At 42.4% G+C, this 576716-nt stretch overlaps 7 protein-coding genes across 9 annotated transcripts; 5 read left to right on the top strand and 2 right to left on the bottom strand.

Annotated features, from left to right (window-relative positions):
- The first annotated feature begins 30599 nt into the window (after nucleotides 1-30599).
- On the top strand, nucleotides 30600-44890 carry ZFP37 (ZFP37 zinc finger protein). The gene is made up of 4 exons (XM_052645319.1): nucleotides 30600-30731; nucleotides 34767-34893; nucleotides 35204-35338; nucleotides 43383-44890. Exons 1-4 carry the CDS (start codon nucleotides 30600-30602, stop codon nucleotides 44888-44890), a joined length of 1902 nt encoding a protein of 633 aa, XP_052501279.1.
- Nucleotides 44891-89727: 44837 nt separating this feature from the next.
- Nucleotides 89728-93103, top strand: LOC128052829 (major allergen Equ c 1-like). The gene is made up of 6 exons (XM_052645390.1): nucleotides 89728-89820; nucleotides 90253-90389; nucleotides 91115-91188; nucleotides 92305-92409; nucleotides 92769-92870; nucleotides 93066-93103. The coding sequence occupies exons 1-6, from the start codon at nucleotides 89728-89730 to the stop codon at nucleotides 93101-93103; spliced, it is 549 nt and encodes a 182-aa protein (XP_052501350.1).
- A 19092-nt stretch (nucleotides 93104-112195) lies between these two features.
- LOC128052802 (major allergen Equ c 1-like) lies at nucleotides 112196-115995 on the top strand. The gene is made up of 6 exons (XM_052645356.1): nucleotides 112196-112288; nucleotides 112639-112775; nucleotides 114110-114183; nucleotides 115201-115305; nucleotides 115661-115762; nucleotides 115958-115995. Exons 1-6 carry the CDS (start codon nucleotides 112196-112198, stop codon nucleotides 115993-115995), a joined length of 549 nt encoding a protein of 182 aa, XP_052501316.1.
- A 71511-nt stretch (nucleotides 115996-187506) lies between these two features.
- On the top strand, nucleotides 187507-198522 carry SLC46A2 (solute carrier family 46 member 2). The gene is made up of 4 exons (XM_052645367.1): nucleotides 187507-188626; nucleotides 189953-190036; nucleotides 190406-190562; nucleotides 198465-198522. The coding sequence occupies exons 1-4, from the start codon at nucleotides 187507-187509 to the stop codon at nucleotides 198520-198522; spliced, it is 1419 nt and encodes a 472-aa protein (XP_052501327.1).
- A 9542-nt stretch (nucleotides 198523-208064) lies between these two features.
- Nucleotides 208065-463871, bottom strand: SNX30 (sorting nexin family member 30). Of its 3 annotated transcripts, XM_052644584.1 has the most exons (12): nucleotides 463815-463871; nucleotides 444622-444675; nucleotides 437200-438391; nucleotides 388071-388243; nucleotides 262772-262963; nucleotides 250379-250489; nucleotides 238742-238900; nucleotides 235687-235882; nucleotides 232970-233169; nucleotides 220924-221010; nucleotides 213056-213208; nucleotides 208065-209471 (listed from the first exon to the last, which is right to left on the bottom strand). In XM_052644584.1, the coding sequence occupies exons 3-12, from the start codon at nucleotides 438365-438367 to the stop codon at nucleotides 209412-209414; spliced, it is 2499 nt and encodes an 832-aa protein (XP_052500544.1). In that variant the 5' UTR covers nucleotides 438368-438391; nucleotides 444622-444675; nucleotides 463815-463871; the 3' UTR covers nucleotides 208065-209411. The 3 variants fall into 3 exon arrangements, with proteins under 3 accessions (XP_052500544.1, XP_052500546.1, XP_052500545.1); XM_052644586.1 differs by lacking the exons at nucleotides 388071-388243; nucleotides 437200-438391; nucleotides 444622-444675; nucleotides 463815-463871 and adding an exon at nucleotides 312257-312412; XM_052644585.1 differs by lacking the exons at nucleotides 208065-209471; nucleotides 213056-213208; nucleotides 220924-221010; ... (3 more) ...; nucleotides 250379-250489; nucleotides 262772-262963 and adding an exon at nucleotides 372338-373144.
- INIP (INTS3 and NABP interacting protein) lies at nucleotides 330759-346077 on the top strand. Its single transcript, XM_052644587.1, has 5 exons — nucleotides 330759-330893; nucleotides 332156-332231; nucleotides 341800-341902; nucleotides 343976-344066; nucleotides 345389-346077. The coding sequence occupies exons 2-5, from the start codon at nucleotides 332207-332209 to the stop codon at nucleotides 345482-345484; spliced, it is 315 nt and encodes a 104-aa protein (XP_052500547.1). The 5' UTR covers nucleotides 330759-330893; nucleotides 332156-332206; the 3' UTR covers nucleotides 345485-346077.
- Nucleotides 463872-511073: 47202 nt separating the features above from the next.
- Nucleotides 511074-576333, bottom strand: HSDL2 (hydroxysteroid dehydrogenase like 2). The gene is made up of 11 exons (XM_052645141.1): nucleotides 576236-576333; nucleotides 561810-561973; nucleotides 560592-560690; nucleotides 553989-554103; nucleotides 544009-544112; nucleotides 542258-542356; nucleotides 533153-533347; nucleotides 531045-531116; nucleotides 521601-521750; nucleotides 518059-518187; nucleotides 511074-511486 (listed from the first exon to the last, which is right to left on the bottom strand). Exons 1-11 carry the CDS (start codon nucleotides 576250-576252, stop codon nucleotides 511374-511376), a joined length of 1257 nt encoding a protein of 418 aa, XP_052501101.1. The 5' UTR covers nucleotides 576253-576333; the 3' UTR covers nucleotides 511074-511373.
- Nucleotides 576334-576716: the final 383 nt, after the last annotated feature.

The raw sequence follows: 576716 nt of genomic DNA, 5'->3' as shown, positions 1-576716 counted from the left end.
TTCTCAGGAAGCATTAGATCCTGACTCCAGGGGAACAGGCTGGGTCCCTGGGCACAACAGTGGGGATGGGGGCTACCTTCCAAATGCCCCGGGTCCTGAAGCCTCCTGACAGAGCCCCTGCTCCTGCCTTCAGCACTGGACCTAGGCCAGAGCTTCCCTACCTGGAGAGACCCCGAGAGACCCCAGGGCAGCACAGGATCAGCCTTCTCTGAGCAAAGCTGATCCTTCTTCGTGACTCAGGCGTCCCCCTTCCCGTCTAGAGCACGGTGTTCTGGAGCAGGCTGGCCTTGACACCAATGGGAGAAACACTGGGAAGGGGCTGGGAAGCCAGGCTTGGGGGAGGGATGAAGGGGGTCATGGAGACAGAGATGGGGGACCTGGGTCCCTGCTGGGTGAGCTGTCCATGCCATTAGCAAGGACGCACCTGGCAGCTCCCGTCTCCTGCAGGCATCTGCACCAGCCTTCTCTTGAGGGTCGCTGTCTGGTGACTTACAGCAGATCTCTGCTCTGAGAGTGTCAGAGCAACCGCGGAAGCAGACATTCCACTCTGAGGAGGCAGGGGGAGTGGGTTCCGCGTGTGTCCCCTTGCACCCGCAGCATCCTCACTCGCTCTACCGTCCAGCTCCCTGCCCACCCGCCCCCTCACTGAGTCATCACCTTCACCACGGGAGCAGCTCTGCCCAGATCCAGCCTTCCCACTGAGGCCACGCTGATTGAGGACCACCTGTCACCCCACACCTGCCTGTTCCCTTCCACCCCAGACCACAGCCAGATTCTGAAACGGAGACCGCGTTAACATCCATTTGATCTCCGGGGCCTCTCTCCTCACCTGACCCCACACTCTCTGTGGGTCCACGTTCTCACAAACATGTCCCCATCTCAGTTATTCCAGCACTTAAATGGGTCACATGGACAGGACAGGGACCCTCATATTGCTCCAGGCTCCCAGAGGTCCCTATGTGTGGGGAGGACAGCAAACAGGATAAGAATCTATCATAAATTTGAGAGAGAGAGACCCCAGGAGACCCTCAGCAGGAGTGGATCAAAGAAGAGAAGCAGGACTCAGCACTCCCGCCTCAGGAGGAAGAGAGCCTGGTGCAGGACAGGGGATGAGAAGAGGGTCCTGGGAACAACACCCCCCTGCCTGACTCCGGACTGACTGAAGGGCACCTTCCAAATACTTAAGCTCTTGTCCCGGGGCTTCTCAGCTGGAATTTGGGGGGTGGGGTGGGGTCCAGAAGATGCAGGTCACGGAGCCAAGAATGTGTCTGACTCTGTGCAGAGCCAGGCCCACCAGAATCAGAGGTGTTTCCAAGACAAGGTGGGTGTTACAACCCTGAGGAACAAGTCAATCATGGATCGGATGCTAAAGTACAAAACTGGGGTAGCTTGTGGAGCTAATGCAATGAGAAAAGTCTTCCCAAGGATGTACTCAAGCCCAGGGCAGAACCAATAAACAGAGATCTTGTGATTACGAGGCTCCCTCCTTCCCTAAACAGGACAGGACCTCAAATCCACATCTGCAGACTAGAGCAGCCTCAAGGTCACGATCCCCAAATCTGCACAAGGAAGGTTAAGACAAGGACATGAATGGTGAGAACCGTGAGGCTCCGGGGTCAACACCTGTGTTGGAGGGAACCGCCTTCTGCCCCCCATGGCCTCCTGCCTCCCAGAGAAGAGGCTCTGGGACCAGACTCAGAGTCAGCAGAGACCCCTGGGCCCAGCCCTGGTTCTACTACAGGTTCTGTCCAAGGGTAAAGTAAATACAAACTGAAATTCTTTTTTAGGGTCTTCATCCACTGAGAAGAGGGAAAGATCAAAAAGAGCCATGGTCCAAACCAAGACAGGTCAGGCTGTGTGCAAAAATCACACTCTTAGGAATCAGAGCTGCCTCCATGAGCAAAGGGCCGTGGCCACCAAGCCCCTGGCCACTCCAGCTTTGCCTCCTGGATCTGGGGGAGGTTTCAATCACCAGCACGGAATCTTCCTTCCCCACCCCTCATTCCTCCAGGGGCCGAGTCTCCAGAATACCATCTGCTCCATTTAGAGGGCTGGGCCAGGTATCCTTTGAAGAGGAGTGTCCCCATGACCACGAGCAGGGAGGTGAGGAAGTGTTTGTTTCTCCCAATATCCCTGTGCTGTGCCCTGCCTGGGCTCAGGCTGGGGCTAGAGGTTTAGGGTATCGGGGCTGGGGGCTCAGAGCCTGGAAGGGGCCTCTTCAGCCTTCCTGAGAATCTACTTTGGGTCCTCACACTGGATCGTGGGGGTAGTGACAGGGGCCCTTCACACCACCCATTTCTAGGCCTCCTCACTACACCTGCTTGGAGGTCCAGTGACTGTAAATTTCACTGTTTCTTATTAAATGTATGGAAGGATTTATGAAACTGTTACATAACATTGGAAGCTTCTACTGGTGAGAAGTACCAGACTCCACCCAAAGACATAGATAAACCAGACTTTGTCCTGTTCCCTCAGCACCTGCAATTCACACGGCTGGGGGTCAAGGTCCTGTGAGGAGGTCACTGTGGGCCCTCCTCCACCCTCGGGCCACCAGCACAGAAGGGACGAGACCTTCAGCTCCGGTCTGGGCAGTGCGACCACACAGGGAAGCGGCTGAGGGGACAGGCAGCCCGTTTAAGGTTCCCAAACCTCCCTTCCTCTCAGAGCTCCAGAGGGGTGTCTGGGAAGCCTGGGGTGCCTGGCACAGGGGCTGACTACTGTGAAGTGAGCATGGGCTGCCTGCGTGAGCTCCACACCCTAGGGTGCAGCTGGAGGGGGCCATCAGAAACCCCTGCTCCTCTTCCTCTCCCTGCAAGGCGGCAGGAGCCTCTTTTCAGCAAAACGGAGAGGGGAGATAAGCTGTACACTGATAGCTTCACAAAGATCTCAACCTGCCCCCAAGCAGATCAGGTGACCTTCCAGCCACAAGTGGGGACTTCCCTCAGAGCTGGGGACACAACACTAGACCTGTGCTCGGGGCTCATCTCCCAGCCATCCCCGCCCCACAAGGCTCTCTGCAACAGGAACAAGATCCAGAGAAGCTTAGATGCATCGCTGGGTCCTGGGCTAACGGCTCAGGTCCTAGAATCAAGCCAGGGTCTGAGGAAGTATCTGCCTCATCTGTGGCTTATCTTGACCTTGACAATGAGGTCTCCCCACTGAGAGTGTACCTTCAGGGAGGGACTCCTGCCCCACACCATCTTCACACTGGCTGGATGGCCTGATCATTGGTCCAAAGGACCCCAAGCTGTCAGTGGTGAAGACGTTCCCATTGCAGTCCCACCGCACTCGGGAAAATGAGGTGGAGATAGAGCAAGGTTTTCGGTGGCCAAATCCCCCGCTGGTGAGAGACAAGGACATGGAGGACAGGGCTCCATCCTGGCCAGGTGCCCCCGGTTCCTTCCTCGGAGCATCAGGTCAGTGCCTGCAGGGAGGTCTTCAGGCTGGAGAATCCCGCGCGCTCCCTAACACGGTTCTTCGTGACATCCTGCGGGAGCCCGTCCTTGCTGCCAACGACTGGCCTTCAGGGTGGGGGCGCCCCTGTGATTTTCCATCTGGACGCAGCCTGGAGAGACCTTCAGGGACAGACACAGCTCGCGTTCCAAGTGGACCCGCCCTCTGTAACAAGGGCAGTTCCTCTGGCCTCGGTCTGGACCACTGCTCAGCCCAGATGAGTGACTCACCACCATCCCAGCGAAGCTTCTGACACCAGCACATCCTTGTTGTCTGCTAACCACCATGGAAGGGCGTTGTAAGCATTGCTGAGAGACAAGAGTCACGAGAGTGAGTCACTATGAGGAGGGGCAAACGTCCTGAGAGTTCCCAAGAAATCAGCAGAGAAATGAACCTCGGGGTAGCCAGAGAGCCCTTTATGCCCCAAGCTGGGTGCAGTGTATGTTGACATAAGTTAGTTACTGGGATAATACAGCAATATCCTAGTAATTACATTGATAACTGTGAGCAGTCATTACATCATTTTGCATATTTTGAAGAAATTTTGAGGGATTGAAGATGTTTGCAACTACTTTGGAATATCTCAGTCTGTTTAACAACAGCTGGCCTTAGTACTAATTTACCCAAGTGATCCTCATCTCTGCAACACAGGTTTAAGGACAGAGGGGCTGTGCGGATGGGGATGAGGAGGCCCTCAGGGTCTGACACATGGTCACCTCCCAAATGACACCTCTGGGAGTGAGGTGCGTCTGCTGACTGAAGGAGGAAGGCCCTGGTTCATGTAGGGAAATCAGTGCCTGGCCCAGAATGAGGAATTTACAGCACTGGGGATGTTTCAGGGACCAGCTGGAAGGCCCCATGTTTGTGTATTTTGCCCCCATTATAGATAAGTTTTCTCTTTCTCTGGTTTTTTTGTTGGCATTTCTCTCAAGAAATAATACTGAACATGGAAATACCACACAGTGTGTGATGATTTCCAGCCTCCAAAGGTCTCAACAAATGGATTTTATTTTATAAAACTAAATCTCCCTAAATGTTGTATGAGGAAATTGAGAGTAAGTTGTAACGGGAGCTTCTGTGCTCAGTATTCCAGGAAATCGAGGAGATGGTAGCCACAGCTTCCCAGGTGATGCTAGAGGTAAAGAACCTGCCTGCCAATGCAGGAGATGCAAGAGACTCGGGTTCGATCCTTGGGTGGGGAAGATCCCCTGGAGTAGTTAGCAGCAACCCACTCCAGTATTCTTGCTTAGGAAACCCCATGGACAGAGGCGCCTGGCAGGCTACAGCCCCATGGGGCTGCAAAGAGTCCGAAACAAGTTAGCTACTGAACACACTCAGTTAAGTTCCCTGATGGTCAGGACCAAGGAAAGGCCACTTTTTACTCACTATTTCTGCAGCCCACAGAGCGTCGCAAACTGGTGCAGCGACATACTAAGGATGGTTTTCTCACCCCGGAAGCGGTGCCTGAGCGCAGGGACCCTGGCTGTGGGTGTTTACTGCGTCAGTTGAGACGCCCTCTGCTGGCCGTTCCTGAGTGGTGGACGAAGCTGCGCGCGCATCCTCTCGAGGTGGTCTAGTGGAATCAAGTAGATTCTTGAGACCTGCTTCTTTGCTGATGGCAAAGGGAAGCTCGCCTCCGACTGTTCCGGCTCGTTTCTGCGACCAGCCTTTGATCACATCTATAGGAAATGTCGGAGAAGGCAATGGCACCCCATTCCAGTACTCTTGCCTGGAAAATCCCATGGACGGAGGAGCCTGGTGGGCTGCAGTCCATGGGGTCGCTAAGAGTCGAACACGACTGAGCGACTTCACTTTCACTTTTCACTTTCATGCATTGGGAAGGAAATGGCAACCCACTCCAGTGTTCTTGCCTGGAGAATCCCAAGGACAGCAGAGCCTGGTGGGCTGCTGTCTATGGGGTCGCACAGAGTCAGACACGACTGAGGCGACTTGGCGGCAGCAGCAGCATAGTAAATGTACGTGGTAAGCAAATCCTGAAATAGAATTCATAGTAGTGGTTGTTTGTTGCTAAACAGAGGGAAGAATGAGAAGTGTCAGTTTTTTTGGGAGGGGGGTGATGAGTATGGCTCGAAATCAGATAGCTGTGAAGATTGTACAACTTGTGGATATGCCAATCATTGAGTTGAAAACTTTAAAACTATTACTTGTATGCTTTGTGAAGTGTATCTAAACAAATCTATTAATATTTTTAAAGCTAATAGATGATGGGACTGCTTCTTGTTCTTATGAATTCATTCAAGGTGTGGCATTTGGGCTGTGTTTCCATATGAACTGCCAAAACGATATATAATAATCCAGATACCGAAAGCTAAAGAAGCTGGATCATCAGTGTTGCTGGGTCTACCCTGTTTGCCTACTAACCCATTCACTCTTACTGATCCATTAAGTATGGCTATATTCTCTCTCTTCACTGCCAGGGATATCATTACCTTCGATGACCTGATCTGATGAATCCTTAAAACAGCTCCCCGCGACTCCATAGGTACCTGTAGGGAGAGAGAATACCTCATCTGTCGGTGTTTTCTTGGCATCCTGCATAAATACCATTTGGGTGACTGTCAATATACTTCAATAACCATGTCAATAATAATAAAAGAATAATACCAACATATATAGCAGATATAGGTGATTTGAAAGAAAGATAGTTCATGTAAAGATACATTATAGTTTTCCATGTCTCTACAAGAAAATTATAAATGAAGCTCATGAGTCTTAAAAACAAAACAGCCATTTGATGACAAGCATATTTTTTTCAAGATACCCTCTCCATTTTGCTTTACTCTTCTCGTGATGATGGAGAATAAGCCTGGCTGGGTCAAAGCATCCCCCTGGCCATCAGCAGAGAACCAAGCCTTGCAAATATCTTTCATTTCAGGAATGCACAGAGGAGCGCGCGGCCAATCCCTTAACCGCGAGGCACGGCTTCATTTGCCGTTTCACCAACGGCCAGCAGACGGCGCCCGACACCCCTTGGGATCAACCGGCGCCTCAACAGTTGAGGGAAACTCAAGCTCAGGTTCTCCGATATTCTGAGATTCCCAGTGCGAGAAGCCAGCTTAGTTTTTCGCTGTTCCAACTGTGTGACACCCCGGGGACTGAGGAAATAGTTAAAAAGTGACCTTTCCCTGGGTCCCCGACCGCCCAGGGGGAACTCCGCCATGGCGGAGATCTCTTCAGTCTTCACATCCGGAGCGTAGAACCTCCCATTCTCACTCCCGAACTTCCTCATACAACAGTATAGTGCAAGATAGCTCAGTGTTTTTAAAAAGTATGGATTGACTGAGACCTTTGGAGGCTGGAAATCATCACACACCGTGCGGTATTTCCATGTTCAGTATTGTTTCTTGAGAGAAATGCCAACAAAAACCCAGAGAAAGGGAGCACCTATCCACAATGGGAGCAATATACACAAACACGGGGCCTTCCAGCTGGTCCCCGAAACATCCCCAGGTGCTGTAAATTCCTCATTCTGGGCCAGGCACTGACTTTCCCACATGAACCAGGGCCCTGCTGCTGCTCCTTCAGTCCTCCAGATGGTCCGTCTCCAAGAGATGTCTTTTGGGAGATGTCCGTGTGCCTGACCCTGAGGGCCTGCTCCCCCTCCTCCACACACACACAGCTTCTCTGTCCTTACACCTGGGTTGTAGAGATGAGGACCACTTTGGTTAATTAGCAAATTCAGATTTCACCAGTAATTTGCAAACTTCTTCAATCCCTCAAAATTTCTTCAAAATGTGCAAAATGATGTAATGACTGCTTGCAGTTATCATGTAATTACTAGGATAATGCTGTATTATCCCAACTAACTTAGGTCAACATAACACTGCACCCAGCTTGGGGCATAAAGGGCTCTCTGGCTACCCCGAGGTCCATTTCTCTGCTGATTTCTTGGGGACTCCCAGGACGTTTGCGCCTCCTCTTAGTGATTCACTCTCGTGACTCTTGTCTCTCAGCAATGCTTACAACGCCCTTCCATGGTGGTTAGCAGACAACAAGGATGTGCTGGTGTCAGAAGCTTCGCTGGGATGGTGGTGAGTCACTCATCTGGGCTGAGCAGTGGTCCAGACCGAGGCCAGAGGAACTGCCCTTGTTACAGAGGGCGGGTCCACTTGGAACGCGAGCTGTGTCTGTCCCTGAAGGTCTCTCCAGGCTGCGTCCAGATGGAAAATCACAGGGGCGCCCCCACCCTGAAGGCCAGTCGTTGGCAGCAAGGACGGGCTCCCGCAGGATGTCACGAAGAACCGTGTTAGGGAGGGCATGGGATCCTCCAGCCTGAAGACCTCCCTGCAGGCACTGACTTGATGCTCCGAGGAAGGAACTGGGGGCACCTGGCCAGGATGGAGCCCTGTCCTCCATGTCCTTGTCTCTCACCAGCAGGGGACTTGGCCACCGAAAACCTTGCTCTCTCTCCACCTCATTTTCCCGAGTGTGGTGGGACTGCAAGGGGAACGTCTTCACCACTGACAGCTTGGGGTCCTTTGGACCTGTGATCAGGCCATCCAGCCAGTGTGAAGATGGTGTGGGGCACGAGTCCCTCCCTGAAGGTAGGCTCTCAGTGGGGAGACTTCATCATCAAGGTCAAGATAAGCCACAGATGAGGCAGATACTTCCTCAGACCCTGGCTTGATTCTAGGACCTGAGCCGTTAGCCCAGGACCCAGCGATGCATCTAAGCTTCTCTGGATCTTGTTCCTGTTGCAGACAGCCTTGTGGGGTGGGGATCGCTGGGAGACGAGCCCCGAGCACAGGTCTAGTGTTGTGTCCCCAGCTCTGAGGGAAGTCCCCACTTGTGGCTGGAAGGTCACCTGATCTGCTTGGGGGCAGGTTGAGATCTTTGTGAAGCTGTCAGTGTACCGCTTATCTCCCCTCTCTGTTTTGCTAAAAAGAGGGCCCTGCCCCCTTGTAGGGAGAGGAAGAGGAGCAGGGGTTTCTGATGGCCCCCTCCAGCTGCACCCTAGTGTCGGGAGCCACCACGGGAGATCCCACTCATGACAAGGTCATGTGGAAGAGAACTGTTAAGCAAGGCTTCAGGACTTAACGGGCTCTCTAGGCTTTTTCGAGTATCTACCCCAAAACCAGAATCTGTCTGTTTCATTATTTTATGACTTTTACCAACTTTTCTTACATTAACAGGGGGCTATCCCCGACCACCTTTTTCTGGAGAAAATCAACCTAGGGCTATAGATAATAAGTCTCTTGGACATGAGAGGAATATTTTAAATCAAACCCCTTTTGTTAGCATTTTAGCTTGTTTGGCAGGTCTATCTAGACTCTTGTAGCTATGCATGTGATTATTTGTAGCCTCTCAACTGTGAGAGGCACGGAAAGCCTAAAACATAGAGCCTTTTAAAGAGTTAAAAGTTATTAGAGTAGTGTTGGTGTAGGAGTTTATTATTGGGCCAATGTTTGTTGTTAAGTTCCCATATCTCTTATCCACTGTGTACCTGGGAGTGTATTAGTTAACATAGTTGGAATGTAAGAAAAACAAGTGTAGTCTTAAAATTAACCACATCAGACTTTTGAGCTAATTGGTTTTTTTTTTTTAATAACTCACTGCCCCTTTGCTCGGTGAGAAATGTAACTCTGTTTAACATTTTCTGAGGCTGACATAGATTAAAAATACAGAGAAAAAACATTTCAAGGGAAAATAAGTTTTCTGGTTGAGCAGCCTTTATCAAAAGAGGGTCATAAAATGTCCACAGGCCTCCAAGGCCAGAAGATAATGTACACAACATTGTCTATGGGAAAGGTTTGCAGAAAAAAATCCTGGTTTTGATAAAGACAAAACAGATGTAATGTTTGGGCTGACTCTGTATGACTTTACATCTTTCATTTCCCCCTATGTAAAAGTAAAGGTATAAAAGACCCTTTTGAAAATAAAAACAATTGGCCTTGCTCGAAGAAGCTTGGTCACCCCGAGTCAATCATTCTCTCTCTCCCTCCCTCTCCCTCTCCCTCCCTCTCTTTTTCAGGCTGATCCCTTGGAACATGGAGGCTCCCTGTGTTCACTTATCTGCCCGGGTTTCTAAGACCTGAACGGGAAGACATTCTGCGTCTTCACTCCCTCGGGAGACCGGGAGGACATCTGTGGCCTCCGTAAATAGAACAATTTTTTTGTCTCAGAGTTTTATTGGTTTTCTATGTAAACCAAAAAATATCAGCCTCTTTCTCTCTTCTATTTTCTTATATACAATATTCTTTCCTTATCTCTCTAAATCATCAGCCGACGCCGTTTTTCCTTCAGGTTCCCCTAGATCCTGCGGGGGCTGGACCCCGACACCCACACTAGGGTGTGGAGCTCATGCGGGCATCCCATGCTCACTTCACAGTAGTCAGCCCCTGTGCCAGGCACCCCAGGCTTCCCAGACGCCCCTCTGGAGCTCTGAGAGGAAGGGAGGTTTGGGAACCTTAAACGGGCTGCCTGTCCCCTCAGCCGCTTCCCTGTGTGCTCACACTGCCCAGACCGGAGCTGGGGGTCTCGTCCCTTCTGTGCTGGTGGCCCGAGGGTGGAGGAGGGCCCACAGTGACCTCCTCACAGGACCTTGACCCCCAGCCGTGTGAATTGCAGGTGCTGAGGGAACAGGACAAAGTCTGGTTTATCTATGTCTTTGGGTGGAGTCTGGTACTTCTCACCAGTAGAAGCTTCCAATGTTATGTAACAGTTTCATGAATCCTTCCATACATTTAATAAGAAACAGTGAAATTTACAGTCACTGGACCTCCAAGCAGGTGCAGTGAGGAGGCCTAGAAATGGGTGGTGTGAAGGGCCCCTGTCACCACCCCCACGATCCAGTGTGAGGACCCAAAGTAGATTCTCAGGAAGGCTGAAGAGGCCCCTTCCAGGCTCTGAGCCCCCAGCCCCGATACCCTAAACCTCTAGCCCCAGCCTGAGCCCAGGCAGGGCACAGCACAGGCATATTCGGAGAAACAAATACTTCCTCACCTCCCTGCTCGTGGTCATGGGGACACTCCTCTTCAAAGGATACCTGGCCCAGCCCTCTAAATGGAGCAGATGGTATTCTGGAGACTCGGCCTCTGGAGGAATGAGGGGTGGGGAAGGAAGATTCCGTGCTGGTGATTGAAACCTCCCCCAGATCCAGGAGGCAAAGCTGGAGTGGCCAGGGGCTTGGTGGCCACGGCCCTTTGCTCATGGAGGCAGCTCTGATTCCTAAGAGTGTGATTTTTGCACACAGCCTGACCTGTCTTGGTTTGGACCATGGCTCTTTTTGATCTTTCCCTCTTCTCAGTGGATGAAGACCCTAAAAAAGAATTTCAGTTTGTATTTACTTTACCCTTGGACAGAACCTGTAGTAGAACCAGGGCTGGGCCCAGGGGTCTCTGCTGACTCTGAGTCTGGTCCCAGAGCCTCTTCTCTGGGAGGCAGGAGGCCATGGGGGGCAGAAGGCGGTTCCCTCCAACACAGGTGTTGACCCCGGAGCCTCACGGTTCTCACCATTCATGTCCTTGTCTTAACCTTCCTTGTGCAGATTTGGGGATCGTGACCTTGAGGCTGCTCTAGTCTGCAGATGTGGATTTGAGGTCCTGCTCTGTTTAGGGAAGGAGGGAGCCTTGTAATCACAAGATCTCTGTTTATTGGTTCTGCCCTGGGCTTGAGTACATCCTTGGGAAGACTTTTCTCATTGCATTAGCTCCACAAGCTACCCCAGTTTTGTACTTTAGCATCCGATCCATGATTGACTTGTTCCTCAGGGTTGTAACACCCACCTTGTCTTGGAAACACCTCTGATTCTGGTGGGCCTGGCTCTGCACAGAGTCAGACACATTCTTGGCTCCATGACCTGCATCTTCTGGACCCCACCCCACCCCCCAAATTCCAGCTGAGAAGCCCCTGGACAAGAGCTCAGGTATTTGGAAGGTGCCCTTCAGTCAGTCCGGAGTCAGGCAGGAGGGTATTGTTCCCAGGACCCTCTTCTCATCCCCTGTCCTGCACCAGGCTCTCTTCCTCCTGAGGTGGGAGTGCCGAGTCCTGAATCTCTTCTTTGATCCACTCCTGCTGAGGGTCTCCTGGGGTGTCTCTCTCTCTCGAACTGGTGATCGATTCTTGTCCTGTTTGCTGTCCTCCCCACACATAGGGACGGACCTCTGGGAGCCTGGAGCGATATGAGGGTCCCTGTCCTGGCCATGTGACCCATTTAAGTGTTGGAATAACTGAGATGGGGACATGTTTGTGAGAACGTGGACCCACAGAGAGTGTGGGGTCAGGTGAGGAGAGAGGCCCCGGAGATCAAGTGGATGTTAACGCGGTCTCCGTTTCAGAATCTGGCTGTGGTCTGGGGTGGAAGGGAACAGGCAGGTGTGGGGTGACAGGTGGTCCTTGATCAGCGTGGCCTCAGTGGGAAGGCTGGATCTGGGCAGAGCTGCTCCCGTGGTGGAGGTGATGACTCAGTGAGGGGGCGGGTGGGCAGGGAGCTGGACGGTAGAGTGAGTGAGGATGCCGTGGGTGCAAGGGGACACACGCGGAGCCCACTCCCCCTGCCTCCCCAGAGTGGAATGTCTGCTTCCACAGTTGCTCTGACACTCTCAGAGCAGAGATCTGCTGTAAGTCACCAGACAGCGACCCTCAAGAGAAGGCTGGTGCAGATGCCTGCAGGAGACGGGAGCTGCCAGGTGCGTCCTTGCTAATGGCATGGACAGCTCACCCAGCAGGGACCCAGGTCCCCCATCTCTGTCTCCATGACCCGCTTCATCCCTCCCCCAAGCCTGGCTTCCCAGTGTTTCTCCCATTGGTGTCAAGGCCAGCCTGCTCCAGAACACCGTGGTCTAGACGGGAAGGGGGACGCCTGAGTCACGGAGAAGGATCAGCTTTGCTCAGAGAAGGCTGATCCTGTGCTGCCCTGGGGTCTCTCGGGGTCTCTCCAGGTAGGGAAGCTCTGGCCTAGGTCCAGTGCTGAAGGCAGGAGCAGGGGCTCTGTCAGGAGGCTTCGGGACCCGGGGCGTTTGGAAGGTAGCCCCCATCCCCACTGTTGTGCCCAGGGACCCAGCCTGTTCCCCTGGAGTCAGGATCTAGTGCTTCCTGAGAATTCCCACTGACTCCAGTGTTGGTTTTAAATAGAGGCAACAAGAGAAGGAAAACAAGCCCCGTTGAATTTTGGGTCCTGCCCAGATCCCATCACTCACTCAGGCTGTGAATATTTCCCACGTGTCGGAAAACATAGCTGTGGTTGAATTGAGTAATGAGACAGGAAGATCCCCACCCCACAGAAAAATGAAGAGAAGAACCCTGTACCCCAGTGTGGTTGAAGGCAGAGTACTGCACACAGCCCCGCCTTGTCTGACGCTCGCCTCTGCTCAGGCGTGAGGCTTAGAGAATGTGTGTCCCTGCACGGGTCCAGGACCTCCTCTCAGAGCTGTGGGATGGGCACAGGCGGTTATTGACTGAGCGGAGGGGGCAGAGGGGACCCCGATGGGAAGGCCACTCTGTCGCCATCTCTCCTGTCAGCCCCCACCCCTCCTGGCCTCTTGGCTCATCTGCCTTCTCTGGGGTTTCCTCTTTCCCACCTGCCATCTTTCAGTATAAGTATGCACCCCACACACACCTCGTGCAGTTTCTCCTGAGCCCACTGGAAGTCCAATATTAGGTGGTTCCCCTTTCCTCTGTGGAGGTTGAATAACTTTCAGAATTTTTTCTATTCCCATGACAATAATAACATAAAACACCTTTGGAAAATGCAATCCAGGAACCCAGTGCCACTGTCTTCAGAGCACAGGGTGACAGATGTTCATCCTGAACACACTTGGAAGCCACCAGCCATGTCACAGACTGGTTTTCCCCAACCCTGGTTGCCTCCTTGGTGTTCCCTGCAGCCACTTGTCACTAGGCCCAGCTCTCTGAGCCTCCTCAGGTGACCTCTCTTGACCTCTAGCAGCACTGGTTATCCCCAGAGGCACAGTTTTATGCCTTTCTTGTGTTGTCATTTCCCCCTCACATTAACCCTCTGAGACCAATGTGATGGTGGTTCCCACACTACAGAGGAGGAAAGGAGAGAACTCAGGGTGATGACTTGGGACAAGGCGGGTGAGGATCCAACAGGGACCCCACCACAGTGCCAGTTTCTTCAGCTACTAACTCTGCTGGGGAACATAGCCTGGCAGCCTGGACACCAGGCCTGTTCAGTGCAGGAGAGGCGCTGAAAACCGGCAGTGACCTGCAGCAGCACTGGGGGTGGTTCACACACACTTTTGAGCTCTCTCCTCTCTGGGTGGTTTGGATTCTTGGCAGGTATGAGGCTGTGAGCAGGGAAGGGACTGTCCTAAGGCCACCGCTACTAAGTGGCAGTGGCAGTGCTGAGCTAGGGCCGGTGAGGGACCATTATTTTTTCTCCGTTTGATGACAGGGAGCAGGCAGTGTGGCCATCTGGGGTTACATGTCCTCTTTCCAGAAGCCTTGCATCTACATGTGGTTGGGGTTGAACTTGAGTGAAGTCCTAGAGGGCAGTGTCTGTACTGCATATTAGATGCTACGTGAACCCTGGAATCCTCCTTTGCTGTACCCCTTTGGAAAAATTGGAAAAGCTACCTATCATATTCAGTTATCATACACACATGTACTATGGTTGTAAAATACTATACACAGTAAAAGTTATATACTAATTAAAATGTTTAAAAGGTAATTTGGAATAAAACATTTTAAAAACTATATTTGTCTTTAAATTATTGTAAGGATATGTCATTTACCGTCACAACATAGTATATAATATTAAGGTCTAGACACAACAACAAACAATGAAAAAATGGGCAGACGACCTAAAGAGACGTTTCTCCAAAGAAGAAATACGGATGGCTAATAGGTCCATGAAAAGGTGCTCAACATCTCCATTAAAGAGATGCAAATCCAAAGTACAGTGACATTCCAACTCATGCTGCTCAGAGTGGCCATCAGTAAAAAGGCCACAAGCAAGAAACGCAGGCGCAGGTGTGGAGAAAAGAGAATGCGCCTACACTGTTAGTGGGTGTTTACATCAGCATAGGCACTGTAGCAAACTGTATGGATTTTCTCAGAAAACTAAAAATGGAATTACCATATGATCCAGCACTCCCATTTCTGGGGATGTAACCAGACAAAACTATAATTCAAAAACACACATGCACCATTACGTTCACAGCAGCACTGCTCACAGTGCACAAGACATGGGAACAAACATCCATCAGCCAATGAATGGATAAGGAGGATGCGGCAAAAGCACAGAGTGGAATATTACTCAGCCATAAAATAGAGCAACAATGCCATTTGCAGCAATGTGGGCGTAACTACAGATCATCACACTAAGTAGGTAGGAAGACTAACACCATACAATGTCACTCGCGTATGCAATGTAAAATCTGACACAAATGAGCATACAAAACAGAAGCATGGACGTAGGGAAGACTGGCAGTTGCCAAAGGGGGCTGTTGTGTGTGTGGGGGGGTTGACTGTGAGTTTGGGATCTGTAGATACAAACTATTATGTAGAGAATGGATAAACAAGGTCCTATTGTAAGCAAGGGGACTATATTCAATATCCTTTGATAAACCATAATGGAAAAGAAAGTGAAAAAATATAAATACATGTATAACAGAATCACTTTGCTGTATAGCAGTAATTAACAGATTTTAAATCAATACTTCAACTGAAAAAAAAGATATTTTACTAATATTAATGTTTTCAAAAAATTAAAATTTCCAAATCCGCAAAATGTCCAGTACCAAGAATGAACTCATGATCGTGACGTGTCAGTGGGGTCTGCTCAGCTGTAACACAGGTACCGCTTTGGTGTGGACTATAGACACTAGAGAGGGCGGTGTGCCCATGTGAGGGGGAGAGGAGGCATCTGGGAAATCTCTGTGCTTTCCCTGATTTTTTCTCTGAACCTTAAGCTGCACTAAGGAAAGTCTAAATTTTAAAAATATCAAATTACTATTACTTAAAAATCTGAAAGAATTAGAAAATACTGACTGTGGGGCCCTAAATGGGAAACCTTAAAAAAGATGGGTTAGCTTTTGACCTTTAACGTGATTGGTGCAACTATAGAAAGTCCCTTGCAAAACCCCCTTGCTTGCCTATATAAACCAAGAGTTGGTGGCAATAAAGCGGAACTGCTTAGACGGAACCCCTGTCTCGTCTGATTGTTTCTCGCTTGCTGAGGGGCTGGGTTGGCAGACAGCAGGCTCACCTCTCCTCGGGGCCCCCGGCTCTGCTGAGGGAAGTTCCACTGCCTCTCTCTTTCTGGGGAGTGCCCCCCGCAACTGACTGTCATAATATTTCAAGGAGCCCCCCGCAACTGACTGTCATAATATTTCAAGGACATTGATGATGGAGCATTCTGCAGTTCCCTCCTTTGTGTTTAATTTCTGAATTCACACCTTAAATAAGATAACAGGATAAAATGAGTACAAGCAAGAAAATTGTTTTTTCCACCTAAAACCATTATTTGCATAAACATCCCCAAATTATTTCATGTTGAAATTAACAGGGAAGCCTGGCGTGCTGCAGTCCATGGGGTCGCAAAGAGTCAGACACGACTGAATGACTGAATTGAACTGAGAGGGAGATATGGTAAAAGTACCTGACCTAGACTGCTCCTTTACGATGCTGATTACCAGTTTTAAATGAATGAAATCTTTCTCCCCTCTTGATCTGAATATTCTCTTTCAGTGCTTCTAACATTGGAACCTGAATCAGAATCACATGGTGGAGTGGGGTTGGGGCATGTGGAACACAGATTGCACTGCCCTACCTTCAGTGTTCTGACCCCGTAAGTTTGGATTGAAGCCTAATACTTGCATTTTTAACAAGTTCTGAAGGGGGTGATAGCCCTTGTCCTGGGACCACAATTTGTAAACCACTCACATATTGAGTTGGCCAAAAGCTTCTTTCATTTTTTTTTTTTTCCTGTAAGATGGCTCTTGCAGGACCTAGCTGTTTTTAACTTTATTCAAAACAATTTTGTTGTATATTACAGCACTCATATCACTGTGCATTAAACAAAACATCAAAATTGGTGAATATTTGTGTAGGCATTTTAATATCAAAGATGCAAGAAAAGAGACTTTTTGGTATAGTATGCTTTATTATTTCAGGAGATAAAAAAGCAACTGAAATGCATAAAAATGATTTGTGCAGTATATGGAGAAGGTTCTGTGACTGATCAAACGAGTGGTTTTAAAACTTTACTGCTGGGGTTTTCTCACTGGACGATGGTCCATGATCCAGTAGACCTATTGAAGTTGATAGCAATCAAATGGAGACATTAACTGAGGACAATCAAGTTATGCCATTTGGGAGAGAGCAGACACACTCAGGTCAGTTCAGTTAGTCGCCAGTTGTGTCCGACTCTTTTGACCCCATGAGCTGTAGCACGCCAGGCCTCCCTGTCCAATACCAACTCCTGGAGCCCACCCAAACTCATGTCCATTGAGTCAGTGATGCCATCCAACCATCTCATCCTCTGTTGTCTTCTTCTGCTCCTGCCCTCAATTTTTCCCAGCATGAGAGTCTTTTCCAATGAGTCAGCTTTTCGCATCAAGTGGCCAAAGTATTGGAGTTTCAGCTTCAACATCAGTGCTTACAATGAACACCTAGGACTGATCTCCTTTAGGATGGACTAGTTGGATTTTCTTGCAGTCCAAGGGACTCCCAAGAGTCTTCTCCAACATCACTGTTCAAAAGCATCAATTCTTTGGCGATCAGCTTTCTTTATAGTACAACTCTCACATTCATACATGACCACTGGAAAAAGCATAGCTTTGACTAGACGGACCTTTGTTCGCAAAGCAAACATTGCTTTTGAATATGCTATCTAGGTTGGTCATAACTTTTCTTCCAAGGAGTAAGCGTCTTATAATTTCATGGCTGAAGTCACCATCTGCAGTGATTTTGGAGCCCCCCAAAATAAAGTCTGACACTGTTTCCACTGTTTCCCCATCTATTGCCCGTGAAGTGATGGGACCGGATGCCATGATCTTCCTTTTCTGAATGTTGAGCTTTAAGCCAATTTTTTCACTCTCTACTTTCACTTTCATCAAGAGGCTTTTTAGTTCCTCTTCAGTTCAGTTCAGTTCAGTCGCTCAGTTGTGTCTGACTCTTTGCGACCTCATGAATCGCAGCACACCAGGCCTCCCTGTTCCTCACCATCTCCCAGAGTTCACTCAGACTCACGTCATTCAAGTCCGTGATGCCATCCAGCCATCTTATCCTCGGTCGTCCCCTTCTCCTCCTGCCCCCAATCCCTCCCAGCATCAGAGTCTTTTCCAATGAGTCAACTCTTTGCATGAGGTGGCCAAAGTACTGGAGCTTCAGCTTTAGCATCATTCCTTGCAAAGAAATCCCAGGGTTGATCTCCTTCAGAATGGACTGGTTGGATCATAACTTTTCTTCTAAGGAGTAAGCATCTTTTAATTTCCTGGCTGCAGTCACCATCTGCAGTGATTTTGGAGCCCCCAAAAATAAAGTCTGACACTGTTTCCACTGTCTCCCCATCTATTTCCCATGAAGTGATGGGACCAGATGCCATGATCTTAGTTTTCTGAATGTTGAGCTTTAAGCCAACTTTTTCACTCTCCTCTTTCACTTTCATCAAGAGGCTTTTTAGCTCCTCTTCACTTTCTGCCATAAGGGTGGTGTCATCCGTGTACCTGAGGTTATTGATATTTCTCCTGGCAATCTTGATTCCAGCTTGTGCTTTTTCCAGTCCAGCGTTTCTCATGATGTACTCTGCATAGAAGTTAAATAAGCAGGGTGACAATATACAGCCTTGACATACTCCTTTTCCTATTTGGAACCAGTCTGTTGTTCCATGTCCAGTTCTAACTGTTGCTTCCTGACCTGCATACAGATATCTCAAGAGGCAGGTTAGGTGGTCTGGTATTCCTGTCTCTTTCAGAATTGTCCAGAGTTTATTGTGATCCACACAGTCAAAGGCTTTGGCATAGTCAGGAAAGCAGAAATAGATGTTTTTCTGGAACTCTCTTGCTTTTTCCATGATCCAGCGGATGTTGGCAATTTGATCTCTGGTTCCTCTGCCTTTTCTAAAACCAGCTTGAACATTAGGAAGTTCACGGTTCATGTATTGCTGAAGTCTGGCTTGGAGAATTTTGAGCATTACTTTATTAGCATGTGAGATGAGTGCAATTGTGAGGTAGTTTGAGCATTCTTTGGCATTGCCTTTCTTTGGGATTGGAATGAAAACTGACTTTTCCAGTCCTGTGGCCACTGCTGAGTTTTCCAAATTTGCTGGCATATTGAGTGCAGCAGTTTCACAGCATCATCTTTCAGGATTTGAAAGAGCTCCACTGGAATTCCATCACCTCCACTAGCTTTGTTCATAGTGATGCTTTCTAAGGCCCATTTGACTTCAGTTTCCAAGATGTCTGGCTCTAAATTAGTGATCACATCATCATGATTATCTGGGTTGTGAAGATCTTTTTTGTACAGTTCTTCCATGTATTCTTGCCACCTCTTCTTAATATCTTCTGCTTCTGTTAGGTCCAGACCATTTCTGTCCTTTATCGAGCCCATCTTTGCATGAAATGTTCCCTTGGGATCTCTAATTTTCTTGAAGAGATCTCTAGCCTTTCCCATTCTGTTGTTTTCCTCTATTTCTTTGCATTGATCACTGAAGAAGGCTTTCTTATCTCTTCTTGCTATTCTTTGGAACTCTGCATTCAGATGCTTATATCTTTCCTTTTCTCCTTTGCTTTTCACCTCTCTTCTTTTCACAGCTATTCGTAAGGCCTCCCCAGACAGCCATTTTGCTTTTTTGCATTTCTTTTACACAGGGATGGTCTTGATCCCTGTCTCCTGTACAATGTCATGAACCTCATTCCATAGTTCATCAGGCACTCTATCTATCAGATCTAGGCCCTTAAATCTATTTCTCACTTCCACTGTATAATCATAAGGGATTTGATTTAGGTCATACCTAAATGGTCTAGCGGTTTTCCCTACTTTCTTCAATTTGAGTCTGAATTTGGTAATAAGGAATTCATGATCTGAGCCACAGTCAGCTCCCGGTCTTGTTTTTGTTGACTGTATAGAGCTTCTCCATCTTTGGCTGCATAGAATATAATCAATCTGATTTCGGTGTTGACCATCTGGTGACATCCATGTGTAGAGTCTTCTCTTGTGTTGTTGGAAGAGGGTGTTTGCTATGACCAGTGCATTTTCTTGGCAAAACTCTATTAGTCTTTGCCCTGCTTCATTCCGCATTCCGAGGCCAAATTTGCCTGTTTCTCCAGGTGTTTCTTGACTTCCTACTTTTGCATTCCAGTCCCCTATAATGAAAAGGACATCTTTTTTGGGTGTTAGTTCTAAAAGGTCTTGTAGGTCTTCACAGAACCGTTCAACTTCAGCTTCTTCAGCATTACTGGTTGGGTCATAGACTTGGATAACTGTGATATCGAATGGTTTGCCTTGGAGACGAACAGAGATCATTCTGTCATTCTTGAGATTGCATCCAAGTACTACATTTCAGACTCATGTGAGATGAGTGCAATTGTGCGGTAGTTTGAGCATTCTTTGGCATTGCCTTTCTTTGGGATTGGAATGAAAACTGACCTTTTCCAGTCCTGTGGCCACTGACATATTGAGTGCAGCACTTTCACAGCATCATTTTTTAGGATTTGAAATAGCTCAACTGGAATTTACCTCCACTAGCTTTGTTTGTAGTGATGCTTCCTAAGGCCCACTTGACTTCACATTCCAGCATGTCTGGCTCTAGGTGAATGATCACACCATCATGATTAACTGGGTCATGAAAATCTTTTTGGTACAGTTCTTCTGTGTATTCTTGCCACCTCTTCTTAATATCTTCTCAAAATATCCAAATCAAGTGTTGAAAATAATTTGCACCAGCTGGGTTATATTAATTGCTTTGATTTTGGGGTTCCACATAAGTTAGGTGAAAAAAGCCTTCTTAATCATTCCCATGTGTGATTCTCTACTGAGACATAACGAAAATGTTCTGATTTTAAATAAAATTGTGATGGAGGAAAAAAAAGTGGTTATTGTACAATAATGTGGAATGGACGAGACTGTGGGGCCAGTGAAATGAGACACTGACAACAATACGAAATTTGGTCTCATCCAAAGAAGGAGATGTTATGTATATGGTGGCATTGGAAGAAGTCCTCTATTATATGTTCCTTTCAGAAAACCAAACCATTAATTCCAACAAACACTGCTTCCAATTAGTCCAACTGAAAACAGCACCTCAATGAAAACTGGCTGGAATTAGTCAACAGAAAATGCATAATCTTCCATTATTGTTGTTTTGGTCGCTCAATCATTCCTGACTCTTTGAGCCCCAGGGACTGAAGCTGCCAGGCTCCTTTGTCCATGGGATTTCCCAAATAAGAATACTGTAGTGGGTTGTCATTTCCTTCTCCAATGGGATCTTCCCAATCCAGTGATCCAACTCCCATCTCCTGTACTGGCAGGTGGATTGTTTACTACTAGCCAGCTGGGAAGGCCAATCATCCATTAAGATAATGCAAGATTGCATGTTGCTTTGATGACCGTGCAAAAACTGTAACAGCTTGGCTTCGAAGTTCTGATTCATTGGCCATATTCACCAGACATTGCACATTTGGATTTACATTTATTTCGGTCATTACAAAATTCTCTTATTGGAAAAAACTTCAATTCCCTGGAAGACTGTAAAGGGCACCCAGAATAGTTCTTTGCTCAGGAAGATAAAATGTTTTGGGAAAATGAAATTATGAAGTTACCTGAAAAATGACAGAAGGTAGTGGAACAAAACGGCAAATATCGTGTTCAATAAAGTTCTTGACAAAAATGAAAAAAGTGTCTTTTTTTTTTCAAAGCCAAAGGAACTTTTTGGTCAACCCAATACTTGGTAGAATTTGAAAGAGAAATGTGGGAATTCCCTGGCATTCCAGTAGTTAGGACTCTAGGCTTACACTGCATGGGGCCAGGTTTCCATCCCTGATCTAGGAAATGAGATCTCATACGCAAGCAGCATGGCACCCCCCAAAAAACGTAAGAAAGGCAAAGTTGTATTCTCATTGAGGTTACTCATCTCACAAGAAAGGCAAAGGTGTATTCTCCTTGAGGTTACTCATCTCACATGGTCCAAGATATCTGGTCAGGGAGCCTCTCAACAGGAAATGTAGTGGCCAGGATAAAACTTTGCTATCTTCACATTAGCACAGACTAGACGGTCTTTTTTCTACTTAGAAATGCTCTGAGTAGGGACAATTAGAAAAAAAAAGGCTGATGTTCCAACATAACTGCCTTCGAGAAAGTGATCAAAACTATTTTCTTCGGAAAGAGTTTTTGCTGCTCGTGACGGGTGGTTGAGCTGAAGGAAAGGGGCTACTAGTAACGGCAAAGAGGCCCAATGCTGTGGATACCAAGTAAATCAAACATTGGAGGACAGGAGATTCCAGAATGAGTGATGGGAAAATAATCCAATTATCTTCCTTTGAGAAGTATAAATTCATGGTAAATAAAGAGAAGTCATCCATACTAGCTATACTTGTTATTGTTCCGGATTCCCTGAAGCTTACACTACCTGACCTCTTGCCAGGTCTGAACCCAGAGGGGTCCTATGAATGCAAGTGCCCCATGCGCAGTTGGCAGAGACAGTAGCCACGTAAGGGTGGTAAGATTGTAGTAAAAGTTCCAGTATGACAGTGTGTTATCCCCACATCACCAACCTATTTCTGACACCAGTTTGGTGTCTCACAATCCTGACGCATTGTCCTCAGAGAAAACTTCATATTCCACAGGTTCAGAGCTCCGTGTTACAAGACAGCCCCTCCCCCACTTTAGATGCAGTCACAGCTCCAGGTTCTCAGCTGTGCTTCTGGTGGACCCACTAGAGTGCAGAGGTTCCGAGGACCCCTCTTGGGTTCAATGAATTTGCTTACAGAACTCAGAGAAATCTTTTATTGATTAGATTATCATTTTATAATAAGAGGCTGTAACTCAGGGACAGCTAGATGGAAGATGTGCCTCAAGCAAGGTAAGGGGAAAGGGCATGAGCTTCCCTGTCCTCCACGAATCCCCACCTCTTCACCAACCTGGAAGCTTTTCAAACCAGTCCTTCTGGGTTTTTACAGAGGCTTCATTACAGAGACGAGATTAACTCATTAGACACTGGTGATGGGTCCAACCTCCAGCTCCTCTCTCCTCCCTCTAACCTGGAGTTTTAATAAGATCAGCAGCCCTGACTCTTTGTCCCTGGGATGCTCTCCAAAGGTCATCTCATTAACATAACAAAGCCCATTTATCACTTTCACGCTTAAGAAATTCCAGCGGCTTCAGTAGTTGTGCCAGCAACCAGGAGAAATACCAAATACATCTTTCTTACCATAAATCACAACATTCAGGTCACAGGATAGCACCTTTCCTGAGTGCATATCAGCCCTTAAGCATTATACTGGCTTTATCTAAGGTCTCTAGAGATCGAAATCCCCTGCCCACTGAAGGCAAGGCTTTGGTGTACAGGAAATTTATATTTTGAGCAAAATTATAAAGACTACAGACTCCCCCGTGTGAACCTATTTGGGGAGATACACTGGATTTGAAAACTTCAGGAAGTCTACATGCACCAGGTCAATCAGCATGATTACAGATGAAGGATTTATTTTCAAAGATGAAATCTAAACAACCTCACAGTGACCCCAGAATGATGGGAGATCAGGGCCTTCCATGCACTTGAGCACTTGGAATTAATTCCCACCCTCATACCATGTACATACCAGGAATATGTGACACTCTATATCATTTGTGCCCCAAAAAATAGTGTGAAAATAGCGTGCTACATCTCAGTTAATGAAGCCTGAGGACAGGTTAGGACTCTGTCAGCCCCAGAAGCCACAGAACATTCTTTTCTTTTTTTAAACTTTTTATTTTACATTGGAGTATAGTTGATGAATAATGTTGTTAGTTTCAGCTGTATAGCAGAGTGGACATTCTCATGAATGTGACTCAGCTCTTCACTCTGAGGTCTGGGTACCTTGAGTCTATTAAGAATAGATTCTGATTGGCTTCTGCTGGTTTTATCAGCCATCAGCAGCAACAACCTGACCCAGAGGTCCCATAGACCTGGCGGAGGCTGTTTTTATAGAAGAGAAGCTATGTGCAAAAGACAATGCGGTCCCCTCCATATGCTGCCTCCTGCTCATTCACAGAAATTATTCCACCTACAAGTACACTGTTTGCAATTAGAGACAGTGAATATATCCATCACATGCTTCAAATTATTCATGAACCAGTGCTCTCAAAGGTGTGTCCTAGGTTATTTTTGTCACTCACCTATTATGTCTTTTTGTACCTTCTGATTCCAGTTGAAAAATAAGTCCATATCCAGACAAAAGAAGAAACAAGAGTGAGAAAAAGAGGAAAAATTTAAATTCAAAACTTGATATGATGCTGAGCGCAGAGGTCCTACCTATGTTGTTGTGGTTGTTTTAATAATTTGGAGCTTAAATATGCTTTTTCAGCTGTAGTCTCTGGTGGCATTTGTGTCAGGACAGCATACCTGAGTAGGGGCCAAAGGGAATGCAAGTAAAACAAACCATAAAGGTTTTCTAGTCCTTTATATATCGGAGGAGGCAATGGCACCCCACTCCAGTACTCTTGTCTGGAAAGTCCCATGAACGGAGGAGCCTGGTAGGCTGCAGTCCATGGGGTCGAGAAGAGTCAGACATGACTGAGCAACTTCCCTTTCACTTTTCACTTTCATGCATTGGAGAAGGAAATGGCAACCCACTCCAGTGTTCTTGCCTGGAGAATCCCAGGGACGGGGGAGCCTGGTGGGCTGCCATTTATGGGGTCGCACAGAGTCAGACACGACTGAAGTGACTTAGCAGCAGCAGTCTTTTATATCAATACCTTGCTGACCCCTGGCATAGAGTGACCCAAGCTCACAGACATACAGATACACAAAATTGTTGAAAACAAATAGATAAAAAACAGCATGAAACAAATAAGACAAAATTGCCCTTTCATGGGTCTCCCTGCAGTCCAGTGGTTAAGACTTCACCTTCCAATGAAGGCAGTGCACATTGGATCCCTGATGGGGAGCTAAGTTCCCATTTGCCTTACAGCCAAAACAAAAACAAAAACAAAAACAGCAAAGAAGCAACATTTTAACAAATTCAATACAGACTAAAACTTGTCCTCATCAAAAAAACTTAAATTTTTAAAAAATTGTCCTCGGAAAAAAAAAATTGTCCTTCTCGGATGTTAATATATAGTACAGAATTAAAATGCTCTGAAATTAACAGTTACAATGTTCTCAGACCAAGAAAGTCAGTGGGATATAGCAAAGAGTGCTAACCTCATCATGCAAATGCCCTCGGGGGTGTGATCCTCCTGAGGACCAATCTGTAACTCCCCAGGGGGCTGTCCAGAAGCTACACAAGGCCACACCCTCTGCTCACCTGGTCATTCCCTGGTCCACTTCTGAGGCATCCAGACGTGTGCTGCAGATGGCAGACAGGGACACAATGGAAGGGGCTGCAAGTGGCAGAAGGCCTGGCCAGCAGAAACAAGGTGTCTCCCACAGGGGAAATGGAAGGATTTCCTCCAAGGAAAGCCTGTCTGTAAAAGAGAAGGGAGGAGATCGACATCCCTCAGAAAGGCAAAGAGAAAAACGAAGCATGGAGACACAAGAGGGCTCTCAGGGCAAAGCAGGTAAGATGCCAGATTCTTTTCTGCAGGCATCTGTTTGGAGTGATCCTGGAGAGAATTTGGGAGACAGTAGAGATTGGGCTGTGGGACAGAGGAACAGGTCCCAAATGTGACCCTGACACTTTTGAAAGGGGGGAGAGAAACCCAGGGTGAAGTCCCGATCCTCCGTGATGCAGGCCTCTACCAGCTATGCCATACTTGAGGTCTGAACTTGAGAGAGGGCTTCCTGGGGCATGCCTGCCAGGCAGTCAAACTACTCTGTCCAGGTGAGATGCTCATGGAGGGAGAGGGGGGCTGGAAGAAACCAGACTTTGGGGGAGGGGATGGCACAGAGGTGGAGGAGCAGTGGGACTTGGAACCTTCTCTAATCCACTCTCCCCAGATTCCAGAGGTAGGTCAGGGAACACTCACTCCTGTCCTCCTCTCCACCCACAGAGGTCACCAGGCACAAGCGATGCAGAAGCCGGGATGGCTCCCCTGAGAGTCACAAGGGAAACGGCCATGGAGAAGAGAAGGTGAGGGGACGACCACCCCCAGCCCAGTGGAGATCTAAGGAGCATCCAAACTCCTGCAGACCAGGACTTTACCACAGAGCAGGTAGGTTTCTGGGCTGGGCTTGGTAGAGGTGGGGATGTGGGCAAAGGCCCTGAGGGGCAAACTGAACCCCCAGAGGGCAGAGAAAGCCTCTGACCCTGGTGCGAGGCCCATGAAGTGGGAACAGGCTGAGAGGAAGGTGCCCAGGACTTGGCCCGGGTTGCCAGCAGATGTTGGAAGAGGCCAACAGAGTCAGCTATGGTGTGGTGTCAGGCCTGGGGTGGAGGTGTTGGGACAGGCAAGGGGCGGTGGTGCATTTGACGAAAAGTTTCAGGGGCAGCACACATCATAGGAACCTCTCCTGTTCTGTCTCCCTCCTAGGTTCTGCCCATACTTCCCGGCGTCTCCAGGACAGGGGGGCCCGGTTCCGATCGCCAATGTGGGCCCGGGGCCAGAGACACTGCCAGTACAAGCCGGAGTCCAGGCCCGCCTCGCCCAAGTGCCCTCGCAGAACCCACTCTCCTGAAGCCGCCACGGCCCTGGAGGCGCTCACGTCCAAGCTCTCCAACCAGATGGGAGCCCTTGAAGTGGTCCTGGATGAGTTGCGGGCCCCGGGGGGCGCCTTCCTCCCGGTGGCCACGGACCGCACGGAGCCCACGGCCTCGCAGCGCGCCTGGCTCCCCTGGCAGCGGACGCACGCGGGCGCCGCCCTGCACTGGGCGCTGGCGGCGCTCGATTCCCTGCTCGCCGCGCACCACCGACCTCCGGGCCCGCAGGTCTCCCCGCCCTGGCCGCCTGGGCCTTAGGGGCGCTCCCCGCCATTCCTCAAGCAGTGCAAGGCCCCGGGGAGGCATTTCGTACCCCGAGGCGAAGAGTTTCCCCCACAGAGGACAGAAATCTTCAGCGAACAGATTTCAGCTCCTGCTGCGCCCCAGCTCAGGGAGCTGTGTCACCGTGTCCAGAAGTCAGTCTCAGGATGTGCCTTCAGAGGACAACGCTTCTTTAATCCCGCAGCTCAGATAGCATCCCCTAGTGATGTGATTTGTGCCTTTTCATCCCTCCATATTTTCCTGTGTTATTTGAAAAAATGAAATGAGAAAGAGAGAGGGACACAGAGAGGGAAAGGAGGACGCAGAGGAGGAGGAAGACTTACAGGCAGCTAGATGTCGAGACTGATGTGGAGACGGATGTAGAGATAGATGTGAAGATGATGTATAGATGTAGAAATAGGTAGATTCCTAGGGGTGGAGTCCACTCCAAAGAACAATTGTCTTTTTTTGGTTTTACCAGAGGTTGGGTTTCTTCAAGGTTATGCTTAGAAATCCACCTTGAATAACTCTGTATCAAATGAGCTATCTGGGTTATATGATGCAGTATGTAGATTTTTGATGTGGATATTAAACTTACATTTTTACTTATGGATTACAATGTTCTACCTGTACTGCAATAAATAATTTAATATTACAATCCTTTGTCCGTGTATTTATGAGTGTCCTTGCAGGTGTTCTTGTAGGGTCTGGAATCTTTCATTTGCCTTCCTTTTCATATTCCCTTTATTCACTTTAAAGAGAATGCATTCAGAGACAATTTCCTGGGGTTTCTTTGATTTGACAATTACCATACTCAGTTGAAAGTGTCTAAACATGTACCAAAACTCATGTGTAAGTATTTAATCCACACACTTATAATATTTACAAAGTTGATTTACATTTAACATGAACTCTTTTGGACTTCCCTGGTGGTCCAGTGGATAAGACTCTGCTTCTACTGCGGGGCACATGCACTCAATCCCTGGTTGGGGAACTAAAATCCAGCGTGCCACTAACATAGCCCCCTCCCCACGCGCCCACCCCCACCCCCCCAACCCCCCACCAATTCACTCTTTTACTGTTTATCCTGAACTAGGAAACTGACTGACTCTTCCATGTAGAGAAAGGATGGAACTTCTTGGGTAAATTGAAATGTTCCTGGTCCCCATTCCATGATCTATTCTTATCAAACTCCTTCATTCTTCATTTCTCTCCTTTCTTCTTTGCTTCCCTTCCTTCTCGTCAGTGCAGAGAATATCCATACTCTGCCTTGCCTATACATTTCCACCCAGTTCTGTCTCTGAATATTGCCTCCCTGCAAGGGCTCTATGAGGATAATTAGACAATTATTCAGAATCAAGGGCTTGGAGAGTTGCTACAGTTGAGAACAGTCTTTTGTTTAGAGATATGTTGGAATTTGTTTGGATTTGTGAGGAAACACTAATGTTCAAGCAAAGCCTGGAGAAACTGGCCTGCCTGACTCCTTTTATAACTAGCTGGGAGGAGATAGAAAGCAGAGAGCTCTTTTTTTAAAAAAAAAATAATAATAATTAGTGGACTTCTTAGGATTGTGCTCTAGGGACAAAGTCAGGACTTTATCTGAGGAGTGAAAGTCGCTCAATCATGTCCGACTTTTTGCAACCCCACCAACTGTACTGTCTATGGAATTCTCCAGGCCAGAATACTGGAGTGGGTAGCCTTTTCCTTCTCCAGGGGATCTTCCCAACAGAGGGATCGAACCCAGGTCTCCTGCATTGCAGGCGGATTCTTTACCAGCTGAGGGGCAGCAATTGCCATACTCAGATAGTGAGGCTCAAAGATGCTCTATCTGGGACACAGAGGGAGGGGCTGTGTTTCCAGTAGATGAAGAGGAATTTCAATTACTATTTATCCTTCAATTTTTGCTGAATCTTTAGTTTTCTACTGCTGCAGACCAAATTATCACTAACTGTACTGGATTAAAACAACACAAATTTACTATCTGAGTTTCAGCAAGTCAGAAGTCTGAGCATGGTATGGCTGAGTTCCCGTCAAGGGCACACAAAGTTGAAATTCAGGTGTTGGGTGATTGTGTCCTGATCTCAGGGTCCACTAGAGACATACATGCTTCCAGGCTCCCTCAGGTTTCTGGTAGAAATCATTTACTCTGCAGTCGTAGGAGTAACAACTCCTTGCTAGTTATTGTTGTGCTCAGTCATGTCTGACTCTTTGTGAACTTATGGACTGTAGCCCACCAGGCTCCTCTGTCCATGGAGTTTTCCAGGTAAGAATACTGGAGTGGGTTGCCTTTTCCTAGTGTTGTGCTAGTGGTAGACCAAAAACCACTCTCAGTTCTCAGATGCGGCTTTCAGGTCTTTACTATGTAGCTCCATCCACAGACCTTCTCACACTTGAAATTTCTGACTGCTAGAAAGGTCCAGCCACTTTTAAAGTTTCAGATGATTAAATTAGGCCTACCACAATTATCTCCATTTTTTGTCAACTGTTCATGGGGTTCTCTTTCAATATTCATTGAAAGGACTGATGCTGAAGCTGAAACTCCAATACTTTGGCCACCTGATGTGAAGAACTGACTCATTGGAAAAGACCTTGATGCTGGGAAAGATTGAAGGCAGGAGTAGAAGACAGAGGCTAAAATGTTGGATGGTATCACCAACTCAATGAACATGAGTTTGAGCAAGCTCTGGAAGTTGATGATAGACAGGGAAGCCTGGTGTGCCGCAGTCCATGGAGTCACAAAGAGTTGGACACAACTGAACAACTGAATTGAAAAGTCAACTGATTTGGGATCTAATCATCGAGTATTATTCCCTCCGATTATCTCCATTTATATCAACTTAAAGTTAACTGATTTGGGATCTAATCATGGGAGTAATATTCTATGCAACCATAGGTTCCTCCTGCACTGAAAGTTAGGGGTTCTCACAAAGGTATAACACTAGGGAGCAGAGATATGGGACCGATGCTAGAATTCTAGGCATCACAATATTTATAACATAATTTGCTCTTAAGTTGATGTCAGAAGGCTAGGAAGGCATTGCTGGGACTGGAGACATCCCCTTCTTTGCCTCAAAGGAGAGTGACTTCGTTTGAAATAATCCTAACTCCCCTGTCCCAGCACTTTTATACCTTTAAAAACACTCCATTCTTCACAGCTCCTCAGATGGTGTTTCTGTTTGCTAAATGAAATGCTGTCGCAATAATGAATCTCTTAATAAAGTCAATTAGATAGTCTAATTTACTTGGTTGGATTTTCTTTTTTTTTAAAGCACATATAAGTGGAAGGTGCAAAACAGGCTATGTTTGACTCTGGAAAAAAGAATAAAATATTTGGATAATTTTACCAGCCCCCTGCCCCATTGTAAATTCCATAAGAGGGTGAATAAAGGCTGTGTCTGAATCTCCACTGTTTTCTCATTATCTAGCAAACCCAAGCAATCCAATCTGCATACATTATAAAAGCTCAGCACATAATTGTTAAATGAGTGACGTTTGTACATGAAATGGCACAATGAGAGAATATTTCTACTCCAACTGCTTCATTGCAATATAGGACTGAAGCATCACCATCGAACTCTGGCTCTCACTGAGCAGCGATGTGTTCACTTAATTTGGTGCGTCAGTTTTTCCCATTGCTCTCATATCATAAATGAAATCTATTTCCAAGATTAGCGTTCTCTCTCTATAAAACATCTATGGCATCTGCCCGATTGGGCATTTCCTTTTTCTCCCTCCAGTTTCTCTCATTATCCCAGCTCTCTGGAGTCCGCGATAGTCGGCAATTCCTTGTTTCCCCGCAGCTGGCTGCACTGACTGGGAAAGGCAACTCCAAATTCTGTCCTCAAGAACTGAAACCTCTGAGTACCGGGAGTGGGGTGTCACGCACAGTGAAGCACTCTGCAAGTAGCACTCTGCGAGCCCGGTTTCTGCCCGCTCGCATCTCACCACCGCCAGAGGAGCTAGGCAAGCCCGGCAGCGGACCTCCGACCTCCGACCCCTCCCCGACAGCGTTGTCTCCGCTGTACGGCAGCGCCTCAGCCAACATGGCCGCGCCCATGGCCCATACCCGAGGGCGCCGCCATCGCAGCTGCCGGACCGGCCGAGGCCGCGCTCCGGGTGGTCGCCATGTCGGCCACCGCCTGCGCCCAGTTCCCGACAAAGCCAGCGACCGTGGACCGGAGGAGGAGTGCAGGGACAGCCGAAGAGGCCGAGTGCTTTCCAGAGATGGCTGTGTCGGGGCCCGGGGGCAGTGCTGCGGTGAGCGCGATGATGGGGCGGGGTGGCCTGGTGGTCAGCTGTGGTTTAATCGGGCATCAGTGGCTGGAGGGTTACTGTAGTCTGTGAAATAGGTGATTTGGGAATTGGAGTCGATGTTGAAGAGCCTTTTGCACGGGCGGGAGGATGATTTTAGCATCCTCAGGGAGCTAAGGGATAGTGCTAGAGGGCTGTCTATGCAGTTTAAGGAAATCGTTGTTTGAGGGATCTGCGGTGACGGTGGTGGCGGGGAGGGGCCTGCGGCAGTCACCGGAAAGTCAGAGTTTGGAAGGCCGCGGGGATAAGAAATAAGGGCTTCGGGGTGTATCAGAGATGGGGGAGGACTGTGGGGGTCGCAAATGGGAATGTCTGCGGGAGTCAGCAATTACAGTGTCTGTGGTTGTTAGAGATGGAATTGTTCCCCTCTGTGCGCAGAGGTGCAGGCAGGTGAGTTAGTAGTTATTGCGGGAGTTAAAGGTAAGAGGTGATGATTGGGGCTTACAGGTAAAATGAAAAGTCAGAATTAGAATGTGCCTGGAGATGAGCCAGTAGGACTTACTGATGATATGGAGCAAGAGGGAAAAGAAGAATCAAAATTTACACCTAGGCTTTTTGGAACTGGCAGATTCCGTTTCCTGAGAAAGGGTTGTGTTGGAGAAGACCTGATTTGATGGCTTAAGGGAGAGCCAGGGTAGATAAGCCATAGTCCTGTTTGAGCAGTGGCCAGAAGTCCGTTACATACATGTTCAAGTAGAGATGTTGGGTAATTGTTAGAATATAAATCTAGAACTCTGGGGAGACTTAGACTGAAGAATCCTTATTTGAAAGGGATCAACGTAAAGATGGCATTTAAAGGCATAAGATTGAATGAAATCATCTAGGAAGAGATGACACATAGGGGAGAGAAGAGGGCAAAAACTCAAAGAGTTCTGGGTCAGTCTGATGTTTTGAGTTCTGGTGGAGGAGAAGAAGGCGGAGGAGAGGGAGAGGGGAGGAGGAGAAGAATGAGGTAGGTGGTAGGAGGTAACCACTGAGGTAGGAGGAAAACTGTGTAAACGTGTCGTCAAAGAAGCATCAGTGGGAGTACTCAGTCCCCAGAGTATGACTACAGAGAATTTGACTTTGGCAAGTTGTAGTTCCATGGTTATTTTGATTGATTAGAGCTCTTAGAGTGGAATGACCGGGGTAAAATCTGGTGGGAGAGTTAAAGAATGGGAGGTAATGAAGTAGAGACAGCAAGTATAGACAAAAAGCTTTAAGAGTTTTGCTGAAAAGGGGAGCAAAGAAATGGATATTGGATGGGGCACGAGATTGAGAGAGGATTTTCTTCAGATGAATGATATTGAGACAACTTTGTGTGTCAGTGAGAATGACACGGTAGAAAGGCGTACTAAGTCACTTCAGTCCTGTCCAACTCTTTGTGACACTATGGACTTTAGCCTGCCAGGCTCCTCTGTCCATGGGGATTCTCCAGGCAAGAATACTGGAGTGGCTTGCCATTTCCTCTGCCAGGGGATCTTCCGGACCCAGGAATCGAACCCAGGTCTCCTGTGTTGCAGGCAAATTCTTTACTGTCTGAGTCACCAGGGAAGCCCCTTACTGGGAGAGGACTCTTAGAAATTTGTTCCTGTCTTCCTCTGTGCTTTACATCATACCCCTTTTTCCTTAGCTTATTTTGCTTTGAATTCTTTGTTGTTCTAAATCATAGCTATGAGTACAGCTATATACTGAGTCCTGTGAGTCCTTCTAGTGAATCACTGAACCAGAATGTTAATGGGTTAAAGCCTGGTGATACTCTAAACAAGATAGGGTTTTGAAGGATGAATGAAAAACAGTTGAAAGTGTAATTTACTTCATCTTAAGGCTCTAAGATTGGGGTGGAGGTGGGGAAACAACTTCTATTGGGGAATACTGTAAGGGAGCAGAATCCTCAGGTGACAAGTAGGTTTTGGTTGAAACAAGCAGGCGATGGGACTTCCCTGGTGGTCCACTGGCTGGCTATAACTCCATGCTTCCAATGCAGAGGGGCCCGGGTTCAATCCTGGTCAGGGAACTAGATCCCACATGCTGCAGCTAAGACCTGATGCAGACAAATAAATAAACATTAAATTTTAAAAAGCAAGCAGGTGGAGAAATAGCTGAAAAGGGTGTGTGTAGTGGAGTTTATTGGCAGTGGTTAGGGTTTCTGTAAAGGCTGTGTGACGGTTCTGTTGGTGTCAATGATGGGGATTGATAGCATTTGGCTGTCATATCTTAGGTGGAGATTAATATGTTCCACTGGCATCAATAGTTGAGGAACCCGTGGCAGTATGTGAACAGAGTGTTTATGAGGGCAAGTTACTGCAGAGATCTGTTGCTGTTAGTAATTGGAAGGCTTGCTGGGATCAGTCCTTTTGGAATTAGGAAGGACCATGCTGGCTCAGTGATTGGGAAACCAGTAAGAATTAGTGACAGGAGTTATGGGAATCAGTGACTGCAAGTTTGTGAGCTCAGAGATTGGTGACACACGCAGATAATTGATTGGCGGTTTAGGGCAGTGGGGATGATCTTTAAATGTCAAACAGATATGTTTGAATACATATTTATTAGCTTCAAAATTCTACAGTAGCTACCTAACAAGAGGAGAACTTTAACATGCTTTATTTAATTGCTTCTCCCCACCCACAACCAATCGTATGCCTGCTTCTTTTTCTTACATCATACCTCTTGATTTTAGGGATTAAAATTTTTTAAATTGATTTATTTTGGCTGCACTGGGTCTTCATGGCTGCTTAAAGGCTTTCTCTAGTTGCAGTGATCAGGGGCTACTCTCTCGTTTCAGTGCATGGGCTTCTCACTGAGGTGGCTTTTCTTTTTGAGCAACGTGGGCTCTAGGGCATGTGAGTTTCAGCAGTTGTGGCTCTCTGACTCCAGAGTGTGGGCTTGGTAGTTGGAGCACATGGACTTAGTTGTCCTGTGGCATGACTCTTACTGGATCAGGGATCAATCCTGTGTCCCCTGCATTGGCAGGCAGATTCTTTACCACGGGACCACCAGGGAAGTCCAAGGATATTTTTATAACAATTGCACAAGAAAGTTTATCAAGTGACTTGGATGTAACGAGACATTTTACTGGTTTTATTATTCACAGTTCTCTCTTGGATATTATTCTTTCCCAATCTCAAAATTATTCTGATCCAGTTTTCCTTCTTTAAAAAATTATTCCTCTTCTCCTCTCTCTCCTCTTCCTACCACATTCCCGATTTCTCCCTCCCTTCTTCTCTTTATTTTTACCACATTCCCGATTTCTCCCTCCCTTCTTCTCTTTATTTTTAAAGTGCATCAGTAATATACTTTCCAAATCCTTACATACCTAAATATCTTATTTTTGCTTCCAAACAGAATTGATTTTTTGACTGCTCATAAAAACCGAGGGTCTCAGTTCTTCTACCTCAGAACTCTATATCTGTAGTGTTTAGTTATAAAGATGAAGACTGATTCTAACATGTTTGCTGGTTGTAATTGTCTTTCTCTTTGATAATCATATGGTATTTTTCAAAGTACCTTAGACCGAATGGCTTATAAACAGCAGAAGTTGATTTCTGACAGTTCTGGAGGCTACATGTCTGAGAGCACTTGGGAATCTGGTGACAGCCCTCCTCCAGGTTTCAGACTTCTCATTAGATCCTTACTTGGCAGAAAGAGCAGAGAGAGGAAGCACGCTCTCTCATAACTCTTATAAGGGCACTATTCCCACTCATGAAAACCCCACTCTCATAACCTCATCTAATTCTAATTTTCTCCCAAAGGCCCTGTCTCCTAATATCATCACATTGGAGGGCAAGGTTTCAAATATGAATTGGAGGGACACAGACATTCATTCCATTATAGGGACATTTCTTAATGTGGTTTTTGCCTCTCCAAAACAAAAATGAGTAAAAAAATAACTTTACGACAAACAGTGAATGGACAAGGTAAGAACAAGTAATTATTATCTTGTCCAAATCTCTCACTGATGTGGATAACATTAGACTGAACTAGGAATGTGCTATTTTACAGGGATCAGTAACATTCAATGATGTGACTATGGCCTTTACCAGGAAGGAATGGGAGCAACTAGATCCTTCTCAGAAAAGCCTGTACAAGGATGTGATGCTGGAGAATTACAGCAACCTAGCCTCAATGGGTAAGGACAGTTCCTTTGTAATTCAAAATATACTTACTGTGATGCCTTCTCTCTGATGCCCTTGATAAGTTTATCCTCGATTTTTATGAATCAAAAAGTTGTAATCCCTTTGGGTACTAGGCAGAATACGTGTGCTCCTGCCTTGAAAATGGAGGATCTACTCAGATGGGGTATGTGGGCATTGCACTGTGAAATTTCTGAAGCCACATATTCTTTTATGCTTTACAAGCTCTGAAACTCAGATGTTAGGGATTGATTTCTGGGATATTTGTTGTTCTAACCCTCAATTTCTGTCTTTTCTCATGAGTAGGGTATCAGGCTCTCAAACCAGACATGATATCCAAGTTGGAAAAAGGAGAAGAGCCATGGCTAGGGAAGGGGAAAAGACCCAAACAAGCTGACTCAAGTGAAATAGCAAGAACCAAGGAAATAGGAGCCAATGGAAGTAAGTTCCTAGTTTCTTGATGATAGCTTTGGAATTCTTGCTTTCTCCCACACTTTTATTATTTACTGTTAAATATTTATATATCTTTTCTTTCTGCTGAAGGGTAGTTGATTTACCATGCTATGTTAGTTTCAGGTGTACAGCAAAGCGATTCAGTTATCATATATATATCTATCTTTTTTAAAAGATTCTTTTCCCTTATAGGTTATTAAAAATTACTGAGTAAAGTTCCCTGTGCTACATAGTAGGTCCTTGTTGGTTTTCTATATTATATATAGTAGTATATTTTTGTTAATTCCAAATTCTTAAATTATCCCCCCCCCCTTTTTCCTCTTTGGTCTGTAGGTCTATTTATGTTTTGTATAGTTCATTTGTATCTTTTTTTTTGGATTCCACATATAAGCAATATCAGATGATATTTGTCTTTCTCTGTCTTGTTTACTTTACTTAGTGTGATAATCTCTAGGTCCATCCATGTTGCCACAAATGGCATTATTTCATTCTTTTTATTGGATGAGTAATATTCTGTTGTATAAATGTACCACATCTTCTTTGTCTGTTCATCTGTTGATGGAAATTTAGGTGCTTTCATGTCTTGGCTGTTGTAAATAGTGCTGCAATGAACATTGAGGTGCATGTATCTTTTCTCATTATGTCTTTCTCTAGATGTATGTCCAGGAGTGGGACTGCGGGATCATATGGTAGCTCTATTTTTAGTTTCTTAAGAAACTTCCATATAGTTTTCCATAATGGCTGTACCAATTTACATTCCCACTAACAGTGTTGGAGGGTTTCTTTTTCTCAACATCCTCTCTAGTATTTGTTATTTGTAGATTTTTTTTTTTTTGATGATGGCCATTCTCACTGGTGTGAGGTGATACCTCATTGTGGTTTTGATTTGAATTTCTCTAATAATTAGTGGTGTTAAGGATCTTTTCATATGCCACCTGTATGTATTCTTTGGAGAAATGTCTATTTAGATCTTCTGTCCATTTTTTTGATTGGGTTGTTTGTTTTTTTTGATATCGAGCTATATGAGCTGTCTGAATATTTTGCAGATTAAGCCCTTGTCAGTTGCATCATTTGCAAAAATTTTCTCCCATTCCATAGGTTGTTTTTTTGTTTTACTTATGGTTTCCTTTGCTGTGCATAAACTTAACTTGGTCCCATTTGTCTATATTTTTGGTTTTATTTCCTTTACTCTAGGAGAAAGTCCAAAAAGAGATCACTGCGGTATGTCAAAGAGTGTTCGCCTGTGTTTTCCTCTAGGAGTTTTATAGTATTTGCTTCTTCCATTTTGAGTTTATTTTTGTATGTGGTGTTAAAGATGTCCTCAATTCATTCTTTTACATGTATCTGTCCAGTTTCCCCAGTACCACTTATTGAAAAGACCCTCTTTTCCCCATTGTACGTTCTTGCCTCCTTTGTCGTATATTAATTAACCGTAAGTGCCTGGGTTTGGAATTCTTCAAAGAAAATTTGTTCTGAAATTCTTCTTAAAGGTCTTAATGGTCTTAAAGACCCTTCTTTCTTAACTGGGAAGTAGCAGTAGAAAAATATAAAAATCTCCCAGGGGAATAGGAGTTCAAACTACAAAGATTCTCTAACCTTGGAGATTCTACTTCTTTCTGTGACCCTGCCCACATGGGAAGTCCTCATATGAGATTCACTAGTTGTGAGCCAGTGTGATTTACGGGAATTTGCTTATACCACTTGTATCAGTCAACTTAGGCTACGTTATGCCCCATTAAAGAAAGACCCCCCCACCTCCCAAAATCTTAGTGTCCTACAAAAAGAAAGATTTGTTTCTTGCTCAAGCTGCAGTCCTTTCCCACATTATCTTGTGACCTACACTGAAAGAGCAGTCCCTATTTGGCAAATTCTGATCTCATTACAGAGGGAGAGAAGAAGGAATGGAACCATATGATGAGTTAAAAATCACTGGATGTGGTAGATATCTCTTTCTTCTTAGCATTTTATTGGTCAGAGCAGGTCGCCTTTCCACTCCCAAATTCAACTGGGTAGGAATGGGAGGATTAAATGGTCATGCAGTGGGGCTGGGAGGAGTAATCTACAAGGAGCGATAATGCAATCTGCTACACTACTTGGGTTATGTTAGGAAAAATGGTGAAAAACAGAGCTCTAAACCTTGGGCACCAGACAATCAGATGCCTAACTGACCCATCCATATGTAGCCATCTTTCCTAATCTAGGCTTTCCATTGCTCAGTTTTGAGAAAGAGCAGTGAACCCTTTTAACTGTTTTCTTAGCTAATGCCATTCCTGCTTACTCTTGCGACCCCATGGACTGCAGCCCGCAAGGCTCCTCTGTCCATGGGATTCTCCAGACAAGAGTACTGGAGTAGGTTGCCATTTCCTTCTCCAGGGGATCTTCCTGACCCAGGAATCGAAACCAGGTCTCCTGCATTGCAGGCATATTCTTTACTGACTGAGCTATGAGGGGAACCTTTATCTCTCAAAAGCAGTGCTTTTTAAAATTATCCCCCCTTTCCTAATATCCTCAGCTTTTCTACCTTTGTTCACCCATACTCTGAGACCCCATAGTGTCAAATTTCTCCCCTTAGGTATTTAGACACTCTTAAATCTGTACTCTTTCCAAATCTCTTGGCGTGATGCTCCTGCCCCTCATTACTTTCCATTTCCCCACTTTCTCTGTGAAATGCTCTAGACCTATGGTCTATACCACCATCATTATTTCCATTTCCTCCCTAACCCTTGCAGTTCAGTTAAGTTCAATTCAGTTCCTCAGTCATGTCTGACTCTTTGTGACTTCATGGACTGCAGCACACCAGGCTTCCCTGTCTATCACCAACTCCCGGGGCTTACTCAAACTCATGTCCATCGAGTCAGTGATGCCATCCAACCATCTCATCATCCTCTGTCATTCCCTTTTCCTCCTGCCTTCATTCTTTCCAAGCTCATCAGGGTCTTTTCAAATAAGTCAGTTCTTCCCATTAGGTGGCCCAAGTTTTGGAGTTTCAGCTTCAACATCAGTCATTCCAATGAATATTCAGGACTGATTTCCTTTAGGATGGACTGGTTGGATCTCCTTGCAGTCCAAGGGGCTCTCAAGAGTCTTCTCCAACACCACAGTTCAAAAGCATCAATTCTTCAGCACTCAGCTTTCTTTATAGTTCAACTCTCACATCCATACATGCTGGAAAAACCATAGCTTTGACTAGACAGACCTTTGTCAGCAAAGTAATGTCTCTGCTTTTTAATAAGCTGTCTAGGTTAGTCTAACTTTTCTTCGAAGGAGCAAGCGTCTCTTAATTTCATTGCTGCAATCACCATCTGCAGTGATTTTGGAGCCCAAAGAAATAAAGTCTCTCACTGTTTCCACTGTTTCCCCATCTATTTGCCATGGAGTGATGGGACCGGATGCCATGATCTTAGTTTTCTGAATCTTATCCAGATAAAGCTCTAATTCCTTGTCTTATATTTTACCTCCTTACAGGATAGCTCATTCTCAGATGATCAGAAATTGAAAGCTTTATCTTTCTTCCTAAATTAGAGCTTCCTCTCACCTTCCCTGTTTTTATTAGTGTCAAATTTTAGACGTGTCTACCATGGAATTCCCATGAACCTTTGCTCTCTGTGCTCTCTTTTACTATTCTTTCCTTAGTTCCTGTTTTTTTTTTTTCTCAATTCTGACTGACATCACTCAAATCAGATTCATATTATCCCATTCCTAAATTGCTCCAATTCTTAGGTAGATTTCCTAACTTCCCCCCTTTAGAAAAACATCTAAGATGTTGCCACCAAATGTTAAAACATACAGTTATTATATACCACTACAGCCCCCCAAAAAAGCAAAGGCAAGAAAGGCCTTCTCCATTCCCAAAGAAAGGTAGTTCTAAAGAATGTTCAAACTACTGCACAATTGCACTCATCTCACACACTAGTAAAGTAATGCTCAAAATTCTTCAAGAGAGGCTTCAACAGTACATGAACTGAGAACTTCCAGATGTTCAAGCTGGGTTTAGAAAAGGCAGGGGAACAGAGATCAAATTGCCAACATTTGTTGGATCATAGAAAAAGCAAGAGAATTCCAGAAAAACATCTACTTTTGCTTTATTGATTACACCAAAGCCTTTGACTGCATGGATCACAACAAACTGTGGAAAATTCTGAAAGAGATGGGAATACCAGACCACCTGACCTGCCTCCTGAGAAATCTGTATGCAGATCAGGAAGCAACAGTTAGAACCAGACATGGAACAATGGACTGGTTCCAAATTGGGAAAGGAGTAGGTCAAGGCTGTATATTGTCACCCTGTTTATTTAACCTATATGCAGAGTACTTCAGGCTTCCCTGATAGCTCAGTTAGTAAATATCATGGCATCTGGTCCTATCACTTCATGGCAAATAGATGGGGAAACAATGGAAACAGTGACAGATTTTATTTTCTTGGGCTCCAGAATCACTGCAGATGGTGACTGCTGCCATGAAATTAAAAGACGCTTGCTCTTTGGAAGAAAAGCTATGACAAACCTAGGCATATATTAAAAAACAGAGAAATTACTTTACTGACAAGGGTCTGTATAGTCAAAGGTATGTTTTTTCCAGTAGTCATGTATGGATGTGAGAGTTGGACTATAGAGAAAGCTGAGTGTCGAAGAATTGATGCTTTTGAATGTGGTGTTAGAGAAGACTCTTGAGAGTCCCTTGGACTGGAAGGAGATCCAACCAGTCCATCCTAAAGGAAATCAGTCCTGAATATTCACTGGAAGGACTGATGCTGAAGCTGAAACTCCAATACTTTGGCCACCTAATTGGAAGAACTGACTCATTAGAAAAGACCCTGATTGCTGGGAAAGATTGAAGGCAGGAGGAGAAGGGGATGACAGGATGAGATAGTTGGATGGCATCACTGATTCAATGGACATGAGTTTGAGCAAGTTCTGAGAGTTGGTGATGGACAGGGAAGCCTGGCGTGTTGCATTTCATGGGGTTGCAAAGAGTCAGACATGACTGAGCAACTGAACTGAACTGAATAGCCCTCAAATTAGCAGAATATCCACAATATCTTTTTCAGTTTCTTCTAACTCTGAATTTTCAAGACTCCATGAATTTCTCAAGGCTGGAGGGACCAGTCTGTCAAATGGCAGATGAAGAGAATTCATAGCTTTCGATTCATCCATTCATGGCTCCAGTTTGGCCATCTTCACTTTTCTTGCTGATGCTTGGTGTCACACCTAAAAAATATTCCTAAGTCATTTACTATGTGCATTCTTGTCATTGCCGCAGTGACTCTATTCTTGGTTCAAGTTCTTACTGTTATCTTCGGAGATTCTTCAAGGAAGGACTATTTTCTATTCCCTCCAATGATTGCTGGTTCTAGTGCGTTCCACGCTTTGGTTTCTGAAGTTAGTCATTTTAGTTTAAAATTTATGTCTTAATTACCGTCTCAAATTCAGGACAGGCTTATAGCCTTAATTACATGCTCTGCCAGACCAGACTCCCCTAGTATTATCCTACCATTATACCAGTTAACTAGTTAAGAGTCTCCTCTCCTCCCCTATGGTAAATTTCTCTTGTGGTAATGTATATCTTTTTCAACTGTCAGTTGGGACCAGCCAAATCATCATTGGAAGAGGTTCTTATAATGTTATACCTCAAGAGGAAAGGTTTGAGTTTTGATCCCTTTCTTCCCATGAGGCAATTTGCCTCCATCTCTCCCAGCATCTTTGGGCATTGGAAGATACAGCCTTTGTCATGCTACAGAAAAGTTCTTGTTATAGTCTTTCTCTCAGGATGCTTGCATCACTTAAAATTTCCTAAATGAAAAAGCAGCTGGCAACTCCAGTTCTTCCTACTATATCTATACCACTACTTTATGTATACTTATAAAAACTGATCTACTCTATGGGAACAAATCTCTTAAAAGTTCTCCATAAAAGTAATGGTATTTCCCAGCCATATATTCAAACACCATAACTCCTTTCTGTTTGAACCCAGTTTTTACTTTATCCATGTAATGTTCTTTCACTACTAAAATGACTATTTACTTTTTATCTTTTTTTCCCCTGAAATCATGGGGACTCTTATATCTGTTTCTCCCCTTGAGTCTCTTTAATTCCTATCCTGAAGCTTTCTGTTTTTTCCATGTCCATAGTTGATAAAGACCACCCCCAAAATGGTGGTCCTAGCTCCTAAGTTGTTTGTTTTTTACATATGTAGTGTCCATATCTAGCTAACAGAAGTCTTCAAGCTTCAATTCTAAGTTCTTAGGAAAATTGTTAGATAGCTAGGGTTGATGTTTACTGTTGTCCAATCAGTTGCTTTCAACCAGAAGTTGCATCATATACTAAAAACATGGCTGCTTACATCTGTCAATTTGAGTTTGGTCTCAGAGTACAGAAGCCTGGGTTGAGAAGATAACTCAAAATGTATAATTGTATAGTGTATGGAGGAAAGAATGTGAGCAATTGCTTAGAGTTGGGAATTAGCTTAAAATTTATAATTGGCAATTAGAGTGACCTGAGAGGAAGGTGTGCTCCATAGCAAACTATTGGAAAGCAAGTGTTTGTGTACACTACAAATCCAATGTCATAAAGTTTATTTGCCAGTCTCATTACTGTGAATTTTATAATATGGTAAAAGCATCAGGTAACTCAGAGAAGGAGCTTCCCCAGTGGCTTAGTGGTAAAAAATCTGCCTGTAATGCAGGAAATGCAGATGACACGGGTTCAATCCCTGGGTCAGGAAGAACCCCTGCAGGAGGGAATGGCAACCTAGTCCAGTACTCTTGTCTGGAAAATCCCATGGACAGAGGAGACTGGTGAGCTACAGACCATAGGGTTGCAAAGAGTCAGACACTCTTTAACATAAGAGTCAAATGTGTTTTAGTACAGGAATGTCATTATTATATTAATCATAGATGGGAGCAGTAGAACATCCTTTTGTACTTAATCCCTCAGTCACCTGTATACAGTACTCTTTGATGAGCTTACTTATTTTCTCTTATTTTGGCTCTTTGGGGAGCAATAACAAAATTTTACTTGTGCTATCCTAAGTAAATAGAGGAATTTATTATAAGGCCTTTTGTAACCTAAGGGATGGTACTTCAGCCAGGGACTAGAGCCAGTACTAGAAAGCCATTAGGAATTGGGATTATGTAAATGATCTCTTTGAGGACACATGATCTTACATCTCTGCTTTTCTGTGGATATATGCTTTATTTGTGCTAACGAACTTTCAGTTTACTTAGGAAAGATATGGCTTTATAATACTTGTCTTATATCATTTTAAAATTTAGCACCCGGTGGAAACTGACTAGAGCCCAAATTTTTACAAGGTATACTCTTATTGGACATCTTGGCTTGACCCAGCTGTCCCTGACTGTGACTACGGAGATTTGGACGAATATAGTATAGGGTGTTGGAGAGAAGCACTATGCATGGATTTGCAGTTATTAATGCTGGGAAGTTTGGGCTGAGGAGAGACTTCAAAAAGTGTCAGCTAAAATTACAAGCTCTTTTAGCTTCATCTCTTTTCAGTTCGCTGCTTTTTGTGTTTATTTCATCTTTTATCCCAGGTTGCAAGGTCATATTTACAAACAGTCAAAGTTTTTTCTAATCACCATTGTCAATTTTCTTTTTCTGTCTTTACTACAGCACTTTCCCCCTCAAGTCCAAAATGACAGGAATGTTTGCACTTGATATTTCATTCACTTTAGGAAACTTTGTTGTTGTTGTTCAGTTGCTAAGTCATGTCTGACTCTTTGTGACCCCATGGATTGCAGCATGCCAGGTTTCCCTGTCCTTCACTATCTCTTGGAGTTTGCTCAAACTCCATGTCCATTGATTCGGTGATGCTATCCAACCATCTCATTCTCTGTCATCCCTTTCTCCTCCTGCCCTCAATCTTTCCCAGGATCAGGGTCTTTTCCAAGATCTTTAGGATACTAGGTTCAAATAAAGATTCAACCCCACAACAGGGCATTTCTTTGTAAGTTATATTCAAAAATATGAGAGTGCAAAGATTCACAAGAGTGTCTCATTGAATTTCACTTTAGAAGAAGTCCATCAAGATGATGACCAGCTAAAGAACCACCAGAAATCTCAAAACAAAATCCTTAGGGAAGTTGCAATCAAGAAAACAACTCTGACTAAGAAAAAGAGCCATGAACGTAGTTCATTGTGGAAAAAAAATGTGAGTACAAAATATATTCCTTCAAAAAGAAAGCTTCTTAAATTTGATTCACATGGAAAGAATTTAGACTTACCTGGTGACCTAAGAAACTGTGCAGAAAAGAAATCTGATATAGCTAAAGAGCATAGGAAATCATTCAGTCATAGCTTATCTGATACAAAGAAAGACAAAAATCAAATTGGAAAAAAATGTGAGAAATCATCTACCTATAGCTCATCTAATGGGCCTGACAAAACTCAAACTGACAAGAAATATACTGAACAGGACAAAATTCAAACTGGAGAAGAACATGAGAAATCATCCAGCCATTGCTCATCTCTTACTAAGCATGAAAAAACTCAGAATAAAGTGAAACCCTATGAATGTAATGAATGTGGGAAGGTTCTCAGCCATAAACAAGGACTTATTGACCATCAGAGAATTCATACAGGGGAAAAACCATACGAATGTAATGAATGTGGGATAGCCTTTAGCCAAAAATCACACCTTGTTGTACACCAGAGAACACATACTGGAGAAAAACCGTATGAGTGTGTTCAGTGTGGCAAAGCCCATGGTCATAAACATGCTCTCACTGACCATCTGAGAGTTCATACTGGGGAAAAGCCCTATGAATGTACTGATTGTGGGAAAACCTTCAGACATAGCTCAAACCTTATGCAACATGTGAGATCTCATACAGGTGAGAAGCCCTATGAATGTAAGGAATGTGGAAAGTCTTTTAGGTATAACTCATCTCTTACTGAACATGTGAGAACACATACGGGTGAAATACCATATGAATGTAATGAATGTGGAAAAGCCTTTAAGTATAGTTCATCCCTTACTAAACATATGAGAATTCATACAGGTGAGAAACCCTTTGAATGTAATGAATGTGGGAAAGCTTTCAGTAAGAAGTCACACCTCATTATACATCAAAGAACTCACACTAAAGAGAAACCCTATAAATGTAATGAATGTGGAAAAGCCTTTGGACATAGCTCATCTCTTACTTACCATATGAGAACTCATACAGGTGAAAGTCCATTTGAATGCAATCAGTGTGGGAAGGCCTTCAAACAAATTGAAGGTCTCACTCAACATCAGAGAGTTCATACTGGGGAGAAACCCTATGAATGTAATGAATGTGGGAAAGCTTTTAGCCAAAAGTCACACCTCATTGTACATCAGAGAACTCATACAGGGGAGAAACCCTATGAATGTAATGAATGTGGAAAAGCCTTCAATGCAAAGTCACAACTTGTAATACATCAGAGATCCCACACTGGAGAGAAACCTTATGAATGTAATGAATGTGGAAAAGCCTTCAAACAAAATGCATCCCTTACCAAACATATGAAAACTCATTCAGAAGGGAAAGCTCATGAGTGAAATTAGTGTGGGAAATCTGAACACAGGTTTTATTTAAACTTATATGTATTCTGAACTTAAAGGATGTTAGAAAGCCTTTAATAAGAAGTCACACCTTGTTACACATAAGAGAATTTGAAAATGAATCTTCACATAAAAGAAATGGATGGAGAGTTTAAATTTGATACTAAACCTTTTATATAAAATATTGTTATAAATGATCTATATATTCAGACTGAAATATAAAGCTTTTAAAATTGTTAATAAATTAAATAATTAGTACACTAGAGAACCAGATTACATATTCTGACAATTCCTGAGTGGCTTGAGTGTTGTGTCCTTAAGCACCATGTATGAGAATTAAGTTTGCATATCTGTTTAGTGCCGTGTATAAACGTCTGTGACTGTTGGTATAAGCTTCATCTTTGATACTATCACACTAGTCTTTGTATTATCAGAAAACTTTATAAGAGGATTATTATTTATATAAAAATGTTAATGCAAAATTAAGAGAAAATGAAAGAAATCAGCTGAGGACACACAGTGCCAATAGGGAATGCTGTCAAAGATACATTGTTGAGTGAAATAAGCAGGTTGCTCAACTATGTATATAGTTTGTTCCCATCTATGTACAAAAGGGTGTGTGTATTTGCATGTCTATCCATGTGTATGTATGTATTAATATATTTGTATACATGTATGTATCTGTGTGTATGTATGTATGCGTGTATGTGTATATACATATTTTTTATGTAAATAGATTGGTTTGAAAAAATACAGAAGAAACTTAGGGGTTGCCTTTGGGCACAGGCATACAGGAATGAGGTCTGGGATGAGAGAGAGACTTTCTCTTTATTGTATACTGCTTAAATTTTAAAATCATGTACATATATTATTTTCACAATTAAAATCCTTTTAATATGTATAAATCAACACTAATGAAAATTTTCACTGAACCCACTCTATGATGTGATTTGACTAAGTAAAAGTTTCTAGGCTTATTCATAAATGAGCATATGGTATTAAATTTGATACTGAATTCATGAAGGCTTTTCTTATCAAACATATTCTTTCATTAAAATAATGAATTACAACTATTACTTGGCGCTGTTTCTTTTATTTACTATAATTTTAAAGACTGAAGATGAACTGTGATTGCAGCTGAATAAAAGGGATTTTCTGAACAATCACTCCACTTTACCTCATATTCAAAGTGCTTTTATACAGATACTTCAATCTGGGATTTCAAATGTATTGCAACAAATGGCACTACTTCCTGTTCTTGCCCAATAGCATACCTTGTGAATGGATCAGTGCACTCTTTCTGAGTGAATCTAGACTTGGCCTCAGAATATTCTCAAGCATGCATTCCAGAAGGTACTGTTAATCTGTTTGGGTTTGCGCAGGAAACCTGTTTTCCTATTTTTTCTCATGAGTTACAGACTTAAAAATACAGCTGAACTGTTTTAAAATGTAAGTTGTTACACTAAAAACAGTAACATAAGGACAAAAAATGGTTTTGAATATAAGATAATAATAATATTTGATATATATGTCATCTTTTATATTTTTCATAGCACATTCACTACATTACCTGATTTGTTCCTCAGAATAAACATGAGTTGGTAAGAAAGACTTCTCTAGTCATGGTCAATACTCAATAAATATTTCAAATAAATAGGTACTGTCTAGCATAATTATAGACCCTTAATAGTATGTGGTTAAATGCTATCTTTGCAAATATTTCCTGTCCCAGCAGCTGCCTTACTGACCTCATTTTTTTGAGAATTAAAAGGTATACATATTTAAAGTAGAACTTGTGTTTGTGTGTTTACATGTGCACATGCATGTATTGAAAGACCAACTCATGAATATTATGCACTCATTACCAAGTAACTTATTTACTCTCAGGTGAAGAAAATGAAATCTGAAAGTCATTTCTCTCGGTAATTTATTACCAAATGAAAATCTGGCAATATACACAGAATGAATTCATCACTGTCTAGAGCTGTAATAAATCTCACTTTTTAGAAGAATAAAGCAGTTGCATGTGTGACTAGATTAACTTTCCTACATCTCTTGGAGAACCCACAATAGTGCCACACCTGGGATGATCAAGAGTATAGTGTGCCTGAATATTAAAAATGAATGCTGAAAGTCATCCTGTGCAGTAAAAAATGAATTAAGATTTAGCATCAGTGAATGAAGAAATTATATTTGAAAATGGCTAGAGGCAAACAGTAAGAAAATAGACATACAGATGTGAGTCCAAATCCATGATACAGTTGGTTGGGCATGCAACACAATGGCCTAGAAGGCTTGTTACTAAAAAGACTTTAGAAACGGGCCCCGCCCACAAAATTTCTGACTCAGTAGGTTTGTGATCTGGCCTGAGAATTTGCATTTTAAATAAGTTTACAGAAGATGCTGATGCTGTTGGTTGGGGACCACACTTTGAGAATCACTAATCTGAATAATTGTTTAAGTAAAATTTTAAAATATTTTTAAATGTTCCTGAAATTTCTTCAATATAAAGAAGAGGAAGGCACGGAGATAGTTGTTATATTAACAGTTTTAAACCATTTATTTCTTCATGAACTATTGATCACATATATATTATATGCTGGGCACTAACAGCAGCCTAGAGTGCCAGGCTGCGACGGCACAGGAACGGCCGAGAGGAGTTACCCTGCGTCCAAGGTCAGTGGCGGCGGCCGAGAGGAGCTACCCCGCGTCCGAGGCCAGTGGCGGCTGGGAGGAGGCACCCCACCTCCGAGATCAGGGGCGGCCAGGAGAAGCCACCTCGCGCCCGAGGCCGGGGTGGTGACCTTGAGGAGCCACCCTGAGCCCGAGGCCTGGGGTGGCAGCTGGGAGGAGCAACCCGAGGAGCGGTGGCACAGGAGGGCCTAGAGGAGCTATCCCACGTTGAAGGTCAGGAACAGTGGCGGTAAGGAGATACCCCTAGTCCAAGGTAAGGAGCAGCGGCTGTGCTTTGCAAGAGCAGCGGCTGTGCTTTGCTGGAGCAGCCGTGAAGAGATACCCCACGCCAAGGTAAGAGAAACCCAAGTAAGATGGTAAGTGTTGCAAGAGGGCATCAGAGGGCAGACACTGAAACCATACTCACAGAAAACTCGTCAATCTAATCACACTAGGACCACAGCCTTGTCTAACTCAATGAAACCAAGCCATGCCTGCGGGGCAACCCAAGACGGGCGGGTCATGGTGGAGAGGTCTGACAGAATGTGGTCCACTGGAGAAGGGAATGGCAAGCCACTTCAGTATTCTTGCCTTGAGAACCCCATGAACAGTATGAAAAGGCAAAATGATAGGATACCAAAAGAGGAACTCCGCAGGTCATTAGGTGCCCAATATGCTACTGGAGATCAGTGGAGAAATAACTCCAGAAAGAATGAACGGATGGAGCCAAGGCAAAAACAATACCCAGTTGTGGATGTGATTGGTGATAGAAGCAAGATCTGATGCTGTAAAGAGCAGTATTGCATAGGAACCTGGAATGTCAGGTCCATGAATCAAGGCAAATTGGAAGTGGTCAAACGAGATGGCAAGGGTAAAGGTCGACATTCTAGGAATCAGTGAACTAAAATGGACTGGAATGGGTGAATTTAACTCAGATGACCATTACATCTACTACTGTGGGCAGGAATCCCTCAGAAAATGGAGTAGCCATCATGGTCAACAAAAGAGTCTGAAATGCAGTACTTGGATGCAATCTCAAAAACGACAGAATGATCTCTGTTCATCTCCAAGGCAAACCATTCAATATCACAGTTATCCAAGTCTATGCCCCAACCAGTAACGCTGAAGAAACTGAAGTTGAAGGGTTTTATGAAGACCTACAAGATCTTTTAGAACTAACACCCAAAAAAGATGTCCTTTTCAATATAGGGGACTGGAATGCAAAAGTAGGAAGTCAAGAAACACCTGGAGAAACAGGCAAATTTGGTCTTAGAATGCGGAATGAAGCAGGGCAAAGACTAATAGAGTTTTGCCAAGAAAATGCACTGGTCATAGCAAACACCCTCTTCCAACAACACAAGAGAAGACTCTACACATGGACGTCACCAGATGGTCAACACCGAAATCAGATAGATTATATTCTTTGCAGCCAAAGATGGAGAAGCTCTATACAGTCAACAAAAACAAGACCAGGAGCTGACTGTGGCTCAGATCATGAACTCCTTATTGCCAAATTCCGACTTAAATTGAAGAAAGTAGGGAAAACCACTAAACCATTCAGGTATGACCTAAATCAAATCCCTTATGATTATACAGTGGAAGTGAGAAATAGATTTAAGGGACTAGATCTGATAGATAGAGTGCCTGATGAACTATGGAATGAGGTTCGTGACATTGTACAGGAGACAGGGATCAAGACCATCCCTGTGTAAAAGAAATGCAAAAAAGCAAAATGGCTGTCTGGGGAGGCCTTACGAATAGCTGTGAAAAGAAGAGAGGTGAAAAGCAAAGGAGAAAAGGAAAGATATAAGCATCTGAATGCAGAGTTCCAAAGAATAGCAAGAAGAGATAAGAAAGCCTTCTTCAGCGATCAATGCAAAGAAATAGAGGAAAAGAACAGAATGGGAAAGGAAAGACTAAAGATCTCTTCAAGAAAATGAGAGATCCCAAGGGAACATTTCATGCAAGGATGGGCTTGATAAAGGACAGAAATGGTCTGGACCTAACAGAAGCAGAAGATATTAAGAAGACGTGGCAAGAATACACGGAAGAACTGTGCAAAAAAGATCTTCACAACCCAGATAATCATGATGATGTGATCACTCATCTAGAGCCAGACATCTTGGAACGTGAAGTCAAGTGGGCCTTAGAAAGAATCACTAGGAACAAAGCTAGTGGAGGTGATGGAATTCCAGTGGAGCTGTTTCAAATCCTGAAAGATGATGCTGTAAAAGTGCTGCACTCAATATGCCAGCAAGTTTGGAAAACTCAGCAGTGGCCACAGGACTGGAAAAGGTCAGTTTTCATTCCAATTCCAAAGAAAGGCAAAAGAATGCTCAAACTACCGCACAATTGCACTCATCTCACATGCTAGTAAAGTAATGCTCAAAATTCTCCAAGCCAGATTTCAGCAATACGTGAACCATGAACTCCCTGATGTTCAAGCTGGTTTTAGAAAAGGCAGAGGAACCAGAGATCAAATTGCCAACATCCGCTGGATCATGGAAAAAGCAAGAGAGTTCCAGAAAAACATCTGTTTCTGCTTTCCTGACTATGCCAAAGCCTTTAACTGTGTGGATCACAATAAACTGTGGAAAATTCTAAAAGAGATAGGAATACCAGACCACCTGACCTGCCTCTTGAGAAATCTGTATGCAGGTGAGGATGCAACAGTTCGAACTGGACATGGAACAACAGACTGGTTCCAAATAGGAAAAGGAGTCCGTCAAGGCTGTATATTGTCTCCCTGCTTATTTAACTTCTATGCAGAGTACATCATGAGAAACGCTGGACTGGAAGAAACACAAGCTGGAATCAAGACTGCCGGGAGAAATATCAATAACCTCAGATATGCAGATGACACCACCCTTATGGCAGAAAGTGAAGAGGAGCTAAAAAGCCTCTTGATGAAAGTGAAAGAGGAGAGTGAAAAAGTTGGCTTAAAGCTCAACATTCAGAAAACGAAGATCATGGCATCCAGTCCCATCACTTCATGGGAAATAGATTGGGAAACAGTAGAAACAGTTTCAGACTTTATATTTTTGGGCTCCAAAATCACTGCAGATGGTGACTGCAGCCATGAAATTAAAAGATGCTTACTCCTTGGAAGAAAAGTTATGACCAACCTAGATAGTATATTCAAAAGCAGAGACATTACTTTGCTGACTAATGTCCATCTAGTCAAGGCTATGGTTTTTCCAGTAGTCATGTATGGATGTGAGAGTTGGACTGTGAAGAAAGCTGAGCCCAGAAGAATTGATGCTTTTGAACTGTGGTGTTGGAGAAGACTCTTGAGAGTCCCTTGGAATGCAAGGAGATCCAACCAGTCCATTCTGAAGGAGATCAACCCTGGGATTTCTTTGCAAGGAATGATGCTAAAGCTGAAGCTCCAGTACTTTGGGCACCTCCTGTGAAGAGTTGACTCATTGGAAAAGACTCTGATGCTGGGAGGGATTGGGGGCAGGAGGAGAAGGGGACGACCCAGGATGAGATGGCTGGATGGCATCACGGACTCGATGGACGTGAGTCTGAGTGAACTCCGGGAGATGGTGATGGACAGGGAGGCCTGGCGTGCTGCGATTCATGGGGTCTCAAAGAGTCGGACAAAACTGAGCGACTGAACTGAACTGAACTGATTATAAATCTGAGGGACATAGCAGTCAACGAAAAAAGAAGGAAAGAAATCTTGTCCTCAGAGAGCTTAATTCTAGAGTGGGAGACCGGCAGTAAATCTAAATATAGTTGCCCCACAGGGGATTGGTTCCAGGACCAGCCATAGTTACCAAAATCTGAGAATGCTTAAGTCCTATAGTTGGCCCTCCAAATCCTTCATATCCAAGAACTCAACCAACCATGGATTGTGTAATACTGTATATATTTATTGAAAAATATCCATGTATAATTGGACCCACGCAGTTCAAACTGTAAGTGAAATATAGAATATGACAGAGGGTGACAAGTGGTATGGCAAAGGACAAAACAGAGAACGGGAATGCAATTGTAAGAGAATGCAATTTTAAATTTGATGGTGGTGGTGATGGAGTAAAGCTCAATCTCACTTAGTGGTGACACAGTCTTGAAGAGTGCAGAAGCAAGTCATATATATATGATGAAAGAGCTTTCCAGACATACATCTTTTAGAATCTGAAGGTATGGAAAGAGAAAGATGCTGAACATACTGAAGAGGAAAAAGTAAGAACGTTTTCTATTAAATAAAAAATTTTAAATAATCAGGTTTGCAAGAGAGATAGAAAGCAAGATCTCTTTCTCTCTCTCTTTTTTTTAATGGGAGAGCACACAGACAAGCAGTTTATTTATTTAAGTCAGAAGCAAGACAGAAATACATACTCTGAGAAAAAGGGTATGGGCATCCTCTCTGGTGAGGAAAAGCATAGTAAAGAGATAATTTTCATTTTTATATTTTTTAAAGGATTTCATTTTCCCAACTAGACATTTGAAAAAAAAATTTTTTTTTTCTGAGACAAATAGTTTGCAAAAAAAAAGATTTCTCATACACTCCTTTTCTTAGTCAAGTTTGTACAACCTACTTAAATGTAAATCTGACAGTATACACTGCACTCCTACTTCCAGGAATTGATTTTAAAAAGTATGACACCCTCATAAGATAAAATGTGATGAGGCAGAGGAAGATAATTTGAGAGAAAACACATAGTTTTTTTTTTTTTTTTAACATGAAAAACCACAAGACTGAGTTTATAGCAACCACAGCTACTGGAAAATGAGGAGAGAATCCCAGAAAAGAGACACAAAGAGGGAGGACCTCAAATTATGTGAATGAACTCTGCCCTAGTCTCCGGCTGACCCCGAACTATGCATGTGTGGCACAACTATTATCTTTTTGTCTTTTGAACTGAGCTTTCTTTTGGTTGCTACTGTAGAGATAGAGTTTAAAGTTTGAGTTCAACAATGTTAATTACTTGATAAAAGCATTAACACTCCTCCAAGAAATATACAGAATCCTGAATTGCCATGATTTATCACTCACAATATCTAGGATACAAGAAAATTCAGATTAGGAAAATGTGACCCCATTTCAAGAAAATAGACATCCAACTCAGAAATTGGAATAGCAAATGAGGATATTATAGGTATTATAACTATGCTTAATAAAATAAAATATGCTCCAAATGAATAAAGATTTTTTAACTCAGAGAAGAAATGGAAACTAAAGAAAAACCAAAATAAAATTCTAGAACTGAAAACACAATGTCTGAAATTTAAAATTCAGAAGATAAATGTACCAAATGTAAATTACAGGGAAAAGAGTCACTGCCTTGAAATAGATCAGTAGAAATTATCAAACAAGTGAGAGAAAAATGATGATAAGACATTAGCCTGTGACCTGTGGGACAAAAAAAAAAAAAAAAAGTCTTACATCTATGTAGATGAAGTCCCAAAAGGAGAGTGAGGAGAGAATGGGACATACTTCAAATATTTGAAGATATAATGGCTATTTCCCCAAACTTGGTAAATAATATAAATATACTGATTTGAGAATCTTGGCAAACTCCTAATAGGATAAAAATGAAGAAAACCATGATTAGAAACATCCTAAACACACTCTAGAACCTGAAGATAGAAATAAAATCTTGGAAGCCAGAGGAGGAAATGATACATTTTATGTGATAAAAACAATTTTAATGATTGGTGACTTATCATCAAAAACTGTGGAGGCCAGAAGACAACAGTGGATCAGTATCCTTAAAATGCTGTAGAAAAACAAACAAAAACCTTCAACTTCAACCTCGAATTCAATAGCCAGCAAAAATATCCACTAAAAAATGGAGCTGAAATAATGACATTTTAGATAAATGAATTAAGAGAATTTATCCCCAAATACCATGAATTTCTTTAGACTTAAGGGAAATAATACCAGATGGAAACTTGGTTCTTCAAGGAAGCATTAATGAACATCAGAAATGGCAAATATAGAAGACTGTTCTAACCTGTTGCTGCTGCTGCTGCTAAGTCACTTCAGTCGTGTCCAACTCTGTGCGACCCCATAGATGGCAGTCCACCAGGCTCCACCGTCCCTGGGATTCTCCAGGCAAGAACACTGGAGTGGGTTGCCATTTCTTTCTACAATGCATGAAAGTGAAAAGTGAAAGTGAAGTCGCTCAGTCCTGTCCAACTTGTAGTGACCCCATGGACTGCAGCCCACCAGGCTCCTCCGTCCATGGGATTTTCCTTAAAATACTTAGGGTTATTTAAAACAAAGCTTATGATAAATAAAATTATTATTATTATTTTTAAGGGCTTCCCTGGTGGCTCACTGGTAAAGAGTCTGCCTGCCAATGCAGGAGACACAAGTTTGATCCCTGATCTGGGAAGATCCCACATGCTGCATAGCATCTAAGCCCACACGCCACTACTGAGTCCACCTGCCACTATTAACAAGATATCCCTATTAATTTGAAAAAATCCTTTTTATCCCTAGTCTAAGAGGTTTCTTTTTGCTTTCTTATCATGAAAGCATATTGAATTTATCAAATGCTTTTTTCTACATCTATGGCATATGGTTTTTCCTTTTATTCTTTTAGTAGTTTTATTTCCTGACTTTTAAACATTAATCCAACTTACATTCCTGACATAAACTCTGCTTTTTCATATGTTATTTTTATATGTTGTGCAGCTCATTCCTGTTGAGTAGTCTGTTTTGAATACTGTAAACTCTTTGGCCTTCCTATTATCTGATCTCTTTCTCCTCAAGTCAGTGAACCCCCGGGCTCTCTTTGAAATATTCTTCCCTGAGAATTTATCCTGAAGTCTTCCTCCAGGATGCAGACTGGGGCAATCGTAGAGCTCACTGAATCTATTTTTCAAGTATCATGGTTCTGTACTGTTATTCAGTGTCTTAAAATCATTGTTTTATATGTTTTTTTTTTCCAGTTTCCGAGTTCTTTAAGTGAACAGGGTGAATCCAGTTTCTTTTATTCCATCATAGATGGTTGTGTAATTCTTAACCTCCAACCCCACTCCCCTAACAGGATTTTTAAAAATGGAGTGATCACATTTATTTTCAACTTCATCTGAAACTTAAAATAGAAAAAATTGCCCCAATTTTTCTGTAAAGAACACTCATAAAGAATTTATCTACCTGATAAACTTATGTAAAAAACAACAGTAATTAGTGTAGTATAGTATTGGCATAGGAGCAGCTTAGTAGTAAAAAAAAAAAAAGAAAAAGGCTGATATTTATATTTATATATATATATATAAACATTAGTTGATATATATATATATATATCAGCTTGGACAATGCAGATTTGGACTGCACAGGTCCACTTATATGCAGATCGTTTTTCTATAGTTAATGCTACTTGATATATGGTTGTTAAATCTGTGTATGCAAAACCTAATACTACTTGGCAAGTGTGAAATTGTCCTAAAGGGAGTTAATTGTGTGATGCAAATTTGTGAAGGTCTTAGATACTGTTATCTTTTTAGTTCTAGCCCCACAATAAACCTGCTTACTGAGACAAACAGATCTAGCTAATATTTGATGCTGATCTCTTCTCCTCCATGTTGTGTATGAATAGGAACAGACTACCATTTTTTGCATCTCTCTAACATCTGTGTTTTTCTGTGTTCTGTTACCATCACTTTACTTTTGATTGATCCATATTTCTTTACATGTACTGCTGCCATCAATAGGGTTGTAATCATGTCCATTTATGCGTGACTACTTATGATATCTATACACTTTCTGTTATCTCTTGTGTATAGTTTATGTTTTTATATTTATAGTAGATAGAAGATTTATTACTTTCAGTGTTTTTAATAGGAAAACTTCAGCATTGCTTCTGTATACTCTCACCAGATACACAGTTCAGTTCAGTTCAGTTCAGTCGCTCAGTCATGTCTGACTCTTTGCGACCCCATGAATCACAGCACGCCAGGCCTCCCTGTCCATCACCAACTCCCGGAGTTCACTCAGACTCATGCCCATCGAGTCCGTGATGCCATCCAGCCATCTCGTCCTCTGTTGTCCCCTTTTCCTCCTGCCCCCAATCCCTCCCAGCATCAGAGTCTTTTCCAATGAGTCAACTCTTCACATGAGGTGCCCAAAGTACTGGAGTTTCAGCTTTAGCGTCATTCCTTCCAAAGAAATCCCAGGGCTGATCTCCTTCAGAATGGACTGGTTGGATCTCCTTGCTGTCCAAGGGACTCTCAAGAGTCTTCTCCAACATCATAGTTCAAAAGCATCAATTCTTCTGGGCTCAGCTTTCTTCACAGTCCAACCCTCACATCCATACATGACCACTGGAAAAACCATAGTCTTGACTAGACAGACCTTTGTTGGCAAAGTAATGTCTCTGCTTTTGAAATGCTATCTAGGTTGGTCATAACTTTTCTTCCAAGGAGTAAGCGTCTTTTAATTTCCTGGCTGCAGTCACCATCTGCAGTGATTTTGGAGCCCCCCAAAATAAAGTCTGACACTGTTTCTACTGTTTCCCCATCTATTTCCCATGGAGTGATGGGACCAGATGCCACTGGATCATCAAAAAAGCAAGAGAGTTCCAGAAAAACATCTATTTCTGCTTTATTGACTATGCCAACGCCTTTGACTGTGTGGATCACAATGAACTGTGGAAAATTCTGAGAGAGATGGGAATACCAGACCACCTGACCTGCCTCTTGAGAAACCTATATGCAGGTCAGGAAGCAACAGTTAGAACTGGACATGGAACGACAAACTGGTTCCAAATAGGAAAAGGAGTACATCAAGTCTGCATATTGTCACCCTACTTATTTAACTTATATGCACCGTACATCATGAGAAATGCTGGGCTGGAAGAAGCACAACCTGGAATCAAGATTGCCGGGAGAAATATCAATAACCTCAGATATGCAGATGACACCACCCTTATGGCAGAAACTGAAGAGGAAGTGATGAAAGTGAAAGAGGAGAGTGGAAAAGTTGGCTTAAAGCTCAACATTCAGAAAACCAAGATCATGGCATCTGGTCCCACCAGATACATGCTGCTGCTGCTGCTAAGTCGCTTCAGTCATGTCCAACTCTGTGAGACCCCATAGACGGCCTCCTACCAGGCTCCCCTGTCCCTGGGATTCTCCAGGCAAGAACACTGGAGTGGGTTGCCATTTCCTTCTCCAATGCATGAAAGTGAAAAGTGAAAGTGAAGTCACTCAGTTGTGTCCGACTCTTAGCGACCTCATGGACTGCAGCCTACCAGGCTCCTCCGTCCATGGGATTTTCCAGGCAAGAGTACTGGAGTGGGGTGCCATTGCCTTCTCTGCACCAGATACATGCTGCTGCTGCTAAGTCGCTTCAGTCGTGTTGGACTCTGTGCAACCCCATAGACGGCAGCCCGCCCGGCTCCCCTGTCCCTGGGATTCTCCAGGCAAGAACACTGGAGTGGGTTGCCATTTCCTTCTCCAATGCATGAAAGTGAAAAGTGAAAGTGAAGTCGCTCAGTCGTGTCCAACTCTTAGCGACCCCATGGACTGCAGCCCACCAGGCTCCCAGGCTCCTCCATCCATGGGATTTTCCAGGCAAGAGTACTGGAATGGGGTGCCATTGCCTTCTCCAACCAGATACATAGTAGGTACCAAATAAGTACTTTTGGTCACTCTTGAATTTAGAACTTTAGAACCCTGAACTCTCTTTGAACAACTTCCTAGCCCTAGCCCTTTACTTTGCCATTTTGAGTTGTTCGCTTTACTCTTTCTTTCATAAGTAGTTGCATGCATGAGCCCTGTGTAAGCAGGTATTTGTTTGGTGTTCTAGGAACCAATGGCATTGAAAGGTTTGCCAGCAGAACTTTATATTGTGGTAATGAAAAGAATCAGGCCATTGTCAGATACTATATAAGGAAGTGATAACAATTTTAGGAGCTTTGTCTCATTGGTTAAGTATAGCTTTGTAGTTACTATAGATTACCATGACTTTTGGAGAAGGAAATAGCAACCCATTCTAGTATTCTTGCCTGGAAAATCCCATGGAGAGGAGCCTGGCAAACTACAGTCCATGGGGTTGCAAAGTCACGACAGAAGCAACTGAACACACACACACACCATGGCTTTTTCCTCAAATGTCAGTGTATGGGATTATGGTATTTACAGGTACTTATCTGAGCTGGTCTTTGAGTTTAGGGACCAGAGATCTTAAATTTTATTTGTGCATGGATACAAGTTATTTCCTTTATTAGTAAACAGTCAATTGCTTCTTTCTTCAAAATACTGTACACTGATAACTTTGTTGCCTTAACAGCATCAAAAACACTGCAGATGGTGATTGCAGCCATGAAATTAAAAGATGCTTACTCCTTGCAAGGAAAGTTATGACCAACCTAGATAGCATATTCAAAAGCAGCGACATTACTTTGCCAACAAAGGTCTATCTAGTCAAGGCTATGGTTTTTCCAGTGGTCATGTATGGATGTGAGAGTTGGACTCTGAAGAAAGCTGAGAGCCGAAGAATTGATGCTTTTGAACTATGATGTTGGAGAAGACTCTTGAGAGTCCCTTGGACTGCAAGGAGATCCAACCAGTCCATTCTAAAGGAGATCAGTCCTGGGTGTTCTTTGGAAGGAATGATGCTAAAGCTGAAACTCCAGTACTTTGGCCACCTCATGCGAAGAGTTGATTCATTGGAAAAGACTCTGATGCTGGGAGGGATTGGGGGCAGGAGGAGAAGGGGACAACAGAGGACGAGATGGCTGGATGGCATCACTGACTCAATGGACATGAGTTTGAGTGAACCCTGGGAGTTGGTGATGGACAGGGAGGCCTGGCATACTGCAATTCATGGGGTCGCAAAGAGTCAGACATGACTGAGCGACTGAACTGAACTGAATTGAACAGCATCAACATTCCTATATTTCAGAGTTCCTGAAGACAACTTAAGACACAACTTTGAGATCCATCATAAACACCCAAGCCCATATCCTTCACCAAGATTCTTAGCATTAGCTTTTTAAATCAAATATTATCTTCTAAGTAGGAAAGTGAAAATGAAAGTTGCTCAGTCACATCTGACTCTTTGTGACCCCATGGACTTAGTCCATGGAATTCTCCAGGCCAGAATACTGGAGTGGGTAGCCTTTCCCTTCTCAGACAGATCTTCCTGACCCAGGAGTCGAACCGGGGTCTCCTGCATCAGAGGTGGATTCTTTACCAACTGAGCTGTGAGGGAAGCTAAGTAGAAAGAACCATATTAATAGATAACAGAGGGGAAAAAATGGAGAAATGTCACAAAATACTTAGCCAAGAAAGAATCAGGTAACTAAGTTACAATCAAGTAGCTAGAAGTCTTTGTAAATAACAGTTCATCTGTCCATTGCAGTGGTGGTACGAGGTTCTAATTTTAGTGTTGGTAGGAGGTGGTAGACTTGGAAATGCTGGTTCGTGTCCACTGTGCAGAGCCTCCTCTTGCGTGCGTGCTAAGTCTCGTCAGTCATATCCGACTCTTTGCAACCCCATGGACTGGAGAAGGAAATGACAGCCTACCCCAGTAGTCTTGCCTGGAGAATCCCATGGACAGAGCCTTCTCTTCAGTTCAGTTCAGTTCAGTCGCTCAGTCGCTCAGTCATGTCTGACTCTTTGCGACCCCATGAATTGCAGCACTCCAGGCCTCCCTGTCCATCACCAACTCCCAGAGTTCACTCAGACTCGTGTCCATTGAGTCAGTAATGCCATCCAGCCATCTCATCCTCGGTCATCCCCTTCTCCTCCTGCCCCCAATCCCTCCCAGCATCAGAGTCTTTTCCGATGAGTCAACTCTTCGCATGAGGTGCCCAAAGTACTGGAGTTTCAGCTTTAGCATCATTCCTTCCAAAGAAATCCCAGGGTTGATCTCCTTCAGAATGGACTGGTTGGATCTCCTTGCTGTCCAAGGGACTCTCAAGAGTCTTCTCCAGCACCACAGTTCAAAAGCATCAGTTCTTTGGCACTCAGCCTTCTTCACAGTCCAACTCTCACATCCATACGAGACCACAGGAAAAACTGCAGCCTTGACTAGACAGACCTTAGTCGGCAAAGTAATGTCTCTGCTTTTGAATATACTATCTAGGTTGGTCATAACTTTTCTTCCAAGGAGTAAGCGTCTTTTAATTTCCTGGCTGCAGTCACCATCTGCAGTGATTTTGGAGCCCCAAAATATAAAGTCTGACATTGTTTCCACTGTTTCCCCATCTATTTGCCATGAAGTGATGGGACCGCTGCCATGATCTTCGTTTTCTGAATGTTGAGCTTTAAGCCAACTTTTTCACTCTCCTCTTTCACTTTCATCAAGAGGCTTTTTAGCTCCTCTTCACTTTCTGCCATTATGGTGGTGTCAGGTCCTAGGTCAGGGGCAGCGGCCTAGAGTGCCAGGCTGCGACGGCGCAGGAACGGCTGAGAGGAGCTACCCTGCGTCTGAGGTCAGGGACAGCAGCCGAGAGGAGCTACCCCAAGTCCGAGGTCAGTGGCGGCCGGGAGGAGCTACTGGAATAACTAAGTGACTGTTAAAAATTAGAAACAGCAAAATAGGGCTTGCTGTCCAAGTAATTCAAATGGTAGTCTGTAGGAAACAAAATAATTGGTATACCACAGATGAAACAACTGTATCTGTAGAATAGAAAACAAAGAGAAATACTTATATATGATACTTCCATATGTGATTAAAAATAGTATCTCAAAACAAATAATGGACTATTCAGTATAATGTTGGGATAACTGGCTGTTTATTTAGAAAAATAATTACTTGATAACATGCACAAAATTAAATTCTAGAAAGGAATAATTGAATGCCTTTTTGTGGTAGTTTTCCAGAAGACAGGAGCTGGGCACATAAATCTGGGGTTTCTTCAGATCCTTCCATAACCACTATTGGATAGACACAAATTTAAAAGTTCTGAAGAAACTTTATTATAACTGCTGATAGAATTATAATGGCATGGTTCTCTTCAAATCATTACAAAAAACAGAAAAAACGATATTGCTTTAGGGGAAGAAGAAAAGGAATAAATCTGTAACAAAATATTAGATATAACCGTTTTATCAGTAAAGAGCCCTTTTAAAGGTTACACCTTTTAGATTAGGTTTACAGGAAGGAAAACTAACATTTGTTGGTCACTAACTTAAATAGTATAGAAATTAAGGTGCTAAGGTTATCTAAGTCAATCATTGTTACCCAACTTTTCAGGGCAGAACCAGGATTACAAAACAAAATACACCTAAAATTAGTTTAAACACTTTCACAATAAAAAAGTAGACAAACTTAAATTTGTAGGGTTCTGATGACAAGTGATGGGACCAGATGCCATGATCTTTGTTTTCTGAATGTTGAGCTTTAAGCCAACCTTTTCACTCATGGCATCCAGTCCCATCACTTCATGGTAAATAGATAGAGAAACAGTGGAAACAGTGGCAGACTTCATTTTGGGGGTTCCAAAATCACTGCAGATGGTGATTGCAGCCATGAAATTAAAAGACGCTTACTCCTTGGAAGGAAAGTTATGACTAACCGAGACAGCATATTAAAAAGCAGAGATATTACTTTGCCAACAAAGGTCCATCTAGACAAGGCTATGGCTTTTCCAGTAGTCATGTATGGATGTGAGAGTTGAACTATAAAGAAAGCTGAGCACCAAAGAATTGATGCTTTTGAATGTGGTGTTGGAGAAGACTCTTGAGAGTCCCTTGGACTGCAAGGAGATCTAACAAGTCCATCCTAAAGGAAATCAGTCCTGGGTGTTCATTGGAAGGACTGATGCTGAAGCTGAAACTCCAATGCTTTGGCCACCTGATGCGAAGAGCTGACATTTGAAAAGACCCTGATGCTGGGAAAGATTGAAGGCGGAAGGAGAAGGGGATGACAGAGGTTGAGATGGTTGGATGGCATGACCGACTCAATGGACCTGAGTTTGAGTGAACTCTGGGAGTTGGTGATGGACTTTTTACCCTACTTATATTTCCTTTGTTGTGCAAAAGCTTTTAAGGCCTGGTGTGCTGCGGTCCATGGGGTCACAAAGAGTTGGACATGACTGAATGAACTGAACTGATGACAAAGCTTGTATGAATTTTGCAGTGACATCATACACAAGGGCCTATTCCATAGGGTAGAGCTCATTACTGGGCAGAATACAAACATAGGACACCGAAGATATGCATTTTCACTTCCTGGGACTGATGGAACAAATTACCAGAAACTAGGTGGCTTAAAACAACAGAAACGTATTGTCTCAGTGATGTTGAGCATCTTTTTATGTGTTTGTTAGCCATCTGTATGTCTTCTTTGGAAAAATGTCTGTTTAGTTCTTTGGCCCATTTTTTTATTGGGTTGTTTATTTTTCTGGTATTGAGCTGCATGAGCTGCTTGTACATATTTGAGATTAATTCTTTGTCAGTTGTTTTGTTTTCTATTGTTTTCTCCCATTCTGAAGGATATCTTTTTACCCTACTTATATTTCCTTTGTTGTGCAAAAGCTTTTAAGTTTAATTAGGTCCCATTTGTTTATTTTTGCTTTTATGCATATTTGGCCTTGGAGTACAGAATGAAGCAGGGCAAAGGCTAATAGAGTTCTGCCAAGAGAACACACTGGTCATAACAAACACCCTCTTCCAACAACACAAGAGAAGACTACACGTGGGACATCACCAGATGGTCGACACCGAAATCAGATTGATAATATTCTTTGCAGACAAAGATGGAAAAGCTCTATACAGTCAGCAAAACCAAGACTGGGAGCTGACTGTGGCTCAGATCATCAACTCCTTATTGTCAAATTCATACTGAAATTGAAGAAAATGAAGAAAACCACTAGAACATTCAGGTATGACCTAAATCAAATCCCTTATGACTATACAGTGGAAGTGAGAAATAGATTTAATCTTAAGAAATTTTAGATTTCTTAAGTAAGAAATAGATCTGATAGACAGAGTGCCTGATGAACTATGGATGGAGGTTCGTGACATTGTACAGGAGACAGGACTCAAGACCATCCCCAAGAAAAAGAAATGCAAAAAAGCAAAATGGCTGTCTGAGCAGACCTTACAAATAGCTGTGAAAAGAAGGGAAGCAAAAAGCAAAAGAGAAAAGCAAAGATATACCCATTTGAATGCAGGGTTCCAAAGAATAGCAAGGAGAGATAAGCAAGCCTTCCTCAGTGATCAATGCAAAGAAATAGAGGACCAGAACAGAATGGGAAAGACTAGAGATCTCTTCAAGAAAATTAGAGATACCAAGGGAACGTTTCATGCAAAGATGGGCTCAGTAAAGGACAGAAATGGTATAGACCTAACAGAAGCAGAAGATATTAAGAAGAGGTGGCAAGAATACACAGAAGAACTGTACAGAAAAGATCTTCATGACCCAGATAATCACGATGGTGTGATCACTCACCTAGAGCCAGACATCCTGGAATGTGAAGTCAAGTGGGCCTTAGAAAGCATCACTATGAACAAAGCTGGTGGAGGTAATGGGATTCCAGTTGAGCTATTTCAAATCCTGAAAGATGATGCTGTGAAAGTGCTGCACTCAATATGTCAGCAAATTTGGACTCAATGGACATGGGTTTGGGTTTGGGTGGACTCCGGGAGTTGGTGATGGACAGGGAGGCCTGGCATGCTGCGGTCCATGGGGTCACAAAGAGTCGGATACTACTGAGTGACTGAACTGAACTGAACTGATTCTGGGAGGTGAGTCATGTAGGATTTTGCTGTGATTTATGTCAGAGAGTGTTTTGCCTATGTTTTCTTCTGGGAGTTTTATAGTTTCTGGTCTTACATTCAGATTTTTAATCCATTTTGAGTTTATTTTTGTGTATGGTGTTAGAAAGTGTTCTAGTTTCATTCTTTTACAGATGGTTGACAGTTTTCCCAGCACCACTTGTTGAAGAGATTGTCTTTTTTCCATTGTATATTCTTGCCTCCTTTGTCAGAGATAAGGTGTCCTTAGGTGGGTGGATTTATCTCTGGGCTTTCTACTTTGTTCCATTGATTTATGTTTCTATCTTTGTGGCAGTACCATACTGTCTTGATGACTGTAGCTTTGTAGTATAATCTGAAGTCAGGCAGGTTGATTCCTCCAGTTCCATTCTTCTTTCTCAGGATTGCTTTGGCTATTCGAGAATTTTTGTATTTCCATACAAATTGTGAAATTATTTGTTCTATTTCTGTGAAAAATACCATTGGTAGCTTGATAGGGAGTGGATTGAATCTGTAGATTGCTTTGGGTAGTATACTCATTTTCACTATATTGATTCTTCTGATCCACAAACATGGTATGTTTCTTCATCTATTTGTGTAATATTTGATTTCTTTCATCAGTGTTTTATAGTTTTCTATATATAGATCTCTTGTTTCTTTCAGTTCAGTTCAGTTCAGTTCAGTTTAGTCGGTCAGTTGTGTCCGACTCTTTGAGACCCCATGAATCACAGTACGCCAGGCCTCCCTGTCCATCACCAACTCCTGGAGTCCACTCAGACTCACTTGTTTCTTTAGGTAGATTTATTTCTAAGTATTTTATTCTTTTCATTGCAATGGTGAATGGAATTGTTTTCTTTAATTTCCCTTTCTGTTTTCTCATTGTTAGTGTATAGGAATGCAAGGGATTTCTGTGTGTTAATTTTATATCCTGCAACTTTACTATATTCATTGATTAGCTCTAGTAATTTTCTGGGGTGTCTTTAGGGTTTTCTATGTAGAGGATCATGTCATCTGCAAACAGTGAGTTTTACTTCTTCTTTTCCAATCTGGATTCCTTTTATTTCCTTTTCTTCTCTGATTGCTGTGGCTAAAACTTCCAAAACTATATTGAATAGTAGTGGTGAGAGTGGGCACCCTTGTCTTGTTCCTGACTTTAGGGGAAATGCTTTCAATTTTTCACCATTGAGGATAATGTTTGCTGTGGGTTTGTCATATATGGCTTTTATTATGTTGAGGTATTTCCTTCTATGCCTGCTTTCTGGAGAGCATAAATGTCATATATGTTTGTTGAATTTTGTTAAAGGCTTTCTCTGCATCTATTGAGATAATCATATGGTTTTTATCTTTCAATTTGTTAATGTGGTGTTTCACATTGATTGATTTGTGAATATTGAAGAATCCTTGCATCCCTGGGATAAAGCCCACTTGATCATGATGTAAGATCTTTTTAATATGTTGTCAGATTCTGTTTGCTAGAATTTTGTTGAAGATTTTTGCATCTTTGTTCATCAGTGATATTGGCCTGTAGTTTTCTTTTTTTTGTGGCATCTTTGTCTGGTTTTGGTATTAGGGTGATGGTGGCCTCATGGAATGAATTTGGGAGTTTACCTTCCTCTGCAATTTTCTGAAAGAGTTTGAGTAGGATAGGTGTTATTCTACCCTACTAAATTTTTGGCAGAATTTACCTGTGAAGCCATCTGGTCCTGGGCTTTTTTTTGTTGGAAGATTTTTTATTACAGTTTCAATTTCTGTGCTTGTGATGGGTCTGTTAAGATTTTCTATTTCTTCCTGGTTCAGTTTTGGAAAGTTATACTTTTCTAAGAATTTGTCCATTTTTTCCAAGGTTTCTGTTTTATTAGCATATAGTTGCTGATAATAGTCTCTTATGATCCTTTGTGTTTCCGTGTTGTCTGTTGTGATTTCTCCATTTTCATTTCTAATTTCATTGATATGATTCTTCTCCCTTTTTTTCTTAATGAGTCTGGCTAATGGTTTGTCTATTTTATTTATCTTCTCAAAGAACTAGCTTTTAGTTTTGTTGATTTTTGCTGTAGTCTCCTTTGTTTCTTTTTCATTTATTTCTGCTTTAATTTTTATGATTTCCTTCCTTCTACTAATCCTGGAGTTCTTAATTTCTTCTGTTTCTAGTTGCTTTAGGTGTAAAGTTAGGTTGTTTATTTGATTTTTTCTCTTGTTTCTTGAGGTAAGCTTGTATTGCTATGAACCTTCCCCTTAGCACTACTTTTACTGAATCCCATAGGTTTTGGGTTGTTGTGTTTTCATTTTCATTAGTTTCTATGCATATTTTTATTTCCTTTTTTATTTTCTCCATTATTTCTTGGTTATTCAGAAGCATGTTGTTTAGCCTCCATATGTTTGTATTTTTAATAATTTTTTTTCCTGTAGTTGACATCTAATCTTACAGCATTGTGATCAGAAAAGACGTTTGAAATGATTTCAATTTTTTTGAATTTACCAAGGCTAGATTTATGGCCCAGGATGTGATCTATCCTGGAGAATGTTCCATGAGCACTTGAAAAAATAGGTGAAATTCATTGTTTTGGGGTGAAATGTCCTATAGATATCAGTTAGTTCTAACTGGTCCATTGCATCATTTAAAGTTTCTGTTTCTTTGTTAATTTTCTGTTTAGTTGATCTATCCATAGGTGTGAGTGGGGTATTAATGTCTCCCACTATTATTGTGTTACCATTAATTTCCTCCTTAATACTTGTTAGCATTTGCCTTACGTATTGAGGTGCTCTTATGTTGGGTGTGTATATATTTATAATTGTTATAGCTTCTCCTTTGATTGATCCTTTGATCATTATGTAGTGTTCTTTGTCTCTTTTTACAGTCTTTATTTCAAAGTCTATTTTATTTGATATAAGTATTGCTACTCCTGCTCTCTTTTGGTCTCCATTTTCATGAAATATCTTTTCCAGCCCTTCACTTTCAGTCTGTATGTGTCCCCTGGTTTGAGGTGGGTCTCTTGTAGACAGCATTTATAAGGCATCTTGTTTTTGTACCCATTCAACAAGTCTTTGTCTTTTGGTTGGGGCATTCAAACCATTTACATTTAAGATAATTATTGATAAGTATGATCCCATTGCCATTTACTTTGTTGTTTTGGGTTTGAGTTTATAAACCTTTTCTGTGTTTCCTGTCTAGAGAAGATCCTTTAGCAATTATTGACGAGCTGGTTTGGTGGTGCTGAATTTTCTGAGTTTTTGCTTGCCTGTAAAGCTTTTTATTTTGCCTTCATATTTGAATGAGATCCTTGCTGGGTATAGTAATCTGGGTTGTAGGTTTTTCTCTTTCATCACTTCAAGTATGTCCTGCCATTCCCTTCTGGCCTGAAGAGTTTCTATCGAAAGATCAGCTGTTATCTTTGTGGGGGTCCCCTTGTGTGTTATTTGTTGCTTTTCCCTTGCTGCTTTTAATATTTGCTCTTTGTGTTTGATCTTTGTTAGTTTGATTAATATGTGTCTGGGGATGTTTCACCTTGGATTTATCCTGTTTGGGACTCTGAGTTTCTTGAACTTGGGTGGCTATTTCCTTCCCCATTTTAGGGATGTTTTCAACTATTATCTCCTCAAGTATTTTCTCATGCCTTTTCTTTTTGTCTTCTTCTTCTGGGACTCCTATGATTTGAATGTTGGGACATTTAACATTGTCCCAGAGGTCTCTGAGGTTGTCCTCATTTCTTTTAATTCTTTTTTCTCTTTCCCTCTCTGCTTCATTTGTTTCCACCATTCTGTCTTCCACCTCACTTATCCTATCTTCTTCCTCAGTTATTCTACTGTTGATTCCCTCCAGAGTGCTTTTGATCTCATTTATTGCATTACTCATTATTGATTGACTATTCTTTATTTCTTCTAGGTCCTTGTTAAACATTTCTTGCATCTTCTCAATCCTTGTCTCGAGTCTATTATCTGTAACTCCATTTTGTTTACAAGATTTTAGATCATCTGTACTATCATTATTCTGAATTCTTTTTCAGGTAGACTCCCTATTGCCTCCTCTTTGGTTTGGTTTGGTGGGCATTTATCATGTTTCTTTACCTGCTGAGTATTTCTCTGCCTTTTCATTTTGTTTATATTGCTGTGTTTGGGGTGCCCTTTCTGTAGGCTGGAAGTTCATGGTTCCTGTTTATTGTGGAGCCTGCTGTCTATGGGTGGGATTGGATTAGTGGCTTGTCAAGGTTTCCTGGTTAGGGGAGCTTGCATCTGTGTTCTGGTGGGTGGGGCTGGATCTCTTCTCTCTGGAGTGCAATGAAGTGTCCAGTAGTGAGTTTTGGGGGTGTTGATGGGTTTGGCATGGCTTTGGGTAGCCTGTTTTTTAATGCTCAGGCTGTGTTCCTGCTTTGCTGGAGAATTCGCATGGTATGTCTTGCTCTGGAACTTGTTGGCTCTTGGGTGGAGCTTGGTTTCAGGGTAGGTATGGAGGCTTTTGGATCTGCTCCTGTCTTCTAATGCTCCCTGGAATCAGGAGTTCTCTGATGTTCTCAAGTTTTGGAGTTAAGCCTCCTGCCACTGGCTTTCAGTCTTATTCTTACAGTAGCCTCAAGACTTCTCCATCCACACAGCACAGATGATTAAACATCTAGGTTAATGGTGAAACAATTCTCCACAGCGAGGGACACCCAGAAAGGTTCACAGAGTTACATGGAGAAGAGAAGAGGGAGTAGGGAGATAGAGGGGACCAGGAGGAGAAGAGGGGGAGTCAAAAGGGGAGAGAGCAATCTAACCAGTAATCAATTCCCTAAGTGCTCTCCACAGTCTGGAACACCCAGATAGATTCACAGAGTTACACAGAGAAGAGAAGAGGGAGAAGGGAGATAGAGGTGATCAGGAGGAAAAGAGGGAGAGTCGAAGGGGGAGACCAGTCTAGCCAGTAATCAGTTCCCTAAGTGTTCTCCACAGCCCAGAACACCCAGAGAGATTCACAGAGTTAAGTAGAGAAGAGATGGGGGAGGGAGAAGATAGAGGTGACCTGGCAGGGGAAAAAGGAGAGCCAAAAGGGAAAAGAGCAACCAAGCCAGTAATTACACCCCTAAGTGAAAATGGAACTGAAGATTGGATTCTTAAAGGTACAAAATTGATAACAAATACCAAAAAGCAAAGATTAAAAATCTAGAGTAGAAGTTAGACTTTCAAAAAAAATATTAAAAACACAAAACAATCACAAAAATTATAAAAGATATATATATGAAATTTGCTTTAAAAACAGGGTATTTATTTTTTACAAAGTAATAGGTTATAAAAATGAAAATCAAAGGAGTAATAAAGAACTCAAATTTAAAAAAATAATAAAGTAATAATAGTACAAATATATCTAGGAATTTCTCTGGACTTGTTGTGGGCAGTGTGGAGTCAGTTCAGTTTCAGATAGTTCCTTGTTTCAGCTTGCACTCATTCTCAAGGTCTATAGGCCCCTCCAATGCTTAGTCAATATTAACTACAAGGTTTTAATCTGTTGTGCCTGTCACTTCGAGTGGTTCCCTCTTCTTTGTTTATTTTGGTTTTCTCTGTTTGCAAGTCTCTTCAGAGTCTAATTTCCACTCTGACACAAGGGGGTGAAGGTGGTCATTTATTTATTTATTGTGTTATTGTGTTGTGGGGAGGGAGGGACACTGCAAACAAATACAAAGAGGGAGAGTCAAAAGGGGAGAGCAATCTAGCCAGTAATCAGTTCCCCAAGTGTTCGCCACAGCCCAGAACACCCGGTGTGGGGAGTGCTTGCAGTGTGTGCGTTCTGTGCCCTTCCCAGGTCTGAGCAGCTCAGGTGACCAGGTGTTCGGCGAGCACACTATCCCAGGTGGGCACTTTCCCAGGTGGACTGTGTGTCTTAATCACCTCTCCATCCGGCCACTCAGTTTCCCTGGTGTGCTGCAAGAGCACTGAGTCAGGTATGCTGTGTGTCTCCTCTGGGGAGCTGATCTCGGCTGCAACCCTCCTGGCAGATGTCAGCCGTCTAGGATCCCAGGAAGACATGGTTAGCACCTGGGAGCCTGCTCACAGTTTGGTGGAGCAGCTCCTTGCTTTCTGGCTCCGGCTGTCACACGCCTGCCTCTCTGCCTCTGGGGCCTGTACACTGCGGGCTAGCTCTCCTTTATTCGCTCAACCCTTTGTTCTGTGGGTTCTGCTGAGCGTTAGAGCCTTTTGCGGCAAAGTTCTCTGCTGGTGGCAGATGCAAGCATCTGGGCTATTTCTCCACTGGCAGTTGAGGTTAGGCACGTATTCTGTGGGTTGTGGGTTTTTTTTTTCCTCCGGGTTATGTTACCCTCTGAGATTCCAAAACTCCTCACAGACCCGCCTGTGAGAGGGTTTCCTACTGTATGGAAACTTCTCCTCCTTCACGACTCCCTCTCCAGGACAGGTCTCCATCCCTAACTTTTTTGTCTCTCTTTTTGTCTTTTATATTTTATCCTGCTGCTGCTGCTGCTGCTAAGTCGCTTCAGTCATGTCCGACTCTGTGCGACCCTGTAGACGGCAGCCCACCAGGCTCCCCCTTCCCTGGGATTCTCCAGGCAAGAACACTGGAGTGGGGTGCCATCGCCTTCTCCAATGCATGAAAGTGAAAAGTGAAGTCGCTCAGTCGTGTCCGACTCTTCGCAACCCCATGGACTGCAGCCCACCAGGCTCCTCTGTCCATGGGATTTTCCAGGCAAGAGTACTGGAGTGGGGTGCCATCGCCTTCTCCTACCGCCTTTCAAAAGAATGGGCTGCCTTTCTGGGTGCCTGGTATCCTCCACCAGCATTATAGAAGTTGTTTTGTGGAAGCTGCTCGGCATTCAAATGACCTTTTGATGAATTTGTGGGGGAGAATGTGGTCTTCTATTCCTCTGCTATCTTGGGACCGCCCCCGGCCCCTCCCTCTTGAACCTCTTCCACCCTTTCCCACCCTGCTAAGTTGTTACAGAGCCTGGTCTGAGTTCCCTGGATCGTGCAGCAAAATTCCCACTGGCTATCTATTTTACATACGGTAGTGCATATGCCTCCCTGCTGCTCTCCATCTCACCCTCTCCTTCCTCTCCCCCAACTCTTGTCCATAAGTCTGTTCTCTATGTCTGCATCTCCACTGCTGTCCTGAAAACAGGTTCATCAATACCATCTTTCTAGATTCTACATATATGCATTAATATATGATATTTGTATTTCTCTTTCTGACTTACTTCACTCTGTATAATAGGCTCTAGGTTCGTCCACCTCATTAGAACTGACTCACATGCATTCCATTTTACGACTAAGTAGTATTCCATTGTAAATATGTACCACAGCTTCTTTATCCATTCATTTGCCAATGGATATCTAGGTTTCTTCCGTGTCTCAGCTACTGTAAACGGCGCTGCAATGACTACTGGAGTACGTGTGTCTTTTTCAGTTTTGCTTTCTTCAGGGTATATGCCAGGCACTGCCCTAGGCGATGAGTATAATAGTGAATAAGACAAGTCCTGCCTTCATGAGAAAGACAAATTATAAAAAAGTAAATAAATACAAGATCTTATAGACCATTATCAGGGCTAAGAAGAAAATAAATAGGGGGCCACAGAGTGAAGAACAGGGGTCAGCATACCTAGATGGCAGGGTCATAGAAGGCTCTTCAGAGAGGTGATATCTAAGCAATCTGGATATGTATCTAAAGGTCAGATGTGCTTACCTCTTGGCCAAGAACTCCCCCTTTGAGGAATCCAGAGTACAGACGTGCATACACATAAATATACACGTGAGAACGTGGGCCAGTGCCGTCTCTCTTGCCCCATCCCCTGTACTGTAGCTCACAGCAGCCTGTGTGATCTCTGGGAAACTCAAATCTGATCATGTTCTCTGCCCGGCTTAAAACTCTTTGATTACTTGCACTTTGGACAAAGTCCATACTCCTTGCCTTATAAATCCCACAATAATCTGACCATTCCCCGTTTACAGCATAACTCTATTTCATACCATCCTCCCCTTGCTCCTAATGATCCAGCTGCCCTGGTCTATTTTCTGTTCTTCACATGAGCTAAGCCTTTGCTCAGATCATTCCCTCTGTCTGATAGCTCTTGCCTGGAGCCTTCCTGTGGCTGGCACATTCTCATCCTTGGGTCTCAGCTCAGGGCTCACTTCCCAAGAGTAGCTTCCTGACCACAGAGATGGCTTGTGTTCTGTCAAGTTGGTTAAAGTGGGAACTGTTTCCCAGCATTGCTTTCCCTGTATGATTCCATTTAGAGTTAGCCATAAGAGGAACATGTGTGAAATTTGGAAGGTGGAAGTAAAGTAATGGCCATTGCTCTCTGAAGGTCGTTGTATCAGATGTGGTGATGGACAGATGGATATAGAGGTACCCAGCAGATTCCAGCTGGTAGTCAATCTCCCCACCCTTACCCCACTGTGTCTGGCTCTTCTTTCTGACTCCTGGCCCTGCTGACAGCCTCAGGCTCACCCACAGCAAAGACAAGGGGTGCAAGGCAAGGACCCCACACCACATGGGCCCCAGGAAGCTGAGGCTCGTGAGAGCTGGACAGCGCAGCTGGCAAAACAGGGAAATGAGATGAATTCAGAGGCTTCTTGCTGGTTGTGCTTCTTGGCCTCCAACATGCTGGGCAAGGTGGCTGTGATGATTTCCATCTGGAGGAGAAAAAAGACTGGGTACCCACAAATTATCCAATTTGAACCACTTGAAAAAGAGTATATTAATAATTTTTACTGATTATTTTCAGTATGTATTTTTCTGAGGTCTTTGGCTATTTTTTCTCTTTTCAGAAAAGTTGGTAAAATGTTCAGTTGAGAGGATGCTTGCTAAAAGATTTTTAAAAATATAACTAATGATGATCCAGTGCCCTGAAGTGATTGGTCACTAATGTCATTTAGGCCACTATACATCTCCAAAATCACTCTAGGAGTGGATCGTGTTTTATTCTCACATGATTTTGGCTTGTTCTTAGAAATTAAAAAAAAAAAGAAGCAACTTTTGCATGAAACACCCAAAGAAGGATTTTTGACACATCACATAGCCAGAATCTTACTATTCCTTTATTCTTTATTTGCCGTGTATTGATTTAGCTCCTGTTCTGTGCCAGGCGCCATTACACCTGCTCTGTGCCCCAACAGTGGGCATTAAGGACACAGCACGAGACAAGCAGACAGAATCCCCATACTATGGGAGTTTATATTCTATTCAAAGAGACAGACAATAAGCAAACAAGTGAAACAAATGTGTAATAAAATTGCAGGGACTATGTGCTATGGAGGAACCAAGTAGGCTAAACAGTGACTTTGGGAAGAACAAGCCTTGCCATGACATAGGACAAATGTGTTCTAGCAGGGATAGCAGTTGCAAAGGTCATGGGATGGAAACAAGCTTGACATGTTCAGGGAACAGCAGAAAGCCCAGTAAAGGAAGGAGCCAGCTAGGACATGAGGTTGGGCTTGGAGAGGTCAACACTGGAAGCAGTTTGGATGGTTTTCCAGGGGTGATGGAAAGATGGAGATTTTCAACAGTAAAGTGATCTCATTTCCATTTTTGTAAGTTTGCTCTGCAAGTTGTGTAGAAAAATAGGTTTCATTTGTGAATGGAAATCAACAAGAGGAAGATTAGAGCCAATAGCCATTGCTACAGTTTTAAAATTTGTTAAAATAACAGACTTTCCAATTTTTAAATGGCATCATAATGGTTACCACTTCTGTACTCTGCTGATTCTTCAGGTAGTAGTTGCATATTATATTTACATGTGTACACATGACAAAAATAAGCATTCAATACTCCTGACCTGAGAAACCTCACAATGCACAGAAGAGAGGAAGCAGGAAGAGGCTGCTCCTGTGGGCAGGGAGCAGCCAGCCAGGCTGTGTGATGCAATTCAGGCCTCTGACTGGCCACTAGGAGGCAACCTTGCCGCACTTTTGGGCTCTGGTCCGTTGTCTTCCTCTTCGCCAACTTTGGCTTCATCCCTGTCCCAAGCTGCTGATGGAAAACGTAGCTATGAATTCTTCCCCTTTCATCTCTGGGTGAGCTGGAACAGATCCAAACATGGGCAGTTACAGGGATCTTGGAGAGCCTGCTGCCCTTGCAGGTGCATAGGAACAGGTCTTTCCAAGGCCACCTGTTATCTTCAAGATAGTAAATCACGCAGACTTTTTTTTGGTCCTCGTTTTGCTTGACTTTTCATCAGCATTTGATCTGCCCCCCCCTTTATTTTTGCATATACTAAATTAAAATTTTATTCAGTGAAAGACTCTCTCCAAAACTCATGATTGAATAGACTACACCACGTGCAGTTAAACTGAACAGAACAGCCATTTAACATGGAATGCCACACAGACTGGCACATCTCACTGTACAAAACTGTTTATATACCTGTTTTATAATAAAGCATATAGTATTAGATTTGTAAATAATATATTGGAAGAAACTGGCAGATTAAAGCATACACTAAAAAAATCTATTCCCTATATGCTCTGCAAATCTATTTCAATTTATTTTTGCATTATAAATAAATCTAAATGCCAACATCAAAACTAATCATGGTCATCCCACAGAATGGGCTCTCAAACTCAGAATGCAAGTTTTGAATTTATATATATATATATATATGTATATATATATATTAAGTGAATAAAGTAGGGCAAAAAACAAAGAAATAATCAGTCATTGCCAAATTCATATAGGCATACTTAATAGTCTAGGTTTAAGCATTTTTTAGGCATTTATATCTATATAATAGGTTGCATCTGCTAATCCCAAACTAATAATCCCCTACACCCCTGCCCCTTGGCAATCACAAGTCTGTTCCCGGTGTCTGTGAGTCTGTCTGTTTCATGGATGAGTTCGCCTGTGTCCTGTTTTAGATTCCACATTTAAGTGACGTCATGTAGTACTTGTCTTTCTGATGACTTGGCTTAGTATGATAATCTCCAGGCCCGTCGATGCTGCTGCAGATGGTGCTGGTTCCCTCTTTCATGGCTGAGCAGTATTCCACGGTGGATATGTGCCGCATCTTCTTATCCATGCATCTGTCGATGGCCATTCCGGTTGTTTCTGTGTCTTGGCTATTGTGAATCACGCTGCAACGAACATAGGAGTGCATGTATCTTTTTGATAAAATTCTATAATTTATGATCAATAATTACATGTCAGAAAATGAAAATCATTGATGTCAGCAGTCGTAACACTACTATTCAGTGGAACCATAAGAGACTGCAATTATTAACTATCTTTTAACCTATAAAGTGAACATTTTACATGGTTTAACTCCATGTTCTCCACAGTTGTCCCCTGAATATATGATCCAGTGCATTTGGTATAGGTCTCTGAGTAAGCTGGAGAAAGCTGTAGATACTAACAACAAACAAAATTGTCCAACTTCACATGAATTAATTAAAGTTGAAAAATTACTTCCTTAAAATAAGACATTTGAAAGAAAAGAAAAAGCATTGAACTGATTAGCAGATTTTAACTGTTCAGCTGTGTTATCATGGTTCTTATCAACACTTCACAACAAGCAACTTTCTAAGTGAATGCAGCTAAATGCTTGTATTTTTCTCATTTAGTGCTTCTGGAGGAGAATAACCAACAGGGCCAGTGGCGCAATGGCTAACTGCAGATCAGAAGATTCCAGGTTAGTCTCCTGGCTGACCTGAGGTTACCCCTCGCTGCTCTAGTAGGAAGGTAGGGTGGTGTGTTATTTACAAGCCACCTGACGCTCTCTTATTGGCTTCCCTGGTGGCTCAGATGGTGAAGCGTCTGCCTGCAATGCGGGAGACTTGGGTTCGATCCCTGGGTCAGGAAGATCCCCTGGTGAAGGAAGTGGCAACCCACTCCAGTAATCTTGCCTGTAAAATCCCATAGTCAGAGGAGCCTGGTAGCCCATGGGGTCTCAGAGTCGGACACAACTGAGCGACTTCACATGATTCACATGGAGGAAAATGAAATCTCTCCTCTTCTGCCCCCTGTTGGCCACTTCATTTTCCTGCTTTGCCAGTTTTTAATAGAATTTCAGTGGTCTTATGAAGACTTTGCTTTTCCAAAAGGAAAAATATTTGGTTCCTTAACTTAAAGGACTTGCTCCTTTTCAGGATGCCAGACCAATGGTGAATTGGTGGGAAAACTAACTTGGTGTAAAAGTGTATAAATTTCATACCTGTTGTGCAGTGAACCCAGGAGGAAACAGACCATCAGGAATCAGCTGTTCCTCTTTGGAGCTCAAGTCAGTGTCTGGTGGGAGAGAGTGAGACAATTACTTAATGCAAGGCCACAAGCAAAAGAATAAAAAGAAGAGATGTGTGTTTGGAATGGATTCATTCAGAATGTAAGCAGCAGGCCCTGAGCTTTCTCCTGGAACGCTGGGGTTGCCTTATGTCATAAGCTTGGGTTTTTTCCCTCTTGATGGTAAGACCTTGTCTTCAACTTCCCTGCTGTTCTTTGCACTGGGTTGGGACACTCAGCAAAGACTAGTTGGTTCCCAATAAAGATGCCTTGGAACAATCTCTGTCCCCAGAAAATAGATGTGCCAGTGAGGCTGGCAAGAGCAAAAACAATGCTGTTCTTTAGACAAGAGCACGTCAACAAAATGAGGCTGTGTTTCTGACATGGAATAGTCTGGGGAATTGCTAAAATGTTTGGAAATAAAATATACTTTTTGTCTGGTGGCTCAGATGGTAAAGAATCTGCCTGTAGTGCAGGAGACCTGGGTTCAGTCACTGGTTTGGGAAGATACTCTGGAGAAGGAAATGGCAACCCACTCCAGTATTCTTGCCTGGAGAATTCCATGGACAGAGGAGCCTGGTGGGCTACAGTCCATAGGGTAGCAAAGAGTGGACACACCTGAGTAAGTAACACTTTTACTTTCTCTAGAGATGTTCAGTATTTCCCGATGGGGGTGCTGTTGATGTGCTGGATGAAACAGTTCCGTGTTGTAGGGAACATGCTTGTGTGTGTTGCGTCCTAAGTGGTTTCAGTCATGTCCAACTCTTTGCAACCATATTGTATATGGTCTGCCATGCTCCTCTATCCATGGGATTCTCCAGGAAAAAATAATATAGTGGGTTGCCGTACCCTCCTCCAGGGGATCTTTCCAATCCAGGGACCAAACCTGGGTCTCTTATGTCTCCTGCATTGGTAGGCAGGTTCTTTACAACTGGCACCACCTGGGAAGTCCTGGATCCTAAGCACCAAATGTCAGTAATACTTTCCAGTTACTGCAAAAATAAAAAATGCTGTATCCCCTTCCCCATTTCCAAAATCACTCCTGGGACTTGTGCTGGCCTTAGTTAAGAACCATTAAATCCTCTCATTTTTATCAGTTGAGGCCTAGAGAAGGGAAGGAGCTTGCCTAAATCACAGATAAGACATATAGAAAACAATCAGAGGAGATTTATTGAAAATCAATTACTCAAAGCTCAGGCATTCTACCAGAACCTGGCTGGGGCTGGGGACAACAGAGAGAACACTATTAAAAAAACAAACAAACAAACAAACAAAAAACACCTGATCTCCACAAAAGAGGAGAGAAAGAGAGTGAAAGAGCTAATATTTATTGGGAACCTATTGCATTCTAGCACTCTCTAAGCCTTTTTACATTATCTCTGCAACAACTCTGAGGAAACAGAGGCACAGAGGTTAAGTGTGGAGGCATAATTTGAACTTGGGTTTTCCTGACTCCAAAATCATTATCTTTTCACAGTTACCTTTCCAATGTATGTGTAACCATAAAAACTAGTGTTTTTAAAAATTATCCAGAAATTGAAAAAAGTTAAAAGATAACCATGTGTTCTTTCAAAGTCATACAAGAGGACTACCTAATAAGCCCTCCTGGGGTCCTCTGGTTTTCTTGGCAAATGTGACTGTGCTTAATTTACTATTTACTGTTGTTTACAGGCCAGACTCTATGAATTTAGAGATTAATTAATGTAAAATTGCTGCTGCTGCTGCTGCTAAGTCACTTCAGTCATGTCTGACTCTGTGCGACCCCATAGACGGCAGCCCACCAGGCTCCGCCGTCCCTGGGAGTCTCCAGGCAAGAACACTGGAGTGGGTTGCCATTTCCGTCTCCAAAGCATGAGAGTGAAAAGTGAAAGTGAAGTCGCTCAGTCGTGTCTGACTCTTAGCAACCCCATGGACTGCAGCCTACCAGGCTCCTCTGTCCATGGGATTTTCCAGGCAAGAGTACTGGAGTAGGGTGCCATTGCCTTCTCCAATATAAAATTGAGAAGGTGCAAATTATTTCTGTCTGGTAAATATGTAAATGCTCTCTGTCCAGTTGAGACAGTGGCCACAAAGGTTGTGGATTTATTGCCCTGTAAGACATTAACCACATGTGTCTAATTTAGCAATCTTCTTCCAACCGTTTTTTCTCACACTGAATTATGTGTATATCAGCTTCTCATAACCTCCTTTGAATCAGCTGTCATTCTTTTGGTTCCTTCAATAATGGTTTAATATTAAATCTTTGACACAGGCTCACTATATAGTTGTATGAGAGTTGTTTTTTCTTTTTTTTTAAAGCTCTTTCGGAATTATATTTAGACAGTAGCTTGAACCAATAAGTGATTGACTGCTGTAATGTAAGGGTAAAACTCTAGGTACTATGTGTGCTAAGTCACTTCAGTCGTGTGCAACTCTTAGTGACACTATGGACTGTAGCCCGCCAGGCTCCTCTGTCCATGGGATTCCCCAGGCAAGAATACTGGAGTGGGTTGCCATTTCCTTCTCCAGGGGAACTTTCCGACCCAGGGATCGAACCCAGGTCTCCCACATTGCGGGCAGACGCTTTAACCTCTGAGCCACCAGGGTTATTACCTGTGCTATGGGAACATACAAAGGATGAGAAGAGTGAGCCCTGGGGCATCAAAGGAATTCTTGAATTCTTGGCCTTCGAGGAAGGATAATATTTGAGAAGGCAGAGGAAGGAGGGCTTTCTAGAAGGGAGTGCAACATGAAGAAAAGAAGGAAAAAGTCAAGGGTTTTTGTAGAGGCTACAATTAAAGGAGACGCACCTAGTTTGGTCTTTTTCCTCAGGTCACGCTCCTGACCTTATAGGATCCAGAATGTGAAGATTAAAAAGAAATAAACCATTGTAGAAGCTCAGTAAGGGCAGGAATTTCAGCTATTTTTGTCAACAGTGTACTCTCAGAGCTTGGACATATTAAGTCAACAGTGACTGTTTGTTGAATAACTACGCTGATCAAAAGAAAAGAATATGATTAGCTTCAATTAACTGACCGCTTACTATGTCCCCAGCATTATGCCAGGCTTTTTTAAAAATTTTTAAAATTTTCTCTTGGAATACTGTTGATGTAATTACAGTTCATTTCAGGTGTACAACAGAGTGATTCAGTTACACATACACATATATCCATTCTTTTTCAGATTTTTTGCCCATATAGTTTATCACAGAATATTGAGTAGCATTTCCTGTGCTATAGAATAGGTTCTTGTTGATTCTCTATTTTATATGTAGTAGTGTGTATATGTTAATCCCACTTCCTAATTTATCCCTCCTCCACACTTTTCCCCTTTGGTAACCATACGTTTGTTTTCTAAGTCTGTGAGTCTGTTTCTGTTTTATAAATAAGTTCAGTTGTACCCTTCTTTTAGATCCCACATGGAAATGATATCATATGGTGTTTTTCTTTCTCTTTCTCTTCTCTTTCACTTACTTCACTTAGTAAGATCATCTCTAGGTCCATCCATGTTGCTGCAAATGGCATCATTTTAATCTATCTTGTGGCTGAGTAATATTCCATTGTATATATGGACCACAGCTTTTCTAATCCATTCATCTGTAGATGGACATTTAGGTTGTTTCCATGTCCTGGCAATTGTAAATAGTGATGGAGTGAACATTAGGATGCATGTAGCTTTCCAGATCATGGTTTTCTCTGGATATATGCCCAGGAGTGGGATTAATGGATCATATGGTAGCTCTATTTTTTATTTTTTTAAAGAACCTCCATACTGTTCTCTATAGTGCCTGTACCAATTTATATTACCACCAAGAGTGTAGGAAGGTTCCATTTTCTCCACACCCTCTCCAGCATTTGTTATTTGTAGACTTTTTGATGATGGCCATTCTGACTGGTGTGAGATGATACTTCATTGTAGTTTCGATGTGCCTTTCTCTAGTAATTAGCAAGCTTAATCTTTTCATGTGCCTGTTGGCTATCTGTATATCTTCTTTGGAAAATGTCTGTTTAGACCTTCTGCCTATGTTCTTTATTAGGTTGCTCGCTTTTTTTATATTGAGCTGCATGAGCTGTTTGTATATTTGAGAGAGTAATCCCTTGTTGATCCCATGGTTTGCAAATATCTTCTCCCATTCTGTGGGTTGTCTTTTCATTTTGTTTATAGTTTCCTTTGCTGTGCAAAAGATTTAATGCTTAATTAGGTCCCATTTGTTTATTTTGTTTTTATTTTCATTACTCTAGAGAGTAGATCAGAAAAGGTATTGATGCAATCTTTGTCAAAGGGTGTTCTGCTTTTCCTCTAATAATTTTATAGTATCCAGTCTTACATTCAGGTCTTTAATCTACTTTGAGTTTATTTTTGTGTAAAGAGTGTTCTTATATCATTCTTTTACATGTAGCTGTCTACATGCCAAGCTCTTTACATAAATAATTTCTTCAGATCCTTACATTGATGATATGAAACAGATTTTCATGTTTTCAAATTAGGTCTCAGTTCAGTTCAGTTCAGTCACTCAGTCGTGTCTGACTCTTTGCGACCCCGTGAATTGCAGCACGCCAGGCCTCCCTGTCCATCACCAACTCCTGGAGTTCACTCAGAGTCACACCCATCGAGTCAGTGATGCCATCCAGCCATCTCATCCTCTGTCGTCCCCTTCTCCTCCTGCCCCCAATCCCTCCCAGCATCAGAATCTTTTCCAGTGAGTCAGCTCTTCACATGAGGTGGCCAAAGTACTGGAGTTTCAGCTTTGGCATCATTCCTTCCAAAGAAATCCCAGGGCTGATCTCCTTCAGAATGGACTGGTTGGATCTCCTTGCTGTCCAAGGGACTCTCAAGAGTCTTCTCCAACACCACAGTTCAAAAGCATCAATTCTTTGGCGCTCAGCCTTCTTCACAGTCCAACTCTCACATCCATACATGACCACAGGAAAAACCATAGTCTTGACTAGACGGACCTTAGTCGGCAAAGTAATGCCTTGGCTTTTGAATATACTATCTAGGTTGGTCATAACTTTTCTTCCAAGGAGTAAGGGTCTTTTAATTTCATGGCTGCAGTCACCATCTGCAGTGATTTTGGAGGCCCCCAAAATAAACTCTGACACTGTTTCCACTGTTTCCCCATCTATTTCCTATGAAGTGATGGGACTGGATGCCATGATCTTCATTTTCTGAATGTTGAGCTTTAGGCCAAATTAGGTCTGGCCTATGGCAAAATTGTTACATGAATGATTTTTATCTTGAGAACTCCTTTACCCTTTCCCAAAGGATCCATAATCCAAGACTTCTGATGATTCTTCCCACTGCCCAAACTGTCTTCCTCCCATCCCAAGCCTAGTGGTGTCAGTATCAGTGGAATAAACTGGTCCAATGATATGCTTAAAAGAGTCCCAGATGGATTGCTGGGTAACCTGGGCCCACATGCAGTAAGTACTTGCTGAATTTTGATAATCTGATAATGAAATCTTGATAATTTTCAATCTGGAGGCAACAATCACTGGTATCATTGGTTTTCTTACCCACAGGGAGCCCTCATGTTGTGCTAGAAATTTCAAACTAGAAGGGAAGGAAAGGGTTTTTGCCTCCACCCGTGCCCCATGTGAGAAGAGAACTCTGGATATTAGGATGGTGTGTCAGACATAGAGATACATTGCTCAGATTCCCTGTTCAAGAAAGGGCTCATTCTGCAGCTATGAGGAGAGGGGTTAACCCACAGCCTCCACTGTTACCTGGTTCTGATTGGCCTCAAATCTTGAGCTGAGATGGTGGTCTTCTTGGGGTGGCCCCATCCAGTGACTATGCAAGACTATGACACAAGGTCCCATCCTTTTCTGCCTAACACAGGCCTCCTCTCACATGCTCAGAGCTCCCTGCTGGGCTGACAGAGACTTTGTCAGATGTCTGGCAGCTCCCTTTCCCTAATCCCATTTCCTTCTTTTTCCTTTCACAAGTGTTAATCCCAGTAAGCCTTTTACACTCCTAAATCTGTCTCAGCATCTGTTTTTTGGAGGGCCCAGATGACACAGATGGGATGATGTTAGCTCCAAGAAACCTTTCATCAGTGAAGGGAGTGGCTATTTTAAAACTGGATTTGAGCCACTACCCGCAGAATATATAATCACCCTGGATGCTCGAGTCCAAGGAGTACTTCCAGTCTGGCACATGAATCAAATAAGCATTATTTCTTGCTATTCCTTTCGGCACTGTGTCTTGCTATTATATAACATGACTTGAATGTTTCTATTGTCTGTCTCAATGAGTGATTTGTTAAATTAATTAAGAGTGTGACTGAGGACAAGGTCATTATGTCCATTTCCATTCTGCTGGTTAGTTTCAGTCAAGTTACCGGTTATGGATGGACTGTTGTCTGGTCATATGTGGACTCCGTAAACCCCTTACCCATGCTGAATCATGACTTAGGCTAGTCATTTCTCAACCTCCTAGTAGACCGTCACCCTTCCTGAGAGTCACTTATAAAAAGCTCTATATTTTAGCGTTGGGTGAGGAAGTCTTAATGTGGTTGGTGACCAGTACTTATGGCCACAAATAGAAGGGCATAGTTTTTGCCTTTTGGGGTATGGAAACATCCCCTAATTCCTTGTTAGAAATGCTTGTGTTCACACTCAGTCACTCAGTCATGTCTGACTCTGCAACCCAATGGACTGTAGCCCACCAGGCTCCTCTGTCCATGGAATTCTCCAGGCAAGAATACTGGAGTGGGTTGCCATGCCCTCCTCCAGGGGAATCTTCCTGACCCAGAGGATGAACCTGTGTCTCCTGCATCTCCTGCATTGGAAAGTGGATTCTTTACCCCTGAGCACCTAAGCCCCATTAAACGAGCAGTACCCCTCCAATCATCCATTCACTCATCAAATATTTGTTGACCAAGAGGGCTGCTACTTGCCTTTCACTTGATCTGACCCTCAGCTATGTCCCTAATGTCACATTTTGGGGAAATCTACATGCAACTTCTTCCATAGTAACTACCAGGCAGACATCCCTGAGAGTCTAAAGCATTACTTATTCCTGTTCCATCTGTCCTCTGTGTCAGAAACATCAAGCCTCGATCTGTGTCGTGGAGTCAGTCAGCATAGGAGCTCTGGGAACAGACAGTCTTGGGTTCCAATATAGGTTCTCCCACTTGCTTGCTGTGTGATCTTGGTAAGCTTACCTAACCTCTCTGAGTCTTAGGTTATACCTTTATAAACAGGATAATAATACCTATCATACAGATCTATTATGAAGAGTCTAGGAAATAATATTTATAAGGCACTTGTCTAATACTCATTGATATTTACTCTGTTTATGACAGCAAAATATCATTTTTTAATGTCTGGCTCCTGGACAGCCGGTTTTTGTACTGCTGCAAAATATATTCCCATTGTAACTACCTGCCTTGGTAAGTGGATTATGGCACAATCCCACATTTGAACAAATATGTTTTTGAATGCCCTTCTTTATTTGATTACCAAGTTGTTCCTAAGTTTGTTTAAGTCTAACCACCTTAGATATAAAAATAACAGATGCAACTTGACTATAATATAGTAGTTCAGATTCAGGTTGTCAATGATATGTTTGAACTGAGGGAATGTGATTAAATATTACTTCTCTGTTCCTAAATGTTTGGTAGATGTTTGAGGAGAGGGAATGAGGCGGCATCACTATTTTTTGTGGGTATGATCTGGTCAGTTTTTGCTCTTAATTGTTTTTCCCTTTATTTATTAATTGAAGTAAGTTAAGAATCCCATGGACAGAGAGTTGATTTACAATGTTGTGTTAGTTTCAGGTGTATAGCTAAATGGTTCAGTTATACATGTATATATATATATATATATATATATATTCTTTTCAGATTCTGATTCATTATTTTTCAAAAATCCTTTAGTAGCACGTCTTCTAAAGCAGCTTGCTACACCACAGACAGAATTACTCTACATCAAATACTTGCCCTGTATATTTTGCATTATATACTAGATGTGTTCACCATTGATGGATGGTCAGGTGAACTTTTGTAAAATGAATCCTTATGCCATGTACTTACATCATCTTCTGAGAGATGCTAACATCAGTGGTTGTTACTCTTCTATTTTAGTTTTTTTGGTCATCTTTCCTCATCTCTCTACCCCTTCCTATCTTCCATAGTCAAAAGTCAATAATTCACTCAACTGTGATATTTATTGTTCACCTACAAGTTGTGAGAGTGTTTCATATTGTTAATTTACAACTCCTACCACAAATATTTAAGCACAATTCAGGAATATTGTTTAAGGGAATCCTATTGTAAAGCCAGCATCACCCCTGATTGGTTTAATATTAGTGCAGCTTTGGTTTTGACTGGGTCTTCTCTCACCAGGCCGCCAGGTGAACTGCATCACACCTTTGGTATTTTTGAAGCCCTGACCTTACTATCTCAGTGAATACAGGCTGTCCTGGCAGTGCTTGAGCCAACCACCAAAAATGTGGTAGATCTGAAATGGAAGTGAATAACCAGAGTCGGGGACAGTCAACTCAGATCTTAGTATCAAAAGATAAGATCACCCACAACATGGGCCTCAGATCATAGATTTCAATCCTCTGCCCTCTCTCCACTCCTATGGACCAGGAGCTAACAATGAAGTCACTGCCCCAAAGTAATATTCTTATTTACAAAAGGATTTTCTACAAGGTTATTTCTCAAAACTAGAATCCTTGGTGCTTTCTGGGCTTCCCAGGCGGCGCCGGTGGTAAAGAATCCTCCTGCCAAAGCAGGAGACACAAGAGACACAGGTTCAATCCTTGAGCCAGGAGATCCCCCAGAGTAGGGAATGGCACCCCACTCTGGTATTCTTGCCTGGAAATCCCAGGGCAGAGGAGCCCGGCGGGCTACAGTCCATGGGGCTGCAAAGAGTCAGACACGACTGAGCGACTGAGCACATTCTAGTGCTCAGTACTGAGCTTGAAGGTGCATCCTGCTTTTCAGACAGGATTTAAGGGTCAGTCATTCCAGAGGTAATACTGTACGTATCAGGTGCTATGGTAGGTACAAAGCAGAACAGGAAAGACATCTCCACCAGCAGCGGAAAATTACAGTGTGGAGCTCTAAGGGTTGGGAATGGTGGTGGGTGCAATGGTGATCTTGTGTGAAGTGGTGGTAGCTGACGCTCCCCTCAGGACCACAGCCCAGGAAGAGTGGGGTTTGTCGTGCAAACCTGGTTGCTCACAGGCTGCCATCTCTTCTTGGGAGGAATCAAAACCAGGGAGTAAAGTACACAGCCTTTGTTACTATTTGTCAAATTCAATTCTTCCATCTCAGGGACAGGAAAACTTGCAATCAGCCCATGATGACAAAAAAGCAGTGGCTGGATATCAGTTAAGCATGAGCTAGGAATGGTCACACAAGGACCTGGGATGATTTTTTAAAAAATATTGACCATTTTTATAGTCTTTATTAAATCTTTATGCTTCTATCCTATGCTTCTTCTGTTTTATCTTTGGCTTTCTGGCCACAAGACATGTGGGATCCTAGCTCCCAGGCCAGGGGAACGATGTCCCCTTAGTTGGAAGGCAAAGTCTTAACCACTGGACCACCAGGGGAAGTCCCTGGGAGAACTTCTTAAAGCAGGCCATAGACTGAATGCCACAATTCCGAGGTCCACTGCCCTGTGCCATCTCCTCCCACGACGCTAGTCATTCTCCCAGGCGTGCAGAAGGGACTATTGGGTTTCCCTGTTGGCTCAGCAGTAAAGAATCTACCTGCCAGTGTAGAAGACACGTGTTCAATCCTTGGGGAAGGAAATGGTAACCCATTGCAGTATTTTTGCCTGGGAAATCCCTTGGACAGAGGCACCCAATGGTGTAGGGTAAGGGAGTTAGAGAAGGTGAGGTTCGGAAAAAGAACGAGACTGGCACTCTACAGGAACAGATCACCTTTAATGAGGCGAGAAGGGGCAGCAGTCAGATTAGTGAGCTGCTACTGAACTGAACTGAACTGAACTGAACACTAACCCAAGAAGAGTAAGTATATATAGGCATATATGTGGAAATCTACTGTCCTAAGGGGGCCTGTTCTTCTCCAAGGTTGTTTGGGTTAGTTATCTCTTAAACGGCTGGGGCAAGGAATTCTGGAGATCGGCCAGAGGCTGGACCGGCTGGGAGCTGGGCATAATCAACCTTAATGTCCATTTTTTTTCTTCCGGTGAAGAGTTCTTTGTTTTGCATAGAATGGTGGGGAGGACCTGGAGGGGAGTTTTAACTGCAGGCTATTTTGAGCTGTGTAACTTTCCTTCAGATGGGGTGCAGGCCATGGGCTCACACCGAGTCGGACACGACTGAGCACTCATTCTCACCAGTACTCACAAGGAGACACTAATTCGAGGCAGAATAAGCCCCAGCTTTTAACAAGCCCCAGCTATGGGGTCAGGATCCTAGCACAATACTGTCTCTCACCTGCCAGGCTCTTCCCACAGGCTCTGCATATCTCTATTTCCTCTCTAACTTACAAGACCCACCCTAAGTCCTGCTGTCTCCTGGAATAAGTCTCTGATCTCACCAGCCCAGTGTGTGCTGGACGTTCTTTTCAGGGTTCCACACAAAGCGTCCCATTGAATCCCTTCAGCGACCCTTGCGTGCGAGCTTGCTAAGTCGCTTCAGTGCAACCCTATGGACTGTAGCCTGCCAGGTTCCTCTGGGATTCCATGGGATTCCAGTCCATGGGATTCTCCAGGCAAGAATCCCAGAGTGGGTTGCCATGCGGTCCTCTAGGGGATCTTCCTGACCCAGGGATCAAACCCTGGTCTCTTATGTCTCCTGCATTGGCATGGGTACATCATTGGTTCTTTACCACTAGCGCCACCTGGGAAGCCTACAGCGACCATGCTGCTGCTGCTGCTGCTAAGTCGCTTCAGTCGTATCTGGCTCTGTGCGACCCCATAGACGGCAGCCCACCAGGCTCCGCCGTCCCTGGGAGTCTCCAGGCAAGAACACTGGATTGGGTTGCCATTTCCTTCTCCAGTGCATCAAAGTGAAAAGTGAAAGTGAAGTTGCTCAGTCATGTCTGACTCTTAGCGACCCCATGAACTGCGGCCCACCAGGCTCCTCCATACATGGGATTTTCCAGGCAAGACATTGCCTTCTCCGACAGCAACCATAGGCAGGTGTAATTATCCTGCTAATGCTCAGAGGATAACTCTCAGCGATCTTAAGTCTGTCTTCATAGCTGAAAAATGGCAGAGATAGAAAGGAAGCTCAAGTCTCCATGATGCCAAAGCCTGTGTTCTTGGTTACTTTTGTTTTCTCTCTCTCTTGTTATTAAACAGCAAAGCCAGCAGAGGTCCACCCCGCACACTCCCAGAACACTTTTATTGCACTAAAAACAATTTATAAACAAACACTTGGGAGAGGATGTCTTCAAGATGTACCCACAATCAACTTTATGAGAGATATCAAACAGCGTGGGGGCCTAGAAAATGGGGATTCCCAGAGGGAAAGCAGAGCTTTCAGGAGAGTTATCTGGGTCAGAAAAGGGGGTGGGAAGTCCCAGCGAGCATCTAAGTCCATGTGGGGCTCTCTGTCCACCTTCTCCGCCCTCAGGCCTCTCCCAGGTGGCCCCAGGAGCAGGGGGCCTGAGGGAGCAGGCCAGGACTGAGGCCGGAGGGTGCACAGCCAGGGACCCCAGCGCCGAGGGCCTTCGTTCTCAGGTTCAAGGGCGTGGGTATGTCTCACCAGGTGGGCCAAAGGGAACGCCTGCTCCCCTCTGCAGTTCCCCCCCACCCCCCACCGCCCCCATGTGATCTGGAAAGCCAGAGCTGGGAGGGACACCCTCTGGACTAGGAGGGGGCACCCCAGGATCCCCACAGACCAGCATGGTCCATCCTCACCCTGCAGGCAGCCCAAGAGAGCCGAAGGGCAGGGATGGCCTGGCCTGGCCCTGCTTTAGACTGTGTTGTTTGTGTCTGGCTGGGCTGGTTGTTGTTGTTCAGTCATGCGGTCATGTCTGACTCTTTGCAACCCCATGGACAGCAGTAGCCAGGCTTCCCTGTCCTAACGGCTGAGCCGGAAACCGCCACAAAAATCAGTCAAGGACCCACACACTGATGTGACAGTTAAGACAGCTGTTTTAGCAGCCTGAAAAGCCACAAGCCGGTGGACAAGCACCCCTTGTCCCATCCAGCCTAGCACAAACCTATGGACACAGGTGGAGTAAAAGCTGAGGCTGTCAGTCCCTGAGCAGCACTTCCTGGGTTCAGCTGCCAAGGCGGGTGCTGGATGCTCAGGAGCAGGCGGGGACAGGGAGGAGAAGGGCCCACGAGCTAGTGCCACTCTCTGGGCACCATCTGAGCCAGCCTTCCAGAGGAGGCGGGCCTGGATGCCCATCGGGGCCGCAGGGTCCCCAGAAAAGAGAGCCTTGGAGGAAAGCAGCCGGCAGAAGGGCTGTCTCACTTGAGGGCAGAACCATCAACCCCTTTTCTCATCCTCTGGGACTTCCTCCTTGGCTGCGGGTCTTTGCCAGGCAGCTCAGATGTGGCACCCTCCTCCCTCTGACTGGCTCTCACCTCCGGAGCCTGGGAGGGCTGAGAGCTGCCCAGAGACCGCTTAACCCTGGAGTGGGGGTCCTTCCGCAGCACCAGGGGCGCCGCGGGCAGAACGGGGACCTAGCACCGCTCTCTGCGGGGCGTCTGGCGGAGGATACTCACAGTGCCGCAGAGAAGATCCGGCTGGGCCCCAGGACAGGCAGCCTCTGGGTGTGTGATCGGACTCTGCTGCCTCCTAGCCCAGGTTCGAGAACTCCGGAAGGGGTGAGCGGCGGCGGTGGGGGCAAGGAACTTGGGGTCCAGAGGGACTCAGCCCGGCAAGCTGGCCCTTCCTTTTCTGCAGCAGCCCCCTTTCTTCTCTTCCGTTAAAAGTAACCCCTGGAAAAGAGTATAACCCAGGACACCCCCAACAATAGCCTCAGCATCAGGGCTTCCCTGCAGGATCCGGAGGGGAGCGGGGCCTCTACAAGAAGGGCAGCGGTGGAGGTCAGGGGCAGCTCCTTCTTCCCCAGCAGCGTGTGCCGCTTGAGTCTGCTGCCCTTGTTCACCACCTTGACCCTGAACGCCAGCTTCCTCACACTGACTGGCCCCAGGCCGTCAAAGAAGTCCTCGCTGAACACAGGGAGGCGGCAGTTCTTGACGTTGGTGCTGCGCTGCTTCTGCAGCTTGCGGGGCGCCAGGCACAGACCCACGCAGCAGCAGATGTTGCAGGCATCGCTCTGCCAGTCGAAGAGGCCCTTTCTTAAAAAAAGAAAAAAATTATTTACCTTTGGCTGCATCTGGTCTTAGTTGCCGCCCAGTGGTTAAGGCACATGGACTCAGTAGCTGTTGCTCATGGGCTTAGTTGCTCTGTGGCATATGGGATCTTAGTTTCCCGACCAGAGGTCAACCCGCATCCCCTGCATTGGAAGACAGATTCTTAAGCACTGGACCACCAGGGAAGTCCCCTTAAGCACTATCTGCATGATACGACCTCCTACCATCACCCCTTTGCTGACCAACAATGGTCTGGACTTGGTCCCATTCACTTGAGTTATTTTCATGCTTGTAGGATTAAGTTCTTATTGAGTACAGGAAGCATTTCCCCACCTTCATTGAAACTTGTTTAAAGGAAGGATGGCAGCTTGTACTTCTCTATTTATCTTATGGGACCTAAGAATGGTGAGGTATACACAGTGATTACACACTTCCTTACTCATTGTGTGGAAAGGAAAGACTACAGGGGTTGAGTTCAGAGAAAAAAGGAAAGGAATTTAAATGTACTCAATACCAGACGCCATACTTTAAAGACTTTGTTACTATTTTATCCTACCCCATTTTAACCAACTGTGTGTTAATGCTTTGTGATAGCTACTATCATCTTTGGCAGAGACAGTTTCTTTGCTCCTGAGGCTATCAAAATGAAGTGACTCACCGAATTCCATTGAGACACAGAGTCCCTACCTTGGTTAGGCTCCATTTCTGTCACATGTAACTGGATTTTGGATTCTAAGCCAGATCCACAGTTAAATCTGGTTCCACAAGGCAGCCCTTTCAAGCCTCCACTATTTTTCTAGAGTATGTGTTTTGAGGAGTTTAAGGTCACTAAGTAGATCAAAAAGAGATGAAGTTGCCAAATTTCAGAAGGTCAGGAACAGTCCTTGGCCTCGCCCCAGGGAATAACAGCCCATGTCACAATGTGGGAGGAGAGGTGGTGCCTTGTGGACAGTAAACTGGACCCCGAGTGGATATAAAAGGAGAGGCCCTGGGGAGCCAAGCCACCATCAGGAAGAGACTCACTCTCAGTGACAGTAGAGAAAACAGCGCTATCTCCTGCCAAGATGAAGCTGCTGCTGCTGTGTCTGGGGCTGACCCTAGTCGGTGCCCAGGAGGGAAACTCTGATGTTGTGAGAAGCAACTTCGATATTCCAAAGGTAAGGGCAGGGGAGCAAATTGCAGGCAGATTCTTTACCAGCTGAGTTATGAGGGAAGCCCCACACTCACCCAACGGCAGTGGAGCATAGTGACTTTGGATTTTGGAGGGCATTTTGGAAGATTCTGAAGCAGAGTGGCCCTCTGGGAGGAGAGGCGGTCCTTGACATAATAGAGGCTTCAGATCTGGGTCTAAGAAAGGGCAGTGGTGCCGTGTTAAAAGGTGACAACACTTAGGGAACCTCCAACTTACTGGAGGAACAGTGAACCGTGGAAAAAGTCCTCGATATAGTGCCGATCGACCCGAGTCTAATTTTATCTTCACATCATCATGATGGGAGTCCTGGCCCAGAGGACAGGGTTCAAGGAGACAAGGGTTCATGTTGTATTCCTTTCCTCTTTTCTCACCCAATCATTTTATTGATTTATTGCAGATTACAGGGGAGTGGTTTTCCATTCTCTTGGCCTCAGACAACAGGGAAAAGATAGAAGAAAATGGTAGCATGAGGTTTTTTGTGGAGCACATCAGTCTCTTGGAAAATTCTTCTTTGTTTATTAAAATGCATACAAAGTAAGTGTGTATTTTTTTGCTTGGGAAAGGGAAAACAGAAGTCTGAATATGATGTTGGAGCTTTACCCACACATGCGTGAACACGCATATATTCTGGGCCTTTACTAAAATCAGGGCCCATCCTTGATAAAATCGTTGGCACTGACCCAAGGATTGAGGAACCTGAACCTGTGACTTTGCTAGATTTCAGAGATAAGAATTGGGACAGGAATATGTTTCAGTGGGAACAGAGGAGGTAAGGGGTAGAGAGGTATCAGATCATTAGTAGTATGGAAAGACAGCACAGGATTCAGAATCAACCACCGATCCAGTTCTGATTCTCTTTGTGTCACCAGGAAAATTCACCTCTTTCTTCCTCAGTCTTCTCTGGAGTAAAAGAGGATGATCCAATTCTCTCGTGTCTTTTTGTGAGGACCAAGCAAGGTGATGTTTGTAAGGCACTATCTCAGAGACTGGCACATGGTCAGAACCCAGCTAATTCTCTAGACAAGTAGCTGTCATAACAGTAAGAGTGGGAAGAGGTGATAGAGGCATAGGGATAGAAGCAGTGGGCTCATTCTCAAAGTACCAAGTGAAGTGATATAATGTAAATAAAAGCGCTTTGGAAACTATATCCAAAATGTTCAACAGCTAATCAATGAAATGGGAAACTCAAGTTACAGGTAGAGTGTGAGGGAGCCAATCGCTTCAGGATCTCTTGGGCATCAGCTCATTTTGTTTTACAGGGTAAACGGAGTGTGTACTGAGCTTCCTTTGACTCATGACAGCACAGGAGAGGATGGCGTATATACTGTTAGCTGTCAGTATGTTAAAAAAAAAAAGTCTTTCTAAATTCAACTTCCAGCTGCAAGGAATTTACTCCAATATCTTCAGGATTTGATAAGTTCCTTATATATTTGTTTAGGTAATCTAATGTGGCCATCTAATAGTCAATATCCTGAATTTGGGAGAAATGTGTGTGTCAAAGCCAGTGCCTGGCACACAGTACCATCAGACAGAGAAAAAAGCTTGGTCATATGTATTTCCTACAACAAAAGGAAGTTGGCAAATAAAAAAGTAAATTGGCAGGACAGTTTCATATTCCTTACCCACTTTAAATAAATTATTTATTTATTTTGGCTGTACTGAGTCTTCATTGTTGCCTTTGGATTTTTTCTAGATTTAGCAACCAGGAGCTATTCTCTACTTGTGATGAGCAGCCTTCTCGTTGGGCAAAGATTCCACCTGCAATGCAGGAGACCTGGGTTTGATCTCTGGGTTCGGAAGATCCCCTGGAGGGGAGCATGGCAACCCGCTCCAGTATTCTTGTCTGGAGAATCCCATGGCTTCTCATTGTTGTGCCTTCTCTCTTGTTGAGGATCATGGTCTCTAGGGCTCAGGGGCTCAGTAATTGCACCATGTGGGCTCAGTAGCTGGGGCATGTGGGCTCTAGAGTATACGGTCTTAGTTTCCCCAAAGCATGTGGGATCTTCTTGGACCCAAGGATTGAACCTGATCCCTTGAATTGGCAGGTGGAATCTTATCCACTTGACCGCCGGGGTAGTTCCATGGCCCACTTTATGATGATATCTGATAGCCATTGCCAGAGCATATCGTTCAGGTTATAGCACTGGGTATATAAGGCTAATGGGGCTTATAGAGAGGACATTTGGCAGAGATGGCCGAGGGAGGTGGTGGGTCCAAGGTGTCATAATAGAGGGGAAGTTACTGCTATGGCTGAATTTTTCTACCCTAATGGTCACTTCATTGGTGCTGCTTAGAAATTGCATCTTGAAGCCCAGAGAGATGCAGATGGAAGGCAGTAGATATCACTATTTCTTTCAGGATTTGTTTTGTGGGAGAGAACAGGTGAAAGAGTTTCACTTCTTTCCCACAGACCAAAGAAGTTCTGAGCCGTGTTCTGTTTTCTCCACAGATGATGGAAAAAATAAATTTCGCATACTTCAGATGAACTATAGTCACCATATTATTTTTTATCTCGAGAATTTCAGCGACTCGTTCCAACTGCTAGAGCTCTACGGTAGAGTATTTTCATGCTGGTGCTCATCTTGGGGTGGGGAGACCAGGGAAGGAAGGAAGCCTGGAGACAGAGTGGATTTCCCAATCGTACCCTGGGACCTCTCTCCTCATTAAAACAGATGCTCCCCTTTGGTAAAATTTCTCAGGCTCAGTGATGGGAAGATGATGACTCTCTCACTGTGCCAGAAAGATATCCTAAAGGTGTCTTTCTTAAAGAAAGACTTTTTTCCATCCCTGAGACTTGTGCCAAAGCATGTAATCAGTGCCATTCACTTTCCCATTCGGCCAGAGACCCACCCCTGTCATGAGCCTCCATCACCAGGAAACAGGACAAAGCAGCTCCTGTTACTCTTCCCACAGCCCGAGAACCAGATACGAGTCCAGAACTCAAGAACGAGTTTGTGGAAATTTGCCAAAAGTATGGAATTGTTAAGGAAAACGTTATTGACCTGACCAAAGAGGGTAAGCTGAGCTATCTCTGGCTTTCTCTGCCTGAAGTCCCGTGTTGCTGAGTAGGAATGTTACTGAAGGGAGAAATCCAAGAGAAGTTAATACCCCCATTCAGTCCCCTTTGTCCTAACCTGGAAAATCATCTGGTTTCGTTCTGGGAAATAAACTGGGGTTGGTGTTTGAATGTGCTCTTCTCTGCCTCTACAGATCGCTGCTTCCAGGCGCGAGGGAATGGAGTGGCCTAGGGCTGCAGTTTGGTGAGCTCTGCTGGAGACGGGGTGGCCCAGGATTCCAGAAGCATTAGGGGATTACAGTAGGAGATTTAAAAGATCACAATAAAAATAATTTGATAGGAAGAGCTTGAAATTTGGAGTTGGAGGACCTGGGTTCAGGATCTACCCCTGCCATGAGCTTTTTAAGCAAATCGTATAGCAGTTAAAAGGGAAAAAATGATGTCTACCTTACAGAATTACTGTGTGACTATAATGCTGGAGAAAAGGGCTCAGTAATTGATAATGTGGGAAAAAATCAGTAAGAATTACAGTTTTAAATGGGAAAAGAATGTGAGTATGATATTCAAATACATTCTGTGTTTGTGGTTCATCTCTAATCCTGAAAGCCCATCTCACCCTCCAATATATGGAAAGAATTTCTTCCTTCAATCTCTGCATATTCTTAACTTATAATCTGGGAATAGAGCTGTCTGGGCTTCCAGTTGTCTTCCAACCTGGAAAATAGACTCTTGACAAGTTTGCTTATCTGTTTCCTGCCTCAGATTTATTGTGTGGCTTCATTCAGATAATGTAGGTGAAAGTCTTAGCAACTATGGCTTACATAAATTCAGCATTTAATAAAAGATTGCTATGGCTTTTGCCAATTTGTCAAAAATACTTTAAAACTTCCAGTGCTGAGGATGGCAGAAATAAACCTAGCATCCTTCATTGCTTCCACTGAGGATGGCAGAAATAAACCTAGCATCCTTCATTGCTTCCACTCTTCTTTTCATAGGCTCTGGGGCAGGTTAAGATGGGGTCAACAATAGGAGAAAAACAGGAAAAGAATCACTAACACCCTCCTTTCCCCTATTCTGGCAAATAGCATGGGTTAGAATGCAGATTGATGACTATTTCTTCAACGTATTTTTGGTAATAGAAATTCTCTTCATCCTCAGTTCAGTCTGAGAAGCACTTAGTAAGCTTTTGTGTTCTCATTCTCATTTGCTTATTTAGTGCCACCTCATTTGGGCTCCAGAATCTTCTCTTCCATGGTTCCCATATCAACTTATGACAAGTGCTGCGACCTGACTTCCACCACTATTGTGCTGGAAGGCACCATCTCTGCATCTTCAGGATATTCCCTAATTATCTAGGAAGACTTAGCAGCTCAGCGAGAATCCAAGTTTCCTGCAGATTTCCGATCCCCTTTGCCCCATTCAGGACAATAGGACCATGAATAAGACCTTCCTCAACCTGTTCAATAAATGATTTACCTTGCAGTCATGTGGTTTTTCTTCGTTTATGTGAGAGACATGGGGTAACAGGAAGAAAATGAGGCCTTGTGACCAGAATCTTCCCCTAACCTCTCAGAACCTTCCCCGAGATTCAGGATTTTCCCTCGTCTGCAATAATTCTCTGTCCCAATGAGTGCTACTTATCTTTTGAGTTGCCCATTTCTTAGTGACCTGATAAACTGTAAGACTTGCCCTTGAAATTGCTCCATCCTAGAATTCTCTTTTTCAGTGAGGGTACTGAGAGAGCGTTGCTGCTGGGGCTGACACCAGGTCAACATGTTTTTATGATACGACTTTACAACCCAGCTTCTCTAACTCATCCATCCTCTGAGATTGTCAGTGTCCTTTCTTTTTCTGGTATGGCAAATGCTTTTATTTTGTAGAAACACATCTATGATATCTAAGTTGAAAATCATCATTGTAAGTTGCTATTAATTTCAAATTCTTCATTTAAAAAACTTTATTGAAGTATAGTTGATTTACAGTGTTAATTTCTGCTGTACAGCAAAGTGATTCAGTCATATATATATATATATATATATATATATATATATACACACACACACACATTCTCTTTCATATTCTTTTCCATTATGGTCTATCACAGGATATTCAGTATAGTTCCCTGTGCTATAAGTAAGACATTTATCCATTCTGTATATAATAGCTTACATCTGCTAATCCCAAACTCCCATTTTATCCCTCCCTCATCACTTATCCCCCTTGGCAACCACAGGTCTGTTTTCTATGTTTATGATTCCATTTCTGTTTCACAGACAGGTTCATTTGTGCCATATTTTAGATTACACACAGAAGTTGTATCATATATCATTTATTTTTCTCTTGGTCAGTGTCGTTTCATACTCTTGGAAAATCTTCAATCACTGCTTTTTTTACTGTGAACATGTTAAGTGAGATTCCGTGAAATGTGATCAATACTTATCTTCAGCATTCTATACTTAGTATGGTCAGGAGGCATCAGTGAGGCTAAATGTTATTGGTCTCTTCTTGGGGAGCTTACAGGCTTTGGAGGAAGGGAAATTAAATATCCTCCTTCAGTTGTAACCCTTTGCCAACATCAGCTGATAATGAAAATGATGTAAGAGTCACACATGAGTGCTGTGGCAGCGCAGGGTATGGGCAGCAGTTGTTGTGTGAAAAAAATGACTCACACCTTACGGACTTAAGATTTATATGAACAAAGAAGGCTTTCCAGGTATCTGACTCTCCCCATATTACTCTGCCTTCAGGTCAGAAAAATGTCTTAGGTTCAGGCTTATTAGTCTTTACTTAAGGGCTTAGTCCGGTTTGCTGAAATATGAAAAAAGTCTATGTAGAAATCCAACCAGTCATGCTGGGGTCATTCATTTTTAAAAGATGGCCTTTAAGAGACCGAGCAGCTGATACTCAGAAGGGTGTGGCCTCGCATATCCTTGGGAATGCTTAGAACACTGACAGCAATAGTAACCAATGCCCAGGAGGGCCATGTGGGTGATGGGGGATGGCTGTATCGTGCCACATGTCCAGAAACTACAGCTGATGGGGAAGCACAAAATGACTCTCAGGGGTTCCCAGATCAAGATGACAGATGAGCTCACACTGAAACCTGACCCTCAGCCCTAAATAATATGCAAATAAGGCACGAAATGTTAAAGACACTCAAAAGCAAGGAGTGAAGATGTCTGCGGATCAGAAACTGAGCAGTCCTTTTCCAAAGAAACGAAAAGATAGAAATCATGGGGAAGATGTGGGTAAAGAGGCCAGAACAGGCTTTATTCATATGCCGGCAATTGTACGGGAAGAGGAGGGTGGACATCCGTCCAAAGGCTGACTCTCCCACCCATCCCCTACTGACAACCAGTGGGGAAAGAGCTTTTCTAGGTTGAAGGAGAGGTCTACATGCAGAAACAACATAGTCAGCTCTGACAGTCATCTTCAAATTTGTCATCGGTTGTCTGACCACTGTCATCTTGATTATCATTTTAAGTACAGTTAATCTTCAGTTCCAGGATGGGTTTGTTTCTATTTCTTTGAGGTCAGTTCTTGAAATTGTGGCAGCTTATGTCACAGCTACAGTCTGGTCATCCTGTAATTAACTTCTCCAATCTAGTGGGGGTTTTAGTATCTAAAAGACAGCTCACAGGATATAGCTCCGAATATTATCTGTAGTCCTTGAAAAGGAACTAAAGGTCACTGAGTATGCTTAATGACTGCATTATTATTATTTGGTCTCATTTGACTGTTCTCCTTTGTTTCTGCATGTTCTCATTTCTCTGACCAAACGTATTTTTTGACTAAAGCTTTCCACAGATGAAAGGTAGGCAGAGGACATGGGGCAGGGGGCAAGGACCATAGGGTCCTGCTTCATTTCAGTATGGGTTCAGTTCAGTTCAGTCGCTCAGTCGTATACAACTCTTCGCGACCTCATGAATCGCAGCACGCCAGGCCTCCCTGTCCATCACCAACACCCGGAGTTCACTCAGACTCGTGTCCATCGAGTCACTGAGGCCATCCAGCCATCTCATCCTCTGTCGTCCCCTTCTCCTCCTGCCCCCAATCCCTCCCAGCATCAGAGTCTTTTCCAATGAGTCAACTCTTCGCGTGAGGTGGCCAAAGTACTGGAGTTTCAGCTTTAGCATCATTCCTTCCAAAGAAATCCCAGGACTGATCTTCAGAATGGACTGGTTGGATCTTGTTAGTAAACTAAAATCAATTTCATAAGTTCGTAAAAGATTTCCTTATCAGCAACATAAATGTGAATGTTCTTCAACATGTAAAAAGGAATGTACTAGATCTATATTAGCATTGTTAGAGCTCAGAAGCAAATTGAAAGGTGAAAAAAGCCAGTCGCTGAATGATATGTGCAGTATGACATCATTTATATAACTTTTAAATAACATATAGAACAACGCAATAATTATTTGTGGATTCCTATAAGTATGATCACACAGTGCTTCTTATCATGTGTATACGAATCACTTGCAGATCCTGTTAAACATTAGCAGGCTCTATTTAGTGGGTCTGGGGGTGGGGCTTGAGACCGCTAAATCAGAGCCTGCTACTGTTAAACAAGCTCCCAGAGACGCCAGTGCTACGTCATCATGGGAGACAGGAGACACAGGTAAAGTGAAACTTTCTTACTTTCTTCAGTTATGTTGCTCAGTGTGGATGCTGGAACCTCTCTGTTGTACTTCTGAACTCTCATAAATGTATTCTTGCCCATGAGTGGTTGTTAAAATAGGTGTATCTGTGGGGTTATGTGGGCTGGCACTTCTATTCTATCATCCTGCTAATGAACCCAAATCAGTTGTGTATCATTTCACCCACAAAACACACAGTGAGAAAGACACTGAGGTGTTTGTTGTTGTTGTTGTGTGTGTGTTTTTTTTTTTTAATGTTTCTTTATTTAGCTGTGCCGGTTCTTAGTTGCAGCATATGAACTCATCTAGTTCCCTGACTGGGGATCCAACCTAGGCCCCCCGCACTGGGAGCATGGAGTCCCACCAGGGATGTCTCAAAACACTGAACTAGTTTTTATTTTTCTAGAACATCTACTAAAATCAGGGATCAAATGAAAATTATGGTGGAATTGTTACTGGTTTAGGTCCTTGGACTCTTTATTCAATAGAATTTTATAAGAAGCCCCACAAGGAGTTCTGACAAGGCTTTATGGGGGCTCATGCTGCAGGAGGGAGTGAGGACAAGGCACTCCTGGAGGGAGGGTGACCTGGTTCCTTACCCAGGATAACAGCAGGGGTGGGTCCGGGGCTCCAGGAAGAGGGGGGCTTAGATGGTTCGCTTACCCCCTTGGTGGCCCTGTGTACCCTGCTTTGGCTCTTGGCACTTAGAAGCAGCAGGCTTTTGTGGCTTTTTGTATCTTACTGTTTATAATTACCCTGACTGTGCATGCCTGCAGCTATGTTTTTAGCTTCATGTGGTTTCTTTGTATTCTGTTACTAGAGGAGGCGTTTGTCCAGGTGCAAGCATTCCAGCAAAGGGTCCCAGGTCCCAGCCCAAATCAGAGTCAGCTGTCAGGGGAGCTACACTGCTTCCTTGTCCATTTTGCTCAGGGATGGAGGCCAGCCACACAGCCACGTTCCATCAAGGATTTTCCATCATGATATTTAAATCCTAAACTGTGTTTTTACTTTTTCTGTATCACCCTCCTACCACCTCAGGGTGCATAAACTTGCTCCCAGGTCCTGTAACACATTGAGTTGATTTAAGGAGGGGCAGTGGACTTCCCTGGTGGCTGAAACGATAAAGTGTCTGCCTACAATGTGGGAGACCCGGGTTCAATCCCTGGGTCAGGAAGATCTCCTGGAGAAGGAAATGGCAACCCACTCCAGTATTCTTGTCTGGAAAATTCCATGGATGGAGGAACCTGGTAGGCTACTGTCCATGGGGTCACAAAGAGTCGGATATGACTGAGCAACTTCACTTCAAGGAAGGGCAGTAAGTCTACTGCAAAGAGCAGCGCACAATAATATTCCAAATGCAGCTAGCATGAGGTAGGATTGCACAGTAGATCATATGTGCCACTTCCTTCCAAGAGTTAAACACTTATGTTAGGAAAACTAACAGAGTTAGGAAACTTTGCTGCTATATCAAAGATACAATTAGGAAGCTCTATTCTGTGGAGAAGGAAATGGCAACCCACTCCAGTATTCCTGCCTAGAGAATCCCATGGACAAAGGAGCCTGGTGGGCTGCTGTCCATGGGGTTGCACAGAGTTGGACATGACTGAAGCGACTTAGCATACATGCCTGCATTCTTGGCATGCAGCTGGACGGGAGAAATGGGTCCTACATTCGTTTCCTGTTTCTGCTGCAACAAATAACCACAAATTTAGTGGCTTCAAACAGCGCAAGTTTATTTTCTTACCACTTTGGAGGTCAGAAGTCTGACATGGAGATCCCTGGGCCAAAACCAAGTAAGCCTGGTATCTATAAATTTATTCAGATCAGCTTTCAAGTCTCGTCTTCGAGTTTTAAAGTACCCTCCTCAGTGATTGTCTGGTGTATTCTTGGTTGTTAATTCCTATCTATTGATTGATATTTCACAGTTTTTTTGTTCATCTGTTTTGTTTTTTCAACAATTAGTTGTTATCATGAGTTTTTGCTGGTATAGGGAGATGTTACTGATTTTTGTAAGATCTCTCTAGCAACCTTGATGAAATTTTTCATTAGGTGTAATAAAATTAGTCCTAACACTGTGGATTCTGTTGGTTTTACAGGTACTTATATATGATTATATTATCTGCATGTCAATGTATCTCTTCCAGTCCTTACACCTCTCTCTCTCTTCTTACTCCTCATTCTTTATCCAGAATCTCCAGAAATACTTAAACCATTGATATCATATTTTCTGTACCAAACTTTGGCAAACTATGGCCCATTGGCCAAATTCAGTTCAGTGCCTGTTTGTATATAACCCATGAGGCAAGAACGTTTGCAATTGATGTAATATTAGAAACAATCACTTTTAAGCCCACTTAAGCAAAATATTATTCCAAAACAGAATTTCATTCTTCTTATTAATTGATATGTGGTTTTTCAAAACTGTACTCAATATTATATTTTTAATTGTATCAGAAAATGTGGAAATACATTTTCTCTATTATTATATTAATATCTATAATACATAATATCTTCAATTTTGAATCTTGGCCTATAAAGTCTAAAATATTTACTATCTGGCTCTTTTAGGAAATGTCTGCTGACTCCCTTTTCTACATCATGGTCTTTCCCCTGACTATTATTTACTATAGTTATTCATACTACATTTTCTTCTGAATAAATAAGTTTGTCAAATGGAACCCCTCAGAAGGCTTTCAATAAAATAGGCTTGAAATTATTGGATTGTGGATTAAGGAGATATTTTAAGTTGTCCTGTTACCACACCCCTTAAAATATTATGAACACCTTCAACCTGAATAGAGAAAATTTAGATAAATATCAAATTAACTTCCAGAGTAAACATCAAACCAGGACACCCTGAGGTTATTTTGGAGTTTCAGGGACAATGATGAAGACTATAAATCTCTATTCTTGGCTTAGAAGACTTTGTCACTTGATTCTCTTGTCCCAGGACAGAACTTGAATTGAAACTGTTTGCTCCTGGAGGTGGGCCAATCAGGATACTAGCTGCTGTTCTTAAAAATTAACATTTCAGAAGCATTGTTTTGTTGGTTTCAAAATGTGTCAGTTCAGTTCAGTTGCTCAGTTGTGTCAGACCCTTTGTGACCCCGTGGACTGCAGTATGACAGGCCTCTCTGTCCATCACCAATTCCCGGAGTTTACTCAAACTCATGTCCATTGAGTCAGTGATGCCGTCCAACCCTCTCATGCTCTGTCGTCCCCTTCTCCTCCTGCCTTCAATCTTTCTCATCTTCAGGGTCTTTTCCAATGAGTCAGTTCTTTGCATCAGGTGTCCAAAGTATTGGAGTTTCTGCTTCAACATCAGTCCTTCCAATGAATATTCAGGACTGATTTTCTTAAGGACAGACTGGCTGGATCTCCTTGCAGTCCAAGGGACTCTCAAGAGTCTTCTCCAACACCACAGTTCAAAAGCATCAATTCTTTGGCACTCAGCTTTCTTTACGGTTCAACTCTGACATCCTTACATGACTACTGGAAAAACCATAGCCTGACTAAATGGAACTCTGTTGGCAAAGTAATGTCTCTGCTTTTGAATATGCTGTGTACGTTGGTCATAACTTTCCTTCCAAGGAGTAAGCGTCTTTTAATTTCCTGTCTGCAGTCACCATCTGCAGTGATTTTGGAGCCCCCAAAAATAAAGTCTGCCACTGTTTCCACTGTTTCCCCATCTATTTGCCATGAAGTGATGGGACTGGATGCCGTGATCTTCATTTTCTGAATGTCGACCTTTAAGCCAACTTTTTAACTTTCCTCTTTCACTTTCATCAAGAGGCTTTTTAGCTCCTCTTCACTTTCTGCCATAAGGGTGGTGTCATCTGCATATCTGAGGTTATTGATATTTCTCCCGGCAATCTTGATTCCAGCTTGTGTTTCTTCCAGTCCAGCGTTTCTCATGATGTACCCTGGATATAAGTTAAATAAGCAGGGTGACAATATACAGCCTTGACATACTCCTTTTCCTATTTGGAACCAGTCTGTTGTTCTATGTCCAGTTCTAACTGTTGATTCCTGGCCTGCATACAGATTTCTCAAAAGGCAGGTCAGGTGGTCTGGTATTTCCATCTCTTTCAGAATTGTCCACAGTTTATTGTGATCCACACAGTCAAAGGCTTTGGCATAGTCAACAGAGCAGAAATAGATGTTTTTCTGGAACTCTCTTGCTTTTCCATGATCCAGCGGATGTTGGCAATTTGATCTCTGGTTCCTCTGCCTTTTCTAAATCCAGTTTGAACAACTTGAAGTGCACAGTTCATGTATTGTTGAAGCCTGGCTTGGAGAATTTTGAGCATTACTTTACTAGCATGTGAGATGAGTGCAATTGTGCGGTAGTTTGAACATTCTTTGGCATTGCCTTTCTTTGGGATTGGAATGAAAACTGACCTTTTCCAGTCCTGTGGCCACTGCTGAGTTTTCCAAACTTGCTGGCATATTGAGTGCAGCATTTTCACAGCATCATCTTTCAGGGTTTGAAATAGCTCAACTGGAATTCCATCACCTCCACTAGCTTTGTTCATAGTGATGCTTTCTAAGGCCCACTTGACTTTACATTCCAGGATGTCTGGCTCTAGATGAGTGATCACACCATTGTGATTATCTGGGTCATGAAGATCTTTTTTGTACAGTTCTTCTGTGTATTCTTGCCACCTCTTCTTAATATCTTCTGCTTCTGTTAGGTCCATACCATTTCTGTTCTTTATTGAGCCCATCTGTGCATGAAATGTTCCCTTGGTATCTCTAATTTTCTTGAAAAGATCTCTAGTCTTTCCCATTCTATTGTTTTCCTCTATTTCTTTGCACTAATCATTCAGGATTTACTTCTCCTCGCTGTTCTTTGGAACTCTTCATTCAAATGGGTATATCTTTCCTTTTCTCCTTTGCTTTTTGCTTCTCTTCTTTTCACTGCTATTTGTAAGGCCTGCTCAGACAGCCATTTTGCTTTTTTGCATTTCTTTTTCTTGGGAATGGTCTTGATCCCTGTCTCCTGTACAAATTCATAAACCTCTGTCCATAGTTCTTCAGGCACTCTATCTATCATATCTAATCCCTTGAATCTATTTGTCACTTCCACTGTATAATCATAAGGGATTTGACTTAGGTAATACCTACATGGTCTAGTGGTTTTCCCTACTTTCTCAATTTAAGTCTGAATTTGGCAATAAGGAGTTCCTGATCTGAGCCACAGTCAGATCCTGGTCTTGCTTTTGCTGAATGTATAGAGCTTCTCCATCTTTGGCTGCAAAGACTATAATCAACCTGATTTTGGTGTTGACCATCTGGTGACGTCCATGTGTAGAATCTTCTCTTGTGTGATATCAAAATGTGTGATAAGTCTGTTTTGGTAGTAATGGTCTCAGCGAGGCAACAGTGCGTGGAGGTATGAAGGGAGATCTTAATTCCTTGCCCAGGAACTGAACCTGGGTAGCCTGGATGAGAACCAGGGATCCTAGCCCCAAGACCAGCAAGGGCTAGAGGCTAGAAGCTATTTTCCCCTGGATCTTTGCCCTCAGCGAAAAATGCATTTATCACTGCAGCAGTGAGTGGAAGCATGAATCGAGATTTTAATTTCCTGCCCAGGAATTGTTCCCTGCCCACCAAATTGAATTTGTTTGGATGAGACAGAAGCAAGGCAGAGATGCACACCCAGAGAGAAGGGTGTGGGCATCGCCCTAGTGAGGAGGAGTACAGTAAAGAGATGGTTAAGTCGCTCATGTAGATCAGTTCTTCCGTGTCTTTATCTTCCTTCAGGCCAATTATCTGATTTCTTTTTCCACACCTGAGCTACACGAGGACCCTCCCCTGGGTACGCCTGCATCCCTCAACCAAGATGGATCTTGAAGTGTAGGCTTCTAGGAGGAGCAAGACTCGTTACGGCCTGGAGTCAGTCCTTGACTTTTGACTCACAGGGAGCCTTTCTGTGCTTGTGTAGCGTCTCCCTTGTCCTGAAAGAGGTGAGAGCTGAGATCCCTTAATCCTTTACTCAAACAGGGTTTTACCTCCATGTCCCTGCCTTGACTCTTACCTTGATTATTGCCATGAGTGTCCCAGTAAGATGTTTGCAAGAGACAAACACTGGCTATTTACCCTGTTACTGTTGTTCCTTCTATTTTGGAGGGCAAACAGGAGGCTGACTGTCAGTGTCTTAACTGGAGCCCTACCATCTCTTGTCTCAGGAAATGCTAATAGTGGCCAATATCCAGCCTGAAGCCCACATCTTCGTGCCCCATGAAATGTAAACAGGAGGCCGGTTCTAAATGTCTGACCTGGAGCCCATCTATCTCTTGCATAAATAATAGACAATTACTGGCATCACCGACTCAATGGACATGAGTTTGAGCAAACTCCGTGAGATGGTGAAGGACAAGGAAGCCTAGGATGCTGCAGACCATGGGGTTGCAAAGAGCTGGACACGACTGAGAAACTGAACAACAATTGGCTAACCACTTGGTAAGAAAGAAAACGGAGTGACAGTTTTCTCAGGAGAGCCTGGACTTCCCTGGTGGCTATGACAGTAAAGTGTCTGTCTATAATGTGGGAGACCCGAGTTCGATCCCTGGGTTGGGAAGATCCCCTGGAGAAGGAAATGGCAACCCACTCCAGGACTATTGCCTGGAAAATCCCATGGAGAGAGGAGCTTGGTAGGCTACAGCCCATGGGGTCGCAAAGAGTCGGACACAACTGAGCGACTTCACTTTCACTTTCACTTTCTGGCCTGGGAAATAAGGTCTGGCCAGCAGCGCTGACGGGGATTATCTAGCCGCCAGAATTCCCACAACCTAACACAACTACCTTCCTCTCCCCATGTTTCTATTAAAGCTGAACTAGTTCCTCACAGATTTTCTCAGACACCCCATGAGCAAGCCCACCTCCGGACCCCAGGCCTTGCTGCTTCCTTTGTGTGAAACACTCATCTCCCAGATGCCGGCGTAACCCACTGTCTCACGGCCTCCTGGCTCCTGGGTGACTTCCCCAAACTCCAAGTCTAAGTAGCACTCTTTCCCCATCTTTCCTGGTGAGCCTTCCGTATTTATTTGTTTATTGCCTATACCCACTCCCTCTAGAATGTAAACGTGTTGAAGTCAAGGAGTTTCTTTTATTCCCTGCAGTATCCAACAGGTGAAGCAGTGCTCAGAGCAACACAAGCAGGCACACCAGGCTTGTTTCCTCCATATGTGGCCTTCCTGACCTGCACCAGAAAGATTAGAGAGCCCATCTTCTTTCTCCCTTGTCTGGTGGTAATATTTTCATGAGTGTGTTTCAGCTCAGACCAAAGAATGTGGGGCCTGACCAAAGAATGTGGGGCCTTTAGCATCTTTCCCATTGGTAGAATTGGAGAGATGGGAACTCTAAGGTGATTGGTTCAGAAAAATCTCTTCACAAAACACTATGCTCTGAATATCTAGTTTTCACACACACACACACACACACACACACACACACACACACACAGAGGTTTAGCAGTCAGCCTTGAGAGAAGAGCAGAGAATCCATGACCCTTCCTCCCCACCTCCTACAACCTGGCCACACTGGCTATTCCCACTCCATTTTTGTCTAGCCTTCTAGGGGTCTTAAAAAAAAGTTAAGATTCAAGAAGCTACTGACATAGTAGGTACAAGACTTGGCCAGATGGAGGGAAATGGATGCTTTTTGGAATGTGATCCAGTCTTCTGAGTTGACTCTGGGTAAGCTGAAGGGACTAGGGTTACTCACTCAGTTGTGTCTAACTCTTTGCAACTCCATCGACTATAGCCCATCAGGCTCCTCTTTCTATGGGATTCTCCAGGCAAGAACCCTGGAGTGGGTTGCCATTTCCTTCCCCAGGAAATCTTCCTGACCCAGGGATTGAACCCGGATCTCCCGCATTGCAGGCAGATTCTTTACCATCTCAGCCACCAGGGAAGACTTTGAAAGACTATTGGAAGGCACTAGAGGTCTCTGTGTATACAGGTTAAAATGGAAGAGCAGATTTACAGGATTCAGAAGTAAAGGAGAGACTGTGTGAGGGGAGCTCAGGAGACAGCCCGTGCCTGGGCTCTCCTTTTTTCACTTTCCTCAAGTTGGCTTGACCGATTTGATTCACACCTTTTTTTTTTTTAAGACATTTCTGATGTGGACCATTTTTTCAGTCTTTATTGACTTTGTTACAATATTGCTTCTGTTTTATGTTTGGTTTTTTAGCTGTGAGACATGTTGGATCTTAGCTCCCTGACCACTGGACCGGCAGGTAAGGTCCTAACTCATAGATTCTTGTAGAAAAATATGAGTCTTGAGTCAACAAAAACAAATAAATTCCTACATTTGTCGTCATCTTGTAGGATACATATATTGCTATACCTCTTCCCCAAACTGACAGCTATGCCCACATCTCCCCATTGCTTTAAGGCCAGGAAAAGATTTGTAAAAAGCTTCCCCCCACTACTCAGTTGTTGCTCTCAAATCTCTTTCACTGTACCTTTTCATCTCAGCTCTAAGGCAAGGAATATAATAAGAATCTATCTATGTCCTCTCTATCTTTAAAAGTGGAATAATAATAACGCATGCTCAGTCAGTGGGTGGGTCCCAGGTACTTAACTTGTTGCCACAAATGGAAGCACACAGTGTCTGCTTTTTTGGTATGGAAGCATCCCCTAATTCCTTTTAGAAGTGCCTGTGTTCATGCTCACTCAGTCGTGTCTGACTCTGCAACGCTGTGGACTGTAACACACCAGGCTTCTCTGTCCATGGAAATTTTCTGGGCAAGAATACTGGAGTGGGTTGCTATTTCCTCCTCCAAGGATCTTCCTGACCCAGGGGTCGAACTCGCATCTCCTGCATTGGCAGGAGGTTTCTTTACAATGGAGCCAGCTGGGAAGCCCCATTAGACGAGCAGTACCCCTCAAAGTATCCATTCACCCATCAAGTATTTGTTGACCGAAAGGGTTGCTACTTGCCCTCCACTTGATCAGACTCTCAGCTATGTCCCTAGTGTCACATTTTGGGGAAATCTACATGTAACTTCTTCAGTAGTAACTACCAGGCAGACATCCCTTAGGGTCTAAAGCATTACTTATTCCTGTTCCATCTGTCCTCCATGTCAGAAACATCAAGCCTCGATCTGTGTCGTGGAGTCAGTCAGCATAGGAGCTCTGGGAACAGACAGTCTTGGGTTCCAATATGGGTTCTCCCACTTGCTCGCTGTGTGATCTTGGTAAGTTTACTTAACCTGAGTCTTAGTTTATACGTTTATAAACAGGATAATAATACTTATCATACTGATCTATTATGAAGATTCTATGAAATAATATTTATAAAGCACTTGTCTAATACTCATTGATATTTACTCTATGACAGCAAAATATTATTTTTTAATATCTGTCCCCAGTACAGATGGTTTTTGTACTGCTGCAAAATATATTGCCATTGTAACTACCTGCCTTTGTAAGTGGATTATGGAACAATTCCATGCTTGAACAAATATGTCTTTAACAGCCCTTCTTTATTTGATTGCCAGTTGTTTCTAAGTTTACTTAAGTCTAATCATCTTAAAAATAAAAATAACAGATGCAAGTTGACTGTAATAAAGTAGTTTGGATTCAGATGTCAACGCCATGTTTGAACTGAGGCATTAAACATTACTTCTCTGTTCCTAAAAGATTACCCCTAAATGTTTGAGGCATAGGCAGCCACCTCTGTAATGACTGGTTCATGTGTGCTCACGGGTTCAGTTGTATTTGACTCTTTGAGACCCCGTGGACTGTAGCTCACTGTCAGGAAGCATTTAGTAGGAGCCTTCCTGTGTGCTGTTTTGGATCTGTCATGAATCCTCTGTCCCTTATTAATTCCTGAATATTCAGGAATTAAGTGGAGTAGCAGGCTACTCCTGGGCTTAGGAATGTATGCATTTCCTTCGTTAATTTTTCCATATGGTGATAAGTAACTATTTACAACCCTCTTTCCTTTTTATGAACCATACAGTAAAAGGGATTATTTAAACCCTCTCTCTTTCATATAGATGACCTCATGTTTCCTTGATAACTTGTAAGTTTTGATTTTATCTCTGCTGAAAATAGCTACCTTGTAAGACAGTATAAATATCCACACAATGTTGAATAAAACATGTTTGCTCCATCAGAGCTTGGGTCCCCGTGTCTTTCTTTCTTTCTCTCTCTCTCTTTTACTTTCTTATCGTCAACTCCGGACCACCAGGTTCCGGTCCATTAAAGGACCTCAACAGCTCACCAGGCTCCTCTGTCCATGGAATTGTCCAGGCAAGAATACTGGAGCGGGTTGCTGTTTCCTACTCCAGGGATCTTCCCAACCCAGGGATCGAACCTTCAACTCTTGGGCCTCCGGCATTGGCAGGCAGATTCTTTACTACTGTACCACCTGGGAAGCCCTAACAAAAATGAGGACCATATTCAGCTGATCCCGTAAAGGAGGCAACCCTGAGGCTAGCTCTCCAGATGGCAAAGAAGACAGGATGTACACTTGGTCACCTGCTTCTGTTGTACTGCCTGAGACTGTCTCATCCGCCTCACTCATCTCCCTCCACAAAGTCTTTGCTTCTCAGGGAGGCTCTTTTTCCCTCCCCACTGGGCCAGGAGAGGACTGTGGTCTGTTGAAGCTGGTGTCTGTAGATAAAACTGCTGCTATGAAGGGGAAGCATTCTTCTGACTCTGATCCTGGAGTTAGGTGGTCGGTCAGGCTTTGATGAGACAAAATCATGGTTTCTTTTTCTCCTTTTTATTCCTCTTGTACATTATCATAGGATTCTCTATTTCCTGATATAATTTTTCCCCTTTTACCTTATATTTCGATTGTTTTTGATTTATCCTCACACTGGCTGGGAGTCTCTTGAAGACACAGCCCTTATTTTATCTCTTTGGGCCCCCAAAGTGCCTAAGCCCAGTGTGTGGAGCAGGTGTTTTGTAATGGTAGTTAAGTTCAATCATTATTTTTTGTGTGTGATCTGGTCAATTTCTGCTTTTAATGATTTTCCCTTTATTTATTAATTGAAGTATAGTTGAGAATCCCATGGACAGAGGAGCCCGGTGAGCTACAGTCCATAGGGTAACAAAGAGTCTGACAAAACTGAAGTGACTTAGCATGCATGCACATAGTTGATTTACAATGTTGCGTTGCTCCAAATGTATAGCAAAGTAATTCAGCTATATATTTATATATACTTCTATTCTTTTCAGATTCTGAATCATTATTTTTCAAAACTACTTTAGTAGCACTGTCTACTAAAGCACCTTGCTACACCACAAACAAAACTGCTCTACATCAAATACCCTGTATGTCTTGCATTCTTTGATAGATGTGTTCACCATTTATAGGGAACAAGTGAACTTTTGTAAAATGAATCCTTCTACATGTGCTTACACCATCTTCTGAGAGATGCCAGCATCAGTGCTTGTTACTCTTCTATTTTCTTTTTATGCTTATCTTTCCCCATCTCTCTACCCCTTCTCTTTCACAGTATAAAGGTTGATAATTCATTCAACTGTGATATTTATTGTTCACCTACAAGTTGTGAGAGTGTTTCATATTGTTAATTTACAACTCCTACCACAAATATTTAAGCACAATTCAGGAATATTGTTTAAGGGAATCCTACTGTAAAGCCAGCATCACCCCTGATTGGTTTAATATTAGTGCAGCTTTGGTTTTGACTGGGTCTTCTCTCACCAGGCCGCCAGGTGAACTGCATCACACCTTTGGTATTTTTGAAGCCCTGACCTTACTATCTCAGTGAATACAGGCTGTCCTGGCAGTGCTTGAGCCAACCACCAAAAGTGTGGTAGGTCTGAAATGGAAGTGAATAACCAGAGTCGGGGACAGTCAACTCAGATCTTAGTATCAAAAGATAAGATCACCCACAACACGGGCCTCAGATCATAGATTTCAATCCTCTGCCCTCTCTCCACTCCTGTGGACCAGGAGCTAACAATGAAGTCACTGCCCCAAAGTAATATTCTTATTTACAAAAGGATTTTCTACAAGGTTATTTCTCAAAACTAGAATCCTTGGTGCTTTCTGGGCTTCCCAGGTGGCGCCAGTGGTAAAGAATCCTCCTGCCAAAGCAGGAGACACAGGAGACACAGGTTCGATCCTTGAGCCAGGAGATCCCCCAGAGTAGGGAATGGCACCCCACTCCAGTATTCTTGCCTGGAAATCCCATGGGCAGAGGAGCCTGGCGGGCTACAGTCCATGGGGTTGCAAAGAGTCAGACACAACTGATCATATTCTAGTGCTTTTAAGACAGGATTTAAGGTTCAGTCATTCCAGAGGTGATTCTAGGTATCAGGTGCTATGGTAGGTTCAAAGCAGAAGGAGAAAGACACTTCCAGCAGCAGCAGAAAGTTATAGTGTGGAGCTCTAAGGGTTGGGAGTGGTGGTGGAATGGGGTTGTAATCCTGTTGAAGCAGTGGTAGCTCACTCTCCTTTTGCACCACAGTCCAGGAAAAGTGGGGCCCATTGTGCAAACCTGGTTGCTTATAGGCTGCCCTCCATTCTTAGAAAGAATCAAATGAGGGGAATAAAGTCCAGAGCCTTTGCTACCATTTATCAAATTCAGTTCTTCCATCCCAGGGGCTTGAAAACCCACAACCTACCTATGATGACAAAATACCAGTGACTGGATATCAGTTAAGCATGAGCTAGTAGTCAGACACAACTGAAGCGACTTAGCAGCAGCAGCAGCAGCAGCAGTAATAATCACACGGGACCTGGGATGACTTTTTAAAAAAAAAATATGGACCATTTTTATAAAAATCTGTAGCTGTATTACTTCTGTTTTATGTTTTGACTTTTTGGCCACAAGGCATGTGGTATCTTAGCTCCCAGACCAGGGGAACAATGTCCCCTGCGTTGGAAGGCAAAGTCTTAACCACTAGACCACCAGGGAAGTCCCTGGGGAAACTTTTAAAACAACTACAGATAGAATGCCACAATTCCTAGGTCCACTGCCTGTGCCCGCTCCTCTCATGACACCAGTCACTCTCTCTTTTAGGGGTGCAGAAGGGGACCATTGGGATTCCCTGGTGGCTCAGTGGTAAAGAATCTGCCTGCCAATGCAGGAGACTTGGGTTCAATTCCTGGGTCGTAAAGATCACCTGGAGAAAGAAATGGCAAAGCACTCCAGTATTCTTGCCTAGGAAATTCCATGGACAGAGGAGCCAGATGGAGTACAGTCGTAGGCTCAAACAGAGTCAGACCTTCTGAGCAAGGCAGAATGTGCTGTAACTTTTAACAAGCTCCAGTTCAAAGTCAAGGATCCTAACACAACATTGTCCTCTCACCTGCCAGGCTCTTCCCACTTGCTCTGCACTTCTGGAGTCCCTCCCTAGCTTTCAAGACCCATCCCAAGAACTGCTGTCTCCAGGAATAAGCCTCTGGCCCACTAGCCCAAGATGTGCTGGACATTCTGTTGAGGGTTCCACACAAAGAGTTCCACTGAATCCCTGCAGCGACCCACAGGCAGCTGTAATTATCCCCATGATGAGGAATCTGAGGCTCAGAGATCTTAAATCTGTCCTCATGGCATCAAAACAGCAGAGATAGGAAGGAAGCTTAGGTCTCCACGACTTCAAAACCTGTGTTCTTAGGCATTTTCCATTTTATAAAATATGTGTTTATTTTTGGCTCTATTGGGTATTACAAGCAGGTGGACCCTGTAGTTAAGGCTCAGTAGTTGTGACTCATGAACTTGGTTGCTCTGTGGCATATGGGACCTTAATTCCCCGAACAGGGATCCAACCACATCCCCTCTATTGGAAGGCAGATTAACCAATGGACCACCAGGGAAGTCCACTTAGGCACTTTCTGCATGATACTGCCTCCTGCCATCACCCCTTTGCTAACCGATGATGGTCTGGACTTGGTCCCACTCAGTGGAGTTATTTTCTTGCTTGTAGGATTAAGTTCTTACGGAGTATATGAAGCATTTCCCCATCTTCTTTGAAACTTGCTTAAAGGAAGAAGAGATCTTGTACTTCTCTATTTATCTTATGGGACCTAAGAATGGTGAGGTACACAGGGTGATTAAATGCTCAGTCATTGTGTGGAAAGACTACAGGGGTTGAGTTCAGAGTATAAGGCAAAGGAATTTAAATGCACGGAATATCAGACACCATACTTTAGAGACTTTGTTAATATTTTATCCAACCCCATTTTAACCAACTCTGTGTTAATGCTTTGTGATAGTTACTCTCACTTTTGGCAGAGACAGTTTCTTTGTTTCTGAGGCTATCAGAACCAATGACTCTCCAAATCCCACTGAGACACAGAGTCTCCAAACATCGCACTTCCTGGTAAGACTCCATTTCTGCCACATGTAACTGGAGTTTGGATTCTAAGCTAGATCCACAGTTAAATCTGGTTCCACAAGGCAGCCCTTTCAAGCCTCCACTATTTTTCTTGAGTTTTTGTTTTGAGGAGTTTAAGGTCACTAAGTAGATCTAAAAGAGATGATGTTGCCAAGTTTCAAAAGGTCAGGAACAGTCCTTGGCCTCACCTAAGTGAATGACAGCCCATGTCACATTGTGGGAGGAAGTGAGGTGGAGCCTTGTGGACAGTAAACTGGACCTGGAGCAGATTTTAAAAAAGAGGCCCGGGGGAGCCAAGCCACCATCAAGAAGAGACTCATTCCCAGTGACAGTAGAGAAGACAGTCTGTCTCCTACCAAGATGAAGCTGCTGCTGCTGTGTCTGGGGCTGACTCTAGTCTGTGCCCAGGAGGGAACCTCTGATGTTGTAAGAAGCAACTTCGATATTCCAAAGGTAAGGGCAGGGAAGCATAATGACTTCGAATTTTGCAGGATAGTTTGGGAGATTCCGAAGCAGGTTGGCAATCTGTAAGGGCAGGAGTTCCTTGGTATAGTAGAGGAAATGGGAAGTTTAAGGGCAATGGTACCATGTTAAAAGATGACAACACTTGGGGAAGCTCCAACTTACAGGAGGTACAGGGAACAGTGGAAAGAGTCCTCGATATGGTGCCAATCGACCCGAGTCTAATTTCATCTTCACCATGATGACGGTCCTGGCCCAGAGGTCAGGGTTCAAGGAGACAAGGGTTCATGTTGTATTCCTTTCCTCTTTTCTCACCCAATCATTTTATTGATTTATTTTAGATTGCAGGGGAGTGGTATTCCATTCTCTTGGCCTCAGACCACAGGGAAAAGATAGAAGAAAATGGTAGCATGAGAGTTTTTGTGGAACACATCGATGTCTTAGAGAACACTTCATTGTCATTTAAATTTCATACAAAGTAAGTATGGGTTTTTTTTGCTTGGGAAAGGAAACCTAGAAGTCTGGATATGGTCCTGGACCTTTACACACATACACACAGACACACACATATGCATACATTCTGCATCTGTACCTAAAATCAGGGTCCATCATCTAGCACTGACCCAAGGCTTGATGAACATAAACCTGTGACTTTTCTAGATCTGGAGATAAGAACTGGGACAGGAATACATGTACATAGGAGTTCAGGTCAGTTCAGTCGCTCAGTCGTGTCTGACTCTTTTCGACCCCATGGACTTCAGGATGCCAGGCTACCCTGTCCATCACCAACTTCCGGAGCTTACTCAAACTCATGTCCATCAAGTCAGTGATGCCATCCAACCATCTCATCCTATGTCATCCCCCCTCCTCCTGCCTTCAATCTTTCTTGAAGATTGAGTTCTTGATCTGAACTCAAGGAGTTCATGATCTGAACCACAGTCAGCTCCTGGTCTTGTTCTGCTGACTGTATAGAGCTTCTCCATCTTTGGCTGCAAAGAATATATCAATCTGATTTCAGTATTGACCATCTGGTGATGTCCGTGTGTAGAGTCTTCTCTTGTGTTGTTGGAAGACGGTGTTTGCTATGACCAGTGTGTCCTCTTGACAAAACTCTGTTAGCCTTTGACCTGCTTCGTTTTATACTCCAAGGCCAAACTTGCCTGTTACTCCAGGTATCTCTTGACTTCCTACTTTTGCTCTCCAGTCCCCTATAATGAAAAGGACATCTTTTTGGGGTGTTAGTTCTTGAAGGTTTTATAGGTCTTCATAGAACCATTCAACTTCAGCTTCTTCATCATTACTGGTCAGGGCATAGACTTGATTTCTGTGGGAGTAGAGGAGATAATGGGCAGAGGGGATTCAGATCATTAGTAGCCTGGAAAGACAGCACAGGTTAAGAGCACAGGATTCAGAATCAATACCCTATCTAGTTCTTGAATCTCTGAGTTACCAAGAAAATTCATCTCTTTCTTCCTCAGTCTTCTCTGGAGTAAAAGACAATGATACAATTCTCTCTCCGTGTTTTTGTGAGGATCAAGTGAGGTGATGTTTGTAAGTCACTATGTGAGAAGTTGGTCAGAACCCAGCTAATTCTCTAGACGAGTAGCTGTCATAATAGTAAGAGTGGGAAGAGATTAGAGGCATAGCAATAGAAGAAGTGGACTCATTCTCAATGTCCCAAATGAAGTGAAATCACGTAAATAAAAGTGCTTAACAGCTAATCAGTGGAATGGGAAACTCAAGTTATAGGTAGAATGTGAGGGAGCCAATCCCATCAGGATCTCTTGGGCATCAGCTCATTCTGTTTTACAGGGTAAACGGAGTGTGTACTGAGCTTCCTTTGGTTTCTGACAGCACAGGAGAGGATGGCGTATATACTGTTAGCTGTGAGTATGTTTTAAAAAAAAAAATCTTTCTAAATTCTACTTCCAAGTGCAAGGAATTTGCTAAAGTCCAGGATGTTGATCAGTTCCTGATATGCATAATGATAATCTAACATGGCCATCTAATAGCCAGTATCCTGAATTTGGCAGAAATGTGTGTGTCAAAGCCAGTGCCTGGCATGCAATAGGATCATACAGAGAAAGCACCTCGGTCATATGTACTTCCTGCAACAAAAGGAAGTTGGCAAATAAAAAAGTAAATTGGAAGGACAGCTTCTCATTCCTTGCCTACTTTAAAAACTATGTTTATTTATTTTTGCTACACTGAGTCTTCACTGCTGTTTTCAGGCTTCCTCTAGTTTCAGCAAGCAGGAACTACTCTCTAATTGCAACGCCCAGGCTTCTCATTGCGGCAGCTTATGTCCTGCTGTGTATCATGGGATTCAGGGCTTCAGGGCTTTAGGGCTCTTGGGCTCAGCACTTGCACCCCATGGGCTTAGTAGTTGGGACTGTGGGCTCTAGAGTATACAATTTTAGTTGCTCCGAGGTATGTGGAGTCTTCTTAGATCATGGATTAAACCTGTGTCCACTGCATTGGCAGACGGATTCTTAACCGCTGGATCACCAGGGTAGATCCCTGCCCCACTTTCTGACAATGTCAAAAGGCCCTTGCCACAGTGTATCATTCAGGATATAGCACTGGGTATAAAAGCCAATGGGGCTTGTAGAGAAGACAGAGGCACATAGTTGGCAGAGATGGTTGAGAGAGGTAGGTGAGTCTCAGGTGTCAGGATAGAGGGGAAGTTACTGCTGTGGCTCAATTTTTCTACCCCTAATGGTCACTCCATCAGTGTTCCTTAGAAGTTGCCTCAAGAAGCCTAGAGAGATGCAGGTGGAAGGCAGTAGACATCACTCTCTATTTCTTCCAGGATTTGTTTTGTGGGAGAGAACAGGTGAAAGGGTTTCACTTCTTTCCCACAGACCAAAGAAATTCTGAGCCATGTTCTGTTTTCTCCACAGATGATGGAAAAAATAAATTTCGCATACTTCAGGTGAACTATAATCACCATATTATTTTTTATCTTGAGAATTTCAGCGACTCATACCAACTGCTAGAGCTCTACGGTAGAGTATTTTCATGCTGGCGCTCATCTTGGGGTGGGGAGACCAGGGAAGGAAGGAAGCCTGGAGACAGAGTGGACTTCCCAATCATACCCTGGGACCTCTCTCCTCATTAAAGACAGATGTTCCCCTTTGGTAAAATCTCTCAGGCTCAGTGATGGGAAGATGATGACTCACTGTGCCAGAAAGATATCCTAAAGGTGTCACATTCAAGAAAGACTTTTTTCTATCCCTGAGACTTGTGCCTAAGCACGTAATCAGTGCCATTCACTTTCCCACTCAGCCAGAGACCCATCCCTGTCATGAGCCTCCATCACCAGGAAACAGGACAAAGCAGCTCCTGTTACTCTTCCCACAGCCCGAGAACCAGATACGAGTCCAGAACTCAAGAACGAGTTTGTGGAAATTTGCCAAAAGTATGGAATTGTTAAGGAAAACGTTATTGACCTGACCAAAGTGGGTAAGTTGAGCTATCTCTGGCTTTCTCTGCCTGAAGTCCCGTGTTGCTGAGTAGGAATGTTACTGAAGGGAGAAATCCAAGAGAAGTTAATACCCCCATTCAGTCCCCTTTGTCCTAACCTGGAAAATCATCTGGTTTCGTTCTGGGAAATAAACTGGGGTTGGTGTTTGAATGTGCTCTTCTCTGCCTCTACAGATCGCTGCTTCCAGGCGCGAGGGAATGGAGTGGCCTAGGGCTGCAGTTTGGTGAGCTCTGCTGGAGACGGGGTGGCCCAGGATTCCAGAAGCATTAGGGGATTACAGTAGGAGATTTAAAAGATCACAATAAAAATAATTTGATAGGAAGAGCTTGAAATTTGGAGTTGGAGGACCTGGGTTCAGGATCTACTCCTGCCATGAGTTTTTTAGCAAATGATACAACAACTAGAAGGGGAACAATGAGGTCTACCTTGCAGAATCGGTGTGAATATAATGCTGGAGAAAAGGGCTCAGTAATTGATAATGTGGGAAAAATCAGTAGGACTTACAGTTTTAAATGGGAAAAGGGTGCAAATATGAAACTCAAATACATTCTGTGTTTGTGGTCCATCTTCAAATCCTGAAAGCCCATCTCACCCTCCAATATATGGAAAAGATTTCTTCCTTCAATCTCTGCACATCCTTAACTTGTAATCTGCACATCTTAACTTGTAATCTGTCTGAGCTTCCAGTTGTCTTCCAACCTGGAAAATATACTCTTGACAAGTTTCCTTATCTGTTTCCTGTCTCAGACTTATTGTATGGCTTCATTCAGATAATGTAGGTGAAAGTCTTAGCAACTATGGCTTACATAAAATCAGCATTTAATAAAAGATTGCTATGGCTTTTGCCAATTTGTCAAAAATACTTTGAAACTTCCAGTGCTGAGGATGGCAGAAATCAGCCTAGCATCCTTCATTGCTTCCACTCTTCTTTTCATAGGCTCTGGGGCAGGTTAAGATGGGGTCAACAATAGGAGAAAAACAGGAAAAGAATCATTAACACTCCCCCTTCCCCTATTCTGGCAAATAGCATGGGTTAGAATGCAGATTGATGACTATTTCTTCAACATATTTTTGGTAATAGAAATTCTCTTCATCCTCAGTTCAGTCTGAGAAGCACTTAGTAAGCTTTTGTGTTCTCATTCTCATTTGCTTATTTAGTGCCCCCTCATTTGGCCTCCAGAATCTTCTCTTCCATGGTTCCCATATCATCTTATGACAAGTGCTGTGACCTGACTTCCACCACTATTGTGCTGGAAGGCACCGTCTCTGCGTCTTCAGGATATTCCCTAATTATCTAGGAAGACTTAGCAGCTCACCGAGAATCAAAGTTTCCTCCAGATTTCCGATCCCCTTTGCCCCATTCAGGACAACAGGACCATGAACAAGACCTTCCTCAACCTGTTCAATAAATGATTTGCCTTGCAGTCATGTGGTTTTTCTTCGTTTATGTAAGAGTCGTGGTGTGACAGGAAGAAAATGAGGCCTCGTGACCAGAATCTTCCCCTAGCCTCTCAGAACCTTCCCTGAGATTCAGGATTTTCCCTCGTCTGCAATAATTCTCTGTCCTGATGAGTGCTACTTATCTTTTGAGTTGCCCATTTCTTAGTGACCTAGTAAACTGTAAGACTTGCCCTTGAAATTGCTCCATCCTAGAATTCTCTTTTTCAGTGGGGGTACTGAGAGAGCGTTGCTGCTGGGGCTGACACCAGCTCAACATGTTTTACGATACGGCTTTACAACCCAGCTTCTCTCACTCATCCATCCTCTGAGATTGTCAGTGTCCTTTCTTTCTTTTTCTGGTATGGCAAATGCTTTTATTTTGTAGAAACACATCTATGATATCTAGGTTGAAAATACTGTTATAGTTCAGTTCAGTCACTCAGTCGTGTCCGACTCTTTGTGACCCCATGAATCGCAGCACACCAGGCCTCCCTGTCTATCACCATCTCCTGGAGTTCACTCAGACTCACGTCCATCGAGTCCGTGATGCCATCCAGCCATCTCATCCTCTGTCGTCCCCTTCTCCTCCTGCCCCTAATCCCTCCCAGCATCAGAGTCTTTTCCAATGAGTCAACTCTTCACATGAGGTGGCCAAAGTACTGGAGTTTCAGCTTTAGCATCATTCCTTCCAAAGAAATCCCAGGGCTGATCTTCAAATGGACTGGTTGGATCTCCTTGCAGTCCAAGGGACTCTCAAGAGTCTTCTCCAACACCACAGTTCAAAAGCATCAATTCTTCGGCACTCAGCCTTCTTCACAGTCCAACTCTCACATCCATTCATGACCACAGGAAAAACCATAGCCTTGACTAGACGGACCTTTGTTGGCAAAGTAATGTCTCTGCTTTTGAATATACTATCTAGGTTGGTCATAACTTTTCTTCCAAGGAGTAAGCGTCTTTTAATTTCATGGCTGCAATCACCATCTGCAGTGATTTTGGAGACCAAAAAAATAAAGTCTGACACTGTTTCTACTGTTTCCCCATCTATTTCCCATGAAGTGATGGGACTGGATGCCATGATCTTCCTTTTCTGAATGTTGAGCTTTAAGCCAACTTTTTCACTCCCCTCTTTCACTTTCATCAAGAGGCTCTTAAGCTCCTCTTCACTTTCTGCAATAAGGGTGGTGTCATCTGCATATCTGAGGTTATTGATATTTCTCCCGGCAATCTTGATTCCAGCTTGTGTTTCTTCCAGCCCAGCGTTTCTCATGATGTATTCTGCATATAAGTTAAATAAGCAGGGTGATAATATACAGCCTTGACGTACTCCTTTTCCTATCAGGAACCAGTCTGTTATTCTATGTCCAGTTCTAACGGTTGCTTCCTGACCTGCATACAGATTTCTCAAGAGGCAGGTCAGGTGGTCTGGTATTCCCATCTCTTTCAGAATTTTCCACAGTTGATTGTGATCCACACAGTCAAAGGCTTTGGCATAGTCAATAAAGCAGAAATAGATGTTTTTCTGGAACTCTTGCTTTTTCGATGATCCAGCGGATGTTGGCAATTTGATCTCTGGTTCCTCTGCCTTTTCTAAAACCAACTTGAACATCAGGGAGTTCACACTTCACGTATTGCTGAAGCCTGGCTTGGAGAATTTTGAGCATTACTTTACTAGCGTGTGAGATGAGTGCAATTGTGCGGTAGTTTGAACATTCTTTGGCATTGCTTTTCTTTGGAATTGAAATGAAAACTGACCTTTTCCAGTCCTGTGGCCACTGCTGAGTTTTCCAAATTTGCTGGCATGTTGAGTGCAGCACTTTCACAGCATCATCTCTCAGGATTTGAAACAGCTCAACTGGAATTCCATCACCTCCACTAGCTTTGTTCATAGTGATTCTTTCTAAGGCCCACTTGACTTCACATTCCAAGATGTCTGGCTCTAGATTAGTGATCACATCTTCATGATTATCTGGGTTGTGAAGATCTTTTTTGTACAGTTCTTCCGTGTATTCTTGCCAAATTCTTAGTTTAATAAATTTTATTTTTAATTTTATTCCTTTAAAAAAGTATAGTTGGTTTACAATATTTCTGCTGTACAGAAAAGTGATCCTGTTATATAGGTATATACACATTCTCTTTCATACTCCTTTCCATTATGGTTTATCACAGGATATTCAATATCGTTCCCTGTGCTATAAATAGAACCTTATTATTTATGCATTCTGTATATGGTAGCTTACATCTGCTACTCCCGAATTCCCATCCTATCCTCTCTCCACCACCTATTCCCCCTTGGCAACCACAGGTCTGTTTTGTATGTTTATGATTCTGTTTCTGTTTTATTTAGAATGTGCAATGTTTTCGATTGCAAATATAACTGGTATCATATGCCATTTATTTTTCTCTTGGTCAGTGTCTTTTCATACTCTTGGAAAACCTTCAACCACTGCTTTTATTTACTGTGAACATGTTAAGTGAGATTCCATGGAATGTAGTCAATACTCATCTTCAGCATTCTATACCTAGTACGGTCAGGAGGCATCAAGGAGGCTAAATGTTATTACTGGTCTCTTCTTTGGGGAACTTACAAGTGTTGGAGAAAGGGAAATTAAACTTCCTTTTCATTTGTAATCCTTTGCCAACATCGGCTGATAATGAAAACTGTGTAAGAGTTACAGATGAGTGTTGTGGCAGAGCAAGACATTGATAGCAGTTGCCATGCGAAAAAAATAACTCATTATGGGCACACAAGGTTCTCTTTAAATGAACAAGAGAAGGCTTTCTAGGCATCTGACTCTCCCCGTGTCTTGGTTTTTGTTGTTGTTCAGTTGCTCAGTTGTGTCTGACTCTTTGTGACCCCATGGACTGCAGCCCACCAGGATTCCCTGTCTTCACGGTCTCCCAGAGTTTTCTCAAACTCATGTCCGTTGAATCAGTGATGCCATCCAACCACCTCATCCTCTGTCATCCCCTTCTCCTCCTGCCTTCAGTCTTTCCCAGCATCAGGTTTTTTTCCTTTCCTAATGAAAGGCCAAAGTATTGGAGCTTCAGATTCAGCATCAGTCCTTCTAATGAATATTCAGAGTTGATTTCCCTTAGAATTGATTGGTTTGATCTCCTCACAGTACAAGGGACTCTCAGAAGTCTTCTCCAGCACCACAGTTCAAAAGCATAAATTCTTTGATGCTCAGCCTTCTTTATGGTCCAGCTCTCGTGTCGATACATGACTACTGGAGAAAACCATAGCTTTGACTATACAGACTTTTGTTGGCAAAGTGATGTCTCTGCTTTTCAGTATGCTGTCTAGATGTGTCATAGCTTTTTTTCGAAAGGCAAATGTCTTTTAATTTTCTGGCAGCAGGTACCATCCACAGTGATTTTGGAGCCCAAGAAAATAAAGTCTGTCACTGTTTCCATTGTTTCCCCATCTATTTGCCATGAAGTGATGGGACCAGATGCCATGATCTTAGTTTTCTGAATGTTAATTCAACTTTTTCACTCTCCTCTTTCGCTTTCATCAAAAGACTCGTCTTTTCTTTCTTCCATAAGAATGGTGTCATCTGCGTATCTGAGATTATTGATATTTCTCCTGGCCATCTTGGTTCCAGCTTGCACTTCATCCAGCCTAGCATTTCTCAGAGTTACTCTGCATATACATTAAATAAGCAGGGTGACAAGATTCAGCTTTGATGTACTCCTTTCCCAATTTTGAACCAGACCATTGTTCATGTCTGGTTCTAATTGTTGCTTCTTGACCTGCATACAGGTTTTGTAGGAGGCAGGTAAGGTGGTCTGGTATTCCCATCTCTTCAACAGTTTTCCAGTTTGAGTGTAGCCAATAAAGCAGAAATAGATATTTTTCTGGAATTCTCTTGCTTTTTCTATGATCCAGCAGATGCTGGCAATTTGACCTCCGGTTCCTCTGCCTTTTCTAAATCCAGCTTGAGCATCTGGTTCTTGGTTCATGTAGTATTGAAGCCTAGCTTGGAGAATTTAAAGCATTTCTTCGTTAGCATATGAAATGAGTGAAATTGTGTGTAGTTTGAACATTCTTGGGCATTGCCCTTCTTTGGGATTGGAATGAAAACTGACTTTTTCCAGTCCTGTGGCCACTGCTGAGTTTTCCAAATGTGCTGGCATATTGCGTGCAACACTTAAACAGCATCATCTTTTAGGATTTGAAATAGCTCAGCTGGAATTCCACCACCTCCACTAGCTTTGTTCCTAGTGATGCTTCCTAAGGCTCATTTGATTTCACACTCTAGGATGTCTGGCTCTAGGTGAGTGATCATACCATCGTGGTTATCATGGAAAAAGTCAAACACGACTTAACCAAACCACATTTATGTAGGTATGGCTAACACACAGGATATCCCCAAGGCTTTTGGCCTGGGCAATTGAAAGGATAGAATTGCCCTTAACTGCAGTTAATTAGAGGAGTCAGGTTAGTGGGGAAGGATGAAATGTTTCAGACATTTAGAATTCGTTTATCTAGCTTATGTGTGTGCTCAGTCAGTTCAATTATGTCTGACTCTTTGTGATGCTATGCACTGTAGCCTGCCATGCTCCTCTGTCCATGGGATTCTCCAGGCAAGAATACTGGAATGGTTTGCGGTGCCCTCCTTCAGGGGATCTTCCTAATATAGGGACTGAACCCACATCTCCTGGGTCTCCTGAGTTGCAGGCAATTCTTTAACCACTGAGCTACCTGGGAAGCACTTATCAAGCTCAGCTGCTATTTAATAAAAGAGACCCAATTATAATTTAGTATTTTACTGAAAGATGGGTCCAGGTACTCACCACTCAAAAGCCAACGAGGCCAGGTTCCTGGAAGGAAAGTTTGCTTTATTTCACATGCTGGCAACTGTGGGGGAAGCAGGGGGTGGACACCTGTCCAAAAGCTGACTATTCCCCCCGCCCCAGGTGACAACTAGTGGGACAGAGCTTTTCTAGGATGAGGGAGAGGGCTGCCTGCAGAAACAGCACAGTCAGCTCTGGCAATCATCTTCAAATTGGTCATCAGTGGTTTGACCATTGTCATGCTGATTGTTTTAAATACAGTTTGGTTTGTTTCCATTTCTTTGAGGCCAATTCTTGGAACTGTGGCGGCTTATGTCACAGGTACAGTCTGGCCACCGTGTAATTAACTTCTTCCACCTCGTGGGGGTTTCAGTATCTATGAGACAGGATATGGCTCCGAATTATATCAATACCCTTTGAGAAGGAACTAAAGGTCTTTGACTCTGCTTAATGGCTGCATTATTATGATTTAGTCTCATTTGACTATTTTCCTTTGCTTCTGCATACTCTCATTTCTCTGATTAAACTTATTCTTTGACTAAAGCTTTCCAAAGACAAAAGGCAGGCGGAGAACATGGGGCAGGGGGCAAGGACCATAGGGTCCTGCTTCGTTTCAGTATGAATTAGTAAGTGAGAGTTAATTTCATAACTTAGAGATTTCATTATCAGCAACATAAATGTAAACATTCTTCAACACATTAAAAGGGAATAGTCAGTTCAGTTCAGTCACTCAGTCGTGTCCAACTCTTTGCGACCCCATGAATTGCAGCACGCCAGGCCTCCCTGTCCATCACCAACTCCTGGAGTTCACTCAAACTCATGTCCATCCAGCCATCTCATCCTCTCATCCCCTTCTGCTCCTGCCTCCAATCCCTCCCAGCATCAGAGTCTTTTCCAATGAGTCAACTCTTCACATGAGGTGGCCAAAATATGTACTAGATCTATATTAGCATTGTTAGATCTCAAAAGTAAATTGTAAGGTGAAAAAAGCCAGCTGCTGAATGATATGTGCAGTACGACGCCATTTATATAAATTTAAATAACAGAACAATGCAACACATTATTTATGGATTCCTATAAGTATGATCACACAGTGTTTCTTATCATGTGCATGTGAATCACCTGTGGATCTTGTTAAACATTGGCAGGCTCTGATTTAGCGGGTCTGGGATGGAGCTTGAGATTCCACCTTCTAACAAGCTCCCAGAGACGGTGCTACGCCATCATGGGAGACTGGAGACCCAGGTAAAGTGAAACTTTCTTACTTCCTTCAGTTATCTTGCTCTGTGTGGATGCTGAAACCTCTCTGTTGCACTTCTGAACTCTCATAAAGGTATTCTTGCCCATGAGTGGTTGTTAAAATAGGTGTATCTGGGGGGTTATGTGGGCTGGCACTTCCTATTCTACCATCTTGCTAATGAACCCAAATCAGTTCTGCATCATTTCACCCAAAAGACACACAGAGAGAAAGACATTGAGGTTGTTGTTGTGTGTTTTTAAAAAGTGTTTATTTAGCTGTGCCGGTGTCTAGTTGCGGTGTATGAACTCTTAGTTACAACATGTACTTCTAGTTCCCCGACCAGGGTTCCAACCTGGGCTCTCTGCTCTATTGGGAGCGTGGACCCTCATCCAGGAAGTCCCAAAACACTGAGTTTTCAGAACTATTTCTTATTTTTCTAGAATATCTACTGAAATCAGGGGTCAAATGAAAGTTATGGTGGAATTATTACTGATGCGGGTCCTTGCTCCATGAGGAATTCAGGCAAGGCTTCACTGGGATTTGTGCTGCAGGAGGGCTTGAAAACAAGAAACAGGTGCCCTTTCTTCATTCCTAGAGGGAAGGTGCGCTGGTTCCTTACGTGGCATAACAACAGGGATGGGTCTGGGGCTTTTGAGCAGGAGGAGTGCCTTAGGGGGTGTGCCTGTTCACTCGGTGGCTCTGTGTATCCTGCTTGTGCTTAGCACTTCAGAAGCAGCAGGCTTTTGTGGCCTTTTGTATTTTACTGTTCATAAGAACCCAAACTGTGCATGTCTGAAGCTATTTTTCAGTTCCATGTAGTTTCTTTGTATTCTGTTACTGGAGGAGGCATTTGTCCAGCTGCAAGCACTGCAGCAAAGGGTCCCAGGTCCCAGACCATCTCAGAATCAGCTGTCAGTGGGAGCTACACCACTTTCTTGTCCATTTTTCCTCAGGGATGGAGGCCACACTCACAGCCAAATCTAGTGTTTTCATTTCTTCCTTATCACCCTATTGCCGCTTCGCTTCCCATGAACATGTTCCTAGGTTCTGAAAACAAGTTGATTAAAGAAAGGGAAATAAGTCTACTGTAAAGAGCACCACAGAATAACATTCTAATTACTGGCAAGTGTGAGCTAGGGTTGCACAGTAGATCATATGAGCCACACTTCCTTCCAAGAGTTAAACATTTATATGTTAGGAAACTCTGTTGCTGTGTCAAAGATACAGTTGCATGCCTGGATGTGAAGTCAGTTCAGTTGTGTTCAACTCTTTGTGACCCCATGGACTGTAGCCTACCAACTTCTCCATCCATGGAATTTTTCCAAGCAAGAATACTGGAGTGGGTTGCCATTTCCTTCTCCAGGAGATCGTCCCAACCTAGGGATTGAACCAGGGTTTCCCACATTGTAGGCAGACGCTTTACCTTCTGAGCCACCAAGGAAGTCTGAGATCCCTTAATCCTTTACTCAAATAGAGTTTTGCCTCTCTGTCCTTGATATGACTATTCCCTTAAGGTGTTTATAAGAGACAAACACTGGCTATTTACCCTGTTGCTGTTGTTAGCTCCATTTCAGAGGATAAACAAGAGGCTGACTGTAAATGGCTTAACTGGAGCCCATCCATCTCTTGTCTCAGGAAATGTTAACACTTTCCTGCCAAAAGTATTCAGCCTGAAGCCCACATCTTCGTGCCCCTTGATGTGGGGCAGTTGTAACTGGAGGCTGATTGTAAATGTCTAACCTGAAGTCCATCTATCTCCTCCATCAATAATAGACAATTACTGACTAACCACTTGGGAAGAAGACAGTTTGTTGAGGAGAGCCTGGCCTGGGAAATAAGGTCTGGTCAGCAGCGCTGACGGCGATTATCCAGCCGCCAGAATACCCACAACCTAACACAGCTACCTTCCTCTCCCCATGTTTCTATTAAAGCTGAACTAGTTCCTCACAGATTTCCTCAGACACCCCGTGAGCAAGCCCACCTCTGGACCCCAGGCCTTGCTGCTTCCTATGTGTGAAACATTCATCTCCCAGATGCCGGCGTGACCCACCGTCTCACGGCCTCCTGGCTCCTGGGTGACTCCTCCACACCCCAAGTCTAAGTAGCACTCTTTCCCACCTTTCCTGATGGGCTTCTCATATGTATCTGCTTATTGCCTGTACCCACTCCCTCCAGAATGTAAACGTGTTGAAGTCAATGAGTTTCTTCTATTCCCTGCAGTATCCAACAGGTGAAACTGCTCAGTGTGACACAAGCAGGCACGCCAGGCTTGTTTCCTCCATAAGTGGAGGAATAATAATAATCTCCATAATCTTTCCTGCACCAGAAAGATTGGAGAACCCATCTTCTTTCTCCCTTGTCTGGTGGTAATATTTTCATGAGTGTGTTTCAGCTCAGACCAAAGAAAGTGGGGCTTTTAGCATTTTTCCCATTGGTGGAGTTGGAAAGATGGGAACTCTAAGGCAATTGGTTCAGAAAATCTCTTCACAAAACACTAGGCCATGAATATATGGCAGCCAAGTTGTCTCTCCCTCTCTCTCTCTCTCTCTCTCTCTCTCTCACACACACACACACACACACACACACGCACACGCACGCATGCGCGTGCACGCGCGTTTGGCAGTCAGCCTTGAGAGAAGAGCAGAGAATCCATAGCCCTTCCTCCCCACCGCCTACAGCCTAGCCACAGTGCTATTCCCACTCCATTTTTGCCCAGTCTTCTGGGAGTCTTGAAAAAAGATTCAAGAAGCTACTGACATGGCAGGTACAAGATTTGGCCAGATGCAGGGAGATGGATGTTTCTGGAATGTGATCCAGTCTTTTGAGTTGACTCTGAGTGAGCTGAAGGTGCTAAAGGTCTCTAAACATACAGGTAAAAATGGAAGAGCAGACTTGCAGGATTCAGAAGAAAAGGAGAGACTGTGTGAGGGGAGCTCAGGAGACAGCCCGTGCCTGGGCTATACTGTTTTCCATTTCCTCAAATCAGTTTGCCTAATCTGACTCACGATTTTTTTTAAGATTTTTTTTGGACCATTTTTAAAGTCTTTATTGACTTCATTACAATATTGCTACTGTTTTTATGTTTTGGTTTTTTGGCTCGGAGGCATGTTAGATCTTAGCTCCCTGACCACTGGACCAGCAGGTAAGGTCCTGACTCATAGATCCTTGTAGACAAATATGAGTCTTAATTCTAAAAAAAAAAACACATAAACAAAGAAATTCCTACATTCGTGGTCATCTTGTATAATACATACATTGCTATACCTCTTCCCCAAACTGACAGCTATGCCCACATCTCCCCATTGTTTAAGGCCAGGAAAAGATTTGTAAAAAGCTTCCCCCCACCACTGGCTTGTTGCTCTCATTTCTCTTTCACGGCACTTTTTCATCTCAGCTGTAAGGCAAGGAATAAAATAAGAATCCATCTACGTCTTCTCTGTTTGTAAAAGGGGAATAATAATGATGCATGCTCAGTCAGTGGGTGGTGACCAGGTACTTGTGGCCACAAATGGAAGTGCACAGTTTCTCCTTTTTGGTATGGAAGCATCCCCTAACTCTTTATCAGAAGTGCCCGTGTTCATGCTCAGTTGCTCAGTCATGTCCGACTCTGCATCCCCATGGACTGTAGCCTGCCAGGCTCCTCTATCTATGGAGTTCTCTAGGTAGGAATACTGGAGTGGGCTGCCATTTCCTCCTCCAAGGATCTTCTTGACCCAGGGATGGAACCTGCATCTCATGCATAGGCAGGCAGATTCTTTACCACTGTGCCACCTGGGAAGTCTAGTAACTACTAAATAATAGATTGTTGTGAAGATTAAATTACTAAATATTGCAAAGCATTTAGAACAATGCTTCACATGCAGTAAGTACTATCTGAAGTGTTTGCTGTGATTATGCTTTTAACACATTTGGTGATTCACTTTGCTAATAATTATAATTTTTTTATCTCCATCATTGCAATTCATCCATAGTGTATTTTTAGTGAACAATTCTTATCAGATTTTTATTTAAGATAATACTAACTTCATAAAATATATAAGGGAGTTTTCTACCTGAAAATGATTCAAATAGCTTTGGGAGGATCTCGTCGTTAGAGACTATCATTTGAATTATAGACAATGTATCTGTAGAACAATTGAGCCATCATCTTTGGTAACTGCTGTCTTCTAATTTTCTATTCCTCTAGGGCTGTGATATTTGTGTTGTCCACCAAAAATTTACATTTCTCCTGAGCACACTGAAATTAGATCTGCCTTGCTTTAATCAGTGAAAGTGAACGATAGTTCCATAGGTCCTGTGTATCAAGATTTTTTAAAGCTTCCCAGATGATTCTAAAGTGCAGCCAAAGCTGAAAAAATGCTTATGTAAAGATGGAATGAGTTAGTTCCCCCCACACATTTGTAAACTAGAATTCTAGAATGCAGGAGACCCAGGTTCGATCCCTGGGTCAGGAAGATCCCCTGGAAGAGGGAATGGCTACCCACTCCAGTATTCTTGCCTGGAGAATCCCATGCACAGAGGAGCCTGGCAGGCTACAGTCCATGGGGTCGCAAAGATTCTGGCACAACTGAGCGACCGACACTATCCAATGGTGGCCAAGTGGCCAGGGCTGAGTTAGGTGCAAACAGGCCACATGGGCCACTTTGGAAGGCCTCTTCCTGAAAGCCTGGGGTCTGGGGGCTTCTGCTAGGGTTCCTCAGACTCTCTGCAAGCCAGAGAAACTAAGTCGATGCAGAACGTGTAGGGGAAGGCCTCCCAAGGGGGCTGTGGGTTGACTGGGAAGTATGAGGCTGGCACAGATGTTTTTAGAACCTGGGTGTCTAGAATTCCCCACACCTCTCCACACAGGAGTTGCAAAACTTAGAGCCTGCAGGATCCCTGTGTTGGCAAAACCTGGAGCCAGCAGGTGGTTGGTTGATCTCTGCTGCTTGCTGGTTAGAGGTAGCCCTCAAAGTGTTTGGGGACTGGGAACTTCACCTACCAGGGCCCAGGGCACCCCTAGGCATGTTCAGAATTTGGACCTCAGATTTAGGGCCTGGTGGGGAAGAAGCATTTGGCTGAAAGAGAGTGAATTTGGAGTCTTCGCTTACCCAGCAACTCCAGTGCCTTTAGGAACTAAGGAAGCACCCTCCACCCACAATAGCCCAGCGCTCCTCCAGCCTCCTCTCTGAGGACTGTGAGTCAGTGCAATGTGGGCAAGTCGTGAGTTCTAACCTCCAAATATAGGCATTTCCCACTGACCATCAGAAATGAAAATCAGAGATTCTGTGCGAAAATGCTAACCAGAAAGTTATCTCCTGTTTTTAATGATTGCTTTCTTGAGGTATAATTGACAATCAACTGCATATATTTAAATCTGATGTTTTCATATAGATGCTCCCATGAAACCATCACCACAGTCAGGATAGGAGGTATCTTTGTGATCCCCCAAAATATCCTCTGTCCCTTGGTAATCCTTTCCTCCCACATCGCCACCCAAGCCTCAGGTAACCGTGTTTCCATTTTCTGTCTCTAGAGTTCGCATCTTCTAGAGATTTATATAAATGCAGTTACCAGTATGTACTATTTGTGTTGTTCTGCTTTCACTCGGCTTAATTATTTTGAGATTCATTCATGTCGTGTTTATCAATATTCTTTTCTTTTTTGTTGCTGAATAGTGCTCCATTGACGGAGAAGGAAATGGCAACCCACTCCAGTATTCTTGCCTGGATAATTCCATGGACAGAGTAACCTGGCAGGCTACGGTCCATGAGGTCACAGAGAGTTGGACACAACTGAGCGACTAACACACACATGGTGCTCCACTGCATGAACACACAACAATTTGTTTACCTATTCCTTTTGATGTTGATGGACATTTGGGTTGTTTCCTAGTTCTTGGCTGTTACAAATGACTACTACGAACATGCGTTTACAAATCCCTTTATGAAGATATGTTTACATTTCTCTTGGTTTATACCAAGGAATGGAATGGCTAGGTCATTTAGTAAGTGTATACTTAATTTTTGAAAGGAGCTGATGATTATTTCCTAGAGTGGTTTGCCATTTTACATATTCATCAACAGTGTATGAGAGTTCCTATTCCTGCATATCCTCACAAACACTTGGAATTTTAAGTAGAAAAAACTGTGATGTGTTACACAGAATCCCAAAATTCCCAAGTTTCCAAAAATCTGAGTAAGACACGTTCAGTTCAGTTCAGTTGCTCAGTTGTGTCTGACTCTTTGCAACCCTGTGGACTGCAGCACGCCAGGCCTCCCTATCTATCACCAACTCCCAGAGTTTACTCAAACTCATGTCCATTGAGTCAGTGATGCCATCCAACCATCTCATCCTCTATTGGCCCCTTCTCCTCCTGCCCTCAATCTTTCCCAGAATCAGGGTCTTTTCAAATGAGCTCTTTGCATCAGGTGGCCAAAGTATTGGAGTTTCAGCTTCAACATCAGTCCTTCCAATGAACACCCAGGACTGATCTCCTTTAGGATGGACTGGTTGGATCTCCTTGCAGACCACATTAATTGAATAAACAGTAAATTGTAATGTTGGGACATAAAAAGCTTAAAGCATTATTTCATTACCAAAAACTAACAGGGCTGCTTTATGTTCACCTAAGCCTGGGGTGCTTTTCTTAGACCATTAGAGATGCACATGATTTTTGTTGATAATTCTGAAGTTCTTTCAGTTGTATGAATGAGTTCAGTCACTCAGTAGTATCCAACTCTTTGCGACCACATGGACTGTAGCTTGCCAGGCCTCCCTGTCTATCACCAGCTCCTGGAATTTACTCAAACTCATGTCCATTGAGTCGGTGATGCCATCCAACTATCTCAGCCTCTGTCATCCCCTTCTCCTTCTGCCTTCAGTCTTTCCCAGAATCAGGGTCTTTTCCAACGAGTCAGTTCTTTGCGTCAGGTGGCCGAAGTATTGGACTATAATCCAATTGTATGTGAACTAGAATCCAAACTTTCCCCAGACTGTTAAAAATATTGCACAATATTTTTTATTGTGAACTTAAGTTTTCCCCCAAAGAGCTGCCACCGCCCCCCCCCCCACATTGTACTGAGAAATACAAATATTCCATGAAGATTTGGGTATGAAAAACTAAAAGACTGAGAAAACATTCTATAACATATGCCTTTATTTCTGCTTTTCCCTTGGGGTTCACAATAGGTGCTGTGCTTACTCTGTTCCTTTGACTGCCTGGTCTTATCACATTTTTCCATTATCCCCTCTTCCTGTTAAAACAGAAATTATGCAACCTTCAGATTCAAACAATAAATTTGCTCTTTCCACCCAACTACCCACACCCCTACCTTGGCGTTGGATGTGATCATGTGACTTGCTTGGCCAGTAGCATGTTGGTAGAAGCAATGGCATGTCATTCCTTGGCAATTTTGAGAGCCAGTATGCAATTTATCCATCTATCCCTTTGGCAGCACCCAATGACTACTTCTTCCACTTGGTCCCAGAGAATGATGATCCAGAGTCTAGAATCCTCAGCCAATTTGTGATGGGCAGTTTGGTTGAGAAAGAAATCTTTATGGTGGTAAGCCACTGAAATTTGAAGGTTGTTACCACAATACAACATTACTATTATGCTGAATCTTGTTCAGTTGCTCAGTTGTGTCTGATTCTTCGTGACCCCATGGACCGCAGCATGCCGGGCTTCCCTTTCCTTCACAGTCTCCCAGAATTTGCTCAAACTCATATCCATTGAGTCAGTGATGCCATCCGACCATCTCATCCTCTGTCATCCCCTTCTCCTCCCGCCTTCAGTCTTTCCCAGCATCAGGGACTTTTCTAATGAGTCAGCTTCTCAAATCAGGTGGCCAAAGTATTGGAGCTTCAGCTGCAGCACCAGTCCTTCCAATGAATATTCAGGGTTTATTTCCTTTAGGATTAACTGGTTTGATCCCCTTGCAGAATACATGAAGTCAATTTTGGACACCAAGCAAAATTCCTCTAGGTTTTCAAGTTTATTGCCACAGAGTTTTACCTAATATTCTCATGTATATGTCTCATCTCTTCTAATTATGTTGTGAAGTATGTTGCTTTTCTCATTCTCGATCACATTTTTACTGAATATCTGAATCTGCCTTACATACTTTACTACTCCACTTTTGGGTTTTATTTGTTCAACTTTTTTTTCTGGTTCGTTAATTTCAACTTTTATATGAAGGGAAGAGTCTAGCATGGTAGTTAATATCATAAACTCAGATCCAGACTCTCTGGGCATGAATCAAGGCTTTATCAGAGTTTAGGTATGTGATCTTAAGCAAGCTTCTTACTCCCTGTGCTTGCTTCCTCATCAGTAAATTAGGATAATGAAATTACCTACCTCGTTTGCTTTTTGTAAGGATTGAAACATGCAAAACAGTGCCTAGCAATTATGCAGGTTCAATGGTATTACTATTTCTCTTTGTTTTGTTCTCCTCAAATTACTGAGATTAATATTTGATTCATTTCCTTTCAATCTTGAAAATATTAAAACATTTAAAGCTGACAGATGGTCTCAGATTTCAGCTTTAATTGTGTCACTTTGGGGAAATATTCCCTTTTCATTACAGATTAATTTCATAATTGAGTAAAAATACCTGAATCAAATAGGATATCAAGATTTCTCAGTTCAAATTAAGAATTTGTCATCTTTATTTCTAATTTTATTGATTAGAAAAGAACCTTTGAATTTTTTAAGTGGCCAAATATGTATACTGTTTCATATGCTCCGCAGAACGTATGTTCTCTATACAATAGTTCACTTAGAGCTATTATATTACTGCATATGTATTATTCATCTGGTTTTTGCCTACTAAATAGCTCTTAAAAATTACTATTTAACAATGCCACTAGAATTTTTCTTATCAAGTTTCCATTGTCTTTTGGGAAATTTTTGCTTCTACAGTTGGCTAAATGTAGGCCAAGTTTGACTACCACATTTCCTACTTAAACAGCAATTAATTCTATAAAATCCCTGTTTGACCTGTTATTGCTTTAATAGTCTCAACCTTCCATTTTGAAGAGATTAACTATTTCACATTTGCACACGCTGAACATGATTAAAGTGGACATTTAGAGGGAGGAAAAACCCTATAATTTTGTTCATGTAACTCCAGTGTATCATATACTGTAGGGAGCCATAGAACATGAAGAACATAATACACATTGAAATTTGTAGGCAAGCCATAGCTAGGAACTAGATACAGAGAACAAAGCGCAAGCTTAGGGATAGAGTTCTATATCAAGGCGATTTTTTTTTTTAATTTTTGGTTGTTCTGGGTCTTCATTGCTATATGTTGGCTTCCTTTAGTTGTGGCAAATGGGGGTTCCTCTCTAGTTACAGTGCACAGGCTTCTCATTGCAATGGTGTCTCTTGTGAGCACAGGTTCTAGACATATGGGCTTCAGCGGTTGCAGCACGTGGGCTCAGTAGTTGCGGAGCACAGGCTGGCCTGTGGGATCTTCCCAGACTAGGGATTAAACCTATGTCCCCTGCATTGGCAGGCAGACTTCCATCCCATCCACTGTACAACCAGGGAAATCCCGGGTGATTCTTAGATATTATCTGCATTAACACATTAGCTTCATTTTCAACATACTTCAACCTTCCCGGGTCACTCTCTAGATATACTTAACATTAGTCTTAAGCTTAATGTTCTAGAAATGTCCTTACTGCTTCAAGGCATGGTTTATGAATACATCTACTGTATATAAAGTGTTTGGAGAATGGTTAAGGAAAGAGCATGGTTGGTTGTGTGGTCTGTAAGGCTGCTTATATTGAGGCAATTAATGCTGGGGCTCCAAGTTAAACATGGTATACTGGGTGAATGATTGCCTGTGATTCCTCCTGAAACCTGCTAAAATTAAGTCTTTGGGGAGAAAAAAAGAGGAAAGCGATGGAATCCCTCAAGGCAAAAAAAATAAAATAAAATAAAGAGGAAGAAACAGCAGTGAAGGAAGGACACAGATTTGGGAGTTACCTAACCAGAGAAAGCCCAAAGTATGGCATGGAAAAGCCAAGAAGAGCACAGCCTCTCAGCGCAACACTCAGGAAAGGCTCCAGCCCAGGAGATAGGGAGGCAGAAGGAACATCTTGGGAGATGGATCAGAGATGCCCTTTGACACCACCTCTGCCACCAGCCATCCAGACTGCTTCTGTCGTGGGGGTAATGGAGGCGGTAACATGTGGCTAGTGCTGGATCCCCATTTTTGGGTTTAGTGGGTTGTCTGCGCTGTGCCATTTTATATAAAGGACTTGAGCAAATGCAGAGGATCCTGGAATTAATTCCCCCTTGAGATACTGCTTTTTAAATTTTATTTTATTAAAATACAGTTGATTTACAATGTTGTGTTAATTCCTACTGTGTATCAAAGTAATTCAGTTATACATCTATATATACATTCTTTTCATATTCTTTTCCGTTATGGTTTATCACAGGATATTGAATATAGTTCCCTATGCTATACAGTAGGACCTTTTTAACCCATTCTATATGTACCAGTTTGCATCTGCTAATCCCAAACTCCCAGTCCATCCCTCCCCCATCTCCCTTCCCCTTGGCAGCAAGGAGTCTCTTTCTCTGTGTCTGTGAACATGTTTCTGTTTCCTAGGCAGGTTCATTTGTGTCATGTTCTAGATTCCACCTGTAAGTGATGAAGTATTTGTCTTTGTCCTTCTCTTTCTGACTTCCTTCACTTAGTATGATAATCTCTAGGTCTATCCATGTTGCTGCAAACAGCATTATTCCATTCTTTTTTATGGCTGAAGAGCAGTATTTCATTGTATATGTGTATCACATCTTCTTTATCCATTCATCTGTCAATGGACATTTAGCCTGTTTCCATGTTTTAGCTTTTGTAAACAGTGCTGCTATGAACACTGGGGTGCATGTATCTTTTCAAATTACAGTTTTCTCTAGATATGTGCCCAGGAGTGGGATTGCAGGATCGTATGGTAACTCTATTTTTTTGTTTTTTGAGGAAATTCCATACTGTTTTCCACAGTGGAAGCACCAGTTTACGTTCCCACCAGCCATATAAGAGGATTCCCTTTTCTCCACACTCTCTCTAGCATTTGTTATTGCAGACTTTTAAAATTTTATTTATTTTTTTATTCAAGGATAATTGTTGTACAGAATTTTGTTGTTTTCTGTCAAACACGAATCAGCCACAGGTACACATATGTCCCCTCCCTTTTGAACCCCCCTCCCATCTTCCTCCCCATCCCACCCCTCTAGGTTGATACAGATCCCCTGTTTGAGTTTCCTGAGCCATACACCAAATTCTCTTTGGCTATCTAATTTACACATGGCAATGTAAATTTCCTTGTTACTCTTTCCATACATCTCACCCTCTCCTCCCTTCTTCCAGTGTCCATAAGTCTATCCTCTATGTCTGTTTCTCCGTACAGTTCAGTCGCTCAGTTGTGTCTGACTCTGCGACCCCATGGACTGCAGCACACCAGGCTTCTCTGTCCATCACCAACTCCCAGAGCTTACTCAAACTCATATCCATCGAGTCGGTGATGCCATCCAACCATCTCATCCTCTGTCATCCCCTTCTCCTCCCACCTTCAATCTTTCCCAGCATCAGGGTCTTTTCCACTGAGTCAGTTCTTCATATCAGGTGGCCAAATTATTGGTGTTTCAGCTTCAGCATCAGTCTTTTCACTGAATATTCAGGACTGATTTCCTTTAGGATGGACTGGTTGGATCTCCTTGCAGTCCAAGGGACTCTCAAGAGTCTTCTCCTACACCACAGTTCAAAAGCATCAATTCTTCAGCACTCAGCTTTCCTTACAGTCCAGCTCTCGCATCCATACATGACCACTGGAAAAACCATAGCCTTGACTAGACGGACCTTTGTTGGCAAAGTAATGTCTCTGCTTTTAAATATGCTGTCTATGTTGGTCATATAGAGAAGGCAATGGCAACCCACTCCAGTACTCTTGCCTGGAAAATCCCATGGATGGAGGAGCCTGGTAGGCTGCAGTCCATGGGGTCGCGAAGTCAGACACAACTTCACTTTCACTTTTCACTTTCATGCATTGGAAAAGGAAATGGCACCCCACTCCAGTGTTCTTTCCTGGAGAATCCCAGGGATGGGGGAGCCTGGTAGGCTACCGTCTATGGGGTCACACAGAGTTAAACACCACTGAAGCGACTTAGCAGCAGCAGCAGCATGTTGGTCATAACTTTTCTTCCAAGTAGCAAGTGTCTTTTAATTTCATGGCTGCAGTTACCATCTGCAGTGATTTGGGAGCCCCCCAAAATAAAGTCTGTCACTATTTCCACTGTTTCCCCATCTATTTGCCATGAAGTGATGGGACCAGATGCCATGATCTTAGTTTTCTGAATGTTGAGCTTTGAGCCAGCTTTTTCACTCCCTCTTTCATTTTCATCAAGAGACTCTTCTTCACTTTCTGCCATAAAGGTGGTGTCATCTGCATATCTGAGATTATTGATATATCTCCTGGCCATCTTGATTCCAGCTTGTGCTTCATCCAGCCTGGCATTTCTCATGATTTACTCTGCATATAAGTCAAATAAGCAGGAGACAATATACAGCCTTGACATAGTACTCCTTTCCCTATTTGGAACCAGTCTGTTGTTCCATGTCCAGTTCTAACTGTTGTGTCTTGACCTGCATACAGGTTTCTCAAGAGGCAGGCCAGGTGGTCTGGTATCCCCATCACGTGAATAATTTTCCACAGTTTGTGGAAAAAATCCACACAGTCAAAGGTTTTGGCATAATCAATAAACAGAAGTAGATGTTTTTCTGGAACTCTTTTGCTTTTTCGATGATCTAACAGATGTTGGCAATTTGATCTCTGGTTCCTCTGCCTTTTCTAAATCCAGCTTGAACATCTGGAATTTCATGGTTCATGTACTGTTGAAGCCTGGCTTGGAGAATTTTGAGCATTATTTGCTACATGTGAGATGAGTGCAATTGTGTGGTAGTTTAAGCATTCTGTGGCATTGCCTTTCTTTGGGATTGGAATGAAAACTGACATTTCCCAGTCCTGGGCCACTGCTGAGTTTCCCAAATTTGCTGGCATACTGAGTGCAGGACTTTCACAACATCATCTTTTAGGATTTGAAATAGCTCAACTGGAATTCCATCACCTCCACTAGCTTTGTTCATAGTGATGCTTCCTAAGGCCCGCTTGACTTCGCATTCCAGGATATCTAGCTCTAGGTGAGTGATCACACCAGTGTGATTATATGCGTCATGAAGATCTTTTTTGTATAGTTCTTCTGTGGATTCTTCCCACCTCTTCTTAATATCTTCTGCTTCTGTTAGGTCCATACCATTTCTGTCCTTTATTGTGCCCATCGTTGGATGAAATATTCCCTCAGTATCTCTAATGGTCTCTGCATTGCTGCTCGGTAAATAAATTCTTCAGTACTATTTTTCTAGATTCCATATATGTGCACTAGAATATGATATTTATCTTTCTCTTTTTGACTTACTTCACTGTGTATAATAGGTTCTAGGTTCATCCACTTCATCAGAACTGACTCAAATGTGTTCCTTTTATGGCTGAGTAATATTTCATTGTGTATATATACCACAACTTCTTTATCCATTCATCTGTCAATGGACATTTAGGTTGCTTCCATGTTCTAGCTATTGTAAATAGCGCTGCAGTGAACAATGGGATACATGTGCCTTTTTCAATTTTAGTTTCCTCAGGGTATATGCCTAGAAGTGGGATTGCTGGGTCATATAGTGGTTTTATTCCTAGTTTTTAAAGGAATCTCCATACCATCATCCATAATGGAAGAATCAATTTACATTCCCACAAACAGTGCAAGAGCATTCCCTTTTCTCCACATCCTCTCCAGCATTTATTGTTTGTAGACTTTTTGATGATGGCCATTCTGATCAGTGTGAGGTGATATCTCATTGTGGTTTTGATTTGCATTTCTCTGATAATGAGTGATGTTGAGCATCTTTTCATCTGTTTGTTAGCCATCTGTATGTCTTCTTTGGACTGCAAGGAGATCCAACCAGCCCATTCTGAAGGAGATCAACCCTGGGATTTCTTTGGAAGGAATGATGCTAAAGCTGAAACTCCAGTACTTTGGCCACCTCATGCGAAGAGTTGACTCATTGGAAAAGACTCTGATGCTGGGAGGGACTGGGGGCAGGAGGAGAAGGCGATGACCGAGGATGAAATGGCTGGATGGCATCACGGACTTGATGGACACGAGTCTGAGTGAACTCCGGGAGTTGGTGATGGACAGGGAGGCCTGGCGTGCTGCGATTCATGGGGTCGCAAAAAGTCAGACACGACTGAGTGACTGAACTGAACTGAACTGACGTCTTCTTTGAAGAAATGTCTGTTAGGTCTTTTTCCCACTTTTTGATTGGGTTGTTTCTTTTTCAAGCATTGAGTTGTATGAGCTGCTTGTATATTTTGGAAATTAATCCTTTGTCAGTTGTTTCATTTGCTATTATTTTCCAACCCAATTCTGAGGGTTGTCTTTGCACCTTGCTTATAGTTTCCTTTGCTGTGCAAAAGCTTTTAAGTTTAATCAGGTCCCACTTTTTTCCTTTTGCTTTTATTTCCATTACTCTAGGATGTAGGTCAAAGAGGATCTTGCTTTGATTTATGTTGAGTGTTCTGCCTATGTTTTTCTCTAAGAGTTTTATAGTTTCAGGTCTCACATTTGTCTTTAATCCATTTTGAGTTTATCTTTGTGTATGGTGTTAGAAAGTGTTCTAATTTCATTCTTTTACATGTAGCTGTCCAGCTTTCCCAGCACAATTTATTGAAGAGGCTGTCTTTTCCCCATTGTATATTTTTGCCTTCTTTTGTCAAAAATAAGGTACTCATAGGTGCATGGGTTTATTTCTGGGCTTTCTATCTTGTTCCATTGGTCTATATATATTTCTGTTTTTGTGCCAGTACCATACTGTCTTGATGACTATAGATCTGAAGCCAGGATGGTTGATTCCTCCAGCTCCATTCTTCTTTCTCAAGACTGCTTTGGCTGTTTGGGGTATTTTGTGTTTACATATGAGTTGTGAAATATTTTGTTATAGTTCTGTGAAAAATGCCATTGGTAATTTGATAGGGATTGCATAGAATCTGTAGATGGCATTTGGTAGTATAGTCATTTCCACAATATTGATTCTTCCTACCAAGGAACATGGAATATCTCTCCATCTGTTTATGTCATCTTTGATTTCTTTCATTAGTGTCTTATACTTTTCTGTGTACAGTTCTTTTGTCTCCTTAGGTAAGTTTATTCCTAGATATTTAATCTTTTGTTGCAATAGTGAATGGTATTGATTCTTAATTTCTCTTTCTGATTATTCATTGTTAGTATACAGAAATGAAAGTGATTTCTGTGTATTGATTTTGTATCCTGCCACTTTGCTAAATTCACTGATTCAGTTCAGTTCAGTCACTCACTCTTGTGTGACTCTTTGTGACCCCATGGACTGCAGCACGCCAGGCCTCCCTGTCCATCACCAACTCCCAGAGCTTACTCAAACTCATGTCCATTGAGTCAGTGATGCCATCCAACCATCTCATCCTCTGTTATTCCCTTCTACTGCCCTCAATCTTTCCCAGCATCAAGGTCTTTTCCAATGAGTCAGTTCTTTGCATCAGGTGGCCCAAGTATTGGAGCTTCAGCTTCAGCAACAGTCCTTCAATGAATATTCAGGACTGATTTCCTTTAGGATGGACTGGTTGGATCTCTTTGCAGTCCAAGGGACTCTCAAGAGTCTTCTCCAACACCACAGTTCAAAAGCATCAATTCTTCAGCACTCAGCTTTCCTTACAGTCCAGCTCTCACATCCATACATGACTACTAGAATTTCACTGATTAACTCCAGTAGTTTTCTGATACTATCTTTAGGGTTTTCTATGTATAGTATCACGTCATCTTATTGCAGACTTTTTAATGGTAGCCATTCTGACTGGTGTACCTCATTGTAGTTTTGATTTGCATTTCTGTAATAATTAGCAGTACTGAGAATTTTTCATGTACCTGTTGGCCATCTGTATGTCTTCTTTGGAGAAATGCTTATTTAGGTCTTCTGCCTATTTTTAAATTGGGTTGTTTGTTATTGAGTTGCATGAGCTGTCTGTATATTTCAGAAATTAAGTCCTTGTTGATCACATCATTTGCAAATACTTTCTCCCACTCTGTAGATTGTCTTTTCATTTTGTTTATGGTTTCCTTTGCTGTACCAAAGTTTGTAAGTTTGATTACAGCCCATTTATTTTTGCTTTTATTTCTATTGCCTTGAGAGACAGACCTGAGAAAATATTGGTACAACTTGTCAGAATGTTTTGCCTGTGCTATCTTCTAAGAGTTTTATGGTATCATGTCTTATATTTAGGTCTTTAAGTCATTTTGAGTATATTTTTGTGTATGGTGTGGGGGTGTGTTCTAACTTCATTGATTTATATAATGCTATCCACCTTTCCAAACACCACTTGCTGAAGAGACTCTCTTTTCTTCATTGTATATTGTTGCCTCCTTTATTGAAGATTAATTGACCGTAGATGTGTGGGTTTACTTCTGGGCTCTCTGTTCTGTTCGATTGATCTATATGTCTCTTTCTGTGTCAATACCACACTTAAAAAAAAAAATTAATGTAGCCTTGTCATATCATCTGAAATTCTGGGAGGCTTATGCCTCCTGCTTTGTTCTTTTTCCTCAGGATTGCTTTGGCAATTGTGGGTCTTTTATGGTTCCCCATAAATTTTAGGGTTATTTATTCTAGTTCTGTGAAAAATGAGGGGATCACTATGTTGAGTTGTATGAGCTGTTTGTATATTTTGGAAATTAAAGCCTTGTCAGTCAAAATAGCTCTCTCTATTTTGAAAGAGAGCCAACAGGGTTTTATGATGGTTGGGACATGTAGTGTGAGAGAAAGAATATGTTAGATTTTCAACTCAAGCAACAGGAAAAGTTGAGTTTACATCAGTTGAAAACAACCAGAGTTACAGACGGTTCAGATTTAGATAGATTTGAGATGCCAATTGGACATTCCAGTTGCAATGGTGAGCCATTATCTTTGCAATCCTGGTCAACAAACAAAATGTCCTCTACCCTAGAGAGGGGCATTATCTGTCCTCCCAAGCTGTTTGCCACATGAACATGTGTGAAAAGATGGTCCAGGATATAAACTGTCACAAGATATATAGGTATGCTATTGAAGACTACCTTCCCAACAATATCCACCCCTCATTTCTACATTCTCTGACTTCTGGCACATTTTCCTGTGAATATATCATTGAGTCAGCCATTATGATTAATTAAGCCACCAGGAACTAAGGCCAGATCCATTTAATTTGTATTCTGCGCAGAATTAGACCTGTTGGTCACCCTACAATGCTGACCTCAGCTATCAGTGAGGTCCAGCTGAACAGAGCTCCACTATCAGTGTCTACCTTAGAAAGCGAAATGACTTTCTTCCTAAGGTTCTGTATTACCCCAAAGCATTACTCCAAATGGGGCAGGATGTATTCACAATTGCAGTGACCTTGGAAAGTTTCCACTTTGGGTCAGGGGATGGCTCTGAAGTAAGATCTTCGTCAGCTGGAAAGCACAGATTGATAGTCGACTAGTAGGCCCTTAAGATCCCAGTTATATCCATTTGGAAGGTATGCCTGAGGACAGTCAGTGTAGCCAGTTCCCATCACCAGCTGGGTTGCATCTGTCCACCTCACAGTGGTCAGAATCATCTGGCTGAGGATGGCAGAATCAGCCTGTTTAAATTTCTTGCAACAGTTTGGGAGAGAAATAGCATGGGTTTCCTCCTGTAGGAAGGCTCCAGACAGGTTCACCTCCCAGGTGCTGCTTTTGTTACCAAATAAATTGGGTGACTTGGGTTCCACTGCTCGCCACTTACAAATCAATTACTTACTCACAAATGGTAGGAAAAAGGTGCCTTTAATCAGAATGCTGGCAATCTGGGGAGATGGTGGACTCAACATCCCCTCCAAAACCATACCTGAAGATTCTGCTCAGCCATGAGGTTTTTTAAGGAGAAATAGAGAAGTAATCTCAGTTAATCACTGAGACAGAGGTCAGGGTCACAGCCACCCCCCACTGCGTGTGGGCTCGTGCTCCTTGTGATCTTCCTCTGGTGTAGATGCTACCTTGTTCATGCAGTTTGGTTACAGTTTGTTCAGGAGATTACTGAAGGGGAAGCTAGGGAAGAGATACCGTCATCTGTTAATTACTTATTCATTTCTACTTCTTTGGTCTATGGGGAGAATCAATAAGTTAGGTAAGGAATTGTGTGTGTGTGATTAAAAGATTTGACAGGTGTGCTTGGGCCAGAGGTGAGTAGAACCTGAGGGTGCTGGTTTAAAAATTAGTTACAATGAAGTTTTGCTAAAGTGACAAGAAACACGAGCTTCCTGCCAAGGGCAGTTTCCTACAAGGAGCTGCTTACAAATCCCCACTTGTCAGAACAGCATTCCATTTCTAGGGGATTAGGAGTGAAGGCCTATTTTCTGTAACTTCTCCATGGTGACATAGGGTGCCATATTCTCAGAGAGGGAGATGTCAACATTGATCTATAATATCTCTTTGCTGACAATTTTAATTGCCCATTTATTTATATGGGCAGAATAAGCTACAGATATTTTGATGCCCACAAAAATACTGATTATTATGAGCAATAATGTTAACCCCATTTCAATTCTTGGAATTGAGCAGTACTGAAATCTATGGCTAGCACAAGTTAGAGCACCTTATGTCATGGCTACAGTTTAGACATCAGGTATCTAGTTTTTTCCCTCTGATGGCAGTTATAGTATTTATAAAACAATTCAGGAATGCACATCAGACACTGAGTCTGAGACTCTACTGTCCTAACCATTAATTGCTTGGTTTTGTACTTGATGCGGGAAGCGGGGGCTGTAGGGTCCTGCTTGTTTCCACTTTGCTGCTCTTCCTTCACCTCCACAAATTCTTGTGTCTTATTCCAGTAGCTATGATTTCACTTTTCATCCAATCATCTCCTACTCACATCCAGACCTTCCATCTGGGAGAGTCAGGTAAGAGACAAGGGCATTTTTATAAAACTGAAGAATTAACATGGCGATCCTCTGGGCCTCCCTTTCAGTGTAGTCAGAGTAAGCTGAGAAGTAATGTGAAGTAGGGTCAGTGATGAACAGCACCTACAGCCTCAGAGGGGATCAAAGGGCTGAGAGTTGATCTGCTAGCAGATGGAGGGGAAACGTCCCTCAGGATCTGTCCTTGCTGGCCATGGGACGAGCAGATCAACTTTTGACATAAAAAATAGATTTGGGTCAGCAGCTTGACTCCAGTTGGTCTCAGAATCACCCATCTCATCTCACCAAAAACTTAACTGTAGAGGGTCTCCAATTTTACCCTACTTGCAAGCTGGCAAGTTAGTCTGCAGACCACTGTTTTTTGGATACCAGGCAAGAAGACACGAAAGCCCTATGTCAAAGACAGAAAGACTTATTACATGACAGGCAGCATGAGCCCATGTTTACATGGGTTCCCTTTGCTGCGAAGTCCAAGGGGAGCAAAGTAGAACAGGCTTAGGTAGATGCTATACATGGAGCACTCTGTCATAGCTAAGGAAATCTAGTGTTAGGAAACTCCACTTATTTAAAGTGAAAGTGAAGTCGCTCAGTCGTGTCTGACTCTTTGCGACCCCATGGACTGTAGCCTACCAGGCTCCTCTGTCCATGGGATTTTCCAGGCAATAGTACCTGGAGTGGATTGCCATTTCCTTCTCCAGGGGATCTTCCCAACCCAGGGACTGAACCCAGGTCTCCCGCATTGTAGACAGATGCTTTACCATCTGAGCCACCAAAATGTCCAATTTCAATCACTTATCAAAATGTCTCATCAGGAGTACTCAAGGAGAAACCCACTTAGTTTTAAGTGACTTAGAAATTAAGAGTTCTGGCAAGATGAGTAGTCCCTGCAACATAAGGACCATTGTTTGACAGTTCGTACTGTGCTTACCTCCTACCGCTGTGTTTTCTCAGATACCAACACTCGGGCTGGTCTGGCTAAAATCTAGATCCCCACTTGCTCTCAAGTAGCTTCATCGTGTGATTCTATGGACTTTCTTCTTGTGTAGAAAATTCCATTTTCTGATGGCTTGGACCTCTGGCTTGCTCAGTGCTGTAGGCGGAGCCTGTGGAAACAAGAGTCCATAGCAAGTAGAGATGACATTTTTTCTCCTTCCCTAGGAGGTGTTCTCCCTCCCTGGTTTCCAGTGGGAAGAACCCAGGGACCTACCTTGTCAAACCATGATTTTCCCCATCCCTTCCATGTGAAGGTTTCATTTGAGTTGTCTTCATGGTCCTGGTCCCCATAGGTAGTAATTTCCTCCAAATCCAGGTCTGAAGCCTTTGGAGTCTGGGGTTTGTCAGGAAAATCTGGTTTGGTGAGAGTAGAAGAAACAAGGACCCAGTATTTTGGTTCACAGAATTGGATTTGGTAATAAAGAGAGGGAATCTCTCTGTTTTCATCATGGTCCAGACTCAGGCCTGTGTTTCACTCATCTTGTTTGAAAAGTTCTAAGATTGAGGTAATGGTAGGAAACAGGAGTTTGAAGCCAACCGGGAGGGTTAAGGGAAAAGGTAGATTGTCACTAGTATAAATTCCATAGCATAACTTAAGGTCTGGTGCAGTCACTCCCAGACGACTTTCCCTGAGCCGAAGGAAACTTGTGTAAGTTATTGAATGACTGAAGTTCAATTTACACCCATGGAAGAACAGACTCACTAGAGAGTGGCTTCAAGTCTCCTATCCCAGATTCCAAGCTCAGTACATGTAAACCCTGCCCCAGAAGTGAACAGGTGAAACTTAACTGCCAGACATTAGTGTATGGTCATACCAAATATCCTCACTAACTTTTCAAGATCTCCATTAGCTGTCTTTTTTTTTTTTGGCCACACCCCTACAGCTTGAGGGATCTTAGTTCCCCAACCAATGATGGTACCTTGGTCCTTGGCAGTGAAAGCACAGAGTTTTAATCCCAGGACCACCACGGAATTTCCCGCTCTTTTTTTTTTTTTTTAATGTGAGCACCTTTAAAAAAAGATGTATTTGGCTGCTCCAGGTCTTAGTTCCACCTTGCAGGATCTAGTTCCCTGTTCAGTTCAGTTCAGTCGCTCAGTTGTGTCTGACTCTTTGCGACCCCATGAACCGCAGCACGCCAGGCCTCCCTGTCCATCACCAACTCCCAGAGTTTACCCAAACTCATGTTTATTGAGTCGGTGATGCTGTCTAACCATCTCATCCTCTGTCATCCCCTTCTCCTCCTGCCTTCAATCTTTTCCAACACCAGGGTCTTTTCAAAAGAGTCAGCTCTTCACATCAAGTGGCCAAAGTATTGGAGTTTCAGCTTCAACATCAGTCCCTCCAATGAACACCCAGGACTGATCTCCTTTAGGATGGACTGGTTGGATCTCCTTGCAGTCCAAGGGACTCTCAAGAGTCTTCTCCAACACAGAAGAGTCTTCTTCTCTTCTTTCTTTACAGTCCAATTCTCACATCCATATATGACTACTGGAAAAACTATAGCCTTGACTAGACGGATCTTTGCTGACAAAGTAATGTCTCTGCTTTAGCTGTCTAGGTTGATCATAACTTTTCTTCCAAGGAGTAAGCAACTTTTAATTTCATGGCTGCAGTCACCATCTGCAGTGATTTTAGAGCCCAGAAAAGTAAAGTCTGCCACTGTTTCCACTGTTTCCCCATCTATTTCCCATGAAGTGATGGGACCAGATGCCATGATCTTCGTTTTCTGAATGTTGAGCTTTAAGCCAACTTTTTCACTCTCCTCTTTCACTTTCATCAAGAGTCTTTTTAGTTCCTCTTCACTTTCTGCCATAAAGATAGTGTCATCTGCATATCTGAGGTTATTGATATTTCTCCCAGCAATCTTGATTCCAGCTTTTCTTCCAGTCCGGCATTTCTCATGATGTACTCTGCATAGAAGTTAAATAAGCAGGGTGACAATATACAGCCTTGATGTACTCCTTTTCCTTATTTGGAACCAGTCTGTTGTTCCATGTCAGGTTCTAACTGTTGCTTCCTGACCTGCATATAGGTTTCTCAAAAGGTGGGTCAGGTGATCTGGTATTCCCATCTCTCTCAGAATTTTCCACAGTTTATTGTGATCCACACAGTCAAAGGCTTTGGCATAGTCAATAAAGCAGAAATAGATGTTTTTTCTGGAATTCTCTTGCTTTTTCCATGATCCAGCGGATGTTGGCAACTTGATCTCTGGTTCCTCTGCCTTTTCTAAAACCAGCTTGAACATCTGGAAGTTCACAGTTCACGTATTGCTGAAGCCTGGCTTGGAGAATTTTGAGCATTACTTTACTAGCATGTGAGATGAGTGCAATCGTGTGGTAGTTTGAGCATTCTTTGGCATTGCCTTTCTTTGGGATTGGAATAAAAACTGACCTTTTCCAGTACTGTGAGTTTTCCAAATTTGCTGGCATATTGAGTGCAGCACTTTCACAGCATCATCTTCCAGGATTTGAAATAGCTTAACTGGAATTCCATCACCTCCACTAGCTTTGGCCTTAGATGCTTTCTAAGGCCCACTTGACTTTACATTCCAGGATGTCTGGCTCTAGGTGAGTGATCACACCACCATGATTATCTTGGTCGTGAAGATCTTTTGGTGTATTCTTGCCACCTCTTCTTAATATCTTCTGCTTCTGTTAGGTCCATACCATTTCTGTCCTTTATTGAGCCCATCTTTGCATGAAATGTTCCCTTGGTATCTCTAATTTTCTTGAAGAGATCTCTAGTCTTTCCCATTCTGTTGTTTTCCTTTATTTTGTTGCATTGATTGCTGAGGAAGGCTTGCTTATCTCTCCTTGCTATTCTTTGGAACTCTGCATTCAAATACTTATATCTTTCCTTTTCTCCTTTGCTTTTCGCTTCTCTTCTTTTCACAGCTATTTGTAAGGCCTCCCCAGACAGCCATTTTGCTTTTTTGCATTTCTTTTCCATGGAGATGGTCTTGATCCCTGTCTCCTGTACAATGTCACAAACCTCCATCCATAGTCAGGTACTCTATCTATCAGATCTAGGCCCTTAAATCTATTTCTCACTTCCACTGTATAATCATAAGGGATTTGATTTAGGTCATTATTGAAGTATAGTTGATTTGTAATGTTATGTTAATTTATGCTGCATAACAAGGTGACTCAGTTATATATATATATGTATACAAATGTATATATACATTCTTCTTTTAGATATATATATGTTCTTTTCCAGTATGGTTTATTGTAGGATGTTGAATATAATTCTCTGTGCTATACAGTAGGACCTTCCGTTCTATATATCTAGCTATAGAAGCTCACCCCTGCTAGCCCAGACCTCCCATTCCACCCCTCCCCCTGAAAACCACAAGTCAGTTCCCTGTGCCCATGATTCTGTTTACCTCACAGTTTCGTTTGTGTCATATTTTAGATTCCACATGTTAGTGATAGCATGCGGTTTTTGTCTTTCTCTTTCTGACTTCCTTCACTGTAATCTCTAGCTGCATCCACGTTGCTGTACATGGCATTATTTCTCTTTTCATGGCTGAATTGTGTTCCATCGTATATACGCATTTTCTTTATCCATTCATCAGTCAATGGACATTTCGGTTGCGTCCATGTCTTGATTATTGTGAGCGGTGCCGCTGTGAACATAGGCGTCCTTGTATCTTTCTGAATTATACTTTTGTCTGGGTATATGCCCAGGAGTGGGGTTGCTAGAGAATTAAAAATTTAAGAAACCATGCCAGATAACATCTACCCAGGGAAAACTGTCCACATATACACTAAGATAACAATAACTCCTTCATTCAATACAGTCTTCCTTTGAAAAATACACGATAGGACTTCCCTGGTGGTTCAGGGGTTAAGAATCCACCTTGTAATGCAGGATCCACGGGTTCAGTCCCTGGTCTGGGAACTAAGAACCCACATGCCACGGGGCAACCAAGCCCATGTGCCACAACTAAGACCCATCGCAACCAAATAAATAAATTTTACAAAAGAAAGATACACCATAGATGGATATGAATATTCCCTTTATATCAGGTTAGGGTATAAGAACTGGAGAAGGAAATGGCAACCCACTTGTGTTCTTGCCTGGAGAATCCCAGGGACGGGGGAGCCTGGTGGGCTGCCTTCTATGGGGTCACCAAGAGTCGGACAGGACTGAGTGACTTCACTTTCACTTTTCACTTTCATACACTAGAGAAGGAAATGGCAGCCCACTCCAGTGTTATTGCCTTGAGAATCCCAGGGACGGGGGAGCCTGGTGGGCTGCCGTCTATGGGGTCGCACAGAGTCGGACACGACTGAGGCGACTTAGCAGCAGCAGCAGCAGGGTATAAGAACTGATTTCCTACAAAGGTGACTCAGGACCAACAGTCAAACCTTCCACCTGCAGATTATTAAGCCTTACAGTCTTCCTCCCTGCAGTCCATCTTCTCTGCAGTCCATCACTAGGGGGGCTGCTAGTCACAGAGTCCATAGACTTACTGCCAAGTCAGTTTTACCTTTAAAAAAAAAAAAGCTGATATGCCTACTCAGTTCTCCTAAAGCCTTGCTTTCTCCAATTTCCCACAAATTTAATATGGAGTCTCAAGAGCACAATGAAACCATCTGAACAGGGCTTCCAGGGGTCCTCTTCCCTAGGAATCACTGTGGATAGAGGTTGAGTGGTGTGACAGCAAGATTGAAAGCAAAAGATTCAGTTCTCAATAATACCTAGTCAAACAAGAAAATCTGTGGGATGATCCAGACCAACTATAAATGTATCAGGGATAGGTTATTATATTACTTAATAAGCCAATGAATAAGAAAGAATGAATTATAGGAACATATAGGAAAAAAGATTTTAATGTCTTGATGACTTGACATGAAATAGTGACATCAATAAAGACAGCATAATATCTAATATAGTAAGAACATCATCCATAAATAGGTTCGTGTGCCATTCATTTAAAGATTATGTAATATTAGTTACTGCCCGATAAAAAATGAATTGCCCTGAAATCTCACAGCTCATATTTGAAAGAACCTGTTAAAGTCTCCATATGTGACAAAAATCCCAGAAAGTTGTATTACCAATGAAGTGAAAAGTTGAAAGAAACAAGAAACTTCTCTAAACTATCGACTAAAAAGTTATTGTCATGTCAAAGGGTGATCAAAGAGTATAAAAAAGACCTGAAGGGGGAAAAGAGCATTACAGAAAGGTGTCAAACAGCTGATTAATAGAAATATTAAGTAAAATTCAGAAAAATAATTCTGAATTTTGTGATATTTGAGTTATATCTTAGCTTTGTGGAATTTGTGTTTTGTTGTGATTTATTTTCTCATTCCCTTTCTTCAATGTTTAGTTTTATTTGGGTAATTTAGAATTTGGTTAAGGAGGTTTCCCAAATTACATAAGCTTAAGGCCCCACAAAACTTTGATTTCAGGAAATTCCCTGGCGGTCCAGTGGTTAGAATTCTGGCACTTTCACTTCCGGGGTCTGAGTTTCATCCCTAATTGGGGAACTAAGATCCCACAAGACGTGAGGCATGGCCAAAAAAGAAAAACCTGATTTCAACACGATGTCCAATAAGTTGCATTCTCTCTGAGCTGAGAAACTAAAGAGGGTCTGTGGGGAAGCGGCAGTGATGAAGTTGGAAAAGGGAATCGAGGCTGAACCACAAAGGGTCTTGATGCTAAGGGACTTGAGGGCTTCTCTCCTGCAGAAAGCAGGGACAGAGGAAGAGTTTTAGGCAAGGAAGTACTGTGATCAGAACTTCTATGAACACTGTGGGGGAGGCTATGGAGTCAAGGAGGCCATCAGCAACCCAATGCCAGGTGAGAAAGCAAAAGGATCAGCTTACGCCTTTCGACAGCGACGATCCAGCCGTGAACTTACCCAAACTTCAGGAGACCTGGGGCCAGAAGACTATGCTGCGCGTTTAAAGTGTTTATTTAACTATCTACTTGCATTTTATACTCCCTTTAGATATCTCTGTATAAACAGTTTAGTACATGATTCTACAACTGAATCAGATTGCTCACATAGTTTTTCAATTGAGTGTTCACATAGGGAGTTTACTTCATTTCACTTAAAAGCTATTATAAAGGTGCTGCAGCTCAAGCATCAGACCACCCTTCAGCACAACATGTAGCATAAATCTGCTTTAAAAATTTCACAGTATCGCTTGTCTAAATCAAATTAGATCCCAATATGCAAATATGTTTCACATGATGGACAGGTGTTGCTACTACCACAGTCAACCTGGGCCAACTTTCTATTTTATAAAACAATCTAGCTGTGTTGACCTGGAATGCCTCTTTGTTTGGAGACTTCCCCAAGTGGCCATTGCTTTTGAGAGAAACATAAGTCATTTAGTAGTTTCTCAAAGAGAATCAGATACATTCAACAGTCATCTTTCCAAATACCAAATGCATCTGTGCTGGCAGAAATAGTCTGAGGGTAAGGCAGATTGTAAAATAGTGGCCTTAAGAGGATTATTCATTACACAGAAGTGTTATACTTTAATTTGATTCACTAGCTAAACTAATATATCTCTGGCCTTTATTTATCGAGTAATAACCCAGAATCCATAAAGCCAGAATCCATAAAGATTTTGATTAGGTGTAAGCAAATAAGAAAGATAAGGAACTCATAGAGATGTTGAACTTGAGTACTTCCTGTTGAGTCTCAGATCATGTTTTTAAACTAAAAACATTTTATACTAATTAACCTGTCAAAGCATGAATACAAAAATTGTTCTTTTCAAATAATTGGAAAATGGGTACTTATAGTTAACAGAATTTGTGACGGATAGTAGTAACATACTGTGAGATGCTCAATTATATGCCATTTTAACTATTAATATGTAGACAGCATCTAGACTCATCAAAACACCAAGAAATTTTTCAATGACCTTGTATGAGGACAGCTTAAATGATAGGTAATAAACACATTATTTTCTACTTAAAGTAAACTCCTCCCAAATAACGTAGGCTCTTGGGAAACACTGTCTGAGCTGGAAACAGGTAAGGCTTGTGGGGTACTCATGGCTGATCAGGATGAGCCCTCTGCTCTAAGATCTCAAAAACACGCGAGGGGCAAGGGAGGCTGCAGGTGAGGGAGAATGAGGTCAAACTGTTGCCACGAGTAGGAGAATGAGAACAATCTCTCTGCCTCTTCTGCCTGTACAGTGTCCCATCAATAGATAGTCCTCTAATCAAGCACCTCTTTATATGCCAGGGGTTCCTTCAAGTTACAAACAGAGTCTTAGTACTGCAATTAGAATGTCCACTTCAAAATATTTATCGACGTTTCTATGTTTATTTCAAAGATAGGTCTTCACCCTTCTCCCAGGGCCAAGTCCACTGCAGGCTACAAGAGAATGTGTCCTGCTTTCCCCCTCTTCTCCTCTCTCAGATTCCTCCAGGCAGTTCCTGGCTCTCTGAGGAGCACAGGGAGGGGCAAGGAACAGGCAGGAGTGGAAAAGTTCACACTTGGCTGATACTATCCTAAGGTGACTTTGTGCTCTCTGGACTTGATGTCTGTTTAAAGCAGATCCTTTCTCATGGTGATCCCCCTGAGTGTCCACTGATTACCATCCACTTGCTGGGACCAATGCTCCTTTGACTGGTTTCTTCCTATCTATACTTCAATTCATGGGGTCGCAAAGAGTCAGACATGACTGAGCGACTGAACTGAACTGATACTTCACACCCCCACTTAGCATCTTCCTGTAGCACATCACAGAATCTCCCCTGGAAGGTCATCCACTTGGGCAGGATTCTTACAGTCCTGGCCAACATTTTCTGTAACCATTTCTGAGAATGTGTGAGCTTTGCCCTGCCTTTTGGAGAGAAGGTGGTTATTTTCCAAATGCTGACTGTTCCAAGGCAGCTTTGGCTTTCTTAGCCCAAACTGGCTTCTGCATCCCTCTGGATCCCCAACAGCAGAGAGCAGGTGTTCAGACCCATCGGAAGATGTACTGGATCTCTGAAGGAGGCCAAACTGGGATGATGGAACCACCACAGATAGAGAAGCCTGGCAGAACAGACCAGGTGAGAGCAACAAGCTTAGAGTTTGGAATGAGCAGTCATTTCAAGCACAGAATGTGATTTTCACGGTTTGACCATGAAAAGGAGCAAGCTCAAGTACAAAACGAACCAGAGACCCAACTGACAGGTGTTCTATAAGAAAAACATCTCTCCTCTACTTTCCTTTCTCAGGATTCCAAGAGGATATGTGATTCTAATATAAGTGAGCTATACTTGGGCTCACTATATTTGCAAGGATCCCCGAAAATGTCTGGGACTATTTAGGGAGCTGTTTCTAGGAAAATAATGTGCTTCAGACTAATAAACCAGTAGGGGCTTGGAGCATGCAACTGTGGGCAGTCTTCTAAACGTGAGCATGGAATCCAGGAGAGTAGAGACTTCATGTTTTTTGTTTGTTTCTGTTTTTTTATAAATTGGAGTATAAATGCTTAACAATCTTGTGTTGGTTTCTGCTGTACAACAACACGAATGAGTCATAATGCTACACGTATATCCCTCTGGAGCGTCCCTCCCGCTTCCTGTCCCACCCCTCCAGGCTAGGCTTCCTCTGTTACTTAGCGGCTGCCCACTAGCCGTCTATGTTATACATGGTAGAGTATATATGTCAATGCTACTCTCTCCATCTGACCCACCCTCTCCTTCCGCTGCTGCACCGAAAAGTCCTTCCTCTACCTCTGCATGTCCTTCCCTGTCCCGCAAACAAGTTCATCAGCACCGTTTTTCTAGATTCCATATGTATGCATTAATATACAATATTTGTTTTTCTCTTTCTGACTTATTTCACTCTGTATAACAGGCTCTAGGTTCAGCCACCTCAAGGACCACTGACTCTGGTTTCATTGCTGCTAAATCCTCAGAGCCCAGAACACTCTTGTGTTAGTAAAGAATTAACCTTGCCCAAAGAGAATTCCGGCCTTTGCCCTTAGTGACTGGAAGGTGATCTCGTTTATAATATCCTACCAGAGAAGAGTGTCTTTGTTTACTGTGAGGTGAGTGCAGAGAGAAAGAAAGTGAGCTGGGCAGTCAGGCAAGAAAAGGGAAATTTATTAGAGGGAAAAGAGAGGGTGACTGGCCCTCAAGGAGAACCAGCGTTCTCCCTTTCTGACGGAGTCCTTGTTATACCCCACCAATGACAAATCCTCTGAAGGGATGGTCACGTAGCCAGAAGTCTGGAATCTGGTGGTCTCAAAGCTTTGAGAAGTTAGGCACCAGTGAGATAACAGGATGCCATTTGGGCAATTTGGTCAGTCTCACAGATCACTGTGATTTATTCTTTGTTTGCGAGGTCGACATAAAGAGCCATCTTATCAATGAGACCCCATGTGGGCCCTATCATTTACCTAGGGGCCTTGGGCCACCCAAGGTCATTTGACAGTGTGGTGTATGATGGGGGTTTTGGGCTCTGCAGTATTAGTCTTCAGAGGGGCTAGAAATTATAGGTCAGCCTCATGTGCTGTCAACCATGTCTGCATGGTTGCTCCAATAAAATCTCTGGATACCAAGTCCCAGATGAGCCTCTCCAGCTGGCCCTACTCCAAGCACGCTGTCACACGTTTTTGCCGGGAGAGTAGTCTACCCATGACTCTACTAGGAGAGGACTGCTGCAGGTTCTACTCTTGGAAACTTCCTGGACTCTGCACTGTGCATCTCTTCTTTGGGCTAATTTTGTCTTATTTCACTGTAACAAAGCATAATTGTGAGTGTTACAGCTTTCAGTGAATTCTGCAAGCCTTTGAGTGAATTATCAAACCCAAGGGTGGACTTGAGAACACCCACCCCCGAACTTTCCGTTGCTGTCAAAAGTGAGGATGGTTTGGCAGTCTCCCTAACACTGCAAGTGGCTTGCACAAGCAGATGTTCAAAAAGTGTTCACTGAAGGAAGGAAAGGATGAAGGTATTTGTATATACCAACCGAGGAAGCCAAGCCAGTTACCTAAGGGTAGTGTCTTCTTAAATATAGCATCATCATAAAGTTTTGTGTTTATATAATTTACATGACAAAATTAGACTTTTTAATCCTGCGGTGTTCTTCCCAAGTATACTTGGACTTTGCTCGTCATTTCGTAAACATATTTCAATTACCACATTATTTCAAAAACCAAACACCAAGCAGATTTCCGCTTGAACAGTGAGAATAACAGCAGTGTCATAAACATCTTTACAGAGCATAGGTGGGGTGGAGGCTCGCCCGGAAGGAAGATGCTGCCGGTCTTCCTCTGGAGTTCCTCCAGCGTGAGTACGTGGAGGGCAGCTGGCCACGGGAGAGACGCATCTTCCATCCATGGTTGGCTGAAGCTTCACACGAGAGCTCCTCACAGGCGTAGCATACTCTCTAGAGTGCTAGGGACATGGTGGGGTCTCTCCTCAGTGTGTGAGACCATGTTATGCATGATCCCAGAGCAGGAGAAAGCCTAAATATGTAATTTGAGGGCTTCTCCCTGCTCTCCCTTCTTCGGTGAACCAGAAAAGTTCTCCTCTGTCAGCTTTAACTTCAGAGTCCAATACATCCCCACTAGCAGGTTACTCTCCAGGGACTTTTCAGAGCGGCGATTTCCCCCCAGGCAGTTTTCAGCAGTGAATAGCTGGGAGGCAGTTGCTCTCAAATCGGAAGCAGAGAACAGAGTGTTTATATGATCATGAGGCATAGCCATGGGGGGAAAAGAACTTCTTATTCCTGATTCCTATCAGCTTTTTGATGGTTTGGTATTTGAATTTTCTCCCAGGATGTAATTCTGGCCTCAGAAATCACCAAAGAAATATTGGCTCCCTTACCCAGACCTGGGCTCACCGACATTTCAACCTTTAGATCCCCGGTTTTGATCTGATATCCTCAGGTGATGCAAAATTTTGCCATAGATACCCATCAGCCTCTTTCTGAGAATTCCTACTTCAATTCCAGAAACATATTAAGAAATCCAACTTCTATTTTTAAACTTCGCTAGTGGGTCAGTTCCGCTTGAATGTAACCCAGATCTTATTAGGTGGTGCTTCTAGCCCTTTAAGTTCTAGAGAACACAGGCTTGAACCCTCCTCTTCGAGAGTCTAGGGTGAGTGTGTGCCAAGCCGCTTCAGTGATGTCCGACTCTTAGCAACCCCGTGAACTGTAGCCTGCCAGGCTCCTCTGTCCATGGGATTCTCCAGGCAAAAATGCTAAAGTGGGTTGTCATTTCCTTCTCCAGATTTTCCCACCCAGGGATTGAACCTGAGTCTCTTACGTCTCCTGCATTGGCAGGCAAGTTCTTTACTGCTAGTGCCACCTGGGAAGTCCATGGACTCTATGGAGTCTAAAGCTTTTCAATATTTCCTACAAGTTCCCAGAGGGTACATTCTCACAGTCACTCAGCTTCCATGCTCCAGCATGGGCTACCTTTCTCTGTTCAACTCCTTCTATAGTTATCACATAATTCTCATCTATATAAACAGTTTAAGTGTTTTATATTTTCATCAAAATTTGGACTAAGTCAGTAATGGAAGCTGTTATGCACCGAGCCCGTATCTCCGAACCGACTGAGAGCAAGTCCACCACAGTAATGCAAAGGCAAGAAGGGAGTTTATTTCTAGTGCGCTAGGGCCCAAGTCTCATCCAGCACAGTGGAATCCGACAAGAGCCCCGAACAAAGGAGTATGGCGGCTTATATACAGGCAGTTCTTTGTCTCAGTTACAGGAGTAGCTGGCGTTACATGATTGGCCAGGCAGGATGAGCTCATGTCCTGTCTCTTTCTGGTTGGTGTGTGTGGGAAGTCTTTCTAATTTGGTCAAGGAAACATGATTCAGGTCCTAGAGCCCGTCGTTTGGTCCCTAACAGAAGCAACCTCGCTTGACATCTCAATTGAACTTGAAATCTCTCTCCCGTCTTAAAAATATCCTTTAACTACCAACTACATAGAACTCCCCATCTGATCATATACTTCTCTCTATCCCTTCTTTTCCAAACTCTCCAAACAAATTTCATTCTTTATTGCAGCAGAGCAATTTATTTATTTTTTTAAAATATTGTTATTTAGCTGCTTCAGGTCTTGGTTGCGGCAAGCGGATCTTTGTTGCAGTGCGTGGATTCTCTAATTGTGGTGCACAGGCTCAGTAGTTGCAGGGCTCAGGATTAGTTTCTCTGGGGCATGTGGGGTCTAGGTTCCCTAACCAAGAATCAAACCCATGTTCCCCGCATTGCAAGGCGAATTCTTAATGACTGGACCACTTGGGAAGCCTCTGCTGCAGAGCAATTTAACCATTCCACTTTGTGGCCGTGGTTCTTGCTGTTGACTCCCACTCTCTACCAATCAGTTTATCAAAATATTTTCCTAAACCAAAGACAATTCTCTGCCTGGAGAGAATCCTGGTGTAATGAATTCAAGTGTTTTTCTTCGTTTCATAAAGAAGTACAGTTTACACTTGAACAACACGGGGGTTCGGAACGCCACCCTCTGTGCAATGGAGACCCTGTGCAGTTGGCTGTGTATCTACACTTCCCCTGTATACTTGTTCCTCCATAAGCGTGGTTCCACACGCATGGATTCAACCAAGCCCAGACTGCATAGTACTGTAGTATATACTACTGAAAAAATCCTGGTATGAATGAACCCATGGAGTTCGAATCCATGTTATTCAAGAGTCAGCTGTATTTTGGCTCTATTGGGTTCAATCAACCAACGATCACTCCTTATCATTGCTCATTTGTGGAGATGGGCACTGTTTTATATTGGATTCCCTGGAGAAAGACTCTGACACAGATAACTGCTTGCAGAAGGTTTATTGAGGAGTGTTCTTGGAGGTATCCTTGTAAGGAAATCAGGAAGGCGGGGCTGGGCATAGGGAGCCGCTGACCTGCAGTGAGGCTGCAACCGACACCAGCTCTGTGAAGCTTGAACAACTCTGATAAGGACTTTTGGAGTTGTCCCAAATTGAAGCAAAGGAATTGGACCTTTGTATCCTTTCAGTTGCCAGTTGTTCGTTGAGGGGGTGATCCCTGGGAACAATGTAGAAGCTTGGGCAAAGCAGCCCATTGTGTGAGTGGAATTACCAGTGAGGGACGCAGCTGTGGGCGGGCAGTATTTGATACTCAGCTGGGGATTAGGTGCATTGGCTCTGAAGAGGGGATTTGAGTAAACACTACAATATTTGCTGCAGCTCACCTCTCACGTCTCTCAGATCCAGCTGGGGATGACTTTTCCACAGTTCTGACTGACCTAGTTTACTAGGAAACTGACAAGAGATGGGTTAGGGTGACAAACTACAGCCACAGCTAAATTGAGGCCATGAATGATACTCTCTCCTCCCCCTCCCTTTATATACTCCTCTCACCACCCCTGCTGGTCTAAGCGGCTGGTGAGGAGACCCGGATCACTGTCCCTAAGGTGTTTGTGCCTAAACCTACTGTCTTACTCAGTCTGGCCACTGCACTTGTCCATTTACTATCATTAACAGGGGGCATGGGAGCTCTGAGAGACACCCCATGGAACTCCTGAGCACCAAATATTCTTTCCTGTGTCATTGAGTAGCTTCAGCCCTAATTACCCCTACTTTTCCTTTTCTGCCTGCTGTTCTCTTGTCACATGGGCCTGAGCAACAGCCATAGCTTAAAGTTCGATGGGATTCTGTGTCCCCTGATGGTAGTGGCCCCTTCTAGACCTGCAGAGCTAAAGCTGCAGGGTTGGGAAACAGAAATTCCCCAAGAGGGTCCCTGGAAGTGATGGTAAGAGGGGTCACACTTACTTCCACCTTTTAGTTTTCAGACCCATGTAGTCCACATTTTAAGGGTCAGAGAACAGCATCATGGGCCTCCTAGGTGGGCTAGTATTAAAGAACCTGCCTGCCATTGCAGGAGACGTGAGATACGCTGGTTCCCTTCCTGGGTCAGGAAGATCCCCTGGAGGAGAGCATGGCAACCCACTCCAGTACTCTTGCCTGGAGAATCCCATGGAGAGAGGAGCCTGGCGGGTGATAGTCCACGGGGCAGTGGAGAGCTGGACACAAGTGGGTGACTTGGCAGCAAGCAGCATCAGAACAGCATTGTGTAATGGTCATTGATTTAGAATAACCCGGATGATAACAGCTCATCCTCAAAGGGTGTTACCTCTAACCTAAGATCCTGGTTGGTCTTTAGATGATTTATTTATGGATGTAAATTTATTTTTGGCTGCACTGGGTCATTGTTACGGCTCATTGGCTCTTTGTTGCTGCACAGGGCGAGTGGGGGCTACTCCTCAGTTGTGGTGCACAGGCTTCTTGTTGCAGTGGCTTCTCATTGCAGAGCAACAGCGGCATGCAGCTTCTCTAGTTGTGGTGTGAGCTCTAGAGCGCAGGCTCAGTAACTGTGGTGCGTGGGTTTAGTTGCCCTGTGGCATGTGGAATCGTCGTTCCTTGACCAGCGATCAAGCCTGTGTCTCCTGTATTGGCAGGCAGATTCTTATCCACTGTGCCACCAGGGAAGTCCCTTGGTGGGTCTTACAAAGACCATTGTACTGCTCTACCGTGCTGGTGGCTTCCAAGTGATGAAGTATATATTCCAAGAATTCGCGGATCCCATGGCCTTGTGCCAACTACTGTACCTCTTTCGTTCTAAAGTAGGACGCTTAGCTTTGATCTCTTGCTGATACCAAACCCTCTACATGGTCTCAGATAGTGGTGCTGGCTGAGGCCCTGCATCAGGAAAAGTTAACCTATATACAGAATAGGTATCTAACTTGGTCAAGATGATAGCTGCCCATCCTAGTGTGCTAGGGATATAAGGTAGTCAAGTTGCTGCCAAGTGACTGGTGAGTTTCCTTAGGGCATGATGCTATATTGGGGCTCAGTGGCAGTCTCTGCTGCTGACAAGTTGGACTTTCAACAGAAGCAATATTCATACCTTGGGGGACTTATAGAACTAGGTACACTTCCCAGAAACCTTCCCATTGTGGGTATTTCCTTGCTGCTCTCTTTCAGTACCACACCTGAGTGGGGTTCTGAGGCAGCATCAGTCCTTTGGCTTATTAAGTTCTCTGACGTATTCAGTTGGCACTGACTGTTTGTGAACCAAGCTCAATCCTTCTCCCCATTCCTTGGCTGTCATAAGAGATTCCTCATGCAGCTGGTGTTGAGGGAGGGCACCGGAGGACATGAGATCTGGGCCACCTGTTCATGCCCCTTGTTTGCACCCTCTGGCCCTGACCCAGTGTAAAAGCTCAAAATTGTCCAGAAAATGAGATATTCTCCTGTATGGTGTCTTCTACACACACATTATCTCATCTACATCTGGCCCATCTTATCTTCCTCCCTGTGATCTTCTCCAGCTCAAGAGAGATTAGCCCTTCCATCCCTTCCTTTCACTGTAAGATCATGATCCATTTCTTATTCCCTCTCCAAGCTGACTCTTCCACCAGTTTCTTTTCACTGGCTCTTTCCCATTAGTCTAAAATCCTTCTCAATAACCACACTTTGGATAGGGACGCCGTGTTGCACAGCTCCACAAGGCACCATTGACATCATCCTCTATGTAACTGGAGCCCCCTGGCGTTGAGCATAGCACAGAATAAAATGAATGAATGATAATGAGTGGGAAATGGAGCTCACTAAGCGGTGCTCTGACGATCCCTGCAGGAGGGCATGGCACCCCACAAATATTCTTGTCCGGTGAGTCCCATTGACAGAGGACCCCAGCAGGCTGCAGTGCCTAGGGTCACACAGTCAGGCACGACTGAAGCGACTTAGTGCGTGTACACGCACAGGTGGCGCTCTACCAATTTTCAACTATCCACTGTGTCAGTGGTTGAGTGGTTCCATCCAGTGAGCTCACTACCATTTTCTTAGCAGCGTAAATCTTTTAAACACAAGGGTCCTGGGATTAAAGTCAAATTCTGAAAGAAACTTTGAGTTTTGCATCGCCTCAGCTTAAAAAAAAATCTTTGGATGGAAGGAAAACAATTCCCACTTAGCTTAGCCAGCTGTTCAGTCATTTCTTTGTCCAGTCAGTCAAGAAGCTTTGACTGAGCACCTCCTATCTCTCAGGAACTGTGCTCCATGCTAAAGATTCAGGTGAGGATAAAAAGAAAAAAGCATGGACCTTTCTGATATTAATAAAAAAATTCATACAAGCATCATTAAATTACAACAGTGGATACAGTTACAGATTAAAAGTACATGATGTTGTGAGGACATCTAATAGACCAAAACAAGAAGTTCAAGGAAGACTTCCTTGAGAATGGGATGGGTGAGTTAACCTTTGAAGGGAGAGTAAGTGTTGTTGATTAGATAAAATGGAATTGAAATATCCTAAGCAGAGAAAAAAGCATGTTCTAGGGGCCCGGTGGGGGATTCAAAGAAGGGAATGATGAAAACCAATGTGGCTGGACCACTGTAGGCAAGGAGGAGGGTCAAGTGAAATGAGACTGGAGGGGTAGGGAGGACCAGGCCTCATAAACAAGTTGGGAGATTATTGAAATAGATCACAGGAGAGAAACCAGTGGCTTGTATGGAGGTGGCTTTGAAAAGCTCTATTAGAAATTCAGTCCTTATATCAAACGTGCGTAGTGGCCCCTAGATCTTTCTCTGGAATCACAAAGAACAAGTCACATCACTATGGCAGACTTTTAAGCAGATTGAGGAATGCATGGTGCTACCACTTCGTGTACTCTGCCCCTTCTTGCCCTTACCACTTAGTCTCCTTTCTTCTTGTTTTTTTTTTTTTTTGGTTGCACTGAGTCTTCATTGTTCTGCACGGACTTTCTCTAGTTGTGCCGATTGGGAGTTCCTCTCCGTTGGCGGTGGGCAGGCTTCTCACTGCACTGGCTTCTCCTGTTGCGGAGCTCAGGTTCCAGGTGCACAGGCTTCAGCGGTTGCTGCACACGGGCTCAGTAGTTGTGGCACACAGGCTTAGTTGCCCTGCAGCACGTGGAATCTTCCCAGACCAGGGATCAAACTTGAATCCCCTGCCTTGGCAGGTGGGTTCTTATCCACTGGACCACCAAGAAAGTCCTCCTTTCTTCTTGTTTAAAAAGCATGATTCTTTTAACAGGTCCTCAAATGGCCTGAAAAGGAATTCCCTTTGCCATCCTCACTGCCCTTTCCAGAACAGTCTCAGTTGGTTAATAAAGACTAAATCTCATGATGAGACAAAGCTTCTAGAGATTAAGATTAATATAAAAGATAGGCTTGATATGTTAAACTTTAATTAGAGTATGAAAATAAACAAGGAAGTGTTAAACCTACAGCCTGACAGCTAGAAAAATCATAAATTAACTTCTGACTTCTCCATCAGGCTGTTACTAATAGAAGTCAACATTTATTGAGACTTTAAAATATATACTATGTACATTGACTCATTTAGTCCTCAAAACAACCTTTGAGGTAGGTCCTAATATTATTCCCATTTTACAGATGGGAAAAATAAGGTACAAGAGACTAAGGTTATGTAATCAGTAATCAAGAAAGCCTAGACTCAAGCACTAATCTGATTTCAGGGATTGTGCTCTTACCATTACACTACACTGCCTTCCAAGGTGAGAAAAACTATCTTCAAACTTTTAGAAGGGAAAAATACAAACATGATTAAAAGGAATTAAAGCCCAAAGTTAGAGAAGATAATCAGAGAGTTTACAATTATTTAACTTTAATCTAAAGCCCAGATGAAGAATATTTTAAGACACTGAAAGAACAGTCAGATATAAACCCAAAATAATAATTGGTTATCTTTTAGAGGGCTTCTCTGGGGGCTCAGTGGTAAAGAATCCACCTGCAATGTAGGAGACTCAAGAGACGCAGATTCGATCCCTGTATCAGGAAGATCTCTGGGTTGGGAAGATCCCCTGGAGAAGGAAATCGCAACCCACTCCAATATTCTTGCCTAGGAAATCTCATGGACAGAGGAGCCTGGCCAGCTACAGTCCATGGGGTCACAAAGAGTTGGACACAACTTAGCTACTAAAAAACAACAACAAATATTGGAAGATGATTAGAGATGTCCAGTATATGGTCAGGCCACTCAAAATGGCTGTTTTCTTGCTCTTTGTACATCCCCTGACCCTCAGCCCCTGTTTTGCCTGCCCCTACTCACATGAGGGCTGTCCCGATGCCTCAGCGGGTAAAGAATCCACCAGCGATGCAGGAGACATAAGAAATGCAGGTTCAGTCTCTGGGCCAGGAAGATCCCCTGGAGGAGGAAATGGCAACCCACTCCAGTATTCTTGCCCAAAAAAACCCATAGAGAAGCCTGGCAGGCCACAGCACAGAAGATGGCAGAGAGCCTTCGGCGCTTGTTCACATGAAGGTGCTTTGCCACTTACCCCAGCGAGTGCTTATTCGAATCCTTAAGCCAGAATGGCTCCACATGCTAGTATATTGAGGGAAAGTTCTGCGCTTGGGATGATTGTTAATCCAAGGGGCTATGAGGGACATGCCCTAACTGCTGGTTTCCCTGGTAACTGATGAGCCAACCCAATGTTAATTCCCCCATAAATGGTAGCCACGCCCCCAGTAGCGAAGTTTGCTGCCATTGCCTTCCTGCCTGCCTCATCTGGGTGTTGCTCCTGGACCTTTCCCTTCAGGCATATGAGATTCCCTTGTCCAACGAACCACTGGTGTCTCTGTCATTATCTCTGGGTTCTTTCTTTGGTCTTGACGCTGGGCAGTTACGAGGCTTGCAGGCCTTTGGGGTGCAGCCCAACAACTAGCAAACCAGCTGGGAGGCCAAGAAAACTCTGATGAGTGCCAAGATGTTAGGAAATAAGAATGGGGAAGGGAAAGTGCCGGGGGTAACCCGCCCACTAGCACATGGGCCCCTGTGGCAGCTGACCACCACGAGAGGTGTCTTTCTCTTATATTGATGGTGCATTGTTAACCTCAGTCTCTTTCAAGTTTAAAAGTAGCAGCCCTGTGCTCATGGCTCATCTGATTGCACAGGGGGTGGCTGGTGAATATAGACAAAACATAAGGACCTGGAATATCTACAAAATACATGCATATCGCCTACTCACCACACCTAAACAACTACAGGCATGGGCGTTGGGAATATTAACTCAGGGACAGGCTTATGAATTGGACATGGCCAATTACCTGGAAGGGTTTGGAGGGAACCTGTGGCAACAGCAAAATAATAAAAGTACCCTTGGGCTTTTAGTCCTAGCTATGGGAAGGGACAGAGCAAAGATGTACGTGATCGAAAATAGCTACGTGCTGAATATGATGTGTTACAACAGGTGGAAGATATCATGAAAGGCCTACCTGAGTTGCCAAGAAATACAGGAAAACATTATTTGGGGTCTAGAACGGCTGTGTGTAATAATACTGGACGCCCGTGAACATGGATCGCAAGCACTTCACCGGCCAGCTATTGGTCAGGACAATAACTTTTGCCTTTGCCACAGGATCTACCCCCAGGGAACACATTATAAAACGGCCCTGGGACTGGCAGAGAAGTCCCAGAGGTCTGGGTTTGCTGCCCAGTGGGAAATAGGGCTGGAAAGGGGTTTACAGAGCTCATCAACCCCACCTGAGACTACTAGTTTATATGGGGACCTTCATGGATTGGAGAAGGAAATGGCAACCCACTCCAGTGTTCTTGCCTGGAGAATCCCAGGGACGGGGGAGCCTGGTGGGCTGCCGTCTCTGGGGTCACACAGAGTCGGACACGACTGAAGTGACTTAGCAGCAGCCCCATCATGGAGATAGGCACCGTTGTATTAACCTAACCAGGATTTGGCCCCAGCTGTGGGGACTGGGGGTGGACAGGCAGTGTGGTCCTGCAGGCTGGGACAAAAATCACAGGCAGGGGTGGTGCTCTCTCAGAATGCTGTTACTTCTTGTATTTGGCTTAATGGTCATGATCTTCCCAGTAATATGCTTATTAAACACCTTTCCACTCTAGTCTGAGTGGAGGGAATCTGTTTGCAAACTGGGTGACAGTGTTGGCCTTACTGTGAACTGAGTCTGGTTGCTGGGTCTACAGTGAGATGCGGTTGTTCTCCTCCTCTGGCCATGAAAAACTGACCCGATAAGCACCTGGCTTCCTCTCGCTGCTTGTTAGCTGCTGGTAATCTGTATTGTATTTGTGGTATTCAGTTGCAATGTGTCTCTACAGACTGACCCAAAGGATTTAGCAGAAAAGGGGTGGACCAAGTGTCCACCACTGCAAGGGTCATGCAGAGTATGTAGGGGCAGAGTGGATGGTCAGGCCACTCAAGATGGCTGTTCTCTTGCTCTTTGGACATCTCCTGCTTGACCAGTCCCCACTTTGCCTGCCCACTAATCACATGAAAGTGCTTTGCCCACTTCCCCAGCTAGTGATTGTTGGAATCCTTAGGCCAGACTGGCTCTACCTGCTAGCTTATTGAAGGGAAGCAATAAGTTAAACAATTAACTAAATGAGAGCAGAAACATCTGCTCTCCTGGTGGTCCTTAATCTGTAAGGTCTACGAGGGACTGTCCCTTCCTGGTGGTTTCCTTGGTAATTGATGAGTCAACCTGACATCAATTACCCCTATAAATGTAGCCACACCCCCGAGTAGTGAAGTTTGCTTCCACTGCCTGCCTGCCTCATCTGGGTGTTGCTTCAGTCCTATAAGATTCCCCCTGTGCAATAAACTCGGAGAAGGCAATGGCACCCCACTCCAGTACTCTTGCCTGGAAAATCCCATGGATGGAGGAGCCTGGTAGGCTGCAGTCCATGGTGTCACTGAGAGTTGGACACAACTGAGTGACTTCACTTTCACTTTTCACTTTCCTGCATTGGAGAAGGAAATGGCAATCCATTCCAGTGTTCTTACCTGGAGAATCCCAGGGACGGGGGAGCCTGGTGGGTTCCCATCTATGGGGTTGCACAGAGTCGGACACGACTGAAGCGACATAGCAGCAGCAGCAGCAGTGCAATAAACTACCGATGTCTCCATTACTGTCTGCAGGCTCTTTCTTTGGTCTTGAGGCTGGGCAACTACAAGGCTTTCAGGCCTGCAGGGTGCAGACCAACATCCAACAAATTAAAAAGAACATGCTTTCAAAACATAGGGTCGATTTTAGAAAATTGACTTTATCTTCATCATTCACCTTTCCTTTCATCTGTATTAGGATCTTGTATTATTGACCGGGAAGTGCTAAATGGCTTTAGAAAAAACTTTGGAATTGTAACTCTTAACTAATCATCCACTGATTTAGTCACAAATACTTACTGAATATCTACTGAAGGTCAGAGATTGTTAGGTTCTGGAGAGTTAAAACAGGGTTTTTCCTCATGGAAATCTCTTGTGAGCAATATCATTATTGATATAACAATAACATAAATGTGGGCATAATGACACACTAAATCATATGCTACAATTTAAAATTGTGTCCAGAGCAATTTTTAAGTGGCAAGTAAGAATGTAAATGACTATTATGCATTTTTAACGAAATTTATACAATGAAAAAATCTTTATAATCATTCGATAATTTAACAGTTTGGTCATACACAAAGAGTAAGACAATGTCTAAAATTAGAACAATAGTAGTGAGATTCCATGGGGTCGCAAAGAGTCAGACACCACTGAGCGACTGAACCAACTGAACTAATGGGCATCCTTGTCTTCCTGATTTTAGAGAAAATGCTTTCAGTTTTTTGCCACTGAGGATAATGTTTGCTGTGGGTTTGTCATATATGGCCTTTATTATGTTATGTTACCTCTATGCTTACTTTCTGGAGAGTTTTTATCATAAATGGGTATTGAATTCTGTCAAAAGCTTTTTCTGCACCTTTTGAAATGATCATATGGTTTTTATCTTTCAATTTGTTAATATGGTGTATCACATTGATTGATTTGCATACAGTGAAGAATCCTTGTATCCTGAGATAAAGCCCACTGGATAATGATGTATGATCTTTTTAATGTGTTGTTGGATTCTGTTCACTAGAATTTTGTTGAGGATTTTTGCATCTATGTTTATCAATGATCCTGGCTTGTAATTTTCTAAATGAAATTAAAGAATCTGTTTAGAGTCCACCTTTAAAAATTGAGATAATTTATATATCATAAAATTTATCCTTTTAAAGTATTTAATGCACATGTGGTATATTTAGCAATGGAACATTACTCATCCATTCAAAAAACGAAATAATGAAATTTACAGCAACATGAATGAACCCATGGATAATCATACCAAGTGAAGCAACACAGACAAGAGACAAATATCGTATTGCTTACATGTGGAATCTAAAAAAGATACAAATGAACTTATATCCAAGACAGAAATAGACTCACAGATATAGAAAACAGACTTATGGTCCCAAGGGAAAATGCAAGGGGAAGGATAAATTAGGAGTTTGGGATTAACATATACACACTGCTGCTGCTGCTAAGTCGCTTCAGTCGTGTCTGACTCTGTGTGACCCCAAAGACGGCAGCCCACCAGGCTCCCCCGTCCCTGGGATTCTCCAGGTAAGAACACTGGAGTGGGTTGCCATTTCCTTCTCCAATGCAGGAAAGTGAAAAGTGAAAGTGAAGTCACTCAGTCGTGTCCAACTGTTAGCGACCCCATGGACTGCAGCCCACCAGGCTCCTCCATCCATGGGATTTGCCAGGCAAGAGTACTGGAGTGGGTTGCCATATACACACTACTATATATAAAATAAACAACCAATAAGGACCTACTGTATAGCACAGGTAACCCCACTCAATATTGTGTAATAACCTATAAGGGAAAGGAATAAGAAAAAAATAGATGTGTATAACTGGCTCTCTGCTGTATACCTGAAGCTAACACAATATATAAGTCCACCATACTTCAGTAAAGGTTTACAATGCAGGGGTTTTTAAATATTAACAAGGTTGTATAACCATCACCACCATATAATTCCAGAATACTTATCACCCCAAAAGAAATCTGCTACCTGTTAACGGGCTTTCCATTTCCCTCCTTGCAGTCCCCGGGAACCATCAGTCTATTTTCTCTCCCTATGGATTTGCCTAATCTGCATATAAGTGTTATCATAGAATACAGGGCCTTTTGTGCCTGATCTTCACTTAGAATATTTTCAAGATTTACCCATGTTGCAGTGTGAATCAGCACTTCATTCCTTTTTATGATAAAGTATTCCGTTGTAAGGATATAACACATTTTTTAATCTGGTCATCAGTTGATGGATATTTGGGTTGCTTCCACGTTTTGGCTATTATGAATGCTACTATGAACGTTCATGTTCAAGTTTTTGTAGGGGCATATGTTTTCAGCATTCTTATATAAACATCTAGGACTAGAATTGCTGGATCTTATAGTAACTCTGTGTGTAACCTTTTGAGGAATTGCTGGAATGTTTTCCAAAGTGGATGCACAACTTTACATTCGACCACCAAACTAGAGATCTCTTCAAGAAAATTAGAAATACCAAGGGAACATTTCATGCAAAGATGGGCTCGATAAAGGACAGAAATGGTATGGACCTAACAGAGGCAGAAGATATTAAGAAGAGGTTGCAAGAATACACAGAAGAACTGTACAAAAAAGATCTTCACAATGAAGATAATCACAGTGGTGTGATCACTCACCTACAGTCAGACATCCTGGAATGTGAAGTCAAGTGGGCCTTAGGAAGCATCACTACGAACAAAGCTAGTGGAGGTGATGGAATTCCAGTTGAGCTCTTTCAAATCCTGGAAGATGATGCTGTGAAAGTGCTGCACTCAATATGCCAGCACATTTGGAAAACTCAGCAGTGGCCACAGGACTGGAAAAGGTCAGTTTTCATTCCAATCGCAAAGAAAGGCAATGCCAAAGAATGCTCAAACTACCACACAATTGCACTCATCTCACACGCTAGTAAAGTAATGCTCAAAATTCTCCAAGCCAGGCTTTAGCAATATGTGAACTGCCAACATCCACTGGATCATGGAAAAAGCAAGAGAGTTCCAGAAAAACATCTATTTCTGCTTTCTTGACTATGCCAAAGCCTTTGACTGTGTGGATCACAATCAACTGTGGAAAATTCTGAGAGAGATGGGAATACCAGACAACCTGACCTGCCTCTTGAGAAATCTGTATGCAGGTCAGGAAGCAACAGTCAGAACTGGACACGGAACAACAGACTGGTTCCAAATAGGAAAAGGAGTACGTCAAGGCTGTATATTGTCACCCTGCTTATTTAACTTCTATGCAGAGTACATCATGAGAAACGCTGGACTGGAATAAACACAAGCTGGAATCAAGATTGCTGGGAGAAATATCAATAACCTCAGATATGCAGATGACACCACCCTTATGGCAGAAAGTGAAGAGGAGCTAAAAAGCCTTTTGATGAAAGTGAAAGAGGAGAGTGAAAAAGTTGGCTTAAAGCTCAACATTCAGAAAATGAAGATCATGGCATCCGGTCACTTCACGGCAAATAGATGGGAAACAGTGGAAACAGTGTCAGACTTTATTTTGGGGGCTCCAAAATCACTGCAGATGGTGACTGCAGCCAGGAAATTAAAAGACGCTTACTCCTTGGAAGAAAAGTTATGACCAACCTAGATAGTATATTCAAAAGCAGAGACATTACTTTGCCCACCAAGGTCCATCTAGTCAAGACTATGGTTTTTCCTGTGGTCATGTATGGATGTGACAGTTGGACTGTGATGCTTTTGAACTGTGGTGTTGGAGAAGACTCTTGAGAGTCCCTTGGACTGCAAGGAGATCCAACCAGTCCATCCTAAAGGAGATCAACCCTGGGATTTCTTTGGAAGGAATGATGCTAAAGCTGAAACTCTAGTACTTTGGCCACCTCATGTGAAGAGTTGACTCATTGGAAAAGACTCTGATGCTGGAAGGGATTGGGGGCAGGAGGAGAAGGGGACGACCGAGGATGAGATGGCTGGATGGCATCACGGACTCGATGGATGTGAGTCTGAGTGAACTCCGGGAGATGGTGATGGACAGGGAGGCCTGGCATGCTGCAATTCATGGGGTCGCAAAGAGTCGAATATGACTGAGCAACTGAACTGAACCAAGTGAAGTGAAGTGAAGTGGTAGCCGCACAGTCATGTCCAACTCTTTGTGACCCCATGGACTGTAGCCTGCCAGGCTCCTTTGTCCATGGGATTCTCCAGGCAAGAATGCTGGAGTGGGTTGCCATTTCCTTCTCCAGGATGTTCCCAACCCAGAGATTGAACTTGGGTCTCCCACATTGCAGGCAGATTCTTTAGCACTGATCCACCAGGGAAGTACTGTATCTAGTTTTTTAAGTTACCTTCATACTGTTCTCCATAATAGTTGTACCAATTTACATTCCCACCAAAAGTGTAGTAGGGTTTCCTTTTCTGCACACCCTTACTAGCATTTATTGCTTGCAGATTTTTTGATGATGACCATTCTGGGCTGTGTGAGGTGATACCTCATTGTAGGTTTCATCTGCATTTCTCTAATAATTAGCGATGCTGAGCATCCTTACATATGCTATTTTGGCCATCTGTATGTCTTCTTTGGAGAAAAGCGTATTTAGATCTTCCACCTCTTTGTTGATTAGGTTGGTTTTGTTGTTGTTGTTGTTGTTATTGAGCTGCATGAGTTTGTATATTTTGGAGATTAAATCCCTTGTAGGTCATTTCATTTCTCCGATTCTGTGGGTTGTTTTTTCATTTTGTTTATGGTTTCCTTTGCTGTACAAAAGCTTTTAAGTTTAATTAAGTTCCACTTGTTTACTTTTGTTATTATTTCCATCACTCTAGGAGGTAGATAAAAAATGATACTCCTGAGATTTATGTCAGAGTGTTTTGCCTATGTTTTCCTCTAAGAGTTTTATAGTATCCAACTTTACATGTATGTCTTTGATCCATTTTGAGTTTATGTTTGTGTATGGTGTTACTGTTTTAATTTCATTCTTTTACATGTAACAGTCCAGTTTTCCCAGCATTGAAGGAATCTGTCTTTTCTCCATCATATATTTTTGCCCCCTTTGTCACAGATTAGGTAATCACAAGTGCATGGGTTTATCTCTGGACTTCTAGCCTTTTCCCCTGATTCACATTTCTGTTTTTGTGCCAGTATTATACTGTTTTAATAACCATAGCTTTGTAGTATAGTCTGAAGTCAGAGAGCCTGATTCCTCCAGCTTCAGCTTAAGATTGCTTAGGCTAGTTGGGGTCTTTTTTGTTCCCGTACAAATTGTAGAATACTTTGTTTTAGTTCTGTGAAAATGCCATCGACAATTTTATAGCATTGCATTGAATCTGTAGATTATTTGGGGTTGCATAATCATTTTCACGATATTGATTCTTCCAATCCAAGGACGTGGTATATCTCTTCTTCTGTTTGTGCCATCTTTGATTTCTTTCATCAGCATTTTGCAGTTTTCTGAGTAGAGGTTTTTGCCTCCTTAGGTTTATTTCTAGGTATTTTATTCCTTTTGATGTGATGGCAAATGGGATTGTTTCCTTGATTTCTCTTTTAAATCTTTTGTTAGTGTATAGAAATAGAAGAGATTTCTGTGTATTTTATATCCTGGAAAATTCCAAATTTATTGATGAGTTCTAGTAGTTTTCTGGTAGCATCTTAGGATATTCTATGTATAATATCACATCATCTGCAGACAGAGACAGTTTTACTTTTCCAATTTGGATTCTTTTTCTTTTTCTTCTCTGATTGCTATGGCTAAGACAAGGGAATCCCACAAGGCTATCAGCCAACTTCAGCAGAAACTTCAGGGCAGAAGGGAGTGGCATGATGTACTGATATATTTAAAGTGATAAAAGGGAACAAACCTACAACCAAGAATACTCTACCCAGCAAGGCTCCCAGTCAGATTTGACTGAGAAATCAAAAGATTTACAAACAAGCGAAAGCTAAGAGTTTGGTACCACCAAACCAGCTTTACAGCACATGTCAAGGGAACTTGCCTAAGTGAAAAAGGAAAGGCCACAACTAGAAACAAGAAAATTATGAAATAGCTCAATAGTAAAGGCAAACATACAGTGAAGGTAGGAAATTATCCACACACACAGTTATCAGGGGATTAAAAGACAAAAGTACTAAATCAACTATATCCACAATAAGCAGTTAAGGGGTACACAAAAATGGAGATGTGAAATAATATTAAGAACAGTAATCATAAGAGGAGAAGAGTACAAATGCAGGGCTGTTAAAATGCATTTAGGATTAAGAAGTCAGAAACTTTATCATATATATAGACTGCTATATTAAAAACCTCATGATAACCACAAACCAAAAATATATAGTAAATATACACAGAGAAAGAAAAAAAGAATCCAAATATAACATTAAAGAAAGTCATCAAATCACAGGAGAAAACAACCACCAAAAAAAAAAAAAAAATCCCACTATAAAAACAAGCCCAAAACAATTAAAATGGCAATAAGAACATACATATCAATAATTACTCTAAATGTAAATGGATGAAAGTTTTCACCCAAAAGACAGCTTTTATACTGTTATCTCACCATCTAACAAAGGTCATTAAAAATCATGACAAAAATTTTTACCATAATCAATAATACATCTTGTATAATATTTTAAGTGGTTAACCAAAAGGACATAATTTTGCATGCAGTAAGTATCAGTGCAAACGTTATTATTGTTCAGTTGCTAAGTCACATCCAACTCTTTGTGACCCCATGGACTGCAACACACAGGCTCCTTGGTCCTGCACTATCTGAGTTTGAGCAAATTCATGTCCATTGAGTTAGTGATGCTATCTAACCATCTTATCCTCTGCCACTCCCTCCTCCTTTCGCCTTCAGTCTTTCTCAGCATCAGGGCCTTTTCCAATGAGTCAGCTGTTTGGATCAGGTGGCCAAAGTATTGGAGCTTCAGCATCAATACTTCCAGTGAGTATTCAGGGTTGATTTCCCTTAGGATTGACTAGTCTGATTGGACTACAAGGGACTCTCAAGAGTCTTCTCCAGCACCAGTTTGAAAGCATCAATTCTTTGGCACTCAGCCTTCTTTATGGTCCAACTCTCACATCCGCACATGACTACTAGAAAAACCATAGCTTAAACTATATGGACCTTTGTTGGCAAAGCGATGTCTCTGATTTTTAATACACTGTCTAGGTTTGTCATAGCTTTCCTTCCAAGGAGAAACCATCTTTTAATTCTAAGGCTGCAGTCATCATCTGTAGTGATTTTGGAACCCCTCCCTCAATAAAGTGAAGTGATGTGGAATAAACTAACCCAGGTCTATTATGACTCCTCCTAAATCTTGAAAACATTAAATTGATTTCTGAAAGGGGAAGCAGATGGTCTTTTCTCTTCAGCCCTACTGTGATTCTATAAGTTTGGCAACATCTACACGTGGGAAAATGCCCTTGATTGTTTCTTTCTTCCTCTGGACTAGTTTCAGCCTTTTCCATAGCGTTTGTGTTTCCCTGACACTTGTAATCTTTGAAATCAGAAAGTGATCATGTCCTAAGTTGATTTACCTCACTATAGAGGTGTTCCCAGGCCTATGCCCTTCATGTCTCTCCAAGATCTACTTTTTCTGTTTCACACACACAAGAAAATTTGACTCGTAAAAATGATAGTGCAAACCAAAAGAAAAAAAAAAAAATAGCGCATCAGGATGACTCATGCATATATTTCAGTTTTAAAATAACAATAATGCTGCTTCCCCCTTTATCCTTGCCTTCTTCCTGAATTATAAAAGATGGTTTTTGAGACAAAACTTCTTTAACTAGGAACAGACACTGCATTTTAATTTCTTAAATTGGGGGGGTAACATTTCGGAGATTTTTTTTCACTCAGAGGTGGCTGAGCATGTGTTGGGTAAGGGGCATAATTTAGAACCCCACTCCTAAATTAGGGAACTTCAAGTTTCTGTCAGCTCCTGAAATATAGGGATCTTTCCCCCTAGAGAATCAATATGGTGAAGTACCTGAGAGGAGAGAATGGTGGCATTAGCTCTTTTAATTTTTTTAATTGGAGGATAATTGCTTTATAATATTATGTTGGTTTCTGCTATACAACAATGCGAATCAGTCATAATTATATATATATAATTTGTATATACAAATATATATCTATATCTTCCCTCTCTTAGCCTCCTTTCCCGCTCCCATCCCACCCCTCTAGGTTGCCATAGAGTGCCAGGCTGGGCTCCCTGTGTTATACAGAAGCTTCCCACTAGTTATTTATTTTAGCCATGATAGTATATATATGTCAATACTACTTTCTCAATTCATCCCATACTCTCCTTCCCCTGCTGTGTCCACAAGTCCATTATCCATCTGTGTCTCCATCCCTTCCCTGCAAATAGGTTCATCAGTACTATATTTTCTAGATTCCATATAAATGCATTAATATGATATTTGTTTCTCTCTTTCTGACTTGCTTTAAACAGGCTCTAGCTTCATCCACCTCGCTGCCACTGACTCTAATCCGTTCCTTCCTGTGGCTGAGGAACATTCCATTGTGTGTATGGACCACATCGTCTTCATCCATTCGTCTGTCGATGGACATCCAGGTTGCTTCCAAGTCCTGGCTGTTGTAAATAGCGCTGCAGTCAACATTAGGGTACATGTGTCTTTCTGAATTGTGATTTTTCTCTGGGTATACGCCCAGTAGAGGGATTGCTGGGTCATATGGTAGTTTTATTCCTAGTTTTTAAAGGAATCTCCATACTGTTCTCCAAAATGGCTGTATCAGTTTACATTCATTAGCTTTTGACTGAGACAAGAAGTAAGGTAGGTGTATGTGTGTGTGTTTCAAGAGTTGCTATATCCTGACCTAGGAGAACCAACAAGGGCTGATTTGCTAAGACTAATGTGATCCCTAAAGCACCTTTGCCAATGAAGTTTCTTGGTTTATTAGGAGCCGCCAGAAGGTGATGAGACAGGAAATACGGGCTGTCGCCCCTGCCTCTACATCCAGCCCCACTGACTGCAAAGTTTTCAGTAAATCAGGGCTTGCAAGAATAGTAGGATTGTGAGCTCACCTTTGTCACCACTCAATAAAATCCACTGTGTGTCCAAAGTGTAGTGCTAATGAGGCTAAGCATCTCATCCCAAAAGTACCAGTGAGTCAAACTTAGCCCCATGGTCATATGCTACTGCTGCTGCTGCTAAGTCGCTTCAGTCGTGTCTGACCCCAGAGATGGCAGCCCACCAGGCTCCGCCATACCTGGGATTCTCCAGGCGAGAACACTGGAGTGGGTTGCCATTTCCTTCTCCAATGCATGAAAGTGAAAAGTGAAAGAAGTCGCTCAGTCGTGTCCGACTCTTTGCAACCCCATGGACTGCAGCCCACTAGGCTCCTCCATCCATGGGATTTTCCAGGCAAGAGCACTGGAGTGGGGTGCCGTTGCCTTCTCTCTACTCTGCTGCAAACACGCTATGTTGGAGGGTTTAAGTGCAACCCATCACCACAGCCTGACGGGAGGAGAGTGATACAATGGAAGGTGTGGGTCACATAATTAGACTAGGGCTAACATAACTGTGGATGGGGGGCCTAAAGTTCCTTATAATGACTAATATTTAATTTTACTGTCTCTAAAAGTCTAAACCCATGGGTTCCTCAGACAGTGGGAATGTAACATCTTTATTCACTTACCTAACAAATACTGATCCCATACCTTCTAGGTGCCAGACAATATATTAATTAGGCTCTGGGGCTTTGGCAATGAAAATATGGTCTCAGCCCTCATTCTTTTTTTTTTTTTTTTAACAATCTGATGGCATCAAAAGTTATGAAACAAATTTACCACCAAAAGTGAAAATTACAACTTTGACAAAAGGGATTATGAGGTGCTAAGGGACCCTCTAATGGGGATGGGGTGCAGTGATAGCCAGGAAAGACAGGGAATGTTTTCCAGAGGAAGTGGTACTTGAGCTGAGACCCAAAGGATAAGTCAATGTGAACCAGTCAAAAATAGGACTTTAGTAGTTTCTAGAGAGAAGGAATTAATTGCATGTGCAAAAGCCTATGATAGGAGGAGTGCAAAAAATATTTGAGAAATAGAAAGCCAATACGGCTGGAGTAGAGACAACAAGGAGTGCGGCGCAAGAAGGTGGGAAGGAAGATAACGACCAGACGGTGCAAGGCTGGCAGACCATGATAAGAGGATTTGTCATTCAAATAGGATAAGTGAACTGAAGTCGCTCAGTCGTGTCCGACTCTTTGCGACCCCATGGACTGCAGCCTATTAGGCTCCTCCATCCATGGGATTTTCCAGGCAAGAGTACTGGAGTGGGGTGCCATTCCCTTCTCCAGGGGATCTTCCCAACCCAGGGATCAAACCCAGGTCTCTCGCATTCCAGGCAGACGCTTTAACCTCTGAGCCACCAGGGAAGCCCTCAAATAGGATATATATCTTGAAAAGAGAAATCTGATTTCATTCCCGAAGAAGAATGAAAATAAATAAAGATCAATTGGTAGTTGATTGTGTGGGTTAAACAAGAGATAATGAGACTTTGAACTAGGGTGCTAATATCAAAAGGGAAAGAGCTCAATGGATCATGGAGATGTTTAAGAGATTAAGAAAAGATGATTTGGTGAAGAACTGCATAAATAAGGCAAGAGAGAAAGATATCAAGGATATTTTTATAACATATTATCTGGATGGATGGATGATAGCACTTTTCACAATAACAGGGGACGCTGTAATGGGGCTGGGGGAAGGAAACGATGAGTATGGACTTGTACACATTAGAAAGATATCAAGCAGGGAGTTGATAGGTGGGTCTGGAGTTCAGAAGGGTCTGGATTGGAGACAAAGCAATGAGTCATCTGTATATGAAAATGGAAGTGTCAGTTGCTCAATCCTGTCTTCCTCTTTGTGACCCTGTGGACTGTAGCATGCCAGGCTTCTCTGTCCATGGGCTTCTCCAGGCACAAATACTGAAAAGGATTGCTGTGCCTTTCTTCAGGGGATCTTCCCAACCCAGGGATTGAACTTGGGTCTCCTGCACTGCAGGCAGATATATACAAATGGTACCTAAAGCTATATGTGTAGGGCCAAAGAACTAAACAGACATTTCTCCAAAGAAGACATACAGATGGCTAGCAAACATGTGAAAAGATGTTCAACATCACTCATTATCAGAGAAATGCAAATCAAAACCACAATGAGGTACCATCTCACACCAGTCAGAATAATTGCTATCAAAAAGTCTACAAACAATAAATGCTGGAGAGGGTGTGGAGAAAAGAAAACCCTCTTACACTGTTGGTGGGAATGCAAACTAGTACAGCCACTATGGAGAACAGTGTGGAGATTCCTTAAAAACCTGGAAATAGAACTGCCATATGACCCAGCAATCCAACTGCTGGGCATATACACCAAGGAAACCAGAATTGAAAGAAACACGTGTACCCCAGTATTCATCACAGCACTGTTTACAATAGCCAGGACATGGAAGCAACTTAGATATCCACCAGCAGATGAATAGATAAGAAAGCTGTAGTACATATACACAATGGAATATTACTCAGCTATTAAAAAAGAACGCATTTGAATCAGTTCTAATGAGGTGGATGAAACTGGAGCCTATTACACAGAGTAAAGTAAATCAGAAAGAATAACACTAATAACAGTATATTAATGCACATATTTGGAATTTAGAAAGATGGTAACAATGACCCTATACGTAAGACAGTATGAGAGACATAGATATAAAGAACAGACTTTTGGACTCTGTGGGAGAAGGTGAAGGTGGGATGATTTGAGAGAATTGCATTGAAACCTATATGTTACCATATGTGAAATAGATGACCAGTGCAAGTCTGAAGCATGAAACAGGGCACTCAAAGCCTGTGTACTGGGACAACCCAGAGGGATGGGATGGGGAGGGAGGTGGGAGGGCCGTTCGGGATAGGGGACCATGTACACCTGTGGCTGATTCATGTCAGTGTATGGCAAAATCCACCACAATGTCATAATTAGCCTCCAATTAAAATAACAGATTTAAAAAAAAAAGCTATGTGTGTAGGTGAGATTGTTTAGAGAAGAGACTGAGATGAGAGCCTGTGACTGCACCAATAAAGAATTTTACCTTTATATTCATTTTTACATTCTTTTCCATTATGGTTCATCATAGAATACTACATATAGTTCTCTGTGTAAAAAGCAAGACCTTGTTGTTTAATCCAGTCTATATATAAAAGCTTGCATGTGCCAACCCCAACATCCCACTCCATCCCTCCTCCAACCTCCTCCACTTTGGCAATCACCAGTCTATTCTCGGTGATTCCTTCTATTTCATAGATTAGATTCATTTGTGTCATAGTTTAGATTCCACATATATGTGATATCCAGTGGTATATGTCTTTCTCTGACTGACTTCACTTATTATGATAATCCCTAGGTCCATGCTGCAAATGGCATTATTTCATGTTTTTGTGGCTGAGTAATATTCCATTGCATATAGGTACCGCATCTTCTTTATCCATTCATCCATCAATGGGTGTTTAGATTGTTTCCATGTCTTGGCTATTGTGAATAAAGTTATGGACATAGAGGTGCATGTATTTTTTAAAATTATAGTTCTGTCTGGATATATGCGGATCATATCATAATTCTATATTTAGTTTTCTATACTATAGAAGCTAGTTTCTATATAGTTTCTGAGGAGTCTCTATACTGTTTTCTATAGTGGCTGCACCAACTTACAAGGAATTTTAACTTTTAAAGACTGGTTAGGGTTTGAATCTCCAAAGGTGAAAGAAAAGAGTGGTTATAGAGAAAGGAGATAAACCAGGAAGTGTGGTATAGGCAAAGCAAGAGCATAAACTCTCAAAGGTTTAAAAGAGAGGGCAAAACTCTCCATGGCTGCTCAGTAAAGTAGGCTGAGGAAAGAAAATGTCCATTAGATTTAATGACATGGAATCAATGACTTCAGAAAATCCATTTTGTGACAGAGCTGAAGATAGAAAATTGCAGAGTTGAAAAGTTTGAATGGACTGTCTAGAAGTAAAATGGAAAATAAAGTTTGAGGGGCATGGCAAAGTTCTGAACTTGTAATTTTGGAGGATGAAAGAGTGAGAGTTGACTGGAGGAATATCATAGGACTGCTGCATAGCTGAGAGGGCTCATTTGAGATTGGAATCAATAAATTTACAGTTCAAATCTGCCTTATTGTGAGATTTACAGCAAGTCCTCAGCTACCTGAATGCCAGCAGATAACCAGGTTCATCCAGGGTTGACATGCAAAAATAGAAAAACCAGAGAGTTTGATATATGGAAAAGGGTATTGCTAAAATGATGTACCATAAAATCTAAGATGGGAAAGAAGGAAAAATCATACATTGATTTGGAATGATTTGGAAAGTCATACATTAATGTATGAGTGAGCAGGTCCTGATAAAGGAAACCCTGAAGTAGAAATAGCTGAACAAGAAACACAGGAAAGGGGACTGTAGTCAGAATTTTGTTGTTCAGTTGCTCAGTCTTGACTGAATCTTTGCGACCCCATGAACGGCAGCACGCCAGGCTTCCCTGTCCTTCACTATCTCCCAGAGTTTGCTCAAACTCATGTCCATTGAGTCAGTGATGTCATCCAACCATCTCATCCTCTGTTGCCCTCTTCTCCTCCTGCCTTCAATCTTTCCCAGCATCAGGGTCTATTCCAATGAGTCAACTCTTTGCATCAGGTGGCCAAAGCATTGGAGCTTCAGATTCAGCAGCAGTCCTTCCAATGAATATTCAGGGTTGATATTCTTTAGGATTGACTGGTTTGATCTCCTTGCCATTTAAGGGACTCTCAAGAGTCTTCTCCAGCACCAGTTTGAAAGCATCAATTCTTTGGCACTCAGCCTTCTTTAGAGCTCAAACTCTCACATCCATACATGACTACTGGAAAAACCATAACTTTGACTATATGGACACTCTGCTTTTTAATACACTGTCTAGGTTTGTCAAAGCTTTCCTTCCAAGGATCAAGTGTCTTTTAATTTTATGGCTGCTGGAACCATCCATGGTGATTTTGGAGCCCAAGAAAATAAAGTCTAACACTGTTTCCATTTTATCCCCCATCTATTTGTCATGACATGATGGGACCAGATGCCATGATCTTAGTTTTTGGGATACTGAGTTTAAGTCAGCTTTTTCACACTTCTCTTTCACCTTCATCAAGAGGCTCTTTAGTTCCTCTTTGCTTTCTGCCATTAGGGTGGTGGTATTTGCATGTCTAAGGTTATTGATACTTCCCCTGGCAATCTTGTTTCCAGCTTGTGCATCATCTAGCCTCGTATTTGCATGATATACTCTGCACATAAGTTAAATAAGCAGGGTGACAATATACAGCCTTGACGTATTCCTTTCCCAATTTTGAACCAGTCCATTGTTCCATGTCCAGTTCTGTTGCTTCTTGGCCTGCATACAGGTTTCTCAGGAGACTGATAAGGTGATCTGGTATTCCCACATCTTTGAGTATTTTTCACAGTTTGTTGTGATCCACACAGCCAAAGGCTTTGGCGTAGTCAATGAAGCAGAAGTAGATGTTTTTCTGGAATTCCCTTGCTTTCTCTATGATCCAATGGATGTTGGCAATTTGATCTCTGGTTTCCTTTGCCTTTTCTAAATCCAGCTTGTACATCTGGAAGTTCTCAGTTCGTGTACTGTTGAAGCCTCGCTTGAAGGATTTTGAATATTACTTTGCTAGCATGTGAAATGAGTCCAATTGTAGGGTAGTTTGAACATTCTTTGGCATTGTCCTTCTTTGGGACTGAAATGAAAACTGACCTTTTCTAGTCCTGTGGCCACTGCTGAGTTACCCAAATTTGCTGGCATATTGAGTGCAACACTTTCATAGCATCATCTTTTAGGATTTGAAATAGGTCAGCTGAAATTCCACCACCTCCACTAACTTTGTTTGTAGTGATGCTTTCTAAGGCCCACTTGACTTCACACTCCAGGATGTTTGGCTCAAGGTGGATGGTCACACCATTGTGGTTATCTGGGTCCTTAAGACCTTTTTTGTACAGTTCTTCTATGTATTCCTGCCACCTCTTCTTAATATCTTCTGCTTCTATTAGGTCCATACTGTTTCTGTCCATTATTGTGCCCATTTTTCCATGAACTATTCCCTTGGTATCTCTAATTTTCTTGAAGAGACCACTAGTCTTTCCCATTCTATTGTTTTTCTCAGTTTCTTTGCATTGTTCACTTAAAAAGTCTTTTTTATCTCTCCTTGCTATTCTTTGGAAATCTTCATTTAGATGGGTTTAGCTTATTAGAAAGCAGAGACATTACTTTGCCGACAAAGGTCCGTCTAGTCAAGGCTATGGTTTTTCCAGTGGTCATGTATGGCTGTGAGAGTTGGACACTGAGGAAAGCTGAGCGCTGAAGAACTGATGCTTTTGAACTGTGGTGTTGGAGAAGACTCTTGAGAGTCCCTTGGACTACAAGGAGATCCAACCAGTCCATTCTAAAGGAGATCAGTCCTGGGTGCTCTTTGGAAGGATTGACGCTAAAGCTGAAACTCCAGTACTTTGGCTACCTCATGCGAAGAGTTGACTCATTGGAAAAGACTCTGATGCTGGGAGGAATTGGGGGCAGGAGGAGAAGGGGACAACAGAGGATGAGGTGGCTGGATGGCATCACTGACTTGATGGATGTGAGTTTGAGTGAACTCTGGGAGTTGCTGATGGACAGGGAGGCCTGGCATGCTGCGATTAATGGGGTCCTAAGAGTCGGACACAACTGAGTGACTCAACTGAGCTGATCTTTCCTTTTCTCTTTTTCCTTTTACTTCTCTTGTTTTCTCAGCTATTTGTAAGGCCTTCTCAGACAACCATTTTTGTCTTCTTGAATTTCTTTTTCTTGGGGATGGTTTTGGTCACCACCTCCTGTACAATGATATCAACCTCCATCCATAGTTCTTCAGGCACTCTGTCTACGAGATCTAATCCCTTGAATCTATTTGTCATTTCCACTGTATAATCATAAGGGATTTGATTTAGGTCATACCTGATTTGCCTAGTGGTTTTCCCTACTTTCTTCAATTTAAGTCTGAATTTTGCAATAAGGAGCTCATGATCTGAGTCACAGTCAGCTCCCAGTTTTATTTTTGCTGACTGTACAGAATTCCATCTTTGGCTGCAAAGAATATAATCAGTCTGGTTTCGGTATTGACCATCTGGTGATGTCCATGTGTAGAGTCCTCTCTTGTGTTGTTGGAAGAGGGTGTTTTCTATGACTAATGCGTACTCTTGGCCAAACTCTGTTAGCCTTTACTCTGTTTCATTTTGTACTCCAAGGCCAAACTTGCCTGTTATCCAGGCTAGATACTCCAGGTATCTCTTGACAGTCCTCTATGATGAAAAGGACATTTTTTTTTTTGGTCTTGTAGAAGGTCTTGTAGGTCTTCATAGAACCATTCAGCTTCAGCTTCTTCAGCATTAGTGGTTGGGGCATAGACTTGGATTAGTGTGATTTTGAATGGCTTGCCTTGGAAAGGAACCAAGATCACCCTGTCATTTTTGAGATTGTAGCCAGGTACTGCATTTCAGACTCTTTGTTGACTATGAGGGCTACTCCATTTCTTCTAAGGGGCTCTTGCCCACCGTAGTAGATATAATGGTCATCTGAATTAAATTCACCCACTCCTGTCCATTTTAGTTTCAAATATTGATGTTCACTCTTGCCATCTCTGTGTTTGACCACTTCCAGTTTACCTTGATTCATGGACCTAACATTTCAGGTTCCTATGCAATATTTTCCTTTACAGCATTGGACTTTACTTTCACCAGCAGACACATCCACAACTGGGTGTCCTTTCTGCTTCGGCTCAGCCTTCTCATTCCTTCTGGAGCTATTTCTCCGCTTCTTCTCCAGTAGCATACTGGACACCTAACCGGCCTGGCAGGGGGTTTATCTTTCAGTGTCATATCTTTTTGCCTTTTCATACTCTTCATGGCGTTCTCAAGGCAAGAATGGTGAGTGGTTTGCCATTACCTCTTCCATGACTTTAGAGGTAGTACAGGTACAGCTGATGATCAGACTCAGGATCCAAGGGAGTTTGTGGCTGAAGAAGGGTAGACGTCACAAGAGATGAGAAGTCGTGTGCTTGGCTCCATCAAATCTTTTTCATTTGTAGCTGGTGAAAAACCCAAATCAAACTGGGATTGGGAAAGAAGAAAACAGAAACTTTTGTTATCAAAAAATGAAGAGGTAGTTTAGGTTAGGCACAGCTCATAGGATGCCATCAGGGTCTAACTGTCCATCTTTCAGCTCTGATGTACTTGATAAGGGGTTCAATCTTAGGCAAGCTCTGCCTTAGTGAGAGCAAAACAGCTGCCAGCAACTCCAAGCTTTCATCCTTACCAGTCTAAGATGAACAGAGAGTCTCTTCCCTAACTAGTGTCCTGCGCCAATTCTTATTGGTCCAAATTTGGGTCGCATTTCCATCTATGAGCCAGTCACTGTGATCACAAGCACTCAGTGCTGTGACTGGCTAGAACTGAGTCTCATCTACCCTTGGAATGGTTCATCAGAGGGAAAATGGGGTGTAATATCAGAAGAAGAATCAGTGTGTCCTGGCTAGTAAAAACAGATGTCTTACTTCTAAATTATTGAGCAGGTTTTTCATCAGGCCATTCAGTTTGGGAGATGAGCTTGGGGTGGAGAGGAACCTCATTAAGCCAGAATCTTTGAAAGAGGAGTTGTGGGCTGGCATCAGTGACTTCATGTGTAAAATAGAATTTGGAGTGTTAGTACAGTGCCTGTTGACAACTCTTCATACTGAAAGATCCTTGAGGGCAAACGGTTTGCCTCCCTGGTACCAAATAGTGGTCCAGATCCTCCAAAAATGCTGTAAATGATGGATCGATGATGAATGAATTAATTAGTTAATCACTGAGTTTGAAAATACCGTAGATAGAAACAGGCTCACAGTACTTGACAAAGTGTTCAACAGATACGTGCCTTTTCAAAATGTATCTCTTCTATTCAATTATATCAGAAGTGGAACATTGTGAAAATAGCATAGACTTTGAAGTTAAATCAAGATTTGAATTCTAGCTCTGTGTGGCTGCAAATGACTCACTACCCTAGGTCTCAGTTTTCTCATCTGTAAAATTGGGCAGAGCCGCCAATTGGTTAGAGTGCCACGTAGAGGAGGAATGGCCAATGAAATAATTTCCCAAGGGGATCCACGGAGTGCAATCATTATTTTGATAACCTAATATAGTCAAGGCCTAGCTCTCAGCCTGACAGAGTAAAAAACTTCATTTCATCAGCACGTAAGAGGGAAGTCATTTCCCAAAAAGAGGCCCACATTAACTAAATGAGAAAGGCAGAGAATTCAGAATACCAGTGTATTAACTTACTATGAGAAATTATTTATTCATATAACTAGCATATCTTCTCCCTGTGTGCAGCTATATAGGATTGTTTGTGCTCAGGCACAGGTACTTGGGTACTTGCAGAGATGGCCCAGCCATTGGGAAACCCTAGAAAGAAAGTTCTTGGATGGTCATTGACAAGATTTATCTCTGTATCTTAGGATGAGTTTGTCCTCTTTGTTCATCATATAGTTAAGTCTTGAAAGGCACAGTCTTTCTTTCACTTGCATTGTCTTGGGGAAAGGCTCTTCTCAGCCCCCAAAACATCAGCAATCAAGAACACCTTTCCCATCAATGCAGGCTGCATCAGCCACCAGGGTCTCCTTGACCGTCAATGTCAGATGGCTTAACTCCCGCAGTTCACAGCCTGTGACAAGCCCATTCCAGATTACAGCCAATCCTTGGGAGACTGGTGTTTCTATGGTCTCTTTCTGCTCATGTGATTTCTGCCTGGAGTTATGTTCATCCAGACTTGAATCACAGCTCCTTCACCAGTTTCTACCAAAGTAAAAAATCCTACTCATACAATATGCTCACGAGTAGACTTTTCTGTAGAACCAAGGAGGCGTGGATGAGGTCTCAGGAAACATTTATATTCACAGGAGAGACTGTAAGCTCTTTAAAGCCCTGTTAGACCTTCCTATTCTTTTAAAGTTCCTCTGACCTCCCTGACAGGGGAGTTCCTGTTCTCAACAGACCGGACTCTCACTTCCCCACACCTCCTGTCCACCTCCCCTCCTCCCCACCCCCTCTACACTCCCCCCACCACTCCCCCTCCCTCCAAAGCAGCAAGCAGTTGCTGTCCTGACTCAGGCACAGAGGCTCCACCCACTCTCTGGTGCTTCCTCCACAGCTGAAACCCAGGCCTGGGGATTTCACCTTCTAAACAACCCAAGGCATTTTCCAAACAAAGACTGACTGTTCCTTGATCTGGGGGTCGTCTGTGGAGAAAACAGATGTCCTGTTTGGTTGAGAAGTGCCTGGGATACACATTCAATCGATACATTTCATCCACCCCTCTGAGTCCTCTCCATTTGTTCATACATTGTTGATCAAGAAAGGTTTCATTATGACTTAAGTGTTCCTGCCCTTCTCCGCGTTCCTGCCCTTCTCCGCATTCCTGCGCAGGTTGGGAGGATGCCCTCAAATAACATTCCCTGACACCATATTTCCCCTATACCTTCCTAGCTGTGTGATCTTGTGTGAATAACTTCACCTCTCTGGCCTGTTTCTCCTCTGACAAAATGAGGTGATAAACTAGTTTATAGACTTTTGGCGTGGGGGGTGGGGGATGAAATTTATTCCTGTAGATTGCTTTGGGCGTGCTCAGTCACTTTAGTCCGACTCTGCGACCCCATGGACTGTAGATGGCCAGGCTCCTCTGTCCATGGGATTTCCAAGGCAAGTGTACTGGGGTGGGTTGCTATTTCCTACTCCAACCCAGGGATTGAACCCACATCTCTCGTCTCCTGCATTGGCAGATGGGTTCTTTGCCGCTGAGCCATGGGGAAGCCCCTGTAAATTGCTTAGTACATAATACAGGCTCAGTAAATGTTGCTGCTCCTTTTTATAAGTCCCTTTCTTCTCAAATAGTGTGACTTTATCAATGTAAAAAAATGAGAATTTAACCTTTGCAGTTGAATAATGCAAGCCTTGTGCTAGAGACTAAAGTGTCAGGGTCAGGCCTCAACTTGGCTTAAGGGCTATACCTGCTGGTAGCCTAGATTACACAGGACAGCCAGGCATTCACTTAGCTATAGCCTGCTTCAGAGATGGAGAGAGGAGTGGGACATGATGAAAGATACAGTGCTAACCTCAGTAGCCTAAACTGGGAGAGGCGCCAATTGCCCTGATAATAGTTCATTTCTGGGTCAGAGAATTCAGGTCCCAGGGCTGGCTAGCACCATGATGACACAGTTCCCACTAAATGTGTCCTGGACTGGGCATGAATCTCTCAGAGGCCCCTCAAATTTCCCTGGTTTCACAAAGTATGGGAAGAAGTGAGACCTCATGGACCCTCCCAGACCTCTAGGGCTGTCTTCCAGGCTCTGTGGCCCCAAGAAAAGACAGACCTCTTGATTAAATTGCTAAAGTGATCCATCTGGTCCAGGCTGTTTTCTGGTGGCCATATCTGATGGGTGAATACCATCTTCCTCCCCAAGCTATCCATCCCCTGGAGCCTCTGCCCGTTACAGGTACAGGCTGGTCGGATTGCTTTGTTTGTTGTGGCCTCTGGAAGAACAGGGTTAAGAATGGAGTGGGAGAGCCAGGCATGCGTTGGGTGAAACCAGCACCTCCCAAGGTGGGCCTCCGTGACGGAGTGCAAGAGGGCAGTGTGGGAGTTTCGAGGGACGGCCCGGCTTGTAAGAGAGATGAGGTGGGATGTTCTCTTTGCAGAAGGCAGAGCTGACTGGACCTGGACACAGGGCCCTGAGCACAGGGAGGGGTAGAGATTATAGCTCATCTAAAAACTGTCTAAAGGGTGCACATCTACACGAAATCATTTAGAGTTTAGTCCCTACTCCCACAGGTACGTTATCCTTTTGACTTTATAAACTCTCCGCGCAGATCTGATCCTCCCTTGTATGACTTCAGGTTCCTGCTTGCCTGAGCTGCGTCGGGGTTAAGCAGACAGGGAGAGAGCTGGAGTGTTCTGCCTTTCCACCCCTGGGGATGATCCTGAAGAAGAAACGTTGCTGTCTGTGGTGTGCCTTTGCCCCTGCACCACCCATCGCCCTGGTCCTCTTTGCAGGAGTGTGTACAGGAAGCAAGGCAGCCAGGGAAACCCGTCTCCACCTATCCAAGGCAGTGAGCCCATGACATGGAAGAAGAACTGCAAAGAAAAGAGAAAGGGTCCTGGGGACTTTACTCAGAAGCAAATAATCCTGGTGACTCTGTTTTTGTGGAATCTGCCCCTGCCAGAGTCCAGTTTAGCATCTGTAGGGACATGCTGGGCTGACAGCACCTCCCCATCTCTTTCTCAGTCCTGCGGTTTGAGGCCAAAGCCTCCAGACTGGGACCTATGCTGGCCTGGGTCCTGTCGTGGCTCTGGGCCCATTAATTCAGGTGCTCAAAGCAGGACTCTTCTCTGAGAGGTCTTTGGCACGGAAGAAGGGCTAAGCATAGCTTCTCCTGAGGTTTTTGTTTGTTTTTTAATTACGGTAAGAATACTTAACATGAGAGCTCCTCTCTTAACAAACCTTTACATGTATAATGTTATTGACTATAAATACAACGCTGTACAGCAGATCTCTGGAGCTTCTTCTGTATTTAGCTTACCTGAAACTTTATGCTTGTTGATTAGTAATTCCCCATTTCTTCTTCCCTCCACCCCCATCCCTGGCAATCACCGTTCCACTCTGACAATTTTAGATACCTCACATGGGAAATCATGCAGTATTTGTCTTTCTACAACTGGCTTATTTCACTTAGCATAATGTCCTCAGGTTCGATCCATGTTGACACAAATCTCAGGATTTCTTTCTTTTTATTATTTATTTATTTATTTTGATTTCTTTCTTTTTTAAAAAATATTTATTTATTTATCAGCTGCATCGGATTTTAGTTGCGGCATGCAGGTTCTTCACTGAGTCATGCAAGATCCTTGTTGCGGCACCCAGACTATTTGTGGCACACGCAGGCTCAGTTGCTCCTCCTTAGTTATCTGACCAGGGACTGAACCCTCATTCCCTGCATTGCAAGGCAGATTCTTAACCACTGGACCACCTTCTTCTTAAAGGCCAAATAACATTCAGCTATATTTATATACCACATGCTCTTTTTCCACTCATCCATTAATACACATTTAGGTTGCTTCTATATCTTAGCTATTGTGAATAGTGCTACAATGAGCACAGGGGTGCTAATCTCTCTTCAAGAACCTAAAAATAAACGAGTGGGACTACATCAAACTAAAAAGCTTTTGCACAGCAAAAGAAAAAATCAACAGAGTCAAAAGGCAATTTACAGAATAGGAGAAAATAATGCACACCATATAGGAAGTTAATCTCCAAAATGTGTACGAATTTCTACAATTCAGCCATAAAACAAAAATCTGCTAAGGAGTTAGACCAAAAAAAAAAGTTCTTTGGACAGAGATTTCTCCAAAGAAGACAGACAAATGGCCAACATGCATATGAAAAGATACTCTAATCGTCAGGGTAATGCAAATCAAAACCACAATGAGGTATCATCTAATTCCTCTCAGGATGGCTATACCGGAATAGCTATAGAGGTGATGGAGGCTGTGAGACACTGGAGCCCTTGCTCACTGTTGCTGTGAAAGGAAAGTGGGGCAGCTTCAATGGAAAACGATGTTTCCTCAAAAAAAAAAAAAAAAAGAAAGCAGAACTACCCTATGACCCAGCAATCCCGCGGCTAGGTATTTATGCACAAGTCTGAAATCAGAGAGATTAGCGCTCCTGAGGGTGGGTTGGTTGGTTTCTCTCGAAGTCTGGCGCTACCCGGGCTCCCTACAGCATGTAGGTCCCCGTTGCTTAAATAAAACCTCACTGTCCTTCCCCTCCACTGATCCCAGGCAGATTCCTAGGCACCCCACTGCTTACTCCAAACTGCCTTCCAGGGCCAGAATTTTGCTTCCTGCCCGGGGGACTCAAGCCAGGCCTGGGCAAGTCCCAGGGGAGAGAGCGCCCAGCTACCTGCGCGGATCAGAGCAGCGTGACGCGACCGGGACTCGCTGTGCGCTCCCCAGACGCGTGGCTTCCCTGGGCCGCGGCCAGTCCTGCTCCCCCGGCGGGGGCGGAGCGTGGCCTTTTTTGGTCCGGGGAGGAGTGGCCGCGGTCCGGGAGGTCACCGGCCCGCAGGGCTGGCTGCTGTCACTTGCGCCCTGTGCTCGGGTTCAGCTCAGCTCACCCGGTTCCTGCGCGAACCCGGAGCCCCAGTCCTCGGGAATAGCAGCCGCAGCGCCAGCCGGCCAGCCCCTCCATCCCCCTATCAGAGGCCCTATCATGTGCCAGGGGAGCATCTGGCCGTGGAGGGGCCCCCTGCCTCGCCTCCAGGTGTGGACCTGGATCGAGCCTGTGGTGGCCTCCACGCAGGTGGCCACCTCCCTCTACGACGCGGGGTTGCTCCTCGTGGTGAAAGCGTCCTTCGGAGTCGGGACCTTCTCCAATCACAGTTCCAGCCCGTCGCCCCGGGGGGCTCTCGAGGACGAACAGCAGAGGGCCATCTCCAATTTCTACATCATCTACCAGCTGGTGATGGGCCTGACGCCCCTGCTGTCGGCCTACGGGCTGGGCTGGCTCAGCGACCGCTACCACCGCAAGGTCTCCATCTGCGTGCCCCTGCTGGGCTTCCTGCTCTCCCGCCTCGTGCTGCTGCTCAAAGTGCTGCTGGACTGGCCCGTGGAGATGCTGTACACAGGGGCCGCGCTGACCGGACTGTGCGGCGGCTTCTCTGCCTTCTGGTCGGGGGTCATGGCCCTGGGATCCCTCAGCTCCTCCGAGGGCCGCCGCTCCCTGCGCCTCATTGTGATTGACCTGATTCTGGGCTTGGCGGGGTTCTGCGGGAGCATGGTCTCGGGACATCTCTTCAAGCAGATGGTCGGGCACTCCAAGCAGGGCCTGGTGCTGACCGCCTGCAGTGTAAGCTGTGCCACCTGTGCCCTTTTGTACAGCCTGTTCATGCTGAAGGTCCCCGAGTCCAAGGCCAAGCCCTGCAAGGCCGTGGATATAGTGCCTGGCACTGCCGGCAGGTATGACACCCTGGATCCTGATCAGACAGACAAGCAGAATGTGGCGGGGCCCCCTCCACCTCCTGCAATGGCTAAGCCCAAACAAATCATCATTGCCCTGCTCTTTGTGGGCGCCATCATCTATGACCTGGCAGTGGTGGGCACAGTGGATGTGATGCCGCTTTTCGTGCTGAGGGAGCCTCTGAGTTGGAACCAAGTGCAGGTGGGCTATGGTATGGCTTCGGGGTACACCATCTTCATCACCAGCTTCCTGGGCGTGCTGGTCTTCTCCCGCTATTTCCAGGACACCACCATGATCATGATCGGAATGGTCTCCTTTGCGTCAGGAGCCCTCCTCTTGGCTTTTGTGAAAGAGACATACATGTTCTACATTGGTGAGTCTGGCATTCTTGGGGAGGCAGGACGAGGACACTGCTGATCCCCTAAAGTAATGGGGTGTACACCCGCGGTGCTGTGGTCTGTCACAGCTCAGCACCAGAGATCAGGTCTGCTACCTAGGAGGTACAAGGGACACAGGATTATGCGCACTTGAGTTTGGCTGTATTGTGTTACCTGTGTTGCCCACTGAAATGTAATCAAAGCAGGGTCCGTAGCTCTAGGAAGTCAAGGGAGAGATGGTCAGTGGTGCCAGGAGTCAGGAGAGGCTTCAAGATGGCCCTGAGTGGAAGAGATGGGGTTGAGTTTATCTCCCCGATTTTAAAGGGATAAAACATTTTCAAGTAATCCAGCTGAAAAGGTCCTTTAATTAAAATCATTTCAGGTCAAGCACAGGCTTTTCAAAAAGAGAGAAAAATCCTCCATAAATGCCTTCCACAACCAATATAATACATTCCCTCAAGGAAGCAGAATGAAGTTTCTGAGGACACAGACAACCACAAGCAGAGCACTCTGGACCAGTGCTCTAATAGAACTTTCTAGAGTGACAGAAATGTTCTGTAACATTTCTGCCTAATACAGTAGCCATTAGTCATGTGTGGCTATGAAGCCCTTAAAATGTGGCTAGTGCAACTTGAACGGAACTTTTCATTTTATTTAAGTAGTCATGTGACTTGCCAGTGGCTAACGGAACAACTCTACACCATTCCCAGAGACCACCCTTTGACTGAGGTCACACGGCTCAGAAAAACATCTCACAAAATGGCTAGATTACTTTTAGCAAGCTCCCAGTTAAACAGGCCAAGTGCAAGCCTGAGTAACCTCTCCCCTTCCCTCCCCATCACTTCTAGCCACTCCCACCCCACCCCACCCCCTCGCCACACACACCCACATCAGGATGATGAACAGGGCTAGAGAGAAAGAGCGGGGTGTAGCAGCTGTGTTAGTGGCACACGTTTCTGGATGCAGCTTGCCAAAGCTACTGAGACTGTGTCCCAGAGATGATGATGTAGGGTGAGGGCAGACACCTCCCTCCTGGGAGGCAAGGAGCTGTAAGTCACTTGAGTGACATCAGCTCCATTTCCTTAGAAACCACTTAACTCTGCCAATAAAGACGCCCTTCACCACCTGTCACGTCCCCGGTGCCTTGCCACCTTCAAGATGGGTCTGCAGCATCTACAGCCCATCCGAGAGCTCAGGGACTCAGCCTGCCCTGGGGCGGGCTGGGGAGGCGGCTTCTAAGGGAGGTTTTTCTGTTATTCTGATTTACACTTTGGCCGAGGCCGGGCTCCAGTGAGGAGTGTTCTCATGTGCTTCTTTTCCAGCTCGGGCCATCATGCTGTTCGCTCTCATCCCTGTCACAACCATCCGATCAGCAATGTCCAAACTCATCAAGGGCTCCTCTTATGGTGAGTGAAAGGAATCTGAGAGGTTTCAGAGCCACTTGGTTTGAGGCACAGGGTTTGGACTGACAGAAGGCACAGGAGAGAGCTCCAGCAGCAGCCTTGAAGACACTGGGCACACACCAGTGTCCATCCAGGGCGGAAGGGGTAGAAGCAGGAGCAGGGGAGAGACTGGGAAAGTCACAAAGGAGAACACTGCCACCCACGGGCCGTGGGGGAGCCAAGCGGATGAACCAGAATCCTGGCAACATGCGCCGGGAACACAGAGGGAGTCAGGGAAGGGGAGGGGGCTCCCGAGAGCCTCCCAGAGACTCAGCTATCAGGGAACACGGAGGGACAGCCCAGTAACCTTGGTAACCTCGGTCCCTTCCACAGGAAAGGTGTTCGTCATCCTGCAGCTGTCCCTGACGCTGACTGGGGTGGTGACATCCACGCTGTACAACAAGATCTATCAGCTCACCATGGAGAAGTTCATCGGCACCTGCTTTGCGCTCTCCTCTTTTCTCTCCTTCCTGGCAATCCTACCGATTGGGTAAGACAGGAGCAGTTCCTGCTCTTTGGGCTGGGGCTGAGGTCAAGGACTGTTGGAGCATTTCCAGCCTATTATCATAAAATATTTACTTTTCACATTTACACAATGGGTTCTGAGTAGGCTCTCCCACTAAGAAAAACTTCTCCTGTTCCCCTAAACTAATAATATGGTAATTTGGGAATTCCCTAAAGTCGTAAGTAATAAACAGAGGGCCTCAACATGCTGGCTCACTTCCTGGCAGTTTTGTAATAGGAGCCTCATATACTTTCTTGTAATCAGAGGCTGGGATAAGAAACCCTCTCGAACCACCCAGACCTTGTTGAGTCTCCTTTAGGTGACAGTCATTCAGCCTCACTTTCAAGTATTCTTTCTTCTCTGTATCTTGGGAGGGCTTTGAGCACCCCTGCAGGACATGGGTAATTCCTCTGACCTCTCTGGGGAAATTGTCTCATTTGTAAAACAAGAGTGCTTACATTCTGGGAGATAACAGGCAGGAGGAAGGCTGGAGATACAAAGGCCCGTGGGGAGAGTTGCCAGCTGAGGTTATCACCAATATAGACCACATGAAATAGTCTGGTCTTCAACCAGCCCCATTCAAAAGAAATACAAAACCACAAGCACAAGCCATATTATATAATTTTAAATTTTCTAGTAGCCACGTTTAAACACGAGTAACAGGTGAAATAATTTTAATAATATATTTGATTTGGCCCAATAGCTCCAAAATATCTTTGTAATCAACCTACAAAATCAATGAGTTCTTTTGAATTAAGTCTTTGAAATCCGGTATATTTTATACTGACAGCACATCTCAACTTGGACTCCATTTGAATGGAGGAGTTCAGAAGCCAGTGTAACTAGTGGCTACATATTAGACAGCCGAGCTTTGGTCTGTTTAGGCCCTTTTCTCACACTTGTATCAATCCCACCAGAGGAGAAAGGAACACAGTAATGATATTCACAATAAGATACAAAGGACATGATATGGCTTTGCATTTTAAAGGGATCTGCTTGGTAGTACACTGGAGCCCTCCATATCATTAATGGTGGCGTTCTAGGCTGCAGAGTAGAACAGTTGAAGGCAGGCTGGCAAAAGCTAAAGGCAGGTTGGGAAAAGCTAAAGGTAGGTTGGAAAAAGTGGGAAGTGGATGGTGAAAAGGGCCGCCTTTGGATTCTCGCATCACATTGTATAGCTTGATGTGCTTGCATAGAAAGTTGAGCTTCCTAAGACAGAAGCCATCAATCATGAGGGTTCTTTGATCTCACAGTTGAGAAAATAAGATCAAACAGCTGAGAGAATTTGTGCAAAACAGCAGACTTGATTACCACTGTAGTCTCTGGCCAGTTTTCATTTTCAAACTGTCCAGCCCTTAGGCCTTTTCATGTGCCCCTGTTTTCATGAGAGTCTTGGATGAATGGGTTGGGCTTAGCTAGACCTGACCCACAATGCAAACTTCTCTGGAGTGCCAGCTCTTTGTCCAAGTGAGTAACGGATTAATAACTGTGCTACTTGGAAGTTACCAAGTCCTGTTTGATTGGCAATTGGTTGAAACAGTCTCTTTGACCTAAACAGATCAACAAAAAACAACAAAAGAAAACAAGTCTGACTAGACTAGTTAATATCTCATAGCTAGAGAGATAAATAGACAAATGAAAGCAATAAGAATATGCAATAAATGGCTCCTTTCTACAGTTGCATTGCTTTCCCTTTTTAAAGAGACTTTGGGGCATGTGAAGCAGGTGGGCTGCTCTCCCCCCAGGTGGGGACACCTCACCCCAATGGACTGGGGCCCAGTCCTACATTGTGTGCATGGAATTTTAAGATACCCAGGATCTTCCTCAGCTTATACCACAGAAGCCGGGTCAGTATTTTGAACCAATCCTAAGTAGTAATGCTTACGTGAATTGAGGCACTCAAGTAGATGCCTCTGTTGGAGACATTTAGCAGTAGAGGGACTTGCGTGCTAACAAAGCCTCCTTTGCCTGCTGTACATTGGAATCATTTGGAGAGATTTACAAAACTACAACTGTCTGGATCCTACCCGCGGAGATTCTAACTCAGTTGATCTGGGATATAGCCTGGGCATGGGAATTTTTTAAAGCTCTCCAGTTTATTCGGATGTATAACCAAGGTTGAGAACCTTTGGTAGAAAGGGAGTGTTTCTAGTACTTTTCTCTCCACAAAGTCACTAAATGAACAAAATCCTGAAAAATTCTTTCAAGCGGCCAAGGCTGCACCACCAATCATTAAGCACGATCAACAGGAAAGACCAGTAGAACTCTCGAACTGCAGAAAGAAGAGCTACATTCCAAAGACAGAAAAGCCCAGGAAGACATGTCACAGCAGGGAGTGGAGGAGGGCAGAAGGTGGAGAGGAGAGGTTCCTGGGCCCAGCTGCCAACAGCTCATTTGCAATAAGTGACTGTGGCCCCAGCCCTTCCTGGTGCTGAACTGAGCCAACTTCACGGCACCATGAGAACCTGCCCTCTCCTCACTCTTCCTTATGTGCAGCAGGAGATGCTGAGGGAATGTCGGTCTGATTCTGCCCATCCGCAAGCCCCCAACCCCTCATCACACATGTACTCAGCTGCTGTCTTGTGGTTCATAGATGCCATCAGAAGCGAATGGGCTCATCTTCTTCAAAGGAGACCTCTAAGCCTGAGTTCTTTTGTACCCATCCTGTTCCCCTCCCTCAATCTCTCAAAGATAATACTAGCAAACATGTAAACAGCCTTGATTATGTGCCAGGCACTACTTTGAATGTTTCATATGTTTTAGCCTTCTCAAACAATCCTCTGAAGCAATTACTATTTTATCCCCATTTTGCAGATGAAGAAACAAAATCTAAGGTGTCATGTAACTTGCCAAAGGTTACACAGTTAATAAGGGGCAGTGACAGGATTTGAACCCAGGCAGTTGGTTCTTAGTCACTATTTGACGGTGCCACCCCTTTTCTCCCCTTAGAGTTTACTTGTACTACTTAGCAACTCCATCTCCTGAGTTCTTCCTGTCAGAACTGACACGTGGCTGGCCACCCTCTCGCCTCCTCCTCGCCCCAGCCATGTTGTCCAGTGCTGGTCTGCACCTGCTTACTTCCCACTCACTTTCAACCCCCTCCAGACTGACTTCCCTGTTCAATGCCTCCAGGGCCGCGCTGAGATCTGACTTCCTCACGGCCGAGTACACTGGACTCCCTGCCATCCCCTCCCCATCGGTTCTCAGGGGCCCCCAACACTGTGGGTCACTTCTTCCTTGGAAGGCACTTGTCACTTGGCTTTCTTAACACCTCCTCTCCCGGGTTTCTCCTACCTCTCTGACTTCTCCACAAACCTCCAGGTGGAAGAATTCTTTGGGGCTCAGATCTGGGTTGTCTTGTCACTTCATAGTCTCGAAGCAATCTAAATTATTTTCAAAATTTCAAATTACCATCTCAGTTTCCAAATTTGCATCCTTGACACCCTCCTAACATCTGCTCCCCTCCAGTCTTGCCCATCCCATTAAATGGCATCACACTCAGCCAGCAAAGAAATCTGAGGGTCACCAAAGTCCTCCTGCTTCTTCATCTTCCCATACCTCCCATCCATCAAGCCTCATTGATTCTACCTCCAATATATGCCTCAAACTACTGTTGCTACCCCTAGTCCAAATCACTTGGGGGATCAACTTCACCCTTGAGCCAATCTCCCCACGTCCATCCACCCTCTTTTTACCAGGTGGCCTGAGAAACTTCCTTAGAGTGGACACCAGTTCACATCATCTCCTGCTCAAAGCTCTGTACTTGGCTTCCACGGTTCTTAGGATGAGCACCACTGTCTCACAGTGGACCACAGGTCCTGCATAACCCAGCCTCACCCTCTTCTCCAGCCTGCTATTCCTGCCACTCACCACGCTCCCCTCTCTACTTCAGCCCCAGGAGCCTCCCCCTCATGCCCTTCCCCCTTCTTTACCCACATGTCGTTTTTCCTGGCTGGGCTGAGTCTTCGTTCCTGCAGGGGCTTTTCACTGCGGTGGCTCTCTCATCACAGAGTGCAGGTTCTAGGTCATGCGGGCTTCAGTAGTTGTGGCTCATGGGCTAAGTTGCTCCTTGGCATGTGGGATCTTCCCAGACCAGGGATCAAACCTGTGTCTCCTGCACTGGCAGGTGGATTCTTTACCACTGAGAAGCTGGACGCCTCACACCTCTTTCTTAATATAGCTAGATGTGGTCTTGACTTGAACACCATTTTCTCAAAGAGGATTTGAGAAAATTTCCTTCCTAATCTAAGTTAGATCCTTCTATGATATGCTCCCCTAGCTTCCTATACTTTTCCTTCAGAGCATGAGAGTTGACGATTACTTAGTGATTAGTTTTACATGCTTGCTCACTAGACCATAGGCTCCCTGAGGGCAGAAACCACACCTGTTTGAGTGACCTTGTACGCTGTGTCCAGCAGAGAGCTTCAGTTCAGTTCAGTCACTCAGTCGTGTCCGACTCTTTGCGACCCCATGAATTGCAGCATGCCAGGCCTCCCTGTCCATCACTAACTCCTGGAGTTCACTCAGATTCACGTCCATTGAGTCAGTGATGCCATCCAGCCATCTCATCCTCTGTCATCCTCTTCTCCTCCTACCCCCAATCCCTCCCAGCATCAGAGTCTTTTCCAATGAGTCAACTCTTCGCATGAGGTGGCCAAGGTACTGGAGTTTCAGCTTCAGAATCATTCCCTCCAAAGAAATCCCAGGGCTGATCTCCTTCAGAATGGACTGGTTGGATCTCCTTGTAGTCCAAGGGACTCTCAAGAGTCTTCTCCAACACCACAGTTCAAAAGCATCAATTCTTCAGCGCTCAGTTTTCTTCACAGTCCAACTCTCACATCCATACAGGACCACAGGAAAAACCATAGCCTTGACTAGACGGACCTTGGTGGGCAAAGTAATGTCTCTGCTTTTGAATATGCTATCTAGGTTGGTCATAACTTTTCTTCCCAGGAGTAAGCATCTTTTAAGTTCATGGCTGCAGTCAACATCTGCAGTGATTTTGGAGCCCCCAAAAATAAAGTCTGACACTGTTTCCACTGTTTCCCCATCTATTTCCCATGAAGTGATGGGACCAGATGCCATGATCTTCGTTTTCTGAATGTTGAGCTTTAAGCCAACTTTTTCACTCTCCTCTTTCATTTTCATCAAGAGGCTTTTTAACTCCTCTTCACTTTCTGCCATAAGGGTGGTGTCATCTGCATATCTGAGGTTATTGATATTTCTCCCGGCAATCTTGATTCCAGCTTGTGTTTCTTCCAGTCCAGCGTTTCTCAGGATGCACTCTGCATATAAGTTACATAAGCAGAGTGACAATATACAGCCTTGACGTACTCCTTTTCCTATTTGGAACCAGTCTGTTTTTCCATGTCCAGTTCTGACTGTTGCTTCCTGACCTGCATACAGATTTCTCAAGAGGCAGGTCAAGTGGTCTGGTATTCCCATCTCTCTCAGAATTTTCCACAGTTGATTGTGATCCACACAGTCAAAGGCTTTGGCATAGTCAAGAAAGCAGAAATAGATGTTTTTCTGGAACTCTCTTGCTTTTTCCATGATCCAGAGGATGTTGGCAATTTGATCTCTGGTTCCTCTGCCTTTTCTAAAACCAGCTTGAACATCAGGAAGTTCATGGTTCATGTACTGCTGAAGCCTGGCTTGGAGAATTTTGAGCATCACTTTACTAGCGTGTGAGATGAGTGCAATTGTGTGGTAGTTTGAGCATTCTTTGGCATTGCCTTTCTTTGGGAGAGCTTAGTGCATAAGAAATACTCAAAGTCTTTAATGAAAGAACAATCTGACAGAGGGTGTGACGCCAGCACTACTGACCACCCAGGAGCTGCCTGTTGGGCTGCCATGTCAGGGGTTGGCCACCACCATAATCAACAAAAGTTGATCAACAGTCAATCTAAGGAAGAAATAGAAAATTTTAGTCCTGCTAATCCAAGGATTATAACCCAGAGGGAGACTATTTCAGGAAACGCTGAGGACTGTTCTACCTATAAGACGCCAAGGCACAGTTACAGTTCTATGTTTGTGAGACAACGTATTGTGGAGGGGGTGGGGGATAAATTAAAAGAGTTTGGGATTAACATATACACACTGCTGCTCCTAAGTTGCTTTAGTCATGTCCGACTCTGTGCGACCCCATAGACGGCAGCCCACCAGGCTCCTCTGTCCCTGGGATTCTCCAGGCAAGAACACTGGAGTGGGCTGCCATTTCCTTCTCCCACACATGCATGCATGCTAAGTCGCTTCAGTTGTGCCCGACTCTGTGTGACCCTATGGACAGCAGCCCAACCAGGCTCCTCTGTCCACGGGATTCTCCAGGCAAGAATACTGGAGTGGGTTGCCATCTCCTTCTCCTATATACACACTGCTGCTGCTGCTGCTGCTGCTGCTGCTGCTAAGTCGCTTCAGTCGTGTCCAACTCTGTGCGACCCCATACACAGCAGCCCATCAGGCTCCCTGGGATTCTCTAGGCAAGAGTACTGGAGTGGGTTGCCATTTCCTTCTCCAATGCATGAAAGTAAAAAGTGAAAGTGAAGTCACTCAGTCCTGTCTGACTCTTCGCGACCCCATGGACTGCAGCCTACCAGGCTCCTCCATCCATGGGATTTTCCAGGCAAGAGTACTGGAGTGGGGTGCCATATAAAATAGGTAAACAAGGGCCTACTGTATAGCACAGGGAACTCAATATCTACTAACCTATAATGGAAGAGAATCCAAAAAAGAATATATATATCACTTTGCTGTACACTTGAAAAAAACACATTATAAATGAACATACTTCAGTTTTTAAACATTTCCCAAGATGGACCAGGCGGGGACAAACCAAAGCAACATATTGACAGTTTACGTAGTCCAACAAGGTGAGTGGTGAGTTGTGACCTATTACAAGATTGAGAAAGGAATGTTATCTCCCAGGGAATTATCTTATTGGCACCAGGAAGAAATTCTTTTTTTTCTTTCCCAGCAAGTAGGAATTCCTGCGTCTTCTAAGGGGATCAAGTTGACACAATGCAGGCGTGCAATACACTCTAAAGCGGAGGAGATGGTTACTCAAATGGGCAGCGAATCTTAATCTTGAAGAGTTTTCCTGTCCTGCTTTAAAATAACTCACCAACCATACTGGGGTGAGCCGTGGAGTCGGGCCTGGAACAGTCCACGTGGTCCTGGGCTGCCTGCCTCTACTCGCCTCCCGCCAGCTCTGTCATACAGTGAGCTTTAAGGATAGTGAGTGCTCCTCCCTGGAGAGCCCTGGCGCTCACAGAAGGTAGGAAATCTGTGTTTGGAAGTTTCTAAAAAGCCTTTCCTTAGAAGGATTTGGATTTCTGCCCACACCCCACCCACTAGCTCCAGATGTGGTCCATCCATTAGGAAGAACTGTGTTCCAGCTTAGAACCTGGGGTTCCTAGAGCTCAAACAGTGGAGAAGAACACCAGAGGCTGAAGGACACGCCAAAGGTCACACAGATTCAAGACTTCAATACAGCTCTTCATTCCTAGGCGTCCATCTCATCTCCCAGTATTTTTAAACAATGTGATGATTTATGGAAGAGAGAAAAGGGCAATGCAAAGGCAGAAGGGGATGCAGCTAATTCCGCTTGGGATGAGTGAAGCTTGAGCTTGAGGTCCGCATGGGAGTGCATCATCAGAGAGAAGTGAGATGGAAAGAGGGTCCAAGAAAGGGAAAATGCAGATGCAAAGGGCTCTCCATATTACGGGACAGGAAGGAGGCTGGAGTGAGGGAAATTCTCTGGGGCCACTTTCCTCCAGAGAGTACAGCGGTTCTGCTGCCATAATGGACAGAGTCTCCGAGAGATGGCTAGAGACCTTCCCTCCCGATTCCAGCTGTTCCCCTGTAATTCTCTGTTGTAAATTCTTACAGCATCGTGGCCTATAAGCAAGCCTCATGGTTGCAGCCTGGAGACATCACAGAGAAATGAAGATGCTGATCTGCGGGAGCCAGAAAGACCAGCAATGGCCAGACTCCCTCTGAAGACCAAGGACGGGACCAGGAACTGGTGTCCACAGCAATCCATTGCTCAGTGAACCCAAGTTCCAGCCAGAGTTGGCCTCAGAATGACTTGCTGTGGCTCAGGGGTCCTGGGTGGGTGGCGGAAAGCACTTAACTGGTGATGGAGACACTTTCTCAGCTTTCAGACATTGCTATTAGGCAGAGGCTGGGTTCTGCAGACAGTAGAGTGCGAACTTTCAAGGGAGATACAGAGGGCACAGGCACAGCCATACCCAACATGGAAGCCAGTTTTTTTTTTTCCAGGAATGTTCTGGGGGCTCCACCCATGGTAACTAGTCACCCAGGAGTCCTGTGTGAGAATGCAAAGGCAGTCAACCACCTGAGGGGGATGAGGAAGGGAATTTTCAAAAGAACTGCCAACAGTGAACATCATTCAGTATTTTTAAAATTGAAACAGAACCTTGAAAACAAAGTTTAGCTTTCTTCCCTCAGGCCTTGTTAGCCATGAATGACAAGGGAGCGATCTAGGGCTCATGCATTTGAAGTCAGTGTAGTTTTAAGAAGGAAATTATCAAAAAGGCTTTCTTCAAAGGAATATTTTCCATCAATAGTACTTCCCACAGTGAGAGGTGTGAAAGGAGAGGGGAGATATGCTAACACCATTTTGAGGTACTTATTTTTTTTTAATTATGTGAATAAAAGACTCACCTCCTAATAAATCAACATTCATAGCATGAGTGTGTGACTCACTGTCTCTTTGGTCAGCTTCTCTCTAGAACTCAGACATGGCATTCTCAGACTAGGATAAAACTTAAAGCTAGAGAATGCATTTAAATCTCAGAGCATTTGGGCTCGGAGTCTGTTATCATCACTGATGCCCTGCATGGACTGGTCCAAAACTTCAAGGCACATCTTCTCGGGTCCTAGCACCATGCTAGGTGCTGAGGTAGAGCAAGCCTGTGACAGCTCCCGGCCCACCAGTGTCTGACCTAGTGGGCGGAGCAGACAGAACAACAGGCAGTCATGTATCTTATAATGAACACTAACATAAGGGCGCATATAACCCAAATCCAAGAGCGCAGAGAAGGATTCTCGGGAGAAGTGGCATAAAACTGGAAAGATGAGTTACCAAGGCTGGATGTTAAGTGAGACTCCAGGCAGAAGGAACATGCTGGAAGACCTGACGGTGAAAATATCCCCAAATACAGAAAATCAACATGGAGGGAGAAAAGAGGGGTGGAGGGAGAGGTATCGAGGGGGCTGGAATCGAGAGGTGAGCTGGGACAGTGAGGAGGAACATCAAATCAGAGCCTTTAAAAAGTTTCTCTTTAGGGACTTCCCTGGTGGTACAGTGGATAAGAACCTGCCTGCCAATGTAAGGGACACAGGTTCGAGTCCTGATCTGGGATGATTTCACATGCCGTGGGCAACTAGGCCCGTGTGCCACAACTTCTGAGCCTGTGCCCTACATCCCAAACATCGCAACTACTGAAGCCCACATGCCTAGAGCCTGTGCTCTGAAATACGAGAAACAACCGCAATGAGATGCCCGCGTACTGCAACCCGAGAAAGCCCTCACGCAGCAGAAAGGCACAGGGCAACCAAAAGTGAACACATTAGCTTTCTAAAAAAGGTTCCTCCTTAGAAATGCAAATCAAAACTACAATGAGGTACCTACCACCTCACACCAGCCAGAATGACCGTCATTAAAAAGTCTACAAATAACACATGCTGGAGAGGGTGTGGAAACCCTCTTACACTGTTTCTGGGAATGTACACTGGTACAGCCACTATAAAGAACAGTATGGAGGCTCCTCAGAAACTAGAGTCGCCATATGATTCTGTAATCCCACTCCTGGGCATATACCCGGACAAAACTATAACTCAAAAAGATTCATAGCACTATTTACAATAGCCAAGACAAGGAAAAGCCTGAGATGTCCATTGACAGATGAATGAAGAAGTGGTACATATATACAATGGAACGCTAATCAGCCATGAACAAGAATGAAATAATGCCGTTTGCAGCAACAGGGACAGACCTAGAGATTATCATACTAAGCAAAGTCAGAAAGAGGAAGACAAATACCATGATATCACTTACAAAGTGGAATCTAAAATACAACTCAAATCAACATATCTATGAAACAAAAACAGACCCATAGATACAGAGAAGACACTTGAGGCTGCCAAGGCAGGGCGGCGGGGGTGGTGTAGAAGAGGGAAGGAATGGGAGTTTGGGTTTAGCAAACTATTATATATATAGGATGGATAACAACAAGGTCCTCCTGTATAACACAAGGAACAATATTCAATATCCTGTGACAAATCATAATGGAAAAGAATATGAAAAAGTATATATGTGTGTATAATTGAGTAACTTTGCTGTACAGAAGAAATTAACATTGTAAATCAACTATACTTCAATAAAATTTTTTTTAAAAAAGGAAGAATCAGTTTCTCTTTAGAGTAATTAGGATAGCTGTTGAACGGTTTTAGGCAAGAATGTCGAATGCTTACATCTGTATATTAGAAAGAGGACTTTGGCAGCACTGAGAAGGAACTGGCTTTGGAAGGAGTGAGCAAGACTTGCAGAAAAGTGACAAGCAGAGAGGCCTGCTGAGGAATCCAGGTGAAGGTGATGGTGGGCTGATACTAGGTAAGAAGCTATGAGGATGGTGAAAGGTTAGACAGACTTGGGGGAATATTTAGAAGCTAGAGGTCAGCAGGAGTGGGTAGTGGATGAACTGCAGAGAGTGAGGCAGATGGAGGCAAGAATGATTCAGATTTGGGATTCCGGCAACTAAAAGGGAGGCACAGGTCCTTGCTGAGACAGGCAACCGGAGCAGAGAACGTGTGATGGGGAAAATGAGTTCAAGGCCACGCTCTAGGCAAACTCTAATCAATTTGCTCATTCCTCTTGACTCCTTGCCTTCCACCCCAGCCCCTGACCAGTCCCCCAACCTAAATGAATCTAATCACTAGCTTCTCCATTCCAGCTTGCTCTCAACATCTAGAAAAATTTCCTTACTTGTCCATACTGACCCTGCCATAAACTTGTGGGTGTTCACCTAAGCTGGGCTCACAACACCATAGTATTGATTCTCTTTCAACCCCACCTGTCACCAGGTCTTTCCAGGTCTTTCTCCAGGTCTTTCCAGCAGATGTGATAAACCATTAGTTCTGAGTGTGGTTCTTGGATCAGCTTCATCAACATCCAATGGGAACCTGTTAGAAAAGCAAATTCTCTAATTTGATCTGAGACCTAGAGATTACCATACCAACCCTAACCCTAACCCATCAGACTCTAGGGGTGGGGCCCCCAAATTGGTGTTTTCACAAGTTGTCAAGCTTAGGAACCACTATTCAAATCAACGGAGATCTTTCTCTCTTTCGAACTTTCCGTAAGCCCCCCTCCACCTCTCCCAGGATCCCTAATTCCTGAGGACCCCAAAGTCCTGCCCTTGGTTCCCCTCCCAGGTAATCTAGTCTACCAGAATGCTCTTTCCCACAATCTAGTCAACACCTCCTCCTGGGTCTCCTCAAATGTAAGTCCAAACCAAGTTCTTCTCCTACCCCATCATCTAAGCCTACTCCATCTTTTATGTTTTTCTGCTGATTGATTTCCTGTTTCCGTAAATGGCATCATCTCCCAGCTCCCAGGCTGGAGATCACCAAGGCATCCTCGCCTCACCACTGAAATCCATCCCCTTCCTATCACTTCCCGTTTTATCATCCACTCCCTTCTATTTCCCCAGACCTTCAGTCTGACTACAATCCTCCAGCATACTATTTTCATAATCTTCTTAAAAGGAAGACAGTTTTAAAAAATGATCTATCCCCCCTTTAAAATTTTCAACTGGCAATACATAAATTTTCAGTAAAGCACACAGGAAGGATTCTTATGGGAACATCTCTGATATTTAAGTTGGCTGGATTTGAACAAGTAATAGGATAAGTCTTCCCATAAGGGTTATGACATAAGGAGGGCCCAGCAGACACGTGGGCGCTTTGTAGACATTATTGCTAGTTTCTATCAGCCACCCTTCAGGAAAGGCATGTCTTCATTTCAAAGATAATAATGCTGAATTTCAGAGAGATGGCACTTGCCCAAAGCTACATAGCTAGTAAGTGGAAAAGCTAGGACTTGATCTCAAATCTCTTACCCCACACCTTCCTGCCTCATTCTGTGTGACTGAAGTCTTATATTAATGTCTACTATCAAAAAGCCAAGTTTAGCACCAGCAGAAGTCTAGCTCCAGTGCATGGCCATCATTAGGTAAGCTTAACTGAGCATTGTGGTCTCTGACTTACAACACACTCAGATGCGCTAAAGAACCACAGATATTTCTCCTTTCTTTACAGATTTTTTTAAAAAATAGCAATAAAAAAAATAGGCAATGACTGGCTCTGACTCAGAATATGACACTGTGCTTTGCTACAGGATAAAGTGGGAAGAAATCCTTCGTGTAGTTACCTAGGCCGGCTGCCAGCCTTCCTGCCAATCACAGTTACAGATGGACAGTAGGTGGTTTCTTCATCTTCTCAGATCAGTACCATCTTGTAAGATGTAGGAAAGGGTAAATTGAGGATAAGAAATGAAGAATAAAACAGTTGGTATTTTTTTCCTGTTGCTTTGCATATCCTGATTCTTGCCTATAAACAGATACCTCCTTAGAGAAAATGAGAAAATAGGATTAAGAGTCATGCCTGTTCTGTACTATAAAGCTGTACAAATGGAACATGACTCAAGGTAAAGAAAGCATCTTTTATAGGTTTATTGGTCCATTACTTTAAGTTAATTGAGGTAAAGAAACCTTTTTAAAATTTACAAGCTAATAGTTTTTATCAAGCAATACAAATTCATTTGTTTTACCTTGAAATGTAATACTAATCCCATAATAAACAATGGACAGAATTTTTTTTTACACAGATATGAAAAAAAAGTGGACAAAAATCTCATGCCAGCATCAAAAATGCAACAAGAATTTTTTTTTTTTTATAATCTCTGGGTTCCGTAATAAAAAAAAAAAAGTGACATTCTTTTTAAAGTTTGGTAGCTTCATGAAACAAAGACTTTGATCTGTAAACCACTTTCATCTACAACACACATTCTCAAGCACATTTTTTTTTTTTCACAGCTTTTGATTTGGCTTAATGCCAGCATGGACAGAAGAGAACACATTTACACAGAGGACTGCATCAATACCTCAAGGATTTTCTTTTAAAATTTTAAATGTAAAGAGTGATTTCTCAAATAATAAACAGTTGATAATTTGGACATGACCTAAGCAAAAAGGTTTGGTTTTTTTCTCCCCCCGCCCCCAACAGTTAAAAGTTAGAAAGTTTGCTGGCAGTTTATTTCATGGGAATATATCAGATGTACCTCATGTCTGAACACATTCCCGACACACAGACATCAGGGAACAGGCACACGGGGACAGAGGACAGGGCGCTACAAGACGGGACCAAACCGCGGGGGTGCCCAGGGCAATGGCACTGACTGCTCGGAGATGCTGGTTTGTTATTCAACAAGGGCCCAGCTGGCACAGGCCTCACTCTATCCCACTGGGTCACGTTTTTGCTTGCAGCGTACTATCTCCTCCTCACTTCCCCACTGGGGAAAAAGCGATTCCCCTTCCCTCCTTCCAGCAGCACCTGCAACTGGAGGGATGGTCTGAGAGTGTGAGCCAGCCTGTCACACAGCCGTGTTGGCAGGGGCTGCCTGCTCACACCCAGCCTCCAGGGAGCCCAGAATCACCTGGTGAGAGGGCTGCACTGCCTGGAGAGGTGCACTGTGCAATACCCAATCACTGGCTTTTATTAACAGTGAAAACTCTGTGACAAAGGACCAAATTCTGTGAGTCAACACCACGTGTTCGTTGTTTTTTGGCATTTCAACCTGTGGAGAATTTCTATGTAAAATATGCTGCCTCTAGGTCCCCACAGTATCTTTTAAAAAGCTCTTCTTCAGAATCGGGGTGAACCATTAATATGTCATCATCTATAGAGTTCTTTGTATCTGTGATTTGTCGATGCTGATACCGTAATATCCTGTACAAGAAAATATGTGCCAAAAGGCACGAAATGCGTCTTTCACACTTGAAAACAACAACAACGAAAAAGGTTTTGTGGTCCCTGTATTTCCTGACATTATCAAAAAATATCATTTGGCAATAGCAGTACTTAGCTTTCTCTTCCCAAAAGGCAGCCCTAATTATGAACCTCACTTTCTGGCTTGTTTCTTTAAGAGGAATGAAGACTGGCTAGGTTAGGCCTCAAGTGTTTAAACTCAACAACTGATTACATCTCTAAAAACTCTTTTCTAACCAGAATCTAAACAACAGTAGTTGAAGAATAAGGCATATTAGTAGGTGTTGACAAATTCTCAAAAAGTACAGTTAGGCATTTAACAGTCTGTGGCATGTCCAAAAGTCTGGATTTGTTGATTTTCAAGTGCTAAATACACAATGTTTATGAATGAAACAAATCTCTTACTGGTTTGTTAGAGTTATTTTTTCCAAGCACTTATTTACAGGCTATCTATGGTAGTAAAAACTACCTGGATAACATTTTTTTTTTTTTTGGCCACAGAGAAAGGCATAGACAGTCATACCCAGAGAACATTTCAAACTCATATGATCGAGAGAACAGTCACACCCCCTGTAACACCCCTCCCCCAAAGCTTTTCTAACACACACAACCTTGAGCCTGCTCTGATCTGTGCAACATGGGGAGACCAGGTACCTTCAACCTAAAAAGCTGGCCACCTACTGGGTGGGCTGGTGAAAAAATCAAGGTTTCTTAAATTCACTGAATTCAAAACTGCAAGGAGGTGAACAACTCCAAAACACCCAGCTCCATCTGTAGGTCTGGCCCAGAGGGTGGCAGGCAAATCTGAGGGAAACGCCATCGGAAGAAGAGAGACCACAGTGAGTGAGCGGGTGCGTGGGCGTGCTCCACCTGGTGGCCCCTTGGGGACTCTGGGAAGGGAGAAGGCAGACGCAAACCCCAACCTAATTTTGTGTTATCCCAGCCTGATGATGAGACCATCAGGCCATGAGTGAGAGGGCAGGGACCAGCACTGGCGTGCCCTACCGTGACCACACACAGACCTACACTGGCCTCATCTGTTTGGGTCTCGGGATGGCTTGAAAATGGGCTCCAGCCTGACTGCGCTAAAGCGCTGTTTCTGCTCAGAAGATGGGCTAGTCTAGACTTTGCTCTCCCTTCACTCTCATCTGCTCAGGACACAGGGCAGAGAAGGACTCGCATGAGACTCAGTGAATAGTGCTGAAACAGAATCAAGTGCCTGCAACTCGAATGCTGTCAATGGCAGGGCCAAGTCATACAAACTCCGAGTGCCTCTTGGGCTGATACTGTCCCAAAAGCAAGTCCACGTGCAGACAGCCACATGGCAGGTTCCCTTCTCTAGACTGAACTGCCCGGCGTCCCAACACAAATGGCAGCCTCGCAAGCAATGAGGGCCACGTGTGGCTTTTAATTCCCCCCCGTTGTGGATGGCGACTGAGAAAACACATTCAAGTCAACAACACGTAAGACACCCTCTGGGTGTGGCTGAAATTTGGCATGAAGACATACTTAGGTTACATTCACCACCATCCCTAGAGGTGTGCTGGGTTTTGTTATTTCAGCTAAAGAAAGGTGTGTGGCGGGTTCACTGAGCAGCACAGTGAAATACAAGCCAGTCACGTCCACAATCGCACTTATCTGAGGAATCATTGTTAAGTCTTAATAAAGGATAAAACCCAACCCCGAACCTGGCCTGAGCAGGAGCAGGTTCTTTGCTTTGAGCACAGTAGCTGACAGCCTTCTTGGCAATCCAGCACGGGGTAAGGACGAGCAGTGTCCCTAAAATGCTCTACATCACCACTGCTCTCTTCAACCTCATCTGCATTTCTAAAATCGCTCAGTTTCTACAAGCTCTTTCTTCTGCCCTAGCCTGGACTTCTAACTCAGGTGAATGGAACCTTCCACTTCCCCAGCCCAGGGACAGTCAACAGGGATGACTTTCCACTCCACGGCCATGTACTCAAGTTTCAACCTGTCCACATGTGTCTAAGGTTAAGACACAGCCTGAAGCAAACCTCTCCCAGAAAATAAACACAAGAGAGGAGTTGGTGATTCATGACTTTGTGGAGCCATGAAGGATGGGGTGACGAACCAGGAGGCCGTCTTTGGCACAGAGGTCTCTGGGTTATGCTTCTCATGGGGAATCACCTTTGTGATGATGCAGATAAAGAGGTGAATGCTTGGGGCTGCGGACCTTCCATGGTGGGGCCCTTGGGGATGCAAAGGGCTGGAGAGCCTCCACCACTGCCTACTATCCCTTGCCTTCTGGGCCAGCCTCCTCACCTCATCAAACGCCAGCCAGAAATAAGGGACAAAGGTTCATTTTCTGGAACAACCACTCCTCCAAGGAAGGCTGCAAGGTACCCTGGTCCTCCAAGCTCTGCTAACAGTGGCATGCTGGAAGTTGGTTTGCCTCATTCCAGTTCTCCCTGGAGGCTTAAAAGTACAGGCACTTCACTGAGGGACCACACAAACAGAGAAAGACAGAAGCCCAAGATGCCTGAAATGCTTCAGAACCAGTCTTCTGCCTCCAATCATGTAAGAGGATGACTGTGTACCCCACTTATCTCCATACGTCCCAGCAAGGAACCTGATGGGTTTCTTCTGAAGGGCTGCCTTCTTGCCCAACTGACCTCCCACGGGAACGTCCCTGGGCTCTGGCCAGTAGCAGCAGACTAGAGTCTCATCTTCCTGTAACTCCTTCCATGGCTCTTCCCAAGCATTCGTCATGCCAGACATTTTTAAAGCATACGTTCCACCAGGCAAGACTTCGCACGTTTGTTCACCTCTGGGACAGTCTAGTGTCTTCTGCCAAATATCCACAGAAGGCCATCAATCCACTATCAGATACATGCCCCGATTCTACCAGCAAGCTGTCAGGCTGGACCCGCACCACCACAGCCACACCAACAGGATGGTTTAGAGGTAGAATGCAACACTGACTCACCACTCGGGGATCAGTGAACTCTTCTTACCCTTTTTCTCCACTGAATCATCTCTAATTGTACCAAATGGAAGATTCACATCAGAGGATTTTAAAATGGCATGAACGGGGTCTAATAGTGCACGAAAGTACCAACTGACACACGAATTATCCCTTAAACCATGACTTTTTCAAACATGATGAAAACAAAACCAAACTCTTCTGGGCTGTCCAATGGCTGCCCCACCAGCATCACAGCCATGGCTACCCCAAGATCAACTCTGCAGCTGGAAGCAGGATGCAGTGATCTCAGGAGGTTGCATGCTGACCAGTATTTGCAGGTTCACTTGCAAACACAGCAGGGTCTCAGCACAGCTGTTTCATTAAAAAAACAAACAAACAAACAAAATAATACTACCGCTTATTTGAGGCTCAGATTTGTAATTTTAAAGAGATGAGCCACAGACGAAAGAACACAAACATGACATAGGTAGTTTCACTTCAAGAGGGGAAAGATAATAAGCTGGAGGAAGAGATCCTTTTTGTCTATTTTGTGTTGACACACTGGAAAAGGAAACCTGTTAAGAATCTGAAATGAAGGCTTCAAATGAGCCAGGAGGAGATGTGAGCTTAACTAGAAGCAAAGAGTTTGCCGTCACACATGTCATCTTCGAGGCCCATCTGGATGCGGGCTCTTCTTTCTGACTAGGAAACAGCAAAGTTAAAGCACTTCATGTGGAGCATTCATTCACACTAGAGTTTACAAACCTTCACTGTATCCTAAGAACACACCAGCCTCTCCCCCAGAGCTTGCCCAAACGTTCAGTGGACAGAGGAGGAAACACTAAACTAGCAATTTTTGGTGAGGTAAAGGCAAATTGCACAAAGTGGACACGGGAGGTGGGGCTTGGTATACGCCCGCTGACCTCAGCAACTCTCAACAACTCAGAGTTATTCCGACTTCAAGACAACAGATGACCCCTCTCAGGCCTGTCTCTCTACCCTGATGCCATTTAACAACCAAAAGAACGGTGAAGAACGTCACAGAGAAAAATGCACCCTTTTTTTTTCATTTTACGTAAAACAGTTCCCAACCTACTACATTTTAGTGTCAGAAAACGAGTTTGGGGAACACTGCTCCCTCCACTTCTCAAGGCATCGGCATAAGGACAAGGACGCTGGCTGGCTGGCTCTAGCGTGGATGCACCAAGACACCGATTTAAGCGGTCCCACACGAACCGGAAACCGTAACACAGGTGTCACTCGTGACGGGCAGGCAGCAGGCCACACTCAGAGCCACACAGACCACTGTACATTAAGGGCTCTTCCTGGAGGCGCCGACACCACCTTCCAGGCCGAGATGAGTCAAGGCCCGTGGAGGCCAATGTCAGAGCGGCCGGGCGTCCACAGAAAGCAAGCGCCGCCTCCTGCTCATGCCTTCCCCACGGCCTTGCGGAGCAGGACCCGGCTCTCCTCCTCAGCAGGCAACTCTGCTGGCCCCAGAGGGGGGACTGTAAAGAGATGTCAGAACGTCAGCTGAGGGCTGATGTGCCCCAGTTTCAAATCTTCATAGTGTCCCACCGAGCAGGTTCCTTCACACCACGGAGGCACGCTTCTTCCGCCGAGAGATGACGACAGCCCTTTACGGACTCCACCAAGGAATAAATACTCATGGAAAGCAACTGTCAGACAGAGGCGGGGGAGGGGGAGGGGAAGGAGGACACCGAGGAGAGATGCTGCTGCGGCTGTTTTCTCGCTGCCGCGTGTCTGGCACCGCAGGGACGTTCCGGGGCGGCGGCCAGGCCCTGCGCAGGTAGGAGAGTCTCGGTCCGAGAAGGAGCTTACTTGGCCTCTTGCTTCTCCTGCAGTAGCGGGATGATCGACTCCCACGCCATGAGGCACTGGAATGACATCACACACACAGCGCATCAGCGTGGAGATGCAGATCTCAGGGTCAGCTGTGAGCTACCCTCCCACAGTCAATCCTGCAGGGTCACCTTTGTCTAATGACGCCCTACACGGGTTATTCAGAGCTAGTAGAAAGAAGGGAGGCAACGGGTGCTTGTTTTGAGTACATCCTCCTCCCCCATCTCTGTGAGAGACAGCAATGTCTCTACGAAGCCTAAATGAACTATCTGTAAAGCTCATCCCAGTGAGTGGAAAGGTACTCACTGAAAGAAATCCCCTCCCTTTCAAAAGCAGAAGAGAGAGGCAGGCTGCAAACCCTTGGTGAGGCCCCAGCTTCCTATCTGGGGTGGAGACACTGCTCCACGCGTGGGTGGGAGGTAGAAACCATCTTGGAATGGGCCAGACGTGTGACTTGGGGTGCTCTCGTTCAGCCACCTCGCATCTGAGGTGGAGAACTACACAAGGCCTTCCTGAGAGGCAGCACCGCGGTGAAGCAGGACTTTGTGCTGAGTCACTGGGGAGGAGGAGACACACATCTCCAAGAAGACACACATCCCAAGTCAAGCCGGGGGAAGGAGTGGTGGATGGCTCACCGCTTCCTTCCTTGGTGACTCTGAAGCTGGAGAAGCTGGACTCAGACCCTACCCTACAGAAGGAGGCCTGGGGAGCCTCAAGGAACTTGCTGTCAGAGAGAGACCCAGAGCGGGGTCCGTGGCATCCTGGGTCCCGCTCTCTACCTCTGCCATCATCTCTCATTTGGAAGGTTCTATGTCAGTGATGGGGACCAAGGCCATACCAGCTTGCCTGCTTGCTTTCTTCCCTTTTTAGCATTTTAAAAATATATTTTATTATACAACTATTACATGGAAACATTTTCACTGCAAAAAAATTCAAACAATACAAATGAACCAACTAAATATGAGCTTTCTTTACCAAGTGAAATACTGGCCAGATGCTCAAGCTTTTTCCCACCCCAGGACCCTTACATATGTTGCTCCCTTTGCCTGGAATACTTGTTCTTTGTCTCTGAGACTCAGGTTAAAAGTTGTGTCCTCAGACTGGCCTTTCCTGCCCACTCTGCTTGCCCCTTCCATCCTGATCTGAATGATGCCCCCCTCAACTTTTCTCCCAGCTTTCTGTTCTTTTCCTGGAGGGCCTGCATCTCTCTGAAGAGGTGGTATTCTTGAATTAACGTGTCTCCTCCACTAGACAGGGGCTTTCCTGATAGCTCAATTGGTAAAGAATCTGCCTACAATGCAGGAGACCCCAGTTCAATTCCTGGGTCGGGAAGATCCGCTGGAGAAGGGATAGGCTACCCACTTGAGTATTCTTGGGCTTCCCTTGTGGCTCAGCTGGTAAAGAATCCGCTTGCAATGTGGGAGACCTGGGTTTGATTCCTGGGTTGGGAAGATCCCCTGGAGAAAGGAAAGGCTACCCACTCCAGTATTCCTGCCTAGAGAAGTCCATGGACTGTATGGTCCATAGGGTTGCCAAGAGTAGGACGTGACTTTTCCTTTCACTTACCACTAGACAAGGGGACCTTATTGGAAGGACTGATGGCTAAAGCTGAAACTCCAATACTCTGGCCACCTCATGCAAAGAGTTGACTCATTGGAAAATACTCTGATGTTGGGAGGGATTGGGGGCAGGAAGAGAAGGGGACGACAGAGGAGGAGATGGCATCACCAACTCAATGGACATGAGTTTGAGTGAACTCTGGGAGTTGGTGATGGACAGGGAGGCCTGGCGTGCTGCGATTCATGGGGTCGCAAAGAGTCAGACGCGACTGAGCGACTGAACTGAACTGAATGGCAGGAGTCCGGCTGCTCTGTGTATTGATGTGTACAAGGAACCAGGTACACAGATAGTACACAGAAAGCATCTGCCAAGACGAGGCCCCAGGGCAGGGGCCCTGTTTGCGGTATAGTAGGAGGACACAGATAAAGGCCCTGGGTTTGAGATCTGGGCCCTGGGAACACTGGAATTAATCACCAAGAAGAGGAGGGGACATCAGCTGAGTCGGCCCTGGTGCAGTGGGAAGGTGGGGGACAGTGAGGGTGGGAGGGAGGGAGGGATGGAAGCCCCATTCACTGCGCATCAACCACACGCCAGGCACATTCTAGGTGCTCTGGCATCATTTCAGTGTTTCTTCACCATCATTCAGTGGAGAAGGATCACTCCCATTTTAGAGATGAAGAAACAAAGGCAGAGAGAGGCACCCCGCCTAATGGCCCAGTCAGCAGAGGAATGAAGCCTTGGCAGCACCCGGAATGATCTTTCCACCTGTGGGCAGGCAGGACTGTCCCCCTCACTGATAGTGCGTGGGAATCCTCAGACCTGTGGACCCAGTGGAGCCAACTCTGACCCTAGTTCAGTCATTCACAAGTTGTGTGACCTTGGGCAGAGTTTTAAAACCTTACTGAGCTTCCACGTCTTCAGCTTTAAATTGAGGGCCTCTAAAACCCACGTCACAGTGTTATGGTCAAGGTTAAGTTTAAATTTAGCAAGCTGACATATGCAAAGCATCCAGCCCAACGTCAACTCAGACACACAGTGAGCGTCCAGAAGAAAGGTACCGAGGAAAGGAGGACGGCCCCTCCCCCTCCCTGAAGCAGTCCATCCTAGACCTGGCAGGCAAGGGCCATTCCATGACTTTTTCCCTTAACCCTCCTCCAAACTAAGACACAGACACACTGCCTCTGCACAGCAGCCAGAGCATCGATGTTTTTGAAGGAGACGGATTCCTCCAGTTTGGGCCGAGGACATGTTTCTAGAATTGTGGTGGGAGTAGCTGAGTTAATGGTTGTCCAGCTTGATTTCAAGTCTACAGGTTACTTGTTGAATGACGACTGGGCCATTCTTCATCTTCATTAAGCTTTTAAGAAATATTAGGATTCATTAGCAACCATGCTCTAGAGTTGGATGTGCTAGGGGCAAACCTTGACTGGGGATATTCAGCTGCAGCTTGATGACAGTCAAGCCTGTGTGTGTGTGTTGGGGGTGCTTAACATGAAGTCCACAGATCAAGGGACTCGTGAAAAAAAATTGTTTTTCAGTGCTAATAGTTTTCCTTTGTAATCCTATATCCTTTTGTATTAGGTATTTAAAAACAGTATTTTAAAGTCTATTTTAAAAAACAAATAGTGTTCTAATAAGGAGTGTCTTCACCAGATGACCAAAGGGATCCATGGAAGAAAAGATGCAAAGAACCCTTGGGTGCAGAACCAGAACAGCCTGACAGGGCCCCAGAGCCTCCATCAACTGGGGGCCTCCATGTGCTACAGGCCTGACTGGCAAGCAGCTGCTAGAAGAACTAGAAGGCTTGGAGGGTAAAACCAGTTGCATCAGCAGGGTGTGCAAGTGAAACCCCTGTGGGCACCTGAGGGGGCCCCCGGTTCCAAACCCAGCACCACATCTAGCAGAGGCAGGGCGAGGGCACACGGGGTTCAGCAAGACTAAACACGTAAACTAAGGGAAGGAGATGGGCCTGGCAGGATCCTTCCGGACTTCTGGCAGGCCCTGACCAGAGGCTCTGGCTATTAAGGGGAGGACTGTCGTCTCATCATCAGCTCATTACCTTCTCGTAATACTGGATGTTCTTGTCGGCCATTCCCATGAGCAGCTGCCGAAAGTCCTGTCTCTTGTTGTTCTGCCACCTCTCCATGTCGGCTTTCAGATCAGCGTTGAAACACTCCATCCGATCCTGACACTTCTCCACATCTGCTGGGACCTGGGAGGGGAATGCGTACATGAGAGCTCTGTATGTATAACAAGGACCTCATGCCCCGGGTTCATGTTTGTGAGAGGCCAGATTACTGCCTTATAATGCCACGAACACATTCCCTCCTCTGGGGGTGCAGGCATAGCCTTGGGTTTCCAAGCGAAAGAAGGAATTCTGAAAAGTGCCATCCCTGACCCAAATTTTCAAACCCATCCAAGTTAAACAGTGACTCATGGGGGAAACACCTGCCTGTTTACAAACAGGAAGAAGAAACACTGTGATTCAGAGTCATCTGTCTTTTGTTCCTTTTAGGAGTTACCCATCTATAAGTGAAAGTGTATGTAGGCTTTGTGAGTGTTTGGCACTGCCTTGCTATTCTCCCATGCCCCATACTGAAAGAAGAAAATCAGTGTTTTCACATCATATGAACTGTCCCATTACCCGTGACGTTTCCCATTAGCCAGATAATTCACTGCAATAAGAAGACAATTGCCCACTTTAAAAATCAGCTGGAGACTTATCCATGCACTCTCAGATAGCAGATAATCAAAAATAAAGAGTCAAAACTGGGTAATTCTGGGGAAAATGGAAGGCAAGTTGTTTATGCATGCCATAAACCATGAAATTCAAAGAAGAAATATACAGCAGGCTAGTTGTAGTTTTCCTTAAGGAAGTTAGGAAGACTTTCTCAAAATAGAACTAGGTTGCCTGAATTTCACAACTTTCACTTTGCTTTGGTGAGTTTCACCCACTCTACACCCAATATTGTTCGGTATAGATTGCTGTATAGTATAGTTCCAGTATAGTTGGAAGGAAAACACCCAATATTATAAGAAGGTAATGGGAAATGGTAACCCTACCCAAAACATAAAGCTGGCTGGCTTCTCTCCTAACTCAAGAGGCTCCACTGGACTTTGATGGTGGCCAGGGGGTTCGGGGCAGGGAGGCAATCTGCCCAAAGCTGGGTCACACAGTCACCTACCAAATGCTTTCCCAAAACAAGTGAGGCCTTGTACATTTTGTGTGCTGAGGCCTCTGATCCCAAATGTAACCATCAAGGTCAATCTCTACCAACCAGGGAGGTTTTATACCCAGACATTATGGGCAAGGAGCCCAGAAACAAGCCCAAGCCTGGGGAAGTTGACTCCTTCAGGGTCTCCAAAGTGCTGAGGGCACTTGGCCATGGCTGAAGTATACAAGAGCAGGGAAAGGGAAGCCACCCAGGCGAGGGAATTCAAGTGTTGCCTGGCATGGAAACTATCCTGGGAGAGACGAGGATGAGTGAGAGAAGAAGATATAGAAAGGTATCCTAGGCAACTGAAAAGAAAAGAAATTTGGGGGATTCCCTGATGGTCCAGTGATTAGGGCACTGATAGTCCGTGCTTTCACTGCTGTGGGCTCAGATTCAATTCCTGATTGGGGAACTAAGATCCTGCAAGTTACTCAGCAAAACAAAACAAAACAAGTGAGGAACTTTTAAGGGCCAGGGTGAGTGTCCTCTAAAGCACTTATATTACTGGAGGAAATTTTAAAAAGGACTCGATTTTTATCTTCTGATGCCAGAACTGAAGTCACTTTTGCTTTTCCCTGCTGATTCACCTGTTACTGTTGGCCACCTTGGGGGAAACTGAAGTAAAAACAATACTGCCTGACTTTGCGTCTGCAAAGTCTGCAGAGCATCCCTGGCAAACATCCTGGGAACCAGCCTCCACCCAGCAAACCAGGCCTGGCCTCCCCGCCCTCCGGGGAGGCACAGTCCACTTCCCTTATTCCTCTTGCGACCACTGCTAACTATAGTATCTGGGGAAAAGTGTCCAGAAACAACATCCTGTTTGCTTAACAAAACTGCGGCAGCAAGCAGGAAAGCCAAGCTCTGAAAGGAAGACTTCCCAGACACAGTGAGAAGAGGCGGGCAGGCGCTCCGAATCCAGGGAGCGCTCGCCTAGGAAAGATTCCTGGGTCTGGTCTGGGGATGGAAGCTCTGGACTGTATGGCTGCCCGAGCCTCAGTGTGGGAAATGTTTTTAGCTTATCATTCTCCCAACATACTCCACACGGGGCACAGAGGGGACATGAAAGTGCTTAGGTCTCAGCAGGCAGATCTTGTCTCAAGTCTCCCAGAGTCGAGGCGGAAAGAAAACAAACATGGCTGGACATGGAGGGGAGATGGTTCACGTGCTTTCACTTCACTCGGAGCCTGTGACTCACACACTGTGAGGAGGAGCTGGAGACTGAGGACAACGTGGATGCGGGAGAGGGGAGGATACCACTGAGGCGACACCTAGCAGAAGATGGAGGGACTTCCCCAGTGTTACACTGGGGAGTTCACCTTGCAACGCAGGACATGGGTTCAACCCCTGGTCCAGGAACTAAGATCCTACATGCCGAGGAGCAACTAAGCCTGCACCCCACAACTAGAGAGCCCGTGTACTGCAAGAAAGCATCCCACATGACCTGGCAGAGATCCTGCGTGCTACAACTAAGACCCAGCCAAACAAGTATTAAAAAAAAGATGGTGGAAGTGGGGACCTGTGACTCCAGGGGACAGACAAGTGACGAGAGGTGAGACAACCCCTGGAGTCACCTCAGGAATGGCTCACAGGCCACAGACCGCTGAAGATACAGACAGAGCGAGAACCCCAGCTGGCAGAGAACAGAACTCATGGAAGGACCCACATGCGCAGGGTTACTCGAGGAGCTGGCAAAAGTTATTAAGAAGCCTGGACACAGAAGCACGAAACAAGTCAGAGAGAGCAGAGCCACAGAAGCACAAGGATGGAGGCGGCGGGGGGAGTGCGAGCTAAAAAGAAGGGAATAACAGCAACCTTGTGTTAAGAGGTGAGCTGTACTCTGAAGTAACCAGCTACTGAATTGCCCAACTTTATGGAGAGGAGGGCCACTGGGGCTTGTGTTCCTCTCATTTTTGTTTCTTTCTGGATGATGTCTCAATTTACCCATGAGCAACAACCAGCATTCCCTCTTATCTCAGAGTTTTGATTTTTTGACTGAGGTACTCTTAGAGGTATTGTCTGGAGGGGTTACAGATGGAAATATCTAATGCTAATGGTTGGGTGCTGCTGTTCACAACCTACCAAGAAGGACAAAAAAGTCTCCAGATAAGACTTCACTGTTATTTAGTTGCTAAGTCAGGTACAACTCTTTCATGACTCCGTGGATTGTATTCTGTTTATGGGATTATCCTGGCAAGAATACTGGAGAGGGTTGCTATTTCCTTCCCTAGGGAATCGTCCCAACCCAGGGATCAAACCTGCGTCTCCCCTGCCTCCTGCACTGGCAGGTTCTTCACCACTGAGCCACCTGGGAAGCCCCAGATAAGACCTCGTGAGACCAAAATTTCTAAAGAGAGGACAAGGCTGCATTCTCCATATTGGTTCCCCTAACTCTCATGAGAAGTTCCATTACAGGATATGAGTTATGGAGTGGAGGGGGAAGGGTAACACAGGATCAGATAAAGCATATATCTGTGTTAGAGAGCAGAGAGGGAATGTGAGTCCACGCAGCATTCACTGAGAAACATATCACCAAGCTCTTTCCATGAAACAGGCATTGCTCGGCCCTACATATAAATCTCTAAGTGTTCTTCTCAGAGGTAGGCTGGAGACATCATATTATCTGTTCCCATGATGACAGTAGGTTAATAAAGTCCTCAAAGATTACATAAGGCAGACATGACCCCAGTAATGGCAGGGGAGAGGGGACTCGTGGCTGCTGGGGGACAGGTGCCAGGACCAAGGACAGAGTCAGTTTGAGACAGGTGTCTTCTCAGTCACATGCTGCTAACTGAAAAACGGGCAGAGCTTCCTAACTGGTGCCATGTGAACAACAGCAATGCTGGTCCCCCCAGCCCCCGAGGAAGTCAGAGCTGGCCACCTCCAGTTTCAAGCAATCTGGTCTTCAATCCCAATGTTTCATACAAATATTTTCATTTTCTATGTGACCTGTGAGATGGAAGACAAGTTGAGAAAACACTGAGGCAGGGTCAAGTTTGAGAAGAGGCTACTGAATTTGGCAAATATTCAGTAAGAATGCTTAAAAAAAAAAAATAGAAAAAAAGATGCAAACTTCAGAGAATGGCTGGTGAGGAGGGAAAAGTGAGCACCCAAGATGTGTGGAAAGCGGACACTGAGGAGAGAGGAGCCCTGGGCTCGCGTGCGTGATGGCTGAATGGATGGGCAGGCCCAGGTTCTCCCCGCCAGTCCCTCCAGCATCAGCCACACATCTTCCAAAAGCAGGAAGTCTCCCCCTCAATGAAGCAAAGGTTGCTGCAAGCCCTCGCAGTGGGGATAAAGGGCTCCAGCTTGGGAACCAGACATATCGGGGGTCCAATTCCAGCTCCACCACGTCTGAGTTTTCGTGGGAGGGTCACACAGGTCCCCTGAGCCCTGGATGCTCATCTGTAAGGTGGGAACCGCACCGATAGAAGGCTGTTGTTGGAATTAAACAACGGAGGTGCCAGAGCCCTGCCCTGCTGTGGTAGGTTACTCTGGCTTCCTAAACCAGGCTGAGGTCACGGCTCCCGTGGAGAGAACTGGGAGTCATCAGGCACGCCTCTCCTCACTCACCAGAAGTATCTGGAAACAGCAGATACTCCTGCAGAACTCTCAGGCCTACGGAAGCTCCATATTCAGAAGTCCCCCTGTCTCTAGCTGCGATTTCAGAACTGGAGTTCTTGCTACCCACTGCCACATCCCCTTCATTCCAAAATGTTCACCATTCTGGTGGTTCTAAGAATTTGTAAAGGTCCATCGCCTTTGAGAGGCTCGCCCAAGTGGCCTCGAGTGCTCCCTCCCCTCCTCACCCTTGCTCACCCTGAGAAGCGCACATTTAGCCTTCTGCTCCATCCACCTCAGTCGCACCACACGCCTCCACCCACGATGGTGCTACCCACTTCCAACAGCCTCTGGAAGAATCCAGTACCAGGCTTCAGTGGGTCGGGGCCCGAAACAGCCCCTCTTTTTCTTTTAACCTTTCATAAAACATTCTCTCTTGGCATCCCTTTTTAAATTTTTTGAATCAACATGTGACTATATAAGCATTTGTAGAGAATCAAACACAGAATACAATGTGCCTGGTCCCCAGGGGTTTGCCCTCACAGGAGTTCACATTAGAGTGTGCATGCTTGCTGACCAGTTTTAAATGCAATTCCTTGGGCCCCCTCTGTTTCCACTAATAGCTTTGACAGCATCCCTTTGATAGCTTCTAAGGAAGGGCAAATTCTCAGATTTCCCTAAGTCCGTGGTCCTGACAGAGGCAGCAAAAAGCAGCCAGCTCCCTCCCTACTCAGAGCCTTTCATTTCTCCAAATTAAAATCAAAATTAAAATAAGGAAGCCGAGTCTGCACAATCAAAGCTCCACTTGCCTGAGAATAAACCACCTCAGGGTCTGTGGACTTTCCTTCACCTAAAACCACAGCAATCTTTAAATTTTACAATACAAACATTTTCCCTCCGTTCCAGAGGTCTCATTACTGCCTGCCTCCAGCACAGCACATGCCAAGAAGCTGCAGCCACCGGGCTCCCCATCCACCTGGCCAACAGACGGAGTCATAGGGCTCAGCCCTCTGTCCAAAGGCATCCACTCCCCTGTGAAATCCCAGTGAGGGACACTGAGACCCAAGAGGCCAACCCCTTCTGCTGGGTTACAAAGAAGTGGTCAGTTTTCAACACCTCTCCTTGGCTTCACATAAAATCAACTTTGCCTCACTCTTCAGAGCAACCTTTCAAGACTCAAAAGGAAGTCAGCCCCCAGACTCCCGCAGATCTTCTGTTTTCCAGCCCAGACCCCAACCTCCCTGTGAGAACCTCCCGTCTTCGGGTGGGAGTCCTTTCCTTGCCTGCAGCCCTGGGATGGACCTGTGAGCAGTCTTGTTTCCACGACAGTTACCAACAGTAGAGCCTGTTGAGTCCTGGGGGAACATCAGCCCTGACCCACTTCCTGAAAGCCTGGCTCTTTTCTCACCAACAGCAGCTCTGGAAAGTGAAGCTCAAACATAAGACACTAAACAGAACACAGCCAAACCTTAAGCTACTCAATTTCCCACAGCAGCTGTCTCTCTGTTGCTATAGACATCTGGGAGGCGTGGGAACGCAGGGGACACTTTGGGACACAAGGAAACATTGCCCCCAACACTGCACTCAGAAAAAAAAAAAATTAGTAATTAAAAAAAAAAGTGGCCAACAAACCTAGAAAACGAAGCTCTCGTTCAGCACTCCTACTAGAGGCAATGCGGAACCAGTCTGGACAATAGAGGACCCACCAGCACAGCATCTGTTATTGCATCAGACACTCGACTGATTCTCCCATCTTCACAGCAATCACATGGATGAATCCCACAGAGGCTGGGGACAGAGTGGGGATTCAAACCCAGGGCCATCTGATTCCAAGCCTGGGCTCCATCTACCAAGCGGTGGTTGATTGAACAGGCCGCCAACCAAGCCCTCCACGGTCCACCAAAGCAGCGGCTGCCCCAGACCCCAAACTGGAGACACAATTTCAGCTGACCCCACTGTTGATTACACTTACCTGCTTTGTTAAATATCACCATTGCTATACGAGAAGCAAGTTCACTTTGGAGTGGTTCAGAATCCCACAAAACAGAGGGAAGACAGACACTGCGCCCTCCTCCCACCCCCCTCGACGCTGTGCTTAGGGTGTGGGAATGTTTGGAACCTCCAGATTGGAAAGAAACCCTTCCCCCTCTTGGAAGAACTCTTGTGGCCAAGAGAATGAGTCAGATGGGTGAGCGAGTGATGCTCCAGGGAAGTGAGGGCAACAGCAGCAGGAAGATTTCAACACCCAAGATTTCACCCAGGCCGGCACAAAGGGCACAGCACGAGGCCCGAGCCCCACAGCTTAGCTGGGTGGAACGTGGGAGCCAGAAACAGCAGCTTCCTCTGCTCCCAGGTGGGTGTGACCCGCAGGCAGCCAGTTCGGCCTATTACTCATACCCTTTAGTTCCTGTCTGTGGTAAGGCATCATCCCAAATTGGGCTGAACAGCTACCAAAAGACCAGTTTCTGAGAAAGCTTGCACTGGGTGCTGAGTAGGTAGGACAGCTGATAGAACTATTTAAGTGACATCTTTTAAACACAGGATTTTCAGCTTCCAAGCTGGGCTAGTGGCAGAACTTCTTGTCTCTCCTTCCATCCCTTGCCAGGAAAAGTGACTTCTGTACTTATATTTAGAAGCTAAATTGTTAAGAGTGAGATTTTTAAATACAGTATCCCTTGTCATTCTTTTAAATGAGACTGAGATGTGGACTCAGCAGGCTGCACCGTGTTCCAGAAAATCAGAGGAGCGGCTTGGAGCTAGTCAGCGGGACCGGCAGCTACAGGCAAAGGGTGGCTGGGCACACAGCATTTTAACAGTGTACCTCTCGGCTTCTGTGCTTTTGGGTGGGTTACAGTTTTGAGAACACTGATCTAGACTGCCCTCCTTTCTCCTCAGTCCCATTTCATAGATGGGAACTGCCTCTGAATCGCGGAGCTGGAAACCTCAAAAAAAAAAAAACAACCCAGGAAACAGTAAGAAAAAGCTCAACCCCTCAATGTACATCGGACATAAAAGGGAGCAAAAAGAGGAAAAGAACAGCATCAACCCCACCCAGCTGGCACTGGTCACTTTGGTCATACCGATCAAGGGACATGAATTCACCTGGCACAGCTGTGGGGTGGCACAGCCCGCCCGCCCCAGGGGTTCCCCTGACCTTGGGCCGCTCTTCCTTCCTCAGAGCCACAGCTTCCAGTTTGGCTTCATACTCGGCTTGCACTTGGTCCCTCTTCTTCAGCACGCTCTGTGGGCGGGAGAAAGGGAAGCGTGAGCACACCCACTGCTTCTGCACCCCGTACCTGCCCAAGCCACCGCCACAAGTTCCTAGGATGGTCTGGCCGCAGCTGACACGGGCTCTGTTCCTAGGACTGCCTGGTCGTGGCTGACATGGGCTCCGGAGAGAGCCGGTGGAGGAGGGAGAGGAGAACCGTGCTTAGAGATGGAGCTTTCCAGTGCAGTAACTCAGCCTGATGCTCAAAGTCACAGAATCGCAGGGAAGGGTGGGTGGGGGGAGCAGTGCCCACCCCACGGGTATGTGGATGAGGGAAGGGTGGGTGGGGGGAGCGGTGCCCAACCCACAGGTATGTGGATGAGGGGACCCTCAGCCCCCTGTGCACAGAGACCTCAGCTGTGCCAGGCCATGGAGCCTGGCAGGTGCCAAGGTGGGATGCTGTCTGAACTGTTAATGGAAAAGTCTAAGTCAGGAGAGTTCTTGTCTCTTTAATTCATTGAGTTGCCCCCTGGTGGACTGATCCACTCAGTGATCCACTATTAGCCACGTATCTGTCCTCCACTCTGGGTCGGGTACCTGAAGAGCAAAGATACACAGCTCGGACCTGAGGGAGTCTGTCTATGGGAGATGTGTGGATGTGGAACGAGGCTGCTCGTGCTCAAAGAGCCACGGATGAGGCCAGAAGCCCTGCGACCACATGGGGAGACTGCCAGACGCAGCGCTGGATGGGCACAGGGGCCAGCCTGGGCAGGACTAGGGGGAGGCAAGCCAGGCACCCAGGATGCAAACTCTAAGGAGACACTCAGTCCTGGGTCTGTGCAAGTTCAAGGCTGGTACCTAAGTGTGAGTCCCTAAACTTATGCCCTGGGCGCCTCCCTCTGTCTCTGCCGCTCAGACCCCAACAGATAGAACAGAAAAGCTTACAGTCAACCTTCTAGAAAAGCATGTTTCATCCAAAGGTTTCTTTTTCTTCTTTTAGTAGAACCACAAGTGGCAAACCAAGAGTAGCAAGAACTTTCTTTGCCACTGACTCAGAAGTTTCTAATCTCTGAGTTTCTAATCTCCCGTTCTCCAGCAGAGCATGGGGTCCAGTGGGAGGGGGCTGTTCCTCGGCCACCGCAGTGGACACCTTCAGCTGTACAACGTGCTGAAACGTGATGAGTGACTGAGTCACGGACAGCGCTCTGGGGACAACCTTCTCATGGAAGGCGTCAGCATGGGGAACCCCCAGTCTCCCCTAAGTATGTACTTGGAGAAGTGTTTCACCATGAGAAGAGCATGAGATGAAACCTGTAATAGCTTCGCTTTTCATTGTTTTCCTCTCAACTTTCTCGAAGGTGCTCTGAGGTCTCCTCCCCACACTCGTCAGCCTCTGGGCCTAGAACTTTCAGCTGTGATGGAGAGGTTCCATGACCTGTATGGAGCAGCACAGCAGCCGCTAGGCCCACATGCCAACTGAGCTCTTGAAATGTGGCTGGTTTGGCTGAGGAACTGGATTTAAATTTTTATTTAATTTTCCATAATTTGAGTTTAAACTGAAATACCACCAATGGCAAGCGGCTGTCGTACTGGACGGAACAAATCTATAAAGCAAACACAAAAGAACAAAAAAGCCAGGGCTCCTTTCTAGATTTCACAGAGCCGAAAGCAGTCTAAATCTACTGGTCTCTTATCAGCAGGAGCTGCTCTCCGTGGGGACACAAATGTGGTTCCCTGGGGGCCAGGAGGACAGGGGTGGGGGGTGTTGTTGAGGAACCTGGTTCTGCCTTGTACTCCCTTCACAGGACGCCTCACGTGGTTTGGGAAAAGCACGCATATCCAGGCTAGGAACAGGCTCCACAAATGAGGAGTTGTTCCAAAGACACACCCCTGTCAGTGTGGCAAGAAACTCCCAGCCAAAGCTAGAAATGCTCTTAAAACGCCTTCAAAACACAGTAAGCACAGTGTGGCACGCTTCCTGTCCCCAGTTCTGCCGAGAGTCGCAAGTCTCTCTGATGAGGTTGCCAGGCCCTCAGGCAGGGAGGGACGGTGACAGGGGCCCTGTCAACTCCACTCAGCTCAGTGCGTCGCCTCTCCCCCGCCTCCAGGCAGGCGAGGGGGCCGAAGACGCAGCCACACTTCCTCAGGACTGCCCTGGCCCCGAGGAGAGGTAAGGGCTCTTTCTCCTCAGCCGCTGCCAGCCCGGAGCAACCAGAACGCGGCCTTCTCCTGAAGCCTGAAGAGGGGCTCTGGGCTAGCACCCCTACCTCATTGGACTGCAGAAAAAACTCACGACAACCACAAAAGCTCTTAACAACCCTGCGGAGGTGAAAGGGTGCTATCTCTGCTCTCCAGGCAAGAGCACTGAGGCACCCCGAAGCGGCCTGGCTGAGGCCACACCGCTGGCTAAGAGCACAGCGGTGGCTCACTCGGGCCTCTCTGCTGAATTCCAGAGCGCGCGTGGCTCCCCAGCCTGACTGCCAGCCAGCCAGGGCAACCAGTTCCGAACCAAGATAAACTGCTGAAGGCTACCGTCCTTGCTGGGAGCACCTTCGCACACCATGGGCGGTGGTCTGCAGGGACTGGCCTCCCTCCCCAAACAGCACAGGCTCTGCTGTTAGTCCCGGCCACGCTGGCCTCTGGTTGAGGGGGTCTCAGCCTACAACGGAGTGAAAGGGCCTTCAAGATACTGGGTCAGCATCTGCAGAGCAGTTTCTCCAGCACCGAGTGATGGGCCAAAGACCTTTACCCTCCGAGCTTCTCCCAGAGATCGACAGAGCTCTCTGATGCCAGTGGATGGGGGGATACATGCTTCCCACCCTGTGTCACTCTCCCCTGGGTCTGCACGGCCATCCCCACCCCACTTCTGTCTTGCCTTAACATCTCTTCATTTACCCAGGTGCTGGAGATCGGCAGAGAGCAAAACACACAGAACCCTCGCCTTCCTGGAGCTTACATTCCAGGGAGGCAGACAACACACAGATAAAACAGAATCGGCCTGAGAGTCTGGAAGATAACGCTAGGTGTTCGGGAGGAAAAACAAAAGCAGGAAGGAAGGTGTGCAGGACTGAGGGTCTGGGAGACGGCGAATTGCACACGGGGTGGCCCAGGAGGACCTCGATGAAAGGAAGCTCTTAATTAGAGACACGGAGTAAAGCTCTCTCAACGCTACATATATTTTTAATGTAGAGCATTTCATCATGATTTCCAAATGGTCCCAGTAACCTGGAACTTCACTACCTCTCTTTTCAAATGCAGAGGGGGAGAAAAATGACTCCTTACTTCAATAAATAAATTGCAAAGAAAAATAAATATAGGGGGAGGGATTCTTAAAATGATTAAACTATATCAAGCAATGTATGGATTTTATTTATATCCCACTTTGGAAAAAGCCGAAAAACAGTGTCTGAGGCAACTGGGGAAATTGAACACTAACTGCCTATTTGAGGAACTATTAAGAAAAAAAATATCCATTTAGGTGTGACACTACGAACAAAGCTAGTGGAGGTGATGGAATTCCAGTGGAGCAATTTCAAATCCTGAAAGATGATGCTGTGAAAGTGCTGCACTCAGCACGCCAGCAAATGTGGAAAACTCAGCAGTGGCCACAGGACTGAAAAGGTCAGTTTTCATTCCAATCCCTCAGACAGGCAAGGCCAAAGAATGCTCAAACTACCGCACAATTACATTAATCTCACACACTAGTAAAGTAATGCTCAAAATTCTCCAAGCCAGGCTTCAGCAATATGTGAACCAGGAACTTCAGATGTTCAAGCTGGTTTTAGAAAAGGCAGAGGAACCAGAGATCAAATTGCCAACATCCGCTGGATCATGGAAAAAGCAAGAGAGTTCCAGAAAAACATCTATTCCTGCTTTCTTGACTATGCCAAAGCCTTTGACTGTGTGGATCACAATCAACTGTGGAAAATTCTGAAAGAGATGGGAATACCAGACCACCTGACCTGCCTCTTGAGAAACCTGTATGCAGGTCAGGAAGCAACAGTTAGAACTGGACATGGAACAACAGACTGGTTCCAAATAGGAAAAGGAATACATCAAGGCTGTATATTGTCACCCTGCTTATTTAACTTATATGTAGAGTACATCACGAGAAACGCCGGGCTGGAAGAAGTACAAGGTGGAATCAAGACTGCTGGGAGAATATCAATAACCTCAGATATGCAGATGACATCACCCTTATGGCAGAAAGTGAAGAAGAACTAAAGAGTCTCTTGATGAAAGTTAAAGAGGAGAGTGAAAAAGTTGGCTTAAAGCTCGACATTCAGAAAACTAAGATCATGGCATCCAGTCCCATCACTTCATGGCAAATAGATGGGGAAACAGTGGCAACAGTGGCTGACTTTATTTTTAGGGGCTCCAAAATCACGGCAGATGGTGATTCCAGCCATGAAATTAAAAGACACTTACTCCTTGGAAGGAAAGTTATGACTGACCTAGACAGCATATTGAAAAGCAGAGACATTACTTTGCCGACTAAGGTCCGTCTAGTCAAGGCCATGGTTTTTCCAGTAGTCATGTCTGGATATGACAGTTGGACTATAAAGAAAGCTGAGTGCCGAAGAATTGATGCTTTTGAACTGTGGTGTTGAAGAAGACTCTTGAGAGTCCCTTGGACTTCAAGATCCAACCAGTCCATCCTAAAGGAGATCAGTCCTGGGTGTTCATTGGAAGGACTGATGTTGAAGCTGAAACTCCAATACTTTGGCCACCTCATGCAAAGAGCAGACTCATTTGAAAAGACCCTGGTGCTGGTAAAGATTGAGGGCAGGAGGAGAAGGGGACAACAGAGGATGAGATGGTTGGATGGCATCACCGACTCAATGGACATGAGTTTAGGTGAACTCCGGGAGTTAGTGATAGACAGGGAGGCCTGGTGTGCTGCGGTTCATAGGGTCGCAAAGAGTCGGACACGACTGAGAGATTGAACTGAACTGAATAATGTGGTCCTTCTTTTTTTTTTAAAAGAATGCTTGGGGACTTCCTTGGTGGTCCAGTGGTTAAGACTTCACCTTCCAAAGAAGGGTGTACGGTTTCGATCCCTGGCTGGGGAGCTGAGATCCCACATGCTACATGGTCAAAAAACCCAAAAACATAAAACAGAACCGATATTGTAACAAATTCAATAAAGACTTTTAAAAATGATCAGCATTAAAAAAATTTTTTAAAAGAATGTATTTTAGAGATATGTATTTTTGTATGAAATGATTTAATGCCTGAGATTTGCTTTAAAATAAGCCAGGGGGTGGGGGTTGGGAGCAGGTGGGAGGAGAGCTAGAATAAGATGGAACGTGAGTGGGCGAGTGTTTGAATAAAAAAGTTAAGCAATGGAAACATAATACCTGTCATCCAAAATGTTTACAGAGCAAACTAATAACCGTTATTAAACAAAAGCATCAGGAAATTAGATCACAGATACTAGGCAGGCCAACAAGTTTGTTCAAGTTTTTCCATACCATCTTGCGGAAAAGCCAAATTTACAGAAAACCCGAATGAACTTTTTTGGCTGACCCAGTACAGCCTGTGGTTTGGCTCTCGACATCTGCACTGGTTTTTCCCAACGTGCCATGGTGGTCAGGATCAACTGGAAAGCCCGACACCCAGGAAACAGGAACGCCTCCCCTTAAGGAGGCTGTGGGTTCACAGACGTGGGGGCGGAGGAAAATGCAGTCCAAAGACAGCCCCAGTGCAAATGGTCAGCAGCTATCCCGAAGGCTCCCGGGGTCCAGAAGGTTTTTGAGCATCAGATCCTTTTGTAAGAGGTGAAACGGGACTGAGAGAGTAAATGAGAGCAGTAGGAACAGCTCAGCCACATGGAGAGGATGACAGTACAGGGTGGCCTACGGCCTGGTACGCCTAGGGCTGACAGCCCGAGAGCGCCAGGGGGAGACTGTGTATAACGAGGAGTGTTCCGTAACAAAGAAGCTCAAATGAGAATAAAACTCAAACACACAAAACCAAACCAAGTCCAGACTCACAGAGAACAGGCCAGTGGTTGTCAGAGGGAAGAAGGGTTATTAGGAGGGTTACGAAATGGCTAAAGGGGATCCAGAGGTACAAAATTCCAGACATGACTAAGTCATGAGGGCGCACCGTCACGGAGAACATGGTTATAACACTGCGCTAACCCTGTTAGGTGACAGAAGGCAACTAAACTTGTTTTGGTGATCACTTTACAGTGTATGCAAATACGGGGTCATTAAGGGCACACATGAGACTAATATGTCAAATGCACTTCAATTTTGAACATTTATAATAACTGAAAAACGTCTGACACCCAACATAGCCCTGGGGCCTGTCTTTGGGTGTCCCTCCATGAGAGCATTTCCCTAGAGGCAAGAAATTTAGTCTGAATTTGATCCTGGTGACATAATGTGTGACTTAAATGACCAAACTTAGGTCGCCCTTTCCAACATGCTCTTTTTTACCTTACACATTCGTTCTTTGATGACAGACCACCTGTGAGTTACATTTTCTAGGACAATGTTGCTAATACTAAAACCACACATTGTGCCTTCATTTTCAACAATATTTGTTACAGATAATTTGAAAAATAAAGAAAAATGTAAAGGAAGGGGTTAAGCATCAACCACCTCATCTTTCAGGCACGGCCGGTAACATGTTTTGTCTTCACTTCCAGTCTTTTCTCTTGAATGACTCTGATGCTCCCCCATCTCTCTGTTTGCTCCTCCTGTTTTCCAGATATTAGATATCTGAGATACTGGTAGATATCTGGTCTGGTCTGGTCCTCTCACTTTTGTTTATTTTTTCTCTCCAATCCTCCATCTGTCTTTCTGTTTCATTTTATAGTCATTTCCTTAAACTGTTCTTCTAACTGTGGTTTTGTTTTTTCATTTCTGTCCTGATCGTCATTCCATGAGCTCTTTGCTTATTCTCTGGAATTTTAAAAATGCTTATTTTATAGCTGTGACATCTCTTCTCTTTATGAAGATACCAATGAATTTTTTTTTCCTGGAAAAGTTCTCCCGCAGTGATGTTTCATGTTTTCCCTTCTTTGTATTTACTTGTAGTCACATTAGAAGCTTCCCTTAAATATTTGGTGAGCCTTTTTTGCACACTCTCCCAAGACGGAAACACTAAAAACTGGTTGAAACTTCTCTGATATTGAGGGCTTCCTGACAGTTCTCTACAGGGACTCTGCTGGGTCCTTTCATTGAGGATTCCTCCCTCCCACTAAATATCAGTATATTCTAGTCTCTTCTCCCAGCCTGGAGAAGAGACTCTAAAAGCCTTCTCCCTTTTAGATTTTTCTAAAAGGCCCTCCAACTCTTCCAGGAAAAGGTATAAGGCTGAGAGCCCAAGCAGAGGAAGACAACCAAGAGTTTCAACATTCAGTAACCTTTTGCTCTTGATTTTAGGATTTCAGTCCCCACCCTCAACGGTGCCTGGTGTCTCTTGGAGCAGAGACCCTCTATGGGGACTTCCCCAGTGACTCAGTGGGTAAAAAATCCGCCTGCAATGCAGAAGATACAGGAAACGTGGGTTCGATCCCTGGGTTGGGAAGATCCCCCGGAGGAGGAAAATGGCTACACACTCCAGTATTCTTGACTGGAGAAGCCCACGGACAGAGGAGACTGGTGGGCTACAGTCTCAAAGAGTCGGACACGACTGAGCAATCAAGCGTGTGCAGCAGAGAATACACCCCCAGTTCTGCCCGAGTGGTGAAGGGACAGTGCCCCGGTGTTTGGAAGGAGGACAGAACTGGACGCTCTAGCTGCTTCTTAAACAGACTCCTGCTCAACCCTTGTCTTCAGCTCCCTCTTTCCCGCAGTCCCAGAGGTAGCTGGTGCTGTCCACTCTTCACCTTCCTGAAAGAGTCCGCAGAGTAAACCAGGTGGCTTCTCAGTTTTCCCCACAGTCAGCTTAAGCAGCCTTGAGTCACCTGAGTCTCTACCACCTCTCAACTCGCTTTTGGTTCCTAATTGTACTGCTGCAGTTTCCCTTCCTGCTGCTCTTCCCGCCCACTGCCCCCCACCCCCGCCCCGCGGACTTAAGCCCTAAAAAAAGAAAAAAGAAATCATTCTGGAGTCATTCTGATTGTATGAAAAGAGGAAGTTTCAATATGTATCCAGTCAGCCCTAACTGGGAATCTCAGAGTTTTGATTTTTATATTTTTCTAAATTTAAAAATATTTGAGATCATTATGTACATTGATACATCCCTAATTCTTCACATTTTCAAGAAATCAGGCCCTCAAGCCTATAGCCACTTTTGTTTAGGAAGGAGGACTTTCTTCCCCTCAAATCAGCCTTCTAGAAAATCTCTTTTAAGTTTTGAAAGGCACCCACCCCACTCCAGTACTCTTGCCTGGAAAATCCCATGGATGGAGGAGCGTGGTAGGCTGCAGTCCATGCTAAAGGTCAGACACGACTGAGCGACTTCCCTTTCACTTTTCACTTTCGTGCATTGGAGAAGGAAATGGCAACCCACTCCAGTGTTCTTGCCTGGAGAATCCCAGGGACAGGGGAGCCTGGTGGGCTGCCGTCTATGGGGTCGCCCAGAGTCGGACGCGACTGAAGTGACTTAGCAGCAGCTAAGTGGGCAACCTAAAAGCATAGACTAGTCACTTGACTCATTAGCTCCACCTCGTGGTCTCTGGGGGAGTAGGCGCATGGGCCAAAGAAATCAGACTGGACCTGGACTTTACCATAGTAAGTGAAGTTTAAGTCAGACAGAGAAAGATAAATATCATATTATACCGCTCACATGTAGAATCCAACTTTTAAAAAATGACACACAAGAACTTACAAAACAGAAACAGACATATATATCAAAAACAAACATGGTTAACAGAAGGGAAACATGGTGATCAGGAGCTTGGGATTAACATGCATACAGTACTATACATAAAACAGATAACCAAGAAGGACCTACTGTATAGCATTGGGAACTCTACTCAGTATTCTGTAATAACTTCTATGGGGAAAAGGTCTGAAACAGAATGAATATATGTATAACCGAATCACTTTGTTGTACACCTGAAACAAACACAGCATTGTAAAATCAACTATACTCCAAAAAAATTTTTAAGAAAAATTTAAAATAAAGTCAAGAGATCATATGGCAATGAAATAATCAGAATTTTTAAAACAATTGTTGGGTCTTCCAACCCAAACCTCGTAGCTACATCTTACATCTCGAATCACGATCAGCAGCGACTTCCGCATTATTAAGTCTGATGGTCACTGCTTACCATGTTCTTTCTAACAGTTGTTTCTCTGGGCTTCACTAAGGTCCTCCTCTACTCTTTCTCCTAGCACACTGACCACTCCTTCTCAGGCTCCTTTCTCCTACTTGTCCAGCCCCCTAATTAGGTGTCAGACCGCTAGATACTGGAAGATACAGGAAGAGTCCCGGACTATTTGCCTCAGTCTCATCTCACCAGATGATAGTCCCAACCCTCACAGATTTAAACGCCATCTATAAACAAACGACTCCCAAATTTCTATTCCTTCTGAACTCATAACCAGCTGCCATGACAGCTCTACTTCAATGTCTAATAGGCACTTTTTTTGAACTCAGTATGGCCAAAACAACTTGATTCCCAACTGTTCGTCTCCAAACTTCTGCACCTCACTAAACAGGACCTTTATCAACACAGTTGCTGAAGCCCAAAACCCAGGAGTCATCCTCAAATTCCCTCATGTCTCACTTCACATTAACATAGCAGCAAGTCTAGCTGGTCCTGCACACAAAATATATCCCAAGTTTGCTCACTTCCCCAAGCTCTACCCTCAGTTCTCTGCTACTCGGCTCCCTGCAACACTTTCCTGATGGCCTCTGGACCTTTATCTCTCTCTCCATCTCCCCGACCCTTTCTCTCCACAATCCATTCTTCGTTATTATAGCACCAGCTGTCTTCCTAAAGTACAAACCATAGCCTATCATTTCCCTCCATGAAACCAAATGGCTTCTCTTTTATTCCTAAGAACAAAATCCAGACTTACCAACTATGACCTTTAAGACACTACCATATCTCCTCACGTCTTATCCTTTACTTATCTGACCTCCCCACCTGCCACCCATTCCCTTGCTCAACTGGCTCCACTCGCATTGGCCTTTACCTTATCACTCTCTCCCTGACTCTCATCTCACTAGTTATCACCAGTACTTCTGAGATAAGCATGCTCTTTGACTCGCTACGTGTAGATAAACCTACTACAAGTTATTAAAAATAACAAGATAGGTGTCATACAATAGTTAGATATCTGTAAACATTCTAAATGCACCACACTGTCAGCTTCAATTAAATATTCACTGACTGCCTTCCACGAATAAGGGAGTGTGAGATATGAAGTATAGGGCCCTTCCCTAACTTTCTTAAATAAAGTTTCTCCAACTCCTGGCCTGCTCATATTGACACCAGTGCTCAAAAAACACTGCTAGGACTTTGCTAAAGGCTCTAACATGTTCTCTCTCCCAGCCCATCACTATCATAACCATATTTTATATACACGCTGTGTATAGAATGTGAGCCCATATAAGGGGCTTACCTGCAGATGTCTACAGCGTGTTTGAGTCCTGGGCCTGAGGGTAACTTTGGTACCCTTCTCTCTCAAGCTCTGTCCACTCCACAGTGTTCTTGGAAGCACACATCCTCAGCCACCAATCCAGCACAAGCTGCCTTCACTGTCCACTGACCATGACCCATCAGTTCCACGTGGGCTCCTAGGGCTGTTTGCTGTGCTTTCTCTCTGCCTCTGAGGGGAACAGAACGTGCCGTGCCACGAGGACACTTAAAGACAGACAAGGTCCGCCTCAGCCTTGACAAGCAGGAACTGACTCAGTTTCTCTCGCCAACAGTAAAGGCATCAATATAAGGTGGCTGCTCATTAGAACTGGGACCGTGGAGCAGAGAAAAGATCTACCCGTGAGCCTCTGCTTCTTCATCTATAAAAATGAGCCAGCTAGCCAAGATAAACCTTGCCCACCATCACAGGAGTCCCCCGCAGCTACACTCTCCAACCGGTCTAACTGCAGGCTGGGGCAGTTTCTAATGCGGACATTAAAGCATTTGATCCTGTACCTGAATCTTATCACTTCTGCCCTAAAATTTTACAATGATATGCTTTGGGTTGGTTTTCTGTCCAGTCCTTTTGCTGGGTAATCACCCTGTCCTTTTCATCTAAAGACTTATGCCCCTTGGTTTAGGGAAACTTTCTTGTATTGCTTCTTTCGTAATTTCCTTTTCTCAGTTTTCTCTGTCCTTTCAATCATAACTCTTATTAGTCAGACGCTGAACCTTCGAGATGAATCCTCTACGTCTTTTATCCTTCTTTCACATTTTCAGTATTTTCGCATTTTTGTTCTACTTTCCAGCTACATTTTTTTTACAATACTTCCCAAGATTTCCTCAGCCTCATTTTCCAACTGTGCTCTTCAATTTTATTTTAGCAACCACATGTTAACTTCAAAGAGCTCTAATTATTATTCAATTGCTCTTTTCTCACAACATACTGTTCTTAATCAGATGTTACATCTCAAACACTCAGAGAACTCTACCTAGCTCCCTCTCTAAGATTCTAGTAAGAATCTCTTCCAAACTTACTTTTTTTTTCATTTAATTCACATACTTGGATTCACCATGTGTTCCTTTTACATGTTCAAGAAAGAGGTCAGTCCACATGTCTGACCCTGCCCATCTAGGAAGAAGGAAACCTAAGTGAAGTGAAGTGAAGGTCACTCAGTCATGTCCGACTCTTTGCGACTCCGTGGACTATACAGTCCATGGAATCCTCCAGGCCAGAATACTGGAGTGGATAGCTGTTCCCTTCTCCTGGGGATCTTTCCAACCCAGGGATCAAACCCAGGTCTACCACATTGCAGGCAGATTCTTTACCAGCTGAGCCACCAGAGAAGCCCAATACCACAAGCAAATAGGCAGTAACCAATTAGTTTTTGGTTAATGACAACAAAGAAAGTACCTAGGTGCACAATGAGGGAGCCAGCTTACCTTCATGGAGTCAGAGTATAAAATATATTCCCTGAGCACAGGTAGAAAGTCCTCTGTCATGTCATCGGTCAGTTCCTCCAAGGCTGTAGAGCAGTTGCCGATGCAGGCTGACACACCCTCCAGGGGCTCGGCCAGCTCCGCCTCTAGGGCGCTCCATGTGGAGTACACGGGCCCGTATTCTCTCAGCTCTACAAGGTACTCTAAAAGGGGAAGAGAAACCAGTTGAGATCTGGCTGGGCAAGAAACTGTGGAAAATTATGAAAGAGACTGGAAAACCAGATCACCTGACCTGCCTCTTCAGAAATCTGTATGCAGGTCAGGAAGCAACAGTTAGAACTGGACATGGAACAACAGACTGGTTCCAAATAGGAAAAGGAGTACGTCAAGGCTATATATTATTACTCTGCTTATTTAACTTATATGCAGAGTACATCATGAGAAACGCTGGGCTGGAAGAAGCACAAGCTGGAATCAAGATTGCCGGGAGAAATATCAATAACCTCAGATATGCAGATGACACCACCCTTATGGCAGAAAGCGAAGAAGAACTAAAGAGCCTCTTGATGAAAGTGAAACAGGAGAGTGAAAAAGTTGGCTTAAAGCTCAACATTCAGAAAACGAAGATCATGGCATCTGGTCCCATCACTTCATGGCAAATAGATGGGGAAACAGTAGAAACAGTGGCCGACTTTATTTTGGGGGGCTCCAACGTCACTGCAGATGCTGATTGCAGCCATGAAATTAAAAGATGCTTGCTCCTTGGAAGGAAAGTTATGACCAACCTAGATAGCATATTCAAAAGCAGAGACATTACTTTGTCAACAAAGGTCTATCTAGCTAAGGCTATGGTTTTTCCAGTAGCCATGTATGGATATGAAAGTTGTACTATAAAAAAAGCTGAGTGCCAAAGAATTGATGCTTTTGAACTGTGGTGTTGAAGAAGACTCTTGAGAGTCTCTTGGACTGCAAGGAGATCCAACCAGTCCATCCTAAAGGAGATCAGTCCTGAGTGTTCACTGGAAGGACTGATGTTGAAGCTGAAATGCCAATACTTTGGCCACCTGATGTGAAGAGCTGACTTACTGGAAAAGACCCTGATGCTGGGAAAGATTGAGGGCAGGAGGAGAAGGGGACAACAGAGGATAAGATGGTTGGATGGTATCACCGACTCAACAGACACGAGTTTGGGTAAACTCTGGGAGTTGGTGATAGACAGGGAGGCCTGGCGTGCTGCAGTCCATGGGGTCGCAAAGAGTCAGACACAACTGAGCTACTGAACTGAACTGAAAGGGGGAAGAGAAAAACCAGCTGAGATCTGGCTGGGCAGTAATCGCTGGTATTACTGACTCAGTAACTATTGCAGCCAAGAGCTCTCTGAGCATGCTTCCCTTTAAACACAGCACTGATGGTAACAGAATATTTTTTACAATCTCTGTAAGCTGATGTTGTAGCTAACATCATAACATCAGTCAACTCCACTCCATAATGGAAATGTCATGCCTCTTGATAATGGGAGCCCCCAAGCCTTCAGGGGGAAAGTACTGGGAGCGACATCCACTAAATATCTTCCAAAAAACTTACTCACCTTCTCCTACAGTGAAGCAATATTTTGACAGGCCATGGAAGCAGAGTTTCATATAGGTTTAGGGGGATGTTTTCAAAAGGGAAAAAAAAAGAAAATCAGTCACAATGGAAAACCAATAGAATTTTAGGAAATACTTGATATAAGAAAGTGTGGGCTTACATAGGCAGACTCGCTTTCTCACTCAGGGGTCACCCCACCACCTTGGGCCCATCAGAATTTACCCCATATGATCTTTAGGTGTGGATGGTACCTAAAGCCATCTCTAAAACCTGCAGGCTCACATAAGACCAGCAGCAGGTAAAGGAGAATTAAAACACAGAGAACAGGGGAAAATATTATTTCTCCTCACAAAGAAAATTGGCCATCAATGGCAAGGATTCTTGCCGTTATGATAAAAACGTTGCTGCCATTTTTCAATAACCAATGGACTGCAGCTACCGGGGAATCCTTTCCTACGTTTCACATCACATGCCAGCATGATCACACATAGTGTTTGGCCTACACGTGTGTAAGAAGACAAAAGGCCCCCACATTCTGGGATACAGAAAAGCAAGTGGCCAAGAGAGGGGTGGGGATGAAGCAGCGGCAGCAACCAGGAAGGTTAAAGAAAGGCCTGGAACTCTCAGGAAGAGTGGGCTTGAAATGAAGCCAAGGCGAGGCAGGTGAGTCAATTTCAAGTCTGAAACCTCCTCAGGATCAGAACTTTGGCAAACACAGGCTGTCCTTCTGAACCGCCTTTCTGCCAGAAAAGATACTCAAGTTTAATTTTTAAATCATCGTCCCTATAGATGAGAGAGAGGATGGCATCCAACCATCTCATCCTCTGGTGATGGAAGAAGGGAAATCGAGAGAGAAAACTAGAAAAGCCTAGTGGCTCAGAGTGGCTGTTTGTCGTGGGGAAATCAAACACAGGATGAAATGCAAGGCCAGGGATGGAGTACAAAATTCCCCTCTGGTCTCAACTACCTCCTCCGCTCTGTGTATATACGTGTGTGTGTTGGTTTCACGAGGATAGTGTGGCCTGGTTCTGCCACTCCAGCATTTCAGCAGTTTGATTCTGCCTGGCACACACGAGTGCCATTTCTGCAAACGTGGTTCGCGGGCCTGATCCAGACCTTGACATACAGCTCACCTATTTCTTCCTTGATGATCCGCTGGGCTATTCGATCGATGGTTCCCAGCTTGAGCGCAAACGTGTCTAAGTACTCGCCGATGGCTGCGAATTCAAGAGGCCGATTTCTCAGCTTGTAGCCGCCAGCGACATGCTTGACCGACTCGCCCACTCGAGTCAGCAATGCCATCCCTTGCTTCTTGTGGGCGTTCAGGTCCTAAGGATGACACACAAAGAGACAGACTCAAAGGGCTCACCCGCTCACACGGCCAGGATTCGGTAAGCCAATTCCTTTAGGAAATGGAGGACTCCGAAAATAAGGGACTGGGGATTCCCTGGTGGTCCGGTGGTTACAAGTCTACCTCCTGATGCAGGAGATGTGGGTTCAATGCCTGGCTGGGGAACTAAGCTCCTGTATGCTGCGGTACACCTAAGATGCAACACAGCCAAATAAATATATTTTTTAATTATTAAAAAAGAAAAAAAAGTAGCTGAGTTAGGTAAGGCACTAACCACACACACACAGACACACACACGTCTCCTCCCCTGTGTCATCGCGGCTAACCACACACACACAGACACACACGTCTCCTCCCCTGTGTCACCGCGGCCACCGCGCTCACACCCCTGCACCTGCACACCAGGTCTCTTTCTCCAGAGCTAGACTCCTTCCTTTCCAATAAGGAACACTGACCCTGCACAAGTTCCTTTAATCACAACTGTTGAAATACAACTTTTTTTTAAAGAGTCCCTTTCTCTTGTACAAAATATCCTAAATTGTCTTTAGGAGCAAAATTCAACAGCTGAGATTCATTCATTTATATCCAACCGAAGCCACATAAGGGAAGTAGAGGGTGGGAGGCAGGACGCAGTGACAGGAAAGGCCGTGTGGCAAAATCCAGCCAGCGCTCTGCGATGCTAGAAATCAGGCCAGCGTTCATTCTAGGGAGGAGGAGGGCGGGAGTGACTGGGAGGGGGGCTTCCAGGGTGTTGGGGATTTTCTGTCTTGATACAAGTAATGGTCGCAAAGGGTGTGTTCATTTTCTGATCACCTATTGAGCTATGATTGGCGTACTTTTCTGGACGTGTGTTCTCCTTCAGTAACAAACCTGAAGACATTTTAAACATCAGTTCATCTTGCTTGGCCCACAAATAAAAACCACACATACAAAAAAAAAAATACCTTCCTCCTTATTTTTCACAAAAATTCCTAGTGACCAGGGATCCAAGCTTTCTCCTGCTTAGTCCTTTCATTCAATAACAATGATGAAACCTGCAATTTGGGTGAAACGGTGTGTTGTACTTCTGGAGAACAGGGGGGAGTTTACTTTGTGTTCACTCTGGAAGAACTGTGCCTGAGGAGCAGTTCACCAGGAAATATTTGTTTTTTTAAAAAGAACACAAGTTTGACCTGTGGAGGGAAGGCTTCCAGGGAAAAGAGAAGATGAATAAGAATGTCATCCAGGAGGCTGAGTGCCAACTGAGGTTTGGGAAAAAGGGGGAAAAAAAAAAAACAAAAAAGAAATCACAACACTGGCGGACTCTGGCATGTGGTCCTCACTGTCTGCAGAATGGCATCCCTCTAAGGTCTTTACGTCAGGTGACGCTGTTTGTAAATATTTCTCAATATGGGATTTTGAAAAAGAAAACTGGAAAGTACCTGGACCTAAATATCCTTGCCAAAGCGGGAGGAATTACCTATGGCCTGAACATGAGACTGGGAGGCATAAGCGTAAAGGGATGGGGGGTGGAAGACAGCTGGCACGAGAGTCTGAACACGAGCTCTCACTTCCGCAGACAGACAGTGGAGCACCTCGGGTTCTGGACCAGTTCTGCCAAGAGGGAAGTCCTGCCACTAGGCAGGGGGTGGCCCCCTTGAGTCAGCTGCATCCCACAGGTTTGGGGCTGTCATGTTCCCGCTGTCATTTGTTTCCAGGAATTTTTTTATTTCCCTTTTTATTTCCTCAGTAACCTTTTCGTTATTTAGAAATGTACTGCTTAATCTCATGTGTTTGTGTTTTTTACAGCTTTTTTTCCCCCTGTAATTGATATCTAGTCTCATAGTATTGTGGCCAGAAAAGATGCCTGATGTGATTTCAATGATCCCTGATAATGATTTCAGTTTTCTTAAATTTACTAAAGGGGAGATGGCCAACTTGAGTCTGACTATGTAGAATCCAGCACCTGTGTTTGTCCTGACCATCCCTGGCAAGTGCCTGGAAAATGCCCACCTGCTAGGAACTTGGCTGCAGGTAAGTAATGCTATCGTCATTGGAAGGACGGAAGCTGCAGCTGAAGCTCCAATGCTTTGGCCACCTGGTACGAAGAGGTGACTCATTGGAAAAGACCCTGATGCTGGGAAAGATTGAAGGCAGGAGGAGAAGGGAACAACAGAGGATGAGATGGTTGAATGGCATCACCGACCCAATGGACAGGGGTTTGGGTGGACTCCGGGAGTTGGTGATGGACAGGGAGGCCTGGCATGCTCCAGTTCATGGGGTTGCAAAGAGTTGGACACAACTGAGTGACTGAACTGAACTGAAGTAATGCTAAACTCCTCTTGGTCAGGTGGTCTGATACCCAGGAAAACTGTGGCCTCAGGAGCCACAAAGACCCAGTTTACACCCCAGTGATGCCAGCTGAACTCGAACACACACCCTGAGCTTCAGTCTCCTCACCCATGAAATGAGACTCTGAGCCAACACTCATGAAGTTCCTGTGAAAAATGTCCTTACCAAACCTTCAATGAACATTCTTGCCCTTTCATGCCCACTGTCATCAGAATGGCCTCGTCCAGTAATATCGCTGGTAAGTGTTCAGGAAAACATCTCTGCTTTTGGCAAGTGAAAATAGTCTAACTTCCTCAGCTGCTGCAGGGGGATAGTTTTCCTGAATTCTAACCTGGAAACCATGCCAGGGCAGATGAGCACCAAGAAAAAACACTAAAGACACAAACCCAGAGCAATTCTATGTCACCCACTCACTACAGGTGTGCCTTGGAGAGATCAGAACATCTTTCAAGGGAGAGTAGAAAGAATGCTGATTTGGGGGAGGAATATAAAAGAGTCTGCCTTACCTTGGCAGTAAGGAAAACATTAAAGTGTTCATTGAAGGAGAGCACAGGGTGATCTGTAATTCTTTTCAGGAATTTATCCAAAGCTTTTCTTCTGGTCTCCACAAACTCTTCTGAAAATCGATCCACAACACCTTTCACCACAAACTTCTCAGGAAGTGGCTACAATGACATGGAGAAAAATATTCAGAATAATTGATAGGCAGGTGCAAGGAAAAACTAGGCTAGCAAATAAGTCCTGGGACCCATCCATCAAGAATGGTCTTTTTAAATCAGTTAGATCTTTATGTAGTCATCAGTATAAACAAGTCTGAGAAAACGCTGATGGAGTAAAATTACAACTACACTGTCAATTTCATAATAATAAAAAAAAAATGAAACAGTAGAGCACAGTCTTTGGAACACCAAAAATAGTCAGGTAACATCTTCCAGTAAATCCAGTTGTTATCTTTACACTGCTTGATGCACAGGTGACAAAGTGGGAAAGTTAGGACAAGATAAGAAAGACAGGAAAGGAGCCAGACACAAGCCATATTATTTAAATATCTTAAGATTCTACTTCCAGTTCAAAGAATAAAAGAATTTGGTAAATGAAAAAATAAGCATATTAGGGAAACCCCTGTGTCTACAAAATACCCTATTTTCCAAAGCCCTTTTTTTTCATTTAGGTTGATGTTTAAAAGTTCTTAATGATATAACTTCCTTTACTCCTTACTTGAATCTCTCCATTGTTATTTACTTTCAGCCAACATTGTGGGCAATTTAATACTACCTGGCCGCCAAGGGATCTTTGAGCTTTAACCTATTTCCGTGGCAGCTTCATTCAAAGGCCTTCCTCATCACTGCCACCACAGGGAAAGAGAGTACCCACTAATGCATAATTTGGAAGTGTTTTGATTATGAAATATTAAAAGAACATTTACATTTTTAAAAGGTTAAGTGACCCAGTAGACATTTGTCCAAAGAAGACACACAAATGGCCAAAATGCACATGAAAAGATGCTCGACATTATTAGTCATTAGGGAAATACAAACCAAAATCACAGTGAGATACCACTTCACTAGGATGGTATCTCACCAGGATGACCATAATAGAGAGGGAGAAAGACAGGAAAGGAAAAGAAACAACAAGCGCTGATGAGGAGACCGAAAAACCGGAACAAGCATTTAAGTCTGCGACCTCCTTAAATTCTGTAATATGTCTATAAAGAAATTTTTTTAAAGTTATAAACCCCTAAGCACATACATGCACACACACATGTACACAAATGTTGAAATAAGATAGACGAACAAGAACTTAGCCCCCAAAGTAGAATCCTAAGCACTTAAGAGTAGGGAAAGCCAAGAAGCAACCCAGATTTTATAACAGAAGACACTTGAAATATTTAGGAATTGGCAATACCAGCACTCCTGGAAAAGAAGCACTTGGGTATGAGCGAATTCAACAGCCTCAACCTGAAGTGCTTTGGAAAGACCATATGTTTTCGATCTCAAGAGTCAAGACCCTACTGGGTACCACCTTTGCCTCCACGCCTCAGCTTGCTACAGAGAACATCCCCGTGCCTAGAGCTAACCATTCCATCTGTGTCCATTAGTTCACTGTCTTGCACCTGTCCTCATCCATTACTTACACCTTCTCTGCCATTTGTCTTCAACATCTGACCTAGCTCTATTCTCAGTCTACAAAAACATGGTTGGTTCTCATGCTATTGACCATGAAAAAAAAAAATCTATCTCTTAACCTTATATTTTCTCCATCTCCTTCCCGTCTCATTCAACCTTTTTGAAAAGAACCGTTTACCTTTACTTTCACTCTTTCCCCTTGACTTCTCCACCCCTAACCTTTCTTCACCCCAAAACGAAGCCATCTGTGGTACTGCCTTCAAGGCTGCATTTCTCTGCCCCATCCCTGCCTAATGCAGAAAGCACTCTTCTCAAATCATCAAAACTTTCTAATTACCAAATCCAGTGACATTTTAATCTCATGAGTCCTGCTGAGCATACTCCCATCTGCTTACGCTGAACAAGAATCAGGGAAAAGGTCTAATGAGCAAATAAGTAGTTAGGTGTGCCTCATTTCACACAACAGACAACCTTCTGAAAAGACTTATCCATTCTTCAGATTTAGTACCTTGAACGTGGTTTAATGAACCAAAGAAGCTTGCTAGTTAAAGGAACCTGGGAGTGAATCCTTCTGCAAACAGAATTTCCTTCCATAATAAGCAGTCTTATTGTCAAATGTCTGTGGCTTCATAAGTTTGTTTCTTCCCATTTCAAGCTTCCTTAAAAGAATACAGCTACTCTCTTCCGCACCCTTATAATTACCTACTGGGTTGTTTATGCATAGAAATCTGAAGTGAAAGTCACTCAGTTGTGTCCTACTCTTTGCGACCCCATGGACTATACAGGCCACGGAATTCTCTAGGCCAGAATGCTGGAGTGGGTAGCCTTTACATTCTCCAGGGATCTTCCCAACACAGAGATCGAGCCCAGGTCTCCCACATTGCAGGCGGATTCTTTACCAGCTGTGCCACAAGGGAAGCCCAAAATACTGGAATGGGTAGCCTATCCCTTCTCCAGAGGATCTTCTGGACCCAGGAATTGAACCCAGGTCTCCTGCATTGCAGGCAGCTTCTTTACCAACTGAGCTATCAGGGAAGCCCATATATGAGTCTGGACTGCTGGTCAAGTCGAGGGTAACTATACCCCGTAAGTGAAATAATACAAGTGAAGAGCTCAACACTGCTCCCAGCACATGGTAGATGTCAAATGAATGCCAACTATTTGTATTAACTTGTAAATTCTGAGAGCAGAAAGAAAAAAGGAAGTGGACTAAACAGCAGCACTTCCATATATGTTTTAAGCCAAAGTATTTTAAAAAAAAGTATCACCTGGGATAACATTGCAGATCCACTAGGACGGCCATAAAAGGCGGGAAAGAAAGGAAAATCACAAGTGTTGGCACGTAGATAGGGAGACGGGAATTCTCCCACACTGCGGCAGGCATGTAAAACGGCTCAGCCACTGGCACAACAGTTGGGCAGTTTCTCAAAAACTTAAACTTAGAATTGCCATACGATCTAGCAACTCTACTCCTTGGCATATAGCCAAAATCACTGAAAGCAAGTTTTCACACAAAAACTTGTACAGCAAATGTTCAAACAGCATTATTCATAATATTTGGGCTGGAGAAAAAGAAGGGATTGGATGGGACTACTTAATGGGTATGGGACTTCCTTTTGGGATGATGAAAATATTCTGAAATTAGATAGTGATGGTGATTCAAAACACTGTGAATAGAATAAAAGCCACTGAATTATACACTTTGGTGAATTTTATGTTATGTAAATTTTATCTTAATTTAAAAAAAAAAGATTGAAGGATGGAACCAGATGTCAGAGAGGAGAGGAAATGCAATGCCACTGGCTTTGAAGATGGAGGAAGGGGCCTGAGCCAAGCAATGCAGGCAGCCTCCAGAAGATGGAAAAGGGAAGGACAAATCCCCCCCTAGAAACTTCACAAGGGATACAGCCCTGTGTATATTAATATACCAACTATTCTACTAAGCCGCCTGCAGTGCAGGAGACCTGGGTCCAGAAGATCCGCTGGAGAAGGAATAGGCTATCCCCCCGAGGATTCTTGATATTAATCCATGAAGACTGATTCTGCACTTTTGACTTCCAGAACTATTAGATTAAAAAATGTTGTTTAAGTCACTTTTTTGAAAAAGAAAAAAATCACCTGGTGTGGGGATGAGGGAGTGGGTAGGGACAGAGATGAAGCAAGACTGGTCATGAGTTGATATGTGCTGAGACTAGGTGATGAGCACATTGAGGGGTCACTGCACTGAAGCGACTTTGACATTTTCCATAATGAAGTTTTTAAAAAACTATATATGCATATATATATATATATATGTTGGAACCTTCAAAAATCCTATTTGCAAAATGTTACAATAATCTATTAAATATATCAAGGTTTAATCTTAAAACATTTACATTTTAGAGCACTAAATACTCTGGTAAAGTACTTTCATATATACCATACTTTATGTTAGTTTATAAGAAAGTATTTTATAATCTATGAAATAAAAGTACAGTAGATTGTCTCAGAAAAGCCACTGTTTCTGCGTAGCAAATCTGGACAAAGATTTCAACTGCTCAGTCTTTATGTGTCCACTGTCCTCTTGTCATTTTTTTAATCGCTTCTTCTATGCAATTTGACAGATATTTACTGCATAGCCGCTACGTGACAGAAAACTATTTTTCCTATTCATATCAAACTAACAGAAAATACTGTTCCTAACCAAAAATAAGTAACAAACAAATAAAAGAGCATCAAGATTAAAAGGAAATCTTAACCATCTGAAACAACATAGATGGACTTGGAGGGTATTATACTAAGTGAAATAAGTCCTACAGAGAAAGAAAAATACTGTATGATGTCACTTATGTCCCCGTGGTCACATACGGCTGTGCAGCTGGACCGTAAAGAAGGCTGAGTGCTGAAGAACTGATGCCTTTGAACTGTGGCGCTGGAAAAGACTCCTGAGACTCCCCTGCACAGCAAGGAGATCAAACCAGTCCATCTTAAGGGAAATCAACCCTGAATACTCATTGGAAGGACTGATGCTGAAGCTGAAGCTCCAGTATTTTGGTCGTCTGATGGCGAACAGCTCACTCACTGGAGAAGTCCCTGATGCTGGGAACGACTGAGGGCAGAAGGAGAAGACAGCGTCAGAGGATGAGATGGCCGGATCACCGGTGCAACGGACATGAACTTGGGCAAACTTCAGGAGATGGTGAGGGACAGAGAGGCCTGACATGCTGCAGTTCATGAGGTCGTAAAGAGTCAAACAAGACCGGCAGACTGAACAACAACATCATCACTGATACGTGGAATCTAAAAGGTACAACAAGCGAGTGACTATAGCAAAACCAGAAGCAGACTCACAGATACAGAGAGCAGCCAGCAGTTACCAGCGGGGAGAGAGGAGAGGCGATTATGGGAGGAGGAGAGTAAGAGGTGCAAACAATTAGGTGCAAAACAAGCTACAGGAATATACTGTACAACACTGGAAATATAGCCAATATGCTATGGTAACTATAAGTGGAGCAGAACCTTTAAAAACTGTGAATCACTACACTGTACCCCTGTCATTTATATAATATTGTGCCTCAACTACACTTAAATAAAATTAAAAAAAATTTTTGTTCCTATAAAGAATAGTCACCAAGCCTGATTTAATTCAAGGTTCAACCAGTGAATTCACTGCTTATCAACTTACGTGCTTGATCAGCTAAAAGCACATATACTGAACAATACAAAAAAGGAACCAACTAAAGAGTGAAGTGAGACATTTTACTGATTACTTCATATTAAGAAAAACAAACACTGCATTACAAATTTCTCCTTATTAATTCCTATGTGTTTACCGCTACCCAAAACATAAATGGGTCCGTAATACACACAAATGCAGCTTTCTAGAAAAGCTCCCATCATAAAAATTGAAGCAAGCATTAAATTTCCAAGTGAAACTAAAAACTAAAGATTTTAATAAATGTATTTGCTTCATCTCCAAACTCTGTGCCCATCGAGTCATGAAATCTCTCTGCTGTGTAATGAGTTGTGCCCTAGTTAATGAAGCAGTGTTAAAGCCAACTTCCAAGACAAAATGTAAATTAAAAAGCAAAAACCACATCACAGTGAAGACTCTGGTGGCTCCCACTGTCAGACTACGAAGAAAAGCAAAGTGAACTGCCATTACGAGATGACAAACATACCCATCCAGCACAACTCTAGCTTTAGGGTGCCATTTGAAAAACACCTGATTGTTTTTGCTTTTCAAATCCCAGAAAAGTTAAGCAATATAAAAAGAGAAATTTTTTTTTGGAGCACTAGAGAATATAATGGTACTGTTAATAGGACAGAATTTGTTAAAGACACAAAGCAGAAAAGATTGGGTTGAGAGAAAAACCCATCACCATTAACCATCTTGTGATACTATTCAGGCAAAGCCAACAGTCGACTTAGGAAGTAAGGGGTTGAGTTTCCCTGGGAGAGCCCCAGAAGCTACCAAGTTCAGAGCCACTGGGGCTGAAAACTGGGCAAGCCTCAGGGCAGCCAATGGGAAGAAGCAAATGAAAGAACTTGGGGGCCTCCCCAGAACCAAAGTCCGGCTGGCTATTTGTCTACCATTTCACATGGCTCCAGGGAAGCCCTCCAAAAAGTGGGAACTTTATCTCCATGCTCCTAACATAAGCAATAGGCTCTGAAAGCTCAGGAATTCTCACAAAGTTTTAACCATAGCTGACTAAAATTGGAAAAAAAAAAAAAAAACAGCAAAAAAAATCCATTTCTCCACCATCATTCCCAATTTTCTAGCTGATTCACTAAAGTTCTAACGTTCCCTTGAAAAATAAAGCATGTGTAAATAGCCAAAAAAAACTTGGAAAACAAAGAATACTGTGGGTAGAGACAGGGACCTATCCAACCAGATGCTGATACATTCTGTAAACTTATAATAATTGAATGGTGTAGCAGGGATACCACACTAAAGAGATCGATGAACCAGAAGGTTCAGAAACAGCCCAAGACTATACAAATCTAATGCATGACAGAGTCTAACACACGAGCTATGATATAGGTGACTGACTACTCCTAAGCAGTTGTGGGACAACTCACCATCTGAGAAAACAAGATCTCCCCATCTCACGTCAAAATACACTCCAGCTTTAAGCACTAAACACAAGGACATAAAAGTAACAGAAGAAACTATATTACTTTTTTTTTTTTTTTTTAACATCCTAGGTTAGAAACAAGCTTCAAAGCCAGAAACTGTATGGGAAAAATTACCATGGCTGGGAGGGAAGGGATACTACTATTACAGAGTCAAGTTGAAGAAAAAAGGTAACTAAGAAAAAAATAGATATTCTCAACTGGGTTAATGTCCTTTACAGATATACAGAGTATTCACAAAACAATGAGGAAAAAAATTTTCAAATGAAGAGGCAATTCATAAAAGAAATGCCAACCTCCAGTAAAGTCACAGGAAGATATCCAGCTTCACTACCTGGATAATGAAAACTAACCGTACAAAAACAAACTCAAAATAGGTTAAAGACCTAAATATAAGAGCTAAAACTATAAAAATTTCAGTGAGCAACATAGATGTAAATCTCTATGATCTGGGATTAGGCAATGGTTTCTTAGCTAAAACACCAAAAGCCCACACACACAGGGTACAATAGGTAAACTGGACTTCATTAAAATTTTAAAACTTCACAGGATACCATCAAGAAAATAAAGAGACAAGTCATTACATGGGAGAAAATTTTTGCAAATCATATACCTGAAAAGGGCCTAGTATCCAGATTATATAAAGAACCGTCTTAATGCAATAATAAAAGGACAACCCGGTGCTGGAGAAGACTCTTGAGAGTCACTTGGACGGCAAGGACCAAGGCAGTCCATCCTGAAGGAGATCAGCCCTGAATATTCATTGGAAGGACTCATGCTGAAGCTCCTCTTGATGCAAAGAGACGATTCCCTGGGAAAAAGCCTGGGGAATGTTGGGAACTGGGAAATGCTGGGAAAGACTGAGGTAGAAGAAGAAGGCAGCGAACGAGGATGAGATGGTTGGATGCTAGCTGTCAGGGAAATGCAAATCAAAACCAGAGAGATACCAATCCATCCCCATTCAGTTAGGTTTAGTTCAGTCGCTCAGTCGTGTGCGACTCTTTGTGACCCCATGAACTGCAGCACGCCGGGCCTCCCTGTTCATCACCAACTCCCAGAGTCCACCCAAACCCATGTCCATTGAGTCAGTGATGCCATCCAACCATCTCATCCTCTGTTGTTCCCTTCTCCTCCTGCCCTCAATCTTTCCCAGCATCAGGGTCTTTTCCAATGAGTCAGCTCTTCGCATCAGGTGGCCAAAGTATTGGAGTTTCAGCTTCAACATCAGTCCTTCCAATGAACACCCAGGACTGATCTCCTTTAGGATGGACTGGCTGGATCTCCTTGCAGTCCAAGGGACTCTCAAGAGTCTTCTAGGGTGGCTATTATCAAAAAGAAAGGTTATGACCAGGGTTGATGCAGACGTGGAGGAAACAGAACCTTCATACACTGCTGGCATGAACATAAAATGAAGCAGCCACTTTGGAAAACAGTCTCACAGTTCCTCAAAAGGTTAAATACACAGTTAAACGCGATTCAGCAATTATAGTCTTAGGTATACACCCGAGAAAAAGGAAAACATATGTCCACACAATAACTCACACATGAATGTTCATAGCAGCATTACTCACAGCAGCCAAAAAGTGAAAACAACCCAACTGTCCATCAAAGGCAGCGAACAGAGAAAATGTGATATATCCATAGAAGGGATGCTCATCTGACAACAAAAACAAAGTACTGACTGACACGTGCTAGAACATGAATGAACACTGAAAACATTACGCTATGGAAAAAACTGGCACAAAAGACCACTGTGTATGATTCTCCGTATATCAAACGTCCAGAAATAGGCACACCTATAGAGACAGAACATAGAGTAGTGGTTGCCAGGCACTGGGAAAGACAGGGTTTGGAATTAACAGGCAAGGATTAAGAGGTTTCTTTTAGGGATCATGAAAAGGTTCTAAAACTGATCTGCTGATGGCTCTATGAATACACTAAAAGCTCTTGACTTGTATTTTCAAATGGGTGAATTGTATGGTATATTAATCAGAACTCAATAAAGCTTTTCTTAAAAAAAAAAGGAAATGAAAATTTAAACAATAACTATGCTATATGTTTACTGGATCTCCCTCTGATAATAAACTCTTCTGGAGAGGTGTCTTTGTCCATCTCATAATCCCTCACCTTCCCAAGGGCTGTAAGAGGACCAACACAAAGTTGATTATTAACAACAAACAATCACCTCCTAGAAAAGCTGCTGTAAAGTGAACTTCTGGGGAAAAAAACGGTTTCCAGTCTGACTTTCATGTTTAAGTCAGAGATGCTCTCCTACATTGAATCTCTCTCCTCCCCAGATATGCACTAAGAATTTACGAAGAAATTTAAATCTCTACATGCTTCAAAAGTACCTTCTACTCAATGCTTCCACGCAGACCAAAGGAAACCAGACTTAAAGATACTGGTTAAAGATAACAGACTTAAAAATTCTCCTTGGGCATTCTGGAAGACTTCCAGTCTCCTAATTCTGGCTTGTGTCTACACATGAGGCTATTATGTTTTACCAGCAGGTGTCGCTGTCTAACTTTGATCTTTAAGTGCAGAACTTCAAATTCACCTAGTTGCCAAGAGGTGGCGCATTAATTCCCCTTATGCATAGTATGGACTACACATAAAGAGCAACTTTCTACAGAGGAGAGAAAAAAGGGGTAACTGTACGGTGGAAAAACCTGACAAGCATTACCTCAAAGCAGGTGAACAAGATTAACATCCACAGTGATAAATACTGTTAATGACAGTATGTACCCTTTCATGATGTAATGAGGATTTTATTTAACCTCTGTGCTTTTCCTCCGCAAAACACATCACGCCTGGCTAACTGCGAGCAAAACACCAGACAAATCTCAACTGAGGAACATTCCACAAAAACCCTGACCAGTACTCCTCAAAGCGATCCAGGTCATCCCAAACCAGGAAAGCCTGAGAAACCGTCACAACCAAAACAGCCTGGGACTAAGGAAACTAAATGTAAAGTGGTACTGGTTCGTTATTTGTGACAAACGTGCCATGCTAATAGAAAATGTTTATAATAAGCCAAACTGGTCGTGAGGTCTATGAGAACTCACTGCACTGTCTTCTCAAGAATTCGGTAAATCTAAAACTGTTCTAAAATAAAAGTCTATTTTAAAAAAATTCACTAGTCGCCAATTTCGCCAAATTAATATCTTTAAGGGATAGTTTCAACTGTTTACAAACTATTGGCTTTTTTTTTTCTTTTGGCATGTCTTTAAGTGATCAGAAAAAGGAAAAGGGAAACTTTAGGCTTCAAGAGCAGAGGGAATGGGACTAGGGAGTAGGGGGTGGGGGGTGGAGGGTGAGGGAGGGGTGGAGGTGGGGTTCATTCTCATCACAGCACTAGCAACATGGCCACTTCTGCCTTGAAAATTAAGAAAACTGCTAGAGTGCTCCCAGCATAGCCAGCCTCTTCCAACCATGAGGGGATGACTGGAAGATGCAGCAGGCAGTGCTGAGAAGTTACCCAGCCAAGGTTTTTACTGAAAGATAAAGCCATCACTTCATGGGAAATAGATGGGGAAACAGTGGAAACAGTGTCAGACTTTATTTTGGGGGGGGACTCCAAAATCACTGCAGATGGTGACTGCAGCCATGAAATTAAAAGACGCTTACTCCTTGGAAGAACAGTTATGGCCAACCTAGACAGCATGTTGAAAAGCAGAGACATTACTTTGCCAACAAAGGTCTGTCTAGTCAAGGCTATGGTTTTTCCTGTGGTCATGTATGGATGTTGAGAGTTGGACTGTGAAGAAAGATGAGCGCCGAAGAATTGATGCTTTTGAACTGCGGTGTTGGAGAAGACTCTTGAGAGTCCCTTGGACTGCAAGGAGATCCAACCAGTCCATTCTGAAGGAGATCAGCCCTGGGATTTCTTTGGAAGGAATGATGCTCAGGCTGAAACTCCAGTACTTTGGCCACCTCCTGCGAAGAGTTGACTCATTGGAAAAGACTCTGATGCTGGGAGGAATTGAGGGCAGGAGGAGAAGGGGATGACAGAGGATGAGATGGCTGGATGGCATCACGGACTCGATGGACGTGAGTCTGAGTGAACTCCGGGAGTTGGTGATGGACAGGGAGGCCTGGCGTGCTGCGATTCATGGGGTCGCAAAGAGTCGGACACGACTGAGCAACTGAACTGAACTGAATTGAACTGAAAGCCCTATTGAAGTGTTTCATGACCCAAATTTCCCTAAAGCCCCAAAGCTCAAGAAGCATCCAGGATCTAAATAGTCATTTATATTTCAAAGAGAAAGTAGTCAGAGAAGTACTCCACATGTATGCTGATTTTAAGTAGTCTTTTAAATTTTATTTGCTCTAGTTTTTTTTTTTTTTAATGTGCAACTAAAGTAACGGATGAGTAGTATGTTTCTTCAATAAATAGAGTTAGGCGGCTTTGGGTTTGTTGTTTTAAAGGAAAAGCTATGGTTGATGGATTGTGTGCTAGACTCCTGCTCCCTGAATTACCCATGTCTCAAGAAAACCCAGCCAGCTGTAATCTGAGGCATCTTTCTCTACCTGGTGGCAGCTCTCCAAACCTCAGAACTGTATCTAGGAAGGGTGCAACAGCCAGCCTTTGAGGAGGCAGCAAAGGAGAACTAGAACTCTCCATACTTAAAAAAAAAAAAATCAATCTCCTTGCCACAAGGAATATGAAAATCTACACCACTCCACCCAAGAAACCAGCATACGATATAGCAGATCAGAAATCAAAACCCAAAATGTGAAATAATTGTACAGCATCCACAAAATGAACAGTTGATGGGTGGATCTGGTATAAAATGTAAGGCAGTGTTTGCCCATAATTTGAGGGGTGAGAGTTGAGTGAACACTGTCAGGAAAGAGAAAGAAGGAAAAGTGAGTAACAAGCTGTACTGACTTAGTACCTACGGGAATGAGATGAGTGGGCTGGGATTCTTCCAGTTTGTTCCTCAACCAGTCGAAATCCTGGTATCTTCGACGGACAGAATATTCTGGCAGGTCAAACTCCACCCGAGTACTCTGCAAATGAGAAGAGCAGAACAAAATCAGGGCAAGGAAAGAGCAGCTGTCTTGGCAGCAGGGAAGGAAAAAAGCTCTTTCTGGATAACCTAACTGGGCAAGAACACACTTTCCTTCCACCAAACACGCCAGCCACATGGCAGGGTTTCCCAGGATGGAATGACGAGTCTAGGCGTGGGGTCCAGTTAAACATTTCAAGGATCTATAAGGAAAATGTTGAGATTTCATTCCCCTCAGAAATTGAACTATCCCCCAAAATTGTGTTCAGAAAACATTTGATTCATCTCCAAGATTAACTTTGAAAATTTCTTTTAGTAGATCCCTGGAGAAGAAAATGGCAACCCACTCCAGTATTCTTGCCTGGAGAATCCCATGAACAGAGGAGCCTGGAGGGCTATAGTCCATGGGGTCGCAAAGAGTCAGACATGACTGAAGTGAATAACACATACACAGAGTAATTCCACTGAGAATCTTGCTTACTGACTCCAAACCTGTGACTCTGTTTAAAAAAAAAAAGTTTCCACCTTCTGCTAAATATGCTGATAAGTTCTGCCAAAGGCAGAGGAAAAACAAAAAGTAGAGATAACAGATTACCTGCTCATTTAGGAACCAGATTAGATGAAAATAGAAAAGGTTTTGCCTACTCTGCCATATCCTGCCAGGACCATAAGCCTGAAACTATACTGCATTTTAGATGATTTTTTTTTAAATCTAGAAGGAAATGATACTAAAATATCATTGTATGGCAGAAAAAAATATTAATCACATCCCCTTCCCTGAAGTTAAGTTTTCTGAAATGTGATTTCAACACTTAACAACAAAAACCAATACTAAATAAAACGCATTTATACCAAAGCAAGATTTTTATACATTAATTAATCCAAACAAAATTATGTCTCCGATACACCACTTTTCCCTATGAGGGTACCAACTATATGATAGTCATAGTTCTCAGAATTTAAAGCACAAAATAAAAATGGCTCAAGCTATCCTTTATCAACTTATTGAAATCTTTCACATCAAAAGTCTGTTTTAATCCATGGCACCAAGAAAACCTTAAAAACACAGAAACAAGAGTCATCCATCACAGAAGCAGCCAGTGAACAGCTCTGGCATCAAAAATTATGATTTCATCCTCCCCGGAAGCCAGGCTCACAGACTGAGCAAAACTGTGAAGTCAAAGGACTCGATCTTGGACAAAACCCCAACTCTTCCTGCCTCTTTTCCCCTTGTCAAAGTTCTGCACACCAGCATATGCCCACGAAACACAACCTTCCCCTGTGAAGCAGAGGCAGGAGCGGGAGACATGGGCACGTTTGTTTAATGAGGCATTTATGATTTATTACAAAACTCCCCAGAGGAATGAGTGTTGTAGAACTCCAGAGAAAGAGAGGAGAAGGAAAAAAGTTAAATCTAAATCACTAGATATGAATCTCTAGGCACAAGGGTGACAGAAACATGGGCAGTAGCCTGGCACTTTGGCCACTTGATGCGAAGAGCCAACTCATTGGAAGAAACCCTGACGCTGGGAAAGTGAAGTGAAGTCACTCAGTCGTGTCCGACTCTTTGCGACCCTGTGGGCTGTAGCCCGCCAGGCTCCTCTGTCCATGGATTCTTCAGGCAAGGATACTGGAGTAGGTTACTATTTCCTTCTCCAGGGGATCTTCCTGACCCAGGGCTCGAACCCAGGTCTCCCACATTGGAGGCAGACACTTTAACCTCTAGGCCACCAGGGTGGCTAGCCCCTAGATGCTGGGAAAAATTGAAGGCAAAAGGAGAAGGGGGCAGCAAGGACAGGACGATTGGATAGCCCCACCAACTCAAAGCACGTGAGTTTGAACAAACTCGGGGACATAGTGGAGGATAGAGGAGCCTGGTGTGCTTCAGTCCATGGGGTCACAACTGAGCCACCGAACAACAACAAGAACAATAACAACAGAGCCTGGCCCTGCACCTGAGGCAGGGGCATGAGCAGTCCCAGCATCTCTGGGATGCCACCACGACTCCCAGAGCTTCGGTTCCCTCAACGGCAGGAAGGCAGCTGGAACGGAAGTGCTTCAAGAACCTGCAGAGCGCCCCCAACAGACTCTGTCTGGGGACTTGCCAATGATTATGGGCTCATGAGAAGTAGGTTTTGAATGATGACAAATTAATGCAACTCGTTTTCATTGTAAACAGGACTGGTAAGAGGGCTCTGCTTTCTGCCCTCCTAAATGTTACATGATATCAACTGGTTGCTCCCCTTTATTATAGTTTGCAAAACCATTTCACTGAATTATAGTCTGTGTAACATTTCTACTCTAACTTTAAAATCAATCTTTGATAACCACAAAAAGCAGTATGTATGATGAAACACAAGTTTTATTTCTGCTGTAACCAATTTTACTTTTAGGCAATTGCTTTTGTTTTTTTGTTTGTTTTTTATTCTTATTTAGACTAGACACATTTATTTTAAAACGTCAGGAAAATTAAAGTAATATAAAATAAAAACCATAATCCCTCTGAACAGAGAAAAATGCAATTATATTACGGTTTCCATGTTTTTTCCTATGCATAGTCACTCATATTTTCTCTATCTCTTTAATATATCTTGGATATCTTTCTATATCAATATAATCCACATGGATATACCATAATTAAACCAAATAACCATTTAGGTTATTTCTAATTTTTCAATCAATAGATCATTACAGCAAACATCACTGAGCAACTGTTTGATAATTCTCTTGAAAGTATGAGACAGTAAGTATGAAAGATTATACTAATTGTAATTAACAAACTATTTCCAGATATAGACCAATTTATTTTCTAACCATATATTCTCAATACTGGTTATCTTTGATGGAATTATAACTGAAAAATAGTATATCTGTTTTGTTTACTTAATGACTTTCAATTGAATATCTTGTAGAATATTTGTCGGCAACATATTTTTCTTCTTTTGTTAGAGAAGTGTATTTTTGCTTTGTGAGTCTAGTCTTTTCCATGTGTGAAAATGCTTTAGAGCCATTTAACCTGTCATGATTGCCAAACAGCTTTTATTACACAGAATTTTTTAAATTGTTAAATAGTCAAATTTATCCATTTTTTCCCCTTTAGGGTTGCTACTTTTAGTGTACTGCACTGGTAAGAAGGCTGCCCTCATTGGAAGCTTTTAAAAATATCTGCCTGAATTATCCCCTTTATTTGTGGCTTGTGTGTGTGTGTGTGTGTGTGTGTTCACTCACTCAGTCATGTCTGACCCTTTGCAAACCCATGGACTGTATAGCCCACCAGGCTCCTCTGTCCATGGAATTTTCCAGCAGGTTGCCATTCCTACTCCAGAGGATCGTCCTCACCCAGGAATTGAACCCGCATCTTCTGAGTCTCCAGTATTGGCAGGCGAATTCTTTACCACTGTGCCACCTGGGAAGCCCCTTTATGTGTTTGTCTTTAACTGCTACTATTCTATGTCTAGGACTCTATCGTTAGAAAATACTTTTTAAAATTGTGGCAAAGATATTTGTATAATGATGTTCACTGAAATATTATTTAAATAAATTCAAAGAAATTAAATATCCAACAATATAAAAAATGGTCAAGGAAATTATCGTATAATTATTCTACAGTTATCAGTAATCATGCCTACAAGTCATTTTTAACAACAAAAATGTTTCAATATAGTTTTAAGAAAAAAAGTAGGATACAAAATTGTATATGATTTCATTGGTATTAAAATTTTGGACATAAAAAGGTAGAAGAAAAATCTAGAACTGATAATGACAACTATCTACTTTACATGCAACTTTACTTCCAAACTTTCTAATATTCTCGTATAATACTTTTAATAGTTACAAAAAAACCTACTCATTTAAAAAAATAACTCATTTACGGACAGAAGACTTAAGAAATCAGTGAAACTTATTAGATGCTTTGGAAACCAGTAACATGAAAAAAAAAAATCATAAAACAGAAAGGAAGCTCACAACTGCTGACCCAATATTTATTTTACTTATCTTTACCACTTCTTGTTCTAGAAAAGATATAGTGATACTTGGAATATGATCAAGTGACATAAATTAGAAGTAGGTGAGCAAGACAGAGGAAAAATAAGGACAGAAAGAAAAAGTAGAGCTGAGAATGAGGCTAGCGACATGCACTCACCTTGGAATTCTGCATGCTTGTTAAAACTGGGCCACAGACATTACTGTGAATTTCTGGAGGGAAATCGTCTGTTATAAGACACACAGTGCTCGTAACAGTTGCAGGTCAATAAAACCCCAACTCTGAGTCTGCAGTAAAATTTTCCTCTCTGAAATTCAGAGTCTAACTTAGAAAAATAAAGTACTCATAAGTGTTTATCTCTATTTTCTAGTATCTGTAGTCAACAAAACAATAAAAAAGGAAGTGTACACCCACAATCCCATGATGAGAGGCAACCACTTCACACCTTACTGTGTTCCACAGTCTAGAATGTTCCACAAGATCACCAGATCACGTGTACACACCTAAAGTCAGATCTACAAATAGGCAACGGAGCACAAGAGTGGTAATGAAGAATATCCATTTCCACCGTTGCACCCTACGAATATCTCCTTGGTCACTCTTAAGCATCTCCAGCCCGTTTTGTTAACACGCTGGAAGACTAAGCACAGGGCCACAGTAAAATCAACCACCCAGGAGCTCACCCAGTCCTCTGGGCCTCACCTTCCCACAAAAGAACGCCTCTTTACTCCCTAGGGGCTGACGGGCCCAGTGACTGTGGACTGAGGCTTCTCCCAAGAATTTTCATTAAATTCAAAATTTACAGTCCTTTCACTCTAGAGAGATTCAGTCTTTTGTAATAAATGCCATCTATCTAGGCCACAGCTGGATCCTAAGAAGCCTAAGCAACTCCCTCCCTGTAGAAAGGACCTCTTCCCTTATCAAATGGTAGCCAGCGCACTCCAGTACTCTTGCCTGGAAAATCCCATGGGCGGAGGAGCCTGGTAGGCTGCAGTCCATGGGGTCGCTGGGAGTCGGACACGACTGAACGACTTCCCTTTCACTTTTCACTTTCATGCATTGGAGAAGGAAATGGCAACCCACTCCAGTGTTCTTGCCTGGACAATCCCAGGGACGGGGGAGCCTGGTGGGCTGCCGTCTACGGGGTCGCACCGAGCCGGATACGACTGAAGCGACTTAGCAGCAGCAGCATCTCCTTCTGCTTCAAAGCCCCGCGGCGCTCAGCACACCTGAAACGACACCTGAAGAGGCTTCTGGCTGCCTCCCTCTGCGCTTCCATTTACCTCCTCCTTAGATCTTCCCACCTAGTTCCCTGGGACTCCTGTTCCGTAAGTCACGGTCCTGCAGTTCCCCGACCTGCTCACGTCCTGAACGCTGGCTCTCCCGAGCCCACACCCCGCCCTCCACCTTGCTGTGCCATCGGGCGGAGAGCTGCAGGCGTTCTCACATCTCACAGACCTCTGAGAGCGCGGAGAGCCGCTGGTGACGGCCGGCTCGCTCCTCCCGCGCTCCGCCACGGCCCGAAAATCCCTGAGAGGCCCTGCCGTCAGGACACAGACCTCTCTGGCCCTCCTCGCGCTGTCACCCGCTGACACGGCGGCCCTTCTGCTGACTCCCTGGTAGACCAGGCTCTCGGGCTTCGTAACGGGGCTGCCCTCAAGACCCAGGTGTTCCCACACACAACACTCACCTCCAAGCCAACAGCACCTCACCCCATGCCCACCGCCGCCCCATAGACGGTGCCATCACGCTGAAATTCAGACATCTCCCTTGCTAACTGGCACCTCCTATAGTACAGACTCTTCCATTTCCGAGTACCCCTGTTTATTCAGCCTCGGGATCTAAAGTTCCTGACAATCCATCCACTCTTGTCTTTACTTCTTCCCTATTCAGCTGTCAGTTCCACGATGAATCACTTCAGCCTCTTCCCTGCTGATATCCTACATGCCCCTTCCAAGCTGTCATTCATGCGTGCATGCTAAGTCGCTTCAACCCTGTCTGACTCTTTGCAACCCTATGGACTGTGGCCCTCCAGGCTCCTCTGTCCATGGGATTCTCCAGGCAAGAATACTGGAGTTGCCATACCCTCCTCCAGGGGATCTTCCCAACTGAGGGATCGAACACGCGTCTGTCTCCTGCACTGGCAGGCAGGTTCTTCGCCACTAGCGCCATCTGGGTAGCCCACCGTTTAAGCAGCTCTGGCAAAAATGCAGCCACCTACTGCCTGCTTCTCCAGACTTAGGCACTCTCTGAAGGAAAAACAAAATCAGAGAAACACACTGAAACCACGAATTCTACAACTGGACCCGAAACACTGCCAAGCAATCTCTGGATACTTCTTTAGTCAATTCTCTTCCCCATTTTTCATGAGTTAATGCAAAGTTTTGAAAGCTTCTAAGCACCACTTTAAAACCTCCCCCTTCACTCTTTGTAAAGACTTGGTTATCTCTTTATGGGAAAACTGCAGATATAAGCAAAGAATCCCTCAACTTCCTGCCACAAAAAACTCCTACTTCCCTTTTTCCTCCAGAAACAATGGGAAAAGTAGGCCTCCCCCAATTCTGCTGTTCCTTCCCCCAATTCTGCTCAGGACTCTCTCCCCCCTCCTCCTCAGTGGCTTCCATCCTTACCTCCAACCTCTGACCCAGTTCTTCTCTACCAACATTGGCCACGTGGCACTGATACAAGTCTCTTCCGTCCTAACAAAATGCCTCTCCCCTCAAAGCCACAACCCCACTACAGCCACTGCTCTGCTCTCGTTACTCTCATTGCCAAACGGGGTGCTGTACCACCACCGCGGTGAAACTGCTCTCACCTTAGTCATCAACAGCCTTCTGGTCATTAAATCTAACATTCACTTTGTAATCCTTATATATAACTTGACCTCAGCAGCATTTAGCCTCTGTTGACCACTCAGGCATTTGAAGAGAGGAATTAATTCGGGCATAAGCCTTGGGCTCCAAAATCACTGCATATTTTGACTGTAGCCATGAAATTAAAAGATGCTTGCTCTTTGAAAGTTATTAAAAAAAAAAAAGCCTAGACAGCATATTAAAAAGCAGAGACAACACTTTGCTGACAAAGGTCTGTATAACCAAAGTTACGGTTTTTCCAATAGTCATGTACAGATGTGAGAGTTGGACCATAAAGAAGGCTGAGCGCCAAAGAACTGAAGCTTTTGAACTGTAGTGCTGGAGAAGACTTTTGAGAGTCCCTTGGGACAGCAAAAAGATCCAACTAGTCAATCCTAAAGGAAATCAGTCCTGAATATTCATTGAAAGGACTGACGCTGAAGCTCCAATACTTTGGCCCACCTGATGGGAAGAGCCAGTTCACTGGAAAAAAACCCTGATGCTGGGAAAGATTGAAGGCAAAAGGAAAAGGGGGTGAGAGAGGATAAGATGGTTGGATGGCATCACCGACTCAATGGACATGAATTTGAGCAAAGTCTGGGAGACAGTGAAGGACAAAGAGCCTGGCCTGCTGCAGTCCATGGAGTCGCAAAGAGTAGGCCATGACTCAGCAACTGAACAACAAAAAAGCTTTAGTGATGACTATCAGGTGATGGGATAAAAGTCAAGAAGAGCATGGCTTCTAAAGGAAGCAGAAGGCGCCTCTCTATGTCTAACACCCGTCTACTTGCACTTCTTCATCAATTTCAACAGTCAGACCATGGTAGTAGACACCACAGTGCTGGGGACGTGGGGGTGGAACTTTCTGGAAAATCATGTTTTTTGAAAGCACAGCACAAGACGGATCTGGGTTTAAGTTTCAACACATGTTAGTTGCATGTCTTTGAGCCATTTTCTCAATTATTGCTGTGTCTTAGGTTCCTCCTTTGCAAAAGTAAGAATACTATCAGTACCTACTTCATTGAGGATTAACTGATGATACATTTAAAGCACTTAGCACAAAATAAATGACAGTCCATCCACAGAATGGAATACTGCTGCACGCTTAGAAACGATAGCATAAAATTGTGCTCACTGGCATTTACTAGCAGCGAAAGACATTTGCAACATATTAGGCGAATTGGCCACTAGCAAAATACTCATTTTTGTGAATGGATAGAGACAAATAGTTCAGAGAATTCTAAATCATTATTTCTTGCTGGTGAGCTTGTGTTTTTTTATTTTATTGTTTTAACTTACTTGAGTTTTTTAATTTCTCTGTAATGAGTACGTATTAGTTATATAAAATTTGAAGGGTTTCGACTGCAAATAAAACACATAAAAGTACAGCATGTGGGAAATGCTCAGTAATTCTGTTATTATGATGTTATCTTCTAGAAGTTGCAGAGAAAACTAGGATCTGCCGGCCCTGAGAAAGCTGCTCTCCACAAATGGAGAGATAAGATACCCATGACTTAGACCTGGGTGGGGAACACTTTGCCTGCATTCGTTCCCAGCCCTAGGTTCATTTGAGCTCAGGAAAAGCAACGCTGTACTTTGGCCAGTTTTTGTCATCAGAAATCTGAACTAGGCCTGGGAGTCAAAGCAATAAAGTATTTGCACAACCTCATCCTCGGACCATTAACTCTACTTGATAATCTCAGCAGGAGTCGGGGTCCCAGACAAGAGCAGGTGGTTGGGAACCTGTGTTCCCCTCTGTCTCCTCTCTCATCCTCAAATATCCCTCAGTTCACTCAGTTCAGTCACTCAGTCATGTCCGACTCTTTGCAACGCCATGGACTCCCTGTCTATCACCAACTCCGGAGCTTGCTAAAACCCATGTCCCATCGAGTTGATGATGCCATCCAACTATCTCATCCTCTGTTGTCCACTTCTCCTCCTGCCCTCAATCTTTCCCAGCATCAGGGTCTTTTCCAGTGAGTCAGTTCTTCACATCAGGTGGCCAAAGTACTGGAGCTTCAGCATCAGTCCTTCCAATGAACACCCAGGACTGATCTCCTTTAGGATGGACTGGTTGAATCTCCTTGCAGTCCAAGGGACTCTCAAGAGTCTTCACCAACACCACAGTTCAAAGCATCAATTCTTCTGTGCTCAGCCTTCTTTATGGTCCAACTCTTACATCCATACATGACTACTGGAAAAACCATAACTTTGACTAGATGGACCTTTGTTGGCAAAGTAATCTCTGCTTTTTAAAATACTGTCTAGGTTGGTCATAGCCTTTCTTCAGAGGAGCAAGCATCTTTTAATTTCATGGCTGCAGTCACCCTCTGCAGTGATTTTGGAGCCCAAGAAAATAAAATCTCTCACTGTCATTGTTTCCTCATCTATTTGCCATAAAGTGATGGGACCAGATGCCATGATCTTAGCATAATCTCTCTAAATGTTGAGTTTTAAGCCAGCTTTTTCACACTCCTCTTTCACTTTCATCAAGAGGCTCTTTAGTTCCTCTTTGTTTTCTGCCATACGGGTGGTGTCATCTGCATATCTCAGGTTATTGATATTTCTCCCTGCAATTTTGATTCCAGCTTGTACTTCATCCAGCCCGGCATTTTGCATGATGTACTCTGCATAAATAAGCAGGGTGACAATATACAGCCTTGATATACTCCTTTCCCAATTTGGAACCAGTCTGTTGTTCCATGTCTGGTTCTAACTGTGGCTACTTGACCTACATACAGCTTTCTCAGGAGGCAGGTATGGTGGTCTGGTTTTCCACATCTTTAAGAATTTTCCAGTTTGTTGTGATCTACACAGTCAAAGGCATAGTCAATGAAGCAGAAGTAGATTTGTTTTTGAATTCTCCTGCTTTTTCTATGATCCAACGGATGTTGGCAATTTGATCTCTGGTTCCTCTGCCTTTTCTAAATCCAGCTTGAACATCTGGAAGTTCTCAGTTCACATACTGTTGAAGCCTGGCTTGGAGAATTTTGAGCGTTACTTTGCCAGCATGTGGACCTCCCTGGTGGCTCAGACAGTAATACATCTGCCTGCAATGCAGGAGACCTGGGTTCGATCCCTAGGTTGGGAAGTTCCCCTGGAGAAGGAAATGGCAACCCACTCTAGTACTCTTGCTGGAAAATCCCCTGGACAGAGGAGCCTGGTGGGCTACAGTCCATGAGGTTGCAAAACGCTGGACACAACTGAGCGACTTCACTTTCTTTCTTTCTTCCTTTCTTCCCTTCCTTCCCTCTTTCTTTCTTTTTTGCCAGCATGTGAGATGAGTGCAATTGTGCAGTAGTTTGAGCATTCTTTGGCATTGCCTTTCTTTGGGATTGGAATAAAAACTGACCTTTTCTAGTCCTGTGGCCGCTGCTGAGTTTTCCAAATTTGCTAGAATATTGAGTGCAGCACTTCCACAGCATCATCTTTCAGCATTTGAAATAGCTCCACTGGAATTCCATCACCTCCACTAGCTTTGTTCATAGTGATGCTAAGGCCCACTTGACTTCACATTCTAGGGTGTCTGGCTCTAGGTGAGTGATCATACCATCGTGATTATCTGGGTCGTGAAGATCATTTTTGTACAGTTCTTCTGTGTATTCTTGCCACCTCCTCTTAATATCTTCTGCTGTTAGGACCATACCGTTTCTGTCCTTTATCAAGCTCATCTTCTGCATGAAATGTTCCCTTGGTATCTCTAATTTTCTTGAAGAGATCTCTGGTCTTTCCCATTCTGTTGTTTTCCTGTATTTCTTTGCATTGATCACTGAGGAAGGCTTTCTTATCTCTTCTTGCTATTCTTTGGAACTCTGCATTCAGATGCTTATATCCTTCCTTTTCTCCTTTTCACATATCCCTAAGCATCCTTTTTATACAACACTCAGAAAGAAGGCTCCAGGTGAATCACCAAGGTATTAAACTTGGTGTCACTATTTGAAACAGGAGAAGAAAAAGAGTCTGATTTGAGGTCAGAAGTGGAATTCACAGTTAAGAAGTAAAAACTGAACCTTGCAATAAGTTCAGCCTTGAGGTGTTGTCCTTCAAGCCAAGGGAAAATGTGGGATTGGAACTTGGAAGAGACCATTCTGAGATAATCCTGACTTAAGGGAAAATAAAATAACCCCAGGAAAAGAGACAGAAGTAAGAGCACAACGGAGAAAGGGGCCAAGGGAGGGCAGAGAGGAGGCAGAGGAGAGCGTGGGGAGCTGCAGGAGCGTGTCAGCCTGAGAGCCCAATGGCAGGGAGGCACACTGCAGGGCGGAGGACAGAAGGGGCGGGGGCGCAGCAAGGCAGGCGAGCACTGCTGGGCCAGCAAGGGGGCCACCTCGCCATTCAGCTGTTTAGCGCACAAATGCAAGCAAACCAGGCTTGCATTTCACTGACTACAGGCTAAAAGATGAGCTGACCCCAGGGTGAAAAAGGCCAACAAAGGCACATGTAGTCAAAGTTCTGATTTCCCAAGGCTTCCCTGGTGGCTCAGCGGTAAAGAACACACCTGCAATGTAGGGGACGCAGGTTCGATCCCTGGGTGGGGAAGATCCCCTGGAAAAGGAAATGGTGACCCACTCCAGTATTCTTGCTTGGGAAACCCCACGGACAGAGGAGCCTGGCTGGCTACAGTCCATGGGGTCTCAAAGAGTCAGACACGACCTAGCGATTGAACAACAAGGGGAAAAAAATAACTAACTAGAAATGACTCATGGGAATACACGTATCAACCTAGAACCTCTGAGGACATGCTACACACTGAAGCACCTAGTGATACTGAGGAATATTATCCAGTGGCAAAAGAGATGGGGGAAAACTGAGTTAGCATGTGTGCATGTACACACACACAAATTTTCAAACATCAACCAGTGCAGAAAAGACCAGGCAGTAACACAGTGGCCTGTGGCACAAAGTCCATCAATATTAATTCCCATCCTTTTTTGACATCAGTCTAATGACACCAGATTAAAATCATGGTCTCATCACAGAGCTTCAGGCTGATATAATGACTCATAAATTTCAACAGTAAAGAGATTCTGGGACTTCCCTGGCAGTCCAAGGGGCTCAGGTTCAATCCCTGTTTGGGGAACTAAGATCCCACATGTTACACAGTGCAGCCAAAACAAAAAAAAAAAAAAAAAGAGAGAGAGAGAGAAAGTAATGAGATATTAACATATTAAACACTGTCACCATAGAAAGTAAATGTCTTACTTTCTATGACTAAATTTGAAAGACTGGAGTCACAATTTCTCCTTCATTTTAAGATAAAAGAAAAAAGTTACATATAACCCTTTAAAATCTGAATATATCCACTCTCTGAAAAAGCTGTACCCATAGCTGTGATAAAGGCAAACAGAGCTGTGCAGAGGGAGGGAAAAGGAAAAGGCAGGAACCACGGCGGGAGGCCGGCTTCTCCAAGCGGTGCCCACAGGTGGAGGAGGACGGAGGGACCTACTTTGGTGGTGATCCTGTACGTGATGTAGGTCTCCATTGTACAGACATGCTTCTTAGGGTCATCAACCGTGACAAAGAGGTCTCTGGTCTCACCATCCATGTCATCATCAAGCTGAAGTCTGTTGAGAAGGGAAGATGAAGAAGCTGGACTCGCGGTGCCTGCTGGAGTACCGCCATTGGGCAAAATGAGATCCTGAGGGAAGAAAAGAATCACCTTACACGTGAGCTGAAACACTCTCCTAGAGAACACCAGCCAAAGTGGCTGGCGCGGCCAAACCGAGAAACACCGCTAAATACAAAAATAACTTTCAAAGAATCTGATCCTCTCCTTTCTTAACATTTCTTAAGTGAACAGAGTCTTTTATGACCACAAGAAACACACGACAGACAGTGCTCGCCACCAAATCCTATTGATTCATTTCCCAGCGCTGCAGGAACCAACAGTTCAGGGACGGAGAACCTAACAGCCACCTCCTAAGAGCCACCTGCACCGTCAGACTTGGACAGTCTCTCATTTCCCCACTTTCTCAAGACCGCCACTTGGGCCCAGGTGAACATTAAAGGGCCAGAACCCTCTTAAATATCTAACACATTTGAAAACTCAACCAACCATCACAAAGAGATAATTAAACATTATATATCTGGAATAAGTTCACACCACTACCTATTAAGTATGCTTCCCAGAAAACTGAATCTATATCCTGAACAAAGCACAACATCCATTTACAGGGAACATAGAGGAGTGAGGAACACGTTAAAACAGTCTATAAGGACGAGATAAGCAGAATCTACACTCTGTGAAACTAAAGAGAACTAGAGATCCAGTTTCTTCCATAAATAAACTGCAAGGAAAAAAAAGAGAGAGAGACAGAAAGAACACCTATAGACATAAAGAAATTTAAGAGATCTATCAACAATTGCAGTGGGTCCTGATTAAAACACAGGGTTAAAACATTTTTGGATATTCAGGAAAACTTTAATAGCAAATACTTATTTGATGACATGAAGGAATTATTAGGTGTGGTAATGAAAGTATGGTGATTTTACAAAGTCTTCATCTTTTAGTAACATGTAACTATGGTATTCATAGATTAAATGATGGAATGTGTGGTGTTAACATTTTTTTAAAATAATTAAAGACAGATAGGTGGGTAATGGGCTTCCTTGGTGGCTCAGACAGTAAACAAACTGCCTGAAAAGCAGGAGACCTGGGTTCAATCCCTGGGTCAGGAAGATCTCCTGGAGAAGGGAATAGCCACCCACTCCAGTATTCTTTCTTGCCTGGAGAGTTCCACAGTCAGGAGTCTGGTGGGCTACACTCCATGGATTCACAAAGAGTCAAGATACACCAAAGTTGATCATTATTGAAGCTGGTACTTGCAGATTCATTAAAAATTCTCTCCTCTTCCATATTTGTTTAAAATTCTCCACAACAGAAAAGCTTAAAGGAGGTGGGGAGAGCAAATACCAGAAAAGAAAGGGGAGGAAAGGTTAAAAACTTAGGGACTTCTTTCTTCTTAGGTCTCAGCAGGAGGCCACTTGAATCAATTATGTCCCTTTAATATCAAAAAATATGCAGTCTTCCAGTTACCTTTTCTGCTTTTCTTCCAGTTACCTTATGCTACTGCTGCTTTTCTGATTTTAAGATTTGACAAGAGAACAAAACCCTGTCCTAGCAGATGTGAAAGCCTCTGAATGTCACCTTGGAATATGGCAAGAAATGACATGATACTAAGCAAAGCGCCTTGGTCAGGAATGTTGTCTGCATTCCTGACCTGTGGGGCAGTCAGATCACAGGCTGCGGGTGGGGAGGTGCTTTCCCCTGAATGATATCTTCTTGTGTGCAGGCTGGATATGACTTAGCCCCCAGAGGAAAGAACATACAGGAAATGAAAAGTCAACCAAGCCATCATATCTATGAGCTCCAGCTGAACAGGGCACATCTGGGAACAGGGTCTGGAACAAGGCGGAGGGAAGCACGGCCTGGGGTCAAGGGCAATGTCACCCAACTCAATGGGTGACGGAAAGTAAATTAAAAAAGCACCTTCCTTTGTCTCCCTGACCACAGATAATTTAATCACATTCTTAACATATGTCATCACAAATAGTTTTGTAATTACTGAAAGGGTACCATTTCACAGAAGATACTCAATGGGAACGGACCCCACCCCTCCACTTCTCAGCCAAGGGGCTTGTCAGCTGGGAAGGCAAGCCCCTCAGCAGCTGCTCTCATGTGGCCACAGAACCTTGATACAGCAGTATCCTGCAAACTGCTTCCTCAGCAGACTGATGCCACGGGGCATGCAGTGTCCTACCCCAGGGTCTAGGGATCCATGAGAGGACATCTCTGGAGCTCTGAGACAACCATCACGTCTTTATCTCTTCAGTAAATATTTAAACGCTGACCTCAGGTAAGACACTCAATTAGGCATTGAGGGGCCCCCTCTGATTTTTTTTTGTCAACTCTAGCTCACTGGACCTCAGAAAAGCTTTATCACCTACAGCTAAACATTGCACGAAAGAATGAAAGAATTCAAAGCCTTTAGTCAGATAAGCCAACATCAGCTCAGACAGCAAATTTCCCCAATCTGGCCTGAACTGATCCTGGAAATCACTATGCTATTGCATATTCCTCATCATGGCTTGCACGGCATATACACACCCCTCTTTCTATGCAGGGGGCTCCAAGGATCTCACAGGAATCTGCCCAAATGACCCCCTCTTGGAATCCTTCCTGGATTCACGCCCAGGCACAACAGCCACTCCCTTCTCAAAACCTTGAAGATACATCCACGGAAGCAATTTTCATAGTTTTAATCATTTATTTACATATATAGCTTACCCATAAGTACTGTGCATCCCCAACAACTGTTAACTGTGCCTTGTTTGTGTGTGTGTGTGATTATCCGTTTGTTTGCAGGTCCCCCCATGACTCCAGCCAACTCCCCTAACCTTTGCTCTGGGGACCTGAGTCAATAACTCTCCAGGAAGAGCCCACAAGAAGGTCTAAAAAGTCTTGGACGGAGAGTGGGAACTTCAGTTCTCAAGTCAGTGAGTGGGGTTTGGGGAGGACAAGAGCACGTCAGCCAGACCTTGTCACACAGCATTCATTCCTTTAGAACTACACAACCAGGAAAAGCACCCGTACCTATCCCACAAGGTGTTCCCTGGGGTGTTATTTGAGCATATATGCACAGCTAATGAGCGATATGCCTGGAATTTCTAAAAAGGGAAGCTACCGTCTTCAAGTTCCACGGCACATCTGTGCACAGGGCTTCCACATTCTTATTTCACTGCCCCCAGCGTCAACCTTGTGAGGTTAGCAAGCAAACACTATCTCTACCAATAAGGAAGCAGACTCAAAAAGTTGAGGACTGTGTTCAAACGTATGGAAGCCAGTCATCACTCTGCTTAGCTGAGCCCAGGCTTCTGGGGTCAAGGGTGTGATCAAGCTGAATCCCCTTTGTGTGGCGTTTCCCAGCCCAACACCATCCCCTGTCTCCATTCTCAGGCCATAAATCCTTTTGGGTAAACACGAAGTGTCTGTTTTTAAAACAAGTCCAGGAATGCAAACATTTTCCCTTAGGGTCTGAATACACGTTATTCCCCAGATAACCCCTCTCAAGATACTGTCCCCATGAGGAACAAAGGTAAAGAGAATATATGAAAATCTTCAGAGGAAGGGCAGGGGTCAGGTGGACTCAGTGACGTGACTCCTCTGCCCCCGGAGCCCTCCGGCAGCGTGTCTGCTTCCCTGAGACCTGAGCAGGCACTGTGGGAGAGCCATGCCTTTGCAACTAGCGTGACTTACAGGACGGGAGAAGTGAGACAGCCCCTTGGCTGAACGCAAAAGCCTCCTGTTTCCTTGCTGCTACCTTACGGTCAGTCCTCCTTACTGCAGCCAGAATGTGCTCTGAAAAATGTCAATCAAGACACATCACACACACACATACACACACTGGCTCAAAACTCTCCAAGACTTCCACCCACTCACGTTCAGAATAAAATCCAGATTCCCTCCTATAACCCACCAGGGCCAGCATGATCTTATCACTGTCTCTGACCTCCTCCCAGACATCCTCCCCTTCCCCCCGCTCATCCTGCTCTACACGTTCTGGCCTTGGCTTATCCTGACCTCAGGGCCTTCACGCTTGCGGCTCACTCTGCCTGGAATGGCTCTCCCGGCTCCTGTTGCCACTGGGCTGGCTTTTCTCCTCAAACTGGTTTTTGCTCAAATGACACCCACTCGGAGAGGCGTTCTCAGCCCACAAAAATCTAAAAGTAGCCCTGCACCCCTCCAGCATTTTCCAGTCCCTTCCCTGGCTTTATTTTCATTGCAGGACTCACCTCTCTCTGAAAATGTATTGTATATTAATTGATTATCTGTCTGACTCCCCACCAGTCCATAAGTTCCACAGGAGCAGAGACATTGTCTTGTCCACTCCTCTGTTCTCTGACACATGGTAGGTATTCAGTAAGTATTTGATGAATGAATGAGTTTTGGCAATGATCCAACTCAATCTCTTCCCAATATAACGTACTCAATATATGCCAGTTGAATGTGAATGAAACAGGCCAACCTAGCCAAACTGCCTAGTTTTGAACCCCGGTTCCACTATTTACTAGCAGCATGACTTCAGCCAATTCCTAATCTCTCTATGCCCCGATTTCCTCACTTATAAAATGGGCATAATGAGATTGAGTTAACAAATGGAGCAACTGGAACAGTACCTGGAACATGGTAGTCTCTACATCACTATTAAAATACACACACACACCAAAGTCAACTTGTCTGCACATATTCGTGCATACCCTTACAGACTATGGGGCTGGGTTCACAGCAGACAATCAGTTCAGTTCAGTCGCTCAGTCGTGTCTGACTCTTTGCGACCCCATGAATCGCAGCACGCCAGGCCTCCCTGTCCATTACCAACTCCCGGAGTTCACTCAGACTCATGTCCATCGAGTCCATGATGCCATCTCATCCTCTGTTGTCCCCTTCTCCTCCTGCCCCCAATCCCTCCAGCATCACAGTCTTTTCCAATGAGTCAACTATTTGCATGAGGTGGCTAAAGTACCGGAGTTTCAGCTTTAGCATCATTCCTTCCAAAGAAAACCCAGGGCTGATCTCCTTCAGAATGGACTGGTTGGATCTCCTTGCAGTCCAACAATAAACGCTGCTGAAAATTAAAATTACACCTAGAGTCACAGTCCCTGCCTTAACCACATCTTTGTTAACATTTCACTGTAACAATAGATCTATCTACAGTAGCCCTTTTGAGAGTTACAACTGCAGAGTTGACAAATAAATGAAAACTTCTCATTGCTCCAAATGATCAATTCTTACTATGCAGTTTCAGTTATAAGAGAATTTCTTCTCTTAGCCACCCCTTTTTACTTAGGAAGAGAAATATATAATTAGGCCACTCTGGAAACTCCGCTTATTCAAAGAATTTCAGTTAAAAGATCCAACATCATGGTCAGCCAACCCCAAAACAGGTTATTAAACTAAACAAAAGTCACCAGTAAAATTCTATTGCTATATTAAACACAGGGTTTAGGAAAGAAAGTAGTATGCATTAGGAGCCAACAGGTATGTAATGAAAACAAGTCATGCTAAAATACTGCAGTTTCTCTTTTGGTATCGTTAGAGAAATGTGATGGCAGCCCACTCCAGTACTCTTGCCTGGAAAATCCCATGGGCGGAGGAGCCTGGTGGGCTGCAGTCCATGGGATCGCGAAGAGTCGGACACAACTGAATGACTTCACTTTCACTTTTCACTTCCATGCATTGGAGAAGGAAATGGCAACCCACTCCAGTGTTCTTGCCTGGAGAATCCCAGGGATGGCAAAGCCTAGTGGGCTGCTGTCTATGGGGTCGCACAGAGTCGGACACGACTGAAGCGACTTAGCAGCAGCAGCAGCGAAATGTGGGCACCACAATGATCTAGTTTCAGAAGAGCCTGCCAAAGCCTCTCAAGGCATCCTGAACAAGAGAACGGTCAGAGGAACAAGAAGGTGCCTGCTTGCACCTTCATGAAGTCAGCTGCCCTGGGTGGGTCCACCAAGCACAGAGGAGGCAAGAGTGCACATTCTGAAAATGCTGAACTCCACGAGATGAGGAGAGCACCTAGAGCGAGGAGGAGGCCAGGCTATACTGGACCCAAACAACAGAGGAACCAAGCCAGGTCTTGCTAACCGCCTGCCCCTGACCCTGGCTTTCTCTCTTCTAGGGCTTTCCCCACAGACAGACCACTCAACTGACCTGTCAGCTGGTCATTCAACTTAACCTACAGTCCAAGAAGACAAAGGTAACATCAGGTGCAAACAGGGTATCTAATTACTCACCTGTTCTGGTGAGAGGCAACTAGCAGGCCTGTATTACCTCATTAGACCCAAGAAAACTGAAAAATTTATCCAGCCTTTATTAACTCATCATCCAGACCCAAGAAAGCTGAAACATGAGCAAAGCAATAGACCTTAAGAGCAGATAAATGTATACATTTGAAAAAGATTTATCCCACAAAACAGTACGCTGTAGTCCACATTTACTTTGTACTCTCATTTAAAAAGAAAAGTCAACAGAAAGTAGAAGAGGGAATAAAAAAATTAAAGCATAAATTGAAAACAAACAGGGGACTTCCCTGGTGGTCCAGTGATTAGGACTCTGAGCTTCCAAGGCAGAGGGCACATGCTCAATCCCTGGTCGGGTAACTAAGGTCCTATATGCTGCCTGACCAAAAAATGTGTTTTTGTTTTTTTTTTAATGTGTAAGTTATAAATGAAACAAAAATTTAATTCTTCTAAAAGATTAATTACATAAACTAAAACTTAGGAAGCCTGATCAATATAGAAAGAGTGTGGGGGAAAATGAGCAGGCAACAGTGGTTTAAATCTTACTTCTATGTATGATTATAAATTACAAGGGTGTGCTATGAATAGCTATGTTAATAAATCTTTAAGTCTCTACGAATTTGATGACTTTGCAGGAAAATGTATGGCCAAGGAGAAATTAATTCAGGCAGAAAATCTAAACAAATAAATAACCTCAGAACTGTGGTCAGAGAACTTTTACTGAAGGGTGAGCTAAGTCCCAATGGCTTTACAGCTGAGCTCTAATGAGCCTCGTAGAAAAAAACCTCTGTTTTGTTCAAACACTCCAAAACACTTCAAAACATGAGGAAGGTTTCAAATCATTTTATTATAGGAGTTACCTATGAAAAACTGAACGTGTTAGTCGCTTAGTCGAGTCCAACCCTGCAACACCATGAACAGTAGGCCGCCAGGCTCCTCTATCCATGGAATTCTCCAGGCAAGAACATTGGAGTGGGTAGCCATTCCCTTCTCCAGGGGATCTTCCCAACCCATGGATCGAACAGGGTCTCCTGAATTCCAGACACATTCTTTACTGTCTGAGCCATCAGGGAATATCTGATATTAAGATAGTAGGACAAAAAAAGGAAATCGGATTAACAGTACACTTTGTCAATAAAGTAACAGCAAATGGTACATTAAAAGAACTGGTTTTTAAAAGAAAGAACAAAAAATAATATATCAGGGTTGAGTCAAACATTCTCCAGGAAATCAAAAATTATTTAACATTAAGAAAGTTATAATGCTATGTATTACATTAACTGATCATTGTCAAATATAATCGTGTCCACATCTGCCAAAATGTTTGTTGGCATCACTCACTGGCAAATATCACTCATTCCATTAAAATCTCTAATTAAGAAAAAAAAGATCCCTAAATATGTTAAAGAGTACATATCAGAAAACATCAGCTATGAACCCTGAAAACACTGCTCTAAGTGAAAGAAGCCAGACATGAAAGGCCACGTGTATAATTCCATTTATATGAAGAAGCCAGACAGGCAAATTAGAGAGACAGAAAGCAGACTTTTGGTTGCCAGGGGCTGGAGGCAAGAGGAAATGGGAGTGAACACAATAAATATGAGTTTTCTTTTTCAGGTGACAAAATAATCTGGAATTCAACCTTAATGATGGTTGCACAGTGCTGTGAGTACACTAAAAACCACTCAATTGTATAGTTTAAAATGATGAATTTTAGAGTATGTGAATTAGATCTTAGTAATATAGTTTTAAAGAAGGAAGCAATATGAAACCCTGAAGGCACGTCTATTAAATTCAGAAACAAGACTCTGATACCTAATACCACTCCTTTATTCATATCGCTCCGGAGACTTGAGCTAAAGCAACAATGTACGGCAGGGCTCCATGCACTGCAGTCATTCAAGCCAAACACGCAGGGATCTACCACATCACTTTATGGCCAAAGGGTGGTTTCTTCAAAAATTAATCTAAAATTGTGATACCCATAACAGGCAGAAAATGCATTTAAAGCCATTTTAAAATGGTAAGTCTAAATCGAGGTAAGGCATTTACTACGTGGTTCAGCAACCAAAGGAGAGGACAGAAACCAAACCGTATGGTAGACTGTATTATCGTTCGCAACTATTCACTCCGTACCTTTAAGAGGATTATATACCCTCACTATTGCCAAGTGACTGCTGCCAGGAAAGCTCATCCCCACTCCCTAAGTAACCTGTTTCGGCCAATGGTGCATGAGCGAATGTGATCTACGCCAGATGGGAGCAGACACGTTAAGAGCCAGGGCATGTTTCCATCAGCTCTCATGGTCTCTTCCCTCCTCTGCTCTGCAACTAGCACGTGCCAAACGGGCTGAGCTTTCAGAACGGAGACTTGTGGAAAAGAGCCATAGCAACGGACTCATAGCCACCAACACGTAACTTGACCTAGAAATGAATGCTGGCTGCAAACCTCTGTATTTTGCGAGCTGTTCACTACCACAGCAAGGCTAATACATATAATTATAAAAATGTCTATGCAATTTATTTTGTGGCTGAGCTATGCAGCACGAAGGACCTTAGTTACCCGACCAGGGATCAACCCCCTCTACATTGGGAGTTAATCACTGGACCACCAGGAAGTCCCAAAAATGTCTGCGTAATTTTTTTTTAATCTGGGTAGGAAATAGTGTATAAAGAACATGGAATTTTAAGAGGTACAGCTTTTTTTTTTTCTGCAGAGTTACATAAAATTCATCTTAACTGTGTGACCTAAGTCCTAGAACTCCTACTTGCTCATCAGCAGAAGTTCAGTCTTCCTTCCTTTCCACCCCTGTCCTAGAATCGCATCTCCAATATTCTCCCAAACCTCCAACGTTGCTTGCACAAGTGTCCCCAAATTCTCACAGCCCAGCAGTCTGTGACGTCTAGGTTAGCATCTTCCTTGAGCACTTACATTTTCCCACTTCGGATTCTGGAGCATTACTTATAAGGCAAAAAGGCTCTTCTTTAGACATGGGTTAAGAGATCACTTGTAATTATTTGTAGGTTAATAAAGTCATTTCAAATGAAACTGTTTCCCCAGCTTTTCTATTAGAAAAACTCCCTTCATGTAAAATCCTCTACTGACCCAAAAGACGACCCCCAACAAGATTACAAATGAAGAGCAAGAGCCCACATCCACATTCTCCAGCTCAGCTTCCAATGTTTACTACCAGCTTTTTCTAAGACTCTTCAGACATTCCTGTGATTCTTGGGAGGAAAGGTTTTTTCCTACCCTCAGATGAATTTAAACATGATCTCTTTCCATCCTTTCTAAAGAGGATATATACTGTTCAACCACATAGTGAAATATCTAACACACGTTAGTCAAAGTGCTGACACAGAGCTACGAGGATGTGACCCCTGTGTTTAGATGACTCAATCTGGCTGGGCACATGGCCACAAAAACCTTTACCTATGATGCAAAACAACTTGGGATACAATGGAGGTCCATGCGAAATGAGGGAGGCACGCAAAGGCTGCTGGGGCAACTCGAGAATAACAAGAAAATTTGCTGAACAGAAAAACAAGACAGTGGGAGAGCTTGGTCTGCACATTCCAGGCTGAAGGAGGAGAGGTATTTCTGCAAGCTTGTCCCTAACTGAAGGATACCTAGGACCCACATCACAAAGGTTGTAACTCTGTTGCTGGTCAAGTATATGCATGATGTGGAGGAACGAAAAGGCCAAGCAGACAGCTTTCTGAACACATGAATTAAACCTCAGCCAAAGTACCCAACAAAGAGAACATGACTGAAAACCTCTCTGAAAACCTCTTTCCTTCCCACCTTGATGCATTCTGCCAACTGAAAGCTCAGCAGAAAAGTCATTCCTCCCTGACATTTCTACATCAAAATCACGCAGGGGTCTGGGGCGGAGAACCCCTCAGATCATCCAAGTTGTTTGTGTCACTTATAAGAAAAGACTCAGAAGTTGCACATAAGCAGTCATGCAGGCAGTAAGGTGAGGACATCGGGTCTTTGCCCTCTCACCTAGGGCTGTGGTTCACCACATAACCCAGACACCCCATACAAGAATGAGAATGAGGCCCGGGAGCACATAAAGAGCTCCAGAAGACCAACTGAGAAAAAATTACATGATTGGTGGCAATCAACAGAGGAGAAACAATGTTTCATAAAGACCTACTGGGGGTACTTCCCTGGTGGTCCAGAGGCTAAGACACCAAGCTTGGGCCTGGGATCACTCCCTGGTCAGGAGAAATGGATCCCACAAGCTGCAACTAAGATCCAGTGCAGTCAAAAAAAAAAAACAAACCTACTGGGGATATTCAGTCTAAGGGCCTCATTTCTATACTCTCCCAACCTTAATACACTCCATCTACCTCTGGTCTTTTAACAGACGAGGCAACACAGGAAGGAAGACCTGGGCTTATTAGAGTCCAAATGACTGGGCTTGAATTCTGGCTTTGCTCCTCACCAGGCCTGGAGTGAGGTACTCAATCTCTCTGAGCCCAGTTTCTCCATCTATGACACAGAGGGTGTACAGATTCAAGGAAACACACAAGCAATGTGCTACCATAATCCCTTATATGTTTTAGTTCTTTCCCACCCTTCACATAACACTCCTTAACTGTACCATTTGTTCATCTCACAAACTGGTCCTAACTGACGTGATTTTTGTTACCGTCTGACACAGCACTGCACACGTGGAATGCACTCAAGAGTCTGAGGTAACGAGTCAGACGCCTACGGAAAGAGAAGGGAAGCATCTTGGTTTTCAGAACAAGGACTGAGACAAAACAATATACTTATATTGTTGAATATCTACTAGGGGATCAAACACTTGTTGATTAATCATCACGTCAGACCAAATCCCTTTCCAAGGACAAAAACCATTCAAGTGAGGAACAGACCAGGGCAAGACTCCACCACCAGTTCAAGTGAAGTGGTTACTTTTAAGGCTACGCTTACACCATTCAGCTGTGCTTAAAACAGCCTTGAGCACTGAGCAAGACTAAAAGTGTCTTGTCCTCAAAAATGACCTGAGGCTCACCATTCCTCCATAACTGGGACTCTTTTCTAGAATCCAAAGACACCCCATGCCAAAAATAATGTGCAAAATTTTGCACGTGCCCTTGTAAATCTGACTCTTCCTTTGGAGAGAACCTAGCATTTTTAGAGTCCCAAAAGTACCCATGGGGGACAAAGTTAAGCCCTGCTGCTTCTAAACTGTCTCTCTCAATTAAAAAAGGAAGCAGAAGTATATTTGAACTTACATGAGCTCCCTAAATTCAAATCACTCCTTAGTTGAGTACTCTCATGCTCAACAATCTGTGCTCCTTAATTGTGTACTCTCATGCTCAACGATCTGTGACACACAGACCCAGCCTTTAGGTCCAGCCTTTAGGAGGATGCCCTTGAACCTCCATCCAAGCCTAAAACTAACCTGAGGTGAGCATTTGTCAAGTTAGAAGGAAATATGTGACTGTACTCAAATAGGTCACAGTTGCTTGATCTATTAGGACTCTTTCCCTAACAGGATTCTCTCAATATTAGTCTTGTGGCATTAAACACTGTTGTGTTGATTCGGGAATCTGCATCTAACCACAGAGGAGCTAAAAGAGATGGTTTTCTGAGAAATTCTTCAAAGTCTGAGATATGCAATCCCCATGGCATCCTTTTTAGAAGCCTGAAGCATGCCCACCTCCCACCCAAAAGTACAGATGCATTTCTAGGCTTGAGACCTACCTGGCTACCTGGTTGCTCCAGATCTAATCCCCACACTCCTACTGACATGACTCGAACTGGACCGGGACATGGGGGATCTCTCTTTATTTCCATGGTGAACGGATTTACTGGAAAATAAGAAGGCACTCAACATCCAGCTGATCACAGTCCTAAACAACCGAGAGTGAAATAAAAAGCAAGAGTAGGACACTCTACACCAACACAGCTCAAGAGAGTTTCACAACTAAGTAACTGGACAAGGAAAGTGGCGGAAAGGCAGGAACGAAGGACATGCAAGAAAAAGGCCCCGCGCTTCATACTGGTTGGTCTGGCCCTCTTATGTGGGTGTTCTGAGCTCAGAGGCAGAAACGAGTTCTGTAAATATTAATATAAGGATGAGTGGAAGTATTTCAGACTGGGTACAAACGTAGAGGGCAGAAACAGATAAAAGAAGTCAAGGAATGAATGACAGGGAAAAAAAAATACTGCGACCTTATATGCCTACGAACTATGAGGATAAAACAAAGTCAGGGGCTTCCCTGGTGGTCCAGCGGTCACAAATCCACATGCCAATGCAGGGGACACAGGTTCGATCCCTGATCCAGGAAGAGCCCACGTGTGGAGGAGTGCCTAAGACCCTGCACCACGCAACCCCTGAAGCCCGTGTGCCTACAGCCCACACCCCAAAAACAAGAGGAGCCACCACAATGAGGAGCCTGAGCTTGGCAACAAAGAGAGTAGCCCCCGCTCACCGCAACTAGAGAGAAGCCTGCACAGCAACCAAGACCCAGCACAGCCAAAAGTGAATCAACAAAATAATACATAAATAAAAACAAAGTCAGAAAACAGGCAGCTTCCCTGTGGTGGCGCAGCAGAGGCTGGAGGATATGCGTCCCCGTGGGGAGGTGTGGAGGTTTGTCTTGAAGCCAGTATACAAGAGAGCAAGACACAAGGATTTCTCAAGATGCTTTCATTTACACTTCACACATGACAGAGAAAGCTGTCAACTGTCCACAGTAAGGATGCTTATTATTACTCTTCAGGTAAGGTGGTTGTTGTCGGGAGGCGGGGACAGACAGATCAAGGGAGAGTTAACTTTCTTCAAAGCCTCTTTTAGGTATAGCTGTTGTTTGACAAAATTTAGCTGAAGGATTACCTTCTTACAATATATATAATTAAATACGTTTTCAGCATCTTACTTCAAGGAATCTCTGTGAGATGGCAGAGGGAATGGGACAAAATAATGACCACTTTCTATTTCTTCTGTAGGCCAAAAGAGATGTTTTCCTATACACAGGCGTTTTAAGTACCCTAATTACCAGGGTACCATCTTCCCTCAAACCACAAATTACAGGATATGGAAAGAAAAAAAACCTACTCATTCATGTCTTCATCCAAACAAACATTTATCGAGTTCCCACTGAGGGCCAGGTACTATTCTAGAAGCAGGAGAATTTGAGGAATCAAGTTTCGGGGTGGAGTGCGGGTGTGGCAGGGACCCAGGACAAACAGCAACATGATCTAGCGAGACAAATACACAAATAAGGGGACAGCGCTGTGCTGGAGTCCAGAGAAAGCGAGAGTAACTGTGCTCCGAGGCTGGCTCCAGAGAGGCACCCTGCCACCCTAGCCCTCCTACCAGCTCTGCGGCAGCAAGAAAAGCACTTGAATTCACCAGTGCTCACTGGAAAATGGTAAGGCCAAGCCACCCAGGTGGCCAGGCAGCATGGAGGATATAGAGAATGTCTGTGGAAGCCTGTGTACACAGCGAAGAGCCACTCCAGGTGGGGCCGAGGCGTCCCCAGCCTGGAGCATGGCCTCGGCAGGCAGACACAGGCTAAGAGGCAAAGGACACGGCTGGGGACTGGCCTCGTGGGCTGAACCAGGGGCAGCGGCTGGAGAGAAGGCCTGGAGCGCCGATGAGCTCCAAACTCTGAAGGATCTCAAACACCAGGCTTAAGAATTTGTGGTGCACCCTACAGGCAGTGGCCAAGATTTTAGGCAAGAAAGTGACAATCACATGTAAGGTTTTCAAAAAGACTTCAGAAAGAAAATAAAACAAACACAGATCAAATAGAGAGGAGAAGAAACAGGAGACGAGAGAGGGATCATTTAGGGAGCCCTTGTAATTGTCCAGGCACACCTCCCCTGCCCTGCCCCCAGTGGTACCTGAGTCAGGTGGGAGATGGCACAGAGAAGAAAGGACAGGTGAGAAGAGTCACCAACAATAAGGTCGGGTGGCCTGGGAGACTCTGATGAATGTCTCCTCAGCAGGAAAAAAAAAAAACAAAAAACAGTCTGGCCACACTAGAGGGATCATGTTTCAAACACAGGTAAATTACAGAGGATTAGAAATTCCTGAAGTTCCAGCAAAACTGAGTAAACAGAAGGTCAACAGCCCTGTGTGCTGTGGTTAAATCCATGAAGCCCATCCCTGGGACTAGAGGGCAAATCCTGCCAAAATGACTGTGCTCAGCAAGGCTTACACCAAGGTGGCCAGGACTTTACACTCTCACCTGGGGAGGGGGAGCTGCCTCCATCGAGCAGACTCCACCCACTCACCTTCCGACACCTGCTTTCGGGATACCCGTCTCAGGTCATTTTTCCTCTGTCACAGCCAGCACGCTCACTCAGGAACTCACGGGGAGAATCTCACACCAGCGTCCACTTACGGCCACATGAGCCAACCGTCTGCAGACTGTCAGCACCGCCTGGTTCCAGCACCTGGCCAGAGGGTTCTGGCTGTCACCTGAACCCACCTTTGGCAGAGAGCCAGCTGAGTGCCCTGGGAGCCTGGGCTATGAAGCAACTCAAAACAAAACAAAATGCCAAAACCGAAAGCAAACCCTTGGGACTGAGAAAGATCACAGGCTGCTACTGCTAAGTTGCTTCAGTCGTGTCCGACTCTGTGTGACCCCACAGATGGCAGCCCACCAGGCTCCATCATCCCTGGGATTCTTCAGGCAAGAACACTGGAGTGGGTTGCCATTTCCTTCTCCAATGCATGAAAGTGAAAAGTGAAAGTGACGTTGCTAAATGTCCGACTCTTCGTGACCACATGGACTACTACCAGGCTCCTCTGTCCACGGGATTTTCCAGGCAAGAGTGCTGGGGTGGGTTGCCATTGCCTTCTCCGGAAAGATCACAGGACTTGGAAACAAAAATCCATACATATGCACACACCTCTAAGTCAAGGAAAAACAAATCAAATATTTTAAGCTCATACTCTCTGCTGAGCACTGTGCAAGCTTGACATGGTACGTCTCAACCCTCAACCTAATACAGGGGTGGGATGGGGGGTGCTGAGCTTGACTATACATGTTTCTACTAAGAGAACAGGTCCAGGGAAGGTTAGAGGATGGGCCTAAGGTCACTCTGCCAGTACAAAGCAGAACGCACAACTGAAGCCCAGCCCCAAGAGACCAGAGCAGAAGCGATGGCTGTCCCGCACGGGCCCCTGGTCACGGGAGATCTCTCGGAACAAGGACCCGCCCAACAAGAGACCCACCACCACTGCGCTCACCTCGGAACCTGCAGCACGGCCTGGTCATGAGCCATCCTTCACGTGTGTTCCTTCAAACCAGTAAATTCCCAATCCACCAGTGCCAGAGACCTTGCCTCTCAAAGGACTTTTTAAGAGCCAGCCAGCTCCAGAGACGATCCAACATAAAGGACCAGAAACCATTAACCAACAGCTCCGTGTGGCCAGCCGCAATCCCCCACGGGCTCCAGAAGAATCAAGCCAGAGACATCACAGGGTGTGCACGCAGAAATAAACCTGAGAGGCCAGCCTCCACTGTGCACAGGTACGTCTGGCTTGAACACTTAGTGTTAATGCAGGAGGCGAGGGCTTCTCATCCCCAGAGAAATCCTGCGTAGAATAGATCCTGCCAAAATAGCCTAATGATTAATCCCATCAATATCTAAATTGATGGAACAGATCTGAGTTTTTAGTATATGATAACTATGGAATTTCAAATAGTGAGGAGAGAACAGACTAGTCAATAAATGCTGATGAAGAATTTGGTTAGCCAACTAGGAAACAATTAAGTCATACCCTTACAGCAAGTGCAAAAATAAATATCACGTCATTTACCAAATTAAATGCAATACATTGACTATACCTTAAATTGTTGAAAAAAGAATGAAACGCAAGATTAAAAAAATAACCAGATGATCTTTTATATCAGAGGCTGGCAAGCTTTTCTGGTAAAGGACCAGGCAGTAAATATTTCCAGCTTTTCGGGTCACACAGTCTCCGCTGCAACAAGTCAAGTCTGCTGTTGTGGTACAGAAGTTGTCTTACACAGTAGGTGGACAAACGGGTGCGGCTACATTCCAATAAAACTTCAGTTATGGACACAGAAGTCTGAATTTCACTAATTTTCTTATGTCATGAAATATAAATTTTTTTCAGTCATTTAAAAATGCCATTCAAAATCTCTTAGGACTGAAGGTGTCATGGAGGACGGGGTGGGCGTGGTTATTAAACGGCAGCAGGAGGGAGCCCTGCTGTGCGGAAAGAGCTGGCATGTTGACAGTGGTGGTCCTGGTTACAGAAATCTACACACGTGATAGAATTGTAGAGAGCAAACAACGGGCATGAGTGTACACACAAAGGAGCGCTTGGGAAACAGCTGAAATCTGGACGAGTTCTGTGGATTGTACCAGTGTCAATGTGCTGGTATTGTTAAGCAAGATGTTAGCTTTGGAGGAAACTAGATAAAGAGCACCTGGAATCTTATATACACTTTTGGTGAATCTATAATTGACTGTGAATTATAATTATTTCAAAATAGAAAGTTAACAACAATTCTTTACTCATGAGTTATATATATTTAAAAAACCAAACAAGGTAGCTGGCCAGAGTTAGCTTCTTGGATTTCATTTGCTGTTTCCTAATTTAGATGAAGTAATGCTAATTTAGTAAAGTAATGCTCAAAATTCTCCAAGCCAGGCTTCAGCAGGAAGCCTGAAGTTCCAGATGTTCCAGCTGGTTTTAGAAAAGGCAGAGGAACCAGAGATCAAATTGCCAACATCCGATGGATCATGGAAAAAGCAAGAGAGTTCCAGAAAAACATCTATTTCTGCTTTATTGACTATACCAAAGCCTTTGACTGTGTGGATCACAAAAAACTGTGGACAATTCTTCAAGAGAAGGGAATACCAGACCACCTGACCGGCCTCTTGAGAAACCTATATGCAGGTCAGGAAGCAACAGTTAGAACTGGACATGGAACAACAGACTGGTTCCAAATAGGAAAAGGAGTATGTCAAGGCTGTATATTGTCACCCTGCTTATTTAACTTCTATGCAGAGTACATCATGAGAAACGCTGGGCTGGAAGAAACACAAGCTGGAATCAAGATTGCCAGGAGAAATATCAATAACCTCAGATATGCAGATGACACCATCCTTATGGCAGAAAGTGAAGAGGAACTAAAAAGCCTCTTAATGAAAGTGAAACAGGAGAGTGAAAAAGTTGGCTTAAAGCTCAACATTCAGAAAATGAAGATCATGGCATATGGTCCCAGCACTTCATGGGAAATAGATGGGGAAACAGTGGAAACAGTGTCAGACTTTATTTTGGGGGGGCTCCAAAATCACTACTGGAGAAGGCAATGGCACCCCACTCCAGTACTCTTGCCTGGCAAATCCCGTGGATGGGGAAGCCTGGTAGGCTTCAGTCCATGGGGTCGCTAAGAGTCGGACACGACTGAGTGACTTCCCTTTCACTTTTCACTTTCATGCATTGGAGAAGGAAATGGCAATCCACTCCAGTGTTCTTGCCTGGACAATCCCAGGGATGGGGAAGCCTGGTGGGCTGCCGTCTATGGGGTCACACAGAGTCAGACACGACTGAAGTGACTTAGCAGCAGCAGCAGCAAAATCACTGCAGATGGTGATTGCAGCCATGAAATTAAAAGACACTTACTCCTTGGAAGAAAAGTTATGACCAACCTAGATCGTATATTCAAAAGCAGAGACATTACTTTGCCAACAAAGGTCTGTCTAGTCAAGGCTGTTTTTCCTGTGGTCATGTATGGATGTGAGAGTTGGACTGTGAAGAAGGCTGAGCACCGAAGAATTGATGCTTTTGAACTGTGGTGTTGGAGAAGACTCTTGAGAGTCCCTTGGACTGCAAGGAGATCCAACCAATCCATTCTGAAGGAGATCAGCCCTGGGATTTCTTCGGAAGGAATGATGCCAAAGCTGAAACTCCAGTACTTTGGCCACCTCATGCGAAGCGTTGACTCATTGGAAAAGACTCTGATGCTGGGAGGGATTGGAGGCAGGAGGAGAAGGGGATGACAGAGGATGAGATGGCTGGATGGTATCACCGACTTGATGGACGTGAGTTTGAGTGAACTCCGCGAGTTGGTGATGGACAGGGAGGCCTGGCGTGCTGCAATTCATGGGTTTGCAGAGTCAGACACAACTGAGCGATTGAACTGAACTTAGATGAACAGTATATAAAATCCTGTGCTTTGGAAAAACTTTCCAGAGTTTTCCCAAAATCAAAAGTAGAATCCATAAAGGAAGAGCAACAGATTTAATACTTTTTTCCTCCATGTCAGCAAAACAATAAAAGTAAAAATATAAACAGCAAACTGGGAAAAGGATTTGAACATGTATGACCACAGGCTGATTTAAGATATTAAGGGTTCAGGAAACCAATATTAAAGACAGAGCCTGGTATAAAAATGGACAATACAGTAAATATGGCCAATAAATAATAATTGTTCTGGAATATTATGCAGCCATAAAAAAGAATAAAATAATGCCATTTGCCGCAACATGGATGGACCTAGAGATTATCACACTAAGTGAAGTAAGTCAGACAGGAAAAGACAAATATCATCTGATATCACTGGGAAATCCCAAGGACAAAGGAGCCTCACAGGCTACAGTCTATGGAGTTGCAAAGAGATGGACACAACTGAGCAACTAACACACACATACACACACATATGTGGAATCTTAAAAAATTATACAAATGAACTTATATACCCAACAGAAATAGACTGACAGACATAGAAAGCCAATTTATGGTTACCAAAGGGAAAAGGTGGCGGGGAGGGATAAATTAGGAGTTTGGGATTAACACATACACACATATATAAGACAGATAACCAAAAAGATGTATCGAATCACTCTGTTGTATACCTGAAGCTAACCCAACATTGTAAATCAACTATATTTCAATTAAAAAAAATAATAATTGTTCAACTTCAACAGTAATCAACAAAATGAAAATTAAAATAAGATATCATTTCTCCTGTCAAATTAGTACAGATTAAAAAGATTACCTCTGGTTCTAAAGTCATGCTGTTTCTACTAGAGTCCCTTGGACAGCAAGGAGATCAAACCACTGAATCCTAAAGGAAATCAACCCTGAATATTCATTGGAGGGACTGATGCTGAAGCTGAACTCCAATACTTAGGACACCTGATGCAAAGAGGCGATTCACTGGAAAAGATCCTGATGCTGGGAAAAACTGAGGGCAGGAGGAGAAGGGGAAGACAGAGGATGAGACGGTTGGATGGCATCACCAACCGAATGAACACAAGTTTGAGCAAACTCAGGGAGACAGTGAAGGACAGGGAAGCCTGGCGTGCTGCAGTCCAGGGGATCACAAAGAGTCAGACAGTTTAACGACTAAACAACAACAACATTAAAAAAATATTCAGGACAACAATAAAATAAAATGGCTTTTTCCAAGCTCTATTCAGAGCCAGAAGAGCAAGCAAAGAAAAGAAAGTGAAGTCGCTCAGTCGTGCCCAACTCTTTGCGACCCCATGGACTGCAGTGTGCCAGGCTCCTCTGTCCATGGAATTTTCCAGGCAAGAATACTGGAGTGGGTTGCCACTTCCTTCTCCAGGGGGTCTTCCTGACCCAGGGATTGAACCTGGGTCTCTCACACCTCAGGCAGACTCTTTACCATCTGAGCCACCAGAGAAGAGCAAGAAGGACCCTGTAAGAAAGAAGAGAGACTGTGGGCTGGGTGACAACCTGATGGTTCAGAGACTCTGTGATGGGCTGAACTACCTTTATTAGCTATGAGAAAATGCTGGTGATAGAAGTAACGTCCCCTCCTTCAATCTGCAGCCGTACCCAGGTGTCATCAATACCTCTGTCAAGAACAAAGATGCAGGAGGCATGACCCACATGTATTTGTCTTCAATGACCCGCGTGCTTTTCCTCTGTTAGCTGAGACTGACAGCAGACGGTAATATTTATACCCAGTGAGTTTCATCTTCCTATGAAATTCAAGCCCAGGAAAACAGACAGTCCTCAAAATCACTCAAGGAAGCAAAGGACACAAATGACAGTTGGCCAAGTAGTGTACTAAAACTCAGAGTAAGGAGCAAGTTTTTCTACGCACGGTGGTGTTGCTACAACAGGGGAGGAGTCTGTGTAAAGCAGGCAGGAAACCCATTCTTTCGGTATAAAGATAACAGCTTCCAAAAGTGCAAGTAAAAGGCCCAGAGATCTCCTTCCAGCTGCTATCAGCAAATCCACACATCACGTGTTCAGGACTCTAGAGTGCTTTCCTTTTCCTTAGGCTGTGCCAAACAGGTCCCATGATTGCTTTTTTTTTTAACTGTGGCAAAATACATATAACATGAAACTTAACCATCTTAGTCATTTTTAAGTGTACAGTTCAACAGTGTTAAGTACATTCATATTGTTGTGCAATTCATCTCTAGAACTCTTTCCATAATTTCACCTACCTAATGTCCCTGTGTGCTGTAAGACTCAGCTCCAGAGATATTCCTGCTAAGATGCCTCCTTTCTTAACAGACCTCCCCATCCACTCCAGCACTTGCCCAGTTTGGGTCAGATATCTCCTACACTGCTATCATGCCTGTGTCTACCCTTCTCAAAACACGTTATCACCTGCGCTGTGACTGCCTGTTTATTCACCTGCCTTTGTCCCAGAAGGTCTGAGGATCTATGGTCCTGGAATCAGTTATCTTTGTGTCTGGGTCAGTTCATGTATTTTAAAGGACAGACATAACGGTATCTCCCATCCCACATGTTTATCTGCAATGTGCCCTGGCCACTTCCCCATCAAGAGATGGAGGCTATCAACCCACCCTACTGAATCCACACAGGCCCCATGTATGCTTTGAACAAAAGAATATGGCGGAAACGATGCTGTGCCAATTCGGGGCACAGTCCTCACATGGCCCAGGAGCTTCCATTTCCCATCTCTTGGGATGCTCATTTTTGGGACACATCCTCCAGGAACCCAGCCAGCCTGTCTGGAGCAGTCCAAGCCACATGAAAATGTCACTTGAGTTAACTACCAGCCACAAGCCAATTTAGGCACCCAGCTCAAGCAAGCCTTCAGATGAGCACATGAGATACACCACGCAAGAACCATGTAGCTGAGTCCAGGGGATGCATAGAGCCACAAGGCATAAGAATAAACGTGTCTTGGGACTTCCCTGGTGGTCCAATGGCTAAGACGCCTCGTTTCCAATGCAGGAGGGCTGGGTTCAACCCCCGGTCAGAGAAGTAGATCCTGCATGCTTCAACAAAGATCTTGCATGTTGCGGTGAAAAGCGAAGCTCCCACATGCTACAACTAGGGCCTGGTGAAGCCAAATAAATATATACATATATTTTAATGTGTCTTTTAACCTACCTCATTTGGGGGTGGTCTGCTAAGCACAGTGCATAACCAAAACACCATCCACCTGGTACACGGGGGCACAAAGTGAAAGAACCATTAAATCAGCTCTGACATAACATGCAGCCCATAGCACTCAATTTAACAGCAGCTGCTGCTACTGAAATTATGTGGAAGGGGAACAAAGAGAAACTGGTGGGAAAGGCAGGTACATTCCTGCCAGTGAAAAATAACAAAATCCACTACGTCCACAGTGGGTATGCGCTGAGCCCTGGGGTTGACTCTTGCAGTCCATCAAATTCCACAGAAATGACAAGTGAAATATCAAATTAGGAATAAATCTGTTTTCAAAATCTGGAAAATGGGGATGGATGCCATCATTCAAAAAAATTTTGTTTTGCAGTATTTCTGGAAGAGATGTGATAAGGCAGGATCAAATTTATATAAAAATCAAATTTAGCCAGAGTTGAGAGACCAACACCTAACTGGACCACGGTGGGAAATGCTGGATATGGGAAGGGTCTGAGAAAACCGCCAATTCAGAAGTAGCTAAGCACAGAAGCACTGAGTTGGCAGCTGAGGTAAGGAAAAGGGAGTGGAGTGCTGAGTTTCTAACGCAACCTGAAGAAAGAGAAGAGGAAGGGGACGTCCCTGACGGTTCACTGGTAAAGAATCTGCCTGCCAATGCAGTAGACAGGGGTTTGATCCCTGGTCGGGGAAAATCCCTTATGCCGCAGAGCAACTGAGCCCATGCACCGCAACTATTAAGCCTGTGCTCTAGAGCCTGGGAACCACAGCTGCCGAAGACCTCTCACTCCAGTGCCCAGGCTCCCCAGCAAGAGAAGCCACCGCAATGAGAAGCCAGTGCACCTCAGCTAGAGAGCAGTCCCCGATTGCTGCGACTAGAGAGAAGCCTGCACAGCAGGGAAGACCCAGCAAAGCCAAAAAAAGAAAAAGACAAAAGAAAGAAAAGAGGAAGGGTATTTTTGGATCAACTGTGAAGTTCTCCATCTGCAGGGCAACTGTCTCCCCACTTCCTCAATTAAGAAAGGTCCACCCAGCCTATTGTCCTGTTATCTGCCCCCCACCCCGACAGGAAGCCTGCCCAAGAGCAAAGCCACGGATCGCTTCTCCATCCTCTTCTTACCGCGTGGCATCCCATCCCAACCCAACCACTGCAGTCAGGCAGAGGCTGACCACACGGTCTCTGTGTATCGCTTATAGCCATGCTGCTGCTGCTGCTAAGTCGCTTCAGTTGTGTCCAGCGCTGTGTGACCCCACAGACAGCAGCCCACCAGGCTCCTCCATCCCTGGGATTCTCCAGGCAAGAATACTGGAGTGGGTTGCCATTTCCTTCTCCAGTGCATGCATGCATGCTAAGTCGCTTCAGTCATGTCCGACTCTGCAATCCCATGGACAGCAACCCACCAGGCTCCTCTGTCCACAGGATTCTGCAGGCAAGAATACTGGAGTGGGTTGCCATTTCCTCCTCCAGCTTAAGGCCATATATGCACGTTTGTATGCAAACATAGGTATGACATGACCAAACAATTGCATGACCCAGAGGAGGCCCGAGAGCAAATCTCATTACTTGGGACAACAGCATGTGCCTCTCCAAGAAGAGAGAAGCAGCCGAACCCCATGTGCAGACCAGAAGGTCCATGCACCTCTGTCTAAAGGTGGTCAGCTCTTGCCCAATGCCAGGATCATCATCGTGGACACCACATTGTGAGAGCGCGTCTAGAAACATGATTGCTAAAACAAGTTAGATTCAATTTAAACAGAAAAGTAGAAATAGTCGAGCGGAATGAAATTTAAAATAAATCCATCATTCAGAAGGTCAAATCAATGAATCTTCCCAACATAAAGAATGAAAATATAACCTGATAAAATCAGCCCAGAAAAAGTGGAGCCTCGAAAAGTACAGACTAAAATCCAAACAGCCACAAGTCCTTTCTCCTAAAAAAGAGAATGAAGGAAAAAAAAAAAAAAAAAAAAGAATGAAGAATAAAAAGGATACGGACAAAGCAGTAAAACTGAAAGGCTTTAGAGTACAAATATCTAAGAAAAATATCACCTAAATACAAGCAGGCTGCTAAACCTCTCAATTTAAGAAGAAAACCCTAGGCATACGTGGAAGATCGGGTAAGCAAGAAAAAGAATCACCGGCACAGACTTCTCGCCTGGGACTCTGAACTGAGATCAAGGAATATTATGCGGTCATTAACAGAAAAGGAAGGGAGGGGAGGGAGGAACAGAGTTATGTACCATATAGAATGGTCTCTAAGATCTATACCTAGCGTACAGCAAGGCACAAGGCTCTCTGTACAGGACGCTGCCATCTGACTTTCAAAAGGGTTACATGCGTGTACTTTCATATTCGCACATAACATCTTCCTCTAGAAAGCTTCTCCAGAAACTGGGAAACCTGGTTGCTTCTGGGGAGGGAAACCTGCTGCCAGAGGAAGGGAAATGATGGGGCCTGGGCAAAAGGGACGCTTTTCATCAGATACAAGTTTGTATCTTCTGGATTTTGTGCCACGGCAATGCACTGGCAAAACACACCCAAAATTTTCAATCGCTCTCCCTCCCTCTTTCCTCCCCTTCTCACACACACAGTCAGATTTAAAGTAAAAATGACAAGCTATAGAATGGGAGAAAATACAATACACCTATCTGATGAGCACCTGTATCTAGAATGTATCAAAAACTCTTAAAAAGAATACATGTGAGATACATACCTATATATACACACACACAATGAAATGTTATTCAGCCTTAAAATAGAAAATTCTGCCATTTGCAATGACATGAATGAACATGGAGAACATTATTAACATTATGCAAAGTGAAATAAGTGGGTCACAAAAGGACAAATTCTGCATGATCCCACTGATCCGAGGAATCTAAAAGAGTTCATTTCATAGATGCATAGTCTGCTCTTTCATAGTTCATTCCCATAGATGGGAATGGGAAATGGGCTGGGGAATGGGAAGATGGGGCGGTATTAGTCAAAGGGTACAAAGTTTTCATTATGCAAGATGGAAAGTACTAGAGATCTAATGTACCACACAGCACCCACAGTTAACAGTAGTGAGGCTTCCCTGGGTAACACTCTGCACTTCCACTACAGGGGTGTGGGTTCCATCCTTGGTCAGGGAAATTCTGCATGCAGTGAGCTGTGGCCAAAGAAAAAAATTAAAAAGAAAACAACAATACTGCACTGTGCACTTTAAAATTTGCTAAGAAGGTCGATCTTATTACAAATAACAATATTAGGAATAGCAATATAAAGAGGGTAGGAGGAAACTTTTGGACATGATGGACATGTTTATGGCATAGACAATAGTGACAGTTTAAGCAGATACATACTTATCTCCAACTCAAATTATATACATTAAACATAAACAGCTTTCTGTATGTCAATCGTACCTCAATAAAGTGATTTTTAAAAGAAGAATATGTAACTAGTTCAGTATATATAGTATATTCAATATATAGATAGATATTTATATATCTCAGTAAGAAAAACAACCCTATAAATATAGGCAAAAGATTTGAAGATACTTTGAAAACGTATACAAATGGCCAATCAGCACGTGAAAAGAGGTTTAACGTCATCAGTAACCACATAAAAAAGAAACGAAGGTGACAATGAGACACTACTAAGCATCCACTAGAACTGACCAAACAATACCAAGCCTCAGCAAAGACATGGAGCTGCTGGAACTCTGGGACACTGCAACTGTACTGTTAGGCACTTACCCAAGAGAAAGGGAAACCTGTCAACTCAAGACAGGAACGTGAATGTTCACAGCAGCTGTATTTGTGTCTGAGAATGCGTCCATTCTCTCTAAGTCACACAGCTCACTGACACAGAACTGCTCACACCATTCCTTTATAATCCTTTATTATTTCTGTAAGGTCAGGAATGTCTACTCTTTCACGTATGATTTTAGTACTTTGAATTGTCTCTTTTTCTTGGTCAATTCCAGCTAAAGGCTGCCAATTCTGTTGACTGTTTTCAAAGAATGAAATTTTGGTCCTATTAATTTTCTCTATTGCTTTCCTATCCTCTATTCCATTAATTTCCATTCTAATCTTAATTTCTTCCTTCTGTTTGCTTTAAAGGTTAGTTTGTTCTCTTTTCTTCAAGTGTAGTAGCTTAATTTGTAACAGCCCAAAGCTCAAAACAACCTACATATTCATTAACGAGTGAACGCATAAACAGATAGTGATTATATTCATTCAATGAATGAATGAATATAGTCAATAATTTTTTAAAAAAAAGAACTATAGATAGAGCAACAATGTAAAGTCATCATGTTGAAAGAAACTAGACAAAAAGAGTATATATTTTATGATTCCAATTATACAAAATTCTAGAAAGTGCAAACTAACATAGAGACAGAAAGCAGATCAGTGGCTAAGTAGGCCAAAGGTGAGGGAAAATATGAACTACGGAAGTGCATGAAAGCCTTGGGAGGTGACGCTCTCTATCTGGATTGTGATAGCGGCTCCACAGGTATGCATGCAAGAGTCAGAATTAACTGAATCACACACTTAAATGACACAGTTATTTCATATAAATTACACCCCAAGAAGTTACTTCTCAACAATGCTTTAAATTTATGTTTTTAAAGTGGAAAAGGAGGCAATCTCTATATACGTCTCAAGAGGAAATACTCAGCCAAATCACCATTCAGACAAGAAAAGAATAATATATACCACTCAGCTGTTGTTATAGAATATATATCATCCAGGGTGGTTGTGTTTTTTTTCCTTAAGTTACTCTCAGACATAAAATATAGTATACTGAAAAATAAATCAGATGAAGATTTGTTTGAGAAAGAAATATTAGTTTAAGGAAGAGCTGATAATTTGACTCAACTGTTAAAAAGAATTCATAAAATAGAAGAGGCATTAATCTAAAAAAAAATTTTTATCACAATGAGGAACTCAGTAATTTCACTAAAACCTAAGAGAGGAAGCAAAAACTAACTCAAGGTCTCTCCTTGTTCTGGAGAAAGTTACAAATACTAATTAAAACTCGATTATGGTAGAAGAATATAATTATAGACATTAGTCAAATAGAAACAGGAAACAGAACTTGGAAGAAAATAAAATTGAACAAAAGCACACTTGATCAATGTATCCAAAGTCAGGAAAAGGAGAAAGAAAACAAAAAGAAAGCATAATAAATAGGAAATAAAGAATAAAAGTAAAATTCCACACGAAATATTAGCAAACTGAATCCAAGACTAAGTAGGACTCATTCTCAGTATAAATAAGTATAAGTAAGTATTAGGAAATTAACTATTTAAAATATCAATGCAGAAAAAAATAATTTTCATAGATGCTAATAAGGCATTTTATTAAACCCAATTCCTAATTTTTTTTAATTGGTAAGCAATGAATACAAAAAAAAACTTTAACTTGATAAGAAAACAACAACAAACATATCTAATGAGATAATACTCGATATATCCCCTTCAACAAGAAACAAGATAAAAATGCCCTCACTATTTTAAGAATTTCCATAGGTCTTGGTCAGTGCAACAAAATGAAAAAATATATATTTTAGGAAAGAAGCATTCAGTTGCAAAGTATATGATTCTCTTGGATTTCCAAGTAGAAAATAAATGAAAAATGATTCAAAACATGTTAGGAATTCAATAAGGTGGCTAAGTGCATGATAAAATTTCAAAAATAAATAGCTTCTGTACATACAGGCAATAAGAAACTGCAATTAACAGTAATTTTTATTTTAGAACTTTATCTTTTGATCTTGGGGCAGAGGAAGAGAAACAGGAACCTGAAAAGCCCAGAAATGCAATGGTCTGTCCAAAAGGGATTTGGCTCGAAGCACCTAGAACAGTGCCGGGCACTGGATAAATATTTTATGAATAAATGAATGGAATATGAGCTTCCTGATTAGGTCTGGTTCCTCTCATCTATTTCCTCTAGGAGGGAGTTCTGTTTTCTTGCCAGCTGAAACAGACCTTTCTTCTCAAGGTATACAGCTCACACATTAGAAAGATTTCTCTTCCTTTTTAGTATGTTGAATGAGCCAAGAGTAATTTACTCTTATTCAAACAAAACGAAAATCAAATAAAGGAGAGGAAGTGAAAATATCTACCATAATCAAGTCATGGCAATAATCACATCAATGGTAATGTAAATATGACATGATTGTGAATGTTTATTGTGAGCTGTTTATTGGTTAAAGCTATCTATAATCTGGCCCTGAACTGCAGAAAATAACCCTAGAGCTGACTCAAGGTTTTCTTTCCCACAATTTATGCATTCTTTCTGTATAACTGAGTCTGTTTCCTCTTCCTTCTGTGCAGTCTTATAAAAATTCTTAACTACACAACCTTGCTATAGTCTAGGAAGCATTTTTCTTTTCTTTCACCTGTATTATTATGTTCTGAATGTTAACACACCACATGGTGCACATATGCCTACCACTGGTACCTTTCAAAACAGGCAAGGAATCTTTGTAGTCATCTAAAATATGTTGTTCATATCAATTACAAGGATCAGTCATGGGGCTTTCCTGCTGGCTCAGTGGTGAAGAATCCATCTGCCAATGCCGGAGACGTGGGTTCGATCCCTGATCCAGGAGATTCCGCATGCCATGAAGCAACTAGGCCCATACACCACAACCACTGACGCCCGCACACCCTAGAGCTCATGCTTCACAAGAGAGGCCACCACAGTGAGAAGCCTGCATACCGCCACCAGAAAGCAGCCCTTGCTCTCTGCAGCTAGAGGAAAGCCCATGCGGCAACAAAGACCCAGCACAGCCAAAAATAATAAACAAATAAAGTTATGAGAACAGCTTTTGGGGCCTACTATGCATGTGACTTCAGCCATGAAATTAAAAGACATTTACTCCTTGGAAGGAAAGTTATGACCAACCTAGATAGCATATTGAAAAGCAGAGACATTACTTTGCCAACAAAGGTCCGTCTAGTCAAGGCTATGGTTTTTCCTGTGGTCATGTATGGATGTGAGAGTTGGACTGTGAAGAAAGCTGAGCGCCAAAGAATCAATGCTTTTGAACTGTGGTGCTGGAGAAGACTCTTGAGAGTCCCTTGGACTGCAAGGAGATCCAACTAGTCCATTCTGAAGGAGATCAGTCCTGGGTGTTCATTGGAAGGAATGATGCTAAAGCTGAAACTCCAGTACTTTGGCCACCTCATGCGAAGAGTTGACTCATTGGAAAAGACTCTGATGCTGGGAGGGATTGGAGGCAGGAGGAGAAGGGGACGACAGAGGATGAGATGGCTGGATGGCATCACCAACTCGATGGACATGAATTTGAGTGAACTCCGGGAGTTGGTGATGGGTAGGGAGGCCTGGCGTGCTGCGATTCATGGGGTCACGAAGAGTCGGATACGACTGAGCGACTGACCTGACCTGAACTGAAGCATGTCATTTAGTTATCAGAACCACCTTACTAGCTCAGATGGTAAAGAATCTGCCTGCAATGCAGGCGACCCAGGTTTGATCTCTGGGTTGGGAAGGTCTCCTGGCTGAGGAAATGGCAACTCACTCCAGTATTCTTGCCTGGAGAATCCCACAGACAGAGGAGCGTGGCAGGCTACAGCATGGCAGGCTACAGTCCATGGATCCCAAAGAGCTGGACATAACTGTGCAACTAAGCTGGTATGCATGCACTATAATTCTCATTTTATTGACAGGATAAGAGAGGCTCAGGGCAGGTAAGTGACTTCCCAGCCAGTAAGTGATTATATTAGGACTCCCTTGGCTAACTCTCCAGGTTACGTTTTTTTCTTTCTACTCAGCTTCACCAGCTTCAAACCTACAGTTACTCTAACTCTTCTAATGAACAGTTTGAAATTACTTTGGTTTGGAACCAGAGGAGCAAAAACCCTTTATTCCTCTTGCTGCTGGCAACATTGTTTCTCATGATGGACAGATTCTCTCCATCCATTTCCTGCAACATCACAGACCAACAGAGAAAAGAAGTTTCCCTGATTCAGGAATAAGTCAACAGCAAGATTCTTCTGTCAGTTTCATCATAATTCAACCTCCAACAGAGTTTAAAACGGACAGTCCTGTGATTTTAAGTAAGCAGCCCAGCCTGTCAAGGTCAATACCTGAAAACATATTCAGCTATGTGATACCAAAACTTCTACAGCTTACAATCTTGGGACGCTATGGTGTGTCTTTAACGAATGTTATCCTTTTCCACTCACACATCCAAGAGAAGGATGATTTGAGAGAAACAAAAAACAGTGGCTATCTTCTTCAGAGTCAGGTTGAAAGTGGAGATGTGACCATTTTGCTCAAACCACAGCACTTGAGACACGCTTAGTAATCTGTGGGGACCTTCCTGGTGGCTCAGTGGCTAAGACTTCACACTCCCAAAGCAGCATGCCCAGATCTGATCCCTGGTCAAGAAACTAGATCCCACATACCACAGCTAAAAGGATCTCATATGCCAGGACTGAGACCCAGCACAGCCAAATAAATAAATAAAAATAAAGATTAAAAAAAGAAATCTGTAGATGCACGTTAGCCCCAAATTTGGATCTCAGTCTAAAAATCTAAACAGTCCAGTCTAAAATACTATATAAAATAGTACCTAGGTTACTCAAAAAGCTCCATAGATACCTACAATAATGTGCCGAACCTCCCAGAAGACCTGGGAAGGAGAATTTGGTTACACTGAAAAAGTCAAGTCCACTGAACTGTTTCAGACAGAGCTGTCAGTCTACCCCTAACATAAGCATGTATGCATGCTAAGTAAGTCCCCTCAGTCGTGTCCAACTCTGTGTGACCCCACGGACAGCAGCCCACCAGGCTCCCGTGTCCACAGGATTCTCCAGGCAAGAAGACTGGAGTGGGTTGCCATTTCCTTCTCCATCACTAACATAACCACCCCCTGGTACCATGTCTTCCATTTGCATTTGTTTGTAAGTTGGTCACCCCTCTCTCTAAAAAGCTGCAACGAAGCCAAAAACCCCTCACCAGGATAAGGACTGCTACGAGGAAAACTGGAAGGGAGAAGAGCTCTGATCATCACTGGCTGAAAATGTGTCTCTTTCATGGAGCTAGGCGAGGGCCACGGCAGCCCTGTGGTCAGGGAGGGTGGGGGCAAGAGCATGAAACAGGGTCTGACAAGGTACAGACAGCTGGTGAAACACGGCAAGGTCCTGCTCCTCCTCGGTGACTTGAAGCAGGAGAGAAAAAAATGTCTTAACCGCAGGGAAAACAAGATAGTTCAGAAAATTGAATGATCATTGGGAGAAAAGGGTAAAAGCTCACTCTGAGCCAGTATTCACCCGTATTTGATGAGAACAGATTAAAATCTACAGAAAAGGGCTTTCCTGGTGGTCCAGCGGTTAAGAATCCACCTTGCGATGCAAGGGACACTGGTTCGATTCCTGGTCCGGGAAGATTCCACACGCCTCAGAGCAGCTAAGCCTGTGGGTCGTAACTACCCAAGCCTACATGTCCTAGAGCCTGTGCCCCACAACAAGAGAAGCCACCGCAACGAGAGGTCCGTGCCCCAGAGGGAGAGAGGAGCCTCCACTCTCCACAGCAAAAAAAAAAAAAGCCTGCACAGCAACGAAGACCCAGCAAAGCCAAAAAAAAATAAATATTAACAAAAAGCGACAGAAGAGCACTGTCTCCTCCCTCCCCTCGGTTAGCAGCTGAGTTGAGTCCTCTTTACCTCTGCGCAGTTTTAATTGTTTTCAGGCACGAACAACGTACACATCCCACCGCACATGACTGCAAGTAAAAAGCCCCATTTTTCTTTAATAATTTTTATTGGAGTACAGCTGCTTTACAATATTGCGTTAGTTTCTCCTGTACAGCAAAGTGAATCAGCCACGTATACACGTATATGCCCTTTTCTGGATTTCCTTCCCATCTAGGTCACCAGAGAACACGAGAGTAGAATTCCCCGTGCTATTTGGTAGGTTCTCATTAGTTATCCACTTTATACACAGTATCAGTAGTGTATATACTACTATTTGAAACACAGAGTTACACAAGGGTTGTTAATCAAGTTTTCCCTTTTTCATCAATACCAACTATTACTAACCAAATTAGGAAGAGAGAAGGAGGGCTCTTCCTCTCTGATTTGGTCAGGGAGCCTCCAAGGAAGGAAGGCCACACTCTCAAAGGGTCAGAGAATTACCTTCCGAGAAGCATCAGTGCACCCTTGCGACGCTAGCATTCACACCTGCACTACTCTTACACATGCACACAAGCGACAGCAGGCCACTCGTGGTTTGTACTGTTTCCTTTTTTACTTACTATATCTTGCCATTACTGCAAATGAGTGTGTGTGTATTCTCTTTTTAATACATTTTAAAGATTACCATGGTTTACAAAACTAGCTCCCTATTGGTGGATATTTAGGCTCCTTATCTTTTGCCATTAAAAATAACATTGCAACAAATACATTTGTGCACGTGTCTTATTTATTGAGTCAGCACATACTTGGGTACTCACCCCATCCTAGGCTTTGTTCACGCACTGCCATTACAGCATTAAGCAATCAGAGCCCCTGGCCTCACGGAGTTTACAGTACAGTGTAGGAGATACACATGTCTGAGGGTGCGTTTCCTCTGAGTGAATCAGAGGATCCTTTTAAAGCAACTGATCTCAACCTTGGCTACACGTTATAATTCTCTGGAAAACCCTTTTTAAGAAATACTGGGCTCTGGACCATCGTAGACTCATGGGATCCAAATTTCTTGAGATGGGGCCCAGGCAACAGCATTGTCTAAGAAGTCCTCAGATGATGAGTGTTTAGCTACATACATCTTGATTAGGATATTCACAATGACAGCGGAAATGAAGAAGGACATATAAGGAACAGTGATGTCAGCTGTTCTCGCCTTCTGAGATGGCCTACACACTCTGCCTGTGGAGTGTGTTTCTTTCTAAATAAATCTGCTTCCTACCTATCACTTTGTCTCTTACTGAATTCTTTCTGCAGTGAGACATCGACAACCTGAGCTTCACTAAGTCCTGAGACCAGCTGGGGGGGATAACACCTCGGCCACACCACACTGGAGTAAAGAAGACCTGGAGAGACAGCCTGGGGTAACAGACCTCCCTGACTGCTCACACGAACTGCTCTCTGACCTGAGGCTTCTCGTCTGAAAACACAACAGAAGTGCGGCCAGGGATACGCAGACCATAGCAGTGAGCCTCCACATCAGGGCACACAGCTGCCTACGGGCGAAAGACCTAGATTCCTGCATTTTTAGGGAAAATCTGCTCTTGATAATACTTGGGCCCTGTATCTTGTTTTTTTTCTTAAAAAAAATAAAAGCAGTGATGTTATATATAAAAACAGCATGTTTAAAAAAAGAAGCAAAGAAAGATGTGGTTTCAAATACATTCACCATAGGGAGATTATAATGTGCTAAAACAAGAATCACAGAAATACCTGGAAAGATGTGTTTAAAGCTAGAAAGGAAGATGTGGGAGTCCTAAGCCCTGCTGCAGTAGTAAAGTCCATCCAGAGATGAAACCTAAGGAACTAGCAAAGGGCAGGAAGCATGGCAGGACAGGCTCACCGTCGGAACTTAGAAGAAAGGAGAGGAGGGCCCAGCGAAGCAGGGGCAGAGCAGGGGAAGGAAGGCCAAGAAAGGAGAGAATTAATTCATCCAGTGAATGAAGCATCCACTCTGCGCCAGGCATTGGGCCGTGAACAGAGTTTAAGACCCTGAGAGAAAAAAAGGCAGAGAAAGAAAGCATTGAGGGGAAGCTAGTTAATGTATCACTCAAGGAAAATGAGCACTGAACCAAGGGTCTAGAAACCTGGGTCCTGACCTCAACTCTGCCACAAACCAGCTGGGTGACCCTATCTGATAAATCACTCCTCTCTCTGAGTCACAGTGTCCTCTACTGAAAACAGAGGGTCTTGGAGGGAGAGACCACGGAGTCCTCTGCGGCAATAAAGGCCTGAGTCGTTAATGGCACAGAAACAGCTGCTGCGGTTCTCCCTGAGCTGCGAGCGGTCGAGGCAGGACCTGGCCTGTGGGGCTGGATGCTGAGGCAAGAGGAGGCAGATGGTGAGGCAGATGGGAGCAGTGCGCAAAGACTGCTCGTCCAAGAAGCCTGACGGTGACGGGAGAGCGAGCAGGCAGCAGGCAGAGAGCCCTGGGAGACTTCTCTAACAAGGGAGGCTGCTAGGGGGGAGGAAGAGGCTGGAAAAAACCAGAAACTGAGATGAGGGAAGAGACACAGGCTAAGATACACAGGGGTTGGTTTCATTTCCCTTGGCCTGAAACTGTGTTTTGTGTAAGAAACGCAACCTACAGTGCCTGATGCAAATAAACGCTCAAAACAGTGGGGAGTGGGTTTAGAAAACGATGCCAGTTTGCAGCAGTCGATGAAGAGAGTGGGCTCTAAGACTGGACAGATCCAAGTTCAAATCCCAGCCCCACTCTCTTCCAGCTCTGCGACCTTGAATACGTAAATGCAACTTCATCTTTCAAAGCCTGTATTTCCCCAGCTGTTAAAGGAAAAGGAGATAGTAAATGCATGCTAGGGGAGTGCTCCAGGAGGATGCAGTATGGCTCCCAACCAAAAGAAGTGTTCCCTAAAGGTTCGTAATGATCACAGACACGTTACTATCGTCTCTGGGTAAAGGTGGTAACTGCGGGGACACCCTGGATGGGGAAGACATCAGAACATGAGGAAAACAGAAGAGAAGCAACAGTTAGGGACGTGACAACAGTCCCAAGCGGATGTTAAACATGACAGTCTGGGCATACAGGAGACCGTGTTAAGTTAGTCTAGACGTTGACTGGGGGATGGAGTGTTCCAGGCAAGCCCCACAGTCAACCCAGAATGGCGAAGCCAGCCTGGGGGACCCCGACTCACCGCAAGCATACCCCCAGAATGGCAACGGTCCTGAACCAGAAGACTGAGATGGTCAAGAGGTGATTTTAACAGGACCCGGAAACCAGGACGTCCAAAGGATACACTCAGGGCCAGCTTCACAGGGACCCCATGTGCCGAAGGATTTCACACTAGGTTTAATGCTCTGCTATTACTATCTTGAAATTCTTAATAATTTTTTTTAACATGGGGTAAGAATTTTCATTTTGCACTGGGCTCCACAAATTACATGGCCAATCTTGGATACACATACGGTGGTGAAGAACAGTCACTGCATTAACACGCATACAATAAAAGCTAAAGGACTGAAAAATTTACTATTAACTCAGGCCAAAAAACAATTATTTAAATCATTGAAATCCCAACACTGACTAATTCAGAAGGCAAAATGCAGTTGTTATCTTTAATAGCTAACCCAAGACCTCCTTCCAACGTGCTTCACTTAAAATTTTCTTTAATAAATTACTCTGACTACCCCTCTGGCATTCAGCACGTACCCCTGTCATCATGTTAAACAGCAGTGACTCACCTGTACTTCCCTGTCTCCCTTCCTGGACCTTGAGTGGCTAGAAGGTAAGGTCATCTGTTCATCTTTGCATTCCCCAAGCATGGAACATGAGAGGCCCATATAAATCTCTGAGGAATGAACAAAAAGTCCAAGCGTTCTTCACTAGTGCTGATGCAAGTCATGAAATAAACAAGATTTACTGGACCAGACAGTGCAGAAAAAAGGCTGCTATACTGCATTTTTGCAGCACAGATGCTGACGCAGCAAGATGATAAGCCTAATTCCTTAGAATGTTGTTGTTTAGTCACCAGTCGTATGCGACTCTTTGGTGACCCCATGGACTGTAGCCTGCTGGGTTCCTCTGTCCACGGGATTTTCCAGGCAAGAGTACTGGAGAGGGTTGCCATTTTTCCTTCTCCAGGGGATCTTCCTGCATTGGTAGGTGGATTCTTTACCACTGAGCCACCAGGGAAGCCCTCCTGAGAACATACCTCTTCCCTAATTAAATAGCCTGAAAAGAAGGTCTAAGTTTCCATTTTCACAATAAAAGAATTATTCTACAACCATTTTTACCCTATACATCCAGTAAGCCATTTTTCACCTGGAATGTCTGAGCCCTGACCTGTCCCAGGTAACTGCTTTTTCCAAAATGCAGGTAACTTAACTCCCAACGAACTTAATGCCTCCCACAGCACATAAGACGGAGGAGGTTCAAACACATGTACAAAAATTCATGTTAGCACTTCAAGTATTAATACGCTCTATTGATTCTAGTAAGAAATTATATTTAAAACTACATGTGTGTGTGTGAAGTCGCTCAGTCGTGTCCGACTCTTTGAGACCCTGTGGACTGTAGCCCACCAGGCTCCTCTGTCCATGGGATTCTCCAGGCAAGAATACTTACAAGTATATACACCCTCAAAGGGGAAAGAGTAATTTTTCAGCAAGTGATACTGAGAAACTGAATATTCACATGCACAAGAATGAAATTGGACCCTCTTCTTAACACCATATACAAAAATTACCTCAAAATGGATTAAAGACCCAAAACTACAAAACTTCTACAAGAAAACATGGCAGGGAAGCTTCATGCCACTGGAATTGGCAGTGATTTCTTCGATATGACACTAAAAACACAGATAATAAAAGCAAAAATAGACAAATGAAACTACATCAAACTTAAAAGAATTTGTGCAAAGGATGAAATCAAAAGAGTTAATAGGCAAACTACAGAATGGGACAAAACATCTGTAAATCATATATCTGATAAGGGGTTAATATCCAGGATATAAAAAGAACTCCTACAACTCAACAATAAAAAAAATCAGATAATCTGATTTTGAATAGACATTTCTCCAAAAATGATATACAAATAGCCAACAAGAATATGAAAAGATGCCCAGCATCCTTAGTCAGAGAAGTGCAAATCAAAATGACATTTCTCCAAAAATGATATACAAATAGCCAACAAGAATATGAAAAGATGCCCAGCATCCTTAGTCAGAGAAGTGCAAATCAAAACCACAAGATACAACCTCATAGTCATTATGATGGCTACTACCAAAAAAATAGAAAAAGAATTAGTGCTGGTGAGGATGCAGAGGAATTGGAATCCTTGTGCACAGTTGGTATGACTGTAAAATGGTGCAAACACTATAGAAAACAGTATGGAAGCTTCTCAAAACTTTAAAAATAGAATTAGCATATGATCCAGTTTTTATATATAAACTTTTGGGTTTATACATCCACAAAAAAAAAAAAATGAAGACAGGATCTTGGAGAGATAGCTGCACATCCACTGCAGCACTGGCAAGAGGTAGAAGCAACCTAAATGCCCACCAATGGATAACTGATTTTTTAAGTGTAGTAGTGTTCTTGCCTGGAGAATCTCATGGATGCCAGAGCCTTATAGGCTGCCGTCTATGGGGTCGCACAGAGTCAGACGCGACTGACACGACTTAGCAGCAGCAGCAGCAGCATACATACAATGGAATATTTTCCAGTCTTAAAAAAGAATATCCTGTGACATGCTACACCACGGATGAACCTTGAGAACATTATTCTAAGCGAAATGAGCCAGTCACAAAAACACAAATACTGTATGATTCTATTTATATGAAGAATCTAAAGTAGAGGCTTCAAATTCATAAAGACAGTGGAATGGTGATTCCCAAGGCCTGGGGGGAGGGAGATAATGGGAGTTGTTATATTTAATGAGTATGGCGCTTTAGTTTTGCAAGATGAAGAACTTTGGAGATCAGTTTCACAACAATATGAATATACCTATCAAACTATATCCAATACTTTGGCCACCTGATGTAAAGAGCCAATTCACTGCAACAGACCCTGATGCTGGGAAAGACTGAAGGCAGAAGGGAATGACAGAGGATGAGATGGTTGGATGGCATCGCCAACTCAACGGACATGAGTTTGAGCAAACTCTAGGAGACAGCGAAAGACAAGGAAGCCCGGCATGCTGCAGTCCATGGGTCGCAAAGAGTCAGACAAGACTGAGCGATTGAACAACTGAACTGTATACCTAAAAATGGCTGAGATGGTTAAAAAACAAATAATCAGGGTATTTACAACCATCTCATTGTACATTCAAGTCTAAAACTACTACTAACTTCAAATGTCAAAATTATTGTAGAAAATTAAATAAATTCTATTTCATGTCTTTTCTTTTTTCTTTTTTTTTTTTTTGGCTTCACTACAGGGCGCTTACTCCTTGGAAGAAAAGTTATGACCAACCTAGATATCATATTGAAAAGCAGAGACATTACTTTGCCAACAAAGGTCTGATAACATGTTGAAAAGCAGAGACATTACTTTGCCAACAAAGGTCCATCTAGTCAAGGCTATGGTTTTTCCAGTGGTCATATATGGATGTGAGAGTTGGACACTGAAGAAAGCTGAGCACTGATGCTTTTGAACTGTGGTGTTGGAGAAGACTCTTGAGAGTCCCTTGGACTGCAAGGAGATCCAACCAGTCCATTCTGAAGGAGATCAGCCCTGGGTGTTCTTTGGAAGGAATGATGCTAAAGCTGAAACTCCAGTACTTTGGCCACCTCATGTGAAGAGTTGACTCACTGGAAAAGACCCTGACGCTGGGAGGGATTGGGGGCAGGAGGAGTAGGAGACGACAGAGGATGAGATGGCTGGATGGCATCACTGACTCGATGGACGTGAGTCAGAGTGAACTCCGGGAGCTGGTGATGGACAGGGAGGCCTGGTGTGCTGCGATTCATGGGGTCGCAAAGAGTCGGACACGACTGAGCTACTGAACTGAACTAAACAGGGCAGCTGGAATTCGAGTTTCCCAAACAGGAATCTAACCCAAGTCTCCTGCATTGGAAGCATGGAGTCTTAATCACTGGACCACCAGGAAGTCTGATGTGTTTTTTTTTAAGCATACAGTGGTCCTTTGAACAACATGTGGGTCCTCTTATTACTGGATTTTCTCACTACAAAATCCAAGGTTGATTGAAACCATGGATGTAGAACTGTGCTGACTATAAAGTTAAAATGTGGATTTTCAACTGTGTTGGAGTCAGCACCCTAATCCCCAAATTGTTCAAGGCTCAACCATATGTATCTAAGAAACAACCCAAATGCTCATTAACTGCTGAATGGATAAACAGAAAGTAGTCTGTCCATATGATGGAATATTATTCACCCATAAAAGGAATCAGTACTGATACACACAACATGGATAAACCTTAAAAACATTAGACTGAAGGCCACATTTTCTATAACTCCATTTTTATGAAATATCCAGAATAAAAAAATTCATGGAGAACAACAGCAGATTAGTGATTGCCAGGGGTTGGGAGTGGGGGAAATGGAGTATCTGATAATAAGAATGAAGAGTTTTCTGGGGTCACAAGTTTTATGGGGTCCAGAAGTCACAAAAACCCTCTGGAATTAGATAATGGTGTCAGCTGTACAACCTCGTGAATATACTAAAAATCACTACATTTTATGTTTCTAAAAGGTGGCGTTAATGGTCTGTGCATATGGTATTGCTTAAATGGCAACCCACTCCAGTATTCTTGCCTGGAAAATCCCATGGATGGAGGAGCCTGGTGTGCTACAGTTCATGGGGTCGCAAAGAGTCGGACACAACTGAGCGACTTCACTCACTCAAAGTAGTGTGAGCTTGGTTTCTATTGTTTGCAAACGAAACTCCTGACCAGTACACCCCCTGAATCCAGTGCGTCAGAGCCTTCCTGAAGCTGCCTCCCCTTTACCCACCACTCCTGCAAAAGGACACTGCCAAGCTTTGGCACAGACTGGTTCTTTTGCTCCAGTTACCCCTCTTTCCTGTCCATTTGGGAAACATCTACTTCACCCTCCAGCTTAAACAGCATCTCCTTTGGAAAAGTCACCACGCTCCTGAGCACCATCACTCCTTACCCCACCCCTACACATTATTTCCATGTAGATGCCGTGGGTGCCCATCTGTCTCCTCTCGCTGGCCAGTTCAGTGCCCACTGACCTGACTTCCAACCACCAACACCCACACTTCTTGGCCCAACTGCTTCCCCCATTGCTGAACCTGCTTCGCCCATCCATGGGCAGGCTGGAAAAGTGCTCAGAATTTAATGCTCAAACACCACATCCATGCAGCGGTCAACCAGTAATTGACAAGGGCTGCTGTCTGAAGACCCAGCTCCTTCCCAGGGTGGGGATAACTGAGGTGCATGTTCTGTACAGGCTCCCAGGACCCCCAGTTATTGCTTCTAAGGCAGTTACAACACCAGCATTTTCATAGTACTTACTATATGCCAGATACTATTCTAAACTTCAGAACACTACCTGAAATAATCCAAAATTTAACAAGGGAGACACTGAGGCATTACAAGGTTAAGGAACTTGCCCAAGGCCGCAGTGCCAGTGAATATATCTAGGGTTTTCACATTCTATTGCGTCTGGGTATATGTCTCCTTTCTTCTGCACTGGACCATGACTCTCTCAGGAGACAGATTTTTTTTTTTTTTGGTCGAACCAGGCAGCATGTAGACTCTTAGTTCCCCAACCAGGGATTGAACCCTTTGCCCTCTGCAGTGAAAGTGCAGAGTCCTAAGAACTGGACCACCAAGGAAGTCCCGAGAGATCTTTTTCTTTTTTTTTTAATCTTTCTCAATGTCCCCAGCATCCAGCACAGAGCCAGGCAGGTAACAGATACTCAAGAGGTTCAGGTTTTGAGAGGTGCCCAAACTGTGACACCCAAAGGTGCCATATGCTTTTCCTGCCTCTGTGCCTTTTTTCAAATGAGAGTCCTGAAACACCTTTTCTGCATGTCACTTGTGCCCTTGTCCCCTCCAGCCCCAACACACACCCACACACACTCGCACAAATTCTTGATCCCTGCTCTGTGGCAGCCAAAATGAGGAATTCTGTGGGCAAGGCAAACGTGAGATAGCGTGTGACTCACCTGCCCCAGGGTCTAGTAAACAAACCCAATTGCTCACATATGAGTTACTGCACCTTCACCAAGCTGTTACTTATGTACTTATTCTGAGAGACTCTCATTTACCAAGGAACATCTGTCTTTCTCCCTGTAACCTCTATTAATCCCTGATCCCCCATCCTAAAGACCTTCCCTCAACCCTATTTTTCCCCCAAGCTACCACCTTTCTTCCTACAAACTGCTAGGATCTCCTGCCTTCCATTTGATCACTAATATCCACTTTGTTTAAATTCTGACCTCAACCTCTTCATCTTCCACTCTCATCTTGCTTTGGATTGCTTGGAGTTACACATTCGTAAAATAAAGAAGAGCTTCCCGGAGGCAGCACGTGTGCTAAACCTTGAAGTCTGAGTGGGCTTTTAGCAGCAGGGTTCAGACAAACTGTCCCAACTTGACTTCATGTTGCATTCCAGCCATCTTTCCACCTGCTCACATGTGCTTCCCCAGCTGTGTTCTTCCTCTCAGTGAGGGCGCCAGTCTCTTTCTTAGACTAGAAAACCAGCCATCCCCACTGCACCAAAACTAGTCATCTTTTCATTTTCTCATTCTTCTTCTTTCAGGCCACAATGGCAACCTAAACCAAACTGACAGCTTTCTAACTTAGCTCTTTCACTGCCAGACTCTCCCCACCCCAAGCACTGATCACACACTCCCCTGGTCAAACATTCTCACGGGCTGGCTGCTGCCTAAGAAATACAACTTTCACATCAGAGCATCCAAAGCAGTCTCAGCCTCCTCCTGCTCTGTCTTCCCACCTCCTTTCTCCCTGATCCCCATCCTGACTCTCCAAACCCACTCCCAACACACAACCTGACCCAGCGCAACCCCAGTGGACACAAGTCTCTTCCGTCCCAGGAGCTTGGCTCTAGCTGCTCCCTGGGACCATGATGCCCTCCCCACCCGGCCCCTAAAAGCCACCTCGAACTTCAAGGAACCTGGTGAAAACACACCTCTGCCACCAAAGCTGATTTGCTGATAATACACTCTGTATTTATAACATATCCAGCAGTGGGGCTGGCCAAGAGGAACTAAGCATCCTCCACTCCATGCTCCCAAAGTAAAATTTAATTTTCACTTCATGTTTTAAAGTAGAAGTATTGGTCATTTTTTTCTTAAAGTTTCAAGGGACAAAAAGGCAATCTCGGGACTTCCCTGGTGGTCCAGTGGCTAAGAATCTGCCTGCCAGTGCAGGGGACACAGGCTCTATCCCTGGTCCTGGAAGATCCCACGTGATGCGGAAACAACTAAGCCTCGGCACCGCAACCACTGAGCCTGCACTCTAGAGCCCGTGAGCCACAACAAGAGAGGCCACCGCAACGGGAAGCCCACGCACCGCAACTAGAGAGTAGCCCGCACTCACCACAACTCAAGAAAGCCCGCCCGCAGCAACGAAGACCCAGCACAGGGAAAACTAAGAACGAACTTTTTAAAAGGGCATCATGGCCTCCTGTAACCAGGATGTCCGGGCAGCAGTGCTGGCTTCAGGCACGGCCGGCACAGGTGGATCCAGGCTTCAAGTGATCTTCAGGGATCGTCCCCCTCTTCCTCTCCAACTCCACATTCCTCTCCAGCTCCACTCTCCACATCACAGGGAACAATGGCTCATGATCTAACAAAAGGAGACTCTTTCCCCCCAGCAGCCATCTGAGCAAATCTCTGTTTGGTTACTTGGCTCTGCTAGGATCACGTGTCCACCAAGGATGCTGCTGGGGCCAATGGATGCCACAGATGAAAGACCTTAAGCGGGAGGAGCAGAGAAGCCAGAGTGTGTTTCTCCCCCACCCTAAGCCCTCCTCTCTGGGTCACAGAGCATCCCTGGCCGCAGCTGCTTCCTCTCCAGAGCTCCCTCCTCCTGTGGTCTCTGCACTGGCTCAGCTGTCCAGCCATGGTCTAGTTTCCACAGAAGCTCCTGGATTCTGCTGACCTCACCTCCTCCCGCCCCCCCACCCCCGCCGCTTGGGTGACGGCAGCTTCCTGCTTTCCTAGGCTCTGGGTTACCTCCCTGTCCTCGGCGTGACTTCAACATGTCTTCCAGCACCAATGTAATTAACTCCCTGCGTTATAGTCTCTCAGTCTGAAAAAACCTACTGTAGTTTTTAACTCCCTGACCAGACCACAACCAAGAAATGTACCAAGAAAATGTGAAGAGGTCAGTATCAGGGAATAAAAAACACCACTACCACCACCTCACAGCTATTCAAGGGTGGGCTGCCGTCTATGGGGTCGCACAGAGACGGACACGACTGAAGCGACTCAGCAGCAGCATGCATCAGGCGCTACTCTAAGTGTGAACTCACTGCATCTTCATATCAACCCTGTGATGGGGGTACTCACTTCTGTTATCCCCTTTTCACAGAGGAGGAAACTGAGGCTCAGAGAGGTTAAATTACTGTCACAAAGACTACACACAGTGGAGCTGGGATTCAAATCTAGGCAACCTGGCTCCAGAGCATACACTCTAAAACACAAATCCCAGCGAGGAAAGAGTTTCAAGCAGGGGGTTACTCAGCAGGATCAAGTGCTGTTCAACCTATCAAGAAATCAGGGAAGGCAGAGATATGAAGTGCCTACTGGATTTAGCAATAAGGAAGTCACAAGGGACCTGTAGTAAAGCCAGAAGCCAGACAACAGTAGGCTGAGTAAGCTAGAGGTTAGCAACTAGAGACAAGAGGAGCAAACCTTTATTTCAAAAGGTTTGGCTCTGAAGAGGAGTCACAAAATAGGGCATGAGATGGAGAAGGAAGCATCATAAGAGCTCCTTTGCTCTTACTTTGTTTTAGAAGCAAGAGCAACTTGAGGACCTCTAAACACTGATGGGAATGCAGACACAGACCCGCAGACATGGAAAACAAATTTATGGTTACCAAAGGGAAAAAGGGTAGGGGATGGATAAATTCAGGGCTTGGGATTAACATACTCAAGAGTATATTTAAAGCAGAAAACCAACAAGGACTTACTGTATAGCACAGGGGACTACATCCAATATTTTTTTAGTAACCTATATGGGAAGAGATTCTGAAAGATAAATATGGATACAGGTACATAAACTGAATCACTGTGCTTGTACACCTGAAATTAACACACTGCTAATCAAAATACTTCAATTTTAAAAAATATTTTTAATCAAAATTTTCTTTAAGTTTTTAAAACATTGATGGGAATGAGCCAGTTGACAGGGAGTGTGAAGACACAGGAGTGAGGCAGGCCAACAAAAAGCAGGGTCTCTGAGAGGCCAGAGCAGGTGGGCTGTACCCATAGTCCAGGATGGGCCTCTGAATCCTCTTCTACTGCAACCCGGGTGGGAGGTACAGAAAGGGAGGCCACAGATTCTGATCACCCTGAGTTTGGTGGAAGGAAGTTCTTTTACAGCAGCTTCTAACTTCTCTAAGGCAGGAAGCGAGGCCAACAGAATGAGCGGGTAGAGAGGAGGTGGGGGTGCAAGGTGTGAGGAGCAAAGCTTCCATCAGCCATGGTGCAGAATGGGAGGAAAGAAAGGAAGGCCCAGCCCAACATCCCCTAGGGAAGGGAATGGCAACCCACTCCAGTATTCTTGCCTGCGAAATCCCATGGGCAGAGGAGCCTGGTGGGGTCCTATAGTCCATACAGCCCCTCTTCCCGCACAATTGCAGAGGGGTGGAAAAGGGAATGTAAATATGAAAGTAATGTGTGGATGTTAGGCTCATCAATTTGGGCTATAGTGAAGACAGGACTAACAGCCCCTCTAGTCCATGGGGTCGCAGAGAGTCAGACACGCCTGAGCACAACACAACAGGCCCAACATCACCAAGGCCCCGGCTGTGCTCGGAAGCTGTGAGGCTACACTGGCAGCAGCTCTCAAGGTACGGGCAAAAGACAGGAACAAACGGAAGGACCCAGACTGGATGTAGAGGAAGGAGAGTGAGGGGACTGCATCAAGGACAGCGGCAGAAGAAACCGACAAGCTGAGCCGTGGAGTCTAAAGGAGTCCAGTGAGCACAGGCCTTGGGGGAACAGGTGCAGGCAGTTCTTACTGACTGGCAGCAGGACAGGCAAGATAAGAGCTATCTGATGGCACTATTTCAGAGTGGGCACAGCTGTCGGTGTTACAATGCGAGGGTGTGGCCACAAGAGAGGGCAACTGAACTGGGTAAAAGGATGGAGGTGAAAGATTTGCACAGAGTTCTTGCAATGAAGATATAATTGGAGAAGATAGCTGGGGGTTTAAGGATTTTAACGAATAAGAGAAGTAGGGAAGTTAGGAAGAAGTAGGGACATAGGCGGCAGTGGAAGGTCTGTGATGGACACCTGTGAAACAACAGATGCTCGTCCAACATTCATTCATTCCTTCTCCTCCTAAAAGCATCCTGACCCTGCTTCGGAAACCACCACCTTCTTCCCAGGCACAAAGAGGGCTTCCAGAATACGAGTAAGAGTCTATGCCTCAACTCTATGTCTGGAGGGTGGGGGTAGGAACAGAAGTGCTCATGTTATTATTCTTTAAACTGTATAGATACATAATACAGATAACATTTATATACTTCATCTATTTTATATTCACAGTTAAAACATACATACAAAAACTTCCCTCCTCTACCCTCCAAAGATAAGGACCTGGCCCAGGCCTTGGGCAATCAGTTACAAAGATTCAGCATCTGACCCAATTCAGGCCCAGAAGACTCTAGCCCAGAGCTTTGGCTGGAATTATTAATATCAGGAAAGAGGTGCTCTCTTTCGGCTGGAGTTGCAAACCTCGTCTGTAGGCTATATCCCTTCACCGGCTTGAGAACATCACTAGTTAACACAGAGAGAAGGAAGCAGAGCCAGGAGTCGGAAGTGACAGACTCCCAGCATCATTTGAATACCTTGTTCCAGCCCTTCCAGAAACCAAAATACCTGCGGCTTTTCAACATGAGCCAAGAGATTTTTTTTTCCCTTTTCTTCAGCTAGTTTGCACTCAGTTTATGTCTTTTTGACAAAAAGGAAACTAAACTCAGTGGAGAAGTCAAATAAAGGATTCCCAATTCAACAGCCTGTGTGATCCTTCGATACTTAAGTCAAATCATACCCTCCTCCTGTTCGAGTCCCTGCAATGGGACTCAAAGTCAAGGCATAAGTTGAGAGCGGCATACCAGGCTCTAGACCACTGGCCCCCTTCCCCTTCTACCCATGGTCAAGGCCTCCCCACTAGCACTCTGCCCCAACCACACAGGCTTCTAGGGTAGCCCCTGATATGCTGAGCAGGCGCCTTCAGGACTTAGCTCTGGCTGTTTCTTCCACCAGGACACTCCTCCAGACATCCACTCGCTAACTCCCTCAACTCCTTCAAATTCTCTGCTCAAATCTCAAGTTCTCAATAAGGTCTACCCACGTCTGTACAGCCAGTGATCCTGAACACTCCCCCCGCCCCTCTAGTTTGACTTCCTTTCACAGCACTACTTAGGGACTTCCCTGGTGGCCCAGATGGTAAAGCGTCTGCCTGCAATGCGGGAGGCCCGGGTTCAATCCCCGAGTCGGGAAGATCCCTGGAGAATGGCAACCCGTTCCAGTACTCTTGCCTGGAAAATTCCATGGACAGAGGAGCCTTGTAGGCTACAGTCCATGGGGTCGCAGAGAGTCGGACACGACTGAGCAGCTTCACTCACTCACTCACTCACAGCAATACATAAAATCACTAAAAATATACCCAACCAGGTCAGGGGTTTTCAGCTGGTTGACTTGAGGTCCTAGAACAGTGCCTGGCTTGTAGGAGGCCCTCAAACATATTCTGAGTGAGCAAATACAATGACATGAGCCTCAAAGGAGCAGCACTTGGTCTTTAAAAGGCAGTGGAGAGAAAGGACATCGACCACCATCTCCTGAACGTAAAATAAGCAGAGTGGAGGAGGAAAGGACCCCGACCCCCATCGCCTGAATTTGAAATAAGTGGAGTGGAGGAGGAAAAGATACCTCCGTTTTGAAGACTTTGAAGGGGAAGTAGTGATCTAAGGGAGCAGAAAGTAGGTGAAAGAGCTCAGTGAAGAGGTTAAGGATGTGGGTAGAGGTGTTAACCACAGGTGGGGCTTGAGAGGACTTGGTGTTACGTTTTGGGAGGAACACAAGAGCTGGAGGCTGAGTTAGGGGAGAAGCAAGCCCAGAGTGGTTTGCAGGTGAAAGTAAAAAAGAGAACTAGGCTGAGTGGTTTATTTACATTTCAGGTGGCGATAAAAGATACAGTGCTAGAAGACCCGGTGAGCTTAAAAGAATTCCTAGCAACCCTTGGTCGATAGAAAGGATTCTGCCCTTCACACCAAGGTTTGAATGATTTTAGACTGTGGGTGAAAAGGCCATCACATTTGGTCTTTCCTTCCTTCCCAAAACCCCAGAGGCCACCGAGAAGTGTCTGCTGGACTGAGACGCAAGGCTTTCCCTCTCATAGCACTACAGAAAGCAATTCCCCTCTGCATAATAACCCTGCACTATGAGCAGCCTGTCAAACATTCATTCTCCAGGTCCAGAACTGACTATGAGTCAGGCGTCCAGGGTCACAATCCCAAGGCCCCAAAAGGCAAGAAAACACAGGCTCCTTTTCAAAGACAGACCATAGCACTCAATGCTCCTACCTGCCCTCCAATGACCCCGATATTTCCTGGGCAAGAGAAACCGGGACAACGGAAAGGCTTCCTTCCACGGGTCCTGATTCACCTCTGTTGCTTGATAAGCTTCTCTCTGCAGAAATTTCTCCAGAGTTATGAGAACATATGTGTATGCCAAGACTCAAGGAAAATGTTCCTCCCAGTCAAAGAAAGAAATTTTATTGCTCTGTAAGCCTCTAAGGAAAAGTGGCTCACTATAAATCAGGCCCTTGGGAGGGAGGTCATTTTGATGTTCCTCATAGCTCTAATGAGACTTATTAAATATTCTAATAATTAATAATAATGCCTTCAAGATTGCCTTTCTCAGGGATCTGTCCCTGTAAAGGAAGCCAGGGGTAATTAGACTTAAGCTTGATTTCAGGGCCACCATCTAGATCCTGGGGGTACAGGGCATCTGTCCTTTCAGTACTTGGCAAAAATGCCCACACTTCTGAGTCAGGTGTCCTCCAACAGTGGTTCATTAAGCAATCAACTTCCAAGATGGCCCCAACAATTCTCACTTCCTGGGATTCATACCTTCTTCCCAGACTGTACCAGTGATGACCAGTGTGACCAATAGAATATGGCTCAGCTATATCATTTCTGAGATTATGCATCTTGGGATCTCTCCATCTCTTGGATTCCTTGCTCTCGGGGAAACGAGTTGTCACCTGAAGCAGCCTTATGGAAAGGAACGAAGGCCTGACAACAGCCAAGTGAGTGAGCATGTAAGCTGGAATCCACCCCCTAATCCAGTCTTCAGTGACTGCAGCCCATGTCAAAGCTCGAAGAGAAGCTTATGAAAGATCTGAGTTAGAACCACTGAGATTTAAGTTGCTCCCAGATTTCTGACCCAGACACTATTTTCAGATGCTCAATGTTGGAGTAATTGGTTACACAGCCATAGATAATTAATTCACTATCCTATATAGACCTGAGAAAGAAATCATAAGTTTAACCTCAATTCCTATTCTACATGCACACACAGGACCAAGTTCTCTGTCCATAAGAAAGCAACAAATTATCATCATTCAACAATTACTTATTAAATAGCAAATATAGGCAAGGTATTTCCAAGCAACTGAAACCTTCACATAGTTTATAATCTTCTATAAAATAAAGAGAAATATTTACAAAGAGACATGCACATACCTCCAGGTGCTCAACCCATTGGTTTCATTAGCTTTATAAGTTTCCTTACTCCTAATACTGTCCCTCCCCTTGCTCCCCCAACTCTACTCTTTGCTTTCACAAAGCTCTTGGGAAGGTTCATCAAGTCCCACTCCCTGGCTATTCTGACTACTCAGTGCTCTCACACTCATTTTACTCACCACCACATGTCCTCCCATCTAAGGGGGAAAGAAAGTTGGGTCTCCTGATTTCATTTAGTACTGGGACAAAGAGGCATTCATTTAGTATTTTACTAGGAGAGAATAAATATCCTGATCACAGGTGTTGAGAACAACTCTAATTTCTGCAATTAGTGACTAAGTCACCACAGCAGCGCTGATACAATCACTGCTGAGCCCTGATCACAGCTGAGATGCCTGTGGGGGGAAGGGAGATGCCGTCCGCCCCTAACCCTTCACTGGACTCTCCCGTCCCTCAAAGCAGCAGGAGGGTCATGCTGCTCTAAGAGAATCAGGAACCTCCCTCTACACAAAGGAGGTCAATGGGCGACCTTTCTTCCCATCAGCCACAAAACCAGCCTCTGGCAAGCCTAAACAGCGTGGGAGACCGTCAGAGGTAAATGGAGCCCCAGACAGAAAACCACAGGGGCACTCTCCTCCCGCAGTCGGCGGGCATCTGAGTCAGGTGACTCTCCTGGGCACACAGCAAACCTAAACAAAGATCACTCCCCACGTGACAGACGGGGGGGTAAGAAGCCTCTGGCAGTTAAGACCACGGAAAACCATTAACTATATTTTCTTTGCAGTCCCAGCAAACTGGCGGAGCTACAAGTGACTGCATCTGGAGGAACCGGGACCCCATCCCCGGACACAGGCGCCGAGCACTGCACACACGCCTCCAGCCTCAGCGAGCAGGCGGGACCCCTCCCCACCAGCTGTCACTGGCGCTCGAGACCAGCCAAGCCCGGCCAGCCCCTCGACTCCGGCCGCTCCCCCTGCGCGACTGCGACTCCGCGGGGGCGGCAGAGAGGAGACGCTTCTTCCCAAGGCTCCGGGGCTAGGGCACGCCGGCCCCCGGGAAACGGGCGGCAGGGTGGGCGCGGCCCGGTGCCCAGCCGGGCTCTAGATGCTTCATCCCCCTCGGGAGCCCAACCAGTCTCCCAACCGCAGCCCCGCGCGTCCCACCTTGTCGCCGAAGCTGCGGGCAGTCGGCAGGTCCGGGCTGGGCGTGCTGTCGCCGCCCACGGCCTCCTCGCTGCTGGAGCCGGCCAGCGGGTGCGGCATGTCGCGCAGAGATTGGGGCCCCGTGGACGGCAGGGCCTTGGGGGGCCCGCCAGACATGGCGCGCTCGGCTCGGGACGCGCCCGCCGCCGCCGCCGCTTCCTTCTACAGCCCGCCTCCGCGGGCTCCCCCAGCGCCCCGGCCGAGGCCGCGCTCGATCGGAGGCCCAGCACCAGCGGGGTCGGGAGCCGGCGCCACCGCCACCCGCCGGCTGCGTCTGCCCGCGCCGCGCTGGGCTGGGCTGGGCTGGGCCGGGCTGCTCCGCTCCGAGCCGCGCCGCGCGCCCCCGCTCGGCACCCGAGCCTGCGGCGGGTCCGCTCGCACCTTAGCCCGGGCGCCCGGCCCGCAGCGCCACGCCGCCCAGCCAGCTCCGGGAGGGGGAGGTGGAGGGGGCGGGGAGAGCGCGGGAGGGGCGGGGAAGGGGAGGCGGTCAGCTGGGTCCCCGCCCGCCGTCCCGCAGGAAGCGCGCCCCCGGCCCTCTGCGGCGGTCGGGCGAGCATCCAAGCTCGTCTCCCGGAGGCCGGCCCCTTGGGGTCTGCGCGCACACCCCGGAGCTAATGTTTAACGGAAATCAGAGGTGGAAACACGTTGGAGGGCCCTGTTCTATTCCAGCCGCGTTTACTGCTGCGCCCAGGGGCAGCCACGCTTGGGACTGGGGCGGGGGCTTTAGGGACACGCACGTGAGTTGGGATTTTCTGGCCTCTCAAACCCGAGATAGAAAGAAAAGGTTATGAGGCTCCTTGAGCACAGAGAACATCGGGCGGGGAAACCTACAAGGGAATTCGAGGAGGCATTGTAGATTTCACCAGAGGCACGCTGAGATCCCTATGCCTTCTTGCTTCTGCAGTTCACCGGGTTTATGTAAGGTAGAACCTCAGGAGAGAGAGCATCAGTAAATAAAAAGCGAGTGCTACACTTGATCTATGACTCTTAAACGCACACCTTGACCGAACTGCCGTTTGAAAGCATCGTGAGGTTCCCTATCGTTGGTTTTCATGCTTCTGTGCTTCCTTTCCAGGCTTTTGGCTGGGCTGGACTCTGACCTTCGTTAGCCGGATGGAGATAGTCAAGGCGTTACTTGGCTATTTGAAGATGGAAGTTCACCTTCTTTCTCCACTTTACCTGGCTTCACCGCTTCTGTGTTCAGGGCCAAGTCAGTAGAGGTCATCAGCCCACGTTAGAAGAGATTGATACCACAGTAACAGGTAGGGGTGCCCTTATAAGGCACCACATTTCCTGATCTATTTCCCAAACCCTTTAGGTCTATCCAGTTTCACCTGACTAATCTTTTTTTTTTTTTTTTTTTGGCTCCCCTGGGTCTTAGTTGCAGTGGGTGGGGATCTTTCGTTGCCTTCTATGGAATCCAGTTCCCTAAGCAGGAATCAAACCCAGCCCCCCTGCGTTAGGAGCACAGTCTTAGCCACTGGACCACCAGGGAAGTCCCATCACCTGACTAGTCTTGAAGCTGGGATTCACTGTGGTCTCCATCACGTTTTTGTTTTTGTTTTTGTTTTTCAAACAAATGACACTTTAGCAGGAGGAGAATGCCAAGAGCTAAAGCTGATCCAAAACATCTCCCAGGGATTCGCTGAGACCTTCCCTTATTTCCCCTGGCCTAAATCATCTGACCTTAGTCCTCAAGTTATCATCTATTCCCTTCCCCCCACCCCCAACGCGGGTCTGCCTTGGTGGAGGAGAACAGGGCTCAGAGGATACTGGGAACAATTTTAAATACTAAATCTCCCTCACAGGAATGCCAGTGTCCAGCCATCTTGGAGTTGCATAAAATTAATACTTTTATATTCAAGGGATACTTACAACTATGACAGACCCTGTTGTCTGTTCTTTCAATTAAAGCAAATAGCATGAATATAACTAGACATGAGAGTTCTATAGATGTACAACAGATATTTTTTTTTTGAATGGTGCTTTTTTTTTTTCTTTAACACCCAGACCACCTTCCCATAATCAAGATCTTATTTTATTCAGACTCCACACAGCTTTCTTTTCAGAATGCCAAGTAAGAGTGAAAAGGGACCAATATTTGAATTCCTGATTGCAAACTCTAAGTGGGTGACCATGAGCAAGTTACCTAACCGAAATGAACCCACTTCCTAAACCAAAAAGGACAAGGAGCAGGTAATAAAGCTTCCTTTACTTGGTGGTTGTGAGAACAAAATAGCATTTGCTATCTAACATTCCCAGCAAAATGCTGGCATGGATAGATGTTCCCTAAATTTTAATCCCCTTTCTTTCCCTCTGTGCTTTCTCTACTATTCTTATGAAATGATAATCATAAAGCTTTCATAAACATGCTACTCTCCAAACTCCTCTATTTGCTCATTTGGGGTCAGTGTATCATTTTTCTATGCTTCTACCATTTAAAAAAACCAAAAACAAAACAGAGTCTCTGAAAGCCCATATGAAACAGTTTATTTTCCAGTTTCCTGGTTGGTCAATGGCTTGTGGCCACAATGATCCACTGGGTAGTCATCAAAACGAAAGAAAGTGAACTTCTGTGGAAAACATTTTGGAATACAGTTTCCACCATTCCAATTTAGCCTAGGGACTGCCTATTCATATTCACCATTTCCTGTTGTATTTCAGTGTTCTTTGTGGTGGAAAACTGTCACTGAAATAGAGCAAGTGTTCTGGACTATGTGCCTGTGCTTCTACTAAAAGGTTTTCAAAGCAACATGGTGGCAAGGAGGAAATGTGAAGTGTCTGCATCGGAGCAAAAGGTTGTACTGTTGACTGGAATTTATGGAGGGAAGCTTGGGTTTCTAGGGCCCAGCTCTGAGGAAAATGCACTGGATGTGTGTGCACAGGGGAGGTACCACCAGGACCCAAGAACACAGCATGGGGCCTTCCCCTACCTCCCAATCCCCTCACTGCTGTCCATAAGGACTTTTGGGCACTTAAGCTGGAACCTTTCAGAAGACAGGGCTTTGGGCCCCAGAATTCGGTAAGTATGCCTGAATCCTGAAACGTCATAGCAAGTCTCAGGGCTTTCCATGAGCACCCAGACCTCAGAAACAAAGCAGAGTCACAGTGAAGCATTCTCTCTTTCCCTCCCCTGGTACAGCATGTGCTTAGGCCTTATTCATGTTTGTGTTAGCTGCTTATCCTCTTCTGGTTTTTCATACAATCATGGCTTTATTTTATATGACATCCCAAACCCTGCCTCAAAATAACACCACCACTTCTGAAGTGGACGGCTGATGAGGACAAAGGAGGTTTTCAGAGGGCATTCAGAGTGACATGTAGAAAGCCACAGCGGGCCGCCTCCAACAAGAGGGGCAACTGAGAAGGCGCTATCACCAACAGAGGCAAAATTGTGTGCACAGTTGAATTTAGCCAGTGATGTCCCAGGAAAAAGCGAAAGCCAGAAGGTCCACTGGAGGCCTTTTGCAAACAAGAAATTAGAACTTACCCCAGAAACAGCAGAGAAGCTTGTGGGTAAGTGATAGGATCGTGCCATCTTTCCACGCAGAAGCTCCTAGCTTGAAAGCATGGAGACCCTCTGCAGCAGGGAATGTAGTACAGACGGTGGAGTTGGTGCCTAAGAACCACCAGTGAGTTTGTTAAGATGCAACTTTCTAGACCCACCTAAGAGAGTCTGAGTTAGGGATGATGGGGTCTGGAATCTGCATTTCTTAAAAACAACATCCTAGCTGATGCTGATGCTGATTCTGGTCTATACAGACTATCCTTTAAGAAATACTGTTTCTCATAGCTCCACCCATTTCTCTAAATCATATATTGATGTGCCTGTTTGTGTCAATAGCACTTTTAAACTTGTTACTTTGGAAAATTTTCCTGTTTGATGAAAAGTTGCTCAGAAAGGCAATTTTCTCTTATAAAATTCTAATTATTTGGTCCTTTTGCCCTAAATTTTAGGCTTATTTTTATTGACCATTTACCAGGTGTTTAAAATGTGGGCGAAGAGCTCAGATGAACTGTCTGCTGACAGATTCATATCACAGCTCTGGCTGTAAAGACCCTCGCAATGAAGTAGATGTTTTCCAGAGCCCCCTCCACCCCCAGACTTCTCTAGCTAACCCTGCAGGCTTCCCGGAGCTTCATCTGGCCACGGAAATGTGATTCATTGCCAGTACAGAGGGCTACCTGTTACCTGACTGTCTTTACAAGATGGCTCTGGAGTGTGTAGGTGTATGTATATTCCTTTGTAGTGTCTACCCATTTGAGAGGCTGGGCTGGAGAAGGGTATTGAGCTGACAAGCACTGGAAGCCTTAGTATTGAGGCTTATTAGTGAATCTTTGGACAGAATGGAAAGCCTGTTTATTAGCTGTGTGACCCGTGATAGTCTTTGGTTCCATCATGAGGAATGATCTTTAAAAAGCATCTAGAAAATGAACATTCAGACATCATATGACCCAACAGTTCCACTCCTAAGACATATAAACAATGCATATGTATATTCATCAAAAGATGGATTCAAGAGGGACTTCCCTCACAGTCCAGTGGTGAAGGCCCCTTGCTCCCAATGCAGGCGGCATGGGTTCCATCCCTGGTCAAGGAGCTAGATCGATCCCACAAGCTGCACAGCATGGCCCCTTCCCCCAAAAAAGAAAAGATGGATTCAAGAATCTCCATAGAAGCAGATATTTATAGTAACCAAAACTAGAAAAAACCCACCTGACTGTCAACAGCGTAGTGACACAAATATATGTTATACTGCAAGGAGAATGAAGAAGCACGTGGTGGGGAGATCCCTGGCGGTCCAGTAGTTAGGATTCTAGGCTTTCACTGTGTGCGGGGGTCTGGCTTCAATCACTAGCATGGGACACTGAGATCCTGCAAGCTGCCCAGCGTGGCCAAAAAAAAAAAAAAAAGATGCAACATGGTGAATGAATTTCATAGTGTTGAGTGAAAAAAGCCAGATATGAAGGAATGTCTCCAGCTGATTTCATTTGTATAAAGTTCAAAGACAGACAAAACTGATGTACTGAGGTAAAAGTGGAATAGTGTTACCTTTGTGGGGGTTTCTGGGGTAATGGTATTGTTTCTTAATAGGGGGGCTAGTTCTTTGTAAAACTTCATCAAGCAATACCTTTCTGCTCTGTGAGCCCTTATGTGATAACTTCAGTAAAAAGCTTACCTACATAAAGCATCTAGTCTATGCCCCTCACTCCCTAAGTGTGGAAGCTGAGGCTCAGCGGTGTTAAATAACCTGCATGAGGTTGACCAGTTAGTTCTAACTGCTCACGCCCCCTCCTGATGTGGTACATTCTGATGTGGTGTGGGTCAGCAGAATGCTACTTCAGGCAAAGCCAAAAGGCAAAGGAAGGAGGAAGTAAGCAAGGAGAGAAAGAACTGTGAGCAGCTGTGAGTTGGCTGCCCGTCCTTTGCCCCTCATGACTGCTTGTGTCCCTGTCTTCCTCTCCCTTCGAATGCAGCCTTGTGAGGCCCTGATGCCTGGAGCTGCTACTGCCATCTTGTGGCCACCAGCGAGGCATTCCCAATTCCCCGAGGATCACTGAGCGCATAAATGTAGTGTGTCTTTGATGGCATCATTGAGCCACTGCACTTAACTCCGGCCTTCTTAAATGGAAAATGCACATCCCAGGACTTCCCTGGTGGTCCAGTGGCTAAGACCCTGCACTCCCAATGCAGGGGGACCGCGTTCAATCTCGGGTCAGGGAACTAGATCCCACATGCTGCAACTAAGTTTGAATGCTGCAACTAAAGATTCTGCATGCCTTGTCAAAAGATCAAAGATCTTGTGAGCTACAACCAAGTTAAGACCCAGCGCAGCCAAATAAATAAATATTTTTAAACACATACACACACATCCCTAAAGTCTCAGGCTGTTTAATGGGGATCCCTGTAACGTGCAGCTGAACTCATCCTTAGGGATTCCGAAGATGAGGAATACAAGCAGGCAGAGGAAAGTCTAAGAAGAGAGCATGGCTTGGTGGCAAGCAACGTTCCCAGCAGCAGCAGCATCCTTCAATAACGTGCATTCCCAAACAGACGAGGTGAAAACCAGTTCTTGGGTGGCGGTGAGGGGAGCAAATAGTCTTAGACATTACAATGGCTGTGGCCTGGCAAAGCTCAGCCCCACCCAACAAAATCTGATTCCTTAGTATTTAGTTATTTTTGCTTGCTGCTGCTAAGTCGCTTCAGTCGTATCTGACTCTGCGCAGCCCCATAGATGGCAGCCCACCAGGCTTCGCCATCCCTGGGATTCTCCAGGCAAGAACACTGGAGTGGGTTGCCATTTCCTTCTCCAATGCATGAAAGTGAAAAGTGAAAGTAAAGTCGCTCAGTTGTGTCCGACTCTTCGCACGACCCCATGGACTGCAGCCTACCAGGCTCCTCTGTCCATGGGATTTTCCAGGCAAGAGTACTGGAGTGGGTTGTCATTGCCTTCTCTGGGAAATCTGAAACCTCATTAACCGTTCTCCTCTAGAGGTAATAATGAAAAAGAGAAAAATGTGGAAAGGAAAAAAAACACTACCCTCTAAAGATACAGGAAAAGCTCTAAAATAGAAGAGGAGCAGTTTCATGCATTGGAGAAGGAAATGGCAACCCACTCCAGTGTTCTTGCCTGGAGAATCCCAGGGACGGGGGAGCCTGGTGGGAGGCCGTCTATGGGGTCGCACAGAGTCGGACATGACTGAAGCGACTTAGCAGCAGCAGCAGTAGAGTTCCTGCTTCCTAAGGCAGAGCTCCCGAGCCTTCCCAAAATCTTTGAACGCCACCAGCTCTTCCCAGATCCTTGCCACCCTGGTGGCTCAGGGCAGGCCTGTGCTTTATACACAGGGTGATAAACGATCATGCAGGCCCACAGACTCATCTTCATTATACAGAGGTAGTGAGACTGTGCAGGCATGAGGCTTTGTCTTTCTAACTGCTGAGCAGTGTAGCAAGATGGGGCTGAAAGTTACATTCAGGACCCAGATTTATGGGCCTCCCTGGTGGCTTAGATGATAAAAGAGTCCACCCGTGATGCAGGAGACCTGGGTCCAATCCCTGGGCTGGGAAGATCCCTTGGAGAAGGGATGGCAACCCACTTCAGTATTCTTGCCTGGAGAATTCCATGCCCAGAGAAGCCTGGTGGGCTACAGTCCATAGGACTGCAAAGAACACGACACAACTGACTGACTAACACACACACAGCCCGATCATAGATCCAGATGACTGGGCGTGTGCTCAGTTGTGTTCAACTCTCTGCAACCCTGTGGACTGTAACCTGCCAGGCTCCTCTGTCCATGGAAATGTCCCAGGCAAGAACACTGCCGTAGGTTGCCATTTCCTTCTCCAGGAGATCTTTCTGACCCAGGGATAGAACCTGTGTCTCCTGCACTGGCAGGCAGATTCTTAACCACAGTGCCACCTGGGAAGCCCCCAGATGACTGAAAGCTGGCTAAATATCAAGGACAACAAGCTTTATTTTTCATGTCTGGGGGTGGGTGTCTGTTGATATTAATATGAGTAGCAAAATAAGTATATAAACAGTTTAATTTCTCTTGCCTTTATAGCAGCAAAATATTTACATTATAAGATGATAAGATTTTTCACATAAATGGTGGGTTCAAAGATAAACCGAGGTGACTGGGAGATTGGGATTGGCATGTGAAACTACAATGTATAAGATGACTACAGAGAACGACTGTATAGCGCAGGGAACTCTACTCATTACTCTGGTGACCTGAATGGGAAGGAAATGCAAAGAAGAGGGCATATATGTGTACACACAGCTGATTCACTCTGCTGTTCAGTGGGAACTAACATAACATTGAAAAGCAACCATGCTCCAATTAAAAAAAAAAAAAAAGATGAACGGAGGTATATTAAAAGCTCTAAGAGTATTTTTAAAATTGTAAGAGTTTATTCAAGCAAAAATCTATTTGAATCAGGCAGCGCCAAACCAGAAGTGGCTAGGAGTACTCCATGGATAGGAGCTGGGGAGAGGCTTTTAGAGAGAAAGGGCAGAAGTAAAGAAATGATGGGTTGTCTGTAACTTAAAGACTACTTGGCTGTTAGTGATTGGTTGTTCCATTTCATAACCTTGAGTCATTTACAGGCTTACATTTGGGTTTTCCACAGCCTAATGGCCTCCTTGTTTAACAAACGTAATGTCAAACTGGACAAAGTCTCTTAAGTGACTATACTTCTCAAGACAGTTTTAAAAATTAATTTCAATTTGAAGAAAACATGTCCTCTGGTAAGTAAACAACTGAAGTTGCTGATTAAATTCTTAATATTTAGATTCAGAAATGAACCAAATTTTATATATCATATTAAAACACTAAAATGGGGATACATATGATAAATGGTTATCATAGTATATTAAAATATATTTTATATCATAAATTATCACTTATATTGCATTTTTTTACCATCTCTTAAAGCAATAACTAGAGGCAGACAGTAAAGAATCAGTATTATGCTTCACTCTGGGTTGGGAAGATCCCCTGGAGAAAAGAAAGGCTACCCACTCCAGTATTCTGGCCTGGAGAATTCCATGGACTGTATAGTCCATGGAGTCGCAAAGAGTCAGACACGACTGAGCAACTTTCACTTTCATAGTACATATAAACTGATACATATACAAATATGAGAGGACTATTAATTGTTTAATATTGCAAAAATGTCCTTCAGCCATAGTCCAACTGTACTAACTCATGAGCAACTCCAGAATCACAAATGAGAAGAAGAAGAAAAGCAAAGAAATGGACATTCAGCTCTAAAGAGAAATGACTGTTGGTTGTGCAAGAATTTATTGAATTCATCTGGTATTTAGAAGTTAATAATTTGTTTTCTTTCTCACCTAAGGACTTCTGCTCCTTAACTATTCCTTGCACCAAAAAGCAGTGTCCATTTTTGACCTTGTGAGAAAATAGAAACAGTATATATTGGTTTCTGCCTTCCATTCCCCACCTCGTTCCTGGCACAGAGTTCATGAAACTCTTGTGAATTCCTAAGTGATAAGAACACTAGGAGCATCTGCTGTTCTAACTGTTGGCCTTTGCCTCTGGTTTTTAAATCCACTGGAACTTTCTGGGTAATAGGAGGGGTTTGTTCTAATGAGGTGATTCTAGGTGGGCTCTTGGATGGTAGTTAAATCACCACCGGCAAGATGAAGTCATGATCAGAAGTTTGGGATTTTCAGCCCTATTCCCCAGTCTCCAGAGGGGGGAGGGGGGCTGGAAATGGAATTAACAATGATTCACCACGCCTAGATGATGAGGCCTCCATAAACATCCCAAAGTATGGGATTTGGAGAGCTGCCAGGCTGGTGAAGTCCCCACACACCAGGAGGGGATACACCCCAACTCCACAGTGACAGAAGCTCCCTAAGCTCAGGATCCTTCCAGACCTCACCTTATGTATCTCTATCTGGTTGTTCAACTGTATTCTTTATCACAGTCTTTAATAAACTGCTAAACACAGGTATTTCCTGGAGTTCTTTGAGTTCTTCTAGCATTTAATTGGAGAAGGCAATGGCAACCCACTCCAGTGCTCTTGCCTGGAAAATCCCATGGATGGAGGAGCTTGGTGGGCTGCAGTCCATGGGGTCGCTAAGAGTCGGCACGACTAAGCAGCTTCATTATCACTTTTCATTTTCATGCATTGGAGAAGGAAATGGCAACCCACTCCAGTGTTCTTGCCTGGAGAATCCCAGGGATGGGGGAGCCTGATGGGCTGCTGTCTATGGGGTCGCACAGAGTCGGACGCGACTGAAGTGACTTAGCAGCAGCAGCAGCATATAATCAAATCCTGGTGGAAAAGAGGTAACGGGAACCGCCAAATTGTAGCCAAGTCAGACAGAAGTTGTGGGTAACCTGAGGACCTACTACTTGTGACTGGGGGGACTGGGGGTGGTGGTGGGGGCAGGCTCCTGAAACTGAGCCCTTACCCTGTAGGGTCTAATGCTATCTTCAGGTGGATGGTGTCAGAATGGAGTTACATTGCAGAGCACTCAGGTGGTATCCAGCTTCCCAGGTAGCTCAGCGGTAAAGAATCTGACTGCCAATGCAGGAGCCGCAGGTTTAATCTCTGGGTGGGGAAGATCCCCTGGAGGAGGGAATGGCAACCCCTGTCTGTATTCTTGACTGGGAAATCCCCTGGGCAGAGGAGCCTGGCGAGCTGCAGTCCATGGGGTCACAAAGAGTAGGACACAACTGAGCGCAGCACAGCTGGTGTCTCAGAACTGCGTGAGCCGCCCCCCACTTCTGCTGTCAGAAGTATTGTGAATGTGACAGTAGTGTAAAGGAGACACACAGGAGGGAGACTGGGTCTTTCCCCAACCCAGACCTCAGTGGGGACAAGACCAATAAACCTGCGCAGCATTTCAGCCCAGCTGCCTTTTCCTTTAGAAGCAGAGGGCAAGAGATATGAAGTGTTTCCATGGGGCTTGAGTAGTGTTAGGAGCAGATGTCCTAGGCTCTAGGTTGTGTTGGGGAGTGCCAAGTGCCAGAGGTTCTCATCTGTTCCTTAAAGAACGTGCCTGTGAATGGAGTATTACTCAGCTATTAAAAAGAATGCATGTGAATCAGTTCTAATGAGGTGGATGAAACTGGAGCCTATTATACAGAGTGAAGGAAGTCAGAAAGGAAAACACCAATCAGTTCAGCTCAGTTCAGCCGCTCAGTCGTGACCTACTTTTTGCGACCCCATGAATCGCAGCATGCCAGGCCTCCCTGTCCATCACCATCTCCCGGAGTTCACTCAGACTCACGTCCATCAAGTCAGTGATGCCATCCAGCCATCCCATCCTCGGTCGTCCCCCTCTCCTCCTGCCCCCAATCCGTCCCAGCATCAGAGTCTTTTCCAATGAGTCAGCTCTTCGCATGAGGTGGCCAAAGTACTGGAGCTTTAGCTCTAGCACCATTCCTTCCAAAGAAATCCCAGGACTGATCTCCTTCAGAATGGACTGGCTGGATCTCCTTGCAGTCCAAGGGACTCTCAAGAGTCTTCTCCAACACCACAGTTCAAAAACATCAGTTCTTCGGCGCTCAGCCTTCTTCACAGTCCAACTCTCACATCCATACATGACCACTGGAAAAACCATAGCCTTGACTAGACGGACATTTGTTGGCAAAGTAATGTCTCGGCTTTTGAATATACTATCTAGGTTGGTCATAACTTTTCTTCCAAGGAGTAAGCGTCTTTTAATTTCATGGCTGCAATCACCATCTGCAGTGATTTTGGAGCCCCCAGAAATAAAGTCTGACACTGTTTCCACTGTTTCCCCATCTATTTCCCATGAAGTGATGGGACCAGATGCCATGATCTTCGTTTGCTGAATGTTGAGCTTTAAGCCAACTTTTTCGCTCTCCTCTTTCACTATCATCAAGAGGCTTTTTAGCTCCTCTTCACATTCTGCCATAAGGGTGGTGTCATCTGCATATCTGAGGTTATTGATATTTCTCCCGGCAATCTTGATTCCAGCTTGTGTTTCCTCCAGTCCAGCGTTTCTCATGATGTACTCTACATAGAAGCAGGGTGACAATATACAGCCTTGACGGACTCTGTTTCCTATTGGAACCAGTCTGTTGTTCCATGTCCAGTTCTGACTGTTGCTTCCTGACCTGCATACAGATTTCTCAAGAGGCAGGTCAGGTGGTCTGGTATTCCCATCTCTTTCAGAATTTTCCACAGTTGATTGTGATCCACACAGTCAAAGTCTTTGGCATAGTCAATAAAGCAGAAATAGATGTCTTTCTGGAACTCACTTGCTTTTCCATGATCCAGCGGATGTTGGCAATTTGATCTCTGGTTCCTCTGCCTTTTCTAAAACCAGCCTGAACATCAGGGAGTTCACGGTTCACGTATTGCTGAAGCCTGGCTTGGAGAATTTTGAGCATTACTTTACTAGCATGTGAGATGAGTGCAATTGTGCGGTAGTTGGAGCATTCTTTTGCATTGCCTTTCTTTGGGATTGGAATGAAAACTGACCTTTTCCAGTCCTGTGGCCACTGCTGAGTTTTCCAAATTTGCTGGCATATTGAGTGCAGCACTTTCACAGCATCATCTTTCAGGATTTGAAACAGCTCAACTGGAATTCCATCACCTCCACTAGCTTTGTTCGTAGTGATGCTTTTTAAGGCCCACTTGACTTCACATTCCAAGATGTCTGGCTCGAGATTAGTGATCACATCATCATGATTATCTCGGTCGTGAAGATCTGTTTTGTATAGTTCTTCTGTGTATTCTTGCCACCTCTTCTTAATATCTTCTGCTTCTGTTAGGTCCATACCATTTCTGTCCTTTATCGAGCCCATCTTTGCATGAAATGTTCCCTTGGTATCTCTTAATTTTCTTGAAGAGATCTCTAGTCTTTCCCATTCTGTTCTTTTCCTCTATTTCTTGGCACTGATCGCTGAAGAAGACTTTCTTATCTCTTCTTGCTATTCTTTGGAACTCTGCATTCAGATGCTTATATCTTTCCTTTTCTCCTTTGCTTTTCGCCTCTCTTCTTTTCACAGCTGTTTGTAAGGCCTCCCCAGACAGTCATTTTGTTTTTTTGCATTTCTTTTCCATGGGGATGGTCTTGATCCCTGTCTCCTGTACAATGTCACGAACCTCATTCCATAGTTCATCAGGCACTCTATCTATCAGATCTAGGCCCTTAAATCTATTTCTCACTTCCACTGTATAATCATAAGGGATTTGGTTTAGGTCATACCTGAATGGTCTAGCGGTTTTCCCTACTTTCTTCAATTGAAGTCTGAATTGGGTAATAAGGAGTTCATGATCTGAGTCACAGTCAGCTCCTGGTCTTGTTTTTGTTGACTGTATAGAGCTTCTCCATCTTTGGCTGCATAGAATATAATCAATCTGATTTCGGTGTTGACCATCTGGTGATGTCCATGTGTAGAGTCTTCTCTTGTGTTGTTGGAAGAGGATATTTGCTATGACCAGTGCATTTTCTTGGCAAAACTCTATTAGTCTTTTCCCTGCTTCATTCACCAATACAGTATGTTAACATATATATATGGAATTTAGAAAGATGGTAATGATGACCCTATATGCGAGACAGCAAAAGAGACACAAATATAAAGAACAGACTTTTGAACTCTGTGGGAGAAGACGAGGGTGGAATGATTTGAGAGAACAGCATTGAAACCTGTCTATTACCATATGTGAAATAGATCACCAGTCCAAGTTTGATGCATGAAATAGGGCACTCAAAGCTGGTATACTGGGACAACCCTGAGGGATGGGATGGGAGGGAAGGGGGTGGGGGGTTCAGGATAGGGGACACATGTACACTCATGGGTGATTCATGTCGAGCAAAAACCACTACAATATTGTAAAGTAATGGAGAAGGCAATGGCACCCCACTCTAGTCCTCTTGCCTGGAAAATCCCACGGATGGAGGAGCCTGGTAGGCTGCAGTCCATGGGGTTGCTAAGAGTTGGACACGACTGAGCCACTTCACTTTCACTTTTCACTGTCATGCATTGGAGAAGGAAATGGCAACCCACTCCAGTGTTCTTGCCTGGAGAATCCCAGGGAGAGGGGAGCCTGGTGGGCTGCCATCTATGGGGTCGCACAGAGTCGGACCCAACTGAAATGACTTAGCAGCAGCATTGTGAAGTAATAACCCCCAATTAAAAAAAAAAAACGTGTGTGTACACGTGGGTATTATGCAAGACCATCTAAAAGGCAGAGGCAGGAGCCTCTTTTGCTCGGGCCTATTGGTAGTACTGGGCCAGATGAAAGCCAAGTGACTTCACATTGTGCCACAGAGATGAAAGTTTACAATCCTGAACAGAGAAAACTGGTGGAAGAGGCAAGCAAACCCAAAGATGCACGCAGCTGCTAAAGGCATCCTCTTCACACTGTGAATAGTGGCCAAGTTTGCCAAAACATCAGTGGCACATAAAATTTATTAATCTGAATGTATCAATTTTGTGAGTTTTTTTCTGTGATTAAGTTGTAAACAATTCTTAATTTTGATAAGTATCGTCATATTTACCTTGAAAATCTTGTAAAGATAAGTGGGAGTGCTGTTGCCTTACAGGTGTTAGGAATAAAGTATAGAAAATTATCACACCTGGTGTTGCCAATGAAAAGATTTCTCAAAATGATAAAATGATATTTGCTCTGGGAGAATCACATGCTTTAAACTGCATCAGTGTAACAAGAGAGACAGGCATATTATTAGCTCAAAGTTATAGTCACATATTTAGATATTAGATGGTAGATACTGTTCAAGAAAAATAAAAATGGAGTCAGAATTGCTAAAAGACCTCTTTAAGTATAGCCAGGGCAATTCCTGGCAGTCCAGTGGTTAGGACTCTGTGCTTTTACTACCGGGTGGGGGTGGGGGCGCGGGTCGGGTTTGATCCCTTGTGGGGGTACTAAGATCCTTCAAGCTGTGTACTGGGACCTAAAAAATATTTCTCTAAATAAAACACAGCTGGGAAGCCAGTGAGGAAGTATGCCTTCTGTACGTCTCAGCCCAGATGGAAATCTGACCTTTGACCACTTACTGTCTTAACACAGGCATCCAGAGCATCTGCCCAAAGTTCCAGAAATTCAAGATATTTAATGGACCCTCACCTTAAAGCAGCCTGTGACAGCCATCCCTTCAGGATAAATACTCCCTTTCTCTGTCAGAGTACGTGGCTCTGTACTTTGTACTCTTCCGTCACGGCTTTTGCCTTTATAAGCCCCTGACACTTTCTCTTCCCCAGAACACTCTTCTGGTTTTACCCAAATCTGTGTCCAGAATTGCAATTCTTAAACCCCCCAATAAACTCTTATTTGAAGCTTTCTGCATTTTTTGGATTGACCTTACTGAGTAGGAGCCTTCCTTTAAAACCATGGGGAAATACTGTAATAGCTCTTTTAACAGGATAATGTTGGTGCAAAAATTTCCTGTCCGATTTGTCTATTATCATCCACATTGCCCAATATGCTACTTTGCATGTAGAAAGTATTCAAGGAAAGAGAACAATTACCAAAAAAAAAAGCAAAATTGCAAAACAATATATATACATATATATATATCATATAGAGAGCAAGATAGAATGTTCACGGTTTTATAAGTTTTAAACAATTGAATATATTTTAGAAATACAATGTAGCAAAAAGTTAAAGATATGTATTGGAGCAATGACAACCATATTCAGGAGAGTGACTTACCTCAGAGATGGATTGAGAGGAACATAGTGGAGGAAGGGTGTCTGGAAGAATTCAAATATACTTGAAATGTTTTGCTTTTAGGCCAGTAAAGTTAGTTCCACAGTGTCTATTACATTATTACATATTTTTGTAAGTCTGAATCATGTCGTGAAAGTGCAACCCAGACAAAAAAGTCTTTCCAGCATTTGGTTTTCAGGTACTCTCACACATGCTCTGAGTGAAAAGCAACGTATTACTTTCCTGTGAAGGCTGCAACAAATGACCACAGACTCAGTGTCTGTAAACAATAGAAATTTATCCTCTCCCGGTGTTGGGGATGAGAAGTCCAAAATCAGTTCGTGCTGCAACTAACGGAGGGGAGAATACTCTTGCTTCTTTCAGCTCCTGGGAGCTGTCAGGAATTCACTGGTTTGTGGCTTCATCACTGCAGTCTCTGCCTCCGTGATCACACATCTCTTCTGCTTGTGTCAACGCTCCCTCTCTCTCTTATAAGGACGTTTGTGATTGTATTCAGGGCTCACCTGGGTAATCCAGGATAATCTCCCCACCTCAGTACCCTTAATACAATCACATCTGCAGAGACCCTTCTCCCATATAAGACAACATTTATATTCATAGGTTCCAGAATTCAGGATTACATGCTGACCACAAGGCCTTGAGGGGCTTCCCAGGTGGTGCCCGTGGTAAAGAATCAGCCTGCTAAAATTATTTGACGAAAGGATTAGATGAGCTTTTAAAGCAAAAGTGAGATTCTGGCTTACACACTCAAAAGCATCCTATAGAAAAGGACATAACATTTAGCCTGCATTTTTATTAAACTTCTATTGAATAAATGAACAGAAGGGCACATTTCTGCTTCATTATGTTTAAAGATCCATCAGCAGGTGTACCTGCTTAGCACTCTTCTGGGGATTTTGAGGACACTGGCATGTACTGGAAACCTGGTCCCTTAGAGGTGACCACATTAGAGGAGAGGACATGAAGCACTACACTACATTCAGGCTGCCAGGCCCAAGAGGGGCTTAATGAAGTGTCGTGAATCCTCTACATAGCCCATTGAAAACAGTAGGGTTCAGTCTATTTAATTAAAGGGACAGAACAGTGGCAAAATAAAAGTTTCTATTTTAAGTCAATCAATCTGAACTTCCCTGGTGGTCCAGCTGTTAAGAATTCTGCCAATGCAGGAGATGCAGGTTTGATCCCTGCGTCGGGAAGCTGGAGAAGGAAATGGCAACCCACTCCAATATTCTTGCCTGGGAAATTCCATGGACAGGGGAGAATGGTGGGCTATAGTCAGTGAGGTCACAAAAGAGTTGGACACAACGTAGTGACTAAACAAGTTATCATACTGGCTTCAGAAGGAGGCACCTCACAGACTGTTACCTGGAGTTTCCTTACCAGTTAACAGAGCCCCAGGTCTATCACACACATTCCTTTTGTCTTGGACTTTCCACTAGTGGATATGTAGGATTTACATACTTATCAAACCAGCCAATCCTAAAGGAAACCAACCCTGAATACCCATTGGAAGGACTGGTGCTGAAACTGAAGCTCTAATACTTTGTCCACCTGATGCAAAGAGCCAATTCATTGAAAGAACTTGAGGCTGGGAACGACTGAGGGCAGGAGAAGGGGGTAACAGAGGACAAGACGGTTGGATGGCATCATCAATTCAACGGACATAAGTTTGAGCAAACTCCAGGATATAGTGAAGGACAGGGAAGCCTGGCATGCTGCAGTCCATGGGTTGGAAAGAACTGGACACAACTGTGAGACTGTACAACAACATACTTACCTGAACTATTGACTAGATAGATGGGTGACACAGTGGTAAAGAATCTGCTTGCCAACGCAGGAAACTCGGGAGATGCAGGTTTGATCACTGGGTTGAGAAGATGCCCTGGAGGAGGAAATGGCAACCCACTCCAATATTCTTGCTTGGAAAATTCCATGGACAGAGGAGCCTGGTGGGCTATATATAATATAGTCCATGGGATCGCAAAGAGTCTGACATGACTGAGCAGGCACATTGACCAAGATATCCAGTAAAACACAGATCTTTTTTTCTTTTCTAAGAGTTTACATTTTGCAAACTTTATTTAACATTTTCCTTTTTCAAACTGTGGTTTCAGATCTGAGTATCCAATGTACTGATAGACATGCAGCTTTACTGTGCTGGCATCAGGCTATCCCACAAGGAGTGACTTCTTCATCTGAAATGTGGCATATCCACAAATACACACTATTGCAAGTGCACAGCAGTGAAAATTTTCTACAAGTTCAGTGCTTATCTTAAGTTTAATTAAGTGCAGCCGTGAAATTAAGATGCTTACTCCTTGGAAGGAAAGTTATGTCCAACCTAGATAGCATATTCAAAAGCAGAGACATTACTTTGCCAACAAAGGTCCGTCTAGTCAAGGCTATGGTTTTTCCAGTGGTCATATATGGATGTGAGAGTTGGACTGTGAAGAAAGACCAGCGCTGAAGAATTGATGCTTTTGAACTGTGGTGTTGGAGAAGACTCCTGAGAGTCCCTTGGACTGCAAGGAGATCCAACCAGTCCATTCTGAAGGAGTCATCCCTGGGTGTTCTTTGGAAGGAATGATGCTGAAGCTGAAACTCCAATACTCTGTCCACCTCATGCGAAGAGTTGACTCATTGGAAAAGACTCTGATGCTGGGAGGGATTGGGGGCAGGAGGAGAAGGGGACGACCGAGGATGAGATGGCTGGATGGCATCACTGACTCGATGGACGTGAATTTGAGTGAACTCCGGGAGTTGGTGATGGACAGGGAGGCCTGGCGTGCCGCAATTCATGGGGTCGCAAAGAGTCGGACACGACTGAGCGACTGAACTGAACTGAACTGAAAGTAGAAAAGTATCCCCGGGATTTGTGTACATGAAGATGCACAACGCCAACATGGTTGTTAAAGCTCGCTCTCCAAGTGCCAACCGCACCTCCGCCTCAGTCCCAACCTAAGTGGATTCACAGTTGCTGCCCTGGTGGCTTTTCTGCCCCCAGCGGTCTGGACGGAATAGCTACTCGCGGTGCTAGGGACCCATTCTGTCTCTGCCCCGCCCCTACGTCACTGCGCGCCCCGCCCTTTTCGGGCCCCGCCCCCGGCCTGCAAGTTCCCTGAGCCTCTCTGGCTGCCACTCTTTGGAAAGGAAGTGGCGTATGCATGAGGTTGGCAGTTAAAGTACGAATCACCGTGAGGAGCGGCAGTTGGGTCCAGGCGGGAGGCGGGACTTCCGCTCCCTCGTGGGTAAGTCACCGGGGGGCGGAAGAGCAGCGGGGGCGGGGGGGTTGTGGAGTTACATGTTGAGCTCCACTTGCGGGTCCTTAAGTGGTCGCGCCCCCTTGGAGAACGCGACCTGACGGCTAGGCGGTCCTGGCTCTTCCGCCTCGCGGTAAGTAGGACCGCCTGGCGGCACCGGTTATGGAGGTGTGTGGCCCCGGCGCTGACTTGCTGCCGCCATCCCGTGCTATAGGGTAGTGGCTTCCCCGTCAGCTTTGCCTCCCAGCATTCACTCCCCGTGTTGTCCTGGGTCTCGGCCGCAGCCGCTGCGCCAGCCTCCACGCACGCCCCAGAGACCCTTCTGAGAGGCTGGTACAACCTTGTCACGTCCCTGCTTGAAGTCCCCCATCACAAGATGGTCCTCTTGTTCCTCCCTTCCTAACCCGGTTTTCGTCTGCTCTGTACTTAAGCCGCAGGAGACACCTAACATTATTTTGTTCAAAACCGACATGTGTTTACTAGCTCTTGTCTTTTCGTGCGCATCTTATAAGGCATACCTCGTCACGCCAGTAGAATCAGTTCGTCTCTGCTCACAGAGCGTTGTTCAGGCCTTGTAAAAAGCGCGTATTAAACTTTTTTTAGTATTGTTCCTTGAATGAGACAGTGTTTTCCCACTGGATTGTACATTTCATGAGAGCAAGAGTAGGGTCTTGCTCATTTGGGATCTACCCAAGGCCTAGTTCAAAAGCACGAAATTTAAAACTAACAGTATTCGCACTAGCTTCGTTACCTTGGGCACAATCTCCCCATTTATAAAGTGGTGATAAATAAAATAACTAATTTCAGTCATAAAGTGTAGAGTGCAGAGTATATACTGGAGAAATATTCGGCTTCTTTCCCTTTTTAGCCTTAAGTAGTATACACAGTAGTTGTTAGCTAGGTATCTTAAATGAATCCAGAGGCACTATCGTTGAGTGATTTTTGCTTCCTAGTCCTGTAATCGCATTGATACTATCAATTAGTTGATACATTTGGTAGTATTTGGTAAACATAACCTAATGATGTAATTAAAGACAGTAATGCTAACTGTTGGTATCAACATCTGCAAGAATAAAAATTTGACTTTCACTCTCTAAGTGGGCTTCCCAGGTGGTGCTAGAGGTAAAGAACCCATCTGACAATATGGGAGACATAAAAGACACTGGTTCCATCCCTGGGTCAGGAAGATCTCCTGGAGTAGGAAATGGCAACCCAGTATTGTCTGGAAAATCCCATGGACAGAGGAGCCTGGCAGGCTTTAAGGTCGCAGAGTCAAACATGACTGAAGCAACTGAGCCCTCTAAATAACTTGAGGTACTTGCTTTAAGTTGCGTGCCTTTCAGACATATGTTTCTGAAGAGATGAAGATAAGTGTGTACACATTATTTTTCACAGGTGTTTGTAAAGTGCTGACCCCTGAACATAGTTGAAACAGAAAATAGGAAGATGGCAGCAAACCCTTCAGGACAAGGTAAGTGCATCCTGGAATTTCTTTTATTACTAGGAACTTTTGATAGAAAATTAATTTTGATAGAAATTTAGCATAGGGTAGTCATTGTAGGCAGAATTAAAAATGAATAGCAAAAAAAAAGACTAGCAAAATAAAATCACATATTTGAAGCAATTCGATCATTTTGTCTATATGTCAGTCAGTTCAGTTGCTCAGTCATGTCCGACTCTTTGTGACCCCAAGAACCGAAGCCTGCCAGGCCTCCCTGTCCATCACCAGCTCCCGGAGTCCACCCAAACCTATGTCTATTGAGTCAGTGATGCCATCCAACCATCTCATCCTCTGTCGTCCCCTTCTTCTCCTGCCCTCACTCTTTCCCAGCATCAGGATCTTTTCAGATGAGTCGGTTCTTCACATCAGGTGACCAAAGTATTGGAGCTTCAGCATCAGTCCTTCCAATGACTGTTCAGGACTGATTTCCTTTAGGATGGACTGGATGAATCTCCTTGCTGTCCAAAGGACTCTCTAGAGTCTTTTCCAACACCACAGTTCAAAAGCATCAATTCTTTGGCTCTCAGCTTTCTTTATAGTCCAACTCTCACATCCATACATGAACACTGGAAAAACCATAGCTTTGACTAGATGGACCTTTGTTGGCAAAATAATGTCTCTGCTTTTTAATAACCTGTCTACGTTGGTCATAACTTGTCTTCCAAGGAACAAACGTCTTTTCAGTTCATGGCTGCAGTCACCATCTGCAGTGATTTTGGAGCCCCCCAAAGTGAAGTCTATCACGGTTTCCACTGTTTTCCCATCTGTTTGCCATGAAGTGATGGGACCAGATGCCACGATGTTAGTTTTCTGAATATTGAATTTTAAACCAAATTTTCACTGTCTTGTTTCACTTTCATCAAGAGGCTCTTTAGTTCTTATTCTCTTTCTGCCATAAGGGCGGTGTCATCTGCATATCTGAGGTTATTGATATTTCTCCCAGCAATCTTGATTCCAGCTTGTGCTTCATGTAGTCCAGCGTTTCTCATGATGTACTCTGCATATAAGTTAAATAAGCAGGGTAACAATATACAGCCTTGATGTACTCCTTTCCCGATTTGGAACCAGTCTGTTGTTCCATGTCTAGTTCTAACTGTTGCTTCTTGACCTGCATATAGATTGCTCCGGTTAGGTGGTCTGGTATTCCCATCTCGGTAAGAATTTTCCAGAGTTTGTTGTGGTCCACACAGTCAAAGGCTTTGGCATAGTCAATGAAGCAGAAGTAGATGTTTTTATGGAACTCTCTTGCTTTTTGATGATACAGCAGATGTTAGCAATTTGATCTCTGGTTTCTCTGCCTTTCCTAAATCCAGCTTGAACATCTGGAACATCTAAATCCTATATTCTAATCTGTGTTAATATTGCTCACATTATAAACCTTAGATCCTGCTCTGACATTTGTTCTCTTACTTTTTTACTTGAGATAAGAACCACTTTTAAAGAAGTTAAAATTGTCATTGGGCCATATCCATGCTTTTATTTTCATTTGCTTGAAAAACTTTCCATACACATTTCATGTGTGTTAAGAGCTCCCTTAAGCCAATCAAGTTAGAAACATCCCAAGTAAGGAGTTTTTGTTTTGTTTAAAAATAAGTTTTCAAAAGCAAAGTTTAATCTCCAGAAAGTATTCGGTTCCACCTTGTAAGTGAAACTTACAAACTTACAAACCTACTTGAAAAATTGAAACTTCTGTTTTCCTCTCCATATCAAAATTAAGCGTCCATTTGACAGATCTTATTTTTAAATTAAGCTTAGTTGTGTTTATTTTAAACGTCATATAAACATGTTTTTGTCCTGCTCACACTCACTGTACTGTCTGTGAGAACCATCCATGTTGTGCCACGCATCAATTGTTTATTCTTTTTTATTGCAGACTAGTATTCCATTGCATGAATTTACCGCAGTTTCCTTACTCGTTTTCCTTTTTGGAGACTTTGGGGTTCTATCAGTTTGGGTCATTGTGAATAAAGCTGCTTTGAATAGTTGTAAGTCTTTTTGCAGATATTTGGATAAATAGCTAGGAGTGGGGCAGTGGAGTGCACTTTACATTCCCTCCAGTAAAGTGGGACATTTCTGGTTGCTCCATATAGAGCACTGTTGGTCTTTTCAATTTTAGCCATTTTAGAGGGTGTAAAAAAGTGACATCTCATTGTAGTATTAACTTGCATTTCCCTAATGACAAATGTTGAGCACTTTTTAATGTGCTTATTGGCCATCGCAAATCTTTGGGAAGTGTTTGTTCAGACTTCCTTTTGCTCATTTTTTTAAAAATTGTTTTTATTACCAGTTTTTTTTAAGAGTCTGGATACAGGTTCTGTGTCACTGCTAATTACATCACCTAGATCATTTTGGACTTGGTTTCTGTTGACTGCGTTTTTTTTTTTTTTTTTGGAGTATGGGTCACATTTGTCTTTTTCTTACTCTAAGTGAAAGTCGCTCAGTCATGTCCGACTTTTTGTGACCCCATAGACTATACATGGAATTCTCTAGGCCAGAATACTGGAATGGGTGGTCTTTCCCATCTCCAGGGGATCTTCCCAACCCAGGAATCGAACCCAGGTCTCCCACATTGCAGGTGGATTCTTTACCAGCTGAGCCACCAGGGAAGCCCAAGTTTCTTACTATACTTAGTGATTTGTTATGAAATCCTGGGTACTATGACTAATACGTTATAGAGACCCTGGATTCTGGTATATTCCTCTGAAATGTGATTTTGTTCTAGTAGATGGCTTGGCTCAACTTATATTCCGAACAAACTCTTGTTTCCTTTATGTTGGCTGTAGAAGCTGAAATCTTGCTCACTTTTTTTTTTTGGTCTTAAACAACAGTCTTTATTTTTACACAAAGCAGTCAAAATGGGGCAATTCCTCAAAGGGTACTTGGAATTAGAAAATCCATCCTGGGTGTGAAAGTTTTAGTTGCTAAGTTGCGTCCAACACTTTGTGACCCCATGGACTGCAGCCTGCCAGGCTCCTCTGTCCATGGGATTTTCCAGGCAAGAACACTGGAGTGAGTTCCCATTTCCTTCTCTAGGGACTGTTTCCCAGGATTGAACCTGAGTCTTCTGCCTTGGCAGGCAGATTCTTTACCACCAAGCCACCTGGGAAGCCCTTTATAGAAGTGTGGTATTGTAAAAGCCTAGCTGTGGTGATAGCTTTACTGGGTGTAACCAGCTAATGCAGTTCTGTTCTCTCAAATACCCAAGAGTGATTTGTGTGTTCTATGGACTAATTACAGGTCAGCATTCCCCTGTGGTCTTTGACCTCTGCTTTTCAACAGGTTATAGGGATTCAGATTAAAATTTTAATTTGAACCAAAATGAAACTAAGAGAAATCCATTTTGGAGAGAAAATATGCTTCTAAAAGTCACAATGAAAACAAAATAAATATTTTTATCCTTCTGTTGTAATAGCACAGATATTCAAGATTTATAATTTTTTAAGCAGTTGGAATAAAACACAATCATTTTTACTGTTGCCTTTGATTGATTCGTAGTCAAATCCACTATGAAACATCCCCTAAATAGAAGCAAATTTAGATTAGTCCTTTGACTTTTGTTGCTCTTTTGTCAGTGATTTTTTTGGTGTCATGAGCTGTTGCTATTAGACACCAGCAGAGGGAGTCCATATCATGTTCCATAGACTCTGAGACTCTCAGGGAAAATAAACTATTTTTGGAGTTACTGCATTTTACTCTTTATGTTAAATTACTTCTGTACTGTTCATGTGTATTGGAATTACTTATTATGAAGATTGAAGACAAAGTTCCATAATTATCTTACAATAGTAACTGAAAGAACAATGACTTTTACAGAAACCTTCATCTGTGTGGTGTAATGTATTAGTGTCTCTACTGTAGGGGGCAGGCCGTCTGGAGATCTAGCAGTCTATCATACTGCAGTAGCCGTCTGAACTGCTAAATTTCACAAGCTCTTCAGACAGTTACTGAAGTCTCTCAGTTCTCCTTAGCATTCACCATAGTGTGGAACATTTGATGGGTTCATAATAATTATTTGATCAATAAGTAACATTTTGAGAATTTAATATGTAGAGGCAGATTGTCAAACTGGAATTTGGCCAAGGTACCATTCCTATGGAAAGAGGCTCTCATGACTGGTAAATATCAGAGTCCTGTGATCATGTGTTGGCAGTTGGGAGATTGCTCTAACCTGATTTTAGCTACACAGAGAAACCTGGTGAAAAACCGAGTAAGATCCTAGTTCTTTTAGTTCTATTATAGTTACCTCAGAATGCTTAGAGTAATAACTAGAATTCCTGTAATCCAGTGATGGGAACTATTGATTTGGGGCCACTTTGGATGTTCTTAGCTGTGATTTCAGGATGCTGTGTAGGATTGGAGTAGCATAGCTCTTGGGAGGTGTCTTGGTGACCTCAGACCCAAGTTCTTAAACCATCTATGGTCCAGAAGGAAAGCAAATTTACCCTTCAGGCTTGTGCTAAGGTATGCTACCTCTTAATTAAGAATTTATCCTAGTGATGCATAAAAATCACCTTAAAATTCTTGTATTTGTACGTTTTTTAAAGATGAGAGTGTGGATGCAAAGACACAATTTGGAGTTGGTTTTTTAAAGCTAGATTTCTAAATAAATAAAGCTAGATTTCTTTTTGTCTCATTTTTCATTGTCAAGGCAAAGGCACTACAGTAGTTTTCTGATGCTGGAATTGATCTATAGGCCCAGGTTCAAATAGGAATGAAACTGAATTGAGGCAGAGTGTTATATACACTAGAATGAGATTGTTTGTATAGTAAAAGAGAGCTTGTGATCCCCTGTCCATTGAGACTGACCTGGGAGGCCAGTCATGTGAGTGTAACCTTGAAAGCTGTGCTAATCACTTGTACCCTTTGTAATGGAAACCTGTTTACTGAACGAGAATTGTCAGAATGGGGCTGACAAGAATCTAGTGAGGGGACTTCCCTGGTAGTCCAGTGGCTAAAACGGCTCCCAAAGCAGGGGGCCCAGGTTTGATCCCCTGGTCAGGGAACTAGATCCCATATGCCTCAACTAAGACTCAGCGCAACCAAATAAATAAATATATATATTTTAAAGAATCTAGTGAGGTTAACAAACTAAATGATAGAGAACACTGCTGCTGCTGCTGCTAAGTCGCTTCAGTCGTGTCCAACTCCGTGCGACCCCATCGATGGCTGCCCACCAGGCTCCCCCGTCCCCGGGATTCTCCAGGCAAGAACACTGGAGTGGGTTGCCATGTCCTTTTCCAATGCATGAAAGTGAAAAGTGAAAGTGAAGTCACTCAGTCGTGTCTGACTCTTTGCGACCCCATGGACTGCAGCCCACCAGGCTCCTCTGTCCATGGGATTTTCCAGGCAAGAGTACTGGAGTGGGGTGCCACTGCCTTCTCCGGATAGAGAACACTAAGTGATACTAAAAGTAATAGCTAGTGTTTAGTAAGTAAGTAAATAGCTAGTAATTAAGTAATAGCTAGTATTTAGTAAGCTTTGGAAGGACTGATGTTGAAGCTGAAACTCCAGTACTTGGCCACCTGATGTGAAGAACTGACTCCTTGGAAAGACCCTGATGCTGGGAGGGATTGAGGGCAGGAGGAGAAGGGGACAACAGAGGATAAGATGGTTGGATGGCATCACCGACTCAATGGACATGGGTTTGGGTGGACTCCAGGAGTTGGCAATGGACAGGGAGGCCTGGCGTGCCGCGGTTCATGGTGTCGCAGAGAGTCGGACACAACTGAGCGACTGAACTGAACTGAACAGAACCACGTGGCAGGCAGTATGCTAGGTGTGTTTTTTACATTTACTATATTTCATATAACCATCCTTCAAAGTTGTCATTGTTATGCCCATCGGTCCTGCATAGTGAGGTAATTTTCCCAATATTAAATACTAACTGGTAGTACTGAGATGAGAACCCAAATTGAATCTGTGCCCAAGTTCGCTGTTGTTTCCCACACTGCACTTTTGCTGTGGGTTTGAACATTGTAATTATAGCATCCAAGAAAAAATTGGGAGCTCTAGACTAGGGGCAAAAGACCTCACCTTTATTTTTGTATCTCTTATGCAGCTATTATTAAGCAGAAAATCCTTACTATAAACTCTAAAATAAAATATAAAATCTAAAAATACTAAAGCTATTTACTATAAATAAACTCAGAGAAATGAGTTTATCTGTAAGAGGAAAAGAAAAATGAGTGAGGAGGAAAGGGTGATCCAAGCAGAAGAGATTTCATCATCTTATTTAACCACTGATGAAGACAAGGAACCTCAATAGATAGAAGAAGAGGCAGCAGCTTAACGGGGTAAGTCCTCAGGGCCTAAGAGAGAAAGAACTTGAACACAGGGAGATCACCTGAGCAGACACCAGGGCTTATTCTTTTCCCTGATCTGTGTTTTCAGTAAATTCTAAAAGATGGCTAAGAGTTGAATAATTTTTTTTAAGAGTTGAATAATTTTTTAATCTTGCAAGTTATAGGAAGTGTTTGCCACTAACTAGCTATCTAGAAGACCAGATACTGCTACTGATTAATTCAGTTAATAATGTTGTTATTTTTTTTATTCTGCGAAGACTTAGACTCAGGCAGTCTCTCCTGAATTAGTATAAGCTTGAACCACTGAATACATTTTATGTATCATTGAGGAGGCATAATAATATTCTGCCTGCCTACCCTCCAAAAACGTGGCAATCTGCTCCAGTATTCTTGCCTGGAAAATTCATGGACAGAGGAGCCTGGTGGGCTACAGCATGGGGTTGCAAAGAGTTGGAGACGATTATTCCTTATTCCTTACTTCATACTAATTCTCTCATTGTCCCGGTGATTTAACTGCCTAAAAAGCTCTTGAGTTTGGCATGTCTGGTCATTTCTCTGGCCATGAACAACCTCTCGCCTCTAGCTTGTTCTGCTGGCTTTTTTCCTCTTGTCTAGTGTATTCTCAGCCTTGCAGCTTCTCTGATCTTTCTACCAGGGGAAGGGTTATTTTGTCCCTCCACCCCTAATTAAGCTAATTAATCTAACATTTCAGCTCAAGCACTCCTTCCTGGGGGAGACTGCTTTGACACTACTCCCCCTCCTTCCAGTCTGAGTCAGGGTGATTCAACATTGAGTCCTACAGTGATTGTTATAAATGCTGATAGAATTTTATTTCTTTATTTCAGACTGCTCATCTTAGACTCTAATTATACATTCATCTGTGTAATTATTTGATAATTTCCTTCTTCACTGGAATGTTTTAAGAACCATGAGAGCTAGAGTGAAGTCAGGTTGTGACACGTGGCTGCATTCTTAGCATCTGCCTTAGTGCCTGCATTTATGTCATTTATACACAATAAATAACTTAAAACATGTTAAACTAATAGTTTATTAGTAAACCAGTAAGATAATTGGAGGAATGGACTCCTCCAATACTAAGCAGCTGTTTTGTTTTTTTTGAGGACGGGACACTAAGCGGCTTGTAGGGTCTCAGTTACCCAGTCAGGAATTGAACCTAGGCTACGGTACTGAAAGCGTGCAGTGCTGACCAGTAGGCCGCCAGGGAACCTCCCCCTAAACAGCTCTCTTCGGGTGATATAGTTCGATTCACTGTAGAGTTGTGAAGAGTATATAGCTTGTAAGATAAGTACTTGAAAGGATTTGAATTTTTAAAATAGCTTTAAAAATAATCATTGTTTTGAAAGCAGTATAATAACTGTAATTGGAAAGTATATTATCCATAACCCCACTTATCAAACAGTAATTTTCATTCTTTAGTTTTAGATTTTTTTCAATAAAAAGATTTCCTATTAGTCCTTGTTAAGTGTCATAGAACTCTTCGCACAATGTGAATTATTAGCTGTTAGGTTTCAAGTGCAGTTTGATGTAATGCTAGTTACTCCAGAATATTTTTAGTGACACAGAAATGTGTGGTATTACAATGTTTCTGTAAATGAATGTGGAAATGAGAGTACATACGATTGTGAATGGAGACAGAGTTATAGTTCTGAAAGTGGAACTTTTAGAGTTTGCTGCATTATAAAATAATTTTATTAGGAAAAAGTTTAGTTATAAAGAAATAGTATTTCCTACTGTACATGAGATAATGTTTTACTACCCTCATGCTTCTAAGAATGTAAAAGTTACCTTTAACTTTAAGGTACATGTAAAATAACATAAAAGTAAAATACTGAATTATGGCAAGAGATAGTTTGTGTTAAAAAACAGTTCATGTAGTGACTGTAACAGAAGTTAAATTTTATATATATATGCCTTTGAGTTAAGTTTGTGCAAACCTTGACAGTGGGAGAATCTTGCTCTAGAAAATTATGCTTAACTACTTCACATAACTCACCTTCCCGGGTGGCTCAGTGGTAAAGAATCTGCCTGCCAATGTAGGAGACTCAAGTTCAGTCCCTGGATCGGGAAGATCCCCTGGAGGAGGAAATGGCAACCTGCTCCAGTAATCCTGCCTGAAAAATCCCATGAACAGAAGAACCTGGAGGACTACAGTTCATAGGGTCGCAAAGAGCCAGACATCATGCGAGGAGTTGACTCATTGGAAAAGACTCTGATGCTGGGAGGGATTGGGGGCAGGAGGAGAAGGGGACGACCCAGGATGAGATGGCTGGATGGCATCATGGACTCAATGGACGTGAGTCTGAGTGAACTCCAGGAGATGGTGATGGACAGGGAGGCCTCGCGTGCTGCGATTCATGGGGTCGCAGAGAGTCGGACACGACTGAGCAACTGAACTGAACTGAACTGAACTGAAGCATAATAATGTACTTCATGTAACAAATAGACTACCTAGTGTTTTGCCTTAAGTTTCAAATTTGAAATAAGCTATTATTGTTACTTAAGTTCTGTTGACTATATATGTCTATAATATAGTAAATGTTTTGTGCAAAAACTGCCATATAAATTATTTTTGAAAGGTCAAGAAGGAAGTACAGTTCTGGGACATCAGACAAGGTCAGAAGATAGGAGCCTGACAGACCTGACTGAAGCCTTTCCCTTCAGTTGTGTTCCATTTCTCTCTCAGAACTGTTGCTAGTCAGTTGCAATTCTTTGGCTTGTTCCTTGAAAGACTGTGTGTGTCATTTCTGAATGAAAGCTGTTGAGAAAAAGAAATACTGTTTCGACCTAAGTATATCTAATACTTTTCATGCTCTCTACTTCCATGAAAGAGGCATTCATAAAGACTCCTAGAACTGAGAACTAAGAAAATCTCCACTTCAGAGATTGACTGAGCAAGGTAGAGATTGGTCCCTGCCGAATTTGGGGCCACAGAGATTTTAAGAAACAAATGCTGTTACCCATCTTTGGTGATTAAAATTCTGTAGAACTAAGTCTTAAAAGTCGTCAGTCAGAATTATACTTTGCTTTTATCTGTGTATAATGCTGTTACAGTTGGTTGAAAATAGGCAATAGAGAAGGAAAAGTGCTTACTAGTAGTTTATTATCCTGTTAGAGAATAAAATTTTGCTTTCTGGATTTCTAGGTAGCCTAGGCTTATAAAGTAGCTCTAATCTGTTTTCTTTCTTTCTCATTCCCCGCCCCCTCTCTTATTTTAGGTTTTCAAAACAAAAATAGAGTTGCAATCTTGGCAGAGCTGGACAAAGAAAAAAGAAAGTTACTAATGCAGAACCAATCTTCAACAAATCATCCTGGAGCTAGGTATAGAAGAATAATCTGGTTTTTATATTTAGTGATACAAAAAGCATCTTGGACAGAATTAAAATTGGTTGGCAGTGATTTGTTTCTTTAACATTGGAATTTAACATGTGATGTTTTATTTCCTAGTTGGATTTGAAAAAACTAGATTTTAAAAAAATTGTTTAGATTTTAAATATTTTCATTCTAATCAGAATATTTAATTTTCTCTACAGGCTACTTGCAAAAAAAGAAAAGAGTTTTGTGTTTTTTGGTTGTTGTTATTCATGAAATTATTGTTAATGTCCCACTTTTTAAGCATTATGCCAAGTAGGTAAAATTGAGGTAACTTAATGATCTTTATTTCATTTCTGCCATCTTAAATCTCTTCCCTGACACCCATTATTCCATTCGGCCACCACCTTAACTTCCCTTTCTCTCTTTCAGGCAGATCTCTTAAAGGAGTTGTCTACCTACACATCTCTGCTCTCTCACTTACTGACTCCTTAGCCCACTACAGTCTGACTTCCAGGCCTCCCCACCCTAGCCCCAAAGAATGGATTGGAGCCCAGGTCACTTGCAACTTCCTTGTGGCTAAATCTGATGAACCAAAGTCCTTTTCTTGTTAGACTGCTTAGCATTATTTGAAACCGCTGATTTCTTCCTTTTCAAAAAATGGAGATGTAGTTACTATACAGTATTACATTAGCTGCAGGTTTACTGTGTACTGATCTGACATCTGCATACACTGTGATCTGATCACTACAGTAAGTGACCATCTGTCCCTATACAAAGTTATTACAACATTGTTGATCACATTTCTTACGCTGCATATTACATTCCTGTGACCTCTTTATTTTCTAACAGGTTGGTGCCTCTTAATCCCCTTTGCCTGTTTCTCCCACCTCACACCCCTCCCCTCTGTTAACCACCTGTTTATCTGTGAGTCTGTTTTCTTTTTTTTATTATTACTGGTTAATTTTTTGTTTTAATTTTTATTGGCATATACTTGATATAAATATTGTGTTAGATTCAGGTATATAGAAGTCTGTTTTCGTTTTGTTTTTTAGATTCCACATATAAGTGAGCGCATACGGGATTTGCCGTCACAGATGACAAGCTTTTTATTTTTTTTATCCCGTTGTATACAGCTTCCTCCTTAAAATAGTCTTCTTGGCTTCCGTTCATTCACGGTTATGCCGTCCTGGTGTCTGTTGTAGGCATTTCTCCACTGCCTGTCTCTTGAATGTTGGTGTTCCTCCGAGTTCTGTCCTAGACCAGTTGCCCAGTCTGCGTCTTTGCACTGGGCAGTTGCATCCACTCTCACAGCCTGTTATTTATGTGCCGATAACTTTCACACGCTTACGTCTCTAGCCCATTCCTCTCAAGTACCAGACTGCCTCCTGGACATCTACACTTTGATGTCCTGCAGGCGTTTCACACTTGGTGTGTTTCACACTGAACTCATCTCCCCTCTCTACCTACTTAGTATTCTTGGCTTACTTGTCGCCAGGAGTGGTACAGATCTACTAGTAATCAAAGTCAGAAATGTGTACTTTAATTGTTTATTATTCCCTGTCACTTCCTTCTCCAAGCATCTATCATTCTCTTAGGTTTAATTGCCTGGCCTAGGAATTGAATTTCTTGATTTCTTTCATGAGGCTGTACATGTCCTGGTACCTGCCTTCCTTCCTAGACTCATTTTTTGACAACCCACTTCTCCCCGCTCCAGACCTCCAGTCCTGCTAATCCATGAATTCCTTCCAGTGTGTCAGGGTTGAATCCTGCCTTCGTATGCTCCACCATCTGCTTGAAATAGTCAGCTCTTTAGTCTTCATCATAAATGTAACTTTACCTCAAATCAGTTTGAAAGCAGAAGACCATAAATCATTGATAAAAAGGAGATAATCTGAAGCACTAGTAAATAATATGGGCTTTTCCTTATAAATTAATGTAAACAGTGGAAGAAGGAAAGAAGACTTATTCAGGAAGATGTTTTGTTTTTTAAATAATCCCGATATAGAATATCTAATGAAAAATGTGATTCAGAAGTAAAGGAGTCTCTAAATAGTCAAGTAACTAAGATTCTTATTTTAGCATTGCGCTCTCGAGACCCGCCCTCAACAAGGACTTCCGGGACCACGCTGAGCAGCAGCATATTGCAGCCCAGCAGAAGGCAGCTTTGCAGGTGAGAAAAGTGTGACTGACATTCTTATCTCACTGGAGATTTTCCAGGGCTTAGAAAACAGCACAGTTCTTATTTTGTATTTCATTGGAGCAATATCAATAAAAATGTTCCATACATAATTGCAGTGGTTTGCTGATGTTCAGTCATGCCCAAAGGATTTGAAGGACCAATACAGGAGTAATGAAATATCTTTTATGTTGTTGACGTGGTCATGATTGATTTTTTGCCACACCTGGCGAGAGACTGCTTGTGCACAAGAGTGTAGGATATTTGGATGGCGTGAATGAACTCAAGAAGCTGAACTGGCTGGCTAGTTTAATAGTACATATATATTTTTCAGATTGGTCATGCTGTTATGTTCTTTGATAGTCTGATTTATTGTTGCTTGGATTCTTTTTTTAATGGTCAGCATATCTGTTTTGAGTGGTGCTAGTGGTAAGCCTACCGCCAGTGCAGGAGACATGAGACACATAGGTTCAGTCCCTGGGTTGGAAAGATCCTCTGGAGGAGGGCATGGCAACCCACTCCAGCATTCTTGCCTGGAGAATCCCATGGACAGAGGAGCCTGGTGGGCTGTAGTCTGTAGGGTCGCAAAAAGTTGGACACGACTGAGCAAGACTTAACTCTTAATATGGAAATCTGACAACCCATCATCTTAAAAAAATTGACTGTGATGAACAGTTTTAGTATTTCATTGATCTTGGATAATTTAAGATTCTCAGAGACCTTGGACAAGACATCATTACTGATGCTTTTAAGCCTTAGAATCTCAGAATTGCAAGGAACATTACATTAAAGATCATCTCCCTTTAGACCACCTATAAACAGTCCTTTGTTTAGTGACAAAGGACATCACTGGTGGTTTTGTTATTTACATTCCAGCATTCTCTACAAAATGTTGGCATCTTAATCACCAGTAATCAGCTGCCTTGCCCCTTCTCCTTCCAGCTTCTGCCCTTCTTTCTCACTCTGCTGCTTTATTGACCAAGAGCAGAGCACTCTGGGACCTTGTTGCTAGTTTTCCTCCCCACTTCCAGGAATCAAGTAATTCATGTCTTTGACTCAATTACTGACTGATGGGAACCACAAGGAAGAGAGTAGGGAGGATAAATTAGTACCTGGTGCAACGTGTTAATGTGAATTCTTTATTATTGTAGATCTTCTGTGTATTTAAACAAAATTAGCAACAGCGGAACTGGCTTTTAAAACAAATTTGGTCTTAAGCACTCAGAAAGGGTAAGTAATTTTAATGCCTTGGTTGAAGAACTGTGACTCTTAATAACTAAATTGCCTCTTTTTCTTTTTTTAAAACCCTTTCTTAGCATGCACATGCACATTCCTCGGGATACTTCATAACTCAAGATTCTGCATTTGGGAATCTCATTCTTCCTGTTTTACCTCGCCTTGACCCAGAATGAAGAAAAGATCTGTAACGGCAGTGACTTTGTAATGTCAAATGCCAAAGCCACTATCATTCAGTGCTACACAAACTGTGACTTTCAGAATTTGGTGGACTTTTTTTTATATGTTTTGTTTCTTTAAAAGAAAAATATGTGTAAGTGAAAGCAAAAAAAGGAGACTGATGAAAGCTCTGGAAGCAGTATTATCTGGGAACTGATGCTGCTGCTCAGGACTATAATCTGTGTGTAAGGCAGTTTGTTTTTTAATTCTGAATCAGACCCCAGATTGGATGTGGTCACATAACCCACCTTCCAAACTAGTTGGACTGAATATATCATGTCTACAGTAGAGTTTCAAGAACCATTTAAAGTACTTTATAAACAAATGAGGGCGCTGTTTAAAAATGTGAACCAGTAGGCTTAAGTTACATTCACATTTGCTGTTTATAGAATGGATATCAGTGTACCTTTTGTGTTTATAGTCATCATATCCTAAAATATCCTTTAACTGGTAACTAGTTTCCCTATTATCAATTTTAAAAGAAAACCCAAGATGTGAGTAAGTTACCAGCCAGTCGTAAATGCCTTTTATAAACCTATGCCACTGTAAATTATGTGACTAAATGCTATTAAAAACAATAAGAAATATAGCTTTGAATTTTGTACATGCTCTTATTTAGTGTTACTACATAAATGGTGTGCCTGAACAGTTTTATTGCCCATTTTTGCTCTAATTAGAAACAAAGTTGAGCCGCTTTTCAGTTAAAGAGGAAAGAATTAGGTTAAGCAAGTTTCTCAACATGATGCATCTTTGAACAGAATCCAGGATGCTTACTTAAATATGCAGTCCCCACAACTGACCTTAGTCCTATGGAATTAGTGTCTCCAATTCAAAATAAAGTCTGAAAACCATGGGCTAGAGAATTCAGTGTTCATGATATCTAAAAATCTATACATATGTAGGTCCCTGAACCTTAGAGGTCATTGAGCTAATGGTTTTTTTTTTTTTTTTTACTTTCAGTAGGATTGAAATTACGTTTTATACTGTATCACAGATACAGTATTTTTTATAACTGACCTCATCTTGGCCTTAAGTCCCCATCCTGTCTGGTGGTAGGATGAGATTTTAAACTGGAAGTTACAGTTTGAGTGAAGAATTAGAAAAAGTTCATGTCCCTTTTTGAACAGATTCTCCTTCATTTCCTTAGGTATTTGTTCCATACACTCAGCCCCATCTCACCTAAACTGTACGAAGCAGGAGTGGACAGTTCTAGATACAGCTGTGCCATTTAGATTCTCTCTGTTGAGAATTGGAACCGGTTTTCCTCATTTGCGTGAGTTGGCAGCTGTCCCCATTGTAATGCTCACCGGTACAGCAAAGGTGCCCTTTCTCCCACTGCTGGCGAGCACCCAGGCCTTTGCCTCTGCCTGTCCAGGTTCACGCAGCTAGCCTTGGCCCTCCTTTTCTTGAATCAACGTAAGTTACTCTTCCGTGCAATCCCTGAGCTACTGGCATCATTCTAAATCTACTGATGCTAGGGATATAACATTTTTGGATTGAACAGTTTTTATACTATTGATGCTTCTACCAAACATGTAACTTTTATAACCTGGGTGAGATCTTTTTCCCAGTGGTATCTTTCTGGTCTCAGCCCTTTAAATAGATATCGCCTAAACATCTGAATCTTTCAGTCCTGACTAGTAAGCACTTCCTCCACCCCTTTCCTTACAAATTCAGTTCAGTTCCATGTGTATTTACTAATGCCTGCTCTGTAAAGCACTGTGCTTTAAGGGGAAGAGATGAGTTAAGACCTGCTCTTAAGCCGCAGTGCAGAGGAGCCCACTCTGGTGCGGCAGCGAGGAAGCAGCATCCAGTGCAGGGCCCGGGAGCGGCCAAACCTGAGCACACGCAGTCTGGTCAGGCCTAGAAGTTACTAATGCAGTCTTCCCTGGCAGGGAGAGAAGGTCTGCCCCAGGCAGAGCTCAGGATTTCACCATCAAAGTAGGGACTGCGACAGCAGTGAGGACCGCAGAGGATAATGGGGAGGGTGGCAGTGGGCTCCAGTGGTGCTTCCCTCGGGTTGCAGGTGTGGCCGACCCACTTAACCTTAAGGCTTACCTGTCGCTCTGTCTCCTCTGTAAAAGGGGAACAATACACACACTGCCTAATTCATAACTTACCTAGACCAGTACTTTTCAGAGTGCAGGTCTCAATACATTACCAAATTGAGAGGCCAACTAAATGGCTGAATGGGGTGTGGCCCACTTTTTTTTTAATAGAAAATATCAGAGTACATGGCATGTAGAAACGGGTTTTGGTTCACCAATCTTCCTTTTCTGTGCGTTTGTGAGTTTACCTTATCATGTGCTCCACCGGCATGTAAGGTCTTGGAGGGCAAGGGCGTTTGTTCTTCCTGCCTGTTTACTACTGTATTCTGCTGAGAATAGTATTTGGCATATAGCAGGTGGTCAGTACTTAATGAAGGAATGAATGAATATGACCTGGATTGTGATGTAAAGGGTGTTTTTTTTTTAATACTATGAGTCATGGCAAAAATGTTTTGAAAGCCACTTCTAAATAATACAGATGATAGTGCTTTGTATGACTCTGGAATAAAAACTGAAATGACTCAGTAATTTCAAAGGCTGATTTTTTTTCCTGAAAAATTTATAAGCTGTCTCATTAAGTTGTCTTAGGTCTTTCCTTTCCTTTGGCAATAAAAACTCAACCTTGCTATGCATTTAAGGCCTGTTGAGGCAAATATTTTGGCAGATATGGTTACATTCAGAAATGGAATATCAACAGACAGGACATCAGTTCGTTAGTGCAGTTGGTGCCCCTAATTGGAATCCCTTCAGCTGGCACGAGCCCCTTTTCAGGAGCATTAAGTCCAACAGTGTCTGCTCAGTGCCGCTTCCTCACCTCTGTGTGCATAGTAACTACTATGCAGTAGACACCCACAACTTTTTAAATGAGTAAGTAGAGAATGAATTGTGCTGGAGAACACTCTCAGTCCCTTGGACAGCAAGGACATTGCATCAGTCAACCCTGAATATTCACTGAAGGACTGATGCTGAAGCTGAAGCTCCAGTACTTTGGCCACCTGATGTGAAGAACTGACTCACTGGAAAAGACCCTGATGCTGGGAGAGATGGAGGGCAGGCTTCAGAGGATGAGATGGTTAGATAGCATGACCGACTCAATGGACATGAGTTTGAGCAAACTTGAGATAGTGAAGGACAGGGAAGCCTGGCATGCTGCAGTCCATGGGGTTGCAAAGAGTCAGATACGACTAGGAGCTGAACAACAACGAAAGAATGAACGTGGATGGAGGAGGAGAACTTCACTGTCCTCAAGAATCTGACTGACAGTTTAGAGCAGGCGACACTAGTAGCAAAGGCTAACAGCACACCAGAGGTGAGGAAGGGATGAGTACGTGAGCGTGGAAGGACTAGTGAAGGCTCCTTGCGAGAACAGTCATTTGAATTTGAGATGAGAGATTCGGCCAGGAATGCTCAGTCGTGTCCGACTGCGACCCCGTGAACTGCAGCACGCCAGGCCTCCCTGTCCATCACCAACTCCCGGAGTTCACTCAAACTCATGTCCATTGAGTCAGTGATGCCATCCAACCATCTCATCCTCTGTCGTCCCCTTCTCCTCCTGCCTTCAATCTTTCCCAGCATCAGAGTCTTTTCAAATGAGTAAGCTCTTCGCATCAGGTGGCCAAAGTATTGGAGTTTCAGCTTCAACGTCAGTCCTTCCAATGAACACCCAAGACTGATCTTTAGGATGGACTGGTTGGATCTCCTTGCAGTCCAAGGGACTCTCAAGAGTCTTCTCCAATACCACAGTTCAAAAGCATCAGTTCTTCAGCACTCAGCTTTCTTTATAGTCCAACTCTCACATCCATTCATGACCACTAGAGAAATTGGTATGCAGCAATAATTAGAAATGAGGCCAAATACAGGCTGTACTCATTCTAGAGAGTCTGGAATTCCAGGGTGAGGCAAATGTCTCTAGCCTGACATAAAACAGCTGGGAGCAACTGAACATTGCTGAGCACAGACAGGTACAGAGATGAACCAATTAGGCCCTAATCAGCTCTGGGGAAAGGGGAACTAGAGGAATATTTACTCTCAATTTCCATTGAGAATTCAGACAGGCGTGCTCTTGTTACACATCCATGCCTCAGCTCTAGTCCCATCCAGCTCTGCTCTCTTCCATTTAGTTCTTGGATCCTTAACCCAAATTTCTTGTTTCCTTACCTCCTTCCACCCCCATCGGCCTTCTCTCCCACAGCTCTTCTAGAGTGCTACCTCCAAGAACCTTTAAGAAAGAAAAAGCAAGGCATCCTTGCACAGTATTCATTCAACCTGCATGACGGCTCAGCTCATGAGTAGACATTCTTAGTAATCTACTCGTTCCCCCTTCCTAATAGTGTGTGCATGCTCAGTCGCTCAGGCATGTCCAACACTGCGACCCTATGGACTGTAGCCTTCCAGGCTCCTCTGTCCATGGGATTCTCCAAGCAAGAATACTGGAGTGGGTTGCCATTTCCTACACCAGGGGATCTTCCCAACCCAGGGATTGAAACTGCATCCCCTGTGTCTCCTACATTGGCAGGCGGATTCTTCACCACCAAGTCACCTGGAAATCCCATCTTCCCAACAATGCTCAGATTTTATTCAGCATAGCCCTTCCCCATTACAGGCAATATGCTGACTGTCTCAGCAACAGGTGGGCCTTACATGCTCCAAACTGATCAGGACAACTCCCTTTCACCATAGCCAGTTGACACATGGCATCTCACAGACCATGAGAACTAGTTCAAGAGTGGACATGTTACCCAAATTCAACCCCAGTGAGACTGCTGGAGAGGTTTGCTGGATGTAGACAGATGTGTTTACATTTTTCTGAGACTGCTACTAAAAGGGAGTCATTCTAGATGTGTAAAACGAAATTATGTATTTTTTTCCCTGAGTATTCTTGGCAGCCACCATGTGACCATGAGGTGAAACCAGTGTTAGAATGAAGCCACCACCATAAAAGGTGCAACAGAGAAATATAAAGAAACTGGGTCCTTGAGGACATAACTGCACAGCTGAGTCAGTTCCTAAAGTACTGCCCTTCCTCTTTGGAAGGGTATGTATGGGGGTAATCAGCTGTCATTATTGTTTAAGCTAGATTAAAGTAGCTATCTAACACAGATGTGGAAAATTCTTCAAGAGATGGGAATATCAAACCACCTGACCTGCCTCCTGAGAAATCTGTATGTAGGTCAAGAAGCAACAGTTAGAACTGGACATGGAACAACAGACTGGTTCCAAGTTAGGAAAGGAGTACGTCAAGGCTGTATATTGTCACCTGCTTATTTAAATTATATGCAGAGTACATCATGAGAAATGCTGGACTTCATGAAGCACAAGCTGGAATCAAAACTGCTGGGAGAAATATCAATAACCTCAGCAGAAAGCAAAGAAGAACTAAAGAGCCTCTTGATGAAAGTGAAAAAGAAGAGTGAAAAAGCTGGCTTAAAACTCAACGTTCAGAAAACTAAGATCATGGCATCCGGTCCCATCACTTCATGGGGAATAGATGGGGAAACACTGGAAACAGTGACACACTTCATTTTGGAGGGCTCCAAAATCACTGCAGATGGTGACTGCAGCCATGAAATTAAAAGACACTTGCTCCTTGGAAGAAAAGCTATGACCAACCTAGACTGCATATTAAAAAACAGAGACATTACTTTGCCAACAAAGGTCTCAGAGAAGGCAATGGCCCCCCACTCCAGTACTCTTGCCTGGAAAATCCCATAGACGGAGGAGCCTGGTAGGCTGCAGTCCATGGGGTCACTGAGGGTCAGACACGACTGAGCGACTTCACTTTCATGAACTGGAGAAGGAAATGGCAACCCACTCCAGTGTTCTTGCCTGGAGAATCCCAGGGATGGGGGAGCCTGGTGGGCTGCCATCTATGGGGTCGCACAGTCAGACATGACTGAAGTGACTCAGCAGCAGCAGCAACAAAGGTCCATCTAGTCAAAGCTATGGTTTTTCCAGTAGTCATGTATGGATGTGAAAATTGGACTATAAAGAAAGCTGAGTGCCGAAGAATTGATGCTTTTGAACTGTGGTGTTGGAGAAGACTCTTGAGAGTCCCTTGGACTGCAAGGAGATCCAACCAGTCCATTCTGAAGGAGATCAGTCCTGAATATTTATTGGCAGGAGTGATGTTGAAGCTGAAACTCCAATACTTTGGCCACCTGATGCAAAAACTGACTCACTGGAAAAGACCCTGATGCTGGGAAAGATTGAAGGCAGGAGGAGAAGGGGACGACAGAGGATGAGATGGTTGGATGGCATCACCAACTCAATGGACATGAGTTTGAGTAGGCTCTGGGAGTTGATGATGGACAGGGAGGCCTGGCGTGCTTCAGTCCATGGGGTTGCAAAGAGTAGGACATGACTGAGCGACTGAACTGAACTGAAACACAAGATGTATGACCTTGCTAAGTGACCTCTTAGGCACACAGCTAGGGGGTGAGAAAGCAGAACTCCTCCCACCTTGCCACGGGTGCTGCCCCCATTGCTGGCCTTCTGCTCTCAGTCAACACCAGAGTGAGCTGCCAGGACCTCCCTTCCTTGCGGTTCAGCCTCTGGCCATGCACCCGCGGCCCCCAACCCTCCCACAATGACGTGTCCTTTCCTGATGATACCCTGCTGTGATCTCTGAAATTCCTTTGGTTCAGTCACCAAAATACATCTATATGCACGAGCTCTTCCTAGTTCCTGCCTTCCTCTCAAGGTCTACAGGTCTCTGGTGTCTCTCAAGGGGGCCAGATTCGCATCCCGGCTGCAGGTTCACCTAGTGTCCGGCTCACTGACCATTGCCACTTTAGAATATTTATTTTCTCTCAAAATTCACTTCTTAAAAAATGCATGCCCCCTCCTCCCCTTAAAGACTCCAACGTCGCGATGGCCGAGTATCCTGCCTGGGCGCTCCCTTACCTTCCTTAAGGTCTCGTGTCCTACTCCAGAGCTGTCTTCTCCCCTGTGTTATCCCTGCTACTGTCCTGGGGATATAGGCAAACTCTTCGGTGTGAGCTAATACCCTAGTCTCCCAGGGTTCCAGAGGACATCCTGGGTTCCAGAGACTGCCTTCCCCCTTCTCCAGTCGCCCCTTGGGCCATCCTCCTTGCCTGGACGGGCCATACCTCCTTACCTTACCTTACCCCCCTTCCTTCCCAAGTTCCACTGCTATCGTCTCGTTCCAAGCCACCAACATCGCATACCTAGACTACTGCGTGTCTGCGTGCTAAGCCACTTCAGTCGTGTTTGACTCTGCGCCCATACAGACTGTACCCTGCCAGGCTCCTCTGTCCAGCCAGGCTAGAATATTGGAGTGGGTTGCCATTCCCTTCTCCAGGGGATCTTCCAGACCCAGGGACTGAACCTGTGTCTCTTACGTCTCCTGCATTGGCAGGCGGGTTCTTTACCTAGAATCACCTGGGAAGCCCCTCTAATTGGCCTTCATCTCACCTCACAGTTGAGAATTTCAACACAGTAGCCAGAGTGATATTCGGCTGGCCAGAGTTCCTTTGGGTTTTTCCATAAGATGTTATGGAAAAGCCTGAAGGAACTATTTGGCCAACCTGATACTTTAAAAACGTAAGTAAGGCCTCTGAAAAGATGATCAGCGTCTCTAATCATTAGGGAAATGGAAACGAAAAGCCACAACGAGACCACTTCACACTCAGGATGGCTGTTGTAAAACAAAAACAAAACAAAACCCAGAAAACAAGCGCTGGTGAGAATGTAGAGACACTGGCGTGCTATTGGTGGGGATGTAAAATGGTGCAACTGTTGTGGAGAACAGTAGGACAGCTCCTCAAAAAGTTAAACAGAGAGCTTCCCGTGAGCCAGTGATTCCACTTCAGAAGACCTGAAAGCAGGGACTCGAACAGGCATGTGTGCACCCACGTTCATTGCAGCATTATTCCCAAGAGCCAGAGGCGGAAATAACCCAAACGGCCATCATCGGATGAAGGAACAAAGTATGGTATATACATACGAAAGGATATTCAGCCTTAAGAAGGAATGAAATTCTGATACATACTACAACATAGATGAACCCTGCAGCCATGTGCTAACTGAAATAAGCCAGACACAGGACACATATTGTATGAGTCCACTTACATGAGGTGCCTGCTACTGCTGCTGCTAAGTCGCTTCAGTCATGTCCGACTCTGTGCAACCCCGTAGACGGCAGCCCACCAGGGTCCCCACCGTCCCTGGGATTCTCCAGGCAAGAACACTGCAGTGGGTTGCCATTTCCTTCTCCAGTGCATGAAAGTGAAAAGTGAAAGTGATGTTGCTCAGTCGTGTCCGACTCTTAGCAACCCCATGGACTTCAGCCCACCAGGCTCCTCCGTCCATGGGATTTTCCAGGCAAGAGTACTGGAGTGGGGTGCCATCATCTTCTCCACATGAGGTGCCTAGAACAGTCAAATTCACCAGAAACAGAAAGTAGAACAGTGGTTACCCAGTGGCTGGGAGAAGGGGGAAATGAGTTATTGTTTAATGGGTACTGAGTTACACCACTGGGTGGTGAAAAAATTTTGGAAATGGATAGTTGTGATGGTTACATAATAATGTGAATGTACTTAACGCCACTAAACTGTAACATTTAAAAATGGTTAAGATGGTAAGTTTTATGTATATTTTACCATAATTTTAATGTAAGATCATGTCTTTAATAAGTTTCCATCTCACTGAGAGTAAAGCCAAAATCTTTATAATGGACTACAAATCTACGAAATGTTGTCAAATGAGTTTATTTGTTGGAACAAAGAGAATTTAGCTGAAACAGGCAATCAAAGTTAAAAATTTCTCCCCCTTGAATCTTAATATACTCCCTTTCTCCCTTACAGTTAATAAGCTTTTCTACTGAGAGGCTGTTGATATCCTGAAAATGGCCAGTGAACAAAGGACAATTGGAAATTTGAGCCAAAAGTTATATGTGCTTTCATCTCGTGAAAACTAACAGTTTACTTAGTTTTTCTAACTTGTGTTAGAACTAACAGGTTTGACTGATAATGAATGTTGGTCCCTGGTCCAGAGTGATATTCTCTGCCGCTTTGGTTAGACAAACTAGCCTGGTCCATCCAACAGAAAATGGTTTGACCTGAGATGCTCAGCAGTTCCACTCTGCCAGAAGGTGGTGATATTTTCTCAGACCCTGCTGTCTGCCTTAATGTCAAGCAAAAGTAACTGAAGAGATCGGGGTATCCCCCAGGTCTTCACTGCTGACCCCTCTGCTTGGCACAGTCTTCTTCCCTTTACCCACGCCTTTATCCATGTAGCTTGCTCTCAGCGGTCTCAAGTCTTTACTTAATGTTATCTTTTCAATAATGCCTTCTTGGACCACGGTATTCAAAACTTCATCCATCTCAAAACCACCTTGCTTACTTTTTCTCTGTGATACTTGGCACCCTCTAACATAGAATGTAATTAACTTTTTAATTATCTGCCTTCTCCCACTAGAATATAAGGGCTGTACGTGCAGATCCTTTTCTGTGTGTGTATGTGTTTTACTGATATATGCCCCCAGGGCTTAGGACGCGAGCATGCTGTCTCTTGTCGTGTCCTACTCTTTGTAACCCTATGGACTGTAGCCCACCAGGCTCCTCTGTGCATGGGATTCTTCAGGCAAGAATACTGGAGTGGGTTGCTGTACCTCCTCCAAGAAATTGTCCCAATCCAGGGATTCAACCCACATCTCCTGCATCACAGGCAGTTTCTTTACCGCTCAGCCACTGGGGAAGCTGTGCTAAAGATCAGTTCAGTTCAGTCACTCAGTCGCGTCCCACTCTTTGCGACCCCATGAATCGCAGCATGCCAGGCCTCCCTGTCCATCACCAACTCCCGAAGTTCACTCAGACTCATGTCCATCGAGTCAGTGATGCCATCCAGCCATCTCATCCTCGGTCGTCCCCTTCTCCTCCTGCCCCCAATCCCTCCCAGCATCAGAGTCTTTTCCAATGAGTCAACTCTTCACATGAGGTGGCCAAAGTACTGGAGTTTCAGCTTCAGCATCATTCCTTCCAAAGAAATCCCAGGGCTGATCTCCTTGCAGTCCAAGGGACTCTCAAGAGTCTTCTCCAACACCACAGTTCAAAAGCATCAATTCTTTAGCGCTCAGCCTTCTCCACAGTCCAACTCTCACACCCATACATGACCCCAGGAAAAACCATAGCCTTGACTAGACGGACCTTAGTCGCTAAAGCAATGTCTCTGCTTTTGAATATGCTATCTAGGTTGGTCATAACTTTTCTTCCAAGGAGTAAGTGTCTTTTAATTTCATGGCTGCAGTCACCATCTGGAGTGATTTTGGATAGTGCCTGGCAAATTGTAACAACTGCTCAAACATTTGAATGAGTAAATGAAATAAGTCTAATCATCCGAAGGGAAAACTGGCATCTTGGTGCCCAGCATGGACCCTCTCCCCAAGCAAATGTACACACAGACATACAAACTATGCCTATAACCTTAGGGCGGTTCCTAGACTCCTTGAAGCCCAGCCATGGGTGCCAGTTAAAACCCTTTGGTCAAAAGGAACATAGCTGTACCTCTTTGGATGAGTTTTCAGTGCAATCTTTTGGAAACCATCTCCATGCCACAGATGTTATAACTACTGGGAGTCTCCCAGGAGATTCCAGAGCCTTGCAATATTGTAGCAAACACAGTGAAGCTGGCAGCCATAATTCTGTTAAGAAAACAGGAGTGTGTGCCAACCCCTCATTATTCATTACTGAGCTATTAATTCAAGTTCTCTTAGGAAAATATCCAACAGTGAAAAGACAGGCTGTAAGCAGCCACAAGCTGAAGCACAGCCTCTTGCCTGGTCTCCCAGGTTAGCCAATTCGTGGGGCAAAGGCTGAGCTGCTCCCTTTGAACACACCTGGCTCCTTGGGGATGGGAGTGGCCCTGCAGGGCACCCGTGACCAGCTGGCAGGTCCAGTTCAATGCTGCTAACTCCCGAGGCTGCGAATCCAGGAGCGTCGGCTGCTCCTTAGAGGAGGAGGTCACGTGTCCAGCATGCTGGATGAAAACTGAAGATCAAGACTTTCACAAAAGAAAGGGGTGAGGGCAGAGGAGTGGGTGGAAGGAGGGGGTATGCCAGGCAGAGGCGCTGGCCCAAGGCAGAGAGGACAGAATGGGGTAACAGCACAAGCCAGCATCCACATGGAGGATATGCAGCTTTATCAGAAGGACTCTGGAGAGCCATGCGTGGGAAAATGACATAATATGTGCATTTACTGGGATTTTCCAAGGAAGCAGTGGAGGATACAATGGTGGAGGCACGAAAACCACTCAGGTTGATAAACGTCATCCTGGGGCAAATGGTATGGGCTGACCAAGCTGGTGGCAGAAAGGACAACGGGAAGGGAAGAAATTCAAGGATTATTCCCTGTAGCCCAGATGGTAAAGAATCTGCCTGCAATGCAGGAGACCTGGGTTTGATCCCCGGGTTGGGAAAATCCTCTGGAGAAGAAATTGGCAGTCCAGTCCAATACTCTTGCCTGGAAAATCCCATGGGCAGAGGAGCCTGACGGGCTACAGTCTTTGGGGCCACAGAGAGTCTGACATGACTGAGCAGCTAACACTACTAACACTAAGCTGAGTGGAATTATCCAGAGACGGAAACACAGTGGAGGATGGGAGGGGAATGGGGAAGAGGGAAGACGGAGGTTGGAGAATAACTGCCAGGATTCTGCATCGGGCAACATGGTGGGCACAGGTGCCATTTGCTTACGGAGATGTGCTGGTGGGCCAGGGGTTTGGGGAGCCTTTCTCAGCTGGGCTTCCACTAGAGCAGTAAGTGCTAAGGCCTCCACCATCTGGAAGGAACGAACACCTCTCCCCTGATCTGGAAAGGCACTAGCTCTCCTCGGGAGAACTGAGCAAAGAGGAAGCTGAGTCAAGCCCTGCATTCTGTGGTTCAGATGAAGAGCCCCAGTTGAGAAAGCTTTCAATAACATAGATCTGCTTATGCTCAGGCCCTGGGAGTGGATGAAATCACCCTGACCAAGTGTAGAAAACTGAGTCAGTATGAATGAGAGTCAACGGATGAGGTGCCTGCAAAAGAATCGCGAAAAAATTGGGACACAGCGAGGCCTTAAGTCGTGGAAGCCAAGGAGAACACTGGCACTTGGGAAAGGAGAGGCTGGCCAAGCCGCTTCCCACAGGGTGGCTATTGTGTTATGCTGGAGAGGATTCTTGGGGTGTATATGGGTGAACATTTTCAACTTCAGTAGTTATGTATTTTTATCTCAATGTACTGCAAGTAATACAGCATTTATGTAGCAATATAAATAACCAGGCATGCGTGCATGCTAAGTCGCTTCAGTCGTGTCCAACTCTTTACGACCCTATTGACTGTAGCCCGCCAGGATCCTCTATCCATGGGATTCTCCAGGCAAGAATACTAGAGTGGACTGCCGAGCCCTCCTCCAGGGGATCTTCCCAACCTGGGGATCGAACCCGTCTCTCTCACATCTCCTGCACTGGCAGGCAGGTTCTATCATTAGTGCCATCTGGGAAGCCCATAAACAACCATAGCTAATGGTTATTATTTTTTGACAGTTACCAGGTACTGGTCGGAGAAGGCAATGGCACCCCACTCCAGTACTCTTGCCTGGAAAATCCCATGGACGGAGGAGCCTGGTGGGCTGCAGTCCATGGGGTCGCGGAGAGTCAGACACGACTGAGCGACTTGACTTGCACTTTTCGCTTTCATGCACTGGAGAAGGAAATGGCAACCCACTTCAGTGTTCTTGCCTGGAGAATCCCAGGGACGGCAGAGCCTGGTGGGCTGCCATCTATGGGGTCGCACAGAGTCGGACACGACTGAAGCGACTTAGCAGCAGCAGCAGCAGCAGCAGGTACTGGTGATCGTACTAAGTGCTTTATATATGTTAAAATCCTTACTTAATCCTCACCACAACCCTACAAGGTAGATATTGTTATATCCATTTTAAAGATGAAGAAACGGAGGCACAGAGAGGTCAAATACCTTGCCCATGATCACAGAACTAGTAACAGGTAGACTTGGAATCTGAACCTGAGAGGTTTGACTCCAGGAACTCTGATTTTTGAAGAAGTGCTTATTTCTAGCTTTAAAATAAATTCAAGTTTTAAAAAATGGATTAAAAAAAATAGTAAATAACAGAATAGCTATCACAAAGTTGTGGAGGAGGGACATGACTGACTGACACTTGGGCAACAGTGCCCTGTCTGGGTGGTTATGCTAAGGGAGAAATGCATGGCAGTGGACTGTACATAGTCTGCACATATCCTGAGACTATAGAACAAAAGGAGCCATCCAGATAATGCTGTCCCCTGCCTAGGGGGAGACTCAATTATATCCTTTCAATTCTGGGCCATTATCCTAGGGACCGACAACAGCAACCACAAATATGATATTAACTATTAACTGTCGAAAATGTTATTTGCTATTGGTGGGGGTTAGATTCTTTAATAATGTCCTGAAAGATTCACGGGGTTCTTTAAATATGACCAAACTCTTACACATTATTACCATACTTAAGTGTATTAGAAATGTGCTAAATTACTTCCTTGATTGCATTTGGAACATTTCAACAGCTGAGTACATTGTAAATACTCCAGCAGGAATTTTTATTCCTCATCCTTATTTCTTTGGGATCCCATGAGAAATACAAGAAGCTTGTTTATTGCTGAAATAGATCTTGTTTAATGTCTTTTGCGTCTGTCCCTGGTGTGTTCCCAGCAAAAATGGTAGTGAAAGTGGTCCTAAGCAGAGCAGGAAATAAAATGGAAACCGAGCAGAAACAGAAAAGGAAATGTGCTGAGGAAGGCAGACAGGCCGCACACCTGCTGGGGCTCCAGGTTCTAATCTGGGAGAGTGAGAAAAAGGAGGTGGAACAGACGGAAACAAGCCAAAAGGCACTGGTCGTGAGAGAGACGCTCAGGCATCGAGAAACAATGTCTTGACATCCACGGGAGAGTGGGCGGCACCAGGCCACGGACCCCTCTGTGTCTGTCTGCCCTACACTTGCACCCTTGCTGGTCCTGGTCTGCAGGTTCTCTATTCTTCCAAGATTTTGGTAGCCTGTAGTTGCCAGAGCAACACCATGAGGAGTATTTGTCCTCCAGGCCTAGAAAGCCAGGTGCCACCCCAGGCCCTTGGGACCCCAGCTCAGTGTGGCCGTCTTCACAGTACTTTCAGCGCGGTGGATCACATCTCCATCGTTAGAGGCATGTTGTACCTATCTCCACGTCGTACCTAAGACGACGGGAATCAGGAGTTCCCCAGATCTTCTTTCTGCATTAAACGGAGAGACAAAAAAGTGTTCCCACTGGCAGAAATTTCACTTGTTTTTGCCCTTACTGCTCCAACTCAGCATTCTTGCCTGAAAATTTCCCTCGGGTATCATCTAGAGGATCTTTCTTATCAGCATCGTTACTCTCGTATTTCCTTAGGTCCTTCTTTTCAGCTTGAAAATTCTGTGATTCTCTACAATTGGTGAGGAGGGTTGGGGAATCTCTATTAAAAGAATTTTTTGTGTGTGTTTGTTTTCAACCATGCCTTAGAGAAAATTTCAAATATCTACAAAAACCCAGAAGAGTATAATGAATGCTCCTGTACCCAATGATCTGCTTTCATAATGATCTACTCTAAGGCCAGTTTATGTTCTATCTACACCTCCACCTTCTCTGCCCCTCTGGATTATTTTGAAGCAGATTCTTAACTATTTTAGCATAAATCTCAAGAAGATGACTTTTAAAAATCTAGTGGTTTTTAAATGTGGGTTTATATGTGTAATGTTGCCTGCAAATATGGATCTTCTTCAGAAGATGACCTATAGTGCTCATCTAAGTTTTTAACTGGTTCAGGAGTCTTTTTAAAAATTATAAGCAAAACAATGAGCAGAGATGAAATTTGCCTTAGGGTCAATAACTGTGAAGGAAACTTCTCATCTTTTCACTATTACATTATACTTATCCTTAAGTATTTTTCAGAAACTTGTTTCTTAGGAATGATTTTAACTCTTGTATATCTAGAGAGCAGTAAATTTCAACTTTAAAAGGCTTTAAGATTAAATGTGCTCCCTTAAAACCATAAATGCCACCTGATGCAAAGAGCCAACTCACTGGAAAAGACCCTGATGTTGGGAAAGACCGAGGGCAGGAGAAGGGGGAAAGAGAGGATGAGATGGTTGGATGGCATCACCAACTCAATGGACATGAGTCTGAGCAAACTCGGAGATAGTGAAGGACAGGGAAGCCTGGGCATGCTGCAATCCATGGGGTCGCAGAGTCAGACACAACTTAATGACTGAACAACAAAGTCATCAATACTAATTTAAAGAGCAGAAAACCATGAGAGACATATATACAATGGTCAATATACAGTCACTGAAATTTACTGCTCTCTATATATACACAACAGTTAAGATCATTCCTAAGAAACAAGTTTCTGAAAAATACTTCAGGATTTGAGAGTTTCCCAAATGGGCTCTCAGCCCGCCTAGTGAAGAAACTCAAGTCAGAGAACCAGAGGGAGAGTCAGTCAGGACTATTTCACCCAGAGCAATAGCCAGGAGGCATAGAATACAGGTATAGAGCTGCTCAAAATATCCTAACGTTTTGCAAAATACAAAGGAAAACATATTTCCAGAAACATGCTACTAAAATAAAAAAACCCAGAAGCCATACATACTGCTGATTAAGTTGAAATGACTCAGTTATTTTAATAAAAGACATAAAATATACATTAACATTTTATTTTTAAAAATCTGGGTTAAACAGTCAAGCTGCATGTACATAAACCAAACCAAACAATACACCAACAGCTTAAAAAAAAACCCAGAACCTTGCAAATTGTTAAACTCCACTAGACTACCAATGAGAGGGCTGGGCTAAATGAACAAGGAACCCTGACACTCTTATGACAGAAAATCAAGGTTATGCATGCCTTCCCACCCAGGAGATCACGTGTGCACAAAAACAGGAGTATATGTGCAGGCCACACTGGAGGAAGAAAGAAAAAGTTGAAAACGGTACAATAAAATAATTCAAGGTACTGACCATTTCCTCTGTCATTCAGAATGATGTTCCCGGTGTTAAGATATTATGGCCAGTGTTAAGAAATTATGGACAGCCTCTCTACATTAAAAAAAGATCCAGGACAACGAAAACATTAGGACACAGTTTTGTTGCTATCTTTTGGAACATACAACTAGAGAAAGCATTAACATTTTATATAAAATCATCCTGTTTCTTGTCCAAGTAGTTAAAGTGAACAGACTTTTGTCAGTTACAGCCAAGCAAGAGGAGATCCTGCAAAAGGTTACACTTGGAATTTATCCATAAGAGACTCCTTCCATCTGGAAGAGGTTTTGCTGTGCTTCAGAAGAAAAACTAAACAAACGCAAAGCAACCCACTCACTTTTCTATCGCTAAATTTAAAGCAAACGTGCTAAGATTGTTGAAAATGTAAATTCCAGTTTCAATTGTCATGACCACTTGGGGGCACAGACAAAACCTTCATACCACCAGGAGGGACCTGAGCAAGGTCAACGATACTCAGTATTACTGTGTGTTTTCAAGTCTGTCCAGTACAATCAAACGAAAACCAAAACGAAGCAACCCAGGTTTAAGTTCTAACACTGACACTGTAGACCCTGAAAGTAACTTAGTGAGCTCTTTTGTTTTTGTTTTTACTGCTTTTATTCTTACTGTCTGAATTTAAACACGATTCTGTAAAACTTCAAGTACAGCTGAGGAAAACCCCTCAACTGCCTCTGGCCAGTTTCCTATTGTTGAAACTGAACTTTTCTGGCATTTGTACTCTAAAACAAGTTTCATTTCTCCTGGTCTCTTGTTGCAAAACACATTTATCTTCTGTAATTTTCTACTTTTGCACCGGTTGTTAGTTCTGAGTTTGGGAATAGCAGAGAAGCACACAAAGCGGCCTCCACAAGCTCCAGTCTGGGCTCTCAGACCCCAAGAAAAACGTGGGGGGCCCTCCCTGTTCCCACGTGGAAGCAAGGGCCCATCAAGACAGTGTTTTAAATGGTAGTGGGGAAAACAGAGCAATTATACTTGTAAAAAGATGTCTAAATATTCTATTTATACTATGAAAGTGAAAAAGTAAAAGTCGCTCAGTTGTGTCCGACTCTGCAACCCCACTGACTATAGAGTCCATGGAATTCACCAGGCCAGAATACTGGAGTGGGTAGCCTTTCCTTTTTCCAGGGGATCTTCCCAACCCAAGGATTGAACCCGGGTCTTCTGCACTGCAGGCAGATTCTTTACCAGCTGAACCACAAGGGAAGCCCAAGAATACTGGAGTAAGTAGCCTCTCTCTTTTGCCAAAGGATATTCCTGACCCAGGAATCGAACCGGGGTCTCCTGCATTGCAGGCGGATTCTCTACCAACTGAATTATTTGGGATCAAGTGGAGGTGATGGAATTCCAGTTGAGCTGTTTCAAATCCTGAAAGATGATGCTGTGAAAGTGCTGCACTCAATATGCCAGCAAATTTGGAAAACTCAGCAGTGACCACAGGACTGGAAAAGGTCAGTTTTCATTCCAATCCCAAAGAAAGGCAATGCCAAAGAATGCTCAAACTACCGCACAGTTGCACTCATCTCACACGCTAGTAAAGTAATGCTCAAAATTCTCCAAGCCAGGCTTCAGCAATACATGAACCGTGAAATTCCGGATGTTCAAGCTGGTTTTAGAAAAGGCAGAGGAACCAGAGATCAAATTGCCAACATCCGCTGGATCATGGAAAAAGCAAGAGAGTTCCAAAAAAAACCATCTATTTCTGCTTTATTGACTATGCCAAAGCCTTTGACTGTGTGGATCACAATCAACTGTGGACAATTCTTCAAGAGATGGGAATACCAGACCACCTGACCTGCCTCTTGAGAAACCTATATGCAGGTCAGAAAGCAACAGTTAGAACTGGACATGGAACAACAGACTGGTTCCAAATAGGAAAAGGAGTACGTCAAGGCTGTATATTGTCACCCTGCTTATTTAACTTCTATGCAGAGTACATCATGAGAAACGCTGGGCTGGAAGAAGCACAAGCTGGAATCAAGATTGCCAGGAGAATGTCAATAACCTCAGATATGCAGATGACACCACCCTTATGGCAGGAAGTGAAGAGGAACTAAAAAGCCTTTTGATGAAAGTAAAAGAGTGAAAAAGTTGGCTTAAAGCTCAACATTCAGAAAATGAAGATCATGCCATCTGGTCCCATCACTTCATGGGGAATAGATGGGGAAACAGTGGAAACAGCGTCAGACTTTATTTCTGGGGGCTCCAAAATCACTGCAGATGGTGACTTCAGCCGTGAAATTAAAAGACGCTTACTCCTTGGAAGAAAAGTTATGACCAACCTAGATAGCATATTCAAAAGCAGAGACATTACTTTGCCGACTAAGGTCCGTCTAGTCAAGGCTATGGTTTTTCCAGTGGTCATGTATAGATCTGAGTTGGACTGTGAAGAAGGCTGAGTGCAGAAGAATTGATGCTTTTGAACTGTGGTGTTGGAGAAGACTCTTGAGAGTCCCTTGGACTGCAAGGAGATCCAACCAGTCCATTCTGAAGGAGATCAGCCCTGGGATTTCTTTGGAAGGAATGATGCTGAAGCTGAAACTCCAGTACTTTGGCCACCTCATGGGAAGAGGTGACTCATTGGAAAAGACTCTGATGCTGGGAGGGATTAGGGGCAGGAGGAGAAGGGGACGACAGAGGATGAGATGGCTGGATGGCATCACAGACTCGATGGACGTGAGTCTGAGTGAACTCTGGGAGTTGGTGGGCAGGGAGGCCTGGTGTGCCGCGATTCGTGGGGTCGCAGAGTCGGACATGACTGAGCGTCTGAACTGACTGCCTGATTACTTCAGTCATGAAAAAATGAAGAAACATGATGCTGTGAGGTGGCGACTGGTTTTCATTTTCTTGTATTAGTTCAGTCCATTTAGTAAGTGAGGACTTTGGGCATTTTGGGATACGTGGCTTCTGGCCATATTATCTATTTAAAAGCAAATATATTTTTCTTCTAGTGGGTAATGATCTGATATTGCAGAGTCCCTTGAAATTTAGTAAAATTTTTTAACCAAGCTTTGTAGGTCGCAGTATATCTTTATAAGAATAGTACATATATGGTTTATTTCCTGAATGTCATAACCAAGAATATGTCCCTTATCTTTACACATAAAATTTGTACAACACATAAAATGTTATCATATGCCAAAGTCACAACTTTTCCCCTCAGAATTCCCTATTGTTTCCTGGCACTTGGTGCAACAGAGAAGTCTGGAGTCAGAATGTTCTTTTGTTTTCTGATAGGTAACTTATTACTGTCTAACTGAATGAAAGGCTGCAGGATTTTTCATTCTCTCTCCTTGGTAGTTTAAAATTTTGCCAGGAGGTGATTAGGAACAAATTTCTTTCACTTTTGGCTTGGAATGCAGTGAGACCTTTCAATCTAAACATACAGATTTTCATTTTGTTCAGGGAAGATTTCATTTTTATAATGATTTTTTTTTGTCAATCTGGTCTTTCCATCAGGAAAGCAAATGTCTTAGCTAATGTTCTGTTTTTCGAATCCATTGTCTTTCCCATATTTTCATCTCCTGTTTCTTTTGAAAGACCATTAACAAGAAAATACCAAGTTTGTCCTTCACGTTTAGTTTTTTTTTTTTTAAAGCATCGGTATTATTTTCTATTTCCAATGTGGATTTTAATCTGTTACTGTGTTTTTAGCTCCCTTGAAATCCTTCTTTCTAGTCTTTTTCATTGTATTCCGCTGTCTTTCTCGCTTAGTCCATCCCCATCTTAAGGTAGCATATTACTGTCGCACAGAAGCGATTCTTCAGTTCCTTCAAATATGACAGAATTCTAAAATTTTGTTCTCTGCAGTAGATCACTTTCAAGTGTTCTGGAAGCTATTCATTTTCCTTGATTCAGTCACTTTTTTTTTTAGTGCCCCATTTTTTTCTCTATACTCATCCTTAAATGCTGTCCTCAACTCCGTATTTGCCTTTGGTTATGCTATCTGTCCACTTAAGTGTTTGTCAAATCCCTTCTTTTGGATGTACAGGTTGAGGGTAAACAGAAGTGCATATTTCCGAGCCCAATTTCTACTTTCACACTTTTCTGCTGAAGTGGCATCCTCTTCCTTTTTCTTGCTTGGTTTTCTGGATCTCTGATCCTACACTGTAAGTGAAAAATCACAATATTTGCATATTCTGCTACTTGCTTATCTACCGTTTTTGTGTTTTTCTCACAATGCCTGATGCCACCGATAGACTCTCTCTGCTTTCTGCTCACGTGTTAGCCCTAGGACTTGGAGCTGGACTGAATGAAGAGGAGGTGGGTGGGGAGATGGAAGAGAGGGTGGGATAGACAATCTGGTTAAGAGAAAGGATAAGTCAGTTACTTCCCTAGCGCCAGGGCTTTGAGTAAGGAGACAGACATGGTTAATGAGAACAAGTATTAAATACCTTTCAGATTTTCTGTTTCACAGAACCTCTGTTTCATGAGTCGAAACAAAAGAAAGCAGTGAGCTACAACCTGAGACGTCTCTTCTCAGTCCGCCTCCAGATGCCTTGTAAATGGTAAGATTTCTCCTATATTCTAGAATTGAGAGGCAGCCTTCTTCTGGGTCTTTATGAGTGTTTTTCTGGGAAGGCTGGGATTCACCAGAGGCTTCGGCTAGCCAGATGTTCTGCCAGACGCAGTCCCATTAATGAATTTTAAAAAATCCAAATCTTCCCAGCTATGGTATAGATGGAAGATTCTGGATTAATTTTCTACTCTTCGCTCCACTACTTATTGTCTTGCTGACCTTGGATGGGCTCTTCAGTATCTCTGGGTTTCCATTTCTTAACGGTAAAATAGGGGGATTTGACTAGGCTATCTCAGAGTTAACAACCAAAACCACCAGAGCCTTTTGTCTTTTTTTTAAGTCTCAAAACAGAAAAACATGTACTCATAAAGGAAAGAACAGAAAATAGCTTTAGCTTAAAGATTATAAAAATTCTCTGATGTCAAAATTAAAAAGCAAAAGTAAAAACCCTGAGCATGTAACTGTGACGTAGGTTAGGAGGTCCAGTACATTTCAGCAGTAATACCCATGTCAAAACAGGTACAGTTTGTAAACGACTTGACTTTTATTAGACTAAACTGGCATGATCATCTCCCTTTAAGGTGGACAAAAGATAATACAAGTAATTTGCTGGATAAACACAGAAGGTTCTCGATAGGCAGACAATGTCATACTCATTCAGAGAAAACAATCAGGCTTTCCAGGAATTACTGAATTATATAAAAATATTAAATTAGTAAGAAAGCACATAAAAGGTATGATACAATATGGTTTGAGAAAGAAAATATTCCCCAAACAAGCAGAAACTGTTTAATTTTTCAAAAGCTCTGTGATAGGGAGTTCACTGGTAGTCCAGTGGTTAAGACTTGGGCTTCCATTCCAGGGGGCATAGGTTGATCCCTGGTTGGGAAACTAACATCCCACATACTGGACAGTGTGGCCAAAAAATAAACATGTATTAAAAAAAAAAAAAAGCTCTGTGATAAATTGACCGGATTGAAGGTAGTTTAGGTTTGGGGTGTTTTCTTTTTTTTTTTCTACCCATGTGAGATCTTACTTCCTGACTAGGGATCAGGGTCGGAGTCCATGTCCCCTGCCCTGGGAGCATCGAGTCTTAACCACTGGACCATCCATGCCTCGAGCACTACATTTGGAGCGAGAAGCCTCGGGCTCAAACTTAAGTTCTCCAATTTACTAGCTCTGTGAGACTTAGGGAGATTTACTTAACTTCTCTGAGCCTTGGTTTCTCAGTTAATGGGAATAATTAGACCTAGCTTGCAGAGCTGTTGTGAGAATTAAGTGAGAATACAAGGCAGCCGTCAGAAGCACTTACCATAGTCAAATCTGAATCTTTCAGAAACTTATTGGAGTCAATCAGTAACAATAACTATGGCTAAATGTAAATTAATCAAATCTGTTATACTGACCATAAAGTATTTAGGAGCCCATTCTCATCTCAATGTCAGGGAGGTATCTATCTAATTGCTTTTAATACAAATGGAAGCAATATGCATCTACATATAATCCAGTGATCTTTTTCCGGGTCTTAATAACTATTTCCTGAAATTATTAACTTCCAAATGAGCCACATTAGATAAATAATAAAGTATTTTAATTGAGCATAGAAATCTGATTCTGATCAACAATTAAAACATAACGAACTTCTCTGGATTTCTTGGGCTGTAAAGAACTAGAAGTGCTCAAAACCATCATCATAATCTGTGAACTTGGCCAGGACCGGAGACCTCCCCCAGAGGAGTTTCAGGAAACCCCCTGATGTCAGGATACATGGGTACAGAACAGAGGAATTTCCAGATAAACTAGTTCTTCATCTCCCTAAAGCCTCCTCTTCTCTTAGAAATGGAGTTCAGCTTTCGGTCATCACCAGTCTCCCCCTCATGTTTTTGCTCAGATAATAATTTATATGGGAAAATACAACAAAGATTCTTACCTAAGAACTCTGCCTAAACAAGTTTGTTTTCTCTTAAAATAGAGCATTAAAAGATCACCTCCAAAGTAAAAGCATTTCAAGATACACATGAATTTGAAACTTTTAATGTATTCTTCGGCTCAGGGCTGTTGGTTAACAGTTACTCAGTATGTATGGGCCTTAACTTAGACTAAATTGGAGCTCCTTAGAGGAAATGAGGTAACTCTTCTTTGAGGTCTTCATTGTTTGTATTCCTGGATGGCTAAAGGTAACTGGTAACTAGCTCAAAAATGGTGAGCAATCCAGATTTCAATAAAAGCAACAAAGGGATGTATTATCTGATAACAGTAATATTTAAACATTTTAAGTGTTAACAATACATGTTAATTACCAATGGTAATCAGGTGTTAGCCTAATCTAAGAAAAATAATCAACATTCTGCTGTTTCCAGAGATGAGAAAATATTAATTTTAAGGAGTTGTGAAACTTGAAGAAAATTATTATTCCTAAAGAAAGCATTCCAGTATACTGAGAAGCACTCATTGAGGAGACTGAGTGTATGATCTTGAGGACTCAGGAATTCTGTCTCCTGGTTTTGCCACTTCCTGACTAGATGGCCTTAAGGAACTGCAGAGATGTTAACACTGATCACTCTGGAGATGATCGAATCCAATCATCTCGCTGCACAGCTGAGGAAATGGAGTCCAGCACTGACCACCCGAGGAGAGAAGGTGCCGCCAATCTGGCCATCCTTCCTGTATAGCCAGAGGCTTCCGCTTCTACAGGAGGACTGTTTTGTCTAGATTCTCTCCGCGGCTGTCTATGAACATGCTGAAAGAAGCAGGCATAGTGCTTGATGTTTTAATAAGGCTGAATTGAGATAAAAATCAAAGTAACAAGAGTTTCACGTTTCTACAAAAACCATGTATCAGTCAGGGCAGGTTAATACAGCACATAACCCAAGGAAAGCTGGGAAATGCCACACCACTGAGGAGAGCAATCCTTTCACAACTTTGGTTAGGTTTTCCCATAACACTCCCCTTTGCAAACACAGTGAACAATGGAAAGCTTTCTCATAAAGCCTCTCAGGGCTTCTCTGAAATTCTTTAACCATTTTTGCTTATATCTGAGGTATCCGGGCTTCGAGGTGCAGGAGGTAGAATTTGATGTGCTGGGTATAAATGTGACCAGATTATAAGGTTTGGTTTTAAGTTTAACAGTTTAAAGGAGACTTTCCATCATGGAAGGAATAAGTGGTATAAAGCAGATTAGCTGAATATCATTATTGCTTTCACCAAAGACTGTAACTAAATAGGGAAGACTTATTGCATAATTACTGTGTGTCCAGTGCTGTGCTAAGCCTTTACATTTCAATGAAACACACCCTTCAAGCTGATGCCTCAAGTGTCTCTGGCAGAATAAAACTTCCCAGGGGAGACTGGGGAGATTCTGGGGAGGAGGTACCAAGCAAGCAGGGCTCCCTTTAGAGCAGATGCAGAAATATTGCAGGCAAGAGCTCGCCCACAGGACTTGCTGGGTCCTCCCGAGGTACTTTCAGCCCCACCATTCCTGACAGGAGCCAGGGCAACTTCTGCCTCTGTGAACATGTGAATTCCCCTTATTCAATTCCACTTATGAATTAAAAACAACAACAACAACAACTACTACAGGTAAGTGGAGAAAGTACTCATAACCTTCCCCTTTCTTCTCTTGGATTTTCCCTGCTGCTGGCTTATTATTAGGCCAAGAGGAGAAAATCCCCGAGAACCCAGTGGGTATGATTTAGAGCTGGCTGAAAAGACAGAACGACGGCCTGAGCTCTGAAGGCTAGCGAGCTAGCTACGCAGCCCCCTTAGATCGTCTGACCATGAACGCAGCCATGTAGCAGGACAGGTGTTTGGCAGGTTAGCAGGTTTATTAGGTGTTCCTACCTATAAGCTTAAAGTGTGTGGGCATACACACACACACCTCTACACACAAATACACAGCGGATGGCGCAGAGCAGCACCTGATACCTGTGTTCTCACTTCCGTTCCCCCAGGAGGCACGCGATGAAGGGCAGTTAGGACGCTGAGATAATGACTCTTTCCTTCCACCAGGTATCACTGGAGATTCTACCTCCTGACTCTAATCATAATCATCCCCTTCAGAACTCTGAAGGTTGAAAGTTCACCACATGGGTGATAAGCGACAAAGTTGAGGCAGATTGTTATTCAGCTGATGAAAAGCCACTACCGACAGGAAGATTATAGCCTCTGGATCAGTTATTACTACTTCCGGAAATGTAAAAATCTGAAAAGATCCCAGCGACACCTAATGGCAATTTTTTCTTGAATCTATTGAAAAGAAAAATGGAAGTCTTATTAATTAGGCTGCAGGCTCTGCCCAACTGTTTCACATAGGTTATATTTCTGTTTAACAGCAGTACTGACAAGAAAAATGACCATTTGCTTTCTTCAAATGAAATTTCCTTTGGGTGTTCAGCAAGTGAGGCAAACTGTACCTCAGGTTCTGTCTCTTTTTAATCAAAACCCTAAAACCCCTATAGGAAACCACGACAGAACAATAGCTTATAATACTGCTTATTACATATTACCTGTAATTTACATACAGATGGAGACATACCAAAGTTAATCTATATTCAGGAAAGATCAACTAATAAAATAAGTGTTGCAGGAACTAAACAGGGAATAACATGAAACCTTAAGGCAGCATTGGTTGAGTCTTCTCCATTAAAGGAAGTATTACATATTTCAAGGGCCAGTGAATGATTGTTTAAAAATGATTAATACTAAAACAAAATTTTGAAAAAGAAATATGACTAATTTTAGGACTCCTGCAAAATGAATGTATACTGGAGTTTTAATTGTGGGTTAGAAAGCACACATAGGAACAAAATGGTGTAAGGTTGTGACAGTCATTCCTAAGATACAAAATAAAGATTCCCTAGCAGTTATTTTTATTAATTAGTACTCTTTGGGTTCCTTTTTCATTTATAATTGAGAGCAGTTATGATAACTTTCTGTTAATGTGTGAATAACATACGGTCAGATTAAATCTCACCTAGTGAAATGTGTTCACACTGTGTTAACAGCCTATCACCGTGGTCTGATTTTTACCACTATGTCCTTGATGCTGGGTTTGCTTACCTGGCAGGCTGACACATCACCGTGTCCCAAGCATTGGTGCCAACCTCAAATGATGACATCTCTTGTGGCTGAAAGAGTCGTACTTTGACAAATATACTTCAAAATTCTTTAATATAAACACATTTGGGGATTTGTTTTCTCTGCAGCTTATTTTGTTAGTTTTTTTTCCTGGTTAGGCCTGAAAATTACTTTCAGTTGTTTTACATATCCAGTGCTATATGCTGACAGAACAACTGCATGACACAAAGAACAGATTAAAAAAAAAACAAACCTCTAAACAGTGGTCAAACAAAAACAGCTTTCACAGCACACTGAGAAAGAAAACGTAGGCACTTCTGCTTCAGGAGGTTTTTCACGTTTTGATCACAGATCGCTTTTCCAAGACACTTTCTCTTACTGCAGGAAGTTCCCTCAAACCACCTAGTTCACTGGAAATCTTGTTCTCACAAGCACTGTTTGGTGTATTAATCTTTTTTCATAGAACTGTCTCCATTGATGCAGAGATCAAGTTCCTCCCAGGGCTAAGAGCAGCCCTGCTTTCCTATCAGCATGACTGAGTGGAGCTCCATGACCTTCCACCAAGCAAGGCTGCATGCTCTGCAGGATCAAGTTATCCACCAACAAAACATGAAGAGGAGTGCCAAGCGCAAGTTCTCTCCTGGAAGTCGTTAATCTGTCTGCCTCCCTCTTCCTATATCCTCACTGTAATTCATTAAAGTGTTTAGAGTCTTCAAAACATTCTAAAGCTACTAGGCTACTGGGATTTTCTTTTTTTTAATGACTACTGAAATAGTTTTTTTTTTCTTTTTTTGAGAAAATCTGTGCTAAAAAGGCACTAGATAAAATGAACTTCCTTGCTCTTGTGTATGTAGTTATTTATACATTGTATTAGATTCTATAATTTAACAGAGGTGACACACATCTGGATAAAACATTCTAAATCTTCACTTGTCTACTTTCAGTTAAAAAAACAAATCTGAAGTCAAAGAAACAGGAAGTCCCACACCCGGACCATGAAGTCATGGTCATCCCGGCCGCCTCGGAGCTCTAGCCTTGGCTGCAGGGGGAGCGCCCCCTGACCAGGATGAGTGGGATAGCGGCTAGGACGCAGGGGACACTCACTGGCAGCAGCTGTGGGAGCTGAGCCTCCTGGACACCTGAGTGAATGAGACGAAGGTGAAGTTCTCACAGTTTTCCAGCTTGACCTTCTTGGCTAAGTTTGGGACAACTCCCCGAAGAGACCGCAGGCCCATCCTCTGCTCCTCGTACCACACCCTGCCCATGTCTGCAGCCTCCTTCCTGGCTGTAAGGTAGAAAGGGGACTTGGCCTCCATCTGGGTGGGCGGCCGGTGGACGTACATGTACTTGTAGAGGAGGCAGTAAGGACACTGTTTGTGGCCCCGGGAATGCTCGTGGTAGATCTTGCCGTGGCAAACGCGGCTGGAAGCGCTCCGGCTCTCCCGCTTGACGCTGTCTGTCCGGGCGAAGTAGGAATGGTTCTGTGGGTCTGTGAGCAGCTCGATGTCGCCGTACATCAGGTCGGCATGCTCCTGCAGCGTCCTCATGTTCAGGTACTGGCTGTTGTACTTGACCACGGTGGACAGGAGCGTGATAGGGCTGTCATCCCCCAGACACCCCGTCTGCCACATCTCCTCCTCGTCCGAGACGGAGAAGTAGACGATGTTTCGGGAGCGGGCCCCTGACATCCCTGCCTTACTCAGCACCCACAGCTTCTCCTTGAGTTTCTTGGTGGACGAGCTGAAGGTGCTGCTGGTGATGGAGAAGCCCACCCCTGCATTCTTCAGGATGCGGTCCAGGCCTCGGCGGATGGCGTGCAGCGACGTGGCCAGGAAGTCTGAGCCGTCACTCTTCTTTACGGTGACGTAAAAGTTCTCGAGCAACTCGTTCAACTTCACTGCAGGGATCTCAAATGAGACAAACACTGAGGTTACGCGTTTTGCGGACACCCAGGTAGCCAGACCCCTCCTTCCTTCTCCTGATCCTCACTAGGGGCTGTGCTGGGGACAACCCTCTAGAGGGCTGCCTTCTTAGAATAAAATAATGGAAAAAACAGTGAGCCTCAGGCTGGGAGATCTAGGTTCCATACTAGGCTCTTTAGACATCAGTGTTTCAAGCAACCAGAAAGGAAATAATAATTATACCTTCTCAAAGAACTACTATAATGCTTAAATAAAGTAGTGGACATGAAAGGGTTTGTAAACTGTAATGAATACATATACATACAACATAAGTATATATACACATATATTTTATTACTGGCCTTTGTAACTATTTGTCTCTGGAAAGCCCTTTCTTCTCTTTTCTAGCAAATCACTTCCTTCCCTCCCCTTCAATAAAATCCAGCCATCCTCTCTGAATCATGCCTGAATTAAACTGATCAAACTCTGAATCATTCCAACATTAATTTCCTTGATCTCTGCACTGTTTGGCACAGCTGGTATGAAACGTCCTATAGAGAAAGACGACTGACATGTCCAATTTGTACAGCAAGATTTTGCCTTGATTTTTTACCTGAATAAGTCTGGAAATATCTCTGACTTAATGCTCCACAGAGTTTCAATATCAATATTTGCTCAAAAGATATGAAAAACTTAATGATTATACTGACAATTAAAGACTGCTCCTTAGGTATGGTAGGAGGAGCAGGAAGGTTGGCTGGAAAGAAAGCTTTACTTTCAAGAGGGAGTGATAAAGATAAAACCAGACCCTGCTTATTGTCAATTTAGGTTGAATACACGTTCTAGGACAAAAGATCGTTTCAAAACGAAATGTTTTAAAAGTAGAAACTATACAGGTAACTTTCATTCTTCTAAGAGCCCTTGGGTCAAAGAGAAAATAAAAACAGAATTATACATTAAAAATGAACCAAACTGAAAACATTAGATATCAAAACATATGAGATGTCAACAAATACATTCCAAAAACATCACAGCCTTAAATGACTTTGTTAGATACTTTACTGAAAATAAACGAACATTATTCAACACAAAAGGCTAGAAAAAGTAGATCAAATTCAAAAATAGTAGAGTGAATCAATAAAAATAAAACAAATTAATGAACTGGAAAAGACATAAATTGGGATAAAAAATGAAACTATTACAAACTCCTAGCAAATATGACAGAAAGAAAGAGAAAGAAAAGGAAATATACATATAGACAACTTCAGAAATAAGAAAAACTATAAGTACCGAAAACAAAGAATATTATAAACTTTATTCATATTAATTTGAAAATATAAATAACCTGAAAAATTCCTTAGCAAAATGTAAGTTACCAAAGTTGGTTCAATAAGAGGTAGAAGATCTGAGTCAAATCATTGCCAAAGATGTATGTCACTCATAAAGAAATGGCATTATGGAGTCAATTCAGCTTTTCTTTTGTATTTAAACAATTTCAGAGCACAGAAAAAAGAAGCGTTCTTCATTTTTTTCCCTAATCCAACTCTGACAGATATTATACCAAAAAACAAAGTATATGAGTATAAATGTACTAAGTAAAATATTGGTGATTTCCGTTTTGCACGGCACAAATGTTAAACAAAATGCATACGTGATAGAACCATGCAAACGAGGACACGGCTCTGGGCTACTTATGTTATCACATCAAATTCAGGACTGCAGGAAAGCAATGGACGTTGAGACCAGCAGGGATTATGGCAGAGTGTAAGGATGATTCAAATGTAATAAATAAGGTAACTAACTTATTCCATATACTAAGGAAAAGTAATATGAACTTGATAATTACTGAAAAATTATTTGAAAGAACGTGCTATCCCATTTCAAATTTTAAAAAATTCAAACCAGCAACTTCCCTGGTGGCAGAGTATATAAAAGAATCTGCCTGCCAGTGCTGGGGATCTTGGTTCAACCCCAGGTTCAGGAAGATTCCACATGTCTGGGAGCAACTAAGCCAGTATGCCACAACTACTGATCCAGTGCTCTAGAGCTGAGAGTCCCATCTACCGGAGCCCGCACACCTAGAGCCTGCGCTCTGTAACAAGAGAAGCCACCGCAATGAGAAGCCGGAGCACCACGACGAAGAGCAGGCCCTGCTCACCACAACTAGACAAAGTCTGTGTGCAGCAACGAAGACCCAGTGCAACCAAAAAAATAAATTAAAAGAAAAAACATTCAAACTAAACTCAGGTTGGAGGAAAAAATATCCTCTTAGTATGATGAAGACTATTCTACAGACATGAACTATAAAAACTATACCCAAGATGAAAACATTAAAATCTTTTTTCATGAAGTGAGGAAAAGGATAAGAATGATGAATATCACTGCTATTACATAACACTGCTCTAAAGATTCTGACCAAGAGACGAAAAAGAAATTACACACACACACATATGTATATAGGAAAGGAAACAGACAAAATATAACTGTTCTCTGATAATCTAAATGTCGGTCTAGGAAACTCCAAGAGATTCAGTCAAAAAGCCATCAGAAAGAGGAGAGTAGCTGCACATAAAATATAAAAAGCAGTAGCTTTCTTACATACCAGCAACAGTTAATAAAACTTCCAATTACAATGACCCCCCAAACGCAGCTGGTTTCAGATTTTTACACTGTCATTTGAAACTCCCTACTTGCAGGTATTAACCTCTCTTTGTATTAGCTGGGATTCCTGTGGTTATAAGAGAGACAGAGACCAGACCTGAACAAGCCTAGGCAAAGAGGGCTATCAGAATGGGTGGATTCCAAGGCCTTCAGGATTCCATCTGTCACCTTCTGCTTCTCTGTACAAAGCAGCTGTCTTTATGTAGCCACCTAGCATTCCACAAGGTTTATATCTCACAGTTTCAAATATTAGCAAAAGGCCAACCCTTATTTTCAGTAGAACAAAAAATATGAAGAGAGGATTTCGACTGGTCCACTCTTGATCCCAACAACTGACGAAAGCGTGGGCCACTGTACTAGCGTAATGGCTTCTGGGGCAACCACGGGGACTGTAGGAGAGCCCTGTTTTCTTACATAAGAGGTTTTGAGCAGAAAATCACATTACCTTAGTATCTAAAAATAACACAAGTAACTTCTGATAGCTTCCTGTTGCCTTTAGGGTAAGTTCCAAATCTTTTGTTATATGCAAGTCTTCACAATCTGCTTCCATACAATAGTAGACTGCTTGCAAAGACAGACACCGCGACCTCTCCCCATCCTGTTCCTCTCCGTTCAGTTCAGATCAGTTGATTAGTTGTGTCCGACTCTTTGCGGACCCCTGGGACTGCAGCACGCCAGGCTTCTGTGTCCATCACCAACTCCTGGAGCTTGCTTAAACTTAGAGTCAGTGATGCCATCCAACCATCTCATCCTCTGTAGTCCCCTTCTCTGCCTGCCTTCAATCCTTCCCAGCATCAGGGTCTTTTCCCATGCATCAGCCCTTTGCATCAGGTGGCAAAAGTAGTAGAGCTTCAGCTTCAGCATCAGTTCTTACAATGAATATTCAGGGTTGATTTCCTTTAGGATTGACTGGTTTGATCTCCTTACAGTCCAAGGGACTCTCAAGAGTCTCCTCCAACACCACAGCTCAAAAGCATCTTCGGCACTCAGCTTTCTTTATAGCCCAACCCTACATCGATACATGACCACTGGAAAAACCATAGCCTTGACTAGACGGACCTTTGTTGGCAAAGTAATGTCTCTGCTTTTGAATATGCTATCTAGGTTGGTCATAACTTTCCTTCCAAGGAGTAAGCATCTTTTAATTTCATGGCTGCAATCACCATAATTTCATGGCTGCAATCACCATCTGCAGTGATTTTGGAGCCCCCAAAAATAAAGTCTGACACTGTTTCCACTGTTTCCCCATCTATTTCCCATGAAGTGATGGGACCAGATGCCATGATCTTCGTTTTCTGAATGTTGAGCTTTAAGCCAACTTTTTCACTCTCCTCTTTCACTTTCATCAAGAGGCTTTTTAGTTCCTCTTCACTTTCTGCCATAAGGGTGGTGTCATCTGCGTATCTGAGGTTATTGATATTTCTCCCGGCAATCTTGATTCCAGCTTGTGCTTCTTCCAGCCCAGCGTTTCTCATGATGTACTCTGCATATAAGTTAAATAAATAAATAAGGTGTGAATATACAGACTTGTCGTACTCCTTTCCCAATTTTGAACCAGTCCATTGTTTCATGTCTGATTCTAACTGTTGCTTCTTGACCTGCAGACAGTTTTCTCAGGAGGCAGGTCAGGTGGTCTGGTATTCTCATCCCTTTAAGAATTTTCCACAGTTTGTTGTGATCTACACAGTCAAAGGCTTTGGCATAGTCAATAAAGCACAAGTAAATTTTTCCTGGAACTCTCTCACTTTTTTGATGATCCAATGGATGTTGGCAATTTGATCTCTGGCTCCTCTGCCTTGTCTAAATTCAGCTTGAACATCTGAAAATTCTTGGTTCATGAACCACCGAAGCCCGGCTTGGAGAATTTTGAGCACTACTTTGCTAGCGTGTGAAATGAGTGCAACTGTGTGGTAGTTTGAACATTTTGGGGCATTGCCTTTCTTTGGGATTGGAATGAAAACAGACCTTTTCCAGTCCTGTGGCCACTGCTGAGTTTTCCAAACTTGCTGGCATATTGAGTGCAGCACTTTCACAGCATCATCTTTCAGGATTTGAAATTACTCAGCTGAAATTCCATCACCTCCACTAGCTTTGCTCATAGTGATGCTTCCTAAGGCCCACTTAACTTCACACTCCAGGATGTCTGGCTCTAGGTGAGTGATCACACCATCATGGTTATCTGGGTCATGAAGATCTTTTTTGTACAGTTCTCCTGATGAGGTCGCAAAGAGTTGGACACAACCGAGCAACTGAACTGAACTGACTCTGTATATGTGCCAACTGACTCTGGGTATTCTTGCCATATCTTCTGATTCTGTTAGGTCCATACCATTTCTGTCCCTTATTGTACCCATCTTTGCATGAAATGTTGCCTTGGTATCTCTAATTTTCTTGAAGAGATTTCTTGTCTTTCCCATTCTATTATTTTCCTCTATTTCCTTGCACTGATCACTGAGGATCTCCTTGCTATCCTTGCTCCTCCTTTCTTTTCTCTCCTTGCTATTCTTTGGAACTCTGCATTCAGATGGATATACTTTTCTTTTGCTTCTTTGACTTTTGCGTCTCTTCTTTTCTCAGCTATTTGTAAGGTCTTCTCAGACAAGCATTTTGCCATTTCCTTTTCGTGGGGATGGTTTTGATAACTGCCTCCTATACAATGTTACAAACCTCTGTCCACAGTTCTTCTGGGACTCTGTCTATCAGATCTAATCCCTTGAATCTATTTGTCACTTCCACTGCATAAGCGTAAGGGGTTTGATTTAGGCCATACCTGAATGGTGTAGTGGTTTTCCCAACTTTGTTCAATTTAAGTCTGAATTTTGCAATAAGGAGTTGTTGATCTGATCCAGTCAGCTCCTGGTCTTGTTTTTGCTGTAGAGCTTGTTTTGCTATAGAGCTTCTCCATCTTCAGCTGCAAAGAATATAATCAATCTGACTTTGGTATTGACCACCTGGTGATGTCCATGTGTAGAGTCGTCTCTTGTGTTGTTGGAAGAGGGTGTTTGCTATCACCAGTGGGTTCTCTTGGCCAAACTGTTAGCCTTTGTCCTACTTCATTTTGTACTTCAAGGCTACACTTGCCTGTTACTTCAGGTATCTCTTGTCTTCCTACTTTTGCATTCCAGTCCCCTATCATGAAAAGGACATCTATTTTTTGTGTGGTAGTTTTTGTTATACTCTGCTTTCCAGCCTCACTGAATGCTGTACCAGTCATATAAACCACAAGGCTCTTTCATGCTTCCAAGTCTCTGCATATGCTACTTCCTCTATCTAGAAAGCTTTTTTTCCCCACTAATCTTCTCTATTTGGAAAACCTCTATTCCTTATTTCAGATCTAGCTCAAAATAGAAGACTACTCCAGCTTCCCTAAGCAAGTTACTGTCTCAAGTGGGATCCCACAAATCTTTTTAGAACAAATAACTCTACTTATTTATTTCGTTTTGGTTGTGCAGGGGCTTCATTCCTGCTCTGGCTTCTCTCTAGTTAAGAGAAAGCGGGGGCTACTCTAGCTGCAGTGTGTGGGCCTCGCACTGCAGTCGCTTCTCTTGTCATGGAGCACTGGCTCTAGGGTGTGCTGGCTTTAGTAACTGCAGACACATGGGCTCGTGAGAGCTGGCTCCCAGGCTGCAGAGCACACTCTCAGCAGTTGTGGCACCAGGGCTTAGTTGCTCGGCAGCATGTGGGATCTTCCAGGATCAGGGATTCAACCCATGTCTCCTGCACTGGCAGGCAGATTCTTTACCACTGAGCCACGAGGGAAGCCCCCCAATTTATAGGTCTGTCTCTCAAAGTGGACTGAAAGCTTCCTGAAGGCAAGAATGACATCTCATACACGACTGGTTCTTTAGGTTGAAGATCCCCACTAGCAGGTCTGAACTGTTCTCACTGATATCCCATGCACTGACAAACATGGGTTAAAGCAAGGAGTTGACCTCAGAGTCAAGAGAACCAAGCTGAGTTAGGGTGCAGATCATCTCTCTTGATTTATACAAGTTTCAAAGAAAAATCATAGCAAAAGCAATTCCTGGAGAAATGTCAAGGTACAAAATTTATATTCTTTGCACACAAGAAACTCTTCATTCTGGCCCATGTCAGCTGCCTCCTTTGTTTTCTCAGATTGTGTTTTGGTTGATGGTCATTCCTCCAGGTCTTTAATTTTTTATGAAGACATTGCCGAAAACTATTTCCCTCCATAAGCCACTCTGAATAGATTTACTACATTAAATTCACTATGAAAAAAAAAAGAAAAAAAAATTCACTGTGGATTGCAAACCTGGCTTCCTTGATGTGAAAATGACCAAAGAGAAGTAAGAGCTTGGTCACAGGGCAGGCGACGCCAGATAGGAAAGAACAGTATAAGAAGACTGACTTGCTGATAAATCCCAAAGTTTTGGAACTATGTAGTAATCCTTGGCAACTGAAAGAATTCTAAGACATGTAAAACCAAGAGTTACTTTTGGGGAATGCCTCAGACTTCCTTTTGTGATAATCTTGACCAAGGGATGAAGAAAGTGGAGAAAATGCTTGTGAACTAATACATACTCTAATAGGAAAACAAAACAAAATTTCAAGTAACCATTGCTGACAACAAAAATGATTTCACTTTTGTAGTTACCAAATTTCCATTTATTGAGAAAGACAGATACAAACTTCAAGAGGCTCTATTTTCTCAGTAAGGCTAAGGAATATATAAATCAATGAGACAGCAACTCTGAGAAAGATGTATTAGTGAGGATTAGATCACATCTATGAAGAAAAAGCACTCTGTGGAACACATTGGTAGACCACAGGGTAATGAAAGAGTGAGACTGGCAGGGCTCACTCTGCTTATTGAGATGACTTGAAGTCTGATCTGATTTCTTGCGTTCCTCCTTAAAAAAAAAAAGAAAAGAAACTAAATTCAAGGTCCAAAGTGAAGTGTTAGCTGCTCAGTCATGTCTGACTCTTTGTGACCTTATGGACTGTAAGCCTGCCAGGCTCCTCTGTCCATGGGATTTCCCAGGCAAGACTACTGGAATGGGTAGAAATTTCCTTCTCCAGGGGATCTTCACAACCATGGATCAAAGCCAGGTCTCCTGCATTGCAGGTGGATTCTATACCATCTGTGCCACCAGGAAAGCCAGCTGTCAGACCATGGTCAACAGCTGCAACTGCCCTGTCTGCTGCCAGCTATATCTATCTTTAGAGACACAACCAGACTAAAAATACCTTGCACTGGGACCAAAAAAGTGAGAGTAAAGACTGTAGACCTTGATGCCACAGTTCCTTTTAACTAAATACTGCTAATTCTCTAAAAGACTGGCTTTTCTTAAGAATTTATCATTAAAAATATTTAAGTGGCCCATGTGAGACAGAGGATTGAAATACATTTTCTTCATCCACATTCCTCTAGACAACACAGGAGAAACTACCCAGAAGTGATGATAAGGCACACCCAACTGGACAGGTGAGGCATTTCACCACCTGGGATGGATGTATGCTATCTAAGCTGTGGAGGTTGTGGGGAAATGGGGCTCTTTCCACGGATTCCTGCAAGGAAGTGTAAAGTTTCCCAGTAACAGATAACTGTCTTCACAGTGACTTCACAAAGTCTGGAAGACAAGATCCTCTGGCCTAGAAAAGGTTAAGGTTAAGGGCTGAAGAAATGGTGATAAGGCCCTACGAGAATAGATGAGTTTTTATATTTTTATGAATGAAGGTGAACTGTTACATTTAAATTGATTTGCTAGGTTATTACAGTTAAGATACACATACAATTTACCATCTTAATAATTTACAAGTGTACCATCCAGTGGCATTGAAAGTACATTCGCAATGTTGTACAACCATCATCACTACTTATTTCCAGAATTTTTTAAAAAAGAAACTGTACTCATTAAACAGTAACTCCACCTTTCCTCCTCCTGCCAGCCCCTGGTAATCTCTATTATACTTTGTATCTCTATACACTTGACTGTTCTACCAACTTTGCATGAACGGAACAAGACATATTTGTTCTTTTGTGTCTGAGATTTCATGTAGCATAACATATTCAAGGTTCATCCATGCTGCAAGCATGTGTCAGTACTTCATTTCTTTTTGTTGACAAATAATATTCCATTGTATAGATATGCCGCATTTTGTTTATCCATTTATCTGCTGATGGACATCTGGGTTGTCTGGATTATATTTTGGCCATTGTGAATAATGCTACAACAAACACCTGTGTACAGGTTTTTGCATAGATATATGTTTTAAATTTTCTTGAGTTTGTGTCCCTGAATGGAATTTCTGGGGGATACAGTAACTCTATGTTTAACTTTCAGGGAACCGTCAGACTTTCCAAAGCAGCTACATCGTTTTACTTTCCCACCAGGACCGTGTAAGAGCGGATGAAGGTTCCAATTTCAACACTTATCTTTTTCTTTTTCATTCGAATCTTCCTACTGAATGTGAAGTAGAATCTCATGTGGTTTAGGCTTGCATTTCCCTGAGGTCTAATGAAGTTGAGCATCTTTTCATGTGCTTTTATCTTCTTCATTATAATGGCTTACTGTCCTTGTCTGCTAATTCTAAAATCTGTGTTAGTTCTGGGTTGGTTTTGATTGATTCATTTTTTTAAGTGATACATTTTCTTGCTTCTTGGCCAGAAATTTTTGCTTATTTGCCAGACATTCTGAATTTTATTTCTTGGGGTCTGGATATTTTTATAATCCTATAAATGTTGTTAAGGTTTGCTCTAGGACATAGTTAAATTACTTAGAACTCTTGGATCCTTTTGGGTCTTGCTTTTTCTTCATTAAAAAATTAAGATGTAATTTCTATATAACACTGTATCAGTTTGGGTTATATAAATAACATTTTGAAATATATATATATTACAAAATGATCACCACAATAAATCTAGTCAACAGCCATCACCACATATAGTTTAATTTTTTTCCTTGTAATGAGAACTTTTAAGATTTACTCTCTTAGCAACTTTCAAATACACAATACAGTATTATTCACTATAGTAAACAAGCTATAACATTACATCCCCAGGCATTTTGACCACCTTCACCCATTTCATTACCCCTCATTCCCAATGTCTAGCAACCACCAATCTGTTCTGTGTGGTCTGAGGTTTTTGCTTTTAGATTCCACATAAAAGTGAGATCATGTGGTATTTGTCTTTCTCTGTCTGAGTTATTTCACTTAGTGTATAATGCCCTCGAGGTTCAAACATGTTGTTGCAAATGGCAAGATTTTCTTCCCTTTTATGGCTGAGTAATATGGTGTATATACACCATATATTCTTCATCCATCTATGGACACTTCAGTTCAGATCAGTTCAGTCACTCAGTTGTGTCCAACTCTTTGCAACCCCATGAATCGCAGCACACCAGGCCTCCCTGTCCATCACCAACTCCCAGAGTTCACTCAGACTCACGTCCATCGAGTCGGTGATGCCATCCAGCCATCTCATCCTCTGTCGTCCCCTTCTCCTCCTGCCCCCAATCCTTCCCAGCATCAGAGTCTTTTCCAATGAGTTAACTCTTCGCATGAGGTGGCCAAAGTACTGGAGTTTCAGCTTTAGCATCAGTCCTTCCAAAGAAATCCCAGGACTGATATCCTACAGAATGGACTGGTTGGATCTCCTTGCAGTCCAAGGGACTCTCAAGAGTCTTCTCCAACACCACAGTTCAAAAGCATCAATTCTTCAGCACTCAGCTTTCTTCACAGTCCAACTCTAGCATCCATACAGGACCACTGGAAAAACCATAGGCTTGACCTGACGGACCTTTGTTGGCAAAGTAATGTCTCTGCTTTTGAATATGCTATCTAGGTTGGTCATAACTTTTCTTCCAAGGAGTAAGCGTCTTTTAATTTCATGGCTGCAATCACCATCTGCAGTGATTTTGGAGCCCCCCCAAAATAAAGTCTGATACTGTTTCCGCTGTTTCCCCATCTATTTCCCATGAAGTGATGGGACCAGACGCCATGATCTTCGTTTTCTGAACGTTGAGCTTTAGGCCAAGTTTTTCACTCTCCTCTTCCACTTTCATCAAGAGGCTTTTTAGTTTCTCTTCACTTTCTGCAATAAGGGTGGTGTCATCTGCATATCTGAGGTGATTGATGTTTCTCCCAGCAATCTTGATTCCAGCTTGTGTTTCTTCCAGCCAAACATTTCTCATGATGTACTCTGCATAGAAGTTAAATAAGCAGGGTGACAATATACAGCCTTGACGTACTCCTTTTCCTATTGTCTGTTGTTCCATGTCCAGTTCTAACTGTTGCTTCCTGGACACTTAGGCTGCTTCTATGTCGTGGCTATTGTAAACAATGTTGCGGCTATTGTAAACAATGTTGCAATGAACAGAGAGGTGTATATGCCCTTTTGAGTTAACGTTTTCACTTCCTTTAGATAAAGGATTGCATGCTACTTCATGTTTGGATAATAGCCATCCTAACAGATGTGAGGTGATAGCTCATTGTGGTTTTGAGTTGCATTTCCCCGATGCTTAGTGATATCCTACCTTTTCATGTAGCTGGGTCTTGCTTTTAAGATTTGCTGGGTGGGATCAGAGCAGAGCTCAATCCATGGCTAATTCTTCCCCACATGGGATGCAAGATCTTTCTGAATACTCTACTGCGTGAATCCTGAGGTTTCTCCAGGATGGTTGGTGGGGAAAGGCACCATCTCCAGCTCGGTGGAGCTCCAGGCACTAACACCTTTCATTCTTCTAGGTGCTGTTTTGCCCTCCTCTGGCAGTTCCCTCACATGCAGATATTGATCAGTATTCAGCTCAATATTTGAGATGGAATATGTTCAGTTCTCTCAGGTTTTCTTTCTGGGTAACTCTACTTTCAAATATTCTGTCATGACAGTCCTAGTCACCTGGGTCTCTCTGGACCCTTAGCTCCATTTCCTCAACTCAGCAAGTGTGCTGGGCTCTGCCTGCATGCCCTCTCCCTGCACCACAGCCCTGCAGACTCTCTCAAGGCAGCAAGGTGGGACACACCTAAGGCTCACCTTGTTTCCCATCTCTCAGACATCACGGTCCTGTGTGTGTTACATAGTAACTTGCATATTAGTTATATCATTTGTCTGCTTTTTCGGTTGTTTTTGGCAGGAGAGCAATCTCCTCCAACTTGGTTGGAAGTGAAAGATTTAACTAATTTTTCTCCTGGGTATGGGTTACATGTTCCCACTTCCTATGAATAGCAACTTCTGATTGGATGCTAGAAGCTATGGATTTTACATTTAATTCTGGATTTGTTCCATCTTTTCAATGAATGTTATAATTTCTTTTTAGTTGTTCTCACGTCCCCATCCTCCCTGAGTTCTGATTTCTGTCTCCCCTCAACTCAGCAAGATTGCCAGGCTCAGTCTGGGCTCCCCCTCTCTTCCCTGCAGTTTAGATATTGTCTCCAGGCAGAAAGCCTGACAGGTGGTGGCACTCATCTTAGGGATCAAGTCTGTGTTGCCTGTTCTGTCGGAAGACTTATTTCAAACATTTTGCTCAGTTTTCTGGTTGCTGCGGAGGGTAATTCTGGACCCTTCTCTTCCTTTACGATCACAGGTGGAAATGAGCTGCTGGGTCATTTTGATTAGTGTGGTGTTGCTTGTCCATTTTTATAATTCTTTTCAGTCTTTTCACAAACATTACATACACACTTAGCCTATAATCTACTATCTCAAGTTCCTGCTGTCTCAATCCGTTTTCTGTTTCTAATTATTCTCATTCATGGTGGTTTATTTCCTTAAGTGGCTTGTGATTTTTTTTTATGAGCACATATTTACTTGATCTTTATTAACTTGTGAAAAATTTGCACCTCCATGTTAGATGTTTCCCTTCAAAGATTATTAGCATATGACTCTGCAAGGAGCTAGGGTATGCTATTGACTTAGAACTTCTTTAGACCCGTTCAGGGTCTTCTCAATAAAGGGTTCTTCGGTTTGGCTCCTAGTCGTTTCCCTTCCTCAATGGATGCTATTAACATAAGCCCTGAGGGGAGAGCCTGATTTTCATATGTGCCTACTGCTCACATCACTTCAGTTTCAGCCCTTGGATGACTCTATTTCTTTTTGCAAAGGTCCCTCACAGTATCTAGGGCACCATCCTTCCAGAAGTAGAAACCTGGATTTCCTATTTCATCTCTTGTTGGTACCCTAAACACAGGCTTTAACTTTGACTTCTATTTGCAACACCTCTGAATTTAGACTTCCAGCTTTAATATTTCCCCCATGTTTTAAACTCATGTTCCCAAATGCTTATTTGACATATACATCTGGTAGATGTATCTATTATTTATTTACACTCAACATATCCAAATCAAAGTACATATTTCTCTTTTTTGTCTTAAAAAATGTTAATTTAACATAATTTTAGACTTACATGAATAGTAGAGAGAATCCCCAACTAATCTTCACTGAGCTTCTCCTAATGTTAATATCTTTCAGGACAGTTATTGAAACCAGGAAATTAACATTGTTGCAATGCTGTTAGCTAAACTTCAGACTTTACTCATATTTCCCCATTTTTCCAGTAAAATTTTCTTCCTGTACCAATATAGTCCCACATTTCATTTAGTTGTCCTGTCTCCTTCAGTTCAGCTCAGTCGCTCAGTCATGTCCGACTCTGCGACCGCATGGACTGCAGCACGCCTTAGTTTCCTCCAAACTGTGACCATTTCTCTCCCTTAATATCTTCTGTGACCTTGATACATTCTTTGATACATTTGGAGAGTACCAGTTAAGCAATCTGTAGAATTTTCCTCAATTTGGATTTGCCTGCTTTTTTATCATGAGTACACTGAGGTTACGAATTTTTAAGAAAAAAATCCCATACATGCAGTGTGTTGTCCTAAGCACATGGGAAATATTAATCTTGATCACTATTAAAGTGGCATCTGCCAGGGTTCTCCTCTGAATAGTTACTATTTCTCTCTAGTACATACTTAAGAGGGTCTTACGTTGATGCAACACAAAAATCCTGTTTATCCTTACACTTTCACCACTAATCTTGCCATTACCAGTGGATCTTGCCTGAAGCAATTATCACTGTGGTGCTCTATGGTGATTTTATACCTCTCTTGTTCTACATTTTTTAAAATTAATTTATTTATTTTAATTGGAGGCTAATTATTTTACAATATTGTGGTGGGTTTTGCCATACACTGACATGAATCAGCCACAGGTTTACATGTGTCCCCCATAGCGAGCCCCGTCCACCACCCTCCCCATCCGATCCCTCTGGTTTGTCCCAACGCACCAGCTTTGAGTGCCCTGTTTCATGCATCAAACTTGGACTTGCAATCTGTTTCACATATGGTAATAGACATGTTTCGATGTTATTCTCTCAAATCATTCTACCCTTGCCTTCTCCCACGAAGTCCAAAAGTCTGTTCTTTATATCTGTGTCTCTTTTGCTGTCTCGCGTAATGGGTCATCATTACCATCTTTCTAAATTTCATATATGTGCGTTAATATACTGTATTGGTATTTTTCTTTCTGACATCTGTCTCTACACGTCCTAGAATTTTCCCTTCCGTTAACAAATGTCAAACATTTCAAGTTAGAAGAGATTTTAAGAGCTTGTTTTACAACTGGGAAAATTAAGAATCTACCAGATACATTTTTGCTCATCACTTCCAGTTAATTGCTCTAAAATGTTACATTTCTTACATTGCTTCCTGTTCAAAAAAAATTCAGTGTTTCCCTTTCACCTGACCCTTAAGACATTTGCAGATCCTATGGTCAGTGTTCTCCCAATTATGACAGTCCCTTCCCTGCTGCTCCTGTAATCATCTTTCAAATAAAATCTCTCCTTATAAAGAAACACAGGAAAAAACTTTAGTGGCCAATATTCACAAGGTTTTCGCTTGGCATTTAAGGGTTATCAGAATCTACCTTTATAGTTCATTGTTCCCATACACAAAGCCTCTGCTGCAGGCAGGTAAATATGTCCCTCTGAATTTTACTCTTTCTTACATGATTCATCTAGAAGACTCATGTCTTTATCCAATTCTCTTGAAACTCTACCTCTCTCTCAAAATACAAAATTAAGTTTAAGTATTAATTCCTTTGTCAGTCTCACCAAAGTCAAATTAATTTACCCATCTGGATTTTTTGGCATTTAAATTCTGCTTTGTACTGTGGATATTTTTCTATTTTAGGGTCTTTTCAAAGTTTCCCCAGACAGAAAGCACCTGTTCCATGTTCCCCACAATGCTTAGCACCCTGCCTGACACAGGCAAGCTCAGTAAAGCTGGCTGTAAGAAGAAGTAAAGTCCTTTTGTTTCTTACCTTGGTGATGTCTGTGTGATCTTTGAGCCCATTGGTCATGCACCAATATCGCCACACATTCAGGGCATACCGCGTGGCTTTGGTCGTGTTTGGGCTTACTGCACTGGTACATAGATCATTCAAGTCATCATTAATATTAAATACAGGAAATTTGTTGAGCTTAGTAGAATAGGCTAGAAAGAAAAACAATAAAAGGCATTAAAATAATTTGCCATTTCCCATCTTTGGAGAATTAAATCTTTGGATCATGTTAAATAACAGAAAATTTCTAAGAGACAACCCTTTAAGAAACGAAAGTTTCTATCAAGTATGTCTATATTAGAATATAGTATGAAACAATATTTCTAGCTTTAAATCATGCAGTATCCTTGGATTTAATCCCCCATATATACTAACTGACGCACTAACACAGGCATTTCAGTAACAGTTGTGGAAATATGAATGAGGAGAAACAAAGAATGATTCCAAAATTTTCACTGAAAAAAAAAGCATTTCAACTAGAAAGAAGGGAAAGAAAAGGGAAGACAAGTTATACGTTCTTTCTCTTTGCCTGAAGCACATGAAGAACTGTTATTTTCCTGTAATAGCCTCAAAAGTGTTCTGTGTCATTCTGGGCAGCTTCAAATTAAATGGTATTAGCATATTTCTTTTCACAAACTGATAAGAGCGATTTCAACCCTGACTCCACAACCCATCTGCTAGCTTAGAATCTGAATGGAAGGTCAAGTAGAATATTAGGGAAAGAGAAGGGGTACACCAGACAGGTTCACTTCTGAGAGTAAATAGATTGTAAATTATAACTGCTAAATGATTGTAGATGAAGACTCCTCTTTTTCAATGTGTCCACTGGTTGCCAAGGAGACAGCTAAATCTACAACCATTAGCTGGCCTTTCTTCACACTCTGTGATCTACTAAAGCTGGGTTTAAACTGTTCAAATTGTTGTCTTTCGATAGAAAAAAAAAAGTCAAGGTAAAAACCACTGCGAAGTTACAACAATACCAACTTGTACTCTAACCAGTGATTCTGACCCACTTTGGAATGTTTCTGTATTCAAACCAGGCTCAAAAAGGCTGAGAAATAGCAAAACCCAAAGCTAACACATTACCAAGGTGATCTGGAAAGTGCTTGTATCTGACTCACCTCACCTGTCTCTGCTCCCAGTGAGGAACCCAAACCACCAGCCTCGTTTTCCAGAATCCACCTGTGCCCAGGACACCACGTCACACCCTCCCCACACCCTGAGAAATCTCAGTCAGGTCTTTGTGTCAATCAAATAGCATGTTTTTTCAATTCCAGTTGCAAACTCGTTCCCCATATAATCCAACTCCCTTATCCTGGCTTTTGGTATGAGCCCCACATTTGCTTTCTTATTCCTTAGAACTAATAATCTAATTGTGCCCAGAAGATCCCTTCAGTTGGTCTATATGCTCCTTAAGACTGTGTCTTCACGCTTTAAGTTGGCTTTGTATTGCTGAACACACAATCTGCTTTAATAAATGCTTAAAGTAAGACAGAAACAATGCTAGAAATGCTTTCCAAAGCAGCTGAGACATGCAGGCATATTCCTCTCACCACCCTCCTAAACCGACATATAGCTCGTATTATTTCTGGGATTTGCTTGATATTAATCAAAGAATTCTAGCATAAAATGTACTATTATGCCCAGCACTAATTAAATGCTCACTATATGCTAAGGATCATATAGATTATCTGCGTCTCTAAGCAATCCTACTGTTATGCCTATTTTACAGGTAAGGAATCTGACCCTCATACACTCAGTAAGTTCATACATCGTTAATCCAGTATTTACTGAGGTACTCTCTCTGTACCAGGCACTGTGCTGTCCCAAGTCATGGAGTTGGAAAATATTAGAGCCAACTCCTGGTTTGCTCCTGGGTCCTGCAGACTGCACTCTGGTCACTACACCAAAGGAATCAGGTACTACAGGGATACAGCGCTTAGTAAGGAACACAATTTAGGTACTAGCCATTTGTGCTTCTGAAAAACATCCTTGCCTCCCAAATTTACTCAGATTAACCTTCATAAGTCTGATTTAAATAACCACTATAGTTTCACTATAGCTTTTCTGAACAACAAAACAAAAATGACTTATTTGCAACACAGCCTAGTCCCTATCACTTTAATATGCATAGGCGTAGAGAAGAGTACATCACGAGACAGGATGCCCAAGTTTAATTATGACATTAAACAATTATAAGGGCTTAAATAATTTAATTTTCTATCACAGAAACAGAGTCTGTACACTGAAAATGGAAACCAAGTCTTAGTATATAAAGAAACAGGGAAAGAATGCTTGTATACTTACATAATGGAAAAAGAAATTCGTGAAAATAAAACAGCATACACGGTTCCTTCATGACTGTATTTAAGGATTAAATTTTGTCTCTTTAACTGCTTTTTAAAAATTCTGAGTATAAGTTGTAGTGCTGTGGTGCTGGGGGCATTTTTAGGAGAGCATCCTCATGGAGAAACAAACGAAAGTAAAAACTTACAGCTGAATACTGGGCAAAGAAGGGACTACTAAAGAAGCCTCTGAATGATCTCCCACTAGAGAACAGGCCAACTCTGAGCTCAGAGTTAGGAGGGGCTGTGGGAGTAGAGCCTAAGGATGGCCGGGTCTGAATGATTATCCTACTTTCTATACACAGCTTCCATCATTTACAGCACAGTGTATAAAGTGAGTGGGTCTGCAGTGGATGGCTACTACCCCCAAGGTCAGAGAGAAAAGGGGGCACTGCCTAAGGTAACTCTGGGCAGCCCCATTGGATAGAGAGGGGAAAACAGGAAAGCAGCTATAAAAAGTAAGAAACCCCCAATGTAGTCCATCTCTCAGGTAGCACCTCTGCTGTGTCTACACTGGAGAGGGTTCCTGGCTTCCCAGCCTATCTTCTATTTTATACTGTGCAGGGAAACTTCTTCATGGACACTTCTTTGTCCAGCATTACAGCTGGGTGAAGTCCACCTGCAGAACCCTGTGCTCAACTATTACCCACAAAGTGAGCTCTGCCCAGGTTCAAACAGGACCCTTGAACATGGTCTAAGGAAATCCCTATAAGCTATCAATAATGTTAAACCCAGACTTTCATTTTAAAATGTGAGCATACAAACAAGCATCACCTGGCAACTGGGTAAAACTTAAAAGCATGGAAGTTACCAAGTTATACAAGCAGAGCAACTAATTTCATGTTCCCTATCCTCTACCTGAAAACAGACAATTCAGAAAACCAGAAGAAAAAAAAAAAAGAATTTAAAAGATCAATACATAGGTTTGAGAAGATAATGCATACTTAAAACAAGAACAGCTTTTATTGTAAAAGGAAAAGAGAACCAAGGAGAAAAGGGGGTGGGTGGGAAGAACTGGGAGGTTGGGATTGACATACATACATAATTGACATTAGTATAAAATAACTAATGAGAACATACTGTATAACACAGGGACCTCTAATGAATGCTCTGTGGTGACCTAAATGGGAAGGAAATCCAAAACAGAGGGGATATATGTACATGTACAGCTGATTCACTTTGCTGTATAGCAGAAACTAACACAACACTGGAAAGCAACTATACTCTAATGAAAATTAATTTTTTAAAAAAAAAGGAAAAGAGAAGAACAAGAAAGATCCTGGGAAGTTTAAATGATGGAAAAAACACATTTTAAAAATTCTCCAAAGACCCGAGTATTAGAATGAATATGGCTAAAGGACAAATTAGTTACTAGGAAGGAATTTTCCCTGAAGGGCAGGCAAAGTAATAAAAAACTGATGAGAGTGAAGTTAAGAGGCATACAAGACAGGCTAATGAAACTAAAAACCCATCTTATAAGAATTTAAAATAAAAAGTTAGAGAATAGGATAAAATAATCCAAGATATATGAAAACCCCATTGATCAAAGAAAGATTTTAATCCTTAGAGTGTTAAGGTCCATGAACTGTCAAACACACACACTGGAAAGACACATACATAAACATATCTTGGTGAAATTTCCAAAGCTTGAGAACAAAAAGAAAATTCTATAATCTTTCTGGTGCAGGGGGTGTGGAAAGCCATTGCGATAGTAACAAGAATTAGATTTTTCGGCTGTGATACCAAATATGAAAATACACTGACTCAAGTCTACTCAGAGTTGTGAGGGAAAACAACCAAAATTAAGAAATCTATTACCTAACTAAAACTTGAAAAACTAAACTTGAAAAAGAAAGGTATTTTCAATCATAAAAAGAGTATCATCCAAGCACCCTTTCTTAAAAAAAAAAAAGTCATAGATATTTGCAAACAAAAGAAAAACTGAAAGTAAAATAAAGTAAAAATAAAAATTAAAAAAAGAAAAACTGAATCAAAGAGAGGGAAAGATACTGGGTACAAGGTATAGCGAGTGAGAAGCAGGTAATTTACTCCTAACACCAGGTAATGTGGCAACTGAGCTCAACACAGTTGTTAAGACTGAAAAGAGATGGGGTGTGATGGAACAAAATCTTGAACTAAAATTCCCCATAATTTCAATAATAAGGGAAAAAGAGGAGAGGAAAGATATTAAAAAATATAATTAGGATCTCATCCTCTTTGGGAAGGATAAGGAACAAAGAAGAAAAAAAGGGAGAGATGACCAATGTGAATTAATTTTTTATAGTAAAAATATATATTTAAATCTGTTAAAAACAAAAACACATGAAAGAAATAACTATTAGAATGTATTTTCAAATAAGAGAGTAAATAAAAGGTATTAGCCAGAAAAAGTTAAACAAAAACAAAAGTCTAACTAACATCTGCAACCTGTCAAGCAAAACTTGGGACAAGTTAACAACAAAATAAGCAACCAAGAAAGCAAGCATGATGTAAAGAAGACATACAGATGGCCAACAGGCACATGAAAAGATCCTCAAAATCACTTTATCACTGCTGCTAAGTCATTTCAGTCGTGTCCGACTCTGTGCGACCCCATAGATGGCAGCCCACCAGGCTCCCCCGTCCCTGGGATTCTCCAGGCAAGAACACTGGAGTGGGTTGCCATTTCCTTCTCCAACGCATGAAAGTGAAAAGTGAAAGTGAAGTCGCTCAGTCTTGTCCGACTCCTAGTGACCCCATGGACTGCAGCCTTTCAGGCTCCTCCATCCATGGGGTTTTCCAGGCAAGAGTACTGGAGTGGGGTGCCATCGCCTTCTCCGCACTTATCACTAGGGAAATGCAAATCAAAACCACAATGAGATATCACCTCACACCTGTCAAGAAGACAAAAAACAATAAGTGTTGGTGAGCATGTGGAGAAAAAGGAACAACTGTGCCCTGTTGGTGGGCATGAAAATTGGTGCAGCCACTATGGAAAAGCATACTTGTTCTTTTAGACATAAAGCTTATTCCACACTTATCAGACTACAGTATAGCATAAACGTAACTATATGCACTGAGAAACCAAAACTCTAATAAAATTTATCCAGGAGAGTAAATAATGCTTAAAAAAGGAAGGCAATTATCGCGTTCACATTTTTAGATCATTATAAATTTCAATAAAGTAAAAAACATTCAGTCTGAAAATGTTTGCCACCACATTCAATATTTTTTTAAACATTACCTTTTTAGAATAGTACCAACATTAAATATTTTATACATATTAGTTATTTTTAGTAATTTGAAACCTTCTTAGAAAAGCTTATCATTAATTAAAAATAGATGAATAAAACTTTTAAAAAGAAAACATTTTCTGACTTGTAGGGTAAATATTGCTCAACTTAAATTCTAATATTTTTCCCCTACTGGGAAAATAAAATTTGTTACTTTTTAAATGTTTAACTTGTAAACACATTTAAAGATGAATCCTTTGTGTCTAGAGTTCTAAAAACACAAACTTAGTTATAACCATTTATACAGTAGTTTCCAATACAATTTAAAGTATTATAATATAAAAATACAGTATTTCTACTTCAAATATTCAGCTTACTATGAATAAATACTTTGGGAGACTATCCACAGATATGGAAGAAATTTATTTGCACTTTTGCAAAATAATGAACTGTGAGAGAGAACACTATTTTCTGGGGGTTTCTTTATTAAATAATTTTAGTGACACAACAAGGATGTCTGAAACTGATAATTGTAATCACTTTCAACAACCATTCCTATTCCAAAGAACATTGTCAAATGTGCTGAATGCAATCGATCACACACAGAGAACTGTATCTGAACAGAAAAATTTTCCTACAAATGAGGAAGTCTAGAACCTGACATCTACTTAGCTTGGTATGACTTCACACAGCTGGCTGACACAGCTCCACAGATGGACAGAAAGACAAAGTTTGCAGTGGAGACTTCTGCTCCACCAACAGGACTGTTAGGCCTGGGGCTCCAGGAACATATGATTAATTAGCTATAAATGCCTTCCGAAAGCGTCTTTCCTACTTAGGAGCTTTGTCTGAGCGCTCACATGTAGAAACGCTCCTCCTTGCATGACTTCCCCTCCTCAGTGGTTAGAAAACAACTGATGCGGAATGCTTTGCTCGGTCTGCGCTGACTATAACCCGGGCTAATGCATGGTGACCAGGACAATTTTTTTTAAATGTGGTTTAACTTGCCTTTTAAACTGTTGTAGCTATAAAAATCAGCCAGCTTTGCAGAAAACCATTGAGTAAATGAATGAAGACTAGTCATACCCAACCACAGATAAAACACTATGATTAAAGCACGCTCTCATTATAGAGACCACTGATGTTCATTAACTGATTTTATTGGATTTTTTTATTTCTATAAGTTTTAGGCTGTACCAACAAATACTGAAAACAATAGAAAGTCACACTACATTAGAGATAACCATTATCACATAACATAAGCCACTGGGACATAAAACTGTAACTTTATTTAGAGCACAGGTACACAGACAAATATGAAGCAAAAACTGAACTGATAAAGATGAAAACATCTTGGTGTTAAAGATCAGTGAGCAGCAAGACAAAAATGAAACCAACAGTATATTCTTAATAACAAAAAAATTCTCCTGTATTATTACAAATATCGAAAGGCAGAGGATTAATTAACCAAGGGTATCACAGTTACACATTTTAAATATTAACAGAAATTTCCCTCTTCCTCAATTCACCTTTCTCTTCCTTCTTTCATACATTATAATTGTGGCAGCTTAAAAAGAGAATTTTAAGTATGGTTTGAGTGAACAGGCACACATATGTTATTTTCATGTAAATCAATTAAAAGCTAAGTGGCCAGAAAATATATATCAAATTGACAATCCATCAAAAGGGGGGAAATAAATCCATCTTCAAATAACAGTATTGTATTTTTTTCATATGACTTTTCTAAGTATTAACTGTGGTGATTACATTTCTAAACAGATGCTTAGTGTTAAATTATACTAAATTGGTATATCTATCTTTTTATTTCCAATTAACTTATAAGTGGTAGAATAGAAAGAATCTTAAAGTCATTCTTATAAGAAAGATGGAAGAACTTAAGTTGTATACAGCATTCATTTTATGAAATCACCAAGTTCTTTACATTAACAGATAAATGAGTTTCTATAAGAGATTCTACTGAATCCAAAATGTTTCTAGTCATTATCTAACAGGCCTATGGGGTTATAAGCTACATTTTCAGGTTACAACAAAAAATGTGCAAACTATGAGGCTAATCCGGCAAATCTATGTCTAACTTTAGCAATGAAATAAAGTTTAAAGTCATGGTGAGAACAAACTCTATAAATTAGAAACCCAATAAATATATATGTATTATTTGATTAAAAAGTTGCCCTAGGCATAAAGGCCTCAGGACAGACATACAAAATGTACAAAAGACCCAAAGAGGGCAAATTAACCCAAGAGCAGGATTCAATAAATGTATCCATAGCTATCTAACAGAAACTATTAGTCATCGTTTCAGGACATATTACGCCAGAATCTTTGGTGTTCATATAAACAGAATTCTAAGTACAAAGATCTCGCCTGAAAACTCCAGATGCAGGAAACAAGAAATATTTTTGTGTCACTGGACAAGGGCATAATTTCTCTAGAACATACATAATTGAATTTCCTTTATTTCTTTGTCACCTCCATTGAGTGACAAATGTTTAACGCATATTCTGGAGAAAAGGCTCAACATAAAATACACCTTTCTTTTTCTATAAGCAAAGAAGTGGCAGGGGCCTTGATGAATTCATTTTAATATTCTTATAATTAAATCAGCCATTTCAGAAGCAACGTTTCCATATACAGTATTGCCTGTCACCAACAGTCACACAGAAAGCCTCAGTGTAACTCAGAAGACTGTCCCTTTATTATAAGAATATTATAAGTATAAACCCACTGAACAGACAGAAGGAAATCCTGCACTTGAAGTGAGTTTTGCAAAGTTGGTGTGAAAAGGTTCTTTAAGAAGAGCCTTTTTTCTTAACATTTTATGGTATTTCCCTTCCATTTTAAGTGAAAGTCACTCAGTCATGTCCAACTCTTTGCAACCCCATGGACTATACAGTCCAGGGAATTCTCCAGGCCAGAATACTGGAGTGGGTAGCCTTTCTCTTCTCCAGGGAATCTTTCCAACCCAGAGATCGAACCCAGGTCTCCTGCACTGCAATTGGGTTCTTTACCAGCTGAGCCACAAGGGAAGCCTAATAATGTATTAAATACGTATGCAATTTACCCCCATTAAATTTTAATAAAGTAGAATTAACCCACTGAAATAATGTTCTAATGTCACAGTAAGTTGGGAATTGTTGAGGCAAGTCACAAATATCAGGAAGCAAACTAAAGACAGGTGGGCATGAAAGAATTCTGATGGTCATAAGGCAACCAGGTATGTTAAGTCTAGGGCAGATGCTGAATATAAAAGTTAACATTTGGAACTCCAGGGTTTTCATGTTGTTGTTTAGTTGCTAAGTCATGTCTGACTCTTGTGACCCCTTGGACTGTAGTCTGCCAGGCTCCTCTGTCCATGGGATTTCCCAGGCAAGCCTACTGGAGTGGGTTGCCATTTCTTCCTCCAGATCTTCCCAACCCAGGGATCAAACCCGTGTCTTCTGCATTTGCAGGTGGATTCTTTACCACCTAGCCACCTGGGAAGCTGGGCTTTTCATGGTCCCTTATAAACAAAATGAAAATACTAAATACTCCTATTAAATGAAATTCAAACAATATGGCATGATAACCAACAAAGATAATGTATGTGCCACCACAGTCTTCTGTTATTATATTCTTCAACCTAAAATACCTAGATCAAGGGAAATTATGCTGCTACAATGACATTCTATGGAATTTCTCAAGTATCAGAGGGGAAAAAAATTTAAGGTGGGGGGGTACTAGGAAAGTTCAGAATTCTTGCTTTCTCTTTTAACAAATGTTTCCCTTTCAAAGAGTTGGGGAAAGTGCAGAAGGAAAGCTGACCTGGAATTATAAACATGAAGCAAGATTTTGACGTTGGCATCACCTGACAACATTTCCTTCTGTAGAGGCCACTAAGTGCTGGCTCAAAATTAAACAGCTAAGTACATATTTTCACAAGTCACACATACAAATGTTGACCGGCACAGCCTCTTTGCACAGTTTTTCAGTTTAACTACAATAAGTGATAGCAGCAATGGTGAACAATTCCACATCAACACCACAAACACACATATGAAAGAGCACCTACAACCACATGCAAAATCTCAACAATGACATCACGGAATATACACAATGCATAGACACTGTAATGGTTTTTGGCAAGATAGTGTTTTTTTTTTTTTTTGTAACAAATACTTTATAAAACAAAAATTCTTTTGTTATAAATGCTATTTAAAAAGTTGTAATATAATGAATTGTAGATATAAAAGTTCAGTTAATCTGAGTGGATTAATGCTAAAGTGAAACTGCTACTTCATCCAGCATAAATAATCAATTATAAATTAATTTCTAGTGGAAGTATGCTAAGGTATTTGATTTATAAAATTTAAGAATCACAGAAAGTAAACAGGCATAAAAATCACTTAAATACAGTATGCACAAATACTGTTAGGATTCTATATTGCTGATTCTTCCTAATTCTACTTACCACAAATAAATAAACTATGCCAAAGCATTTTCAAAGCTCCTTAAAATGAGTATAATGATGGAAAAATGTCTAATTCCAGTGTAATACAAAGAACATTAGAACCCTAGAAAAATCCAACTCTGCATTCAAAAGACAAATAATTTCACTGTACCTTTTAACATCTTAGAATTTCATCTTTCACAATCAACTATGATCTGGTAAATATAACTTGCAAAATAAAAATTTGTGAGATTTAAAGTATACTTGTTTGAATTCTTGTTTAGAAGAGTAATCTGGATAATATTGAAATTTACAAATAGTTTGTATTTGTATATCTTCCTGCTGTAGGCTTTTATTAGTTCCCATTTTCTTTCCCCTTTCTATCTCTAAATACACTTCACAAAATCCTAGTTATATTGATAAAAATTTAATCATTTTGATTCAAGATGTCCCAAACCTCTAAGATGATTTTACCCACAAACTAAAAACTTTCCATAGACTAAAAAAGGGCAGAGTACATTCAAAACCAATAATACAGATGCTATATATCTGGATACTCAAAAGAATACCACTTTAAATAAAAAGTTACTTTTTTAAGTTCATAATCTATGACTGGAATTCACATCTTTGAAAACTGTAGTTTGTTTCTCCTCTAGAAATGAAAACTGAATATAAATGGGGTAGGCTGAAAGATGTTAAAGTAAAAGATGACTGATTATATTTAAGGATTATCCCATCAAATCTCAAAAGAAGTTGCTGTAATCCAGGTATAACATTACACAATGAAATGTAAAAGTTCACATGCAAAATAGCCTATCTGGAAACTGGCAGTTTGAATATATTTCTTAATAGAAACTTGAGAGCTTAAAAAACTATTACAATTTTCAAAACAAGAAAAGGATACCCCTTCTTACTCAGTGGGAATGTAGGGTTGTTCTTCCTCTCTGAGCCCTATCTACAGACTGCAAGTCATGGTGTCTGGATTATACTTTGGCTCTGATTCTAACAAATTGTGTACACCTGGGTATTCATCTCATCTCTCTGGGGCTCTCTCTCTCTCCTATAAAACAAGACGGATGGATTAGATGAGATGTTTCTAATCTTGTTTTCCAGCCTGGCACACAAGAAGGATATGTAATAGAGGTAGTTCATCAGTCTAGTGAGTCTCCAACTAAGAAGTTAGGAGCACAGGGAACATAAGAATTCCTGGGAGATCTGTTTTAGAAAGTGTTCCCTATGCAATCTCCATCCATCTGTTTGCCCTCCCTGCCCCCTCCTCCTAAGAAGACATGGTGACTCTTCACAGCACTGAAAATCACCAGGCCAGATGATCTTAGGTCCTTTCCAGGTCTGCTGCTGCTGCTGCTAACTCGCTTCAGTCATGTCCGACTCTGTGCGACCCCATAGATAATGGCAGCCCACCAGGCTCCCCTATCCCTGGGATTCTCCAGGCAAGAACACTGGAGTGGGTTGCCATTTCCTTCTCCAGTGCATGAAAGTGAAAAGTGAAAGTGAAGTCGCTCAGTCGTGTCTGACTCCTAGCGACCCCATGGACTGCAGCCTACCAGGCTCCTCTGTCCACAGGATTTGCCAGGCAAGAGTACTGGAGTGAGTTGCCATTGCCTTCTCCGTTTCTAGGTCTAGCCTCTATGATTATAATTCACTCAATAAAGATGATGGTTACTTTAATACTCTGACCTAATTAATATTCTGATCAAATTAGCACTGACCTAATTATAGAGTCTAATTCAATAAAGTCATGGTTTACATAAAAACACAATTTCAATGTATTACAATGCTTTCTTTCAAAAACTAATGCAATCGTCAATACCAAATTATGTGTTTCCTTCAGCCTTGGCAGGCCCAATCAGTCAATTCACAAACAGGGTGGTGTAGGAGAGATTTTGATTATCTTCCTTTTCTGTCTAGAAAGTGAAATCAGAGTTGCAGGCAGTTTAGCAAAAGCATCCCCTCTCTTCTGTTTTTGTATCATTAGAAATACATCGGCCACCATGGGACTTCTCTGGCGGTCCAGTGATTAAGACCCTGGGCTCCCAACGCCGGGGGTCTGGGTTCAATCCATGGTCAGGGAATCAGATACCTCATGCCAAACTAAGACCCAGCGCAACCAAATAAATAGATATATTTTAAAAATTACACCTACCACCAAAGGATGATCATGTAGTACATTTCTTTATCCCAGAATGTTCCATGACAAGATCTTTTAAAATCATATTTTTATCACTTTGCCTTATGAGAAGCTATGCATTCATCACCTCAGCCAAATTCAATGGGGAGAAGAAGCAATTATTTGAATACCATGCATTAAGGGAAAAATGAAACAAAAAATGATCGAGGATGCCCTTGCCAATGATGTGTTTCTTAGTAAGTAACTACATCACATCATAGGATAGATATGGAGAGATATATAATACCTTGTATAAAGGAGTTCTATTTGAGAGAGATCTTTCACACTGACTGATAAAGAACTTGTTAATTCCTTAGTATTTATAACTACTTTTTCATGAATAAACCTTTTAAAAATACCTTACTGTAATAAATTATCATACACTCTCCCAGATTTTTCTCCCTAGGTTTAGAAATTTATTTCTGTTATCACACGGTAGAGAGTTTTTATCTATAGATGTTAAATAGTACAGCTTTATTTTGGCCAGAGGAACAAAGATCAAAACGTTCCTTTCCTGTAGATAAAGAAAACCAATCAGAAGAAAGCTGATTAAAATCAGAAATGTTTGTCTCTAATATCTAAAACTGTGGAGATAGTCAAAGTAGAAAAAATTTGAGTGGTTCTAGTTGATCTCCGATACTGAGAATCACAGGAGAGCATTTTCCCACAATGTGTTAGTCGCTGAGTCATATCCAACTCTGTGACCCCATGGACTGTAGCTCACCAGGCTCTCCTGTCCATGGAATTTTTCAGAAATTCCCAGAGTACTGGAGCGGGTAGCCATTCCCTTCTCCAGGGGATCTTCCCAACCTAGGGATCGAACCTGGGTCTCCTGTATTGCAGGAAGATTCTTTACCGTCTGAGCTACCAGGCTTTCTGCTAAAAACCATTCTGACTGACTAAAAAACAAAAACAAAATAATAACAAAATCCTCTATTAAATAGTTAATTTGCTAGCACTGATTTGGAGAGAAGACTAAACTTTCTGGCAGACTGGCAATCAATATTCAGTATCTGGTGGATGACAATATCAGCTCCTGGGCTTAAGAGAGATATTCCCTCTGCCTAGAACCTTCCCCTTTTCTGTCTAAATTAGAAGAAACTCTTTAGAAATAGGATTTTTGGTTTACATGGGGTAAAAACAAAGGACAACCATTTGTTAAAAATATAATTATTTGTGCATATTCACGTTCACCAGAAGACAAAACTAAGAGTTCTTTAAAGAATGATACAAACTTTTGCTCTCTATTCATAGCTAAGCAAAAAAAAAAAAAAAAAAAAAAGGAAAAACTTTGCTGAATGTTTCATCTCAAAAGAACCACAGTTAGAGGGGCTTATACAATTTTATGCCAACAAACAGCCAGGTGAGGGCACTGCTCTCAATTGAGAGTTGAAAAAATATGGATGATTTTATTACACCAGGAATCCCATTTATAATTTATCACTTCAGAGAGTCCACAGAAGCACAGTAAATCATCTGGTGAACAGGCAGCTACAGCAGAAAAGGCCAGTGCTTAATGGTATCTGGATCTAGTTTCAGCTCCTGATGCCCTTATGTATTAAGTGATGTGGGCAACCTATTTGACTTCTCTGGATTTCCTCATTTATGAAAGGGAAATGATGATCCTCTCACAGGACAATTGCAAAAATTAAATGAAACAACCCAGAAGCACTCAGTACCAGGGCACACTGTAAGAGCGTAGTAACTGGGGTAGCTGGCACCCACTGACGGTCCTCTGCACACTCCTATGCACGTGTGTGCCTCTGTGTGACCACGATGGATGCTGTAGCAATGGCTTTGTCTTATTACCGATTTTAAAACAGGCTCTAAGGAAGATCCACCACAAAATATTCAAAGCAGTATTACATATTCTACAACAAACCAACACATTAAATGGCTAGATAACGGTCAGACGGTAGGAGTACAAAGTTCGAGAAACTATGTAAAATAGCCCTGGCATAGAGCATTTTGCTGGGCTCTCAAAAATGAAATCAAACTTTCATCACAGTATCTTTTATAAACCTTTTGAAGGCAGGAACTATTTTATACCTCTCTGTACCCCTCTTAGTCTCTAGACACTAGGTTTTCAAGTATTGGATGATATGACTATAAATTTTCATCTTAAAGTCATCTGATTTCATAGCACCTAGAACCTAAGCCATGTGACTTAGATAAATTAATTCAATGAAAGTATCGGCTAACCAAGGAGACCTGATCTTCACTTCGACCATTCTTCTGTAGATCAGAAGTGATTTACCATAGGGAAAAATAACTATAATAAAAATACTTCAAGTACCTGATATATTATAAATCATGTTCAGACCAGCCCTAACCATGGAAACAGATGGACTCTTAAGTTCTGTTGGATAAACATCCTGAATATCTCTAACCTTTCAAGCACTATGTTTGATTAAAAAAAAAAAAAAACTGCTACCATCTATGATGTTCAATAGCCAGTCACCCACATGAATATAGAGGAAAAACTAAACTCTGCAGCTATGTCATCCAAATGCTGACAAATGGGTTTGGCATTTTTGCTGTAGACAGAGCCGAACTTCCAGGCATTGGAGGGGCACTAGAAAATGTCTTACATGACATTACACTGACCTTAAAGTGTAAACTTTGCAAACTTGGTCTTATTGTTTTTGTATGAACCATGGGACTGCCTGGAAAGGCAACACGTTCAGTTATAGTGGAGACTGCTGGACTGCTGAATTTTTGCTAAAGCACAAACACGATTTTGGCATCTACTACTGCCACAGTATGGATGTACGTTTTTTAAAGTTAAAATAACAAATAATAAAATGGCATCTGGCAGTAGTATATCCTCAGTATCGTTTATACAAAAACACAAAATTTAGAGGTAGCTGCCAATAATTTTTCATAATTTAACTATCCCAAAGAGATAACATAATTCAGTGAAAATTCTACCAAGTCACTCTTCGGAAGACAGTTTTCTAAATCATGTCACAACGTTCCTATTTGGTTTAAGTTACCAAAGCAAAATATAAATAAGTAAAAAAAATTCACAATCTGCATTCTTCCAAATGAAAATGCTAGAGGATTAAACAGGAGCTTTTCACTTTCGTACCTCAATATACACAAATAGAAATTTGAAATTTCCTAGTTCTGCTTTCTAAGAGCATACTGACTAACCTTCCCCATGACAAACCTACTTTGCTGTCAAAAAACAAATCAAGAATTTTTAAAAGTATGTCAATGCAAAAACAAAATGCACAATTTAAATCTTTTATGAGAGGTAACCTGTTAAAAAAATAAATTTTTTTTTAAAGATCTTCCACAGTAGGCTGTCACGTGCACTTCTGAGCCCACTACAGAATAAGAAGAGGAATGTTTTTTAAAAGAACAGGGAGAATGAGGCTCTGCGGTTCAAAATAAGCAGAAGAGGGGCGACTAGGGGACAGTGTGCCATCCTGAAAGATCACTCAGTCTTCCTTTTAATCAGATAGACCTGAGAGATGGGAAGACATCGTGTCCCCATCTCTGGCTCAAATCACTGGAAACTAATTACAGGCTGGAACTCAGGTAAACAGAAAAAACTCTGGAGTCAGACGACAGTACCATCTCCTTAGCATATAACCTGTTATGGATTGATCAACGTAAAATGGAGATAATTAACCTTCTTTTCAAAGTTGTGGAAAGGATTAAAGATTACGTATACAGAAATAAATATGTATGTACTGAAATCTGAATATATAGTTACCAAAATAACGGGTTGGCCAAAAAGTTTGTTCGGGTTTTCTATAGGATGTTATGGGAAAACTCGAATGAACTTTCTGGCCAACACAATATTAACAGTGGTTATTTTTGGCTAGCAGATTTATAAGTATATATTTTGTTTTCTTTATGCTTATCTGGATTTTCTAATTTTCATAAATTAGTACTGCTTCTATAAGGAGAGCATGTACGTCACTTAGCACACACATTGCTGGCACAGACACTGGCTCAAAACTAGTGGCTATTGTCATCACTAACACAAAAAATCAAAGACAGGTATCTTCTGGTCTTGCTTTTGGCTGCTTCTCTATGATAGAAAAGTCATGAAATGAAGGTGATTGCTTAACACAAAGGCCGTAGCAGACTTCCTACTCCTAAGCCAAAGGAAAGGTCACAATTTAGAGAAATGGGTTTATGTGTTTATGACTTAGTGTTGGGAAGAGCTGCCTGGTCATGGGAGAGCTCAGCTAACAGGATGACTCAGCAAAGTAAATCAAAACAAAATTTGTCCTGGTCGTATAATTAAAACATAAAATGCCATCTACCTTCCTAGCTAACGTGAATTACAAGGATGCTTTGAAGAACAAATACTTGCCAACAGGAAGCCCAGATCCAACAAAACAATTAAGATTAGGACTTTTTTTAATGTGTTAATGATTATACAGGATAGGAACCTTGCTCATCTAAACTCTTTTATTATTGTTAAAGTATCTCAAGTAATAATTCACCACAGGCTTAAAAATAAAGACCTTGGAAAAACCATCACGAAGGGTTGCTTAATCAAAATTATAATTATTATGACTGCAGGATTATCACACATAAATGCATTTATATTTACTGTAGCAGAAACAGCACATTTTCAAGAGTGCTTTGAATTCAACTAAATTTGATAACAAAATGTTACCTAAAGTGTGTGTCAATATTCCTTTGATCTCAATGACAGAGTCAAGCAATCCCCTTGGGAAAACAGACTGAAATTCAGTCCTAATAAATAAACAAGTCGGGATTTGGGGTTCAAAGAGTGTAAGTTTTTTTGTGGTCTTGACTAGTGTTTCTCGATTTTCAGTAAGACTTTTCCATTCTCTACTCTCTATGTTTGATACACAATCTAATGCTTGGGAACATTTCAAAGCTTTGGTAGTTTTTAAAATTTCTTGTAAATCTGATAATAAAACTTCATTTACATTGATTTCTTAGAAAACAACTAAAAAATTCTATCCAGGTTCAAGAGTAATAAAAATGAGCTAGTAACAGTCTTTTTTGCCATAATATTGGACTTTGCATATTAAAAATTATATAGCTTCTAAAAAGAATGGCACCTTTATTCCCATCTTCTAACCCTCTTTGCCCCCACAACAAGTTAGCTAAACATCTAGATTTTCATAAATTGAAAAAAATGAGGCAGAGAAGTTAAAATCTAATTATTCTTAAAAAAAAAGCATATAAAAATCTGTCCAGTTTATATCAACATTTTCATATTCTGGACCTGACAGTTTTGTGTAAGCAGGAAAGTTAGTGTTGTCTCCTCCTGATTAATGGAGAATTTTAAAAATTAAAAAGATACTGCCATTTATTAAATAGACTAAAAATGAGAGGTGGGGTGGGAAGGAAAAGCAAGAGTTGAGGACACAAGCATCTAGGCTGACTCTCAGTTTCCTTTCTGACAGTTTTAAAAAAACCCCAAAACGAAATTCCTTCTCTAGTTTGTGTTGCCTGAGAATATGGTTTTGTAAAGTCTATAACAGTAATTACATTTCATCACCACAAGTACATTTGTTTTAAGCCTATAAATACTATGTCAGTAATACTAAACTATCTCCATTGACTTATTTGTAAAAAGAAAAATATATTATATATTTATATTTGTATAAAGTTAATACTGAGGGCAGAGGAAAGGGAACAAGAACCAGTGCTTAATCACAGTTTGTCTGGACACAATAACCAGACTGGGATCTTGCTCAAGCCACCTGGTCAAGCCGTGTCTGAGGACGAGTCATAGGAGGCAGAGACGATGAAATTGCCACTGTTGGAGTGCCCCGCCACTGACTGGGCGGCCTGCTGGCTCAGATTGTTACAGATAAGCACCAGCTGGTTGCTCTGGGCCTCGGACAAGGTGCTGCAGCTCTGATACACACTGAAGTTGGTCTTCCTGCCCGGGATGTTCCCCTTCTCGCACATGGTCTTCACCATCTTGGCCAGCTTGTTCTTGCCAAGGGCCTGGCAGTTGTACCAATGCAGAGCCGCCAAGTTCACGACTGGCTTGATGGACAAGTAGAAAGGGGCATCCTCATAGCGCATGGCAGGAGGCCGCCGCTGGGCATACTCCTTATAGTCCTGTACCGGGCAGGTCTGCGGCGCGTGCTGGGTGGCATACACACGGGAGTCTGTGCCCCCTCTCTTGGTTTTGGCATTTAGGTCACCAGCGTCTTGGCCCATCCACTCCAAGTACTCCAGTCCCGTCTCTGTTACCCGGAGCCGAATGTCACCCCACTTCAAGGTAGACCCGTGGAAGCCTGTGCAGTGCCCAAAAGCTTTTGTGTTGTTGAGCCAGACGAGGTTGAGCAGACCCTCAGGGTTATAGCGACTTAGCAGCCCTCTCTTTCGCAGAATGAGCTCATCAGCAAAGGTGAGCTTCATGGACTTGTGTGGCTTATTTCCTTTTCCTTTGCAGCGGAGTTCAATCTGCTTCTGTTTGAGTGCCTCTTGGGAGCGCTTGAATTCCTTATCCCTGGTGATACTGTAGCCATATCTGTGTTCTTTTAGGTACCGTTCAAGTCCACACTGGTAATTGGCCAAGCTGTTAGGTTCATACTCGGATCCATCCTTCTGCCTGGCATCCACAAAGAAAGAGGCCAGGTAGGCATCCAACTCCTTGCAAGGGATGACATAAATCTCTCTTGTTTCAGAAGGATACTTGGAGATGAGGAACTCCCGGAAATTGCGGAGCGCAGTCTGCGTGCTCCGGATGGTTTTCTCATTCTGCTCCCTGCTGAGCTCAGCTGCTCTTTCATCCTGGTCTGCAACAAATTGGGGAGGGGAGGGATAGAGAGGGTGTTCATGAGTTCAGACAATGCACTTTCTACTCTGAAATAAAGTTTCCTTTTATAATGAAAAGGGGAAGAAGGAAACAATTTTACAGAGATCACTGATGAATGTTATTTACATACCTGTTGCATTATAATAGCCAACTTCAGTTTCACAAATGATGTACTAGACATGAGAGGACTCAGTATCATCAAAACGAAATTCTCATGTCACTGGCACATAGTTTAGTGCACGAAGATTTGTGGAAAGAGTGAAATTAGAGGTAGCCTTTGTTTTAGGGGGGAAAGAAAAGAAAATAGAAATGTGCTATTTATCCTGATGCAGTGTGCAAGGGCCCCATGAGAGCAACATACTCATTCTGAACCACTTCATTTGTGAAACCAGAGATTGTAGTGGTTCCATTTTATTGAATTAAAACAAAAACATTCAAATTTGTTATTCAGCATTAACTCTATAGAGATCTATATTTAATAATTACTAAGTAGATCATTTATAGCAGTTAATGTGATATTCTACAGCAATTCAGGTAGACATAGTTTATAAATATTTTGTATGTAATTACAGGGCAGATTATAAAAAGTGATAAAAAATATTCTATGTTTTGCAAAATGAAAACAGACCCACAGAGAACAAATGGGTAGTTGTCAGATGGTAAAGGGGTGGGGGGGGGGGGCAAAATAGGTGAAGGGGAGTAAGAGGTATATATAATAAATAATTCACAAGGATGAAATACACAGCATGAGGAGTATGGCCATGAATAGTATAATAACTGTGTATAGGGACAGATGGTTACTAGATTTACTGTGGTGATCATTTCATAATGTATTCAAATGTCAAATAATTGTGTAATATACCTGAAACTAATATAATACTGTACATCAACTATATTTCAACACACAAAAAATCTGGTGTTTTGGGAAAGTAATGAGGATAAAACTTCACAGCTATAAAGATAGGACAATGAAATCTAAGTAAGGCTATTATAAACAAGATAGAAGGAAGGAGGTAGTTTCCTGGATAGTTTTGTTTTATTAATTTATTATTTATATTCTGCCACCTAAGACTGGAGGTACCTCTTTCCATTATGAATCGCTCATGATTAAGTAATGTTGCTCTGGAATAGCGGTTCTCACACTTCAGTAAGTTTCAGAATCACGTAAGATGCTCAATCAAAATCAGATTCCTAGGTACAGGCCCAGGAATCTGCATTTAAACTAACAGCTCTATGCTCAGGGTAAGGGTCAAGAGAACACACTTTGAGAAAAAAGTTAAAGTGTTTACGGCTTATGAAGGAAGCTCTACTCTGTTTTACTAGATTTTTTTTAAAACAATGGTTAAATCCAATGGTATCATTGAAATAATTTCCTCTCAGTAACATGTAATTTGAAATTGGGATGTTAATATTAACAATGAAAACCTCTGTCAAAATTACCACAATTATGTCAGACATGGTCTGGGTGAAACTCAGAAATTCTAAAAATGAAACCATCCTAAGGATGTTGAGAGGCAAACACTGAGGTTAACTTAAAACAACATAAAAACATAATTTCTGACTCTATAAAGTATAAAATTATTTTATCCCAATTATCCTATTTAGGAAAACTTTAATTTGTAAGGCTGTTCGGTGGGAAGTCTTTGAAATAACCACAAACAATAAGAAAAATAAAATTTCTAGTAAGTTGAATTTTATTCATAAAGCACACTATTTTTATATTGTACACATTTATGAATGTCCATATTATTTTAAAATGACAGTTGTAAGGTATAACCGCTAAAGTCCTCATAACTTTATAAAATGAAAAAAAAATCACTAAACTAGCTAATTAGATATTTTTATAGGCATATTTTTGAGTTACTTCCAAAATTCCAGTACACAACAGTGTATTTTACGCTTAATTAGACTTAACTTTTGGCTGTGCTATCTTCTTCCAGCTGAAACTGTTTCTGGTTCAACAATAAAAATGTGTATCTTTCCATTAGAAAGGTGAAGCCACCTTAACCTTTTACCACGCTGACTTCCCTGTTTACATGCAAAGCCAAAGTGGTCAGCACATCTGTTCATTGTGGCTACTTGTTCAAACATTTATCACAAGTTTTCAAACTTTAAACAAAGACTTTTTCAGAAATAAGCACTCACAGACAACTTAAGGGGAAACATTTCCAGTTCGTCAACTTTCACATGGAATCTTCTCTAAAACTTATTTTTCTCAGATGAAGATCGAGTTTTCCATCTCAAACCTATTGTGTTATGTACTCTGGGGATATCAAAGGCTCTGAGAAGCCAAATAAAATTTAACTTTAGTTTAAGGCAGGTACTAACATATTTTCCCCTAGACAGCCATGTAGCTGTTAATTAACAGAGGCGATCAAGGTTGTAGAGAAGGCAATGGTCAGCATAATCTTTCTCCCTTAGGGATCTCTTGATTGCATTACAGGAGTGGGAGATTCGTAGCTAAATGATTATTCCTTTATCTGTGAATGGCTATAACTTTACTGTGCATCCACCTTTTTTTCTTCTGGTGCACAGTGTGCCCTTCCAAGCCATAAACTCAAGCATCTCTCCACTGTCTATCACCATGGCAAGTGACTTCCTGCAAAGACAGCAAGTGTGCATGTGGTTCTCCTTTCAGCTGCTTCCTCTACTACTCTCTGGTGTCAAACAGGGTCCAGGGAAGCTCTGATCACTAATCCAAGCTCCCCATTCCAGGTCTTTAAAAGTGAAGGTCTTTATTAATTTTTTCATTTTTTGGCCACATCCCACTGCATGTGGAACTTCCCTGTCCCGGGAGCAAACCCATGGTCCCTGCTATGGAAGTGCTACCACAAGAGAAGCCCAACAGTGACTGTTAATTCTGCCACTCAGCAGAAGAAAACTGAGGTCTCACACCTCCATGTGATAGTTATAGTCATACTTCTGTTAGCAGCATATCCAAATCCGTTTCATCACTGCATTTGGCAGCCTTTCTTTACATACCATGGTTCCAGCCGAAGATTTCTAATTTTATTTGAGAAAATGTTTATTTCTGCTTCTTTTTGTCTTGAAGTGCTCTCAAAGAGAAGTCAGAATTTTGATCCAGCTCTTTGTATCTGAATGAGACTGCTGCAACTTCAGTTAATTTTTAAAATTTTATTTTTGGCCCACACCACACAGCATGTGGGGTCTTAGTTCCCTCATCAGGGTTGAACTGGGCCCCCTGCATTGCAAGTGCAGAGTCTCAACCACTGGACCGCCAGGAAATTTCCAACTGCTGCAACTTCTAGTCCCTGACTTGGTGCCTTGCACGTAACACGGATCCCATAAGTGTTCACTGAATGCTTTCTGATCCATGAAATATACTCTATGAAGCAGTGTTACATTATTGAAAGATTCTGGCATTCATCAAAAACTCAGCAAACTTCATGAAATTTTGCTTGAATGTATGTGGTAAGAAATAGAATTTGGATTCTAAATAACAACAAAAATTGTTTTCAACACAAAGATAAAGATCACTTTTTATTTTCTTAAAAGAAGTATGTATATGGTTTAGCAGGCAAACTAAATGAGCCACTGTCATTAATGAAAAAAAATGCACTGAGATGAGCAAAATGCTTTTATTGTATCAAGGAAGTTGTGATTAATAACAAATTTTTTAAACTGAATGTGGGTAAAATCCCAAAGGTCTTGAAAACTGGATGAAGACAAGGTGGCAGTCCAAAATATGCAAGTACAAATTTTATTTTCTAAACAGATGGGGCATTTAATAATTAGAAACGAAGGTCTACAAAAGATGAATGAGTAAGCAACAGAATCACGTTTCCTACGCCTATCTTGACCCTCACATACCAAACAGCCTAATCAACGTTAAGTACCCAGACCTAAAACGTAGCTTAGCCCTGTCTCCACAAATCTGCTCTTCCACTCAGTCAGTGCCTTCACCACCAGCCTATGTTCCCTAGCCTGAAACCCGAGTGCCACCCTTGACACCTGCTTTCCCTCCCTGCCACAGCTAATCCATCGAGTCCTGCTGGGCCCGCCGCATTTCAAGCACACTTAATAAGTAACTAAAACATGTCAGGAATTAAGTAAACTGAGTCTGAATGGATGAGTGTTTTTGTGGAATGTATCATAGACTGAGGGAAACAGACAATAACACAAATAAATAAATTTTAGACAAACTGACAAGTGCTATGAAGAAAAACAACTCAGTACTCTGAAGAAGAGTTAAATGACCTGCTTAAGGATGGATGTTCCAGGGAGGACTCTAAGAAGACCTTTCGGGTGAGACTTGAAAATGAGAAGCCGATCACACAGAGTACAGGAGGAAGAGCAGGGGAACAGCGCGAGAAGCTCCTGCAACGGAAACTGAGTTAGAAGACCTGAAAGAGCGTCAGTGTGCCTGGAGAAAAGGGATCCGCAGGAGAGTGGCACGAGGAGAGGTCTGAAAACCCACAGGCCGGATGTTGCCGGGTCGTGTCTGTAAGTCATTATTAATACACTGCATTTTACCCTAACAAAACTGGTTGCTCAGAAAACTACATGGTCAGATTTGTAATACTCTGTTATGATATAAACCTATCTCCTCCCATGCTAAGAAAATCTTCAACAAACTCTGCTCTATATTAAAACAGGGGTTAGTTCACATCTGGATGAGCTGGTGGAAACATTCCCAGACAATGAAATGATCCATAATGTGAACCTCTTCAGTGGAAGCAGAAGGTCAGAGCCGGGGGGGAACAAGAGAACGTCCGAGTCAACCCCCACCTCCCCTCCAAGAAAGGGTATTAGGAAAGATATGAAGTTTTAAAGCAGATAGCTTTTCTATACTTATTTATAGTCTCTATGCCCCATTAATTACATTGCTTTTCATGTATTTATCATCTGTGAATTCTGAGTAGCCAGCATGTGTTCCAGCACCCCAGAGCTACCAAATGGTGACTGGGTTTGAAGACTGCCTGAATATGTACTAATAGTTTTAAATCCACAGATCCTGCACATATATTTTAAACGACTCAATATCTTGAATTCTGGTCTAAGTCTGATATAAAAAGGGAGAACTTTTGGAAATGCATGGCTTGCAAAAATGGATTTTAAAAAGGTCTGCCTCTCCCCCAGACCTTCAGTTTAGATGACCTCCCTTCTCACCACATAAGCCTGCTGGGCTACTGTTTCAGGGGTGCTTGCTATCACTATCACCAGTATGGTTTTGGCTATAAGTAGGTTGAGTGGGTAACCTTAGTACACAGAAGATGTGAGTGGCCTTGGTTCTTCAGATCAACGGTTGCTTATTTCTTGCCTGCACCATCCATAATATTTATTGCCATAATATTTATTACTAAAACTTACTCAAAGTTTCTAAAAAGGAGAAGTCATCCCATAAAACTAGTGTAGTGAAATGGGCCTTTGACAAATGTAGCCAACAGACTGAAAGGTTTTAAATTACTGACTTTCAAGGGATCTATGATTTGGAGAAGGGCCCCGGGACTCTTTGGAAAGCCTGCATGAAGTTTTTATGCAGAGAGTTTTTCTGTACTTATTTACATAGTCTCCATGCCCCATTAATCCAATTATTTCCTCCCTTGTTAGGAGATAGCATGAAAAAACAGGTAACTAGTTCGCTATCTTGTGTTCTCATTTAATCTGAGGAGATTTATATTAGATTTAAACTCAGAGGGTTTACTTCTACTGCTGTGGCACTCAGTTTAACAAAAAATAAACTTACCTATCTCATCCCTTTTGTGATTTTATTAAAGCCATACATCTGAAGCAACAAGAAACATTTAAACATTTCCTGATGTTTAACTTCTTTTTAATTCAATCAAGAAGACTATTTTGTCTTTTTACTTGATAGAGAAATGATGTTCAAATTCTCTTTATAAACCAGTGAAAGATAAGCCCATAAGCTTATTAAATAAAAGTATATTTTAAATTTGAAAAGTAAAGAAGAAAGTAAAAGAAATCTGGTGAGCAGATTTATATTTATGAGGCTGCAGTGGATTTAATATTTAATCCACATGTGTGAGTACACACTGTGCCCCACCTAGCATTTTAAGAGGACTTGTCGACAAAGGCAAGTCTCTGATGCTTACACAGATGGGATCATCATTAGAAGAGATAAGAAACACACATAAAACTAATAAAAAAAGACCATGCATGATTGTGTAATTAGGCACTGAGTTTGTGGCATGAGTTGCAGATCCTACAGGAATTCAGAAAGAAAAGAGAGAGAAGTCAAAATGAGTTTGAGATGGGTTGGAGCTCTATATGATGGGGGAGCAGAGATTTGGGTTAGGTATTAAAGGATGGGCATCACTTGGTTAAGCAGAACGGGAGGGTAGGACATTCCAGGAAGAAACTGCATGAGCAAAGGGCAAGGGATGGCAAGGTTTGTGTTCATGAGGACTGTGAAACACTGATCCTGGTTCGCGAGTGGGAGAAGGGCTGGAGTGGGGAATAAAGCCAGGCCAGTAGGATGGACACTTAGAGAGTCTTATATAGTAATTATAAAGATATACATTAAGGAAAGGAGACCGAATATACTAAATACAAAGATCCTCCACATGCTAAGAAAGCTACTTCAAAAAGTAGAAGCTACTTTAAAAAAAATCAACCCAACATTTCGCCACCTCTGACATTCTCTACTCCTCTTAAGCTGTTATTTTCTTCCATATACCTACTACCATCTAACATAATATATATTTACTCAACAACCTGTTTAGCATTTATCTCTGCCCAGGTGAGCTGTGAGCTCTGTAAAAGCCAGGACTTTGCTGCTTTAATCCCAGGGTCTGAAAAAGCTCTTGAGAAGTAGGAGCATTCAATAATCATTCATATTTTGTTGACTGAAGTAACATCAAAGCTGAAAGGACAGTTACTGAGATAACTTTGTATGCATAATTATACAGTCTACTTTAGACCAACTGTACTGACTGCATTTAGAAAGAACTAAAAATTAAAATAGGCGACATAAAATTCAATTTGGGGACTCACAGAGTCTCAAAGTCACTTTATCCTTTATTAAGCTTCTTCAGAGTCAGCTGTGGTCAGGAACGGTGATCTGGATGTCTGTAATGATGAAATGACTTATAAGCCCACTGCAAGCTTTTCCTAGGGCTATTTCCTTAAGAAATAAGGATCTATCAGCTCTCACACAAATTGCTACAAGACAGTATCTTTATCTTACTATCGGAATAAGGAAAAAACAAGCAGTAACTCTTTAACAGTACCAGAAATCAATATATCCCCCCAATCCTGACCTCTACTTTAAAAGAGATTATACTGGCATTTTGGTGTCATCCATCCACTAGGTTCTTACTTCTTCTATACATATGTTCATTTGATATAAATTTTCTTATGACTCTTTGTTCAAGGAAAATGATCTTGGTATTTTACAAAAATATGCCCTGGTTGGTAATCTTATGATCAAGGCCTACTTTAATTTTGTCAGGGGATCCAAAGTCATATTTGTCAACATTCATGTTTCATTTTTAAAATACAGCAATAGCTTCTAACCCCTGTAAATTTATTAAAAAAAAAAAACAAACCACAAACAGGTATATTTACTTTATAGGTAGAAAACAAAGTGCAATACCCTTATAACTACCATAAAATGTATTAAAAAGTCAATGTCTTTTTTCTCCTTTAAACACTCAACTCATTGCACATTTCAATGCTTTTTCCTTAAAACCTTAAAACTCAGGCTATTTTCTAGGATTGTTAACATCACTAATTGAAGCCAGACTTATATGCTATTATAGCTACCTGACCAGCAAATTATTTTTATGCTTGGTTAATCATTTCCAATAATGGAAGTAAAATATATTTCTTACATATACACTCAGGAGCATGAAAATTTAGCACAAGAGTACCAGTCAGTCTGGTATGATTTTTGATAGTATTTTTCACTGAAGCAGAAATCACTTAAATAAACATTAGTCATCTGCTCATTTCTCCTGGTTGTATAGCATGTGACTCTAGAATCTCTGGAGAATTCTTTCCTTGATAAAAATTTAGAAATAAAATAGAGCATGAAAAACACCAGTATTTATTAAATAAACAAAGTGCAGGCCGAAGAAACTGAGGCCTCTTCCTCACCCATATTCACTGCTGTCTGCATATATGAATTAAATCAGGCCAAGGAGCTATGTCTGTTGGAAGGTAAGGTAAGACATCACTTGTGTAAAGACTAGGTACTGACTTGCTGCTGCTGCTGCTGCTAAGGCGCTTCAGTCGTGTCCGACTCTGTGCGACCCCATAGACGGCAGCCCATCAGGCTCCACCGTCCCTGAAATTCTCCAGGCAAGAACACTGGAGTGGGTACTTGCAGATCCCTGCAACAAGGAATTAATTTATGGCTAACAGGGTGCAGAGTCTCCATTTTTAATGAGTTCTCAGGTGGTTCTAATAGAGCTGTGGGTGAATAGGCCATGCTTTGAAAAACAGAGCTTCATCTCTACTTCCCCCTACAAGGCCTAGAAAATGACTCTTCTTTCAAATAAGCCTCAGCCCACGTCTCAGTTAGAGCAGCTGCCACACTGCTGGGATGGCCAGATTTTCCAATCTGAATGTTTTTATGTCCCAGACAGAAGAGGTGCTTCCTAAATGTTTAAGTGACTTCTATTAAGTGAAAAATACTATAAAAAATCATACTGGACTAATATTGTCATCCAACAAAATAATGGATGAGTCAAAGAATTGTTTCCCTCTGAAACCCACTGGATTCAGATTTTTTCTTTCATAATACCTCCAAATTTATTAAGTTCAACACTGCTTCCCTAATTGCCAAATATCATTTTTTAAACTCTAACCTAGCCTGCTCCATCCTTCAGGGCAGTTGATGTAGGCATGTAGTGAATGGTTAATGGCTCCTGCTGATAAGAACACCTATGTTCAAATCCCAGCTCTGCTGCTTAACCAGTTATGTGAATCTGCATACGAGGGTGCAAACTTAAGCCTCGGTTTTTTCCACTGTTAAATGGATATGATAGTTGTACCTATGTCTTTAGAGTTGTATGAGAATTAAGGTCAGAAAGCAAACTACCTACCTCAGTGTTGGACACATAAATAATCTAATTCAACTCTTTATACATATCACTGCTGAGAAATGTCTTCCAACTCACTAAATCAACGTCTTCCTACTTCACTCGAGTCCTTCTCTATCGATGCTTTAATCTCTAGCAAATATTTACTAATTCTTCCAAGACAGATTTATAAAGGCCACCAACATTGAGCATAAGTGAACATACCCCACCATGGGCACATGGAAACAACTGGAGTTAACATCTATCTCTAAAACAGCTCTCAGGAGACCTTTCATTCCACATGACCTAGAATCCTGTGATTTGACAAGCTCAGTGTGTCACTGTAAAAAGAGACGTGTGACTGTATGAATTCTGTAAGGTACTAGACAAAGGTATAAGCATGGAATTCTCTAAGAATGCTGCTATTTTGAATTAAATGAAGAAAATGAAGACTTTTCCTCAATTGCTCCTTCTACTCAAAAAGAGATGCAGTGACCCAACCATAATGCAGTAAGTCTCAAGGGCAGCCCCGTCAGCTAGGGAAGCTCGAGGCCAGCCATCCTGGCTTACAAGGGAGTAAATTCAAACAGGCTTCACAAAGAGGAGATTCAACATTTCGTGACAAACTAAGGAGACACAAAAGGCAAAAGGGAGACCAGATGACAGGCGTGAATAAAAACTAGACGAACCTTCTCAAATCTCAAACTTAATTTCAAGTCACAGAAAATAAATTTAGCATTCCAAAGGTGAAAGCATAGAACGAGAGAATAAATATTGTACTGTATTAATCACAATAAGGAGCACTTTCATCTGGGCCAAAACATATTCTTAAATCAACCTTCGAATGTGGCTGCATTTTCAAGCTTAGCAGCATGAAACCCACATGACTGTAATTAATGTAATAAATCATGTTGTGGAATCTTCTGCAGAACCTGACAGTGCTCATTGATATACTGCTTATTAGGGACTAGAGACGTCTCCTGCATTTTTTTTTTTTATTATACTGCCAGAGACACTGAATCAACAATACCTTCTGATGTGTCTGAAGTATCTGCTGCTGGTGTGATACTTAAAATATACAGTGAGCTGCTATCAGACTTGGATATACAACACATAATACCCAATTTCCAAAAAGAATTTGTTTTTTAATTTTTACTTTTCTTGACTTAGGTCAGTCATAGAAGATACATGGATTCATTAGAGATGTGGCATTCATATTTTCCATGGTTTCAGTTATGAAGTCACATGCTTCAAAGCATGACTCTCCTATTCACTTTATTTCATGATGACTCCACTATAAACTAAGTGCAGAATACTGTTAAACAGGCATTATTTTATCAACCTCTTTGTGTCCTTTCCCTTTCAAAATCTGACTCCTAAGTAAAATGTTCTTGAATGTTAACCCCTTTTCAAAAGTAAAACTTAGTCCTTGTGCAGTTCAGGAATTCATCCATAAATGCATTTTACCTCAGTGGGTTTACATACTCTTAAATATGCTTTGCATATGTAAGCATTTTCTAATTTAGAAATACTGAAATTTTTAAAACTACACTTAAAATTTTTTTTATTTTTAATGGAGGATAACTGCTTTACACAACACTTTAAAACAATTATCCTTCAATTAAAAAAAATTTTTTTTAAACCCACACTAAAAACATATGGCTTAATGGCCCTTTATTCACACGGGTACCTGTTTACCTGAGGAAAAGATCATGCATACTTCCCCTAATAAAAATAACTTTATTCATTAATCATGAAAGTAACACATTTAATAAAAAAATAATTTTATTCATTTTATCATTAAAGTAACACACTTACTATAAAAAATTTCCCCAGAAAATAAAGGTTAAAAAAGAGAGAAAAACTGCCCATAAATCCATCCTTCAAAGATAGCCACTGGATACATTTTGGTATGTATCTCTTCAATTTAAAATTTTAATTAAAAATAGTATTCTTTAATCACCAAGAGTCTGGTCCATTCTGTATTAACTATACACTTTTCTTGCAATTTTTTTTTTCTGAAAATATTGCTCTGTCTCACATTTAAGAGGAAAACTTTTAACATGGTTAATTCCTGGATAAGTTACTATTTCTGACATATTCCTTTTGATCATCTGAAATGACATATTTTAAGACTTTAGTAAGAGTTTAGAACTGGATTTATTATCCACCGATTTCACAGAAATTCCTTTCTTAGCTATTGAGAATTCCCTATGTCCACTCTTCCCCCTTTCAAACTGTTTTCCACACAGCAGCCCTAATGAATTTTCCTAAAAGAAACAGGAAATGAACGTTCGCTCTTATTTTCTTTCTGGAAATTTTAGTATTTGCGTATTTGGCTCACCACTTAATAAAAATATATTTGGTGCTTCAACACAATAGGCACCGTTCTAGGCACATCTGTACACGTCTCCTCAACTGTTAAAGCACTTTAATTTTCATCTCCTAGTGGTGGAGACAATTAGACATAAAAGCAGATGGAAACTGGAACTAAGAAAGAGGAGTAAAAGTTTGGGGGAAATGAAAAAAACTAAGGGAAAACATCCTAAGAGGCCTGTTAAGTGCTAAAATGATGAATGCTGAAATGTGTAGGAGAGGAGGAGTCCCCATGGTCAGTAAGCCTAGTGGTGAGGAGCATGAAACTTGGGAACCAGACTGCCTGGGTGAGAATCCCAGCTCTCCCATCCTCTTATTGTATGACCTTGGGCAAGTTCAACCTTTCTTTGCCTTAGTTTATTCACCTGCGAAATGGAGTTAATTATAGTCCTAACTTCACAGAGTTGTGAGAACTGAGTTACGAGAAGTAATTAGTGAGATAATAAGCAGTCTGTAAGTATTAGCTATTATAACTGCTATTCTGCATGCAGTAATCAGAGAGCTAACCGTATATGACCCTGCCTACTGAAGAGGATTTTGAAAGCAAAACAATCATCACCATTTGTTAACAGTTCATCAGTATGTCAGTACTGAGTATTTGAAAAGTGATTGTTCATGAGTTTGCTAAAATTCTATGGCTTCAATGAGTGAGAACAAACTCAAGCACAATACATGAGGCAACATTTGATGAATTTAGGAGATGAAATGGTATATATCACAATGGAAATGGTTACAGGAAACTTCTTTTTATTAGAAACCATTTCTTCCTTTAAATTTCCATGCAATTTACAGAACTGCATATCTTAATTAATAAGGACCAAAATGTGACAGTATCTTTTACTGAAAATGCATAATACAGTAAAAACCACAAAGGAATTATTTATCAACTCGGAAACAAAAGATGTATGGCACAGAGAGTAAAAGAAAACAGATAACATGTAAAAATGAAAACGCACAAAACTCTAATAAATTACCCCCTCCTTTTCTGAGTGATGCTATTAATATTCATTAGATTCCATCCAAGAAGTAATAACCCACTGGATAGGAAGATGCCAATTCTTCTTGAGTCAATGGATAATAACAAAACATATTTTTGAAAAGTTCATTATAAAATAAAAATTTTAATATTTATCTATATGGGTTGGCTTTCCATTGCACATTTATAAGTACAGGCAAAACAGGAAAATAAAGCCCTTTTCTTAACAATGAGATAGCTGTTTTCCATTATATAAAATAATAACTTAGCAGCACTAATTATAACAGTATGAAGGTGTTGAAAAGCTAGTGACTTGTAACATAAATCTGAATATACTCCAGAGACTAAAAATATTATATGAAATATCATTTCAGGTATTAAGAAATATGTATTTCTTATTCATTGACCCAAACCCTAAAGTCAAATTTACAGGCACAGCACATTCTAGGATCATAAAGATCCTTTATTTTTCTTGCTGAATGAAGTTAGGTAAAAAATTAAGTAATACTTAAATTATCTAATTTTTAAATTTCTCAGGGCGTGACATCAGCAAGGTGGCCAAGTAAGACATTCCCCCCCTGTCTCCCAATAACAATTTGGCATCTATCCATGTACAAAAGTGCCTTTGTGGGAGCTTTGGGACTGGGTCAGAGATTGTGAAACCCTGGTACAGTCCAAGACCAAGGATGGCTGTTTTGAGAAGGCAAGCTTGCGCCCAGGTGGCTGACTCGCCGACTATGGTCCTGGTTACAAAGCCAGAAACAGTTCCATATAGTGAGGGACTCAGCTACACCCCCGTCTGGCTTCGATCCTGTCACCAGCACAATATGCCAACAGACACAGGAGGAGTCACACCCGCCACAGGTTGGGTAATAGTGTACAGATCTTGGTTCTGGCTGTGGACCCTAAGTGCTTACAGCTTCTCCTGGCTGCGGTGTGGAGCCCCAGAGGGAAGCCCACTCAACTTAGTCTGGAGATTCTGAAAGGGCCTGCAATAGGGCTCTGGCCCATCCCAGCCAGTCACCAAGAGTCAGGCTGACATAGGGACCTCACAGGAGATACTCTCACCCATGCCCCTGGAAAATCTGAAGGGACCCTGAACTTGGCTCCAGCCCCATCACAGGAACAGGCCTGCATGCCCAAGGACACGGAGGGAGATGCCCCTGTTCACACAACTGCAGATGCTAAAAGGGCCAGACAAAACTGCTAAGAAAACTGAACAAACACGTCATGACAGGAGAGCTAAGGCCTCCAATGTGGTGCTGGTTTCTGAGACCTGCCTTTGGACGCCTGGTGACCAGTCACCAATCTTCCAATTCCTCTCTCTACAAAGAGCCCTGCCTGGCAATTCCTACATTTCACTCAGGAAAGGACCGAGGGGAAGCAAACCTATTTACACAACTACAGAAGAAACCAACACCAGATTCCTGTCCTGTGTTCTTCAGTGGGAACAGACAATTAGATCAGGCGTCAGAAGAAGAGCGGCTGCATTGAAGAGAAGAAAGAAGAAAAAGGAACATAGAAAATACAGGAAAAAAATTCAAAGACAGAAAGTAATTTCTTTAAATCAAATTCAAATTCTCAAAGAAGATCTGATAAATTATTATAACTATAATCTTCATAAAAGAAACAAGTACTAACAGAATACTTTCAAAAGTTATTTCAGAAAGGAATTTTCAGCAATTTAAAGACTCAAAGTTTACTTCCTACCTATCCATTCTTGGGAAATTATTTGATGGACTCCAACAAAAAAAAAAAAGGAGAAAGTAAAGGGAAACATGAAATCTAGAGAACAGCAGTTACAAACCAGGGGAAAACTCAGGATAGGTGGGAGGGTTACCTCGGGCTTACATTAAATCAGCTTGTCCAAACTGCAGCAGCAAGGCTGAAGGCCCAGTGTGGGAACGTTGGAGGGACCACAAAGCTATGTAAGAGCACACTGTTCTTTTGTCAAAATATGCTACCAAAATTTTAGGGAAACACACACACACACATAAAAACCCCAAACTAAAATAATACCGTATTTCATTGACTGTAAAATGCACTTCTTCACATTTTAACATCTCTGAAAGTATGCTGGGACACACTTAAGAAGTTAGAAGTTAAAGTTGCTCAGTCGTGTCCCACTCTCTGCAACCCCATGAACTGTAGCCCACCAGGCTCCTCCGTCCTTGGGATTCTCCAGGCAAGAATGCTGGAGTGGGTTGCTATTTCCTTCTCCAGGGGATCTTCCCAACCCAGGGATCGAACCCAGGTCTCCCGTATTGGAGGCAGATGCTTTAACCTCTGAGCTACCAGGGAAGCCAGTGAGAACTTACTCTCTGTACCAGGCATTGTTTTAAACCCTTTACATGGATTAAGTCATTAATCCACATAACAGTCCTTAGGAACATTCTCCTTTCAGTGTCCCAAATGCTGTGAAATTCGTCAAGCTGAAAAGTAATTCAATCTTAGAACACTAATAGTTATGCACAATATGTACACTGTCAAAACAATATAAATGGTTTTGGATGTTTACAGTCAACCTAAGGATAAAGAAGAAAAGACTAGTTATGGCCACAGAAGAAAATGAAAATACTGACAATCCTGTGAAGTTAAGAAGATGACAAGGAGAGGGGGAGAATAGTAGACAGCAGCATATGAACACTAATACCTTCACCCTTGGGTTGAGAAAGCATATTTATTTCTTCTTTCATTATCTTTAGTTTTCTGTTGGTAACTGTGTGTTTTAATGACGTTATTAATCAAATAATGGGAGGTAACAGAAAGTGAGTTAAATCCTCATCATTGATAACAAGGAATCTGAAGGTAATTTCTGAAGTTGATAAACCAAGAAAAAAAAAAATCAAGAAACAGAAGTATAAACAGTTTATTTCAAATTTTGGAAGAACTGAAAATAGAAAGACTCAAAAGAAGTTTCCTTTGAAGAGTGGAATTATGAGGCGATGAAAGATGAGGTGAGACTGTTATTGTTCAACATTTAGGACTGCCAAATACATTAATAACTTTGACAAAAATGAAGAACACTGAAAAAGGCAATAAAATTATTGTTTTTGTCTAAGAAAGCAATCAAAGTTTTAAGGCAGTACTGAAGAATCAGGCTGCTATGTGTATCACAACTGAAGTCAATAAAGCACCTAGGATGCACCAATCATTAAGTCAGATTTACTGTTCTCTGATCACTGTACTCATCACTGTTCTCACCTAAAATAAAGCTTAAAATTACCTTGCAGTCACAGAAGCACAACTCACCATTTTTGCCATGTTACATAAATACTTTTTCTGGGTCTAATACACCCTTGGGAACACAAGCCATTAGTTATATAAATGAGATCCAGACTGAAAGAGAAGTTATCGCTGGGCCTAAACTACAGTGGGTCACCTGCACTCTGCCCACCCCTGCAGAGACCCAAGACAGTCAGGCAGCTCAATCTGGGAGGAGTGGGAGAAGGCCACTGCTTCTCGCAGGAAAACAGAAACAGGGATGACGTCTGGAGCTAACTAAGACTGCGGCACTCTGACACTGACTTGTCTGACCACAGGCTGTACATTATTTCATCTCTCCAGACCACAAGGAATGAATACCATGGCTGGAAAATCAAGGTCAATGCCGCCTCAATTCTGAACTGGCGCCTGGTTTCCTAGCAGTCTTACTCAAATCCAAATTCACTGAAGAGAATTAGATCTTCAGGTTTACAGCAATTTGCTAGGCTGCTGTATTTGGATGCATTTTGCCTATCTGGGAGGTCTCAATCATATGCTGATGAGCTTTAAACATATAAAAACAACAGTTTTTGCTAGTTTTACTGGTAAAATAGAAAAATGCTTCTCTTTTAAAGAAATAAAAAGTCAACTGGGAAGATTTTCCTGTAAAATATTAGGACAAATGATACTTAAAAAGCTGATAAAACTGATTAACTTCTCAGAAAATTATGCATTTGTACAACTCAGAGCAATTAACTTGATTTTCTACTTCTGCCTTTCAGAAAACTAGTAAACAATTATGTTTGTAATTCTCAAAGAAAGATCATTAGTTGTCTGTAAAAATAAGCAATATTACAAGTTTAAGTTCATGTTCTTTTTAGGTATGGAGAAAGTGTCTCAAATAAATTATGATGTGAAATAGGTTGCCTGTAGCCACTGTACTTTTAATTCCCAGCTAAGAAAGACCTTCCTTTCATTTATCATAGTGGCCTAATTGTTCACTTCACCACTTTTAGCCATATATCACCCTCATCTTCATATATATGCTATCTAAAGGCAAACAATTCAGTCTTCTTATAAAGTCACTGACAGTTTAACAGCATCTTAGTTCAGGACATATAAGACAAGTTTTTGTTTTTTTAAAACTAGGAAGAGTTAAACTAGTTCTGAGAGAGGAAGAGTTAAAACATCTGTCTCCCATTTAGAGGGCAGGCAGAGGAAGAACCATGCTTTTGTCTTGTTCATTACCTGTTCATTGAGTAACTGCAGCACCCAACCTGGACCTGGCCTTTGGTAGGCCATTTGGTAGACATTTGTTGAATAAATGGTCACGGCATGTTTCAGAATTCTTAATGGCTGTTTCATCCTATATACAGATAAAGTCCTGAAGATCTTTCAGTGTTACTGAAATCAGTGTTGTGCCTTGGACAGAGAATACAAAGGCGGCAACAGAGATCACAAGAGGCCAAACACTCAAAAGTCACCAAGTCTAATTTCCAAATCACCCACCTGTCTCCTGCTCTCCAGTGCCTTTGCTGTTGCCTCATTTGAGCATTTACTGCCATCTCCCATCTGAATTATTGCAATTTTTACCCTGTAAAACAGTCCTCAGTCCCAGTCCCTACTTCCCCACTGCTATCAGGGTGATCTTCTAAGATCACAGAGGAACTGTGTTCCTCTGCTCTCCCTGTAAGTTTGTGACTTCACGTGCAAAGTCCTCCACAGGTGGCTGCAGTCCATCTTCCAGCAGCAGCTCTCCTGGCCTCTTTGAAATTGACTCGCACCACACTCAGACCTTTGCCTCCCTGCATGCTCATGCACCAATGTCTTTGCTCATGTTGCTCCATCACCCTGAAATACCCTTCCCTGTGTCCCAAAAGGCTGAGGCAACTGCTTTTCATGTGTCCCACAGCATTTTATATCCCTCTTAGATATGGTCTTGCTGGTCTGCTGCCCCCTCCTCTACACAATGATATTCTGGGGTCAGGGAATCTGCCATTCATCCTTGTATCTTCACTAGTCCTGTCATAGAGCAGATCTTGCAATAAATGTTTAATAAACTGAAGTGCAAGCAACTTGTCCGGAGGTTTAGTAGAAAAAGAGACCGTGATACATGTTTCTTGCTTCTGACTAAGAGAATCCTTCTATTAAACCCTACTGCTAAGTCACTTCAGTCGTGTCTGACTCTGTGCGACCCCAGAGACGGCAGCCCACCAGGCTCCCCCATCCCGGGGATTCTCTAGGCAAGAACACTGGAGTGGATTGCCATTTCCTTCTCCAATGCATGAAAGTGAAAAGTCAAAGTGAAGTCGCTGAGTCGTGTCTGACTCTTAGCGACCCCATGGACTGCAGCCTACCAGGCTCCTCTGTCCATGGGATTTTCCAGGCAAGAATACTGGAATAGGGTGCCACTGCCTTCTCCATATTAAACCCTAGGTCTTCCTAAAAATGATTCTCAGAAAAAATAATCGCTTTATGATATACTCTAGCAGCCCAAACTTTGGAAAAGTGATAGGCATGACCTAAAAATGAAAGAAACAATTTGGTGTGGGCTATTCCTACACCAAGACAGCCAGAGATAGAGACCAGGGACCAGAGTACCAACCCTTTCTCTCTTAGATAAACAGTAGGAAACTACACTTTTGGAACTCCAAGCAAATCTAGCACCTCACTTCCAGTCAGTAACCTAGAGCAAACAATCTCTTCTGCACGGAACTCACGCAGTGTTGATCCTGGAAATGAAAGTGCTATACATATAAATAATACAGGACATTTCGCTTTTGTGGTTTTTATTCATTCTAATAGAAGAACTTAAAAAATAATTCACCCATCATAATCCTGAGGAAAGCCATAGTGAAATCTGTGAGACTAATTCTCTAATCCTTTGTCTATAAACAAGTATACTGGGAGATAATGTTAGTAAAGTTTGCTTTCTTACCAAAAAACCTTCTATATTCAGTAATAACAATAATGTCAAATGCCTTTATCTCATAAATATTCCACTATCAACTTGATGCTTCATGAGCTATATTATAAAAGTGAAAGTGAAAGTGAAGTCTCTCAGTCGTGTCCTTGCAACCCCATGGACTGTAGCCTACCAGGCTCCTCCCTCCATGGGATTCTCCAGGCAAGAGTACTAGAGTGGGTTGCCATTTCCTTCTCCAGTACTCACATTTGGGAACACATGTAAGAATTAAAGATTTTAAAATTAAAAAAAAAAAAAAGAAAAAAAAAAGAAAAAAAAAAGAAAAAAATAAAAATAAAATAAAAATAAAAACATACAGAAAAGTATGCGGAATACTAAATTATGCTTACCAATGAACCAGATGGCTTTATATGGATTAATTTAACCCTTATATCAACCCTAGAGAATAGATCCATTATTTTCTTCATTTTACAGATGATAAAGCTAAGAGACAGAGAGGTTAAATGACCTGCCAAAGTCACCCAGAAAATAAGTAACGGAGCTGGGACTTGAAACTAGGCAGTTGTGTACCCAGATTTTCATAATGAAGCACCGTGCCTCTATTACCTGTATATAACATGAACTTGTGTTTCTGCCAGACTTAATACATGTTAATAACGTAATATCTATCCCATGGTTTTAAGAGAAAACATCATAGATACATCTCAAGTTTCCGTGTACTCAATGTCATCCCTCCTCTCTCCCAAAGGCACACATTGTGTACTGGTATGCCTCCTCCCAGCCTACGTTTCGTAACTACATGTGGTATGTGAGAATGTAATATACAACAACACACAGTGAGGTTTATTCACTTTTTAAAGTATGGTACTCTATATATTATTCCACAACTCCACTTCAAAGATATATCTATACTAATGAATGCAGATCTGGCTGACGTATATATTCCACTGAAAAATATATCACAATTTATCTTCTGACAGGCAGTAAGGTTGTTAACCGATTTTTTCTTGTTATCACAAACAAAGGTGCAGTGTACACCCCTGTACTTTTCTCCTTTTATATGTGAGGAAGTTTCTCTAGGACAGATGCCTAGAAACTGGACTCCAAGGTTGTATGATATGCACACATTTAACTTTATAAGATACTATAAACTGCTCTCCCAAGTGGATGTGCCAAGTCATATTGCCACTAGCATGTTCTCTATAGTTGAAGCAACATTTGCAGTAAAGTTCATAATTTCTGCCTTTCTGATGGTATCATATTGCTGTTTTACTTTGCATTCCCTTGATTACCAGTGAGGTTGAGCATTTATCATATGTTTATTAACTAAACGGGTTTGCTCTTATTAGAAGCGCCTCTTCATTTTCCCTTGCTCATTTCCCTACTGGATTATTTGACCTTTTCCCTACTGATCTGTGGAAGTTCTTCACACATTCTATATATGAATATTCTTGGTTATGTGCATTAAAATCATCACACAGGTTTAACTGCTTGTCTTTTAACTTTATGATATCCCTTGTCCCATCTAAGATTTTAATAGCTGTCAGCATTTTCAATTTTTCCCTTTATGGTCTGTGTACTGTTCCCAACACCAAGGCCACTTAGCAAGACTTCCTTAAAGCTGTTTCAAGTTTTATATTTTCATATTTAGATCTTTATATGAGACTTACTGTCATGCCTGATGTGAGGTAAGGACCTAATTTTATCTTTAGTTGGTCTTTATCTTATCTTTATCAAAGACCAACTGTGCAATGCCATCCACTGCCTGGTGGATCCCCCCCCACTGACCCATGGTGCCTCTCTTTCACATACAGTCCCCACACATGTGTACGTGTGTTTCTGGGCTCTCTACTCTGTTCCATCACTCTGTTTGTCTATCTTTTTGGTCAGACTACTCCACTGCTATTATTACAGCTTTATGATAAGTTATATATAAGTTATCCTAAGTTATAAAACTATATTATACAAGGTAGAGTGGGTGTTCATTACTGTCTTGGTAAAACTTTCTTTGTAAAAACCTAAATACTTTGAAAAGACATGGCAATATAATTAATTTTTTTTTTAGAACAGAATGAGTGTATATACTTAGTCACATTATCTCCTCCCTATCCCTTTCCCCAAGTGTAGAAAACAAGCCTAAAAACTAACTTAAAACCACAACTTTTGTCTTTCTTAAGAACTACAAAAAAGGAAGGAAAGAAGGAAGGAGGAAAGTGCCCCTCAGCCAGAGGCTGGAGACCACCATCCCCAGTTCCTTAAACTCATTCTGATCACAGGTATTCTACTACACATAATAAAACCTAAGACAACTCCCACCACCACCACCACTCTGAGAACTGCCCTTTGATCAGCTGGGGAGAAGGGAATCTGTGACGCTTAGGCAGTGGACAGGAGATCCTGTGAGACTCAGGCAGGGGAGTTAAGAGGTGGTTATCTTGTCCAGAAACAGCTGAGACCTGTGACGCTCTGCATAAGGGTGAGGGGAGCCTCCAAACGGCTATGGGAAGGGGTGCTGATAGAAATATCTTAGCGGGTTCAGAGTGTCAGCAACACGTTTAAGGATATGCAGTTTCATCAAGGTTTTGACCTGCTCTTTCTTCTTGTGGACATGAAGTCCATATCATAATGGGAGAGAGGGACCTGATTTCTTCCCTGTGCAATTAGGTGAGTTGAATGGAACAAAGTCATTGTTTTTAGATGATGTTGCAAATACCAAGCAGTGAGTCCTGGAAACTCCTGGGAGCAGGTATTTAACTTACCCCAGATACGTTCTCAACATTGACTACCTATCAACACATGGCTGCATGGTATGGTGCACAATGCGTTGGGATTGAAGAGAAGAGTGCTTAGTAGTTCCATTAAGCAGCCCTGAGCATTACAAGAGAAGAAGTACATGAATAAACTAGGTAAGCATCTAGTCCACTTACCTTCTTTTAAGAGGTCTACGACAAACTGTGGAAAATTTTTAAAGAGATGAGAATACCAGATCATTTTACCTGCCTCCTGAGAAACCTGTAAGAAGGTCAAGAAGCAAGAGTTAGAATGGGACATGGAACTACAGACTGGTTCAAAATTGGGAAAGGAGTACATCAAAGCTGTATACTGTCACCTTGCTTATTTAAAATACGTGAAATGCCAGGCTGGATGAATCATGAGCTGGAATCTAGACTGCTGGGAAAAATATCAACAACCTCAGATATGCAGATGATACCACTCTAATGGCAGAAAGTCAAGAGGAACTAAACAGCCTCTTGATGAAGGTGAAAGAGCAGAGTGAAAAAGCTGACTTAAAACTCAACATTCAAAAAACTAAGATCATGGCATCCAGTCCCATCACTTCATAGCAAATAGATGGAAAAAAAAATGGCAACAGCGGCAGATTTTTTTTTTTTTTTATTCCAAAATCACTGGGGATGGTGACTGCACCCATGAAATTAAAAGATGCTTGCTCCTTGGAAAGAAAGCTATGTCAAACATAGACAGCATATGCTGAAGGACAGGGAAGCCTGGAATGCTTCAGTTCATGGGGTCGCAAAGAGTCAGGCATGACTTACCAACTAAACAACAACAACAGGCCTAATGAAACAAAGTTCACTCTCCCTTATTAGAGCTTACCAAACTTTCCATATTTTTGCCACTCACTACCAAAGGCAATTCAAGGGTAAAATTATCTGGAGGTTATATTTCTCCAGCTTCTTTGTTTAAAACAATGAAAGCCCAGTCTAGCTAGTTTAGGCAGAAAAAGAATTTAATAAAGGGCACATAATTTCCCAGAACACCAAGAAACCAGATATGGAGATGGTCAAACCATTGATTTGCCCTGGTGGAGACAAACCAGCCAGCAAACTCCAGCTTAGGCCTCGGGGGGTGGAATCCTGTTCCCGCTGCCTCTAGAAATTGGACTGTATTTTATAAAACAGACGCCTATAGGGACCATTTTATTTATTTATTTTTGCCCATGCTGTGCAGCATGTGGGATTTTATAGTTCCTCTAGCAGGGCTCGAACCCATGCCCCCTGCATTGTAAGCGTTGAGTCTTAACCACTGGACGGCCAGGGAAGTTTTAGGTACTTCTGATTAGAGTCTAGAGTGAATGCATTTGAATGGCAAAGCCTCAGGTCACAAGATTGTGCCCTCACTGAAATATCAACTTGGAAAAGAGAGTTTCTGGCCTCTCCAATGGGGTAGTGCAGATACACAAAGGAGGGAATTCTCTCAAACAGGAAAAGTGTTCAAAGTCACTGTGCAGTCAAAAGGAGTAACAATGTGCCATCTAACGTGGAACCTGCATTTTCTACATCCCTGCTTCTCAAGTTTCAGTGTGCATACAAATTACCTGGAGATCATGGTTAAAATGCAAATTCTGATTCTGTGGGTTTGGGGTGGAACCTGAGAACCTGCATTTCTAGTAAGAACCCAGGTGATACTTGTTCATGGACCATTTTAGTAGATGAATGAATGTTAATCAGAATCAGAATCTACTTGACTATTCAAGAGTATTCAGCACAATCTAATAACAGTAACAATGACAATGAAAATAATAATGATGGAGACTACTATTCACTGAATGTTTATCATATGTCAAATATTCTGTTCAGTGCTTCACCTATACTTTGCATTTGGTCCTCAAACAATCCTGTGAGACAGACAGTTGTTATTACTTTTCAAATGAAGACACTGAGTGTTAGAGAAATGAACTGAGTTAAGGTCACAAGGCCAGTAGGAGACAGGGCTGGGAATTTACCCAGGCATGTCTGACCCCAAACCCTGAGTGGCCAAGCTCTACTATCTCAGCGCCCACACTCCCTGCCACCAATCCTCAGATAAGCACCCCTTTATAACAAGCAGGGAAATGATGGCATAAACTAAGCCTGACTTTCAACTCTGCTTCTCTTAGCTTTCAGAATTCATGTTGCAGGTCTTCCTGCAGGAAGGTACAAGAAAGACTGTGCCTAAGAAAGCAAATATAGTATTCGTCTGTCTGATAAGAAGTCATATATTTCTTGTGGAACAAAGAACTGTATAAAATTATGTTTGCATGTGTATGTATGTATACATATGCATACATATACACATAAGCATATATTTACTTATGTATATTTTTATCCCTTAGATTAGAACACTATTCTAGTACATCCAGCATTTGAATGATATATATATATATAAACAACTCTATCTGCCTCACAAACACTACTAAATGTTCAAAAACAACAACAACAACAAAAATTCACCCTGTATAAATAGTAGTAGGTGGAGAAGGGAAAGGCTACCCACTCCAGTACTCAGGCCTAGAGAATTCCATGGACCATATAGTCCACCGGGTTGAAAAGAGTCGGACGTGACTGAGTGACTTCCAAAAAAAGAAAAGTAGTAGGTATCTCTGGTATGCTGTCTCTTTCCAGATTAGAATCCAGAATGGCCCTGGAAGAACACTGCCATCTGACCCCCACAGTCAGCTGTGTGGTCTGTGTAGAACTGGTCTCGGTATCCTTTCCAGGGTAGGAGTTTGACGCATCACCGGAAACAAACTAAACGTTCACTGACAGATGAATGGATAAAGAAAATGTGGTACATGTATACAATGCAATACTCAGCTCAGTTCAGTCACTCACTCGTGTCCAACTCTGCAACTCCATGGACTGGAGCACGCCCGGCTTCCCTGTCCATCACCAACTCCCAGAGCCTACTCAAACTCATGTCCATTTCGTCGGTGATGCCATCCAGCCATCTTATAATTTGTCATCCCCTTCTCCTCCCACCTTCAATCTTTCCCAGCATCAGGGTCTTTTCCCATGAATCAGCTCTTCCCATCAGGTGGTCAAAATATTGGAGTTTCAGCTTCAGCATCAGTCCCTCCAATGACTGTTCAGAATTGATCTCCTTTACGATGGACTGGTTGGATTGCCTTGCAGTCCAAGGGACTCTCAAGAGTCTTCTCCAACACCACAGTTCAAAAGCATCAATTCTTTGGCGCTCAGCTTTCATTATAGTCCAACTCTCACATCCATACAAGATAACTGGAAAAACCATAGCCTTGACTAAACGGACCTTTGTCAGCAAAATAATGTTTCTTATTTTTAATATGCTATCTAGGTTGGTCATAACTTTTCTTTCAAGGAGCAAGTGTCTTTTAATTTCATGGCTGCAGTCACCATCTGCAATGATTTTGGAGCCACCCAAAATAAAGTCTCTCACTGTTTCCATTGTTTTTCCATCTATTTGCCATGACGTGATGGGACCAGATGCCATGATCTTTGTTTTCTGACTGCTGAGTTTTAAATCAACTTTTTCACTCTCCTCTTTCACTTTCATCAAGAGGCTCTTTAGTTCCTCTTCACTTTCTGCCATAAGGGTGGTGTCATCTGAGTATCTGAGGTTATTGATATTTCTCCTGGCAATCTTGATTCCAGCTTGTGATTCATCCAGTCCAGTGTTTCTCATGACGCACTCTGCATATAAGTTAAATAAGCAGGGTGACAATATATAGCCTTGACATACTCCTTTTCCCATTTGGAAGCAGCCTGTTGTTCCATGTCCCGTTCTAACTGTTGCTTCCTGACCTGAATACAGATTTCTCAAGAGGCAAGTCAGGTGGTCTGGTATTCCTATCTGCTTCAGAATTTTCCAGTTTGTTGTGATCCACATAGTCAAAGGCTTTTGCGTAGTCAGTAAAGCAAAAGCAGATTTTTTTCTGGAACTCTCTTGCTTTTTCGATGATCCAATGGATATCGGCAATGTGATCTCTGGTTCCCCTGCCTTTTCTAAATCCAGCTTGAACATCTGGAAGTTCACAGTTCACATACTATTGAAGCCTGGCTTGGAGAATTTTGAGCATTACTTTGCTAGCGTGTGAGATGAGTACAATTGTGTGGTAGTTTGAACATTCTTTGGCATTGCCTTCCTTAGGGATTGTAATGAAAACTGATCTTTTCCAGTCCTATGGCCACTGCTGAGTTTTCCAGATTTGCTGTACTACTCAGTCATAAAAAAGAATGAGTTAATGCTGTTTGCAGCCTGGTGGCTCAGACGGTAAAGAATCTGCCTGCAATGCAGGAGACCAAGGTTCAGTCCCTGGGTTAGGAAGATCCTCTGTAGAAGGGAATGGCAACCCACTCCAGTACTCTGGCCTAGGAAATCCCACGAACAGAGAAGCCTGGCAGGCTACAGTCCATAGAGTCACAAAGAGCTGAACACAACTATCACACACACATAGATACAACGAGCAATTATCATACTAACTGAAGTTAGAAAGACATACCATATGATATAACTCATACGTGAAGTCTAAAATACGGCACAAATGAACCCCCCTACAAAAGAGAAACAGATTCATGGACATAGAGTGACATAGTGTGGCTGGATGGGGCAAGGAAGAGGGATAGACTGGGAAACTGGGGTTGGTAGGGGTTCCCTGGTGGCTCAGACAGTGAAGAATCAGCCTGCAATGCAGAAGACCTGGGTTCGATCCCTGGGTTGGGAGGATCCCCTGGAGGAGGGTATGGCAACCCTCTCCAGTATTCCTGCCTGGAGAATTCCATGGACAGAGGAGCCTGGAAGGCTACAGTTCATGGGGTTGCAAAGAGTCAGACTCAACTGAGCGACTCAGCACACAAACAGAGGAAACGATTACATTTAGATGGATAAATAACAAGGTCCTACTGTGTAGCACAGAGAACTATATTCAATATCCTGTGATAAAAGATGATGGAAAAGAATATAAAAAAAGAATGTATGTATGTGTATAACTGAATCACTTTGCTGTATAGCAGAGATTGGCACAATACTGTAAATCAGCTATAGTTCAATAAAAAAAGGGAGAGTTCCTGCACAAAATCATAAAGGAAGCTGTGTATATATATATATTTAAGAAATATACACAGAAAAACTCAACTTACAATGCAATAAAAATTTAAATTTGTGACAAATGCTCTAAATTTACATAAAAATCTCAAAAATTAATAGAATCCAAACCACTTGGGGATAAGACAATAATTCTTCTAACAATGGATATCCTCTTTACGCATGACTGCTAAGATTTGAGTTGAGCTTTATAACAGAGCTAACATGAAAATTAGCAGTTTTATCCACACCTTGTTAACATTTTATAACGCTGTGAGTTTAGTCCTGAATAGAAAAGAAATAAGAATGGCTTTCCAATAGGGAGCCAGATTTTAGGGGGAGGGGCATGCTGTAGCCTATGGGATCTTAGTTCCATGACCATGGACTGAACCAAGGGCCATGGCAGTGAAAGCACTGGGTCCTAACCACTGGACCACCAGGGTGCTCCCAGAAAATAAAATTTAAATGGTATCAGTAAAACTAAACAAAATGGACAGTTTATTCTCGTTTCTGGCTGGCTCAATAGTCATTTGTCAAATTATTTATTTTAAAAATATTATTCAAAGATACACAGTATTTCTACAGTGATCTGATAAATACTTAAGTGAATATAACATCCATTTTAAAAGTACCCAATGTTGCTTTCAGTTAGTTCTTCTAGAACCTTTCCTTGCTTAGTCCTAAGCATGCTTTACATATTAAGTGCTTATAGTCCATCTACACATATTCATCCATATACATTTGGATGTGCTGGATTCTGAAATTCTTTTTTTAAAAATCTATGTTTCAAAAAAATTTATTATGTTACTATCAGGGCTTCCCTGGTGGCTCAGATGGTAAAAAATCTGCCTGCAATGCGGGAGGACCTGGGTTTGATCTCTGGATTGGGAAGATCTCCTGGAGAAGGGAATGGCTACCCACTCCAGTATTCTGGCCTGGAGAATTCCATGGACAGAGGAGCCTGGCAGGCTACGTTCCATGGGGTCACGAAGAGTTGGACATGACTGAGTGACTTTCACTTCACTTCATTTTATTACAAATAGGCAAAAAACACAAATACTGATAAATAAATAAAACTTTCAAGAGCACAGAACATAGTTTGGGCTCCACAGAACAAAGGTAAATTGTAAATTAACTTTATATATCTCTCATTAAACAAGAGTATCAATCAGATTTTAATTTGTCTCACTGATGCTTCCAGTTCAGAAAGTGTTTCTCCAAAGCCAATAATTTCCTAATAATATAACATCCTTCACGGAACAATGGATCAAAATATCAGGATCACTCTTTAGGAAATTCCTATTACAGTTAGTTCAAGCTTTAATTTCTAATTTACTATACACGTACAGTGGACTAATATCCACTAGACAGATGCAAGGAAATCTTGCAACTTGCTTTTTGCATGGTTAAATTATTAGGATATACAACACAAGTGGCAGTTTTACTAAGCTGTTTTGTTATACTGGACCACTTTGTAAGATACATTTCTGAATTCTACCCTCAAACATAAAGTAGAATGTAGAAACTGTTGTCAGGCTACCTCCTATTTCACACACAAAAAGGGGAGGGGGACAAATAAACTAGATTCCCAACTATTTAAGTGAAAAGGTACTACTTATATCTTATAGATATCAAGAATCAGATTTCTTAGAAAAAACTTTCACTGGCCTAATAAAGACAATGTTGTGTCTCATCATGTGAAGATTAAGTCAAAGACCATTTTGTGATTAAGTGATTGAAGTAAAACAAGGAAGGAAGGACAAGGAAAAGACAGCCCAAGGGAATGGGGGAAAATATTTACAAAATGTATATTTAATAAAAGGCTTAAAGCTAGAATTCACAGAGAACCCTTACAACTCACCAATAACATGGCAACATAACTAGAAAATGGGCAAAGGATCTGAATGGATTTTTCTCAAAAGAAGATACACAAATTAAAACCACAACAAGATACCACTTCACACACCCAGCAGGATAATTTTTTTTTTTTAATGGAAAACAAGTGTTGGTGAGCATATGGAGAGACAGGAATCATTTAAAATTGTTGGTGAGACTGTAAAATGGTGAAGATGCTTTGGAACACAGTTTGGCAGCTCCTCAAAAAGTTAAACATAGAGTTACCATATGACCCAGAGATTCCACTTCTAGACAGTTGCCCAACAGAAATGAAAACGTCAGTTCAGTTCAGTCGCTCAGTCGTGTCTGTATGTCCACACAAAAACATGTACATAAATGACATTAACAGCAGTATTTACCACAGCCAAAAAATGGAAACCACTTGTGTCCATCAGTTGATAAAGAAAAAACAAAATGTGGTCTATCCACACAATGAAATATTATTTGATAATGAAAGGGAAAATAATGCTGATAGACACTACCACATAGATTAACTTTAAAAAAAGTATGCTAAGTACAAGAAGGCTGTCATAAAAGGCCATAAAATAAGAATCCATTTACATGAACTGTGCACAACACGCAGATCTATAGAGACAGAATTAGATAAGCAGTTGACAGGGGCTGTGAGAAGGCAGAAAAAATGACTGCTAACAGGTATGGGGTTTCTTTTTCTGGGGTGATGAAAATATTCCAAAATTAGACAGTGGCGATAGTTACACAACTCTGTGAATATACCAAACAATACCAAATTGTAAAACTTTAAAAAGAGTTATTTTAAGGTACATGAGTTTTATCTCAATAAAGCTGTTTTTTGAAAAGAAAGAAAGATGAATAAACTGAAAACCGTAATTCTGAATCAGATATGAGTATTTTCATTGTATATTTTATTAGTAGTATCAAGATTACATTTGGAAATTATAAATTGAAGATTTCCTTTTGGAATCTTAAGGCTGACACTAAAATGGAGAAAGCATGTTTGCAAAGCAATGTCATTTCAGGAAGTTAGAGGGTAAAAGCATAGATATCTCAGGCTTCCAGAAGCTTTTCCTAAAATATATGACTTTATGAGAAGAACTAAAATGAAACCAAAATGTGCCACGAATGTCTGCTTTCTCCACAGCACTGTGCATGTCTGTTCATCCCTTCCATGTTTCTGCTTCTGGCCTATCAGATTTGAATCACGAACCCAAAACCATGACACTCAAGCCCCTTCTATGTAACAACAGCTCACATTAAATAAATACTGAATGCTAGAATTATGGAATGTTTAGAATGTTAGAATTACAGACAGGGGCCTCATACAACTATTTTCTTCTCCTCTCAATCCATTCTAGTTAGATCCATGTATTTCAGAAATGCAAGTTATCTGATTACTATATATTTTGGGAAAAAATATAAACTACTTCTTCTAGATATATTTGTGTGTTTTGTTTTGCTTTTATTTTTAAAAACCTGTCTTAAATTGCCACACCACTAAAATGAATAAAGTGCTAAATTGGTTCCAATAAATAATACTGGCAAAAAAAATATTAGGTTTATTTTCATTATATGCCTAACCCAACATCATTTTGGTTTCAAAACTGTAACCAAATACCTTGATACTGATAGGAGAGCAAAGCTTTCAAAAATCATTTTACTGTATAAAAATTCAGCTTCAGATCAGATATAAACCTTAAATCTAGCCATGTGATATCAACAGCACAATCCTACAGCTGTCCTCTCAGCCCTGAGGAACACCGACTGGATGATGAATTTCCTTTTAATATCACCTGAGTATATTCTGTTTCATTATTTCTATCTTTCTGAGAATAACAAAGGCCCAAATTCTAGCAAATTGGGCCGACGGTTTTAGGAGTGCTGACGGCGCACAACTCTCTGATGTATGTGAACGAGGGACTCTGTCGCCTCACGCGCCATACCTGGTATGCACTGTGCCGTGGCCTCGGTGGTTATGGTTGGAGCGACTGGGGGCTGCTGCTGACTGGAGCTCACTTCTGGCTCTGTGTTAACTGAGGGAGAAAGGGCCACCTCACAGGAAGAGACCTGGCTGGGCAGATGGGACAGGAACTCTTCGGAAGCAACTTGTTCATCCTGTCCCGGCAGCTGCAGGGCAGACAAAGGGATGCTGATCTGTTTGTTAGGATGGGATGTGCTCACGGGCATCTGCATGGCCACGTGCTGGCTGGTGCCATGGGCACCAGGGGGTCCCCTGTTAGGTGAAGCCAGAGATACCCTGGTGGTCTTCTGGACGACTGGTCTAGACATCACAGAGGGGGATGCAGACACACCATGTGGGTCCAGCTCTGTGCTGATGGCGGATGTTACGTGGGAAATCAGCTTAGCAGACCCTAAGGAGGGCCCAGCATGAGCCTGAGACTTGGGTTTTGCCATCTGTGTCAATGACAGGGCTGGCCCATCTACCCCTCCAGTCAGCTCTGCATTTGCCACAATGTAGTAATCTTCGGGAATCTCTTGTTTGATCTTCTTAATGATGACATCACTGCTGCATTCATCAATCATTTGAGTCTGGGAGCTCGAATGGAGAGAAGATGGGACTATTCCAGGCCTTTTTCGCGCAATGCTTTGAGGCCTCTGCGGTTGGGGTTCAAAGTCACTATCTTCATCCGTCACAGAGGACTCACAAACCATGTCAAACAGAGTATTTTCATCTTCATACTCTTCAACCGCCTCATCCAGTTCAGAGGGCTCACTGCAATAAGAGAAGTCACAGGAGTCTCTGGTCCGATTACAGTCTAGCTTCGCTTTCACTGGTCTCCCAGGGTACCTTTCAACTGGGCTAGTTTGAGTCTCAGAGGGCACGCCAATTATACTTGGACTATCAGAGTTAAAACTTCTGTTATCCTGGAAACAGACCCTTTCTTGGGAGCCAGCTCTGCAAGTAGCTGTCAGTGGCCAGTGATAAGCGTGGCCTGCACTACAGCCCCACATTGCCGTCAGGTTCCCATGGGAACCTTCTGAAAGTAAGTGTTTCAGGTTTGGAATGAGGCTGCAAATGGTTCCATGGCTGTGGGCCCAGCTGACCAATTTGGATAGATTCTCAGATGAGGTATGAAGGCAATCCTCCATGTTACAGGATCAGCAGTGTCTTTCCTAAAAGGAAATAATCAAAATAAGAAGCCATTATTACCCAATATATTCCCAGATCTCAATCACTTCAATTTCCTTGAACTATGATTAGGTGGCACATAATAAAAGTAATAGTTAATATCATGTATATGCGCAAAGACTGGAAGAGAATGTAGGGAAAAAGTAGAAAGTTTATGGTTTCTGGCTGTGGGATTTGAGAATTTTCTGTTATTTCCTTTATTGTTATTAATATAATGTCTGTGTGTGTTAGTTGCTCAGTCATGCCCGACTCTTTGCGACCCCATGGACTGCAATCCACCAGGTTCCTCTGTCCATGAGATTTTCCAGGCAAGGATACTGGAGTGGGTTGCCATTTCCTTCTCCAGGGGATCTTCCCAACCCAGGGATCAAACCTGGGTCTCCTGCACTGCAGGCAAGTGGAAAAAAAAAAAAAACAAGCAATAAAAAAGAGGTGAACTTTTTCATAGCACATTTTACTTTCAAAGTTACAGAGAGACAGGGTCAATTAACCAGGAGGATGAACTTCCAATTTCACCTTCCACCACCATAAACTCCATCACTAGAGGAAGAGTCAACAAAGGCTAAGATCCATTCTAGGATGGACAGGAGAGACGGGAAGTCTGGCTGTATTCTGCTGGATACCAGAAAACAAATGACATTACTGGGAGTCCCTGAAGGAAATGTGGGGCTAAATCTGAGATGTGGGGAAGAAAAATCTTTTAACAGAGAAGGGAAAACAGACTGAAAGGAGAGCCACTAGAGGCCCCTGCTGGGATGGGGTACAGGCAGGCTGCAGACCAGAAGCAAGGATGGGTAGGCCAGGTGCCAGACCCTAACCAAGTCTTAGGAGCAGGCCTCCCATCTTCTTGCTGTCTGAAATTCCTGAAACACTGCCTTTATCTCACAATTCAGAGGTAAAAAGACTCATCCAGTCTATTTTACCATCTTAGGTTCCTATACACACAAGTTGGTATATAACCAACTACCAAATAGAAATAAATCATTCTTTATTGGACAGAGGTCAAAAAGGATACTTGTTACGGGTCCTTGACTGGGTAAGAGTAAGGACAACATAACAGGCAAAAAAAGGGAAAAAAGGTACAGACGGAATCCGTGTGTGATTGGAAACGTCTAACAAGGCTCTGTCAAAAGGAAGACCCTGGGAAGAACCAGCAAGAAGGAAGAAGGATCTGGATGTGTGTGCCCTGGTCATCTGCAGCTGGAGTAACAGGAGGCACCTCGCTGGTAGTGGGCTCTGTACTAAGGTGCCACGGTCCAATGGCAAGGCCACGTGACCATCCGGAAGGGTGCACCTGAGCCTCTATTCTCTGCCCTGCGTCCATGGCACACCATCAGCAGAGTCTGGTAAACTCAAACCCTTTAACGTGTTTCGTAACATGTGTGCGACAGCCTCTCTAATACAGCCATGGCCACAGTCAACGTCCCAAGCCTCATTTTCTACTATGGCCTTCTCGTGCATTCCTTGTGGCCTCCTCCTCCCTAAACACAGTTTCTCACTGGCTCTGGGCCGCTAAAATCCTTCTTTGCCTCGATATGCAGCCGCCTTCCTTCTTTACCTGGGAAACCCACTCAGGGATGACCTCAGGACTACCTCCTGTTGAAGTCATTCTAGACCCTCTTTGTGCTTCAGAGATTTTAATTCTCTTCCTGTACTTCCATCATCTCAAAGAACGGGGCCTTTACTGTACCATTATCACTGACTTTCTTATCCATCTCCCAGACTTGCCTAAGGATTACCTGAGGACAGGGACTATGACACAATTTTTCATTCATCAATGAGGACCTACTTAGGGATACAGAAACTAATAAGATATGGTTGTGCTTGAGATCTCATAATCTATTGTAGATGTTGAAAATATGAATGAAGAGTGAATGAATAAATATATAAATACTGGAAGCACCATCCACACTAACAAACTGAACATATAAGACCCTCAAATAAGAAACATGAAATTCCCTATGACTTTTATTGTAATCATTTAAGGGATAAGAGGACTTTCTCCCCAAGGGTGTAAACAGAAACACAGCTGTCTTGTGTATGTAGGAGAATAATACATGAACAACCAGATTTTATGAAGCAGCACAAACTGGGAAGATCCCCTGGAGGTGGAAATGGCAACCATTCTGGTGTTCTTGCTGGGAGAATCCCTTGGACAGAGGAGCCTGGAGGGCTACAGTCCACGGGGTCGCAAAGAGTCGGACACAACTGAGCGTTTGAGCACACAGACACAACAAATCAAAAGAACAGGGACTGGTGTGGGAGTCAAGAACTTCAAATTTTCATTCTGGAACTTATGTCTTTGGCCTCTAATAATTCACTAATTATCTCTAAGTCTAAAATGACAGGACTATGATCTTTATGCTTCTTTCATGATCTAGCAATTTAGGATCTTATTTCATTTATATTCCTTTCATATAACTTTAAAGTAGAAATGCAGATAAAAGAGAGACTGGGGGAGGTGCAGGTATTTGTTTTTTGAGCTTTCTTAACATACCTGCTTGGTTAGTGTGGCAGAGACTTCTATTTGCCTACCCAGAATATCCATTCTCTCTTATTTATTACAGAGTCCCAGTATGTTGGGGCAGCAATATGCTCACCTAAAACATATTTCCCAGCTTCCTTTGATATGAAAAATATCATATGACACAGTTCTAGCCAATGACAAGCAAACGGAAGTCACTGGGTGGGGCTTCTGCCAAAGGCCTCAGAAATACAGACTTGTCCGGTTTTTGCCTTTCTCCCTTTGTCCTTTCCTTTCTTCCTTCTGGGAACAAGGACGTGATGGCTGGGCCCCCAGAGGTCATCTAAGAAACAGGAATTAAGGACTTAAGGACGGGAAATAGCCAGAGGAGCTTGGTAATACGATGGAGCCACTGCATCAGCTCCAAACTGCCTTAGATTCCTTGTAACGTAAGGGGAAAGGTTAAACCCTGATCTAGCTTAAGTCACTGCCACAGAGTATTTGATTATACAAAGCTAAACTCAACTACTAACACAAATAAAGAATATTCATCTCTGGTTTTGGAAACCTTACAGCAGAATCTCTTTTTCTTTGCACTATACTCCAGCACAATTGTTTCTCAGACTGGATTCAACAAATGAACCTGGGAGGGCTATAATTTTATGTCATAATGTTAACCCTTTTCATTTTTATCAGAATAAAACACAATTAATATAAGCATATTATGAATCATATTTAAATGATTCATAAATCTTATATCTAAGTATTGCCTTGTAATTTTAGTTCTGCTTTGCCTTTGTATCTATCTATACTCACATCAGTGCCCATAATCACCGAAAGTGACATCATTCAACTTTCATTGGTTGGGAAATCTGTTCATGATGCATTCTTTTTTACCAGGTATAAATACAAAACTACTTTTCGGCATTAATAATTGCCAAATGAAAAGTATTATGATTTGACATCAGGAAAATGGCATATTGGAAGGACTGATGCTGAAACTCTAATACTTTGGTCACCTGATGCAAAAACCTGACTCATTAGAAAAAGACCCTGATGCTGAGAAAGACTGAAGGCAGGAGGAGAAGGGGACGACAGAGGATGAAATGGCTGGATGGCATCACCGACTCGATGGATATCAGTCTGAGCAAGCTCTGGGAGTTGGTGATGGACAGGGATGCCTGGTGTGCTGCAGTCCATGGGGTTGCAAAGGGTTGGATACGACTGAGTGACTGAACCGAACTGAAATGGCATATGTGATGGTGAAGCAATATACCTCTTTAAATGTCACAAACTAACGAGAAAAGAAGTAAATGATACATGCTCATAGGAAAAAAACCATATACATTATGGCACCGTATTTAAATGATAACAGTTCAAACTGTAAAAATGTGGCAGAATCAAAATACAAAACTGTATATGGCTGTGGAAGTCAAAAGTACTTACTGTCCAGGTAAAAGTTACCATACAGAAGTTAAATAGTATGTTTGCTAAAGACCCACAGCCAGAAAAAAATTATAATTAAAAGGCAAAGTGGATAAAATTTTATATTTTATTAAAAGCTTAGCCACTTAATTCTATAATAATCATCAACTTTAAGAACAACAGGTAGTAATAATAAGTCATTTTTATTACATTCTGAAACTCACTTGCAATCTCATGAAGAGGCTCTTAAACTTTTCTTAAGTACCATAACATGAAAATATTTTTCCAGTATTACTATTAATATAATTTAACCAGGCAACCAATGTTAACTGGTAGTTATGAGAACATAATTAGCTAATATTTAAGGTACTTAAATGAACTGAGTCTAAGCTGACAAGGAATAGCTATCAATATACTACAATATATTCTAGGTTTATACAAAAGAGAATCAAAAATAAGGCAATCAAGGTATTTTCAAACTACTGAGAATAAGTACAGCTAGCTCTTGAACAATGTGGATTTGAACTGTGCAGGTGTACCTATACACTGGTATTTTTCAACAGTAAGTAGTACTACGGTACTACACAGTCAATGGTTGATTGAATCCATGGTTGTTGAGGAACCAAAGATATTGAGCTCCTACTATAAATTATATACAGATTAACCCAGAAGCAGTTCAAGGATGAACTATAGTTTCTAGAATATACTGATTTCCATCAGCAGTCTGATGACAAGCTCTATGCTCAAAAATAATGCTTTTTCTGTATTTTCAAGAATTCAAAATAACTTCAGGAAAGATTTTCCCAAATCTTATATGGGTGATGGATGATTGGATTAGACACTCAGTGTTACAGATTATGGGACACCTCATTAAAAAATGAACCTCAAGGAGGCCTGCCTAGCAGAGTCTAAGTTAAGTATGAGATCTGATTATCCTAAATCAGCAAAGCTATAAAGTTATTATCACCATACTGTATGTTAACTTAGGTAAGCAGACATTCTACGCATTAGTATTCATATTGTTAAAGCCAAAATCAGAAACATATTAAACATAGAATCAGACTTGCTACCATCCAACCTAACATTAATCATTAGGTTTCAGAATGACAATATAAAACAATTGTTATAGTTAATATTTACTGAGCAATTATTGATTGCCAGGCACTACTCTAGGACTTGACATGTCAAGAATTCTATCAAAAATCCTAATAAGTTAGGTAACTTATCATCTTGGGAAAAATAATGTTAGAGCCAAAATCTGAACTTCAGTCTTAACTCTAGAGCCCGTCTCTTAATTAATACACTATACTGCTTCCAGCAATGTAATAGTAGAAAAATACTATCTCAAGTCTAGTCCTCTAGCACATAAATGTTGTTACCTTGAGCCTATGCTGGTTTTATAGTTTTACTTAGTTGAATTTGTGTATCTTTTCTGATTTATAGCTTTATCAGAACTATAAGCATGTATTTTATGTATACACATACTTAAGTAACATTATGATAAAAAATAACTTAAACTAGCACTAGGTATAAAGAAGATTCATGAAAATATTTTTTTCAAAAGTTTGAACGAAATTTTTTGTAGAAAAAAAATGGTATAAAAAAAATTGTCACTTTTCCAAAGCCTGACAAAGTGGGCTACCAGTCAAACACTGTGAATATCTAGTTGGCTTTCACTTGACTTTGGTTATAACAATCACCCCACAGTTGTTGCAGTCTCTCTCTTTATGAGGTAGTGAACCTTTCAAAGGATCTGTTATTTTAACACCATTAAATGTGGTGGTAGTTTAGCTGCTAAGTCGCTAGTCAGTAAGTCCAACTAGGGCAACTCCATTAACTGTAGTCTACCAGGCGCCTCCATCCATGGGATTTCTCAGGCAAGAATACTGGAGTAGGCTGCCATTTCCTTCTCCGGGGGATCTTCCCAATCAGGGACTGAATCCGAGTCTCCTGTGTTGCAGGCGGATTCTTAACCAGTGAGCCATCTGGGAAGCCAATATATTAAATACTTAGGAATAAATCCAAGACTTTCATACTGAAAACTACAAAACGCTACTGAGAGAAATTAAACATGACCTAAATAAATAGAGATATATACCATGTTTGTAGATTGGGAGATTACAATATTCCTAGGATCAATTCAAAATCAATCAATTCAGGATCAATTCAATCCTGAAGTGATCTACACATTCAATAGAATCCCAATGAAAATTCTACCTGACATTTCAAGTAGAAAATGCCAAGCTGATTCTAAAATTTACATGGAAATACAAATAGCTTAGGATAAGCAAAATTCCAAGAATAAAGTTGGAAGACTCACTCTACCTGATTTCAAGACTTAAAATGATTTCCAGCTCAGTAATCAAGATCATGGGGGTACTGACAAAAGAAAAGACACATACATCAATGGAACTGAGTAAGTATCTAAAAACAGACCCACACATATTTGGTCAACTGATTTTTGACAAAACTGTAAAGATAATTCAATAGGAAAGGAAAATCTTTCCAACAAATAGTGTTAGATCAACTGGATATCAATTTTTTAAAAAATCAACCTTCAGTTACACTACACATAAAAATCAACTCAAAATGGATCAGAGATCTAAATCTAAAACCTAAAACTAGAAAACTCTGAGAAGAAATCATAGACCAACTTTGTAAACTTGGAGTAGGCAAAAGTTTCTTCGGATGCAAAAAGCACTAGCCATAAAAAATTTCTAGTAAGTTTTACTACATCAGTTGTTAATGGAATGTAACTATTAGGCCTTAGCAGGGATAGAGAAGAGATCCATTAAACTTAAACACACTTAACACAGTTACTTCTTTCAAGAGTTCCCCTGAGTAACATTCAATGCAAAGGAAACTTGGGTATGGTCTAAAAAGTTCTGATGATGTCACTAAACTAACAGATCAGTGACTTAAAAACCCAGAAATAAAAGAAAATAAAACAAAAAATGGGAAGTACTGGCTCTTTAAAAACAAAAAAACAGAAATAAGGTTACTCTGTGTTTTCTTATTTACTGAGGATGACATAGCTTTCTATTTTGTTTGCCCACTAACTAGGACTCTTCGAACCTAAGAAGTAGATCACATAAGCTTAATTTTTCCATATTCCCATTAAAGGATACAATTTATTATATACGTTAAATATGGAAAACTACTTAAACAACAGAGATTTTACAAAAAAAAAATCTGAAGAAAAAAGCTACAACATTAATGTACAATAGTGTGCAGAAAGGAGGTACAACTTAAAACAGAGTAAAGGATACAGGGTATTTACTGCTATTGAGGCCTACAATGTGCTTTCCAAATTTAAAATACATCTATTGTTTTAAAACTTTTACATGTAAATTATATAAATTAATACAGACATTAAAAGTGGACTTAAAAATAAAGAATTTGGAGAATATAATACTTGCTTTTACTTTTAATATAGTATATTTATTAATTTTCAAATGTCACAAGTACCATGTAACTATTATGTAATTTCTGGAAATAGATAAATCTCAAAGATACTTTGTACATAGTAATTTTGAAAATCACACTAAAAATATTTTAATTATATACCATGAATGTTTAACCTACATTTCATTTATATTTCAATTCAGTACATATCTACTGAATACTTATAAGCTAAACACTGGAGTAAGTTGTATCCCCTTCCAAATATATATTTTAGTCCTAACTCCCACTACCTCAGAATCATCTTACTTGGAAATAGGGTCATTGCAGATGACAGTTGAGAAACAGTTAAGTTTCGATGAGGTCATAGAGAGGTAGCATAAGCCCCTAATCTGACATGACTGGTGTCCTTGTAAGAAGACAGATACATATGGAGAAAGCCATGTGACAGTGAAGGCAGAGATTGCTGTTACGCAGCAGCAAGCCAAGGGATACCAAAACCTGCTAGCAAGCCACCAGAAAGAAGATGGAAGAGCAAAGAGTCCCTGTAGTTTTCAAAAGGAACGTGGTCCTGCCAGCATCTTGGTTTGGGACTTCTAGCCTCCAGAACTGTGGGACAATAAATGTGGGTTTTTTCAATGCCACCCAGTTTGTGGTACTTTGCTAGGCAGCCCTGAGAAACTAATGCACACTGTGTGAACCATTCAAAAAAAATACACAAAACTAGTGTTCCTAACTTCTAGAAGTTCAGAGTTTAATAGCACACTATGTAAGTCAATTAATTAATAGACTATAATACAATGTAAGTAAATGTTTCAAGTATGGGGATAATGATTAATTCTACTTCTTGGCTGAGGAATGCAAAGGAAGTCAGGATTTGCTTCCCAAAAGAGATTCTACACAAAGGCACAGTGACTTGCAACAATATGGTGATTTTAAGGAACTATAAGGATTCAGTTGTGACTTCCCTGGTGGCTCAGACAGTAAAGTGTCTGCCTACAATGCGGGAGACCTGGGTTCAATCCCTGGGTTGGGAAGATCCCCTGGAGAAGGAGATGGCAACCCACTCCAGTATTCTTGCCTGGAAAATCCCATGGACGGAGGAGGCTGGTTGGCTACTGTCCGTGGACTCGCAAAGAGTCGGACACGACTGAGTGACTTCACTATCTACTACTATCTATCTATAAGGATTCAGTTATTACTGGCTTGTGATATATAAGATGAAAACAATGGAAAAAGATTAAACTGCAGAATAATGCAGGGGCAAAAGCATGATGATCAAAGAGCTTGAGAGTTTACCTTGTGAAGGACCTAAACCAGAAAGAAATATATGGGCGAAACTTGTATAAAGATCATTTCTGAGGTAGATTAAAAGGTAGCAAGGGGCAGAGGAGGCTAATCTTAGAAGTCTAAACCAGAAGCCTAAGGAATTAAAAACAAAGAGAAAGAGAGTACAGATCTGTTAGAAGATAACAGGCAGCAACTGGGGATGAACTGCTTTTGAGGAACAAGGGTGAAAAGAGACGCTAGAATAATTTCCAGGTTTCTATCCTGAGGGCCAGCTAGAATAGATCTGTTCTCAGTCAAGACAAATATCAGAAGAGGAAGAGTAAATGTTTAGGTTAGAAGTGATGATCTGTTCCATTTCCTTTAAAAAGTAATAGACTCAGGAATCACTGATATTAATAGCATAACATGAACAATCTATGCAATTTACACATAAAAATCTCCCAATTTATCTCCCAGGTAGACAAGTATGCCTTTCTATGAAGAGAATATACCTTATCTGACTTTGCAACCTGAGTTAAGGTAATTTGAAAACTGAAAACCATTTCAGTTGACTTTTAAAGTCATTTTAGTCAGGTTTCTTGGGTGAGAGTATAAAATATGTGCCTTCAGAGAGATTCACTGTTCACTGAACTTACTTCTCTGAGCCAAATGCAAAACGTCACCTGTATCAATTAAGCATTGTGAAGCACTGGCTGCATCCTAGAAAGAAAAGGGTGATACACAGTCTGCATCGTCACAGAGCTTAGTCCAGAGGCCAGCCAAACGATAAAACAAGAAACTGCACAAGGGTAGTAACTGCTACAAAGAGACAGAACATGGTGTTACAGGAACACAAGGCTTGGGCATCTAATCTGGATCAAGACGAGTCAAGAAAAGTTACCTAATGATGTGCAAGCTGCGTACAGAGGGGTGCATAGAAGCTAGTGGGGTGAGAGGCAGGAAAAGCGTCCCATTTGAAGGTTCAGAAAACACAGAGAAGAACGATGTTTGAGAAAATGGAATTTGTTCAGTACGGCTGAATCGAAGAATCTGAGGAGGGATCCACAAGGAGTGAAGAATGTGCAAGAAGCATCTGAAAAAACAGGTAAGGGCCAGTTCAAGAAGATTTTCTAGACTATGTAAAAAACAAAACAAAACGACTTTGGGCTTTATTATAGAGATGATAAAAAAGTATTCTACGATTACAAGAAAGTGACTTTTGAATCATCATTCTGGTAATAGTTGGAAGTGGGCCAAGCTGGAGATAAGGATCCAGATAGGAGAGAGAATGCAATAATTCAGGTAAGATATAATGGTAACCCACCCTGGATAGTGGTAGGAGGGATTTTATGAGAATGACAGATTTGAAAACCAAGTTAAGATGCAGAAGATGAAAGATCAGATTTGGGGGGCAGAAGGAAGGAAGAACTTGGCCACTGAGAAAAAGTTTGGTTTATGCCACGTTACTTTGAGGTGCTTTTAAAGGGAGGTATCAGATAAACAACTGAATATACATATAGTTCAGTTCAGTTGCTTAGTTGTGTCTGACTCTTTGCGATCCCATGGACTGTAGCACATCAGGCCTCCCTGTCCATCACCAACTCCGAGAGTTTATTCAAACCTATGTCCATTGAGTCCGTGATGCCATCCGACCATCTCATCCTCTGTCGTCCCCTTCTCTTCTAGCCTTCAATCTTTCCGAGCATCAGGGTCAGTTTCCCAGCAAATGAGTCAGTTCTTCACATCAGATGGCCAAAGTACTGGAGTTTCAGCTTCAGCATCAGTCCTTCCAATGAATATTCAGGACTGATTTCCTTTAGGATGGCCTGGTTGGATCTCCTTGCAGTCCAAGGGACTCTCCAGACACTTCTCCAGCACTACAGTTCAAAAGCATCAATTCTTCTGTGTTCAGCTTTCTTTATAATCCAACTCTCACATCCATACATGACTACTGAAAAAACCATAGCTTTGACTAAACGGACCTTTGTTGGCAAAGTAATGTCTCTGCTTTTTAGTATGCTGTCTGAACTTTAGTCTCTGCTTTTTAGTATGCTGTCTAAACTTAAGTATGTTGGTCATAACTTTCCTTCCAAGGAGCAAGCATCTTTAATTTCATGGCTGCAGTCACCATCTGCAGTGATTTTGGAGCCCAAAAAAATACAGTCTCTCACTGTTTCCACTGTTTCCCCATCTATTTCCCATGAAGTGATGGGACTGGATGTCATGATCTTAGTTTTCTAAATGTTGAGCTTTAAGCCAATTTTTTCACTCTCCTCTTTCATTTTCATCAAGAGGCTCTTTAGTTCTCTTTGCTTTCTGCCATAAGGGTGGTGTCATTTGAGTATCTGAGGTTACTGATATTTCTCCCAGCAATCTTGATTCCAGCTTGTGCTTCTTCCAGCCCAGTGTTTCTCATGATATACTCTGCATATAAGTTAAATAAGAAGGGTGACAACATACAGCCTTGACATACCTGTCTCCCCATTTGGAACCAGTCTGTTGTTCCATGTCCAGTCCTAACTGTTGCTTCCTGACCTGCATACAGATTTCTCAAGAGGCAGGTCAGGTGGTCTGGGATTCCCATCTCGTGAAGAATTTCCCACAGTTTGTTGTGATCCACACAGTCAAAGGCTCTGGCACAGTCAATAAAGCAGAAGTAGATGTTTTTCTGGAATTCTCTTGCTTTTTCGATGATCCAACAGATGTTGGCAATTTGATCTCTGGTTCCTCTACCTTCTCTAAAACCAGCTTGAACATCCGAAGTTCACGGTTCATGTAGTGTTAAAGCCTAGCTTGGAGAATTTTGAGCATTACTTTGCTAGCATGTGAGATGAGTGCAACTGTGTGATTGTTTAAGCATTCTTTGGCACTGCCTTTCTTAGGGATTGGAATAAAAACTGACCATTTCCAGTCCTGCGGCCACACAGTTTTCCAAATGTGCTCGCATACTGAGTGCAGCACTTTCACAGCATCATTTTTTAGGATTTGAAATAGCACAACTGGAATTCCATCACCTCCACTACCTTTGTTTGTAGTGATGCTTCCTAAGGCCCACTTGACTTCTCATTCCAGGATGTCTGGCACTAGGCGTGTGATCACACCATTGTGATTATCTGGGTCGCGAAGCTCTTTTTTGTATAGTTCTTCTGTGTATTTTTGCCACCTCTTCTTCATATCTTCTGCTTCTGTTAGGTCCATACCATTTCTATACTTTATACATATAGATCAGTATCAAAAGATGGATAAAAGGAATGATGTAAAGTATTTATGAACATTTTTCCACAATCACAATATAGAGGATAAAAACTGGACATACAAAATGACATTAGCATTAGCCTGGTGAACTCTGAACTCAAGGATTTTGAGTTCATTTAGGGATTTACTTAAATTTGGTCTTGGTGCTGGGGAAAAAGACGGGGGAGCGGTCACTTTGGCAATTGATGGCTAATTTTCCTTTATCTCAGTAGTGCACATTCCCTCCCCAGTTTCTACTTCTTTATGCAGGAATTCAAGATGAAAGGGAATTAAATGCATGACCTTAAACTGACACTGCAGAAACACCATCTGACAAGCGTCAATGTTGAGATTACCTGAGAGATGAGACGCAGCAAATCAAAATAAGGATTACAGGAAGACAGATACAAAAGGAAGTTGAGGTCACTCAGGTGCAAAGCAAAGAATCAGCAACATTCTCCAGTGACTAATGTAGATAAAGGGATTTCTAAGTCTCCCAAAAAGCACCTCACTGGTAGAAGTTGTGGATAAGTCTGGTTAAGTGAAGGTCACATCAAACTTTCTAGAAATCCAACTACCCTCGTCCAAAACCAATCTTACATTAAAAAAAAAAAAAAAACTAAAGTAGTTGTGTACACAGACTATTCTGGAAGTGTACAAAGGGACATATCATGTAGGCTGGGATAGCGCAGGGGTTAAGAGCAGGCACTCCACTGCCAGATCCCTGAGTGTGCATGGTGACTCTACCACTTGCTAGCTACTGACCTTGGGCAAGTTACTTCACTTCTCTGCACCTCAGTTACCTGATCTGTAAAATGACAGTAAGAATAGCATCAACCTCAGGGACTTCCCTGGTGGTCCAGTGGTTAAGACTCGGTGCTTTCACTGCAGAGGGTGTGGGTTTGATCCCTAGTCCGGAAAACTAAGATTCCACATGCCTCACAGCATGGCCAATGAAAAAAGAACACCACCAACTTCGTACTGTTATTGTGAGGATTAAACTTTTCATACTATAAAACACTCAGAACAATTACTTGACAACTGTTCAACTGAAATTAGGGGCTTTCCCCCCCATTTTGGTGGTCTGAATATTGCACAGAGAACATGAGATACAGCGCCATACACTCATGGAAGGATGAGATCAAAAAAACAACAAAAAAAAAACACTACAGCACGGTATGCTTGGTCAAGAATGAGCTCCTCATTTAACTTTCTCAGACTCTTCAGATTAACACAGACCCATCAAAGTTCATTCCTAAATTCAGAGCAGCAACACAGAACAAGGTTCAGTTACCCTGACATCGCTGGGAGTCATGCAAATAGATCCTTAGACTCGATACAGGACTTACTCTGCAGCTACCTTAAAAGTTCAGTCCCAGGGTTTCTAAAGAGCAATCTTCTGGACTTTCCTTTATCTACCAATACTGAATGACCTTAGGCCACCAGGCACTAGGAATACTAGTGAGCAAGACAGTCATACTCTGTCACTATACAAAGCTCAGGGTAGCAGGGTGAGAGGGGACAAACAACTAATCATACATGAAATATTTCTGTTGCAATTGTGATAAAAATTTTGCAAAGTCATATATATTGAGTGCTCAGTTCAGTTCAGTTCAGTCGCTCAGTTGTGTCTGACTCTTTGCGATCCCATGAATTGCAGCATGCCAGGCCTCTCTGTCTATCACCAGCTGCCGGAGTTCATGCAGACTCACATCCATCGAGTCAGTGATGCCATCCAGCCATCTCATCCTCTGTCATCCCCTTCTCCTCCTGCCCCCAATCCCTCCCAGCATCAGAGTCTTTTCCAATGAGTCAACTCTTCGCATGAGGTGGCCAAAGTACTGGAGTTTCAGCTTGGTCATCATTCCTTCCAAAGAAATCCCAGGGCTGATCTCCTTCAGAATGGACTGTTGTATCTCCCTGCAGTCCAAGGGACTCTCAATAGTTTCCTCCAACACCACAGTTCAAAAGCATCAATTCTTTGGCACTCAGCCTTCTTCACAGTCCAACTCTCACATCCATACATGACCCCTGGAAAAACCATAGCCTTGACTAGACAGACCTTTGTTGGCAAAGTAATGTCTCTGCTTTTGAATATGCTATCTAGGTTGGTCATAACTTTCCTTCCAAGGAGTAAGCGTCTTTTAATTTCATGGACGCAATTGCCATCGGCAGTGATTTTGGAGCCCCCAAAGATAAAGTCAGCCACTGTGTCCACTGTTTCTTCATCTATGTCCCATGAAGTGATGGGACCAGATGCCAGGATCTTAAGTATTCTGAATGTTGGGCTTTAAGCCAACTTTTTCACTCTCCTCTTTCACTTTCATCAAGAGGCAAGTTCCTCTTCACTTTGTGCCATAAGGGTGGTGTCATCTGCATATCTGAGGTTATTGATATTTCTCTCAGCAATCTTGATTTCAGCTTGTGCTTCTTCCAGCCCAGCGTTTCTCATGATATACTCTGCATATAAGCTAAATAAACAGGGTGACAATATATAGCCTTGATATTGAGTGCTAACAGAGCGTAAAACCAGAGAAACTTGTTCTAGTCTGTGAAATCAGTGAAAGCTTCCCTGAGAAAGTGGGATCTAAACTAAGAGCTGAAGGATTAGTATGAATTCATAGATGAAGGTGGAGGGGGCAAAAAGAAAGAAGAGATTACCAGGCAGAAGGATAAGCATAAGCAAAGGTCCTAAGAAAGGTTCTGAAATCCCCCCTTATAAAACCACCCTTAGCAACTACCCTGCCACATCCTAGAACACCACAGAGGGTCAGGCTAATAGACGCAGCAATGTGAAGTAGTTCTTACCCAACCCATTCCACCATAGTTCACCTACTTCCTCCTAACAAATGCTGTTTACCGTCTCTTTGACTCTTTTAGTTTTAAGTCCTAACTTAAAACACACATTTATATCATACAAGCCAGTTACGCCTTTAGCAGGAAAATAAGTAATTTAAAAAATAATTTTAAATAAAATTTCTACTCTTATGAAAAATAAATACCTCAACCTTAGTCAATAATTTGGTACTGATAGTATATCAAAAATGCTTTAAAAATATTAATGTATCTAAAATACTTACCCATTAAAAAGCTCCAAATTCTTGATCACTCCCAATTATTCATGATTTTAATTTCTGCAGTTTATACTAAGCATAAGTGTCTACTACTATTAGAAAAGGACTAAAATTAATTACAATTACAATGGCATTCCATTCATTCAAAATGTTCCCTGTGTTGACTAGTAGTATTACTCAGTGGCATTTTTAAAGTGGCTTTCCCATCAATGAACATGATTTGAGAAGATGATTCAGGCTTTACAGCCCACTCAAAGAAGCACAGTAAACAGAAAAACTGAAATTCTATCTCAAAGTGACTGATGTTAACAATTCTAAAGCTGTCTTTAAATTCACACGGCCTCATCCTCCTGACAGATTGAAGAATCTGTCCTAGAAGCTGAAAATACAGCCCCGTCTTGGTAAGCGAGGTAAAGGAAGGCTGACACCTGATTTCAGAGAACACTGTGCAAGAACCCGCTGCTCTACTGACCACTGGAACTGCTCTGACCAAGGTCACCAGTAACCCCATGTCAACGACTTCAGCCGACACTCCTCGGTTCTCTCATTTAGCTTCTCAGTGGCTCTCAGAGCTGTTCCCCACCTTACTAGAAACTCTAATTTTCCTTGGATTCCATGATACTGCCTTGTTACTTTCTAAGTTTTCTTTGCTGGGATGCATCATCTTTTTTTTCACCTTTAAAATTATAATTTATCAGTGGTCCTAGCATTCTTCTTGTATTACTCACTTACCAGATGATGCTTTCATCCATCCCTACAAATCTGGTTATTAGGTACATACCCTGATAATTAGCATCCAAATTCATACTGCAATCAATGGCATTACCATCCCTTCACTGGATGAAGTCCAAACCCGACAAGTCACCTTTGACTCCAATATGTTCTTCACATCTCTATGTAGGAAAAAATGGGAACAGTGATAGACTTTATTTTCCTGGGTTCCAAAATAACTGTGGACGGTGACTGAAGCCATGAAACTAAAAGACGCTTGCTCCCTGAAAGGAAGTGATGACAAACCTAGACAGCATATTAAAAAGTAGAGATATCATTTTGCCAACAAAGGTCTGTCTAGTCAAAGTTAACAGTTTTTCCATTAGTCATGTAGGAATATGAGAGTTGGACCATAAAGAAGGCTAAGTGCCAAAGAATTGATGCTTTTGAACTGCGGTGTTGGAGAAGACTCCTGAGAGTCCCTGGGACTACAAGAAGATCAAACCAGTCAATCCTAAAGGAAATCAGTCCTGAATATTCATTGGAAGGACTGATGCTGAAGCTGAAACTCTAATACTTTGGTCACCTGTTGCAAAGAGCTGACTCACTGGAAAAGACCGTGAAGCTGGGAAAGATTGAGGGCAGAAAGAGAAGAGAATGAGAGAGGATGAGATGGTTGGATTGTATCACCAACTCAATGGACATGAGTTTGAGCAAACTCCAGGAGACAGTGAAGGACAGGGAGGTCTGCGTGCTGTACAGTCCGTGGGGTTACAAGGAGTCTGACACAACTGAGCGCTGAACTGAACTGAATTCTATGCAGAGGAACCTCCACGCCTGGTTCAATTCTAAGACCTCACCTCTGGCCACTTGTTTCCAAAACTACTAGATTTTACAAAGCTTCTAGTTTATATTACTGCTATACTTCTAAAGCTTGTAATAAAAGATGAAACATTCAGACAAAGACCTATTTTCTTTATGCATAGTAGATAAATCTTAAACATTTAAATGTGGTAGTAAGTTATTTAATAAGTGTAGATATAATTACATAATATACAGCTATATATATAGCTATGTAATACATAAATTAGTTCTTATATCTTAACTGATTCTTAGGAAGGCAGGACAGGTCTTTCTTATTATCGTGAAATATTTGCTCCTGGGAATGAGATTGTGAAACTACTATATATATCTTATTAACAGTCCCTCCATTCTGACTTCCATTTTTAAGAAAGAAGATGATGAGTACTGAAAGGGTAATAATTGTTTCAGATGAGATGGTGAATAAGTGACAGGAACTGAGAATGTGAGTAACCTATTTTTGTTCACAAAGCTAAATATTTTAGAAACTCTGGAAAAGGTTTAATAGGTATCATGATGACTTGAATTTCAGGGCACTGGTAACAGGACTAAATCCTCCAATTTAAGACCATAGCATTCATCTGTGTAAATACTCAGAGAAAGAGACCATTTCCCTAAGAAATGCAAATGAATTTAAAAATTCATATGGTTTTGGTTGAGAATTATGATCCCTTTGCAAAAGCACAAAAATTCCCTTGCTTTCGAATATATTTCTATAGTTTATATTCTGATTCACTGCTCTATGTATCTATTTGACAATACTGAATCATTTAAAATCCCAGTAGCTGAATATGTTCTTATATTTGGGAAGACAAATCCCTCTTTGTTACCCTTACATTTCTAAAGTTTTTTCTGATTCTTAATTTTATGGCCAAGTTGACAAATTACCATGTTAAATGTTTGTTCCTAGTAAGCTTTTAACTATGTTAAAAATGTGTTCTGGGTTTCTTAATTAAAGGATGTTGGATTTTATCAAGTATTTACTCAACTATACATGCGATCTTTTTCCTTTTTTACATCATAAGTTACATGTAGAGATTTCTCAGTCTTGACCAACCCTGCATTTCTGCCCCTCCTCCTCAGTTTCTGTCATTATACCACCTCTCAGGTGATGGTCCTGGACCCTGTATCCACACCAGGCTCAGTGTGCTCCCCAACCCCCTGGCCCATCAGAAAGGGATGATGTGCTGCAGCGCTGCAAATGGTACTCAAGCTTGATGCCAACTTGAGCTCTTGCATCATTCAGTAAGAGATAGCTCGTCCCTTGCACTTTCACAGCTGCATCCATTTCTCCATAACCCCAGGTGCTAGAGAAGGAAGATTTTCCTTGTTTCAAATTTAGTACTAATTCTCCAAGCCAGGCTTCAGCAATATGTGAACCGTGAACTTCCAGATGTTCAAGCTGGTTTTAGAAAAGGCAGAGGAACCAGAGGTCTTGAAAAAGCCAGAGAGTTCCAGAAAAACATCTATTTCTGCTTTATTGACTATGCCAAAGCCTTTGACTGTGTGGATCACAATCAACTGTGGAAAATTCTGAAAGAGATGGGAATACCAGACCAGCTGACCTGCCTCTTGAGAAACCTATATGCAGGTCAGGAAGCAATAGTTAGAATTGGACATGGAACAACAGACTGGTTCCAAATAGGAAAAGGAGTACGTCAAGGCTGTGTATTATCACCCTGCTTATTTAACTTATATGCAGAGTACATTATGAGAAACGCTGGGCTGGAAGAAGCACAAGCTGGAATCAAGATTGCTGGGAGAAATATCAATAACCTCAGATATGCAGATGCCACTACCCTTATGGCAGAAAGTGAAGAGAAACTAAAGAGCCTCTTGATGAAAGTGAAAGAGGAGAGTGAAAAAGTTGGCTTAAAGCTCAACATTCAGAAAATGAAGATCATGGCATCTGGTCCCATCACTTCATGGGAAATAGATGGGGAACAGTGGAAACAGTGTCAGACTTTATTTTTGGGGGCTCCAAAATCACTGCAGATGGTGACTGCAGCCATGAAATTAAAAGACGCTTACTCCTTGGAAGGAAAGTTATGACCAACCTAGATAGCATATTCAAAAGCAGAGACATTACTTTGCCAACAAAGGTCTGTCTAGTCAAGGCTATGGTTTTTCCAGGGGTCATGTATGGATGTGAGAGTTGGACTGTGAAGAAGGCTGAGTGCCAAAGAATTGATGCTTTCGAACTGTGGTGTTGGAGAAGACTCTTGAGAGTCGCAAGGAGATCCAACCAGTCCATTCTAAAGGAGATCACCCCGGGTGTTCTTTGGAAGGAATGATGCTAAAGCTGAAACTCCAGTACTTCGGCCACCTCATGTGAAGAGTTGACCCACTGGAAAAGACTCTGATGCTGGGAGGGATTGGGGGCAGGAGGAGAAGGGGACGACAGAGGATGAGATGGCTGGATGGCATCACCAACTCGATGGACATGAATTTGAGTGAACTCCGTGAGTTGATGATGGGCAGGGAGGCCTGGCATGCTGCGATTCATGGGATCGCAAAGAGTCAGACACAACTGGGTGACTGAACTGAACTGAACTGAACTCACCCATGCTGATAATTTTTTGGTAATCATCTCTACATTATAACATACTAGAACATTAAGCATCACTGTTTCATGAGGATGTGGGGCGGGCCGGGGGAGAAGTCCAGTGATTTCTGATTTACAGACTTCTCAGGCTAAGAGTGACTGCTTCATGTGATGACTCTGGTTGACTTGGCGCCTGTGGGCTGGCAATCTGTTTCTATACTCGCATTCATGTTAGGTCTATAAACGCTAAGAATGAAGTACTCTGAACACAGTGTGAGCAGACAAGGTATTAGAAACTGGGAAACTTGTGAAGGCTTAAAAACAAAAGCCTCTGTCATTCTGCCAAACTTTTAAAAGTATGACAACTTAAAGAAACACATTCTGTGGCATTTCTGTGAGGAGCATTCACTTACTTTGGGCCCGGAGTGAATTAATGAGCTAAATTCTCTAAAAAATTATTGAGCATTCACTCACTATTCTCACGAAGTCCTCACAAGAGTCCTCATTATCCAGTTACATTAACCATGACCCTATAATCATGAGACTGTGAAGAGAAGCAAAAGTTGTCATAACACAAATACTCATCAACGAACTGACCAGTCCTCACTCCCTCTCTTAATACTAGAACCTACTTCTGGGAACCTCTTTACGTCACTCTCTCATTTTCGGACATGGCAAATACCTGACCACATAAATGCCCCCAAAGCGAAAGCGCTAGTCACTCAGTCATGTCTAACTCTTTGCAATGCCATGGACTGTAGCCTGCCATGGCTCCTCTGTCCATGGAATTCTCCAGGCAAGAATACTGGAGTGGATAGCCACTACCTTCTCTAGGGGATCTTCCCAACCCAGGAATCAAACCCAGGTCTCTGCATCACAGGCAAATTCTTTACTATCTGAGCCACGAGGGAAACCCACATAAAAGCAGGATGAATGTAAACTGAAATTACAAACGTTTCCAAAAATGCATGATTTGAACAAGTTGCTGAAAAATGCTGGAGAACTACTTTAATCACATGCAAAACCATTTTTACAAATTAATGTCTGGCAGACTCAGACAGTTAGCAAACGTGGAGAATTCTCAAAGATGATACAGTAGATATTTCAAAAAAGAGTGAATTAAATCTGGTACTAAGAGAGGCCCTTAGGGAAACTGAAGAAACCAAGGACATTTCTGCAAAAACATCCCTTTTCCTGACCTGGCTCCGTGAAATGAAACTGGCGAAGCACACTGGCTTGTGCTCTTATATAATTTTGTCAGAAAAGCATGCCCCTCAAATGATCGTTCCAGCTACTTGTTCATTCTAAGGGTTAGCACAGAGCTTCAGTTATATAAATTGTGTTACATAAAAGATCAAAAAAAAATTATTAATTTAGGTTTTTCCCCCAAGTTGAAGCCTGTATAATAAAGAAAAGTGTTAAAAAGGAAAGATTCTAATTACATGCTGGAACATGGAAAGAAATTCTAATTACATGCTACAACATGGATGAACCTTAAAGATACTATGCTAAGCGAAATAAGTCAGTCACAAAAGGACCAATACTATATAATTCCACTTATATGAGTTATCTGAAACAATCAAATTCAAAGAGACAGGAAGTTGAATAGCAATAACCTGGGGCTGAGGGAGACTCGAATGGGGAGTAACCATTTAATAGGTACATATAATTCAATTTAATATAATTTCAATTTCAGATAAGAAAGTTTTGGAGATGAACAGGGGTGTTTTGACTGCGTAACAATGTCCAATGTGAATATACTCAATACCACTGAACTGTACACTCAAAATGGTAAATTTTATCATAATTTTTTAAAAATTATACTAAATCAGGAATAAAACATAATTTCCTTAAACCTTAAAGAAAACAAAAAAAAACAAACAAAAAAGCCCATGCAGTAAAAGGTTAATTCAGCAGGCTGCTGCTGCTAAGTCGCTTCAGTCGTGTCTGATTCTGTGCGACCCCATAGACGGCAGCCCACCAGGCTCCGCCGTCCCTGGGATTCTCCAGGCAAGAACACTGGAGTGGGTTGCCATCACCTTCTCCAATGCATGAAAGTGAAAAGTGAAAGTGAAGTCGCTCAGTTGTGTCCGACTGTTAACGACCCCGTGGACTGCAGCCTACCAGGCTCCTCCGTCCATGGGATTTTCCAGCCAAGAGTACTGGAGTGGGGTGCCATTGCCTTTTCCAATTCATCAGGCTAGGGTTGCTCAAACACTGTACATTCAATGAAAGGAGAATTAACCCTTTACCAACTTCTGGGAGATAACCCCTAAATTCCTGGAATACCCTGCCTGATAAAGAGCGTTTTGTATGCCTGAGACTTTGGGCCACAATATATATTCTGACCTATGCATGGTTTCTCCTCGACTTCACCCACCTGCCTTTTCCCTTAGCTGGCTTTAATCTATATTCTTTCACCGCAGTAAATGGTAACAATGAGTCTAAGAGCTTTCTGAGTTCTGTGATTCCCAGAAAGTCATCAACCCTGGGAGTGGTCTTGAGGACCACTCAAGACAAAGCTCCCATCAAGTCCTCTCACTAGCTACTATAAAATTTTTGTCCCTAATTTAAGCAGGTGAACATTAATGCCCTTTCAGTGCCAATTATCCTCAGCTAACAAAGACCTCCCTTACACAGCCTCATGAATAATCCTTAGTAGATGGGTAACCAAGAAGAGTTCAGACATGACAGAATAGCTGTTCTCAGTCACAGTGTTTTACCACGGTATCTACTGATAAACAGATTTGTTACTAGTTATAAAGTACTAGAGTTGTATAGACTGTTTACCTGTCAGCGAATTTACCCTAGTGTGTATTCAGGGTTTGCCTAGTAAAATCACTCTCTATCAGTCTCCAAAAAGCCAAGGAGAAGACATTCCAATTTTCTCAACATGGCTTTTTGAGGCATGTGGATGGGCCCTACTAGTGAGGCTTACTGCTCTAACCTAATTCATTCCCATTCAAAGGCTGAGCTCCAGCCATATTCATTCATTCTTGTTTCTAGCTGTGGTATCTTAACTAACTTCATATATTTACAAACACTGCTCTATTTTTTTTTTTTTTTGCCTAACTAAACATCATCCTACTCAATCTTTGCAGCTTGTGAGGTTTTTCACCCATCAGCACTACTGACATTTGGACAGGAGAATGCTTTGTTGTGGTGACTGTTCTGTGCACAGGATCCTTGTGCATAGGATCTATGTATAGCATCCTTGGCCTCCACCCACTAGAACTGAGTAGCACACTCCCTCCCACTCAAGTTGAGACAAACAAAAATATCTCCAGACATTGTCAAATGCTTTCTTCTCTCCCAATTCCATGAGAATCAATGATATAGAGGTATTTCTTCAACCCTGTTCCCCCCACCCAAAGGCTCTGTACGTGCCACTTCACTGGCTCCTCTGGGACTTGATGTTACCCTACTTAAATGTCCACCTCTGTTAGAGTGTTAACAGAAGTGGCTTTTCAAATCCACTCTCTGAGCATGATTTTATTCATTACACTTTCTGCTCTGAGCCCAGTGCCAGGCACATAATGAGGCCTCAACAAATACTTAGACTAACTAAATGGATAGGGTTGGGATATGCAGTGTCAGAATTATAGGGAGGAAACAATGTTGAGTAAAGGCAAGAAGGTGGGAAGTTCAAGATGTACACAAAAGAGCAAATATTTTCATTTGCTTGAGAATGGAGTAGGTAAGGAACATGGCAGAAGGAGTTAAGAAAAAGAAAAATAGATTCAATTAACATGGAGAGTTACAAAGGCCAAGCTAAAGAGCCTGAACCTTACTGGGAAGAAGAAAGCAGGGGACTGAAACTGATGCTATTTGCTATAGTCCCTTCCACGTGACAGTCCCTTGGACCGCAAGAAGATCAAACCAGTCAATCCAAGAGGAAATCAACTCTGAATATTCATTGGAAGGACTGATGCTGAAGCTGAAGCTCTGATACTTTGGCCACCTGATACAAAGAGCTGACTCACTGGAAAAGACCCTGATGCTGGGAAAGACTGAGGGCAGGAGAATAGGGCAGCAGAGGATGAGATGGTTAGATCGCATAACCGACTCAATGGAGATGAATTTGAGCAAACTCAGGGAGACAGTGAAGGACAGAGGAACCTGGCGGGCTAGTCCATGGGGTTGCAAAGAGTCAGACATGGGTGAACTGAGCATGCATGACATCTGACATTGAGAGGGTTCTAAATTAATTTGCCAAAAAACTATTCACTAGGAGCCAATTCATAAACAGATCAATTCACTAAGTGTACCAAATTTATACTTTCACTCTTTGAAGATTCCAGTGAAATTTCAGTATTTGCTTTAGTATTTAGTATTTGCTGCTTTGAAGCAAAGCAAAGCATTTTAAGAACTATTTAATTTACAAAAAAAAAAGCAAGAGCTATAGAGTGGTTTAGTTTTCTTATGAATATATTCTTAACAAATATATTCACTAAAAGTGAATATATTCTTTATAAGATTATATTCATGAATATACCCTCCTCATGAATATATTCACGAATATATTCTTCTTTGCCCTACTGGGAAAACGTTTTAACGCAGGTTAAAAATTAATGAATACCAATATATTCATGAACATTTTCATAAGTTTATATTCATATTCATGAGCTATGTTCTTGACCATACTGGGGCATTTTTGAACCTGGTTTAAAGTTTAATGAATATCAACACTATTCATTAAGATGATATTCATATTTCATCAGATGATTTCATATATTCATATTCATGGCCTGTACTCTTGACCATAATGGGAAGTTTTGAGTTCAGTTTAAAATGTAATGAATATCAATAGATTTGTTAAGAATATATTCATAAGACTATAATCATATTCATTGTATATATTCAAGAAGACTATTATTTCTCAAGGCAACTAACCTATCCAACGTTTTAACCTATGACAAAATGAACATTCCTTTAAACAGTGCCAAGAATATATGTTTTTATTGGTGAATTGGCATGCTTCCCTCTAGAAGGGCTTTTATCTCCAAGCATACATTAGCCCTAGGATTTACCCAATGAAACCTATTTGGGCATGCACCGGTACTATCCCAGTATTTCTTGGATCTCTCTGCTTTTCTTCTTTTACTCTAACACTCTATATTGACTTGGCATACATTCAGGACGAACAGGATTTTTTTTTGCCTGAATGTCAGAACTTCTAGCAATCCTATCAGCTGATTACTCCTCTCTGCCTTCATTAATCATTTCTGTTCTACTTTTTAGAATTGTTATTCATCAGTTTTTTTTCCATTTAATTCTCTGATTTGATTGTTCTTTACTTAACTAAAAATTTAACTGTTAGAAGAAAATTTCATTAATCCAATAAACAGTATTTATTCCAAAACATAAAATCTTAAAACTAGAACAAGAGATTGCCATCAAAAATTAGAAATTAATAGTCTAATCATCATTATCATTCAAACTGCTCAAAATGTGCTAGCCTACCTCTACAATACAAGGACACAGTAAGAAGATGCCTGTGAATGAGAAGGAGAGATCTCATTAGACTTCAGATCAGCCGGTGCCATGACTCTGGACTTCCCAGCCTCCAGGATTAGCACCCCAAAGTTAATGTCTTTTTATGATTAAAAATGTTCTGGAGAGCAGCCAAGATGGAGGAGTAGAAGGACCCTAAGCTCACCTCTTCTCATGAGAACACCAAAATCACAATCTGCAGAACAACCATCATTATTAGAAGAGACTGAAATCCACCAGAAAAGATCCTCTACAACAAAAGACATAAAGACAAAATCACTAACAGGAGGGGCGGACTCACGATATAATCAAACCCCAGACGCCCTCAGTGGGCGACCCAGAAACTAGAGAATAATTATATTAAAGAGGTTTTCCTGCAGGAGTGAGAGTTCTGAGACCCACAGTTAGGCCCCTGACTGTGTGGGATCCGGCACCAGAAAGAGGCGCCCCCAGAGCATCTGGCTCTGAAGGCCAGCAGGGGGTGACTGCAGGAGCGCCACAGGATTGGGAGCTTGAACACATTATCTTAATGGTCCATGGATGGACCTTGAAAACATTATCTCAAGTGAAATAAGTCACTTATAGGACTGACAATGAAGTGAAAGTGTTAGTCATTCAGTCGTGTCCGACTCCTTGTGACCCCATGGACTGTAGCTCGGCAGGTTCCTCTGACCACAAAACTCTCTAGGCCAGAATACTGGAGTGAGTAGCCAGTCCCTTCTCCAGATCATCCTGACCCAGGGACTGAACCCCGGTCTCCCACAATGCAGGCAGATTCTTTATCGTCTGAGCCACCAGGGAAGCGTACATATCACTCTTACATGAAATGGGCAGAGTAGGCAAACCTATAAAGACAGAATGTAGACTACTGTTTGCTTACAAACAGGAGTGAGTTTGAGGGGAAACTGAAAGTAAACACTAATACATACCAGGTTTCTTTTCAGGGTGATAAAAATGTTCTCATTGATTGAGAGCGATCGGATTGCAGAATTCTACGAATATGTGAAAAACCATTGCGTAATTAGCTTAAATGGGCATATCTATAGTATGTGAAATATAACTGAAAGTTATTAAAAACAAATTAGTTACAGTGATATCAACTGACATCTTTTTTAAAGGTGTTCCCCAAAGTATGCTTATATAAGGAAAGCAAGATGCAGAAAAATGTGCATATAATTTCATCTCTGTAAAACAAGACAAAATTGCACATATGAATATACGTGTATGTGTAATTATATGAGCATGGAATAAATATGGAAGGCTACATACTAGGATGTCAGTATGAGTTACCCAGGTAGGGGGTGCTAATGCGAGGAGACGGTAACAGGAGGGTAAGGGAGCAGTCGCCGTGCAACAGATGGTCTGTTCAGACAAACTGTGCTTAAAAAGAAAGCCACGACGTGCCATGTCTGCAACTTACTTTCAAATGGTTCAGGGAGAAAGTACGCATGGGCTTATGCACACAATTTCATATATACACGTGTATATACACATACACATAAAGACGGATCAAGTCAACATGACCACAAGTTAACAATCGTTTTTTATTATATGATATATAGTTATATCTCAATTTTGAAATAATTTTTGGAATAGCTAGGTTTTATTGCAATGTTTTTGAAGCGCTACTCCAAGGGCCATTATTACGAAAAGAAACACTGCAGTTTTGTAGTTTTTTTATCATTTTTGTGTATGACCAATCCCGTTATGAAGAATTCATGGGCATTCTACTAAAAGGTACATTCCGCTATCAAGACACAGGACAAGCTGACACCACACACCGGCACACCAGCAGACTGGAGGAACTAATACCCCTCACATCATGAAATGAGGGTACTACTAGAATGCAGACCCCAGTTTTGATGTTGCAATCCTAACTGCAGAGCCGAGTTACCAAATGCTGTGGGAATGACACCACTATTTTATATATGAATCAGAATCTTCTATTAAAACACCCCAGGAGGCAACCAAGGAAATAATCACTCCAGTCTTTCTTCTCTTGCATGTCAAAATATTTCCTAGTGGCACACAAGTGTCTTATGGAAAAGAAGAAATCTTCTTCTGGCTTAAAGCCAAAATAATGTTCCTTTGAATGTATCTTTAAACATAAACTTGGAAAGAAAAGTATGATATACTTTTTTTTTTAAGGTTTTACAAAAAGAGAAGATTGTAAATGCATTTGCCTTTGTGTTCAGTTCAGTTCAGTCGCTCAGTCGTGCCCAACTCTTTGAGACCCCATGAACCGCAGCACGCCAGGCCTCCCTGTCCATCACCAACTCCCGGAGTCCACCCAAACTCATGTCCATTGAGTCGGTGATGCCATCCAACCATCTCATCCTCTGTTGTCCCCTTCTCCTACTGCTCTCAATCTTTCCCAGCATCAGGGTCTTTTTAAATGAGTCAGCTCTTTGCATCAAGTGGCCAAAGTATTGGAGTTTCAGCTTCAACATCAGTCCTTCCAATGAACACCCAGGGCTGATCTCCTTTAGGATGGACTGGTTGGATCTCCTTGCAGTCCAAGGGACTCTCAAGAGTCTTCTCCAACACCACAGTTCAAAAGCATCAATTCTTTGGCGTGCAGCTTTCGTTATAGTCCAACACTCACATCCATACATGACTACTGGAAAAACCATAGCCTTGACTAGACGGACCTTTATTGACAAAGTGATGTCTCGGCTTTTTAATACGCTGTCTAGGTTGGTCATAACTTTCCTTCCAAGGAGTAAGCATCTTTTAATTTCATGGCTGCAGTCACCGTCTGCAGTGATTCTGGAGCCCAGAAAAATAAAGTCAGCCACTGTTTCCCCATCTATTTCCCATGAAGTGATGGGACCAGATCCCATGATCTTAATTTTCTGAATGTTAAGCTTTAAGCCAATTTTTTCACTCTCCTCTTTCACTTTTCTTTTTCACTCTCCTCCTTCACTTTCATCAAGAGGCTTTTTAGTTCCTCTTCACTTTTTGCCATAAGGGTGGTGTCACTTGCATATCTGAAAATAAAAGTGAAAGTGAAGTGACTCAGTCGTGTCCGACTCTTTGCAACCCCGTGGACTGTAGCCCACCAGGCTCCTCAGTCCATGGAATTTTCCAGGCAAGAGTACTGGAGTGGGTTGCCATTTCCTTCTCCAGGGGATCTTCCCAACCCAGGGATTGAACCCGGGTCTCCTGCACTGCAGGCAGACGCTTTACCGTCTGAGCTCTCCCAGCAATCTTGATTCCAGCTTGTGTTTCTTTCAGCCCAGCGTTTCTCATGATGTACTCTGCATAGAAGTTAAATAAGCAGGGTGACAATATACAGCCTTGATGTACTCCTTTTCCTATTTGGAACCAGTCTGTTGTTCCATGTCCAGTTCTAACTGTTGCTTCCTGACCTGCATACAGATTTCTCAAGAGGCAGGTCAGGTGGTCTGGGATTCCCATCTCTTTCAGAATTGTCCACAGTTTATTGTGATCCACACAGTCAAAGGCTCTGGCATAGTCAATAATGCAGAAATAGATGTTTTTCTGGAACTCTCTTGCTTCTTCAATGATCCAGCGGATGTTGGCAATTTGATCTCTGGTTCCTCGGCCTTTTCAAAATCCAGCTTGAAAATCTGGAAGTTCATGGTTCACATATTGCTGAAGCCTGGCTTGGAGAATTTTGAGCATTACTTTAGTAGCATGTGAGATGAGTGCAATTGTGTGGTAGTTTGAGCATTCTTTGGCACTGCCTTTCTTAGGGGTTGGAATGAAAACTGACCTTTTCCAGTCTTGTGGCCACTGCTGAATTTTCCAAATTTGCTGACATATTGAGTGCAGCACTTTCACAGCATCATCTTTCAGGATTTGAAACAGCTCAACTTTGTGTTACTCTTGCAAAGTTTTTGAAGGCTGGAACATGTTTGTAAACTACAATCACCTACACCCAGAGACATCAGTCTGCAAAAGCTCCTCTGCAACATCCAAGGATCACTTCACCTCCCCTTCACCACCATAGGCTAAAAAAAATAATAATAATCAAAGCAGATAGCACAGGTATTTTTAATCCAGAGAGGCTCCCCAAGGTATCTATTGCGGCCATCAGTCTCCTATGAGAGAAATGTAAGGCTGTCCCTCAAAATGTGGTCCCTCTTGTTAGCAGCTGTGGCAGCAGCAACAGCAGCAAAGCAGCTAAGACTTCTGTGGCCTTTGAGGCCCTGTGTCTCCATCGCTGCCCCAGGGGAGTGATGACATTACAAAAGTCATGGTTTCAATACATCAACATCAAATGTTAACCTCTGATCCATTTGTGTGTATAACTGAAGGAAAATCTATTAAAGATTTTAAATGAAATAGGATATAGTCTAAATCTGTAAGCTGCATTATTATTATAAAAATAAGAACTGGCTCACCAGATCATTAGTGGAGAAACCAACCAAATTATGGAATATTTTTTAAAGGCCATTTAACTTTCAATATTCAGAATGCGGCAAACAAATTCTCAACTAATAGAAACCTTTTCCCAAAATTCAAAAAAATGCCCTCATTTCCTCATTAAACGAGTAACACATGCCAACTTTTTTTTAAATTGGAAAATAACAGGAAAGCTGTGTCACGCCACAGAATAAGAGACAGAACAGGCATCCACTATTAAAATTTCAGTTTTTACCTTCTAGTCTTTTATTTGTACTTGGAGTCAGTCAGATTTCCTTTTAAACAAAAGTTGTAATCAAATTAAATATTACTGTTTACATGCCGTTATCTTAAGCATTTCCCATGGTGTTTTATAATCACATGTCATTCGTTATTCCATCAGTTGTAACTCAAGAATAAGCTGAACATATAATACATAATGGAATTACTGACAGTTTCATAACAGTCTCTGAAATATTTAGTTAGAGATAAACATATGAAGAATTCCAGGCTTCTAAAAGCTAAACTTAATTTCTGGCAAGCACGACTGGTAATTATAACCAAAAGCCAAATATTATGGAGTCCTTTTTTAGACTAAGCAATCTTACCACTCAGCATACATAATCACTGAAACACTTCCAGCATAATGATATCTGCTCAGCTACTGGCAACCATAAATTTCTCTGAAAGCCAGAGAAATGTAAAAATTCTCTAATATGAGTTGCAAAGCAAAAATTACATCTGAACAAACTGTAAGTATAAAACTGATCATAAACATAATATATTCTGAGAAAACTCACACTCATATATTCATCTATGAGAAGCAGCTAGGCTTCCCTGGTGGCTCAAGTGGTAAAGAATCTGCCTGCAGTGCAGGAGACCTGGGTTCGATCTCTGGGTCGGGAAGATCCCCTGGAGAAGGGCATGGCAACCCACTCCAGTATTCTTGCCTGGAGAATCCTCATGACCAGAGGAACCTAGCAGGCTACAGTCCGTGGGGTCGCAAAGTATTGGACATGACTGAAGCAACTAAACACATGAGAAGTAGCTACATAAATCATTACAGAAATAAAACCAATCAATATTGAAAGATGTTTTATCTACCTAAAATAAGTCTTAAATTCATCACTTGCTCAGTAGTGTCCAACTCTTTGCAACCCCATGGACTGTAGCCCACCAGGTTCGTCTGGCTTTGGATTATCCTGGCAAGAATGAGTGGGTAGCCATTTCCTTCTCCAGGGGATCTTTCCAGCTCAGGGAATTGAACCTGGGTCTCCTGCATTGCAGGTAGATCCTTTACTACCTGAGCCATCAGGGAAGCCCCATAAGCACGTCAAATTATTTTCAAACTCTATATGAAATCACTGAAGGGAAACTAAATTTTCAATAAAAAGGATACTCAAGCACCCTGATATTATCAGAAAATAAGAAAATGCTCAAAGCACAAACCTATAGGAATATGCCAAAGGAACACAGAGCCAATTCAAAGAGCTCCAAATGGCCCAAAGTAGAACAATTTGAGCAATAAGGCAAAGCAGAATTGGATTACAAACCAAAGTCATAAAATAAATATCCATCAGTCCATACTGATATAAATAAATGATTACCAATAAATGAGAGAGTATAGACAAGTCTACTGTATAGAAGAATTCAGAAAAACTTATGTAAATGCAGCTTCCTCAAGAAGGTGGAGCATCATTCCCCAACCCTTAAATGTGGGATCCACACAGTGACTTCCTTCCAAAAAGTAAAGAATGGTGGCCAGGGAAGAGGGAGTACTTTAATCTGTAAAAACCTGATAAATACTACCTCAGCCAAGTGATATCTGAGTCAAGGCCTCAACAGTGATAATGCTGATAGCATGTACCATTAATATGATGTGATGAAAATGGCACTTTACCACTGTAGACTTCTCCCCCAAGAACCCATAATTCCCATCTAATCATGAAAAAAATATCAGACAAACCCAAACTGAGGGGCATTCTCAACTCTACAGCATGCACCATCACTCCTGAAAACTGTCAAGGTCATCAAAAACAAAGACTCTGAAAAACTGCCACAGCTCAGAGAAGCCAGAAAGGGTATGATGCCAAATGTAATGGGGTCATGAATAGGATCGTGGACAGAAAAAGGAGATTAGGAAAAAACTAAGGATTCCGAATAAAGAACGGACTTTAGTTAATGGTAATGTATCAGTATTGGTTCATTAACTCTAACAAACGATGCTCCTAATGCATGATGTTAGTAATAGGGGAAACTGCATACGGGGTGTATGAGAACTCCTTCTTACTACCTTCACTGCTTTTCCGTAAATCAAAAACTATTCAGAATTAAAAGGGCGTGTACCCATGCACATACATACACACACACACACACACACACAAATACACAGATGACCCTTGAACAGCATGGGAGCTAATCCAGGTATCATTTATCATCGGTCCCCTCCATACCTGTCCTTCCTCCATGACCACAGATCCACCCAACTGCAGGCCATGTAGCAGTGTAGCATCTACTACTGAAAAATATCTGAGTGTAAGTGGACCTGTGTGGTTCAAACATGCGTCGTACAAGGGTCAACTGTGTGTGTGTGTGTATAGAGACAGACAGAGAGATCAAAATGGATATACAGGGATAGATAGATTATACACACATCTAAGTTATAAGACAGCAGGGACTTGGTTTTTTCACTACTCATACTCCACTGTTCTCCAGGGATTCTAATAAACATTTTTGGAATGAATAAATGAACATTTATGTTATGTAATGTGACACTGGTTTTATTTCTATAATTTCATCCACAAAAAGAATACAATATAAGCTATCATGTAACACTAGCCAAGAAATTATAAAACATTAACAGATCCATGCAACAAACATTTTATCTTTAATCTAAAAACTGTGATGGATGTTGGGGATTCAAAATCAAAATATACAAAATTCACAGTCTAATACTGAAAAACAAAGTTAAGTAGCTGGTCAGTTCATAGATGACAAAGACAGAAAATGATTAAGTATCAGGGTCTTGCTTTGAGTACCGTGGGAGTGCATACCAAAGTGCATCTAACTCTACGTGAGATGGTAGGTGGAGAAGGATTCATAAACAAAGGTCAAGTGGGCCCAAACAAGTTCTGTCTAGGGGGTACAAAGCATAGTGATGGCTGGTGCTTGAAAGGCAAAGAGGACCAGACAGTCAAGGGGTCTAGGGAATCACTAGAGGGTTTTAAGGAAGACAGTGGCATGGAAAGATGGGTGGGACAGGGTTCAAGCAGAGTGCTATCAGTTGTGAAGTTGTGGGAGATCAGACAAAGATGGTGAATTGAAACAGAGGGGAGGGGACAGAGTTAAGAACTATTTAGGAGGTAAAATATCAAGGTTGACAATTACTGAATATGGATGGTGACGCCTCTTAACTTACTTCTCCATTTTACCCCTTGCCATCTTCAATCCATTCCCCCCACAGCAGATATAATTATCTTTTTAAAGCAGGGCTTTCCTGGTGGTCCAGGGGTTGTGAGCATGCCTTGCAATGCAGGGGACACGGACTCCGTCCCTGGGCCGGGAAGATGCTACATGCCGTGGGGCAATCCAGCTCATGTGCCACAACCGCAGACCCTGCACCCTGCAGCCCGTGCTCTGCAACAAGAGAAGCACCACAGTGAGCACCTGCGCGCTGAGGTGAAGAGCAGCCCCTGCTCTCCGCAACAAGAGAAAGACCATGCACAGCAACAAAGACCCAGTGCAGCCAAAAACAGCTAAATACATAAATAAAATTATGTTTTTAAAAAACCTCACCTGCAAATATTGTGGATTTTATTTAAAAAAAATAAAGCAGATCACCTCACCCTTGCAATTAAAACCTGCCAATGCTTTCATATTAGATATTCCAAAACTAAATTTCTCAGTGTGGTCTCCAAAAGGTAACATAATCAAATTCTTGCTTTCTTTTCCAACTTCATCATGTGCTATCCTCCTCCAGCTACAATGCTTTTCTTTCATTTCCTCAAATACATCAAGCTTCTTCCATTTTAGAGCCATTGCTTCTGCCTGAAATATTCTTTGTCTATTTGTTCCATGGGTCTCCACTTAAATGTTACCTCTCAAAAGGTCCAAAACAAAAAGAAGGTCTCTTTCTTATCAATTACTCTCCATCACAGCATCCTGTTTCCTTTTTTTGCACTTAATATAATTTACAAGTACAGCTGATTCTTGTTATCTGCAGTGGTTATGTTCTGCAAAGTCACTGCACTGAATTAGTGAATACTGAACTCCCAGAGGAAATATATGGTTAGGTTCCTGTGAGCCTCTGGTCAAAAACTTTTCACCAACTGAACAACACATGATTTTGTTTTATCTGTGTTTCTGTTTAATGATACCTATTCAATACACACACAGTACTGATTCACGAACACTGAATTCATGGCCAACAGTGCTATAACTCATGCCTGAACAAAGCTTTTGTTGCTATTCACAGTAAGTCGTGTCCAGCTCTTTGTGACCCCATGGACTACAGCACGCCAGCCTTCCCTGTCCTTCTCTATCTCCCTCAGTTTGCTCAAACTCATGTCCACTAAGTTGATGATGCCATCCAATCATCTCATCCTCTGTCGTCCCCTTCTCCTCCTACCTTCATTCTTTCCCAGCATCAGGGTCTTTTCCAGTGAGTCAGTTCTTCCCATCAGGTGGCCAAAGTATCAGAGCTTCAGCTTCAGCAGCAGTCCTTCCAATGAATATTCAGGGTTGATTTCCTTCAGGATTGACTGGTTTGATCTCCCTGCTGTCCAAGGGACTCTCAAGAGTCTTCTCCAACACTACAGTTCAAAAGCATCATTCTTCGGTGCTCAGCCTTCTTTAGGGTCCAACTCTCACATTCGTACATGACTAATGTAAAAACCACAGCTTTGACTAGATGGACCTTTGTCGGCAAAGTGATGTCTCTGCTTTTTAATATGCTGTCTAGGTTTGTCTAACAAGTATTTTCTCTGTAAGAGACATCATAGCTTCTTATGCTTAGGAACACTGCATAGCACTCTGGTACGCTCTGGGGCCACAAACAGCAGAAAGGCCAACGAAAGCACAAATACGTAAAAAACACATGGCACCAAAAAGACCATGAAAAAGAGATCTGTTTATAGTAAACGTTGCCCTGTTCAGCTTCAGCTGGGAATGTGTGCATCAATTCTAATTTTTCGCTGCTCTGTGCATGTCTGTGAATGACTACAGAAGTGCAGCAAGTACTGATTTCAGTTACAAACTAATGTTAGCAAGTACGCAGCTTCACACATTATGTCAGAGACCAGGAGTGTTTGTCCTCTTAGCACCTGGTACTCAGTAGACATTCAATAAATATTCAAGAAGAAATAAATGTATGAACGTCTAACAGGTAGGTGAATATAGAAACCTGAAGGTCAATCAAAGAAGAAGCTTAAGATAAAATACAGACATGTGAAATAATCACAGATGTGGTTAAATGCTGGAAAAGAATTTAAACAAGGTGCTATATGACACGGGCTTCCCTGGTAGCTCAGGTGGAAAAGAATGTGCCTGCAATGCAGGCGACCCCAGTTCGATTCCTGGGTCGGGAAGATCACTGGAGAAGGGATAGGCTACCCACTCCAGTATTCTTGGGCTTCCTTGGTGGCTCAGACGGTAAAGAATCCACCTGCAATGTGGGAGACCTGGGTTCAATCCCTGACTGGGAAGATCCCCTGGAGGAGGGGATGGCAACGCACTCCAGTATTCTTGCCTGGAGAATCGCCATAGACAGAGGAACCTGGCAGGCTACAGTCCAAGTGGTTGCAAAGAGTCAGACACGACTGAGCAACTAAGCACAGCTATATGACAGAGAATTACTGAGGAGACTTAATTAGGATGGTTCAGGAAGTTTATTCTGAAAAACTGAAGCTGAGAACTGAGAAATATGAAGGAGCAAGTCATGAAGCTGAGTGAGGGGGAAATTCCAGGCAAAGAGAACAAGGAGTGTAAAGAAAATGAAGCAGGAAGTGTCTAGAAAATACTTTCTGTTTAAAAGCTGAGATGAAAAGGTGGCTATATGACCGTGTCAGTGCCTGAATGGCTTCATCACAAACACCTCCCAAGCTTTCGGAACCAGTAACTTCAATCAGTTTAGCACTTGCCAGAAATGTACAAAGGGAGTTAACTTTCACTGAACTCTGTGAAAGTGAAGTCGCTCAGCCGTGTCTGACTCTTTGCGAGCCGTGGACTGTACCAAGCTCCTCCATCCATGGGATTCTCCAGGCAAGAATACTGGAATGGGCTGCCATTTCCTTCTTCATAAAGAAGTTGTTCTCTGTAGAACAACTTAAATAAATATGGACATCAAGTCTCCTGACAGTCAAAGATTAGGATGGCACTGAGCCGGGAAAATCCCATGGACGGAGGAGCCTGGTGGGCTACAGTCCATGGGGTCGCGAAGAGTCGGATACGACCGAGCGACTTCACTTTCACTTTTCACTTTCATGAACTGGAGAAAGAAATGGCAACCCACTCCTGTGATCTTGCCTGGAGAATCCCAGGGACGTGGAGCCTGGTGGGCTGCCATCTATGGGGTCGCAACACGACTGAAGCGACTTAGCAGCAGCAGCAGCAGAGGGGAATTAATTCACAGGGATAAGTCAAATAAAAAACGTAAAGGGAGTTTTCCAACTTCTCCCACTCCCAACGCCCTTAATAACAGGGCCTGAATCCCTTTGTTTTAGTCCTTCTCTTTGTGCTCACTCAGATTCAGTAAGTTAAGGGAATGTTTGTTCCTATTTTAACTATGCAGTAAGTCTGCAAAACAGAAACTGAGAAATAATCAAGGGCACAATGTGGCTTCTCTCATCCAGAGGAAGCACAATTGTGGGACCCTATGAGGACTAGAAAATTACATACAAGAGAGATACATAATAAATTTCCCTTCATGTAACAAGTACTGGGCAAAATTACTTTTATATATGAATAATTGCAGCAATAAACACCGATAAAGCAGGAGTAATGGCATCATTAGGAACAACCAAATAATTCAGGCAACAAACAGACCACCAGTGGTCCCGAGAATCAGCCTACTTCACCTTACTGAGAACAAACCATTATGAATAGATGGAAACCACAGGAAATGCTCATTTTCTCAAGATTTGTACGTTTATACTCGATCAACTGCTGTGGATTCCAGGAGAGAATGTACTTCTAGGGTTTATGGTCCTGAGAGGATGGGCAATGGGTGAATAATGGGAAATCGGAATAAAGGAGAAAAGGAAATGTCACAGTCAACTCACAGCCAGCACAGTGAAATGTTCTCTGCTTATTCAGTATATAGAACACCTGTCCAAATACCTGTAGTGATGCAATTATCTCTGACACACCAGTTAAGAGTCAAAATGTGTTAAATCTGCCTTACATACATTGTGTTGCAACCTTCTGTGGAGGGAACCTGGGGAAATACTACACATGGCAAGTCTCTTCTAGAAGACTGAGGTCCACAGATGGTAAATCAACTGGTACAGACTACAATTAATGATTTTATCATAAAAACAATGCTTTTATAACTAGGTTCTCAGTCAGTTCAGTCGCATCCAACTCTTTGTGACCCCATGAATCACAGCACACCAGGCCTCCCTGTCCATCACCAACTCCCGGAGTTCACTCAGACTCACGTCCATCGAGTCCGTGATGCCATCCAGCCATCTCATCCTCTGTCATCCCCTTCTCATCCTGCCCCCAATCCCTCCTAGTATCAGAGTCTTTTCCAATGAGTCAACGCTTCCCATGAGGTGGCCAAAGTACTGGAATTTCAGCTTTGGTATCATTCGTTCCAAAGAACACCCAGGACTGATCTCCTTTAGGATGGACTGGTTGGATCTCCTTGCAGTCCAAGGGACTCTCAAGAGTCTTCTCCAACACCACAGTTCAAAAGCATCAATTCTTTGGTGCTCAGCTTTCTTCACAGTCCAACTCTCACATCCATACATGACCACAGGAAAAACCATAGCCTTGACTAGAATGACCTTTGTTGGGAAAGTAATGTCTCTGCTTTTGAATATGCTATCTAGGTTGGTCATAACTTTCCTTCCAAGGAGTAAGTGTCTTTTAATTTCATGGCTGCAATCACCATCTGCAGTGATTTTGGAGCCCCAAAAATAAAGTCTGACACTGTTTCTACTGTTTCCCCATCTATTTCCCATGAAGTGATGGGACCGCATGCCATGATCTTCGTTTTCTGAATGTTGAGCTTTAAGCCAACTTTTACACTCTCCTCTTTCACTTTCATCAAGAGGCTTTTTAGTTCCTCTTCACTTTCTGCCATAAGGGTGGTGCCATCTGCATATCTGAGGTGATTGATGTTTCTCCTGGCAATCTTGATTCCAGCTTGTCACCCAAAAAAATTCATTTAGCCCACTGCACTGACCAGAAAATACAGAAGTAATACTTCTACTTGAAACAGCCAATTAAAAACTTTACCACTATTTCTATGAGAAAATGCAGTCCTAATTTACCATAGACAGTAAGCAGTGACTCCTTTGGAGGCATCAAAGCCCTATCCAGTGAGACCCCTGAGGTTTCAGTGCAACACTAGGGTCACTGAAGTCTTACTAATCCTCTCCTGCAGTGGCTATTTAAAGTAAAACTTAATGAAATATAATTAAAATTTTGGTTCCTTACTAGCCACATGCAAAACGCTCAACAGCCACACGAGGCTAACGGCGATCACAGCAGACGGTGCAGAGAGACAGCGTTCCTAGAGTATTTCCATCATCCACACGAGGCTAACGGCGATCACAGCAGACAGAGCAGAGAGAGAGCGTTTCTAGAGTATTTCCATCATCCACACGAGGCTAACGGCGATCACAGCAGAGCAGAGAGAGAGCGTTTCTAGAGTATTTCCATCATCACAGCAAGTTCTAGACAACACCACTCAACATCTTTATGAAGGAAAGCGTCTCAGAGCACCATAAAAGGACTCTCTGGGAACAGATGGTAGTGATGATAGCACAACGGTGTGAATGTACTTAACGCCACTGAACTGCACACTTAAAAAGGGTTAAGATAGTAAATTTTATGTTACCCACCCCCAAAAGGCAGATTTCTCAGTTACATTCTCCCCTCATATTCCAAGGTGTGGCACCAACTGTGGCTAGTTACTAAACTGAATCCCCGTCAACTGCGGGGCTCACCAAAGCCAAGAATTCGTAAGTGGTTCTAAACATATGAAAAAAGGCTAATGCCTGCAGTCCATGTGCAGGACCGCTACCCATGCTCTGGTTTTGAGATTTCACATATCCTTAGTTGGATCCATCCACATTCTGTTTCAACAGCACTGTTATTAGATTGTTCTCAAACCCACTCGCCCCAACACACACACACAATTTCCCCCTTCAGAGATGTTAATCCCTTGGCACTAACACTGGTGCCACCATTACATCTTGTTGGCTTTGCATACATGGGAATATAGATGGGAAATGACGGATCAATATTGTAAAAACATGGGGGGTGGGAGGGAGGCTCAAGAGGGAGGTGATACATGTATACTTATAGCTGATTCACAATGGTGTACAGCAGAAACCAACACAACTTATAAAGCAATTATCTTCCAATTAGAAAGAAATTTTAATTTTTAATTAAAAATTAAAAAAACTGAAAAAAAGAGCTGAAATCAACAAGAGAAATAAGATGGGTGGGGAGAAACCAAAAAACCCACAAAATTCCATTCTTTAGAAATTCAAATTAGAAATGGTAAATCAGCTTGCTGGACAAAACAAGGGCAACAAAAGCCTTGTGTGTGTGTGGGAGGGGGGAGGTTGACCAAGGCCCCAAGGTAAGAATAGCTCAAAATCTCTGTAACGTGATCTACAATTGCAATTATTACTTGACTATAAACCTCAGTGCTCCCGCGGTTATGAAATCTTACTCAAAAATCTGGCTTTAACCTATAAGGGGGGGTTGCCCATTTGGAACATATTTGATATATGCAGGGACTTCTAAGTACATAACTCTCCACATAAGCAATGCCTACCCACCCAAAGGTCCGAGAATAAATGTGGAGCCATTTGAATCAGAGCCAACTTTATCACGTATTTCCATCTGGGGTTTTGATTTAGCATGTTCTTTATAGAGAGAGAAATGCTAATAACAACTTTATCAACCATCCTTAGGTCATATACACTGAATTTTCTGTGGTTCTGATAAAATACCCACACTTAAACCTTTCCAGTCTGATGGAACAACCTGCCTTTGAAAGAAGCAAACTCTCCTGAAATGGCATCATATGTGTGATGTGGGCTCGACTGCAACGATAAGAGCAACTCACTCAGATGCACTGCTGGATGGATCCTGAACATGCCAGCCCTCATCCCAAACACAAATCTTAAATGTAAGAGCTACTTGAAAATTTCCATTCATGACAAAGTTCCTGTTAAGTCTGTCTGTTAAGACAGAATAGGACAAACGTAAAGCCTTTTTTTTTTGTTTTTGATTTAGCATGTTCTTTATATAGAGAGAAATGCTAATAACAACTTTATTAATTAACAACTTTATTATCAATTCAAGAAAAGAATTTAAGATACACATTACCCCATAGGTCTTATCTCATCTGCTGCACACAGTGGGTCAATACACCATGCACAAGCTTTGGCATCAGACAGATATGTTTCAAATCCTGGCTCCAGCAATTACTAGCTGTATAACTTTGAACAATTCACTTAACCTCTAAGACTCAATTTTCACATTTAAAGATGAAAATAATAGTAACAGTACCTTGATTTTATGGCTGTAGTAAGATAACATAAGTAAAAGACTGACATCATGTCCAACAACAAAAAAGTAGGCTTTTAGAAACGTCTCTGCACGACTGCCACTGCCCACTCCAGTCAATCACCTCTCCGGTTTTGCTATATATTCAAGTCACATAGTCCATCCTCAATAAGTGGTCACTATTATTTTTACAGTACTACACAGCTCATCCAAACTAGCCCTATCCCCTGACCTCACCTCTGCTAGTTTGCAGATTCACTGATCCCATCTGCTCACTAATTATGGCACCTCAGAGTATACTCTCCAGCTAGCCAATGCCCCTTCCTCTCTTCACATGGCACCCTGACACCCCCTCAATAGCTGATTGGGCAGTGCCTGCTAATACTGGGCCAGTTTCATAGAGTTCTAGACTGACAACCTATACTAAAATGACATTAGAGCACATGTTCATATACACACCTTCCAGAATGATTTTGCACAAAGGTTCACTTTTAATCATTTTTAGAAAAACATTTCACTAAGAAATTCTAAACTACCTTCCCTAGGACTTCTGCAAATGTAAAACAGGATGAGGAAATTTCAGGCCAAAGACCAGACTGACAAATGGCTTAAATTTCATGTAATCCAGGACAAAGCTTCTAATGCCACATGGTTTGTGCTTTAAAATCAACATATCTAATAATGCATGTATCTGAAAAATCTCACCATCTTTCCAAAACCATCCTCTACCCTTAGCATCTGATTCTGACGTCACTTCTCAAATTAGGAGTCATGAGCACCAAAAAGCAATCAGCTTCTGATGAGTGGCTGTAATGACGGGTGGCTATGATGGCAGAAAAGATACTGGCCAGTTGTCATCACATAGCCCTGTATCTTGCTGATTTAGGTCACCCACACTTGTCACCTTGAGCACTCCCACTTGACTCTAAAAGAAGTCTGGGCCATGTTAATTCAAATTTTCATTCTACCTATTGTGACCAAAAGACAGATGCTGAATACTAGGTCCACCTAATGAGACTTGAGTCCCTGTACCAGTGCCACGGGCAGCTATACCAAAGACCCACTAGAGGCTAAGCCAAGTCCTTCTGAATCAGAATATTCATCTTGCCCACATGTAGACTCAGGGCTGTGTAAAGGGGATAAGCTTTATGGCTATACCCAAGGATCAAGCCACAGAAAAGAGATAGGACAGATGGAAATAAGGAAGCTGATCTCAATTGGGCTCAACAAGGGTCAGGGTCTATGTCGAAGCAAGCAATGAGAAAGACTGCACGTTTCAAGCCAATCATGTCCACAGTATGGAACCAAGGAGGAGGGACTCATTCGTGGTTCCTTCAAAGGCACCAGGAGCTGAGACAGGTGTAGAAAGCATAGCAACAGGATAGATATCCAACAAGGTTCAAGCAAAGGAAAGCTGGCCTAGAGCTACTTAGAGATGGCAGAAATACTAAATACCAAGACAGTATTAAGACTTGGATGGCTATTACTGGAGAGCAGTTATCAGGGATAAAGCACTAAAGCAGAATGTGAGCTACCTCACCAGCAACATAAAGTACCAGAGGACAACAAAAATCTGTAGTTTCTTAGCGAAAAGCTATTCAAAACCAGAATTCTATGTCCAGCAGTGATCATTCAAGTGTATGGACCACAACGAAGTCATTTCATTCAGGGCACTTAAGGGTATAAAATAATCAGCCCAATTCACTTTTACTGGGGCCAAAAACAGAGACTGTATTCTGATAACATGAAAAATAAATAAAAATAAAGATTCAAAACAGATAAGAGAAAATCAGAAAAACAGATTTCAATGCGCACAGAACCTTTCTGAAAAATGATAATGCAATATGCTAAAAAGAAACCCTCAAAGTTCCAAAACCCCAAAATCATATATAGATCAGGGAATTCCCTGACAGTTCAATGGTTAAGACTCTATCCACACTCTTATCACTGAGGGCCTGGGTTTGATCCCTGGTTGGGGAACTAAGATCCCTTAAGTCATGTGGCATGGCCAAAAAATAAAACAAAATACATTAAAAAAAAAAAAAAGAGACCTTATTTATGATCAAAATGTAACAAAACTGAAATTATAATAACGAAAATAAGAAGCATTTAAAAAACACTATTTTAAATAGTAGTGTGTAATTTAGAAATACAAGACTCTAAGAATATCACACATTAAAACCCAAGGAGAACAAGCAAACTAATGGACCCAGGAAGATGACTGCCTTATTTGCTTTAGAAAATTAGAAAAAATGTTTCAAAAGATTGAAAATTTTAAAAATTAAATATTAAACAAGCTTGAACATGATACAAAAAAACAGAAGAAAGAGATTATAAGGTAAAAGGAGAAATTAATAAAATCAAAAACAAAACAAAGGAGGAGATGGCAACTTAGCAAGTCACATCTAAGGGAGAATAAAGATCAAATATAAACATCATTTAGTAAGCACCTCCTAGCTCCAGGTCGGAGAAGGCAATGGCACCCCACTCCAGTACTCTTGCCTGGAAAATCCCATGGACGGAGGAGCCTGGTAGGCTGCAGTCCATGAGGTCACTAAGAGTCGGACACGACTGAGCGACCTCACTTGCACTTTTCACTTTCATGCATTGGAGAAGGAAATGGCAACCAGCTCCAGTGTTCTTGCCTGGAGAATCCCAGGGACGGGGGAGCCTGGTGGGCTGCCGTCTACGGGGTCGCAGAGAGTCGGACACGACTGAAGCGACTCAGCAGCAGCTCCAGGTACTGTATGCCAGAACTGGGGACAGAACTGAAAAGGACCAACATATGCTGGCTAGGTCCAAACCACAGATGGTCTAGAACGGTTTACTAGAAGGAAAACTTGACATTAGCATTTCTAGCTTCCATTTTTAATCTTTGTAGTTTGACTTTGTTCTTATTGGAAACTGAAAGTTTACATTTATTTGTATTTAATAATACAAACTTTTGATGATCTGGGCTTTTGCCTCTTTTAGAATACTTATAGTGAATAGTTACACTGAAACAAATCCATGTTATTTCTCACAGTTTCAAGTCTTGTTTATTTCTCTGTTTCTTCAGTTTTCTTTCTGATCAGTGCTTCTGCTTCCCCTGCCACTCTCTTATCTGTAGGTTAAGCTTGGGGGTGTTAATTTACAAAGGATGCCCACAATTCTTGACTGTAAAAATGTTCACCTAGGACCAATGTATCTACTTACCGGGAGTACAGAGTATTATATAAGTGGTGGTAAAAGCATCAGATATCTGCTGTTGTTTTATCAGACATACTAAATAATGCACAACTAATTCAAAATATCAGTTTCATTCTGTCTCTAGTTACTCGAGACTATACTACATGCATTATCTTATCTACAACTGAAGGGTAGTACTTATACTCAAGGCCACTGCTAGACTGAATTAAATCTCCTTGTAAATAATATACACGTTGTTTATCTACCTCTGTCTTTTCTATTTTCCATCTTAAGAGTCTTTAAAATGTAAAAGCAAGTTGAATTTTCTGTTTTCTCTCTATTAGCCAATTTAATCGCTCAAGCCAAGTGTAAAATAGCAAAAAATTGTTTTCACTTTGCCAGTTTCCCAAACACATGAAACTTAAGAACTCTTTGATCTTAATTAAGATGACATTACCGAGGGGACTGAAACACCTCTCCTCTATTATACTGGTCCACTTCCCACAATATTGCATAATTAGGGACAAGAGACAAAGTGATGTATTTATATCAGCACTTACTGAAATACTAATTAAACGCTTTAATAATTCAACAATTACATGAACATAGTCCAATGGGATCAAATCATTCCCAAGCAGTTACTGTTTTATCAGAAACAAGTTAGTATAAAAATGTTTTTGAGCTCTAAAAGGTACAACAGCACTTCTCATTATCATCACTTGTAGCAGCAATATTTAACTGCTGGAAAGGCCTGAAAGAACTGCACGATTTGAAATTTGTTTTCATGATCACCACACCTGTTTTGCTTCTCTTACACAGTATTTATTCTTCCAATAAGCAATCACTGAACCACTACGTACCAGGCAGGAAGGCACAAATTATTACAGAAATGTTTAGAAGAGACACAAGGATAATTCAAAACGGCAACAAATTCCTAAAGGCCATCTATAGTTGCCTTTGATAAGGCTTTTGTTATTGTCAAATAACACTTAAATACAAAAGCATGTGATGTCTCACCGTGTCCAACACGTAACAACTAGATCATAACTTGCCATTTGTGACAAGTGGATGGATCCAAAGGGTATTGTGCTTAGTGAAATGTCAGACACAAAGACAAATACTGTATCATCTCACTTATACGTGGAATCCAAAAAACAAAACAAATAAACAAAGCAAAATGGAAACAGACTCTCAGATATAGAGAGCAAACTGGTGGTTGCCAGAGGGGAAGAGGCTGAAGGGTTTGGCAAAATAGGTGAAAAGAATTAAGAGGTACAAACTTTCAGTAACAAAATAAACAAGCCAAGGAGGATACAGTATATAGCACAAGGACTACAGTCAATAATACTGTAATAACTTTGTATGGGAACAAATGATTACTAGACTTACTACAGTGACCATTTCATAATGTAGGCAGATATCTGATCAATATGTAGTACACCTGCAACTGACATAATATTATACATCAACTTACATTTCAATTAAAAAAATTAGATGATACTTTCAAAAGGATCCTAAACAGTTTGCAATGCTATGATCATAATCTCAGACATCATAAAGAAACCTCTAATTGGTGTTAAATCTCATGTTAGTATAATAATAGTATAGATTAGTTAAAAACCACCTGATGTTCTATAGAGCAATCAACAGAGAAATAAATAATGAGTTAAAAACAGCAAGGAATGATATTTCTTCTGCTTTCTTTGAATGTCACTTATTTTAATTTAATTCTATGATTATTTTGTTTATATTTATTTTATAGTTTTAGCTCTTACATATTGTTGTTGATCTATTTTGAGTTAATTTTCACATTATGGCAGTCACTATGGAAAACAGTATGCAAGTTCCCCCCAAAATTGAAAATCAAGTGACCATATAATTCAGCAATCCCATTCTTGAGCATGTATGCAGACATAACTCATATAGAACTATAGTTTAAAAAAATACATGCATCCCCATGTTCACAGCAGCACTATTTACAACAGCCAGGACATGGAAAACAACCTGAATGCCCATCCATAGATGAACGGATGAAGAAGATGTGGTACACACACACACACACACACACACACATACACACTAGAATATTACTTAAGCCATTAAAAAGAATGAAATAATGTCACCTAGAGACCGTCATACTGAGTGAAATAAGTCAGAAAAGGAGAAATATCATATGACATCCTTTATATATAGAATCTAAAAAGAAATGATACACATGAACTTACTTACAAAAGAGAAACAGACTCGCAGACTTAGGCAATGACCTTACAGGTGCCAGGAAGAGGGAAAGATGGGGTAATGGGTTAGGGAGTTTGGAATCAATATGTACACAACTGCTATATTTAAAACAGATAACCACCAAAGTCCTACTGTATAGCACGGGGAACTCTGCTCAACGTTACTTGGCAGCCTGGATGGGAGGGGGTTTGGGGGAGAATGGGTACCTGCCTTTGCTATCCACCTGCAACTATCGCAAAATTGTAAATCGGCTATACTCCGATAAAAAATAAAAAATTAAAAAAATTTTGTGAAATAAGTCAGAGAAAGACAAACACCACATGACTTCACTTACATGTGGAACTTTAAAAACAAAGTAAGACAGAAAACCAAAATGAAAACGGACTCCTAGATACAGAGAACAAACTGGTGGATGCCAGAGGGGAGAGGGCTAGGGATGGGGGGTTAAATAGGTGAAGGGGATTAAGAGGTACAAACCTCCAGTAATAAAATAAGTAAGCCACAGGGATGCAATATACAGCGTAAGGAATTTGGTCAATAATACTGTCATAATTTGTATGAAGACAGATGATTATTAGATTTATGGTGACCATTTCATAATGCATGAAAATGTACATCACTATGTAATAAATCTGAAACTAATATTGTACATCAACTACATACTTTTAAAGCAATAGCAAAATGGTAAGAATATATTAAAAACAAAACAAAAAACAATTCTCAAATGTTTAATAATATATATTTTAAGACATAACTTTCAGCTGCTGTCTCACCTTCCAGCTAGACTGAATCAGATTTTAAACCATCCTTATGGCATTGTACATATGCAGGAAGCAAACACAATCTATTGAAGCGAAGCAGTGTGTGTAAAAGGGCTCAATTAAATGGTGGAATGTTTCTTGTAAATTAAAGCCCTACTGAATAATCATCTTCCATGCAAATTACCTTTCATGGGGTGTTCCAACAATGTGCCATCATCATATGTAGCCACTTTAATACATGCTTATTTGTAATGCTTGACATAATGAATTCTCCCTCTTTATTCCATAGAAATGAGAATGAGAATTTAAGCTTTTTAATTTTTCCTTGCTAGACTGCCTTTGTGAGTGCACCAGTAGTGAGACACTATTTTTTCAAAACCTATAGTGCAGAAAAATGATTTATCCATATGCACACTACTAGCACATTTATCAGAAACAGCAGTTTAAATGGATTTCTGATGAATTAAAAAAACCATATTATCCTCTCCTCCTTCAACAAAGTAAAATTTCCCTGGATGCCCATAAGCTCACTCTCCTAATCCTTATTTCAAATCTTCAAGGTTTCTATCCTTAAACAAAAAGTCATATGCTAAAACAAAAATACACAAAATAGAATCTGTTAGCATAATGCATCAGGGGTCCACATATTTCCTAAAATTTATACAAAATCAGATGTTGCATGTGCAAGTGTGTACTTTCTGAGAAGGCAGTTTTTTATTCTTTTCAAAAAGTATTTTATTGAAATATTACTGACTTATAATGTGTTAATTTCTGCTGTACATCAAAGAGATTCAGTTTTATAATGTATACACATACACGTTCTTTTTTCATATTAATTTTCTATTATGGTTTATTCTAGGATATTGAATATAGTTCCCTGTGCTACATACAGTAGGACCTTGCTGCTTGCAAGTGCAGAGTTTTTAATCTGATTCCTAAAGGGGTGAAAAGAAGACAAAAAGATTAAGAATTAATAAGTAAAGCTAAAAGATACACTCTCACAGAGTCATAGTTGATGGTACAAGTACAGAAAGTTTGATTGATGTCCAGTGGATACAAACTTAGTTCCCTTGGTGCTAACATGCTACACGTTTATCACACAGAACCAAGATTTCTACTCAAAAGAATCAAATTAAAATACTCATAGTCATTTCTTTAAACCAAAAGAGAGATCCCACATATCCTTCCTAAGCACTCCAGATTAATTACATGCATTTGAAGTATCAACCGAAGCCCTGAAAAGAATAGCTGACAAGGGTGTTAAGCAGGGACTCTGAGTCATATCTGAGGACAAGAGCCCGGTGTACCAGCAAGAAGGCTGGTCAAGACAGGCTAATTCAGTGGCACGGTTTCATGATTCACGAAGGTCTCTGTAAACATAAGGTTTCCTTCTCCTCCCCCTAAAGGGTCCTCAAAGTCCTTAGCTTAACTATTAATATTAACTAAATCATAAACACTGAACTACATGTTAAAAAACTCAGAAGTCTTTCCAATCACTTTAATATAATGAAGTAGAAAAATTCCCAGGGACCTGTAGGTTCAATTAAATACCACAACTGCTACAACAGTAATATACTACTGAGGGAGCCCTGTTAGGAACTCACTACCAAAACCGCTACACTTCTAGCTAATAAGCACCATAACCAGGTTCTATTCAAAATTAATGTGCCCCCAGAAACCCTAAGTAACAACGCATGACTTTGCAAGGAAGGCAGAACTTTCTTATAGAGCTAGTGTGGCAGAAACACTGCTGACTGTATCTGCACTGATCCAAATATGTTTAAAAAAATTTTTTTAAGAAAAGCAGCTGGAGGAAGGACTACTTCTGAAGACATAGCACTGAACAATATCAACATTGCAAAAAAATTTCAGTTTTTTCCAAATAAGTATAAAGCAACAGAATCTTATGCAATCCACAAATAGGCAAACACACAAAATACATTTAGGGACATTCTATGTGTATAAAATTATCTTTAACTAAAATAAAGAACACGAAGGAAAACACAATCAACTTTTTTCCCCCGCATTTCCTTTTTTATAAAACATCACAATACTCTGTAAGTTAAATTTTATTTTTCATATTTCAAACTTTACCAAAAGCTTTCCCATAAGATATTTTGGAAACTGTCATTTTCTAGGAAAAAAACTTAAATTGCTGATTCTTAAATACAACCATTACGTGAGCTCAATGGCCTTTAGCCTGAGTTTAGGGAACACCCAAATACTAGAATCCTGGTTACATACCTCAAAGGACAGAGTGACAACCTCATGCATCACTCTCTATTTGATCCCCTTTCCCTACTGTGTGTCCATTTAAATAGAGTTCTTTACTGTCCTGACCTACATACTTACAAAGCAAAGTTCTTGCATGCTCCAGTAAACAAGCAATCTTTCCCAGAGGTGGCTGGACACTGTCCTTTACCTTTTACCATTCATTCTGCCCCACGATTCACTACATGACCCACTTAGACCTAAGACAAGTTTCTCCTACTGAAATAAAAATAAGCATTATTTTCCACGAACTCTGATAACCATATGTAAGGGTTTATAGTGTAAGTGCTACAACTGCTGCTGTTCGGTCGTTCCGCCGTGTCCGACTTTGCAACCCCATGGACTGCAGCACACCAGGCTTCCCTGTCCTCCACCATCTCCCGGAGCTTGCTCAGACTCATGTCCATCGAGTCGGTGATGCCATCCAACCATCTGGTCCTTTGTTGTGCCCTTCTCCTCCTGCCCTCAATCTTTCCCAGCAGCAGGGTCTCTTCTAATGAACAACAACATAGCGTGAGTGCTACGGCAGCACACCGTCTGAAGCCACTGTGCGGATTCAAATGATTAGGTCGTGGTGCTGGAGAAGACTCTGGAGAGTCCTTTGGACTGAAAGGAGAGCATACCAATCAATCTTGAAATTAACCCTGAATATTTGCTGGAAGGACTGATGCTGACACTGACGCTCCAGTACTGTGACCACCAGATGCAAAGAACTGACTCACTGTAAACGACCCCGATGCTGGGAAAGATCGAGGGCAGGAGAAGAAGGGGGCCACAGAGCACAAGATGGTTAGATGGCATCACCGACTCATGGACATGAATTTGAGCAAACTCGGGGAGACAGTGAGACAGACGAGCCTGGTGTGCTGCATGCAGTCCACGGGGTCACAGAGGCGAACACAACTCAGCAACTGAACAATACATTCTTAATAAATTCCTATATGCCAGCTTTGCAACCCCATGGACTGTAGTCTACCAGGCTCCTCCATCCATGGGATTTTCCAGGCAAGAGTACTGGAGTGGGTTGCCATTTCCTTCTCCAGGGGATCTTCCCAACCCAGGGATCGAAGCCAGGTCTCCCGCATTGTAGGCAGACGCTTTTACCGTCTGAGCCACCAGGGAAGTCTATATGCCAGCTATGAAGTCAAAGTAGAGAGGCTTACACAGACTTTCAATAATACAAGTATCTGTTGAACTTTATTTTCTCTAGGCTCTAGTGTTTAAATGCCTTCCCTTGTAGATACCTAAAGCTTGATAATAATCTGTCCTATATGCCTCACATTCTGCTCACATAAATTCATTTAATGTTCACAACAACTGTATGAGGTATATACTTAGTATGCAGTGTGCCTCAGGAGTGTCCGACTCTTTGTGACCCCATGGACCATAGCCCGCCAGGCTCCTCTGTCCATGGGATTCTCCAGACAAGAATACTGGAGTGGGCTGCCATTTCCTTCTCCAATACTTAGTATTATATCCGTTTTATAAGTGTGAAACTAAAGCACAGAGAGATTAAGTATCCATAAGGAACAGAAACAAAATTTAAACTGAGGCAGTCTGAGCTCCAAATGGTGATCAGAGGGTATGGAGATTTGGGGGCAAAAGTTTTTTTCCAAGAAAAAGTTAAATGATACACCACTGAAATCCTGACTCTGGTAATCTCCATTAAGATATATTTTTGAAATATCTAAGAATATATTCTATCCAGAAGTAAAAACTGTAGTCAGGAAAGAGATTAGAAAACTTTTAACTCCCTCCTTTTTGTGGGGGGCGGGTGGCACACCGAGCAGCACGTGGGATCTTGGTTCCCAGACGAGGGGTGGAGCTTGCACCCCTGAAGTGGAAGTGCAGAGTGTTAACCTTTGGACCCCCAGGAAATTCCCTTAACTCCTTCTGATTTAGTTCAACGTTGAGTTTTTCTGTGCCAGCAAGAGAGGTGGAGTGGCCGGGGTTGGGGGGAGGTGGGGGGCTGAATCCGACAACCCCAAATTACTCGTAAAGAGCATTTTTCTTCCTTCCCATAGGCCCTTTTGGAGAAGGGAATGGGAATCCACTCCAGTATTCTTGCCTGGAGAATCTCATGGACAGAGGAGCCTAGTGAGCCACAGTCCATGGGGTTGCAAAGAGTCGGACACGACTGAGCGACTAACGGTAACAGTTCAAAGAATTCATTACTATCACCATATTTGCTACAATAGTTCTGTGCTGAGAAGGTATCAACAGAACAGATTTAGACATTATTATCTGCGAGGATTTTCAAGTTAAAATTTAGGTAAATTATTAATCATAAAAATCACTAAAGTGTTAAGAAAACCTCAGATTAAATGATAGTGAAGCATACAAACACCTACAAAAAAGAACTAGAAGCCCAAATCCTTTCTCTCCTCTTGATCATTTTCCTATCCATAAAATATAGGGGCTAAAATGTAAAACAGATCATTCCTACAATGTACAAACACTGAAAAATCAATCATTAAAAAAACCAGCTATGAGGAACCCCCTGCGGGGCTCAGTGATTAGAACTCCTAGCTTTCATTGCCGAGGGCCTGAGTTCAATTCCAAGTTGAGGAGCTAAGATTCTGCCAGCCATGTATGTGTGGGTGAGTGACCGAGTGTGTGTTTGTGTGTCTGTCTTAGTCACTCAATCATGTTCGACTCTTTGTGACCCCATGGTTACTCTGTAACCTGCCAGGCTCCTCTGTCCATGGAATTCTCCAGGCAAGAATACTGGAATGGATTGCCATTCCCTTCTCCAGGGGATCTTCCCAACCCAGGGATCAAGCCGGGACCTCCTGCATTGCAGGTGGATTCTATACCGGCTGAGCCACTAGGGTGGAACAGCCAAAAAAAAACCCCAAAATGAAGCAACTCCTCAGATGATTTAAGACACTGCTGCTTACCAGCAGATTACAATCAACTTCAGGAGGATCTAAAGTACTCAATTTCTAAACTATTCAAAGACAAAGATATCTTTTAAGTTTCTTTAAAATCCTTTTAAGTTTTAAAATATGTTTATTATAAAATACAGCCAAATTATAAGCATTGGTGCTATAGTGGTGAGCATAGCTGCCTTCCAAATTATAGAATGTTTAACAAAAAGAAAAATATAATTCACAACCCAGGACATTAGCATTTTAGGGTGTTTTCTTCCAATCTTTTCCTTATGCATTGCTTTACATAACTATCATTATTAAAGAGAGAGAAAGAGGGAGGGAAAGTAGAAGAAAGAAAGAGCTTTTTTTAAACCTGAACAATTTACAGCAGGGATTTTTCATGCTGCCACAAGGCCCTACATGATCTGTCATCACCCAAACCCCAAGAACCTGTGCAAGCACAGCCCTTGTAACTCTTCCCTCCTCCTCTCCGCAGCAGCCCCTTGCCTATTGCTATTCCTAGGACACCAGAGTCACACTTCCAACTCTGGCCTTTTGTACTTTCCGTTTCCTCGGCCTCAGAAGTTCCTCCTCCATCTACCTCAGTGTCAGGTCCAAACACTTATTTTAGGTCCTCGCTCAAAAGCCATTTTCTCAGTGAAGTCTTCTTTAGCAACTGAAATGTCAAGCCCTCACCCTGAAATGTTTCGCATCTCCCTTCCCTCCTTTACTTTTTTCCATCTTAGCACTTACCCCACTTCTGTGTTATTTTCCATATTTATCTTGTTTATTCTGTCTCCTCTACTGAAAGTTCAATGAGGGAAGGAATTTTTCTACTAATTTCCTGACACTTAGAAAAGTGTCTAAAATAGCAATGCCCAATAAATATTTGCTGGATGAAAAACCTGTATAATCACCATTTTAAATGGCTACGTTCTAGTCCATCAAATGTTTACACCAGGATTTACCTAATAATTTCCCTTATGATGGATATATTGGTTACTGCCAATCTTGCACTATTCCATATAATGCTTTATTGCAAGAGTTATCAAGTTTTTTCTGGAGAGGGTTAGGTGGCAGACATTTTCTATAACTTAAATCTGCCACTACTACTACCACTAAGTCACTTCAGTCGTGTCCGACTCTGTGCGACTCCACAGACGGCAGCCCACCAGTCTCCCCGTCCCTGGGATTCTCCAGGCAAGAACACTGGGGTGGGTTGCAATTTCCTTCTCCAGTGCGTGAAAGGGAAAAGTGAAAGTGAAGTCACTCAGTTGTGTCCGACTCCTAGCGACCCCATGGACTGCAGCCTACCAGGCTCCTCCACCCATGGGATTTTCCAGGCTAGAGTACAGGAGTGGGGTGTCATTGCCTTCTCCAATCTGCCACTAAAACAGCACAAAAACAGCCATAGACAAGGAATGGCTGTGACTGGATTGGGGCTGCATCAGGCCAGATTTAACCGGTGGTCCCTGGTCTCTGCTTCCCCAAATCCACTTCTGTAGTATCTTTTCCTATCTTTGCAATTGCTAGAATCAATAGATAAATGGGTATGAATACATTTATGGCTCTTGATATATTTTGTCACACTGCTTTTCAAAATGATTAACATGAGGAAGGGAAACAAGAACAGAGACACACTGACCGTGGTGGTGTCGACAGATACGACTACTTTGAAAAACAAACAGTATTTACTAAAGCTGAACACATATATCCTCCATTACTCAGCAGAGTATCTGTTTTTCTTCAGAAAGGCTGTGTTAGATACTGGAAGGAATAAAAGAGGTTCTGCAGGGGTGCTGATAACACTGCTCATTGATCACAGCGCTAGTCACAGGTCCAATCTGTAAAAATCTATCAACTGTACACATGACACATTCATTTTTGGATGTAAATTATACTTCAAAGGGGTTCATAACGTGCCATCCCCTAAACTACGCTGCTTTGGCACACTGATTATTTTGAACTGATGGCATTTGAGAATCATCAGATGCACAAAAGGCTCTCTGACCTCCCTCTTTCTACCTAAAAGCAGGTCATAAAGTTTCCCATGAGAAAGATGCCCTCTTTATATACAGGAAAAGAAGAACATTATCACTGGTAACTAGGAGTCAATGCCAGAATGGATCTAAACAAACAAACCTACTAAAATAACCCTTATCTTCAATTAAGTGTCCCCCATTTACTTCCTAGTCTGACAATTTACAGGCCCTAGCTAAAATTCCTTTGCCTTATGTCTTCTCTACAAATTTATCATTTGTTAAAAATACACAAAAGCTCTCAATCCTAACTGCTCCTTTGGGTCTTCAATTTCCTTATGAAGACTCCTGTGTGCACATAAAAATATTAGCCAAATTTGTATGCTTTTCTCCTATTCACTTGTCTCCTATCAGTTTAACTCTTAGGCCAGGAGCTGCATTAGTCTTTCCTTGGATTAGCTGTAAGAAAAGAAAACTTGGGGGGCAGTGAAAAAATCTTGAAAATGTCTCTACTATCTGCTTGGATTCATCCAGATGCTAAGAGATGATTCCTCTGGGAAATTTCCAAAAGCAACTGAAATGCCACCTTTACTTAAACTACACGTGGGGTCCATTTTCATTAAAAAGGATTAAAATCTTAAGTTTTGTCCAGGAGTTAAATTTTAGTTATACAGAAATGCTTCAATGTAGAGTTTCTTGTTTTCTCAAGATGCCACATAAATAAAGAATATTATTGAATCATAATTGTCATGAAAATGTTAACCACCTAAGTTAGAAAAGAATTAAACTCTCTGAAGCAAATATATAAGGGCTTATCATTATATTATAAAACAGACAACTACAAAAGTTGTTAAATTACTGCTTATCTTCTTTTTTTTTTTTTTTTTTTTTATGGGTCCCAAAGCAGTTTATTTTGGTGAACCTCCCCGCCTTGGGGCAAACCTGAAGATAAGGCCACACGGGAAGTTGCTGCCAAACTGCTATTTCCCTAATAATCTATAGCCTCTCTCTTTATGTTCTGTTTCAGCGCATAATTCCTCAGATCCTAGTTCTGTTGATCCTTAAGTGAAATATCCTAAAACAAACTGGAGGAGGGTTCAACATTAATACATTCTAACCTGTGCTGACAGTTCTGTCAGGAAATAACAGAAGCTTGTGTTTTCTGATTCAGAACACCTACCTATCCTATCAGTGGGTGCTGCGGAGTTGACAGATTCCACAGTGGCCTGGAGTTCCACATCTGCTCCTCCGGAGAGAGGAGGAATGGCCTGTGGGAGGCAGATCAGTCCCAAGCCCAGGACTTCTGGAGTTAAGCTGTGTCCAGGTTTAACGCCACAGTGAGGAAGCGTGACTAATCCACCATACGACTTAACATTTCCAGTTTATGGTATGCTAAAGCAATACACCCTTCTTTTTGGTTATTTGCACAGGAGGCTATGCAAGCACTTCCGGTGCCGTGATCTTTTTTTAATGTTCATAGAAAACTAATAATAACACAAAAACAAACTACTTTGGTATTATAAAGTAGCTTTAAAATTTTTAGTTAATGTAAATAGTTGCTTATATAAGTCCTAAGAACTGAAAGTCAAAACACAGGAAACTGACAAGTTTGAGTGCTGGGAACCAAGCCCTTCCTCCACCCCACCTCTTGCTGCCACAGAGACACCATTTTGAAGGGCCCAGCAGATAAGGTTTATCTGAGAGGCCAAGAGGTTTTCTATTTACTGAGAACATTACACAGATGCACTGAGCCCCATACAGTGAGATAGTCTGGGGTCACTTCATTCTCAAGAAAGATAAAGATGTACTCTAGGTTTTATTTGTGGAAATTGTCTCTACCATGTCAAACCAAGCAAGGTCTTCCCCAGCTCAGATGAAACCTACACAGATACCTGTCCTCTTCAATCAATAGGAAAAAATAATAATATCCAATCTAATAACAAAAAATCATTCAAAGAAGGAATAAGGAGTTCTAAGCAAGCAGGATAGTGGCAGAAGCTTAGTTTTGGACTCTCCTCAAATTTACTCAAAAAAACAGATGGAGCAGACCAAGATACAGACCCACATATATGCTCAACTAACTTTTTACAAAGGTGCAAAAGCAATTCAATGGAGGAAGGATAGCCTTTTCAACATATGTTACAGGAGTAATTGGACATCCATAGGCAAAAATGAACCTCGACCTAAACCTCACACCTTAAATAAAAATTAGCACAAATTGGATCATACACTTAACTGCAAAACAACACAGGAGAAAATCTCTGAGATTTAGGGCTAGACAGAGAGTTCTTAGACTTGAACCAAATGCAAGAGCCATAGAAGGACAAACTGGTAATACTAAAACTTTTGCTCTGTGAAAGCCCATGTGAAGAGGATCAAAAGACAACTATAGACTGGAAGAAAGGACCTGCAAACCAAATCTCTGACAAAGGATTAGCATCTAAAACATATAAAGAACTCTCAAAAGAGTAAAACAAGCAAAGAAAAAAATCCAATTAGAAATAGACAAGACATAAACAGACATTTCACAGAAGAGGCATATACAGATGGCAAATAGGTATGTGAAAAGATGTATAACATCAGCCATTAAGAAAATGCAAATTAAAACCACAATATTATTAAACACACATCAGAACAGTTAAAATAAAAAATAGCAACACCACCAAATGCTAACAATGATGAAGAGAGATTGGATCACTTATGTACTGCTGGTGGGAATATAAAATGGTACAGTCACTCTGAAAAAGTCTGGCAGTTACTTAAAAAATTAAACCTGTGGATTCCCCTGGTGACACAGTGATTAAGAATCTGCCTGCCAATGCAGGGGACACAGGTTTCATCCATGGTCCGAGCACTAAGATCCCACCTGCTGCGGGGCAACTAAACCTATGCGCTATAACTGGAGAGTTTGTGCATCACAACAAAAGATCCCACAGGAGGCAACAAAGACCCCACGTGCCACAACTAAGACCCAACACAGCCAAGAAAGTAAACATTACAAGAAAAAATATAGCAAATATAAAAAATTAAAAAGAATTTGAAGGAAGAGACATCAAAGATAAGCAAAGAAGATCCAACGTAAATTTAACAGAAGACCTCAAAGAAGAAAATAAAAAGAATGAAAATGAATAAATACTAAAATACAGAACTGATGAAAATATTTATTTAAAAAACTGAGCCAACATAATAAAACACACTGTATATCTGGAAAACTTAACAGAACAGACAACATTTAAGATATATTCTAGTAAAATTATCTGCCTTTAAAGATGAGGGGAAAAGGTCTTTTGGGGATCTAGGGCAAAAGATAAGACACTTAAAAACAAAGAAAATCATACTGGTATTAGACTCTGACAACAACATTTTTTATCAGAATACAACATAGTAAGACTTAGCAAACTACAGCTTATGGGTCAAATATAGCCAACTTTCCAGTTCTGTAAATAAAGTTTTAATTGGAACACAGACATGCTTGTTCATTTATATATTCTCTAAGGCTGCTTTTGCACGGATGTTCATGTTCACGCTGAGTTGTGTCTGACTCTTTGCGACCCCATGGACTATAGGTCCCCAGGCTCCTCTGTCCATGGAATTTTCCAAGCAAGAATACTGGAGTATGTTGCCATTTCCTACCCCAGGGGACCTTTCTGACCCAGGGACTGAACTCGTCCGTGTCTCTTGCATTTCCCGCACTTGGCAGGAGGATTTTTTGCACTGATAAGGCACAGTTAAATAATTGTGACAGTGACCTATGGCCCACAAAGTCTAAAATAATTACTATTTGGTCTTTTTAAGGAAATATTTGCTAAATCCTAAAACAGAATAGCATATTTAAGATTCTTGAGGGAAGAAAATGCAGGCTAAGTAATTATATTCAGACAAACTGACCTTCAAGTACAAAAGCCACGGATAAACAGTTTTAAATAAGAAAGACAGAGATAATACTCACATGAGCTATTTATGAGGATTCATTGAGTTTCAGACTATCAAATGATTACAGAAGGCTTAACATAAGGGCTTATGCTATAAACTGAATATACGCACCTGCAGAACTAAACCAACGATGGGCAAAGCTCACAGAGCAGTAAGTGATTTGTCTGGGGCAAACCGCAGAACTGAGAAATCTTGGGGAGTAGGAAGTGACTTAGGAGCTTGATTATATACGGAAAATAGGACTGAGAATAAGGGAGAAGTCACAGATAACTCCTCAATTTCTGGACTGGGAAAAATGGATGGAAAGAACCACTCACTAAGCTAGGGAATACAAGAAAAGACACGGATTTTAAGAGAAAGGTAAGTCAAGTTTGGGGCATGTTGAATGTGAAGTGTTTCTGGAATATCATATCACTGTGTCCAGCTGGTTGGTACATACATCTGAAATTCAGCAGAGATGCCCTGAGTGGTTATCAGATTCAAGGGTCACCAGCCAAGGAAGGTGTGAAGTGATCAGAATGGTGTGTAATTTACCATGCAAGTTATCAAGAACAATATCTGAAAAACAACCACCAAAAGAAACAGGTTCTTAGAATTCGTAAGAAAACAGCATCAGCAGTTTCATCATATTTGGCTCCACTGAGATTCTCTTGCATTTGAAACCAATGATTAAGACTTTTCTACTTAAAACTCTTCAAAATAAAGCATTTAAAAATAATATGAAGAGTGAATAAAAACAAAGCCTTTAACTACCCATTTTGGTTATATTTAATGCATACGAAGTTGATGACGTTGCTGTCTATTGGGCCCTGCACTCAAGTGAAAAAAATGATGAGTAAAAAAGGTATTAAAAAGATGAAAACGACTATAAAATTACACACATGGAGTGAAGTATGTATGTATGTATGTATGAAAGACAAAGTGAGTGAAAGTCGCTCAGTTGTGTCCAATTCTTTGCAACTCCATGGACTGTAACCCGCCAAGCTCCACTGTCCATGGAATTCTCCAGGAAAGAATACTTGGAATGGGCAGCCATTTTCTCCTCCAGGTCGATCTTCCCCACCCAGGGATCAAACCCAGGTCTCCTGCATTGCTGGCAGATTTTTTGCCATCTGAGCCACCAGGGAAGCCGATGAAAGACACCAGTGAAAGAACAGGCTGTTAGGAGCTGTGACCGTGTTCCCCCCACTCCATACACTGATGTCCTAATGCCCAGTACTTCAGAAGGAGACTATATTTGGAGACCGGGCCTTAAAGAGGGCATTAAAATAAAATGAGGTCATTTAGGTGAGTCCTAAGGATACAGAATCATGTCTCATCGGAAGAAAGGAGATTAGGCACATAGGAAGGACCTATGAGGCACATAGGAAGGACCATGTGAAGTTATCTTAGGAAAATAGGTATCTACAAGGCAAAGAGAGAGGCCTTAGAAGAACTCAACACTGCCAACATCTTGATCTGGGACTTAGAGCTTTCAGAACTGTAAAAAATGAATAAACTTTTGTTGTTTAAGTGACCCAGTCTGTCTTACTTTGTTTCAGCAGCCCTTGCAAATGAATACAGGCTGGAGAAAGTAGTGTCCTAGTTGGGTAAGAGTTCACAGATATTGATAATAATCCAGTATGTACGAAGCCTCAAAACAGCAAAGTAGAGCTTTTTGTATGTGGTGACTTTGGCTTATACGCAGCAATGAAAATGTTTAAACAGCAAGTATTTACACGGGAAAACAGGGAAGATATTGAAGGGAAAAGTGAAGGGATGCGATACTGGCAATTAGAAGAGGACAGAAAAGGTTAAAGGGTCAGTTTTGAGGAAAACCAAGAAGAGATAGACAAATCCAACCAAGATGTGTCCTATTCCTGAAATCTGAATTAAGTAAAAAGATAAATCAAATAATCCAAAAACAATTCAGCCAAGCAAAGGAGAGTAAAATGAAGTGTTAGTTGCTCAGTCGTGCCCGACTCTTTGGGACCCCACGGACTGCAGTCTACCAGGCTCCTCTGTCCATGGGATTTTCAGGGCAACAATACTAGAGTGGGTTGTCAATTCCTTCTCCAGGGGATCTTTCTGACCCAGGGATAGAAACCGGGTCTCCTGCACTGCAGGCAGATTCTTTACCAGCTGAGCTATGAGGGAAGCCCTATTTATAAAATAGGCTGTCAGGGTTTCCATACTGGGGTGGGTAGCCTTTCCCTTCTCCAGGGGATCTTCCCAACCAGGCTTTGAACCCAGATCTCCCGCATTGCAGGCGGATTCTTTACTTGCTGAGCCACAAGGGAACCCCAAGAATACTGGAGTGAGTAGCCTATCCCTTCTCCAGTAGATATTTCTGACCCAGGAATCGAACCAGGATCTATGCATTGCAGGTGGATTCTTTACCAACTGAGCTATCAGAGAAGCCCAATGGGGGCAAATCTGGATAATTCTCCAGAATTCAAAAGAATTTTTTTTTAATTTCAGCTAATGGAATCCTTGATGATTAACAAATAATAATCAATTTTCAGGCATCAAATGAAAAGATACTTGCAGTGGGTATTAAAAGATAGACAGCAAAAGGAGAAGGGGGCAGCAGAGGATGTGATGGTTATATAGCATCACCAACTCAATGGACGTGAATCTGAGCAAACTGTGGGAGACAGTGAAGGACAGGGGAGACTGCTGTGCTACAGTCCATGGGGTCTCAAAGAGTTAGACATGACTTAGCCACTGAAAAAAAACAATTTATGGAATTCTTTGGAAGTTACCTGTGTGGGTTTAAAAACACACACACACACACACACACAAAACCAAACAGGTAACAATCACCAGCAATTGCACTACATCTTGCCCTTCATCCAGAGGTACAGAGGCCCAAGAGTAAAGTAAGGTGGAAGGGAAAGCTATTCTCCAACCTGAAGATCTGCTCCCTGATGTCACGCCAGTCCACATTCAAGCAGATCAGAGGGGGGGAAAGCCAGGAGGAAAATGCAGCATTTTATGGTAAGACTCTTAACGTTTTAAAAAGTTTCTTAAATAATTTAATGCCTTCTTAAAGTTTTTAAAAGTTCTTTTTCACATAAAGTTGCACAATTTATCTTTTGAGACATCTTTTGATGCTACTTTTCTTTCAGTACAAAAGGACCAATTACTGATGTCCTAGACCACATCCCTTTGCTTTTTATATTAAGTGTGATAAAGTGTTTCTGAAATACATCTTCTTTGTCACTAAAGACACTGGTTTTACCAATATGCAATACTCAAAAATCTCTTGAACTGTTTAAGTGTGAGACTGTGAGAGACAAACCTGAATAATGCTGCATAAATTGTCTTTCTCTAGAAAAGGGTATTATTAAACTTTGTTGACACTGGCTTACAAAATGAAATGCAAAAATTTGCATTTTCAGTACTTTTAGTTTCTTGACCTTTATTTGAATTTGAGACTAAGCTTTACCAAACAACAGAATTTACACTGTAACTAGCCAACCACAGTCCTCATTATGGAATCTACGGAGTGCATTTGTTACCTAGGAAACAGAAGAGCGCACAGGCAGAGTGCAATTTCAGTATAGTTAAAGAATTCTCCAATCATGCTGGTAAATAAAGTCCATAAATCAACTAAGCAGAAGCTAAGTCAAGAAGTACCACAGAAAAAAAAAAAAAAAAGAAGTACCACAGAAGGGTTAAGCTCTATGGAAACTTTTTTCAAGGCAAAAAAGAAAACCTGTGGGGTTTCTTCAGGCAACTATGTGGATCTCTTCAGTAAATATTATGAGCAGGTTTCTTTACAAACACAAACTGTCAAAAAATAAACTGTTCAAAATAAATGGCTTCTCTCCAGTCTTCAGCTTCTCTGTTTTTGACAGTATTTAAGAGAAAAATCTTCTTTAGAGCCAGCCTCATACATCTGGCAGCAGAACATTAATCCAAGAAGGAATTCTGCATTCTTCCATGAGAAGGAGAGTATGCACTGCTCTTGAACAATGCAGGCCAATAAAGGCTGGACTGAGAGGTCACTGTCCGCACCTCTGACAGGCAGGCCTGCTTCCCCATCTACAAAAGGCTGCCTGTACTGCTCTTGAACAATGCAGGCCAATAAAGGCTGGACTGAGAGGTCACTGTCCGCACCTCTGACAGGCAGGCCTGCTTCCCCATCTACAAAAGGCTGCCTGAAAAGAACTTGAAACTCACAGAAATTATATAAAGAATATAATTGTTAACTTTGCAGCTTCCCCCGTGGTGATTACTAATGATAATACTAGTCATTTGAGGGTTCCAAGTAACATAAAGTGGCCATTTTGAGTGTCCTTTAATGGCAACACACTAATAACTAACAAACAGGAAAAGACTAGAAAAGCCTATGGATTTTAAAGCCTATCAAATTTATCCATGGACAACTTAGTGTTTAAAAAAAAAAGAAAACTGATAAATATCAGATCCTACTACTCAGTTACATTTAAAAATCCAGATTTGCACAAATTCACAATTTCTGGAAGTAGCATTTGTCATAATCGAAAGCAGCAGAAAAAGTTTAAACCATGAGAATGTGAGAAATAATTTACATCTTCCTAAACCCAGGGATGGGGGAGCCTGGTGGGCTGCCGTCTATGGGGTCGCACGGAGTCGAACACGACTAAAGCGACTTAGCAGCAGCAGCAGCAAACACCAATATACCAGAAGAAAAATTAGTTGAAATATGAAAGATTATCTGGAATGCTTTCATTAACTAAAACAGTACTGTTATTTGTAAAAAAGCAAAATACTTAATAGTAATAATATCTACATATCACAGTCAAAAAACAAAAACAGACAAAAAAACTAGGTGTTATCTTTTAGTCAGCCCAAATAACTACTCCATGCCAATCCCAGAAAACTGTCAGACACAGCTGCAACTCTGCCAAGCAATTCTCAATGCAAGGCCACACTTTCTTAATGTTTAGTTTACACAGTGACTCTTTGTTAAACCTTAATGCCACAACTGACAGCCATGTAAACCAATACAATGTGTTAGCTTACCTTTCTTAATACTGGGAAGAGCTGATGAAGAGTGTGTATCTGAGAGCTGAAATCATGGGAGTGTTTTAGAGCTCCATTCCATCATTCATGATAAAACCTGAACAAATTTCTATACTTAACCTCTTTGGGCCATCCTTATTAGAAAAGGAAGAGGCATCCTGCTAAAGGGTTTTACCAGTGCCCAGCATGGAGCCCTGTGCAGAGTTTAAATTCATTTATCTCCTCTAGGACAGAAGTCAAAGCAGGAACTAATTAAAGAGGCTGACATGATCTTTGTTAGATGTAGCCTCTTCCAAGTTTTAAGAGTACAATAATGTACACTCCAGGCATATACAAAATTAGGCATGCAAGAATATTAATCTGTTAATGTAAAACTAGGACAAGAATCTAGGATACCTTTTCCTCCTAGAAAAAGACCACTATTTTAGGCATACTTAAACTGTCTCCTCTTTGTAATGACAAAAATCAGTTTGCCTAGCTGATGCTACTGTATATTGTTTTCTGATAAATTTCTACATCTTACTTAACAAAAATTTAAATAGCAAATATTTTTCCACCATAATATTCCTTCATGTTTGGATGATAAATACTTTTTATTTTTTAAGAAAGATCCCATTTCCTATAAATAGCTATAGATATAACTTAGTGTCCACAAAACTTTTTTTCTTAATCTCCTTGGTAATCATCAGATTTAAGTTTGTCAATAAGGATTCTCACACAATAGGCCAAAAAAAAAAGAAAAACCCTCCAGAAATGAGCAGGTAGATGGAGGTTAATGCAAAGATATAAATCCATAACTGCGTTAAAAATCTGAATAATTAATTTTCTGGGCGCTTACTCGACTTTATTGAGTATCTAAAAATACACAGCAACTATCCATGAAAAACTGAGATTAATATAAATCAGCAACATCATCCACGACACTTTTCAAAAATTTTATCTACCATATACAACCCAATAGGTTATAAACAGAGAATACAGAAATACATCGAATAAAACAGGGAGAGCATTATCACAGGGGGAAATAATTAGTTCTAACATTCATGTTCTCCCCATATGTCGTGAAAGGTCTCATATCTTAAATAAGCGAAAATAAAGGTTTTAGCCTGAACAGAAAGCTAGATAATTGTTTATCACACTCCAGTTTAACTAATCTACACTAGGGAAGCTGTTTCTACCTGATTTGCTTGTTAACTATTTAATAGGTAGAAGATTCTGTCATGTTAATCCTAAGGGGTCTGGGAAATAACAAAACTTTACCCTCTAAAGTTATATATATATACAAAATATACATATCTGTAAAATCACAGCCATATTCATCTTTTATTTCTTGCCTTTAAGTCGCCACTTAATCTTTAAAAAACGAAAAAGAAAGAAAAAAGGAAAACTACCAGAAAACTACAAAACGTTCTTTGATTTTGATTTTCGTCAGCCCAACCTCCTCCTACCGAGGGAAATCTATATCTCGACGTATTTGATAACAAACACAAACCACTGTGCGCAGCCTCAGACCGGGCGGGGGGGCGGAAGAGCCCTTCGGAGAAAGCCCTCCTCCGTTAGAAACAATAAATAAGGGACCGAAGCGATGCACGTTCCTTCACACACGCCCCAAAACGCACCTCGGCGAGCCTCGCGTGGGGGAAACAAGTCGGGCAGAGCTCTGAAAACGCCTCTCTCCCTCTCGCTCCCGTAACCTCCTCGAGACTTGGCAACTAAGAGAGCAGATCTTTTCTCTCCCCTTCCCGCCCTCCTGCCCACCTCCAACAGACCCTGGAGCTGGAGCCGGCGAGCCAGACTCGCAGCGCGCCCGCGGCCGCTGCGACAGGACACCGCCGGCGGCGGGCCGGCCCCGGAGAGACAGCCCAGAGCCGCGGCCCCGCCGCCGCCGCCGCTCGCCCGGTCGCCGGGGGTCTTCCCCGTTTCCCGCCCCCCCAGCCCGTCGCAGGCGACGTCCGGCCGCCCGGCTCTCAGCCCGGACTCTCGCCTTTCCGCGCCCCCGCCCCCCCACCCCCGCAGAGGAACAAAAGGAGGGTTCAGCCGGGTCACCGCTAGGCCGCCGAGGGGGCGGCGGCGCGGACCCCAGTGCGGCCGCCCCCGACACAAAGGGGCCGCCGACCCCGCGCGCAGCGTCGGCGCGCTCGTCCCCGCCCCGCGCACGGGCTCTCACCCACCTGCAGGTGTCTGTGCGTCTGTCCATAGGAACGCGGGCAGCGAGGGGGGCCTGCGGGAGCCGGGCAGAGCGGGCTGGACGGGGCGGGCCGGAGGGGAGGGACGGAGGGAGCGCGGCCGCGGGCCCGGGGAGCGAAGGCAAGTGCAACAGGGAAGGCCACCGGCTCGCCACGGACAGCGGGGAGGGGGACGGGGGGCGCCAGCCTGACTCGGCCGACCGGCGCGCGCCGCTCCGTGCGCCGCGGGCTCCGCGCGCCGGGCTCGGAGCGCGGCGGGCAGGCGGGGGGCGGGGCGCGGGCGGGGCGGGGCCGGCGCGCGGGGCGGGGGCTCGGACCCCGGGCTCCAGCCGGCACCGGAAACGCGCCGTGGTCCGCGAGACCCACAGGAAGTGTGTAACGGCACCTCCCACGACGCGCACCGAGCCTAACGGCCGTCGCTGCCCGGAGGTGGTGTGCACCGACCTTCCTGCTACGCACACGCGCGCGCGCGCGCGCACGAGCTCGGTCTCCGCAGCCCGACAGGTGTGGGAGCCACGATCCCCAGTGAGTTCTCAAGTGGGCAGCACCCCTTTCTGTCACACTTCCCGGGCCAGCGGTCTCCGCTGCCCCTCGGAGCTCTGTACAGCTGCACCCTTTTTAAAAGCCAGAATCAGACCTTGCAAGACCCTCCGTTGGTCAGGCGTGTGACACCTGTTTTAACGCGCTGAGTGGAGTCACCTCTACACCCAGGCATTGGCAAGAACACCTCCCATCGACAGATGTGCAACCCACAGTAACGTTGCGTGGTGGAAGTTTCTAATCCAACTACAACCACACGCACCCATCCCGTGGAGGGAGCTGGATCGCTGAATAACACCTAAAACACACTAAAACCTGGGAAGCATACAGTAACACCACCTGCGTACCTGGGCACAAGGGAGGTAGGGTGCCCTCCGCTTTTATCTAGCAAACGTGGCACGTTCTTTGTGCTTGGGGTTCACACTAAGTGCTTAGCGAATACTGATTTACCTAATCCTAAAGATGCTGCGAAGTGGGTGGGGTTAGCACTGCCACTTTGTAGAGGCGACACAGAGATCTTAGAAATCAGCCCAAGATCACAGAGTAGCTGGAGGAACCCAGATTCATCCCAAGTAGTATGCCTCCGTGCTCTTCTCTTCCTACAGCACTGTCTCCAAAGTAATAATAAATGATAATAAATAGCGTTTAAAGTATATCTGATTAGCTATATGTAGTAGCATCCCACTCCAGTACTCTTGCCTGGAAGATCCCATGGACGGAGGAGCCTGGTAGGCTGCAGTCCATGGGGTCGCTAAGAGTCGGTCGACTGAGCGACTTCACTTTCACTTTTCACTTTCATGCACTGGAGAAGGAAATGGCAACCCACTCCAGTGTTCTTGCTTGGAGAATCCCAGGGACGGGGGAGCCTGGTGGGCTGCCGTCTATAGGGTTCCACAGAGTCGGACACGGCTGAAGCGACTTAGCAGCAGCAGCAGCAGCAGAGTATTATTCAGCCTTAAAAAAGAAATCCTGTCACATGCTACAGCATAGATGAACCTTAAGGACACTACACCAAATGAAATAAACCAGCCACAAAAAGGACAAATACTTTATGACTTCACTTGTATAAAATACCTAGAGTTGTCAAAATCATGGAAACAGAGTATTATGGTGGTTGCCAAAGACCGAGGATGGGAATGTGAAAAGTTACTGTTCCATGTATACTTTTAGTTTTGCAAGATGAAAAAGTTCTAGAAATCTGTTATACAACAGTGTAAATATAATTAAACCACTGAACTGTACACTTAAAATTGTTAAAAGAGTAAATTTTATATTATTTGTTTTTATCACAATGAACTTTTTAAGAGCAGTCCCACTTGTTTCAAGGATATTTCCATCTTGATGAGTTTTTTAAATAATGCAGGCTTCCAGCTATGATGAGGTACTTGGTTGAACCAAGTAACTCTCCCACAAAAATACTATAAAATGTGCCTTTAAAAAAAAGGCTGTATAAATCTGTTACATAGCAACCACCCAGGCAGCCAAGGGTTGAGAGTCCCAAGAACCCAGCAAGAAGGGAAACACACTGAAGTGAATACTCCATCCTCAGCTACCTTTCCTTCTCAGAGCTTTGTTGATTTGTATCTAGAAGTATAGAAACCACACAGAGGCACCCTAGTGCTTTCAACAGTCTGATTGGGCTGGAGATACAAATTTTGGAGATCAGGTCTATCAGGGCAGCTTGGACTTGAGAGGCTAAGATTCCAGAAGAAAGGCAATCACAGTAAAAGGAGTCAATCACTGTACATACCATTTCACCTCAAAGTATTTGCTGATTCCTAACCTGTTCATGGAAGAGTCAAGAAGTTAGGAAATAAAGCAGAAAGCAGTTTGTTAAGAGAAAAAAAAAAATCTTAGAAATCTTTGGCCATCTCATGGTGGTTGTATCACTGGTAAGAGAAAAAACAAGTTATTGAAAGGGCAAAAGTATTTGCAAATACCTGAAAATGACATATATCCTGAATATACATCAGTTCAGTTCAGTCGCTCAGTCGTGTCTGACTCTTTGCAACCCCATGGACTGCAGCACGACAGGCTTCCCTGTCCATCACCAACTCCCGGAGCTTACTCAAATTCATGTCCATTGAGTCGGTGATGCCATCCAACCATCTCATCCTCTGTTGTCCCTTTCTCCTCCCGCCTTCAATCTTTCTCAGCATCACATATATATAGAGCTCCCAAAATTCAATAATAAAAACAATGGAATATAATGTGGGCAAAGATTTGAGCAGACACTTCATCAAGATATACACATGTCAAATAAGCACATGTAAAGTGGCTCAGATGGTAAAGAATCTCTGCAATGTGGGAGACCTGGGTTCAATCCCTGGGTTGGGAAGATCCCCTGGAGGAGGGCATGGCAACCCACTCCAGTATTCTTGCCTGGAGAATCCCCATGGCAGAGGAGCCTGGTGAGTTACAGTCCATGGGGTTGCAAAGAGTCCAACATGACAGAGCAACTAAGCACAGCAAAGATGCTCAATTGCATCAGATTTGGAAGTTAAAATACAATGAGATACCAATACATACTTAATAGAATGGCTGAAATTTTAAAGACTGACTATATCAAGTGTTAATGAGCATGTGGAGAAATGAAATCCTATACATTATTAATGAAATGTAAAAATAGTACAACTGATTTGGAAAAAAGTCTGCAATTTCTTAGAAAGTTAAATATACAGATATCATATGATCCAGCCATTTCATAGTCAAGAGAATACAAGGACTCGGTACATGAATATTCATATCAGCTTTATTTTTAATAGCTAAAAGCTAGAAACTACCCACATGTCTGTTGTGGTATATTCCTATAACAAACTACTCAGCAGTAATATGGAATTAACTATTGATATAGATAATGACAAGAATAAATCTCAAAGTGATTGTGCAGATTGAAAGAAGTCAAACAGAAAAGAATATATACTATATGATTCCATTAAAATAAAATTCAGGAAAATGCAAACACTTGTTGTGACCTCACTTGGTAAAAGGGATCAGCTAACTCTCTGGGGTCTCTTTTATAAGGGCACTAATGTGGTCCGCTGGAGAAGGGAATGGCAAACCACTTCAGTATTCTTGCCTTGAGAACCCCATGAACAGTAGGAAAAGGCAAAATGATAGGATACTGAAAGAGGAACTCCCCGGGTCAGTAGGTGCCCAATATGCTACTGGAGATCAGTGGAGAAATAACTCCAGAAAGAATGAAGGGATGGAGCCAAAGCAAAAACAACACCCAGCTGTGGATGTGACTGGTGATAGAAGCAAGATCCAATGCTGTAAAGAGCAATATTGCATAGGAACCTGGCTTGTCAGGTCCATGAATCAAGGCAAATTGGAAGTGGTCAAACAAGAGATGGCAAGGGTGAACATCAACATTCTAGGAATCAGCGAACTAAAATGGACTGGAATGGGTGAATTTAACTCAGATGACCATTATATCTACTACTGCGGGCAGGAATCCCTCAGAAGAAATGGAGTAGCCATCATGGTCAACAAAAGAGTCCGAAATGCAGTACTTGGATGCAATCTCAAAAACGACAGAATGATCTCAGTTCATCTGCAAGGCAAACCATTCAATATCACAGTAATCCAAGTTTATGCCCCAACCAGTAACACTGAAGAAGCTGAAGGTGAACGGTTCTATGAAGACCTACAAGACCTTTTAGAACTAACACCCAAAAAACATGTCCTTTTCATTACAGGGGACTGGAATGCAAAAGTAGGAAGTCAAGAAACACCTGGAGTAACAGGCAAATTTGGCCTTGGAATGCGGAATGAAGCAGGGCAAAGACTAATAGAGTTTGGCCAAGAAAATGCACTGGTCATAGCAAACACCCTCTTCCAACAACACAAGAGAAGACTATACATGGACATCACCAGATGGTCAACACCAAAGTCAGATTGATTATAGTCTTTGCAGCCAAAGGTGGAGAAGCTCTATACAGTCAACAAAAACAAGACCAGGAGCTGACTGTGGCTCAGATCATGAACTCCTTATTACCAAATTCAGACTTCAATTGAAGAAAGTAGGGAAAACCGCTAGACCATTCAGGTATGACCTAAATCAAATCCCTTATGATTATACAGTGGAAGTGAGAAATAGACTTAAGGGACTAGATCTGATAGATAGAGTGCCTGATGAACTATGGAATGAGGTTCGTGACATTGTACAGGAGACAGGGATCAAGACCATCCCCGTGAAAAAGAAATGCAAAAAAGCAAAATGGCTGTCTGGGGAGGCCTTACAGATAGCTGTGAAAAGAAGAGAAGTGAAAAACAAAGGAGAAAAGGAAAGATATAAGCATCTGAATGCAGAGTTCCAAAGAATAGCAAGAAGAGAGAAGAAAGCCTTCTTCAGCAATCAGTGCAAAGAAATAGAGGAAAAGAACAGAATGGGAAAGATTAGAGTTCTCGTCAAGAAAATTAGAGATACCAAGGGAACAGTTCATGTAGAGATGGGCTCTATAAAGGACGGAAATGGTATGGACCTAACAGAAGCAGAAGATATTAAGAAGAGGTGGCAAGAATACACAGAAGAACTGTACAAAAAAGATTTTCATGACCCGGATAATCACGATGGTGTGATCACTCATCTAGAGCAAGACATCCTGGAATGTGAAGTTAAGTGGGCCTTAGGAAGCATCACTATGAACAAAGCTAGTGGAGGTGACGGAATTCCAGTTGAGCTGTTTCAAATCCTGAAAGATGATGCTGTGAAAGTGCTGCACTCAATATGCCAGCAAATTTGGAAAACTCAGCAGTGGCCACAGGACTGAAAAAGGTCAGTTTTCATTCCAATTCCAAAGAAAGGCAATGCCAAAGAATGCTCAAACTATCGCACAATTGCACTCATCTCACATGCTAGTAAAGTAATGCTCAAAATTCTCCAAGCCAGGCTTCAGCAATAAGTGAACTGTGAACTTCCTGATGTTCAAGCTGGTTTTAGAAAAGGCAGAGGAACCAGAGATCAAATTGCCAACATCTGCTCGATCATGGAAAAAGCAAGAGAGTTCCAGAAAAACATCTATTTCTGCTTTATTGACTATGCCAAAGCCTTTGACTGTGTGGATCACAATCAACTGTGGAAAATTCTGAAAGAGATAGGAATACCAGACCACTTAACCTGCCTCTTGAGAAATCTGTATGCAGGTCAGGAAGCAACAGTTAGAACTGGACATGGAACAACAGACTGGTTCCAATAGGAAACGGAGTATGTCAAGGCTGTATATTGTCACCCTGCTTATTTAACTTCTATGCAGAGTACATCATGAGAAATGCTGGACTGGAAGAAACACAAGCTGGAATCAAGATTGCCGGGAGAAATATCAATAACCTCAGATGTGCAGATGCCACCACCCTTATGGCAGAAAGTGAAGAGGAACCAAAAGCCTCTTGATGATGGTGAAAGAGGAGAGTGAAAAAGTTGGCTTAAAGCTCAACATTCAGAAAACGAAGATCATGGCATCCGGTCCCATCACTTCATGGGAAATAGATGGGGAAACAGTGTCAGACTTTATTTTTTGGGGCTCCAAAATCACTGCAGATGGTGACTGCAGCCATGAAATTAAAAGATGCTTACTCCTTGGAAGGAAAGTTATGACCAACCTAGATAGCATATTCAAAAGCAGAGACATTACTTTGCCGACTAAGGTCCGTCTAGTCAAGGCTATGGTTTTTCCAGTGGTCATGTATGGATGTGAGAGTTGGACTGTGAAGAAGGCAGAGCACCGAAGAATTGATGCTTTTGAACTGTGGTGTTGGAGAAGACTCTTGAGAGTCCCGTGGACTGCAAGGAGATCCAACCAGTCCATTCTGAAGATCAACCCTGGGATTTCTTTGGAAGGAATGATGCTAAAGCTGAAACTCCAGTACTTTGGCCACCTCATGGGAAGCGTTGACTCATTGGAAAAGACTCTGATGCTGGGAGGGATTGGGGGCAGGAGGAGAAGGGGACGACAGAGGATGAGATGGCTGGATGGCATCACTGACTCGATGGACGTAAGTCTGAGTGAACTCTGGGAGTTGGTGATGGACAGGGAGGCCTGGCGTGCTGCACTTCATGGGGTCACAAAGAGCAGACACGACTGAGTTACTGAACTGAACTAAATCTTTATCATGAGGACTCCCACCCTTGTAACCTAGGTGGCACTAGAGGTGAAGAAACCCACCTGCCAATGCAGGAGATATGAGACGTGGGTTCAATCCCTCCATCGAGGATCACTGAAAAACACCCTGATGCTGGGAAAGATTGAGGGCAGGAGGAGAAGGGGACAGAAGAGGATGAGACGGTTGGATGGGCATCATTGACTCAATGGATATGAGTTTGAGGAAACTCTGGGAGGTAGTGAAGGACAGGGAAGCCTGGCGTGCTGTAGTCCATAGCACACAGTCGCAAAGAGTCATGACTCGAGTCTGAACAGTGAACAACACCACAAAGTAGAAGCATTTAAAAAAATTTTTGCTTTTTTAAAGAAAGAAATGAAACAAAGCATGACCTTATTGACTGTCCCAGGTACAAAACCTTCCTGGGTTCTGTAGGCTTCATTCAGCCTCCTTGACCTTTACTGAATTACAAAGAGCAGATTCAAACAGTTGCCAATCAGAGAACGGAGGGGAGGCAAGGCGAGGCAAGGCGAGGCGCAGTAGTCAAGAAACACTAGTGCCTGTTGGTCCAGTGGTTAGGACTTCAACTTCCAATGCAGGGAGTTCAGTTTTGATCTCTGGTTGGGGAGCTAAGATCCCACATTCCTGGAGGTGAAAAAACTAAAACATATAACAGAAGCAATATTATATCAGATTCAATAAAGACTTTAAAAATGGTCCACATCAAAAAGAAAATCTTAAATAAGCAATAGTGCAAGCTTGGGGCAGGGTCCTGGTTCCTCCTCAAGGGATACATATATAACAATACCTTTGATTTTACTGCAGGAACTAAGGCTCCCCCTCTCAGGTGGAGAATGGTTAACTTCAGGCTGAGATCAAGATTCCTGAAACACCTCCCTGTTACCTCACTACCAACTAATCAGAATAAAGTCACACACCCTGCAGCCCTCACCCCAAAGTTTGCCTATTAAAAACTTCTCCCTGAAAATAATCGGGGGGTTTGGGTTTTCTGAGCATGAACCACCCAATCTCCTTGTTTGGTTGGCCCTGTTATAAACCTTTTTCTTCTCCAAACTCCAATGTTTCAGTTTGTTTGGCCTCCACTGTGTGTCAGGCACAGAAACTTGTGTTTGTAACATAAATATAAATGAATTACTGTATTACTTTGCTAGAACTACGATAACAAAATGCCACAAACTGGGTGGCTAAAGCAACAGAAATTTCTTCCACTTCTGGAAGCTCGTCTGAGATCAAGGTGTCAGTAGGTTCGGTTTCCTCCGAGGCCTCCTCCTTGGCTTGCAGGTGACTGCCATCTTGCTCGTCCCACATGGTCATTCTCTGTGCCGCCTTGGTTTCGGTGTTGTGTCCAAATTTCCTCTTAAAAGGATACTAGTCAGAATGGATTATGCTGCTGCTGCTAAGTCGCTTCAGTCATATCCGGCTCTAGCGACCCCATGGACTGCAGCCCACCAGGCTCCTCCATCCATGGGATTTTCCAGGCAAAAGTACTGGAGTGGGGTGACACTGCCTCTCCACGAATGGATTATGACCCACCCTAAAAGCCTGGTTTTAACTTAATCACTTGTTTAAAATCCTCCAAACACAGTCACATTCTAAGATTCTCAGGGTTAGGACTTCAGTATTTGAAGGGGGCATACCATTCAGCCCATAACCATCTATTTTAATATTATCATTTCAAAACACTGTGACCAAGTGCATGCTTCTGGAAAGAAATTATTTTATTTTAGGATATCTTTACATAATTTAAAGTAGGATCTATACTGCAATTAGTTGAATTATATCAATAATATTTTCCTATAGGTAACTTACATTTAGAAAGGTAGTCAACAAAATGAAAAAATGTTTTTGTTTAATTCATATTCACAAACAGTATTTATTAAGTATTCTATTATATGATTTCTCTGAAAATGCACTATAAAAGATCTTTTTTAAAACAAATTTTTAAACCTAAAATATCATTAGTATACAATCCTAAACTGAAAATTTTAAAACAGACTAGTCTCATTTTACATGGGAAGAAGATATGAAAAGAGTTATTGTTACTGCCTGACCCTAACTGATCACCAATAATACTTTTCCTAGAAGATGATGGTATATGAGATACAGGACCACTTAATGATGCTTATGTTTGGTTGGATAGCTGTTTTAATTACAATTTCAAATCTTATAGATACAGAAATTCTATTTTTTTTCCAGAACAAGCATATCCTTGTAACATAATGGGGGGTGAAAAGAAACATTCAATTTTAACTGTTGAGCCCTTTTACTTTTTGAGCTTAGCAGTCAACATATTTTCTTTTCTCTTTATAGCTTGGAGTTCATCTGATTCATTAGCTTCTCCAATTTGATTGCCAGGGCCATGTTTCCTTTAATCTTCAGTTTTCCTGACATGAATGCCATTGTTGGTTTTAGTTTCCCTAAAATGAGAAAATGAGAGAAGAAAAAGCAGCATTAATGCCCTTAGGGATATACCACTTCAAGAACATGCATTATAAAAAAGAATTTCTGAGTTCTATAAAGCTCTAAAGCACAGAAATTTCTTTTATACCAATTTTTTTTATCAGTGTCTTGGGAATCCTAACTCCTTGATTTATATTTTAACAGTATCTTATAACAGATAATATAACAACAACAATCAACAAAAGATGTCAAAAAGCTGAAGATGCAACATGTATATGTTAGTTACACAACACTGAAGAATAGATGGCCCTCAAATGAGTTGTAGTAAACAAATACTATTTTAACTAATTTTTCAACCTTTGTAGTTCATTAAAACTCTTAATATTTCAAGTTTAGATTCAAAAACTCAAATGGCATAAATGAGTATAACCTTTTTAAGAAATGACAGTAAGAGTATAGATACCAAGTATGTCTCAACAGTATTTTAACCACAGAAATGCCAGAATATACAATGGTGAGCATTAAAACAGAATTGTATGTAATAATAACATAATAAATAGGAGCTCCTGGAGGGAGAGAACTTTGCTTTTGTTTGCTGCTTTCACTTCCGGGTCTTTTCACTGTTAGGCTTCAGCTAAAAAACTGCGCCTTGCTCTCTCACTCTCTAGTAAAACCCACCATAGTGCACAGGCCCACTCATGCATACATAGCTTCCAATCAGCTTTACAGAGCTTTGCCTGTGAAGATGAATGGACATCAAATGGAGACAAATATCTTTGATATATATATATATAGATCACTCCAAACCAAAAACAGATGAAAGCAATTTGGGGAAAACAGAGACTGCAGGTGCAGGTAAAATGGAAAAGAAGTAAATAAACAAAATTCATGTCCTCATTGATAAGAGAAGCTGTAACAATGTATCAAGAACTGGCTGCTGGAAGAAAGGTCCGCACGAGCATAAGCCCTGGAAAGGGAGAAAAAGAGGAGGGGATGAAATGTAGGCGAGAAAAGAGGAAGGAAAGGAAGGGGGAGAAGCAGGCGAAAGGGAACAGAATCTGGTAGAGTGAGGAAGAAGAAGGGGACAATAAGAACAAGAGAGAAACTGAGAAAACGTGAGTGAACTCTTGGAAATTAAGATTTTGATATATCAACAATATTAAAATATAATAAAAGGAGACACTTGCAATCTTCTTCTGGTCACAGCAGTCAGTCTCTTTACTGCAATACTCCTCCCACTACTAAATAAGCCTCTCTCCACAAACTAGTCCCCCCCCATACACACAATAATCTTTTCAAATGAAGTCTCTCCTTACTGTATACATATATATGTAAAGTGAAAGTTGCTCAGTCGTGTCCGGCTCTTTGCGACCCCATAGACTATGCAGTCCATGGAATTCTCTAGGCCAGAATATTGGAGTGGGTAGCCTTTCCCTTGGGGATCTTCCCAACCCAGGGATCGAAACCAGGTCAACCACATTGCAGGCTGATTCTCTACCAGCTGAGCCACAAGGGAAGCCCAAGAAGACTGGAGTGGGTAGCCTATCGCTTCTCCAGTGGATCTTCCCAACCCAGGAATCTAACTAGGGTCTTCTGCATTGCAGGCGGATTCTTTACCAACTGAGCTATCTACAGATATATATGTATATAAATGTAAAGGAATACAAAGGAAAGTATAAGAAGGCCCTAAATGTGAGATGTTTACATCGGAGATTTAATATTTCCTTCAGAATGTGAGAAGTGAGAAAACTGAGAACAAAGAAATAATATAAGATACGTTCCCAAAGAGCCCATCAACTATCCAGGCAGATGAATGAAAAATGACCAGACCAGTTAGGATCATTGTGAAGTTTCAGAACACTACAGAGAAAGAGACCGTTTTGATTCCAAAACTTTCAGAAAGAGGAGTCGATACAAAAGATTAAGAATAAAGAATAATAACAAATCCTCCATGGTAATCTTAGAAAATGGAGCAATGACTTCAAAATTCTAAGGGAAGATGAATTTCAAGCAGGAAATCTCTACCCAGAGAATAATCAATTCCACTCTTAGGAATCAACCCAACAGAAATGAAAATATATATCTATACAAATATGTATATGACAATATTCACAGCAGCATTATTCATAATAGCGAAAAACTGTTTGAAAGTGAAACTCGCTCAGTCTTGTCTGACTCTTTGCGACCCCATGGACTATACAGTCCATGGAATTCTCCAGGCCAGAATACTGGAGTGAGTAGCCTTTTCCTTCTCCAGGGGAATCTTCCCAATCCAGGTATTGAACCCAGGTCTCCCGCATTGCAGGCTGATTCTTTACCAGCTGAGCCACAAGGGAAGCCCAAGAATACTGAAGTGGGTGGCCTATCCCTTCTCCAGCAGATCTTCCTGACCCTGGAATAGAACTGGGGTCTCCTGCATTGCAGACAGATTCTTTACCAACTGAGCTATGAGGGAAGCTATTTAAAACAACTCAAAGGCCTGCCAGCCGGTGAGTGGATAAGTATGAGCTATTCCCATATGATGGAATATTATTTAGCAGTGAAAAAGAACTGAACTATTGATACATGCTACAACATGATGGATGAAATAAAAGAAAATGAAAGACTATATTATTTAATTTCATTTATATGAAATGTTCAGAAACAGCAAATCTATAAACAGCAAGTCAGTGTGGGCTGGCTGGGCAGTAAAGAGGAACTGACTGCAAAGAGACAGACAATTTTGGAGGGAGTTATAGAAATGTTCTCAAACTGGATTATAAGTGATGTTGTACAACCCTATAAATTTACTAAAAATCATATACACTTACAGTGAGTGGATTTTATGGTATGTAAGTTATACTTTAACAAAACTGTTTTGAAAAATACTGCTGCTGCTGCTAAGTCTCATCAGTCATGTCCAACTCTGTGCAACCCCATAGATGGCAGCCCACAAGGCTCCCCCGTCCCTGGGATTCTCCTGGCAAGAACATTGGAGTGGGTTGCCATTTCCTTCTCCAATGCGTGAAAGTGAAGTCGCTCAGTCGTGTCCCACCCTCAGCGACCCCATGGACTACAGCCTACCAGGCTCCTCCATCCATGGGATTTTCCAGGCAAGAGTACTGGAGTGGGCTGCCATTGCCTTCTCCAGAAAAATACTGGTAGTAAGCACAATTTTATATGTATGCGTGTGTGTGTGTATGCGTGTGTGTGTGTGTGTATTTCTCCTCCCAAAATGCTAATCAGGTAAATCTTGTACAATTTATTTTCTTTCTGTTATAATGTTTTGGAGAAGGTAATGGCACCCCACTCCAGTACTCTTGCCTGGAAAATCCCATGGACGGAGGAGCCTGGTAGGCTGCAGTCCATGGGGTCGCCAAGAGTCGGACAAGACTGAGTGACTTCACTTTCACTTTTCACTTTCATACATTGGAGAAGGAAATGGCAGCCCACTCCAGTGTTCTTGCCTGGAGAATCCCAGGGACGGGGGAGCCTGGTGGGCTGCCATCTATGGGGTCGCACAGAGTCGGACACGACTGAAGTGACTTAGCAGCAGTAGCAGCAGTATAATGTTTTACCATACAGTGGCCTCTACTGGCCAAAAGGAGAGATTTTTGATATTAATAACACATTCACTATATAGATTAGGTCACAGACATGGCTATGGTTTCTTAAAGGAGAATGCTTAGGATATGAGAACTAAATTGCACCAGTTCAAAGGAGAGTAGATGGGATAAAGAGTAAGAATGAAAAGACATAAGAAACAGAAACGAAGCTTATCTGTTCCCAATCTGAACTGCTGCTATCAATCTTGTAAGAAAAAACAAAAAATATATATATATATAAATTACTCATTTAGCTGACTGACCTCCCCCAGTCAATCCAGGGGCACATTTACAGAAAGACATAAATGTAAAGTTCATTGTTACAAGTTTATTCTACATAAATAAAATGTAAATTAAAGAGGTCACTGGACTCTTTCTCCTCCGAAGGGCAAAATACCATGATTTAGAAGAGCAAGAGCTTGGGAGTTAGCTTGGATTCTAATCCTAACTCCAACATTGACTCACCCACCATGTGACTCTGTATTTATTATTTAATTCATCAATACCTCAGTCTTTCTTTTTATAAAATGGAGAAAATCTTTTATCTCAAGCCATTATTGGGAACATTGCTTAACTCAACAGTAATCATATACATGTGAACTATAACTACTTGTGAAATGACAATAATATTTTTTTAATTTCTAAAGATTTTTAAGTTCAAAATATATTTATAAGGTTCAAAATCTCCAAACATTTATTGAGCATCCAAAGCACTGTGTTTAAGCCCTATAGGGAAACAGATTTTAAAATACTAAACAAACACTAAAGAAACCATTAAAAATGATTACAAAGATAACTCTTTGTTAACATTAAAAGATGTTATAATGTAGTAAGTGAAAAAGGTTACCAAACAATGCTATAATCATGTTTTTATAAGCACACATACATATTTATATACATTCAAAATATATACATAGGCTTCCCTGGTGGCTCAGAGGTTAAAGCGTCTGCCTCTAATGCAGGAGACCTGGGTTTGATCCCTGGGTCGGGAAGATCCCCTGGAGAAGGAAATGGCAACCCACTCCAGGATTCTTGCCTGGAGAATCCCATGGCAATCCCACGGAGGAGCCTGGTGGGCTACATACAGTCCATGGGGTTGCAATGAGTCGGACACGACTGAGCAACTTAACTTCTAACTTCTAATATATATATATATATAATATTTATAACATATCTACTATATAGATTAGGTCACAGACATGGCTATGGTTTCTTAAAGGAGAATGCGTTTAAACCAAACATATTTTGCTTAAACTTTAAACTAAAAATCAACTGATGGTCATTCTTCAGTAGTACAATAAAATATTTTTATTTACTTTCCTTATTCCTAAGCATATTTTCTAATTTTTGAACCACGAATATTTAGCATTACTGTTTAAAAAAATGGGGAGTGGGGAGCAGATGTTGAAGAAACCTCAATCATTAGTAACATCATACACATCAAACACAAACTGGCTCTGATAGTATGTAGGCCATGAGCATCCCGGGCTAGAAATGGAAAACGAGACTTACACAGCACAGAGCACATTCTGACTGATCTTCAATTTATGAAGGTTAAAAGAGAACAAAGAATAACATTCATAACTTAAATGAATCTTTAGGATCTTGAGGTTAAAATGTTATACTTTTGTTTAAAGTGCTACTATTTCAGTATTTGAGCTGGTGGCTCAGATGGTAAAGAGTCTGCCTGAAATACAGGAGACCCATGTTCAATCCCTGGGTCTTCCTAGGTTCAAACCCAGGAAGATCCCCTGGAGAAATGGCAACCCACTCCAGTATTCTTGCCTGGAAAATCCCATGGATGGAGGAGCCTGGCAGGCTACGTACCATGGGGTTGCAAAGAGTAAGACACAACTGGGCAACTTCACTCTATAAGTACATGTGTTAATGAACTACCCATCTGGAGTTGTGTTGCAGAGTAGAAAACAGAAAAGATTACCCTAACATTTTTCTAGTACAATTAAAGATACATAGGCAGAACAGAAAATGATGTACAAGCTTCTCTTGGTTATGGATTCCTCAGAAACAGGGTCACTGGGCCATGGGATATGGCTACATTTTCCTATTACAGTAGCTGGCAAGATTGAAGCATGATCTTACTCTCTATAGATGAGCTGCAGCTAAGTTCAGCACCTCCAGTTTCCAAGCTGTTATTGGAAATGGTATCTTAGTCCAACTGGCAGAAATGAAGTCTACCTAGGAGTTCTTCTGATTTATCTCTCGGTTCCCAATACTGTCTTATTAGCTTTTCAGTCATGCAAAAAGAGTATTTTGACATCTGTGCCCTGTTGTTGGATTAAGTTGAAGGGTCAGTAGAGGTAACGGTAAGAATCACCTTTCCAAAACTATGTACTCTTCAAATAAACATAAATAGTCACTAAGACTGCACGGCTACAACATGTTTGAGTCTTGATTATTTGAAAACGGATAAAGCAAAATGTAAGGCAGAATATTAAAAAGCAGAGACATTACTTTATTGACAAAGGTCCGTATAGTCAAAGCTATGGTCTTTCCAGTAGTCATGTATGGATGTGAGAGTTGGATTATAAAGAAAGCTGATCACCAAAGAATCGATGCTTTTGAACTGTGGTGTTGGAGAAGACTCTCAAGAGAGAGTCCCTTGGACTACAAAGAGATCAAACCAGTCAATCATAAGGGAAAGCAATGCTGAATATTCTTTGGAAGGACTGATGCTGAAGCTGAAACTCCAATAGTTTAGCCACCTGATGTGAAGAACTGACTCATTAGAAAAGACCTTGATGCTGGGAAAGATTGAAGGCAGGAGGAGAAGGGGACAACAGAGGATAAGATGGTTGGATGGCATCACCGACTTGATGGACATGAGTTTGAGCAAGCTCCGGGAGCTGGCAATGGACAGGGAAGCCTGGCATGCTGCAGTCCATGGGGTCGAAAGAGTTGGGACATGACTGAGTGACTGAACTGAAAGCAAAATGTTAGAACAAAATTTTTCTTGAGCAGTCAACTAGCAAAATTTAAAAACTCACCTGAAAACATTTTTACAAAATCATCAGTAGACATACTCATTACCACATCTGCCTGATCAGAAGGCTCTCCATATCCAACATTACCACCCTTGCTTTTAAGATCAAGAAACCATGTTCCACCATCTTCACCTGCACAGAAAACAAAGATAGAAATAAATGTCAATGAAGCTCTGTTCTTAATAACTGTACAGTTAGAATAATCATACATAATGCTGTTACCCAGGCTGAAATTCCCAGGCCTCTATAAAACTCAATATTTAAGAACTTATTATGTGCCAGGCACTAGGCTAGGCTCTGAAGACTCTGCAATAACATGGTTCATACAAAAGACAAAATGGAGGGCAATGTGGAGTCAGGAAAGTTCAGCCAAAGCAGAGATTTAAAAGTTAGGTAAGAATTTGCTAGAAGAGGAACTGGAAAAGTACAGAAGATAGAAAGAGAGTGGATGGTGGCCTCAGAGGAACTCATGAGGCAGTCCCTGTCTTTATTCTACAGGATATGCCATGGAAGGAGAATGGCATTAGGCTTGCACTTTACATAGATCACCCTAACAGCAGTGTAGAGAATACTATGTTGGAGAGGGATAAAGAGGATGCAGAGGGACTTCCCCGATGGTCCAGTGGTAAAGAATCTGCCTGCCAAGGCAGGGGACACGGGTTCAATCCCTGGTCTGGGAAGATTCCACGTGCTGCAGGGCAACTAAGCCCATGAGCCGCAACTACGGAAGCCTGCCTGCGCTAGAGCCCGTGCTCCACAACCAGAGAAGCCACCGCAGCCAGGAGGCCACACACCGTAACTAGAGGAGAGCCCCACTCGGCACAACTGGAGAAAGGCCGTGTGCGACAGCGAAGACCCAGTGCAGTCATACGTGAATAAACTGAGGATGCAGGGGACCATTTAGGAAGGGACTGGGGTTGTTCAGGAGCTTGAGGATCTATGCCTGGGCCAGGATCACAGCAGGGAACATGGGTAAAAGTTGGCATATGTGAGTGAGAACTTACCAAAGCAGGACCACAGAATTAGGTAGCGGATTGCACATGAAGAGGGAAAGGTAGGGAGGGTGCAGAAGAACGATTTACTTTGCTAGATTTTGGCTTGGGAAGCTGGATAAATAATGGTGGTTTGTTGTTTTTTTTTTTTCTGAGAGAGGACTATTGAAGAGTAGATTTAACAAGTAGTGCCAAAGGCGGGTATTGGGAATGATGAATTATTACGAACATTTTCAGACTGAGGCATCTTTGTGATAGCTGGGTGAAAATGTCACATGAAGTCTGACCAGACTAGAGAGATACATAAGGAACCAGCTCTGATGGTCACTGAAGCCATGTGAGTGCTTGGGGTTTTCCTAGACAAAGTCTGTAGAATACAGAGTTCCAAGACAGTGACCTGAAGAACATTAACATTTAAGAAAAGGATGGAGAAGCATCTAGCACAGGAGACTGACAAGGCATGATGACAGACAGAGAAGAAAAGCAAACGGACATTTCCAGAAGGAAAGTGTGGTCAACAGTATCCAATGCTGCAGAGTGGTGACAAGGCAAGAATGGCAAATGCCCACTGGTGACACAGAAGTCACTGAGGACTCTGGTGAGAGAAAATTCAGTGGGATGGAGGAAAATGACACCAGAGCAGAGAGAACTGTACGTGAAAATAAGTTTGGCTCTGAAAGGGAGAAGAAAGATGGGAGTGGGCAGTGTGATTGGAAGGGTTATTACTGCTATATATTTTTTTAAAGATAGAATAGACTTTGGGAATGTTAAAAAGCCACTGGGAAGGAGGCTTCAGGACAAATAGGTGGAAGAGACAGCACATATTCCTTAAGGAGGCCAGAGAAAATGGGATCTAGAATTTTGCTACTCCAACTGTGATCCATGAACTGCAATACTGTCATCACATCAGAAATGCAGACTTCAGACCCTCCCTCATACCTACTGAATCAGATTCTGCATTTTAGCATGCCCTGCGGGAAGATCAGTATGGATCTTAAAGCTTAAGATGCACACATCTGGAGCTGAGCTCAGACCTCCTGGAAGGGGAAGATGAGAGGTTTATCGGTTTGGTATCAGATGGCAGGAAGCTAAATAAATTCCTATCTGTTGGCTCCCCTTATCTCTGTGAAAGAGGAGGTGGGATTATCTGCAGAAATGTGCAGGAAAGTGGTAAAGGGAGAGAGAGGAGATTTGAAGAGCACTGAAAGGTTTGAAATAGTCACTGAGGCAAGAAGCTGACTATGGAAACAATGAATTCTGACGTGCTGCTTAGACCCCAGGTGGGGAGGGCCAATGATGAATTTTTATTGGTACAGATCCACTGGTGCTGTGACTCCCCTCCCCACGTTTTCCCAGCAAGACTTGGCAGCCTGGACTCAAGCACGGAGCAGGTAGACAGTCTGATCATCCAGGACTAGGATTTTGACAGTCGGTGACACAAGCAGCAGGTGAGGAAGTTTAGGACATAGGCAAGACAGTGACTGAAGCAATGGACTATGGGTTCTAGGGAAAGGAAGTAAAAACAAGAAGATGCAGATGGAGTAAGATAAAGTAGAAGTGATAAAGGATAAAAGAATTGGTAATGTCAAAGTTTGTGTGCAATGGGACTGTGCTAGCTAATTCTTAAAACTGTCATTAACATGTACTAAAACTGTACTGAGAAGAAAAATATTGAGAGATTTTAAAAGCTGACTGCATTCAGACTGATCAGAATAATCTCAATGATTAAAAAACAGCAAGAGAGTTCCCTGGCAGTCCAGTGGTTAGGACTCAGTGCTTATCACTGCTGTGGGCTCAGGTTAAGTCCTTTGTCAGGAAAGTAAAATCCCACAAGCCGTATGTGGTGCAGCCAAAAAAGGCAAGGTGCCCATGGTTAATAAATTACTGTATTACACTACCTGTCTTCTAAATAAGATTTTCTCTCAATATCATACATCAAGACGTTAACACTGGAAGTATCTATAAGGAAATTTTATTTTACATATGTCCATATGTACTGATATTAACTTAAAAATACAAATCAGAAGAACTACAAAAACACGTAGAAAACAAGTATATCACTTATATGTGGAACTACCAGTTTAAAACAAGTAGATATAATTATAGGTTGACATATAGGAACCCCAACATAACCACAGATCCAAAGCTTTGATGTTGGTGGTTTAGTTGCTAAGTCACGTCCGATTCTTGCAATCCCATGGACTGTGCCTGCCAGGCTCCTCTGCCCATGGGATTCTCCAGGCAAAAATACTGGAGAGGGTTGCCATTTCTTTCTCTGGGGGATCTTCCCAACCCAGAAATCGAACCTGGGTCTCCCGCATTGCAGGCAGATGATTTACCAACTAAGCTTTGATAGACGCACAAAACCCAAAAAGAAAACACAAAAATACAAATCAGTAGTTATCTGCTCTTCTCAAACGTCTACATTCTAGGGTAAAGGTTCTGGATATAGCCATCTATCCAGGTGATTACTAGTGGAAGCTGATATACTTTTATAGAAAACACCCTACTTTGTTTCAATAAAAGCTACAGATTACCAGAAGTAACCCTTACCTGAGAGTTCAAACTGATAGATGGCTTGAGTGGCTTTAACAACGTCATCACTGAGTGAGTCCTTAACAATTCTGAATGTTTCTTCCACAGCTCCAGAACGTGGTTTTGGTGGTGGCTGCGTCTTCTCTTCTTTCAATTCTGGAACAGCACCTATAAAATGTTATTGATGTAAGTGCTTTAAGGCCCAGGCAATGTAAGGTCCCACACAAAATTAATTAATTAGCAGAACAGACTTGCTACCATTTGACCAAAATGACCTTAAATATGTTCAGTGGCGTCTTAAAAGCACAAATCAAACATGGAATAACAACCAAACACATCAGTTATATTGCAAATGTAAATGGTTTATACTCTTCAAGTAAAAATCTCTCAAGATTAGGTTAAAAAAATTCCAAACAATACAGTGTTTATAGCAAATAGATCTAAACAAACTACTGGAGTTTTACTGGTAACAATCACTCCTTTATCATCGCCTCTGAGTGCTGAAACCAAATGAGCAAAGAACACCATGGAGTCAGAAAGATGGAGATCAGAATATCACTATATAAATTAGTGGAACTGAGCTGGAAACTGCAGCTTGAATCAACAGCCAAGTGAACTCCTCAACAATTTTACCTCTAAATTAAAGGTATTCACCTAGTCTCTTCAGCGCTGGGTTGGGAAGATCCCCTGGAGAAGGGAAAGGCTACCCACTCCAGTACTCTGGCCTGGAGAATTCCATGGACTGTATAGTCCATGGGGTAGCAAAGAGTTAGACATGACTGATCAACGTTCACTTTCACTTCATCCCTGGATTGAACCTGCCTCCTCCTTTCAGGGAATGGAAATGCCTCCTTAAGTAAAAATCATGTAAAGACTGAGAATAGCCTACTCTGAAAGAAAGAAGGCTCAAAATGTCTTAAGTCACACAAACTCATTACTTTTCCCAATTTCAATCCAATTGGTCCCTCCCACTTGATGAAGAGAGAGATCAAACCACGTATAAGTTTCATGAAGGCCCCACTGCCTAGAAACCGAGGCCACGGGAATACAGGTTGCAACATTTTGTATTCACTTAAACCACTGGCCATGACCATTCAGCATATGATGGACCAGGGGAGAAGATCTGCAGGGCACAGGACTGTTCGGATCCCTTAGTATGAAGCTGTCTGTCAACACGAACACATCTTTATTTATCCTCTTGGAATCATTTGTGGGCAGTTTGGCTGCACCCAGAAACAGGTGACAGTAATTTGTTATTTAACTCAAAGGACAATCTGTACTTTAGGCTGAAGATCAGTTCTCCATCTATTTCCCAACTCAAATTATACCTAGTCATATTGCCCAATCAGAGAAGGCAATGGCAACCCACTCCAGTACTCTTGCCTGGAAAATCCCATGGATGGAGGAGCCTGGTAGGCTGCAGTCCATGGGGTCGCAAAGAGTCGGACACGACTTCACTTTCACTTTTTACTTTCATGCACTGGAGAAGGAAATGGCAACCCACTCAAGAGTTCTTGCCTGGAGAATCCCAGGGACAGGGGAACCTGGTGGGCTGCCGACTATGGAGTTGCACAGAGTCGGATACAACTGAAGTGACGCAGCAGCAGCAGCAGCAGCAGCAGCAGCAGCAGCAGCAGCAGCAGCATATTGCCCAATATAACTCACAAAAGGCTATTAAATAAAATCTAATCAGCAGCACAAAGATCTACCTAGGACAATATAATCAATAAAAAGTATCTTAAATTTGTTGAATACAATTACCTTCCATTATGCTTCCACAGACAAATTAAAAAAACAGTAAAAGCCTTCTCCTTTTCTAAAGTCCAGCAGATATTAAAGGTGAAATACTTAAGATCCAATGACTATGGAATTATTATTTAGCAGCCAATTTAAAAATTCAGATATATATTTCAATATTTAATGCTGACAGCGCAGTGAGGGAGATACTCACATACAGCCAGTATTTATAATTCTGGAAGGAAACTTGGTAATATGTGTCAGGAACCCTCCCACTGCCTGATCATCCACTTTTAGTGATCTACTAAAAGAAAATGCTGTAACATGTATACAATGGTCTGGGGCAGCGGCCTAGAGTGCCAGGCTGCGACGGCGCAGGAACGGCCAAGAGAAGCTATCCCGCGTACAACGTCAGTGGCGGCCGGGAGGAGACACCCTGCGTCTGAGGTCAGGGGGGGCCGGGAGAAGCCACCGCGCGCCCCAGGCCAGGGTCGATGACCCTGAGGAGCCACCCCGAGCCCGAGGCCAGGGCCGGCGGCCCAGAGGAGCAACCGAGGAGTGGTGGCTGCGAAGGCACAGGAGGGCCTAGAGGAGCCATCCCACGTTGAAGGTCAGGAACGGCGGCGGTAAGGAGATACCCCTCGTCCAAGGTTAGAAGCAGTGGCTGTGCTTTGCTGGAGCAGCCATGAAGAGATACCCCATGCCCAAGGTAAGAGAAACCCAAGTAAGACAGTAGGTGTTGCAAGAGGGCATCAGAGGGCAGACACACTGAAACCATACTCACAGAAAACTAGTCAATCTAATCACACTAGGACCACAGCCTTGTCTAACTCAATGAAACCAAGCCATGCCTGCGGGGCAACCCAAAACGGGTCATGATGGAGAGGTCTGACAGAATGTGGTCCACTGGAGAAGGGAATGGCAAACCACTTCAGTATTCTTGCCTTGAGAACACCATGAATAGTAGGAAAAGGCAAAGTGATAGGATACTGAAAGAGGAACTCCCCGGGTCAGTAGGTGCCCAATATGCTACTGGAGATCAGTGGAGAAATAACTCCAGAAAGAATGAAGGGATGGAGCCAAAGCAAAAACAATACCCAGCTGTGGATGTGACTGGTGATAGAAGCAAGATCCGATGCTGTAAAGAGCAACATTGCATAGGAACCTGGAATGTCAGGTCCATGAATCAAGGCAAATTGGAAGTGGTCAAACAAGAGATGGCAAGGGTGAACGTCGACATTCTAGGAATCAGCGAACTAAAATGAACTGGAATGGGTGAATTTAACTCAGATGACCATTATATCTACTACTGCGGGCAGGAATCCCTCAGAAGAAATGGAGTAGCCATCATGGTCAACAAAAGAGTCCGAAATGCAGTACTTGGATGCAATCTCAAAAATGACAGAATGATCTCTGTTTGTCTCCAAGGAAACCATTCAATATCACAGTTATCCAAGTCTAGGCCCCAACCAGTAACGCTGAAGAAGCTGAAGTTGAACGGATTTATGAAGACCTACAAGACCTTTCAGAGCTAACACCCAAAAAAGATGTCCTTTTCATTACAGGGGACTGGAATGCAAAAGTAGGAAGTCAAGAAACACCTGGAGTAATAGGCAAATTTGGCCTTGGAATGAGGAATGAAGCAGGGCAAAGACTAATAGAGTTTTGCCAAGAAAATGCACTGGTCATAGCAAACACCCTCTTCCAACAACACAAGAGAAGACTCTATACATGGACATCACCAGATGGTCAACACCGAAATCAGACTGATTATATTCTTTGCAGCCAAAGATGGAGAAGCTCTATACAGTCAACAAAAACAAGACCAGGAGCTGACTGTGGCTCAGATCATGAACACCTTATTACCAAATTCAGACTCAAATTGAAGAAAGTAGGGGAAACCGCTAGACCATTCAGGTATGACTTAAATCAAATCCCTTATGATTATACAGTGAAAGTGAGAAATAGATTTAAGGGCCTAGATCTGATAGAGTGCCTGATGAACTATGGACTAAGGTTCATGACATTGTACAGGAGACAGGGATCAAGACCATCCCCATGGAAAAGAAATGCAAAAAAGCAAAATGGCTGTCTGGGGAGGCCTTACAGATAGCTGTGAAAAGAAGAGAGGCGAAAAGCAAAGGAGAAAAGGAAAGATACAAGCATCTGAATGCAGAGTTCCAAAGAATAGCAAGAAGAGATAAGAAAGCCTTCTTCAGTGATCAATGCAAAGAAATAGAGGAAAACAACAGAATGGGAAAGACTATAGAGATCTCTTCAAGAAAATGAGAGATACCAAGGGAACATTTCATGCAAAGATGGGCTCGATAAAGGACAGAAATGGTATGGACCTAACAGAAGCAGAAGATATTAAGAAGAGGTGGCAAGAATACACAGAAGAACTGTACAAAAAAGATCTTCACGACCCAGATAATCATGATGATGTGATCACTAATCTAGAGCCAGACATCTTGGAATGTGAAGTCAAGTGGGCCTTAGAAAGCATCACTACGAACAAAGCTAGTGGAGGTGATGGAATTCCAGTAGAGCTCTTTCAAATCCTGAAAGATGATGCTGTGAAAGTGCTGCACTCAATATGACAGCAAATTTGGAAAACTCAGCAGTGGCCACAGGACTGGAAAAGGTCAGTTTTCATTCTAATTCCAAAGAAAGGCAATGCAAAAGAATGCTCAAACTACTGCACAATTGCACTCATCACATGCTAGTAAATAATGCTCAAAATTCTCCAAGCCAAGCTTCAGCAATACATGAACTGTGAACTTCCAGATGTTCAAGCTGGTTTTAGAAAAGCAGAGGAACCAGAGATCAAATTGCCAACATCTGCTGGATCATGGAAAAAGCAAGAGAGTTCCAGAAAAACATCTACTTCTGCTTTATTGACTATGCCAAAGCCTTTGACTGTGTGGATCACAATCAACTGTGGAAAATTCTTCAAGAGATGGGAATCCCAGACCACCTGACCTGCCTCTTGAGAAATCTGTATGCAGGTCAGGAAGCAACAGTTAGAACTGGACATGGAACAACAGACTGGTTCCAAACAGGAAAAGGAGTACGTCAAGGCTGTATATTGTCACCCTGCTTATTTAACTTATATGCAGAGTACATCACGAGAAATACTGGACTGGAAGAAACACAAGCTGGAATCAAGATTGCCGGGAGAAATATCAATAACCTCAGATATGCAGATGACACCACCCTTATGGCAGAATGTGAAGAGGAGCTAAAAAGCCTCTTGATGAAAGTGAAAGAGGAGAGCGAAAAAGTTGGCTTAAAGCCCAACATTCAGAAAACGAAGATCATGGCATCCGGTCCCATCACTTCATGGGAAATAGAAGGGGAAACAGTGGAAACAGTGTCAGACTTTATTTTGGGGGGCTCCAAAATCACTGCAGATGGTAACTGCAGCCATGAAATTAAAAGACGCTTACTCCTTGGAAGAAAAGTTATCACCAACCTAGATAGTATATTCAAAACCAGAGACATTACTTTGCCGACTAAGGTCCGTCTAGTCAAGGCTATGGTTTTTCCAGTGGTCATGTATGGATGTGAGAGTTGGACTGTGAAGAAGGCTGAGTGCCAAAGAATTGATGCTTTTGAACTGTGGTGTTGGAGAAGACTCTTGAAAGTCCCTTGGACTCCAAGGAGATCCAACCAGTCCATTCTGAAGGAGATCAACCCTGGGATTTCTTTGGAAGGAATGATGCTGAAGCTGAAGCTCCAGTACTTTGGCCACTTCATGCTAAGAGTTGACTCATTGGAAAAGACTCTGATGCTGGGAAGGATTGGGGGCAGGAGGAGAAGGGGACGACCGAGGATGAGATGGCTGGATGGCATCACTGACTCGATGGATGTGAGTCTGAGTGAACTCCGGGAGATGGTGATGGACAGGGAGGCCTGGTGTGCTATGATTCATGGGGTCGCAAAGAGTCGGACACAGCTGAGTGACTGAACTGAACTGTATATTCACTCAACATTCACTCAACACTAAGTTGCCATTTCAAAAATTTGTTTTTGAAGACATGGATAATAGGATATAATATTAAGTAAAATGAAGCATATACAATTAAATACAATATGATCCAATCAGGTGAAATATGTATTTGTGGATATGAATTTTAAGTTACATTTTCAGAAAATTTAAGTGACTGGAAAGAAATAAACCAAGACAAAAACAGTATTTATATTTGGATGGCAGGTTACACATGGTTTTTAAAATTTTTCTTTATTCTTTCTATACTAAGTTTTTATAAATAAATTAATTTTTAAAACATCAAAGTTGATTAAAGTACATTACAAAATCTATTAGATGTGGACAAAGTTATATTAAAGGGGCAAATGCACAGTCAAAATTATTTTATTACTTTTAAAGAAATAAAAAAAGTATTAGCCTAGCAAGCATAAAAAGAATGAAAATATGCAATCTCAAAAAGAAAACAGAAAGGAAAGAAATAAAGCAAGGATATTTTAAATTAATCAAATGGTTGCATTTTTGTGAATATATTAAAAATTACTTAACTACATACTTTAAAATGGTGAGTTTGGGGTATATGTAGATCATACCTTAAAGCTGTAATAGAAGTAATGAATCAGTAAAGAAAAAAGCTGAAGTATGAAAAATGAAATAAAATTTAAAACCTGGTTCTTAAGTGCAAAAAATAATAACATACACTAAAATTGAAAACTTTTTAGAAAACTAATCCAAAAAAAGGAGAGAAAAATAAACTCTAAAAAGGGATAAAATACACAAAAAACTTAACTTATAAATGAATACTACATGACAACAGTTAAATAAATTTTAAAACTTTAAATGGCTGGTTCTGGATTTTTTTATTTTAGAAAAAATCGTTAATTGACTGAGAAAGAAAAAATATTTTCAAAGAAACAACTTCAGAAAAGACTCAAATGACTTACTGAGACATTTCAAACCTTCAAGAAAAAGAACATGGAAAAAGAAAGTTACCCAATTGATGCCATATTCAAAACAGAACAAAAAATAATATATAGGAAACAATAACAAAAATTTAGACATTAATCTAAACTGATAAAAAATCTTAACCAACATCTAACATCTTACTTATGGATAAAATCTAAAGATTTTCTCAATAAAATTAAGAATAAAAGAAGAATACCTAAAACAAATAATTTCAATAAATATTTCCAAATGCTTCTGGAAGTTTGAGTCAGTATATTAAGATACATGCCAGAAATAATCCTGTAAGGTACTATTATATGCAGATAATAAGTTTGACCACTTAGGAAATTCAAGAAATTACTCAATGATAATTATACCAACTTATGTGTATAGACAGTTTGCTATATAAAATTCACAACATGATACTCTATCATACCTAACCTCATGATACTTGTATAAGGAAAGTAGAGATGAGAAAATGGTTTCAGAGAGCTGAAGTGACTTGTCCAAAGTCAGAGACAAAAGCGGCAGGGACAGGACTCATACCCAGATCTGTCTTACTCCAAAGTCTATGCTTTCAGTAACTGTCTCTCTATGAGAAACTATTAGAAGTCTAAAACAAAACAAAACAAAAACTCATGAAGGTGACCAGATATAAAGTCAATATAAAAAGTTAGTTTGTCCTTATTGTTTATAACATATCTTGTTTCAGAAAGCACTTCAGTATGCTTAATAAAATAAACAGAATTCATGATTAAAGTAAAAAGAAGTGAGTGAGGCTCTAAAAATGGCGACTGAAATACCCACCCAAGGTTACACAGCAGTAAGTGGGACAGCAGGAATTCCAGCCCAGGCGGTCTCACTGGGTAATATTCCTCCCCACTGTGTTCTACGTCTATGTAATTTTTATATAGCCAACATACAGGCTGAGCACAGCACTAAGGCATACACTCAGCAGAACTGCACCCAGCAGAGGCTGCTAAAACTGCAGGAGACAAAGACATAGGCTTGCTTCATGTTTCTGGAGGCAGGAAACATATAGGGATGCATTTGGTTTTAGAAGGCACATCAGACAGAACTAAGTTTACCATACAATACCTGTTGGAACACCTCTCTTACTAATAGGTGACTAATTTGGGTGACTTGTCCATTAATCAAGATATCCATCTGTATCATCTGAGGTGCCAAGGAGATGGCAATGAAAACTTAAGTGTAGTCTTGAAAAACACTTGCCAAGGGATAAACTGCACCATTTATCACCTAGACTATGATGACTGCACAAGAGAATAAAAGTATAGGAGACAAACAAACCAGTAGTATATTTCAAAGGGACAGGCAGTAGACAACAAATATAGAAACTTTGGGGAAGGAAATGAAATCAAGTTCTCCTAAAATTAATTTAGTAAGTTTTTGATTAACCTCTACATCCAAAACTTCATTCCTTTGCTTGTTTCCTCTGATCTCAATTCTGTGCTAACTGAATACCAATTAACTAGAGTCGACTAAAATTCCTGTTGTTGGTAACATCACTGATGTATTAAAAATGCTGCTGATAATGATAATGTGTTACCATTAACACACGAGATGAGCTAATAGGCCTCTGAGCCATGGCCCACCCTGGCCAGAGAATCCTAAACCAGAGACATCCTGACTCCCAAAACTACAACCTAGAAATGTCACAGAGGACTTCCCTAGAAGTCCAGTGGTTTAGAGTCCACCTGCCAATTCGGAGGACACAGGTTTGATCCCTCGTCTGGGAAGATCCCACATGCCAGGGGCAACTAAGCCGGTGTGCCACAGTTCGACTTTCTAGAGCCCATACGCTGCCACAAGAGAAGTCACTGGAATGGGAAGTCCATGCACTGCCATGAAGAGTAGCCCCATTCACCGCAGTTACAGAAAACCCAAGAGCAGCAACGAAGACCCGGTGCAGCCAGAAATATTAACTAATTTAATAAAAAGATTAAGCTGGAAATAAGGTTTGGGACTAAAACGCATCGCAATAAGGTTCTATAGGTTTGCTAAAGGTACCGAAGAAACGTTTTCAACTTTCTAACCGCCATCTAAAAAAAGTCACTTAGATTCACAGAGTCTATAATATAAAAATAAGGTGAGGGTCCAGAGGAAGCACTGCTATTCTTGTTAATAAACTATGAGAGAAATTCTAATGGATTTTCACTGAAGAGTGTTTTTTCTGACACCTTTCAGGAAGTTAGTGGCATCATGCCAGAACACAAAGATTAAAATGCAAACTCTGGACCAATTTAAGGGAGCTGTTATTTCTAAATTACAAAAATGAAACAAAGAAACCCAAACCTCCTTTGAAGTTAATTGCATAGCACAAACTCTGTGAATGGTGTCAGATGTACTATAACATTACACATTTTTCCTCAAAATAAAATATCAATACAAAACACCTAAAAATGGTGCCAAGGGAAAGAAATAAAACCATTAAAAAGATGCATTTTAAAGATAACTTTTTTTTCCTTAAATGAAAAGAATATACTGAAAACTTCTTACCAGTAGAAGGAAAATAAAAAAAAAAACACCTCCTTTGCTAGAATTAACTATGACATTACTTGTCTAGTTTAAATTACAAAAATAGGGAATTCCCTGGTGATCCAGTAGTTAGGACTTGGCACTAAGACCCCTTAAGCCATATAGTGTGCTGCCCCCTACTTCCTGCCAAATACAAAATAGTTTAAACGCAGAAATGTACAATTCTACATTTTGGAAGATATACGTAAGTTGGTAACTTTATTTTCCCACAGAAAATCCAGTCTACATCTTACCATATGAGTCTGCTTTCTTTGTAACTATAGCTGGCTGTTCATCCAAGAAGAAATCTGGTAACAAAGGATGGCCTGAAAAATTGATCCCCAAACAATCAGGTTAATGGAACAACCTTTGCATTCAGATTTTAACATCTGTTTAAGAAATATTATATGTTTTTATTATACTGATCATTCTGGAGCTGTGGAAAAGACTCCCAGGAGACGTATCAAACTCCGACCTTCATCAAGCTAAAATGCTTTTCCAGTAACTTAGCTATCCTCCTCTCCTATGGAAAATTTCATCTTTAAAATCCAACCAAAGATTGTTTAAGCCCTCAACTGCTCTCCCCAGAGCTTTCTACCGCTTCTCATCTACCCATGCAACCCTTTTGTCCTACCTCCCTCCAAAACACTCTGGGCTCATTTCTTACCTGGCCCCCTTAAGACAAGGGGCTTCCTCATTAAGAACTTGTTTTCCATCTCTGTCAACGTGTGTCTGTCTTTCCCTCCCAGAAGATTAAAAAAACTGGAGGGCAGGGATGCACCAGTCCTTGTCGTATCGTAACACTTAATTGTAGTAGATAATCACATTGTTTTTAATACAATATGATAGAATTTTTAATTGAATTTAAAATTTTGTGTACAATGACACTATTTTTAAAACCTAAAGTGACAGTTTCACTATATGAGAATCCAGAAGACCTGGGTATGGTTCAGGTTCTGACACTTATTAGCTGACTGCTCTTAGGCAAAGGCTTAATCTCTTTGGAACCTCCTTCCACTACAAATATTAACTACTGAATACTCTGATTGAACCACAAGCCAGGCACTGGGCCAAGCACATGATATACGTTTTTGCATTTAGTTCTTATAAAAATCCTGTGTAGAAGCTATCTTTCCCGTATTTTAACCGATAAAGAAAGTGAGGCTCAGAGGAAACAGGTGACCTGCCTAAGGCCGCCCCGCTAGTGAGCCGCTAAACAGAAGTGGGTTGTCTCCTCCCAAACTCCACAATTCCTAATCACTGTACGATACTGCTTCCTTCACAGGACTGCTGTGAAAGTTAAATAGATACTATATATATAAATGTTTTGTTAAGCTCTATAGAGCTACTTCCGGAGAAGGCAATGGCACCCTACTCCAGTACTCTTGCCTGGAAAATCCCATGAACGGAGAAGCCTGGTAGGCTGCAGTCCATGGGGTCACAAAGAGTTGGACACAACTGAGCGACTTCACTTTCACTTTTCACTTTCATGCATTGGAGAAGGAAATGGCAACCCACTCCAGTGTTCTTGCCTGGAGAATCCCAGAGACGGGGAAGCCTGGTGGGCTGCCGTCTATGGGGTTGCACAGAGTCGGACACGACTGAAGCGACTTAGCAGCAGCAGCAGCATAGAGCTACTTCATTCTTTCAGACTGAAGAGACAGGGATGATACAAATAGAAACATGTGGTTTCTGTCACCAAGGAGCTCAACTTAATTACTAATATTTAAAATATACTTCTGCACAAATAAAATTTCCATTTGGGACTATGATTGTCGATTATACATTATATTTTATATGTAAAGTAAAAATGCATTATCATCACTCTCATCCCCTGCAGTTACAACAGGAAGAATTATTTTTGAACAAGGGGTCTTCTGAGAACTCAAATCCCTGCCTTGTAAGTGAGGCAGACCCTGTTCAGTTATCTTCACCATTCATCATGAAACTACATTCAGACTGCACTTTAAGAGATAACATTTGGAAAGAGACAACGAAGTTTTTGTAAGAAACTTATCCCTGAATCATCTGTACCAGGTGCTTGAACAAAATCTCTACTATGTTATTTTCAGACCAATTTCAGAAACCATTTTTCAGTTTTGGCTTCACGATTTAGAAAGGGTTAGAAGCTGATGGGACCTTTTCTGTATATCTGTTAAACAGTCTTCAGGCTCACTTCTGTTTTCCCTTTCTCTTTTTTGAAAGTTGTGTTAGTCTGGGTCTTTCCCTTCCCTGGAAAGACAGTTTTTAAAAAGGATGTATCAATGTTATAATCACATAAACACGTACACAAAACAGATGTATGTCCATCGCAGACAACGTGGACAAACACATCACTACTTTTTAGAACGAAATGCATTACCTGGTGTAATGGCATAGACATCAAAATTTTTTATTCCTTCTTCTTTTAAGATATTTTCATCGATAATAAAGTTTCCCGTAAAACTTTTTGGCTTTTTGAAAATGCAATATGCAGCATCTGCAATGATGTCAACTTTTCTACACTGGCTTTCGATACCAGATCCTCCCAGCATATCCATAGCAGCGGTGTGGATGGCTGTAGAGAAAACAAACACACACACACCTAACTTTAAACTGAGTAACAGAGCTATGTGAGGAACAAGCAAGACAATTTATCTCTTTATAACTCAGGTGATGAAAACACAGTCCAGAGAGCTTAAAGGATTTGCCCAATGTTTTACGGACATAACTAGGCAGACAACACATGTGTCTCACTCTACACAACGCTTCCTTATATAGGACTCCTTCATGAGACTCACAGCAAAATTAGATTGCTGATTAAGAATGCTCAAAGAATTTGCATACCATTCTTGAGAGACAAGAAAGCCGGTGAGGAATACTAACAAGAGCACTGAACTGTAAATCAGGTCAGTGATATTTTTATGCCAACTGCACTGAGATTTTTGGCAGGCCACTTTAGCATCTTTTGGCTTCAGTTTCCTGTCTCTAAAATATGGAGTCCCTTTCCTAAGCTTATTTTCTCTTTTCCCTCCACTAGAATAAAGAAACATTGTCTCTCTTGTTTATCACTGTATCCCTAGTGCCTAAAACAATGACAAGTATACCATAAACATTTGATAAATACTGATTGGACTTGAGGGCCCTTGTACATCCAGATACTACTGTCATTTCCGAAATACTAGAAAATAAAGATAAGGAAATAGAAAAAAAAAAAAAGTGGGTTTTTTGGGTTTTTTTGACTGCACCTCACCTCACAGTTTTGTTCCCTGACCAGGGATGATGAATCCATGTCCCATCCAGGGGAAGCTCTGAGTCTTAACCACTGGACCACCAGGGAAGTCCCAAGGAAGAATTTTTAAATTATCTATAATTCTTCTCCCCAGAGAAAATTATTATTAATGTTTGCATATGATTTCCACTGTTTTAGGTGCATAGGATTTTTAGTTAATTGATTAATTTTGGGTTGCACTGAGTGTTCATTGCTTTGAGCGGCTTTCTCTAGTTGTGGCGAGTGGAGGCTACTCCTCCTTGCGGTGCCAGGGCTTCTCACTATGGCGTCTTCTCTGGTTGTGGAGCACAGGTTCTAGGGCTCGCAGGCTCAGTAGCTGTGGCCCTCAGGCTTAGATGCTCTGAGGCACGTGGGATCTTCGTGGACCAGGGGTTGAACCTGTATCTCCTGCACTGGCAGGTGGATACTTATACACTGTGCCATCAGGGAAGTCCCATACATACAATTTTTAAATTATGTTTTTGTGAAGTAACCTGAAAACTCTACCATTAATACTACATCATTAATTATGTGCTGTCAAAGTGGTGAATAGTAACTTGTCTCAATTTACATTTAAAGCAACGAAAATTGATTTGTTTAAATGTATTTTAGGCTTCAGTTTCTAGTAATTTAGATAAACGCCTCTCCATTCTACTGTTAAACCACCATTTGAAATCATTACTTACTGAAATAACCTATGTAATTCAGTCCACAAGATGAAAAGTTTGTAGTTTTTAAGAGCCGTTGACTCTTTCTCATTCAACAAACAGTTATTGAATGTTATATAAAAAAGTCAGACACTACTGGAGGTACTGGGGACAGATGAGTGGACAAAGCAGACAAGGTCCCTACTTTCATGGCAATTACCTCCTAGCACGCTTCCCTCTTTCAAAGCATACACGTGAACTTGGGGAATTTCTCAAGTGCACCAAATTAGAAGATACTTCTCCACATTGTAACTAAAATTCCTTTTCTAGGAATATATTTTTTAACTTTACCAATAGCTCAAGAGCTCTGGCCTCACTCTTGAAGTGGTACCTTACGAATAAAACATAGCAGCTAACATTTATTAAGTGTCCCCGGTGCTGGGCATGCCGCTATATACTTTACAAACACTACCTGAATTAAGTCCACAAGGTATGTACCATTATTATCCTCACTTCGCAGATGACAGTATTCAGGCACAGAGGGGCTAAGTAACTGTCCAAGGCTACCGGAGCTAGGATTCAAATAGCTGGCAGCTTGACCTCAGAGCCAGGCCCTTAGCCGCTATGTGATTAATGGGTCATACTTTGTTAATCAACATTTGTAGAGTTCAGTTATCATCATACTCCTATAAACTGAAGAATTTTTCTATAAATATTTCAATACAGACAATGAGACCGTATGCATACATACACACTCCACTCTCAATTTATGAATGGTATGCAAAGTCTTAAAAATTATTAAGAATATGTCATGTAAGTATATACATGTCATATACATGTGTGTGTGTGTATTCACACACACACGCAATATAAGATTAAGGGATGGTTTCCCAAACAACCTATCATTACTTTAACGACTTTTCTACGGAAGATACAAACAAGGCATGAATAAACCCCCTAAATCAGCAAGTGAGCCATGCAGTGACTCTCAGCAAAAGTTTTGCAATGTCAACAGCCCAACCCAACAGGTTATACAACTGACAATAAAAACAGATTAATAACAGGATGAATCAAAGCAAATTCCCTAATGATTTCCAGCAGGAAAAAAAAAATCAAGATTTATAATGAAAGCTGATATGCCTTGGATCACAAGAATCCTAAAAGCAACCCTGAAACTTAAGTTTTATTAAGCAATAACTGGAAAGTATGGCTCTCCTGATTACAGCTTGGTATATGAAAAAAATTTCTGTCTTCTAATCACAAGAAATAATTTTAGTTTTTCCTTTTTTAAAAAAATGCTTTACTGAAGAGATGAATACATGTTTTTCAATCATATGTATATATATTTTAACCAGTTTTTTGCTGGAGTACATGCAAAGTCACTTCAGTTGCAAAGTGTCTGACTCTTTGCAACCCTATGGACTGTAGCCTGCCAGGCTCCTTTGTCCATGGGATTCTCTAAGCAAGAATACTGGAGTGGGTTGCCATGCCCTTCTCCAGGGGATCTTCCTGACCCAGGGACTGAACCCACATCTCTTACATCTCCTGCATTGGCAGGCAGGTTCTATACCACTAGCACCACCAGAGAAGCCCTTTTGATGGCGTAGGTGCATGTTATTGGTTTTCTTTCAGATTAACCTTTTTTTAAAAAATTATTTATTTTAATTGGAGGCTAATTACTTTACAATATTGTAGTGGTTTTTGCCATATATCGACATGAATCAGCCACAGGAGCACATGTGTTCCCCATCCAGAACCCCCCTCCCGCCTCCCTCCCCATCCCCTCCTTCAGTGTCATCTCTAGGCACCAGCCCTGAGCATCCTGTATCATGCATCGAACCGGGATTGACAATCTGCTTCACATATAATAATATACACGTTTCAATGCTACCCTCTCAAATCATCCAACCCTTCTCCCACAGAGTCCAAAAGACTGTTTTTTACATCTGTGTCTCTTTTGCTGTCTCGCATACAGGGTTATCATTATCATCTTTCTAAATTCCATATATATGTGTTAGTATACTGTATTGGTGTTTTTCTTTCTGACTTACTTCACTCTGTATAATAGGCTCCAGTTTCATCCACCTCATTAGAACCGATTCAAATGTATTTTTTTTAATGGCTGAGTAATATTCCATTGTGTATATGCACCACAGCTTTCTTATCCATTCATCTGCTGATGGACATCTAGGTTGCTTCCATGTCCTGGCTATTATAAACAGTGCTGCAATGAACATTGAGGTACACGTGTCTCTTTCAATTCTGGTTTTCTCAGTGTGTATGCCCAGCAGTAGGATTGCTGGGTCATAAGGCAATTCTATTTCCAGTTTTTTAAGGAATCTCCACACTGTTCTCCATAGTGGCTGTACTAGTTTGCATTTCCACCAACAGTGTGAGAGGGTTCCCTTTTCTCCACACCCTCTCCAGCATTTATTGTTTGTAGACCCTTTGATAGCAGCCATTCTGACTGGCATGTGATGGTACCTCATTGTGGTCTTGATTTGCATTTCTCTGATAATAAGTGATATTGAGCATCTTTCCATGTATTTGTTAGCCATCTGTATGTCTTCTCTGGAGAAAAGTCTGTTTAGTCCTTTGGCCCATTTTTTGATTGGGTCATTTATTTTTCTGGAATTGAGCTGCAGGAGCTGCTTGTATATTTTTGAGATTGATTCTTTGTCAGTTGCTTTGTTTGCTAATATTTTCTCCCATTCTGAAGGCTCTTTTCACCTTGCTTATAGTTATTTATAGTTATTTTTCACCTTGTGCAAAAGCTTTTAAGCTTCATTAGGTCCCATTTGTTTATTTCAGGTTTATTTCAGATCAACCACTTTTAAGTGTACAGTTCTTTGGCATTAAGTACATTCACAATGCTGTGCCACTATCACTGCCATCCATTCCCAAAACTTTTCAAAATATCTTTAAAAAAAATTATCTCAATAAATTGGTTTATAATAGTATAGATGTTTCAGGTGTTTATATCTCGACTTCTGTACATGCTACAGCATGCTAGCCACCAAAAGCTTAGCTTCCATCCATTACCATACAGTTAATCCCCTTTACCTCTTTCACCCTCCCCCTCCCCTGTCCCCCTGGTACCCACTACTCTGTTCTCTGTATCTACACATACACATATATTCTTCTATGTGCTCACTGAACCAAAGATACCATTGATTATAAAGTGTAACCACCAAGGCAAAAAAACCCTGCCAATTAAACTATAATACATCAACTATATATGAGCAATCCGGTATCAAAGATGTAAATGTGAAAACATGGGCATCTCAGAATCAATGAAATATGGTATAAACTGCTTGACCTAGTTCATAAGTAGGTCCCTTGAAAATGGAAACTAGTTTTGGTTTTGGTTTCTAGTACCATAGAGGCCGGCTGCCACCTTGACCTCCCTGGTTAGCTGACTTTTCATATCTGGACCACACTATATGGTCCAGAAAGAAAAGATGTGTCTTTTAAATAGAGGCCTCAGAAACAGTGAGGAGCCTGAACACTCTCTCAAATCCATTTTCATTGCCTCCATCATAAATAATGCAAAATCTAGCTAGGTTTCCTGCCTCCTCTTTCCACAGTCTTACAAGTCAGCCTGTTCAGATGCCAAATTAAACTTCCTAAACCTCGTCAACAAACCACTGCTCCTCTTTGTCTTCTGCTGATTATTGCTCTCCTGCCTCTAAAATTCTAAAGTGACTCTCTACGGAATACAGGTTAAAATTCAAGCTCCTAAACTTGGCAACCAAAACCCTTGGACATAGTCTGTCCATCTCACCCACAACCTCACACCCACCCAACATTCAGGCCTATCCAAACTATTCGCAGTTGCTCCAGTTCAGAGGGAAATAAAAAGTCCACACCCCATCACAGATACACCATAATGATTTCTTGCAGTTCCACCAAACACCCAGTATTTTCCCATACTTCAGACTCTGTTGTTCCCTCTGCCAAGAAGGCCTTGTTCAGTTCTCCTTGTTAATTCCAACATCCTCAGTCTCGCTTCAATGGTTTCATTAAAAGACCTCCCTTTCTGACTTTTAATCTGAGCTACATGGTCCTTTTGCTATGTTTCAAAAGTATCCTGGATGTAATTCATCATGCCATGTATCATAAGGAGCATGACTGTAAATTCAATTCACTATATTATACAAGTCTAGGACCCAAATGATACCAGTGGTTCCAAGATGTCAAGTAAACCTTCTATTAATAAAATGAACATCTCAACTAAAGCAAAGATCTAGGCAGTGAGATGATTTCTCCTGCCAATCCCGATAATGTCCTTCATATTCCAAGTCATACAATATTCTTCCCCTTTCTTATATACACCTTTTATTTGGAATGTCTATTATGGACCTACATGGAAGCTCATCATACTGCATTCATTCATTCATCAAATATTAATACTTATTGAATGTCTGCAGTGATGATAATAAAATGGACAAAACAAATATTATATCTTTAAGAAGCTTTTCTAGCAAGAAAGACATTAAACAACTGTTGTTATTGTTATCAGTAATTTAACTTCAAATGCTGTAAGTGATGTGAAGGAGATGTACAGATACTAACTTTCTGACTCTATCAACTTTAACAACAGCAGTGATTAAGGCAGGGAGAGGAGGCTGAGAAGGGATGAGAGAAGGAAAAGAAGCTAGAAAAAGGAGGCAAAGAAAAGTCCAAGTTTTAAACTGTTTTACTGTGATTCAGAATAAGTAACAGTTCTTATGAGCAAGACTAAAAACACATAATACCTACACATAAACATATGCATATTTCATTTATATATGATATTCATATATAAGTTTTAAAGTTTACCAAACAACACTATTACAATGTGTAATACTCTCTAATATTCTCTATTTCATTCAATTAAAAATAAAATGAAACAACAACAAAATTCTGGCTGCTATCTACTTAATCAATTTCACAATCCACCAAATTGATTTCATGCCTCACTAAATTGATTTCATGACTCACCAGTGAGTCTTGACATGTAGTTTGAAAATACCGTAGAAGCAGTTTTTTCATTCTCATCTTTTGCCTCATTGCAACAAATACCACACTCCAGAAAATCTTAAAAGAATTTTGTCTGCTAGAGTAACATAAGGGAAACAAAGAAGCAATAAATCATGGTTCTGATACCCTGGTAGATCAGGAAATAAAGGAATCTTAGTCAAACTGCAGATGGAATATTTTTTAAAACTGATTCTTCATAAACAAGTTAAAAATAGAACTGCCACATGATCCAGCAATTTCACTTCTGGGTATTTACCCAAAGAAAATGAAAACACCAATTCAAAAATATATATGCATACCCATGTTCACTGCAGCATTACTTACAATAACCCAGATACGGAAGCAACCTAAAAGGCCATCAATGGATAAATAAGATGCGGTGATATATAATACATACACACACAATGGAACATTACTCAGCCATTAAAAAAATGAAATCTTGCTACCTGTGACAACATGGATGGATTTAGAGCATGTTATGCTAAATTAAATGTCAGACAAAGAAAGACAAATATCATATGGTTTCACTTATGTGTGGAATCTGAAAAACAAAATAAATGAACAGAACAAAATGGAAACAGACTGACAGAGGACAAACAGGTGGCTGCCAGAGCCAGAGGAGAGTGGGGTACAGGGCGGGCCAAAGCAGCTGAGAGCGATGCAGAGACACAGACCTCCAGTTACAAAACGAATGAACCACAGGAATACAGCATGTAGCACGAGGAATACGGCCAATGTTAGTGGAGCAACTTTGCATGGGGACAGATGGTTACTAGACTTATCACAGTGATCCGTTCACCATGTATCCAAGTATCAAGTGACGAGGGAGTACCCCCCTGCAGCTACCAGAAATCAACCATGCTGCTGCTTTCTAGTCACTAGGTTGTGTCTGACTTTTCTGCCACCCCATGGACTGTGTAGCCCACCAGGCTCCTCTATCCATGGAATTTCCCAGACAAGAATACTGGAGTGGGTTGCCATTTCCTTCTCCAGGGGATTTTCCCAACCCAGGGATCGAACCCGCATCTCGTGCATTGGCAGGTGGATTTTTTACCACTGAACCACCAGGGAAGCCGTACATCAGCTATACTTCACATAAAAACCTTTAAAAAAAAAAAATTCCTGGAGTTCTTATTAGAAAACAAAGATGGTGATTAGAGAGCTGGGTGCAATGGCTAAATTTTCCTAACAGTTACATTAGCAACATATCCCAGGGCTCCATAAATTCTGCCCCACAGCCTCCTATTCTCTCAGCTTCAGTACCATAGACCATTAGGCCTGGGGCTGAGGAAATCTCCTCACCTAGCACACAGCAGATGGGAAGGGAAAGAAACCCCTCCTCTGTTCCTAAGCTACAACTCTGGGTCATTCCACACTGCTATGCGTGGCAGTTCCATTCAAGAGTATATCTAGGGCTATTATAATTTGCCAAAATACTGAATTAAATGTTCTTTTGCAGACAGCTCTACCAACCGCCCCATTTATGAGGTGAAAAGGCCAAAGAGGTGTCCCCTGAACCCTGCACAATGTCTGCCCCATGGCAATTGTCTACTAGGTATTTGTTGAGTGATGAATGAACAAAACAATGCCAGAAAGCAGAAGAAGGGAAATAAACAATATCAAGGTCTTCAGAAGATATAGGAATACACTAAATGACCCATTGGGGAGAATCAGGAAAATCCTGTATTGACCCTAAGGAGCTTCCCTGGAAAGGGGTCACACTAACTTCCATGTTGGAGTCCTGATGTTAGTGCAACAAAGGTTCCGTTCATTTTTTTTTAAGTGAAATGAAAAAGTGATTCCCACTGTGTTTTCTCTTTTTCATACTTTTGTGGGGTAGGATTGTCATTTACAGTGAGAAAAATAAAAGAAGTTAAGGTTTTCATAGGCACTATTAAATATATGAAAAAAAGGGTATAAGAAGAAGTTTTTTTTTCTTTTTCCTCCTTTAAGCTGTTCTGATATATAAGTGGAGGATAAGTAGGACAAGCCTTCCCTTTCTGTCATTTCCCTCCCCTCATGTTTATACAACATATTCCCTAATCTGCAAGCCATCAGCTTCCACTGCACATTTAACTCAAAAGCTGCATACAAAGCCCAGCCATAAGCAGGTTACCCTGTTACCTAAAGGGGATCCAGACACTCTGTGAACTCAGAACTTATGTGAAAGTACAGAAAAGTCGGCTTTTCATAAAGGAAAAAGACAAATTAGTAAGAGTACAAGAAAGTAAAGAAGCATTTGCTGGGATGTGTGAAGAGAAAATAAAAGTAACTGCAAGAGAATCTGCAGAATTTAAGGTACCAAAGACAAGAGTGGAAAAAAGGTTAGGGAAGCGCAGCTGGCTTCCTATTGGCTTTTATGAGATTCTTCCAGTGTTAGTGTTTCTAAGGGTCTTTCATATACAATAAAAAGCTGAACTTATTTCCAAACAGACATACTGAGGTTTCCTTTTGATGGTCTACTCATTTGTACCCACCCCACCCACCCAAGAGTGACTAAGATAATAAATGAGAATCCAACAAATGGATTTCTTTTATAAGTACATACCTGTTTTAGGCCACAACGCATTGACTGCAATTTCACCTTTAAATTCTTCTGCCATTCCAAGTACACACATAGACATACCATATTTAGCAATAGTGTAAGCTGAAAGAAACCATCAAGAATTTAATTAAGAAACAAATTAATTTGTGAGTATAAATAACCAATTTCCTTCTATTACTGTTTTTCCTTGATACATTTTTCTGAATTATTTAATATTTATATTAGTACAAAAACTTTGGGCTTTTCTGGTAGCTCAGATGGTAAAGCATCTGCCTACAATGCAGGAGACCCGGGTTCGATCCCTGGGTTGGGAAGATCCCCTGGAGAAGGAAATGGCACCCCACTCCAGTATTCACGCCTGGAAAATCCCATAGACCGAGGAGCCTGGTGAGCTACAGTCTACGGGGTCGCAAAGAGATGGACACGACAGAGAAACTTCACTTCTTCACTTCACAAAAACTTTTAATGTACTATTTTTAAAAGAACAGTTTTCTATGTAAACAATTTTATATATGTCAGGGATGAACTACTTTAGCATATTTCCATCCTAGTAATTGTTTAAAAGAACAGAGACAGTAATAAACTTTTATTCCTCTGAATATCACGGGGATAAATCACATTATTGTTTCTTTTTTTGTCCTTTTTTCAATGAAACTGGCCATTTAAAGGAAAACTACTTCTAGTAAAACATAAACAAAAGGTTGCAAATTCATTTAACTGAGTCAATTAAAACAGAACTTGTTTTATTTTTGTTCTATGGGTTCTTATTCCGAATGTCCTCCTTTCCAAATTTTATGGAATTATGTTGAAACAAGGAGTAGGTATCTGATACAATAATCTCAGAGGCGGCACCTGTACATAAATCTTGTCATTTAGCATGTGCGTGTCTGCTCAGTCACTTCAGTCTTATCCGACTCTTTGCAACCCTATGGACTATAGCCTGCCAGGCTCCTCTGTCCATGCAATTCTCCAGGCAAGAATACTGGAGTGGGCTGCCATGCCCTCCTCCAGGGGACCTTCCTGACCCAGGGATCGAACCTATGTCTCCTATATTTCCCATATTGCAGGTGGATTCTTTACCCCTGAGATACTGGGGAAGGCCTGTTATTTAGCATACTCATCTTACATCATTAGTTAGGTGTGAAGAGTAAAGTAGTTAATGGACAGTTTTTTTTTTTAATTTTATTTTATATGAGTTTATCAACAATGCTGTGCTAGTTTTAGGTATACAGCAAAGTGATTCAGTTATGCATACACACATATCCACGCCCTTCCAAATTCCTTTCCCATTTAGGCTGTCACATAATATTGAGCAGAGTTCCCTGATGCAGACAGCAGGTCGCTTTTGGCTATCCATTTTAAACATAGCAATGCATACATGTCAATCATGGCAGTCCTAATCAACTTTATTGAAGAATAAATTACATACAGTAAAACACACCCACTGGTACTTGAGGGAGCTTTCCAGGATGGTGGATTATCCATATCTTCATTTGAGGTTATTCAGGTGTATCTATTTGTCAAAACTCATCAGACTCAACCATTAACAACTATGCATTTTATTTAATGCAAATTATATGTCCATTTAAAATATAACAGATAAAAGATTAAGAATCTACTTACCAAAATGCTACCAACTTCTGCAGAGAAAATTTAATGTTAACACTATGTACACACTGTGATTACATTATTGATACACTGATTTAATGTAAAACAGATTGACTAAACAAGTCATCCCTTCACCTACCACCTACCACAGTGCTGTTTGAACCACAGTGGATTCAGGTTCAGAGGTGGGCTGAGATTGAGGATATGAGCAATTTTACTCTTTTTCAAATAAGGAATGCATGCTTTAGATCTGAAAGCAAAAGAAAACACAAGTCAAACTGCTAGCTTTCTAACAGCTTCCTTACTTTTTAAAACTATATGTTAAACTACTTCTACAGAGCAACTGAACTTGTTCAGTAACTTATAGGATACTTTTGTTGTTTTTTTTCCATTTATCGAAAATGAAGATAGCAAAAGCGACTAATATTCATCCTTTGAAACTTTATATAATGGCCTGACAATATGATCTGCCTGATGAAAACAATCAAGTAAGTAAGTAGCACATTAGCCTTAAATCCAACTTAGATTATCTTCAACTACATCATTCCAAGTCAGACAGACCTGGGTTCAGAGTCTCCTTCTGCCCTTCATTGTATGATCTGCAGCAAATATAGGTAGTATTCTGATTCTCAGTTTTCTCATTTGCAAATGCTGGTAATACTTGCTACTATCTAGGACTGACCAAGGGATTAAAATGAGACAATATATATGAGGTACTTAGAACAGTACATATATTAAACATGAAATAAACAACTGAAATTATTAGTATTCACATTCTAAGATTTTTTTCATCTTAGTAGGTATGGTACTCCTACCACAAAGGAACTGTAAGTTAATAACATTAACTCCCAACACATTACCAAACTTAATCTGTGCCAGCACGCCATGCAATATTTCTTTGGGGGCAATTTTAGTTGTTTTTTTTAAATCCCATTCAAAAAGGTAGGTAGGTATATTTTACAAAAGACACAGGTCCAACATTTTAAAATATTTAACCATTAAGCTATAATACACAGCTTAGGGGGCGGTCCTAAGATGGCGGAGGAATAGGACGGGAAGACCACTTTCTCCCTCACAAATTCCTCAAAAGAACATTTCAACGCTGAGCAAACTCCACAAAACAACTTCTGTAGGCTGGCAGAGGACATCAGGCAACCAGAAAAGCAGACCATTGTCTTCAAAAACAGGTAGGAAAAAATATAAAAGACGAAAAGGAGACAAAGGAGGTGGGGAGGGAGCTCCGTCCCGGGAAGGGAAGCCCGTCCCGGGAAGGGAATTTTAAGAAGAGAGGTTTCCAAACATCAGGAAACACTCTCCCTGCCGAGTCTGTGGCGAGCCTTGGAAACACAGAGGGCAACATACCAGGAAGGGAAAAATAAAGAAATAATTAAAACCAAGAGATTACAAGCCCAACAGTAACTCCCCCAGCGGAAAAGCAGCACAGACGCCTGCATCCGCCACAAGCAAGTGGGGGCAGGCCAGGGACGCGCGGGAGGCGCGGGCTGCAGTGCTTTGTAAGAATCGGGCAAGAACGCCCCACGCGCAACCAGAACGATCTAACTTGGGCTAGCAAACCAGACTGTGGGATAGCTACCACGCGAAAAGCTCAAACATAAGACACCGCCAGGACCGAGCACAGAACAAAGGACGGAACGGAAAAAGCCGGCTGCAGACCATCCCCCGCCGGGGACAGGCAGCCAGAGCCGTAAGGGCTGGAAAGGGGCAATTGCAGACCCGGAGAGACTTCACTTACCAAACTGCAAGCAGGCTTCTTTGCTAAGACTTCTGGGGGTGCTGGACAGTCACCATCTGCCTCACAAGGGGCGCCAGCGGTCCACCCAGAAAACTGAGCAGCAGAGGCAGAAAAGGCGACAAGTCGCAGTGATCGCGCTCGCCAAACTCCTGAGATACTCGGACCCGGAAAGGGCACAAAACGCAGTCCCAACCGAATCTGTGCCTCTGAGGGCTACCTGAGTGCCAAACCTGAGCGGCTTAGACCAGGTAAGTCTAGGGCCGGCCTCAGACGGTTCCCGGCTGAGCATCGTAGAGCCGGAGCGGTTTGTGCATCGCAAGAAGGGACAGGTCCAGCGGGGCTGAGACACTGTGTGCACACGACAGCGCTATTTGTTTGCAGCACGCCCCTCCCCACAGAGCGACTGAACTAGTGAGCCTAAAAAACCAGCATATAGAAGAAGTTAAACAGAGGGAACCGCCTTGGAAGTGACCCCACACTGTCCACAACATCAGAGAAGGGCCAGATATATTTTTACTATTTTTAAAATCATTCCTTTTTTTTTTCCCTTTTTTTTTTCTAACTTTTTTTTAATAGTTAAGTCTTCTATTTCTCCTCTAATTTTTATTTCTATAACCTATTATTACTATTCAAAAAAAAAGACTCTTTTTTTTTTTTTTTTAAGGCAAACACCATATATAGTCTTTTGGTGGTTATTGGTGGTTTTTTTTTTTATAATAATTCTTGTGGCTTTTTTTTTTCTTTCTTTTCTTTTTTTTTCTTTTTTCCTTTTTCCTTCTGCTTCTTTTCTTTAATACTGTATTTTTGAAAATCCAACCTCTACTCTAGATTTTTAATCTTTGCTCTTTGGTTTTTGTTGACAATTTTGTACATTTAAAAACCCAAACTTCACTACCCAATTTTACCTGAGAACGAGATTACTGGCTTGACCACTCCCTCCTCCTTTGGACTCTCCTTTTTCTCCACCAGGTGGCCTCTGTCTCTTTTCTCCCCCATCTCCTCTCTATCCAACTCTGTGAATCTCTGCATGTTCCAGACGGTGCAGAACACCTAAGGAACTGGTTACTGGCAGGATTTGTCTCTCTCCTTCTCATTCCTCTGTCTTATCCTCCTGGCCACCTCTGTCTACTTCCTCCCTCTCCTCTTCCCTGTATAACTCCATAAATACCTCTGAGCGGTCCAGACTATAGACCGCACATAAGGAAGTGACTACTGGCTAGCTTGCTCTCTCCTCTTTTGATCTCACCGCATCTCATTCCAGTCACCTCTAACTACCCCCTCCCTCTTCTCTTCTCCTTGTAACTCAGTGAACCTCTCTGAGTGTCCCTCAATGTGGAGAAACTTTTCATCTTTAACCTAGATGTTTTATCATCAGTGCTGTATAGATGGAGAAGTCTAGAGGCTACTGTAAAAATAAAACTGAAAACCAGAAGCAGGAGGCTTAAGTCCAAAGCCTGAAAACATCAGAGAACTCCTGAATTCAGGGAACATTAAGCAATAGGAGCTCATCAAATGCCTCCATACCTACACTGAAACCAAGCTCCACCCAAGGACCAACAAGCTCCAGAACAAGACATACCACGTAAATTCTCCAGCAACACAGGAACACACCCCTGAGCTTCAATATACAGGCAGCTCAAAGTTACTCCAAAACCTTTGACGTCTCATAACCCATTACTGGTCACTCCACTGCACTCCAGAGAGAAGAAACCCAGCTCCACCCACCAGAACTCCAACACAAGCCTCCCTAACCAGGAAACCTAGACAAGCCACTGATAGAACCCCACCCACAGTGAGGAAGCTCCATAATAAAGAGAACTCCACAAATTACCAGAATATAAAAAGGCCACCCCAAACGCAGCAATATAATCAAGATGAAGAGACAGAGGAATACTCAGCAGGTACAGGAACAGGAGACCTAACCAACCAAACAAAAACAAACCAAACAAAACAAAACCAAACAAAACAAAAGAGGAAGAGGTAGGGAATCTACCTGAGAAAGAATTCCAAATATTGATAGTGAAAATGATCCAAAATCTTGAAATCAAAATGGAATCACAGACAAATAGCCTAGAGACAAGGATTGAGAAGATGCAAGAAAGGTTTAACAAGGACCTAGAAGAAATAAAAAAGAGTCAATATATAATGAATAACGCAATAAATGAGATCAGAAACACTCTGGAGGCAATAAATAGCAGAATAACGGAGGCAGAAGATAGGATTAGTGAAATAGAAGATAGAATGGTAGAAATAAATGAATCAGAGAGGAAACAAGAAAAACGAATTAAAAGAAATGAGGACAATCTCAGAGACCTCCAGGATGATATGAAATGCTCCAACATTCGAGTTATAGGAGTCCCAGAAGAAGAAGACAAAAAGAAAGACCTTGAGAAAATCCTTGAGGAGATAATAGTTGAAAACTTCCCTAAAATGGGGAAGGAAATAATCACCCAAGTCCAAGAAACACAGAGAGTTCCAAATAGGATAAACCCAAGGCGAAACACCCCAAGACACATATTAATCAAATTAACAAAGATCAAACACAAAGAACAAATATTAAAAGCAGCAAGGGAAAAACAACAAATAACACACAAGGGGATTCCCATAAGGATAACTGCAGATCTTTCAATAGAAACTCTTCAGGCCAGGAGGGAATGGCAAGACATACTTAAAGTGATGAAAGAAAATAACCTACAGCCCAGATTACTGTACCCAGCAAGGATCTCATTCAAATACGAAGGAGAAATCAAAAGCTTTACAGACAAGCAAAAGCTAAGAGAATTCAGCACCACCAAACCAGCTCTCCAACAAATTCTAAAGGATATTCTCTAGACAGGAAACACAAAAAGAGTGTATAAACCCGAACCCAAAACAATAAAGTAAATGGTAACGGGATCATACTTATCAATAATTACCTTAAATGTAAATGGGTTGAACGCCCCAACCAAAAGGCAAAGACTGGCCGAATGGATACAAAAACAAGACCCCTCTATATGCTGCTTACAAGAGACCCACCTCAAAACAAGGGACACATACAGACTGAAAGTGAAGGGTTGGAAAAAGATATACCACGCAAATAGAGACCAAAAGAAAGCAGGAGTGGCAATACTCATATCTGATAAAATAGACTTTAAAACAAAGGCTGTGAAAAGAGACAAAGAAGGCCACTACATAATGATCAAAGGATCAATCCAAGAAGAAAATATAACAATTATAAATATATATGCACCCAATATAGGAGCACCGCAATATGTAAGACAAATGCTAACAGTATGAAAGGGGAAATCAACAATAACACAATAATAGTGGGAGACTTTAATACCCCACTCACACCTATGGACAGATCAACTAAACAGAAAATCAACAAAGAAACGCAAACTTTAAGTGATACATTAGACCAGTTAGACCTAATTGATATCTATAGGACATTTCACCCCAAAACAACGAATTTCACCTTTTTCTCAAGTGCTCATGGAACATTCTCCAGGATAGATCACATCCTGGGCCATAAATCTATACTTGATAAATTCAAAAAAATCGAAATCATTCCAAGCATCTTTTCTGACCATAATGCATTAAGATTAGATCTCAATTATAGGAGAAAAACTATTAAAAATTCCAACATATGGAGGTTGAACAACACACTTCTGAATAACCAACAAATCACAGAAGAAATCAAAAAAGAAATCAAAATATGCATAGAAACTAATGAAAATGAAAATACAACAACCCAAAACCTGTGGGACACTATAAAAGCAGTGCTAAGAGGAAAGTTCATAGCAATACAGGCATACCTCAAGATACAAGAAAAAAGTCAAATAAATAACCTAACTCTACACCTAAAGCAACTAGAAAAGGAAGAAATGGAGAACCCCAGAGTTAGTAGAAGGAAAGAAATCTTAAAAATTAGGGCAGAAATAAATGCAGAAGAAACAAAAGAGACCATAGCAAAAATCAACGAAGCCAAAAGCTGGTTCTTTGAAAGGATAAATAAAATTGACAAACCATTAGCCAGACTCATCAAGAAGCAAAGAGAGAAAAATCAAATCAATAAAATTAGAAATGAAAATGGAGAGATCACAACAGACAACACAGAAATACAAAGGATCATAAGAGACTACTATCAGCAGTTATATGCCAATAAAATGGACAACGTGGAAGAAATGAACAAATTCTTAGAAAAGTACAATTTTCCAAAACTGAACCAGGAAGAAATGGAAAATCTTAACAGACCCATCACAAGCATGGAAATTGAAACTGTAATCAGAAATCTTCCAGCAAACAAAAGCCCAGGTCCAGACGGCTTCACAGCTGAATTCTACCAAAAATTTCGAGAAGAGCTAACACCTATCCTACTGAAACTCTTCCAGAAAATTGCAGAGGAAGGTAAACTTCCAAACTCATTCTATGAGGCCACCATCACCCTAATACCAAAACCTGACAAAGATACTACAAAAAAAGAAAACTACAGGCCAATATCACTGATGAACATCGATGCAAAAATCCTCAACAAAATTCTAGCAATCAGAATCCAACAACACATTAAAAAGATCATACACCATGACCAAGTGGGCTTTATCCCAGGGATGCAAGAATTCTTCAATATCCACAAATCAATCAATGTAATTCACCACATCAACAAATTGAAAAATAAAAACCATATGATTATCTCAATAGATGCAGAGAAGGCCTTTGACAAAATTCAACATCTATTTATGATAAAAACTCTCCAGAAAGCAGGAATAGAAGGAACATACCTCAACATGATAAAAGCTATATATGACAAACCCACAGCAAACATTATCCTCAATGGTGAAAAATTGAAAGCATTTCCCCTAAAGTCAGGAACAAGACAAGGGTGCCCACTTTCACCGCTACTATTCAACATAGTTTTGGAAGTTTTGGCCACAGCAAATCAGAGCAGAAAAAGAAATAAAAGGAATCCAAATTGGAAAAGAAGAAGTAAAACTTTCACTGTTTGCAGATGACATGATCCTCTACATAGAAAACCCTAAAGACTCCACCAGAAAATTACTAGAGCTAATCAATGAATATAGTAAAGTTGCAGGATATAAAATCAACACACAGAAATCCCTTGCATTCCTATACACTAATAATGAGAAAGTAGAAAAAGAAATTAAGGAAACAATTCCATTCACCATTGCAACGAAAAGAATAAAATACTTACGAATGTATCTACCTAAAGAAACTAAAGACCTATATATAGAAAACTATAAAACACTGATGAAAGAAATCAAAGAGGACACTAATAGATGGAGAAATATATCATGTTCATGGATCGGAAGAATCAATATAGTGAAAATGAGTATACTACCCAAAGCAATTTACAAATTCAATGCAATCCCTATTAAGCTACCAGCCATATTTTTCACAGAACTAGAACAAATAATTTCAAGATTTGTATGGAAATACAAAAAACCTCGAAGAGCCAAAGCAATCTTGAGAAAGAAGAATGGAACTGGAAGAATCAACTTGCCTGACTTCAGGCTCTACTACAAAGCCACAGTCATCAAGACAGTATGGTACTGGCACAAAGACAGACATATAGATCAATGGAACAAAATAGAAAGCCCAGAGATAAATCCACACACATATGGACACCTTATCTTTGACAAAGGAGGCAAGAATATACAATGGAGAAAAGACAATCTCTTTAACAAGTGGTGCTGGGAAAACTGGTCAACCACTTGTAAAAGAATGAAACTAGATCACTTTCTAACACCGCACACCAAAATAAACTCAAACTGGATTAAAGATCTAAATGTAAGACCAGAAACTGTAAAACTCCTAGAGGAGAATATAGTCAAAACACTCTCCGACATAAATCACAGCAGGATCCTCTATGATCCACCTCCCAGAATACTGGAAATAAAAGCAAAAATAAACAAATGGGATCTAATTAAAATTAAAAGCTTCTGCACAACAAAGGAAAATATAAGCAAAGTGAAAAGACAGCCTTCTGAATGGGAGAAAGTAATAGCAAATGAAGCAACTGACAAACAACTAATCTCAAAAATATACAAGCAACTTATGCAGCTCAATTCCAGAAAAATAAACGACCCAATCAAAAAATGGGCCAAAGAACTAAATAGACATATCTCCAAAGAAGACATACAGATGGCTAACAATCACATGAAAAGATGCTCAACATCACTCATTATTAGAGAAATGCAAATCAAAACCACAATGAGGTACCACTTCACACCAGTCAGAATGGCTGCGATCCAAAAATCTGCAAGCAATAAATGCTGGAGAGGGTGTGGAGAAAAGGGAACCCTCCTACACTGTCGGTGGGAATGCAAACTAGTACAGCCACTTTGGAGAACAGTGTGGAGATTCCTTAAAAAATTGCAAATAGAACTGCCTTATGACCCAGCAATACCACTGCTGGGCATACACGCCGAGGAAACCAGAATTGAAAGAGACACATGTACCCCAATGTTCATCGCAGCACTGTTTATAATAGCCAGGACATGGAAACAACCTAGATGTCCATCAGCAGATGAATGGATAAGAAAGCTGTGGTACATATACACAATGGAGTATTACTCAGCCGTTAAAAAGAATTCATTTGCATCAGTTCTGATGAGATGGATGAAACTGGAGCTGATTATACAGAGTGAAGTAAGCCAGAAAGAAAAACACCAATACAGTATACTAACACATATATATGGAATTTAGAAAGATGGCAATGACGACCCTGTATGCAAGACAGCAAAAAAGACACAGATGTGTATAACGGACTTTTGGACTCAGAGGGAGAGGGAGAGGGTGGGATGATTTGGGAGAATGGCATTGTAACATGTATACTATCATGTAAGGATCGAATCGCCAGTCTATGTCTGACGCAGGATACAGCATGCTTGGGGCTGGTGCACGGTGATGACCCAGAGAGATGTTATGGGGAGGGAGGTGGGAGGGGGGTTCATGTTTGGGAACGCATGTACACCCGTGGTGGATTCATGTCAATGTATGGCAAAACCAATACAGTATTGTAAAGTAAAGTAAAGTAAAAATAAAAATTTAAAAAAATATATAATACACAGCTTAATAACATACTGTAGCTTACTAACTTCATAGTGTTTAGTTTTATTTCACATTCAATAGCTTCTAGGACTGGAAACTAGTCCATTCTTCTTAAGTCAGTTTCTTTCCTATCAATGTACAAAATTCTTGTTACCATCTGAAATGTCATTTTAAGCTTATAAACCAAATACAATTAGTATCACTAAAGTAAAGGGTTTTTGTACATATTGTTTTTCCATTCCAGAGGTACTTCACATTTATGGGGGTGAGAAAGAAGGACAAACAATATTACAGCTGATAGTCATGAGAACAGCGATGCTGCACCTCAAAACATCAATAGGAAACAAACAACCTATTCCAAGCAGTAAGACCATATTTCACACTCAAAGGAAAGAGTTCATTTCATTTACATTATAAACATGAGCTTCTCCTTTGATCTATTAGACAAAACCTTTCCACCAGCATTTTGCTTGCCTAACCCTCAGCATCACTAACCCTAACCAGGTACATTTTCCATGGCAACACGCCCTATCTTACTCATTATACTGAAAACTCTTAGTGGCACACTTAGATACTAGTATCTTGAGCTTAATAAAGCAGCTAAGTTCACTGTGTGCTAGGCACTGATTCTTAGCTTTCACATGAATCATGTTACTTTGAGTGCTGTAAGCTCAAACGCCTACAGGGCATTTGAGTAAATGAATAAGGTGAGCTGGGTATAAGAAAGATCAACTGTTCAAAAATACAGTTGAGCCTTATTACAGAATTTCTATAAGCATGCATTTAACATGATACAAACACATATAATGACTGGAGATGATAAACTAAGTGTTAGTTGCTCAGTCGTGTCTGACTCTTTGCAATCCCATGGACTATATAGCCCTCCAGGCTTCTCAGCCCATGGAATTTTCCAGGCAAGAATACTGGGGTGGGTAGCCATTCCCTTCTCCAGGGGATTTTCCCAACCTAGGGATCAAACCCGGGTCTTCTGCACTGCAGGTGGATTCTTTACCATCTGAACCATGAGGGAAGCCCATTGGAGATGATCTGTTTAATTAAAACTTAGAAACACAAATAAGGATTGACTAGATTTCAAACTGATTACTAACCTATTCAAATATGTTCACAACTAGTTCTCTGACAAAGCACTGCAACACTCATAGTTATTTTTTTAAGTATTTATTTATTTGGCCACTCCAGGTATTAGCTGTATCACGTGGCATCTAGTTCCTGACCAGGGATCGAACCTGGGCCTCCTGCATTAGGAACAAGGAATCTTAGCTATTGGACCACCAGGAAAGTCTCTCCCACAGCTCTTCAACTTACGTAAGATAGGTGCCTCTGGTGTTGACGTTCATCATCAAATCCACTTTCTTCGTAGGTGTTTCCAATGTGTTGGTCAAGCTAATAGCACTGGCATTATTCACCAAAATATCAATTCCTGTTTTCAAATAATCAACTTCTTAGTAATGTCATTTAGACTTTACAATAGAAAGAAATAAACAATATTTATATGGTTGAATCCTGAGTTCACAAACACTTTTAGATAATATGACTGACCAATTTATCAGTGTAGGACTCAATAGCTATGTCAAAACAGTATGCAAATGATTTTCACTGGCACTATGAAGACAGCCCATCATCAGGGTTCCACAGGAAAGTACAAGGACGCTTCTGTCCTTATCTGTTCTCTTAATTCCTGATCTCTTAATTCCTCTTTGTCTCCAGGAACCTTAGGTCAACTTCCTTAAAGTTTTCCCTCCTCTCCAGCATCTTTCCAAGATCTGCCTTCCTTCCAAGGACACCGGTCTCCCTTCCCCCTTGAAGGCCCTTACTTAAATGAAAGAGCTCCTTTCTGGTCTTGGAACTGGGAAAATAGAAATGACTTAGAATTTCAATTCTAGTCAAATCATCAAAATAGATAAAACTTATACAGAAAATAAATTAAATCCAGAATCATAATTATTTTTGCATATTCTATCTAGTCCTTATCCATATGTAACATTTATGGCTACAAGCTTAAATAATGTTAAATGAAAATGGTACAATACAAAAGCATCTCAACACATTTTTGCACTTCTACATGGCCTTCATAATTCATTTTTTCCAAACTAAACTACAGTTGACTTGCCACGTCAATTTCTGATAGACAGTAAAGTGACTCAGCTTTACATATATATACATTCTTTTTTATATTCTTTTCCATTATGCTTTATCTCAGGATATTGAATATAGCTCCCTGAACTATACAGTTGGATCTCGTTGCTTGTCCATTCTATATGTAATGGTTTGTACCTGCTGATACCAAACTCCCAGTCCTTCCCTCCCCACCCCCTCCCACCTGGCAACCACAGATCTTGTTCTCTGTGTCTGTGAGTCTGTTTCTGTTTCACAGATAAGTTCACTTGTATCATATTTTAAATCCCACATATAAATAATACTATAGGGTATGTCTCTTTCTGACTTATTTCATTTAGTATGATCATCTCTAGCTGCATCCACATTGCTGCCAAAATTCTTTTTAAAGAACATTTAATATTCTGTCAAATAGATATATGACAATTTCTGTTGCTGGGGTTAGACTGTTGCCATAAATGTCTTTTACTATTCTCTTGACTTTGCTTTGCCCCTCTCTCACACTGTGTGAATATTGGTTTAAATGAGGTTATTATGAGTGGAGTGAGTGATAGTCGCTCAGTCATGTTTGATTCTTTGCAACCCCATGGACTGTAGCCTGCCAGGCTCCTCTGTCCACGGAATTCTCCAGGCAAAAATACTGAAGTGGGCTGCCATTTTGTTCTCCAGGGGATCTTCCCGACTCAGGAATAGAACATGGGTCTCTGAATTGCAGGCAGATTCTTTATCATCTGGGCCACCAGGGAAGCCAACTATTAAGAGGCATTTCTAAGTTTAAAGACAGGTCAACTTGAAAAGTATTAGCAGATACATGGCTTGACTTTATCTTATAATCCACAGACAATACATTAGAATATGTAATGAATCCATACACCTTTTCCAAAGGAATACCCAACACTGAAGTAGCAATAAAGTTATAAATGACAATCAACAATCAGATGAAATAATTTAGATGAAGCTTTATCTCTCGAAAAGATGGGGACTGGGAAAAGTGATCAGAAAGGAGATACAATGTGTTTTTAACTTTGTATAAAAAATAATGTTCAAAAAAAAAAAAAATAATGTTCAGTTCCATGTTGCTGAATATAGTTCTGTCTTTGCCAGATAAATCCTCTAGTGAGCCCCAAAGCAAACGAAAGTAGATGAGGACTGAAGCTTCAGATTGTGAAAACTGGATCTGACTTGTCAATGATAAAGAAAAAAAACTGGGTCCAATTAAGAGGTAACAAAATTTTTAGACTCAGATGAACCAAATAAAAACATTAGGTTGGTGTAAAAAAGTAATTTAGATTTTGCATTGTTGAACTTCGCCATTTGATATTAAAATAGATTCTTAAATAAATATGGTTATGTTATACATCATTTAATGCACATTTCTTGCTAATGAATTATTACTTGCTGTTTATTTGTATTTTAGACTATGGAAATAATGTTGGACAAAAAGCAAAACTCAAGAGACTTTCTTATGTAAGTTCAAAATGGGTCATAAAGCAGCAGAGACAACTCACAACATCAACAATGCATTTGGCCCAGGAACTGCTAATGAACGTTCAGTGAAGTGGTGGTTCAAGAAGTTTTGCAAAGGAGATGAGAGCCTGGAAGATGAGGAGAGTAGTGGCCAACCATCAGAAGCTGACAATGACCAATTGAGAAGATAATTGAAGCTGGTTCTCTTACAACTGCAAGAGAAGTTGCCCAAGAACTCAACATAGACCATTCTGTGGTCATTTGGCAGTTGAAGCAAACTGGAAATGTGAAAATGAAAAAGCTTGATAAGGGGGTGCCTCATGAGCTGACAGCAAATCAAAAAAATCATTTAAGTGCTGTCTTCTCTAATTGCATGCAACAACAACAAACCATTTCTCGATTGGATTGTGACGTGACAAAAAGTGGATTTTATACAACTGGCCATGACCAGCTCAGTGGCTGAACCAAAAAGAAGCTCCAAAGCTTCTTCCCAAAGCCAAACCTGCACCAGAAAAAGGGTCACAGTCCGTGTTTGGTGGTCTGCTACGAGCCTGGTTCACTACAGCTTTCTGAATCCCAGCGAAACCACTATATCTGAGAGAGATGCTCAGCAATCGATGAGATGCACAGAAAACTGCAATGCCTGCAGCCAGCACAGGTCAACAGGAAGGGCCCAATTTTTCTTTACAACAACACCTGACTCCACATAGCACAACCAGCATTTGAAAAGCTGAATGAACTGGGCTACAAAGTTTTGCCTCATCTGCCATATTCACTTGTCCTCTAGCTGACCATCACTTCTTCAAGCATCTCAACAACATTTTGCTGGGGAAATGCTTCTACAACCAGCAAGATGAAGAAAATGCTTTCCCAGAGATCGTTGAAGCCCGAAGCATGGATTTTTATGCTACAGGAATAAACAAACTTATTTCTTGTTGGCAAGATTGTGTTGACTGTAATGGTTCCTATTTTGATTAACAAAGATTCAGGGTCTGAAACCATAATTACTTCTGCACCAACCTAACAGATCAGGGACAGGACTTGCCTGGTGGTCCAGTGGTTAAGGTTCCAGGCTTCCAATGCAAAGGGCACAGGTTCAGTCCCTGGGTGGGGAACTAAGATTCCACATGCCACGTGGTACAGCCAAAAAAAATTGTTTTTCAGTGAATCAGGGCACAATGGTGGGAAATGATACAGAAGAAAAGGCATGTATGTATGCCTGCTGCAGAAAAAAAGATGGCAGGAAAGATTATATCTGTGGTTTTATGAAACAGCATAATCTACTCAAGGCCTAAAAACTCTGAAGATGAAGGAAGGCAAGGTGATAGGCAGTACTATGTGACAGAGGTCCCCGAGGGGCACAGGGAAAGCATTATCCATTGCTCAGGACTTTGTTAAGGATAATTCCCTGGCAGAGAGAAAAGTTAGGAGAAAGGTAAAGTCTTCTCTAAAAGGCAGACTTCAAAGGCCTACAAAACTCCAAACCACACCATAACAGCAGCAACGACAGTATGGAACTGAAACCAAACAAACAAAAAATAAAGGCTTGGAAGATCTAGGGGGAAAAAATACAGAGAGAAAAAAAGAGCAGGCCGTGAATCATCTCACAAATGTGACATCATCCTGATTAGGAGGTAGCAGCAGCTGAGCTGCGGAGCAGAACTCACCAAAGAATTAAGATTCTGCATCGTTATGCCAGAAAAGCAGGAGTTCATGGGCAAATGGAAAGCAAAATATTTTAAATACATCAATGTGGATCCTAAGGAGGAGGGAAGGAAATGTTAGAGAAGATTCCAAAAGAGAGGTAACTCCACCATCAATTTGCACTTTAGCAAAAAAACAGAAGTGTTTCAGATGCCCATCTCAACAACAGGTAGGAAAATACATTGGCAGATTTTCTTCCCCCAAAGATATGAACAGTATATCTTCTCTCTTTTTAAAGTCTTCATTGAACTCCTTATCATACCGCTTGATTATATTTAGGTTTTGTGGCTGCGAGGCATATGGAACCGTAGCTCCCTGACCAGGGATTGAACCTGCACTCCCTGCATTGGAAGGCAAAGTCCTAACCACTGGACCACCAGGGAAGTCCAAAGCATATCTTCCTGACTGAAGATTTCTACCAACTCAGCTAAGTTCCAGGATATGAATGCCAAATCGATTAATATGGATCAACTGGCTTCTGAAGAAACAAACAACAAGATTTGCTTTTGTCCCTTTCATTTTCTCTGTCTGTTCCTGGGAAAGTGGATCACGTGATAGACAAAGCTGGATCAGCCCCACACTGAAGACGCTGAAGGAATGATGCCAGGTTCAGTGGAAGACAGTCTAAGCCATAGGGGCTAAACCAATCGAGACCATCCATGCATCTGAGTGACACTTCCTTGGCTGGGACAAAACAGAGTTAGGAAATTGGAGAGGAGAGATTTCTGGGCTTTAATTCTTCCAAGAGAGAGATTTCAGTTTGGCTCTTTCAATTCTCTGTGGCAACAACAGGGGAAGAAACAGACTTGTGAGATGCCAGCTACTCTGCAAGAGCCCCAGCCTGGAAAGGGGAGGTCCTCACGTTTTGACACCCAGGTGCATATTTTCAGACTCTGCCATCACTAATACACAAGGTGTCACTCCTTCTGGTGAAGCAAATCAGACAGCACAGCTAGAATTCAAGATGGGAAGCTAAAAAGGAGGTGAATTCTGGGCTTATATAGCATGGCTTTCAGTATTTACAATTAATGTCCATCTTGACCCATTTCAGAGGTTTCCTGGGACAACACCAGACAACAGCTGAACCAGTCATGTTCTCTAACAGAATTAGAGGCAGAAACTAAGACCAAGAAAGGGCACAGACCAAGGCAGAAGCAGTCCTCCCCTAAATTCCGATGGTCTCGTCTCCAGACAGGGTAAACTCACTCTCAGCTGGCAGAACCAGTGGATCAATGCAAAGAACTAACCCTGGATGCATACAGAGAAAGGAAAAGCTCTGTTCTTCTACCCTCACCACCTTAGGCCTTAGTTCCTCCCTAAAAAGGAGTGGCTAAACTAATTAGGTTAAATCCTAATTGGCACTAATTGGTCACTTTTCCTAGTAGGTAGCAGTCTCACTTTCAAACTAATTAGGTCACTTTTCTGAGTAGGTAGAAGTCATGTTAGATAAAGGTCCCCCATGTGAATGTGGCTTCTTCTCCTTCTTCCTTCATATTTGGGGCCCTAAGAGGAAGAAGAAGAAGGAAAAAAAAAACACCCAGTAATTTTGCATTCTCTCTTGTCTTCTCTCAGGGGCATTCACATTACTTTGGGAAAGGTTGCCAGCCAGGGGTAATATTTTGAATTTAAAGGACGAGATCCCCTTTGAGTCAAAGTTTTGTGCTCCAGTCCAGAAGAACATAGCACTCTGCATTGGGGATTATAAGCATGAGATTTGCTAATAAAGCATTACCTTGTTCCCCAATATCCTCTGCATATACATAGAGTCTCTGGAATATTATAAGAAGAGAATGGTAATGGTTTGGACAGGATTTGGACACAGATAAATTCCATGCTATAATACCATCAAAGTCTTAGTTCAACTCCGGATACTTGCCTTCTAGAAGATTATGAATTAATTGGAGGAAAAGGAAAAAACACTAAGATCTGAAGTTTTACAAGAAGAGGACCAAAGGAATGTTTTAGGAGTTCAGAGAAAGAAAAATGTACATTTCTGATTACTTGGCATAGTCGGGAAACTGGCTTCGTGAAGTAGATGAGATTTAAGCACAAAAATTTCAAAAGCAAAGAAGGGAACACTTCAGGAAGGGTCAGAGGTGGAGGAGTGGGCACTGGAAGAGTTTGAGGAATAGGAAGAGAAAAGGTGAAGAGGCAAAAAAAAAAATCAAGGTAAGGAAATGGAAGCAAACTGTTTTGGCTGGATTAGGGAGTTTACACAGGCATATAGAAAGAAGATGGAGTCAAAACAAGTCTGTTAACATCAGAATGCAAAATATCTTGAAAGCCAATAGGTAATCTGCACTTTACTCAATAAATATTAAAAAGTCACCAAATGATGGGTTACATGAAGACAAGTGGATGGGTCCTGGTGCATATGTTATGGTCAAGGTCTTAACTCTACCTTGGATGAGAGATTGGTTATATTAAAAATAATTTTTAACAGTTATTCAATTACTCATCAGATGGTTTTAAGCTATGCTTCTGTAGGAACAAATATTTTATTTCTGGCTATACTCTGAAGACTTAGAGAGTAAAAATATCAAAAGAAAGTTAAAAATTAAAACAATAGTTATACCAATACTTTACCAATATTCAATAATTATCTCAGAATGAAGGCACTACCTCCAAATTTTTCCACTGCCTTCTCCACAGCACTGCTGATTTGCTCTTCATCTCTTACATCAACAATACATGGCAAGGCCTTTCCTCCAGCTGCTTTGACTACAAAGGATAAATAAAGATGCATTCAAATATTTAAACTTTCATCAACACCAAACCTCTGATATGAGTCAAAACGAAAAAGTACCCCATTTTCAGAAAATCAATATAAATAACTATGTCTTCCAACTACTAGCAACTCTGTCCTACTGTAGGACGGATTGAATTCATAGCCATCTACAGACTAGCCAGGTCAACTCTATTTAAAAAACAAACAAAACGAGGGCAATTTTAAAAAATGCTATTAAAAAAAAATAAGGGGGGAAGGTAATTTAAAAGATGTTTACTATGGAAAATTCCTAAAAATGTACAAAAATAAAGAATAGTATAATGAACTATCATGAATCCATCAACTGTCTTCAATGATTGATAATGTTTTGCAGTAAATTTATCTACCACCAATTCTGTTTTGTTTTTTGCTGGTATATTTCAAAACAAATCCCAGGCATCATTTCATTCATAATTGCTTCATATGTATTCCCTTTATATAACCACAGCACTATTAACATAACTAACAAAACTAGCATATCAGCTGAAGCTGAAGCCCTCACTCCTGGCACAGTGCCTTGAATATAAGCACTCAGTAACTATTTGTGTTCCCTGGGCTCGATAACAACCTAGAGGGGTAGGACGGGGTGAGATGGAAGGGAGGTTCAAGAGGGAGGGCACATATGTATATCTATGGCTGATTCATGATGATGTACGGGAGAAACCAACAGTATTGTAAAGCAATTATCCCTCAATTAAAAGTAAACAAATTTTTTTAAAAGAAAAAAAAAATAACTGTTTGTGATCTGAAAGTATTAAAATAATGACTTGCAAATTATGCAGAGACCAGGTAACATGGAGCGTTTTTTTGTTCACACCATACGCCTCTTAAATTCTTTCCTCTGCTTCCACTCCTCTGCTCTTTGCTCTCATCCAAGAACCACTGGCCTCATGAGATACGATTTTTAACAGGAATCGCTCCCATTACTTAAAAAAGATAGGGAGGAAAATGATCCCCAAACACCGCTCTAAGGTGACAAAATATTTCTTTAACCAGATAAAATTATTTTTAAGATAGACTTCAGATAGATATAATTAAACTTTCCAGAAAATTCTCTATTTATTGAAACATACTTTCTTCAGCAGCAGTATAGATGGTGCCTGGAAGTTTGGGGTGTGCCTGGGCGGTCTTCGCAGCAATGACTATGTTTGCTCCATCCTTGGCTGCTTTCAAAGCAATCGCTTTGCCAATGCCGCGGCTTGCACCTGTGATGAAGACAGTACATCCTGCTAACTTCCTGCAACAGAACAAATGTGGCCTTATTAGAAATCTCAAAGTTTCTATTTATGGATATCAGTACCGAAAACTCATGCACATGTTCACAAAACATGTTTCCTCTTCTATCAAACTTTCTCTAAACTCTCCTCCTTCCCCATCTGATACCTGATTACTCCCATTGTATAATGATCTATAAATGATTATAACTGCAGTGGCCAGATTTGCTATGATTTCTGCAAACAAAATCTGCTCAAATGAGTAAATCTTAAAAAGAAATGAGGAATTAATGAACTACATGAACATATATATATATTTTTCCCCCACAGAAAAAGTGTTAAAGTTTATTTTTGAAAAATTTGTAAAAAGACCTTACTTTTGAATGGTGGGATTATGAATAAATTTTATCATAGTCTTTATATTCTTCAGGATTTTTCAGTTTTCTGCAGTGAATATATACCACTTAAAAGGAATTACATAAAAGCTAATAATTATTTAACAGATGCTCATCATTGCTTATAATAGCTAGAGTGGAAACAACTCAGCTGTCCATCAGCTGATGAATGGATAAAGTAAAATGTGTTCTATATAACTGATAATAGGGACTGTAGCCTTGTCTAACTCAATAAAACTATGAGCCATGCCATGCAGGGTCACGGTGGAGAAGATGTTCTGACAAAACATGGTCCACTGGAGAAGGGAATGGCAAACCACTTCAGCATTCTTGCCTTGAGAACCCCATGAACAGTATGAAAAGGCAAAAAGATATGACACTGAAAGATGAACTCCCCAGGTCAGTAGGTGCCCAATATATTACTGGAGCAGAGCAGAGAAATAAATCCAGAGAATGAAGGGATGGAGCCAAAGTAAAAATGATGCGCAGTTGTGGATGTGACTGGTGATGGAAGCAAGGTCCGATGCTGTAAAGAGCAATATTGCATAGGAACCTGGAATGTTAGGTCCATGAATCAAGGCAAATTGGAAGTGGTCAAACAGGGGACAGCAAGAGTGAACATGGACATTTTAGGAACTAGTGAACTAAAATGGACTGGAATGGGAAAATTTAACTCAGATGACCATTATATCTACTACTATAGGAAAGAATCCCTTAGAAGAAATGGAGTAGCCATCATAGTCAACAAAAAAGTCTGAAATACAGTACTTGGGTGCAATCTCAAAAAAAACGACAGAATGATCTCTGATCGTTTGCAAGACAAACCATTCAATATCACAGTAATCCAAGTCTATGCCCCGACCAGTAATGCTGAAGAAGCTGAGGTTGACTGGTTCTATGAAGACCTATAAAACCTTCTAGAACTAACACCCAAAAGGGATGTCCTTTTTCATTATAGGGGACTGGAATGCAAAAGTAGGAAGTCAAGAGATACCTGGAGTAACAGGCAAATTTGGCCTTGGAGTACAAAATGAAGCGGGGCAAAGGCTAACAGATTTTTGCCAAGAGAATGCACTTTTCATAGCAAACACCCTCTTTAACAACACAAGAGAAGACTCTACACGTGGACATCACTATACGGTCGACACAAAAATCAGATTGATTATACTCTTTGCAGCCAAAGATGGAGAACCCTTATATAGTCAGCAAAAACAAGACTGGGACCTGACTGTGGCTCAGATCATGAACTCATTATTGCCAAATTCAGACTTAAATTGAAGAAAGTAGGGAAAACCACTACACCAATCATGTATGACCTAAACCAAATTCCTTATGATTATACAGTGCAAGTAACAAACAGATTCAAGGGATTAGATCCGATAGATAACAGTACCTAAAGAACTATGGATGCAGGTTTGTGACACATACAGTGATCAAGACAATCCCCAAGAAAAAGAAATGCAAAAAGGCAAAATGGTTGTTTGAGGAGGTCTTACAAATAGCTGAGAAAAGAAGAGAAGCTAAAGGCAAAGCTAAAGGCTTCCCTGGTGGCTCAGAGGTTAAAGCGTCTGCCTCCAATGCGGGAGACCCGGGTTGGATCCCTGGGTCGGGAAGATCCCGTGGAGAAGGAAATGGTGACCCACTCCAGTATTCTTGCCTGGAGAATCCCATGGACGGAGAAGCCTGGTGGGCTACAGTCCACGGCGTCGCAGAGTCGGACGTGACTGAGCGACTTCACCTTCACCTTCTAAAGGCAAAGCAGAAAAGGAAAGATATACCCATCTGAATGCAGAGTTCCAAAGAACAGTAAGGAGAGAGAAGAAAGCCAATGGTACCCCACTCCAGTACTCTTGCCTGGAAAATCCCATGGATGGAGGAGCCTGGCAGGCTGCAGTCCATGAGGTCGCTAAGAGTGGGACATGACTGAGCAACTTCACTTTCACTTTTCAGTTTCATACATTGGAGAAGGAAATGGCAACCCACTCCAGTGTTCTTGCCTGGAGAATCCCAGGGATGGGATTACAATCCCAGGGATACCATTACATCCTGGTGGGAGGCCATCTATGGAGTTGAACAGACTCGGACACAACTGAAGTGACTTAGCAGCAGTGATCAATGCAAAGAAATAAAGGAAAACAATAGAATGGGAAAGACAGAGATCTCTTCAAGAAATTTAGAGATACCAAGGGACCGTTTCATGCAAAGATGGGCACAATAAACGACAGAAATTGTGTGGACCTAACAGAAGCATAAGTTATTAAGAAGAGGTGGAAACAATATACAGAAGAATTATACAAAGAAGATATTCATGACCCAGATAACCACGATGGTGTGATCACTGACCTAGAGCCAGACACCTTGGAATGCTAAGTCAAGTGGGCCTTAGGAAGCATCACTACAAACAAAGCGACTGGAGGTGATGGAATCCCAGTTGAGCTATTTCAAATACTAAAAGATGATGCTGTGAAAGTGCTGCACTAAATATGCCAGCAAATTTGGAAAACTCAGCAGTGGCCACAGGACTGGAAAAGGTCAGTTTTCAATCCAATCCCAAAGAAAGGCAAGGCCAAAGAATGTTCAAACTACTGCACAATTGCACTCATCTCACACACTAGCAAAGTAATGCTCAAAATTCTCCAAGCCACGCTTCAACAGTATGTGAACCATGAAATTCCAGATGTTCAACTTGGATTTAGAAAAGGCAGAGGAGCCAGAGATCAAATTGCCAACATCCGATGGATCATCGAAAAAGCAAGAGTTCCAGGAAAACATCTACTTCTGCTTTATTGACTATATCAAAGTCTTTTTCTGTGTGGATCACAACAGACTGTGGAAAATTCTTAAAGAGATGGGAATATCAGACCATCTTACCTGCCTCCTGAGAAATCTGTATGCAGGTCAAGAAGCAATAGTTAGAACTAGACATGGAACAACAGACTGGTTCCAAATAGAGAAAGGAGTACCTCAAGGCTGTACATTGTCACCCTGCTTATTTAACTTATATGCAGAGTACATCATGAGAAATGCCGGGCTGGATGAAGGACAAGCTGGAATCAAGAATGCTGGGAGAAATATCAATAGCCTCAGATATGCAGATGACACCACCCTTATGGCAAAAAGCGAAGAATTAAAGAGCCTCTTGATGAAAGTGAAAGAGGAGAGTGAAAAAGTTGGCTTAAAGCTCGACATTCAGAAAACAAAGATCATAGCTTCCAGTCCCATCACTTTATGGAAGATAGATGGGGAAACAATGGAAACAGTGACAGACTTCATTGTGGGGGGTTCCAAAATTACTGATGATGACTGCAGCCATGAAATTAAAAGATGCTTGCTCCTTGGAAGAAAAACTATGACCAACTTAGCATATTAAGAAACTGAGATGTTACTCTGCCAACAAAGGTCTGTCTAGTCAGAGCTATGGTTTTTCCAGTAGTCATGTATGGATGTGAGAGTTGGATCATAAAGAAAGCTGAGTGCCGAAGAATTGATGCTTTTGAACTGTGGTGTTGGAGAAGACTCTTGAGAGTCCCTTGGACTGCAAGGAGATCCAGCCGGTCCATCCTAAAGGAAATCAATCCTGAATATTCATTGGAAGGACCGATGCTGAAGCTGAAACTCTAATACTTTGGCCACCTGATGCAAAGAACTGACTCATTGGAAAAGACCCTGATGCTGGGAAAGATTGAAGGGAGGAGGAGAAGGGGGTGACAGAGAATGAGATGGCTGGGTGGCATCACCAACTCAATGGACATGAGTCTGAGCAAGCTCCGCGAGTTGGTGATGGACAGGGAAGCCTGGAGTGCTGCAGTCCATGGGGTCACAAAGAGTCTAACACGACTGAGTGACTGAACTGAACTGAACTGAACTGAAAATGTGTTATATATCAATACATACAAAGGGATACATTCAGCAATAAAAGGGAATGAAGTACTGATCTGTGCCACATGGATGAACTTTGAAAACATGCTCAGTGAAAGAAGGCAGTCACAGAGGCCTTCATAATATATCATTCCATTTATATGAAATGTCCAGAAGAGGCAAACCTATAGACACACAAGGACTAGTAGCTGCCTAGGACTGGGGGTTGGAGGAAGAGGGGTATGGGGCTTCTTTCTTGGATGACAAAAATATTTTTAAGTTGACTGTGGTGTGTACACAACTTTGTGACTATACCATTTAACTGTATACTTTAAATGGGTAAATTGTGTGGTGCGTGAACTACATCTCAATAATGATGTTTAAAGAGACATTACTTTGCCGACTAAGGTCCGTCTAGTCAAGGCTATGGTTTTTCCTGTGGTCATGTATGGATGTGAGAGTTGGACTGCGAAGAAGGCTGAGTGCCGAAGAGTTGATGCTTTGGAACCGTGGTGTTGGAGAAGACTCTCAAGAGTCCCTTGGACTGCAAGGAGATCCAACCAGTCCATTCTGAAGGAGATCAACCCTGGGATTTCTTTGGAAGGAATGATTCTAAAGCTGAAACTCCAGTACTTTGGCCACCTCATGCGAAGAGTTGACTCATTGGAAAAGACTTTGATGCTGGGAGGGATTGGGGGCAGGAGAAGAAGGGGACGACCGAGGATGAGATGGCTGGATGGCATCACTGACTCGATGGACGTGAGTCTGAGTGAACTCCGGGAGTTGGTGATAGACAGGGAGGCCTGGCGTGCTGCGATTCATGGGGTCACAAAGAGTCAGACACGACTGAGCGACTGAACTGAACTGAACTGAACTGAACTGAATGATGTTAAACAAACAAACATAGAAAGCTGGCAAAGAACTCTGGGTATTGTTCAAAAGATTCTCTGATCCCAATGTAAGGAAAGTTCTTCATGCCCATTCGTTTTTAAATAATATATCCAACCACCCACTTTTAACTTTCTACTTATTCAGGTGTTAGATGAGAAGAAAACCTGTATTAAGTCAGAGCGGGAAACCCACTTTCTTGTTTACTTTCTAAAGGCATATAAAGTTTAAGGAGAAGGCTGAAGAGAGGGCAGCAAAGTGACAATGACAAACAGAAAAAGGGGCAGCAGCCAGAGGCAAGGGCAACAGATAAGCAGGCTTGTTAGCAACAGAATGTAATGCTTTTGCCAAGATCAGAAAGACTACACTTTGGAAGCAAGTTCAGAGGTAAAAGTGGGAGAACGGCTTCAAAGTAAGAAATAAATGGTTCAATAAGAAAGAAGGGGAATAAAGAAGTGCTCTTTTTACTATTTTTAGTAAAAAAAAAACAACCACAAAATACAAAAAATATATATAAATAGTGTATAAAACTTAAAGATCAAAATAAAATGCATACCAAGAAATAGAACATTATCAATACACTAAAAGCCACCTGTCTACTCCTCTCTATTCTTCTTCTTCCTTCCAACCCACAAAGTAACAACTATTTTAAATATTATTACTAATTTCCTTGCCTTTTTTTTAAAAAAATTATTCCTAATACCTACTTATCTATGTCTAAGCCAGGGGCCAAATCCGACCCTCCATCTGTTTGTGTACAGTGCGGGAGCTAAGAACAGTTTTCACAGATCAACACATATGTGTATGAACACGTATGATCGATTTGGAACCCCAATTCAGCAAACACTATTTCCCTATTACAAACTGAACTGTATTCACCAAAATACAATTGTACCTCCCTGTCATAGATTGAATTTTATCAACCAAAGTGTTGGGGTATTTTGAAGTCCTAACTTCCCGCGTCCCCACATGAGACCTTATTTGGAAACAGGGTTGCTGCAGATGTAATTAGTTACACTGAGGTCATACAGGAGTAGAAAGAAAAGAAAAGAAAGTGAAGTCGCTCAGTTCTGTCCAACTCTCTGCGGCCCCATGGACTGTAGCCCACCAGGCTCCTCCACCAATGGAATTTTCTAGGAAAGAGTACCGGAGTGGGTTGCCATTTCCTTCTCCAGGGGATCTTCCCGACCCAGGGATGGAACCCGCGTCTCCCTCATTGCGGGCAGACGCTTTACCGTCTGAGAGTAGGGTGGATCCTTAATTCAGTATGACTGTGCCTTCATAAGAGGAGGAAAGACGACATAAAGACAGACACACAGGGAGGACGCCACGTGATGACAGAGGTGGAGAGTGGAGTAAAGCAGCTGCCAACTAAGAACACCAAGGACTGCCGGTGATCACCAGAGCCAGGGAGAGGCAAGGGGTCTACTCATAATTTCAGAGGGAACATTGACATTGCTAGGGCACTGCTAACACCTGGACTTCAGACTTCAAGTCTTCAGAACTCAAAAAAAAAAATTTCCATTTGAAGCCACTCAAAAAAGAATTGCATTCTTGTTGCTGTTTGTTGTTTTAGTTGCTAAGTCATATCTGACTCTTTTGTGTCCCCATAGACTTCAGTGCACCAGACTCCTCAGTCCATGGGGTTTTCCAGGCAAGAATACTGGAGTGGGTTGTCATTTTCTACTCCAGGGGATCTTCCCTACCCAGGGATGGAACCTACATCTCCTGCATTGGCAAGTGGATTCTTTACCAGGGAGGGATTGAAGGAGCCACCAGGGAAGCCCAAGAACACTGGAGTGGGTATCTTCCTGGGTATCTTCCAGGGCATCTTCCTGACCCAGAAATTGAACCAGGGTCTTCTGCATTACAAGTGGATTCTTTACCAGCTGAGCTACCAAGGAAGCCCTTCATACAGTATATGTCATTACATAGTTTGCTTCTTTCACAAAACATGGTTTGGAGACTTCTCCATACTGGTGTAAATAGTTACACTTACTTTATTTAATATACAATATTTTTCATATGAGCATATCCATGGGATCGCAAAGAGTCAGACACGACTGAGTGATTGAACTGAACTGAACTGATACTATAAGGTATTTATTCATTCTACTGTTTATGGACCTTGAGGAGGGTTTCCAGGTTTTGTTTTGTTTTTTCTATTATGAACAATGGTGCTAAAAGAATCTTGTACACTTCTTCCAGTCACACGTACAAGAGTTTCCCCAGGGCATATACCGACCGATGAACTACATTTTCCCCCATATGGACAACCAACAGTTCCAGTCTGAAAAGCCTATCTTTCCCACAGATCTTGAATGCCAGCTTTGTCATAGACTGAGCCTCCAGAAATAAACATCTATCTCTAAGCTCTCCCTTCTATTTAATTCGGTTAAATGGATTGCACTGTCTTAACAGCTTTCTTGGCTATACTTGGATCTTTGCTTTTCCACATATTAGAAATTAGCTTATTTAATTGCATAAGCAAAATCAGTTGGAGTTTTGATAGAATTCAATGGACAGAGGAGCCTGGAGGGCTACAGTCCATGGGGTCACAAATAGTCAGACACAACTGAGCAACTAAGCACGTAGCCCCGCAATGTGAGGAGAACCACCATCTTTAAGACATTGAGTGCTCCAGTCCATGAACATGGTATTGCTCTCTGTTTCACACCTGGAACCACAGCATGTCCCTCTGTAATCAAAGCTAATATTCTGACCATCCAATCATGGTGTTATCAGATTTTCCCACTATTTAATTACTCTAGTTTCCCTTGCAATCAGTGCAAAGTTACTTAAAGACCATTTTTTAATTATTACAGAATTTTCAAATATTTTCAAAAATACAGAAAATACTGTCATGGTAAGTATCCATGTTTATTTAACAATTCAACAACAATCACACTTTTGAAAATAATTATCAGAAAGCAAACCTCAGAAGTTATTTAATTTCACTTACAAACGCTTCAGTATGTACCTCCAATTTTTATATAACAATGTCATTATCACAACTAAGAAAAGTAACAGTAATTCCTCAAAATCAACTAGTACCTATCCTTATGCAAAGTTTCACAACTATCTCAAAAATATCTTTTTACAGTTGGTTTGATCAAATCAGGATCCTGTAAGGACTTCACACTGCATTAATTTGTTACAGACACACCTTGAGAGACTGCAGGTTCAATTCCAGACCACCACAATAAAGTGAATACTGAAATAAAGTGAGTCACACAAACGTTGGTTTCCCAGTATATAAAACAGTTACGTTTACACTGTGGTCTTTTAAATATGCTACAGTACTATGCCTAAAAAAAATGTACATATTTTAATTTAAAACTATTTTATTGCTAAAAAATGCTAACCACCATCTGACAAAGCAAGGTTCCCACAAACTTTCAGTTTGTAAAACACAAAATATCTGCAAAGGGCAATAAAGGTACAGCACAAATAAAATGAGGTATGCCTGTACATCTTACAAGTCTCTTATAATCTATAACAGATTGTGGATTTTCTTTATGCCATTTATTTGCTGAAGAATACAGGTCTGTAGAACAACCCATATTCTGGATTTTGAAATTCTCATTTTTATAGCCATTGTACTGTACTTGCTGACTTTTACTTGTGCACGTGAGTGCGTGCTAAGTTGCTTCAGTTGTGTCCTGCTCTTTGCAACCCGATGGACTGCAGCCCACCAGGCTCCTCTGTCCATGTGATTCTCCAGGCAAGAACACCTGGAGTGGGTTGCCTACCCTCCTCCAGGGGATATTCCTGACTCAGGGATGGAACCGGAGTCTCTTACTTCTTTACCACTAGCGCCACCCGGGAAGCCCTTTTGTTTGTGTGCAGAAATCTAATTTTTCTCATTGACTTTTGTATCCTGACAGTGTATCAGACTCTTATTGAATCTAGTAATTTAGTTATACATTATTTGGGTTTTCCAGTTAGATAATCACATCATCTGCAAATAATGACAGCATTATTTCTTTCATTTCAAGCCAAATATTTCTTCTTTCTTTCTCCTGCCTTATTTACTAAAGAAAAAAAAAAAGTTTCCAGATGGAAGGTCAGAGGTACAGGAAGGAATAAAAGCCAAAGATAATTAAGTACAGAAATGGAAAAAAAGTTTTTATACTGCTAGTTAGTAATAATATAAATGATATAATAAATAATAACATTTGGAGGTTAAAATAGAATTAAAATAAATTGTTACAATAAAAGTTAAAACTGGAATGACTGAAGTTCAACTTTTTTAGGTCCTTGTTTGTGGGAATGATAAAATTTTATTTACTTCAGACACTGGTAAGTTATATACACCTTTAAACTGTCTATGTTAAACATGATAAATACAAATCCAGGTCTTAATAGTTTTTGTGACAAGAATGGGATTCTAACAAAGACATGGCTTTCTAACAGGAAAAGGACAAGAACTCCGTAAGACAGGTTGTAAAGTGAAAGTCACTCAGTTGTGTCCAACTTTTTGCTACCCCGAGGACTATACAGTCCATGGAATTCTCCAGGCCAGAATACTGGAGTGGGTAGCCTTTCCCTTCCCTTCTCCAAGGGAAATCTTCCCAGTCCAGGGATTGAATCCAGGTCTCTTGCATTGCAGGCAGATTCTTTATCAGCTGAGCCACAATGGAAGCCCAAAAATACTGGAATGGGTAGCCTATGCTTTCTCCAGCAGATCTTCCTGACCCAGGAATTGAACCTGTGTTGTAGGTGGATTCTTTACTAACTGAGCTATCAAGGAAAGACAGGTTAGAGAAGAGAAAAAGACCCCAGACACTCTTACTCATGGCAGAGGGGAGGGTAAGGATCACTGGTTCTTCTGCTAAAGAATCAGACCAACAAGAGATGACATATTAATATTTATTAATTTTATTAATATTTATTAATACTGTAAGAAGCAACAGTATTCAAACTACTACACTAATACGACTATCAATAATAAATCTACCAAGTAAAGTTCAAGATTTCTTTGTACTCTCTTGTCCTTAGAGCAGATGTCTCTAAAGGTATACAAATTACTATGTTAAAATTATTTGAATTATTTTTCTATGTATATTTATGTGAAAAGCTTGACATACAGTTAAGGTCCTCTGTTTATGATGACAGTCCACTTTAGTTTATCACTACAAAACCTGTACTTTATTTAAAAGTCAAATCTGGAAATTCCCTGGTGGTCCAGTGCTTAGGACTCCTGTGCTTTCACTGCCAAGAGCCTGGGTTCAATCCCTGGTTGGGGGAACTAAGATCACACAAGCTGCACTGTGTGGCCAATAAAAAAGTCAAAACCTTATAAATGTGTATATTTAAAGAAGTTCAATCCTTTGCCTACAGATTCCTTAATTTCCACTTACCCTTATTATATTTTTTTTAAATATGCAGACACACATAAATATATAAAACATATCCTGTGTGTGTATAATTTTCCCTTCCTTTTTATACAAAAGGTAGTATACATAGTGTTAAAATAATTTTTAAATGTAAGTATTTAGATGAAAATGTCCCAATTATTGCTTTAAAAAGCCCTATCCACAGCAGATACAAACTATTACATATAGGAAAGATAAACAACAAGGTCCTACTGTGTAGCACAGGGAATTATACTCAATATCCTTTTCCATTATGGTTTAGAGAGAGTCAATTCCTAGGCAGGTTGATAAGAAGTCCGGGGGTCCCCGAGGAGAGAGGGGTCTGGGGTTCTCGAGGAGGAGGAAAGGACAAACTTTTTTTTTCTGTACATTTCTTAGTCTTAATCACATAAAATGTTTTTTTTTTTAAATTTTTTAGCCCAGAACCGATGATAACACAACAAACAACTCAGTTTCAACTTTGTACTGCTGCTGCTGCTGCTAAGTCACTTCAGTCATGTCTGACTCTGCGACCCCGTAGACGGCAGCCCACCAGGCTCCCCCGTCCCTGGGATTCTCCAGGCGAGAACACTGGAGTGGGTTGCCATTTCCTTCTCCAGTGCATGAAAGTGAAAAGTGAAAGTGAAGTCCCTCAGTTGTGTCTGACTCTTAGCAACCCCATGGACTGCGGCCCACCAGGCCCTCCGTCCATGGGATTTTCCAGGCAAGAGTACTGGAGTGGGGTGCCATTGCCTTCTCCGAACTTTGTACTAGGGATTATATAACAACAAAGTATCCTGCTTGAGGACAGTTTCTCCTTCCTGAAAACCTTCTGATTAACCCTGATATTTCAGAATGTATATTATGGGAGTGGGTCTCGTAGGATCTTTCTATTGTTAAATTCTAATCCATTATCCTAAAATGTAAATTGTGGGAGTGGGCCTGGTAAAAATTTTACAACCTTGAGACATTCTTTTGATTTACTGTAATAACTAATTTAAAAAGTATATAACTCCCTTGCTAACATTAGCAAGGGGAGGCATTCTCCGACCCCTTCTGATGTCTATGTCAGAAGCCTTCTCTGTCTCTTTTCTTACTTTAATAAAACTCCGCTACACAAAAGCTCTTGAGTGATCAAGCCCGGTCCCTGGTCCCAAAGCTAACCTTCTTCGGAGATGACGAATCCGACATCGTTCACCATAAGCCATCAGTTTATATATATACATATATATGTTTGTGGGTTTCCCTGGTGGCTCAAACGGTAAAGAATCTGTCTACAATGCAGGATACTTGGGTTCTATCCCTGGGTTGGGAAGATCCCCTGGAGAAAGGAATGGTTGCCTGGCGAATTCCATGGACAGAGGAGCCTGGTGGGCTACAGTCCATAGAGTTGCAAAGAGTCGGACACAACTGAGCAACTATATGTTAGTGTGTGTGTACATATATATGTATAATTGACTCACTTTGCCATACAGCAGGAATTAACACAACATTGTAAATTAACTATACTTTAATAAAATAAATTTAAGAAAAAAAAAAAAACTCTACTCCTTTGCCTTTGGTCCACTTGGATCAACTCTCAGTAGGATGAAGGGCATTTACATGCTCAAGGTCTCAGGCACTGGCAGAAACAAGGGCAAAGTCCGCTTTCCTCTTAACCTGAAAACCACCTGCTCTATACCTCCATTTCTGAAGCATCAGAACCAGAGTATAGAAGGTGAGAAAGCAGAAAGATTCCAAATTCCTCATTACTACTGGTAGATGACTAAAACTTGCTAATGCAGAGTTAGCACTACAATTTACCAAAATTCCCTAGTACCTCAAAATCATGGTAAATGTGATGAATCTTTAAGTATTTAAAGAAAAAAAGCAATCACTTCAGAAAAACACTATACAAGTTAAAGTTCATTTAGAAAAATAAACATCTGAAAGTAACAAAAAAATTCTGAAAGAAAGAATCCAGATGAGGCAGGAACTAAGCCTTCTGAAATACTAAAACACTCTATAAAATTAGAGTAATTAACATAATTTAGCACTGGTACACAAACAGATAGACCAAAGTAATAGAATAAAAAAGATCCCTATGCATACAAGAATTCAGAGGTGGAATTTCTGACAGAAAGAAAAAATAACTAGTCAGTCAATGGTGCTGGAACAACTGTACAGCCAGCCCCCTGAACCAAAATGAAGTGGGTTTCCTAACTCACTTCCTATGCTGAAATCTGAGTCGGGGGGGATAAAGCCCATAAAAATTCCAGAAGAATACTTACAAATTAAAAAAAAAAATCTTTGTTTAAGATGGCTTTTTATAGCTTTGTCACAAAAAAACACAGAAGTCTTAAAAGACAACTTGATTATCATTGATAACTCTGATTCAATAAAACCACATGGTTCTGCATGATAAACATATAGGATAGTCAAACTCAAGATGCAATGAAAAAACACTGAGAAAAAATTTCTAACATGTATGATATAGAACAAATTACTTTTCAGTAGAGAGATCTCAGAGATCAATCAAAAGTCTAACTGTGTAAGCCAGGCAAAGGAAAAGATACACAGATGGTTTTAAACCAGGATTTCTCAATCTCTACACTATTGACATTTTAGACAAGATAATTCTTTACTGTAGGGGGCTCTCCTGTGCCTTATAAGATGTTTGCCAGCATCCCTGGACCCTCCCATTAGATGCCAGTAGCACTCCACTCAATTGTGACAATAAAATGTGTTCCCAGATATTGCCTAATGTCTTATGGGAATCAAAATTACTCCTCAACAAGAACTGCTGCTCTAAACATATAAAAAGATCTGCTTCCTCACTCTTTGGTGCAGATTTTAACTATAATGAGATGCCATTTTTTTCTCTAGTTTGATTTTTATTATCAAAACAGGTATTTTTATTATCAGACATTTTGCTGTTTACCAACGTGTTGGGTTAGGAAATCGCATTAATTCTTTTCAGTGTGCAACCTCTTCGGAGGGCTTTTGGTATTAACTATCAAACTTGAAATGCTTACACTCTTTGATCCAGCAGCTTCATTGCCAGGAATTTATTATGTGGATACACTCAAATACGTGAAAAACAGGTGAATACAAGGATAATCATGGCAGCAAAGATGGAGTAACAAAAAACTAGAAATGATCTGGTATCCAATGATGGGGGCAGGTTAAATAAGGCTTCTCAAGTCGAAAAAGTTCTGGAAACTGGTTGGACAACAGTGCAAACATATTTAACACTACTTAACTGTACACTTAAAAATAGTGACGATGGCAAACCTTATGTGTATTTTAGCACAACTCAGTATCATCTCAAAGTAAAAAAAAAAGCCTCCCCAAAAGACACTCATCCTTTAAGGTTAGCTTAGTTTGTTACTAACTTGAAATCTCTTTTTAAACACCCCTTATTTTCTCCTTCCAGAATTGAGAGTTCTGAGCAAGCCATTAATTGCACAAGAGTTCCGGTGACCTTTCACCCAGAACTCGCGGCCTCCAGCCGGACACGCAGCTGTATCTCTAAACCCAAAGTTGGGACCAGCCCTAGAGGCGGCGGGATACCTCACTCCGGATCCTTTATCTATGAGATTTTAACACGACTGCCACCCTCAAGTACATACCTCTGCGCTACTTTTCACAAGTTACCGCAGGTTAGAGGAACACTGCATCCAGGGCGAACCAGCGTTCCAGATCGCTCCGAGTAGTATCATTAATCCTCCCACCGCCAGGTCAGGGCCACCCAAGCTATCCACTCCGCCTGGACCGGTTTCCTCCCCTACGGCGCGAAACTACTTACCCAGTGTTGGGCAACATGATTGCGGCAGATCGAAGTCAGGGGCGACAACGGACTCAACGAGCGACCACAGAGAAGCTGATTTTCCCCCAACATTTAGCCCCGCCCCAGACCCCGCCCCTGAGCCCCGCCCCCGAGCTCTGCGGGAGGTGCTGGGCGCTCCAAGAGGCGGGAGGTGGCTGAGTGCGCCTGCGCACGCAGTGGGCCTCGCTGGCGCGCGGCGCTGGTTTCCTTCTCTCCGCAGTCTGCCCTCTGGAAACCACTGCTACGCGCAAGCGCTGTGAGAAACAACTCCGCCCCGCCCCTCCTGCGGGGGTCTCTACGGTGACAATTGGTCTCCAGCCTGCGCGTCTAGAGGTACTGGGCGCGTCAGCCGCCAAGTACGCCTTTTCCCGGCCTATGAACGTTTCCCCGCCGCCACGCAGAATTCCTTTGCCGGGGTGGGGTGGGGTGTGGCCATTTGGGATGTCCATTAGGGACCTTG

Source organism: Budorcas taxicolor, chromosome 8, assembly GCF_023091745.1.
Source record: "Budorcas taxicolor isolate Tak-1 chromosome 8, Takin1.1, whole genome shotgun sequence".
NCBI lineage: Eukaryota > Metazoa > Chordata > Mammalia > Artiodactyla > Bovidae > Budorcas > Budorcas taxicolor.
This window is presented reverse-complemented; position numbering and strand designations above follow the sequence as displayed.

What these genes read in the sequence shown, in the direction of transcription:
- HSDL2 (XM_052645141.1), bottom strand. An exon ending in GTGGTTCAAACAGCACTGTG is followed by an intron (nt 542,357 to 544,008) that starts GTAGGTGGTAGG and finishes GGTTTCTTTCAG; the next exon opens with CTTACACTATTGCTAAATAT. An exon ending in TGCGTTGTGGCCTAAAACAG is followed by an intron (nt 533,348 to 542,257) that starts GTATGTACTTAT and finishes TTTTCTCTACAG; the next exon opens with CCATCCACACCGCTGCTATG.
- LOC128052802 (XM_052645356.1), top strand. Translation starts at nt 112,196, where the DNA reads ATGAAGCTGCTGCTGCTGTGTCTGGGGCTGACTCTAGTCTGTGCCCAG. An exon ending in TCATTTAAATTTCATACAAA is followed by an intron (nt 112,776 to 114,109) that starts GTAAGTATGGGT and finishes TCTGTTTTACAG; the next exon opens with GGTAAACGGAGTGTGTACTG. An exon ending in TATTGACCTGACCAAAGTGG is followed by an intron (nt 115,763 to 115,957) that starts GTAAGTTGAGCT and finishes CTGCCTCTACAG; the next exon opens with ATCGCTGCTTCCAGGCGCGA.
- SLC46A2 (XM_052645367.1), top strand. Translation starts at nt 187,507, where the DNA reads ATGTGCCAGGGGAGCATCTGGCCGTGGAGGGGCCCCCTGCCTCGCCTC. An exon ending in GACATACATGTTCTACATTG is followed by an intron (nt 188,627 to 189,952) that starts GTGAGTCTGGCA and finishes CTTCTTTTCCAG; the next exon opens with CTCGGGCCATCATGCTGTTC. An exon ending in CTGGCAATCCTACCGATTGG is followed by an intron (nt 190,563 to 198,464) that starts GTAAGACAGGAG and finishes AAATTCTTACAG; the next exon opens with CATCGTGGCCTATAAGCAAG.
- ZFP37 (XM_052645319.1), top strand. Translation starts at nt 30,600, where the DNA reads ATGTCGGCCACCGCCTGCGCCCAGTTCCCGACAAAGCCAGCGACCGTG. An exon ending in GGCCCGGGGGCAGTGCTGCG is followed by an intron (nt 30,732 to 34,766) that starts GTGAGCGCGATG and finishes GCTATTTTACAG; the next exon opens with GGATCAGTAACATTCAATGA. An exon ending in GGAAATAGGAGCCAATGGAA is followed by an intron (nt 35,339 to 43,382) that starts GTAAGTTCCTAG and finishes TCACTTTAGAAG; the next exon opens with AAGTCCATCAAGATGATGAC.
- LOC128052829 (XM_052645390.1), top strand. Translation starts at nt 89,728, where the DNA reads ATGAAGCTGCTGCTGCTGTGTCTGGGGCTGACCCTAGTCGGTGCCCAG. An exon ending in TGGCGTATATACTGTTAGCT is followed by an intron (nt 91,189 to 92,304) that starts GTCAGTATGTTA and finishes TTTTCTCCACAG; the next exon opens with ATGATGGAAAAAATAAATTT. An exon ending in TATTGACCTGACCAAAGAGG is followed by an intron (nt 92,871 to 93,065) that starts GTAAGCTGAGCT and finishes CTGCCTCTACAG; the next exon opens with ATCGCTGCTTCCAGGCGCGA.
- SNX30 (XM_052644584.1), bottom strand. Translation starts at nt 438,367, where the DNA reads ATGGAGGATTGCCTTCATACCTCATCTGAGAATCTATCCAAATTGGTC. An exon ending in AGCCCACTCATCTCATTCCC is followed by an intron (nt 238,901 to 250,378) that starts GTAGGTACTAAG and finishes ATGTCATTGTAG; the next exon opens with CCACTTCCTGAGAAGTTTGT. An exon ending in GGAAGGAAGAGCGGCCCAAG is followed by an intron (nt 213,209 to 220,923) that starts GTCAGGGGAACC and finishes TTCCCCTCCCAG; the next exon opens with GTCCCAGCAGATGTGGAGAA.
- INIP (XM_052644587.1), top strand. Translation starts at nt 332,207, where the DNA reads ATGGCAGCAAACCCTTCAGGACAAG. An exon ending in AGCAAACCCTTCAGGACAAG is followed by an intron (nt 332,232 to 341,799) that starts GTAAGTGCATCC and finishes CTCTTATTTTAG; the next exon opens with GTTTTCAAAACAAAAATAGA. An exon ending in AGCAGAAGGCAGCTTTGCAG is followed by an intron (nt 344,067 to 345,388) that starts GTGAGAAAAGTG and finishes ACCCTTTCTTAG; the next exon opens with CATGCACATGCACATTCCTC.